Source organism: Macrotis lagotis, chromosome 5 (genome assembly GCF_037893015.1).
Source record: "Macrotis lagotis isolate mMagLag1 chromosome 5, bilby.v1.9.chrom.fasta, whole genome shotgun sequence".
In the NCBI taxonomy this organism is placed as follows: Eukaryota; Metazoa; Chordata; class Mammalia; order Peramelemorphia; family Peramelidae; genus Macrotis; species Macrotis lagotis.
In genome coordinates this window covers 225,616,069-226,192,784 of record NC_133662.1, presented here as the reverse complement: position 1 = coordinate 226,192,784, position 576,716 = coordinate 225,616,069, and the positions used below count along the sequence as shown (strand labels likewise).

The following is a 576,716-nucleotide window of genomic DNA, read 5'->3' as shown; positions in this document are numbered from 1 at the left end:
CATATATATACATAATTCACATATGTACATAGAATAACTATAAAGTGAATAGACTCATAGACATAGAACTGAAATATGTACAAATAAATAGAATGCAGTAAAATACAACATAATTTGGAAGAGAAGGCAGTTGGGAAAATCAGGAAAGGCTTTATTCATTCATTCATTTCTTGAAGAAAGAAAGGGGCTTTCTAAGGTAGAGTCAAGGAAAGAGTTCATTCCAAGAATAAGGGAGAGTCAGTGCAAAGACACAGTAGTGGGAGTTGGAATGTGGTGTATGAAAATAGAAAGAAGTCCAATTTGAATGGAGGTCAATGTAGAGAAGGAGTGATTTGGAGGCATGTTACAGATCAAATTAATGAACCTCCTTAGAAAATACTTGAAAGATCTACCGAATATAAAATCAATACAGAATAAGCTTTAAACCTACAAATATAACCAATTTTAAGAAATTGTTAGGATGAATAAGAATGACATTGGAATAACATACATTTATATATCATTTTTCAGTCTGAGTATACAATCCATAATTGTCTGGAGATTTCATATGAAAGCCCTTGGCAAGTGGTAAACTTGCCTTCTCTCAAAGTTTTCAAGTGAAAAGAAATCTACTCTCCCAAGGCAGCTCATTTCACTTTTGCATAGTTCTGATCACTAGGAAATTTTCATTCTGAGCTGAGTGTGCCTCTCTGCAATTTCTGTAGTCTCATATGGCACGATCTCATGGTTTTTTGCCATGCTGGTCCTGCTCTTTTGGATGCTATCTAGAAGATTATCATGGTCTTTCCTAATATAGAGAACCCAGAATGGCCATAACATTATCTCTGGGAAGAGCCAGGTATGGACAGCCTGGATGCTTATGATGTCAAAAAAAATAAGATATCCACCCATTACATCATTACATTGAGTTGATGAACCCCTGCAGTTGATTTATGAGGGAACCTGGACAAGAGTTACCCAAGATGTCAAAGTATGGATGGGTTACCATCTACATCAATGGCTGGAACCCCCAAAACAATTCGATGACAGATTCATTGGAATATTGGAAATTTAAGCCCCTTTAAATGGGTTAGAAAAAGGTCTACTATTCCAGGAGCAAGGTAAAGAAAGAATAGCTAAGTTTTCATATGGAAAACCACCTGGGTGATATCTTTGCCAAGAAATGGAGTCAAAAAGAGTCAAATATGGCCAAAAGTACAGAACAACAATAATAATGATCTGAAACTAAGAGCTAGGGAATTACTTGCTAAAGATTTAACTAAAAACATATATTTGAACTCAAGTTCTTTGACTCAATCCAGGTTTCTCAATCTTTCCTTTTCCCCCAACTTCAGCAGGACTTTATTAAATATCTACTGTGTTTGGCATTGCATAAAAGACAAAAATTTGCCTGCCCTCAAGGAGCTTGATATTCTTCAAGAGGGAAACAAGTTGCACAGAGATAGCTAAATATAAAATATATATATATATATGTATAGATATATATATATGTATATATATATCTATACATATATATATATATATATATATCTCAAAGTAATTTGCTGGGGGAACACTAACAACTGAGGAGATAAGTAAAAATTTCTCATAATTGGCACAACCTGAATTGAGGACTTGAAGGGAGTCAGTAGATTTTAGAGACAAAACTGAGGAGGAAAAGCAGATTATTCTCAGCATGGGGCAACAGACTGACAAAGGTATGGAGGGGAGAAGTGTGATGTCAGTTAAGGGTGGCAGGATATCATATTAGAGAAACAGTGACCAGATAGGCTAGATTGTAGAACTCTTGAGGGAAATAATCTGTAATCAAGTGAGATAACATAGGCAAAGCACATTATAAAACTTAAAGTTCTATTAAATAAATGTTGCTACTCTCCTTATCATGGACAATAATAATAATAATCAATCTGAAAAGATAGCCTAGAGCCAAACTGCAAAGGATTTTCAATGCCAAACATAAACATTTGTCTTTTATTCTAGGGGGAATGGGCAGTCCTTTGCTTTAGGAATATCACCTTGACAGCTATGTAGGACAATGATATCAAACTCAAGTAGAAATTAACATTATCTTTGCTTCATTGTATTTTTATTTATTTTGTTAAACATTTCTCATTTGGATTTTAATCTGGTTCAGGCAGCACTTGAAAATTTTGTAGAGGGATATATACCCAGAGCCACCAGTTTAATTTTTTTTTTAATTTTTCTTTTTTAGGGGTTGTTTTTTTTTTTTGGCAAGGCAAATGGGGTTAAGTGGCTTGCCCAAGGCCACACAACTAGGTAATTATTAAGTGTCTGAGACCGGATTTGAACCCAGGTACTCCTGACTCCAAGGCCGGTGCTTTATCCACTGTGCCACCTAACTGCCCCTAGTTTAATACTTTTACTGTAGAAAATGGAATGAGGAGACAAGTGAAGATGAGAGGTGAAGAGAATCTAAATTAGGGTGTTAGTTGTAAGAGTAGAGGGAAGGTACAGTTGAGATGTTGTAGTGGAGGACTGACCTGGCAATGAATAAATCTGGAGTAGGAGGAAAAAGACCTGCTTTTATTAGCATCAGTCAAGAGCCCACAATCATACTGGGCAATAATCCTGGGCTCATATTGGACAAATAATAATGACATTTTTCTTAAGGGACTTTGGATATTGGGAAAAGCAATGATTCTGGAGGTCCTGGGTTAAAAATCTCACTTCTGTCTCTTACTACTTGTGTGACCTTGAGCCGATCACATAGTATCCCTGGACCTCAGTTTCTTCATAGTAAAATGGACTAATTGACCTCTGAGATCTCTTCCAACTCCAAATCTATGTCTCTATAATTTTATCTTCACTTCCATCTCTGGCATGTGCCCTATTAAAATCTGAGTTAATGAAATCAAACTTTCTTGTTTTGTTTTGAGGCAGGCTTTGACTTGCTTTCTTTTGCAACAGTGTTATCAAGGAATATGACTGAACGTGTATAATCTATATCAAATTGCCTTTCAAAGACAGAGGAAAGCAGGGAGGGACAGAGGGAAGAGAATATGGAACTCAAAAACTTTTAAAAGCAAATTCTTTTTTTTAGGTTTTTGCAAGGCCACATAGATAGGGAATTATTAAGTGTCTGAGGCGGAATTTGAACTCAGGTACTCCTGACTCCAGGGCCGGTGGTCTAGCCACCTAGCTGTCCCAAAAGCAAATTTTAAAAATTTGTGTTTACATGTAATTAAGAAAAAATAAAAGCTAAATTAAACATAATCTGAGTTCACAAGTAACATTGACTATGTTACCTTCTTTATATTCCTCCCCTTTTTCTTGATAACTATCTATCATTCTTAATTTCAACTGTAAAGATGATTTCACTCTTGAGAAACTCCCATTCCTTTTGGACTGACTATACTCTTTTTTTTTTTATAGTCTCACACCTTAAATCTCTAATCTAAAATTTGATCTCCCCAAACCAGAAATATGTGTTCCCTTCCTTATATATTTGGGAGTTCTAGGATGTTAGATACTGCTTTTCATGTTTCACTTCTCTTCCCGGGACCTGAATAGCAATCTCCCTCAATATTTCTTTCCCCTTCTGAAGAATTAATTTGATCATTGAGAAAGGTAAGTGTTTTTAACTGTTCTGACTTTAACTGATGTTTCAAAATAATAGCACAAGGAACAAATTCATCTTTTCTGTTTAGTTTTTTTTCTTACTATCTTTTGCTTTTCCTGACCATCATATCAAATTAGCATTCTTTATTGGTACTAAGGTAGACTTTTCTACCCTATCAGACTGTTTCAGCCATTTCTGCAAAGGACTCCAATTACCATTCCCACTGACTTCCCTGGCCACCACTTCTCTCCTTCTCTCTGTGTATTGGCTTCCCCTATTAGAACAAATGGAAGCTACTTAAGAATAGAGACTATCTTGGCTTACTTTCCTTTGAATCCCTAGCAGCATGTAGTAATTATTAGGAGATGCTCCTCCCCCCATTCATTCATCATGGTCCATTAAACCCCCAGATTCTTTTCATAGGAGCATCTGTTTAGTCACATTTCACCAATCACGTACCATAAAGTTGATTATTGAAGATTTTAGAGCTTCGTCTTTGTTCTCATATTAGATGCTGCCTAGTATCACAGCCTAGTAAAATAGATCCTGACACTGTTACCCTTCTTAACTGCTTCTCCCACCTTTGTTTTGTCTGCAGATTTGATAAGTGCTGCATCCATACTTTCATAACTGCTAACAAAAACTTTCAATGGCCCAAAGCTAAAGACAGGTCTTAGGACCACTATACTGTAGCTCCTGAGTCAAGCTGAAACCAAGCCATTAATGGCTGACTACTGTGAACTATAAAACTGCAAAAATCTTAAAAATATAGTTAAAAATAAAATGAGTGGAAATATAGGTTAGACATTTCTAGTTTCAGACCGCATAGTTTTAATAGATTTCTTAATTTAGATAGTACTGTTCTTTTTCCCTATAGGGTTAAAAAATTTTCTTTCTGATATCAAACTAGTTCTTGCATATGATGAACTTGCTGCTAGCATGGTGTGGGTTTGCTTCAAAAAGCTTCTGCTGCTAGCATGGTATGGGTTTGCTTCAAAAAGCTTCCTACAGATAGTTATCTCCTAGCTTAAACCCAATTTATTAATTTGATTTCTAAAGGGAAAAAATTACCTTTATAGCTTCTAACTGAAGTCAAGTTACTTATATTATTAAAAATGCTTTTATAAAAGTTGGGGGGGGCAGCTAGTTGGGGCAGTGGATAGAGCACTGGCCCTGGAGTCAGGAGGACCTGAGTTCAAATCCAGCCTCAGACATTTAATAATTACCCAGCTGGTCTTGTAATCCCACTGCCTTGCAACCCCCCCCCCCCAAAAAAAAAGAATTAGGTCCTGAAATCTTAAAAAAAAAAGTTATATCAGAATAGGAGCTTTAGCTTCCATCCTTTATTCTGAACCAAACCTTGATTATTACATGAGAACTCCCCAATACTTACATTCCATGTTATTAGGATTCAATCTGCATCAAACCTGAACACATCCTAAACCATTTCAAATTTGGGTTCCACACTCCCAGAAAGATTTTCTAATATATGCACATATACATTCACACACATATTATTTTTAAAACTTACTCATACCTTCTTCACATATTTAAGATCATCTTTTCCTGTTAAATATACCTTTCTTAGGGTTCAGAAAACTCAACCTATAATACCTTCTACTTTTCTTTTAACTTTTTCTATTCTCTTCCCAAGTCTTTATAAATCCATTTCTTTTTCCTTTTGATTATTTTTAATATACTGTCTGTTTAATCAAATTTCAGGCTACTCTTTCTAATGAACATTCCTTTTTATGTTTTTAATAATATAATTATTAACAGATCTTACTCTTATAGCCAAACAGTAATTAACTATTTAAAGTTATCTATCCCACTAAATTTTTTGTTATAACTTTGATATCCCTTAAAAGAGAAAAACAGCAACAAAATTCTGTTTTTACCCTTTAAATCATTCCCAATCCAGCAACAAAACATTTTCAAGTTACTTTCTGTCTTATATAGTGATGAATAAGACATCTCTTTTAAAATTTAAAATTCAGATTTTAAAAATATATTTGTTTCATATATAATTTGCATTCAAGTTTTAAATGTCTGTAACATACCTTTCAAATCAGCAGAACATTTTACATAAAATAATCCTTAATTTGTAGCCTTTAAAATACCACATAAACTTAAATATCTGTATTGTTTTGTAGCCTATTTTCTTTTTTTTAAGAAAGGTTTTATTTATTTTGAATTTTACAATTTTCCCCCTACTCTTGCTTCCCTCCCCCCACCCCCCACAGAAGGCAGTCTGTTAACTCTTTACATTGTTTCCATGGTATACATTGATCTAAGTTGAATGTGATGAGAGAAAAATCACATTCTTAGGGAAGAAACATAAAGTATAAGAGATAGCAAAATTACATAATCAGATAATGTTGGGGGGTTTTTTATTTAAAGGTAATAGTCTTTGGTCTTTGTCTAAACTCTACAATTCTTTCTCTGGATACAGATGGTATTCTCCATTGCAGATAGCCAAAAATTCCCTGATTGTTACACAGATGGAATGAGCAAATCCATTCAGGTTGACCATTATCCCCATGTTGCTGTTAGAGTGTTCTGGTTCTGTTCATCTTGTTATTTATTTTATTTTATTTTATTTAGTTTTTTGCAAGGCAATGGGATTAAGTGGCTTGCCCAAGGCCACACAGCTAGGTAATTATTAAGTGTCTGAGACTGGATTTGAACTCAGGTACTCCTGACTCCAGGGCGGGCACTCTAACCATTGTGCCACCTAGCCACCCCAGGTTCTGCTCATTTTGCTCAGCATCAGTTCATGCAAATCCTTCCAGTGGTCTATTTTCTTTAAAACAAACTTTGAATTTCAAAATAGCAGCTAGTCTATGCAATTTTTTTTTTATTTTACAAAGGGACAGACTTGAGGGACAGACAGACAGACAGACAGACAGAAAGACAGACAGACAGACAGAGAGAAGACAGTCAGCCAAATTCAAGCTACAGGTATGATAACAACTCAACTGGGATACTCACTTTCCCAACAAAACCCTCATTTGGGAGACTCACTTCTCCCAGCTAGAAAGGGGAAGGGGATCTCAAACCCATGTCTTTTGCCTTTCACTGGCTGCTTGCTGTAGCTGGGAAAGAGGTAAGGGGGATGGAGAGAGAGACAGACCCCTGCTGCTCAATCAGAACTACAGAAATATAAATATAAAAGGTATCTTGAAATAATCAATCAAGACATAGAGACATGAAAAAGAGATAGCGATGAAATTTCTCAGTCACAGGACTATAAGATCAGAATTTAAAGAAAGTTAGGAAGAGAAAAACAACCCTTTTCTTTTTCAAAAAACATGATTTTCAGGAAAATCTGTTTAGTGACTCAATTTGTAAATTTATGAAAAAAGAAAAAAAATCCAATTTCTCCTATTTCCTGGCTATGAAACAGAAAGAAGGGGACAGGGATGCAACCAGATTGGCTAATCAAGACACAGAGATGTGACAACAAACCAACCAGGCAGACAGCAGAGAGCATCATTCTGCCTGTACCACAAAGAACACAATTTTTTTTAACACGGCATTGGGGTTAAGTGACTTGCCCAGGGTCACACAGCTAGGTAATTATTAAGTGTCTGAGGTCATATTTGAACTCGGTCCTCCCGACCCCAGAGCTGGTGCTCTATCCACTGTGCCACCAAGCTGACCCTGGACTACTTTCTTTGCAGAATCTTATTTTGGAAACATATTCCCTCCCTGAGTCCTTTGAATCTGCTTTCCCAAAATCTAAGGCATGAATCAGCTTGTATCTTACAAGAGTTTCCTATTCTTGGCTAATGGAAATACGATCTTTATTCAACCATGGATAGTAGGTAATACAACTGAATGTGTGCAGCTTTGTTTCCTTGTACCAGAAGTGTGGACCTTTTAAAGATTACTCTGAAATAGAAGGCAGTTTACACAGTTTGAAGAGACAAGATGATGCTTTAGATGGTTAACAGCACCACTCCAGATTCTATGTTTCTGGTACCCAGCTTTTCACAACTGGGAGTTTCTAGTCTTGTCACAAAGACTTGGCCACCAGAGACTACTTGGAACACTTTTTTGCCTTTCTCACCTGAGAAAACGTCTACTACTCAATAAATTGCAAGTCAGAATACCTCTCATCTGACCTTGCTAAAAGCTAACTCAGAGAGCATTGTACACATTAACATCAACATTATGAGAAGATCAACTTTTATGGACACTGCTCCTCTCAGCAGGTCAAGTGATCAAGGACAATTCTAAGAGACTTGTGATGGAAAGTGCCATCCATATCCAGAGAAAAAAGCTATGGAGTATATAAATATATAAGTATATAATATATGTAATATGTAATATATAATATATATAAGTATATAATATATATAGTATATATAAGTATATAATATATAAGTATATAATATATATAATATCTAATCCCTCAGTCCACTTAACCTCTTTACTTCAGTTTTCTCATCTGTAAATTGGAGGTAATAATAGCTCATATAATAATAATTCCAGGGTTACTGGGAGAAACAAATGAGATAATAATTGTGAAGACTAACATTACAAAGTACTAAATAAATGTTAGATATAATAATATTAATAATAATTTAAAAATAAAAAACCCTAGTTTCTTAAAAACAAAGCAAATCAACAACTCAGATCCAGGAACTTCTTCCTAAAGACAGCATGTCATATGAAAAGATTTTATTATTTGTACATATGGAAATCCCAATGTGCAAAATTCATATGGGGTGTAAGCTAATAACACAGTTATTTATTCATATATACAATCACATTCCATTATATATACATTATATATTCCATTATATATATATATATACATTCCATTTTATATATATTTATATATATATATATATACTTTGCAGGGTATACGGTCTGACCTGATATAGCAGAACACCTTGCTGAGTTTAAATTCCTCTACATTTTATTAATTTTAGCAAATTTGTGTTTTAGGTGAATTTATATTTTCATATAAAAGATTAAAAGGTTATTCTATATCTGTCATCTATTTGGGGCAGGAAATAGAGAATAGTAGAGGATTTAAATTTGCAAGAGGGATAGGAAACTTTATTTAATTTCTCCAAATTTCAGTCCTTAGAGGATGATTTCATTATTATTGGCATAGTTTTCAAGAATTTCAAATTTCCAAATTATTAGAGAGCTATAGTTAAATGAAAAAAACCAAAAAAAAAATCCCTTGATATATATTCTTTAGAAATGAATTATCCTAGGGCGGCTAGGTGGCCCAGTGGGTAGAGCACCGGCCCTGGCGTCAGGAGTACCTGAGTTCAAATCCGGATTCAGACACTTAATTAATTACCTAGTGGTCTGGCCTTGGGCAAGCCACTTAACCCCATTGCCTTGGAAAAAACTTTTAAAAAATGAATTAACCTTTCAGATTATTTATTCTACTTCTCAGCTCCTTGAGATGACTTAGAGGTACTGATGGCACAATGCATAGAATGCTGAGCTAGGAGTCTTGACAACCTGAGTTTAATCCTGCCTTAGACAAGATACTAGCTAGGTGATCCCCATCACTTAACCTCTCTTTGTTTCAGCTCAGAAAATCATTTGGGGCTATAAGCCTAACAAAGGGCTTCACTGATGCTCTAAAGGTATGGGACATCATTTTTTCCCAAACTCCCACCTGTTAGTGATTTTATTTGTGTCTTCAAAACCTAATTTTTACATTCTACCAATGTAGCTGGGTGGGAAATATAAGGTAGGTGGTACCCCCCACTTCATAGTATGCTCACCAGCCCATTATTGTACATGAGACTCCCTGTCAGTGACTATTCAGCTTGAGTATTCATATTAATCAGTTTTTCTAATTCTTGTGTAATTGTTTCCTGAGAGATCTGCTTATTAGAGAATACCTGGCTGGTGCCTGTAACTTTCTACACAGACCAGGCCATCCTTGAAACTCTCACTCAGAGGCGGGGTCCCGTATACTCCACCTGCCATGTCTATACTGGTTCATTGCGGGTTCAGTGCCTTGGGGAATGTCTCAGTATATAAGGTATTCAGTGTACTTTTTGGTGGACAAACACTAAACAATTTTTTTTAAATGTCCCTTTCTGTGAATAGTTTGCACTATTCTGCTCATTCTCTTCTGTGGCCACTTTTATGACAACCAAGCTGACCATATCAGTTACTGGACCAGTAACTGCCACTCAAACCCTGGTTAAGGCGTCCACATCTGGCATCCTGGCTTGTGTGTCTGGGCAGTGTGCCAGGACATGAAACACTGTTAAATAGACTTTCACATACCTTGTCACATGTCACTGCCCTCAAAGGTTTGCCCAGTGCAAACCATTCACCTTTATGACTTTGATCTATCCACATAATTAATCCTCTCATAAAAACCCAAAAGTTGCATATTACCAAAGGTCATGGTTCATACATCACCACCACCCAAATTGCCCACAATTCTGCCTTTTGGCTTCTCTATTCTTTACCTGTCTCTAGCCGGATGATGTCAGTGGCAGACTGAATCACCACCATTGACCAGATGGAGAGGGGTTGCCCTAAACGAAGCCATCTGTAAATCATGCTTTAGGTAGGGTTTGGCCCCCAAAACCTCTTTCCTTGTTGGAGATTAGTGACTAAATTAATAGATGACATTTCTGGCAGGGGATCAATGTATGTAGCAATACCTAACCTGTAACTCAGAGCTATCTGATAGATGGCCTCTTTGCTGAAGGTAGGCCTATCATTTAGTCTAGTTGTGCTCCAGCCAATTATGATTTCACAAATATACACTCTACTCATTGATAAAATAAATGATAAACAGTGAGTGACTTGTACCCCACTTGTACTCCACCTTTGAGGTGGCAACCACTTGCTGAAGAGCAAGATAAATTTACAATGATTGTTTTTCAGTAGAGGTATGTCTGGTTTCTGCCCTTTTCCATAAATCCTAAAGGTCTTCCTCTTTGTTTGCCACAGGCTCCATCCTATTCCTTCAGAAGAGACTATTCTATCTAGACTGAAAGGGGGCTCATTTTGTATATCTCTTAAAGTTTTCTTTAATTGTACCCATATCTTAGCCTTTTCAAAGACTTGTTATTGGTTCTCTTCTCATTCCTACTTGTCACTTTTCTTGATTAACCTGTACAGGGGTAGCAAGCATTGAACCAAGTGATGTATAATGTTCTCCAGTACCCTAAAAGTCCCATGAATACATGTCCTTCTGTTACTGTGGTGGATAGGTAGTAGGTTTGCATTTTATCTATGATAGCTCCTTGTACTACTCTTGTCTTATCTGACCATATAACCCTGAGGAACTTTACAGATGTTCCAGATCCTTGGATTTTGACCAGATTCACCATCCTTTTTTTTTTCTTGAAGGTATTCTATCAAGACATGCATTAAATACTGCAAGAGAGAAATAATCTCACAAGTGAACATTATGTCATCAGTGTAATGGATCCTTTGGATGTCTTCATGGAATGGAAAAAATTGAGTTCCTGACAACCATGGTAGATGGTTGGACTATGTTAATAACTCTCAAACAGATTCTGGAAGGTCTACTACTGACCCTCCTATGTGAAGGCAAATTGATCCTAGACTTCTGACTCAGAGGTATGCTGAAAAAGATATTAGGGCAGTCAAGAACTGCCTCATATGTACCTAGGTGGTTTACCAGGTACTCCAAGATCTCTGTCATGTTTGGTATGGCTTCATGAATAGGGGGCACAATTTCGATAAACTCCCTATAATCTACAGTCAACCTCATGACCCATCTGGCTTTTGGACTCATTTGTACAGGACAGTTAAAGGCATTATGGGCATGCCACAAATCCATTCCATACAATTACTGTGTTGTCTCTCCTATCTCCTGTTCACCATGGAGATGGTATTAAAGTTGGTAGAGAAATCAGTTCCCATCTGACTTCACCTTTCAAAATAGTTTTTACCATTCTAATCTGGTACCTGAATTCACCTATAGTCTTCTGTAGCTCTATCCAGTAGAACCTTGGTTTATAAATTTAATTTGTTCTGAGATTCTGTTCTTCATGTGATGTGTTCATATTGCAAAGTGAATTTTCCCATAGGAAATAATGCTCAGTTGGGTAAATGGTACCACATCCTCAAAAATATTCATTTAAAAATACTTATTTAAAATTTTAAGTAAGTTTTTTGTCCCTAATGAATCTGAAATACAATAGCAATGTTCCATATACAAGATAAACCAAAAAGAAAATAAATTAACCTGCATTTTACTTTTGAGAAGAGTCATGACTGATGTGAGGAAGACAAGAGGAAGGTTATTGCTTGGAAGGAGACTTTCCTTCTATGAGATCATCAGGGATTTGAATATTGGGAGTGTTTTCTCATGCTACTTTCACTAAAATGAGGCTAACACTTTTGCCTTCCCTTATTTTTCAGTTTTTAGAATCACTTTTTAAACTCACTGACTTTTTTTCTTTACTTTCACTTCTGAGTGAATTGGAGAGGGATGGTACTTGAAACAGGTATACCAATTAGGCTATGCAAGTCTAGGTAAGAGTTGATGAGGGTGTGAGCAAAGAGGATGATTGTGAATAGTGAAAAGGGGGCTGTCCATGGAGATAGTATTGAAGTAGAAATGGACAATGTGTTTTGAATGAGGTGCCTGTGTTTGAAAACAAAACAAACAAAAACCCAAAAAAAACCATTGCCCTAATTGAGCATCATCCCTCCAAGAGCCATCAAGTCTAAACAGGATGTTCATACTGCGAATTTTTGTTCATCCTGCAAGATAAATTTTGCGAAAAAATATTTCCTCATCCTGTGAAGCCTACAGAAACCAGGTTACTTGTAAATTGAGGTTCTATTGTATATGGAAATCCTCAAGATGTATTCTGGAATAGGGGAGGTAAAAAATCAAAATTCAGCTGGAAGTCTCCTTATTTTCACGATCAACCCCACTTGTTTAGAGAGTAGATGGAGCCCTGGAATGGGCTGAGGTTCCCAGGGATGAGACTGCCCTCAACACCAGAATGAACCAGTATTATAACAACTGTTTATTGCAATACCTCAATGAATATAATTAAAACATATGAGGCCTCAGGCTTCCCTCCACTGTCTGAACTTGGGATGACTTTGACTGTACCCCCTATCCCTAGTGGGGTGATGGTGTCCAGTCCATGTGCTCTGCCAAGTCAGTGCTATGCTTCACCACAGGGCAAGGGCAGCAGAATTGTTGGAGAGGTATTTGTCTGTCAATCTAGCCTATAGTTATCAGATCCACCTACAGTTGTTTTCTACTTACTTGATAGGGCCTTTGTATTTGCTAACAGTACATCTCTGCTTTTCTCCACTTTTCAAAACTTATCTCGTCCCTTTTCTACCTCACCAAGGTTAGAAACAACCTGTACCCCCACACATGGTGCCCCTCACCAAGGGGACCTTACATGGAGACTAAAGTATCATACCAGTCTACAGGACCAGTTTGCAAGATTTTTCTCTTTCTTCCTTCAGTGAACACAACATCTTCTAGACCACCAAACTGAGGTACATCCATGTCCTGCCTCATCCTCAGTTTCTGCCGGGTCTGCTCTATCTTCTCTACTTTTGAGCTTCCAGGATATTGAGGGAGTTTCCCCTGAATCAGTAAGACATCCCAGTATCCCATTATAATCCAATCTAGTAGAGAGCCAGAAAGTTTTCTGCATGGACCCATGGTGATGTTACTGATTTTCTCCACCTCATTGCCAGTGAGGGAAAATATAATGTCCTTCAGAATCCCAAAGCCATACTAGTCTACTCTCCCTCCATTTGCTAGAATTTCACTGACTAATCAGTTTGGCCAGAGTATACTCCCACTGTGTGACACCTCCTCAGTTAAGTCTCTCACATTCCCCCCCACCCTTGTTGTCCCCCCTCCAGTACCCCTTTCCAGTAATGATCACTGCACTTTTACTGGGGGACATCTTGACTATATGTACTAGTTTTCTCTTCCTCTTCTATAACTTCATCTTCCTCCCCCTCTCCTTTCCTTATTTTTCTGCCTTCCCAATGGTTTCATACCTTAGCATCCTACCTTTTACTGTTTACAACTGCACTGACCTGAGACCAGGACAATTTTTGCCTCTCACCAGGACTAGTACAACTGTTTTTTGCCTAATCTCTCCCCATTCAATACATCCATCACTCAACTACGGAAGAGACAGGAGATATAGCATCAGGTTTCAGAAACACGCCAGGAGACCAACAAAGTTGGATCAAAGGTGTAAAGAAGACTGGAGAGGGAGGGAGATTCCAAATAGAGAGATTTATATTTAGTCTTGGAAATAAATGGGGGGAGGAGCCACTAGAGTTCTTTGAGAAGATGGTTGTCATTGTCAGATTTATATTTCAGAAAAATTTATGTCAACTGTCTGCCATGTCTGAAATGCCTTGCCCTTTAGTTTCCTTAGACTGCTTCGAGATTCAGTTCAAATTCACCCTCTTGAAAGAGGCCTTTCCTAGTCTCCTATCCTCTGCTCATGCCTTCTCACTGATGTTGCCTTCTGTTTACACTGCATATAACAAAGTCACTATTTAAGGGAGTATCCAGGTTATCCATGCTCATTTCTCTTCATGCTTCTCTAGACTTTCCCCCTTCCATCTTCTGCCATTTAAAATACTTCTATCCTTGGGACCCAACCCCTTGTATTCCTCCCTAGAACCACAATTTAAGGGAACACCCATGCCACCTACTGCTTACTTCTTTTCTCATACTCTCCAAATTTTCCAATCTCTCCTTCTTCATACTGTCCAATTCCCTTCTTTATGCTTTTGTTTTCCCCCATATAAAGTCCTTAAAGATAACAACTATAATTTTTAGACAGTAAACATTTCATAGATGTTTTATATTCAGGATATTCCAAAAATCTTGGGACCCCTCTATGTGTCTATATTATATGCACATAATTATTTGTATGGTTTCTTCCATTAGAGTGAAGGATTCTCTAGATTCTCTAGAGCAGGGGTTGGCTTTTTTGGCCTTCCTTTGCAGTCTGAGTCTCAGCACAGTGCTTAGACACAATAAATATTGTGTCTTGTTGACTGATTGACCAACTAAGTGACCATCTGATTTACTCCCATAGCCTCAGTCTCAATGGAAGTAACATCTGCAGTCCCAAGCTCCTCTGAACTCCAAATATACATCTTCAGTTGCCCACAGGTCATCTCTGGCTAGATGTCCAATTGACATCTAAACACATCCTGTTCCTAACTGAACTAATTCTTTCTTCTACTAAACTTGTTCTTCCTTTCGACTTTACTGTTCGTCTGTGGTGCCATTATTACCTAATCTCTTCTTCAAAACCCTTTTTGATTCTTTCCTTTCTCTTCCCTTGAACATACAATGAATTACCAAATCCTGTTAATTCAACATTGCAACATCTTTCCTGTCCATACAGACTCTCCTTTCACTTCTTAGCATCACATATGTTCTCATTGTTATCTGTGTAAACTATTGCAATTCTTCCTCCTTTTCCCCTTGAATCCATGCATCAACAGAATGTATCCAAATTAATCTTTTTTATGCAGCAATTTTATCCATTCAAAAATCTATCTCCTTTTTCTTATTCCTTAAACTGAGTGATTTGGTGAAAGTGGGCTATTCTTTGTCACCTTTCTAATTCTGTGTCTTTGTAGCTGTGGTCCTCCATACTTGGAATAACCTCTTTGTCCCTTTCCTAGTTAAATTTTTATATCTCATAACACCTACTTTAAATGCAAGCTCCTTCAAGATTTCCAAGCTTTCAGGGTGGCTAGGTGGCACAGTGGATAGAACACCAGCCCTGGAGTCAGGAGTACCTGGGTTCAAATCGGGTCTCAGACACTTAATCATTACCTAGCTGTATGGCCTTGGGCAAGCCACTTAACCCCACTTGCCTTGTAAAAACCTAAAAAAGAAAGATTTCCAAGCTTTCCTCATCAGTCTCACTTTAGTCTCTAAAATATATAGCATTTGAAACTTGGTCCGCTCATTACTAGGACTTAATCTGGATATCAACCAGATTTCTTAGCTCTACTTCCTAGAGTAATTCCCAGATCTATGTCTCTTTTCAATGGGTATAAATTTATTTTTTCAATTAGATCACCCAACTCATTGCCCCAATTCATTCATTAATTCTAGTTATGTGTTTCATTTATTCAGCTTTCCTGAGGGTACTAATTGATAAAGCATTTTATCAGACTAGCTATGTGTGTGAATAAGACCAGGAATCCTCTAGAGCTAAAAAAAGGAAACAAATATGGAATATAATTTATCTTTGGTACAACACCAATAAATTATATAATTGTTTCTAATTGAATCCAGACCCTATCTAGTCAACTTATTTGGGAAACAATATTTAGTACAGCACCAATAAATTATATAATTGCTTCTAATTGGATTCAAATCCTAACCAGTCAACTTATTTGGGAAACAATAAAAAACCCAGTCTTCTTTCCCCACCTCTATAATGAGTTCTGGCCTCTCCTTTTGCCATGCCATTTTCTACATTTTAGAACAAGAGACTTATGATAGTCATCAGATTAAATAGCAAAGAAATGAGAGTAAGCTGGCTTCAGTGGTAGGAAACTGCAGAGGGACAAAACAAATATTTCTCTTTCCTGTACTTCTCCACAAACAACAAGGAAGGGATTAGCAAATTGGGAAAGTGGCTTTCTCATAGTGGGTACTGAAGGGAGGATTTAAAGCAGACTGGGCTGGTGCTTCTCACAGAGGCTCAAGATCCACTGGGTCTGTGTCTCCCAAATCATTACTGCTCAGCTAGCTCAACTTTGGTTCAGCTCTGGTTATCAGCTTCTGTCTTGAACCCCTCCATTCCTTTCTGCATCATGCATCATTGCTATATAGTAATGAGTCCTGTTACAGAGCAGTATCTTTCCCTTGTTCTCTCTCTCTCTCTCTCATCTTGACCACTTGGTCTTCTCCAACACTCTCGGCTCCACTCTATCAATCTGACAAAGTCAAATTCAAGGACATTTAGGAAACTCAGGAAAATGCCTGCCCACCAGTGGTCAAACATTTCTGGGGCTTCAGGTTTCCATGGTAACAATTCTAAGGATTAGGAGAGCTCATGTTACAGTTTAAAGATAAAAGTAGGAACATTTCCATTTAATTCCTAGACTAAACCCTGCACAGCCAACCCCCACCTCAGCCTACATCAAGATCTGGGTCCTGAGATCACAGGAATATACATTTTTTTTCACAACCATCTCTGTTCCCAGGAGAATCGCAGCTGTATGTATTCATCTAACTAAACTCATTTAAACAGTGGTGTCAAACTCGGGTAGAAAGAGGAGACACCAAACTATGCATAAGGATCTCTGGGGGACTCACATATTGATTTAATGTTTGTCCTTCATTTTTTTTTAGGTTTTCGTAAGGCAAACAGGGTTAAGTGGCTTGCCTAAGGCCACACAGCTAGGTAATTATTAAGTGTCTGAGACCGGATTTGAACCCAGGTACTCCTGACTCCAGGGCCGGTGCTTTATCCACTACACCACCTAGCTGCCCTGTCCTTCTCTTTCAAAGAAGATCATAACATCAGGCAGGTGGTACCATGATAAGCAGTGAATTGGATTTGAGTGGAAGGGGTTCTGTGCTAGGTCACCAGCCTCACTTTCTTCTCTAGAATCATCTGGGTCCAGTGACCAGATATGAATCAGGACGAGGACCACATGCTGCCCATAAATTTGGGTACTTCTCTTGCATTTCACATCAACCCCTATATCTCTGTCCCTTTCCCTCTGAAGCAAAGCCTGTGGATTTCTTCAGTGAGATGACCATTGACTGAAATCATCGTTTGATCAATCAGCAAGCATTTACTAAACATCTATTTTGTCCTAGGTACTGTGATAAGCAATCTGGATACAAAGACAAAACTGAAACAGCCCTTATATTCTAACATAAGAGATATATGTAAATATATGTGTATATATATAAGATATGGCATAGCTAGGTTGCGCAGTGGATGCAGCACCAGCTCTGGAGTCAGGAGTACCTGAGTTCAAATGTGGCCTCAGACACTTAATAATTACCCAGCTGTGTGACCTTGGGCAAGTCTTTTAACCCTATCATCTTGCAAAAAAAAGTATATATAAGATGAGGGATTGGAAATAGGGGACTTTGAATAAAGTTTCCATGTAAAAAGTGGCATTTAAATAAAATTTAAAATATTGAAGGAAACAAAGATTCTTCAAGGCAGAGGTGAGGAAGAACTACATTTCAGGTCTAGCAAACAACCAATACAAAGACATGGAGATAGGAGATGAACCATCAATTATGAGGTAAAGGAAGGCTAGTTTGATTGAATTATAGGGTACAGGAAGGGGAATAATGTATATAATGTTTGTTAGAAGTAACAATGTATCTAAGTTGTACAACTTGTATTTACAATTAATATGGATTTGATAAGCCCCAAATCATCCTCAGGGACTGAAAATTTTTGGCTGTGAGAGGAAATATTCTTTTAGCCTCTTGCACAAAGACTATATTGTTAATTTAATAAGAGCCAAAATGGAATGTTATGGAGGGGGTACTTTATAGTTACAATTGCAACTGTCTTTCTAAGGGGTATTTCTCCCTGTGAAGTAAGGGAGAGGAGGAGTACATTAATTTTGATCTGTGAACAGTCAGTGGGGATGACAGAAGGTTCTATTTTTTTTTAAGAATTGTTTCACTTGTTATTTTATAAAGAAATATGAAAAGACTTCTATAAAGATTCAGAGAATAAGCAATTTATTTATTTAGCAACTAGCAAAAAATCTACAAATAAGGAGAGAGAGAAGGGACATATGAAAGCTAGGACTCTGAAAGCAAAATTGCAGAATTTATTAAATTCTTTAAAAGGGAAGCAAGCTGAATAGAATAAAGATCTGCAGTTTCATGGACAGTCAATATTTTTTCTGTTTATTATGATATGGAAAAACCCATTTCACTTGGTGTTTAAATTCATAATAAGCAAATTATTAAAATCAACTGTCTATTGTTAAAGTGAGAATTTCAGATGACTGATCTTTCTCATAGCTAAAATAGTATAATTGTTTTTTCTTACGATTTTCATCTTAAGATATATTCATTAATTTTGATATTTAATCGTAGTAAATTAAAGGATTTTACTATATAGAATGGTGAGTAACTAGAATTGGGAAAGGAGATTTTTTTACTTTATTCAATAGATAATATTTAATGAGTTAGAATAGGGATTCAAACCAACTGATTAATGAGATATTAATCATGAAATTGTTACAAAATTGCAGTAATAGGAAAATATACATACTCCCAGATTATAGTAGAGTTTGGGATAATAAGATTAAATATGAAAACAAGTAAAGTTCTCATGGTATGATCCCTCATGCCAACAAATGCTCTCTCTCTTTCTTCAACTCTATTTACTTACTTTCCTGAAGTAGAACTCCATCTTTTCCAGGAGGACTTTACTTTATTAAGGAGGACTTTCCTAATCCATTTTAATTCTAGAGACTTCACTTCACTTCATTTTTTTATATATCCTGTATGTAGTTTACTTTATACATATTTAGTTGTGTGTTTTCTCCCCAATTAGATGGTAAGCTTCTTGAGGGCAGGGATTGTCTCTTGCCTCTTCTCGTATTCCCAGTGCTTATCAGCATAGTGCTTGATACATAGTAGACTATTTTTTTTGTTTTGTTTTGCTTTTTGTTGTTAGATTTTTCAAGGCAATGGGGTTAAGTGGTTTGCCCAAGGCCACATGGCTAGGTAATTATTAAGTGTCTGAGTTCGGATTTGAACCCAGGCACTCCTGACTCCAAGGCCAGTGTTCTATTCACTTTGCCACCTAGCCACACCCCCATAGTGGACTCTTGATCAAAGTTTATTGATTGGTTGGGTAAGGTTGGCAGACTATACATGTCTAACTCTAGAAAGGAAGGTTGGGAAAAATTATAAGGGGCCTTAAATATCAAAAGTTTATATTTTAACTTAGAGTTGTGTGGGACAAATGCCACTTAAATAAATTTCAGAGATCTCCCAAGGTATGAAGAGAAGGCTTTAATCATTTCTGGATCAATTAGAGAGATTGAGGCAAAAGAAAAGGCCAAAGAATCACATTTATCCTAACTCAATCCCCCCCCCCACCCTGGGAATTCAAACAAAGCAAAGTAATCTAGGGAAAAGAACATAAAATTCAAACTGAAACCAGATTATCCCTTTAGTCCCAGGAATTAAATGATTCTCCAGACATCAACAGATAAGGTGAAGTCAGTTGACTCTTCAACAATATCCCAGAAATTTGCTTTGTCAAGGGAGGAGGGGCACATAGCTAACCAGATTCAATCTATAATATTTTACTGAAGAAATCTCAAAACTTTATCCCACACAATCCCTCCTCTTTTATTTTGATGAGATTTCTTCAAATTTCTGAGTTGGTCCTTAAGTCTAAATAACAACTCCCTGATCACCTCCTTACTTCCCAGGGACACTTTTAGATAAGCCCTATAATCACCATGATAATAGAAACATTTCCAAAGTTGCTGTACCTCCTTCCACTGCAAGTTTTTAATACCAATGTCTTTAGAAAGGTCTTCCCAGCTCCAAAATTGATCAAACTAAATTCCTGATTTTGTGTCATTGGATCAACCCCAAGAATAGCTAATATGCCTAGTGATGTTCCTTATTATTTTTCTTGCAAATGGCCATTTCTGCACTTTCCTTGCAAGTCCATACTAACTCACAATCAGTTTCCCTTAATAAATGCCCCAGTTTGCACATCTTTACAAAGGATCCAGGAACCATCATTAATCTCACATGAGTCTGAGGCCACCTATCTCTAAATTGTACAATCCAGAATATATGCACCCCACTTCTGGACATATTCAGACGTATTCTACTCCCCAGGTAAATATCCTGGCCAGTCAAGTTATAAACAAGTCACCCTGAACTGACTCAGTCATATGCCACTGGTGTTTCTCTCCTCTGGATGAGAATCCTGTGCCACAGTGCACCTCTGATCAGGGACTGAGAATCTAACTCAGACCCAGGGGTACTGCCCACCCACTAATCTCTCTTTCTCTCTCAATGGAGAACATTTTCACCCTGCCTCCCCTCTTCCTTTCCATAAGGAGAAGGACATAAGTAGGGGTGTCACCCTTACAGAGTCAAGGGGAAGTTACAGATAAACAATGTACACATAGGTGAGAGATGGTGGAGATGGAGCTGGTTCAGTGTCTCTCCTCTCCTCCCTTCTTTCTCTTCTCTTCTCTTCTCCCTTGGAGGCGTCCAATGTCCTTCAGCATCCTCTGAATCTGTTCCAAAAAATCCTCTCCAGCTCTGGTGACTACTTGTCTTCTGGTAAAGAAACTGCTTAACATCTTAATTCAGTTCAAAACGCATGTCTTCGGGGTGGCTAGGTGGCATAGTGGATAAAGCACCGGCCTTGGAGTCAGGAGAACCTGGGTTCAAATCCAGTCTCAGACACTTAATAATTACCTAGCTGTGTGGCCTTGGGCAAACAACTTAACCCCATTTGATTTGAAAAAACCTAAAAAAAAAAAGACCCAAAACAAAAAAAAAGGCATGTCTTCCATCACAAAACAATGAGATTCTGGAGCTTATTACAATTTACATTTTGCCTTACTGCCATATTGACACACATACTTCACTTTTAACACTTTTAACTTCCATTAGTATTTTACTACATGAGCAAACTCACAAGCTTGAGCCAATATGACCATTCTCATTGGGAGTTTCGTCCACATACATACATTCAACAGTCTTCTTTGTTCTAAAAGTACCCCAAATCTGGCTTAAAATAAAACAATTTTAGCTTTTGTTCTCATTACAATGACTCAGACATCCTTAACCAAGATGATTTTTTTTTTCAAAATATTCCCATATTTTCCTTTCCTGGTGTACTTATCTAACTCACATTCCTTTCCTTAAACTAGCATTTGAAACTGTAATTATCCTAAGAATTTCCCATTCTTCTCCTTACCTAAATATCCCCTCTAACACAAAAACTAAGGAAACTTAATTTCTACCTTAGCACGTGGCTGATAGCAGGTGTCAGAGCCAAACACCTAACCTATCTCTGGCTATTAGATCCAATTCACCTAAAACCTTTTTAGTAACTGACTATAAAGATCCAGGACATTAAAGGAAAATTCCTTTATAGATATAAGTATTGAATGTCAGTGTCCAGGCAGGTCACGTGGGTCAGTCAAATGTCTTAGGCCAGATTTATTCTTCCAGGTGAGATATTATCCAAATGTCATTTTGGGGAAATTAAGTCAAAGGGGTCCAACCTCAGCCATACTGAGAAGCCGCCCTTTCAGCTGCCCATCCCTGTCACCTGACATCCTTGACCCATTGGCTTCCTTGGCTCCAAGAACATAACATTTACCCAGTAGAATTTCTTTTTGTTAACCATCTTAATATCTGACATAAGAGAAAATTAAAAGTCCTGTGATCTAAAATAGTTGATTTACCTAGTTAGAACTTCCAGTGAATACAATTTACTAAATTCCAATTATAATCTTAATGGAGTCCCAATTAATGAAACCCCTACATAAAGCTCTGAGTATCCTTCCTGGGTTTTTGCATAAAACCAGGTATTCTAACTATGACTGGCCCTGCAGGCCTGTCTCCTACCTCTTACTAGAGACATCCCTTTGTCTGAAATCATATCTACTCTATCTGTATATAAAGATGGTATAGCAGATTCCCCTTGGCTAGAGAAACCTCCTTCTAGCCTGTTGTATGTTACAACAGATAAATGCTTCATTTGTCCAGGAGATTGCATAAAGAAATATCAAATTATCTTGTGTTTATTTTTTCCTATATTATATAGTGCTTTTACTTCAAAGCAAACAGCCACTGCTTTGTAATATAAATATAGATCTAAAATATTCCCAATTCATATATAGTCAGAAACATCTATACATAAACTTGTTTACCTACTAGCTATCTTCAGCATACAAATGATCATTTTTATTTTGGCAAGGCAAATGGGGTTAAATGACTTGCCCAAGGTCACACAGCTAGACAATCACTAAGTATCTGAGGCCTGACCTGAACCCAGGTCTCCTGACTCCAGGGCCAGCGCTCTAACCACTGTGCCACCCAGCTATCCCCTAACATGCAAATTACTTTTTCTTTAAAACCATTAAAACATCTTAGGTAGCTTTAAATTTCCAACATACGTTATTAATTTCATTCTAATAGAACAGCAATAAGAGTACCAGAGTAACACACAAATTACTAGATTTTTTTAAAGCAACCCTTCCATTATTACATTATTCATGAACCCACAGATGTATCCCAGAAAGGGTCATACTTTTTCATGTTTTCCTTATTGCTCTTCAAAGTAATCACATTAATCCCAGGTTTTAACAATGCAGTATTTAAATAACATATTCACAATAGATAGCTAAATATTGCAAATATAATCTCCTTGCGGTTATAAAAGAATCACATAACTGATAAAAATGTCTTATTCATCAATAAGTTATCTTACAATAAGGCCCACCATTGCAATTTGTTCAGAGCCCCCATCAGCTGCCTGCAGTTACCAAAAGAAGTCCACATTCTTGACTTCTTTAAAATTAAACATACATTGTTAATATACATTAAACATTAAGATTCTTATTTAAACATCTTATTTCCTTTAGAACAAGAGCAAAATGAATATCCCATGTTCTTTACACTTTTGTCTCTTTAACCAAACTCTCAGAATCCAATCTCATACATGACACATTTAAAAACCCAATGTAATTACAACTCTAACTTCCCAACAGTTAAGTTTGATAAAAACTTTAGAGTACCTTATACAGAAAATCCAACACTCACATTCCAAAAGCTCTATCCAAAATAAAAATACAATTGTTAGCATTATTCAACATTAAAACCAATTAGAATTTTTTTTCCCAAAAGAAATCAGTAAACATCCCTTATAACCTAGGTATTTCTCTTCTTAGTTAACCCAGTACCACTTTTCTTAACCCAAAGGTGTTACAATAGTTTTAAAATCCCAAACTCCTTGCAAAAATTACAATAGTGTTAAAACAGTTTAATCCCAAACTAATTTAACAATCTAAGGTATTTAATTCCTCCCATTCTGTACAAATTTTGTCAGAATGTCACAACACCAGTATCCCCCTTTTAAAACCCTCAGCATGCTTTCCAAAACTCTAGTTCAGAAACATTAGAAACAATGAGAGTCATCACTCAGGCCACATGGCCAAAAGATATTCATTAAACGTGATTTCCTCTCAATAAAGAAGTCTCTTAACCCCTGGATCTTAGATATTATTTTTTTCCAATCACATATCCCACCTGTGGAGGGATCTCTTTCCCTTTAAGGCTTCTCTCCTGTCTATCCCCTTTCCCTCCATGGGCAGGTGGGCTCTCTCAGGTGGACTCGGTCTAGGGTTCAAGTCTTATTAACAAGATGGTGGATGTGATTGAGACCACCACGTGTCCAACCCACCACCCCTTCCCCCAAACCAGGGAGAAAGCATGGAATCTTTCCCAGACACTCATAAGGATAAAAAAATCTTTCCTCCTAAAACTTCTCAATCTTCCCCTTAAAGGTTCTTTCTTCTCTTAAACTCTTCTAAACTCTCCCCAAACCACAGCTTTTCTCTTTAAGAAACCCCCACCCTTCCCTTAACTCTGTACAGCTACCACTGGCCTAGTGAGGGAGGGGCTGATTTCCATGTGGAGGGGGGGGGCAGCCCAAAGCACAACCACTTTCTTCTCCTCTTACAATGATTTGTAAGCCACTTTACAAAGTTCCTAAAATCCATCTGTAGTATACAAAGTCAAACCAGCTCAAACCTTCTGTCTACATGCTTCAACCCATTTCCATACTTAACTTCCTTTCCATTAGCTCCTCTTGACTTTAATTCGTACCATTCTGAACTAGAATCACATAGCTTGTCCAGCTATAGAAACCACAGATATGATTCCATCCCCAGCTTTTAATAGTTACCATTTCTTGATTATAACTGCTAAAACCCTGGAAAAGGCAAACAGTCATCCAAAAATCCCTTAGCCTAATTGGAATGTTCCCTGTTCCCCCCCCCCTTTCTTCAAATAGAGTAAAGCTGGATAACTTTTATAGAGGGACAATCTTTTCGGGGGGGGGGGGTTGATCTTCTATTCTTAAATCCTTACATGTCCCATAATTTTCTGTAATAATCAACATTACCAGAATCTACTCCTGAAGCTTTGTTAAGGTATCACTCTGGGAAAATATTAACTATTTAGTTTCCTCTATACTGGTATATCTTGGTAACCACATTATATACTGTAGGATTAACCTGACTAACAACCTCTTTTTTTTTCAAATTAAAATAGCATTTCTTTCTATGATAATATTCACTATCTCTTTCCTGTTTCTTTTTATTTCAAAGTAAGGTCCCTTTGAACATTTATTTTACTAATTCTTCCTGAAGTAATGCTCTCCTAGTCCTTTTTCTAAAAGAGTGGGGGAAAACATTCTAGCACCACAGAATCATGGAGAACTGGGAAGAGAAGGGAACATAAATAGGGAAAGGGGGGGACCTTCTCATAACGGTAGAATAACAGGGTGAGTAGTTTGGCCTCCATAATCAATTCCGTTTTAATCAAAATAAATATCCCTCTTTAAGTGCTCAAGAGACAACCTAGGAGTAAGGAGGGAGGTATCATTATCTATTGTAACACAGGCAGAAAGCAGGCTCAAGGGAAGAGCCAGAGAGTTAGATAAATACTGCCTAAAAATCCAAAACAAAATGAGGCTACACAAAGAACTCTTTAGGGGAACTTGCAAACTCCTCCTTTCCCTGTTTAACAAATCACACAAGTAAATAGACATGCTAAACACATAAAGACAGACAAAGCACAAACACAAATCACACAAAATGCAACAGAATTTTCCAAACTGAATTTCAAAACACAGGCCAATGGCAAATTCCTGACATCTCAGGAATGCAGAGAGGGCTCTCCCTCTCAAAGGCAGACCAAATTCATTACAATACTTAATAATTTTCTTCTTACTTTTCCTTTATATTTTAGTCTTATTTACATGATTTGCCATGGGGGAAGGCTCCTTCCCATTTTAAATATTGACAGAGACCTCTCAGGATCAAGTGCCCTTAGATCCAAAGCCTCTTACGACCAAACCAGAAGGGGTCACCCCAAACACTCAGTCACCCAAATGGACCCTCCAGGAATCTAGTGCCCTCAGATTCCAAGGTCTAGGCTTACCGTCTTTTGAGTCTCAATGCATAGAGGTTTAAAGACTGTTCTTTGTCCTCACTGATGTCAGGCTCTTGCTGCAGATTTGCTATTCTCTTCCTACCAAGTCGCTCCACTTCAGGTCATTTGCACAGAGGGGAAACCAAGGCTTCCCAGAAAATGAAAAACTACCAGAATTTGTGGCAGCAGTGTTGTTTTGCCAGGGACTGAGAAGCTGAGGGCCCCAATGGGCATGCTATCCCAAATGAGCCCCCAAAATGTGTGGGACAAATGCCACTTAAATTTCAGAGATCTCTCAAGGTATGAAGAGAAGGCTTCATTCCTTTCTTGAGAAACAGGCCACAATTAATTAGAGAGATTGAGGCAAAAGCAAAAGGCCAAAGAATCACATTTATCCTAACTTGATCCCCCCGCAACTGACCCACCCTCGTTAATGAGGAATGTGGTCTTACAATCTAAACAAGAAAACTACCCTAGGGAAAGGGGCATAGAATTCAAACAAAGCAAACTAATCTAGGGAAAAGAACATAAAATTCAAACTGAAACCAGATTATCCCTTTAGTACCAGGAATTGAATGATTCTCCAGACATCAACAGATAAGGTGAGGTCAGTTGACTCTTCAACAATATCCCAGAAGTTTGCTTTGTCAAGGGAGGAGGGGCACATACTTAACCAAATTCAATCTATAATATTTTACTGAAGAAATCTCAAAACTTTATCCCACTCAGAGTTAATAGGGAGCCACTGGAGTTTGTCAAATAGTGGGTGGTACAATCAAACCTGAACTTTAGGACAATCACATTGATGACCTCTGCAGGTAGGTCAACTGGTAGAACAGGAGTAGGATCTTGGGGCCTGGAATCAGGAAGCCCTGAGTTCAAATGTACTTCCAAATACTCACCATCTGTATGACCCTGGACAAGTCACTTAATCTCTGATTGTTTCAACTGTAAAATGAGGATAATAATAATAATAATAATAATAATAATAATAATAGTACTTTCCTAGAAGGAAAGTTGTGAGGCTCAAATGAGCTATTTGACCCTGGGCAAGTCACTTAAATTTTCTGCCTCAGTTTTCTCATTGTAAAATGGAGAGATGAATATAGCCCCTACCCTGAGGTAGGGATCAAATGAAATATTTGTTTAAAAGTGCTTAGGATAGTGCCAGATACAGGGTGGGTACTCTATTACTGCTTATTCCCTATCCAATTAGGAGATCCTTAAAGTGACCAGAAGAGAGGCAATGAGGATCTGACCTAGGGATGGAACCATGTGAGTGAAAAAAAAGGATAAGTGTGAGGTGTTGCTGACTAATGGTATATGGAGGTGGAAGGCAAGAGAATTAAAGGGTCAAGGAAAATGCCAAGGTTTCAAAGCTATATGATTGGAAAGATGGTCTTACTTTCAACTGAAATAGGTAAGTTTAGAAGAGACATGGGTTTGGGTAGGGAAAAGGAAGAAGTTTAATCATAGTTTAGCAACCATACCGTTTAAAACTGTATTTCTGCTCCAAAATGGAACAATTTTTACCCCACGTGCCTCTTCTTTCCAAATTTCCAGTCAAACTTTCTATGGAAGGTTTAAATTGTTGTTTGTTGTTTGTCCTTTTTTCTTGAAGAGGACCATGACATCAGGAAGGTAATGCCATGACTTGCAAGTGAATTGTAATTAAGTGAGGGAAGGCTATGCAAAGTTGCCAGCTTCACTTTCTCCTCTGTAGACATCTGGGTCCAGTGGTCAGATATGGATTAGGACAGCTGGAGTTGACCCTGGATGCAGTGGAAGACCTTGGCCTTTTTGAGCTAATGCCTTTTCCAAATCTCAGTTTGACTGAATCGAGACCCATTTAGTGATTCAGGCAAAGTATCTGGACTGGAATTCACAGATTATCAAGAGTGTTTGTGAATTTTTGGTTCAGGGAAAGGGGTCTCTTTTTTTAGTGACACTTTCTTTCCACTGATTATACTACCCAAATCTTATCAGAACCTTTTTTTTCCTAGACTCAAGAGCAGCTATCATATCTTCTTTTCTTTAAGCTAAGAATACCCAGTTCCTTTAGCCAATCCTTTTATATTACGATTTGAAGGCTTTTCACCCTCCTGGTTGCCCCTTCTAAAATATAGAAGGCAAATATGAAAAATTGCTCTAAATCATTAATTATTAGATAAGTGAAAATTAAAACTTCTCTGAGGTACCACCTCACACCTCTCAGACTGGTCAATATGACCAGAAAGGATAATGATCATTGTTGGAAGGGTTGTGAGAAATCTGGGACACTATTACGCTGCTGGTGGAGCTGTAAACTCATCCAACCTTTCTGGAGATTAATTTAGAACTACACCCAAAGGGCAACAAAAAAAAAATACCCTTTGATCTAGCAATACCACCACTGGGTCTATACCCTGAAGAGATGATGAAAAAGGGTAAAAACATCACTTGTACAAAAAATATTCATAGCAGCCCTGTTTATGGTGGCAAAGAATTGGAAATCAAGTAAATGTACTTCAACTGGGGAATGGCTTAGCAAACAGTGGTATATGTATATCTTGGAACACTATTGTTCTATTAGAAACCAGGAGGGATGGGATTTCAGGGAAGCCCAGAGGGATTTGCATGAACTGACGCTGAGTGAGATGAGTAGAACCAGAAAAACACTATACACCCTAACAGCAACATGGGGGTGATGAGCAACCCTGATGGACCCACTCATTCCATCAGTGCAACAATCAGGGACAATTTGGGGCTCTCTACAATGGAGAATACCATCAGTATCCAGATATAGAGCCATGGAGTTTGAACAAAGTTCAAAGGACTATTCCTTCTAATTTAGGGGAAAAAAACAGATGTCTTATTGTCTGATCTTGCTGTCTCTTATACTTTTTGTTTCTTCCTTAAGGATATGATTTCTCTCTCATCACACTCAATTTGGATCAACATGTACAACATGGAAACAAAGTAAAGACTGACAGATTGTTTTCCATGGGGGGATGGGGGAGGGAAGTAATATTGAGGGGGAAATTGTAAAACTCAAATAAAATCTTTAATAAAAGAAAATAAAATATAGGAGGCAAAATTGAAACACAATACTTTAGATCTGGTATGACCAGGACAAGGATGAGAAAACTAAGATTCATTTAGTTTGAGACTTTGCCCAAAGTGATACTGGTGCTAAGTAGTAGAGAAAAGTCCCTCAAATGTAGTGTCCTTTCTGAGTGTCACAATAATCAATTGCCAAATATTTTTGAATTAGCTGCTACAAATTCAACAATATGCTATTTTTTAAGAGATGCCCCCCCAAAAGACATCATGACTGGCTTCAAGGTACTTATTATATATTTGGGAAGACAAAATGACATGACAAGTAATCGACAATTAAGGACAAAACGCATTTGACTATATGATAAATGTTCAAAGATAAAAGATCAATATTATTTGGAAATTGGTGGAGAAATCTTGAAAGGAATGGGACTGCTATTGGAAGTTAAAGTGGGGAACAGACAGGCATTTAATATAGGGTTGTCCACATGAGCAAAGGTATGGAATCAGAAATAAAAGCAAGAAATCTGCCTGAATAGAATAAAAATTGGGTATTAAACATTTATTTGAGTTTCATAACTCAGAACTTTGTGACATAAGTTGCATGAGGAATATTATCCCTACTCAGTAGATGGGGAAATTGAAGCCCAGAATATTTCATGGTTAGATCTGTTTCTTTTCAAAGGATGTTTCCCTCTTCATTTCCTTCCATCTTTTTCCCAATAAACATCACCATGACTAGCATAGCAATTGTGGATATAGCTAGGTGGTGCAGCAGACAGAGCACTGGACTTGGAGCCAGAAAGACTCATCTTCATAAGTTCAAACCCAGCCTCAGACACTTACCTGACCCTGGGCAAGTCACTTAACCCTGTTTGTCTCAGTTGATCATCTGTAAAATGAATTGAAGAAGAAAATGGTAAAACACACTAGTATCTTTGCCAAGAAAATCCCAAATGGGTCATAAAGAGTGAAGTGAAAAATGTGAAAAACAAGTGAAAAATGACTTAAAACTGCTGTTACTTGGGGGGGGGTACAAATTTCAGAGAGAAAGGCTTTAGGTTCCCATGAAGGATCTCTAGGACTGAAAGGAGATTCAGAACTACTTCCTTGGAGTTTGTGGTCTAAGGGAGTTTAAGGAACAAAGTTTGGATCCTGATCTAGCTTGGGTCCTCTGGGCCTAGGCAGCATCAGACCCAATTCCTGGTCCCTTTCTTCATTTCTTCCTGATGCCTCCATTCCTTCTACTCTATGTAGCCTCTTTAACAACTTCCCTTTCAACCATCCCCCCCATAACTTCTTGCACCTTCCCATCCTTTATCCTTAGCCTTTCTGCTCATCTCATCAGAGCTTTCAGATTTGGGGAACTGGGTAAAGGGTTACTCTAGGCCTGGCCTTTCTCTCTTCTTTTTCAGTTCACTCAAAGTTGTTCATTAGAGCCTCATAAAGAGATCACTCAGCTGTTTTTTTTTTTCAGTTAATCAGCCCCATTTTCTATGAGATAAGTAAAAGGTCATTAAGAACATTCATTGAGGAAGGAGAGACACAAGCAGAGCCAGAGGGATAAAAGAGGTGAAGAAGGATTGGGTGGAAGGGCAAGTAAAGGATGGAAGACTGGGAGATAAAAATACCTGATCACAACCTGTGTGGGGAAAGCATGGTAGAGCACAATAAGTCTTGGTTTCATCATCACAGGACCGGAGTTCAAATGCCAACTTTGCTATTAGTCATTCTCAGGCTTCATTTTCATCACCTGCAATGGTGAACTACTTTATTTCTCCATGTCCATCATAGCCCTAAATCCTAAAAATGACTGAAATGAAAAAAAATTTAATATTAAGTACTTATTACATTCAAAATACTGTAGTAGATAGAGTTCTGTGGAGCCAGGAAGACTTGAATTCAAATCCAGATTCATATACTTACTAGGTTGTACTAGGAAAATTGGGCAAGTCATTTAACCTCTGTTTGCTTCAGATTCCTCATCTGTAAAATGGGGATAATAATAACATCTAGGGTTGTTGTGAGGATCAAATAAGATAATTTTCATAAAGTGTTTAGACCCAGAGGAAATATATAAGAGCTATCATCATCATCACCATCACCGTCATCATTAAGCACTAAAACAGTCCCTATTCTTAAAGAGTCCCTTTCTTTATACTTGTGAGAATCAATCCATATGAGAATCCTGGAACAAGGTGAATGAAAAAGTCTAAAGAAGTCCCCAAGGAGCAGCAGCTGGAAAGAAGTCCGAAGAACAAGTTTAACTAGAATGTAGAAGGGAAAGAAAGAGTTAATTCTTCTTTAATAGATCTAGACAGATCATTCCAAAAGTCTTAGAGTAACTAAGCTTAGTAATGCTTAAAATTTTGGGGGGACAGACTGCATGGGTAAGGTGTCTCCCCCAATAGAATGTTAGCTTCCTCAGGACAGGGGATCATTTCAGCTTCGCCTTTTTTTTTACCCCAGCCTTAAGTAAAACATAGTTTGATACATAGTAAATGCTTAATAAAATTTATTGATTAATTGACTGATTAAAGGTCATCCAGTTGACCAAAATACAAGTTAAACTGTTTGTCAATGAATGTGAAAGACTTTGTGGGTGAGAATTTTCTTTTTCAGCATTGAGACATTGCCTTGAACTATGTCTCCTTGGAGGTTGCTACACTGGACCCTGGAAGTAAGACTGAATTGGAGTCAGGGTCAGTAGCCTTATGGGCACTGATATGCCCAAGATTCCCCTCCTTAATTATTTGTTTGTTTATTTGTTTGTTTGTTTCCAATTACATGCAAAGATGGTTTTCAATATTCATCCTTTTGCAAGCTTTTGAGTTCCACATTTTTCCACCACCTTCTCTTTCTACCCTCTCCCCATGACAACAAGCAGTTTGATATAGGTTGTACGAGGTATGTTGACATTTAACATACTTTTATATTAGTCAAGCTGTGAAAGAAAAACTAGAACTAAGGTGAGGGAACATGAGAAAGAGAGAAAAAAGATAAAAGAAGTTTTAAAAAGTGAATATCTATCTTAAAACTTTCTTGGTAAGTTTGCTCTATATTCAGAATCCATAGTTTTTTTTTTCCTCTGGACATATATGGCATTTTCCAAAACAAGTTTCTCAGGATTGTTCTTCATGACTGAACTGCTGAGAGGAGTTACCTTGACAAAGTTGATCATCTCACAATGTTGTCATTAGTGTATGTTCTGCTTCCTTCACTCAGTATCAGTTCATACAAGCCTTTCCAAGCTTCTCTAAAGTCCAACTACTCAAAGGGTATGGACACTTTTATTGCCCTTTGGGCATAGGTCCAAACTGGATGAGCAGAATTCTTTACTGGGTCCTAATGGGAAATGGTGGTGCTTTGGTCCTCCTTACTGTTTCTAATTAGTTGATCAGGTTCCTTGGCAAAGCTACCATTCATCAAAGATCACAGAACCCTGAATGAGTCCCAGGCATTCTACATTCCTGTGTTCTGCCTTTTGGCAGAACCTGGCAGGCCTGTTTCATAATACTCCCTTTGATGCCATATTCCCTAAACTTGACCTTCCATCTCCTTCCTCTGGGTCCTGTGCACAAATTGTCCCCCATGCATGCAATTATCTACTATTTACCTACTCTGTTTAGAATCTATAGCTTCCTTTGTCTACTTGTATGGCTCTTTTGGAAAGCCCTTCCTGATGTCCCTAGTGATCAGAACTCCTCAAATAACTATGCAAATATTTGTTTACATGTTGTATCCTGTCACATATAATAGAGAATAAAAGCTGAAAAGACAAGGGTTGTGTTGCTTTTATTATTGGTATCTCTAAAACAATGCCTTTTATATTGTAGGTTCTTCAATTGTTTGGTTAAATCAGATTGATGGAAATTGGCATGATTTGCAGAGCAACCCTTTTATAGGTAACTGAATAAAATAACCTTTGAATGAGTGCTATTTCTCCAGGGAGATAATCAGTTAATGCAGGGTAAAGATTATTTGGAAACAAAGGGCATTCAGGGCTGTGTCCTGGTAAACAATCCAGAACAGTCCCAATAGTGCTCAATTCAGTAGCACATAGACTAAAATCAGAATGGTACCCTCAGTCTGCAGGATATAATAAGCAAAGGAAAGAAAAGAGAAGAAGGAAAAATTGGAGAGATGTAGAAGAAAAGGAAGAGAGAAGAGGACAAAGAAAGTCATATTTCAGATATGCAGCCATGGATACTGATGTCCAATTCAATCTCAGATCAATGATCAGACCCAGAGTATTCAAATGGAAAGGGACCCAGGGAATTATCTAGCCCAGGGATTTCCAAACTCCCTATAGGAGTTGTATTCTTCACTTTACTTCTGCAGCAAAACTTTGGAAAAACAGCTATAGTCAAATCTATTTTTTAAAAAAATAGTTATTTAAAATTCATAGTATTCATCTCACCAAATAACAAGATGAATTTTTCAAATGTCCAAATATCTCCAACAAATTAAATTTATACCTAATCTAACAATAGTTTTACTTGCTGAGAAGAATGGCATTGTTTCTGAGCAGTAAGGATTTGAGTTGTTGAGAACAATAGCAGACAGCATAGCTCACGTGGCGAGGTACATGAGAAGGTTGGGCCTTAAACAATAAGGAGGAACTTGGGTGAGCCAGCATTTTGACAGACTGTTCAAGTCAACACAGTAATTTTTTTTTTAAATCAAGAGTTTTATTTCTAAGTGTTATAATATGAAACTAGTTTTGTTTTTGTTTGCTTGTTTTTTAATTTGGGAATGTAACCAAAATGCAACTCACAACCACTAGAAGAATTGAAGAAAAAACTCAAGTGTGACATTTTGGATATTTGATACTAGAATATCTGGACAAGTCTTTTTCATCTCCCAATTATTATAATTATCCATGATGGGCAGTGGTATAAAAGAAGGTAGACCTCAATTCCTAGCATTATAATAGAGATGACTGACTTCTAAATGCTATTGTGACTTAGCTTATGTTCCTCCAAGATGGGAAAAGCTTCCAGCAGGGTGCTGTGGCTGATTATGTCAGCCCAGAACCATACAAGGTAAGTTCTAGGAGATTATCAACAGTCAGAACAATTGAGACATACTGAATTTTGGGGCACCAGTTCTCATAGGCCATCAATTATATTGTCAAAATGTTGCTTTCTATGTGGGTGAAGGAAATGACTCTCTCAATGAAGTTATAGATCATTAAAGAAAGTTTGAGGTTCTTTTTTAGGGGGAGAGGGAGGGATGAATTATAGTTTGTAGTTTAATTTGTGAGAAACTGCAGTACCTCCAACTTTTAGTATTGGAGGTACTATAAGAACTTGGTCCCAGGCTGGTACTCTATTGATCAATCAGAAAGCACTTATTAAATATTTACTATTGGGGCAACTCAGTGGTACAATGGATAGGGTACCAGGGGATGGGGGGGGGGGAGACAGCAGATGGAGGATTGTGTGGAAGAACGGTAAATAAATCTGTGTGACCACAGAGGGCATGGACAGGAGTTGTCAACAAAGATTAGAAGGGGTTAGGTTATAAAAACCAGAGTTTTTAATTGAACCTATAGACACGTGAGAAGCACATGCCGTTTTGTATAGAGAGCCCCTGATAGTTACTGAGTTGAAGGTGACATGGTCAAATCTGGGCTTTAGGAAAATCACTCTGACACTTACTGGAGTGGTGAGAGACTTGAGGCAGGGAGACCAATTTTAAAACTACTACAATAGTCTCTGGGAGAGGTGATGAAGGTCTGAAGTCAGATTGAAAGACATTGTGAGAGGCAGAAACAAGATTTAATGTCTCTGGATAGCCAGAATTCCAAGCTGCCTCGCCATATAAGAAGTGACACAACCTAGCAGATAGAGTACTAGAATTGGATTAGGAAGTTCTAGTTTTGAATGATAACTCTGACACTCCCCAGATCAGTGTCATTTTGGCAAAGATCTGCTCCTGAACATGCTTGACTACAAATATTCATAATATTTATGTTATGTTATATTGTAAAAATCAATTGAAAACAATGTATTTAAAACATTTTTACAATTCTTCAGAGCTCTCCACATAAAACAAATACACACACATTTATGAATCTTTCTTATAGAAGGACCCAAATTGTTTAATAGCCAGCCTGCTGTTGGCCATCCCATGTAAAGATCAATTGAAGATATTTATCTTGAAGAGGTGACTCACAGAGTACAACCAGGATCAATGGCTAGAAGTCTCAAGGAGGCAAATCTAGATGTGTGTGTGTGTGTGTGTGTGTGTGTGTGTGTGTGTGTGTGTGTGTGTGTGTGTGTGTGTGTGTGTGTGTGTGTGTGTGTGTGTAGGGTATAGCTATAACTACAATTGGTTGCCTGGGGAAAGATACTGAGATTTTCTTCATTAGAGATTTCTTAGCAGGGCAGCTGGGTGGTGCAGTGAATAAAGCACTGGCCCTGGAGTAAGGAAGACCTGAGTTAAAATCTACCCTCAGACACTTAATAATTACCTAGCTGTGTGACCTTGGCCAAGTCACTTAACCCTATTGTCTTGCAAAATAAACAAACAAAAAACAAAAGAAAGAGATTTCTAAGCAAATATTGAATGATCTCTTGTTGAATGTGTTATAAAGGATCTTGAGTATGGTTTGGGCTAGATGACTGATATAAATTATTCCAGCTCTTAAATTCTGTGATTCCATAATTTTGTGTCATAAAGGAACCCCAGATTTCCACAGGAGAATATTAAATAAAATGCTTTAGGCTTGGCTGAAAACCTAGTTTGTATAAGTTTTTGGACAAAGACATTTATTGATTCTAGACCACAAAGCAGTTAACTTTACAATCTTATGTATCATATAATGGAAATCTATCATTTATATTGATCTCTGATCTAGGTATTGATTGGAGGACACATATATTAGGCACAATCAACCCAAACAACAAAGTCGATTTTGGTATTCATTTGCTATCGCTACTTTTATAATTTGAGAAACACTGATTTAATCCAACCCCTTCATTTTTCAGATAAGGAAACAGCTGAAAAGCTTAAGTGATTCCACTAACTGAATACTGCCTAAGTAGTACAATTTCAAAGGCCCCAAGAAGACTCCCTTGCCACTTCCTTGCTTACCCACTAATACCTGAAATCCCCTTAAATAGAGACTAAGCTTTTTTCCCATAATTAGATAAAAAATGGTAAGATGCAAAAACTTTTAGAGCAGCTGTCAAACTTGCCACCATAAGGTATGAACAACAATATTTTTAATTTTTTTTCTTGGGGGAAGATGCCTAAGAAAAGAAGGAGGGGATATAACAAGAGAAAGGAGAAGGCAAGAGGCAGAAAGAGAGCAAAGGATACAGAAAGGGAAGCTAAGGAAGAAGGGTGACCTAGTAAAAGTTGTGCAGTTTCAGAGCAGAGGTTCTGGGTTCAAATTACAATTCTGCTGTTAACTGTTAGCATTGGATGATTCTCTTATCCTTATCTTCCCTGGGTCTTATTTGTAAAATAAAATTAAGATCACCCTAGGAAGAGGACCCTTGGATGTTCACCGACAAATTTAGGGGTTTCTCCTAAGATTTCTCCTAAGATTCAACCTTCTTCCTTTGGCTGTGATACCCATTGCTACCACCCTAGTATCAACTTTCATCATCATGTTCTGAAAGGGGGAGGATACCTAAAGGTAGCTTCCTGGTCTAGACCCACACCCACCCTTCACACCCTTTGCCAGGCTCATTTCCCTGGGGTTGCTAGGTGGTACAATGCTCTGGAGTTCAGGAGGACCTGAGCTCAAATCCATTCTCAGACACTTGATACTTGCTAGTTGTGTGACCTTGGGCAAGTCACTTTAACCCCATTGCCTCACAAAAAAATGACAACAACAAAGACTCAGCAGGCTCATTTCCCTTCCAAGCATATCTGATCAATGCCCTCTGATGCCTACTTACAGAATGAATTCAATGAATTCCATTTTTCATCCCTTCTGCACAAACAATACTTCATTCTTTGCCTTTGTTCATGCTGTTCTCTACTTTTTTTTTTTTTGGATTTTGCAAGGCAATGGGGTTAAGTGGCTTGCCCAAGGCCACACAGCTAGGTAATTATTAAGTGTCTGAGACCAGATTTGAACCCAGGTAATCCTGACTCCAAGGCTGGTACTCTATCCACTGCTCCACCTAGCCCCCTCTGTTCTCTACTTTTGAAAAGCCCTCCCACTCATAACTTTAGCAGGGGAGCACATGGGTAGAGAACCACCCTCAGAGTCAGGAAAGTTTGAGTTAAAGTCATGCCTTTATACATGTATATTAATACTGTGACTGACCATAGGCAGGTCACCAAACTTCTCAGCACTCAGGACACAGTGGATAGAAAGGCTGTTTCCTCACCAAATGTTCTTTATACCAATGCAATTATAAATCCAGGCTAACACAAACCAAAAAATTGTTATTCACTGTCAGGGATTGTTTTTTTCTTCCCTTCTGGCAGCAATCACTTTAGCCCCAGCCTGGACTGGACCAGAGAAGGGGAGGCATCAATAAGGAGGCGGGGCAGAACAACTCCTCCCCAGTTTTTTTTTCCTGGCATTGGCAAAGGAGCTGTGTCTTTCCTTGTCAACACCAGTGAGTGCCAGAGGAGGAGAGCCCAGGCCTGAGACCAGAAGAGGACGGGTCTAGAAAGAAGGTGAACTAGGGCTTTCTGGTTCCAAGTCCCTTCTCATTTGCCAGACAAAGGACCTGCAGACTAGAGAGGGCCTCTTCAACTGCCACCTTCCTTAGTGTCTGAGAGTGGGTAAATAGGGAGAGCCCAGCATCTGGCCATCTGCTGAGAAAGCTGGGAGGGCAATTGTAGAGGAAATTTGTGCATCAGGTGGGAATATTCTAGATAGACTTTCTACCAGCTATAATGTTGTCAATCTGCCTGAGTCCTCCTACAAGTTCAAGATTCTTTGATGGGGTCATTGGTTCCTCCTCTCCCTTCTCTCTGACAGGTGGAATTCCCTCTCTCCAGAGAAAATGGTCAAGAAGAGAATTGCTGTGATTGGGGCAGGGGTGAGCGGACTCAGCTCCATCAAATGTTGTCTGGAAGAAGACCTAGAACCAGTCTGCTTCGAGAGGACGGATGACATTGGAGGCCTCTGGAGGTTTCAGGTAACCACCTGTTGACTTCATCCTTGAAAAGCTCCCTTCATCTGGGTACTGTGACTATGGTAATGCAGTGCTGAGTTCTACCTGCTACAGCTCCCTTAAAGCTAATGGATGATTCCCAGCCACTAACTCACATGAACTGGCCAGGAAGGTTGCTTCTGAAACATTTCAGCTCCCTTTGACAGGTGTAGAAATTCCTCAGGGTCGGTTGAGTTACCCAAGGGCATAGGAGCTGATGATAGTGATTAGGCTACTGGAGAAGATATCCCAGGCCTCTAGGACTCCTACCTCAGTTTTCCCAGTGAAATAATTAATAAGGACATTTGTAACACTTGAGGTTTCAGTTTTCAAGAACACTAGCAAAGTGTTCTGAGGAGACATATTATTATAAAATTGTGGCAAACCCACTGCCGCTGTAAAAATTCCCCCCCCCCCAAAATAGTCAATGGTGATTATTCATTCATTTCCTAATAACCTGCCTGATGGAGAAACAGATCACCTGTTGATTCATCCACATTGAAATCTCTGACTGATTAGCTTTGTTTTTCTTTTCCCTTCTACCCTTATCATTCCTTTCATTTTCTTTGTTCTTCCTTTCCACTTTCATATACTGACTTTACTTAACCTGCCTCCCTTTGCTCTCTTCTTTCTTGACTTCCTATCCACAGGTGGGGACCCCATGTCCCCACCATGTCTAAGTGTAAAATGACATTATGGGTCTGGTTCTAGCTTTAGGTTCACCATTAAAACAGTTAAGTGGTATAATCTGTAATGGATAGAATACCTGTCCTATCTTCTGAGTTCAAATTCAGCCTCCAATCATTTACTAGCTGTATGACCCTGGATAAGTCACTTAATCCGTATTTGTCTCAGTTCCTCATATGTAAAATGGGTATATACTGGAGGAGAAAACTGCAAACCACTCCATTATCTATGCCAAGAAAATCACATGGACAAAGTCCATAGAATCACACTGAGCTGAACATGACTAAACAGCAACAACAAAGATAAGAGATTGCTAAACTCAGTAGCATTAACACTTTTAACCTCTTTTCTTCCTCAGCCCTCTGCCTCCAAGGCATCTCACCTGAAAAATCTTATGTAAAGGTACTTGGCCAGCAGCCAGCATTATTTAACACCATTTCTGAGTAAACAAGATATTTGAAATGATTTGGGCTCTTAGTAGATTCCGGGTGATATTTTTGTGCCAATATGCAAGAGAGTAACTGTCTCCTCCCTTATTGGATCCTGACTAGTCCTCTTGGGACTGATAGAAGGAGGAAGGGACCCTAAGAGAAAGGGGTGTGAAGGACACATGAGTTTCAGGATTTATTTCATCTTTCAAAATGATGAGTTTCTGGAGATCATGAAATCCAGAGAAGCAGACAGTCAGAAATGACAGAAGCTTTTTTACTAATGCCCTTCTAGGTTTTTTCTGGAACATACCAGAATCTTCTGTTTGATAGACACAATTTTTAGCAGCTAGTCCCTCCAGCATCTAGCTCTCCAGCCCTATTGTTTCTCTGTAGCCCCGAGCCATGGTATAAGTATAATCTGTAATGGATCTGTAGCAGAGGCTTCTGAGCTCAACCTGCTCTGATCAACCACAACCCAACATGTCATACCTTAACCCCACATGCTTGTCATTTTGGTCCTCTTTGACAAGGACAAAATCCAACCAACTAAATAGAAGGGGAAAGAGGAAGAGGAGAAAAGAGGAGCAGGCAATCCCATCAAGGGGCTTTTATTTGATTCTGGAGGAAAGCTTTTCAAATCTTATGTTGGTAAATAAACAGCAGTTTAGTAACTGCACCTAGTGTTTATGAAGGTATGGATGCATGTTTCTGTATAAGCTCAGAGCTTACAATTACTTCATACTATCCTTGGAGACACAGTAGAAAGATGTGGGTTAGGGGATAGTATAGTTGGGGAGACTGAGAATTCTCTGAATGACTGGACTCAAAGTGTGATCATTTTAATGGGTTGATTTCCTCATGAAGCAAAGTTTCTAATGTAGAGACCCAGGAAGATGCCTTTGACCCTGTGAAGTTGGAAATTGTTATTAGAGGCAGAAACAACAAAATGCCATGCTTATCAAATTTCAGTCAGTTTAAAGATGAGAAATAAAGTTAACTTTCAAATGGCAAAGTCAGGATACAGAAAGATAGTATAGATTATTGGGGTGAGTCATATAAGATGATGTTTAGAGGAGATAAATGTACAGTCCTACCATGGGGTTTAAAAAAAAATCAACTTGACAAGTAAAAATAGGGAGCCTCAACTCAACAGAAGTTTGTGTAAAAAGATTGGGGAAGTGAGAGTTTAACGAATCTTATAGTCACCAGTGTCAATTTTAGGTTGACATTGAGAGACAGAGTATTCAAAATAAAGCAGGTAATAGTCATCTGTCCTGTTTGGACCATTTTGTGTTCAGTTCTGCAGCGGTTTGATTTTGATTTGTCATCTGTTAGTAGAGGATAAACAGTAAAATAAATAAATGAATAAATAAGAAAATAAATAGGATTAAAAAAAAACAAGAGTGATAAACTTCATTCAAGTCTGGAAACCTGGTTTTGATTCCTTTCTTGGACACATCACAGTCTCTCAGAAATTCCCAATTTCCTCATCTGTAAAAATAGGGATAATAATTTCACTATCTATTTTGCAGAGCTGTGGGAAAAGTAACTTCAAACCTTAGGGAATGATATGAATGTTAGTTACTCCAGTGGCTCTCTGAATTAGAAAATGTAGGCATTCTCTCTAACACAGATTACAATCCATGCATGTCTGCTTAGCTCATACAATTCTCACCCAAGTCTTCTCCTAAATTCACTAAGATACCAGGAGGCCTTCCTCATTATCTCGGCATTGTGTGTTTACCAGTGGAAACAGGCTCTCTATGTTATCCCTTGCTCTCATTACATCAATGACAACCCATTTTTTCAATCACACATTTCTCTGACCTACTTTACACAACTTCATAATTATTTATTTGTAATGTTGTTGCCTAGACAGGAATGCCTGCTAGTAAATATCCATTGCCATTGGACAATCCTCAAACTCAGATCCTTTGTATCTTTAGTCTTCTAGGACTCTTAGACAGACTAAATGTTGGTGTTTAAAGGAAATAACTTGAAGTAATTTTTTTTTAAATATGCAGTTTCTCAAAGGTGATCTATTCTACTTCTCTCTGCCTGTTTATTTCTAAACCCAGTCCATTTTGCATAAGATATGTGTACTGAGTGACCACATCTATGGGATGTCCATTCAACTGAATATCAGTTTGGGCAATATTCACTCTTCATGCACTTGGTTTTTCCCACGTATTGTCAAACATTCAATCATTATTTTTTTTAGTTTTTTTTTTTTGCAAGGCAATGGGGTTAAGTGGCTTGCCCAAGGCCACACAGCTAGGTAATTATTAAGTGTCTCAGACTGGATTTGAACCCAGGTACTCCTGACTCCAGAGACAGTGCTTTATCCACTGCGCCACCTAGCTGCCCCTCATTCAAACATTATTAATAGTAACAACAGCAATGTAGTATTTATATAGCCCTTTAAAATATTCAAAGCACTTTTCAAATCTTAACTTATTTTATTCTCATGACAACTCTAGAATTTAAAGGCTATCATTACCCTCACATTACAAATATGGAAAATGAAGCAGACAGAAGTGAAGTGACTTGCCCTAAGTGTTGGGAGCGCCATTTGAACTCAGATCTTCCTCATTACAATTCCAACCCCATAGCCACTGTGCCACTTGGTTACCTAGGTGAATGATGGTGCACCTTGTCGGGGGTGCTCTGAAGAAATCTAGGACTTAGTTATATCATCTACAAAGGGTAGGATTGGAGGATCTCCCCTTCTTTAGGGAATCAATTCCTTTTCAACTTGTCCTTTCTTTTGGATTTTCTCCTTGTCAATACCAAACATCTTTAGTGACTACATGTTCCTATTTTATGCATTGCTTGATATTAATAATCAGAAGCTCATTGAACAAAGTCAGGGTGGTTTTATTTTCCAAGGAAAGTTATATGATTCTTACATATGTTTGGATGATGCATATACATATATATATATATATATATATATATACACATATATTTTATTCTCATAAAAGTGTTCTAGGAATGTAAAGTAGGAATGTGAGATGGTAGTAACTGATATTCTGTCACCTTTTTTTTAAATAAAAAAGAATGGGATTTTTTTCCTCATCTTTGCCACCATCCCCTTTCACCTATCTTGAGAACCGATCCCTCAGAGCACTCAAAATTACCACTAGCATAGACCCGCTCTGTATATAGTACTATCACCCAGTCACTTCCCCTATCTTTGTTTTACTCCAAATCATTTATATTTCTTCATATCACACAGCCAGGACTTTGATGCTAAAGTCCAAACATCCTATTTTTTTCTGCTTGGCCCAAACAGGCAGAACTGGGAACTTTGTGTGGAAATTTAGACTCAGGGACAGCTAGATGGCACAGTGGATAGAGCATCAGCCCTGGAGTCAGGAGTACCTGAGTCAAATCCAGCCTTAGACACTTAATAATTACCTGGCTGTGTGGCCTTGGGCAAGCCACTTAAGCCCATTGCCTTGCAAAAAAAAAAAAAAACTTAGAAAAAAAGAAAGGAAAAGAAGAAATTTAGACTCAGCTTAAAGAAATGCTTCCTCATGGTTACAACAAAATTAGTATAGTCTACTTTGGGAATTAGTGGGGCCTCCTTTATGAGAAGCCTTCAAGTCAAAGCTGGATGACTATCAACAAGGTGAATATAAATATATATTCACATATGTATCTGTATGTGTATGTGTGTGTGTGTGTGTGTGTGTGTGTGTGTGTGTGTGTGTGTGTGTATGTGTGTGTGTGTTGGAAACAGTTGGGCTCAAATTACTTTCCCAGGGTTACACAGCTGGAAAGAATCTGAGGCTAGATTTGAACTCAGGTCCTCTGATTTCAGGGCTGGTTCTCTATCAACTGTGCCATCTAGCTTCCTCTAATAAGGTTTATTTTTTTTAGAAGAGACCTCTATTTAGGTAAGTAGCCTGGACACTAGAACTTTCAAATTCTGTTATGGGGTATTTGGGGTAAAACTATATTTGCCTCTATTCAATATATATGAAATGAACAGATCAAGGACCATACACCATCAAATCACAAAACTTTCGCGTAAACCAAATAGAAAAGAGAAACTTTATCTCCATAGATAAAGAAAAGTGATAACATTTTCTACCCCCCTGGGAGTGGAAACATTCCATAGGCAACTCAAGGCTGCAGATGTGCCTTTCAACTGAAACACATCTTATGGTTCCATCTTCCAGGAGCCTTCTATGCCTCAGACTCTTTTTTTTTTTTTTTTAGATTTTGGCGAGGCAAATGGGGTTAAGTGACTTGCCCAAGACCACACAGCTAGGTAATTATTAAGTGTCTGAGACCGGATTTGAACCCAAGTACTCCTGACTCCAGGGCCGGTGCTTTATCCACTGTGCCACCTAGCCGCCCCTATGCCTCAGACTCTTGCCCCTATCTGCCTCTACCTGTTAATATGCCGGTTCAGGTATCTGGGCTCTATTCAGGTCTGAATTAAACTAGAAAACTCTGAGTTTGCATCTACTTCTAAATTCTCTTGAGATTCTGTATCACAAACTAGAACTGTCTTGGTGAGTTCTTGGGACCAAACCATTATAGACAGATTGACAATGAGCCTCTTTGAACCTAGGTAGGCCGGTCCTCTGACAGCAGATAGACAATCCACTTCCAGATACAAATTTAGAAAGTTTTTCTAGCTTAGAAAGACCTATCCAAGCTCATTTTTGTCTGGCATAGACTTTAAGAACCGAGAGTTGCCTCCCATGCCACAACAGTGACATAAGAAGATAGAAAGCTATAATATGCAATAATAAATAAATGCATTAGGAAATTGTATAACAAATTGCTATGTGTGATTTTTGTGGGGAAGAGTACTTTTTACTGACAGATCTTCAATACTAAGTTTCATAGTCAAGGTGATGCCTTTAAAAGATGGGAAGGAATTCAACAGTGACAGAGACATTAGACATCTTCACAGTATAGAATAGCTAAATTTTCCTGAAGGATGGAGGAGAATGGAGCAGAATATAAGTTGAGGCTAAAAGGGTTGGGTGATTTTAAATTGTGGGGCACCTATATCCCTCCTTACTATGTATATTGTGAATATACCTGTAGATGAGTATGCTATCTTCCCCTATAGAATGTGAGTTCCTTGAAGGCAGGCATTATTCCATTTTTGTCATTGTATCCCAGTACAAAGGAAAGTATATTATATATAATAGTTTCTCAATGTTGATTAAGAGGAGGAAATCACTGGGGGGGGGGGGCGGTATAAAGAAAGATGATCCTGAAGACCAGAGAGAAACCTTACTTCAGTTTTTCCCAAGGCCACTCATGCAAAGTACTTTTATCTTATCAAACTAAATAAATTCACAACTGGTAATGGCAACATTACCAGCTGACCAAGTCTTCTTCCCTAGTCTTCTTCCTATTACCAACCAGAAAATGTGTATGACATCAATCATCAATCATTTTGATGCTAATGAAGTATCGATTTCTCAAGAAGTTCAATTTATTTTGAAGGCATCATCTCACTTTTATAAAACTCCTTCAATGATGAAATCATTCTTTTCTCCTTACTGGCCTTTCCTCCTCTTGGCCCACTTTTAAATGTAACATCTGATGAGACTGAAGAATAAGCAGGACACTTAGCTATGGTCACATGACCATACACCTCAATGTCTGATCTTTCTGACCACTATTTCTTCCCCAATGTCATTGACTATCTAGGAAAGATGGTGCCCCCACTAACTGTAGAGGAAAAGTTCCCCAGTGAAATAAAATCTGAGAATTTTGTGTGTGTTTCATCCCTACTGCAGGAGAATCCAGAAGAAGGAAGGGCCAGTATTTATAAATCAGTGATCATCAACACCTCCAAAGAAATGATGTGTTTCAGTGACTATCCCATTCCCGATGACTTTCCTAACTTCATGCACAACTCTCAAATCATGGAATACTTTAGGATGTATGCCAAAGAATTTGACCTCTTAAAGTATATTCGTTTCAAGGTAGGAGGTATTGTACCTGTTTGTGATTGGAAGTAATATAATATTTGCAGGTATTTGCATGTGATAAATATGACTACCAATGACATTCTTCTAATCCTCTTACCAGAATGTTCTTGCTATGTTAATCCCACAGGAATTGACATTGGCAGAAAGACTTTAGAGGGAGGGAAAGGGTCTACTCTCCAGCAGTGGGAGAATAGTTTATTATAAGAGAATGCAGTTCCAACACCATTCTGCCAATATCAAAATAATAAGGCCTTATATTTATAAAATGTTATATTTTAAGTATTTTCATCTCCTTTTATTTCATTTGATCCTTACAATAGTGCTATGAAGAAGATAGATTAGAAGTTAATGTATTCATCTATAAAATAGCTCCTGAGACATGGAGAAGTTAAATAACTTGCCCAAGATCACACAGCAAGTCTGGTGTAATTGAAATAAAACCCTAATCTTTTGACCCCTAGTTCTTTCCTCTGTACCATTATTGAACAATTTTAAAATTTAATTTGTATAGTTACAAGTAAAGTTTCAGATTAAGTCATTTATGTTCCCACTGATTCTTCCCTTATGTCTTTGACTGTTCCATTTTGACCTACTGTCTCCATAAGAACATTTATGTGTCATAGCTATAAGTGACCTACCAAAATACCAAAAGTACATCTAGCTAGGTTTTTAGATATTTCCTAGAGTTGGGTGTTCATTCTCCTAATTAAATATCAACCTGACTTGAAGAATTGGAGATCCATATCAGCAATCTTAAAATATGGATGAGATGAAGTAGTCTCTTTTGTCATAGCTGCCTATTTTTTCTTTTTTAAAAAAAGGAAAAAGCCTTTTTTTTTGATAAGGCAAAAGGGTTAAGTGACTTGCCTAAGTCACACAGCTAGATAATTATTACGTGTCTGAGGCCACATTTGAACTCAGGTCCACCTGACTCCAGGGTCAGTACTCTATCCATTGTACCACCTAGCTGCCTGATCTCATAGCTACACATATATCTAAACATGCCTCAGAGACAAGGAAGAATTATATTATTTTCTCAATTTCTCTCTCCATTTTGGAAGGAAACTCCTATATATTAATGATATATCCCAGGATCTATGAATTTAGAGCGTGGGGGAAGATATAAAAAGGACCTCTGCATATGTAAGACAAATATAAAAAAAAATAACAGTGTTATAAAATAAAAGAACACAGACTTATTTTCATTAATTCATGACCAGTAAGTTAGGGACAGAAAGAAAACTAATGAGACCCTCAGGACAATCAGCTATATATTTTCAGTGGCCCATAGGTATTGAAGGGGTGGAACGGGTATGGGAAAAGGAATCAGTATATTTAAGTAAGCTGGAGGGAGGTATCAAAAATTAGTTATCGGGGCAGCTAGGTGGCACAGTGGATAGAGCACCGCCCTGGAGTCAGGAGTACCTAAATTCAAATCTGGCCTCAGATGCTTAATAATTACCTAGTTATGTGACCTTGGGCAAGTCACTTAAGCCCATTTGCCTAGTCAAAAAAAAAACAAAAAAAAAATTAGTTACCATGATCAAGTTGGATTTCTACCAGAATCTAAAGATATTCAACATTGTGAAAACTATTACCATGATTTTAAAAAAATAATGACATAATTATAGCTATTGATGATGAAAAATTTTTGACAGAATATTACTTTGTGTTAAAAAATACTAAGAAATATAAGATTGCAGGAGTTCTTTTGTAATATGATAAATGTATCTAAAGTCATAAGCTAACATTTTTCTATTGGGAATTACTAGAAGTATTCATGATAAATATAAAGCAAAAATGCCCCCCTTTTGCCTTTACTATTTAATGTAGGTCTAGAAATGGTAACAATAGCAATAAGATAATAAAATTAAAAACATCAACATCAACAAAAGAAAGATAAAATTAAATATCTATATAAGATACCATAGAAACTTCAGAGAATTGTAAATAAAGTAATTGAAACAATAAATAACTTCCATAAAGTCATAGAATACAAAGTACATTCACAAAGGTCATCTGAACTTCTCTATTACAGTAACAAAATCCATGAAGAATTGATAAAAAAATAGATATAAAAATCCAAATAAGTATAAAGAAGTATAAAATACTTGAAAGTCCACATATGAAGGTATGCTCAAATTTTATCCAAGTTGATTACACAACACTTTTTTAAAAGATATTTTATTTTTCCAGCTATATGCAATGGTAGTTTTCAACAATCATTTTTTTCCATAAGATTTTGAGTTTTACATTTTTCTCCCTACCTTCCTCTCCTCCCCACTCCCCCTGAGAAAGCAATTTAATATAAGCTATGCATGCATAAAACCATGCTAAACATTGATCCATAATAATCGTGTTGTAAAAGAAGAATCAAATCCAAACAGAAAAAAAATTAGAGAGAAAAAAAGACATAATACATAAGACAACTTTTAAAAATTTAAGATAGTAAGCTTTGGTCTACATTTAGCTCCACAATTTCTTTCTCTAAATATAGATGGCATTTTCAATCACAAGTCCTTTAGAATTGTCTTTGGTTTGCTAAGACAAACAAGTGTGTCATAGTTGATCATCACCCAATGTTGCTGATATCATGAATAATGTTCTTCTTGTTCTGCTCACTTCACTCTGTTCATGCAAGTCATTTCAGGCTATTCTGAAGTCTTGTCCCTCATGATTTCTTACAGTAAAATAGTTCACAACATTCTTTATAGAAAGAAGGAAACAAATAGAGGAATCTTCTTTGTTCATGGTAGGGACTGTCTCAATATAATAAAAATGCTGAAACTACCTCAGTTAATTTATGGATTTAGTGCTATGGCAATGATTTAGAAGAGCAAAAAGCCTAAAATCTCAAAGGAAAAAATGATATAAAAATAGGAATGAATAGGGACTTCCAGAACTCAAACAATATTATAAAGAAATAATCATCCATATTACTTCATTCAAGTTTGAAAATAGAAAGATAAATCAATAAAATAGATTAGGCAGAAATAATACAAAACAAATTAATTAAGTAGTCCAGGGCACAATGAATTCAATAACAAATTATTTGGAGATGAATCTATACTTTAATAGGATCCATTATTTAACTAGAAAACCATAAAGGATTTTGTTAAAAAAAAAAAAAAAAGAATTCAGATCAGCATCCTATACTATACAACAGAAAAAGTTTCAAATGAGTATAGCTTAAGTATAAAAGAATATGTCATTTAAAATAGAAGAGACTAGAAGGACATACCATTTAAATAGAGAATTCTTAGGCAGTTGAGAGAAATGATCCCAAAAGAAAAAATTAATGATTTCTATTACATAAAATTTTAGAAAATTTTTTTATACAAGCAAAATTAATATAGTTAAAACAGAAAAGAAAATTAATTTGGAAGAGAATCTGTAAAAGGAATCAGCTATCTTTTTTAAAATTCATATAAAAATATATAAGGAATTAATGCAAATATATAAGACCAAGAGCTATTTTCCAATAGATAAATGGTCAAATAATATGAAACTTCCAAAAGAAGAATTAATAACTTTTAGCAACTTTTTGAAAATATGCTCCAAAATTCTAATAATAAGATAAATATAAAATACTCTTATCCTACAATTAGCAATTTGACAAAAAAAATTAATTTAGAGGGACTGAAGGAGATACATTATTGTTGAAACTTTGAATTGACTCAACCATTCTGGAAAACAACTTGAAACTATACAGAAAAAGTGAGGCAATTGTTCACACCCTTTCATCCAGAGATTCCATTGCTAAATATCTTCCACAGGAAGGTCGAAGAAAGAAAAGTCCTATATATGCCAAAATTTTCCTGGTAGTGGTTTTATGATAACAACAACAACAAAAAAAAACTAGAAACAAAGAGGATTCCATCAACTGGGAATGGCTAGGAATAATGAATGCTGTCAGACATGATCTCATCATTTTTTTTTTAGCTTTCTCTTTTTAACATGAAAAAATTCCCTGGGTAAATGCAAGTTTGTGTATATCTAGAAACAAAAGTGCTGGAAAAAAACAAGCCATCAATAAATTGTTTAAAAAATAATTTTAATTACCAAAAAAAGTGAGAAAGGGAGGAATAAAGAGCAACATTAGTCTGCTCAGTATAATGGATTAATACAATCAGAATTTACACAATTTCCCTTGTGGAAATTGTCTCACTTTGATCTTAACAAAGAATAATATTCATGAGATTCTAGCTTTAGCTCTAGGCCTATGATACAGTCCTCTCTGGAAGAGAGTTCTCATTGGCAGAGTCCTTCAAAAATCATTCTCTCCTTTCAAGACTCCTCATTGCACTAGGGATGCCCTTGTTCTCCTCATTCAGAAATTTAACTTTGTGATTGGATAGTCATCCTTTGTCAGTGTGGATGTGTAGCCACCATTTATATTAACTATAGTCTTTCTTTCCAGACTACTGTTTGCAGTGTGAAGAAGCGACCTGATTTTCCCACTTCAGGCCAGTGGGACATAGTCACTGAATCTAATGGGAAGCAGGAAGTGAATGTCTTTGATGGAGTTATGGTTTGTACTGGTCATCACACCAATGCTCACCTGCCCTTGGAGTGCTTCCCTGGTAAGTCATTCAAGAAGAAAGGACCTTAAATTTTTTAAATGTTACCTGAGCCTTTCAGGTATGGACCTGGGAAGACTGTGATCAGATTCCACCAAGGTATTTCCTATGCTAGTGAAGTAGAAATAGGACTAAGGCAAGGAAGGTGCAATTTACCCTGATTTTCTATATTTTACTCAGGGAGATGATTATACCCTTGCCATTGTCAAGGATTTAGGTCAACAACAAGGAAGATTGGAAGTCAACCTATATTATCTCACTATTACCTTCACATTCTTCTGGGACCAAAAAGTAGTGAGGAGCTATTATAGAGTTGCCTTTCCAACTACGATAGTGGGGTTTTGAGATATCCTAGGTAGAGATTTAGAACCAAAAGAAATCACAGAGATCATTGGATCCAGTAAGATGACCAAAATCAAATGTAGTAGATGGGAGAGCAAGGGATTTATACCCAGGTCTTCTGAATTGAAATCCAGCTCTCTTTACAACTATAACAAATATTTATGGACATATATGACCACAAATGTATGTTTGTAGAGGAAATTTAAAATTTGTCAGCTTTGAAGGAAAAAAAGATTCTACTCAAGAAGAAAATATTGATTGTTCTCTCTTTGGCCATGGGCAAGATGTTTTCAAAGATTTAGAGGGAAAGAATTTTAAAAAGGTAAAGGGAGATAAGGGATAAAGTGAAAGAGAGGAGGGAACAAAGTTTCCCACAGAAGACAAATTATAGTTTAAACAACTTTTTTTGTGACAAGGAAACTACAGCATTCTGGGCTGAGGTCAATGGAAAGCAGAACTAAAAGGAATGTACAACAGTTCTATAGAGTAACTATTGTAGACAGGGAGGAAAGAAGATAGTGTACTATTGTCCAATGTATCTATACATAATAGAACTGGTCTCAAACAAGCCTTGGATGGTCCTTGTCCTCCTCCATGGAATCACTCTGCCTTTGGTTCTCAGGGATAGAGAAGTTCAAAGGTCAATACTTGCACAGTCGGGACTATAAAAACCCAGAAGGATTTTCTGGAAAGCGGGTCATTGTGATTGGCATTGGGAATTCTGGAGGAGATCTTGCTGTAGAGGTCAGCCACACAGCCAAACAGGTTTGAATCATTCAATTATTTGTTTTGTTTGACCCTAACCCATCATCACACAAAAAAAAGAGTAAACCTATGTCATCTAGCAGCCTAAAGTGGCTTATGATTGGAGCTGCCTATGAATAGAGATGATATCTGAGAACCAAATGACATTAATCAGTGATAATTCCTTATGTTTTGTAAGAAGAAACCCTGAAAAATAATGCAAATCAATGTTTTTTAAATACTAAAATGAGTCAGTGGCTAAAGAATATTTAACTATATTGTCAAAATATTTCAAAAGCAGGAAAAAACATTATTGCAGAAACTATGAGTATTGCCTCTTTAGTCCTCATAATGAGGTCATGCAGCAGTGTGAATATTGTAGGTAAATAATGTCTATGAAAAAATATTCATTCCAGATATTGACTTTCCAACATAAAATCATACTTTTAAATTATACACAAGAAAAGCTTGGCTTCTTTTTTTTTCTTGTCCTATAATGCTTTTGTAAAAAACAAAACAAAGCAAAAAGAACAATTGTTTTTAAATTACTAGTCATATCCTAATTTCTATATTTTGAAAACCCAGATGTTCATGTATTAAAGTATATTAATGAAGGTTTTTATAAATGAAAGACTAAAATGAAAGGTTAAATCAATAATTTATTAAATGACATATAACTTTGCTAAACTGGAGAGGGTAAAGGAATTAAAAAAAAAAAGACAAAAAAACAGCCCTTGCTCTCAAGAAGTTCACATTTCAAGGAGATAAATGACTTCCAAACAACTATGTACAAACAAGACATACATGGAATAAATTGGAGATGATCATCAGTCAGGAGGTGCTTACCATTAAAAGGGGCAGTTCCTATTAATGGAATTTGTATTGAAGGACTTGAAGAAAGCCAGGAAGTGGAGATGTAAGGAGGGAGAAGATTCCAGGCATGGGAAAACAATTAGGGAAAATCAATGGAGTTAGAGGATGGAGAGTTTTATGTGAGGAACAATAAGGAGACCAGTGGACCACAGAGTGTATCAAGGAGAAGCAAATCACTGACAGAGACTACAGAGAGGTCTAATAAGGATGAGGATTAAGAGAATGCCAAAGGATCTGGAATTTTAAGAGATTGGTAATTTTGGAAAGAGTGATTTCAATTGAATAATGAGATCATGCTGAGAATTAAGAAGAGAGTGAGAAGAAAGGAAGGAGGGGTCTTCTATGATAGATGACCTTCTTGAGAAGTTTAGCCACAAAAGGGGGAAGGGGTTTTTTGAAGATGAAAGAGACTTTGGGAATGTTTGAGCAGCAGGGAAGCAGCTAATAGACAAAAAAATTTGAAGAAAAGTGAGAGAGGTGAAAAGATGCTGGAGAACTTGGGATTGTTTCTGTGTACAACATAGAGAGGTTTTTCTTGATAAAGAGAAAGGCCACCTCTTCATCTAAGATAGGAGTGAAAGAGAACATGGTATAGGAAAGTATCTGGATGATGGAAAATGGGGAGGGTGAGAGAAGAGGGAGTTCTTGGCAAATATCAATGTTTTTTAGACAAGGTTCTCAGATAAGGTCTTGGATGAGGGAAGAAAAAGCAATGAGAAGTTTGAGGAGGATCACTGTGTTGAGTAGAATAGTGAGTTGATGAGGGAGTTCTAAAAGGAATACCATTCCATAAAGACCCAGATGAGATGAAGTAGATCTCTAGCGGGCTCTGTCAGCATGGTTTTGTGGTTTTATCCAACTTCTTTCAGTAGCATATGACTAAGAGCAAAGTGGATGGTTGGAGTCATCAGCGGTTGAGTGTTAGAAGAGAAAAATTAGTGATACATTAAATGGGCAAAGAACTGGTAGCTTGTGATGAAAGCAAAGGAGAGAGTCGATATTTTGGGAAATTTGAACAAGGAGAGAAAACATTCAAGGAAGAAACAAGGATCACGAAAAGTTTCATCTGAGCTGAGTTGGAGAGGAAATGAATTTCAACAGGCAGAGAAGAGGAAGGAAGGGAGGGCGGGGCACACAAAAGTAGGTAAAAGAATGTTGTTTGAATGTACAATACAAAAATGGGAGGAGGGTAAAATTAGAGTAGAGTGGAGTTGTGCTATAAAGGACCAGACTGAGGAGGTTGAGGAGGTTTTATTTTATCTGAAAGGCAATAAGGAATCACTGAAAGGTTCTTGTTTGTTTTTTAAACAGGGGAGTCAGTGTTCATAAAGGAGTGTTAGAAAGATTATTTTGACAACTGTAATGAAGGAGGGATTGGAGAGAGGATTCAGGGAGGAAGACCAATGCAAGATTTACAAGGAATGAATTTAGGGTAGTAATAATAAGAATGGAGTGACAGAGACAGATATGAGAGATAAAAGAGGCAGAATAACAGTGGAGACACACTACCTAATTTCCTGAGATTCTACTAGAAATTTGATGCTTCCATCAAACAAAGAAACATCAACAAGTATTTCTTGACATTACTTTGGGCAAAGCATTGTACTATATGGAGTACATAAAGAAATCTAAGACAGGGGCGGCTAGGTGCACAGTGGATAGAGCACCGGCCCTGGAGTCAGGAGTACCTGAGTTCAAATCCAGCCTCAGACACTTAATAATTTTACCTAGCTGTGTGGTCTTGGGCAAGCCACTTTACCCCCATTGCCTTGCAAAAAAAAAACCTAAAAAAAAAGAAGTCTAAGACAGTCTCTGTACTCAAGGATCTTCAGTCTATTTGGGAAAGTAAAATATGAATACATTTGTACAAAAATAATCATATATAATATATAAATATGTAAATAATCAATATAAGAGATGTTACAATGAAATGCATAATTAATTCTCAGATGGGGAATAAAGAAAATAAATTCTTTAGGAGTTGTTTGGAAAGAGAAGTCACTGTAGCTACAGTAGACTGAGAAGATATCATGGAGGCTTTCTTCCATGTTAAGTTGACTCTTACTAGGGTTTGCATAGGCAGAGAGATGTAAGAAGAGGATTCTAAGCAGGGGAGATAAGATGATTAAAATCAAGGAGGTAGAGTTTGTGGTGGAAGAACAGTGAATTGACCATTGTGATTGAGTTGGAAAGTTTGGAAAGATAAGTAACTAAAAATTAAGTTGGATGGATAGGTTGGAGGTAGATTGTTGGAGTGTCTTGAATATCAAATGAAGGAGTCTGGATTTTATCCAGCAGGAACTTGATAAAACTGGTGTTCTCTTCTTCTCAGGTCTTCCTCAGCACTAGGAGAGGAGCATGGATATTAAATCGTGTGGGGGATAATGGATATCCTGCTGATGTTCTCTTCCATTCCCGACTTAAATACTTTCTCTCAAAGTACTTAAGTCTATCTGCAAAGAGTTCATTTATGGAAAAAAAGATGAATGCAAGGTTTGACCATGAAATGTATGGCCTGAAGCCAATGCACAGGTATGCTCCTAGCATATAAGGCAGGAGGTGGGAGCTGAATGGGTGAAATAAAAACTGAGTGGATAGAATAAAAAGGTGTTCCCAGCAATCCAGAAGTAGAATGATCAGAATCTCTGTGCTGCCCAGTTAATAAGTAAACAGTGGTCCAGGAAAGTAATAAGTAAACAGGGACCAGCTTGTCAATGGCTTCTTCCACTGGGTGTGTATGTTGGTAGTTTAATTGACTCACATTACTATAATCCATGAAAACCCCCAGGATTTTTCCATAGTAAAATGCTTTCTAGTCACATCTTCCCAACACTGCATTATTGATCTTTTTTGAGTCTGAGTCAAATAAGAACAGCCTACCCTCTAAGGAGAGCCCATAAATATTCTCCAGTAATAAGCCATATACCCTTATATCATGTATCAAAATTTGCAAATCACACTGATCCTCTTAGAAAGGTAATGCAAATATTATTATCCCCATTTATAGATAAGAAAATTAAGAGATTAAGTGATTTACCCTAATCACACAGTTGGTAAGAGGCTGAGTTGAAATTCAAACCCAGGTTAGTCCTGCACTTAATCATTGTCTCTTAAGCAAGACTGTTTCTTTTCCAGTCCTCTTTCTTTCCCTCTTTTGTCTTCAGATTCTAGACCATCTGGGGGTTCTATCAACTTCATCTTTTCTATCACAAAGCCCTAATTTATGACTTACTGGTATATGTTTACTAGACAGACCAACACATATCAGAATAGAATACTCTGGAGAAACTCTAGAATGTTATTGAAACTCCCTCAACTCAAACACTTTCTCATCTACCTGGTACTAAATAATCTTTCTCTTTCATGGTTTCTTTTTTATCCTTGCTCTTTCTTATGTCTTCTTGTTACCACCACCCAGATTTCTGAGCCAGCACCCAACAGTCAATGATGAACTGCCCAACAAAATTATTTCTGGACGAGTGAAAATCAAGGGGAATATAAAGGAATTCACAGAGACAGCCGCCATCTTTGAAGATGGCACAAGAGAGGATAATATTGATGCTGTTATCTTTGCTACGGGCTATAGTTTTGACTTCCCCTTCCTTGAAGATTCTGTCAGAGTGGTCAAGAATAAGATTTCCCTGTACAGGAGAGTATTCCCTCCTAATTTGGAGAAACCAACACTTGCTATTATTGGTCTGATCCAGCCACTTGGAGCCATCATGCCCATTTCAGAACTTCAGGGCCGGTGGGTCACACAGGTATTTAAGGGTAAGTGATAACAGGCTTGTGGGAAGGGATCTTATTTTACTGATTTCAGGTATATAACTTGGGGAAATAGCAAGAAATTGTTTTGAGTTTAATTCTATTTTAGACTGTGCCTATAAACATCTAGACACTCCCTGATTATTTACTGCTTAGCTCAGTTTTTAACCTTTTTTCTGTGTAATGGACTCCTTGTCTTCTTAGAATAATGTTGTAAATGCATTTAGTAAAACACATGGATTATAAAGGAAAGTAATTATAATTAAATGCTCTTATTAAGATTTTTTTATGTTCATCAATTTCAGGATAATAAAGACCTGACTTAGATAGTTATATCTTACAACATTCTTGCAACATTTCGTATTATTTAACCAATATCTCAGGTATATAAAAGCAAAGTAGAAGCTTACTACAAATACAAGATAACACCTTGTTGAGCCAGGAATAAAACTCCAAAGTATTTAGATCTCCATCTTTAAGTTTTCCTCTTTCTATCACTTCTCTTTTGTTATTATTTTGTTGTTGTTATTCAGCTATTTCAGTTGTGCCAAAATCTTTTTTTTTTAGTTTTTTTTGCAAGGCAATGGGGTTAAGTGGCCTGCCCAAGGACACACAGCTAGGTAATTATTAAGTGTCTGAGGTAGGATTTGAACTCAGGTAATCCTGACTCCAGGGCTGAGTTCTCTGTCTACTACACCACCTAGCCACCCCATGTCCAAATCTTTATGACATCATTTGGGGTTTTCTTGGCAAAGATACCAGAGTGGTTTGCCATTGCCTTCTCAGCTAACTTTACAGATGAGGAAACTGAGGTAAACAAGGTTAAGTGACTTTCCCAGGGTCATAAATCTAGCTAATACTGTCTGAGGCCAGGTTTGAATTAGTAAAATTACATATTTCTGATCAGACCCAGAACTCTAACACTACACACCAAGCTGCACATTTGTTACGGTTAGTATCATTACAATGATAATGATCATTGTATTGGTCACATTTCCTTGAGTTATTTTTTGAGATAATGATTTTATATCCTTAGTTAAAAAATAGGAGAAGTATTATTAGCAGAAGACCATGGCTCATCATGGCATGAAAGTAGATCTACTTTCACAAAGGCTTTGCTAGAGAAAGCCTAAGCTGAAATAAGGTCTATATGCTAGAAATCCTTTTGTAAGAATCTAGAGACAGACTGTCAGGTTTCCAAGGACCAAACCTCATCACCTACAGATTCCCTACCACCATAATGGCCACTAATTGGGATTGAAACAAGTCTTGGCAGGAATATTGAAGAAAAAAAGTCTTCTTCTCCTCCTTCCATCCCCCATGAAGTTGTGCATAGGTAACACACAAAAAAGGAATAGCAGAAATTTGCCAGCAGTAACATCATATAATGGATCATTTCCCCACTAATGGCATGGACCTGGAAGTCCAATTTCCTATTGGATAGTATACTTTTTCAAAACATAAGAGGAGAGCATTGTGTTACAATAGGTTGCCTTTAGCCTGGATGTCACAGACTGCTATTAGATTTCAGGATGGCTCAGGTGAACTTTGATCAGGGAGAAATGTACTGTTTTTTCATTAACCTCTAACTAAAAGTTAACATTTTCTTCAATTATTTAAAAACATTATTCTAAAAAGAGATCTGTCTTCACCAGACTGTGAAATGCAAAAATAGGTTAAAAATATTTGGCTTAAAACAATCCCAACTCAAACAGATTGTTAGCTTGATTGTCCAGAATATTACCTCAGAGAAAAACTGAATTGTTGATAGGAATAGAGAAAGTCTAAACATACATGCAGGGGTCCACACTTGACACAAAGATAGTAGAGAATAGATGAAGAGAATATATCCTCAAAATTCCAGTGAATCAATGTATGAGCAAAGGAAGCTATAAAACTCTACATTCTAAAGGGAAATTTTTATTTGAAAGCTACCCACAGAGTTTTAGCCTTGCAATGGTCAGTCATGCAGAATGAAACCACTTGGGAGGGTGAGGAAGCTGATCATGGTCATACCATATGGCAATTTGGAAAATAAAAATAAAAGGGAAAGAGCAAGACAGAGAGACAATGCCTCTCAACCTGAAAAGCTTCTTGCTTCAGTCCAAAGATCAGCTAGAAAATTCTTCTGCCATGACTGAATTCTGACTGTGTCCTGGCTTGTCACTTGACCTCTAATCAACAAACATTGCCATGATTCCACAAACACTGAGATTCATTGGCTATGTGATCTCGAGTGGGTCATGAATTTTTTGGTCTCAAGTTTCCTCACTTACAGAAAAAGAATAGAATTTTACTGCCTCTTTAACAGGATAATGATAAGGAAAACACTTGGAAAACTGCAAACCATTGTAAATAGGACCTAGGATTTCTGTTTGACTAAGGACCCAGGATCATCCCTCTTTAACAAAAATGTAAATACAAGATTTATAATTGATTACATTGAATCTGTTTACTTAGAAAATTTGATTAAAAATAAATGGAAAAACCTGTCAAATTCACATATATACATATAATATACATATCACATATATATTTGAGTATATATGTATTATGTGTAATATACACATATGTGCATATAGTGTATATGCAGTATATGTAAATGTATGTGTATATGTAGAGATATTTGTATATGCATACATATATATATTTTTTTAAGGGCCAAGCTCAGATTGAGTAAGTTTGAGGTTAGGTTTGGGGAAGGGAGTCTTAGCTTCCATTACTAATAAATAGTCCTCATCTTCAGACCTCTGTTTTGCTTTCATGGGCCAGAAGGAAAGTCCATTGGGAATAGGAATTATTTCCTGCCATACAACAGGCACTTAACAAATGCAGGTTGATTGAATGAGTCATGAAACTAGTCCTGCCACTCACATATTGTGAGAAAAATATATAACCTCACAGAGTAGAGTATTGTGCATTATATGTTCTTTACCTAAGGGGCAAAACTAAATGAAAAATGGACTCAAAGCCATTTCCTTTAGAATCCTCTTGACATTTTCTGACCTTGCCTCCTTGGTCTCGGGAACTTCCATCTACCCTAAGTACATGTTCTGTGAGGGATTCTTTGACCCTTCATCTGAAAGATATTTTAGAAGGTGAGGCTTCTCTGTCTCCTGAGGTTTTAGGCTTAAATTGTGATTTTACATAACTGCTCCATTTCTCACTGATATAAAGCCCCTTTGTTTTGAGTTGGACTACTGTAAGGGAGCTGGTTTTGCTTCTTTGCATTTCTTCTTGAAACTAAATATGACTGTTCACATTTATAAAATATTTTATTTTATTTGGGTGGGGGGAGGGGACAAAGAAGATTAAGTAACTTGCCCAGGGTTGCACAACTAGTTAGTGTTAAGTTTCAGGGGCTAAATTGGAACTCAGGTCCTTTTGATTTTAGGGCTGGTCCTATAGAGCATTTTAGTTGTACCTATAGAGCATTTTAAAGGTGATGGCATTCTCTGCTCATTACAATCCTGTGAGGAAGGTAGTATAAATAGAATGGTGTCTTCTCCAATTCATGTTACCTTTCTGTGAAAAGGAGAATGGCTTGGTGGACCCAGCAGAGTAAGGAGGGAAGAGTTATGGAAAGAATATGAAGATGCGCTTTCTTTAGCAGTATTCTGCTCAAATTAAGAAAAAAATTTAATTTGCCCCAAAGTCAAAACCATTTGGAAGCCATTAGGCAGAGTCCAGATGAGTGCTTATCCCACTATGTTATAGAAAGAATTCCTGTTTAAGCATAGCTTTGGACTAGGTGAAGGGGAAGCAAGAAAGGAATGATAATAATGATAATAATGGTGATGCTGATTCAGAATGATGATGCTGATGAGAATGATGATATTTGTCCTTCATTCTCAAAGAAGACCGTGACATTAGGAAAGTGATGCCATGACATGCAAGTGAATTGATTTGAGTGATGGAGTACTGTGTTAAGTCCCCAGTCTCACTTTCTCCTCTGGCCAGATGGTCAGATATGAATCAGGATGACTGGAGATGCCCCTAGATGTGAGGCAATCAGGGTTAAGTGACTTGCCCAAGGTCACACAGCTAGGAAGTATCAAAGGCTGATTTGAGCTCAGTTCTCTCTGACTCCAGGTCTAGCACTCTATTCACTAAATTAGGTTTTCCTGTGAATCAACCCATTGAGTAGAGTATTATTGTGACACCTGAAAGAAAAACTCTTGAGACCCAGTAACTAGTAATTCCTCTGAGGATAAATTCTACTCAGTTTTCTTATATGACTTCTATCATATAGAAAAGCAACAAAAACCAAAGGAAATGCTTACTGTACTCTGACTTCACTTTCTAGGAATATTAGTAATTAGCATTTAGAGTTTTAAAGCAATTTACAAAAATCATCTCATTTAAACCTCATGACAACTCTTGATATTGTCATCTTCATTTTATAGATGAAGAAACTGAGCCTGGGGTAGAGGGGAGATCACAGACGTAACATATCCAAGGCAACTCTTCTTCACTTCCAACATTTCTTGCACATTGCCACCTACTTTCCTAGGTGCAGGAATACTTAGGAGTTCAGAAAAATAAACTCACAATTTTAAAAAAAATCACTTAAAAATGTGAGATATGATAGAGACAATTAAAAGCAAGATATAAACTATATATATATATATATATATTTATATATATTTAATTAATTAAATACTATTCTGGTTTTAGTTTTCATAGAAATCTTGTGAAAATTAATATGGAGTTACTTAGGTTCAAACTTGAACTCTTACAGGATCAACTCTTTGAAGTTGGGAACCATGATTAATACATTCTTGTATTAGGGGCAGCACAGTATGTTATAGAGTAAATATTTGTTGACCAATTCATTCTGAATGAGAATCTGACCTTTTGAGAACTGAAGATTAATTTGTTTATGTTTTAGGACTAAAGACCTTGCCTTCATACAATGAAATGATGGAAGAAATTACTAAAACTAAAGAAGAAATGGCCCAAAGGTAAGAAATTTACAAATCCCATCTCTGTTCCTTCCCAGGTATCAGACTTTGGGCAAGTCACAACTTTTGGGGGTCTCACTTTTTTCATCTTTAAAATTAGGAAATTAGACAAAATGGTCTCGGAGGTCCCTTCTAAGTGCTAACATTTCATGAGTCCATCAGATATATATTTATTTCCATCCCTGTGTACTTTGCATCTGATAGGAGCAAAATTTAGTTGGCTCCTAATGACCTCATGGTCCAGAATGTTATCCCTAGCAACCTAGCTGTTTTTCATTATATAGACAGCACAAAGAAGGATCTGATATAATTACCCACAAACCAAGGGATAAAGAAAAACAGGTCAAAGAAGTTCCTCAAATCCATACCTGAAATCCATGAACTCAAGCAAGGGTGAGAGGAAAAAGTGAAGCATTTAATTGTAGTTATGTTTTGCTTGGAGCAAAATGGATCTGTTCAGGTAGAAATACTAGAGGCAGTAAGAAGTATGGTACTGGAAGGGGAGAAATCACAGACTAGTAAGGCAAATTCCAAATTTCTTTGTCAGCGTCTCTGGCACTGGTCTTCCACATAGATGAGCTACTTTTGAGGGAAAGCCATACTGAAAGGTCTAAGTTAGCAGGGACCTCCCACCTGTAACTTACTTTTCATCTAGCCCAAAGGGAATTGGTGGCAGGTCCTCCTGTCCACACCTCCAACTGCCTATTAGGTATCTCAGACAGAATGTCTTCTAGATATCTTAAACTCAGTATTTTTCTAACTGAACTCATTATCTTTCTCCCTAAACCTCTCCCATTCAGACTTCTGTACTAGCTCCACCATCCTCCCATTCTCCAGGCTTACAACCCTATCTCTCAACCCCTCCCCCTGTCCAATGTCCTGTCAATTTAACTTTATAACATCACTCTTCTGTGTTGTCTCTTTCTCTTCTCTGACACAGCCACCCCTCTAGAGCAGGTCCCCATCCCCTTATTCCTGACTATGGCAATAGCCTGAGAGTGAGTGCCTCAAGTCTCTCTCCATTTTTAACCATTCCCCATTCAGGAATGACTGTGATTTTACTGAAGCACAAGTTACCTGCCTCTTCAATAAACTCTAGCAGCTCCCTATGACCTATAGGATTAAATATTAAGTTCCTATGGTGTTCAAAGCCCTTTATAATTTGGGGCTCTCCCCTACTCTAGTTTTCTTACATCTTACATATGCCTTTGGTCCAACCACACTTGGCCTTCTGGCTATTACCAGAGCCAAACCCTACATCTCTCAACTTCAGGTATCTTCATCCATCTCCCTCATACCTGAAATTCTCTTCCTCCTCATCTTCATCAACCAGGAGGTTTCTCTTACTTCCTTCAAGTCCCAGCTAAAACTCCCCCCCTTCAACAAGAAGCCTTTCCCATCACCTCTTAATTAATTCTACTACCTTTCCTTTATTAAATATTTCCAATTTTTCCTGAATTTCGTATGTCCATAATTATTTGTATGTTGTTTCACCCATTAGATTGTGAGTTCCTTGAGGGCAGGGAATATCTTTTTGTCTCTGTCTCCCTAGCACTTCATTTGAACTCAGATCTTCCTGATTCCAGGTCCCTATGCCACCTAGTATCCTTACTAACTAGTTGATATGAAGGATCCAACCCCAAATACTAATGTAAGATAAACCATAATAAATGAGCAATAAGTCACAGACAAATGCACTGTTAATTCAGAGCAGAGACATCTCTCCTTTCTAGGACTCATCAGAAAATGTTTCCTAGGACAGACAGAATTTGAGCTGAGCCTTGAAATACCTCTAAGAATTAGGCAGAGAAAAGTAAGAATTCGGGGTAGGTATTCTAGGTTCAAGTTTCAACAAGGAATACTGAGCCATCATTAAAACTTTCCCTCACAAATGAGGCAAGTCCATAGTCATCCTCCCTTTCTCTAAATAACTATGGCACCACTCAGTATTAAATTATAAGCTGTCTGGATACTGTTGTCTGTTTCCTGTGTCTTAGTCTTATCTCCTCAACAAGATGTAAGCTGCCAGAGGGTGGAATTCCTATTATACATCCACAACTTTGAAAGCAGTGCCAAGTCCACTGTGAATACCTGTTGATTGACTGGTTGGACTGATGAAAGATCAGTGCTTCTATCTTTCTTTCCATAGATATGTGGAGAGCCCCCGCCACACCATCCAGACAGACTACATGGAATATATGGAGGATCTGGCTGAGGTGGTGGGGGTGAGACCCAACCTTCTGTCCTTGGCCTTCACTGATCCCAAACTAGCATATCATATGCTCTTTGGACCTTGTACGCCACTCCAGTATCGCGTTCATGGCCCAGGGAAGTGGGCTGGAGCCCGAAACGCTATCCTTACAGTGAATGACCGTATCCAGAAGCCATTGATGACAAGGGTGATGAAAAAAAATGACCACAACTCTTCGAAGGTGATGGTTGGCAAACTGATGCTAGCTGTAGCCTTCATTTCTATTATCTTATCTTATTTTTAGCTCTTGAACTCTTTGCTGCAGTTTTCAGGGGTTGCTAGATTAAAAGATGCCTTCAGAATGTCAAGAGAAACCGGTGGAACTACTCTCTACTCTTCAACTCGGGACTTTTCTTTCCAATCACTTCTACAACCTTCACTTCTATTTTTCCCCTTTCCCCCATTTTCATTAATTCAGTTCCCCTTCCTCTTTTTGTTCACCCATCTCCGAGTCTGACCCAAAACTCTGGGACAAGGCCTTATGTCCAATTCTTTTTTTTAAATAAGGCAACAGGGTTAAGTGATTTGCCTGAGGTCACACAGCTAGGCAATTATTATTGTGTCTGAGGTCAGATTTGAACTAAACAACCTTGACTCCAGGGTTGATGCTCTTCTTATGTCCACTTTGGCTGAGACAATGCTATCAGACTGTTATTGGAGCTCAAGTAAATTGTGAGGTAGCACGGTGGATTGAGCACCAGGCCTGGAATAAGGAAGACTCACCTTCATGAGTTCAGATCCAACCTCAAATACTTAGTAGCTGTGGGACTATGGGCAAATCACTTCATCCTGTTTGTCTCACTTTCTTTATATGCAAAATGAGTTGGAGAAGGAAATGGCAAACCATCCCAGCATCTTTACCAAGAAAACGTCAAACGGGGTCATGAAGAGCCAGTCAGACATGACTGAAAAGACTGAACAACCATAAACTGTCCTAGCTATCTGATGTGACCATAAAACTGACAGGGGCCATAGTAACTTGTTGAAGCCCAGATAAGAAATTCATCTAGAAATGCTGATGCCCCTAAGATTTTGTAATAAGTAGGCTTAGCCCTCAAGAAAAATGACTGAAACAAATTATAGCTTGAGCTAGCTCAGGCTAATAGCATAGTTTCATTTAACCCAACATTTCTGTGATTAGAATGAACCAGTGCAGAAGAAATAAGACCTCTGTTTACTTCTCTCCCATTCCAAGCCAGATGCCTTGTGTGTCTCAATAACAGAGATGCAAAAATAAAAAAAAAAATCCTTAGGCAGAATTCTCATAAGTGATCTGGGCTCTCTCTGCCTCACTTAGGAGGTAAATGATCTTTCAAAAATACATGGGCCCCCCTTACAAAAGAATTTTCTTCCACATCCCATCACAAGCTGTTTTCTGTTTGCAACAACTCTTGTGCAATATTATATAACATCTGGGATCAGTGCCCAGCAATGGACTGGTTAAACAAACCACACTATTTGCAGATACTGAAGAAGTGACTGTTCTGGAGATTATTGGGAGGCAGAATTACAACTTCCTCCAAATAAGAGTTGGCCTTTCCTTTAAAGACTGCTTTAAAAAAAATTTTAAAACAAACAAACAAAAAAAAAAGACTGCTTTTAACTTGGACCTTTCTAATCCTTTTAAAACATTTCTCAGTTACCCTGTGTAATCTTAGAGGATGACCTTTAGTTTATTGACTGATTTATATAATTGTGGAAACAACTTGCACCTTAACTCTATTTACCTTTTCTTCTCCTTTTTCTTTCTGGAGTTATCTTTTAATAAGTAAATTTAACCTGATTAGTATATGATTAAGGGAAAGGATACCATCCCTGTGTGAAATACTACTCAGAGCTCCTCCTCTAAGGATTTTCTCCAAAAGAGCAATTCTCAAAGTGTGAAAGCAATCTGGGGAACACTGAAAGTCCCCACACCCTTTCAGAGGATTGTTGAAATCGAAATTATTTTCAAGATAAAGCTAAGAAATTTAAATTTCTAATATGGTAAATATCCAAATACTTAAATATTTCATTTATATGTGTATAAAAACATATTTATGTGCACATGTATACATTTACATGTATATAGATATATGTGAACGTATTTGGGGTGAGAAGAAAGAGAGTTCTGATCTGACCTTAGACTACACTCACCAATTGTATGATGCTGGGCAACTGACTTAACATTGCTTGCCTCAGTTTCCTCAATTGGAAAGTGAACTGGAGAAGGAAATGGTAAACAAATTCAGTATCATTGCCAAGAAAACCACAGATAAGTTCACAGAGAGTTGGACATAACTGAAACAACAGAATAACAATATATATATATATATATATATATATATATATATATATGTACATGTATGTACATTCTATATAATCCAAAATGTTTTTATATATGTATGTGTGCATATGTTACTATTTGCCATATTTTAAATTTAGCACATTAGAAATCAGAAATATGTAACAAATTTATACATATATACATACATATACATATATATATATATATATATATATATATATACATATATATCCCACATTAAACAAAAGCTTGGGGTGGGGGGAAGGAGGGTGGTGGGTCCATAATTTTTAAGCATGTAAATAGGTGCTAAGACTAAAAACTTTGAAAACCACTCTTCTGGAGGAATAGGCATATGTGCACTTCATTGAAGTTTCTTCTGGGGCCATTAACTCATTCTCTTCTGACAGTAAGGAGAACTGTTCTTACTGTAAGCTAAGTAATGCAAGCTAAATGCAAGCTAAATGTTTGCTAAGCTAATGCAAGCTAAAAATAAAGATTAAGTAATGAGTGCTTATAATGTGACAACAAAGGTCTTTTTAGATAGAACTTTTACATTTTTGTAATGACAGGACTAGTGGGTATTAATATGAACTGTTCATCAGATCAATATGGCTTATTTGAGTCATGGAGAAGCTTTGTTATTTATCCAATTATGTTAAGTTTGATTAAAGTTGAAAAGCAAGTGAATGGCTTTTGTTCTGAAATGGGTTTGGAATCATAACACCAGCACAATTTCCTCTGTGAATGAGTTCCATTAGACATTTGATCTGTCTTTTTTTTCACCCTTTAATCTAAACTGTATGAATAAATCACTGTGCAATTTGTTTGATAATTTTGTTCTCTTTGATGAATAATTTTCAAGCACAAATATCCTCCAGAGGTAGACAGGGAGTGCAGAGTTATATCAAAAAGAACTGTGTTCAATGAAGGGTTGTGGGCATGTGTTCAAATTTGTCCTCACATACTTTTAAGTTATGTGACTCTGAGGAAATCACATAATCTATGTTTGCCTCGCTGCCCTCAACTGTAATAACAGCATCTCCCTCACAAAAGTTATTATGACTATCAAATGAAATAAAAATTGTAAAGCACTGTGTCAGTGTAAATGTTTATTTTCTTCTTTTCCTTCTCACCTAAGAAATCCTATTCAGCAAATGCTTGTGAAAAACTTACCGGTTATAGAACAGGGCACCGAGAGCTGGAAGAAAGTCCGGCTCTTTAAATTAAGATTAAATTAAATTAACCATTACTGCCATTGTGTACTTTGGAGTCTAGTAGAGGATTATGGTATATGTGCAGAAAACAAAGGGCAATACCATGAAAAGTGTGTTAGAGAGTTCAGAAGAGTACTATCATTGAATTTTAGAGTTCAGAGCCTAATCCCTATCTGAATACACAACCCTGCAATATCCCCTTACAAGTGGTCATCCTGTCTCCCACTTCTTGAAGACCTCAGTGATAAACAACCCCTTATTTCCAAGACACCCACTCTACCTTGGACAGTTTACTTGGTTAGGGCATGCTTCTTAGGTTCAGTCAAAACTCTGTTGGGGTTTTTTTAATCAACCTCTATCCACTGCTCCTAGTTCTTCTGATCTCTGGGACCAAAATAGAATAAGTCAAAACCCTTTTCTATGGGGCAATCCTTCACAGATGTGAACACAATTATATCTCCCATGACCCAGTGAATGGAACACTGGGCTTAGAATTAGGAAGACTCATCTTCATGAATTCAAAACTGGTTTCAGACAATCATGTGACCTTGAACAAGTCACTTCACCCTGCTTGCCTCAGTTTCCTCATCTGTAAAAAGAGCTGGAGGAAAGAAATGGCAAACCACTCCAATACATTTGCCAAGAAAATCCAAAGAGAAATCGAAAATGACTGAAAATGACTAAAGAACATTATATTTGATAATTCTGAAAAGAGTGGTTTCAGTTGAATCATAATTAAAGAGAGTTACAAAAAGATTGAGAATAAAGGAGTGGAGGCATCAGCTTCAGACAGCCTTCTCAAGGAGAGATATGGAACAACAGAGGGGATGACCAGATCAAGTGAGGGATTTTTAAGGATAGAGGAGATGAACAATAGGAGGCAATAGGGAAGCAGACATCAGATAAGGAGACATCAAAAATAACTAAGAGTAAGAATGATAGAAGGAGCAACAATTGACTAGACAACACATGGGATGGATGAAATAAGATCATTTGTGTGCCTAATAATGTTTTCCTTAGCAAGAAGGGCCAATTTTTTATGTAAAAAAAGGAGTGAAAGAAGGGATAGTGGTAGATGACATCTGAATCAGGTGAGAAGAAACCTAAAAGAAGAGGAATCAGCAAATGGTTTCATTTTTTCAGTGAATATAAGACAAGATTCTCAGATGAGAGAATGAGAAATGGAGGGAGCCAGAGAGGATGGCACTGTCATTTACAGGGGGTCCAGAGTGGAGGTTCATATAAGAACAGAGGTGTTCTGCAGGAGGACTTCTAGGGAAGATTCCAACAGGTGTCCATGAGAGTCAGTGGAAGCCAGTGGGTTCACTTGCCCTTCAGTAAGAACATCGAAAATGAAGTGAATACATTGGGTTGTGGGTAGGGGACCCTCGCCAGAAGTTATAGCCATTTCTTCTGTTCTGCTGTGAAGAAGCAAAATCATATATGAGGTTTGTTGTATACAAAGAGAGACACACACAGGTCAGAGGTGGTTTGAGTTAGCCCTATTTTTTTGAGGACCTGAATTCAAATCTAAACTCTGCTACTTACTCTCTATGTACCCTTTGAAACTTTCTTCCCTTCTCTATGCCTTGGGTTCCTCATAATTTCTAATGTTTCATGATCCTGGGATACCAACATTAGATGTCAGAGAATAAAAAGACACCTAGTCACCCATCTGGGGCATACTGAAGTCAGGCTTCTAACAAATGTTGATTGTTAAACTATCAGTGAAAGAATTTACACTTCAGAAATCCAAAGTGGCTACAAAGTGGTTTATTGCTTCTTTGGTTGTCTAGACTTAAGGAAGTGGTGGAGTAAATATTTAAAACGTTGATTGAATTTTAAAAATGTATCTAATACAATTCAGTAGGGAAAAGTCCATTGTTAAATATTTACCAGCACCTCTCTGCCCCCATCTGAACATGAAATTTGTGACAGAAGCTGAAGAGATCAAACCTTGACCCTAGGCAAGATGTTGGGAGCCAAAACAGTTCCAATGAGAGGAGAAAGCCCTGGTCTGGTCCTATTTTCTGATAGCCAAAAAGAACTTGAGATTTCCTGAACCCAAAAGCAAGGATAATTTTGTCCTCTGGACTCCTCAGAAAGCATTTTTTGGCCTTCCTAGGACAATAGATAACCACGCCACTGAGCAAGAGTCATTTCTGACTGGGAGTAAAGCTTAATAAATGGAATCTTACTAATTAGAAGGATCCCTAGGTGGACAGAGGAGGGCAGCAGAGAGTCACATAAAAAAAAACCACCTATTGGAAGAAACTTCATATATAGGATAATCAGTGAGGATTTACATAACTAGTTAAAATCAATATTTACCCATTCAGAGGTTTCCTTGTCATCCCTTTTTTATCTATTCAATAAAACATTCACCTGTAATGTTTTGAATATTTTTCCATTGTGTTCAATTCTTCATGACCCCACTTGGGATTTTCTTGGCAAAGATACTGGAGTGGTTTGTCATTTCTTTCTCCAGCTCATTTTACAGATGAAGAAACTGAGGCAAACAGTTTGAAGTGACTTGCCTAGTGCTGTATAGCTAGGAAGTATCTGAGACTGGATTTGAATTCAGTAAGATGAGTATAGCTGCCTCCACACCCAAAACTCTATCCACTGTGTTATGAAGCTGCCCAAGGTTATAAGCTGCAAATGAGAAGCTGGTTAAGTTACATTAGATTTTCCTAGTTTTTCTGAATAAGGATATGAGTCAAGAATATCAACATGGACTAGACAATAATACAATTAAATGGACTGAAAGTTGATTGATTTGCCAGTCCCCAAGATTTGTCAGTAATGCTTTGTTACTTTGGCAGGAGGTCTCCAGTGTATCCTGTTGAATATTTTTAACAATGACTTGGATAAAGGCATAGCTGAAATGAATGTTTCTCAAATCTATAGTTCATACAAAGCTTAGAGGGATACTTAATCTACTCGATAAAAGAGGTAGGATCCACAGAAATTTTGATGGGTTGGATCTAATAAGACAGAAGTACGGCTAGGTGGTTCTGTAAACAGAACACTGGGCCTGGAGTCCAGAAGACCTGAGTTCTTGTCCTTCCCCTGATACTCACTAGCTGTGTGATCCTGGGCGAATCACTTAACCACCTCTTGCCTTAATCCACTGAACAAGGAAATGGCAAACCACTCTGGTATCTTTGGCAAGAAAACCCCATAGATGGCATTGGGGCAATTTGGGCCACCGGATCGCAAAGGATCAGACACAACTGAGCAACAATAACAAGAAGTTAAAATTCAGTAGGGATAAATGTAAATAAAACCTTATGCCTGCACTCAAAAATTAAATTTTATAAGTACTCAGGAGGCAAAGTTGAATAAGAATTTGTTAGAAAATGATCTTGGAGTCTCGATAGCAGGCTCAATATGAATTATCAACTTAATATGGAAGACAAAATTTCATCAAAACTTGGGTCACATTGAGAGGGACAAAATTTCCAAGAACAAGACACTGATAATCTCTCTGCCCTCTGCTCTTGCTGACCACCCCTAGAGTACTGTGTTCCATTGGAGCATCAAAGTTGAAAAAGGATGATGACAAGCTGAACTATGTGGAGGATGGTGAACTGGTGAACAGAGTACTTGAATCCATGTCATATTAGTCTCACTTAAAGGAATTGAAAATATTTAACCTGGGGAAGAGAAGACTCAAAGGAACATGGGAAACGTCTTCAAATATTTGAAAGAATTTTGTGTAGAAGTGAGATGAAGCTTTTGAGCCATAGAAAACAGAATATTATAGGGGGAGGTGGAGGGGGGTGGGAAGGAGGGGAATTGTAAGGAGGAACATTAAGCATAACGTCAAGGATGAGAGGGACACAAGAATGTCTTAGATTAGGAACAGCAAGAAAGCCAGTATCATTGGATCACTGAGTACTTGGAAAAAGAAGAAGGGCATGGGGAGCTGGGAAAGACCATGAAAGGACTGATTCTATCATCCTGGAAAACAGGATTCCTGACCTTTTTATTCAATTTCCTCAAAGGATGTAATTTTAACTAGAGAGGAAAGGGATTTTTATTTTTTTAGGAATTGAGAGCTAAAGACTGATAAAACTACTTTCACAATACTTTTAAAAGAGAGAAGTAAGTATTGTTCTATTGGAAACCAGGAGGGATGGGAATTCAGGGAATCTAGAAAGATTTGCATGAACTGATGATGAGCAAGATAAGCAGAACCAAAAAAACATTCTACACCCTAACAGCAACATGGGGGTGATGATCAACCTTGATGGACTTGCTCATCCCTTCAGTGCAATAACTAGGAACAACTTTGAGTTATCTACAATGAAGAATACCATTGTATCCAGAGAAAGAATTATGGAGTTTGAACAAAGACCAAAGACCATTACCATCAAATTAGGGGAAAAAAAGTTATCTTATTATGTAATTTTACTATCTTATACTTTACTTTTCTTCCTTAAGGATATGATTTCTCTGTCATCACATTCAGCTGAGATCAGTGTATAACATGGAACCAATGTAAAGACTGTCTTCTGTGGGGGATGGGGGGAGGGAAGCAAGAATGGGGGAAAATTGTAAAACTCAAATAAAATCTTTCATTAAAAAAGTGAGGCATGATTTACTGTGCTTTCACATGTAGCACAAGTCCTTGGGCAGATAGTATAATTGTATCCCAAATGGATCCTCTCAGGAAATTGTCATTATATTCAGGAGATATTTTTGTCCTAGAAGGGGTGGAGAAATATGAATTGCCCATAACTGGAAGTCCTAGATATCAAAAGCAGAAAAACTAAAACAACTGCTAGGGGATCCCAGAAGGCCTGAATCAGATGTGTTTCATGCTCAAAATGGAAAGCTGTTCATTCTGTAAAGCATAGGATTACTTAAAGGTCTTGAATTGCCACTTTAGGGACATGTACTGTGCTAAATACCCATGTTGAATTCTAAACTAGAGTCCAAGATGTGAATAAAAAGTCTTCCAGTCATGTAGAAAGACTGGAAAATCAATTTAAACTTGATGAAAAGGTTCATGACTTTAGTATGGATGAACCATGCTAAGACCACTAGAAAAGGACCAGTCACTAAGGCAGTTCTATTTGCCTTGCTTTGCCTGCTGGGTATTCAATGATTCTTTATATTAGACTTCCAGAGAGAAAGTTTTCAGTCCCATGGCAGAGGAAAACAAGAAGACAATCTTGACCCAGTAGAGTCCTACCTTGTTAAGTCAGGGTTTTTTTTTTTTATGTCAGGGACCCCTTTGGCAACTTTCTATGAATGTTTTCATAGAATAATATTTTGTTGCTTATATTCACAATTAAAGGAAATGCAAATTTTCAGTTAAAGGTTGGTGAGAATAAGGATTTAATTATTTTTCTATCCAAATTCATGAATCTCCTGAAATCTCTCCATGGACCTCTAAGGGATCCTTGGATCCCAGGTTAAGAACCTTTGATTTAAGTGAAGGTTTCAAGTAAAAAATTTCTTGAATACTCCTTTTCAACAGTTCATAGAAAAAAAAAGTGGTTGGCAATATGAGCTTCTCAGAAGGACTGGTAGATCTGGATAAAAAGAAGTTGTTAGAGCAGGAAGCAACTTCTGAATGCTTTAGGCAAGGAGGCTACCAGTCTACAGCTATCTATCAGGGCAGCTAGGTAACACAATGGTTAGAAAACTATCCCTGGAGTCAGAAGGACCAGAGTCCAGATCTGGCCTCAAACAGAGGGACAAGTCACTTAACTCAGATTACCTTGCTAACAAACAAAAAACCTAAAGCTATCCATCCTCTGAGAAATTTTAGTTTTGCCCAACATCTTTAAATATATTGCATCTCATTGTATCTCCATGATGGGTAAGTACTGATAGTGGAGACTAGGAAGAGAAGAAGCAGCAATGACCACATTTGGAGATCTATCATGAACTGAAACTATATCTGAATTTTAATGATTACTATCAAAACTTTTTGGAAAACTTACACAGACATTACAAAACTTCTCCATGATCTCACTCCTTGGCTTTCTCACTGGGAAGAATATCACCCAGAAGGGTAGCCGTAGCATTAGCTCAGAATACCTGAGAGGAATCACCTCCCTTGTGAGGATCAGGTTCGTCAGAAATTCTAGCTAAGTGATGGTCCAGTTACATTATCTGAGTATCACTAGAAAACATAAGCTAGAGGAATGATTGGTCAGGCCCCTGAGAAGGTGGGAGTCCATATCCACCCATTGCTTAGTACAGTCTTATACATGAGATGTATTTTTAAAATGTTATAAGGAAGTCTCCCATCCTACAAAATAACAACCAACTAGGTTCCACAAAGACAATGCATTGCACTTGCTTACTGTCCAAAGGAGAACTTTATTATTCAGTTATGTCCCACTCTTTGGGATTCCTTTTGGGGTTTCCTTGACTGGAAGTAGTTTGCCAGTTCCTTCTCTGACAAATTTTATAGATGAGAAAATTGAGGCAAACAGGTTTAGGTGACTTGCCTAGGATCACCCAGCTAATAAGTGTCTAGGGTAGGATTTGAACTTAGGTTGCTCTGATTCCAGCCTGTACCCTCTATCCACTGTGCCATTGACCTGTACCATAGGGGAATTAATTGGACTGATAAAGGAATAAGAGCATAAGGATACAGAAGAGCCAAAAAAAAAAATAAGATCAGAAAAGGTCTCAGTCTTAGGTTGCAGTTAAATAACAGACCTGAAGAAGTTTCAAAATAAAAGGTATCCTACCATCAAAATATAAAATCTGGGCAACCTACAAACCAAAATATAAAATAGTTCCAGGACTCCCTTGATCTGTGGAAAATAAGGCCCCTGCTTTGAAACGTATTATATTTTCCCCTCCAAACTCCCCAGTGCCCTTGCAACACCATCCTCTCTCCAATCACAAAGGTTCCCAATCTTGGATCAACAATTCATAAAACATTTTTTCAGAGCCTAGTTAAAGAGGTAGTCTTGGAGTTTGTATATGTGTCCCTGAGCAAGTGACTTAAACCTTGCCAAGCTCTAGGAAAGTCTCTAAGACTATTGATTGCAGAGAAGTATTGATAGAGTCTCCTCTACTAGTGAAATCACAGCTCCTTACTGAGTATTGGCAATACAAAAACAAAAAGGAAGCTGCCCTGGTCCTTATCTTTGACTTTTCCCTCATCCTTAGCTCCAGTACTCCATTAGATGCTGTCTCTTCATTTCCACCTAACAAATCTTTCTCTCCTCTCTTCTCCCATAACCTCATCATCTTTCACCTGGATTCCAGCAAGAGCCTACAATTAGTCTCCCTGTCTCCCCTTGCTCCCCCAGTCTATTTCGTATCGAATCTATTCTCCACATACCTTCCAAATGGTAAGTCTTCAAACACAGAACTAACAATATCTTGCTCCATCTTATTCTCTCAAGGATAAAATACAGAATACTTCCCTTCCCCCTTTTCCACTGAAGTGCTTGGGAAAATGGAGGGTGAGAAGCAGATGGTGTGTTTGTCTGAGGATGTTAGAAGCACAGACCTCACCTTAGGCAAGATAGGCCTAAGATAGGCAAGATAGACATCAGTGATCAGGATAATTCTACCCAGGCCCTCAAGAGAGATGAGTGAGGAGAAAATGAGCTGCCTTCCTGGCTCCAAAAGAATCAAAAAACATTCCTTTGGGTGGAAAATGCTCTTCCCAAATGTCAGAGGGGGGAGAAGATTCTAAGATTTGTAGTTTTCTTATCAGAACTTAGGACTGATGACTGATGGAAACTTTCTTAAGGCTAGAGAACAAGGTTAGTATGCTTTCTGGTATTATTAGTATATAACCAGAGGCTGACTAGAGCAATGGTGCACTGTACTCTCTGTCAAAACTTTTTTTCCTATTCTCTTGCTAGCTAAGACTATGTCTAGATCTATTCCTTATAGAAGTTATTGGAACTTTTTAAATCTTTTGAGTCAAAGAACAACTAATAAGAAAAAAGGCTACCAAAAAGACTAATAGATAAAAAAAAAAGAACCCCACCACTAAAATTTTGTCAGAACAGTTGGAAGGCAGCAGGGAGTCAGCTCCCAAGTATGACAATATGAGAAGAAACACCTTATCTGCAAGTCTAAGTGACTGAGAATTTATAAAGCTTTTCAAAACTATAGAGAGTGATGTAAATCTTTGGGACTAATTGTTCTGCATTCATAGTTCAGTTTCGTTCATCCCCCCCCCCCTTTTCCCTTTTAATTAATCAAAAAAATTTCCTTCTATAATGTGATTTGTTGATTTTCATTTGAGGAGCTAGAAGAATGAGTCCAGAGGATAACCTTTGACACACTGGTTGGTGATGAGTACATGTCTTTGTTCCCCAAAAGGTCTTATGTTGGCAAATACTTTGCTAGATTAAGCAAGTCCTTAAACTTTCCCTTCTGGGTCTCAGTTTTCTTATCTGAAAGGGAAGGGAAGGGAAGAGATTGGAGTAAATGACTTCTGAGAACTCTTTCAGTCAGTCATCAATTTTCAAGAATTTTAAAAAATACCTACTATGAGCCAGGCACTGACTTTGAGCTACTGATATATGATCTTGCAATGCACCACTTCTTTTTAAAATTTTTATTTTAATCATTCCTAAAGAAAATCTTTGCAGATCATAAATGCTAGGAAGGCAGGAACCAAGGCTTTTTTCCCAGCTCAGGCTCTACATAAAATAGGTATTAAATATTTTTATTAAAGTGCAAACTCATTTCCTGACTTTTGAATATTATTTACACTTTCATTATGATCTTTAGTTACTATATTATTATAATTCAATGATGTCATCCAGGCTTATTCAGATATTTAGGGATTGATTGCCCTTACCTGAATGTATCTAGGACAGTCTCCCCAAATTTTTCTAATAGCACACATTCCTTTTAGCATTTAATCACAATATATGCATATTTATTTTTAAATTCTATAACTGTACTATGTTAACAATATATTACGTACAAACTATAGCACAAAGAACTAAATAGAATATTTACAGTATGAGATAAAGAAGTTAAAAGTGTTATTTTAAAATACTTTTTATTTTATCTATTACCAATACAAATCTTTTAATTTTATCATAAAAGTATCTTTTTTATAGTGAAATCAATATAATTGAATGTGTTTTATTATTTTTGAATAATAGTAACTCAAATATTTGTTTTTAAGTTTAGTTTATTGCCATACTTGCTAGGAAAAAAGGGTCCAAATAAAAAAGACATTCATCCAAGTAGAAGAAATGCATCATTGGATGTGTTTACTAAGGATATGCATTTTTCAGTCCCATTCACCAATGATGGAAAAGTTTTTATTGAAATCCTACCAACAAATTTCTTTCTTCAAATATCAAACAGTTCTTCTTAAAAACTTATCAGGGAGTGTTGCATTGTTTATATTTTGACAACAAACAACACAAAATTTAAAATCCACTGAAATAATTTGGTTGGAATATTTTTAAATGTGTTAGAAATTTCTGTTTTCTAGTTTTGTAAGTGTGCCCATGTGAGAGTTTTAATATATGACACAGTTTTATTTTAAACAAGAAATGCTTAGTTTTTAAATGTCTTGTAAATCATGTGTAAGAAGCAATGTGGTCGTAGTGGGTAAAAATGCTTGCTTCAGAGTCAGGAAAACTTGGTTCAAGATCACCTACTTTCTGTGTGATCCTGGGCAAGTCACTTAGCTTTCCAGTGCTTTATGTAACTCTGCAATACTGAAAGCCAGAGAGGAAGTACCAACTTGTATTGATAGATGAAATTTTCTTATCTGGAAGTTAAGCAGGGGGAATGATGGTAGGTGCAGTATTGGATTAGGAGTGAGGAACCTGGGTTCAGATCCTGCCTCAGGTTATATGACACTGGACAAACCACTTTGACCTCTCTCATCCTCAATCAAATAAGAATAATAATAACATCCACGTTTCCCGATTGTCGTGAGGGTAAAATGAAACTCTACAATAGCATCTACTTACAGGATTGTTGGAGAATCAAATGAGATAATCCATGTAAAATGCTTTGAAACCCTTAAAATACCACATATAGGCTAAGTATTGATTCTTCCTGGCCACAAGATTGACAAGATGTGGAACTAGGCACATTCTCTGAGACTCACAATGTTTTAAGCTTCTTTAAAATAAAGAGACAAAGCAATTTCCACTATCTCCACTAAAGTACCAAGAACCTTCGCCAGATAACCTGTTGAACTAACCAGAGGAGAACACTAATCCTTTCCCTACCAGTCACCACTCTGGCAGGGTTGAAAAAGTCAAGACAAAAATTTAGAACAGAACTCAACCTCTGTACCTCTGTACCTCTCTCTCTCCCTGTTCTGAGGGGAAAAAAACAAACAAACTGAAAAGCAGAATCTTGCTTCGACTGGGACTCCTACATGGAGTCTCTCTGTATTATAACAGTATTTAGCTAAAGAACTGAGAACAGAGAGATTGTAGCATGTGTTATTATACCATACCTGAAGCAAAGGGGACTGGTATCCAGCTGGACCAATTTTGACTTTCCAGGAGTCTCCTGAGAATAAGGCCAAATAAGATGTATTGCCCAAAAGAGGCAGAGAGGACTAGCCTTGTGGAAACTTCCAAAAATAAATGAAGGAGTCAGAAAATGAACAATAGGGGAATATGAGATAATTTTTAAAACAATACTAAAATTAGCAAACAAGAAAATTCAGTTAAAGATCTTGAGCATAAATTCAGCATAGATGATATTAACAGATGGGGAACACTGGCTTCCAGTTCATCTAGATAGATGAGTTCAGACATCTGCGAATAAATATTCTAAGAAACTAATGAGACAGAGAACACTCTGGATTCTCAAGATAATATGGAATCATAGTAGCATGTTTCTGAATGGTTTGATAAATAAGAATTTTCTTTTGTTTTTTTCTTGGAGGAAATTGGGGTTAAATGACTTGTCAAGGGTTTTGCAGTTAGTTTGTGTCTGAGGTCATATTTGAACTCAGATCCACCAGACTCTGGGACTGGTGCTCAATCTACTGTGCTACCTACCTGCCTAGAAATAAGAATTTTTCAAAACAAAATATATGACTTGCACAGTAGAAATAATCATCAAATCAGAAAAATTGGAATCCATGGTGATAAACTTCATCAAAGAATCAAATTAAATCAAAAGACAGAAGAAAAGGTCAAGAATTCAAATGCATAAAAATGGACACTGGAAAGAAGCAGAAGACAATAACAGAATAAATTATGATCTCTGTAGAAATAAAACATTGTACACACTGTGTGATGATCAACTATGTTGGACTTGCTCTCAGCCGTATAATAATCAAAGACAATTCTAAAGGACACGTGATGGAAAATACCATCCACAGGGTAACTAGGTAGCACAGAGGATAGAGTCTTGGCCCTGGAGTTCAAATCCCTCCTCAGACAGTTAATGCTTACTTAGCTGTGTAACCTTGGACTTAACTCCATTCCCTTGCAAAAAAAATTCTTTTTATTTTTTGCAAGGCAATGGGGTTAAGTGGCTTGCCCAAGACCACATAGCTAGGAAATTATTAAGTGAATGAAGCCGGATTTGAACTCAGGTACTTTTGACTCCAGGGCCAGTGCTCTATCCACTGCGCCACCTAGCTGCCCCCCCCAATAAAAATTTTTTTAAAAAAGAAAAGAAAATACCATGCACATATAGAAATGAAATTATGGCATCTAAATGAGACCAAAGTCTATTATTTTCAATTTTTAAAATGTTTTATGTATTATGGTTTTTCCCCTCTCATTGTTTTCTCTTTTTGATTTGATTTTTCTTTTACAATATGAATAATAAGGATACTTGTTTAACATAGTAATAACATATAACCTATATTAGATTTCTATTGGGAAAGAGGAGAGGGAGAGAAATATACAACTCAAAACTTTACCAAAAAATTTATTGTTGAACACTATCTTTACATGTAATTGGAAAAACCAAATAAATAAATAAATATTTAAAAATGAAGAGAAAATAATACCTTTGGTCTCTTAGGAAGAAAATGGATTAGAGAAAAATTGATGAGGCAAAGGAAATAATTGAAACAGACTGAAAGACAGGGAAATATTTCATTTCATTGTTGGAAGGGGGTGACAATGAAGAGACTTCCCAAGGAAGAAGATAAATATCCTATAATAGGAGATAGAGACTTTACAATAGGGATAAATATGTAAGAATTTGGTACATAGAGAAAAGCCGCTATCCTGCTTCAAGAAAAGAAAAATCAGAGATCCTGGGGGGCAACTGGAGCTCATAAAAAGAGGGAAGACCATGAGAGAAGATTTCATGGCAAATAGGGAAAAAATCTTAGAGAGGAAAAAGAGTTAAAAGGAACTACAAAATGGAGGACAAAGGAAACCTACAGTAAAACAATATTTCTACCTTTCTATCACCTACAGGAATTAATGTTTCCAAGAGTGAAGAATAATAATAATAAAAAAAGAGGGGTTACAGAAAAGAACTACAAAGCAAGAGCATAGAAACTGTAGAAGATGTAGCCTCAAAACAAGCACATTAGATGCTTTAATTCCATGAGGAATATGGAGACTAAAGAAAGATAAGTAGACATAAGAACCATTAATCAAAGAATAGAAGTCTAGAATAGATAGAAATAGAAGAGAAACAATGTACAGATTAAAAGAAAGAAATATAACTATTATTATTTGTTGTTGATGATGATGATGATGATGATGATGTTTTATTACCAAGGAAATCACAAGTCCAGTCCCTATTCCTGAACAGGAGGTTTTGGAACCTTCACAGGAGTGACTCCATTCGTGTCTCTCCAAGTGGAGGAAGCTTAGGAAGCTTATTTTCTAGGAGAGCCCAGGATGGTATGAATAGAACTTGTAGAAACTGCAGAGCATGCAAGTATCTTCGGAAGCTGCTTCTAGTCACCATAGGATGAAAAGGAGACTCTTTAATTGGCTGTGGACACAATCAAAAATGCTCATCAACCTTGGTTCATGTTTATGACCTTTGTCTCAGGGTTCTTGGGGAATCTTAATGATTCCTTCACTTGTGGCCAGTGAGAGACAATCTTGTAAGAGGAGAGCTCTTAAATTGTCCTCCCCCAAGGAAATAGCCATGTGACTCTATGGAAGGGCATCAGTCTGTTCTTGGCCATTTTAGTTGAGAGATTGAAGTCTCAAACTTCAGAGATTTTAAAAAGTAAAAAGGGCTCTCTGACATCCCAGTATTCCTGAGTCCCAGTCTGCATCCTATGCCAGGGAGCTAGGATTAACCTTCAGGAAAGATATTCAGTATCCTAATCTCAGTGGTAATTTAAACAAGGACTCATCAAGCAGCTATACTTTGTAGGTCCAAGGCAATGTAAGAACCAAACAAGGTTGTGCCTACTTTCCCTACCGCCCCCATAACTGAGGTGGGATAAGGGAGAATATACACTTGAGGTATTGGGGGAGATGTTTGTATATTTGTTCTTTGTACAACTTTTGAGTAAATAATTCTATATAAAAGCTAACTGATATTAAGAAGTTATATCTCCAGCAGCCATAGTGAGAACAATGTTGGTGAGTGTTCAAGAGAAAAGAATTCCACCTCTCACCCCCTCACCCCCAGCTCAGAATATTCTAAAATTCTGAAGGGAGAATAGAGCCTAACTAACTCAGGGAAAGAGAAACAAAACATAGTTGCTATAATTGTTCATCATGATGACTTTGTATTATTATTGGCTAATCTTTCAAGTCCTAACTGTACTCAGTGCAAAATTAAACATTAATGATAAAGAATATAAATAAATTATTTCAAATAAATGGTAATTTAGAAAGTTTTTGACTAATCTTGTCAGATCTAATTCTATCATTATCATTGGGGTTGGTTCCTGTATAGCTAAAGGGCTCAAACTTGGAGCTCTGCCATTCAGTTTTTGCCTGTGTTCATTTTATTAGCATTATCTTTCATTTAATCTTTTCAAGTCATCTGACTTTGTTGGGAGGATTCATTTTAGTTAAAGCTAGATAATATATTCCAAAAATCCACTTAACCAGACACATAAACTGCTATACATACCAATGCTCTGAAAGCAAATAATGAGTGAAGGTTATAATGTTAATCTCTCTGTATTGTGGAATTCTCTTTCCTCCAGATAACCCATAATCTGTGGCACAGAACTGTGTGAAATGTGGGATTAATGAGGGCATGAGTTTCAATCTCTACATTTCCCATTAGTAGAGCTTCTTTTGATAAAAACATAATAGAAACAGAAGTTCTTTAGCACAATGGTGGATTCTCTTTCCTACCCCGAAGGATGTGCACAGTCCACCTCGGAGATGACTGTCCTAGGCAGCCATGGCTTTCTAGTTCCATGTTTTCTGTAGAGTTGTCTCTTCCTTCAGGTTATCACTTCCTCCTGTTGTAAATGCGTCTCTCTTGCTTCCATTTGGCAACCTAACTTTATGTATGTTGTCTGAGCAAAAGTCTAATGCTAGCTAGCTTCATCTGGAGTTTTATATATGGGTTCCATGACAGGTACTTCCCTCACAGCAACTCAGACTTTTTTTTTTAATAGCTCTGTTCTGGATAATTATATCTTCCTGATGTTTTTCCAGTCCCTTTGTAAAGTGCAGTGAGTGTGGTATCTGACCCTTCCCCTTTTTTATTTCCTTCTGTGTTCTCTCTGGAATGGCTCAATCATCCAATCTGTCATGCTGGCAGATCAGGGATTCCAGAGTGAGTGTGCAAACTTCTCGAATTCACTCTCTGAAGATCCTAGGGTACACCCTAGGTGGCATGAGTTTTAAAATTTGCAAAATACTTTGCAAATATTATTTCATCTTTTCTAACAATCTTAGGTGGGTAGATGCTATTGATATTGCCAGTTTACAGGTGAGAAAGCTAAGGCAAACAGATGTTAGGTAGCTTGCCTAGTGATTTGAAGCTGGGTTTGAATTCAGATTTTTCTGAATCCAGGTCCAGTGCTCTATCTGCTGGTCACCCTATGAGCACAATTGTTGGGGGAGACCCAGAAAGATTTCTGGGAAATTCCAGAGAAATTCTGAGGACCCTGCTTCAGTTTTGTGACAAGTTCACTCATATAGGAATCTCTTTTAGCCAAAAGGTCTTTATTGTTGCAAAAAAAAAAAAAAACAAAACAGAGGGTCAAGAAGCCAGAACTAAAACTAGTTGACTAACCACAGGAAGAAAGGGAATGTTTAAATAAGAAAAGCTTTTGGACCTCAGCCACATGGTCATTATACTATGGAATTTTCCATTTGCAGAGTTCCTAGGATGGGTGGGTAGGGTGGTAAAATCAAGGAAATCTTCACTGGGCAAGGATGGTTCCTGTTATTGGGATGTTGGGTTTTAGCTTCCACCTCCCTGTCCACTTGGCCAGACACAGGATACCCAGATGACTGGCATCAATTTCAAGGAGGCAGTTTCTTCCGGATGGTAGAAAGCTCTTCCTAAGGAAATAACATAATTTTTCTATATTCTACTTTTCAGCATTGTGGGCTACATATATTCCAAGTTGGGCTTCACAGTTAAATCTAGCAATTCAAAGTCCAAATTAAGAATTTATAATGTTGCAGGTAAACCCATCGCAATAAATTCTTATATCCTACATCTTTCAGTCGGTTTTGATAGTTATCAATTGAGTAAATTGTTGGATATTGCTTAGAATGTCTGATTATCCCCGATTAGTATCACCATCAAGGATACCGTCAATTCATGCAAATGACCTTCAAAAATTTAATATGGGAGGAAAGCCAAATAGGTCAGCAGTCACCTATGTACTCTTCCTCAACAGTTCTTTCCGCACATTTGCTATCTTTTCCTCCTTCAGATACTTTGTATTTTAGTCCTTTAATGCTTCTGAATTATATAATCTCCAGAACAGATTTCTCTATTTACTTGGTCAATTGGGCTGCCTTTCCTGTCTTTGTTTTTTTGGGGGGCCATTTCCCCCTCAGGGACTATGATTTTAGGTTGAAATAAGGTGATTCAACTAGTTTTTTTGTAGGTTTTTTTTTTTGGCAAGGCAATGGGGTTAAGTGGCTTGCCCAAGGCCATACAGCTAGATAATTATTAAGTGTCTGAGATTGGATTTGAACCCAGGTAATCCTGCCTCCAGGGCCAGTGCTATCCACTGCTCCACCTAGCCTCCCCAATTCAACTAGTTTTAAAAAGTTTGTTGAAATGATTTTTGTAAATCTTTCCCATTTTTCTTCTATTTGTAGTCTTTCTTTTCATCCTTGAATGACATTAGGATGACTTTACTGAATTATATCTTGACAACCTTTCTTTTAACCTTCTCTTGCTTTTCACTGCCTTAAGAGATATTCTTCATAGTCATCTATAATTCTTCTTTAAAACCTTTTTACAGAGTTCATACTCTAACCTGGTATTGTCTTTGACAGATATTTTTCTCTGTTAGGCAAATAAGACAAATCTTTGTTGATTGGGGGCATTTTGAGGGTTCCTTCAATCTCTGATTGTAATTAATTTATCTCAGTTTAACTTGTGGGTTAAATTATTGGTCATGTTGAAGTCATTTTTATTTTTCAAGAAGAGCTTACAAGACTTTTTGGGAAGTTTTCTTTTTTGAAATGTAGGCAGTTTCATTCTTTTCTATGTTATTTGGTACTTACCTTGTTCTGTACTCACTGCTTCTGAAGAAAGAGTTCATGATGCAGAATCTGGTAACTTCTAAAAATTCTACAAGGTCTTTATTATTTATTTTCCAATTATATGTAAAGATAATTTTCAACATTCATTTTTGCAATTTTCAACATTGATGTTTATAGTTTTCTTCCTCCCACCCTCCCTAGGATAGCAAATAATCTGATAGAGGTTTGTCTATGTACAATCATGTTATATATATTTGTACATATACATATATATGTATATATGTATATATATATATACACAATCATGTTACATAAATTTCCATATTAGTCATACTGTGGAAAAAAACAATCAGATCAAAAGGGGGAAAACCATGGAAGGAAAAAGCAAAAAACAATTTTTTTAAGATGAAAATAGTATGCTTTGATCTGCATTCAGATTCCATAGTTCTTTTTCTGAATTTGGATGGCATTTTCCATTGTAGTTGTGTTCTCCTGGTTCTGCTCACTTTGTAGTTGCTGGCTACTTGGGTTCAATTACTGCCTGTGAGAAATTGCTTTCAGACCCAGGAAAGCAAGTGGAAAGAAAATAAAAATGGATTAAAAGAAGTTACAACACATAAGAAAATGGTAGGTAAAGAGACAGAGACAAAAGAGCAGTCAAGCAGAGTTGACTGGGCCAGAAAGTCAGAGGCAAGTCAGAGGCAATTCAGATGCAAAGCACAGGTCCCACCCAGATTTTTATAATCTTGTCCTTATCCAAGAGGACAAAAGGTAGATTCTCTTCCCTTTACTGGACCTGGAATTAGGTAAAGGGTTGAAGCCCAAGGAACTCAGGATACAAATTTTACATTAAACTGAAACAATAGTAGTTGATTTACATCTCAAGAATAGGGAACTTCCACCCAATTTAACAAGATTTAACAGCCTTTAAGATTACAAATTTTGTTTCTGTTAATTCACAATTCTCTTCATCTTTCCCTGCTTCAATTTCTTTCTTTTAAACCATATTTGATTATATATGTCTCTCCTTTCTTGCCTTTCTAATCTTTGGATTAAATCAATATTCACTCTCATATCTGATTAATGCAAAGATGGGATAAAGTGAAAAAGGAGAATTGTATATAGTTGAGTGTGCAATTCAGAAGAAAGAATTGAGAAAGTCCAAGGACTTGTAGATTTTATGGAAGCCACAGGCTTCTGTATCATAAACTTTTTCTTCAAAATAGGATATGGAGAGCAGCGAATAACATAGTGAAAGAATGAAAGTGTCTACATTTCAAAAGGCAAGAATACTTATTATTGAAGTGGGAGCTCTTCAGTCTGATCCCAATTTACAGTAAACATTAATGAAAGACTACTGCATAAAAGTGAAGTGAGTAAAACCTAAAAAATACTATATAATAAGTAACCAAAAAGGTTGTCATTTTGTACAACCCTCCCTCTTTTCAATCCAATTCAGTTGTATGTTATAGCATCATCTTCTTGTGGTCACAGTCCTCTTGAAGACCAAAGGACTTAGTTATTCTCAGCAATACATTGATTCAAGATAATTCTGAAGGACTTGTGAAAAATACTATCATCCCAGAGTACAAAAGTGATGAGGAGTGATGAACTCTTGAGTGCAGTTTAAAGCAATCTGTTTTTTAACATTCTTTGTTTCTTATTTTTTGCAACATGGCTAATATAGAAATGCTTTGCATTATTTCACATGTATAATTAAGATAGTGTGGCCAGAAAATGTGTCTTGCTAACGATTTTAGGGGTTTGAGCAAAGGAATTATAGGAGCATGAGATTTTATCTGGGGATCACAAGGCATGAGAAGTTAGTTGGAGAATTACTCCCCAAAAATTAATTCCCCAAGAGCAGGTTAACCTTCGAAAGGGAGAGAGATGGTGAGCTTTTAGAGGGGCAGGAAGATGAGATGATTAGGGATATATTAGTGGGGGTAATAACGAGAGAGAGAGGGAGAGGGAGAGAGAGAGAGAGAGAGAGAGAGAGAGAGAGAGAGAGAGAGAGAGAGAGAGAGAGAGAGAGAGAGAGAGGAGGTAATCGGGCATCTAAAAAATTGGAGCAAAGAGGAGGCAATTAAGGAGGAGGGCGGTAGCTGAAAGGCTTCATCCTTTCAGGTTAGGGCAGGGATCTGTTGTTTTGCTGATAGACCCTCAAAGTAGGGCCAAGGTCAGGTTAGGCCATTGACCTCATCTCAGGAGTTTGGGAGGGGGAGGGGCGGTTAATGTCAGTATGGTCAGCAGAAGGAATAGATTAATTAGAGAGCATATTTCTCTGTCCAATAATTCTTCTGCCTTCCCAAGGGGGTGGGAGGAAATTTGGAATTTGATTTTTAAAAAATGTTAAAAAATTTTTTAAAAAAAATGTTGGGAAATAGATAACTAAATAAAAATGTAAGAAAGAAAGATGCCGGGTTTTATTTAAAGCAGGTATGGGAGCTGTGGCAACGTCACCCACCCGGCCTCCGGGGCACCGGCCTTGACCGCCCCGGGCTTCGCTTTCTTTCCCGGCCCCGAGGCCTCGGGTTCCCGGACTCAGAGGACACGCAGGCGCGGAGAGGCCCCGGGCTCCGGCTCTCCGGGACGCCCCATTGAGAAAAAAGCTGGGCCGCGGGGGAGGGGCGGGGGAGGCCGCGGGGGAGGGGCAGCGAGGGGCCCGCGGGGGAGGGGCGGGGGAGGGGCGGGGAGGCCGCGGGGGAGGGGCGGGGGAGGGGCGGGAGGCCGCCCGCCCCGGCGGCTGCGTCCTCGCCATTTTAGGAGGCCGCGGGAGCCTCCGGCCTTCGATAGCCGCCTCTGCGCACGCGCCGCCCCTCCCCTCCCGGCCGGGGGCGGGCGCTGCGCCGCAGAGGCGCCTGGGGCGGCAGCCGCGGGCTGGGCCTGGCGTCCCCGGACGCTCCCGGACCGCGGCCCGAGGCTCCGGCTCGCCGCCTTCCGCGGGGCAGGAGCGGGGCCCCGAGCACGGCCGAGGAGGCCCGGCCACGGCGGCGGCGCAGCGGGGCCAGCGTCCGCCCCGGCCGGGGCCGGCATGGGCAACACCACGAGCGAGCGGGCGCCCGGGGAGCGGCACGGCTCCAAGTCCCACCGCGGCGATGGCGCCGGCGGGCAGCCGCACGGCAAAGAGCACCCGCACAAGATCATGGTGGGCAGCACGGACGACCCCAGCGTCTTCAGTGTGCCCGACTCCAAGGTGCGCCCCCGGCCCCGGCCCGAGGCCGGTCCACGCTGGGCTCGGGCCGCCCCGGCGCAGCCTCCAGCAGGGTCTGGGGAAACGGGGCAGAGTTCCGCCGGGGAGGAGGCCGGGGGCGCGGGCACGGGGAGCGGCGGAGGCCGGCAGCCGCCTGGCCGGGAGCGGGGCGGGGCGGGGCGGGGCCAGCCCAAGCCGGCCTGGCCCTGGAGGAGCACCAGTCCAGTGGGAGCGGGCCGGGGCCGGGCCCGGGGCCGGGCCAGGAAAGGGCTGACCTGGATCTGGAAGGAAAGCGGTGGAAGCCCAGGCGGAGGATGGGAGGCGCCTGTTGGAGGGAGAGCCAGAGGCCAGTGGCACCGGGCCCTAGAAGAGGTGGGCTGAGAAGACTGGCCAGGGCAGGAGGGCCCAGAGGGCTTGGAGAGGCGAACAGGAACGTGCCATAGGCAGTGCGCTCCGGTACTTCCAGGAGGTAGATAGCTGTAGCTGTAACGCTTGTCTGTATAGTTAAGAGATAGAGGTGTAGAGATAGGTCTATATAGATAGAAATAAAGAGATATATCTATATAGATAGAGAGATAAAGACATAGAGACGTAGATATATAGATATATTTATAGAGAGATAAAGAGATAGAGACGCAGATATATAGATATATATTTGGCCTATTTGTTGGATAGTCTTTTCTTAGAAGGAAAAAGACTACTAAGTGGGGAACTTTAGGAAAGTCACTTTTGGCTTAAGATTAGGGGAAAATGGTAGATAGAGCGGACGCTGGCCTGTTAAAATGGTCTAAGCGTGAGTTGCTGAGCCAGGTGTGACTGTTGGAGGGGAGAGGAAGGATGTGGCTAAGGTAGAAAGAACCAGGCTTGGCTGGTTGGATGGATGTGTGGAGGGAGCCCGGGTGAAGGAGGTAAGGGTGACTTACCCTAAGGAACGATTGGCTGGAAAAATGTGTGTGCTTTTCAACCCCTTTGCCAGACAAACCTATGAATTATGAAGGAGTAAAGAAAATGTTGAAATTCAATGACAGGTTTAGTGAGGATAAAGATAAAAATGGTTCCCCCCACTATTTTTTTTTGCAAGTGTACAGATCCTCTGAAATCCAGGGGGTGGGGGGGAAGGGGGAATAGAGTCTCAGATTAAGAAGCCCAGATTTGTGTTACTCTTGGAATCCTTGACTGAGCTTGAGCCAGATAGACTTCCTTAACAAATAAATCACTTGATTTCTCTGTGCCTTGGTTTCCTCATCTGTAAAATCACAGGCTGGACTTGTTAATCTTTAAGATCCCTCCCAGCTCTAAATCTTTGATCTTTGGAAGCTGGAGACCAAGCAGTTTGAGAAATGAAGAAGAGAAAACTTTAGTAGGGAAACCTAAAATCTGTTTTCAGGAATTCCCACAGGCAGTCATGTGGAAAAAAGGATTAGATCTGTGGTGCTGGGCCCCAGGATGACAAGCTGGGAATTGTGGGGTGGTAATTACAGGGAAGGAGACTGTCATTCATTGTATGGAAAAACTATTCAACAAGGAGAGCTGTCCAAAAATGGATCCTTGACTTTGGGGGATAGTGGGTTTTCCTTTACTAGATCCTCAAGCAGATTGTAAATGGTCACTTGTCTGGTCAAGTCAGATCACAAGCATTGATTGCTTTTGCCAGACATTCTGCTAATTGAAGAGGATAGTCAGGAAAGGAATGGAGGGACTGTCTGGGATGTTTGTTGTTTGGGGGGTTCTCTCCCCATCATTGGGCTAGAAGACCATCACACCCCACTCATCAAGTTTGAATGAGTAAAGGTGATGTGTGTGAGTTGTTTTTTGAGATGGAGCTCCTCCTGCCTACTCTGTGGTTCCCCCTGATTTGGGGGTAGAAGCACCCTAAAGAAGGGTCTCTGCTGTTGGTCATTTCTAACTTTTTAGTGCTGAAATGGCTTGGATCGACCAGGTCACTAAGAATCCTTGACTCTCCTTCCTGGATCTCAAACTTAAGTGCTGCTTATCCCTGAGGGAAAAAAAGGGGAATTGAGCTGAACTGAATGACCTTAGAAAGTCTGTGCCTGGGCTGTGTCCTAAGTGAAATGAGGGTCTCATATTCCAAACCCTGAATCTATCATCCTGCCAATTGCTGGCATTGTCTTCCAATGGCTTCTCTGAAAACACCTGGGCTTTTGCCATCCACAGCTTGTTTGGTTTTGCAAATTTGTCTACGTTTTATTCTAGTTCTTCTCCCTGCTGTCATCACTGTTCATTTGTCTAGACTTGGGTACAGAACAGTTTAAAAGAAGGACAGATGGTTGATTTACTCAGTCTTGTTTATGTTGTAGACATAGAATGATTGAAGAGCCAGGTAAGTTCCTCCCAGTCTGGCCACTTTGGGAAAAGGGAGGCAGGCACTAGCTATCTTTTGGGGCTCCTCAGTTTGAAAAGACTGAAACTTATGCAGTAGATTCTTGAACTAAATAGATTTTCCCCCATCTTACCAGTGTCTCAAATGTCTTAGATCTCAGGATTCCCAGGCATCCAGCATGTTTCCAGAATTTCTTAAAAAACCTCCTAGGTACAGTTAGAATGACTTTAGATTTAGAAGAGAACCTGAGCCTGGAAAATAACGAGAAATTGTGTGATTTTTATGTAGGAAACAGGTTGAGCCAATAAGGACCCCTAAAACTTTGAATTTAATTATTTTAGAACCTTCAGCTTTAATCTATTCTGGACTTACTCATGTAGCCCAACTTGGTGAATTAAAAATAAAATGAGAGGTGGTAATTGGGTCTATTTTTTAAGGAGACAGGGGTGTGCCAATACTCTTCCTACCCAACCAAGTTTGTAATTTAAGCCACTGATGACACAGCATTTCTTATTTCTGTAGTTTGTTTACTTTATCAGTACAAGGCTATTAGTTTGGGAAGTGAAGATAAATGATCATATCCTGGTATTTTAGTTTTTTGTCCCCTCTTCCTTATAATGCTTTCTGTTAGGTAAACTGCTTTCTTGATTAAATCATGGAGAATTTTCTCCCTGTGAGTTTCCCAGTGATTCTTTAGGATTCCCATTGTTTAAAATGACCACTAGGGTTAATTCCTTCCACCTATTTACATATTGGGAACAAAAAGTTCTCCAGAGATAGTCCCTGTCATAGAAAGGCACCTCCCCCAGTTGGACATTTAGGTTAGACAAAAACACTCATTTTAAGGTATGGGAAAAATAAGCCTTTCCCCATTTGCCAGAATCACTGTGATGTCCAGTGTTCTGAATTTGAACCTCTTGGACCTTGTCTCTTTCTGCCATTACTTCTTTCTAGTCCTCTTAGGGATAGAGTTTTTCCTTTTCACACTGAGTCAATGTATAAATTGAGAAAATTGACACTTTTCTCACTGATACAGTGAATGTCTGGATGTCAAAGTACCCCCACCCCGCTCCCCCCACCCCCTGCAATGACATCACTTACCTGCTTTGCAGTTTAGATTTTCAGAGCAAGGATTTTCAGCCTAGATTCTGTGAACTTGGTTTTTAAAAAATGCTTGAAAACTATGGGGATAGAGTGCCAGCCCCAGAATAAGACTGAATTCAAATCAAGACTCAAGACACTTAGTAGCTGTGTGAACCCGGCAAGTCACTTTACCCAGTTTACTTCAGGTTTCTCACCTGTAAAATGAACCAGAGAAGGAAATGGCAAATCTTTCTAGAATCTTTACTGAGAATACCCCAAATAGAGTTATAGACCTGACTAGAAAACTTTTCAATATAGTTGGTTTCCTTTGTAATTCTATATATTTCATAGTCTGTGTATAACTGTTTTGAGAAAGGCTTGGTAGGGTTCCCCAGATTACCATAGGGTTTGTCTGTCTATCTGTCACACACACACACACACACACACACACACAAATATATTTTAAAAGAGGTCCCATATTGTAGTTCATAGAATGCTGAATGTGGTACCAGAGACCTAGGTTTCAATCCTACCACAGATACTCGCTAACTGAAGATTCTTTGCCTTATACAACTCCAAGGACTAAAGCTGTATTGTTGGAAGGACATCTAGAAGCACTGGATGGGGTTGATTTCTGTGTGGCTCTGAATGCTCAGTGACCTCCTTTGAGAGGGAACTGCTAGAGTCTGGAGGCTTAGGATTTTTGGTTTTTGTTTTCCCATTGACTCAATGTATAATTTGGGAAAATAATACCCACTCTTTTCCATGGTTTGCTATCCATGTGCTTTATATAATATTTTATTACAAATGTAATTATCATCTTAACAAAAATGAGCAAATAGAATGAGAAATAAAATCCTCCGTAATAGGATAGATGCCGAACTATTTACATTGTAATAATAGGAAACCCTAAACTTGAAACTCTGGTAACACCTTATTTTCTTCCAGTCTCATTTTGTGTGCCTGTGAGACTTTGGTGTTATTTTTTAAATACAGTCATTATCAGAGTGTATCTTATTCTGATTTTGCTTTCTTTGTTCTTTATCTCTGTCTTATGGGGTACCTTTGAGAAATTCAGAGAATCACTTCAAATGTTTGGAAAGAAAACACTAGCTGAAAAGAAATGATAGTTTATTTTTTGGTTATTGATGTTTATCAGATTTTTGTTTTCTTTTTCACTTAACCAAGCTCTGAAGATTCTGTTTACCTTCTCACTCTGGTTAGCTATTGTTGCATAAAGGATAGTTGTGGAAGGAACCAAGTGAGTAACTCTTCTGGTATTCCATAAACATCAGGGGAGTTTGGCACTATCTTGTTTAAAGGGAAATGTTGAGGTATCATCACTCATCACTGCTACTGTTTCCCTAAATCTACAGAGCCTTCCACCCATACCTGTCTAAATTAATTAGCTTAAGCAGATTAAGCATCAACTTTGATGCTTTTTCATAAACATTTCCCTTTCTGATTTCCTTTTTGTTCCTGAAAACTAATTAAATTTTATTTATGAATTGTTGACCTTTTATTACAGTTAAAATCTAAAAGCTGTCTTAAATTACCTATCAAATGTATGACTGACTTAATAATGCTTTTTTTTTTTTTGCAAGGCAATGGAGTTAAGTGGCCCAGAGCCACACAGCTAGGTAATTATGAAGTGTCTGAGGCTGGATTTGAATTCGGGGACTCCAGGGCCAGTGCTCTATCCACTGCACCACCTAGCCACCCCTTAATAATGGTTTTTAAAAAATCCCACCATCCTCTAGTTTCAAAGGATCTCTTTTTTTTAGATTTTTTTTTGCAAGGCAATGGGGTTAAGTGGCTTGCCCAAGGTCACACAGCTAGGTAATTATTAAATGTCTGAGGCCGGATTTGAACTCAGGTACTCCTGACTCCAGGACCGGTGCTCTGTCCATTGTGCCACCTAGCTACCCCTCAAAGGATCTCTTAAGGCAAACTTGTGACTATGGTAAAGATAGCTACAAAGTTTAATCATTTCACCAGAGGAACCTAAAGTGCTTAACATATCCTACAACTTGATTTATGGAAATCAGTTTATAGGGAGAGTTCTGAAAAGGTGGAATGATTCATCTGCAGTCATCAGTAGTATCAGAAGGAAAATCCAATATTCATATTTTATATTCTAAGCTAGTCTCTACTTGACTAAGGAAAATTTATACTAGGGATAGCATATTTTATTAGACTCTGGCTTTGGGTAACTCTTAAAACTAGCTACTCCAACTCCCTTTTTTCTGGTATGATGCATCCAGAATTCAGTAATAGAGGATTATTCAAAGCATATTACAAAAATGATCATCTGTAGGACAGACCCCCCCCCCCCCAGGACCAGCCTGCCTCCTTTTTTGAGAAACTTATATTGTACTTGATTCCAGAGATGACCTGGGTATTTTTTTCTTACAGCTCTCTGGGGAAAAAGAGTTTATGTCCTGGCAACAAGATTTGGAGGATTCGGTTAAGCCCCTGCAGCAGGCTCGTCCCACAGTCATCCGATGGTCTGAGGGAGGCAAGGAAGTCTTCATCTCTGGATCCTTCAACAACTGGAGCGCCAAAATCCCACTAATAAAAAGGTGATGATAGGTATTTGTAGTGGGTCCCTAGGTCTCAAACTGGGGCTACCCCCCCCCCCCCCAAGAGTAATGACAGAATGAGATCTATAACTCCTAAGGGCCATCTTAGCTCCATGGCCATTATTTTCATTTCTTTGTAATACTGTTCCTGAACTATTACTTACAGTTCCAAAGAATCTTGAACACTGAGACCATAAATGGTGTACATCATATACTTTTTTTTTTTTTGCAAGGCAAATGGGGTTAAATGGCTTGCCTATGGCCACACAGCTAGGTAATTATTAAGTGTCTGAGACAGGTTGAACCCAGGTACTCCTGACTCCAAGGCCGGTGCTTTATCTACTACGCCACCTAGCCGCCCCCATCATATACTTTTGATAGCTAAACCCCTTTTAATGGAGTTCAAAAAAGAGATAGTCTGAAGAAGAGACCTTAAGGGGATAGGAGAGGATTGGGCAGGCTATCACTTAGAAGAGAGAGAGATTAGACTTGTTCTGGTTGTCCCCAAAGGCAGAAAACAAGAATAATGAGTAAGAAAAGAATTGATTAAGACTTGATAGGAAATGCCTCTTAACCATGAGAGTTGCCCCAAAGTGCCATGGCCAACTGGGGGAAGAACCACAGGCAGAGATTGGATGTCCTCTTGTCCAGTATGGTGGGGGGGGTGATTCTTTTGGAGGTACTTCTGTGACTGTGGACTCATGTCATTCAGAATAAAATACTCCCCCAAGTATTATATGTCATTATAGTGGTGTTTTGTGGGGAGGGTATATGAATATGTTATAGTGGAAAGAATACTAGATAGAGCATTAGTTTGAGTGCTGGTAGAACTTAGGCTAGGATGTTTGTTCCCTCTAAACTTCAGTTTCCTCATCTATAAAGTGGAGATGATGATCCTACCTCACCTACCCCAGTAGGTATTTATAAATAGAAAATGAGATTTTATTGTGAATTTTTTTTTGTAAACTTTAAGACACTAGTAAATATAAAGAGAGTACATGGGTTGTGAAGAGCACCTTTTCATAGACTTATACAAAGAATGCATATTGGAAAGAGACCTCAGGGCTCATTTAATCCCAGCCCCTTTATTTTACAGCCAAGAAAACAGGCCTAGAGAAAGGTCATACAGAGAGCAAACAGCAGAGTTGGAATTTCAAAGCCAAGAATAAGAAATTCCATTTTTTTGCCACTAATGCATTTTTAGAAATGTCACATTAGAGTAGATTTCATTTTCTCACTGGGCCTCTTACCCAAGGACTGGGCATTGCCCAAATAGGCATTTTATTTTATTTTATTTTATTTTATTTTATTTTTAGGGTTTTTTTTTTTTTTTTTGCAAGGCAGTGGAATTAAGTGACTTACCAAGCTAGGAAATTATTAAGTGTCTGAAACCAGATTTGAACTCAGCTACTCCTGACTCCAGGGCCGGTGCTCTATCCACTGCACCACTAGCCACCCCTCAAATAGGCATTTAAAAAAGTTATTTGGATTCAGTGAGTGACTTTGGGCGAGTAACTCTGCTTTAGTTTTCTAAACCAGTCATTCTCTCAAGTCTTTCTGAGTCTTTGATTTTTAGAGATCATTTCTTCCTCCAAAAGTGGAACTTATTTCATAATGAGCTTGTTAGCCACACAGTCCTTGGAGGTCAGACAGTACTCTAGAAAACGCTGAATAAAATCTTAAAAGGTAACTCTCAGTCACCTTTCCCCAGGGTTTATATTCTTAAAACCACCTAATCTCCTAATCTCTCTCTCTCTCTCTCTCTCCACACACACATACACATATACACTCATTAAATTTGAAATGGAATTCATTAGAAGTAAGTGACAATTATTTATGTAAATATTACCTAGTGATAATAGAGTGGAGGAGAAGGGACCTCTCAGTGCTCTTTCCCGTTCTCCACACTATAAAGAATATTTTTTCTGTTAAAAGTACAACTGTATGTAACTAAGCCTTCTGCCAACCCAGCATACATTCCAACAAGTTACTAAATGACAACTTTAAGATAACTGGGGATGCAAAGGACAACACCCACCACCAGAAGACTTGAGTATTAGAGATAGAAGATATGGGGAGACCCTTGTCACCTGATGAACTGCATAGCCATAGTCTGATGTTCAGTCCCTGCTGGTCTCTTGAAGAACTCCTCTTGAGTAGTAGAGGGTCTTCATTCTGTGCTGATAGAACAAATCACAGATCTTTACACTATTGAAACAATGTAAAGGCAAAAGGACAGAACATTTAAGAACTATTTGAGGCAGTAGAAAAATCAACCCCAGATAGAATAATGTCCAACTAAGCCTTTGGTAGCCCATTGGAAGAGTGACTCAGTCTCTTCTTATTCTCCATTCCTTGTAGCCACAATGATTTTGTTGCCATTTTGGACCTTCCTGAAGGTGAGCACCAATACAAGTTTTTTGTGGATGGCCAGTGGGTCCATGATCCATCAGAGGTAAGTGAGTTGGAATAGCTTATGAGTTGATCTCATTCTTCCCTTCTTGTGGTCACTATTCCAGACCAGGCCCTTTTCACTCTCAGACTGTTGGGATAGTTTGCCAACCTCTACCAATTTCACTACGTATCACCTTCCAATCCAACCTACATGGCATAGCCAGGTTAGATCTGTTGTATATTAGGAAGATTAATCAGAGCTCTCCTCTAATCAATTGTCTTCCATTAAAAAGGGGGGGAAAAAGCATACTTATTAAGTGTTTGGTCTGTACAAAGAATTCTGATCATCTTTGGGAATGCAGAGATTTTTTTAAAAAAAGACAACAAACTCACTATCCTTGGCAGCTCCTCACTGCCCATTGAATAAAGTCCAAATATAGCTTGGTATTCAACACCCTCTTGATCTGTTTTTTCCAACCTGTTGCCACTCTCCTCCTCACATAGTTCATCCATAGATGATAGTTCCACACACGTCCTGTTTTTTCCCATTTTGCTGAAAAGCTGTCCTGTTTTTTCTCCTTTTCCCACATTTCCAGCTTGTCAAACCCCTTGCTTCTTTCAAAGTTTATCAGAGATATTTTTTTCCACAAATCTTTTCCTTTATCCCCTCGTAGGAAGTGCTTTCTCACATCCCTGACCTGTGTATCCAGGACTATGTCCGTCCACTTTATCCTAATCACATTCTCCCTTTGTAGAGCAGTGAGGAGGCTCCAGTGGAACTGAGTCAGAAGACCTGCCATTGGACCCTGGCTCTGTTATGAGCAGGACATTTAATTTCCATAATTTTCAATTTCCCCTTTATATAATAGGCTAATAATTTAGAGTCATAAGAAAAAAACTTTGAAAATAATTTAAGTTTTCTCTCCACACAAACCATGGACCTTGTATGTAGTGAACACAATGCATTGAATCAAGTTGAATTTATTATTATCATAGCTGTTGGTGACTATGCCATCTTCCCTAATAGACTATTAGTTCTAAGAGGGCAAAGAACATAACTTATTTGCCTTTGATTTCCCTTAGTGCCCATTACTTAGACCCATTTGCTCATTGGAGTAGATGCTTAATAAATGTTCAGTTAAATCCAGGACTTTCATATCTGGACTGAAGGACTAAAGGAAAGGAGTTTACGGTATGGTATTCTTGTTGATAGGTCATGCTGTGGTGGATTTTTGATCTGGCCCAACTCTTGTTTCTTGGTGAAAGACAAAGATTAGATGTGAACATTTTCAGCAAAAAGGAGATGATTCTGGAAAGGAACTTATTGCACTTTTCATTTTTCTTTTTCAGCCTGTTGTTACCAGCCAGCTTGGCACCATTAACAACTTGATACATGTCAAAAAATCTGATTTTGAGGTGTTTGATGCTTTGAAGTTAGATTCCATGGAGAGTTCAGAGACTTCAGGTCGAGGTAACATTTTGATCTTTCCTAAAAAACCCACCCTAAAAACATCTGCCTTCTTTGTAAAACAGAAGTTTCTTATTTTGATACTTTTTTTTTTTTTTTTTTAGTTTTTGCAAGGCAACAGGTTAAGTGGCTTGCCCAAGGCCACACAGCTAGGTAATTATTAAGTGTCTGAGGCCAGATTTGAACTCAGCTACTCCTGACTCCAGGGTCGGTGCTCTATCCACTGCCCCACCTAGCCACCCTGCTACTTTCTTGCTAATCTAGCTGTAAACTTTTGGATCATTTCTTGTCTTTGTTTTTTGCTGTTCCTATTCAAGTATAACTCAACTTAGACAAGTAATGTCCTGATACTTTTTTTACTGGTATCCCAAGGGCCCAAGGAAGAAGGTTTAGTTGGACCTACTCCTCAGGGTCCAGATATTTTAGGTTGTCCTGCTCAATTGGAAATTAGTAGATTAAAAAGAAAAGAAATGTTGGAGAGAAGAAAATGTACGTTTTTTATTTCTTTAAAATTTCCAGTTAAATTTGAAAATCAAAAATATCCTTAGAGGAAACAAGTTCATTTTTTTCCTTCTTAATTTATCCAATTGATTGAGGGAGGAAGTGGGAGGGGGTGAGATGGAATACAATAGAAAATTGAATGTAACCAGATGTCCCAAAAGTAGAGAAATGGATAAACAGTGTGATGGAATTATAACTAATAGGCACACTGAAAACAATATTAGTTATCTCCAAAAAATGCAAGTCAACACATCACCTCATGATATTATTAGTCCTCTCTGAAAATGAACAGACAACAACAAAAAATATTTGTCTCATTCTGCACCCCAGTCTGTCATTTTGAATAGCTATGACATTGGCAAACCAGTGGAATGAATAATGTGAAACTGAAAACCAGAACACAAGATCATAGATAAACATTGACTATAATTCCCCGAAGTTTGGATGAACATTAGCAAAAAAGATTCTGTAGGAATTTATTGAGTTTCTCTTATGTGCCAGACCCAGGATACAAGAAAAGGTAGAGGACAGGCCCTGCCCTCAAGTGACTGACAGTCTACTGGGGAAGACACCATTTAGATAACTATGTTCAAATAAAATGCATACAGGATTAATGAGATAATCTGAGAGGGAGAGAAGGCACTAGAATTAAAAGGATGAAGAAAGATTGATTAGACCGGCCCTTTGGGAAGATCACTTTGACAGAAGAGTGGAGAATGTACTGATGGTGTGTGTGTGTGTGTGTGTGTATAGTTGGTTCTACAGGCTCTGATGAGATTATCAGGTGAAAGTATAGAGAGAGATCAGGATAGGGTCAGTATCAGGACAGGGCCTTGTGGGAAGCAAAAGGAAGAGTATTAGGAGAGCTGGGTCAGGAAAACTTTGAAAGAGAAGAGGATGATTAATAGTGTTTAGAGGTCAGAATGGTGATGATTAAGAAGAGACCATTTAATTTGACAATTGAGATGTTTGGTAACTTTGGGAAGGGCAGAGAGTAGAGAAGAGAATGAGAGGAAAGGCAGTAGAGACACCTCTGGAGGTGACCTGTGAAGGGAAGGAGAGATACAACATGGTGGTCATCATTGAAGATGGGCGTATGAAGCCAGGCTTTTGTTAAGGTTGGTGGAGGTAGGAGAGCATTTGTTGGTAGAGAGGCAGCCCTTAGTGAGAAAGTGCTAGGGGGTCAGTCTGATAGAGAATGGGATTGGAACTAAGACAATAAATAGAGAGAGAGGTAGAATGACAGCAGAGTATTCAGACGGACATTTCAGAATTTGTGAACAAGGAAAAGGAGACTAGAGAAATGCAAATAATTTGAGTTCGATTAGGCTCTCTTCTGTAAAGTTACTTGTCATTTTGCTTTTTAAATTATAGACAATGAGAACTGTGACTGCTTAAAAACCAATTTATCTCATATTCTTAAGTAATTCTTATCTTATTTCAGAATCCTGGTATATATTGGAAATTAAATTGTAGTTAAATAAAGACCATTCTGGCAGCCCAGACAACCAGATTATACTGCCTTCCAGTATACCCACTCCTTGTGTACTTCATCTTTGATCTTTACATCTTTTTTTTCCTCTCTTATCCAGTTTCTTCTTCCATTAGCTTCTTTTCCCTAATTTTTTATTAATGAACAGTAACATAGTGGAAAGAACATCCTCTTGGGAATGATAAAATATGCCCTATCCCTGGCTTAGGCATTGACCTGCTGTATGATCTCTGACCTTTTATTTATTTATTTTTTTAAGATGAAGGGAAGTAGTAAAAGTAAGAAAATTTAAATGTGCAACATCACTCAAATATAGAATTATACATTAATATTTCTTTGGATACTTTCCAGAGATAATGCAGACATTGGTGGTGCCTGTGGCTGGATAAAAGGAATTAGTTGATGCCTAAGAGATCTGAAATGACTAAGTCACTCTTTTGGGCACACATGTATGGACTCTGATATGTCACCCTTTAAAGTCTTACTCATTAAGGTCAAGGATTTGTTTTTCTAATTGGTCTTGTTAGATGTAGGTATATTTTATTTTCTGAGCTTGAACTAATTCAGTGATTCCTAACCTGGTTGAATTTCAACAGAAAATGTCTCCAATGTTTTCACAGAATGTTGAGAAGTCTTTGACAGATTTTCAAAGGAAAAATAATTATATTTAATTTTTAAAGTGAATTTGCCAAATAGCATTTTCATTTGATGATGTAAAATCAGGCAAACAGGGTCCCCCTTGATGGAAGTCTTCAAACAAAGATCAAATAGCCACTTGTTGGGTGAACTGAAGGATGATTCTTGGTCAGATATGAGTTGGACCCTTTCCCTTGACATTAGCAATCCCTTCCAAGCAAGAGTAGGTAACTACCACTGTGATAGCATTAACTTTCAACATGGTCATCTTTCACTGGTCCTAAAGTCTGGTTTCTATTCATGTTTTCCATCATTTTCCTCTAATATTTGAGAACACTTCTTTCAGACCTTTCCAGTTCTCCACCAGGACTTTATGGTCAAGAAATGTACGTCTTTCGATCTGAGGAACGCTTCAAATCTCCACCCATCCTCCCTCCTCACCTTCTCCAGGTTATTCTTAACAAGGATACTAATATCTCTGTGAGTATTTTATCACTCTACCCATTTAAGGGTTAAGGCTTCTCAGAACTATTGGAGGTGTGGAACATTTCTCCATAAAAAATCTTTTGTATCTATGTGACAAAAACCTGGTCAGTAGGTCTAGGAGATGAGGATTCAGGAGCAGAGACATACAATATTAGTTATCTACTATTATACAGTATGGCACCAAGTTTCCTTTCCCCAGAATAGAGCCATTGAAGTTTCTTGGAACACCAATACCAATATGGCGTGATCCGTTGGTTTTAATATCATTAGGTCCAGAATATTGCTGAGACCAAATTTTGGGGTCACAATTCAACAAGTATTGATCTTTGTATTTAAGAAGCCTAAGAACGAGTGATCTCAGTGTACTTGATTTTCAGTATGATCTTTAGCCTTCAGATCTCCCAAGTGTACCTGGTGTCTATGATTTTAATTTCATGTCTCTTCAGAAGAATTAAGTGTATTTCATATCTTAAGGTTTTTAATTTTAGTATTCTAGTATGAATTTCTGACCAGTGTAAAAAGCCTTCCTCAGGAAGGTGTGTTGTTTCTTTGCTTTGTATTGAGCCCTGGTGTTTTCTTTCTTCCATTCAGTGTGACCCGGCCCTTCTCCCTGAACCAAACCATGTCATGCTCAACCACCTGTATGCATTGTCCATTAAGGTGAGTGAGGGGCTAGCCACTGGTGAGGATACCTACAGTGCATATAAAGTAAAAGAGGGGAATGTGTAATGACAAAGAGGAGGGTATATTGGACCAACCTTGTTGACCTCTCCTCCCTACATTCAGTAGTGATGACTGGTTGAGAAGAAGACAGTTGCTTAGGGGATAAGCCTTCTGTCATCAGATTCCTCCATTAGTGTTCAATACCTGGACTACTCTGTCTTTGAATGAACCTATCTATTAGCTATTTGTTGCTTCCATTTTAGTCATTAAATGGTATATTTTTAGTAAGTTTGTGGAATCCAAGGCTGGAAGACTTCATTCAAATAGAATGAGGAAGTGGAGTGTGGAAGAGAGTCAGGGGCTACAAGTTCCCATATTAGGAATTGATCAATGGTAGGGCCTCCCATGGAGGTTCGAGGTTCACTCTCCCTACAAGCATTCAAGGAAGGACCGGACAACACTACTTTCAAGTCTGGGTCAGGCTAGAGGACCCTTCTAACTGTGATAGCCTTCAGTTCAGATGCTAGCAAGTGGGGAACCCTCTGTTTTCTTATGGGGTGGTCTGGCTCTCAGGCTATATAGTAAAGCTGGATGGTTTTCCCCCCCTCAGTTTTCAGAAATTAGGGCTAACTGAGAAGGAGCGAGAGATGCTCCATCAGCCCTGCTAGTTTACCTTTTGGAACTTCTTAGGAAAGCATTTATGAAGCACATATGGTGGGTTGGATGCTTTGCCGACCACTGGAGAATCAGAGAAAAACAGAAATGTCTCCTGTAGTCTTGCCCAGGCTATCTTATGTCTGCTACCTTACTCCCAAACATTTTCTTTTCTACTCCTTGGTCTTCTACCTCTACCTTTTGTAAGCTGGCATTAAGTTGGGAATTTTTTTTTTTTGGATTAATGTTGTATGTCTTTTGATCTGAGGAATGCTTCAGATCTCCACCCATCCTCCCTCCTCACCTTCTCCAGGTTCTTCTTAAAAAGGACACTTAATATTTCTGTGAGTGGAAAGTTTCCCCTTTTTGATCCTTTTATCATTTGATTCCATTTCAGAGAAGCCCTTTTGTCATTTTTGGGGTTTTTTTGGCCTTTCATGATAACTGTAGGTCTGTCATGTCATCTCCCCAAAGGTTAAAACAATACTTGGTAGTATGGGAAAAAGATACCAGAAATGGCCCTTGGTTCTGTGTTCTAGTCCAAGGAATCCTGGCCTTGAGTCATCCCCAGGATTGGATTGGAAAACTTTTTGGAGCTGAAGTACTGGGTCATTCTTTTTTTTTTTTTTTGCAAGGCAAATGGGGTTAAGTGGCTTGCCCAAGGCCACACAGCTAGGTAATTATTAAGTGTCTGAGACTGGATTTGAACCCAGGTACTCCTGACTCCAGGGCCGGTGCTTTATCCACTGCACCACCTAGCCGCCCTGGGTCATTCTTTCTAGGGAAGATTTGGGGGTTAAGGTCCATTTTCAAGGGTTTTGGATTTACCATTTCTTCTCAAATAGAGTAGACTCTTCCAGCTGGATAAGAGCGGGAGATGTTTAGGTGGCAGATAGGAATTCACCAATTAAATTCACTTTAATCCTTTCCCTTTAGGCACTCCTGCAGATGCTTTCTACAGAATATCCTCTGATTTTTCCTCCCATTAATCCCAATCCTGAGATGGGTTCAGGTTCAGAGGCAGCAGCTGATGGTGCCCCTTAGGGCCTAAGAATGAGCAATTAGCCACAGCCTTGTCTCTCTTTTCCAGGATAGTGTGATGGTTCTCAGTGCTACTCATCGCTACAAAAAGAAGTATGTCACGACTCTGCTGTACAAGCCCATCTGAACGGACTTCCCCTCTGCTACCCCGGAAGTGGGAGAAATGTCCCCTTTGCATTTCTGGACTGAATCCCAGGCTTCACTTAGAATTGAGAACTGATTGAGCTTGGAGGCCAGTTGATATGTTTTTGAGTCTCCTCTTGTATAGGTTATTCTGCTCCTTCATCAGACTGCAGAAGAATCTGTGGGTTTGTGGATGTGGAGGTGGGGTTGTGTGTGTGTGTGTGTGTGTGTGTAAAAAAAAAAGAGAGTGGACTTGTGCATATGTATTTCATACATAGAGCATCTTAATGTATTGGAAACCCAGCCACTGCCAAATCTCTTTCTGTGGGATGCTGTAGGGTGCTTTCCAGAGGCCTAGGGGAGCAGAAGTGTGAACACCACTTAGAGCAGCTTTCCCTGCCCTGCCTAGAATAATAAATGGACAGGAGCCTTGTTCCAGCTAAGTAGGTCACTCTAGTGGCTTGGCACTCCCATAGGATTCCTTGTATCTTTCTGGAAGCTGTCCTTGATTAAGTGGAAGTATTATATTTTTTCCTCAAGTTCCCCAAAACTATGATTTCCCCCCACCCCCATACAAGACTGTTCATTCTTCCTGATACCTTTCCTGGTTCGTATTTCTTACACTTTTCCTTTCAGTATAAAATTTAGGGACTTAGGTGAGGGTCCCTGTGAAGTGGCATGTGTAGGCAGTGGGTCTGGAGACCTCATTTCCTGCCTTTGAGGTAGGACCGTCCGAAAACACCTTTCCTCTTTAGAACATGTCAACATGCTCTGCTGGCTTGCTTCCATTCCTAATGAAGAAACACATTTAGAAGGTCTTGAAAAAGGCAGGTTTATAAGCATGTGCTGCTTCACATAGGCTTGCTCTCAACTCCCTCTGGTAGATAAGAGATAGCTCTCAAAGGGAGGTGTTCTTGAGGCTAGTTTCCTGAATACCTTCCATTTGGAAGGCCTTCCCTGGGCCTCCCATTATAATATAATGCCATTATATATGTATGAATGTGTGTGTTGTATGTAAATACAGTGTGTATGTCATATAATAACCGGCATTTCTATAGTGCTTTAAAGTTTACAGAAGATTTTACATACCCAAACTCATTTGTCTCTGATAACCCAATGAAGTAGGTATTATTACATATATTATTTTTCTCATTTAACAGATGAGGAAAATTGAGTCTGTGAGCAGTTAAGGGTCTTGTCCCATGGTCACAATCTAATAAATGGCAAAGATGGGATTTGAACCCAGACAATCTTCACCCTTATGTCCAGCCTTTTGACCGCTCTGCCTCTTGCTACTTTAGATACAAACTCACTCTGGCTTCTTTGGATAAGGAAGATAAAATTCTTTTATCTTCAAATCTCCCTGAAACTAAGACAAATGATGGCATTCTTGGTTCCTCAGATCATATAAGCTTTAAGAATAATGCACTGGACTCTTTATAACTTTGACTTAGAAATCATGGAGCCAAATCTGTTAGATTGTTAAAGCTTAAATTTTTGCCAATGGTCTATGGTCCTTCCTTCTTATAGAGAAATGTAGGTCATCTGTCCAGCACTCAAGGAGGCTAAAAATTGTTGTTGGCTGAGGGGTTCCCAGACTGACCAGGATGGACTCTGCCCCTAAGAGCACCAGCAGGTTTCTTTGGCCACCTCTGCCCATCCCAAGCTGAGCTTGGAAAAGACCCACTGTCTTGGAATTATAGCTATATTGGTTCCCAGGTCCTGGCCGGGTCTCAGTCTTAGCTTGGAGGGCAGGGCAGGTATGGCCGGTAATGGGGAGGAGTGAGAGAAACTTATTAGGACTTGCCTAATTATTGAGCTTAATTTTTGCTGCTTTGGTCACTTGAAAACCTTCCCACACCTTTGCACCAGAAATCTTGTATGGAGAACCTACTTGGGACCCAGGTGGCCTTTTCCCGGAGTGTTGTCTGTTATTGTTTAAAATGGAATTACATGGCACTTTGGAATTTTGTTGGAAATATGACATAAATTGAGTGTTTTGCAGGTCAAAAAAACAAAACCCATTTTTTTTCCCCTGCTGCACAGAATGTCTGTCGCTGGGTGACAGGATCGAACAAAGTTGTAGTCGTATCTAATGACCTCTGTATTCATGTATTATTTGTGATTCTATACAGGTCTCTTTGGCAGGGGCCGGAGGCAGGGAAGGGGAGACCAGAGGCCTGAGGTTCAAGAGCTGTGGGCTGGGGTCTTGTGAATGATGTATGGTGTATTTAGTTTCCAGTGAGATAGAAACTGGCTAGCCCAGTGGCATTGGTAAGGAGAGACATGGAGCTTTGCTACTCCTTGTTCTCTTCTTCACTTGGTTAGAGAATACTTTACCTGAATCTGAGAAATCCACAAAAAATTGTTTCAGCTGCCTAGGAGGTAGTGATCCAGAGCATGTCTTATTCTGATTTTTAAAAGCTTTTACAGGTGTTTGTTTAAATGATAGCTTCATCTTCTGCCTTAAGAGATTCTGATAAAGGTTGGAAATAATGGGCAAAGGCAATGGAACATTCTTTCTGTCATTTCCATAGACTGAGGGAAGGCTGGCAAATTAACAAAATGGGTTGTCTTTTAAGGAGGAAGGATTCTGTCAAAGAATCAAAATATGGTCTAGGAACAGCGAAGGAAAGGAGAATTGAAGAACATGGGGCTTCTCAGTAGAGAGGCGCAAAAGGTAAATGGAGCTTCAACCACCCTTAGCAACCTGGCTTTCACCCTGGGTTTGGCAAGCTCAAACCAAGCATAGGATCTGAGGGATCCCCAGGAGGAGGCATTCTCTCCCACTTTATGCACATTGATCTCACTCTTGTTCCCTATAAATATTCATTTCCTAAAGATGTGGTTAAAACAGACTTTTCATCTCAAGCCATAATGGAAGCAATAAAAACAATTATATGACTCCTTGCATCTTGTTGACATGTGAGATGATCTTAATGGCTGTATCCAAGCAAGGACACACCAGACCCTACAAGCCTTGTTTCATTTATGTAGACCTAGACAAGGATTAACTCTCCAGTTCCAGTACAGAAAGAATTTGGATATTTCTAGATGGGTCCTTAGGAAGGAGGCATGTGTTTTAGTGGCTTCTTTAGTGCTCATCATTCCCAGATTTCTCCTTTTGTGGCAGGCTGGTGCCTTATTGTTTCCCTTCATAACCAAAAAAGACCATGACATCCGATGAATGATAGCATGACATGCATATTGATTATTAAGGGGGATATTGCGCAGAGTTCCTTCTTACTGCTTTTTCCAGAACCATCATCATCCCGTGACCTGATTTAATAGGAAACGGGACTTCTGTTTCCCAAATTGGCGAGGCACCATGGCTAGGCAAAGTGCCAGTATATGATTCTCTAACTTGGAGACTTCAAATTAAACCCACTTACCATGAAGTGTTGATATTAACCCATTTCTTCCTTCCTTTTTGGGAGAATCTGCTATTGAGTTGAGATTGACATTTAGAAAGATTTTGGGAATAAAATGAATGCATTGGCTTAAGAAACCTCTTTCAGCCATCATTTACTTGAGGAAATAGATAATGCAACATATAGTATTCTAACACCTTCTCATAGGACTGTCTAGTACAAACCAACAAGGATGTGAGTTTGAGGTCATTGGTCCCTATTTATATCTTGAAAGCTAAATCCCTGCCATTGTTTATCAGCTAACTAGTTATTCGAAGTATCACAGTGATGGGTCAGGACATTTGCTTCAAAACAGGATTACATAATAAGGTATGACTCCTCTAGAAGAAAAAGACCATATGGAGCAGGAGGCCTTGTGCCAACCCGGGTAGCACTGAAAGAGCATTTCTGGGGCTTGAATTTGGGCTTTTTCTCCCCAAGGAAGCCCTTTTAAATCTTTTATAAATTGAACTGAATTGAGTCATTTGTCCTGGTTTGCCACCCTGAGGAGGTGATCTTTTCTGACAAGTTCTGTTTCACTTAGAGAAGGCGTTCTCTCCCTTAATCCAAAGGCCAAGTATGAAATTTCTCCAACATGAAGTGGTATCAATGTACCCAAAGAGCTCTGGCTAACATTGCTAGAAGAGAAATTTGAGACAAGTGCTGAACCCAGTAAATTTTTATCCCAAAAAATTAGCAAAGGGCAGCTAGGTTATTTTTAATTCTGTGATCTCTCTTCCTCTCTACAGACCCTTCCTCTGACCAGGATGTTGTTTCAGGGCACCCAAAAGCAGGAATGCCCATTGATTGAATGGTCTTAAGTGTGTGGACTTGTATGGACCCTTGAAAAAGACTTGATTGAATTTTCAGAGCACCTGTTCCTGTGCCTTTATGTGTTAGAATAACTTGGAGAGTTTTTTCATAGTCTGTACACTTTGGGGGAAAGGATGAATCTCTTATTTGTGAGGTTAAAAATAACAAAAACCCCTCCTCCCACTAACTGGTGCTTTTTGCCCTTAATATTGCCAAGGAATAGAGTTAACTTTTGATAATCCTCAAGAGGTATGTTCAAGAAAAGTGTCAAGCTCTTTTGTTTTCCTACTGCTGATTTAGTTGTGAGAAATCTGTAGTACCCAGAGCCTCTGTGATGTCACGTGTACAGGTTCTTTTCCCCCAGAATGTAACTCTTAAAATAAAAATTGTCATATAACACGTGGGACTCCATTAATGTATGTTGTGAAAGCCCAGCAAACCTGGCAGCCAGAGAGGATTGTTGAGGAATGGTGGACAATGGGTTGTCATAGGATAGTGGTATTGGCACAGAGGCAGTTGCCATGCCTTCAGAGTTAACTGGTCTGCTCATTCATTCCTGCCTAGGAAACAAATGCTTCTATTTGAGTCTTTATAGGAAGTACACATAGAAAGTGGCAGTTTGTACTCAGCATCTTTCCATGGTGGAATGAAAGCTACATTTATATAATGAACAATTTGAACAGGTGAAGAGAGTTGTGACTCTGGGACCCTTCCAAGCCACTTCAACACTTTGTATTGCAGGCCAGAGCAGATGTGGACAGCATCTCCATCAGTAGAGCTGATGCCTCCCCAGGACCTGCCCACCCTGTTTGCACCTTTGGGTCAGCACAGCAGACAAGGCTGGTTTGTGTGTCAGTGCATGCTGTCTAGTGGGCCACCCTGAAAAAAGTAATGACCTTATCGTTCAAAAATGAGCAGCTGCACCTGTCCTGTCACTTCCTATGGCTTTGGGGAAAAGAGGGAAAATGGTGCCTCTCATTTTACTTAATGAGAACATGGAGATCTTAAAGAAATAGAATATTCCTCAAACCTTGTTTGCCATTATAGACCTAGAGTTAAGGTCTGGCCCCATGAATGAGAGGAGGCACAGGATCCATATTTAAGGGGTGTCCAATTCAATGAGAAACAGACTCAAATGAAGAAAAACACTTTTATTTTGTACACATGCTCTGTCCTCCCTTTGACTACAAGACAGCCTCGTAAGAAGACTGGACTATCTCCTACTGCTTCCCTCCTGTCGCAGCTATCTGTCTTGTGGCTCACACCACTGTGGCAGCCTATATACACACGCACACACTTATCCTACAAGCGCAAAGATGCCACAAAAAGTGGTTTCACCACAGTGGGAGTCTTCCTTTTCATTTATGAAAGGGCAATGCTTTGTCTGAGGACCCAAAACAGAGGCTCACTGCTGGTCAGGGTCCAGCCAGCTCTTCCTGATTCCCTAGAGTGAAACTAGGATGAAGAAGGGATACAGCAAATAAAATCATCGCTCAGCTGAACCAAGTCAGTTGAAAATGGTATATCCCAAAATAGAGAAAAGCAGTGATTCGCTATGGAAAGTGGGAATTGGTTCAGGAATCCAGTCATTTATCAGACCACTGCTCCAAGGTGAGGGGGACAGTGGTTTGAAAACACAAGGTCTCATTTCTCTCCACACTTCGGCAAAAGTAGGCAAGTCTCAATGGTGACTTTTCCAGGGGGTGAAACTTCTGGATATGACCTCTGTTATTCCCCCCCCCCCCCACATCTGTCCCCCATGAATGATCCAAATAAGGCTCACTCCTGGAAGAGGAGAGTGGTGAAGAGTGAGCACCAGTGGATAGGTCGGTCCTTCGATGGCCCTTTGCAACTGCTCCTGCCTACCTGGGAAAGATGCTTCTGGAGTTGGTTGGTTTTTGCTTTTCCCTAAGAAATCAGGCCAGTGTGGGTCTATGGGCCATGCTGCTACCCATTCGCAGGAAGGATGGCTATATTTCCCCTGAGTTGACTCATTTAAAGAACAGGTATTTAGGAGAGAAGCTTGTGCTGCAGACATCTGCTCCCTTGGGACCAGATCCAAATGACCCACAGCTAAGTAAGTTAGAAGCAGCATTTTAGGTTCTATACCCATAACTAAGTTTCTACATTTTTGCCCAGAGCCAGGCGGCCCCAATCAGGAGCTGATAATACTGAATTGTTGGATTGCTTCCATTTTCATTCACTTTCAGCTTGATGACACCGTCTCCTTCCAGGTCCTCTGAACTCCACAGTAGGGCTTCCAAAAAGTGGAACCTGGTTGTTACTCGATAGTTAGGCAATGGGAGAAGTTGTGGGCAGGCACCTCCCTCTTTTGGCTTCAGGGACCCCTGATGGGGGTCCCTGATTGCTTTCTGCCTGGCTCCTGGAAGACAGGGTCACATCACCTGGGTGAATGGTAGAACCCTTTTGGAGTCAGCCTGCAGGCAAAATAAAAGACAAAGCAGGATAAATCATTGGATTGGAATTGATCTGAGTGCTTTCATTGGAGTCAGAACAGGTTAGAAGCCAAGGACAGCTGCTGGGAGAGGTTAGGTTCATATTATGAGTCAGCATGGTGGGCCAGTCTCAAGGATGGGAAGCCAATGAACTAGATGGAAAGCTGCTCGGTGTACCAGCCCTTGGTCCCCCCTATGTGGAGTTTCTGGTGGCCTCCTTGCATAATGCTGCTGCAGAGTCAAGAGTCCACAGAATCATGTATCAGAGTCGGAAAGCAATCTGGCTAAGCCCAGGAAGGCCTAGTGATCTGCTTGGGGCCATGCAGCAGGTTAGTGGTAGTGCCAGCTCCAATAAACAATCTGCCAGCTCTCTGCCCCACGGCTCAACTATGCTGACACTACTCCCATTCCTCAGCAGTGAGATCTCTGATTAGCACCCTCATCAAAGTCTAGTATTTCATGTTCAAGAAGATAGACAAACCACCAAATTAAGATGGGGAAAAGAAAAAAGATCAAGCTATGCCCCCCCACTCTGGTGGGAATGACTTCTCTTCCCTTTTTCAAAGAGCCATAGAAAAGAATCATGGGAATCTCAGGCAACATTGAAGAACCCTTTATTTTACAAAGGAAGAATGGGTCTAGAGAAGCTGAATGTTTGTGCCCTAGTTCTACAGCTAGGATAAGACTTGGAATTAGAACTCGGGTTTCCCAACTGCTAGTCATATATTCTTTCCACTGCACTATGAAGGACTTTGATTAGAGCAGAGATAAAAGGAAGCAAGCTGGAAAAGAACCAAGCAGAAGGGAAAGGCTGTTGTTACCTTCACTAGGAGAGGGATGAAGCTTTACATAATTAATCTTGAGGTATTCTTCTCAAGGGGCTCAGGAGAGAAAGAGATTGTCCGAGAAAGAAAGAAGGGATGTTAGCAAGGAAAAGAATAGAGTCATGCTCTATCCCACCCCTCTGAAGGTGGTCTTCACACTAGGTTACCACTTGCAAGTCCTTAGAGTAATATTCTCAGGCTTTGGGTTGGCTATACTTCGGCCAGTTCTTTTCTTTTCAGTTTTTGCAAGGCAGTGGAGTTAAGTGTCCAAGGTCACACAGCTAGGTAATTATGTGTCTGAGATCACATTTGAAGTCAGGTTCTCTAGTGCTCTATCCATTGTGCCACCTAGCTGCCCCGTGGCCATCGTTTTTAAAGTTATTCCCTCTATTTCTTTTAGAGATTTCAAATAGCTCACTGGAGAAGGGTCTTCTCCCAGTTATTCCCACACCTTCATGCCTCTACTACAGCATTATGTATGTGTTGAGATCCTTACGTCATTTGCTACTTTGAGTTTCATGTACCATCCTAGTCTCTTTGGAATAATATTTAAGAGATTCCATTCTAATTTTTTTCATGAAGAAATTTATAGGAAAAACTCTGATCCTCCTTAAAGGAAAAGTTTAAAAATATAGGGGATTCAAATAATATCTTATGCCTGCTGTTTTTCTCTATTGTTGTCATCTCAACCTTTTACTGTCCAGAAATAAAGTAGAAGAAATGGAAAAAACCTGATGTAAAAGCTATTTGCTGATGCTAACAAACCTTTCAGAGTTCCCAGTCCCTTTGCATCTCCCTTTTCTTGAGTTTTATTCACTTATGGCTAGCCAGCCTAATCTCTACCCATCCCATTTCCCAATTCCTACCCAACCAAGCTTGACAAACATCAGCCACTGTTCCCAAAGAAAAGAGTTAAGTGGTGCAGTGGATAGAGTACCAGCTCCGGAGTCAGGAGTATCTGAGTTCAAATCTGACCTCAGATACTTAATAATTGACCAGCCATGTGATCTTGGGCAAGTCACAACACCATTGCCTTATAAATAAATTTTAAAAAAAAGAAAAGTCAAGGAGACAGCTCCAAGGGTTCTGTAATTCCATTCCTTCTTTCTCCTTGTGGTTGCCATAGAGCCATGATTGCTTTCCTGTCCTCTCAGCTGTTATATAATCTGGCCTTTCATTTATACCCTCTATTGAACTTGTAGGTTCCTAGTTATTTAAATGTTGTTTCCTCCATTATAATGTTTACTCTCTGATGTCAGGGGTTGCAGGCTGTCAGGCTATAACAGAGCTCAAAAAAAGACTTTGAAAATCAAATGAGGGAGTTGGAAGAAAAACTGGGAAAAGACAGGAGAGAGATGCAGGAAAAACATGAAAATGAAGTCAGCAGCTTAGTCAAGGAAATCCAAAAACATTATTTATTGTAATAAAGTCAGTTTTGGATATTAGGTGTAAACTTTGATCACACTGTAAAAAGGTCTTAACCATGCTGTGTTTTTTTAAAGGTTTTTTGCAAGGCAATTGGGTTAAATGGCTTGCCCAAAGCCACAAAGCTAGGTAATTATTAAGTCTGAGGTCGGATTTGAACCCAGGTACTCTTGACTCCAGGGCTGGTGCTCTATCCACTGCACCACCTAACTGCTCCTTTATCATTTTTTAAGATTTTTAACACAAGTGGTTGCTTTATTTTTTCCTGAAGGCTTTTTGTGTTATCTATTGACATTATATATTTTGTTTTTAATGTGATTATATTCATTGACTTCCTAATGTTAAACCATCCTTGCATTTCTAGCAGAAACACAATATGTTCATATCAAATAACTTTTTTGAATATTTTGCTGTAGTCTTTTTGCAAGATTTTTATTTAATTTTTTTGTGTCAATATTCACTATTGTATTGGTTCATACTTTTCTCTCTCTCACTGTTTTACTCTACAATAGTTTTGGTAATCGGAACATCTGTATTTCAATAAAAAGATTTCTTGTACTGTTCAGTTCCTTAAATTTTCATCTTGTTTTCTTTGTCGTTTTGTTTCAAGCATAATACTTTATCAGCTAAAGTCTTTTTAAAAAAATCTTACCTATTAATTATTCTTTCTGTCTTGATGAATTCCATTATTAAGGTTTTGTGGGGTTTTTTAATGCTTGGGAGTTCAGTTTATACTCAGCTCTATCTAGCTGCCCAAGGGCAGGCATTTATAAAATTTCATAAAGTTTGTGTCTCCTATGGGACCTAAAACTGTTTTCCTTCATTAAATATTTCCAGTTGCCAGACATCCTTTGAAATCTGGTGTTACATTGTGGTTCTTTTATATACTCTGTATTATATTCATTTGAGTTTGTCTTATCCTTTCTCCCCCATTAGATTATAAATTCCATAAGAAACTGGACAATGGATTTTACTTCTTTTGATATCCCTCAAGTCCACGACATGTGACTCAAGAATCTGAATTTAATTACTTAATTGAATTTCAGATATTTAGATTTCACAGTTTGCTTTTGACCTTAACGGGGCCACCAAACACCATTTGGGAATCATGATCCTTCAGGTTGCATTGTAGCGTGAGAATTCTCAAAGTGGTTCATCTGAACTTCTTCCAGGAGGGATCCTGACTCACTCCCACATCCTGAACCACAGTGATCCCTGTGATATTCATTAGAGAAGGCCCAGGGGCAGGATACTTAAAACATTAAAACACCCACTGTTGAATAGCCATTTTATCTTCACTTTGACTCTACTCTCCAAACAACTCCCTCAATGTCCATGTCTTTTGGTCAGTGGGGCCATAGCTTGGGTTCTTTCTCTTGGTAGTGGGCATCTCTGCTGAGAAGAGTATAAATGTAGAAATTCCTTTTCCTTCTAATTAGGTCCAACCAAGGAATCTCTGAAATCCTAGACTCTTAATTCATGAAGTTGTTGCTAAAACTAAAGAGAACCATCTCAGGATCAGGGTTCAGTCACCTAAGTTAGGGGAAAAAAGCACAAAGCAGAAGTGTCAGTCAGGGTGCTTGGGTGCAGGCCCAGGTTTGCCAAGTTTGAGCAATTATCATAGCCTCCCCACCCCAACCCCAGTCCCCTAAGAAATCCAAGAGACAGGAGGCTTCCCTAGAGTTCCCACATGCTCAGTAAATGGGGGAGTCACTGCTTTTGAAGGTCTACTCTTCTAGGCTCAGTAGCTCACCTCCTTTGATATGCAAAGCCCCACTCCTGATGCCTTCAAGACAACCAGAATATTGCTCTGACATCCTTCAGTACTGGACAATTGTGTCACTGAAAGGCCAGGGACCCCAGCTCAGTTCCCATATGCTTCAGCTCAGGCTAGAGCAGATCGAGGTGGGGTCCTGTCCACCCTTGTTACATCCCTGCCTTCTGCCTTCATAGGTACGTGCTGGCTAAGTTACCTCCAGAGATGTTGGTATGGAAGCCATGAGCTCAGCCTCATTCTTGGAAGGAAAAAGTCTCTCTCCGACTTCTCTAATGCTAAATTTCCAGTATTTCATTTCAGCTTTTCTTAGGTTGTATTCTTCCTTGGCTACTATTTTCTAAACTTCCCCCCTGTCTTTCCTTTCCAGAGCACCTGTTCCCTGATTTCCCTTAATCTTGTACTTTTTGTCTCCTGAAGATATGATCGTTGTGGTCACATTCAGTTTGTCCTCTTATCTACTGTGTACTCATTCATTCCCCCTTTTCTTGTCTGCCAGGAAATAACTAGTTCTCATGCTTATTATACTGCTTATTTCTCCTTCAGGTCACATATCACAGCCTTTGTAGAGACTGGGCTTCACTCTATTTCAGGGCCAGCAAATTGCTCTCTATTCTTTTTGTTATATATCCCTGAAGATCCTCCTTCCATGCTCTCTCTCCAACAGGCCTCCGTCAATCTCCTATTTCTATTTACCAAAGACTCTTCTTTACCCGATTTTTCTTCTTTTATATCTTATTTATCTCTCTATCTCCATCTATCTGTCATCTATATCTATCGTCTGTCTTTTAACTAACTAGCTAGCTACCTGTATTTTAAATCCTTTGCGTGCTGTGAAGTTTTCATGCCAAATTTGGTGAGTAGAATGGGCTTCCATTCCTCAAATCTTGGTTTGGCAGTTTTTCTACGGAATGCTTTTCAAATTTTTTTTCTTTTTAAGAAAAGAATAAGATTCCAGTCTGTTCCAGTAATTTAGGGATTCCTCTAAAAGAGACTTTTCCAAGAGTCTGAGAGGCCCATAATTCCTAATTATTACAGTGAAGCAGTAAGTTTTAAAAAATATACATATACATTTGCATGCGTGAACGTGTGTGTGTGTGTGTATATATATATAGAGAGAGAGACAGAGACAGAGACAGAGAGAGAGAGAGAGAGAGAGAGAGAGAGAGAGAGAGAGAGAGAGAGAGAGAGAGTGTGTGTGTGTGTGTGTGTGTGTGTGTGTGTGTGTGTGTGTGTGTTTATGATGGTCCAAAAATCTTTTCTAGTGTTTAGGGCCACTCCAAGGCACATAAAGATGACTTACTGTAGGATGGATCTCTCTGGATGTTTCTCTGTCTCCATGTCTATTTGTCTCTTGTCTCTCCTGTCTTTGTCTCTCTCTATCTCTGCCTCCCCCCCCTGCCCTAACACAAACACACAAACACACACACACACACACACACACACACACACACACACACACAAAAGGGTCTGTGGAATGTGTGATTACTGAGTTACATTAGTTGAGAAAACAAAGACTAGGTTTGCAAATATCCAGTAAAGTGCTTTGTGGAATGCTGATGGCTATGCTTGTCTTTCTGGTGCAGATTCAATTTCTTCTCCTCCAGTTCGGGATGTTGGTATGAACGTTCCACCTTCAGTCTTTTCCACGGCCACAGCCAGTGCTCTTCACCCAGAGTCTTCCCCGTTCCAGAGAACAAAAGGTAAAAATATGACAACTGAGGAGAATGATGAGAGCTCAGAGGAATAATGCGGATATAGTCGTCTATTATCTGTGTTGGTTGCCTCTCTCAAGCTGTAAGCCCTGCCTTGTCATTATCACCCAATACATTTCTACCATTATGGTTTGTTTCCTTTCTATGTTTCCTCTTCATTATTACCAGAATTCCTTTGCCCTTTGAAAGTTTTCTATTTTTTTTCCTGTCTGGATCACTAAATCCATTGATGTAGAAATTTCCTTCATCAATGCAGGCCTGCAATTTGTCTGTAAATCTTAAAGGGTTATTTGAGGCATCGTGAGGTTACATGACTCATAGATGTGCCAGAAGCAGGATTTCACCAGGTCTTCTAGATTCTAATATTAGCCTTCTAATCACTACTCCACACTGCCCCTCCATCTAGGAAAACATAAAATAATAAAAATTCCTTTATTTTCGCTTTTTCTGCCCCCAAACTGTTTATTCCAACAAAAATAGATTGTCCCAAACCTATTTTTCTTTCATTATTTTTAAAAAAACAAGTATCATTATATCTAATTACCTGATATCACTATTAGGAATTGAAAAAGCTGTCAAGATTAGAATAAATTGCCTCAACCTACAGCCCCCAGTCCTGGACATTTCCCAGAGATTATCCTTCCAGATGCCAGCCTCTTCCACTGTTTGGTCTTTTGGTTTCTTTAATTTAAAGCATTGAGTGATCACAGAGTGTTCAGTAATATGACTAAGTTTTGAATTAAGCTTTATTATGTTTTTCAGATTTGGGTTTAGATGTGTTCCCTGGAAGGAAGACCCCTCCCATACTGGAGGGGAATGCTCCTGATGGTTCATTTGCCAACAAGCATGGTCACCACGTATTGGCCATATTGATGACTATAGTGCCCTGAATCAGCAGATCCTAGAAGGAAAAGTTCTGGTCCATAAAATGATTTCTCTCATGCAAGTTACTCTCAATTCACCTACCCTGGAAGCTCAAGGTGCTGAGGTAATGAGATCACTGACTCTTAGAAAAAATCCTCTTTTCTCATCTCTTTCTTCTCACCTCTGGGTTCTCCTCTTCTCTCATTCCCCAACATTTTTTCTTTTCCTCCAGGATTCCTGACTTCTCTGCATTCCTCTGTCTTCTCTTAGTTTTTCCTTGGTCCAGCTGCCTCACTATCAGACCATTTCCTTTCCACTCCTGCTTGGAGCATATGAGCTGTAATGTTTCAATTGTCAAAATCCTCATATCTTTTTTCACCTTCCTTTCATTGCCCTAAATTCACAAAGAAGTGAACATCCTAGGGAGGCAGGGTTCAGGGCCTCAGGGCTGTGTAAATGGCAGAGTAAAAACATTAAGAGTGTATGTATCTTTTGGCATCCTTACAGGTTAGGGGTAAGTTCACTAACTTCAAATGGAGCATCAGAGAGATTTACATGGAGTGAAGATGGAAAGTTCACAAAGAAGACAAACTGTTAAACAGTCATTTGAGTGCCTAGAGAGCTTTTTGATGGACTGATGGTTAAATGTGTTTTGAGTGACAAGGTTGCTTTGAAAAGGACTTAAGGCAAGGATGAAAGTTAGATGAGTTAAATATTACACTGAGATTCTTAGCTTGGAAAATCTACTATGACAGAAAAATTGGGCTCAGATAAGATCGTAGGGCTATCCAATCCAAGAAATCTTGTACACAGAGCACTAAATGGAGAGAATCATCTGGAAATGAAATGAGTCGGTTTTTAAATCATCTACTTATGTTCAGGCCAAATTCAGTAGTTTTCAGTTGTATCTGATTATTCTTGACCCACCTAGGTTTGGGGGGGGGGTTTCCTTTTTTGTTTTTTTAACCTTTTAAAAATGTATTTAGCATTTTATTTTTCCCTGGTTGCATGCAAGAATAATTAACATTCATTTTTAAAAAATCAAGTTCCAAATTTTCTCCCTTCCTTCCCATCCCCTCTCTTTGAGAAAGTAATTTGATATAGGTTATAAATACATAGTCTTGCAATACATTTCCATTTTTGGCAAAAATACTGGAGTGGTTTGCCATTTCCTTCTCCAGTTCATTTTGTAGATGAGGAAACCAAGGCAAACAGGATTAAGCGACTTACTCAGGGTCACACAACTATTGAGTGTCTGAGAATAAATTTGAACTCAGGAAGATGAGTCTTCTTGACTCCAGCCCTATTCTCTATCCATGGCGCAACCTAGTTGCCCCATATAACTAGTGGATATTGATATTAAAAAAATTAAACAAAATCTAGCAAAAATTTTATAGCAAAATATTCAGATAAGTTAATCAATATAAATAGTGTTTCTACTAGAAATGCAAAGTTCAACACTATGAAACAATAAGCATAATCCCATTATACCCCACAAATAACTGAAAATACACATAATCCATATTTTACTTTGTCTCTGGTTCTTGGTAAAACTTGATAAATGTCTAATAGCAATAATGATGGAATATATCAAAGTATGTGTTGGTTTTTGGATTCTTGTAAAAATGTAGTAATTAATACTAGTTAAACCATTAAAAAACAAATAAAAGCAAGAATGGAATATAAAGCCTCATTTTTGGTTACACAATTCACAAGATGGCAGAGTAGTTTTTACCCTAATTCCCTAGGCCTAACCACCTGGAAATCAAGACCAAAAAACACCATCTGTAGTAATTCAATCTTCATCCAGAGGCTGAGAAGGCAGAAAAATCACATGAGGTTAAAAAATTGGCTGAAATGACATTGGAGAGCTGAGATAATTAAAGTTTCCACTCAGCCTACATGTCTCCAGGCTGCCCTATATGCTGAGCTCAGTTAACACAAGCCACCTCATAGGTAACTTGACCTTGAATTTCAAGCCCTGGCTATGGAGCAACCCTCTCCCCTCATAGCAGTGACCTCAGAGGAACCCTCTCAGGTCCATAACAGTAGAATACTCGATGAAAGGCTTGTGATGGAGGATCACAGCTATGAACAGAGGGTGCAGAAGATAAAGCACTGTGGATCCATTTAGAGGGGAAAGGGTTTCTATGCCTGTGGGAAGGAAGACTAGAAAAATTATCCCTCCCCTCTCTGTGGAATTTACATCAACTTAATTGTCCCTCATAGCCATCAATTCAAGGGGGTTGAAGATGTTTAACCTTGTGGATTTGTGCAGGAGAAAACTGTGGTGGGGAAATCACAGCACTGGAAGAGGGAGGGGGTCAAAACAGCAAGGACGGAACCCTGCCATAATTAACTACTACTAATAGAAAAAAAACAAAAGGCAAAAAGTCTATAGATAGAGCAAAGACCTTGGAGTCAGGAGGACCTGAGTTCAAATCAGCCTCAGACACTTAACTGCCTAGCTGTGTGACCTTGGGCAAGTCACTTAATCCCATTGCCTTAAAAAAATTAACAAAATGAATGCCTGTCCTCAATGAGATTACATTAGAAAATAGAAATCTTTTATTAATATGCAAATGAATACAAAAAATGAAGACTGTTTTGTTATTTAAAAAATGTTTTAAGTATAACCTCTTGGGATTTATAGTTTATAGTCATGTTTTAACTTTTCTCAATGTATGCTTATGAGTCTTTTGTGTTTTAAGCATTTCCTTTTAAAAATTTTTTCTAATCACATGCAAAGTACGTTTTCAACATTCATCTTTTTGCAATTTTTTGTGTTCCACCTTTTTCTACCAACCTCTTCCCCTCCCCTTGGCAGAGAATAATCAAATAAAAGTAGTAAATGTACAATTGTGTTTAATATAGTTCTATATTAGTCATGTTATGAAAGAGAAATTAGAACTAAGAAGGGGAAAAAATCAAGAGAAAGTAAGAAAAAACATTTTAAAACTTTTAAAAAGTGAACCTAGATGCTTTGCTCTGCATTCAGATACCATAGTTTTTCCCTCTGGTTGTGAATGGTATTTTCCATAATAATTCTCTCAGGATAATTTTTGATAACTGAACTATTGAGAGGAGCTGCAACCATTATAGTTGATCAATTCATAATATTACTGTTAATGTGTACAATGGTACACACAACGTACTCTGCTCACTTCATTCAGCATCAGTTCATGCAAGTCTTTCCAGGTTTTTCTAAAACCCTACCACTCATTTCTTATAAAACAATGGTACTTCATAATATTCATATACAATAATTTGTTCAGTCATTCCCCAGGGGAATCCCTTGAATTTCCAATTCTTTGTCCAACAAAAAAGAGCTGCTATAAATAGTGTACATCTGGATCTTTTCTCCTTTTTTATGATCTCTTTGGGTTAAAGATCTAGTAGTGGTTTGGTGGACCAAAGAGTATACATGCTTTTATTACTTTGGCCATAATTACAAAATTGTTCTCCAGAATGGTTGGATCACCAATAATGCATCAGTGTCCCAGTTTCCCTATATCCTCTCTAATGTTGTTTATTATCTCTTTTTTTGTCATTTTAGCCAATCTTCTATGTGTGAAGTAGTACCTCAGAATTGTTTTAACTTGCTTTTTTTCTCTAATTAATAATATTTTGGAGCATTCGTTCATATGACTATAGATAGCTTTAATTTCTTCGTCTGAAAACTGCCTATTCATATCCTTTGATCATTTATCAATTGGGGAAGGACTTTTATTCTTATATATTTGACTCAGTTCTCTATATATTTTAGAAATGAGAAACACTAGCTATGAAAATCGGTTCCTAGCTTTCTACATTCCATCTAATCTTGCTTGAATTGGTTTTGTTGTGCAAAAACTTTTAATTTAATTTTGTGCCAAAAATAATTTTTCAATTTATAATTTTTCTCTCATTTGTTCATAAACTCCCTTCTCCACAGATGACAGACTATTCCTTATTCTTCTAAATGGCTTATGGTATAACCCTTATGTCTAAATCCTGTCCCTATTTTGACCTTATCCTGATACAGGGTATGAAGAAGTTAATCTATGCCTAGTTTTTGCTATACTGTTTAATTCATTTTCTAGCATTCTCTATATCATCTGCAAAGAATGAGAATTTTGTCTATTAAAATTGTCTATCATCTATTATAATTCCTTCAATTTCTTTTTTTTTCTTATTGATAAAGCTAATATTTCTAATACAATATTGAATAGTAGTAAAAGGGCATCCCTGTTTCACCCCTGATTTTACTGGAAATGCTTCTAGTTTAGCTCTATTACAAATAATGCTAGCTCATGGTTCTAGATAAATAGTGCTTATCATTTTAAGGAAAACTCCTTTTATTCCTCTTAATTAGAATGGGTACTGCATTTCGTCATTGGTTTTTTCAGCATTTATTAAAATAATCATTGATTTCTGTTAATTATTATTGATGTGGCTCATTATGATATGGTGTTCCTAATACTGAATCATCCCTGGTATAAATCCTATCTAGTCATAATGTATGATCCTGGTAATAATTTTCTGTAATCTCTGCTAAAATTTTATTTAAAGTTTTTACATCATTTTTCATTAGGGAGATAGCCCTATAATTTTCTTTGTTTTGACTTTTCCTGATTTAGCTATCAGCACCATGTTGGTATCACAAAATGAATCTGGCAGAACTGCTCTTCATCTACTTTTCAAATAGTTTCTATAGTATTAGAATTAATTGTTCTTTAAATGTTTGGTAGAATTCACTTGTAAATCCATCTGGCTCTAGAGGTTTTTTCCTTACAAAGTTTACTGATGGCTTCGTTCAATTTTTTTTTGAAATGAGGTCATTTAAGTATTTTATTTCCTCTTCTGTTAATCTGAGCAGTGTACATTTTTTTAAATATCCATCCATTTCACTTGTATTATCAGATTTGTTGGCATATAGTTGGGCAAAATAGCTCCAAATTATTAGTTTAATTTCCTCCTTATTGGTGGTGAGATCATCCTTTTCATTTTTGATACTGGTAATTTGGTTTTCTTTTTTTTAAGTAGATTACTTATTGGTCTATTTTATTGTGTTTTTTCCCCCCATAAAAAGCAACTCTTAGGGAGCGGCTAGGTGGTACAGTGGATAGAGCACTGGACTTGGAGTCAAGAGTACCTGAGTTTAAATCTGGCCTCAGACACTTAATAATTACCTAGCTGTGTGGCCTTGGGCAAGACACTTAATCCCATTGCCTTGCAAAAACTACAAAAAAAAAAGCAACTCTTAGTTTTATTCATTAGTTCAATAGCTTTCTTAATTTCTCCTCTGATTTTCTGAATTTCTAATTTGGTATTTAATAGGAGATTAAAAATCTATTCTTTTTCTAGCTCCTCTGTTTTATTTATGTAAGCATTCCCCTAACAACTGCTTTGGCTATTTACCACAGCTTTTGGTATATATTTCATCATTATCATTGTCCTGAATAAAATTTCTTTAATTTTTTGTTTGATCCATCCATTTCTTATAATAGGTTATTTAGTTTACAATTAATTTTAGTTAATCTTTCCATGGACCTCTATTGCCTTTAAGTTTTATTGATCACGATCTGAAAAGAAAGCACTTAAATTTCTGTTTTTCTGCATTTGATTGGGAAGTTTTTAATGCCCTAATACATGGTCAGTTTTTGTGTAGGTGCCATCCATGTACCACAGAGAAGAAGGTATATTCCTTTCTATCCCCTATTCCATTCTCTCCAGAGAGGAATCATATGTAACTTTTCTAAAATTGTATTCATCTTTTTCACTTCCTTATTGTTTATTTTGTGGTTAGATTCATCTTATTTTAAGAGAGGGAGGTTGAGGTCACCCACTAATACAGTTTTGCTATGTTGTCTCCTTGTCACTCATTTAGCTTTTTCTCTAAGAATATGGATGGTACATATACATTTACTATTGATATTGCCTATGATATCTTTTAAGATGATGTAGTTTTCTTTATTATTACTTTTAATTAGAGTATTTTTGCTTTTGCTTTGTCTGAAATCAGGATTACTACCCTTGCCTTTTTTTTAACTTCAGCTGAAGTGCAATATAGTGTGCTCCAGCCTTTTCCATTTACCCTGTGTTATCTTTCTGCTTAAGATGTGTTTCTTGTTAACAACACATTGTAGGATTCTGGTTTATCTGCTGTCAATTTCCATTTTGTGGAAGAGTTCATCCCATTCACATTCATAGTTGTGATTACTAATTTTATTTCCCTCCATCCTATTTTCCCCATTTGTACTTTTCTCTCTCCTTTTCCCTTATCCCTCCCTCCTCACCAATGTTTTCTTCTGACTGCTACTTCCCTCAATCTTCCCTCCCTTTTATCTACCCCCTTTCTCCTCCCTTTCCCCTTTTACTTTTTTCTTCACTTTTGCTTTTCCCCTCCCTTTTATTTCTTTCTCCCTCCTGCTCCTACTCCTTGTAGGGTAGGATGAATTTCTAAACCCAATTGGGAAGTATGTCATTCCCTCTTGAAGTCAAATCTGTTAAGAGTTAAGACTTACTCAGTGTTTGCACTCTCCCTTCTTTCCCTACTCTACATTAAGTCCTATGTAAGTCTTCATGTGGTGTTATTTATACTCTAATGTCTCTTCCTTCTTCCAGTATAATTTTTTTTAGGTTTTAATTGTCCTCTGTCAAAGTATACTCCTTTCATCTGTCCTGATAGAATTACAGTTCTCAAGGGTTGATTGATTGATTGATTAATAAGCATCTTCACTTTATAATACTGATTTATAATCATTACTTCATCATCACTTCTTATCCACATCCTCTTATCCCTCCAACTGTCCCAAAAGAAATAAAATACTCATGAACTAAAGTACCATTACATCATATTCAGTTTATACCCACACCCTCTGTCTAAGTATGCTCCTTTCAACTGTCCTAAGAGAAATGCAGTTTTCAAAAATTACAAGTATTGTCTTCCTGTGTAGGGATGTAAACAGTTTAGTCTTAAAAGGACTAACATTTTTTATTTCTTTTTCCATATGACCAATTTTTAAAGGAATTGATTTTTTTCTGCCATTTGGCCAATTTTACTTTTTTAAAGGTATTTTTCTTGTCAGTTTTTTTTTAATTCTCCTGCATGGCTGTCATTTCTTTTCTCAATTTCCTTCTTCCTCCTCTCATCTTTGGTTTTGAAATCTTTTTTTGAGCTCCTCAAAGAAGTCCTTTTGGATTTGAGACCAATTCATAAAATCCCTTTGAGGTTTCACATATAGGCATTTTGTCACTGCTTTCCTTTTCCGATTTGGCATTTTTTAAATTGTCCCTATCAGAATAGTAGCTTTCTACTGTTAGTGCTCTTCTGGGGGTTTTACTCATTTTGAGAGCTGAGCTCTATGCTGGAGCACAGGCTGTTTGTGCTGGGGACTCCCTGACTTTCTACTCTGGTGTCTCAGATGTTCAGTTTATTCCCTACATTAGAGTAGCCCTGCCAGCTACACCAATGTTCCCAGCTCAAACATTGTCTTGAGTTGGGGTTGGGACCCTCACTGCTGGCCTGCAGAGCCAGAACCAGAGCTATGTTGTGACAAAGAGCCTCCCACTGACTTTTCAGTTCTCCTGCCTTCACTGGGCTACACTCCTCTTTTACTCATGTCAGACAGACCTTTTCTGAAGTTCCTCCACAATATCTTGAATGGAGAACTTGTTTCACTTTTTTTTTTTGAGGGGTAGAGGCTTCTTTTTAAGTTGTTTCAGGGAAAATTCTGGGAGCTTCCTGGCTTTATACCACCTTGGCTCTGCCTAAGCATTTCTTTTGTAGAGTGAAAATCAACTATTGTTCTGTACCCTACCTGCTTTGGATCTTGAACACCTTTCTTCTTCCTTTTGGCTAGACCCTCAATATAAATCAAAGCTAATCTTTGGAGTGATTTACCCAAGGATTCTGGGATAGGGAGACACAGAATTTGACTCCTCTCTTTAGAGACCAGACTTCCCTGAGAACTGTTCCTGGAACATGCATTGAATTCAAAGCACAGAGGCTCCTTATACTGATGTCCCACTCTCTTCAAAAAAACAATCAGTCTGTTGTTTTATTAGAAAATGAAGATGCTTATATAAGGAGAAGGCAAGAGATGGAGTGACCACCCATTACTTTGGCCACACAAACCTCACATAAGACTGTACACATTGATGTCTAAAGATCTCTATTTTTCTGGATCCCAGTTTATTTGATGATTCTGGCCAACTACTACAACTCCTCTTGTTTAAAATGACCTCCCTGAAAAGGATCCATATGTGTACAAAACTATAGCAGCTCTTTTTAGGGGAAAAGAATTAGAAATTGAGAAGAGGCCCATCTTAGGAAAAATGGCTAAACAAGTTGTGGTATATGATTGTGATGCAGTACTATTGTACTATAAGAAATGATGAACAGGATGATTTCAGAAAGGCTTGCATTAATCGATGGAAAGTGAAATAAGTAGAACCTCACTGTAACAGCAAAATTCTTCAATATCAATGGTGAATGATTCAGCTATTGTTAACAATACAAAGATCTAAGACAATATACCAAGGAACTCATAATAAAAAATTCTATTCATTTCCAGAGAAAGAACTGATGGAGGAATCTGAATGCAAATTAGAGCATTCATTTTTCATTAATATTCATTTTTATTTTATTATTCATATATAATTGTTATTCATTGGTATTTTTCACTATTTTGTGGGCTTTTAAAAATGTTTTCTTTCACAACATGATCAATATGGAAATGTGTTTTGTATGAAGGCACATGTATAACCTACAAATTATTTATCATTTCAGGGAGGAGGCAAGGAGGGAGGAAGAAAATTGATATTTTTAAATTTTAATTCGTTTCTCCTCAAAAGGCATTTTATTTTAAAATCTATTTAAGCTCTGTACCTCATACCAGAATCAGGTAATACTAATTTGTTGCAAGGGAGAGAATTTAGAATGCAAAATTTTTTTAAAATGAATGTGAAAAAATTGTTTTTATGTATAATCAGAAAAAACCAAAATATCTACTATTCAAGACTCAGCCTAATTTTAAACTCCTTCCACCTGGATAAATTTAATCCACAGCCTGACACTGGTGCAGTGGAAAGAAAACTGAATTTGGAGTCATTGTTATTCAGTCATGTCCAATCCCTTTTATGGTTTTCTTGAAGAGATACTGGAGTGTTTACCATTTCCTTCTCCAACTCAATTAACAGATGAGGAAACTCAAGTAAACAGGGTAAACTGACTTATCTAGGGTCACAAGCAGCTATTTAAGCTTGACTACCATTTACTAGTTGGAGAATGACCTTGGAAAATTCCCAATTGCTCTAATCTTAAATTTCCTTATCAGTAAAATATCTGAAATAATCCTGACCAACTTGCCTTACACCAAAATAAGAACAGGGGCTGTACTAAGCACTTTATAATTATCTCCTTTGAACTTCCCAGCAACCCTGGGAGAGAAGGTCTATTTTTCCCCATTATCCCTATTTTATAGTTGAGGAAACTAGGGATGAAAACAAATGATAGATAATCATGATGTCATCAACCACACTCTATAGCTAACTCTTAATCCCCATTTACTATGTGGGTTAGATTTTTTTCCAACCTTGGAAGAAATTCCACTTGTTTCCAGTGTTCGTGGCCAGGAAACCCTGGGTCCCACAGGAAGAGTTGAAAGTGGCTTTCCCAGTACTGCCATCCAACTGCTGCTCCAGCTGTTGCCGTAGGGCATTGTCCACTTGGATGCTGTATTCCAGTTGACTTCGAAGAGCTCGTACTTCTGATACAAGGGTGCTCAAGTCGCTGCTCAGAGGCCCTTGTGGTGATAGATGTCCCAGCTGTAAGATGAAAAATTGAAGGACAATTTTGATGGCCTTGTTCTGGGAACTTCATGTGGAATCACTCCCTCATGACAGAATTCATCACCTTCACCCTGCTTCCAGGCTGATTCCCTTTTTCCTACTTTACCATCTCTGCCAATGTTAGCACCAGTCTCCCAACTTTTCAAATTTTGATGTCACCTTAACATCCATTGTTGCTTCCCTTCCCGTAGTATTTATGCTTTTTTTGGGATGTCTCACTTCTGAACTACTATTGCTGCTTTTGTCTAGGAGTTCATCATTCCATTCCTACATTGCCTACCTCCTTCAACTTCTCTCCATTGCAAGTAATTCTACCCTTGGATGACAAGAAGACAAAGTCTAAACTCTTTAAAATGACATATTTGTAGAGAAAGACAGATAGAATATGTACCCTTTCTCCCCAGCACCCACCCAGACTAATTTTCATCTCTGCTGCTTGTTGTCCTATCCTATCAGTTCTCTCCTCCAAATCTTATACTGTCCATTAAGATTAAGTTCCTTATGGGGGAACTAGGTGGTGCAGTGGGTAGAGCATTGGCCCTGGAGTCAGGAGGACCTGAGTTCAAATTTGGATTCAGACACTTAATAATTACCTAGCTGTGTGACCTTTGGCAAGTCAGTTTAACCCCATGTGCCTTGCAAAAAACCCCCTCAAAATATCAAGTTCATCTCTATCCTTGCAATAAACTTTTTGTTCTTATTTTCTCATTTGTAAATTAGGGGAGCAAAACTAAATGATCTTTAAAGATATTTCTTCCATAATATCCTTTCTCTAACCCATTTTCACTTTTAAAAAATTCAGACTTGTGATTTCATTATTCATATGGGGAACTTCAGTATGGAAAATACCCCTACCAAACTAGTATGTAACTTAACACTTTGGACATGGTAATATAGCTTGTCATTGTTGAGAGAATTTGAACTCAGATCTTTCTATCATGTCACAAATAGAAAGTTTGATTTGATTTAAGATTCATTTAAGATGAATAAATAAGAAGACACTAGTGACTTGGGGTGGATCTAGAAGGCTTCATGTTCATCAACTAAGCCTTGAAGGAAATTTAGGACTCAAAGAAGGTGGTGGTGGGCCAGGAATGCACAGAGGGAAAAACTATTGCAAAAGCACTAAGATGGGAGATGGAGTATGATGTGGGAGGAAATCACTTACCCTTCAACACTTGCTTGGAGTTCCCGTAGAGGGTTTCATAGACTTGCAGCTCGGACTGGAGGGACTGGAAGAGACGCTGGCTCTCCTCACGCTGCTGTTGGAGGAGGATCATCTTGTGCTGGAACCTACCAGGAGAAAGGGCAAGGGGTTAGGAAACTCTGGGCAACAGACATCGGATAGGATAGCAGTCTACCGGAGACTTGTGAGGATTGGTTTGAGGTCTACCATGAAGGCTTTCTGTATTGGAGCAATAAAGATGCACTGTATGTCACTGAGGAGAGCAATCTAATTGTTATCTATTGTGGCAGCTAGGTGGTGCAGTGGATAACACACCAGACCGATAATTTAAAAGACCTGAGTTCAAATCCTTTCTTAGATGCTTCATAACCATGTGACCCTGGGCAGGTCCATAACTTCTCTTTGCCTCAGTTTCCTCACCTATAAAATGGGTAAGATAATACTCAAATGAGATAATTGTAAAGTTCTTGACACACAGTCTCACATTATAATGATCACTATCATCATCATCTCATTTAATCCTCACAGCCACCCTGGGAGATATGAAACAAAATGAAAGAGACTTAGTGAAGACATGATCTGAACTCATGTTTTTGTGAATCCGAGTCACTAAAAGTCCTCTGATCAACTGTTCTACCCTGCTCCCCAATTTGTTGTTCATCTTTTCAGTTCTATCCAGTTCTTTGTAGCCTCATTTGGGGTTTTATTGGCAAAGACACTTGAAGTAGTTGCTCATTTCCTTCTCCAACTCATTTTACGCATGAGGAAGCTGAGGTTTAAGTGACTTGCTCAGAGTCTCCCTCCTAGTAAATGTCTGGCTAGATTTGAACCATGTAAAGAGAATTTATGTAATAGTTTGTTTTTAAGGATTAAATAAGCTAACCTATATAGCACTTTGCAAACTTTAAAATTTTATATAAATGCTAGTTATTAATATCATTCACAGAATAATGGGGTCTCACTCACTTTTATTTGGAGGCAACTGGAGTTTGCCCAGGGTCACACACCTATAAGTATCTTAAGACCAGACTTGAACTCAGATCCTCCTAATTCCAGGGTATTCTATCTACTGAGCCTCTAGCTGCCTCTCATCAGCCATACACTGAAAGAAAAGGGGGTTTCTTGAGAGGGTCTTTCATGCACTTAGAGCAAGGGGTCTCCTGGCAAATATTTAGCCAACTCTGAAATAAATGTTACCATGACAGACTTTGAAGTCCAATATATATTAACATTTTCTCCATCACTTTCTTAAGTCTAGACAATGACTGGATCACTAAATTAAGCCTCAAATTGTAATATTTACTGATTTCTGAAGTGTATATGCTCACACTGAAAATCAATCAGTTGACTCCCCAAGTTGGTCCTGATGGCTTCCAGCACACCCCTGACTTGGCGATGGCTACAAGGCAAGTCAGGGACAAAGGCAGAAAAGCAGCTTCTCCTAAAGGAATCCCCCAAGGCATCTTGCTTCTCTCACCAGTGATAAGAAATAGAGAGCTACCCTACCCCTAGACCCCAAGCACCAGGCCTGCCTTACCTGTTATTGTTCTCTTGGAGGGAGAGTCTTTTCTCCCTATACTTCAGAATCTCCTGCTGCTTCTCCTTCAGGTCTTCAACTGTTTGCTGCCGCTCTATCTTCTGCCTCTCCAACTCAGCTTCTAGCTCCTGAAGTCGGGTGCGGGAGGCCACCAGAGCCTCCCTTAGATGCTCCAGCTCCCTAGAATGCTCTGATGGGGCAGGAAAGAAGGATTTGAGTTGCCAAGGCACTGAGATGCCCAGATCCCAAGGGAGTCACACCACAACAGACTTGGCAAACTGAAGAGGAAACATTGAAGAGAAGGATCCATATGCCTGCAGATGGTCATTGGGAGTGGGACAGCATTGGACTCCACCAGAAGGCAAATGGGCAGTTATTTAGTAGTCTTGTTGTGATTTAGAACCAAAGGAGCACTTGGGCATTCAGCTTAGCATCCTATCACTGGGAAAATATGTTTCCTTTTCTCTGGGAAAGTTTAGGCAATCTGCTTGAGAAGACACTCTGAAAAGGCTAGTGGCAAATAGAGTGCTTTATTCAGTTGTTTTTTTAGCCATGTCCAACTCTTTGTGACCCATTGCAGTTTTTCTTGGCAAAGATATTGCAGTCGTTTGCCATTGCCTTCTCTAGCTCATTTGACAGATGAGGAAACTGAGGTAAACAGGGATAGGTGACTTGCCCTGGATCACACAATCTAGTAAGTGTCGGAGAACTGAGTTCAAATCTGGCCTCAGACACTTACTAGCTTTATTCATTGAACCACCTAGTTGTGCCTCATGTTCGACTCTAGATAAAACTTTCAACACAGCTCCTATATGAAGTCATATAATAATATTAATAGCCTCTGTTTATATACCCTTTGAGAACCATCATATTTTAAGCATCTGAGGAGCTAATGGATATTCAAATCTCACCTCACTTAACTTCTCAGTTTCATCTATCAAGCAAAAATTTGATATCATTATCAAGAGATTTGGTAACTTCCTATTTATAATGGATATTATATTTCTTGCCTTGTCAAGAATGATCACATTTAAGGCAACAGAAGAGCTAATGAATATTCAAATCTCACCTCACTTAACTTCTCAGTTTCATATCAAACAAAGATTGGTTATAATTAAGACATTTGGCAACTTCCTATTTATAATGATATTATATTTCTTGCTTTGTCAGTGGATGTGAAGAGATAGAGGAAGAAAACTTAGAACTGAAAATGAATTTTTTAAAAATTTAATTAAATGATAAAAAGATAAATAATGGAATTAAAGTGTTTTTGTAAACTTTAAAATGTTATATAAATGTGAGCTATTAGTAAATATTTTTTGCTACAATCCTGAGGCATTGGGTAGCGTAAATATTATTGATTTTAAATTTTGCAGATGAAAATAAAAAAAAATCTAAGGTTAAGAGAGAAAGAAATTTGTCTATGGTCATACAAGTAAGGAAATGACTGACCCGAAGTCTTTTGTTGCTCTCTGGTTATTCTTCCTGCCATGCCATACTGCCTTTATCTAACCCACCTATGACAGTTTGACCACCAGTGTGGCCCCTGAAATATAGAGACTTATATGCTCTCCTAGAACCCATGGGCCTTCTCTTACGCAAACAGTATGGGATTCAAAGTCACTATGGGAATTCTGAGCAGCATGGAGCAATGAGATCAGGTTTAGAATTTCCCCCAAGGATGCAGGAGCCCAGAGCCTGCATCTTGGCCCTCTTACCTTTGGAGAGGTGGCTCAGCTGAACCAGTAGGTTTTGGTTCTCTTCCCAGAGCATTCTGTTCTAATTACACAGCTGGGGCATGGACTCCAGACCAGGCATGTAAATGCTAGAGGAGCCACCTGTTCCAGGAAAGAAGCATCAGACAGCTTGAATGAATTATCCCTCTTGCAGCATCTGAACTGACTTCCAGACATGCTCATTCCTGATCCCAATCCAGAACACAAATCCACAACTCTCTCCCCTTTGACAGGTAATTTGCTGGTAGATCTGGGAAATTCTATAAACAAATTGTCCTCTTTTTTAGGGAGGCTTTGAACAAAGTCTCTCATACCATCCATGCAGATGGAATGTAGAGGGGTGAGGCGAATGAAATACAAATAGATTCCAAAAAGATTGAACAATTGGACCAAAGTGTAGAGATCCATATGAACCTGGAAAGAAATCTCTAATAGAGTGCTTCAGGGAGCTGCCCTTGGCTCTGCGGCATTCATTATTTTTATACATGACCTAGATTGCCATTGAAGTAATAAATGGTATGTTCATCTAATTTCCAAAAGGCTCCAGGTAAAAGTAAAAGGTAAAAAGTAAAAGGTAAAAAGTAACATGCTAGATAACAGGATTCAAGGAAAATGGGAGAGAAATGCTTTTACTGAATACCTATTGTGAGCTTGGAAAGCTAAGAGAGTTACAAATTTTATCTCATTTGTTCTTCACAACCCCAGAAAAAGATGATTTTGAAAGGCTAGAATGATAATTCAAAATCTAATCAAATAAAATTTAACATAGATGAACATAGATAAATAGAAAGTCTTACTTTTGGATTAAAAAATTCAATAGGGTAGAGTAGTTATGAGCAGACAAGTTAATCTAGAAAAGAGTCGGTGATTTGGGAGACCTAAAAATGTAGTATGAATCAATGAAGTGACATGACAGTTAAAAAAGGCAATGGGATTTTTAATTCCTCAGGGAGATTATAAAGCCATTCAAAAAAGTTAGGTCCTTATAAGACCATTCAAAAAAGGTGGGTCTTATAAGATCATTTTAAAAAGGTGGGTCTTTATAGTCATATAGAGAAAAAAATAGATGGAATGGATTTCATGATATTGCTCATATTGAAACAGATGATGTAAACTTCCCCATCCTATGATAGGCCATGGGTGAGACAGTCAAGTGAGTTGATCCTTCTTATCTAAATGTTTTCAACTGGCACTGTAAATGGGCCTGTGATTGAATGTGAAGAAAAACGAAAACTGGTTCACATTTTTTTCTTTTTCCTTTTTTTGGAGGGAGATAATCGGTTTAAGTGACTTAGTCAGGGTGTGATATAGCTAGTAAGTATCTGAGGCTGGATTTGAACCCAGGTCCTCCTGCCTCCACACTGCACCACCTGGGCAGCTGTAGTGTTCTCCTACCTAGTATTTACAAATTATAGGCCTTTGGGTCCATCTCTTGTGAAAGATTTATTTAAAAACTAGGAAAAGTATGGATGGGTAGATTTCCCACTAAAGTGAATGTTTGGAATGAGGAGGGCATAATTAACCACAATTAACCACAACCTCAGGTCTTCTGCGTGATATATGGTAGGAAGGAGACACATCAACTGGGGCATCTCCAGAAAAGCAGAACCAGGGAAATGAAAGAAAAAGGAATAATACAATATTAGAATCTGTAGAAGGAGAATTCAGCCAGGAGAGAGAAGTCTGTTGGAGGGAAACCATCATAACTGTCTTAAAGTATATGAAGGATATTATGGTACAGAGAAGAAAGCCCTGGATTTTCAGCCAGGGGACCCCTGGTTCAGATTCTGCCTCCATCATTTGCTACCTGCATGACCTTTGCTAAGTTACTTAATCCCTCTAAGTTTTGATTTCCTAATGTGTAAGATGAAGAGGTTGTACTAGTGGGCTTCCAAATGCTTTTTTAGCAGCTTTAAATATATGGCAAAGCACGGTGATACCAAGCTCCCTCTTTCTGTACCAAAAAGCTTTGTATCCAGTAAGCCTTTAATTTAAGTTCTTGGTGACCAACAGAATTTGGTGGGGGGGTGGGGCAGCTAAGTGGTGCAATGGATAGAGCACCAGCCCTGGAGTCAGGAGGACCTGAGTTCAAATCCGATCTCAGACAATTAATAATTACCTAGCTGTGTGGCATTGGGAAAGCCACTTAATCCCATTGCCTTGCAAAAACCTAAAAAAAATGTTTTTAACAATTGGCTTTCCAGAAAAAAAGTATTTTACTCACAGCTCACTTTTAAGTTAAATCTGCATTAACATTTTCCCCATCCTTTTCTTAAGTTTAGGCAACAAGCAAAACATAAATCAAGCTTTGATTTGTAATATTTGCTTATTTCCATGGTGTAGAGGCTCACACTGAAAATTTAATAATCAAGCTTATACAAACTGGCTCCAACTGATTCCTAAACAGAAGTGATTGGGACAATACAGGGATGCAATATAAATAAAGATTATAGTAGGTAGGGAAATAGTTGGTAATACATCATTAGATAGATGAGGGACAGGGAATGGGGAGAGGACAGAGAGGTCCTATTAGAACATACCTATACTGCCCACCCAAGAGAACTTTAATAAAGGGGAGAGAATGGAATGAATAAGGAGGATAGTATAACAACAACCATAATATAAAAAATAAAGAAAAAACCCACCCTGGAGGTCCAAAGACCTGAACTCTGGTGCTAACTTTCTCTAAACCTCAGTTTGTATTTGGCCATGAGAATAATCATCTCCATCCTACCTATTTCATGAGGCTGTTGTGAAGACAAGAGCTGATCGATTGTAAGTCAGGACCCTTGGAATTTAGCCTTAGGTCTTTTACTTATTGGGATATGAGCTTAAAAAATTCACCTAACCTTTTTGAGTGCCAAGTTTCTTCACCTATCAAATAAGGGGGTCTGAAAAAGATGATTTCTCTGTTTCCTTCCAGCTCTGGGATTCATTCTGTCATGGGAGTACTGGGAGGCTGTCAAGTATTTTACAGATGTGAACAATTATCTTCATCAGGACCAAGCCCTATCAAGAGAGAGCAAGTCCTCTACCCCATGCACTATAACAAAGGACTTAAATTTGAATGGAACTGAACTGATTTGGATTTTTCATACCATTAGCCCTTGTGGCAGAGGAGAGTCTGTCCTCCAGCTGTTCTCGAAGGCGGTCATTAATGCAGATGGATTCCTCAAGGCGTTGGCGTAAGTTCCGAATCTCACTGAGATGTTCCTCCAACAGATCAGCCCCTGCAATTGTCCCACCAGGGAACAGAAACAGGGAGTGAGAAGAGAACTCGGCAGGAAAAAGAAGGGCAGTCTGAGTACCTGTCAGTCAAGATGCATCAATAGGCCAGAACTGTGCTATCAGACAATTTTCAAAGCCCATCACCCTCCTCCTGCCACAGTTTTATCTTCCCTGCTCTCACTCCTCCAGAGCCTCAGACAAACAAGTTGAATTATCTCTAGGGATTTATATTTATGGAAGAAGCAGACAATTAGACACTGGGCAAAAATGTACCAAACTATCAAAAGAGTTCCCTGGGGGCTTTCAGAAACCTAGAGAAACCCTTTAGAACATTTCCTGGTCAGTAGGCAAATTTCCTGTTTGAAAGCAACAATGGAAATACAGATCCCCTAACATTTTTATAATAAATATTCATGAATATGTTGAATTTTTCCAGTAATTTGAATGAAATCATAGATGGCATAATTTGCAGAGAGGGGACAAATTTCTCAGATGAATTATGGCATTTACTGATTTCCAAGATGCTTGTGGTGGGTGGAAACGCAATAATCGACAGAGCTGACTCTTGTGCTAAAGGGAAGAAGGGGAAGGGTTGACAACTCCAGTTAATAGAATTGCAATCCAAAAGTCTTCAGAGGTTGGACAATTAGGCTAAATCTGATAAAAAGCTACTTAGTAAAGACACATGTCAAATCCTATACTTGTGTTACAAAAAAAAATCACACATAAGGTAGAGGGAATACTAGTGAAAGAGACCCAGGGGGTTTTAGTGGATTGCAAGTGGATTCAATGAGAAATATGACTTAGGCTCTTTGGTGCTGAGAATGAGAAAGATTAGACCACATCCTGAGGTTTGTGTTCAGCAATCACATCCAGAGGAAGGCAACCAGAATGGTAAGAGGACTTAAAACTATGCCCTAAGATCATCAGTTAAAAAGAAACTGAGGACGATTAGTATGGAGAAGAGAAGATGGTGATGGGGAGGAGGACAAAGGGATGGTTACTGTTATCAAATATCAAAAAGTACTGTTATATAGAAAATGGATTAGACTTAATCTGCTTGACCCTGGATGGCAGAATTAAGTAAGAGTTATAGATTTGGGTTTAGTATATAAGATCAGAGTTCTTAACACCTGATCTGAAGTAGAATTGGGGCAGTTAGGTGGCTCAGTGGATAGAGCACGGGCCCCGGACTCAGGAGTACCTGAGTTCACATTTAATTACCTACCTGTGTGGCCTTGGGCAAGCCACTTAACCCCATTGCCTTGCAAAAAAAAAAAAAAAACCAACCTAAAAAAATCTAATCATGAAGTAGAATTGACTGATTTTGGAAGTCATGAGTTCTCCCCTCACTGGAAGCCTTTGATCAGAGGCTAGACAAATTGATCTATATCTGGTCACTGGACCCAGATGGCTCCAGAAGGACAAAGTGAGGCTGATAACTTTGCCCAACCCTCCCTTGCTTTACTCTAATTCCCTTGCTTGGCATGGCGTCACCTCCCTGATATCATGTTCCTCTTTGAGAACTAAGGACAAACAAGACAATCACTTTCTGGAATTTTGTAAAGACAATTTCTTCTTTGAATGGAAGTTTAACTATGAGGTTCTAACGTTCTATGGATGAAACTTATTATTGTTATTGAGTCATTTCAGCCCTACTTGACCCTTTATGATCTCATTTGGGGTTTTCCCACAGAGATATTGGAGTTTGCCACTATCTGCTCCAGCTCATTTTACAGATGAGGGAGGCAGGCAACAGGATGAAGTGACTTGTCCGATGTCTCATGTCTGAGACCGGATTGGAATTCATGAAGATGAGTCTTCTTGATTGTAAGTCCAATGCTCTACGCTAATTGGGGATGGGAGTAGGGGTGTGAATGGAACTTATACCCAACCTATTGAACGAGTTAGGTTTAGCTTCTGTAGGCAAAAAGGGAGTTCCCCTTATTGGTGGACATTCAGGCACTAGGGAAAGCCTTGTAAAAATAAAACAAAAAAATTCTCATCTGACTTATGCTTCTAACAAGGATGAAAGCCCATCATTCAATAATTTAAGAGGTTAAAGTATCAAAGTAAAAAGGTCACTGGAAGAGAAAAAAAGATTGACAATCTCTCCTAATGGCTGATCTTTGGCATTTCATTTTCTATCTGATTTATTTTTGTGTGTCCCATAGCACCAAACAGTGCCTTGGATTCATTAGGGAGGTTCAATAAATATTTACTTTAAATTTTCTGACTCTAGGGAAGTCACCTAGATGTCCAATATAACCTGTTTGCATAAGTTTAATGAAAGTCCCAGTTCTGGGCTTTCTCCTAATGATCTCCTTCAGCCAGAGTAGTTAAAAACCCTTTGCTTAAGGGGAGCATATGGGGTTTCCTTTCCTTCAAATGAAAGTCAGGCAATTCCTGAGAAAGATTAGGGTGGAAAAGACTTAAGCTTGGATCAAATCCCATTTTGGAAATAAGAATAAGAAAAATTGCTCAAATTTGCAGAGTACTTTACATTATCAAAGTACTTTTGGTCCAAAATTTATCATCTTCATTTTACATGTGGGGAAATGAAAATACACGAAGGCTAGGTAATCTGACAAGGATCACATAATCAATGTTAGGGCGAGACAGTGACAGACCCAACTCCATGGACGGTCCTCTTTTTGGACACCACAGCTGCTTCCCAGGATGAAGAAGGAAGTTATGAATATAGGAATGATAAAGGCTGAGAGGAAACACCAAAGTTTTTTTTCCCCACTGACATCTGAAGGTCTCTGGTTGAACATTGGGCTTTCTAAAAGTTTAAACCAATAAAGTAGCTTAATAAAGTAGCTATTTTTAACCCTCTGTACCCTCAGGGTTCCCATGAAAAATGGAAATGAGAATACCCATTTAAAGAAAAGTTTAACAATGAGGCACACATCCATTATCATAACCCAAGAAAGAAGTGGATAAATATAGGTCAGAATCTGTTATTTAAAATTAAAAAACTAACATTACAAAGCATTCTTGGTATAACAATAAGATCTTCAAATATAAACCAATAGATGTCACTCATTTTCTATAAAATTAATATACTATTCCTATTCAGTCATGGGCCATTCCTTGAAGCTTTCCATAAAAATTTAACCCATGTGAAACCTTATTAACCATCTGTTTATTGAAGCCAAGTGGAGGAAGGCAAATTGAAATGAGTAGAGCTGTGTGAAAGTTAGATTTTTGATGTTCTCCTTGCCCCTTCAGGAAGCTGCTGTCCCATACCTGTATGGGCTGAAGCATACCTGCATTTGCCTGGCTGGCCTCCTTGGAGGGTTTCTGAGAAGATGGCATGGTTGTAGGGATACTTCTGGATTCTTTCTTAGCCCCATAAGATACAGTTGCAGAGGATGGGTTAGATGAAGGAGCTGCACTGTTACTTGAATGATGGATAGAGTCTACAAAACCCATGAATGAAAGTGTGTTACACAGAGCAGTGCAAATTTGTTTTTCCAAGAAATACTAGGGTCAGAGAGTCACCCATAATGAATATGAAGATCATCTTATTCATATCTATATTTCTTTGAGAATCTGTATTTGAGAATCTATTGACATCTCATTTTCTGTCTGATTTATTTTTGTATGTTGCATAGTACTAACAGGTTCCTTGAACTCAGTAAGCAGTTCAATAAATATTTGATTTCAATTATCTGACTCTAGGGAAGTCACCTAGAATCTCTCTTTCAATGGAGAGGCCATTTCATATTAGAGAATGGCCTCAGACCCTAGAGCCCTCAGTGATGGATGTTCCAAAAAGCAGTGAAGTAGGTCGAAGGAAGATATCTTAGGGAGCAGATTGTTTGGGAACCATTAATAGTGAGTTTGGCACAGGTGAGATGGAAGTTTACTGAGGAAGGATTGATGCATGGGAGTAGCCTTTGATATGAGGATGAGGCCATGACCTACCAAATAAGTATGCTAAGCTATTCTGTGTTGTGTTACCAGTTGTGATAGTGAATTTACAATGATCCAGTCACTGTCTCCTCATCAATCACTGTACATTTTCTTACAACCATTCTAGTGACCCATAGCATGCATTTGAGAGAAGGTAGCTCTTGGAGGCAAATTTTGTTAAGCATAGAGCATGGCAAGGCTAATTGATCCATTGGGACATGAGACTCAAAACTCAACAGCACCGTACTTTTTCTAAGCAGCTCAGAATGGTCTGGAACACCCCCTCTCTAAAACATAGTGGGGGCTCTTGAGGTTTACCTGGGACATTGGTTGAAGCTTTGTCTCCACAATCTTCTTCATACTGAGTATACTTGCTGGCTGCATCCATGTCCGAGCTGGCTTCCATGTCATTAGAGAGGAAGGAGGTGCTGTTTGGAGAGCTATGGGAGTCAGAGAGCGCATGACTACTGGAGAGAGTCAGGGGTCTAGCATTGAGTTTGGACTGAAGGGCTTCAATCACTTTCTCCTTTCCTTGTAGTTTCTTGTTCAGTCTGGTGGCAAAGGGAGGACAGAAGATGGAAGGATAAATGACTACTGCCAAGGCTAACGCTGCTGGACAACTCCCGAGTGGGACCCCAGGGCAGAAGGGGAGGATTCCTTTAGGAGAGGCAAAAACCTCACTACAATCTCTTGGGATGGTTGTAGGGAGGGGGAATGGGATGAAGAGCAGTGACAAGAGGAGGGAGGGGACTGTGCCTAGCAAGACTCTGGAGAGATGTGTGAGGGTCACCAACCAGACCCAAAGCCTTGCAAATAAGTGGTGGAAAAACAATTTTCCCTGCTCTGCTCAGTCAAAGATAATGGTGGCCCAATTTTAAATCAAATTCTCCTTGTAAGGCAAAGCATTTTTTGAGTCATCCATCTCTCAAATTGATTGCAGTGTTCAAAATCTGTCCCTGAGGAATCTAAACACCTCCTACAGTTGGTCTTCCTGCTCATCTTTCCTCTTTCCAAGCCATCCTACACACTGTTATCAAGGACATTTTCCTAAAGCATAGGTCTGCCACATGAAAAAAAGAAATACTCTAAATCGCTAATAGAGAAATGAAAATTAATGCAACTCTGAGGTTCTACCTCCCACTCATCTCATCAGCAAAGCTGATAAAAAGGGACAATATTGAAAGGACTGGAAGGAAAACAGGCACATTAATATGGAGTGATGAAACTGGGAGCTGGTCCAGCCATTATGGAAAGCAATACAGAACTATTTCTCAAAAATTACTAAACTGTAACTGTGCCTTTGATTCAGGGTATGGAGGGAGATATATTTTTTGGACATGGCCAAGGTGGGAATTTGTTTTTCTTGACTAAAGGGATTTTCAGTTGTTCCACACATCTCTTCCCCATGGAGTGGGAAGGTGGGGAAGAGAGAAAAATAGATTTTTGTTCATATAAAAATTTTATTAGTAAAAAATAAAGCCTAGTTTTGATCAAATAGCTCCCTTGTATGTCCTATAGCAACAGAGTCTCTAAAACAATATTTAAAGCTCTTTACCACTTGGCATCCCCTCCTCTCTTCCCAGACACATACACATGTATGTGCATACACACATATACATGCAATATTGAGTATCACCTTTTCTGTAGAAGGTAGGTAACACTCAAATCTACAGTCCTCTGGAATTATGGTTCACCATTGGGTTGATCAGAGATCTTTAATTTTCCAGAGATGTTTATCTTTACAATGTCATTATTATTAAATTGTTCTCTTAGTTCTGGTCACTTCACTCAACATCAGTTCATACAACCAGATATTTATAGATAGGTTTGTCCTATGTATTTCTTATAGTACAACAGCCTTCAGCCTTCCTTTACATACTTCTGTGTGTGTGTGTGTGTGTGTATATATATATATATATATGTATATATATATGTATATGTGCACACGCATGTGTGTATTTATAGACAGCCAGACAGATGTACATGTTACCATTAAATAACTGCCAACATATTAGAAAATTGCAAAACTAGGGGTATTATTTAGCTACACAATATTGGTCAGATAAATGTAAAATGTGACTGTTGACCAAGATAATCTCAGGGTAGCTAGGTGTCAAAGTGGATACAGCATCACCCCTGGAGGCACTTACTAGCTGTATGACATGGGCAAGTCACAACCCCAATTACCTCAAAAAAAAAAAAACCCAAGGTAATCTGTAGGATCCTTTCCAGCTCTAGATCTAAAATCAAAGTCTTCTTTCCAAGACTACACCATGTGTCTTCATTGTCTAAACCCTCCTGGCACCTGGTTGGTTGATCTTTAAGTCTGATTTATGCTAGGTTACTAAGCTTGGGAAATAGGCAAATAAAAACAGAAATGATGGCAAACTAAAGCAAACCAAAAAAAGCAAGCTTTCTACATAAAGGGAAGTGTATGTAATAAGAACAGCCTGATTTTTAGCCATTTTTAACTGCTATAGGAAACAAATCTTTTTTTAAAACTCCAAAGTTCTTTATGGCTCTCTCTTCTGCTTACTTCAGGAAAAAAAGGTTCTCTACTGACACCCATCTCTCAGTAGTAGTTTAAATTTACCTGAGAGCCAGGAGCTCATGGCTTGATTGATCATCCACCTTCCCTCTATCCTCTGAAAATAAAATTCAAATAGCCTAATTAGAAATGAAAAAATTCAACCTGAGCTACTTGGAAGAAGAGAATTCTCCTCTAGGTTGGATGGGGATTGGAGGTGGTCAGGGTAGGTTCATCTCCCAACACACTTTTTTTTCTTCCATTGTTTTATGTCTTTAGGGAAGAAGACCAGGTATATTTTCATAAGGTCATACCAAAAGGAAGAGGTTATCTTTGCTTCCTTCCCAACTCTAAAGGATTATAGTAATATACAAAAATCTTTGTTCAGGGCTCTGGAGAGATATATATGGTTGTTCTCTTTCAATCTCTCTGTATCTGTATCCATTTATCTATCTATAGGTATCTTTACATCCATCTATTTGTATGAATATATATTGCTATAGATATAGAAATATTTTCTCTCCTCCCTTTTCTGGAATACCTAGAAGACTTCTAATTACTTCCTAGTCAATGTGATGAAACTCAGCCTTTCCCAATAAAACACCAAGCTTTTGAACTAAATTGCTCAGATTATTGGAGTGAGGACTCAGGATTCTCACCTATCTAAAATCAGTAGTGGTGAGAGCTTGGTGTAATGGTAAACCATATCCAAGGGATGGCCTCCCTGTGGATCAGTTTGATGCCTCTCTCTTCCCACATCCTGCCATAACCTGAGGATCATTGTGACTAAGGTTGTGATTACATTCCCTCTGGCATCCCTTCTCCCTGTATCTTTGTATCACTTTGTAGGTATCCATCATGAGGATTTTAGAAGTGCCCTCTCTTACGGAATGGGTAAGGGGTGTGTTGACCTAGTAACCTTCCTTTGTTGCTCTGCTTCCCCACTTGATGTATTTCCAAAGTTAAATCATGTAAGGTTTGGGAATTAAAATGTACCAAATAAAAGCCTGCTGGTTTGCATCACTGCCTGGTTAATTCTTCTGCAAAGCTCCCCTTTAAATGCAGAAGAGTTGGAACAGACTGGAGATAAGGACAAACAAAATTCCACAGCTTAAGTCTTGCCATTGGCCCATTCTCAGACACATGGCTTCCTCTACGGTCTCTGAAGAGTATTTACAATCATATTTGTTGAAACTGGTGTGGCAGATTCACTATTCCAATTTTGTCCCTGTTTTTTAGATAAATTCATAGTCAACTCGATTCCCCCACCCCACCCCCATCCAAATCTTCTAAATTTATTTTCTTATTCTTTCTTTGCTGTTCACTATGGAAATTCACTTTATAGGGGGCAGCTAGGTGGCACAGTGGATAGAGCACCGGCCCTGGAGTCAGGAGTACCTGAGTTCAAATGTAGCCTCAGACACTTAATAATTGCCTAGCTGTGTGGCCTTGGGCAAACCACTTAACCCCATTTGCCTTGCAAAAAAAAAAATTCACTTTATAAAACTTCTTAATAATATCTCTTATTCACATTATACTTTACTATTTGAAAGAATGAGGCAGTATTCGCAACTCCTTTTAGTAAAAGATAAACCCCTGGAGGGCAGGCATTATTAGATCATTTTAAAAATCTTCATTTTGCAAACACTTAGTACACAGTGCCTTCATCATAGGAGGCAATTTATGAGACTTTGAAGAATTAAACCGAGATGGCATTATAATCCCTCTCCCAAATCCCCAGTAGTATTGCATATTTCTCCTTGCTCCTTTGTACCATTACTAAGTATCATTAGTCTTCATACTATACTCTTGACTTTCCACATGCTATAAAAACCAATTTATTCACCCTGGATGCTGCCTTTAGACCTTGGGACTACTTACATTGGAAGTTCCCTCTGCCCTGGAGGGCCTCTCCCTTCTGATTAATTGGTTCTTCCTGAAACTTCCATCTTAAGGAGGAGGATCCAGACCAACCATGTTGGCACTTCGTGTCAGGCTTCATTCCTAATTCTCCACACAGGACTTCTTATACCGCTTCCCCTTCTCTCTACCACCTACTAGATACTAGTGGGCATGTGAACACCCAATCCCTCCTTTTTTAGCTCTCCTTTAAGTATTGTCTTCCCCTATTAGAATGTAAACTTCTCAAGGACTGTCTTTCTGCTTACATTTGTACAATACGATCAAGGTATTAGAAGACTCCCTGTTTTCCAGAGCTAAGGCCCAGAAAAGCAAGCTGTGCCCTAAGCTTGGCAGAACAAGAGTCCTTTGTGCTTATCCTCTTCTGGATGCTCTTACTCTGACAAAATCACTTAAGTATTGCATTGCTTCTTTACTTCATTTTTCTTGCCTGCCTTACAAGGTGTTCCCTGAACTTGGACATGCTCCAGAAAAGCTGGGAACAAGTACCCACATTCTGGTCATGCTAATGAGTAAACTTGTCTCATTGTTGCTGTTACCCCTCATTATCAAGGCTACAACTCACTGTGGAGATAAAGATATAAGTTCTGAGATCTCACAATACCTTGGGTCCCCCCACTAGGGATGGGGCCCCCAACACATGTGTCCTTGCTTGCATTGCCCTCACTTTGAAGTTAAACTTGTTTGATTCCTGACTCTCCACTCTGTTCATCACTGGCCAGTTTGTCTGGTTGAAAATAAACTCTCAGAACAGTGTCTGGTGCAGAGTAATTGCTGAATAAATGATCATTGACTTGCTCTTGTTGACTGACCCCTTTCTCCTAGTTGGCACCCCTGGCCAAAAGTGTGGGAACATTCCTCAAAAAAGTCATGGAAGCACACTCACATGGGGATGGGGTGAGGATGAAATGGCCTATCTCTTGCAGTTGTCCATGGGATGACTTACTGGTGTTGAGTTTGTTGGTGAGTCTTTCTGCTAACTGGCTCTCCTGAATGAGCTGCTCCTGGAAGCTCTGTCCCTGGTAGTAGTCAATGTCTGTACCTCGGAGGAGGTCCTCAAAAGTTTTCACTATGTCCTTGAGGTTCTGGGTGAGGATATAGCACACACCTCTCCCTTCCTGGATCTTCTGGCGCAGATGGGATAGCTCTTGGGCTTGAGCCTGGATCAAGGAGTCATATTTCCTGATGTGCAAAGGATGGGAGAACAAACACAAAGGTGAAAAAGGGAGGCTCTGTGTGTTATTTCTAAGGACTCTGGGAGACAGTTTGCTAACTCCCATAGAAGTCGCCTTCCTGTCTTAGCCTGAATTTTATTACAGGCACTGAGAATCAGCTGTGTCAATTGGTCATGAGATGAAATCAAAGGTTAACAATGACAGGAATGTACTCAATCCAACTGATTCTAGAGCCCTGCCTTTACATCTTCCAAGAGAAGGTGTCTCTCAGAAGCTGCCAAACACCTTGTACCCTCACATTTAGTGGAGAAAAAGGAAACACATTGACATCACCCCACCTTAAACTTTAATACTAACTTACACATGTGTGGCCCTTGGATCCCAATTTGATTACAAGAATATTTTCCCCACAACAATCCTGTGTGTGAAATAATACAAGTTTTATTATTCCCATTTTATAAATGAAGAAAATTGAGACTTTAGGAAGGAAAGTGACTTGCCCTTAGACACATTAAGCTACTAATGTTTTTGGTGTAGAGTTAAAATCCAGATTTCCTGAATCTAAGTTCAATGCTCTATCCAATATACCTTATTAAAACAGTATAACATAATATATTCTTCTGCCTCACAAAAACATTCCTTGTCAGGATTTCAAGAGGCAGTCTGTTGTAAAAGATGAGATGGGGAGATCTGGATTCAAATCCTCCTTTTCTGTATGATATATATATATATACATATATATATATATGTATATATATATATACTCTATAATATCCCAGAGATACAGACTGGGATTTCATAGTGGGTGAATGAAAAACTATATAAAGAATAGAGTTGGGTGGGAAAAGGGGTGATGCCCAGGAATTCAAGGATCTTACGGTCCTGAGGGGTTACCAGTAAGAAGTTGAATGAGGCAAAGAATCAATTTAACAAATGTTTTGAGTTCCCTATATTTACAAGACTCTAGAGTCTAGAACTTACCTTCTACTGAAAGGTAGAATTATCATAGAATGAAATGAACACAAGCCCAGAAGCCAGTATAATATTGTTTTGCATTATACCATTACTTGTATTCTCAATTGGTGAGGGAAGGGTAGGAGGGAATTTTGAATTCAAAATTTTTTAAATGTAATTTTTTACATGCAATTGGGAACTATTTAATGAAATAAAAAAATTTAAGTTAAATCCATGAGCCAAGCAAGGTGACTCCCTCTCTTCATGTCTACTCTACTCCTCAGTCTTCCTTTCCTTTCTCCTTTCCATCTTCCTTCTTTCTTTCCTTACTTCATAGGCCCCAGTTCTCTCAGGCACTCACTGATTAGTCAACAATAGATTCCAGGTCAAGCCCATTTGGTCATTGGACCCAAATTGGCTCAATATATGTAGTAATTGTTTCTGTTTTGACCAGAAATCCCAGATTGATTTCCATTCCCCCTACAAACCCCCTCTACACAAAAGAGGCAATTCTTTACTTCATTTATTTTCTTACCTGCCTTAATCACTGAGAAACCAAGGATCTTTCTCTCCCAATTTGATTTACTTTTTTTTTTGACTAAGAGTGCATTCTCTGCTTTGTTTTCTTACCTTAACTAACTTCAATCACCAAATGGGAAAAGGCCATTGCATCCAGGGCCATTTCCAGTTGTCTTGATCCATATCTGGCCACTGGACCCAGATGACCCCAAAGAAGATGATTTTGCACTCTCCCCTTGCTTTAATTCACTTGCATGTCATGACATCACCTCCTTGATGTCAGTCTTCTTCCAGAATGAAGGAGAAACAATACAAAACCTCTTTGGGCATTAACCCACCCTATTATCTCAAAGACTATTCTAGTAGAAAGAACACAATGTTTGGAATCAAGACACCTGTGATCAAATCCCAGTTCTGTTACTGCTTGTGTAATTTGAGCAGATCACTTCTCCTCTCTAGGCCTTCTATAAAATGAGAGGGGTGGATGAAATGGCCTCTGAGGGCCCTTCCAGCTCCAAATCTGTAGTTACATTCCTAACTCAAAATCAGCTTCCCTTTGGATCTGCCCCCCTCAAAATTGGTTCCCCCCCTTACCCTGGCCAGGTGGCTGATCTTAGCTCTTCCACCAGCTTCCCTTCAAACTGTGATTTTGGTAGTTGGGCTTCCAACAAGGACACTCTTTGGATGAATTTCTCCAGATCTTTTCTGGTCTGCATCTCAGGTGGGCAAAAGACCCCCATGCCATCAGATTGCCAGCCCTCATCATCATCTGTGAGGCTGTGGGATGGGGAGGAGGTGAGATCACCCCCCTTCAGCTTCATTTTTCTGGGTCTCTCCAGGCTAGATGCATATTCATTCGTTAGAGAGAAAGAATGGACATTTGAGACTCTGGATGACCTTGTCTGAGTTCTGCAGCCTTGCCTTCAGAAGATCTCGTATGTACTGCTGGAGAACAGCAATGTCTTTGGATTTTCCATAGTCCAAGAAATCCTTCTGTTTCCCCAGGGGCTTCTTCAGGGGGGAACTGGTTAGAGCTGACTCCAGAAAATTGTACTGAGTGTGTAAGCCTTTAGTTAGTCTGGCATCCCTGAATATGTCCTGTTCTTCACATTCTGTGAAAGACAAAAGATATTCATCTCAATGAGCATCTGATGATGTGATAATTTATACTTAGGTAGCAAAAATAAATAAAAACAAAATTTGCCCACAACAACCTTCTGTGATAACCGAAACTATCCCAGAGAATTCCACTTCTTGGGCAAAGTCAATTGGTTGATTGGGAGGAGACAAGAGACTTTGGGGACAAGTTAAGGCTGATACCTGTGCCTGCCAATGCCATTAGGATCCAAGAGCTTTGAGTTGGACCTTAGTAGAAAGAGTGCTGGCTTCACATGAACTGAGCTCAAACTGTCTGTCTTATATAACTACCTACATCAACTTAATGAAGTCACATGACCTCCCAGGATTTCAGTTTCCTTCTCTATACAAAGAGGGTTAGATTCTCAATCAAATCACTCAACCAATCAGCAAGTACTTAAAATGTGTTGGCACTTTGTTAAAACTCTGGAAGTGCTAAGAAAAAAGTCAAAATAGTCCCTGCCCTCATGGAGTTTCCATCCAGTGGGTGAGAAGTCACATACAAGATAGATTCAGAAAAGACAAAAGAAGGTGTTCCAGAGAAGAAAAGGTATTAACACTTGGTAGCAAGTCACATGATGACCTTAGGTCTCAATATCTTTTTCAGCACAAGAAAGAAACTAGATTATCAGTCAACCAATCAATCAACATGAATTTATTAAGTACTAACAAAGTACTAACTTCTGGAGATACAAAGAAAAATTCAGAAGAATCCTTCCCCTAAAGAACTTACATTTTAGTGGGTGAGAAAATATTTCTATACATCAATACGTGCAAATAATGTATGTATTGCAAGGGAAAATAAAAGGCAGCCTTAGAAGAGATGGTGCTAGAAGCCAGGGGGCACAGGGAAAAGCCTTCTAAGGTGGCAGAGGCAAGAAGGGTAGCACATTCCAGGAGTGGCCATGACTCTATACAAAGGCATAGAGATTAGAGATGGAGCTTCTTGTATGTGAGGAAGGACAAGTTGTTCAGTATGATGGATGTGCTGTAGAATATGTGGGTGTCAGGGGAGAAAAGGCTATGTATGTCAAAAGAATAGAAAGATAGGAAAGGTTAGATTACACAAATAGAGGAGTTCATATTTGATCCTAGAGAGGATAGGGAAGTACTGGGGGTGGGGTTTGGGAAGGGACAAGATCAGATCTGACCATAAGCTTTGGGGAAATCCCTTTGGCACTGATCCTTGATGGATGAAGTGAAGATAGATTTGAGGCAGGGAGTTGAAGGAAAAGGACAGTAATCCCTGCTAGTAGTAATAAGGGCCTGAAGTAGGATGGTGGCTCTGAGTAGAAAGAGGAGGATGAAGGAAACAAACAATTTGTAGGAAAAAAAATAATGAGATCTGGCAAAAGATTATCTGGACATAAGGGGTAGGAGAGAGGAGAGTGTAGAATGATACTAAGTTTGTGAACCTGGTGGTATCCCTGGCAGTACTGATGAAGTTTGGGTTGAACTTAGTGAAGAATTCATAAGACAAAGTCCCCAGAATTATGAGACACATAAAATTAGGTTTATTTTCTGTAAAAAAGAATGGGCTAAATTCCCTATTGGAACTCTTCTCCTAGGGGAGAAAGTGGAAAATGACCTTATATAGGCAGAACTAGCTCATTATGGCCAAGAGCCTTAATTGGGATATAGGGTACAAACAAAGATGATTAATTGGTCAATTATTTGAACATTTTGCCTTCATCAGTATGTTTTGGGGGAAAGAGAATGAATTAATTCCGCGTGGGATAAATTGTGTTTGAGAAGCCTAAGGCGTATCCAGATTGACTTATCTACCAATTAGTGATGGGAGAATAAAACTCAGGAACAAGACTAGGCTTCCATAACTTGATCTTTGAAGATACTCTCACAGTTAGTGGCATGATAAAAATGAAGAGCCAATAAAGGAGACTGACAAGGAACAGGGAGACAGTTAAGAAAAGGGCCCAGAGAGAATCTTGATGAAAATGAAGCTGAGCATCTAGCAAGAAAAGCTGGTCAAGGGTGTCAAATGATACAGAGGCCAAGAAGGATTAAGATGAAGAAAAGGAATTTTCTTGGCTAACATTCTGAAGCAATTTACTATTTCCTAAAAATCCAGGCAAGCAGAATTGAAGTGAATTACCCAGCATCACAGCAAGTGATAGAGTCTGAGGCTGGGACTAAACTCAGAAAGACGAATCTTCCTGACTTCAGGCACCCTTATCCACTGACCACCAGCTTCCCAATGGCAATTAAGAGAATATTATAGGCTTTCAAATAAGCAATTTCAGTCGAAATTTTCAGGGATTTTAGCTTAGAAGGGAGTAGAGTTTTAGAATGATATTTTGTAAATGTGGTAGACTGAGAAAGGAGAATGAGGCCAAAGAAGGAAGGAAGGTTTATGATAGCTTAGAGGGACTGAAGAAGAGTTTTAGTAGGAGAAAGGCATAAGGAGAAATACAACATTAAAAGATGATGATCATAGCAGGAAAATTCAAAGTCCTCAAGGAAGTAGAACATTTATGAATGATGGCATGATCAAGGATATGCACATTCCTGTGTAGGGCTAACATAGAGGCAACACAGCTCTTCTCTCTCCCTTTCTCTCTCAGTCTCTCTCTCTCTCTCTCTCTCTCTCTCTCTCTCTCTCTCTCTCTCTCTCTCTCTTTCTCTCTCTCATTATCTCTCTCTTGCACTCTCTCCCCTCTCACACATTTTGTTGTTTGTTTGTTGGTTTTACCAGGGCTGGTGGTTTCTTCTCACTCAGCCTCATTCTTACTCCAGCCACATGTCTCATATCCCAAGTCCTGGAGATCCACCTGGACCTGCTTGCTGTCCTGTTTCACTCCTGGCTCACCTGGCCAAGAAGAGAGAATCATTGTGTCTGTCACTGCCTTTAAACCCTATTAGTTTTGTGTCATTGTCATCTTCATATCCCCAGTGGGCATTTAACTTCTGGAGAGTGACATGTGCTTTGTTTGGACTCTTACACAAGCTGTCTCCCTTACAGAACAAAAGGAAAGAATACCAGGCTTGAAGTTGGAAGGTATAAGGAAGGGCTGTGTCTGAAAAATGAGTATTTTTTCCTACTTACATAATCTGCCACACGGAGTTATTTTCAAGTTCAAATGAGTTAGCTAAAACATAGAAAAAAATGCTGTAACCATGTAAGATTGACATTAATGAGCCCTGTGTTATTGAAAGTCAATGTTTTCTTCTGCTCAGTACTTCTCAGATTCATATATTATTCAAGCATTTGTTTTAAGATGCAGCTTTGAGAATCTGTGGGAAGTTAAAAAATCTCAAATGATCCGGACAATAATTTGTGGAAGACAACAGAATGGGATGTATGGATAAAGAGGAGCAGGTTAGCCTGCTCTCCAAGAGATAGAGTGGTGGAGGGACTTTATCAGAAATCTCCAAATCTGGGTTTAGCTCCAGTTCTGCTTAGAATGCAAACTGGATCTAGTTGCTTCACAATACTGTGCCTCAGTTTACCAGTATCTCTTCCTCCTTTCCAGAAATATGGAAAAGATAGAATTAATAGAAAAGGGTTTTTAAAAGCCTATAAAGTATTTTGATCTCTTCAGAGAAATCTAACATACCTTACTAACACCTAAGGTAATTCACAATTCATCAGTTATCGATGACTTCTAACCCAGAACTTATGAAATAAGACTCGGTATTGCTCTAACTGGCTGGCCTGGACTTGGACCGTAGCTTCAGACACCAGTAGTTTCTCTTCGAGATCTTGGTAGCGTTGTCTACATTGTTCAAGTTGAGAGTGGAGTTGGTGAGTTGGCCCCTGCAGACTAGATTCTGCTGGTGACCAATTGCAGTTGAACTGACCTTGGCTGTCCACCTGAAAGAGCCCGAAAGGGAGAGTTGATCAGTAAAGAATCTTAGTAAAGGAATGAGTATTTAGCCTTGAAAAGAAAAGAGAATATGCAGGTTCCAAGGATTGGAATGAGATTTAGTGATGTGGAAGAGAGGTAACACTTGGCAGATTTAGACTTAAATAATTTTAAATAATTAGATCTATATAAAAATGGAATAGACTGCCTTTTGTGATACTGAGTTCCCCAAAATTAGTTTTCAAACAGACTGGGTAGTAGCTCATTATTGTAGCTAAGTAGTGCAGTGGATAGACTACTGGGTCTGGAGTCAAGAAGACCTGAGTTCAAATCCAGTTTTGAATTGGGACAGAATCGGGACAAGTCACTTAACTTTGGCTTACCTCAGTTTCCTCATTTGTAAAATGGGGAAAATAAAAGCAATTACCTCCAGAGTTGTTATAAGGGTCAAATGACACAATAATTATCAAGCACTTAGCAAATCTAAACAGCATGATAACCAGCAGGGAGACATTGCCTTGTTCACAAAGATCCATAAAGTCAAAGTTATGATTTTCTCCAAGAGTTGGAGTATAAAGAAAATGAGATCTGAAGAATTGATGACTTTTGAAATTGAGAGCCCCTTGGACAATAAGGAGATCAAATCAATCAAGAATTAAAGAAATTCATTCATGTTCTTCACCAGAAGGTCAAATGGTGAAGCTTAAATACTTTGGTCACATGATGAGAAGCTAGGACACATTGGAAAAGACCCTGATGTTGGGGAAGATTGAAGACAAAAGGAAAAGGGGATGGCAGAGGATGAGATGGATAAGTAGTGCCATGAAAACAAGCATGAACTTGGACAGACTTTAGAAGACTGCCTGGCATATTATGGTCCATGGGGTCATGAAGTGTTGGCCATGATTGAGAGACTGAACAAAACATGTAACTGCATCCCCAGCTTCTATATAAATATTGGTTGTTATTATGATTGTCATCCTAAAATGAGTCTAGGAAGTAGTAATCTTACATTCCTCCTCATTCCTACTGCATAGAGTAGGGAGAAAGAGATTGAAGCCAACATTTTGTCTTTTCAACAAAAGGAGAAAAACATCAGTAAAAGTACTAAAGTACTAAACTCTAAGAGGTCCATAGTTGGGTCAAGGAGCAGAGTCTGAGGCCAGCAATGAAGGCAGTGAGCAAAGTGCTAATGTATAATCAGAGGTATTGCCTAGACTCATGTCAACTGGGTATCATATCTGGTACAGTTGGTCTGCCTAGAGGTGCCACTCACCAACTTAACATGATAAAGAGAAAGTATGTATGCCTTAGAAGGCAACCGTGAGAACTTATTGAGTGTTAGGTTTCCTCAGGATGTGAGAGGATGTTGTCAGAATTTCACAGCTAACTGTCAGGACAGTATATCATAAGGACAGGGATCACTGGGGCTATTGATTAGGCCAAAAGACACAAGTGTACATGCAGGAATGTGAAAAGGAAAAGCGATAAAAGAAATAACCCCGACCAATCACCAAACAGAAAGAATTCTCTAAGCCAGACTCTGCCTAAACCCAGCTCAAACTGGTCAGGGGTCAACCTAGGAGTGTCTGACCTTTCACAGGTATGCATGCTTCATGCATAGTAACTTATACACTGAGATGATTGAGGCTTAACGTGTCCTATGATGAGGGAAGGGGTGATATAGGGGATATGGAGTCTATCCTTGATGACTGGGAGCAATCCCTCATTTGGAAGGGTCAGGAAAAGCTTTCCAAACCATATATAAGAATGGACATTGCTTCTATTCAGGACTCTCCTCACAATTGGGGGAATTCCCATTTTTTGTGGGAAATGTTTATTTGTTTAACATAATAATCTTTCTGTTGCTGCAGGCTAAGTTTCATTATTGGGAGTCAGGTCACCCCACTTTGGAAAAAAGGGGTTTGGCAGTTCATATCTAACAGTAACTGATTTCCCCATCACTAAAATTGTTTAAATAGACATCTCTCAGAGTTGTTAATAAAGAATAGATTTGAAATTAAGGATCTGAGAGTTGGAAGGCATACCACTTTATCCAACCCATACACAAAAAAAGATTCCTCACTATAACACACCCAACAAAGTAAACATCTGACCACTTTTTTTGAAGACCCCTCCACCACCACCATGAAGAACTGCCAACCCACTATCTCTCATGGCAGCCCAGTTCATGGCAGTACAGTTCATTTTTGTACAGCCCTAATTAGATTTTCTTGACACTGAGCCTAAAGTTACCTCTTTGGCACTACTGACTCTGGGTCTTCCTTCTAAATTCAAGCAAAACAAACCTACTCCCAATATAGCTCTCATGTCCTCCTTGAGTCATCCCTTTTTCAGATCAAATTTGTTTTTGTTCTTTAATTATTTCAGTCCTGCTTGCCTCTTTGTGACCCTATTTGGAGTTTTCTTGTCAAAGACTGGAGGGGATTACTGTTTTCTTCTCTATCTCATTTTACAAATGAGGAAATAAAGGCAAAGTGTATGACAAAGGGTCATAGAGCCTAGGAATATCTGAGGTCAGATTTATTCTCAGGAAGATGAGTCCTCCTGATTCCAGAGTTGTTGTTCTACCCACTAACATGTATATATATATATATATATATATATATATATATATATATATATATATATAGTTTTATATAAAACTAAAACATTAAAACTAAATTTGTATCATGAATTAGTTAAGGACTTGGGTTAAATGTCTTTCAAGGTTCTTTCTAACCTTGAGATTTTCTGATTAATATTCCAAGACAACCCTATCTGATTTGAAAGTCAGGTTTGGGGCAAGGCAGTAGGGAAGCATCACTATTGTTTAACCCCAGAACAACTCCTAATAAAGGTGTTTCCAAGAAAAGAATGTAAGAGAATGTTTAAGACTTTGAAGGCTTTTGGTGGACCCTATCTCCCACATCCCACTTGGACTATCTTGGCCACCAATCAAGGACAGATAGAATGGCTCCCTGTTCAGCCTTTTCTCCTAGAAGTCTGTACTTACCTGGTAGCCATCCTTGGGTTGTAAACCAAGGACAGACTCAAGGTCAAGGGTCTGGGGTCTGGAGTATGGCTTTATTGACACCTTGTTGTCTTGAATCTCTTCTCCAACAGCTGAGGGCTTCCCAGGAGCCCAAACAACTGTCTTCTGCTGGTAGTTCTCTTTGGCCAGGTGGACAATAGGTTGTGGATTAAACTTACTGCCCCCTTCTTTGCTGTTCAGTGCTAGTTGCTCTTTGAGGAGGTTAATTACAGTATTGGCATTCCTTAGCTTCCCCTGCAGCTTTCTGACCTCAGCACATTGGCTGTCTTCTTTCAAACCCTGTCTGCCATCCTCCACCAGTCCTTCCTCCTTCTCCTTGTCTTCCTCCATTTCCCACGTTTCAGACATTGCTTCTCCCATCTGTTCCTTTAGTTCAGCATTGTCTAAGCACAGACTCAGCAAGGTCTTCCTACAGGATATACACAGATACACAGCATCAGCTCAGGACCTCAACAGCATATCTGATATTCTTCCAACAAACATAATTGGGTGATAACAGAAGTTTCATTCTGGAAAGGGCCAAAGATGACTTGTCATTTCATGGATGAGAAAACCAACACTCAGAGAGGTCTACTGCCTCTGGTAGAAGTCAGGACTAGTCTATTACGTCTTCTGACTCTCAGTTTCAGCTTTTTCCTACAATGGGCAGTATAGGATCTCAGTTCCTGAGGAGCCAGGAATGTCTGAACCCTTGTGAAGAACTCTGCAATTTCTCTTGAGGGACAAAAAGCAAAACTATTCCTGTTTGGGACAAATTAATTCCCATGAGTTCTAGGGAACTTTTTATTTTTACACTTGCAGTGGTTTTTCAACAGATGATGACAAAGGTCAGGAAAAATAGGCAGCAATAAAATTCATAGAACATTTCAAAGAAACTAATTTGTTATTATTGTTTTTCTAAACATTATGCTTCTTCCCCTTCCACCCAACTCTAAATTTATCAAGACAATGAATAGTAAAATGATTTGAATTTTACCTTCTCTACTGTTTCTACTCCATCTCCTCTCTCTCTGTATCTCTGTATCTCTGTCTTTCTTTCTCTTCCCACCCCCCATCTCTCTACATCAGCACTAGACAGAGGGAGAAAGAGAGAGAGAGAGAGAGAGAGAGAGAGAGAGAGAGAGAGACAGACAGACAGACAGACAGACAGACAGAGACAGAGACACAGAGAGAGACAGAGACAGAGACAGAGGAGAGAGACAGAGAGACAGTAAGAACAGGGATTGAGCCTCTGATTTCACAGATATAGGGAACTTCCCTGTGAGAAAATTTCCTTCACCTGTCACCTCTTCTGAATCTTAGTCTTAGATTGTTACCTAGAGCTCTCAGCTTACCTAGTTACTATCTGTCAGTTTCTGCTTTAAAAAATCCAGGTCTTCTTGGCTTTGAGAACTCTCCATCTTTTCAACCAGCCCTATGATTGCATCAATGTGAAAATAACCTCTCTTATTTCCATTCACCAACTTGTCTGCAACTTTTAATGTTAGACAGTGACCTGGACCACTTAAAGCCAGTGTCACACAACCAGGACATGTAAGACATGTAGCAGTACCTTATTATAAAGTTAAACTTAAGGCTTTATAGACTTGGATCAGGAAGTCTAGGGTTCAAAGCCCTTCTCAAGTGCTTACTATTTTTGTGGCCCTAGGCAAGACACTTAGCTTTACTGTACTTCAGTTTCCTCATTTAAAAAATGATTAGAGTGAACTAGAAGACCTCTGAGGTCCTTTCCAAGTTCAGCATTCCATTCATTATGATATCCCAAACTATTCCAAAACTAGCTTTCTGTCCCAACTGTATATAATAATAATATATTAACTTATATCTGCCTCTGTTTCCTCAACTATAAAATGACCTAAAAACTCCCAATGTTGTTGTGATGATCAAGTGAGATAATATTCATTAAATACTTAACATTAGCACCTGGTCCTTCTCCTAGAACCTAGGTCTCTCATCTGCCAAGGCTAATGTTCTTCCAGCAAGTCTCTCGGGTAACTCAGCTCCTATCCTAGAAGAATTCCTCTCTTACAGGTGCCTTTTTCTGACCTGATATGGGAAACAGAGGAAAATCCTGCTTCCTCCATGTGGGCTTTCAGATCTTTCAGCTCCCCTTCAGCTTTTCTCTTCTGTTCCAGATGCTGATGGATCTCTGCCTTTAGGCAGAGTACTTCCTCCTCAAGGCCACTCGTTTTGTGTCCCTGGGGTGGGGAAGGAGGAGGGTGATTAGAAAGTTGGGTTTCCTCTGTCCCCAGTCTTTTCTCTGAAGCCTCTTTGATGTACTGAAAAGAAACCAAGGTTTAAACTGGTTAGATCACAAAAGGTGAAAGTATCCACAAACCAAAGGGTTGATAATCACCAAGAAGAAAGTAGTGAGATCCATGTCCTTTTCTTTGTCAAGTGCTTCCCTGGCCCGTAAAGATGGCAGCATTTAAGGTCATTGAATGGACCTTGGGGGTTAGGGGATGGATGTAACAGACAAGAAAGGCTGCAAGTGGACAGGTCACTCTAGGATGACCGTTATCCTCTTCTGGGAGCAAGGAGCAGTGGAAATCCAGTTGATAAAGACTTTCCTAAAGGAAAAGAAAAGATGGGGGCTCAAAGAAGGTTGAGGTATAATATCAATACTTTGTTCCCATTACTTCCACACAAGAGAGAAAAAAGAAATAGTACTAGTACACAAAATATCTACTAATCTGTCAAGACAAAAATAACCCTAAGCTCCTTCTTGGTTGGTAACCAGAAAGATGAGGGAGAGCCTAGACAAAGGAATAAAATCACAGAATCAGAATGTTGAACTGAATGTAACCATAGGAAACTCCTTAGGTTCTGACATATGAATGGAGTCAAGTTACAAGCCACTCGGGGCAGATAGTTAGGTATGCTCTTTCCAAAATATCTTCTGGAGACAGACATGACTGTGTTCCAAGTTTGGAATTCACTTTTTGCTTGTTTTCTTCTTCAAGTCTCCAATTTCATAAAATATTCAGCTTAAGGACCATTTATTACTAATTTATTCCTAATTTCCCTGGCTACTCGTTCTTATTCTCAGAAATAACATATTTTGTTTGTTGCTAAACACATATGTATGTGTATATCTGAACATCCCATTTTATGGACACACAATTTATTCCATAGACATACATACACACATACAGACTCAGATACTCTTCAAGGTAAAATGTTAAGTCCTTGGAGAAAGTTATCTTTTTTAGCATCTGTACCTATTAACAGCTCAGTGAGGTGCATAGAGTAGAGTTTTAGTGATTTCAATTCTGTTGTTCAGTTGTTTTCAGTCATATCAGACTTCATGATCCCATTTAGGGTTTTCTTGCCAAGGATACTGAAATGGTTTTCTATTTTCCTCTCCAGCTCAATTTTTTTTTGTTTATTCAGCACAAATGGGGTTAAGTGGCTTGCCCAAAGCCACACAGTTAGGTAATTATTAAGTGTCTGAGACCAGATTTGAACCCAGTTGCTCCTGACTCCAGGGCCAGTGCTCTCTATCTGCTTTGCCACCTAGCGGCCCCTCCAGTTCATTTTTCAAACAAGAACTTAGGCAAACAATGCAAATTGACTTGCTCAGGGTCACACACCTAATGAGTGTCTGAGGCCAGTTTTGAATTCAGAAAGAAGAGTATTTTTGACTCCAAGTTCTGCACTCCATCTACTGTGGCACCATCTAGCACCTTCTTCATTTCCTCGTCCATAAAATCTTGAGGCTCCTTGTAGATCTAGAGCTGTGCATATCTTCCTTAAAACTCTTCATACTCTTTAGATGGTGAATCAAATAACACCTTAGTTTCCAATCTCAAAAATCCAACCCCCTTGTTTTGTCATAGGGCCTTTTTTCTCAATACTTTATTCTAAATGATCGAGACAAACAACTCAAACCCTGGTAGAATTTGCTAATTTTCCAGGTGTAAATGCTCACTCAGAAAATTTAACAGTAAAATTGGATTCAAGTTGACTCTAGGACACCACCCTTCTCATCCCTGAGATGCCACCCAATAATGAAATCAAGAACAGTAGACTAAATCCTGACTGACCAAGTTTACTTGACTGTGGTATTGTTAAATCATTTTTCATTTATGTCTAACTCTTCCTGTCATGGTTTTATTTATTTAAGGCAATGGGGTCAAGTGACTTGCCTAAGGTCTCACAGCTAGGAAATTATTAAATGTTTGAGGTCCAATTTGAACTCAGGTCCTCCTGACTCCAGGGCTGGTGCTTTATCCACTGTGCCCCTTAGCCACCCCATTGGTTAAAGATATTAAAGTATTTGTCATTTCCTTTTCCAGGTCCTTTTACAGATGAAGAAACTGAAGCAAATAGGGTGAAGTAACATACCTGGGGTCATCCTAAGCTAGTGTCTGAGGGCATGGTGTTCTATGCACTATGGAGTCCCTAAGTTGCCCTGTGGCACCCTAAGCAAGTCATTTAGCAGTCTGAGCTTGTTTAGAAAGAGAAAATACTTGAGGGGAAAGGATGTCAGAAATCATCTAGTCCCATTCCCTGTTTGTACAAATAAGGAAACTGAGGTTCAGAGTGTTATGTGACTTATCAAAGATATTAAGCTGCAGATGCAAAATCTGAATCCAGGTCTTCTGTCTTCCTTTTACCTGTAAATTGTATGTGATTGTTGAATTGATTATATTCAAATATAGGTTAGGGAGCGTTTTAGGGTCTACCAAGGCAAAGTGGGCTTGATCCTATCAACCTCTCAAGCTATCATTCTATATGTCTAATCCTGTTCACAGTCAAAATCCTTAGAAAAAGCTTTTGTGCTCTGTGTCCTGCTACTTCACTCCATTTATTTTTAAGCCCTTTGCTTTTTGACTCTTGTGCCTACCATTTAAAAAATGGTCTCTTCAATGTTACCAATTATTATTTTGTTTCATTTTTTTTTGTAAAAAGTATTCATTCTTTAAAAATGCTTATCAGGATCTGCCACAGATGAATAATGAACTCTCCCCCTCATATTTTGCCAGTGTAACCAAATATTGCTCTCTTGTTACTTCTGCCTAATGCCTTTATGTAATCATCACCCACCTTCCATTCATAAGTTTGGATGGGCTTAATTTTCTTTACCCTACACCTTTATTCAGTGATCAGCTCCCTGGAGTTCAATTTTCAGTTCTGTGTATTTGATTCTATATATCCTGTCTCCATCTCTCTCTCCTCGGTTCCACTGTCTCATGTCCAAGTCTGGCTGCCAGAATGTTCCAAAGACATCTGATATTCAGCATGTCCAAAAATGTAACTCATTGTCTTCTCCCCAAACCAACCCATCTTCAAAACATTTTTGGCAAGGGCCTCATCATTGCTATCAAGGAAACTTTCCTCTTTCACCTTCCCCCATCAGGAGCTTCTTGCATTTGTCCTATTCTGACTGAGAGATAACATGACGCCACTCTGAATCCAATTCTCTTCATCTTTGACTGGCCTTGTTGGTCCCCATGCCCTCTCCTGCTCATCTCTGCCTCCCATCTTTCCTAGTTTCCTTTATTTTTCAAGTAAAATTACACCTTCTGTAGAAAGCCTTTCTCAACCCTTCTTCATCCTAGCAGTATCTTCCCTCTTTAAATCATTTCCTACTTCTCCTGTATATAGCTTTTTTTGTTTTGAAAACATGTTGTTTCCACCATTATATTGTGAGCTCTTAGAGGAAAGAAACTTTGTCCTCTTCCTGTAGTCCCAGATTCAGCCCAATTGATGGGTCCTTTCCCTATCACAATTATCCTACATTTGTTTTTAATATGTTGTATCTCTTGGTGAAATTTAAGTTTCTTGAGGAGAGATCATTTTTTTCTGTAGCTACAGTTTTGAATAACAGTGCTTTGCACATTAAAAAGTACTCAATATTTGTTATTGAAATGAATTACAAGTGTCATCTTTTCCTTTCCCCTTTTGAAGACTCATTTACTTTTTTTTTGTTGATCCTTAAGAATTTGTCTGTTCTCTTATTTTTTTCTAGAAAAAAATAGTAAGTAATATTCCTTAAACACTACTCTTTGGTATATTCCATGAGATCTACTTATTTAAGTAAGTCCTTTTTTTAGGTTTTTGCAAGGCAATGGGGTTAAGTGACTTTCCCAAGGCCACACAGCTAGGTCATTATTAAGTGTCTGAGGTCAGATTTGAACTCAGGTACTCCTGACTTCAGGGCCAGTGCTCTATCCACTGCACCACCTAGCTGCCTCAACAGTTATTTTTTATATATACACTTTAATTTTATTCTAGCTTGGTTTTTTTTAACCTTTTCTTGCATCCTGTTATTACATTTTAAACTATTAAAAGAGGAAAAATGAATAGGGATATATGTAATGTCCAACATACATAGATTTTTTTTAACATTAACCATATACTATATGAAATCAGGAGATATGGTTGACTGAAAATTCAGTATGAATCAGCTGGGGTGGCTAGGTGAATAAAGCACCAGCCTTGGAGTCAGGAGTACCTGAGTTCAAATCAGACCTCAGACACTTAATAATGACCTAGCTGTGTGACCTTGGGCAAGTCACTTAGCCTCATTGCCTTGCCAAAAAAAATTTCAATATGAATCAGCTGTGTAATATGGCTACAAGGAAAACCAATGGAACCTTTTGTTTTGTTTACAAAACTACAATGTCCTGAATGGGTGAGGCAATAATCTTTTTGTTATTTGTGCTAGACAAATGAATATATTTGGAATCTTGTGTTCTGTTCTAGGGGTTACATTTGAGAAGGAAAATGGCCAACTTAGAGTCAGTCCAAAGGAGGAAGACTAGGTTAGTTAGGGCACCTGTCTTTGGAACCACATTATAAAGAATAGTTAATGAAGTTGGGTATATTAGTTTGGAAAAGAGAAACGTTGGAGGGAGTGAATAGTGTGAAAGAAAGTAGGGATAATGTCATAGACCCAGCTCTGGACCTTGGCCACCTATGGGCTAGGAGACACCTGGGGGTGTGAACCCGCCCACATGGGTGCTGGGAATGCCCCAGTAACAGGAGTGGCTCTGCCCATGAGGGAGGAACAGGGGAGGAGCTCAGGGGAGGAGCGGAGGACTATAAAAGGGATGGGACTGGGGAAGAGGAGAGCCGTTTTTCGCTGCAATGTAAGCAATAAAGACCTGCTTGTTAGACTGCAACCGGGTCCTCTGTCCAGTTATTGCCCTCCTTCCCCAAAGGAGGGTCCGTGCATCTGAAGACTGGGGAAAAGTATGTATCCAGGCGAAGGCAAGGGATAGGTCCCCGAGCAATTGGCGCCCGAACAGGGACAAAGGGAATTTCCACCTGGCCTCTCTTAATAGGGAGAAGAGTTGGACAGCCTCAGATTAATTTGAGATTAATCTGGGATGAAGTTATGGGGCAGGGGATGGGTTTTCCCCTGATTAGACCCGAAGAAAAGGCAGTTCTAACTTGTCAGTTATATAAATTAGGTAAGCGGCATCAATTTAAGCCACATATTAAACAGTGTGCGAATTTGTAAATAAGGTGTGGGAGGTCTCCCCATGGTTAGAACATTCAGGGATTACAAAAGAGAACTGGGAGACAGTTGGGCAACAGTTGGCTTCTTTTGATGAGGCATGTCCTGGTATTCTAACTGACCAGGACTTCTCCTTTTATAGTCCAGAGCTGGGTCCATTACAGGATAAGAAAATGATAGCTGTCTTCAAATACTTAAAGAGTTGTAATCTGACAGAATGATTAGATCTTCTTGGCCCCATATGGGAGAGCAATAATCAATGGGTAGATGTTATAGAAGTTATATTTGGACCCAACGTAAGGAATAAATTCCTAACAATTAGAGCAAAATGGTAGGGATGGCCTTTGGAGGAACTGATTTTCCTCACACTGGGGGATCCTTCCACAGAGGCTTAATGATCACATTAGGAGAATAGTCTAGAGAGAATTCATATTTCAGGTAAATATTAGCCCAGATATGTCTACCTTTCCTCTAGCTCTCAGATTCTATGATTTTACTAGTCAATCTTTCCATTCAGGATTGTTTTAAAATAACCAAAGTGAATATTTTAAAATTTGTGACTATCATCTTGGGGAGGTTGATTAAAGGAATATCTTGTTTCCCCTCTTTTAAAAATTGTGTTTAGTATTTGGGAAGCTTTTGTGTATCTGTCTTGCTAATTATACATCCTTTCTCATTTTAGCTTTTCCAATCTTGTCCTCGGACTTGGGTGTTTATACTTTTTTTTCCTTCTTGACCTCAATTTTTGTGACTTTCCTAATACTTTGGAACTTTAGTTTCTTGCCACACTGCCTGGTAAAGTATATTCCATTTTCATATAAACCTTCATGCCTCTTTTTTTCTGACCCCTGTTCTTTACCTTGGAGTTTTCCTAATGAATTTAAGTAAAATTTTGCTTTCCTCAATTGTCTTTTCTCTATCATATTAACTTTTGACTACTCTTTGTATCCTTTTTTTAGTTTTTTTTGCAAAGCAAATGGGGCTAAGTGGCTTGCCCAAGGCCACACAGCTAGGTAATTATTGAGTGTCTGAGAACAGATTTGAACCCAGGTACTCCTGACTGCAGGGCTGGTGCTTTATCCACTGCATCACCTAGGCCCCCCCCTCTGTATCTTTTAAAAATGTTTTTATTTAAGGCAATGGGTTACGTGGCTTGCCCAAGGTCACACAGCTAGGCAATTATTAAGTGTCTGACACTGGATTTGAAATCAGGTCCTCCTGAATGCAGAACCGGTGCTTTATCCACTGTGCCACCTAGCTTCCCTCTCTTTGTTTCTTAATATACTAGATCATTTCCTCCCTATCAAGGTAACTGGTCTAGTCAACTATTCTTGCTTAGTCTAAGGCAGTTGTCTTTTATTCTACCCCTCAAATTCTATTTGTGATCTACTGAGGTACTCAAGCAGATATTTGTGTAAAGGTATAAAATTACCTAGTGCAGCTTGAATCCATTGACAAAATGGGAAGAAATGAACCTCAGGAGATATGGCATCATGGAAGCTGTAGCTAGTGGGTGACTCAATTGGGCAGCAAGAAGTCAAGTGTGTTAATGGAATACTATGGGGTATTTAAGGGGTATCGATAGCATATATCAAACTCATCTTTCAGGGTTATATCCAAGCTAAAAAAAAGGATATTGTAGATCTGGCTTCAAATGGTTATTCCCCTAGAGGCAAATGAACACATCTTGGAGCATTGTGACACCGTGAGGATAAGTCAAAACAAGCTTTATTGCATTGTGAGCAGGAGAAATCACATCCTGCAGATCACTTAGTTTCAAAGGGAGTTTATAAAGATCATAAAACCCTGGGTTCCTCATAGATATTGATACTGGTTTTCATGTAAGGTCAACAGCATGATGTGATAACAGCAGTTTAAGAGGGTCTTCATTAATAAGCCCACCTGATCCTTCAAGAATCACTTTCATGGATCAGTTTCCAATCTAATCTATCATTTAACAAATACTTCCTAATCCACCTAGCAGTGTGTGGTAGGTTCTTAGTGGGTGGGTCCAGGGGAGGGAAATATAAGTCCTAAGACTTTAAGAAACCAGAGTTTCCATTAGGGTTAGACTCTCTCAAAAGTGGATCAGAGCATTTTCTGTATTATGAAGAGGAAGACCAAAGAGGAAATGACCTGCATATTGGCTCCTCTAGGATGATGTGAAGGAGGATTCTAAGGTCAGCTGAGCCTTAGGCCAGCTCCCTGAGGGGTGATTTATTTAGATCATCAGTATCTCTCCCCTTCCAACCTTATTTCCTATGAATTCTAAGACTCATCCTAGTCACACTCTCTTCAGAGACTCTGGCTAATCCAATAATAGGCATTTTTGCTTATCTTGTATGGTCTCCTAGTCTAAGATGGAAAAAGTCAAATATAATTAAGAAGAAGAGCCAGTCTCAATTGACATAGTTGAAGACAGAAACATGGGATTTGTCTGTAAAGGTTTCAATAGAAACACTTCATGTGTAAGAAGGAAGGAATTTCATGCAGGAGTTCAAGAGAGGGGTCAAGGTTGACTATGACTAAACAAGAATGGACAGTGGTGTAAGGTGAAGAAGCCAGACTGGGGAAGTAGGGCACACCTACTCTCCATAGTCAGCTCCTGGAAGGCCATCTCCAAAGCCAACAAATATAAGAAATTAGCATCTTAAAGGGTGACACTTAATAAAGCAGAAGGTTACATCCATGAAATGAAGCAGCCCCTGACAGCCACCATCTTCTCCCTATCACAACTGCCTTTTTTCCTGAATTTCCAGGTTAGGAGAAATTTAATCACTGTCTAGGAGAGGGAAGAGATTTCAGCCTCTAAAAACCTGGAGAAATTATTGTGGATATTGCCAAATACTAGTATAGGAGAGCTTAAATGTGTACAAAATGGGGTAAGAAGGAAAGTGCTCTTGGTCTGGTGATAAGAGCTATAGGATTACTGTCTTTGGCCTCTGTTCTTGTTTGACAAGTGGCATTTATTCTCAGACATATCAAGTGTAGACATAAGGCACATGTTTGCAAGTAGGGCCATCCTGTGGACAGAGATGTTTTTGCATTTACCACTGGGTCATAAATAAATAATGCTAAAGGCGTGTTCCTGCCTTACTATTTGCTAGCCAGGAGATGCAGTGATCGGTCTGTCAGATTCCACTGAGTAGGTAGCACACAGCCTCCCAGAGCTACCCCCAGAGAGCACCTCTTCAGGAAGCAGTCCCACATTCTGCTTGATTTCCCCAAAGCCCCTTGAAGACTCCCTCCTGGCTACAAGAAGCCAAAGGGGCTTCTGCCCTGTGAGAAATAAAAGAATTATTGAAACTACTAGTGTAGAGCAGGAAGAGGTAAGTGGAGGAGAATAGGTTTAAAAAAGATCAAAAGGAGAGGGGAAACTCTGGCAGGTTGTTCCAGGTCATATGTCCAATGTTGCTTTTTCAGCTGCCACTGGCCCCAGGAGACTATCCGACCCCCAAAGGGTAGTGCATCTCCCCCCGCCAGCCCCAGGTACCCTGGCACCTGGTGCTGACTTACTTGCTGGTGGGTATTGTTGTGTATGGCTTCCTCTTCAATACTGTCAGTGAATTCAGTGCTAGCATCCTCGGTGTCCTCACCCACAGCTGTGCCTGGAAGAAAGAACCAAACAAAAGGTAACTAACTGCCTATGTAGCTCATGGTTTTCTTGTTGCCATTCTCTGTCTCCTGACTTCCCCAGTCACCATCCACCCTTATCCCCCATCCAGAACAAGCATCCTTGAGGGGAGAAGAAATGAAAAGTGACACAGTAGAACTTTGGGGTTTATTTGCATTGTCTTTGATAGACTTGCAAGATATCAGGTATAGGGCTACCAAGTCAAAAAACAAATAAAAAGAAAAACAGATCTTTTTTGAACCTGGACTTGTCTGGATAGGATTAGACACTCACCATTACAGCAGACAAGTAGACACAGATACTGACCAGGAGCCAGAAAGCATGGGTTTTCTTCCCAACTTAGTCATTGCCTTTCTGTATAATTTCATTGTCTCCATCAATAAAATGGGACCAAAACCTATCTATCTTATTTACAACTTCCAGACTCTAAGAAGACTCATTTCTTAGGGCTGGTTTATGTACCTGCTAATGTAAATGTTCTCCAACATGATCCTATTTACCCAACTCTATCTTTTTCACTTGCTTGGGATTGCAACCATTTGAAGGAATGACATCCAAAATGACTAGTAAAAGCTATTCTTCCAAAACTCCAAGAATCTTTTTCTACTCAAAATCTCAAGTACAGTCCAATCCCAAGAAGGGAACTGAGACAAGATAAGTCACACAAACATTTGCACTTTACTCTGTAAAAAGGAGATAAGCCATCTGACTCAATCTCTTAGATTCTCTCTCCATCAGAACCTCTATGGGATTCAAATTTTCTAGTATTCAAGTCTCACCTGAGAAAATGGTTCAATTTTGGTCATGTCTGACTTTTTGTAATCGCCTTTTTCCTTGGCAGAGATACTGGAGTGGTTTGCCATTTCTTTCCCCAGCTCATTTGACAGATGAGGAAACTGAGGCAAACAGGGTGAAGTGATTTGCCTAGGGTCACATAGTTAGGAAGTGTCTGAGGCCAGTGTCTGAGGACTACTGTGGGACCCAGTTAGATTGACAGCTATTGTGAGCAGGAAGATGAGTCTTCCCAATTCTAAGTCTAATGCTTTATCCACTGAACTACTTACCTGTTCTGGGAAACTGAAAACTTTCCTCTTACAAGTCTCTACTTCTTCATAGTTTTTCTTTCCCCAAGGGAGAGCCAATCCACACCAGAAAATTTTCTCCTCAAAACTAATCTGTTATCTCATCAGCAGGGAAACCCATGCCTGCTCTGGGAGACTGCTTTTCTGATGTCTTTGTGAAGGATGCTTCTCCTGTCACCAACCTGTCACACTGATTTTTTAGTGGGTATCAAGGTTTACAGCCATTTGGACTAGACTGACATGTGGCCAATGATAACAACTAATACATGTTAGCTCTGCAGAGGGTGACAAGCATTCTAGTGAAAAAGGAATATGGGGTTGAAGAACCTTTGACACCTAGTGCAATCCCCTTCATTTTACTAATGGGGGAAACCAAAAACTCACAGAGAAGTTGTCAGGACCATAATCCAGGTCATCTAATGGACAAATTGGCACCTTTATATAGATATGCATTTCCTTGGATTGAGACCTAGCTGTATCTGAAATCATTTCCTCTGGCATCTCATCTCATTAATACTGTTATTGTCTTCTCCACCTGTGAAATGGGAGTATGACCCTTGAACTCAGCCATCCTTGGAAGAAAACTTCAGTATGACTAAAGGAAAATTTTGATTATTACCTAAGGAGGTTCACAAGGACATAGGACATTACTCTAAGTTGCTTATTGCCTGACCATAGCTATTTCCAGAGTCCTGGTCTTTGTGACTTCAAAGTAATGGACAGTAGTAAATTTGCCTTTTACTAGGGATTTCTCTCATGCTGAGTCTTACAGAACAGCATTATATACACCCAGGTAGATTGACAGCTATTATGAGCAGAACCTTAACCAAAGGTTCCCCCATGTTGATGCTTTGCCATTCAAGTTTTACTGCTGTGGCTCTCGATGAACCTCACCGCTTTGACATGGTTGTTTTGCTTTATTATACAGATTTTGTTCACATGGGTTTTCCCTTTCCTTTCCCCCTCAATGTGAGGGATAGAAAAAACATGAGCGTTTATTGAAAAAATTTTCATTAAAAAATAAGATCACATTTGCTTTATTAAGTAGCCAGGCCATTGTTCTTTCTGACAAATTCGACCTAGAGTGATTTTACTGGAATGGTCTCTGGGGGTGAATCAATTCTTCTACTTCAGGGCCTTTGTAAGCCAATAAAAATGTGCTTTGCTAGTGAATGTTTGAGTACTTGTGAAATGCTTACTTTTTGTTCCTTCTTTCTTCATAAGGTTGTTCAAATTAGAACTTTACTTTTGATAATTCCCATAAAGAGAATTGATCTATTCCATATGTTGTGTGATCCTGGGCAAATCACCTAACTGTTTACCTTGGATTCCTCATCTGTAAAACAAGTTGGAGAAGGAAATGACAAACCAGTATTTTTGTCAAGAAAATTCAAAACAGAGTCAGGAAGAGTTGCACCTGACTGAAATGAGTGAACATCTTCATCTTTCATCTTACATATTTCCTTAAGAGTAGGAATCATTTTCCTGAAAATTTCCATTATTAAGCTTTACCCAGGCAGCAAAATTACCCATTTCTTACAAAATTAATTTGCAAGTCATTTGGCTTCTCTTAGCCTCAGTTTCCTCATTTATAAAATGAGACTAGGCCAAAGCACCTACCTTACAGGGGTTTAGTGAGGATCACATGAGATAACATATGTGAAACGTTAACTCTAAGTATTCTGCAGCTACATCAAATGCAGACCATATTGATTATCCAATGTTATTTTAGGGCAGCTTTCTATTCTACCAAAATCTTATTCTCTTCTGTTTTCTTGTCAGGGAATGGAGGTGACCTTGAAGGCTAAGTAAAACATTCCAAGTGCTGGCTAATTGGGCCAACCCCAGATGGAAAGACTTCAGTTATGGACTACATGTCTTGTCAATATTGGAAGACTGGTCTAGTTTGGAGAAGCTCTGTCATCTCAAGAAGGTTGACCACTGTGTGATGAAATTATTTTGCCAAAGGAAATTATAAAGATCATCTACTAAGGTGTGGAAGAGTTGCTATCTCCATCAATAAAAGGAAGATCAGAAATTATGAAATTACTGATCTTTTGAAATATGTTGTTCCATCACCAATTTGAATTTACACACAAAGTAACAAGACATAAATCTTTGGTTATATAAGGATGTGAAAATGTTCTTTAAAAGTCTCAAGCAGAGCAGCCAGGTGGTGCAGTAGAGTCAAGACAACCTGAGTTCAAATTCAGTGTCAGACACTGCACGACCTTGGACAAGTCACTTTAACCCCATTGTCTTTCAAGAACCAACCCCCCCCCCAAAAAAAAGAAAATAAAAAAGTCTCAAGCATGGTACAAAAGGAAAGTATCATATTATTCACAATTGCTTTTGGTGCTGCTTTCTTAATAGACTTCTTAATTAGTGATGGACTTACTGGAAAGTTCCAAGGGTGACTGTTAGATTAGGGTTCAAACTTCCTTCAGAGAAGGAGAAAGCTTCCATACTTGATGATCTTGATTAAATCCTTTCACTTCTCAATGACTTTTTAAAAATTATTTTAAATTTAATTTATGGAATAAAACAAACATTTCTATAACCTAGTATTAAAAAGATGATTGGATGATTAGACATGAAACTGTAAATCTATTAATTACAACCAGCTATTCCTTTTAAATATATAATAAAGTTATCCTGTAAATCTCTTTCCTTTTTTTCCTTCACCCTCCCTACCCCAGTCTAGAAATAGCTACCATTAGATACAAATAGGTATATACAGTATTTTTACCCTTGGATGCCGGACAGGGGCAGCTAGGTGGAGAAGTGGAGTCAGGAAGTCTCATTCTCTGAGTTCAAATCTGACTCAGACACTTAGTAGCTGTGTGACCCTGGGCAGGTAACTTAACCCTGTGAGACTTCCTCATCTGTCAAATGAGCTGGAGAAGGAAATGGTAAAGCATTTCAGTTGTTTTGTCAAGAGAACCCAAATGACAACTTAAAGAAAGGGACTGAGGCTCCCATTGGATATTTTCCTTAAGGCTCTTTTCACTTGGGATCATTTCAAAAATTTTAGGTTAGTGATGAAGAAGTCAACAGCAAGAAATGGATATTTTTCACATGGTGCGTGAGGACTGATGGTGGGATCATAAGTTATGAACTGACATGATATTTGGAAAAGCCTAGGTTCAAACCCACTGCTGATAATGCAAGTCAGTTTCCTTATCTATCAAACGAGGGGATTAGGCTAGAAGACCAAACACCGTTTTTGATGTGTCATTTTTTTCAATCATATCATTTTGGGATTTTCTTGACAAAGATACTGACTGGAATGGTTTTCCATTTCCTTCCCTAGCTCATTCGACAGATGAGGAAAATGAGGCAAACCAAATTAAATGACTTTTCCAGGGTCACACAGATAGTGTCTGAGGTTGAATTTGAACTCAGGAAGCTATCTTCCTGACATCAAGGCTAGCACTCTAACCTATACCTACTAGCTACCCATAAGGTGGTCCTAGTCTCCTAATTAAGTAGTAATATAGTAATCACTTCCCCCCCAAAATTTTCTTGGGATGTCCACTCAGGATAGATCCCAAGAGGTATTATCTCTTTCTGAATTTTTTTTTAATTCTAGGTCAACTCAGAAAAAGGTCCACTTGAATTTCATTCTAAGCAATCCTTTGGTTCCTGCCCAAAAGGTGAGGACCTCACATTTCCTGACTCTCCTCCCCTTTACAAGTGATTGCTCTAAGCCAGAGTGACCCTCATCCCATACAGCTGCATCGTCACCCACTTTCATTCCCTGCCAAAACATCAGGTAGTTCTCTTCTACAATCGACTTTCACATGTTGTTCCTTAACTTCACCACTTAGGGGCTGTTATCTAGTAATCCTGATGCTTGTTGGCAGAGCAACTGAGAAGAGAAAGCATCAGATGCAAACTGCAATGCAAAATAGTCATGTTGACTTCTCTGTTATTTCCTGGGTCTCTTTGTTTTCCCTAATAATCTGAAGGCTCGATAAGCTTATAAATTATTTAAGGATATCTTTGGTGACAGAATTCCTCTTCTCTTCTCTAGCATTTCATTTCATTTATTGCTATTCACCATCTTTGGAAGACTTGAAATCCCACCTTTCCAAAAGGGCAATTAAAATAATTTAACTTTTAATAGTCAGTAGATTCTAGTTTCTCTCAAATTTCTGGTTCCCTTCATTGGCCTCCTTTCTCTAATAAAATTGGACATGAGAATTTCCCATGTTTCCCTTGGAAGGATCAAAGCAGTCTACTAGTTCGTGTTTACATAGCATATTGTTCACAACATAATAAAACAAGGATAATCTATTTTGTAGAGGAAATCAAAGCTCAAAGAAGGGAAATTATTTCACAGCTAGTAAGAACTATGGTTCAACAAAGGACTTTTGATTCTGTCCAACTGACCTTCCCAAAGTATAGGTGTGACTATGCCCCTATCATCTCTCCTCCAGGATCAACTATGAGATCCTGTTGGGCTTTCGAAGCCCTTTATAATCTCTCTCTTTCTTACCTTCCTAGTCTTCTTAAACCTTACTCATCCCCAACATACTCTATGATCCAGTGACATTGACCTTTCTTGCTTCTTACACAAGATACTCCATCTCTCTACAGGTATTCTGACTGTTCATCTATACCTGGAATTCTCTCCCTCCTGATTGGTCTCTTGTGCTTCCTGGGTTCATTCAGGTCTCAGATAAAATCCCACTTTCTTCAAGACTTCTCTAATCGCCCTTAATATTAGTGCCTTCTCTGTTATTTTTAATTTAGCCTGAATTTTTGGTATGACCTTTTGTATGTTGTCTCTCATTAGATGAACTCCTTGAAAGCAGGGCTGTCATTTGCCTTTCTTTGTAACCTAAGTTTTGCTTAGTGCCTGATGCTTAATAAATTACCTGCCTTTGGGTCCAGTACTCTTTGCTCTACACCAAACTATCTCTCAAGAAGATCCTGATTCTCTCATAATTACTATTTTTTTCATTTAGCTCAATGAGCAGAAAGAGGTTCTGAGGAGGCCCATTCCAAAGTGTGTCAAGACAAAACATAATTTCTTCTCTATCACTTTCAAGCTAGAGTCATCCAGGATAAAGCTATCAGTTCTTCTCCACTTCTTTAAATAAAAAAGTATTTGTTACTCTGTTTCTTATTAGAAAAAAAATTTGGTTTGGAATCTGTGATATAGAAAAGACTGATTCTCCTAAAAGAAAAAGAACTGAACTTTCCCTAACCAAATTCATTTCAGAATGAAACCAAATCATTTCTATTGATCCTTATCAAGTTTTATTGAGGCAAAAGAACATTTATCCATCACTTAAGCTACTAAAAAATCTAATGACTAATATAACATGTGTTCTTAAATGGAGGATGTAACAGACAACAAAGCACTATGCCCCCTCCACAGTTAACTTAATGAGAGAGAAGTAAATACACAACTTACTGGGAGGAGGGGCAGGGATGGGGAATTCCTGGAAAGACAAAGGGTCAAGTTTCTTGATTATTTAATAAAAAGTCATTTCTTCTTCCTCAGAAAAAGCAAGGAATTCTTTCATTTTCTCTAAACAGTTCAATGTTCCCAGGAAATGTTTTAAGTTAAAAGCTTAGTGAAACAACAAATTCCTAGCTCAAATGAGGAAACCGGATGGAAAATCAAATTTCATACAAATAGTTTTTGCATATCGATACAAACACACTGCTGAAGCTCACAGTTTAAGAGAAAGGTTGAAAGGTTTTGTTAGACCAAAAAACATCACTGATTAGAAAAGCAGGTGTTGCACACTTAGGCAAACACTAAAGGCAAGAGTGGCAGTTCACATTCATTTGCCGGAACCATTCCCTCCAGTCAAAGGGAAGGTGAAGCGGATTCTACACATGCAGTTAGGTTAGGCAGGTTGGTCAGCTAAAATTCCTGCTCTTGGAATTATCCATTGAAATCAATGTTTGCAGACATTCACTTCATTTTTGATGTTAATCTTTTTTTTTTTTTTGCATTTCAGATACAAGAGAAAGAAAACAGTGGAATGTACCTATTTTCATTTCTGGCATCCTATTTTGCAGGTACAAAAGGAAGAGGGGAACAAAGCCTACTTCTGAGTCAATTCCTTTGGGAATTTTATATAACCATAAGCATTTTCGGTTTTTAGGACCTTCCACTGAAATCTCATCCATCAATTTAAATATGATCTGAGGCTGATACTTTTACTTTCACCCTATCAATTTTTTTCTTCAGTTTTCATTCTTTCCTTAAGAAAAAAATAGAAATAAAGGCCACTTATAGAAAAGTCACTCTGGCAGTTTAATGTTGATGTAATTGTGAGTAAAGGACTTACCTTCGGTTACATTCAGGTCATTTCTTTCTCCTGCCCATTGTAAAATACTCTGAGAAAAATCATTCATATGGGGAACTGGGGAATGGGATGTTGAAAACTTATTTCAGAGATGAGCTAAAGATACTCAAATCATTCACCCCAAGATCATTCCTTGATGAAGTATCTTAGAGACCCTGGGGTGCCATAGCCTCTTTCCCCCAGTTCTATGTAACTGAGGAACTGCATATTCCATATTATCCAAAAATTGGAAGAATGTTCCCTTGAGCCCTCTCTCTAGGTCAGTGGTGTCAAACTCAAAAAGAAACAATATGTAATGTTTGCAAAGTAGCTTAGAAAACGACATACTAACCTCATCTACACTATTATTGTATTTTAATTTATTAAAATCTTCACCAGTTCAGGTCTCACTCAGGAGCATTGTGGGTCACATGTATGACCCTTCTGCTCTACATGACATGAGACAACCATCCATGTATTTTCATTTAACTCAGCCCTGGAACAGGGCCATTCACTGACACTATGAGAATTACTTTAGAGGGGGTTAACTTACAAGCCTGCTGTTTTCATTCATTCTGAAAGAACTTTCATAAAAAAGGGGGGAAGATTGACTTTTTTTTAAGCGCTTGTATTTTTATGACAAATGCAGTATTTTCTATGCAAAAAGTTATGAAGTCTGGGAAAAAAATGTTTATCACTTTGTCACAAGTGGACAAGGTTCTGCCAAGAAACTCAGGAAAATCCCATATCTAACTACATTTCTGACTAACAAGCAGAGCTGACTGTTCAGAGCAAAAAGACCTATTGATGTGATTATTTTGGTGAAACAGAAAACTCCAATCTGGCTTAGAAGTGGAGAAACCGCCCAATAACTGCTGTCAAATTATGTCATAGATCCCTCCATTTTTCATTCTTACAGAGTATACATGTCATGATGCCGGAATTAGGCATATTAGCTTAACATAATAGATAATACTGTACTTACATAAATATAAACATATAAACTGGCAGAAACATTTGTTTTTTTTTAGTTTTTGCAAGGCAATGAGGTTGTGACTTGCCCAAGGCCACACAGCTAGGTAATTGTCTGAGATTGGATTTGAACTCAGGTCCTCCTGACTCCAGTGCCAGTGCTCTATCCACTGTGTCACCTAGCTGCCCCAACATAATATTTAAAAAAAACAACTTTCAGTCACTGGAGACTATGAAGAGGGAAATAAGGTAGATTTGGTCCATGAACACTTTGCATCCTTAATCATTCTTGTAGATTTAAAAAAAATACCTAAAACTAAGTTCAAAAAAGAGATCTTTGTTTTATTTGAAAGTTTCTAACTTTGGGATCTTAAGTCATATGCATCATCCTTTTTGCAGGCATGTAACTACTGAAAGAATGGAATGAAAGATTCACTTCTTTCTGTGAAAATGCAACATATTAATAGGATAGCACATCATAACCAAATGAGATTTGGTTAAGGAAGGAAAGAGAGAAGTGGAATGCAACAATGTGAAGGTTAAGCCTGGAAATTTGATTGATGGGGGGGATGTGATTTTTTTTTGTAGATAGATGGTGAGTTGGCGAGGTTGTATGAAAGGAGGGGCTTCCACTGACAATCACATTGAAACAGCAAAAGAAAAGAATATAGTGGGAATATTTTCAAGATGAATAAAAAAGAAACTTTTTAAAAGGGGTTTTTTAAAAAGTGTCAATATGGAGTTTTCCTTTTTAGTCAGTAAATTTCTTGAAGGGCAGTTTAAGTTCAATGATTCATGAAGCCCATCGAGTTACCTAAATTCTCAAAGCTGTGACATGATACTCAGAACATAGCCAAATGCCCACTCTCCAAATTAAATAAGAACAAATGAGATGAAATATATAGGGGGGAAGAATAGGCACTATACATGGTACATTGTATTGTACTATACATCGTATTTTATGATTTTTTCCTTTTCTAAGCTCTACATTTCCAATACAATTATCTTATAATAGCAGACCTATGGCAAAGAATATTTTTCTTCTCGAGTAAAAAGGTTTTTTCTTAAGCCCACAATTTATACTGAGAGACAGCATTATTAGAAAAACCTAACAAAAAGTGTAAAGATCCAGTCCCAGACCCAGATCTGTGTCTTAGTGGCCTCAGATGACATTGAGAAGAGGGTCACAGGAGGGTTGCCCAATCAAAGCATTCCTCTGTGGGCTAAGGAACCACGTTGAACTTGAATGGACGCCAAACCATTATAAAGTCTCCAGAGCAGCAGGACTTCTTCAAGCTCTGGCTTCAGGTCTCATGTAAGATAAACAAGGTTTAATATGATCATTTGGTTACATCTGGGCTACCAAGTACACATTCTTAACTTGCCCTTTGAAATACCCTTATTCACTGGATCCACCTTGTCCATTTATAGACAATCATGTCCTCAAGTCACCCAATTGTCAAAATGCCTTGAGTGGCAAGGTGGAAAAAAGTCAGTAAGGAATAGTTTAGATTTTTCAAAATCTGTATATCAGTATCATAACCTTTTCTTAAAATCTTAGTCTACTTCAATAGGATATTGGTAGACATTTTATAGTAGCTTAAAATAAGAGAAAAAAATAACATCTCTAATTTTCATGATCAGGACAGAACAAGTAGCCAAAAGTATAACGAGCTTTACTGCATTTGAGTTATGGCTTTGGACCTATCAAAAGTCTCTATCTCCTTGGACTCTAGAGGATTTTTCTATCTCCCCTTCACTCTCCAGATTGGCTGGTGCCACTCTGCCATTTTCATAGCTCTTAAGAGTAATACTCTTCCTGACTACTGGAAGAAGTAATCTTAGACTAAGTCTACTGAGCTTCTTCTGATTAACTCTTCATCTTTCTTACTTCAAGCAGCTTTTTCCCTCTCCAAAACAGGTTCAGTGCTAAGCTTCCATATCCCATGGGTGGAAGATGTTTAATCTGATACAAATGAGACTCTTTATCAGTCTAAACACAAGCAGGAAAATTTCTCCTACTGAAATATTTTCTTCCCTGCCCACTCCAGTTTGAGTGATGCTGTTTATCTGTTACTTGGCCAGCTAAGGTTACAGATAATTGGATGGAATTCAGAATGAAGCTCCAGTCACTTGACACATGACTGTATGGAAAAAAGATTCCTATAAAATGATCAGAAATATCTTTTGGCCCTGGCCAAGCAAGAAATCATCTTAATCAGGCAAAAAACTCTAGGAGTTCCTAAATCTAAACAAACTTATCTCTCAGTATCTTTATTCCCAAGCCTATAATCTTGGAAAGCTACTAACCCAAGAGGATGTACCTACATGCCTTCCAGTATGCTCTAGAACTTTTCCATTCTTGGCACTTAAGACATCGAAAACATAACTATTTGGCATAACATGTTGAGCAGCTTTCCTTACACGTGTCTTGCCACTATGAGGCAGTCATGGTTTCTATGCCTGTCTCATCTAAGGATGGGACAGAGTAGTTCTGTGAATTATAGCTATTCAATGCTCTCCAAGGATTGGGATCTGCTACTGTTGACTGGAGAGATGTGTTGGTACTCATATAGGCAACCGGAAGCCTGTCTCTTCCAAATCCTCTTTCCCTGTTGTCAGACACAAGCATCTACACAAGTGTTCTGACTCTAAATTCTGATATTGCTGCTCCCTTTTAAGATTCTACCTCTTGTCCTCATCACTACTGCTGCCATTTGAAAGTTTTAAAAGGCAAGGAAACTTGGTCCTGAAATGGACTTCATATATAAAACACTCTGGGCTGGAAAGATCTCAGGGTTTCCTTGGACAGATCCTAAGAGAAAAGAGCAGTTTGTACTTGATCCAAGAGGCCTTCAAGGCCCAACGAATAAGAAATCGAAGTTTGATTCTGAGCTGATCTTAATCTCCATTTACATGATGACCCTGAAGGAGGACTAGGAAAACAAAGATGAACTACTACTTTAATTGCCTTTAGCCCACCTCACAGATGGTGTCTTTCTCATTCCCTAAGTCAAGTCCTGCATTGCTACCCTCATTTTAAATTTCTTCCAGGCAAAAGATGCCACTACTGTTTCAAGAAAGTCTTCTTCATAACCGTCAACCTGTTTCTTTTATAATTACATTCTGGTCATAAAGCAGTCCCCATTTCAAAAGCAAGAGTTCTCTGGATGGAAAATAAAATAATACACATGCATGCATTTATGACATGATGATGTAGAACATTTAAAAATAGTTTGGGGAAAGGGGCAGAAAAAAGAAAAACTTTATTTGGCCCACAGAAGAGATGGACGAATAAGGGGAGAGACTAAAAGAAAGGGGATGGGTGAAAATAAACTAAAATAGAATGGATTAAATGTGCAAATACATTTGGTTACCTCCACCACAAGATTAGAGATAGGTACATACAAAAGAGAACAAAGGTGTATTGAACTGAGTTTTGCTTCTGAGTTGATTCTAAATTGCAACAGTTCTAACGTTAGTAAATCACCAGTTATCTCTGTCCAAGTCAGACAAGGCTCTCTCCTCTCTCTGTTAGTGTAAAATTGTTTTCCATCCTGGTCTGTAGCCTGACCAGCCAGCGCTCAGAAGGCATGCTTGTGGTGAGCTCTCACACTCTCCTGTTCCCCACCTCCAAAGGCAGCCAGGGTCTCCAGCCTACTTAGGCGCTCCAGGCTTCTTCCAAGAGCCTCCTCTAACCGGCTGCGTAGCACCTGGGCTCCTTCTAACTCCACCTGCAGGGCTTGATCTCGCTCAGAGCTGGTTGAACACGCCACACAGAAAGGAAGAAGAATTAGGAATTGGTGTGAATGGGAACACGTATCTTTCAATGAAGCTGTAGTCACTAAATTTTCCAAACCAACTGCTATCAACGACATTGGAAAAATCCCTGTCCGACTGCAGGCATCAATGTTTATCAGTGATTCTTTGTTAGGCTTATTTCACAGCACCTACTTTTCTGACTGTAAGTTTTAGCCCAAATTCACAGAAAAAGAGAGTCCTAGAATTTCCAGCTCTCACCTTGAGAGAATTTCAATTTTCTATTTCATTTCACTTTCCTAACAAGCCATTATACTAAAAGACTTCCTTTGTAGATTAAGAAAACAACATGCAATCTGAAAGGAATCCATGGCCAAGAAAGGTCTTTCTCAAAAGACTTTTATCTCTTACAAAATTTTGGAGCAACTATGCCAAGTCCTAAAAAAAGTCAATGGCACAAAGAAACTGAAAAGCCAAACACCTTTTTTCCCCCCTAAACACTGATAACAACGATTAAAAGTACTATTAAGAGAAAGATATTTTCAAATTATTTTTGATTTACATAGTCTTTCTTCTCTTAAATATCCCATCAGAATCTTTCCTTTTACTTAAAGAAAGTAGAAAAGAAAGAACAAACCTTAAAGGAAATTAAGTAGGAGTTTTTGAAAAATGAGAAGATAAATATTGGGAAACTAGTATAATGAACAGAAAAAGAAAACAAAAAGAAAACTCTGGAGTCCCAGGCACAAACCAAGTTAGCAACAAGCTCAGTACCAGTTCAGCAATACCCTGACCAGAAATGACTGGTTCTCTCTGGCACTTTACATAAATAGGATTGAGGATTGCATTGAGGATCCTTCGGGTTCCTTCCTTCTTTGTCTGCCTCTGGTGACCCAGAGATAGAATCTCCCCTCAGTGTGTACCCTCTTACCTGGCCGGATGCATGTGAGACTCTACCAGGCTGCTGTAGAGTCGTCTCTCAGCTTGCAGGGCTTCATTGAGGCGGCCCCGCTCTTCCACCAGCCCCTCCATCACCTGCAGCAGCTGGGAGAGAAGTAAGGGCAGAAATGAAGGCTTTGTCTTCTCTGGAGAGGATCAGAATGGCAGATTTGGAAGACTCCCCCAATACTACCTGATCAAGAATGCCTTTTCCTCAATAGAAAAAGTGGTTATTACAGCCAGGATCTGCCAGGAGACAGCCAATGACACAGAGCTCCTGAATTCTGACAGCAACCCAAAACCAGTTTAAGGCAAATCTCAGTGTCAAGAAAGGTCTTTTATTGTACTAAAATTTACCTCTTTTTCACTTATTTCCACTGCTCCTGGTTCTTCTGAATGTTGACACTCTAAATACTTAAAGAGAGTTAGCATGTCCTTCATGTCTGCTCTTCTCCAGACTTCAAAGTCCTTCCTTCCTTCAAAGTCCTTCCAATCCTACACAATGTTTCCCAGTTTCTTTGCCTCCCCACATCTTAGGCATATATAACTAACATGCTGAGTAAGAATGGTATTATTTTTTCCCCCAAGTACTCCAAACTTTGGAAAGAAAAAGCCCATAAAAAAAGAAGAAAATTTTTAAAAAAAATTCCTAGAAAGTACAAGTTGGCCAATATATCTCCCATTATATCTCCCTCCCTAGTTGATAACACCACTTATTAGTCTAAAGATAAAAATGAGCAAGTCTAGTAATAAAACACATTATCATTCCCATTTGGCCTATAAATTTGGGGCTTTAATTTCAGAATCAGAAACCATAATTTCTTTTAACTAAGGTAGAAAATAGACCAAAGTCTCTTCACTGCTACCAAATGAAGGCACCATAAATTGGCTATTTCACAATTCAGCAAGACCAGATTATTTTCCTAAAGTGACATCCAAAGCGAATCATTACCTGATGCCTGTGGTTTTCTGCCGTTTCCTGACCCTGGGAGTCTGCAGAGGCTACTTTTTCCCGAAGGAGCAAAATTTCTTGGGTTAGGTGCTGGACAGCTGGGATGTCTTCAGGGTCCACAAACTGCATCTGAAGGTCCTGGCAACCAAAAAACAAAATCAACAGAAGGAAAGGAGGAGTATATCACTTTGGAATCAAATCCCATCCCTGTCCACATGGAAATGCAAGATTTCAAAGGAAAGGAATCCTCTTTCAGAAAGAAGACTCAACAGCTATGATTCTTATTAAATAAATTATTAGTAGAGCTGTGGATTAGGGATGGTCAAAAGGAAAGAAATACAGCAATGGGATGGATTGAATGGATTATAGTCTGGCGCTGCTCTAAGGACATTCAGGACTCTGACCACCGGGTCCAACTCAAGAGCCCGCAGAGACCTTGATGAGGTCTTCCTTGATTTGCATCTTCCTGGTCAAGGACTCCATGTCAGCAGCTTGAACCTGCAGCTCTTCTGCCTGTACGGTCACCATGGATTGGAGAGCAGAGAGTTCCATCTGGTAAGAGAGAGCATTCTGGAGTTAGTGAGTGTCATGGACAGAGGCTGTGGTAAGGCCACCCGACAACCCGATGGAAGACCAAGATCAGTGTCTTCCCCCAGGTCACCTCCCTTTCATCTCCTGTCCCAACATCAGTTAAGGAAATGCTCTGGACATGGAAGGACACATCATGGCAGCTGTACTCTATAGCGTCATTCTCGAAATGATCTTGTTGGCTGGTCTTCGACTACACTTGGCAAAAAAAGCAGCCAAAAGGTAAAGCATCTCTAATTACAACATTGTAATGTTGAATGACATCCACATTCTCTAAATACTGCACATCCACATGAGGACAATGGTCACATTATTTGTTGGCAAATATTTTTGTGAAATTCCAAAAAGAGGATAAAAATGAGAGGAACAGGCATAGACTGAAGGCTTAAAAGCTAACTGGGCACTAGTCCAATTTCAACAAAAGCTAAAACATTCCATGCTGTCAGGCTCTTTATTAGGGAAATATTCTCTTAAGAAATTAAAAAAAAATACAAGGAATAAACTACCAAAATTTGCCTCACGCAGCTTCTGTTTCATCCTGTCCTATTTATTTTATGTAGTAATTTATGGCTTGTGGAATTGGTATAGCAAAATGAGCAATGATCTCCAGCAGTTGCCTTTTGGAAGTATGACACCTTGGTATGGTGAGGAACAAAGCAGAGAAATAGCTCCTGAAGCAATGGATCTCGGTTCCATGGCTTCAGCACTCAATGTGAGATGTGAGGAAGGAGAACTTGATGACTTTCTTACCTCTATAAAATCTACAAAAATGGTCTATCCAAATAATAACTATGATCTTTGAGGAAAATGTGAGAAGGAAAAAAGAAAGTTTCTGCAAGTGATTTCTATAGGAAAGCATGTGTTAAATTACCCCACAGATAAGAGGAAAAGCAGACTCTGTTGTTAGTGCATTTGATTTGGTGGGGCAAAAATAATCTAAAAACTCTCCTTAATAATCTGTGTGCAAGTATATATGTAAGTCTCATGTGAAGGTCATATGAGATTCTTAGATCCAGGCATGGGGATGACTTTGTTTGACTATCAGCATCAGCCAATGGAGACATCAGTTCACTGAAGGCATTTCCCTACATCACAAAGAATGTCCTTGCTAAAGTCCAGGCAGAGCAAAGTCACCCACATCAAGCTATATAACTATATAACTCACTATTTTTGCACACACACACAGTTTAGCCTAGCAATTCAGAGAAGAAAAATCAAGTGTATAAAAAATGCATACTGGCCAGATTATGACATGATTTAGATGTGTAGCCAGATGACTTACATTAATAATACGTATAGTTTACATGGATGTAGGAAGAGAATATAACTAAGTTGGGTCCAGGGCAGAAGGAAAAATGTGAGATAAATGGCATTGTAAAATTATGTGCGGTTTGAAATGATACCAAGATCTTTCTTGCCATAGAAGTCCATTGTTGATACATTCTTCTAATGATATTAGATTGTTGCCAATTATAAAAACTATAGCTTCAAAAGAATCAGAATTATCAGTGATCAATCCAATGGGCAACAGAAAATTAAATATGGTGGGTGAAGGAGGATACCACATGTTACTAATGAAAGCATATACATAAAGTGAGTTAGGCCAGGGTAACAAAGTGAAAGAAGAAATGGCAATGATAGACTGCTGCACTGAAATTTAAACAAAGCTATAACATGTCTATATCTATAACATGCTGGATATTCTGTGGAGCAAAAATGGGGAGAAATATGGACAAGAATAAAGGAAGATCAGGCATGGGTAGCTTGTAACCTCTATAAGATCATGCATGACATTCCTCCCTCTTCCAATCCATCCTCAGCTTGGTCTCCAAAGTGATTCTCTTAAAAGCACAAGTCTAACTATGTCAACTCCCTCCTCCTGTGCTTCTTTGTTGCCCCCCTGGATCAAATATAAACTCTTCAGTTTATTGCTCATCACACCCTAGACCCTATCCTCTTGGTCTTTTTCCATGACTCCCCTCCCTGCCTTCTCTGGTCTGTGAAAGCTGGCTTATGTGCAGGCTTTCACATACGAAATCCTCATTTTCCTACTAAACTTCAGTTCGATATTCCCAAGTGCACGTTGGCTATCTGACTGAATGTTCTAAGAGCATCTCAGACAACACAGCCATTATCCTTCCCCCATACCAACCCCTTATATTCAAACCTTTCCTATTCTGTTGAGTTGATATGATGGTCCTCCAACCACTGTGGATGCTCTTTTCTCTTTCATCCAGTGGTCAAGCTACATAGATTCTACTTCCACGTCTTGTGTATTTGTGCCCATTCACAAGGCTGTCACCCCAGTTCAGTGTATCATCACTGCTCCTTGCCTTGTCTATCACAAGTGTCTTCATTGGTTTCCCTCCCTCCAATCTCCAACCTAACCTCTACCCAGTGCCAGAATAAAATCCTTAAAATCAAGTCAATCCTGCTCAAAAATCTTTAGCAGCTTCCTACACCTTGCCCTGTCCAAAGTACCACCTCCTTGGACTGGTGTTTCAGACGTTCCCACAATACAGCCCTGGTTCACCTTTGCATTATCCCCTCTGCTACACTGCATGTGGAAGTCAAACTGGCCCATTCCTTGTTCTCTACAACTCACCATTCTACCTCGAGCTTCTGCTCCTGGGCACAGGTTACTTCCCTTGCCCAGAACAGACTAACTTCTGAGTTGGTTTTTCAAACCAGGAGCTTCTCTCAAGACTCAGCCCTGTGTTGGTAGTTTATCACAGGACACTTTCTGAACCCCTGACTGGTAGTACCCTTCCCTTCTCCTCAAAATATCTGTCATTTCTTTTATGTGTGATGTCTCCCAGTAAGAGAAGCAGCATGAGGGCAGCAAATGGTTTGGAATCTAGCAGAGTGCATTTTCCCTTGTAGAATTTAGTGTTTGATGAGTTGTTGAAATGAAATTATGACGCAATAGGGAAAACAATCTCTGTCCCAAGAAAACAGATTCAAAATAATTTAATTTCTACTGTTCTATAATTTCCCATTTTTAAATTCCATAGTATTAACATAATAATTGATAAACAATGACAGAGTCACTCATTTTTGCCAATCATTTTTTTTATGCTATGATGATTTCTATTTGAAACAAGGAGCAGGAGAAACTTTGTAAAAAGAGATGGCTTGTGGTGATTTAGCTTCCTTCCCCAAAATGTACTGTTCTTCTAGGCCAGAATACCACAACTGAAGGGGCCAAGGTTCCACAACAGGTGAAACTGGCTATGGAAAAAACACCTTGGCAATGAAATCTGTTCCGAGAACTCACCCGACTTTCTCTTTCTTTTCTCGTTATGAGTTCAAGTTCCTCTTTGGCATGAATTAGTTCCTTTTCCAGCTCTGCAGTGGCCTCTGGGATTCCTACAAAGAAACACAGAAACCCACAGAAGTTGAATCATCACTAAAACCTGTCACAGTTCATTCAACCCTTGCCGCTTATTCCTGGGTTTAGTAGCCTATAATAACAATCTTCAATAATCTACTCCCATTTTGCAAATAAGTATAAATAAAGATAGTAGTTTACAGTTTTCCCCTAGGATTTGAGAGGCAGAGTCATAAAAAGTGATTTATGATTGATGATTCATGTAACAATATTACATTATCAGTGAGATGATAAATGTGCCCCAAACAAGATTTTGGCCTCCCTCACAACGTGCTATAATACCAAACCTAAATCCTGACTTATCACTGTAGACACCATAGGACATGGTAATTTTCTGATTATGGACATTACTGGGTTCCTTGAAATGCCCCTTCATATTTTCAACTTTTCTCTCTATAAATAAGTGCCTGGCCTAAGATATTTTGAGGATCATAACACAAATTTCTGCTCCCTCTATGCACAAGATCAAAGCTATCCCTAATGGGCTTTTAGACATAAGCTTGATATCTTGGGTATACAGCATGAGATCAATGACTTGTTTTCCAAAGTTAAAAAGATGATCAAGTGCTGTTGAGAAATAAATCACCCACAGAAAACTTGGAGGTGTGGGAAAAGTGAGACCTTTTTCCCCCTCCAAGCTGTTTCTCTGAATCAGAGCCCAGATCGCATCCAGTAGCCACGTGACTCGAAAGGCAGGAGCCCTCTATGGCTCATCATCCCTAAGGCTGGTTCTGCTCAGGATGCCTCTTCTAAGATGGCTCCCTTCTTATATCCAGCATTATAATAACTGAAGAAGTCACCAAAGCTTTGACCAAAGGTGCTAACAACATAGTTCGAGGAAAGACGTGATCCAAGTCGATACTTGCCTGAGTGAGGCCTGGATGTGCTGGCATCACCTTTAGCAGTCACTGATGTAAGTTCATCTTTGATGTTTCCTTGCACTGAATCCTAAAAATAAGGAAAGAAAGGGAATTTAGTCTCTATGAAATCCTCCACATGAAAGGGTATAGTTGGAAAAATCAGACTTAGACTTGAAGAGTCATAAGGCCTTGTCGTAATCTAAGATTAAAGTGTCATTATCCTTGAGAACATGATTAGGAATAAATGGATACAATGAAAAACTGAAATGTTGTCCTTGTGGCGGCAACATCACGATTCTTACTTGGACAGGTGGCTCTTTGTGATGGTGGCCGATGAGGGTGGTAGCATCAGCTGGTTGCTCCGTGCTGAACCTCTGCAACATAATGACATGATATGGTCTCAGGTCCCGCTAACACTCATCTATATCTCCCTGTTTGATCCCACAACAAATACCCGTGAGGACAGTACATTACCAGGTTCTTCCCTCCGATATGCTGGCGCCAGGTCTGCACCTCAGCACTCCTTTCCATCAGGGCTTGCACCATCTTCCCCAAAGTCAACTGATAAAGGGAAGATACAACTTAGATAGAGAATCCAGACTTGGAAATTAGAGTTGTGTCTCCCCACCATAGAGTAAACCCGCGGCTCCCTCAGCTTGGCCTGGAATGGTGAACTTGTCCATCAGGTGAAGGCCTATCTTATAAAGGGAAGCTAAGCAGGACCTGGGATAGCTGCTGAACCTGGACAAGCTGAGAATAAGTATTGGGGAAGAGTACAGAGATGCCTCTTTTTAAAAACTTTTTGTTTATTTAAGGCAATGGGATTAAGTGACTTGCTCAAGGTCACACAGCTAGGCAATTATTAAATGTCTGAGGCTGGATTAGAAATCAGGTCCTCCTGACTCCAGGCCTGGTGCTCTATCCACTGTACCACCTAGCTGCCCGAAGCCTCCTTCTTATTAACACTATTGAGTTCATATTGCAATTAGGGGGACCCGAATTAAAATTCAGTTTTAGATACTTGATAGGTAATAGCTGTGTGATCTGGGGCAAATCACTTAACCACATTGCCCACAAAGAGAAAAAAAACAAAAAAAATTAGCAAATATTTTTTAAAAATTAACGACAACAACAATAATAATAAATTGCAATCAGAATTACTCACATTGTAAGCTAATAGCAAGTCAATAGGTTATACTTATGGCTTACAGTGGTCAGCTCAGTGGGAATTTTCCTTTTCCTTTTTTACAAAACCAAAGATCTATGAACTTTCAAGGAAGGAGAAAAGATATTTCATATGAATGCTGAATGTTGGAATATTTGGGCCATTTGGGGATCTGGATAACAACCACTTTTGATACAGGCTTATACTTCACATGTCTTAGTATAATCTCTAAAGAAACCTTCAATTCCTTCCTTTGGTTTCATTGTCTCAGCAAGCTTAATCTCAATTCTTTTATTTTATGATCATACAGAAATTATTAACGCCTCTCTAGGGAAGAAAATACTGCTTGCCAGGATAAAAAAAAAAAAACAATGAGTAGACATGTATATAAATGTCTTATAATCACATCAAGCTATTTCTCATTTGGAGATAACAGGACTCTTTGTGATTGAGGGTATGTCCTTACTTGGCTCTCCTTCTCCCTGATGCTCACAGACTGGAGCAGGTCCTGAATCTCCATCTCATGCTCCAAGGCCTGCTTGTTTCGATCATTCAGAAGGTCCTGCAACATCCTCTCTTTCCGCTGCAGGCGCAGACACAATTCTTCAGCAATTTCACTCTGCCCTGGTCCTAGCTTGCAAAGCAATGTTGCACTAAGATCCTGAGGGGATAATCAGAGAAGAAACTTTGGAATGGAGAGGGAATGGTGATGCCCTTCATTTACCCTATGGCTGTTGGCTACAGAGATCTCTCGGTCTCTGGCCTCTGGGAGATTCAGAAATTAGCGACCACTCAAATTAGGAAGATTACACACTAAATTATACTAGAATGTCTGGGCTGGCAACAATTTGAGGTTAGCAGAAATTAAATATTTCCCACTCATGAACCTCCAAAAGGGAGAGGAAAAGCTGCTTTAAATAAAGAAAAAAAATGGGTGTGGTACACTAGATTCAATAGCCTGATGTATGGCACCATGCAAAACAGAGCTCTCATCAGTTCTCTTGTTATTCCTGTAAAATAGCCAGCTATTTCCCTAACCATTCTAGAGAGGAAGAAGGAAGATGGACACAATGACATGTCGGTCATTCAGTGACCAAAACCGACCACTGACTTCCAGACCTCACAGGGTAGGCTAACTCCCACTGGCAGGACCAAGAAGCCAGCTGCCTGTCCCTCCCCAAAAGCTCACTACAAAGTCTTGCCTCCACTTCCTTGTTTCTGTCATGCAGAGACGTCTGCAGCTGCTGGATGATGCCCTCTTGCTCCTTCTGCCAGTGGCTGAATTTCTTTTTCATTTCTTCTTCCAACCATTGAAGGTTTTGGCAGGTAACTGATAAGTGCTCCAGTTCTAAACTTTTAGCCTGCAGAAGACTTTCCATACTCTGTGGCCAAAAAGAGAAAATGAAATCCAGGAGTTAAGGAACCTTCTTTTCAATGACACGAGACAAAAGTAGCAGTTTAGGTTTTTTCTTTATTTATTGTAAGCAAAGTTCAACTTTCCCCTTCTTCAACTTTTCACATTTTTCTCAAGGGGAAAATTCAACATCTAACTCAGCATTGTCATATGACTTGATGTTGTTAGAAATTCCCAGGCCTGATGACTTAAGACTCTGATGGAAACCTCGAGTGTAGGTTATGTGGGGCTAGGATTTTTATAAGGAAAGAACCAATATAAGTCAATCTGGGAGAAATTGTGCAGACTAAGGATTGACGTTTTAGAGCTGAATTGGCAAATACTAACACCTCACATATCACAACCTGCCAGCAGATGAGTTTGATTTGTTCCTTCCAGCAGACAAGTAACTATAACCTTTTCTTCATCTTTATGAGAAAGTGCTGTGATTTTGAGAAATGGCAGCAAGGAGCAGTATGTCATCTAGCAGGAAGGGAACAGATTAGGAGTGACTGGGGTAGGACCCACCTGAATGGTAGCTTCATTGGAAGACAGGACACAGCGGAGTCTCTCTAGGTCATGATCTCGTTCTCTTATGGAAAGATGAAGTTGGTGAAGTTCTTTTTCCTTTTCTTCTAAGGCACAAAACTTCTCATCAATGGCTCGCTGTCACAAAATAGTGGGGAAGAGTGTAAGCATGCAAACATTTGTTCTGTTTTACAAACAGTATCTCATTTGATAAAGATAGAATAGTGGAAGATTTTAAGAAAAAATCCTGGGCCTCCATAAGAACTGATAACCAAATGGCCACATGTTTCAATACAAAGCGAGGAACAGAAAACATTTTTTTTTACCCATGTAAAACATTAGTCATGTTGTGAAAGGAGAAACAGGGGCACAGTAGATAGAGCACTGGCCCTGGAGTCAGGAGGATCTAAGTTCAAATCTAGCCCCAAACACTAAATAATTTGCCTAGCTGTGTGACCTTGGGCAAGTCACTCTTAACCTCACTGCCTTAAATAAATAAAATTTAAAAACAAAAAAAGAAGGAACAAAAGGGGGAAAAAAATCACAAAAAAGTGAAAAGTCTCAATTCTTTCAACAGAGACCATTCTTAACTCTACATCCCCCAAAGTAAAGCCCTCATATTCAACAGATAGGAAGTTTTCCATCACATCTTTTCTTGCAAGTGGAGCAGAGGTCTATGTGAGTTACCTCTAAGGCAACATCTCTATCTTGGATGCGATGTCGAAGTTTCTCAAGTATCATTTCATTTGCCTCAAGGCTTTTCTCCGAGCTGTTCTGATATTGCAGGAGTTCTCGGTATTCCTAGTGAAAACATAAAGAATTTTCCAGTCAACTGTGGCACAATGATTAAGGTTACACAGCAGATCTTCAGCCTTTGCAAAGAGGTGCATTTCAAAGAGGCTTATCTTGCATTCTCCCTCTTAGTAATGAAGTTACAAAATCTCTTTGAGGCCTGGAAGCCCAAGAAAGTCAACCTGCCAATACAAGGATGTGACCACAATGATCAATGCCATTAAGCCATCTTACACCTAGCTTGGGCCCCAAGAAGGTAGTGAAGGTAAAGCTCCAAGAGTGGAACAGAAAGATAATAAATAAGCAGGATGAAAGTGTGAGGATGGCCCCGGGTGGACACTCGGCAGAAACTCTTCTATTGAAGACCAAAAGGAATGCAAATGGATTCTTTTCTCATCATCTTCAATTTTTGCTTAAGCAAGTCCTGGGACCTCTGCTTCCACTTCCTGTTTACCATGCACAGGCTGGAGAATTTTTGTTCTCAAGGGTGATTTTTACTCCACCTATATTTATCTTGGACTTCACAGTCTGGAAATTGAATTTTTTTTTAAATAAAGCCCAGGATATTTGACTGCTTCAACCTTAGAATGATAGATGAGTTATGGAGGAAAAGTTAAGGATACATTCCTAACCTTCTGATGACTAAACTTTGGATATTTATTTATATAGGACACTCCTGCTCTCCTCTACAATGTCATGTGCCCCCAAACAGAATACTAAACTGAATAAATCCAATAAAGCACCTCAGTGTACCATGTGATGAGTGGCCTTGGCAACCCAGTATAGATAATTGTAGTCTCTAACAGAAAATATCAATTTCAAAGAGAAACAGAAATCTTTCCCTAGTCTGAAGACTGGGCACTTTGTTCTCAAGTTCTGATTTTCCCTTAACTGTTCACTTCCTATATTTATTATTTGTATTTCGAAAATACATTGTGGCATAGAGGCTATAGGACTGGTCACTATATCAGGGGGTCCTGGGTTCTAGTCCCAGGTCTGACACATCCCAGTCATGTGATCCTGGGCAAGTTACAGAGACTCCCAATGGCTGAGGCAAGTTTCCAAGGTAACTGGCTGGGCCAAGCTGATTCCTGTCTGTCCTGGGAGAGGGGATTTCCCTCCAAAGAGTTCACCAATGCCAAGGAAATCACAGATCTAGTGATCAACCCTGAGGACACATTGAGTAAGTTTTCTTAAGGATTCTTCAAACACCTGGGAATCTACTTGTTAAGAGGACTTAAAGCTTCTACTTCATAGATCCCCACCCCAGGGGTCATAACGTGAAGTCACAGTGATCAGTTAAAAAGGAAGGCTCCGACCCACTCCCATGTACATGACACTAGCCCACCTGCAGAAGCTGGTCTTTCTGCAGCAAGCTGTGGTTCAGTTGCTGAATGTTCTGCTCTCGGGTCTGGATCTCACGGCACCTCGTGCCTTCTAGCAGGTGAAGCTGCTTATTCCTGTTGCGTAAATCTTCTTGTAGCTGCTGCAGGGCACCTCGCAATTCCTGAAATAAAACGCATAACCTTTACCAGCAAAAACTTTTTTTCACTTCCCTAGAGCAGGATGGCTGATTTTTTCCTTCTTTTAAAAATTATTTATTGCCTCATTTATATACTATTATTACTATTATTATTATGATTATTATTATTATTATTATTTTTAGTTTTTGCAAGGCAATGGGGTTAAGTGATTTACCCAAGATCACACAGCTAGGTAATTATTAAGTGTCTGTGGTCATGTTTGAACTCAGGTCCTCCTAACTCCAGGGTTGGTGCTCTACTCACTGCGCCACCTAGCTGCCCCTTATATATATTCGTTTTACAATTGAAAGCTCCACTAAATGCTACTTCCAACAAAAATCTTCCTTAAACCATCCTATTTTATAATGACTCCCTCTCCTTCTTTTGAGTTTCAAATTTTTCTTCTTCTCTCCTAAGACAGCAAGCAATCTAATAGTAAAAATACTAAGCTTCAATCTACATTCTGATTCTATAGTTCTTTCTCTGACTATGTATGAAATTCTCCATATGGCATAAAAGTATAAGCTTTCCTTTTTTTTTAGGTTTTTTTTTTGCAAGGCAAATGGGGTTAAGTGGCTTGCCCAAGGCCACACAGCTAGGTAATTATTAAGTGTCTGAGACCGGATTTGAACCCAGGTAGTCCTGACTCCAGGGCCAGTGCTTTATCCACTGTGCCACCCAGCCACCCCAAGTATAAGCTTTCAAATGAATAAACACATGTTAAACGTCTTCTATGGGCAGGGCAATATGTCAGGTATCAAAGGAGAGGCAAAGGTCACAGGAGTAATGGTGTTTTTGAGCTCCTGCCATGGGCCAATCCCGCTGCAGAGTACTTACAAATACAATCTCATTTAATCCTTGCAACAAGCCTGGAGGGAGGCGCTATTACTCCTGGAGTTTATAATCAACCAGATGACAAATGATTAGTACAACTGACATTAAATAAAAAACGTTCTGTAATACAAAATGACAGCTATGTCATAAAGATGCAAAATGGTATGGGAGTTGAGAAGGGGAAGCGAGAAAGGGAAAGAAAGAGATTGGTTCCAGTAGGAAGTAGCATTTGAGCTGGTCCCCAAAAGATGGACAAAGACTGGGCAAGTCAGTATTCTGGACACAGGAGAGTCAGAGGAAGACAGGGCAGGGAAGCCCAGGCTACAGTGAAGGAGGAGCAAGCCACTTAACGTGGCTCAAGTGGAGACTGGGGAAAGAAATTTGCTTTTATGGCACAATCCCCATTGGAAGGAAATAGTGAAGCAGCTAACAGCTTTCTTGAGAGGATATTAGCCAGAAATGATGCAATGATGGGGATAAGGATGTTTAAGGTGACAGGTATCTCTTCATTAAGATTCATCATGTGACTAGAAGACTGTTTCCTCAGGCAATGAGAAGGATGGAAGAAGTGACTCATATCAGTGAACTCAAAAATTCAGTTTTAGCAACTACACATCTGTCATCAATCAAAATTTTTGATTCTCTTACTCAAAAGACTATTTTTATTGCCAACTCTCCTAATTCTCCTAGAGAGCTGGTAAAGGTGGTAACCGATTTTCCCAAATAACCTGATCTACTTCTCAAAATTTTAGGTCAGATCACCTAAAACTTTCAACAATATACACTCATATACTGCCCCCTAAACTAACTAAGGAAACCTGATCAAGAAAACAATTTCTTTATGGAACTAATGAAAAGGTAGTAGCTCTCCCCAACTGCTATCTCTGACTTGAACAGATTCCTCAGAATTGACATTTTAAAGTGTCTGATGACCTTCATGGCTCAAATAAAAGATAAAATATTTTCCAGTAAAATCACATGACTCAATTGTGTGTGCCTAATTCTCTTCTGGCAAAACTTGGTCAAGAAAAATCTTCAAAATGTTCCATCTTCAAGATTTAACTTGGATAGAGATCCTCAAGGAAAACAGTTACAGGCTCCAAAGCACATTCTGATTTCAAATTAAAACGAACAGAAGATTCTTAGGAGAGTAGCATGCTAAAGACCCTTTCCTTTTTTTTTTTCAGGTTTTTGCAAGGCAAATGGGGTTAAGTGGCTTGCCCAAGGCCACACAATTAGGTAATTATTAAGTGTCTGAGACCAGATTCGAACCCAAATACTCCTGACTCCAGGGCCAGTGCTTTATCCACTGCACCACCTAGGCGCCCCTAAAGAACCTTTCCTAACAAGAAGTTTGTCACCTAGATGATGCTAGGTACAGAACACCAAAGGAGTGTTTTGCTAAATTACTGAGATAACGCCAATGAATCAAAAGTATGCCTTAAATCATATGGAAAGCAAACCCTAGTGCTAAGAAGTGGCAGGGGAGGGCAAAGTCAATTGCTGCTGCCAAAGATGGATTAATTATCTACCTGATTGTGGGTCCATGCTGCTTCCTTCTGTTGCTCAAGCCCCTGAGTCACAGCCTCCAGGAACTGAAGGTTCCGTTTGGCATCTTCCAGAAGCCGCTCCTTCCGCCGGGATGCCCTCTCAAATTTCTGTACCTCCAGTTGACTGCAGAATAAGGCATTCTGAAGATCCAGCAAGGTCACCTGCTGTTGGGCTGGGGACCTGCCTTCTGGGGACTGAGATGAGGAAAGAAAGCACCCAACAATGAGGGTTGAGGCAATAACCGAGTATCAAACCAATAAATGAAGATAGGGATGCTAAGCCCTGGATACCCCACTGACAGCCCAGGCAATGCTCATTTACCTGAAGCTGACCAAGCTGGCTCTGGTGCAGCATTTCTTGCAGCTTGGTCATTGTGTCGTTCTGACCATCGATCACTTGATACAGCTCTTCAGTCTGAAAAGAGTATAAAAGAGCAAAGTGACCATGAAGCTCACTGCCTCCCTGACCCAACAAAGCTGTCAGGCTACAAATGGATTTAGCCCAGTTTAGTGCTACAAAAAATTTTTGTTTCTCCAATCCTAGAAAGAAAACAGACTTTCTAACTTCCACAGAATCAATGAGCAGCTACTAAATAGCCATGTACAGCAATGCTGAGGGAGAAAAGCTTAGTAAGAAAGAGAAAGCTGAGAGTTGCTGTGGCAGCACCAGACCAAATGATGTCATGGGCCTTATGAAGCTCGTGGGTTGGATGCTCTCTTCCTGCTGCAGAAGAGGGGATTTTAGCTGGGACTGAAAAAGTCAGCGAAGCCAGGAGGTTGACATGAAGAGGAATGTTATTTCAGGCATGGAGGAAATAGCCAACTCCTGGAGATGGAGCTTCTCATGTGAGAAACAGCCAGGAGACCAGTGTCACTGAATCCAAAAAAAAAAAAAATCAATTAGGGAGTAAGATTGGAAAGGTAGGAAGGGGTCAGGTTAAGAGGGCCTTTAAAAGTCAAGAGTATACAAAGATTTCAATAATAAAGAATATCAGATGAGCTCCTCAGAGATGTGGATTGTGAGATTTGGAGAAAGAAGGAGAGGGAGTCATTATAAAATAGGATGGCTCAAGGAAGATTTTTCTTGGAAATAGCATTGAGTGGAGCTTTCAATGATTAGAAGGAATTCCAGAAGTAAAAGGGGTTGGGGAAGAGAACAGTAGGAGTAAAAGTACAATACTTGATGGATAACAGAAGAAAACTCTGACAAGGGAGGCTAGCTCCAGCCTGCAGGATGGCCATTCTTGAATGGCTCCTGAGCCCCTGAAGAAACATGACCAGAGCAATGTCAAAGGAAGCAATGACCACCCCTTAGTGAGTATCTTACCTCACTTTCCCTGTTTTTCAAGGACTGACTGAGGTTCTGAATTGTACAATCCTGCCTCTGTGATACTTCCTGGGCAGATTTTAGTTGACAGCTCATTTCTTTCAGTTTCTCTTGTAGAATCTGTACGTGGCAAAGAAGAAAGATTTGATGATCAGTACCAGTCTTTCCATGCCATCTGCTACAAATCTTGCTTCCCAGATCTCTGGTTGTTAATGAGATTCCAAGAAATACAAACTAGGGGCCTAGCCCCCTGTTACTTCTCTATGGATAGTATTCACTAAAGCCTGAAGTGAATTAACAGAAGCAAATAAAAGAGATAGGGGGCTGGCTGCCATCTTTAAAAGGTAGTTCAGAGTCAAATTAATTTCAGGTTCAAGGTTAGAACTAAGCAACAACCTTAAAAACACTAAAAATTTGTGGACCAATCATTTCTCAAGAGAAATAAAGATGAAAAGAAAATACTTAGGTCATGGGAGTATTCCCCACTCCGGGAGATGTTGAAGGAATGCTTGGCTAAAGCTGACAAGTATGTGGGCTTTGTGGCTTCCATGACTGTGGATCCAAGCTTGCCACAGATGGCACCATACCTTGTTGGCAGCTTCTGTTTGCTCAATTTTGTCTTGAAGTTCTGCCAGGTGAGAATCAGGCACACACTGCTGGGTCACGGTGGCCTCATCTGAATTCATCTCCTGTTGTTGGGGTGGCTCTTCAATAATATTCTAAAGGAAATGAAACAAGGGCAGTCAAATCAAACTATTTTTTACCAAGATTTTATTTGAGTTTTACAATTTTTCCCCCATTCTTGCTTCTCTCCCTGCAACCCCCACAGAAGGCATTCTATTAGTCTTTACATTGTTTCCATGGTATACATTGATCTCAGTAGAATGTGATGAGAGAAATCATATCCTTAAGGAAGAAAAATGAAAGTATAAGAGATAGCAAAATTACATAATCAGATAATTTTTTTTTCTAAATTGAAGGTAATAGTCTTTAGTTTTTGTTCAAACTCCACAATTCTTTCTCTGAATACAGATTCAAATCAAACTCTTAACAAGTGAACTTCACTTTCATTTTTCACACAATATAAAGAGCTTGGAAGCTATCAGCATCCATCCTTTAATATACTAAGCCTGTATTCTGACTTTAAAGGACAAAAACAAACTGGGGAAGAAAATTAGAACTAGAATTCTGAAGTCCTAATAAGAAATCCTTGTTATAAATACAAATCCTTGTTGCAAATCTCTAGGCAGTTCAAAATCTAACTCTAGAAATGAGGTAAGGACCAAGGAATATCACTTTGATTTGCAAAGGGGGAAAAGAAAGACAAAAGAGATAACACATAACCTGATAAACCCATAGCAAACTTGGGAAAATTAAAGCAACCTCCAAATGTTTTACAAAGTTTTAGAGGTGACCTAGATCACCTCTTTTTAGAAAGTTTAGTTTTATCCAAGAATAATTCAATAAAACCTCTGTCTGTGTAGAAAAATGAGAGTAAAACATACTGGCCATCACTTAATCTGTTTTAAACTTTTCTCCTTTGTGGTCAGAAAAAAGAAATTAAGAGCACAGGAGAGAATGTCAATATGAATCTTAATCCCAAACCCAGCCTTTGAGAACTGTGGGCAGTGAAAGAAGGACCTAATGCACTGATTTGATTGTTTCCAGCAATTATAACAAACATGAATAGATTGTAACCATATACATTAAGGAATCACTTGTCTGCTGAATGTAACTATTACAGTTGATTTTGTAAGCTGCTCTGCCATATTCCCTCCAAAAATTAATTACAATTCATATTCCCCTCAGGGACTAATTTTGAAAATCAAGCAATTTTCATAAATATACAAATAAATTTCCATTGAATTATACATGCAAAACCTAGTTCATATGGAGGTGAGAATGGACAGCATGCTGAAATAATTTATAGTTCCTAAAGATCCAGAAACATGATTATTTTGTCTTTATATTTAATGCTGAGAATCAGGGAAATCTGGGTTTGTGTCTTACCTCTGACACATAATAGTTGTCAGACCTACTAAAAGTCACTTTAACTTCTCCTCAGCACCTCTGGCAGTTCCCAAAGACTAAGCTCTTAGAACAGGTGGCATACAGTCTGCATTGGCAGTGAGAAATTTCTTATTGCAATGATTACACAGGTCTGGTTAAAAAAAACTTTATTTTTAAGTTAGCTCTTGCAGCTCTAAATCCCTATGAATCAGGTAAATGTTCTAAACCTCAGGCCTGTGAATGTGTATTTTTATTATGTTGATGACTGTATTTCAATATTCTTATTTATTGAGTGAGATATGAAAATTTTATCAACTCTTCAGTCTACAATCCTTGGGTTCAACATTACTTAACTAGATCTGAGGAGTTGCCAAAATGACATAAATGATAATGCAGTTTCAAAAGGCAATCATTAAACCTAGAGATAGAAACAATATGTTCTCCCTTGCTTTAGGAAACAAAACCACTTCCTGGACTGGTGGCTAACAGAATGCCAACACTTGGATCTAAGGCCAAGGCTGTGACATTATTATTGTTACTCTAATTCTTGTAAATAGTACTTTGCTTGGCACCTTCAGCCCTCAAAACAACAAGGCCCGGACTCATGCTGCTGTCATTTTCAATTCAGGCTGCTAATAAATGGAGGATAGACAACAAAATAGTAAAAGAAGCTTTAAAGCTCTTGTCCTGGACTGGTGGTCCTTTTGACTCTTGTTGGCTTCCAGAAGGTGACCAGTAACTATAATTGCAACGAGCCAAATGTTCCAACAAAGGAGAGATTCATTTCAGTCACTATAATGTTTGCTGCAAAGATGAAAAACATTTTGGGCTGTCTGTATTTATATGAAAGGGGGGAAATGCCAGATGTTCCAGAAACCCTGAAAGAAAGCATATCTCCAGGGCCTTTTTAGTTCAAAAACCAGACAATGAAATAAAGAGGTCACCAAATAAAATAGAGCTTCATGGATAATTCTGAATTCTTAGGCATGGGAAAGGATGGAAACAATTCATATCAAGTAAAGGAATCAATGAGTAGAAATATTAGGAGGATATTTTTCATAGAGAAAATGAGCTATCAGGAGAGACTCCCTGAGAGCAGTATTTATTAACACAGCCTGGCAGTCCCATGGGAAAGGGTGGAATTAGAACAAAGGATTCTTTGCCTAGTCTTTTTTCTCTCAAATTCTAAGGCAGGTATTACCAAAAACCACATTTACAGATCTCTACCCATTGAAAAGGGTTTAAGGAGCTTAACAAGACAACACAGCAATAACTCTTTGTTTTTCTGTTTCTCTCTATATTCCACTTAGCTCTTGCTCTATACAAAGCATTCCTGCTAAAGAGCTCTACTGAAATCAATAATAGAACTGATTTCCAAAACAGATCACTGCCAAGTGATTTTATTTAAGAAGAATACCACAAATACCACTCATCTTTCTAGAACTTGTTTCCCTTTATTGTAGATTTTGGAATAATAAATTTGGCTCTAAAATTCTCTTCCTTTTGATTGTGATGCTCTCTTACAAACAATGGGACAAAAGGAGGCATTGGGATACAGTGATCCAAGCTGAGGTATGAAATTGGAAATCCAAATTCCAGGTTCCCCCTCAGCCACATCATTTAGCTGTGTGTTCTGTGGGAAATTCTTTTATCTTCGCATCTATAAAATGAAGATTTTGATTTAGATCATGTCTAAGGTCCTTTTCCAATTCTTATGTATTCTGATTCAACTAAGGAGACATCAGCTAGCAGAGAGATCCCACACAATGGTCATGCTGTTCAAACACAGCTTTTCAAATCCTGAACCTTTATGAAACATGGGCCAGGAGGTGACAAAATGAAAGCATATATGAAAACATGTCTAGTATTACCACATTTTATTTTACAGAATCCCCCAAGACTTTCTATAACTCTGGTTATAGGGAAGGGACTCAGGACTCCCACTCTTAAGAATTCTAGCCTTTAAGGGAATATTTCAACCAGCATGGCAGAGAAAGAAAAGCAAAATGCTAAGGAACTAGGAGATCTAGTTTTTAGAGGTGACCCTTAGGGAAGTCACAATTTTCCTAGGATATTTAACATTTTCATTTGGATTAGAGGATGTGTTTCTTTGCAAGTCAAAAATCAGAGAAGAGTGATTGAAAATGAAGGCAGTGCTGTTCACCTTGAGCCTGTGCTTTTCCAATCATTGTTCTTCTGCCCTAGCTATGATTGATCTGTAAAATGAAACATTTCTCCCTTCTGCCTGGCCTAGGCAAATATTACTTCTGCAGAATTGATAGGAAAGCACTGAGCATTATTTGTAATGTCTAGGAAAATAAATGACTGCTTAAGACCACAGATTCAGCAAAGGTGCTTCTTAAACCTCTCTGTACTACATACTTCATATAATATGAGGGGAATCATTTTAGAATAATCTATATAAACAGGAACACTATATTATCATTATTATTATTTCTGTCTGCAAGTATATAAAAGGAAAGGCTATCAATCCTCAACAGAATGGACTTCTTAAAAATGCTGAGAAATCAAACAAATTAGTACTCTACCTTGTATTCATTATTCCCCCCCCAAGTTTTTGCAGATACTCCTTACATATTGTGCATAATATTGAAGTGCTATATGTATTTTCCTTACTTGTTTCCTATGAGATGTGGCTTTGGATGCTATTTCATGCCAGGGAACTTTTTAACATAGCATCCTTGAATTGTTTTTAAACTTTCAAATAGTAAAACTCCTGTCCTTGCATTCCTTAGCTCATAATACTCTAACACAATTTGTAAGTAGTCACTGTAGATGAGAACAAGTATGATGTGGGTCGAAGGTACTGAAGAAACTGTAAGCATCTAGTGTTTATGGTTACTATAGAAACCAAGTGGCACCTCTCTAGTCTGAGTTCAGATGAATTAAAAAAACTGCCTGTCTCAAGTCATTAAGTGAAATCAGAACACTAATCGCTGTAGTCTTCTTGCCACAAGGTAAGTGCTGGGTGAGAAGCATTCCCAGAACTGTTGCACCTGGGATCGATGGCTGTGAGTGGCTTTCACCTAAATGCTTTAAGTAATATCCTATTTTAATCCCCAAGACCTTCAAAATAAAGTATAGAAAAAAGACTCAAGGGATGGACCAAGCCACTTTGAATAAGAGCCCCCAAAGATCCCATTCATAACAATCAATGGCGCAGCTGAGCAAAAACATTTTCCTGGTGTGGCACTTGCCTAATGAATGGATTTCCCTGAGACCTTCCCATCTGCGCAGTGGCTCTGAGGGCAGCTGAACCCAAGAAGTTACAGTCTAGGGTAGGAGAAAGGAAAAAGCTAGCCCTCTGGCTGCAGGTGAGACTGGGAAGGCAGAGAAGAGGCCAACAGGAGAGGAGCGGCCGCGGAAGGACCCGCCGCCTTCTTTTTTAAAGGCAAAATTGGCTACGATTTGGTGGAATCCTTTTGCTTTGAATAACTGTCTGCTGCGGGGCGGAGGGATGGGAAGGGCGGGTGGTGGAGAAGCGTGGGGCGGGTGTGCCAGCGCACGGAAAGGAGTCGCCGAGGGGGGCGGCCGGTGCCGTCCGCGCCATCGGAGGAGGGCACCTCGGAGGCGGCGGGGGCGCAGGGGTGGGCAGGGGCCCCCTCGGCCCCCCGGGCCCCGGCCCGTACCTGGAAGCGCAGCGGCAGGTAGTCCTCGCACAGCGCGTCCCAGAGCTCCTGCAGGTCGGCCGCGTCCGGCCCGGGGGGCGCCCTGGGCGGCCTGGCCTTCACGGGCACGGGCAGCCGGCTCCCGGGCGGGCTCCGCAGCGGCCGGTAGTCCAGGGCCCGGATCATGCTGAGCGCCAGCTCCAGCCCGGGCCCGCAGGCCTCGTCGTCCCGGCCCGGCCGCTCGGGCTCCTCGTCCCGGGCCGGCGCGTCCAGCGACTCCAGCGAGGAGCCGGGGGTGCCCTCCTCCATGCTCTCCTCGGCGCCGGGGCCGGCCGAGCCGCGGGCCGAGGAGGCGGCGCCGGGCGCGGCGCGGGCCAGCTTGCGGGGCAGCCTGCAGATGGCCTCGTAGTCGGCGTCGGCCACGCGGAGGCCGGCGCAGCCGCGGCAGCGGCGCGGCCGGGGGCCCTCGGCGGCCGGGCAGGCGTGCGCCTCGGGGGGCTGCTCGTCGCCGTCGGCCCAGCACTCGAGGCCCGAGTAGGCGAAGTCCTCCTGCAGCAGCGCGCCGTAGCGCGCGTCGGGCAGGCCGGCCAGGTCCAGCGCGCCGCCCGGCTCGCCGTTGGTCTTGCGGTACATGGCGGCCAGGCAGCCCTTGAGGCGCTCCTTCTCCAGCAGCAGCTTCTGCAGCCGCTCGATGGACAGCGCCTCGATGCGCGCGATGACCGTGTCGAAGCGGTAGACGCGGTCCAGCATGAAGGCGCACTTGCCGCAGGCGAACTCGCCCTTGCCGTCGCGGGCCACGTCCCGGCCCAGCACGTGCGCCAGCAGCACCTGCAGCTTCAGCTTGCCGGCCGGGTGGAAGATCCAGCGGCGCTGGTTGCCGCACAGCTCCCGCGCGCAGATCCGGCACATCTCCTTCATCTTCCCGGCGGGGCCCCGCGCGCGCCCCTGCGCCTCCCCCTGGGCCCCGCTCCGGGGGCCGCCGGCCGGGAGAGCGCCTCGCCGCCCCCCGCCTCGGCCCCGGCCCGGCTCAGCGGGGTGCAGAAGGGGCCCGGCCCGGCGGGGTGCAGAAGGGGCCCGGCCCGGCCCGGCTCAGCGGGGTGCAGAAGGGGCCCGGCCCGGCGGGGTGCAGAAGGGGCCCGGCCCGGCTCAGCGGGGTGCAGAAGGGGCCCGGCCCGGCCCGGCTCAGCGGGGTGCAGAAGGGGCCCCGGCCCGGCCCGGCTCAGCGGGGTGCAGAAGGGGCCCGGCCCGGCGGGGTGCAGAAGGGGCCCGGCCCGGCCCGGCGGGGTGCAGAAGGGGCCCGGCCCGGCCCGGCGGGATGCAGAAGGGGCCCCGGCCCGGCGGGGTGCAGAAGGGGACCGGCCCGGCCCGGCGGGATGCAGAAGGGGACCGGCGCGGCCCGGCTCAGCGGGGTGCAGAAGGGGCCCGGCCCGGCCCGGCGGGATGCAGAAGGGGACCGGCCCGGCGGGGTGCAGAAGGGGCCCCGGCCCGGCCCGGCGGGGTGCAGAAGGGGCCCGGCCCGGCCCGGCGGGGTGCAGAAGGGGACCGGCCCGGCCCGGCGGGGTGCAGAAGGGGACCGGCCCGGCCCGGCGGGGTGCAGAAGGGGCCCCGGCCCGGCGGGATGCAGAAGGGGCCCCGGCCCGGCGGGGTGCAGAAGGGGCCCCGGCCCGGCGGGGTGCAGAAGGGGACCGGCCCGGCCCGGCGGGATGCAGAAGGGGCCCCGGCCCGGCGGGATGCAGAAGGGGCCCCGGCCCGGCGGGGTGCAGAAGGGGCCCCGGCCCGGCGGGGTGCAGAAGGGGCCCCGGCCCGGCGGGATGCAGAAGGGGCCCCGGCCCGGCGGGGTGCAGAAGCGGCGGGGTGCCGAAGGAGCGCGGCCCGCCGCGGACCCGGCCCGTCCGGCCTCGGCGGTCCAGCCGCGGCCGCGGGGCGCCGGCCTCCCGCCCCCTCTCTCAGCAGTGACTAACGCCGCGGCTCCGGGACTGAGGATCGGATTCCAAGATGGCGCCCGCGGCCGCTGCGCCTGCGGGCCCCGCGAGCGCTGCCGGGACTCGTAGTCCGCGGGGCCGGCGCCCGGGCTCCCGCTCTCGGTGTCCGAGCCGCGGTCCGGAGGCCGCTCCTCCCGCGCTCCTCCCCCAGCCGCGGGGCACAGGTGCCACGTACCCGGGCGCGAGCGGGCGGCGCCGCCTCCCCAGCCCGCGGCATCCTGCCCGACTCCCGGGGAGGACCGAGGCGCGGCAGAGGGGAGGATCCCCGCGCTGTAACCCCCGGAGAGAAGGGGGCGAGGGCGCCGGGATGGGGGCACCCGAGGTGCCTTCTGCCGGAGGGGCGCGGCTGGCACAGCCTCCCCACGACCTTACACGCCGTGTCCATTGATAACCCAATGAGAGGGATTTGGTGGACGAAGCTTAGCAGAAGAGGACTTCTGGGGGGGCAGAGGCTGCCCTTGGGGGCCATAAGGGAACCAGATGCTCCTCATCTAGACGAGGCTGAGCCCAGACTGGGAAACTAGTTAAACATCAGCTTAGGCCCCACTCAGCCTGGGTAGTTTTGAACACATTCCCGATTCTCTTCTCCTGGGAGCTTCTTTCATTTTTCAAAAGTTTTTATTAAAGATTGTATTTGAGTTTTACAATTTCCCCCCCAATCTTACTTCCCTCCTCCCACCCCCCACAGAAAGCAATTTACCAGTCTTTACATTATTTCCATGGTATACATGGATCCAAATTGAATGTGATGAGAGAGAAATCAGATCCTTAAGGAAGAAACATAAAGTATAAGAGATAGCAAGATCAGACAATAAGATAGCAGTTTTTTTCCCCCCTAAATTAAAGGAAATTGTCCTTGGTCTTTGTTCAAACTCCACAGTTGTTTCTCTGGATACGGATGGTATTCTGCATCACAGATAACCCCAAATTGTCCCTTATGGAATGAGCGAGTCCATCAAGGTTGATCATCACCCCCCCTGTTGCTGTTAGGGTGTACAGTGTTTTTCTGGTGCTGCTCATCTCACTCAGCATCAGTTCATGCGAATCCCTCCAGGCTAAATTTTTTTATTCTTTTTTTTCCCTTGCTTAAAAAAAAGCCATGGAAAACTCACTTTATATAATTAGCAACCTGTGGCAGAGAGAGGTAAGAAGGGAAAGTGGAAATTGAATACTAGACAAAGTCTATAGTAGAAGGGGGGAATGGTCATTTGAAGTTAGGTATGGAAAATCATAGATTTCTAAAATGAAGAGAAAGGTTATCCAATCCAGCCTCACTTTATACTGATCATGTTGTCCAAGGCAGTACAAGAAAAGAGCAGGGAAAGGACCAGAAACAAGGTCTTCCGATTTTAAATTCAAACTTCTTTCTGTTATCCGGCATTCCTCTGCTTTTTGGGGTCTAGAAATTCGGAGAGCTAGACCGGCTCATGGACCAAGGGAAATCAAAAGGCAGTCTCTGGAATTGAGGTTTCAGTGATGGCAGAAAGGTTTAAAAAAAAAAGTAAAGAAAGATGGAAGTCGGGGCAGCTGGGTGGCGCAGTGGATAAAGCACCGGCACTGGAGTCAGGAGTACCTGGGTTCAAATCCCTCTCAGACACTTAATAATGACCTAGCTGTGTGGCCTTGGGCAAGCCACTTAACCCCATTTGCCTTGCAAAAACCTAAAAAAATAAAGAAGATGGAAGTCTTGGGGACAAAGAAAATGGTCTTCTGATCAAGTGCCAAGGAAAATAAGCAAGGAAAAAAGTCTTAGGGTTTTGAGAGAGACTCCAGATTCACAAATGGAATGGATAAGACATATCCATGCTGAGGAGAGTGAGTTTTAAGAAGCAGAGAGGGATCCTGGGCGAGAGGCATAGGGCAAAACCTGGAAAACTTGGGTTTCAATCTTGTCCCTGTGTAGTAACCATTTCCCCATAAGGGAAGGGAAAAAAGTTTTTATTAAGCTCCTTCTATGTGTGTGTGTGTCTGTGTGTGGTCATCATTTGATCTGTATTAGCCTCAGTTTCCTCATGTGTAAAAAAACAGCTGCTCTTCCACTTCCAGTTGTTGTCAGTGTATCTCACTCTTTGTGACCCCATTTCAGATTTTCTTGGCAAGGATGATAGAGTGGTTTGCCATTTCATTCTGTAGCTCATTTTACAGGTGAGGAAACTGAGATAAACAGGGTTAATGATTTGCCCAGGGACACAAAACTAGTTAATTGTTGGAGGTAGGATATGAACTCAAGTCTCCCTGATTCTACCTCATCACCTAGTTGCCACTTCTCTGAGATTCAGTCTATAAGATAGATAAGAGGACCCTTAAGTTTCCAGTGGCAAATAATTAAAAGTAGAGAAATTAACTGGTTTTGGAGCTAGAATAGGGGAACCCCTATCTGGGAGTCAGTCCATGAACCACAGATTTCTAAAGATTCTGTGAACATGAATGAAAAAAAATTTAATCTTTCCACTATACTTTGTTTTCTTTGTAATCTTATGGATTTATTTTGTAAATTTAGAAACATCACTGTGAGGAGTGGTTCATAGGCTTTACCAGACTGCAAAGGGTGCATGTGCTATCACACTCACATACCTACACGTACAAAGTTAAGAACCCCTGAGAGAGAGAGAGACTCTAGATTGAATATCATACTTCTGACACTTTATTGGTCTCAGCTTCCTCTGCTGCAAAATATGAGGATTGGTCTCTGGTGCTGATCCTATGCGCAAGATATATATTTTGTTTGATTCCTATATATTGGTTCAATTCTTTAGACAGTTTGTTGTTGGATTTTTTTGAGTACCTCTTATGAACAAGGCCCCATACTTAAGTTTGATTAATGCAGCTCATAACTATTTTAGTAATTGCAGTTTGTTTTATAGGTCATTTTCTTTGCCAATAAGAGAGGGAGTGTACCTATTACCATCCCCATTTTATAGAGGATGATCCCAGGAATTAAGTCTAAATGGTTATTCATCCAGTGAGTAAAGGGCAGAACAAGGACTTCAGGCCTTTCCACTAAAGCAAGAGAAATTCCTTAGGTAAGTAGGTCTCCAGTCACAGGAACCATCTCTTTGGCACAGTGTGAAAGCCTTCCCACTCAATAGAGAACAGTTTTATAACTCTGCTAACCTAAATTTTAGACCCTACAATAGAGTTCTAAGATTCCAAAGTGGGGTTTGAATGCAATTGCAATAAATTGCACAATATGTTTCAATCTAGTCTGCAAATATTCAAACCAGGGTATCATCATATTCAACTAAAGAAGGTAAAGTTAGAGAACTCTGGGGTCTTAAGATCCCCAAAGACACCAACTCTACCCTCTGACTTCTAAATTACCAAACCTCTGCTGCTTTCTTATCCCTCAAATCTGAGTCTCCTCGAATCTGTCCCTCTGGGGACTGGTGAATTCCTCCTCTGGCCTCCATTTTGTAGAAGGCCCTGGGGCAGCTAGGTGGTATGGTAGATAGGGTATCCTGCCTTAGACATTTAACTTTTACTAGCTGTGTGAACTTGGATAAGTCACTTAACCCTGATTGCCTCACATCCAGGGCCATCTCCAATTGTCCTGATTCATGTCAGGACCCAGATGGTTCTAGAGAAGAATGTGAGGCAGGTGACTTAGCCCAGCATCCTCCTCACTCAAATCTAATTCAGGTGCTTGTCATGGCATCACCTCCCTGATGTCATGGTCTTCTTCGAAAATGGAGACCAAAAAACATTACATGTAGAAGGGCCTGTGCTTGTCAGACTTTGTTCCCTTTCTGGTTCAACCTCTGACTTTCCAGTCTTCATTCTCCTGATTCTACCTCTGACTTCCAACAGGGAGAGGTCATCTTCACTTCCCTACTTATTCCCCTCCCCCAGCTTTCCAGATCTCTTGGTATGTGTGTTGTCTTCCCAGATTAGAATGTAAGTTTCTTGAGAGTGGCGCTGTCTTTCTTTTTATTTGATTTTGTATGCTTGGTCTTTTTTTCCAGGTAAACATTAAATGATAAATAAATGTTTTTTCCCCTCCCCTCCTTCCAATTATAATACTATATTTATCTATACATATCCTGACACCAAATCAAAGCAATTGAATCAAAAGCTGCCATGCCAGTATGAGGCATGTTGTAAGGGGATCCTTTTGTTCAACTCTAAAATTCTGTAAAATAATTCAAATAGTAGCACAGTCGCCTGTGATTACCCTTGTCAGCCCCCTGTTGTAGGAGGTTCAGGTCAGGGCTTGTTGAACATGCAGCTGGTGATCTGAGAAGTAGTGGAGTAGGCCCTGATCTACCTTGATTGATAGAAGGATTGGAAGGGTGTAGCCAGACCTCACCTTAGCCCAGGCATATTAGTACAAGAGAATAATCCCAGGCACAAGTAAAGCTTGAGGTCACAGCATGGATTTTGAATATAAATCAGATGTGTCTATTTTTTAAAGAGCATTTCACTGATCACATTTATCTGATGCTTTATCACTCACAGACCTCCTGGTTTTTAAATCAAACTATAGGGTAGATTATACAAATATTGGTTGTTGTTCAATCATTTTATAGTAACATCTGACTCTTTGTGACACCATATGGAGTTTTTTTGGCACAGATCCTGCAGTGGTTTGACATTTCATTCTCTAGCTTGTTTTACAGATGAGGAAACTAAGGCAAATAGAATTAAGTGACTTGCCCAGGATCACACAGCTAGAAGGTATCTGAAGCTAGATTTGAATTCAGGAAGAGGCGTTCTATTCATTGTGCCACCTAACTACTCCTCTAATCTAGTATTTTCCTCTACTGGACTATGTTAGTAGAAGCAAGGTCTTTACGTTATAAAAAAGGCATCTGGCCTTCACAGTTGGTAAATTCTCAAGTTTACCAATTTTTATATCTCTATGGGAGTCACCAAACATAAGGTTGATATAAAGATATGTGATTTCATCAGAGTAGGGAACTCCCTTCACCAAAAAATTTATGACTTAGATAATAGGGAATGACTTGAAGCTCACAGAGATATTTTAGTGATTTCTTCTGGTCAGAGAGCTAGTATCATTGGAATTTGAACTGGATTCTAAAACCAGCTCCCTAACCACTCTACCACTGCCTCCCTAAAGACAGGGAAATGATAAAAGACAAGGCTTCCCAGAAGGGGGGTGGATTTTTGAAAGGGTCAGCCAATAAACATTAAGTCTAACACTGTAATGTTCCGGACATTGCTCTAAGCTCTGGAAATACAAATAAAAAAAAGACTGTTTCCTACTCTCAAGGAGCTTATAATCTAATGGTTGAACCTATATTACCTTAAAACACTACATGTTACCTATTACTATTATTATTATTATTATTGTAAAATTGACAAGGTAAGTTGGATCTAATTTACAATCATTAAATATTTGGAGGAAAACATAAAGCATAGTAAAAAAATCTATTAGTAGCCTACTTAGGAAAATTAAGAGCTTCATGATTTTGTATGATTGGTCTTTTATTTTTATATTTTATATTTATATTAGCTGGACTTTTAAAAAATTAAAGATGAGGTCTAATTTAAAACTAAGGCAATATTTGTTGTGGTAAAAATTTGGAAATTGAGAGAATGTCCATCAACTGGGGAATGGCTGAACAAATTGTGGTATATGTATATTAAGGAATGCTATTGTTTTATTAGAAACCAGAAGGGATGGGAATTCACAGAAGCCTGAAAGGATTTGCATGAACTGATGCTGAGCGAGATGAGCAGAACCAGAAGAACCTTATACACCCTAACAGCAACATGGGGGTGATGATCAACCTTGATGGACTTGCTCATTCCATCAGTGCAACAATCAGGGACAATTTTAGGGTAAGTGCCATGGAGAATACCATCTATATCCAAAGAAAGAATTGTTATGTTTAAACAAAGACCAAATTCTCTTACTTTTAATTTAATTTTTTAAAAAAGGTATCTTATGTAATTTTGCTATCTCTTATATCTATTTTTTCTTTAAGGATATGATCTCTTTCAACACATTTAGTTTTGATCAATGGAAACAATGTAAAGACTATCAGACTGCTTTCTGTGGGAGGTGGGGGAGGGAAGTGAGATTAGGGGAGAAATTGCAAATTCAAAAATTTTAAAAATATATTTTTGCACATTTAGAAAATTAAGGTAGATATGCTGTTAGGGAAATACTTAAGGGTTTATTTATTGTTTCAATAATTCATAAGAAAATGACTGATATAATGATTATCTAGCGTATATAATAAAGGAAACTAGATTGACAGGTGGAGTTGACAAAGTGAGAAGTAAAATAATTAAATGTAATAGTCAACAAGCATTTATATGCCATATTTGTATAGCACTTTACAGTTTACAAAGAGTCTTCTCATACATTATCTCATTAGATCCTGACAACCTCCTAACTTATTATTATTCCAAATAACCTGCAATTCTGAGCCTGGGGCAAATTCTCTTGAAGAAGTAGAGAGACCCTAGAGTATTTAAAGTTCACTTTTAGAAGAAACTGTCCAGGCTGAACTGAGAATATCTTACCTGATCTTTTCTGTATGCTTCCATAAGAATGTAAGGGCAAAGGGCAAACAGAACACTACCTATGGCTGTGCCAACAGTGGCAGGGAAGATATGTATCTTCTAGATATTAGTTAGCCACTGACACCCTGGAACAAAGCCCAAATGGTCCCACTTGGGTTACACCTTTGTTAAGAGATGAGGAACCTATTCAGAAATGTTCAGTGATAGCCAATCAGATTATGGATTTTTTTCTTCATGGAAGAATCACTTAATACATTGCGAAGGACATCTGATACAGTAGTCTTTGTTACTCTTATGTATAGAATGTTTTGTTTTTGGCAGACTGTAGTGCTTTAATTTTAAATAAAATAAACTTGAATGAGAAAGGTTCTGTGATTTGCCAATGTCATATAAATGGAAAATGGTAGAGACAGGTCTTATGATACTAAGTTCAGTGTTCTCTTTAGACCAACAGTTCTCAAAGAGTTGTCTGGGGATCTCTAGGACCCTTTCCAGGGGCCCATAAATTCAGAACGATTTTCATAATAATACTAAGATATTTTAATTTCTCACACTGTAAATTTCAATAGATATGACCTCTATAAAAGTTCTTTGAGCAGCTTCCTCTATAATTTTTAAAAGTATGAAGGGTTTCTGAGATCCTTTTGAGAATAGCTGCTACAGACCATACCCTGAATTCCCAACATGTAGGCCAAAAACCCCAGGAAAAAATTAGTTATTGCAAACAGTCTCAATATCTTTATGAATTTCAAGCTTTACCTAGTCATTAACTCCTTAATCAGTAAATGCTAATGGAAGTTGATCAGGGGAGTAACCCAGTCAACCTGTTTATTGGGTGGTAAGCTTTTGTTTGGGATTCTTCTTTAGAGGCTGTGGGCATGCCTGTTAGCATCTTAAGAGGAAAGAAGATATAGCACTTGACTACGTCTCAGTGACTGGCATTGCTCTGAGATGAATTGGTTTATTTGGAGCTGTGCCCTTTGGGTACGTTACCTTCTATACTTGTAGAGGATATGGGACTACGTATCCATGGTTATGGAAACCTAGGCTCCAGCTATATTTATGATTTTTTGTCAATAGAGTAAATTCTACATGTAGACATAGTGAGCCAGATAGATAGTGATTTTTCCCAGGCTACCTCCAAGATTGGACCTGGTTGATGATAATGATAATAATAACAACACAGCTGGTATTACAAATCACTTAAAGGATTATAAAGGGTTTTACAAACATCTCATTTTATCCTTCCAACAGGCCTGTGTCACAGGAAGCTCTTTTATTATCACTATTTTACAGATGAGGAGACTGAGGCAGACAGACATTAAGTGACCTCTTCAGGGTCACATAACTACTGAGTATTTGAAACCATATTTGAATTCAGGTTTTCTTAATTCCAGTATTCAAGACATTTGTCTGCCCATTAGTGCTAGACCTATAAAATAGCAAACGGAAGAATATCTTTGGACAATCAGAGAGAGCAGCAGTAGCTTCATAAAGGCAATTGACTGGGTGACTAGATGGATAGCAGTAGAAGTGAAGAGAAAGGAACAAGTAGAACAAACATTTCATAACAAGAAATAATAGACTCAGTGACATACTTGTACTCAGGTCAGGAAGGGGAGGGAAGTAAAAGAATTTCAAGGTATTTAAATTGCGTGATTGATAGTAAGTCCTGCCACTAGCAGAAGTGGGAACATGGGAAAGGAATTCAGTCTTATGGGGAGAAAGCATAACTTCGGTTTGGAATGGATTGTGTTTTAAGATATTTGTGGTTTACAAACAGTGGAGTAGGGGGAGGGAAGGGGAACAAAACAAACAAACAAACAAAGCTCTCCCAGTGGGAGAGCTGAGAAAGGCCAATGTCAGAGACTACAGGTCTTTGTCATGGGTAAGCCCTCAGAGGAAAGGCAAAGTCTTAACTAGATGGGCCAGGTATGGGAGCTTGAAACTGAACTGTTTCACTCATCTTTGACCTTAGTCCTGATGATTTAATCGACTCTGTGTCTCCAGATAGATATGAGCAGCAGTAATCCTGGATTCCATTTTCCCATATTATATCAGCATGAGCTTGAGCTGGTAAATATTTAACAACTGGATCTTTGGAGCTTTAAAAGTACATGTGACACTCTTTTAATATTTATTTGTACTAACTTTTTTTCTCCATCAGTTTATGAAGTCTAGATAATCAAGAAAACAATTATCTAAACCCTATTTTATAGCATTGTCACATGGTAAATACATTCACATTGAAAATTTAACAATGGGCTCCAGCTGGTTCAACCTGGAACACCCCTAGTTATGAGAAACACCAACTGATTTTGTGATTGAATCTATCGATAATTCCCACTGATACTCTGGCATTGTTGTGGAAAAGTAGGGTTCTTTAATCTCCCTGTGGGTTTGTTCAACATGCTGAAACAAAGAGCATTCCTCCATTTCGTTTTCATAAATCACAGAGCACTTCATTTGGCCTCAAGAGAATAGGGTTGGACCAGTTATCAAAATTACCAGCAGTTTTATGGTACTGGAGCCTGAGAAAAATACCTTGCAAATCTGAAATCATCACCCCTAGGTGAAATCCCCTGCAGCCTGTACTTGCAACAATCTCCCCCCCCCCCCCTTTATGATTGCTCTATGTCCCTGGTTGCTGCTAACAGGGTGAGGATGTAGTTTTGGGAGAGACTCACATAACATTAATAACTTGAACCTTGGGAATGGAAGGAAATAGCCCAAGGAAGTAAATAGATGACAATGAGGAAAGTTTGCTAAGGAGAGGTCAGAGTAGGAAGAGGACCCAACAGCAGAAATAAGAAAAACAGAAAGGCATGATAGAAACAGGAACAACAGAGGCACTGAAAGTAAGGAAGGAGATCTCTAATAAATGGGTATCATGAGCTTTGGAGAAGTCAAAGAGAATGAGGACTGAGAAAAGGATTTGGCACCATTTAGGCTATTATTAGTCAACTATTAAAAACTGTGTTCTTTTCAAATGAATCTTTAGTTTTTCATTAATGAACCCTAATTAATTTTTAGTTGTACATCATCACTCCAGCCTATTTATCTACAGACTTAAAAAACAGGGAGAATAACCATTCACATTTTGGGGTTCCAGCCCCAACTGCATCATTTACTATTTGCAGAACCATAACTACCACAGGATCAGAAGGACTCTGGAGTCTGGAGGATAGACTATGGTGGGGAGGCAAGCACAGGACAATATCCCAGGACCTTGATCTGGTATCTTTTAAATATTTGATGAAGATGGAAATAAATCTTACACTTTTTAACCAGAGGGAAGGAGTGGTTATGAAGTTTCAGTATTCTTCTGTGTTAACTGATAGGGACTGGCATTGACATGCATCTAATGGCTGTCTAGGACACAGGGCTGCTAGATGGGGATCTGTAAATTGAAACTCTGCCTGCAGATTTAATAGGTGTCCACTCCAGGAGGAGATTGCACAAAGCTATCCTGAGAAATCTCCTTATATGTGGGTGTCCTGGAGCTGCCCGGGGTCATTAATTCCTATGACGTATTGTTAAGACTCTGCAGAGAACATGTGGAATATTTTTGACTTAAGGTTCCATGTCAGATCTCTCCATGGCAACTCAGGAATGTTGACTATTTTGAGAAATAGCATGGCTTTGTTGCATAGACAGCACTGTTTATATCTGAGCCCAGACTAAGCCTAAAGAAAGTGTCATGAGTGATCTCTGTTTTATAAGACAGAAATGATTCTGCTTGATTAATATTCTGCTTCTACTGATCTCACTGTGTATTTTAATTATTTTCATTCTTCATTATAAGCCCCTGTTCACATATTTTGCTTATGAGTGCATCTCTTGCTATAAAAAAATCACAAAACAAAGAGATTGAAAAGAACAAAAAAGTCTACTCAGTCACCTTTCCCTTATCTTGAACCTTCCCTGTCTATATAGTTTCATGAATACATTTCATGGAGATGAGCTATTTCACTGCTTTGGAAAAGGATAATAGCAATCAGTTTAACAATCAGCAAATATATCCCATGATTCTGTAGCTCTACTTTGGAGGAACTGGAAGTCCTACAGTGAGATACTATCGGGTCACTTGGTACTCACACTATAGAGGATTTGTAAGTTGATACAGGACAAAGGCTGTGTCCATATATGTCTTATTAAAGTGGAGATATTAGCTTCTAAATACAAAAGGGACCCTTATGGAATTTGAAAGTGAACCTGCTGCCTGGGTCCATTCTAATCCAGATTGAGGTTTTGACTTGACCAAGTATCTGTCTAGGAAACATTATCAGTCTTGTTGTATTTTTACTTATTTTGTCAAACATTTTCCAATTACATTTAAATCTGGTTCTGACTCACACTGGGAGGGCAGGATTAGGAGATGGCAGCAATGAAATTAGGGGTGATATCATTACATCAGTGTACTTCTCTAATACACTTCTTGTTCTAACAGAATTGTGGGATCTCCTCGTTTCTAGCAAGTCAGCAGCCAACTGATGGTGAAAGTTTTTGGTGGAAGCCAAAGAGTCCAGGTCTGGTTTTAATATGGTTGACAAGCCTGAACTTAAGAATATGTTTTATAAAGATTCCTCCTCTATACAAATAGGGAGATGTGTGTTCCAGAAAGGTAGGAGACTAGTGATGGCCACAATTTCAGTAATTCATTTCCAAAAAGGACATGATCTGGAGTGTCAAAACAAACAGAAATAGATCCCTGCAAAATGCATATTGACTTAGAGAACCACAAATTTATCTTTTAGGTGTTGTGTTATATCCTCACTTATTTTGTCATTTTCCTTTATCTTTTTTAAAATTTTATTTAATTTGAGGCAATGGGGTTAAGTGACTTGCCCAAGGTTGCTAGGCAATGATAAAGTGTCTGAGGCTGGATTTGAACACAGGTACTCCTGACTCCAGGGCTGGTGCTCTATTCATGCACCACCTACCTGCCCCTTGTCATTTTCCAATTACATTTTAAACTGGTTCTGACCCACACCAGGGGGTTTCGTATGTGGCATGGAATTTGGTACTTCTGATCCATTCAGCTGAATCCATTAATTGACATCTTGTATTCAATCTATTATATTCCATTTATCTGTTTATTTCTAGAATGAAATGTACAGTACATATCAGAGAATAGAGAATAGCTTCAGATTCAGACTCCTGCCTCTGACCCACTCTGCCTATGTGATTCTGAGCAAAAAAAAAAAAGACATTTTTCTCCCTCAGAACATGAATTATATTAGAGAAATATAGTGATGGAATGACATCACTTGCCTCCCCCTGCCAATTTCCTGTCTTGCTGCCACTTCCCAAACCCCAACCCCACTTTCCTAGCCAGTTATTTGGTCAAGTCAAAATATCCATCAGGATAAGAATAGATCCAGGCAGCAGATTCACATTTTTTAAAAAATTGTTTTCCTATGTGAAAAGACCTATAGGGAAATGAAACCTATGACTTTGTTCTTTTTAGCAGCCCTGCTCACTCAGGTGACCCAGTGATAGGTGATAGCAATGCTAGCACTTGTCAAGCCTTTTGTTCCATGGTCCTAGTTCTGGTTCCCATTGTAATATCTCTTGCTAATTTTGTGACTATGCTGACCCTTCTTTCTAAATAAGCATCACAAATGAGGGCTAAAAAACCCAGTAACATCCCCAGTTGTTAATGATCAACCTCCTTTCTCTGATCTCATAGACAGCTCACAGTTCACACAATTGAGTTTTCCTGTAAGTTATTTTAAACAGATGATGAATATCTTTTCCCAAGATGTTATAGTAGAGAAATTGTTTATATTCTTCTGTCTTCCTCAGGATGGGTTGTAGTTAGGGAAGGTAAATGAAAATCCCTCACTCTCCTCCCCTTGGCTTTAGTATCCACTGTGTTTATGTTTGATGGCATGGGGCATGGCATGGGATGTAGCTAGTCTTTCATGGGATTCCTGAGGGTTTGCATGAAGGTTTCAATTACCTACTTGAATTATATTTACACTACTTTGGAGAAGCCGCCATATAACTACTCTACTCAAAATGCTTGCTGTTGAGGAATGAGCTCTTCCAGTCACAGAATCAAAGAGGGAGAAGCAGGAAAGGGGATCAAAGGAGTTTTTCATTCTGCATGCTTTAGAAGGGTCTCTCTCTCTCTCTCTCTCTCTCTCTCTCTCTCTCTCTCTCTCTCTCTCTCATGTTAAGTTCTTCTAAAAGAGAAGATAAATGGATGCTGTATCATCAGGTTATAAGGGTACATAGGGTGCTAGCCAGAAGTTCTATCAAAATGAATTGCAAAAGTCTTATGAACTCTTTCCTGGATCTGGGTATGGGGTGAGAAATGGAATAGAATCAGCAGAGTTGTGTCAGGCATTCTTTCAACAGTTATTAAGTGTCTACGGTTATATGCCAAGGGCTTTTTTTGAGTACTGTGTATCTAAAGACAAAAACAGAAACAAACAACAACCAAAAAACCCAATCTCAAAAAAAGTGCACATACCCAAAGAATTTAAATTCTATTAAATTCTATTTAAATTCCACCGGTTCCTTTTCTGCTACTTTATAAATATTGCAGATCTACCCCAGCTTTATTAAAACAACAACAATCCTTCATGTGACATCTTTCTTTCAAGTTACTCCTCTTTTTATAACTAAATCCTCAGAAAAATTGTCCACACAAATTGCTTCCTTTTCTCCTACTTTCATTCCTCAACTCCCTATTATGTGCTTTAATCCCTCATTCTTTCACTGACTCTACTTTCTCCAAGGTTACCAATGATCTATCTCTCAATGGTCAAATCTAGTGGCCTTTTCTCATTTCTTTTCCTCCTTTATCTCTCTGGAGTCCTTCCTTCCTTCTAGCATTCTTTCTTCCCTAGGTTTTGATAACGTGGCTCAGTTGGGGTTCTTGTTACCTTTTTGGCCAATCCTACTCAGCTTCTTTTGCAGGATCTTTGTTCATGTCCTGCACTTAGGTGTGAGCGTATCCCAGGCTTCTAGTCTGGATCCTCTTTTCTTCTTTCCTCATCTCCTCTCTTACTGATTTCATCAATTCCCACTGGTTTCAGTTCATCTCTCTGAACCCTCATTTCAACACATCCAGCCTTAGTATCTCTTCTGAATTTCCGTCTTCATCAACAATTACCTACTGGCTGTTCTATAGGCATTTTAAATATATCCAAAACATAAGAACTGAACTTTCTCTTCCACATCCTCTCCTCTTCCTACTATTTTCTATTCTTGTTAATAGCACTGCCATCCTTCTACTCAATCAGATTTCCAACCTAATCATTATGCATTTCCAAATGGCAGCCACATTTTGTTAAGTCTACTTCCACAAAGCCAGAGAAGCCACAAAGTCACAGAATCTGAGACCTAGAAGGGACCTCCGAGGCCCTTCATCCAATTCAAACTAAACACCCTTTTCCTCCTGAAACTTAACCAACAAATAATCATCCAAGTCTTGCTTGAGGATCTGCAGTAAAGGAAATTCTACTGCATCTGAAGGTGGCCCTTCCCATTGGAACAATTCTATGGGAATGGAAGAGAATAGGCATTTATTAATCACTGGTACTATGTGTTGGGCACTGAGCTTTGCAAATATGATCTCATTAGATCCTTGAAACAATCTTATGAATTTAGAGAGGGCATTATTTTTGTATCCCAGGACTTTAAACACTGTGATATCAAAAGGTCTCCTTCAATATAACACTGGGATATTAATATAAACAAGGATGTTGCCTTTATCTATATCCTTTACTATGACATTTTAATATTAATATAAATATATACAATTTTATTTTACAATTATATAATAAGACATTGGACTATAAATATAAAATATTAGGATTGTTAAGTACATAGTAGGTGCTTAATAAATCTTTGCTGAATGAATGAGGTCTCAGTCTACAATAATCATTGTAAACTCCCTTTCTTATTTTGTTAATGTTCTTACCGAATTTTCCAGTGACTTGACTCACTCAATCTCCCAATGTGCACCGATAAATAGAGCTCCCTCCACAAGAGGTCCCCACTCTATCAAGCAAGATGGATATTAACAGAGCCAATGACCAACGCCCACAATTCTCGACAGGGCACAGGGACTCAGACACTGGACACCAAACTGATGGATTGTGGTTACTGCTGGTGTCACCCAAATTCTGTGCAGCAGACCAACAGCTGGAGTAATCCAATCATATTAAAACCAACTAATAGGGTAGGGCAGGGAATGATTACTCCGAGATAAGAAGCAGCAGGAAGAGAATTCTCTTGATGAAGATTTATGGCAATTTCATCAGGAGTCATTAGGGTATTTTCAGAATGGTGCTCTTTGATATGCCCCACCCTTCCTGCCATCTGTCTCCAGGTCATAATCTGGGCCATCAGTCACTCATACCCACTAGGTGTTGTCCTTGAAGGTTCAGCCCCTGAGCTCTGACAAGGAAGATTCAAGAACCTCTCAAATGCAGTATGATCAGGTAGGGCCATCTATTCCTTTATGCCCAGAGCTTATTTTTTGATATATTCCATGTATTCATTTAATGACCAGAATGTATTATCTTAGACTATAGAGGTTACCTGGCAGAAAGAGCAGAGAGACAGCTTCAATGTCAGGAAGACCTAGATTTATGATCCACCTCGGATGCATTCTGGCACTGTGACCCTGGGTAACCTTACCTAATCCCTCAACATGCCCCCAGGTATCTCTCTGAGATGAATGCTCTGTCCAGGTAGCTAGATGGTGATGGACAGAATACTAGACCAGGAATCAGGAAGATGAGTTCAAATCCAAGCTAGTCAGACACTTGCTAGCTGTTACTTCTACCCTATTGGCTGGTTTCCTAATCTATAAATTGGGGATAATAACAGCATGTAGCCCCCACCCCAAGACCCCTCATGAGGATCAAATTGAAAAGCACTATAGAAATTTTAGCTATTCCTGCTGCTGCTACTATTATTGCTACTATTGCTGCTGTTACTACTGCTATTCTTCTTCTTCCTCCTGCTACTCCTCCTATTGCTGCTTCTACTCTTACTTCTGCTGCTTCCACTACTACTATTCTTATTACGACTATTGCTATTATTGCTACTTCTCTTCCTCCTCCTACTGCTACTGCTACTGCTGCTGCTGCTGCTGCTATTTCTGATACTTTTCTTCCAAATCCTGTTACTGCTACTCTAGCTGCTGCTACCGCTACTTCTCCTGCTACCACATTACTATTCCTATGATTATTCCTACTACTGCTACTGCTGCTGCTATTTCTGCTACTTTTCTTCCTCCTGCTACTGCTACTACTATAGCTGCTGCTACTGCTACTTCTGCTGCTACCATTACTACTATTCCTACTTCTACTACTATTTCTGCTGCTACTGCCACTGCTCCTGCTGCTGCTGCTGCTACTACTCCTCTTCCTCCTGCTTTTGCTACTATTCCTGCTGTACCACTACCACTATTACTACTACTGTTAATGCTACTGCTACTGTAACTACTGCTACCTGCTGCTACTCCTCTGCCTCCTCCTACTGTTACTACTACTACTGCTGCTGCTTCTGCTGCTACTACTACGACTATGACTACTACGACTACTACAACTACTATGACCATTCCTACTCCTATTCCTGCTGCCAGTATAAGCAGATTGATGGTAAAGAGCAGGAAGAGTCATCAAGTAAGACTAAAAATGACTGATCTCTATTAATAGAGTTGTATTATCTATGTGCTAAAGAAGAGATAATGCTGGATCTGGGATTCAAAAAGACCTGAGTTCAAATCCAGCTTAAGAAATTTACTGGCTAGGAAATTTCTCCCTGGACAAGTCACTTAACCTCTGTTTGCCTCAGTTTCTTCATCTGTAAAATGGGAATAATAAAAGCATATATCTCCCAGGGATGTTGTGAGGACCAAAAAAATTATATATAATGTATTGAGCACTTTTGCTTAGTACTATACCTATCACTATACTATCTAATATATCTAATATAGTAAGCTCTAAATAAATATTATTATTAGTAGTAGTAGTATTACTATTACTACTACTACTACTACTACTACTACTACTACTACTACTACTACTACTACTCTCTAGACATCTAGGTGTAGATAATACTGGTCCTAGAGCCAGAAAGAACTGAGTTCAACTTGTTTACTAGCTATGTGACCCTGAACAAGATCACTGACTGTCTCAGTTTCCTTATCTGTAAATGAGGATAATAAAAGCACTTACCTACCAGGATTGTTGTGAAAATAAAAGAGAAATTTTAAAAGTATCATGCAAATCTTAAAGTACTCCAAATGCAGGCTTAATATTAAGGACTGCCTATGAATGACAGAAAAAGATATTATCTGCCCTGGTAATTAAATAACAGTTTCAAGGGAAAAAATTAGATGGTATTATTGTCTCCATTCAAAAGACTGACTGACTTAAAAGACCCTGATTTTCTTACTTGTGTTGGAAATATTAAAGCTAGGTCCTAATTGGTACAAATAATGAATTCCCTTGAAGTGGTCACTAGATTCAAATGCACTCCACACATTTCCATAGCACTGAAACCAATTTCCATATTTAGGCAATTATATCTTTGAATTATACTAATTCTAGTCTGATTCAGTCAATTTATTATTTGCACATTTTAGGACCTATTTTTGTACTTAAATTACATCCTCTTCCAGTCCTATGGAGTTGCCCTAAGTTGCTGAAAGCTAGATCTCCAGAAGGAATCCTCTACTAGGAGCTAAGAATATTTTGAATCTGGGTCCTGAAAATAGATTGTGTTTATTGTCTGATGACCAATCTAATTAACTTTGGGGGTTTCATCCCTAGAAGGTTGGCTGCAGGGGTAGCCAGGTAGCAAAGTGGCTGGAGTACTGGCCCTGGAATCAGGACAAACTAAGTTCAAATCTAGCCTCAGACACTTAATAATTACCCCGCTATGTGAGCTTGGGCAAGTCACTTAATCCCATTGTCTTGCAAAAAAAATAAAATAAAAAGGTTGATTGCTAAGTTATGGATTTTTGGTGCCCCCAAAATTCATGAAGACTACCTATTAAGGAGGGGAGGGGTTGTAACATATTTTGCATACACCTATACATACACACATTTATTTATTTCTTGTTGGCGTATTTTAAAAATACATTATATATATACATATATACATATTTTAAAAATACATTATATATATACATATATACATATATATACATATATACATATATATACAATGTATTTTTAAAATATGCCAACAAGAAATAAATAAATGTGTGTATGTATAGGTGTATACATATAGGGGAAGATGATCAAGAAACAGAAGAGATAGTGTGTATATATATATGGAGGAAGGAGATAGAGACAGAAGACTTGGTTTCTTATCTTCCACTTAAGGATCAGGTAACCTTGTACAAGTCATCTTAACTCTTTGGATCTGAATTTCCTCATTTATAAAATAAAATGAGGGTTGAACAAGGTGCTAGCTAAAGCTCTTTCAATTTGAAGATTTCTTTGGTTCTTGTGAGTTCTTTTCTTAAAGGAGCAGTTTCTCTTTTCTAAAACATTCATGTGTCTTCAGTTGTCATCTAGAGAGTAAATTGCAAAGGATCTCCATCTGAGATCTGGGGTTGGCATACAGACTTTGGGAGAGTAGATCAATGGATCCTACTCAGAAAAAACATGTTCACCAACAGACACGAGACTGAAGTTTCTGGATTCATAGAATTATTGGTTTATGGGCCAGATAAACGGGAATAGCAGCCACAAGGATGATGTATTTAGTCTTGTTTTCTCTCCAACCTTTGTTGGGAAACAAATCCTATTCACTCTCCTCTAAAACAGGTCTCAAATCTGTTTTTTCCATTCTCCCTACTGTTCCCATTGCTTCCACTGGGTCTTATCACCAAGAACTCACACTACTGTAGCAGCCCCAAAACTGGTGCTCCTCCCTCTGTTCTTTGCTCCCTCCAAAGCAGCCTTCATGCTGACAGCCTGATCATTCTAATGCATTGACATAATGAAACCATCATTCTGCTTTACCATCTATGATGGCAGTGTAGTGGTATTTTGCTTGATTGACACAATTTTTTTTCAATAGAATGGATCAGGTATTTTTACCTTACATAAACCCTGATGAAAGTAAATTTGATTTCCCTCATTACTCCTGGGTTTAACTTATGGTGAGAACATTTTTTTTTGTCCACAGATTCCCTAGAATAAAAAAAACTAAATTTTGGAAATGCAGAAAAAATTAAGAAATTTCATGTCAAATAAAAATGACTTACCTCTTGCTTTGGAATTTTCTCCTTAAAAAAAGATAACAAAGAATATGAGTGAATGAAACTATGTATAAAACATACAATAGATATTGTGGTTTTTTGAATGGGAAGAAAATTAATTTCATGAGCAAAAAACAGAAAGACTTCTGCTGTAGTTTTGACAATAGAGGTTGGAATCAGCCTCTACCAGTCAGCTACTACCCTTGTATCTGCAATGAGATGACTTGACTTTTCAGATCCTCTTCTGCTGGCTGTTCTAAATTACTGCTTCATCTCAGGATTGTACTTGTGCAAGATGAGGGACACCAGCCTGAAGAATTACAAGTTATAAACCAGGTTCTTTCCTATTAACCTGGTGTATCCCTTGAGGACAGAGCAGATTTTTGGTCCCTGAGGTTATTTTCTTGAATGTCTGGACCAGCTCCTCTTTAGAGCCTTCAGCAATGAGGCTTTAGTTTTCTCCTGAGGGTCATAGGCTTCTAGAATGTTTCACTACAAAGGGATCCTAATAATTATCTCTTTGAAGCCTTTCTAGACTTACTTTCTTGTTGACATTTCTGAGCTTCCTTTACTACATAGTTCTGGAATTTTAAACTTCAATTTACTAAAAATTTATTAAGTACTGACAAAGATCTCTGCCCTCAAGGAGCTTATAAACCAATCTATAAGGCAGTTAGATTACTAAATGGGTAGAGGCCCAATCCTGAAGTCAGGAGGATCTAAGTCCAAATCTGGCATCAGACACTTGACATTTATTGGCTGTGTGACCTTGGGCAAATTACTTAACCCTGATAGTTATCTCCAGTTGTCCTGGTTCACATCTGGCCACTGGATCCAAATGGCTCCCGAGAAGAAAGTGAAGCTGGTGACTTTACACTCAAATCCAATTTACTTGAATGTTATGGCATCACTTCCCTGAAACCACGATGTTCTTCTGAAATAAAGGATAAACATCATCAATGCAGTCTGTACACAGGCATATAGCATGTGAAACTCACCATCACCTGTGAACTCCCATGACTGCTACCCCAAAGTTGGAGACATATAATGTATGTGGGTAAACATTCATTCAGATTCAAAGATCCTTTATTGATGTGATTTTTCTTGAGCCAATGAAAGGAAATACTAGTTCAAAGTAAGGACATATAACTCAACAGTTCAAGAAATAAATGATCAATGAGTCTGCCCAGGCAAACCAGGGAACACTCTTTCACAGGTAACCAGATTACTAGTGTGAATGAAGGTGCATATTGGTGAGGCACATTCATCGGTAGAGAAGACACAAAGGGAACATTCATGGAAGGAAGATACAGGGAAAAGACAAATGGGGCATCTGTCAGGGCTGGCTGGTCCTGGGCAACGTCCCTGAAGCCCTCTGATAATATCTTTGGGAAGGCCACTTTATTAATTTAGTTGTGAGGACTCTGGAAACCTCTTCAAGTTCTCTACTGCTCTGTTGCTCTAATGACCTATGGGGGGGTGGGGGGGAGTGGAGAGGACCAAGTGATGTCTTCCTGCTTGGAGAAATTTTGAATTCTTGGAGCTCTAGCCCTCAGGCTTGGTGTTGGGATTTTAATTTTGCTGTTTCTGCCTCAGGAAGCCTCACTCTGGATTCCGGCAACTTTTTGAATTGGAATGGGAGAGTTCTTTTTTACTCCTGTTAGCTTTCATGTCGGCTCTTCATTCATATCACAGCAGGGGAAGACAGAAAGGGGCCTGGGTGGACCTGGCTTTCCCTACAATATATCCTCCCCATTACCTCCACGTCCCGTCACACACCCTGAATAACTAAATCACCATACTCTTAACAGAGATGAATATATAGAGAGCAAAAACTGTTGGATATATTGGAGGAAGTGCTGAAGATTGTTGTCTTTCAGTCTTGAAAAGTATCAAAATGCCATCTCTACCTTAGATTCAAGTTGTTTGTTTGTTTGTTTGTCATTCATTCTCCAAGAAGACCAGGATATCAAGTAGGTGATGCCATAATATGCACATGAATTGGATTTGAATGAGGGAGAGCTGTGCAAAGCCATCTCCCTCACTTTCTTCAAGTTACTGTGTATCCAACTGTGACTGATCAGAGTCATAGGAGCCCAGAATGCTCAGCCACAGGTCAGGCACAAATAATCCATGTGAACATTGGGGTGAATTCTCTAAATTTGCACATCCCATGTTTCTTTTATGCTACTTCAATTCTGCCTTGCTCATAAATCGTGCCACGCTAGGCAGTTCTTTTCTAGTATCTCCCATGTCACACAATCAATTCCAAAGTTCTTGAGATATCTTGAGAATGTCCTTGTGTCCCTTTTTTGTTGACCTCCTGTGAATGCTTGCCTTGTGTAGCTCTTAAAATAAGTCTTATAAGGCAAGTGTTGGGGGGCAGAGCCAAGATGGCGACAGGAGAGGACCTTCTTCTCTCAGTTGCTCTGGAGCAAAACTTATAAACTAAGGACTCTAACTACACTTTCAAGAGACAAACCCACAGAGGGATCCGGTGAGGCAATTCTCCAACCCAAGGTAACCTGGGAAAGAGTGGAAAGCCTCGGCTCCACGGGATCGGAGGGATGGCCCACCAAAGGGGTGGCCCGCCAGAGCAAAGGAGCTTCAGCCTCCCAGAGGCAGCCCTAGGGCTCTGGGAGACCCTGCTCACAGCAGCAGGGCAGTTTCCTGATATATACCCCAGGGAGCACCAGGCACAACTTGGGGGAACAGCAGGGGGACCTCTGCCAGAGTGAACATGTGAAGTTCAGCCCTCAGGGCACACAGCAAGCAGCAGGGCCAAGCTAGCCCAGATCTAGGAAACAGAAGCAGGAGGAGCTGATAAGCAGGAGCCCCCAGGGCATGAGCCCATTGAGCAAAGGGAGGGGAGTGAAGAGAGAGACTGCAGAGCTCTGTTCCTGGAACAGGACTCTGACCACATTCAGATCCTGATCACAGTCTAGGCCCCCCCATAGAACAGCAGGGCCTCACCACCTCAGCCCCATGGCAGAGGTGGACACTTATGTTCATTCACAGATCAGTAAGGAGGACAGAGACCCACACACTGAGATCCTTGTGGGGGTGTCCCAAAAACTCAGGAAGCACCCCGAAACCAGGTTCAGGCTGAAAAAATGAGTAAGCAGAGAAAAAAGAGGAACACCATTGAGAAATACTTTGCCTGTGACCCCAAGAAGGATCAAAATACTCAATTTGAAGATGAGGAGGTACAAGCTCCTGCATCTAAAGACTCCAAGAAAAACAGAAATTGGGCTCAGGCCATGATAGAGCTCAAAAAAGACTTTGAAAATCAAGTGAGGGAGATAGAGGAAAAATTTGGAAAAGAAATGAGAGAGATGCAGGAAAAACATGAAAATGAAGTCAGCAGCTTAGTCAAGGACATCCAAAAAGATGCTGAAGAAAATAACATGTTAAAAACCAGCATAGGTCAAATGGTTAAAACAGTTCAAAAAGTTAATGAAGAAAAGAATGCTTTAAGAAGAAGAACTGACCAGATGGAAAAGGAGATAAGAAAGCTCTCTGAGGTAAACAAATCCTTCAGACAAAGAATAGAACTCAGGGAGATTGCTGATTTTACTAAAACTCAGGACTCAATACTTCAAAACCAAAAGAATGAATAATTAGAAGAAAATGTGAAACATCTCATTGAAAAAACAACTGATATGGAAAACAGATTTAGGAAAGATAATTTAAAAATTTTTGGAATACCTGAAAGTCACGACCAGGGAAGAACCTTGACATCATTTTCAAAGAATTATTACAGGAAAATTGCCCTGATATCCTAGAAGCAGAGGGCAAAATAGAAATGGAGAGAATCCACTGATCTCCCTGAGAAAAAGATCCAAAAAAAAAAAAACCCCAACCCCCAGTAATATTACAGCCAAGTTCCAGAACTCCCAAGTCAAAGAGAAAATATGACAAGCAGCCAGAAGGACACAACTGAAATACCATGGAGCTGCAATCAGGATCACACAGGACTTAGCAGCAACTACATCAAAAGCTTGTCGGGCTTGGAATATAATATACTGGAAGGAAAAAGAGCTTAGAATGCAACCGAGAATCAACTACCCAGCAAAACTGAACATCCTTTTCCAGGGGAAAAAGATAGACTTTCAACAAACCAGAGGAATTTCAAATGCTCCTGTTTGAATGGCCAGAGCTGAACAGAAGGTTTGATCTTCAAATACAGGACTCAGGCAAAGCATAGAGAGTGGAGGAGAAGAGGAAAATGAGGGACTTAATGATGATGAACTGCATGTATTCCTGTATAGAAAAATGACACTTATAATACTCATATGAACCTTCTCATTTAATAGAGCAGGTAGAAGGAGCTTTTATAGATAAAGCATAGGAGAAAACTGAATTTGAAGATATATTGTGGTATAAAATGGAGTCAATAGATAAAAGGGAAATGTAATGGGAGAAAGAAAAAGGAGAGGAGGAATAGGCTAAGATATTTCACATAATAGAATTTTTCTTTATTACAATGAGCTATTGCAATGATATGGAAGGGGGGAAGGTGAGGGGGAATGAGGCAATCTTTGCCTTCATCAGAGGTGGCTAGGAGAGGAAACAGCATATATACTTAATGGGGTATAGACATCTGTAGTAAGAAGGAGAAAAGGGGGACAGGGGGAAGGTGGGGTATGTGAGTGATGGAGGAGAGGATGGACCATGGTGGGAGAGTGGTCAGATATAACACATTTTCTTTTTTACTTCTTGCAAGGGGCTGGGATTGGATGGCCTGTCCAGGACCATAGGGCCAGGTTGATGCTGGGTAAGGGAGGGTATTTGGGTTCGGGGCCTCTTGGCCCCAGGGCCAGGGATCTGTCTGCTGTGCCTCTCAACTTCTCCACAGCAGGGACAGAGTGAAAGGAGAGAGAAAATATAGTACATGGCAGTACAGAAGTATGAATGGAGGGAGTTGCAATCAGCAATGGCAACAGTGGGAAAATATGGAAGTAACTTTTGTGATGGACTTATCATAAAGAATGTGATTCCCCATGACAGAGCTGGTGGTGTTGGAACACAGACTGAAGCATATTTATTATTATTATTGTTATTATTTTCTGGGGGATGTTGCAGGGCAAATGGGACGGGGTGGCCTACCTGGGGCTGCACAGCTGGGTGATTGTTGGGTGCCTGGGTCCGGATTTGGACCTGGGTGCTCCTGGCTCAAGGGCCAGTGATCTGTCTGCCACCCAGCCGCCCCTACTATCATTATTATTATTATTACTATTTTATTTTATTTTGGTTCTTTTTTTTTTTGGTTTTTGTAGGACAATGGGGTTGGGGTAGCTTGCATGGGGTCACATGATTGTTGGTGTCTGGGGCTGGATTTGGGCTAGGGTGCTCCTGACCATGTTCCTCAATTTCATCACTTTATAAAGATGTAAATGAAACACTCAAGAGTAGATTGGGTCACATATAACCCCTTTGGAGGGTAGCAATTTGTCATGGAGCCAGATGTACTAGAGACATACTATGGAATTTTGTGATGGGTTCATTGATAGAATTTTCAAAGATTTTCTTGAGTTCTTACCTATAGGGCACCATATGGGATGAAACTAGTTTACACCTCCTCTTGGAAATGATCAAGATATGGAGATACATCTTGAATATGATGAGGACATATCCCTTTTGTTGTGAATGTGTCACCCAGTTTTTCCTTTTTTGCATACAGACTCTGGGAACTTTAATCCCATACTACAAATGATGAAACATTTTAGTATAGTTTCCTCACATATTAAAATCCTCTGTTTGGTTTTTTTAAAATCTTTCAGAGCACACTCCCCTCCTACCTTTCCAATCTTCTTAAACTTTAATTCCCTCTACAAACTCTAGGATTCTGCCATATTGGCCTCCATGCTGCTTCTCACACAAGAAACTCCATCTCCTATCTCCATATCTTTTCCATGACTGCCCATCTGTGTCTTCATTTCCATCTCCTGGGTCCCAAAGCTTTCTTCAAAATTCAACTCAAATCCCACATTCTGCAATGTAGATGAGTGTTAGATTCTTAGGCAGAAAGGGACACTTGGAGATTGAGAAATTTGTCGAGCATCTAGTTATAAAACAGAAGAGCCAACAGGATTTCAGCTCCACTGGTGATAAAGGAAAGTGGGGCATGTCATTTTGGTTCACAGCCTTAGTTGGTTTTGGAGATTTAGAAGATGCCATGGGAAATGTGTGTGTCTGGAGGATAACTTTGATCCATTTCACTGCAATGGGTATGGTAAGCACCCTCTGAAATATTCCTTCCTATTGGGACAAGACACGTATGGATCTTCTGATAGAACCTTTTTAACAAATTTAAAGGTCTGGCCACCTTGATGAATATTCTGTGCCTCCCTGATGGGGAGAAGAGGAATTCTCTCCCTTATTTTATTTTATTTTTTTTAGTTTTTGCAAGGCAATGGGTTTAAGTGGCTTGCCCAAGGCCACACAGCTAGGTAATTATTAAGTGTCTGAGGCTGGATTTGAACTCAGGTACTCCTGACTCCAGGGCCAGTGCTCTAACCACTATGCCACCTAGCTGCCCCCTCTCCCCTATTTCTGACAAGACACAACTTGCAAATGTGGTTGGTGCAATGCAGCTGTCCCTTAGGGAGGTGGACTCACCTGAGCTGGCATTTAGACAATCTATGGAAATTCAGTAGTAGTCCAAGGCGACAGGGAAAGTCAGTCATGTTAGTAAGCCTTGTGGATTAAGAAATAGTTCGTAAATAGCGGCATCATTCCTTCCCGGACTGGGCCCTCCTTTTTCCATCCCTTCCTTTCTTCCTTTCATTATTCTTCCACTTAAAGGTAAGGAAGAGGGTCAGCGAGGTCCACCCTCCATCACAGGCTGCCTTGTCAAACTCCCGGAGGCTCCGCAGGCTTCGGCCGGTCTCCAGAATTATACATGCGGGGTCGCTGCTAATGGGATAGTCCCGATGCTGGTAAAGCTCCTCCTTTCCCACCATATTTTTCTTGGGATGAAACCTCTGCTGACTGGCATTTTGACTGGCATGCCCCACTTCCGCCCGCCCTCTGAGGGCTCCTCCCTCCCACGTGACTCCTCCCCAATCTCACGCAGGCGCACTCGAGCCCAGCAGTCACACCCTGACCTAGGCAGGCTCTTCTGAGCTGCCATGTGGCGGGAGTCCTGGACCCGCGGCCTTCCTGGGGGTCTCCCGGGGGAGATCATTCTCCTGCATCCGGTGTGGAGGGAGTCAGGATCCGAGCAGCACGTCCTGACGTCGGGGCAAAGGTCACGGGTGCACCACGTGGCTCTTCCCCAGCCCCTCCCCCCATGGTCAGTGGTTTGGTTCCGGCTGCTCCATGGTTCTCGGAGCCCTGGGCAGGGGAAGGCCTTGGAGAAGAGGCCAGAGGAGAGGAAAGGGGGAAATGAGAGGAAGGATGCCCCAGATGTTGGGGTGCAGATGGAGTGGTGGGAGGTGCCGCGGACCTCCCCCTCCTCTCTAGGGCTGGAATCAAAATGGAGGCCTGCAGACGGTCACGTGGCGCAGAATGCCCACCCCTTCCTGTGTCACGTGCCCTTGCCCTGCCAATGAGAGCCTGCCCAGAGGAGTTCAAGGAGGTCCAAGAAGTCTGGTCATTGGTCAGAGGTCATGGAGGGCCAAGAAGGCTGGTCATTGGTCAGAGGGCCTGGGGCCGTGGGGAGGAGCAGGAAGGGAAGCAGAAGCTCAGAAAATCATCCTCAGGGGCGCAGGCCCCTAGCAGAGGCAGCTTAAGAGGCACAGAGCTCTGTGGACAGGCCTGCTGGCACCCGGGGCGCCCGGCTGTGGGGCTCCCCCAGGCTGGCACATTGAATTATTCCCATTAGCTCACTTGAGCTTTGCCCTCGTGTTCTCTCCCTCTCCCTCTGCGTGTGTATTTTATATATATTTATATGTATCTATATTATATATTTATATATTCATATATACAAATATAAAATTATATAACCTAAATTTATAATATAAATATAAATTTATATATGTATATTTATATATGTATATAAATAAATGTATTTGTATATTTATATATAATTGACATAGTTTCCCAAAATGTAAATATCACAGGACAGGCATCTAAAAGCCCATAGTTAGTAAAAATCATTCACCCTCAACCTCACTATTTAAAAAAATAATTTATCATTTGTTACCGTATATCATCAATATTTAGCCCCTATCACTTTTTGAAAGTTCAGGCTGGTGACGAAGCTCCTCCACTTTCCCAAACACATCAAGATTAAAATTGCCCCTTCACTAATGACTTTCTATGTACTAGACACTATTCTAGGGGTAGGAGATATCAAAAGGAAGACAAAAGCAAAAGAAATCCCAGTCCTTATTCTTAAAAGGCTTGTAAGTGAAACTCACATACCAGCATTCCCCTTTACTATTACCTATTACCTATTCCAAATCTCCTTTCCTATTTCCACCAAAGAAAATATTTACATAGGAAGAATTATATTGATCTAGACTAGTGGTTCTTAATCTTTTAATGTGTCATGGAACCCTTTGGCAATATAAGGAATGCTATGGATCCTTTTCTTGATCAATAAACATTTTATTGAACTCTTAGAATGTGGCCTCTGCTGGAAATATAAGAAAAGATTTACCAAGGATACAAAAAAAAAAACCAGACCCTGCACTCAAGTACCTTACAGTTTAATGTATGACACAATTTGAAAAAAAAATTTATAAGCAGAAAAAATTGGAAATAATAAGAAACAGTGGACAACACTAGGATGAAGGAAGATTGGGAGAAGCTTCTTACAGAAGGTAGGATTTTAGGTGACCCTGAGGGATCCAGGAAAACCATAAAGTGGAAATGAAGTGGCAAAGTATACTAGACCTGGGTGATCTATGTTAAGTGAAAAAGCCTGGAGTTGGGAGATAGAATGTTGTCTCTCAAGGAACAGGGAAAAGACCATTGTCACTGGTTCACAGTAAATGGTGGAATATAAAAAGCAAGAAGACTAAAAGGTGAGGAGAAACAGGAAGATTTCTGAATAACAGATCATTTTATATGTGATTCTTGAAATGATACATAGCCACTGAAGTAAACTGGGTACAAGTTGAGATGGTCTGTTTAACATTTGAGTGAAGCATGAACAGGAAGAGAGAGAGATCAATCAGTATATTTTATAGTAGTCCAGATATAAGATGGTAAATATCTGATATCAGTATGGTGGCAGTGTCTGAGGAAAGAAGGAAGGTGTGCAATAGAATTGATCATGGGAACATCTTCAGCTTTAGCAACTGATTAGATATGGAGAGAGAAAGTGAGGAGTCAGGGATAATACCTAAATTGTGAACCTGGGTGGCTAGGAGAATGGGGGTGGGGAAAAGGTGAGTTCAGTTTGGGACATGTTGAGTTTAATATGTCTATGGAGCATCCAGTTCCAAAAGTCCAACAGGTACATGGAGATATGCCACTGGAGGTTAGCAGAGAAGTTTACTGATAGACAAATAGATTTGAGCATCAGCATCCTAGAAATGGTAATTGAATTCATGGATGTTGATGAAATCTCCAAACTAAAGAGCATAGAGAGGAAAGGGAAGAGTGTGGGGTCATGCAAAGTTAGTGGGCACAATCGGAATAACAATTTAGCAAAGGAGACTGAGGAGGAATGATCATATAGATAAGAGGAGTACTACTTGGGGATAATGTCAGAAAGAAATAAGTTTTAAGAAGAGGGTGATCGACAGTGGAAAAGGCTGCAAATGAAACCTCTAAAAAAGGCCACTTTGGAGAGCAGTTTCATTTGAATGATGAAGTCAGATGGCAGATTTTAGATAATTTAGAGAAAGTGAAAGAAAAGGAAATGGAGGCACTGAATTTAGATGGCTTTAAGTAGTTAGATACAAATGAAAAGAGATAGTAATATCACGTGTACCCATTGGAATGTAGTGAACTTTTGCAAGTCAAGAGAAAGAAGCAGTTAGTAGAAAAGTAGAGATTAAATGGAAAAAAGGAAAGAATGGAGATAATAGAATTGACAATGGTGGGGAGAATAATGTTTTAAAATGCACAAAATAAACAGGATTACAAAGGAAACCAATTATAGTGAAAGTTCAGTAAAAAAAAATTTTAAATCAACTTGATATACCCAAGGTTAAGAACTGATTTGAACATTGGAATCACATAATTTTTTCAAGGTAACTTTGACATCCTTGTTTCCCAGGCTGTAGATGATAGGATTTAGCATGGGGGTAACAATACAGAATAGAACAGAGACCAGGATGTCAACATCTAGGGAGTAGCCTGAGCTGGGTCGATCATAGTTGAAATTTCCAGTTCTGTAATAGATGACCACCACAGTGAGGTGAGAGGCACAGGTGGAGAAGGATTTTTCCCACCCTTGAGCAGACTGGATTTTCAAGATGGCAGAGATGATGAGCATATAGGACACAGCAGTGAAGAGGCAGGGGCAAAGACCAATGATGGAACTGGACATATAGAGGGCAACCTCATTGACTGAAGTGTCTGAGCAAGAGAGCTTCAGGAGGAGGGGTATATCACAAAGAAAATGGCTGATCTGGTTAGGACCACACAAAGTGAGAGCTGCTATCAACCCTGTATGTGAAAGAGAATTCACTAACCCACATATCCAGGGCCCAGTTGCTAAGTAGGCATAGACTCTGTTGCTCATGAGAATTGGGTAGCGTAATGGATGGCAAATGGCTATAAATCAGTCATAAGCCACAGCAGGCAACAGGACACACTCAGAGCCTGCAAAAGTAACAAGGAAGAAGAGTTGGGACAAGCAGCCTTCATAACTAATAGTCTTCTTCTCTCTGAAAAAGTTTGCCAGCATGTTGGGGACAGTGGTGGAGGTGTAGCAGATGTCCAGGAAGGACAGGTTACTGAGGAAATAGTACATAGGGGTATGAAGAACAGGGTTGATTCTGATTGCTGTTAATATGAGAAGATTACCCAGAAGAGCTAGCAGATATACAACTAAAATTATCAGGAAGAACAACCCCTGCAGTTTCGGGTGGTTGGAAAACCCCAGGAAGATAAATTCAGTGACAACCATTTGGTTTCCCCTTTCTTTAATGTCCTCCATAGCTGAAATGAAAATAGAATATAACATTGTTTGGCACAGAAGAGAGTTAACTCCTTCCTCTACCTCACCCCCTTCACTGCATTATAAGCTCCACATATCAGTGGAAAGTACTTAACCCAGAACAAAGAGAGCAGAGAAAAGACAAAGATGAACATACAACACTCATCAGAATGGTTGGTCTCTTTAGGATCAAAATGACATTGTTGTGTTAGAGTTAAATTACAGTGTGTCTAACTGTTGCTGATGAGACCAATATGATTTTGGAATGTTTCATCATAGGCCAAAAACAAATAGGTACATTGCATAGGGCAACAACACAATCAATTTGTTTAGGGGAAGCAGAAGAAAAGAGAGAAAGAGAGACAGTACCAGGCTCAAAATTATGGTAGAGAGGGAAGAGGAAGGGAACAGTGAAATTTGACTGTGGAACCGAATAGTCATGGAGTCTTGAACCAAAGAGAGAAAAATTTTACAGCGAAAGAAATGGAGAGAAAAGAGAAGAAAGTGAAAGAAAGGAGTAAAAGAAGACTTAGTCATTCTTGAGGAACTGTGCAAGGAACTAGTGATTTTCTGATAAAATGGTTCTTCAGGAGCTAAGGGAAGCTCATTATATAAAGAATAGAACAAGAACCCATGGACCCAAGTCATAGGGTGGCATACTTTTAGTCCAGGAAAGAGACTTCTTGAACAATTAGAGTTTTCCAAAAATGGATTATTAGAGGGTATTTCCTCTTTTGATGGAAATGGTAGAGAGCAAGAAACATGGCAAGAGCTGGAGCTCTTGAATTGGAACCTGAAAACCAGGGTTCATGTCTTGGCCTCACCACTTGGGCAAAGTAGTGATATAACCCTATGTGACTATAATTGAATTGGGAAAGTCATTCAAATTCTTTGAGACTCAGTTTCCTCATGTACAAAGTTAGGATAATAATGTTGATAGCATGGGCTCCATCAGGCTGCTGTGGATATTGAGGCATTTTAGTGCTATATAATTGTCAGCATTTTGGCGACTAGGTGGAGCAGTGGATAGAGCACTGGCCTTGGAGTCAGGAGTATCTGAGTTCAAATGTGGTCTCAGATACTTAAAAATTACCTAACTGTGTGGCCTTGGGCAAGTCACTTAACTCCATTGCCTTGCAAAAAACCTAAAAAATGAAAAATAAACATCGGCTTTTGTTATCACAGAAAAGACCATATGGATGAACAATGTCTATAGTTCAATTATGACATGAATATGAATGGATATTCTATAGAATTTTTTGGTAACTCATATGTCTAGGATAGGCAATGAAAGTGGTCAAGCTGAGAAGAGTGAAGTGAGTTCAACTGCATTCAGTAAATTGTGAAGCACTTCTAATGACATTAAGCTTCCCCTAAGAGAAAAAGTCCCATTTTTTTCAACACCCACATTTTTTCTATGTGTTGCTATATGGCAACATGTCCGCTTCTAAAAAATCTCAAGAAAAGCATTACCTGGAGGGCAGTGGAAAGGTTCATAGTAATCAGGCAATAATATGTTACCAATGAGATACTCTGAAAGAGAATAAGTGTGAATAGCATCATTAAAGAATTATTATTCTGAAAGAAACCGGGATTGAGGTATGTGTGAAGGCTGAGGGATGAGAGGTGGAAAGAGTGCCTCAAAGGTACCTCCACTAAGAGGTTAGGAGAGGAGGAAGGTTTCCAGCATATTGGGTAGATTCAGATTTAATGATGACCTTGACAAGAGCAGCATAGGCTATGCAAGTATGGAAGGGTACAGTCTTTACCCTGAATGACATTTCCCAATCTTTGGCAACACACAATCTTTAGAGTATCCCATTCTCCCCGTTCTTTTTGCTGACTTCTGTAATTTTCAAGGCTCTCTCTCTCAAGTTTCTCATTGACTGTTAGGATCTTCCTCTCCTTGCTCTCTCCTGCTATCAATCTCAGGTACTTACTGAAGACTTCACCAACTAGATCCTCTTTTGAGCTAATTTGGACTCATAAGGTCACATGGAAGACCTCAACAACTTCGAATCTGTGCTAAATATAATATGTGGAATTTTAAAATTCTACTATGACTGCCCTCTTATACCTTTCTATCTCTCTTCTGAAATTATAAGGAATTCATTCTTTGCCCTTATCACAGTCTATATTCTATTCTCCCAATCCAATTCATAGCCTATGGTTTTGTTATTATTATATACACCCTTGATGATATGTTCTGCCATTTGAAGGTCTCACTAGTTACTTTACTCCACTACCTTACATGCTTTACCTTCACCTAACTTGGGATTATTTGTTAATGTATAACCTTCAGCATCTAATTTCACTGCTTCTCCTCTAGGACATCTGAATATCATTGGAGAAAATCATAAAATCCCAATGATTTCATCATTGAGAACTTGGGTTATAATCCCTGATTCTGGATAGTATCTCTCCTCTACCTAATTCGCTCATATATTATTTCCTTTAGCATCAACTCCAACTCCTTTCCTTCTTCTTACCCTCATTCTCACATATGATGATTTTACCATTTGTTGGGTATAAAATAGTGGGGTTTCTCTATGTGTACAGATTTTATAAGATGGCCACAGAGGTCCCTTCTAACTTTCAAACTCTGCAATTCTACCTCTGTTTTTACAAAGAAAATTGAGTACATTAGATATCACCTCACCCTTTAGTCAACTGAATTCTCCCTGCTTAATACTTCTCAGCCTGCCAACTCATTTTCTTCTACTATTCTGTTCTCTCCAAATAACAAACATCCCTTCTCCTAACAGAGTTCAATTTTCCTCCCTATGTTCTTAGGTCCATTAGCTTCCCTCTCCTTCAGGACTTTAGCATAGCAACAATTCTCTTTTTTCATACACCCTCAGTTTTTTCTATGCCTGTCTGTCTAGACTTGCTCAGGTGTTCCTCATTCCACAATTTTAAGACAAACAAACAAAAGTGTACTTAATCTTGCAAAGTTGCTATTTTTGAATCTTTTCCTCTTCTTATTGTTAAGCTTCTTATAAAAGTCATCACCAGATGCCTTTACTTCCTGACAAACCCATCTTCTCCTTTAGCCCTAGTAACAGACTTCCATTTCCATCTCTCTACTGAGACCATCCCTTCAAGGATTATTAGTGACCTCTCCATTTCAAATGATCTGCTATTTTTTTTCAGTCTCAGAACTCTCCACTCCTTTTAATTCCCTCCCTCCTGTTGAATACCTCTGGAGATGTTTCTTTGACTTTATAACCAAGGAAGCCAGGTGTCCCAGTGTGTCAGGTCTGGAGGCAGGAAGTTCAAATCTAGCCTCAGACACTTACTAGCTGTTCCTTACTCTTTCTTTATCTCAGTTTTTTCACTTGTAAATGAGGACAATAACAACTCTTAGCTAGCAGGGTGTGTGTGAGGATGAAATGAGTTAATAAATGTAAAGTGCTTAGCCTAGTGCTTGTCTCATAAAAGGGGTTATATCAATGCTAGCTATGAGGATTATCCTAGCCAACACATTCTCTTCTCCAGCCTTTCTACCCACTCCATCTGTCTCTTTTATAGACCTCTGAAGAACTAAAAGGTCTATTCTTGGCCACCTCTCTTCTTTCTTGACTTTCTTTCCCTTGAAAATATCACTCAGTCTTGGCACAGCAGACTGTGCCAAGTGACTCTGCAACTTTTACATGATGCCTTTGACCTACTATTTAAGCTCCAGACATAATTCTTCAAAAAGCTTCCATTGATGACTCTAGCCCATCTGGCTATCATATCATCTCTCTTTTCTTCATTGGTAAATTTCTTGGAAATGTTGCTTATGGCCATGCCTCTGCTTCAAGAGTTTTTCCAAGATATAACTAACTGGATGTCACACCCACACTTCAAATACTACATATTCCAAACCATACACTCCTATTTTCTAAATGTGGAGACAGAGACTGAGGGCTTTGCCCAAGATCACACTGGTTGATCTCAGATTCAAACCCATGTATTTAGATTCTGGTTCAGAGGAACATGCTGTGCATCAGATGTTTTAGATGAACAGAGGCATGAGATGGAATAGGAGATGCACTTAACCCAAGACAGAAGATTTGGGTTCTTGTCTTCCACTTAAGGATCAAATGATTTGTACAAGTCATCTTTAACTTTTGGGGTCTGAGTTTCCTTATTATAAAAGAAAGGAAGGTTGGATGAGATAATGTCCAAGATTCTTTCCAATTTGAAGATTTCTTTGGTTCTTATGGGTTCCTTTATGGGGAAGTCTCTCTTTTCTGAAACATTCTTGTATCTCCAATTGTCATCTAGAGAGAGTTAAATTGCATGCAAGGTAGGGGTTTCTTGCTTAGGTCTGTGGAGTTGGGGTTGGTATATAGCTTTTGGGAGAGAAGTAGACCAGACTAGTCCTACACAGAAAGAGCATATTCACCAACAAATATGAGACAGAAATTTCTGGATCCATGGATTTATTTGCTTATGGGACAGATAAATGGGAATAGCAGCCAAGGATATGTTTAGTCTAGTTTTCTCTCCCAGCATGTTGGGTAACAAATCCTGTCCATTCTCCTCTTAAACAGATCCAAAATCTTTTTCTTTTTCCCTGCTATTCCACTGCTCCCACTGGTCCTCATCACCAAGTGCTTGCATTACTGTAGCAGCCTCAAACTTCCCTCTATTCTTTGCTCCCCCCAAAGCAGCCTTCATGTTGGCAAAGCCTGATCTTTCTAATTCACTGATCTAATGATACCATCATTCTGCCCAACATCTACAATGTCAATATAATGGTATTTTGCTTAATTGACAGAATTTTTTTTCAACTGAATGGATCAATATTTTTACCTTACATAAACCACAATGAAAATAAATTTGATTGCCCTCATTACTCCTTAGTTTCACTTGTGGTGAGAACATTCGTTTTTACTCACAAATCCCTAGAATAAAGAATTAAACTATTTTGGAAACTCAGAAAAAAATTAAGAAATTTCATGTCAGTTATTTAAATATGACTTACCTCTTGCTTTGGACTTTCCCCTGATTAAAAAGAAACAGAACATAGGTGAATGAAGCTATGTGTAAAGCAAAGAAGAGAAGTTGTGGTTTCTTGAATGGGAAGAAAATTAATTTCATGAGCAAAAAAATCCTACTTTAGTTTTGAGAACAGAGGTTGGTATCAGGTTCTACCAGTTATCTACTGCACTTGTGTTTGCAATGAGATGACTTGGCTTTGCAGGTCCTTCTTGTCTGACTGCTCTAATTTATTGCTTCATCTCAGGACTGCACTTGTGTGAGATGAGGGACATCAGTTTAAGAATTCTAAATTATACATCCTATTAACCTGGTCAATCCCTTGAGGTCAGAGCTGGTTTTAGTGCCTGAGGCTATTTTCTTGAGTGTCTGGAGTAGTTAGCCTTTAATGCCTCCAGCAATGAGGCTTTAGTTTTCCCCTGAGGGTCATAGGCTCCTAGAATGTTTCACTACAAAGGGACCCTAATAATTATCTCTTTGAAGCCTTTCTAGACTTACTTCTTGTCAATGTTTCTGATCTTCCTTTGCTATATAATTCAGGAATTTTAAACTTTAATTCACTAAAAATTTATTAATTGCAAAATTCCCTGCCCTCAAGGAGTTTATAATCCAATCTATAAGGCAGCTAGATTACTCAATGGGTAGAGGACCAACCCCTGAAGTCAGGAGGATCTGAGTTCAAATTTGACATAAGTTACTTGACACTTACTATCTGTGTGAACTTGGGCAAATTATTAACCCTGATAGTTATCTCCAGTCATGCTGGTTCACATCTGGCCAGTGGACCCAAATGGCTCCAGAGAAGAAAGTGAAACTGGTAACTTTGCACTCAAATCCAATTCACTTGAATGTCAAGGCATCATCTCCCTGATGTCATGATGTTCTTCAGAAATGACGGACAAATATCATTCCAGTATGTACATAGACATATGTGGGTCTCTCCATCACCTGTGCACTCCTATCACTACTACCCCAAAGTTGGGAGACATATCATGTATAAATCATTCAGATTCATAGATCTTTTATTGATGTGCTTTGTTTTCTGAGCCAATCAGAGGAAACAATAGTTCAAAGCAAGGGCATATAATTCAACAGCTCAACAAAATATATGACCAAAGAATCTGCCCAGAAAAACCAGAGGATACTCTCTCATAGGTAACCAGATTACCAGTAGGAAAGAGGGCATTTACAAGAGTGTCGGGGGGGGGGGGGGGGATGAGGGGTTGATATAAGTGAAGCACATTCATGGGAAGAGATGACACAAGGGGAACGTTCATGGAGGGAACAAAGATGGCAAGAGCAAATGGGGCATCTGAAAGTGCTATCTGCTCCTGATCAATGCCCCTGATGTCCTCTAATCATGCCTCTGGGAAGGCTACTTAACTCATTCAGCTGGGAGAATCAGGAGACTTCTTCAGGTCCTCTACTGCTCTGTTGCTCTTATGACCTATTGGAGGGGACCAAGCTACCTCTTCTTGCTTGAAGAAATTTGAATTCTTGGACCCCTAGCCCCAAAGACTATTTAGACCATAGTCAACCAAGGAGCCAACAGACATTCTCAGGCTTAGAGTATCATTCTTTTAATGTCCCTGTTTATGCTTCAGGCTGCCTCACCATGGGGTTCAGTCAGTGTTTTGACTTAGACTGACAAAGTTCCTTTCTACTCCTTTCCACTTTCATGATATCTGTTCTGCTCTATTCAGAGGGTGAAGACTGAAAGAACCTAGGTGGACCTGACTATGCCGAATATATATGTTCCCCATCCTCCCACGTCCCCTCTCACTCCTTGAGTAATAAAATCACAATACTCTCTATTCAGACATGAATGTATAAAAAACAAAAATGTTAGGGATTGGAGGAAACAATGATAGTTGTTGTCCCTCATTCTTGGAAAGAACCAAGATGACATCATTTTGTTAGAGTCAAGTTAAAGTGTATCTGACTGTGGCTAATCAGACTAATAGAGGCTCAGAATGCTCAACCACAGGTCAGGCAAAAATAGTCCATGTGAACATTGGGGTGGATTCTCTAAATTTGGTCATCTCATGTTTCCTTTGTGCGAAATCAGTTCTCTTGTTCATAAAGCATTGCAACCTCTCTATGATGGCATGGCAGACTGCACAGTTATTAGCCTGTGTCTCCCATATCACACAATCAATTTCAAAGTTCTTTAAAAAAGATTTTGAGAATGTCTGTGTTCCTTTTTTCCTGATCTCCATAGGAATGCTTGCCTAGTGTGAGTTCTCCATAAAAATAGTGTTTTAGGCAAGTGTACATTTGGCAATCAAACAATATGACCAGTCCATCAAAGTCTCTGCAATAGAATTTGAATGCTTGAGACTTTAGTTTGAGAAAGGACTTCTGTGTCTGGTATCTTCTCCTTCCAGATGCTCTTCAGAATCTTCCTAAGGATTCAAATGGAAGCATTTCAGTTTCCTGACACATTGTATATTGTTCAGGTTTCACACACACACACACACACACACAATCAGCAAATAATGAGGTCAGAACAATAGTTCTGTAGATCTTTAGTTTGGTAGTCAGTTTAATACAGTTCGTCTCCCATACTTTGCTTCAGAGCCTCCCTAACACTGAGCTAACTCTAGCAATATGTGTGCCTTAACTTCATTAACCATGTGTGCATCCCTAGAAAGTACACTGCCAAGGTAAATAATCTTATCACAGTATTCAAAATTCTTCATTTGCTATAACTAATGGTTCCATATATGGATGGTGTGGTTTGGCTGATGGAACACTTATTTTCTTGGTGTTGTTAGGCCAAAATGAGCACAAGCAACAGAGAACTGAACCATACTTTGTTGCATCTCAGCTTCAATGACTGCATTGAGTGCACAATCATCAGCAAACAAAAATTCATGGACCAACACTTCCTTTACTTTAATCTTGGCTTGTAGGCTTACCAAATTGAATAATTTACCATCAGTATAGTAGCAGACCTTGATTCATTTGTGCTCATTGAGGGCTTTTGACAACTTGGTTAAAAACACCATGCCAAAAACCATGGGAACAAGCTCAATGTTGTTTCATTCCACTGGTGACTGGGACAGTGTGACAGATTTGTCCATTATCCAGAACTTGGGCAAGTATAATGTCAAAAAAATGATGTGCAATGCTGATGAACTTCTGTATACAAGCTAATTTTAACACAATTTCCCACAAGCCCTCATTAAAGGCATTATCAAAGACCTTGGATTGACAAATTTGTGTACAGACTTGGTTCTGCTACTGCCATTTTCCCTAAAGTTCATGGGCAGTAAAACCATATTGATTGTACCTAATTTCTTTATGAAGCTATTCTAACTCTCAGGTAGATGACCATCTTCTAAGTGAAGTATCAGCCTATCAAGGAGGATTCTGGCAAGAATTTTGCCAGCAATGACTAAGAGAGAGACCCTTATGATTGTCTCAGGACAATCTATTTCCCATAATATTAATCTATATTAGAGGGGTTCAGTGAAACAAAGTACTATTTGAAATTTAAGGAGAAGGGTTATGAGTTACTTAGGGCGAGAAGGGAAGGCTTCCTTGAGAAAATGGCTTTTGAATTGTTTAGGATTGTATAAAAATTGAAATAAGCAAAGAAAGAGAAAAAGCTTATCCAATCATGGGGCAAATTTTGGGGGTCAAGGAACAACCAGGACATTCAGAATATACCAATCAATAGAAATGATAATAATAGCCAGCATTTATACAGCACTCAAAGTTTGCAAAGAGATTTACAAATATTATCTCATTTTTATCCTCAGAACTAGTCTGAGATGTAGGTGTAATTTCTCATTTTACAGATGAGAAGTTTTGAGGCAAACAAACGTTAAATCACTTGCTTGATCCTATGCCTTGATTGTACTATCTCTTCTCTGCAGGGAGAAAGTTAGGAAGTAACTTGAGTCTGAATTTGAACTCAGGCCTTCCTGACTGTAGATCCACTGCTTTGTTCACTGGTCACTTACCCTCCTTAATGACAATCAATTTGAGGAAGAATTCAGTAGAGAGAAGATCTTTATTCTCTTTTATCAGAGAAGTATCCTGGAACTGGAATGAAAAGTGTAGAAGAGTTGGGAAGCACCAAGAACGTGTTAGGAACAAGTCTATTTTATACATGGAGAGAGCCAGCAGAGTAAATTTCTTTTTATTTTAGAAAGTAGCTTTTTCTTAAGAGATAAAGTTATACATTTACACAATGAAAACAACTGGTTAAATATATTCTATCTATAGTAAAAACTGGCCAGATAAGAGCTTGTTGTCTTAGATTTTTAAGATCATCAGAAGATTCCTAGAAATTTTTGTGATGTGTTATGAGTGTCTTATTTGGTATTATTTGTGAAATCAAGGACAGGGCAGTTTTTATGTCTATCATTCACTCTTAGAGGATTTTCCTTTCTTTTTACCTTTGGGTCCCCATAAAAAGTTGCAATTGCCTTATCTTTGTTGTTCCTGTTTGCTTATTTTTGCCTTAATTTTTAATCTTTTATTCTTTTGACCAATATTCTACTTTAGTTACGTATGATATGACAGAATACAGCTACATATGATAACATACAAACCTACAAAGTAAAGGTGTTTCTAATCTCTTAATGATGGAATTTGCCCAGCTGGTTGATTGGTTCTTGTCCTTTGTTATTGAAGAAGACCAAAATTACATCACCATGTTAGAGACAAATTACACTGTGTCTGTGTCTGATCAAACCAATACAGCTCAGAATGCTCTACCACGGGTCAGGCACAAGTGGTCCATGTGAACCCCTGGGGTGTTTAAAGTTACATATCTCACATTTCCTTTGCACTTCAATTCTACCTTGCTTATAGTACCCCCTGATGAAGGTATGCCATGTTGGGCAGTACTGTGCTAGTGCCGCCCATACTACACAATCAGTTCTTAAAGTTCTTAAGAGAGACTTTAAGGTGTCTGGCCCTATATTGTTTCTTCTGACTCCCCTATGAGTACTTGCCCTGTGTGAGATCCTTATAAAATACTCTTTGGGGAAAACATATGTTTGCACTCTCTGTAGTAACATTTGAATGCTTGACAGTTTAGCTTGAGAAAGGACCTGGTATCTGCTCCTTTCAGGTGATCTTCAGAATTGTCTGAAGACAATTTAAATAAAAGCAATTCAGCTTCCTGGTGTGGTGTTGGTAGATTGTCCAGGTTTCACAGGCATACAACAATGAGCTCAGCAAAACAGCTCTGTAGTTTTGCAGTCAATCTAATACTTCTCTCTCACATTTTGTTGCAGAACCTCCCAAGTAATGCATGTGTCAGCCTTATTATCAATGTGTACCTCCCTGCAAAGTCCACTGCTAATGTAAGTTAATTTAGCCATAGTATTCAAACCTTCTCCATCTGCTGCTTCATTTGATGGTTCCACATATGGATGATGTGGTGCTGGCTGATGGAGCACCTGCGTTTTCTAGGTGTTGTTTGTTAGGTTAAAATGAGCACAAGCAGAAGAGAATCATTCATACTTTATTGCATCTGAACTTCAGAGGTTTCACTGAGTCCACAATCATCTGCAAACAGAGGATCATATACCAACACTCCTTCAGCTATGGTCTTGGCTTGTAGCCTTTTTAAGTTGAATAATTTGCCATCAGTGCAGTAGCTGACCTTGAGGCCATGGTCCTCCTCATTGAAAGCACTTGACACAGTTTTATTTCACTCTACTGGTGACTGAGAAATCTCTAGAGCATCATCCACTATCCAGAATCCAGGCAAGCATACTATCATGGGATTGACATGTGATACTAATGTATTTCTCAGGGCAACCAAATTGTGACATAATTTTCCATAAACTTTTATGCCCAATGGTATCAAATTGGTCATATTTGCAAATATTGTATACAGACCTCTGTTCTGCTCTTTTTTTCTGGAGTTGTCAGGCAGCAGATACCATTTCAACAGTTCCTCAACCATTTGAAGCTGTGCTGACCCTTAGAGAGGTGACCATCTTCCAGGTGAAGAATCAGCCTATTGAGAAGGACTTTGGCATCTTACCAGCAATGACTAAAAGAGAAACATCCCTATGATTGTTACAGAACATTCTACTCCCCTTTACCTTTATAAATATAGATGGAGGCATTCTTGAATTCTTAGGGAAATAGCCTCTTCTTGACCTATAACCTGGAAAATTTCAGTCAGCTACTAAGATTAAGGAACCAGGAGATATCCTCAAAAGAGGGAATACAAGCAATGGGTTGTAATTTAGACTTTTTAAATTCCTTTATGTCTTTCTACATAGAATTAGCATATTTCTCAATTTCTTCACCTTATGAAGATGTGGTTGAAACATTCTAGCACAGTATCTAAGGCCATGGGGTTTTCAAGGGCAATTTGTCATGGAGCCAGGAGTGCTTTAGGAGATATCATGGAATTGTGGGATATATCCATTGAAAGATTTTTAAACTTTTGGGGAGTTGTCTGCACAGTCTTTGTAGCACCAAAATATATCTTTAATTGGAAATGATGAAGGTATGGTCCTTATTTTTAATGATCTGGTAAGAATAGGGTGCCTGATCCCAATCCATCCCTTTGTCTTCACATACTCCCTACTTCAAGATGACTTGAAGGATCCAAGGACCTGAATAGCAACATTTGAGGTATGATAATACTTAGGGTGATGAATTATCCTTTTCGTTGTGGATGTGTCACCCAATTTTTCTTTCTGTACATACCCTGGGAACTGTCCGCACACAGACCCATTATAAGGATATGGTCTCTACTGTTTCTCACACAGGAAACTTCATCTCCTGTCTCCATGTCTTTAGCTTGGCTTCTTTCCCATGCCTTCACTTCCACCTCCTGGCTCCCCAGACTTCCTTCAACATTCACCTTAAATTCTACCTTCTGCAAGAGGTAGTTGGGTATTAGATTCTAAGGTAGAAAAGGATACTTAGAAATTTGGACATTTGTTATAAGCCAGAAGAGTCAATAGGATTTCTGCTCCACAAGTTACAAAGGGAGTGGGGGCAAGGCATTATGCTTCAAAACCTTAGCTGGTTTGGGAGATATAGAAACTTGCCATGGGAAGGTGTATATCCAGAGAATAAGTTTGGCCACTTTCACTACAATGGGGATAGTAAGTAGGCTCTGAAGTGTTTCTTCATATTTGGGACAAAATATTAGTCTTCTGATGGAACTTTTTTTTAACAAAATTTCAGTTTTGGACATCTTGAGGAATACTCTGTGCAGAACCTCCCTGAGGTGGAGAAAAGGTTTCCTTTCCCTTATTTGAGTCAAGGTAGAGCTTGGAAATTTGTTTATGTAATACAATCATCTTTTTTAACTTTATTTTTATTTTTTCAATTATATTTAAAGATAGTTTCCAACATTTATTTTGTAAAGTTTTCTCCCTAGCACAGCAAGCAATCTGATATAGGTCATACATGTACAATCCTGTTACACATATTTCCATATTAGTCATGCTGAGGAAGAAGAATCAGAATAAAGGGGAAAAACCATAAGAAGGAAAGAATAAAAACAAATTTAAAAGGGGGGAAATAATATGCTTTGATCTGCATTCAGATCACATAATTCTTTCTCTGGATATGAATGGCATTTTTCATTTTAGAATTGTCTTTGATTGTTTTTTGCTTAGAGAAGCTAAGTCTTATCATAGTTGATCATTGCACACTGTTGCTGATAAGGTATACAGTGTTCTCCTGGTTCTGCTCATTTCATTCAGCACCAGTTCACACAAGTCTTTCCAGGTTTTTCTGAAATCTGCCTGTTTAATAATTTCTTAAAGAACAATAATATTCCATTATATTCATATACTGCAATTTGTTCAGTCATTTCCCAATGGATAGACATCCCCTCAGTTTCCAATTCTTGCCACTTCAAAAAGAGCTGCTATGAATATTTTTGTACATGTGGGTATTTTCCTCTTTTTTATGTTCTCTTTGGGATATAGAGCTAGAAGTAAAATTGCTGGAAGAAAGGGTATGCAAAGTTTTGTTGCCCTTTAGGCATAGTTCCAAATTGCTCTCCAGAATGATTGAATCAGTTTATAATCGACTAACAGTAATACAGTCATCTCTTAGGGAAGTGGACAGATCTATGATGTCATCTGGGACATCTATGGAAATACAGTAATAGTGGAAGACAATATGTAGGAAACAAACATAGGCAGTAATCAGCTCTCCAAACAGGTCATATTTGTAGGACTTGATTAAAAAATAATAAATTGTAATGTTCTTCCTTCCCTTCTTTTTCTTTGTTTTCCTTCTTTCTTTTTCTTTATTTTCTTTCTTCCTCTCTTTCTCTTTTTCCTTCCTTCCCTCCTTCCATTTAGAAGTAAGGATGAGAGGCAGCATGAAGTAGTTGCACAGAGAGCTATTCTCTCAGTCTGGAAGTCCTTGGCTGAGGTTCCACCTCTACAGAAATTCACATAAGTTTTGAATGCCTCACTGAAGTCTCTAAGACTATAAATTTTGAGTCAGCTAATAGAAATCATTGGAATTTGGAGTTGACAATATGGTTCCTATACTAATAAATCCTTCCTTCCTTCCTTCCTTCCTTCCTTCCTTCCTTCCTTCCTTCCTTCCTTCCTTTCCATTGGGGGAGGGGGTAAGCCAACCTGGCAATGGCCAAGAGAATATCCTGGTCCTTGGAGTCCAAGGATAGCTCCTGGGTCTTTCTTGAGGGGGAGAGGTCTCCCTTACTAACTGATTGAGGGGGACATCATCCGCATTTTTTTTCAGTGTGGGGAGATGAGTCACCTGTACCTGGTGCAGGAGAGGACAATGGACAAATGCTGGGACTTCTGCTCTGTTGCCTCCTTCAGGGCAAAGGGAGGACTGTTCAGGTAGAACACATGGCTTGTCCCAAACCCCCTCTAGGGCTTGGAGATTTGGGTTCATGCAGGCTGATGGTCCAACTGTTGATGTATGTTCAATTTTCTACTGTGAAGAATCACTCTTTGACCTGAGAATACAGGTGTAAAAAGAAAATAGAGATTTATTAAAAGAAGTTACAGCACAAAAGAAAGTAAAAGGAAAGTTAAGAAGAGATTGAGGGAAAACCACATGGATTGCTAATTAATTTTGGCAGGGCAGCTGCCAGGCTCAACTGAAGTCTGGAATGGAAGAGAGACTGAAATCTCCTTAAATTCTCCCTCAGGGTCCATGGGAAGAGGTGGTGACCTGAGAGTGGCCCTAGTCCTGCAATGGAGAGTTTGCCTTTGGGGAGGGGTCTCAGGGTCTCAGATTCCAGTATGGATAGTCTCTGTTGTTGTTTCCAGCTCCTGTGCACCCTAGCTGCCCCTTACCAAAAGACAACATGGCCTAGATTAGCCTAAGGTCAGGATGGAGTACTTTAACAGAGGGATAAAGGAAGAAGGAAGATTTTTTTAACAGTGCACACAAAAGATTACAAAATGTGTTTCCAATTGATTTCAATATTTTCCATGTCCATGGTTCTCTGCATCACAATCCTTAACTCTAACACCTGGGCAAGGGAAATGAAACCAGAAAGGGGGTAGAGGGAATGAGGAGGTGAGAAAAGGAAGAAAGATGACCCAGATGTTAGGGTGGAGATGGAACAATGGCAGGTACCCTTAGACCACCCCTCGTCCTCCTTCCTAGATGAGACCCTAAATCAAAAAGGAGAAGCAAAGGCCTTGTCTTTGAGAACTACACCTTGCCAGGCCTGAAGACAAGTAACATGATTCAGTACCAGGAAAAGGATGTCTGTCCTTTCCAATTCACCTGTGTGCCTGCCAAGTCAAGGCAAGCCTGTTCAGAGGATATCAAGAAGGGCCAAGAAGGTGGGCCATTGGTCAGAGGTCCTCCATAGGTAGCAGGGAGGAACAAGGAGAAGAAGAAAATTTGGAATCAAGAGAGAAGCTTAAGTTCAAAAAACCATTCTAAAGGAGGGCAGGATGGTGGCAGAGGCAGAGGTAACTTAAAGAGAAGCCACAGAACACTGAACAATTAGTATTCTGGGACCATCCAATTGGAGTAGACCCAAGTCCTTTTGACTACAGGGCTTAGCAAGATTTTTCAGTCAACTTGTTAATGAAGATTTAAAAAATAAAAAACCTAAAAATAATAAAAATAATAAACCTTCAGCTGAGCTATAATTTGTTATTCTGTAAATAAAATTTCCCTGTTATTTAAAGTAAAGTTTCTCGTTAACATATGGAGACAGAGAGCAGCAATTAGTTGGTTCTAATCATTTTTTTTGCTTTCCCTTGCAAATTCATTTTTATCTTTAATTTTATTTAATCTTTTAAAAAACCTGTTTACAGATTTATTGATTTTATTGATATTCTCAGAGAATCAACTCTTGGCTTTTCTTTTTTAAAAATCATTTCTGTTTTTTCTTTTTAATCTCTTTTCCCTCTGAATAGTTTTTAACTTAATTTGATGCTCTAAGTTACTGTTTTTTATTTTCTCAAAATTACATTCTCTTTTTAAGGTTTGTTAATGCCTTTATTTTTAGAGACTGTTTATGTCCATCTTAAAACTTATGGTATATTGTATCAATATTATTGTCTCTTTAACATGGTTTTTAATTGTCTATTTCATTGGTCCATTCACTCAGAATATTCTTTATAAGTTTCAATGTTTGGCTTTTGGTTCCTGTATTATCCATATTTTATTGCATTATGGTCTAAAGGAATGGATTCCTATTTCTGTTTTTTTGTATTTATTAATAATTTTCTGTGCATTTCGTAAAGTAATATATAAGACAACTTTTAAAAATTTAAGGTAATAAGTTTTTGTCTTCATTTAAATTCCACAGTTCCTTTTCTGGATATGGATGGTACTTTTCCATCATAAGTCTTTTAAAATTGTCTTTGATTATTGTACTGTTGAAATGAACAAGTCCATCATAGCTGATCATCTCCCCATGTTGTTGATAGTGTGTACGATGTTCCTTTGGTTCTGCTCATCTCACTTGGCATCAATTCATGTAAGTCTTTCCAGGCTTTTCTGAAATCCCATCCCTCCTGATTTCTAATAGAACAATAGTGTTCCATCACATACATATGCAACAATTTGTTCAGCCATTCCTCAAAAGATGGACATCCCCTAGATTTCTAATTCTTTGCCACTACAAAAAGAGCTGCTATGAATATTTTTGTACATGTGGGATTTTTATCCCTTTTCATGATCTCTTCAGGATACAGACCCAATAGTGGTATTGCTGGATCAAAGAGGACACACATTTTTATTGCCCTTTGAACATAATTCCAAATTGCTTTCCAGAAAGGATCAGTTCACAACTCCACCAATGATGCATTAGTGTCCCGGTTTTTCTACATCACCTCCAACAGTCATCAGTATCCTTTCTAGTTATATTGGCCAATCTGAGAGGTATGAGGTGGTATCTCAGAGATACTTTAATTTACATTTCTCTAATCAATAATGATTTAAAGCAATTTTCATATGCCTATAGATAGTTTTAATTTCTTTGTCTAAGAATTGTCTTTCCATATCCTTTAACCATTTATCAGTTGGGTTTATTGGATTTTAAATTCCAGATACCTTGAATTTACATCTTCTGTTTAATTCTTGTCTTGATTTTTATCTCCTTCCATGTTAATATTTTGTCCCTGAGATTAATGATGCTTGTCTATTTCCATAAGTTTTCCCTCTCACTCCTAATTGCAACCTTCGCAAAGTTCTTACAATTAACTTAAATTGTTGGTTTCTCTTTCTTTATCTATATTTCCTCAGATCTTTGACTTTGCTCTTTCATCAGCCAGATAAATGTATTATTCAAAATCTTGCCTTTCCATTCTAGCACCACAGCCTGCCTTTTATCTTAAATAATATTCTTTTGTGGTGCTTCGTTCCAAGTTTTCATTTATTATGTCCTCTTCAATTTCCCTATCTTATTTTGAATTTTATTTTGTCATATATGGTATATTAATATACAAATATAATATCTATGCTCCCTATAATATGCATTTAAACACAGCATATTTAAATGCAGGGTTTACAGTATACACACCCACATAAAAAAAGAGAATACAAGGGTAAGGCTCAAATGAGATAACGGTTATATAATACTTTGCAAACATTGAAGTCCTAATTAAATACTCATTATCATCATCAACGTCATCATTATTGCTATTAACCTCCAGTTACCAGGCCTAAATCTGGTGATGGTTTCCACTGCATTCCTCAAGAGCTCAAGCAATGCTTAAAGGAGTATGTTAGTAAATATGAACGACTGGACTCAGCCATGGGGAAAAATTGTGTGCACACACACTTTAAAGTTTATTCTTCATTATTGATACTTTCTTAAGCTAGACCAGGAATGGACAAATTTTTCTCTTAAGGCCCAAATTGTAAACATTTTAGACTTTATAGACTAAGAGACAAAATTGAGGCTATTGTGGAGATACTAACAGGGCAGCTCATTGGCACAGTGAGTAGTCCTGGAGTCGGGAGGATCTAGGTTCAAATACAGTCCCAGAGAATCTAGTAATATGACCCTGGGCCAGTCACTTCACCTTGTTTGCTTCAGTTTCCTTATCTAAAAAATGAGCTAGAGAAAGAATGGCAAACCACTTATCTTTGCTAAGAAAACCCCAGTTGGGTCATGAAGAGTCAGATATGACTAAAAAACAACTTAAACAAGTTCATTTCATTACCTGGACTTGTCCTGATCATTGTATCTGTTTATCTTTTTTATACTTATTTTGTGGGTATACTTATACTGTGGGTATAAGTAAAATATTCTGTTTATATCTGCTTTTGTTTACTTGTTTTGGCATTAATAACTTTTGTTGTTGTTCAGAGTCTAACTTTTTAAACTGATGATTAGAGCTCTTTTGTAGGATGTGTAATTTTAGGTTTTATCTTGGGTCTTGGTTTTTTGAATATCTTATTCTAATATATTTTCTGATTTATCATAGCTATGAAATACTCTAAGACAATTTGTTTTGATGTTTCTTCATCAAAAAGTATTTTTCACTGTTACAAAATGTGTTATTTGGCACTGAAATGCTCAAATTAAACTTGGGCTTTCAAGTGTAATGTTTCTCTCTGGTGTAATCAATGGATCCAATTAAAAAGCATTTTGTAATGTATATTCAAAAGTTCTGGACAGGGTTTTTTTGCATTATTTCCTTCAGTACTGTAATTATAAGTTTCTAAAATCTTTTGAAATCTATAATATCTCTGGGCATCTTATCTTTAAGGTCAGTCACTTCACCTAATGTAGAATTCATGTATTATTTCAAAATTGCTTCTTTTTTCTTCTCTTCTAGCAGACTATTTTCTACTTCTGTATTTTTAATGAGTTAAAAATCTGTCAATTTCCTTTGCAAAACCCTCTGTTGCCCTCTAAATCTCCATTATGTTTTAAGTTGTCTATGCTTATCTGTATGATTTTTAAAAAGCTCTTATATTTCTGCCCTAGTTACAATCCAAATACCTACTTTAAGACATTTTATTTTTTTTATCATTATTGGATTTTTTACAGTTGTTACAGCATCTCTTTGGAATCATTTTTTCCTTCTCTTCTTTTGGAAGTATTTGGTTCAGTTTTTTATTTTAGTATATTATAGTTCAGACCAGCCCTCTTAGCTCATTATATTTGCTGGCCTTAAATACCAGGTATGCTTCATTTCAATTTAGCCATCTAACTGTCTACTCCAGGTTATCTTATCATCTGCCTGTCAAATGCATATCTACTCATTTCTCACACCAATCCCTTCCTACCTTTCTTTCTCAGGCTACTACTTGCTTAGATATGTTATCTTTCCTTGTAAGAATGTAAGCTCCTTGAGGATAGGATCTCTCTCTCTCTCTCTCTCTCTCTCTCTCTCTCTCTCTCTCTCTCTCTCTCTCTCTCTCTGTCCTTAGTACTAAAGGAAATGAATTACACATAATAAGTTCTTGCTAAATGCTTTTACATTCATCCATTCATTCATTCCTTGGATCATACCTTTTCTGCCTTATTAAGCTAATCCAATCAGGTTGACTTTGGTCCTGTCCCTGGTCCTCTCCTATCTCCCATCATTGATGTTCTACAGCAGTATATAGAGATAATACAGTGCCTGGTAGGAGGGCAATTGTATGACATATTTAAAATGATGTTTTACTTCATATATACCAGGATAAAAGTCATCTGAAAGTGTCATGGTAGAAGTCCAAACTTGCAAACCTATTAATAACTTATGTTGATTTCCCAGATGAAATACAGAAATGATACTCATTGGAAGACTTGATATTATAGAACTATAACAGTCTGAAATAGGTAATGTTTTACACATATATAGTCTCCCCAAAACAAATATAACCAGAAAATGTATTAGATATCTATAAGCCCCCAGTTAGTACAGAGACTTCCCCTTCAACTTTGATGCTTTTAAAAAATTAATGTAACATTCATTATTGAGTACAATAATTATTTAGCCCATTCCAACTTTTAGACAGTTCAGTTTATCAAAATGTTCCCCCACTTTCTCCCAACACATCAAGATGAAAGTTGCCTCGTCATTAATAACTTACTACGCTAAAGGCAGCATATATCAAAAGTAAGACAAAATCAAAATGAATCCTAGTCCTTGTTTTCAAAGATCCTCTAAATTGGAGCTCACAGTCAGGGACCTTCTAGCTTTGTATTCCTCTAAGACTTCTCATTTACCGTCATAAGAATCACTTATATAGGAAATGATATGTTGACCAAGAGTAGGAGTTCTTAAATGCGTGAAAGACATAGGATCACAAAAGAAATCAATTACACTGAAAATACAGTTAACAAATATTTTATAAACTAAGTTTATGGAGGCCAGGTTAAGAACTGATTTGAACACTGGAATCACTGGGTAAAATATATCCTTCACATAGTTTTCTCAAGGCAACTTTGACTTCCTTGTTTCTCAGGCTATAGATAATAGGATTTAACATGGGAGTTACAATACAGAAGAGGACAGAGACCAGAATGTCCACATCCAGGGAGTAACCTGAGCTGGGCTGGTCACAGTTGAAGTTGGCAGTTCCAAAGAAGATGACAACCACAGTGAGGTGAGAGGCACAAGTGGAAAGAGCTTTTTGTCGTCCTTGAGCAGACTGGATTTTTAATGGCAGAGATGATGAGTATATAGGACACAGCAGTGAAGAGGCAGGGGCTCAGACCAATGGTGGCACTGGACACATAGAGTGTGAACTCATTGATGGAAGTGTCAGAGCAAGAGAGCTTCAGGAGGAGGGGGATATCACAGAGAAAATGGCTGATCTGGTTGGGACCACACAAAGTGAGAGCTGCTGTCAGCCTTGTGTGGGTCAGAGAATTCACTAACCCACACAACCAGGACCCAGCTTCTAAGTAGGCACAGACTCTGTTGCTCATGAGAACTTGGTAACGTAATGGATGACAAATGGCTATAAATCTGCCATATGCCATAGCAGCCAACAGAACACCCTCAGAGCCTGCAAAAGTAACAAGGAAGAAAAACTGTTTCAGGCAGCCTTCATAATTAATGGTCTTCTCCCTGAAAAAGTTCACCAACATAATGGGCACAGTGGTGGAGGTGTAGCAGATGTCCAGGAAGGAGAAGTTGCTGAGGAAATAATACATAGGAGTATGAAGAACAGGATTGATTCTGATTGCTGTTAATATGAGAAAGTTACCCAGAAGAGTTAGCAGGTATACAACTAAAAATACCAGGAAGAACAATCCCTGCAGTTCTAGGTGGTTGGAAAATCCCAAGAAGATGAATTCAGTGACAACTGTTTGGTTTCCCCTTTCTTTAATGTCCTTCATAGCTGAAGCTGAAATGGAAATAATAGATATTGTTTGAGGTTTTCTACACTACTGGCTACTGGAACCAATGGGAAGTACGTAACCAAGAACAGAGAGAACCCAGGAAAAACAATGATGGAAAAATACATACTCATATGGATGGATTTTGTCCTTAGGAACAAAATGACCATGCTACATTAGAGTCAAAGTAGTGTGTCTGACCAGCTTGATGAGATCAATGTGAACCGCAAAAGTTATCTCTCAGATTGAGCACAAATAGTCCATGTGATCATTTGGGGTAGAGTCTCTAAATTTGTGTATCTCATGTTTCTTTGGAGCTGTTGCTATTTTGCTTTGCTTATAGAGCACATCACCTTCTTTGATGAGCACAGGCCATGCTGGACAGTGCTTTTGCCAGCACATCCCATGTCACACAATGGATTCCACAATTCTTCAGAGAGACCTTGAGAAGAAGAGATCACAGCCAAGGAAAAAACCTGGCCTTGCTTGCTTTGTCAATCTCTTTGTCAACCTTAAGGTCACACAGCTAGCCAGTGTTTGAACTCAAATTTGATGTAGACTCAGTCTACCTGACTTCAGGTCAGCATTATACCCACTGGTCCATCTATCTGTTTCAGACAGAGTGGGGTTGTACAATCTGGCCACTGAAGTTCTTTCTATCTCTTATTTCTGCAATTCTGTCTCCTTCTTCACTAAGTAGACTGAGTATATCAGACATCAACTCACCCTTGAGTCAACTATACTCACCTTTTCCTTAACATTTCTTAGTATCCTCACTTCTTTTCTTCTACTTGCCTCTTCTTTCAGAATAAGAGACATCCCTTCTCTTAACAAAATTTAATGTTCCTCCCTATGTTCTTGGACCCATTATCTTCCCCCTTCCTTCAGTCTCTTACTACAATCCAATTGTCTTTTCATGCATTTTCAATTTTTCCTTCCCTTCTGTGTGTAGCCATGCTGAGGTTTTCCCAATTCTAACACTTCAAAAGAAACAAACAAAAAGCAAATTTGCTTAAACTTATCAAGCTTCCATTCTGAAAGGTTTCTCTTCTTATTGCTAATCTTTTTTTCTGAGGGGGGGGTGCAAGGCAATGGTGTTAAGTGTCCAATGTCACACAGCTAAGTAATTATTAAGTATCTGAGATAGGATTTGAACTCAGGTCCTCCTGACTCCAGGTTTTGCTAATCTCTTTGTAATAGTCTCCACTAAAGACTTCCACGTCCTCACAAACCCATCTTCACCTCAACCCCTAGAATGGAGCTTCCATCCCCATCTTGCTACTGAGACAATCCTCCCCAGTGATCATCAATGACTCTTGTTTTCAGATGATCTAGCCTCTTTTTCAGTCCTCAGCCTCTGAATTCTCCATTGCTTCTAACTCACTACTTCCTATAGGATACCATCGGATTACATCTTTGACTTCTTAGTCAAGGCAGCCAGGTGTCCCAGGGGATGGGATGCCAGTGGAGTCTGGGTTCAAGACCTGAGTTCAAGTCTATCTTCACATACTTATTATCCATGTGACACTGGACAAGTTACTTAACCTTTATTTTCCTCAGTTTTCTCAAATGTAAAATAGTGTAATAATAGACCTTACCTTGTATTTTTGCTGTGAGGATGAAATAAGATACTTATAAAATACTTAGCCTAGTGTCTGTAATATTAGGAGAAGCAATATATCAATGTTAACTATGATCATTATCCTAGCTATCGCATTATCTTAATTATCTTGCCTTTCTAATCATTCTCTGTCTCCTTTATAGACCTCTGAAGAACTGAAGGGTTGGTTCTTGCCCACTTTTCTCTCTCTTGAAAATATCATTCAATCCTCTGTATTTATCCATGCTGTGGCAAGTAACTGAAACTTCTATCAGCAAGATGATCCTACACAGGAAAAAGCATGTTCACTAACAAATATGTTGTGGAACTTATAGTTTGATGGACTTATTTGCTCAAGGGATAGAGAAATGGGAACAGCAGTCAGTACCAGAGTTTGTTTAATCTTGGTATTTCCACTCATCATTGTTGGCATAAATTCTGTCCATTTCTCTCTTAAATACCTCTAACTTTTTTTCTTTCCATTTCCCCTATGGTTCCCACTGCTCCCACTGGTCCTCACCATGAAGTACCTGCCTGCACTACAATAGCAACCCAGATCTTCCTCTGTAAGCTCCTCCCTCCAAAGTAGCCTTTATGCTGGTGCAACCTGATCTTTCTAAAATTTTAATCTGGTGATAACAGCATTCTTGAGTCAAACAAGGGCCAAGTGACTTGCCCAGGGTCACACAGATAGTGTCTAAAGCTAGACATGAACTCACTGAGTCTTGCTGATTTCAGGTCAGGCACTCCATTTACTAAGCTACTTACCTGTGTATGGATTATTCACAAAGGACCAGGACCTCTGCTGTGAGGGCTTGCTGCACTCTTTTCAGGACCACTCATCTACCTTTGGTGTCCGTCTATCACCTAATTTTCACCTCTAGCTCCAGGAAGTTGTAACATTGGCAGCAATACTACCCATGTAAATTTACATAGCTGACAGATTTAAATAGGTTAAGGGTAATCTAGTATCTTCAAACCCATTGGTGAGTTGAGGGGTGTCTACCCCCAAAACATCAAGACTTCCTCTCATAGAATGAGTGAATGAGAACAAGTTGTTCCAATAGTCATGAAGGCAGCTGGAGCACATACTATGGAGCTCTTAGAGCTTCATCAGATGTGGGAGACACCAAAGACATTCATGCATCCTGGATTATTCTGAGTTTTGTCTTGTCATAGACTAAAGTGTCTCTGGAAGAGAGAATAAAACTGATGACTTAGTAATACTTGGCTTCACTTAAAACCAATTCATGTTTATGTCAAGACATCACCCCATGATGTCATTGGTCTTTTTTAAAAAATGAAAGAAACAACAAACATTATTTTGCTCTACCACCAGCAATGGCTCCCCATTAGCTACAGAGTAAAACTGGAAAAATTGCCTAACATTCAAGGCCCTTAACAGCCTAATAGCTCCCTATCTTTTCATCCTTGTTTCACAGATTATTCCCTTCTACAGACTCCTCATTTCAGCCATATGAACTATTCAGATGCCCAAATCTTGTACTTTATTACATCCATAGTTTTGCTCACATCACTACCTATGCTTAACAGATTCTTTTTGTCTACTGCATTGCTTCCTGTTTTCAAGTGCAATTAAAATGTCACCCCCTCCAGGAAGCTACCCTAATCCCCAATATGCTATTGACATATCCCTTTGAAGCTCATCTGACTATTTCTTTTGTGTTTTGTTGATACACTTATCTATTACTGTATATTGTTACCTACATGTGTCTTATCCCTCTAGTAAATTATAAATTCCAAATAGACAAGGACTAGTGCCTTAACTAAGCTTTGCACCTCCCTGCCTTTCTCACTTCCCTGCCTTTCTCACTTCCCTGCCCTTTCTCACTTATTATAATGCTTTGCATACAATAGGTATTTAATATATCTGTTTAGTTGAATTGAAAATGAGCCACCCTTAGTAGTATACTAAGGCAAGAAAACATTCCTACCATAGAAACAAAGGAAAAATTTTCCTTTCTTTACAGAAGATACTTCTCTTAGGGTTGCCAGTGACTTGAAATTTGGAAAAACTCTACATGTCAAAAGACATGTCTTTTGAACGCAAGATACATAAAGACTGAGAGGGGGTGGGGTGGTGATTCATGTTACCAAAAAATCCAGTAAAGAATGAAGAATCAGTTGTTTGCCTGACATCTTACCAAAGGTTGAGGATGGCTGAGATTGCATATGACTAAAACGACTGATTTTTTTCAGTTAAATTGGCCAGATTTTTTTTTACCTTTATACAAGCCCTGCTGAAAATAAATTTGATTGCCCTCATTACTTTTGTGATGAGAACATTTTTTGCCCACAGATTTCCTACAATGAAGAATTAAATTATTTTAGGAAACTGAGAAAAAAGTTAAGAAATTTCATGCCATTTAAAGAAATATGACTTACCTCTTGCTTTGAAATTGTGTCCTTTAAAAAAAAACAACAAGAAAATAGATGAATGAATGGGATGAAAATTCTTGAATGGGAAGAAAATTGATTTCATGAGCATAACACTAAAAAGCTCCTGCTTTAGTGTTAAGAACAGAGGTGGACTCAACCTCTTGCAATCAATTCCTGTCCCAGAGCCAGGAATGAGCTGAATTGGGCTTTTCAAGTCCTCTGCTGCTGGCTGCTCTAACTTCTTGCTCACCTCAAGGGGTTGCACTTGTGTGAGAGGAGGAACATCAACTTGAATATTTTCCAGGTTGTTTTCCTTTAACCTGGTCAATCCCTTGAGGCCAGAACAAGCTTTAGTCTCTGTGGTTATTCTCTTGAGTCCCTGGACTAACTGTTCTTTAGTGCCTCAAACAATGAGGCTTTACTTTTCCCCCAGGATGAGAGACTTATAGAATGTTTGAGTGCAAAGCAAACCTGAAAATTATCTCTAAAGTTTTTCCAGCATACTTCTTTGTCAACATTTCTGAGTTTCATTGACTATATAGTTTTGGCATTGTGTTTTTTTCTGGAGTATAGGGTGTATTCAAGGAAGACTAGTACCTCAGGTATTAGACTGCCAAGTCCTTTTCAGCATTGCTTATCCACCTTTGGTTTCCACCTGATATATTCAACTCTCATCTGTGACTCCAAGGAGGTGAAGTATGTGTAATAACTGTTTTGATAGACAGTTTAAATCAACTTGATGGTTACTGATATCAAATACTTTGGGGAGTTGGGGGTTCCCACCCCAAGCCTGTGAAAACCTCCCCTGGTGGAATGTCCAAAGGAGATCAACGTGTTCCAACAGTCATGAACACAATTAAAGCAAATGCTGTGAACTACTTGAAGCTTGGTTAGACATAGAAGATGCCAAAGTCATTCACTGCATCCTAAGCCATCACCAGTCATCTTGACTTTGTCTTGCCACTGGATTTTGATTATTCTAGAAGAGAGAGACTTTGCCCAACTTTCCTTCACTCAAATCCAGTTTATGCTTAATCAAAAGACAATCTCATACCATTTTATCACTTTTACCTATCTCATAGTCCTCCAGTGACAGGTAAGTGGCACAGCAACAAATATAGATACAAGGAGAATTGTTGTCACAACCCTTCATGTAGGTGGCCCAGGCCATAGAGTCATCTTTTTCACTGGAAGTAGCAGAGATATTCAACAGAACCCTGACTATTAAAAACTGTATTGCTCAAGAAGCACCCTAAAAATTGTCTCTTCATCAACCTTGAGGCCTGCAGGTGAAGGCTTACCAAAAAAATACCATACTAAACATACCAAAACATATAAAAAATCTACAAAGGTGATTCCACTTACTATTAGTACATGTGATATGTGTATGCTTATGGAGGACATGAAATGCAGTAGACCTGGAAGTCAAACATCTCTTGTTGTGAGAAAACAGCGCTATCATATCCAAATAGAAGTGGATACAAATAGAGTGGAAACAAGGGTAATAAATGAAGGTCAGTTTACTAGATACATATTTTTCTAGAGTGGTCACAGTGAAAAGGAATGACATGAAGCTGGTGTAGGTTTTGCAATCAAAAATAACATAGCCAACAAGCTTGTATACTCCAAAAAAAGTAAAGGACAGGATCTTGACAATGTGTTTGACATTTGTAGGAAAACATCACATCACCATCATCAGTGCCTATACCCCAACCATGAGAACCCTCATTAGGTCATAGATCATCGATGTGCTGAAAAAGGACAAGCTTGTAATTCTGGGTAACTTTAATATAAGAGCAGGCTCAGACTATTACACATAGCAAGAAATCCTTGAAAGGAATAGAGTGGAAAACAGAAAGAGCAATGGTAACTTACCACTGAAGACTTTTGCACCTCATGACCAACAACATTGCCTTCTGAGAGACAATAAAACTTCATGGATGCACCCTCATAGCAAAGACTAACATTTAATAGACTATGTCATTGTAAGGAGAAAAAATAGACAAGATATGAGAATGATGAAGGCTATGTATAACACAGAGTGCTCGACTGATCATAGATTTATGCTCTCTAAGCTAATATTCTCTTTAAACAAAAGTAGCAGCCTTAAGTAAGACAAGATAACTACCAGAAGAACTTAATGCTGTTAGATTGAGGGCTGCTCTGAGCATGAACAGTTCATTTGTGACTTGGAGGGAAAGGTAAGCCAACATATAGTTGGAAATAGTGGAGCAGAAAAGGAATGGGCAGCTTTCAGAGATTTGTTGTACAGCACTGCATTTACTTCTCTGGGTCAGAACACTCTCAAATATGAAAACTGGCTTGACAAAAATGATGAGAAAAGGTGCAGCTAGGCAGCACAGTGTATAGAGCACTGGCCCTGGAGTTAGTTTAAATCCAGCCTCAGACATTTAATAATTACCTAGCTGTGTGGTCTTGGGCAAGACACCTAACTCCATTTGCTTTGCAAAAAAAAACCCCTAAAAATGATGAGAAAATTCAAAAACTGCTAAATAAAGAACAATAACTCCCCAGAGTTTACTAGCAGAATAATTCATACATCCCTAAGAAGACAGTATTTTACTCCATCAAAGGTAAGGTACAAAAGGTAAAATGTTGGAGCAAAAACTTCAGCAGAAGTAAAAAAAAAATCAGGGGTAGTGATCCAGATCTCAGACAAAGTGAAAGGAAAAATAGATCTCATTAAAAGGGATAAGGAAGGAAACTATATCTTCTTAAAAGGCACCATTATTAAACATATATACATCTAGCGGTTTAGCATCCAAATTCTTAGAGGAGAAACTGAATGAATTGCAGGGAAACATAAACAACAAAACTATAATAATGGGGGACTTCAACCCATCCTCTCAGAACTAGACAAACCAATCACAAAATAAACAAGAAGGAAGTTTGGAAGGTAAAGAAAATCCTGGAAAACTTAGATCTGATAGAACTGGAGAAAATTGAATGAGGATAGAAAAGAATAAACCTTTTCTTCTAGTACATGGCATATATACCAAAATGGATCATGTACTAGAGCATGAAACCCTTTCAATCAAATGCATGAAGGTAGAAATAATAAATGCATACTTTTCAGATCATGATGCAATAAAAATTATATGTAATAAAGGGCCATGGAAAGATAAATAAAAATTATTTGGAAACTAAATAACTTAATTTTAAAGAACAAGTGGATCAGACAACACATCATAGAAATAGTCATTTCATCTAAGAAAATAATAACAATGAGATTGCATGCCAAAATTATGCCAAAAGCAGTTTTTAGGGAAAATTTTATATCTCTAAATGCTTATATGAATAAAATAAAAAAAGAAGAGATCAATGAATTGGGCATGCAACTAAAAAAAACTAGAAAAAGAATGAATTAAAGATCCTCACTTAAATACCAAATTAGAAATTTTGAAATTCAAAGGAGAGATTAATAAAATTGAAAGCAAGAAAACCAATTAAATAAAACCAAGAGTTGATTTTATGAAAAAAAAACCCAATAAAATAGCTAAACTTTTGGTTAATCTAATTTGAAAAAAGAAAGAAGAAAAACAAATTACCAGCATCAAAAATGAAAAGGGTGAACTCACCACCAAAGAGGAGGAAACTAAAGAGATAATTCAGAGCTATTTTGTCCAACTATATATGCAAATAAATTTGATAACCGGAGTGAAATGGAAGAATATTTACAAAAATCCAAACTGCCCAAATTAACAGAAGAGGAAAAAAATACTTAAATAACCCCTTCAGAAAAAGAAATTGAAGAACCATAAATAAACTCCCTAAGAAAAAATTTCTAAGTCCAGACGGATTTACAAGTGAATTCTACCAAACATTTAAAGAACAATTAATTCCTATTCTACATAAACTATTTAAAAATATAGGAATTCTTCTAAATTCTTATTATGACATCAATACAGTGTTGATATCTAAACCAGAAAGAATAAAAACAGACAAAGAAAATTTAGACTAATTTCCCTAATGAACATTGATGCAAAAATCTTAAATAAAATTTTACTAAAGAGATTACATCAAGTTATTATTAAGATAATACATCATGATCAGGTAGGATATACCAGGTATGCAGGCATGATTCAAATTAGGAAAACACTCAACATAATAGAACATATCAATAACAAAAGCAACAGAATTCATATGATTATCTTAATATATGCTGAAAAAAAAATTTGACAAAATACAACATCCATTCCTATTAAAACACTAGAGAGTATAGTAAAAGATGGAGTTTTCCTTAAAATGATAAGTAGTATCTACCTAAAGTGATCAACAGATATTATATGTATTGGGGATAAACTAAGAAAATTTCCAATAAGGAGTAAAAAAGAATGCCCATTATTACCATTACTATTAATTATAGTTTTGGAAATGTTAGCTTTAGCAATAAGAGAAGAAAAATAAATTGGAGAAATTAGAATTGGCAATAAGGAAGCAAAATTTTCACCTTTGCAGATAATATGATAAGTATACTTAAATAATCTGAGAAAAATTATCTAAAAAAACTACTTGAAACAATTGTCAAAGTTATCAAAGTAGCAGGATTTAAAATAAACCCATATAAATCATCAGCTTTTCTATATACGAACAACAAAGCACAAGGGTAAACGACAGAGAAATTCCATTTAAAGTAACTGCAGACAACATTAAATACCTGAGAATCTATTTCCCAAGACAAACTCTGAAACTGTGTGAACACAATTAGAAAGCACTTTTCATGCAAATAAAGTGAGATCTAAACAACTGGAAAAATGTCAGTTGCTCAATTGCTAATATAATAAAAATGAAAATTCTACCCAAATTAAATTACTTGTTTAGTGCCATACCAATGAAACTTCCAAATTCCTATTTTATTGCATTAGGAAGAATAGTAACAAAATTCATCCAGAGCAACAAAAGGTCAAGAATATCAAGGGAACTGATGGAGAAAAATGTAAAGGAAAGTAACCTTGCTCTACCAGCTCTAAAACTATACTCTAAAGTGACAGTCATCAAAGCTGCCTGGTACTGGTTAAGAAATAGAGTAATGGACCAGTAGATCAGGATAGGTACAAAAGAAACAGTGGCAAATGACTAGGGCAATCTACTGTTTCACAAACCCATAGACTTTAGTTTCTGGGTTAAGAACTCACTATTTGACAAAAAGTGTTGGGAAAACTGGAAAATTATATTGCAAAAATAGGCATAGAGCCACATCTCACAACCTATACCAAAATAAGGTCAAAATAGGTATAAGATTGCAAAATAAAGGATCATACCAGAGATCAGTTAACAGATCAAGAAATATTCTGTCAGATTCATGGAAAGGGGAAAAATTTATGACCAAACAAGAAATAAAGTATATTATAAATTACAAAATAGATGATGTTGCCTATATTAAATTAAAAAGGTTTTGCACTAATAAACCCAATGCTGCCAAGATTTGAAGGAAAACAGAAAGCTAGGAACAATTTTCACAGCTAGGGCTTCTGATAAAGGTCTCACTTCTAAAAACATACCAAACATACTAAACATACCAAAACATTTACAAAAACATCTACAAAGATGATTCAATTGAGAACTGAATCAAATTTATAAGGTTACAAATCATTCTCCAATTGACAACTGGTCAAAGGATATGAACAGGCAGTTTTCAAATGAAGAAATTAAAGCTATATATAATTATATGAAAAAATGTTCCAAATAATTATTGATTAGAGAAATGCAAATTAAAGCAACTATGAGGTTCCATCTCACACCTATCAGATTGGCTATGAAGACAAAAAAAGGGAAAATGATCAATGTTGGAGAGGTTGTGGGAGGATTAGGACATTAATGCATTTCTGTTGGAGTTGTGAATGAATCCAACCATTTTGGAGCAATATGGAACTATGCCCAAAGAGCAATAAAACTGTTCATAACCTATGACCCAGCAATTCCAATTCTAGGTCTATATCCAGAAGAAATTACAAAAAAAATAAGAAAGGCCCCATATGTTACAAAATATTCATAGCTGTCTTTTTTGTAGAATCAAAGAATTGGAAATTATGGGCATGCCCATCAGTTGGGGAATGACTGAACAAGTTATGGTGTATATAAATGTTATGGAGTACTATTGTTCTAAAAGAAACCATGAATGGTTGGACTCTAGTGAAGCATGGAATGAATTACAGGTACTGATATTGAGCGAAGAGAGCAGAACTAGGAAAACATTGTACACATTGACAGTATTGTGAATTGGTCAACCTTGATGGATGCAGCAACTCTCAGTTCAGAGAGCTAGGACAACCTGGGAGACCTGTTACAGACAACATAAAAAAGCAAAACAAAACCAAAAATCCCTACAGAATCTGAATGAACAGTTAACTTTTTTAAAATTAATTTTTATTAGAGATAGTATTTGTGTTTTACAATTCCCCCCCAATCTTGCTTCCCTCCCCCCCCACAGAGAGCACTCTGTCAGTCTTTACTTTGTTTCCATGTTGTACCTTGATCCAAATCGGGTGTGATGAGAGAGAAATCATATCCTTAAAGAAGAGAAGTCTAAGAAGTAACAAGATCAGACAATAACATAGCGAACAGTTAACTTTTTAAAAATTTCTTTTTTGTTTTTCCTTCCTATCTCAAAGTTTTCTTTCTTTTCCCTTAACCCTAATTCCTCAAAAAGAAAATAACTAATCTGTTAACATGTTAAACACAAATGTATATGTACAATGTTCACGAGACTGTTTGCAGCTGTTTGTTTCTCACATAGGATACTCCATTTTCTGACTCCATGCTCCAGCTCCATGGTTGCTCCCCCATGCCTTCACTTTCACCTCCTGATATCCCTGGCTTTCTTTCAAGACTCATGGGTATTAGATTCTTAGGTAGAAATGACTATTTAGTGCCTGCTTAATCTATTTATCTAGCTATCTAGCTGTCTGTCTGGCTATTCTATCACCACCATTTGTCTTTCTGTCTGTCTATCTAACCCATCCATCTCTCTCTCTCTCTCTCTCTCTCTCTCTCTCTCTCTCTCTCTCTCTCTCTCTCTCTCTCTCTCTCTGTCTCTCTCTCTCTCTCTCTGTCTGTCTAGTTTGCCACTGCTCCATAGTGGTACGGGTTATGCAGCTTTTAAAGGGATATTCAGAGTGACATAATTGGAGTATTTAACTTACAAAGTGGGATCTCTGCTCACTATTTTTTAAGTAAACCCAAAGCATGAGGTAACCCAGGGAGCAGTTCTTGGTCACTGTAATGACATTATTTTTTCTAGCCTGACAATACTTCAGAACACCCACCAAAGAAGTAGATCTTAAGCAATGAATGTTTATATCCCTGAGATTAGGGAAGATCCAAAAAATATTTTTGGAAAAAAAGATCAAGTACCTTTGAGTATATATTAGGATTCCATGAAAATAGATTTCCCAGTGTTATATTGGTGGTAGATGTGGCAAACAAAGTAGATTTTTTTTGTTATATGGGAGAAAAAAGTTTGGGGCAAACCAAAACTTCTTAAAGTTACTGAGCATCCCCCCCATTAGGACATGTTTCTAAGCATCCCTCTTTGGGACATCTCGCAATTGAGTGAGAAAGAACTTACAAGATGGGGAGGAGTGAATAAGGGGTGGGTCATTGGGTCATCAGGGGATTTCCAGATGACATCTCTAAATAAGGAATAGTGTCCAACTTAGACAAAATCTTTTTTTTTCTCACTTTAGCATGCTTCATCCTGGAGTGAAGCTCAGAAGAAGAGAGTTGGCAACAAGGTCAATGAGGAATGCTGCACCAAAAAAAGAATAAAGAGATAGAGGTAATGGCAGCTTTTACTGCAGTATCAGCAGTCCTGACCTCTTCACTACTTACAGTATGGAATTTGAACCAAGTGATTGAAATGGCTGAAGACAAGAGAAGGGTAGCAAATAACTCATTTATCAGAGAAACATGGAAGAGAGATATAAGAAAGCCTTTGTGTGACCAGGAGAAAGTCAACACCTAAGAGACATCATAGGTCATAATACCTGTCAGCACATTGTGACAGATTGACCAGGGTACAAGCTCTGTGAGCATAAAAGATTCCAGAAATAAAAATACAATACGAGTCAGGCAGTATATAGGGAACATAAACATAGGAAATGATTAGATTCCCAAACAGGTCATGGTTGTTGGTTAAAAAATAATAATAAAAGGGTAGTGTTAGCAAGGACAATATCTACAAAATAGGGATATTATATCTATATATGTCTCTGAATTGTTGTGATACTCATGGCATAAGGAAAGTGCTTTGCAAATCACAAGATGCCATATTAATGTCATAATTATTAGTGAATAATTATTCTCTGTTGTACTTCCTTTTAAATGAAATATAGTAAGCATTGCTTAATTGTTTTACTTTGTTAAAAGAAACCTCTTACAAATTAGGAATAGTCTGCAAATGTCTATAATATAAGAAGTAAAAAAATAAAATTTTATTTAAAAGAAGAAAAATCATTTGGATATTTAATGAAATTCAAACCTGAATAGGGGTTCTCTAGCTTATGTTTAACAACCAACTCTTCAAGGGGAACTGTGTATAAACACATTAAAAATTTATTCTGTATTACTAACATTTCTCCATCATTTTATTAAGATTAGATAATCAACAAAACAATGAACCAAACTCTGATTTGTAGCATTTTCCAATTTCTGAGCTGTAAGTCCTTATAGTGAAAATTTAACAATCAGTTCTCACAAAGCTATTGCAAGCTAGCTTGTACAGTCATGGTTCCAGGACAAGTCATTATCCTGCCAATGTTATTATATATTAAAGTTCGGTGGACTATTATACAGGTGGATAAAATAAATGCATTTTGTAGCTAAATAAAAGTATGTGTATTTAAGCTCATCTTCTCTAGGCCCACTAGGAGCATTTTTTCATAGACTTTCAGTAGGAAAAGGATGGTGGGGATGCTATGTACCTCATCCAATTCCCACATGAATTTGATTTGATTCTAAATTTCCCTATTTTGAAAGCCTTTTCTGCCACATACAGTTGAGAGATTATTCATATTTTGTATGGAGACATCAATTTAAAATGTTCTCATATTTTATGGATCAATGGGAAATTGTGGGCAACAGCTTGGTCTGTGATCAAATGGTCCAGTTCTTGTACGGTTATTGATTGAGTTCTCCAAGGTAGTTTGTATTTATATATGAAGATTTGTCATCTGTCAGTCATTGAAGACAGGAAGTTTTTGATGTATAATTTTGCCATTGGGTTTTGTCTTGCTAGATGTTCTGTTATTATTGTCCAGTCATTTTTAGTTATGTCTGACTGTGACCCCATTTGGGGTTTTCTTGGCAGAGATACTGGAGTGGTTTGCCATTTCCTTTTCCAGCTCATTTTCCAAATGAGGAAATAGGGCTAAGAAAGATTAAATGATTACCCAGAATCACATAGCTAGTAAGTATTTTGAGGATGGATTTGAGTTCAAGATGACTCTGCCTACTTTCAAGTCTAGCACTTTATCTGCTGTGCCAACTATCTGCCCTTGGATATTCTATAGATGCTAATTTTTGTAGCCTGCAAAGGTATTTCTATTTCTTTGCATGATATCCATTGATAAAAAAAAAGTCTATGCTCCATAAGGATGACCCTTCTATAATTCTGGGTAGCAATAACCTGATCCTAAAATGACATTGTAAACCCCTCAGTTTCCTAAACAAATCCATGTCAGTTTTTTCCTTCCCCACCTAAATATAATTGACTGTATTCATGTTAATGTTGTCTATGGAGTGCAGTGAAATGTTAAGCTGCAAATTTATAAATGAAATACATTTTGATGATACTAAAATACAATTTAGCAAAGAACTATAAACATTTCACACATTTGTCAGTCCTCTCTTTTAGGCCAAGTTCTCTTTTGATTACAAATAAATTAATGAATGTACAACCAAAGCAAATGACTTCTAAAATGCAAAAACAGGTTGGATTTTTCTTTCTCATAAATATTTTATTGATGTCATGCAAAACACTATTCCCACTATCTTTTTTCCAGAACCATAGAAACGCAGTGGCCTGATATAATAGGAACAGGATGGTGTTGTCCTGGATTCAATGGGAGACCTTGGTGTGGCTCTTCCCCATGTCTCCCAGACCACCTACTGCTACCATATTGTCAGGCTGAGGGGAGTTTGATTTAGCATCATCTAGCTAAACTCCATAACTATTAGTTGTTCTGCCTTGGTTGCTCATTCAAGTAGATGCATCCAATGCATGGAACTGTGATTCCACTCATACTGGGTGACAAATTTTTATCATTAAGTTATATTCAATGTGTGGAATTATGGCTCCACATGCACTAGAGGACAAATCATCATCAGTAGGGTAGCATTTTGAATTATTATTGTCTAGTCATTTTTAGTCATGTCTGACTCTTTGTGACCGCATTTGGAGTTTTCTTGGCAGAGATACTGGAATTGTTTACCATTTCCTTCTCCAGCTCATTTTCCAGATGAGGAAATAGAACTAAACAAAATTAAGTGACTTATTCAGAGTCATACAGCTAGCAAGTGTTTTGAGTTCATGAAGATGAGTCTGCCTACTTCCAGGCCTGGCACTTTATCTGGCAACTTTTCAGAAAATCTGATTTTACAAGAAGATGCTGTTGGTGAGTTTGACAAATATTAGTTGTCTCCAGCATGTCTATACTTTCTATGATCCTACTGGTCTAGCCTCGATACTCCTAGATCTAATCTCTGCTTAGTACTCCATTCTGATCCTAGGTATTCCTCACTTTTTTGTTTTAAGTTTGCATAAATAGTATGACTGCTCCCATTGGACACTTGCCTGCCTACCCCCATTGTTCCTGTTTTATAACTTCTCAGGTTCTTTTTTCCTTAGTTGTCTCCATTAATTAGCTCTTACTGATACTGTTTAGTACTACAATCCTATCACTGGCCAGATTTGGCATAACCAATAACTCAGCTGGAGAGGTAGCAGTATTACACCCACAGAGAAATGCAACCCTATGGGCAGTGGCTTTTATGTATGCTTGGAAGATAGTAGAGAATTGGAAAAATAAATCAACTTTGTTTTGTGACAAGATGGCCAAACTGATGGATAAGGGGAATGCAGTAGATAACATTTATCTACATTAGAGAAAAGTAATCTCATAGAGAAGATGGAAAAATTTAGATTATTTAATACAAGTGAATTTAACCTCAAAAGGCCAGGAAAAGACAGTGAAGGGCCTTGAGTCCGTGACACATGAGGACAGATGGGAGAGACTCAATGTATTTAGCCTGAAGAACAGAAGACTTGGGGAGGATATAACAGGAGGAGGGACCAGATTTAACCACTTTAGGCATCTGTTTTCTTACCTGTAAAATAAAAAGTTTAGACTAAATGACCTGTAGTGTTAAATCTATTGTGGGATTGCTTTTGAGCATGTTCAATTTGAAGTGATGATGGGTGTTAACCATAATTTTCTTAAGATAAAAATGAAATAACCAAAAGTTAGTTTTATCCATGAAGTTTTATTCTCTAAAATCTTACCAAACAATGCTTGGTAATTATCATGAAAAATGATTGGTTGGATGGTATCATTAAAAATACCAACCCAGAGCTTAATGAGAAAACAATTTTTATAGAAACCTCATAAAGGATTATAAAATTTTGGCAGCCAACCAATCGGATTACACAATAGTACTTAAAGGTGCTATTGATTACTTTATGATTCTCTCACTCATCCATAAGGTCTGTTATACTGCAGAACTTTTCTATTAGCAACAGGACTACTGTCTCCTCCTCTGGCTGGATATTTTATGTTGTTATCAGATATGATATAGATATATAAAATACTGGAATTGCTCCCTTTCCAAAATGTTATGAGTATAAGAATTTGGTCACTCTCTCATAGAGATAACTGGACCAGTTTCCTACCTTAGAATGGTCTTTATTCTGATTGTTTATACAACTGTGAAAGCCGAAACTTGCAGATGGGATTAAATGGGGGCTAGGATATTTCATATAGACAGACTGCCTTCAGATTTATAACTGAAGAGACACAGTCCTTGTGGAAGACAAAGGCTAACATTGTCTTCCAAATCTCAAATAGAGACTGATAAAACACTTTTTGATCAGAAATAAAGTATTAAAGAGTATTAGGCTTAGACATGGGCATTCATAAGAATATGAATTTTATGTCAAAGTGTAGAAAAATGCTTTAAGAAATTGGATAAAATAATGGAAAAGTGCATTGACACTATTAAAAAGTCTTAAGAACCTGTATGATTATACAAAATTTCTCCTGTATGCAGTCAGAGATTATGGAGAGCTATGGATGATGGTAATTTTGGGGGACTTGATGATTTAATGCATTTTATAGGCTAGTCTCTGGTTATACTCTCATCAAAAAAATCTTAGAACTTAGTTAGGAGTATGTCCTGTTGGACTTGGATGGTGCTGTGGTCAGATTGAGTCATTAAAGCAAATGCATTAATTGACTTCAGAGGACAAATCCTCCAGAGTTTCCAGTATCATCCACTGGTGCATAGTAGTTGGTTAGCATATGGCATTTGTACCAAAGTTTTGAATTTGATCCTTACAGGCAATCATGTTAGTTTTACCACAGGAAAGGGAGATCAAAGAATGTGAAAAATTATCTGAGTTAACTGGTCTGGATACCAGAAAACTTGAAACTATCCTCAAGGAGAAGGAGTAGAGATGGCAATTGGGTCTTACCAGAGAAAGGAAGTAGATATACATTTATTTGGCTTGGGATCCCCAGCTACTTCGTGGAGGTAAGGGGAGCAGGGGATAGAGACTCTACACTAAATAGGAAGCTTGGAGTTAGAGATAAAAGTCAATTTTCAACATTTTTAAAGCACTTACTACATACTAGTCATGGTGCTAAGTACTGGGGATACAAAGAAGGACAAAAAAAAGAGAAGAAAGCAATATTTCCTGCTCTTAAATTAATTGGATAGATAATATGAGAACAACTATATACAAAAAAATTATAGACAGGAGAAAAATGGATATAATCAACATACAGAAGGCATTAACATTAAGGGGGATTGGAAGAGGCTTCTTTCTTTCAAAAGATGGAATTTTAGCTGGAAATTAAAGGAAGCCAGAGTAGACAGAAGAAGAAGATGAAGAGAATGGGAATTCTAAGAACTGACCAACAGTCAGTGAGGACTCTTCAAGTTGGAAGGTGGAGGGTCTTGTGAGAGGAATGGCAAGAAGACCAGAGTGTCTGTATCATAAAATCCATGGGAAAAGAAGGTGTGAGAAGACTAGAAAGGAAGAAAGGGATCGGGTTATGAAAGGTTTTAAAAGTCTAACAAGATTTTATATTTAATCTTGAAGGTAACCAGGAATTGACTGAATGGGGGAATAGGAAGTGGTGGTGACCTAGCCAGATCTGAACTTTAGGAAGGTCAATTTGATACCTGAACTGGAGTGAGGAGACATTTGAGGGAGGAGATCAATCAGCAGACTATAAAATAGTTCCAGCAGGAAGTGATCAAAAGCTGCAAGAGGAAGATCACAGTCACAAGAGAGAAGGGGGCACAAATAGAATGTTATAAAAGCAGAATTGGCAGGATTGGTGACAGACTGGATATGTGAGTGTCAGTGAGGAGTTGAGGATGAATCTTGGATCTGAAGACTGGGTGACTGGGGAGATGGTGGTGCAAAGTTCAGAAGAAGGGAAAGCTTAAGAGAAAGATGAGTTCTGTTTTGTACATGTTGAATTTAAGATATCTATGGGACATCAAGCTTATAACTATGTAAATCAGACTAAATGTATGACTATCACCAAGGAGGACATATAGGAATACAACTAGAGTCTTACTGTTCAGAGATATGACTGAAGGTTCTGAGAACTCAGAACATGAAATGGACTACCCTGTCTTGTTAGGGAGTGGGGAAATTAGGGTCAGAATGATCTTCAGAAGGCAGCTAATGCGACATGTTCCTGAATCACTATGAGAAGAGTAAATCCTTTAGATAAGAAAGGGACCTTCTCTCCTATTGTTGGTACAAGGTGACGACAAATCGCACCACTGGAACATAAAGAGCTTCCTGATTTTAGGAGAGCTTTAAGCAGGGGTGGGAGGACCACTGTGGAGAGAATTCTTGTTCAAGTTTGGTTTGGGTTAAATCACTAGAATTAAGTGTTTTAAATTATTAAAATGCCTACCATCTAAATATGCTTAATGATATTGTTGACTTGGGTTCAGTTCGAATTCTTTCACACTGACTTGTGAGTAGACATTTGGTTAGCTACAAGAATAAATACATCCAGAGGTTTTTTGGAACCAGCTCCAATCACTGGATAAACCAATTTTCAGCATGAACAACATTTACTACTCAGAAACTGGCAAACTACAATTCAAAGTTTTACGTATTGTGTTGTTGACTAGAGTTAAGAAAGAAGTTAAGACGATGTGAAAAATGCATATTGAATTTAAAAATGTGTCCCAGGTATAATTTTTCCTCCAAAAACTGACTGTTAAATATTTATCCAACATAGCCTCTCAATCTCACTCAAACCCCCAGATCTTAGAGTTTTGTGGAATTAAAAATATTTCAGCTTCAACTGAGGTTCTGTAAGAAAGTTAGCTGAGAAATAAATTTTAAAATAAATAAATAAATGTAAATTTAAACTGGAAAGTCAACAGCCTAAAGGTCTTAAGAGAGACAAGAATAATTTGCATTAAGAAAATGGGAACTGTTTTGTTGACTAACCTTAAGGGTTTTCCTTTCTCGAAGGCAGTAACAAAATGGGAATAAATCAGTGAAATTGCTTTTACTATGCAAACCCTTGGAGCACAGATGGAAGAAAAAATATCTTCCTATCTGATTTTAATAATAAAATTTTTCTAAGTATCAAATTTGGATAAATTTTTAACTGCATTTTCATCATTCTACTTCAATGATTTATATTTTTCCCTACTGTCAAGTGTATGGTGACACTTCTATTACTTAATACATTGATTTTCAAACATTTTGGTCACTGGACCCCTTTATATTTTTTTTGCAATGCAATGGAGTTAAGTGACTTGCCCAAGGCCACACAGCTAGGTAATTATTAATTGTCTGAGGTCAAATTAGAACTCATGTCCTCATGACTCCCGGAGTGGTGCTCTATCCACTGTACCATCTAACTGCCCCCCTTTATATCCTTTTTTTTAGGGTTTTGAAAGGAAAATGGGGTTAAGTGGCTTGCCCAAGGCCACACAGCTAGGTAATCATTAAGTGTCTGAGACCAGATTTGAACCCAGGTGCTCCTGACTCCAAGGCCAGCTGGTGCTTTATCCACTATGCCACCTAGCCTCCCCTCCCCCTTTATGCTCTTAAAAATTATTATAACCCCACTCAAGAGCTTTTGTATATTGTACTGTGATAGGTCTATCAATACTTAATGTATTAAAATTAAAATGTCTTATTATCATGAAAATAATTTTGACCTCAGAGATATCTTGAATGAATCTTAAAGACCTTTCATCCTAGACCATCCTTTGAGAACTATAAATTTAATGGGCCATTTTAGAATTACCTGAGTTTCAAAGAGGCCAAGGGACCTATCCATAGTCAGTCACTGTGCTAGTTACATATGGGAGGAGGGAATTCAAACTCAAAGCTATTTAAGCCCAGATTCAGTATTTTATCCAATATTAGTCTTATTATGGAGTATCATTTTCCCAGAGTGGTTGTAAAACTTGTATTTGTAAATCATTCTGCAAACCTGAAAGCATCACATGAAAGCAAGCCATCATTATTTTTATTTCTATATTTATTAATTACAAGAAAGGGCTTCTATTGGGGAATGGTACTAGCTTTGTCAGTTGAAATAACTAAACAAAATAGACAGTAAAACATTTTTAAATGTACAGAATAAGGTAAAAAGTATGGAGGAAGCAAAAACAGTTTTGTTACTCCTTTGCTGAATTTTACATATAATATATATGTGTGTGTATGCATATATATATATATATATATATGTGTATGTATGTATGTAGGTATGTAATTCCTGAAAACTATATGCAGGAAAGTATCAGTTTTTAAATACTCTCTTATTCTTTTTATATTAAAATATTTGTGTTCATTTAAGATTACTGTTTGAGGGGCAGCTAGGTGGTGCAGTGGATAGAGCACCAGCCCTGGAGTCAGGAGGACCTGAGTTCAAATTTGACCTCAGACACTTAATGATTACCTACCTGTGTGGCCTTGGGCAAGCCACTTAACCCCATTGCCTTGCAAAGACCTAAAAAAAAAGATTACTGTTTGAAACTTAATTTGTAGGGAAAAAATACATTCTATGATTAGTATTTCAGAGGGGCAATCAATAATGCAACTCGTTTTCTCATCCCTGGGAGTACCCCTTCTCTCACTGAGGGATTCATTTCCACATAAACTTAACAGGTCATAGTTCTAATATATTCCTATATTTCATACCACAGAAAGATGAACAGAGGAGACTGAGATGGGGAAGATAATCCAGAACATCATCAACATATTAGACTGCCCTTTTCTAACCAGTTGGAAATTCCTGAACTTCTCTAATCATGCTACTTTCTCCGATTAAAAGCTTTTACTCCATTGCTGTGTTCTAGTTATTTCTAGCTAGCTAGCACATATAGTAACAAAGAGGCACCAAGGGTTCCCTACATATCATCTTCCCTGCAACACTGTAGTCTTCTTTCATCTTTGCATCTCCCTCAGTATGTAACACAGTGCCACATACATAGTAGACACTCATAGATGCTTGTTGAGTTGAATCACAATGGTTAACAGATGCTTGAGTCTGGCTCAGTAATATCCCAGAAGAACTCTTCCTGCCAATTCTGCAGGCCTAATTGGCAACTCACCTACTGAATACACAGTTCTATATCTGCACTGTTCTTTACATCTATAGAAACACAATTTAAGAACTAGCAAAATTATAGGGAATATCAGTTCCCTCCCCAAAATTGTTGATATTATCCATCCCAATAATATTATAGTGGGGTTCTGAACCTTTCTGAAGGAATTTGGTTGTAATATATTAAAGATGTTTTGTGAAACAAAGTTTAAAGTATTTTTCCATTTTATTTTTCAAACCTCAATCCCAGGGAGGCAATTGGAGGGGCAAAGGTGTCAATTTTGGGATATTGAGAGGTTGCCAACTCCTTGAGATTAGTAATTGTACCTAGCAAGTAATAAAATAATAATTGGCATTCATATTGCACATTAAGATTTACAAAACACTTTACATATATGATTCTGATGACAAAAGGTTCAAGAGACATAATTTCTGAATAATTTAATCATTTTATTTATAAGGCTATCATGTGTATTAATAAAAAGAGATCAGTAGCACTCTTGAATGCCAATGACCTCTCAGGGTGGTGAGCTCAGAGTTTTTATGCTGTTGGAAGGGAAGTTCCTGAGAATGGCAATCAACTCCTATTATTGGTTAATAATGAGAAAATGAATATTATGAGATGTTGACTCATTCTAATTAGAATCTTGGGAATACATGACTTGGATCAAGTCTTTGTTAAAAAGATTTGTCAATATACATATCAAAGAAGAAATCCATTTCTGCTCAGACCTGTCTGACCCAACACAATTAACAGGAATTCACCAAGCCTCTAACCTGGTTGGGTATATTTTTGCCCAAGATTTCCCTCACTGGTTGATTTCTGAATGACAGAGTAGAAAAGGGGGAAAACCTTGGTCCTAATTAAATAAGGAGTTATTGATATGAGAGAAAAATAATTATTTCTCTCAACCCTCTAAGGTAAGTGCATATATTACTATTAACATTTGTGAAGTGTTTTAAAGTTTGCAAAGTACCTTACCTTTTTATCCCATTTGATCCTTGCAATATGCCATTCTGAGTGGCTATTATTAACCTTATTTTGCATGTGGAAAAACTGAAACTGCAAGTAAATGATTCCCTCAATCATACAATAACGATCTAAGGCAGAATTCAAACTCAGTTCTTCCTCATTCTAGAGCCATCATTCTATCTGCTATGCCATACATAGAGGTTCCAGGTTCTATTTTGTCGGGTTTTGGATTTGGGACCCTGCTTATGAGGGAGGGCTGGGAGCATTCTTATTATGCCACTAGAGGTGAAATTCTTGAATGAATGCAAGATGGACAAGAGTGAAAGCATTTTCCAGGAACGTTTTCATTAATCAAGAATGAAAGTTGGAGGTTTAAAAATGATCAGATGTCATCATAGTTCCAACCATAAACAATGCCGACTGGTGACAGGTTTGGACATACCATGTGATCGCCAATTTGTTCCTAGAAAACCACATGCTGGCATTTTGCCAAGTGTTGCCAGAGCTCCCTGGTGCTTGCTGTTACAGGAAGGAACCATACCTATAAGGCCAAGAACTACTGCATCATTCAGACATCATCAGAAGATCTATCTCTTATCAAATCAGGTCAAGGGGTGAAACAGTTCTGGAAAAAATAGTGAGAAGGATGACTGCACAACACTCCTCTCACTATAATAAATATAATTTGTAAGTCATGTCATCATACATATGATGACATGATCCTCTGCCTTCCTACTTCCTGTAATTGCCACCATAATAGCTTAATGAACAATAGGTACTTGAAATGTTAATGAAAAGACATTTATTGCATCATAGAAAATCAATTATCATCTTTGTGTGAACCCTTGATTTGACAGGATGATTTTCTAGGAACAAATTGGCGATCACATGGTATGTCCAAACCTGTCACCAGTCGGCACTGTTTATGGTTGGAACTATGACGACATCTGATCATTTTTAAACCTCCAGCTGCATGGTGGTTCAGAGTTCTGGACCCACACCAGTTGGTTTATCTAAGCTTAATGTCTTGCTTAGTCTTTTAATTTGGTCTAAGAACTCAGACTCTCATCTGAATTTATCTTCCAAATTTATAGCATATCATGTAGTACCTTCCAATTCCTCTTTCTGTATCTTTTTTTATATCCATGTTCTCTCCTCCCTTTAAATGTAAGATTCTTGAAGGCAGAGACTGTTTTTGCCTTTCTCTGTATCTCTGAACAGATTTTGGCACCCTCATTGCCCAGGGAGTTTCCAACATCCCCTCCAACCAGGGAACTGGCTTGGCATCCTAGCTAGTAACCACTTAATAAATGCTTGTTGATTGATTCATTGGTCAATGCACGCTGCAGCTTTCCATATTTAATGGATTCACTGTTTGTGACCTGAAAACTGTATTTTCTGCTTTGTCTTTTTTAGCCTCACCTAGGTCTTTCTCTTGGATTCTCTTCCTTTAACCTGTCCACCACTCTTACCACCCTTTGATAACTCAAGATTAATCCATAAGTTATTGAAGAAAAGAGTTATAGTTTCCTATCTGTCAAAGTGGAAAGAAGACAAATATGTGGCAATTCTTAGTGATATTTTATTATGTCTAAGCTGGGATAAAAATCTTCTGAAAAAGTCATGAGAAGTCAAAAGCTTTGAAACCCATTAACAACTTACGTTAATTTAAGAGACTAAAGAAAAGTACAGAAATAGTTCTCATTAGAAGGAACTGTAGGACTAGAGGAGTATGAAATGTGTGATATTTTAGACATATCCACATAAATTATAGCTATTACAGCTGAGGAGAATGGCTTAGACATTTGTGTGCCCTTACTTTGAAATCACTTTGGCTTCTTGGACCCCAGGTAGCACTTTTCTGGTGCCTTTTTCATGAATTAAAATGAATTACTGGAGATTATAGTTATAAGTGCATTTGTCTTATGAGTCACGACTTCCTTCCCCCAACTTGACTGTAAATTCCATAAGAACAACAGGATTTGTGTCATCACATAGTCTCAGAGCTGGAAGAGGAATCCTTCTAAAACATCCCAAACAAAGGACTATCTAACCTTTTTCTGAAACTCTGCCATGACAGGGAATTCATGACAACTGGGGCAACCCATTCTACTTGTAGTCAATTGCTGTTTTTCCCTACATCAAACCTTAAAAGGAATCTCTCTAACCATTACTCCTGACTCTGTCTCCTGGGGCCAAACAGAATAAACCTAATCCTTCTCCCACCCCACAATCTTGAAACACTTGAATATAGCTTTTGGTGCACACTCTTGCCTCCTCTTCTGCAGGCTGTTCCCAAGCCCATACTTTCTGGTGCTCTTACTACACTGGCTGTCTTCCTTTGGACTTGCTCCAGTTTGTCAATGTCCTTCCTAAAATATGGTACAAAAAAATGGAAAAATAATCTTTGGACTGTCATGTGCTCAACAGAACCAAGACCTCTCTAGTTCTGGAAACCAGGCATTTGTTATTGTTTTTTTAGTTTTTGCAAGGCAATGGGATTAAGTGGCTTGCCCAAGGCCACACAGCTAGGTAATTATTAAGTGTCTGAGATCAAATTTGAACTCAGGTCCTCCTGACTCCAGGGCCAGTGCTCTATCCACTGTACCACCTAGCCACCCCGTTTTTTTAAGGTTTTTACAAGGCAAATGGGGTTAAGTGGCTTGCCCAAGGCCACACCGCTAGGTAATTATTAAGTGTCTGAGATCAGATTTGAACTCAGGTACCCCACCTAGCCACCCTTCAGGCATTTGTTACTGCAGTCTCAGATTGCTTTTGGTTTTATGGCTTCCCCCATCACACCGTGGGCTCATGTTGAGCCGGTTGTCAGTTCTTGATTATATCTTCCTGTGCCTATCACTGTGCTCTACATGAAAAAGACTCAATAAATGTCTTACACTGTTGAAATGAACCAATCAGCTGGGTTTTCCTTGAGGTTCTTCTACATAATGTGACAAAGTAGACAATTCTGTTTAGTAAATTCAAACACTAGTCATTTCAGTGAATGAAATAACCTCCATATGTCATTCTTCTACAGGAAGGCTTGCTCAAATTTCTAGATCAGGAATCTGTCCAGATTTGTGAATCTGGGAATGGGTCAGAAGATTCTTTCCTCACTCTTGAACCAGTCACAACAGTGGGAGCGGGATTTCTGAGATTATGGGAAGAGATAGATAAGAGTAGAAAGCCACAAGTAATTTTGGCATCCTCATTGCCCAGGGAGTTTCAAATATCCCCTACAACCAGGAAAATGGCTTGGCATCCTAGCTAATCCCAGAAACTTTATGGCCAAGAGTGCAATGATCAGAGTAAAGAGGTAAACTACCAATCAAGTTGCTGTCCATATATAGAAATTTGTAGGCTAGATGATTATCTATATGTAAAAGAAAAAACCTACTATTGTAGGGATTATGGCAGAGCTGGGAAGACCACTAAAATTGTTACTAAGGAAACTTGTGCATGGCGTTTAACTTGAGTGTAAATTTTTTTTTAAAATGTGTTGACAGAAAATCTAGTGAAGCATACATACATGTCTGTATCAGATGTCTGCTATGTGATAATACAACATATATTGCTGTTGAGTTTCTATTGACCCATTCTATAATTTCTCTTTTATTTGCACCATAGGATGGGACACATTGACTTAAACACTTGAACCACTAGGTAGCATATACCATTCAAACAATTTCTTCAGGGTATCCTTGACTTCCTTGTTTCTCAGGCTGTAGATGATAGGATTTAGCATAGGGGTAACAATACAGAAGAGAACAGAGGCCAGGATGTCCACATCTAGGGAGTAGCCTGAGCTGGGCCTGTCATAGTTGAAGTTTATGGTTCCATAGTAGATGACCACAACAGTGAAGTGAAAAGCACAGGTGGAGAAAGCTTTTTGCCACCCTTGAGCAGACTGGATTTTCAAGATGGCAGAGATGATGAGAATAAAGGACACAGCAGTGAAGGGGCAAGGGCTTAGACCAAAGGTGGTACTGGATACATAGAGGGCAAATTCATTGGCTGAAGAATCTAAGCAGGAGAGCTTCAGGAGCAGAGGGATCACAGAGATTATGGCTGATTTGGTTTGGACCACACAAAGTGAGAGCTGCTGTCAGCCCTGTGTGTATCAGAGAATTCACTATACTATACAACCAGGTCCCAGCTGCTAAATATGCACAGACTCTTTTGCTCATAAGGACTGGGTAGCGTAAGGGATGGCATATGGCTACGAACCTATGATAAGCCATAACAGCCAATAGGACATATTCACAGCCTGCAAATGTAACAAGGAAAAAGACCTGGGACAGGCAACCTTCATAGGAAATGGTCTTCTTCTCTTGGAAGAAGTTCAGCAAAATGATAGGAACAGTAGTGGAGGTGTAGCAGATGTCCAGGAAAGACAAATTACTGAGGAAATAATACATAGGGGTGTGAAGGATAGGATTAACCCTGATTGCAGTTAATATGAAAGTGTTTCCAAGGATTGTTATCAAATAAATAAGTAAAAACAACAGAAAAAACAATCCCTGAAGGTCAGGGTGGTTTGAAAATCCCAGGAAGATGAATTCCATAACAGTTGTTTGGTTTTTCTCTTCTTTGAAGTCCTTAATGGCTGAAAAATAAAGTAGGAAAGATAAAAGTTGGACAATAGAAACTGAGACCAAATACAAGAAGATCTCGCATGATGAAACTTGACCCCACACTAGGTATAGTGACAGCAGTTGGTAGAATTGACCTTGTGTCCCAATACTGCATTCATACTTTCTCCTTTCTAAGGTCCCATTAGAACAAAGAAAACAATGAAGAATCTGAGACTCTTAAGTACTACACTGACATCTAGTACCCTTATCTGACCAATAATACTGAAGACTCAAATCATTCAACTGCAATGATTAAAAAAAAGGGGAGAGCCATCAATAGGTAGCATCATAGATGCAAAGGAAATTATTCAACCTATTCATATTTTAAATGAAGGAATAGACTATTGAAATAAAGACAAGCAAAGGAAAATAAATATACAAAAAGATGTCCATTGAGTAAGGAATATCTAAACAAATTATGGTAGACATGATGAATATAAAGAAGTATCAAAAGACTTATGTGAACTGATGCCAAGAGAAACACAGCCAAAAAACCAATATGAATCATAACTTCAATAGTAGCAATGGAAAGAACAATCATAGTTGGTTGGTTGTTATCCTTTATTCTTAAAGAACACTAAAATGACATCACTATGTTGATAGTCAAGGTACACTATGTCCAATTGGACAATTGGTCCAACACACCAATATGGGTTAAAAGACTCCCACAGGACAAGCACCAAGTAGTTCACTTGACTATTTGTAGAGAAGTTGTCTCTAAATTTGTGCATCTCATTTCCTTTTGAGCTACTGCAATTCTACTTCACTCATAGGACAGTACCTTCTTTGATGCAGCACACTATGCTGGATGACCCTCTGCCAGTCTCTACCATATCACATAATTCCAAAGATCTTAGAGAGATCTTGAGAGTGTTCATTTATTGCTTCTTCTGACCACCATTTGCATGCTTGCTTTGCATAAGTTCTCCATAATGTAGTCTTTTAGGCAAATATACATTTGGAATTCAAACAAATGGCCAGCCCATTGGAGTTGTGCTCTCCTCAGTAGAGTTAGAATCCTTGGCAGTTTAATTCCAAAAGGACATCAGAGTTCGGTACTGTATCTATCCAGGTGATCTTCAGAATCTTCCTAAGATAATTCAAAAGGAAGTTATTCAGTTTTCTGGCATGGTACTGATATACTATCCAGTCTTCATAAGCATACAATAATGAAGTCAGCTCAACAGCTCTATAGACATAAAATAATGAGTTCATCACTCTGAGACCTTCAATTTTATGGGTTGTTTAACATCTCTCCCACATTTTCTTTCAGAGACACCCAAACACTGTGTTATCTCTAGCAATATGTTTGCCAATCTCATCTTTGTGTATATCCCTGAAAAGAATACTGCCAAAATAAGTGAACATGTTCACAGTATTAGAAATTTATCCCTTTCCTATAACTAAGGTTTCCTTGTATGGATGGTGTGCTAGCTGATGGAGAACTTCTGTTTTCTTGGTGTTGCTTGTTAGTCCAAAATTAGCAGATAATTGATCAATATTCTATTATATCTTAGCCTCAAAGGCCTCATTGGATGCATCTGCAAACAAAAATCTCTGCAAATCATCTGCAAACAAAAACTTATGTGCCAACTCTTCCTCTACTTTAGTCTCAGCTTGAAGTCTTTCTTGAGATAATTTATCACAAGTTCAGTAGATGACCTTGATGCCACTTTTGTCTTTATTGAACGCATCTGACAACATTGCTGAAAGCATCATGAAAAAGCATGGGAGCAAGCACACAACCTAGTTTCACTCCACTGGTGACCAGAAAAGTGCAAGTGTCATCCATTATCCAGAACCCAAACAGGTATGGCATCATGAAATTGTTGTCCTGATGAACTTCTCTGAACAACCCAATTTTGACATAATTTTCCATAAGCCCTCCTGACTGACTGTATCGAAGACTTTGATTAGATCAACAAATGTATGTAGAGTTTTTCTGCTCCTGGGATTTGTCCTGGAGTAGTCGAGCAGCAAACACCATATTGAGCCTTCCTTGGCCCTTTCTGAAACCACAGTAATGCTCAGGTAGATAACCATCTTACAGGTGAATAATCAGCCTACTAAGGAAGCCAGAAATATTTTAGAGATTCCCCTGTGATTATCACAGGAAAATCTTTGTCTTTTATGTTTATAGAGATGGATAATGGAGGCATTCTTAATCTATTGAGGGGATAATCTTCTCTTACCATATTTTTCTTTTTTTTAGTTTTTGCAAGGCAATGGGGTTAAGTGGCTTGCCCAAGGCCACACAGCTAGGTAATTATTAAGTGTCTGAGACTGGATTTGAACTCAGGTCCTCCTGACTCCAGGGCCAGTGCTCTATCCACTGCGCCACCTAGCTGCCCCTTCTTGCCATATAATCTTGAAAATTGCAGTCAGCTTTGTATGAGTGAGGAACTCCCTGCCTTGTGAATCTCAGGTGGAGTAGAATCAACATCATGTGCCTTGCTCGATGCGAGAGCTATGGCGTTCAAAACCTCTTCTTTGGTTGCAAATTCAGCTTGATAGTTTGACATCAACCTTAGGTAAATAGTCAATGGTTTCAGATTGATGATGGTGTGTTGTGAATGCTATGAAAGTGTTCAGTCATCTCTTCAGAATCATATCTTTACCACTAATGAATGTGGTTGAGATGCATCATCGGTCCTTGACTCATAAATAGGCTTCAGTCATCATAGAAGTACTTTTGTTGCATGAGAATATTTGGAGAGGATAAGTCTATGATCAGTCCAGCACTCTGTTCCATTCCTTGCCTTCATCAGTCTTATATCTTGGCTGTCTCCTCTCCTTATAATGATGTAGTCTATTAAATGTCAGTGTTTGCTATGAAGTTATACTAGTTTTAGGTAACTAGAAGACAGTGTTGGAGATGAGAAAGTCATGAGATGCACAAGTCTTCAGCAGTAAGTGACCATTGTTGTTACTGTTTCTGATTCCATTCCTCCCAAAGACTCCCTGTCATATCTAATAGATTGTGTAAAAGTGTTAGCTTGTCTTCTTTCGGTATATAGGTAGTCATGAAAATTTTCTTTTATCTCATGAGGGTTCATCATGGTGGGAGCATATGCATTGATGATGGTGGTATGGTACTTTTCCTGCCAATGGCAAACACATTTTCATGATTCTGCTCTTTCTTTTGGGGAGGCATACAAGCTTGTTGACTAGATTAGTTTTCATTGCAAAACCTATCACTTCATGGTGCTATCCTTTACTGTGGCCACTCCAGAAAAAGTATGTGTTCTGTGCCAACTGTAATCAGCTGGCCTTCATTTGACGGTCTTATTTCACTCAGGATAGGATACCAGTTGAGTTCTCATGCAATGATAGCTATTATTATTTCAGGTTTGTTGGCATGCATATGTTCCATGTATCAATGGTGAGTGGAATCATTTTTGTAAAAGTTTTTGTACATTTTTAGGGTACCTTTTCTAACCCCTTCCTCAGTCCAGGAAGTGAGCTGTGTGATGCTTTTAAAAGACTGCTCAGACACCCAAGGAGGTGCCTTAATCCCACTGTTTCTTCTAGTGAAGTTGCCTCTGTGCCCTGGGCTGCTTGTAGGCGGGGTTGTGAGTATAGTTCCCAGTGTATCTACACCTGCTGGTTCATCACTTCATCACCAAAAGACTTTGAGGTGGGTAAAAATGGTAAAATAGTATAGGTGGGGACAGTTAGGTGCTGCAGTGGATAGAGCACAACCCTGAAGTCAGGGTTCAAATCTGGCCTCAGATACTTAATAATTATCTAGATGTGTCACCTTGGACAAGTCACTTGACCCCATTGCCTTCACACACACACACACACACACACACACACACACCCCAAAAAACAAAATAGTATGGGTGATGTCTTTTGATTTGCACACAGATTAGATTTAATTGAGGCAGAGTTGCAGAGTCATTTAAGTCCAGTAGCAACTGATACAGTGGATGACCTTAGTGTCTTCAAAATCTAAGTAAATTCTAAGTACGCCATAGCACCTGCTTCAGCTGCCTTCATGGTCACTGGAATATCAGCCCATTCTACTGGAGGAATTCTTCACATGCTTGTAGTGGGCACCGTCCTCCATTGCCCCCAAATTTATTTAGCTCATCTACTGAAATGGTTTATCTGGGTACAGTCACTATACATTTTACAGATTCTTGCAGCCACAGGTAAGAGTTGGGTGAATCAGGTGGATACCAAAAGTAGATAGGCAACCCTGAAAAGGACTCAGCAACCCCAATACCAAGAGGTGCTAAGCTTCCCTAAATATCCCTATACCCCCCATTAAAACAGTTGAAACTGAATATTATGTAATAATAACCAAATTTGGCCCCAATGAATAGATATGAAAAAACCATTCCTTTGCATAACTGTGAATTCATAGACATGAAATAATGCATTGAATATCAGGCTTTTTCACTATTTATTGATTTGGTTGATTTTTTTCTCTTTCATCTTTAGAATTCTCTATTATAAGGGTGTTGTGTACTATAGGGATTGGTTATCTGGGGGGGTTAAGGAGAAAGCTATATGAGAAGCTAACATGATATCAATAAAAGATTATCAATAAAATCTATTATTTAAATAGCATTAAGAATACAACTCATAATGTGGTCAGGCTGGCCTGGAATATTTGATTCAAAAATATGTTTTTTTGGCTACATTTGGGAAATAAGAGATAACAGAAGAAATTCAATGATCTCAGCAGAATAGAACAACTTTAACTTAGTACAGAAAGAAAAAAGACTGATGCTGAGTTCATTTTTCTTTTCTCTATACCAACAAGATTGATCTTTGAACTAAAAAGGATAGAAAAAAATGGTTAATCACAACTGATTATTGCAAACTCAAACTTAAGACAGATCTATCAGAACTGTTAGAGAGGGCTGACCTGTATCCATTGTTCAGAATAGATCATCCACTACTGGAATCCAAATGCTCTTCATCCCATCTGAATCTGAAATGAGAGTTTAAGGGATCAAGAAAAGATGCTTGAGAGAGCATTGATGTCCTGCCTCATGAGTGAGGCAGGACAGAAACTGAGCTGTGATTTTAAAGGTGGTTCTCAAACTTTTAAAAGATGTACTTTTTTCTATGGGAAGGGAATGTAGAAACATGGGAATCGACACCCCAAGTATATTCCTGATCTATCCTGCCCAAAGCTGTGTTGCCAAAAAATTACTTAATGAAAATTCCTTGGTAGAACATTTTTGTCCACTGGGAATTCATTTTAGAGTTGGATCTGCATTTTTTTCCTCACTTCTGTCCCATAAAATTGTCTTCTTTTAGAACCCAGTTCAAGTACCACCTTCTACATGAAAACTTTATTGATCGTCACCAAATTCTAAATGCCTTGAATTCAACTACTTTGTATGTATATGTATTCTTTATCTTTACATTTCCTCTGTTTATCCATATTATATGAGTTTGTAATCCCTAGTACAGTGTCTGGCTCTTTTTAGATGCTTAATTAGTGTTTATTAATTGCTTAATCATGGCTTAGCTTCATCTGATTATCAGAGAGGTCGCAGTCCTCCTCTACTCTGCCCTAGTGATACAGCTAATGTATTTTGCTTAGTGATGTTTTGTAAAAGGAAGGAATATAAATTTGGACCTAGAAAGGACCTTAGAGATCAGATGGCCTACCCTCTTATGTAGATGAAGGAATTGAAATCTCAAGCAGCCAAATGACTTAATAATGATAGAGAGTATATACATTGAGCTTGATGAATCATTTCCTTCAAAATAGCTCTTTGAAGTAGGTGCTGCCATTTTCCTTCCTATTTTACAGATGATAAAACCAGCTAGCAGAGGTTAAATGATTTGCTCAGTATCACATGGTAAGTATTTAGTCTGGGGTGGGAATGGAACTCAAGTCTTCCTGACTCCATGTCAATCTGCCTATAAATGACTTGATCAAGGTTACACAGTGATGGCAGAGATCATATCTTGATCCTGATCAAACCCAGATCCTGATTCAAGATTCCACTATGCTGTGTTCCTTCTGAAGCTCATTCAAAGGAAGAGGACTAGTCTGGTGAATGTATTTGAAATCATGCCAAACAAGAAAGGTGTGAAGGAACCAGACATCTTTTGCCTAAAGAAGGAAACATGATATCTGTCTTTCAAGAATATATTTGAAGGGCTGTCATGTAAACGAAATGATTCTGAAGAATGAATTTTACCATTAGGTGAAGTTTCCAGGAAGACAGGTTTCTGCTCAATCAGGAAAATAGAATGACTTAAAAATGGAATGGGAAGCACTGGGGGATAGCCAGCTCCTTGGCACTAGATACCTCCCAGCAGAGGCATCTACCATCTCCTATTTAAAAATTTCACTATTTGCTATCTTTCACTATTTCCTACACTCCCTTGACTTTGACATACCAAATCAGTGAACCTTTATGACTATGTAACCCTCTTTCTGTCCCTCCCCCAATTTGATTTCTGGGCTGCTGTTTCAGGGTCTCTGAGAATCTCTGATAAAAAAATAATCATGAAATGCAACCAACTTCACTTCTTGCTGTACAGCCTAAGCCCAATGGAGGGCAGATCTTGGATTCAGGAAGCTCAGGGATTCTAGGAACATATTCCAATTTTTATTTTTGCATGCACAGAATAGAAACTATCATATCTTGTTGGGGGGAGGGTCATGGATCAATGGTAGAATTAAAAAGAAGGTGGGAGTACTTACCCATTGTGAGTTTTTTGGAACTGCCTAACAGTATAAGACATTTCTTTGGGTTCTCATAGAATTCATAGTTCAAATAGATCAGTCATAAAGTTTTCAAGTTGGAGGGTAGAAGATGAATAAAGCAAATGTGACCCCTGTCCCAAAGCCCATTAGTATCAGATTCTTTTCTTATTGCTGGAGACAAAGGTCCTGCTTTGCAGGAAAGATGGGGTAGAATTGGTGAGAGGCAAAAGAGCTTAAATTCTCAGCTTGTCCTCTTTTGGGATTCCTCAAGCTTCCAGTTCAGTCCCTTAGGGCTCTTCTGGCTTCTTGCTTTGAGAGTCAAAATGGAAGAGACAAATCTTATTTTAGGTTGCTGACACAGAAGACACAAGAAGAGCCAGAAATCTCCATCATGCTCCTATTCCCAGTTTCTAACTTCAGAGTTGGGTGAGATCCAAGATCCTTTCTTTTGCTTAAGCTGAGTTATCTCACTTCCAATGAGAGAATTTCTTCACTCTATATTGTCTAGTATATATTCTCCTATGTATAACTTCTTTGATGTCTGCCTTGCTGTGATTTAGATAGACTTCTTTGCAATTTTCTGGGGTTCATTGTGGAGCTGGTATTTCATAGGAAAGGATGAAGCTGTGGATATAGAATTTGGGTATCTCCCCCCTCCCTAATTTACAAAGAGATAAGAGGTTAAATGGAATCCAGTCATACCCCCTAGATGGACAACTTTTAAAAGAACAGATAGATATGTTTCTATCTCTGAGGAGAGCAAAGTGAGCCCCAAACTCCTGCTTCCTTGTTTGGAAGGAATGAATGTCTTCCTTGGAGAAGGGTAAGGAAACAAGTGGCTGTAGAAATTTATTCTGTCCCCCTTAAAATCACTCATGAGCAGTCCCTAAACATAGGGCACCACTTCACTATCCTAACAAGTTCCATTTCTGACTCTTTCTAGGTAAATTTGCATCAGTAAAGGGAATTTTTCATATTGAATCATCATAATAATAATGATGATGATGATGATGATAATAAGGGCTAGCATTTATATAATGTTATAAGGTTTGCAAAGCTTTTATACATTATTTTATTCATTTCTCACAAAGAAGGCAAGGCAAGGGCTATTATTATTCTTGTTTTATAGATGAGGAAACTAGGGACTAGAGAGGTTGCTTGACTTGCCCAGGGTCACACGGCTAGTAAGTGCAACCTAGTTGCCCACCTAGCACAAATCACACATCAAGATCACCCTTCTAAGCCTCTGCACTCAAAAAAATTTTCAGCTGGGCATTCATTCATTCTGTGAACTATCTGCTTGCTCTTCCCCAATGAATCTTCATGCAAAACTCAAGAATGTCAATTCCAGACTTTTTCTTTACTTTTCCCAATAAACCCATAGTCTACTCTCATTGACAACAAATGATCTTGCCTCCTAATTTACTAAGAAGACTGAGCTCCCTCATTTCCCTTTCCCCTTCTCAGGATCATCACCTTCCCAAGGCCAACTCTTTTATCAGTGATGACATTCTTTCTCACCTTTTCTAAAACTTTACTCCAGGCAACACTACTTCATCTTAAGAATCTTCAAGGAGAGGGGCAGCTAGGTGGTGCAGTGAATAGAGTACTGGCCCTGGAGTCAGAAGGACCTGAGTTCAAATTTGACCTCAGATACTTAATAATTACCTAGCTATGTAACCTTGGGCAAGTCACTTAACCTCACTGTCTAGCAAAAACAAACAAAAAAAAACACAATACAAACTAAAAAAAGAATCTTCAAGGAATTCACAAGTCTTTTCCTTTCCATGATTCTTTCCCAACTACTTATACAGACATGTTTATGTCTCCTCAGTTCTAAAAGGAAGCCTTCCCATGATTCTTTTAGTCCATCCATATTTCATTCTTTCCTTTACTGTCTCTCATAAATTGTTTGACCTCTTGTCTTCTGGGGAGGAGGTGCCTGAATTTGAGTAGTGTGAGTTTTGGAGAAATATATTCTACAAGGTAAAGTAACCTTAGGGGTCAAAAAAACAGAGCTATGTAAATAGAGACTCTCAGAATGTATTTTATTCCCCTCCTTATTGGAAACAAGAAGATATGCTTGACTGATGAGGAGACTTCTACCATCTTAGTGATTTGCTGGCAGACAATTCAGGCTATTCTGATAAGACTAACCACCAAGAAATGTAGGAATAAACCTGATCTTTACTAACTCCTATGATCCCAAGGCTTACAAACTTCTCTTATTTCCATTCTGCTGGAAATGCCACTGATTAGCTTTGTGATCTAAGTGGGCCCTAAAAAAAGCTATAAAAGTTCCTTCTGTGCCCTAAGAAACTAATCTTTATGTTAGGGAGCAGTATACCTTAGTTGTTTAATAAATCTGTTTTCTTTTTTTAATTTATTTATTTTTCCAATTATATATAAAGATAGATCCCTTTCACCCTTCCCTCCCCTCACCCTAAGATGTACAGTCATGTTATATATATATATATATATATATATATATATATTTCCATATTAGTCATATTATGAAAGAAGAATCAGAACAAAAGGGAATAATTTTTAAAGTGAAAATAATATACTTTGATCTGCATTCAGAATCCATAGTTCTTTCAATGGATATGAATGGTCTTTTCCATCACAAGTCGTTTAGGATTGTCTTTAATTCTGTATTGCTGAGAAGTGTCAAGTCTATCATAGTTGATCATCACACAATGTTGCTGTTGCTATGTACAATATTTTCCTGGTTCTGTTCACTTCACTTAGGATTAGTTCATGTAAGTCTTTCCAGGTTAATAAATTTATTTTCATTTCATCAAGCCATTCACTTTTGTCACCTAGTCTTACAGACCTTTTGGTAAGTGAGAATCTCCCTGAGCTCTCATAGAACCCAGACTGAGAAACTCCCACAACACTTCCCAATACTACCTACCCTCACAATATACTCCCTCTTCAAACCTTAGCAATCTAGAATCCATTCCCACCTCTCTACTGAAACTGTTCTCAAAAAGGTCACCAATGACCTCTGTATTGTTAAATACAATGGTCTTTTTTCCAGGCCTCAAACTCCTTGACCTCTTTGCTGATTTTGTTAATCAAATATGACATTGTGCTAAGCAGAGAGGATAAAAATAAGGGGAAAAAATGCAACCTCTGACATCAGAGAGTAAACATTATAATGGAGGAAATGACATTTAAATAACTAGGAACCTACAAGTTCAATAGAGGGTATACATGAAAGGTCAGATAGTATAACAGCTGAGAGGACAGTAAAGACTTATTGCATAAGTTTGGATTTCAACTTAGTCTTTTTTTTAATTTATTTTTTATTCTCATTTTGTACAATTTTTTTTACATTAATAATATATTCTTATTTACAAGTAAACAAAACACCCCTCCCCACATGAATATAGATAGACTTGCTTGGGCGAAAAAAGTAAAGGGGAGAGAAAAAAAATTGAAATTAAAAAAATAATAGTAATAATTGTAGGTATGGCCAGGTGGCGCAATGGACAAAGCACCAGCCCTGGAGCCATGAGCACCTGAGTCTATATCCAGCCTCGTAACCCAAAAATAACCCAGCCATGTGACATGCAAAAGCCACCCGATCCCCACTGCCCTGCAAAAACCAAAAAGAAGAAGGAAAAAAAAGACCCAAAATAAAATAAAACAGTAATAATAGTAGGGGTGGCTGGGTGGCAGACAGAGCATTGGCCCTTGAGCCAGGAGCACCTGGGTCCAAATCCGGCCCCAGACACCCAAAGATCACCCTGCTATGTGGCCCCAGGCAGGCCACCCAGCCCCACTTGCCCTGCACCCTCCCCCAAATAATAATAACAAAAAATGTGCTTCAGTCTTTGTTCTAACACAACAACTCTGTCATGGGGGGATCACATTCTTTATGATAAGTCCATCACAAAAGTTACTTCCATATTTTTCCACCGTTGCCATTGCTGATCGCAACTCCTTCCTTTCTTATTTCTCCACTACCATGTACTGTATTTTCTCTCTCCTTTCACTCTGACTCTGCTGTAGGGTCGTTGAGTGGCACAGCGGACAGATCCCTGGTCCTGGGGCCAAGAAGCCCTGAGCCCCCATACCACCCCTGAGGCCCAGAATCCACCTGGCCCTATGGTCCTGGGCAGGCCATCCAATCCCAGCCCCTTGCAAGAAGTAAAAAAAGAAAATGTGTTATATCTGACCACTCTCCCCCCATGGTCCATCCTCTCCTCCTTTATTCATATCTCCACCCCTTCCCCCTGCTCCCCCCTCCTTCTTACTCTAGATGTGTATACCCCATTGAGTATATATATATGCTATTTCCACACCTAGCCATCTCTGATGAGAGCAAAGGTTCCCTCATTCCCCCTTGCCTTCCCCCTTCCATATCATTGCAATAGCTCATTGTAATAAAAAAAATCTTATTATGTGGAATATCTTGGACTATTCCCCCTCTCCTTTTTCTTTCTCCCATTCCATTTCCCTTTTTTTTTCCTATTGACTCCATTTTTACACCATGTTTTATCTTTGAATTCAGCTTTCTCCTGTGCTTCCACTATAAAAGCTCCCTCTACCTGCTCTATTAACTGAAATGGTTCATATGAATATTATCAGTATCATTTTTCTATACATGCAGTTCATCCTCATTAAGTCCCTCATATTTCCCCCCCTCTCCTCCAATCTCTGTGCTTCACCTGAGTCCTGTATCTGAAGATCAAACCTTCTGTTCAGCTCTGGCCATTCCAAAAGGAACATTTGAAATTCCCCTGGTTCATTGAAAGTCCATCTTTTTCCCTGGAAGAGGACATTCAGCCTTGCTGGGTGGTTCATTCTTGGCTGCATTCTAAGCTCTTTTGCCTTCCGGTATATTGTATTCCAAGCCCTATGAGCTTCCATATGTAGTTGCTGCTAAGTCTTGTGTGATCCTGACTGCAGCTCCACAATATTTGAACTGTGTCCTTCTGGCTGCTTGTAATATTTTCTCTTTGACTTGGGAGTTCTGGAACATGGCTATAATATTCCTGGGGGTTGGTTTTTTGGGATCTCTTTCTCGGGGTGATCGGTGGATTCTCTCCATTTCTATTTTGCCCTCTGCTTCTAGAATATCAGGGCAATTTTCCTGTAGTAATTCTTTGAAAATGATGTCAAGGCTCTTTTCCTGATCATGACTTTCAGGCATTCCAATAATTTTTAAATTATCTTTCCTAAGTCTGTTTTCCATATCAGTTGTTTTTTCTATGAGATATTTCACATTTTCTTCTAATTTTTCATTTTTTTGGTTTTGAATTATTGATTCCTGATTTTTGGTAAATTCATCAATATCCCTGAATTTTGTTCTTTGTCTGAAGGATTTGTTCTCAGAGAGTTTTCTTATCTCTTTTTCCATCTGGCCAATTTTGCTTTTTAAAGCATTCTCCTCCTCAATAACTTTTTGAACTGCTTTATCCATTTGACCTAAGCTGGTTTTTAGCATGCTATTTTCTTCAGCATGTTTTTGGATTTCCTTGACTAAGCTGCTGGCTTCATTTTCATGTTTTTCCTGCATCTCTCTCCTTTCTTTTCCTAGTTTTTCTTCCAACTCCCTCATTTGATTTTCGAAGTCTTTTTTGAGCTCTGTCATGGCCTGACAGCCTGCAACCCCTGACATCAGAGAGTAAACATTATAATGGAGGAAACAACATTTATATAACTAGGAACCTACAAGTTCAATAGAGGGTATAAATGAAAGGTCAGATTATATAACAGCTTGAGAGGACAGGAAAGACATTGCATAAGTATGGATTTTAACTTAGTCTTACAGGAAACTAGGGAAAATAGGAGGCAGAGATGAGGAGATAGAGTATTCTAGACATGGGAATCAGTCTGCTCTAAGATGTGTGTGATATCTTCAGGAACTACAAGTATGTAGAAGCGAATAAAGAGTAAGAAGACTGGAAAGATAGGAAAGGGTCAGATTATGAAGAATTTTAAATGCCAAACAGAGAAATTTATGTTTGACTACACAATCACTATGTGATTAGATACTCTCTCCTCCATGCCACCACATTCTTCCTGGTCTTTCTATTTCTCTAACCACTCCCCAAGCTGTTATTGGTCCTCTTTGAGAATGAAAGCTGGAACTTCTGGCCAAGATGCTGGAGAGAAGCCAGTTTTGAGATCTCCTGGCTTTCCCTCAGAACTAACATGAACTAGACTTCTTAACAGATTTGGAATCCACAGAACCCAGAGAAGAAACAAGAACATCCCACAGCAAGTTCTATTATACAGGGTGAGACTGGGGTACTGATCTGAGAACAATGGTGGAAGCATTTGCTATGCTCATAGCAGATGACTGCATGATGACTCAGACATTTATCCAGTCAGCTTGGCTGGTCTGGAGGACCCAGGCCAAGAGCCCCTTGTTTCTAACTGAGTCTCCCCTGTTTCTGTGGAAGAGCTGACTTCTCCAGAACAAACACAATAGCAGCCCCTAGGCTGCACTGATTGAAGATTAAGTCGATTAAGTGTCTAGCCTGAGGGCCCAGCTCACATTGTTTGAGGACAGCCCAGGTCTTGCTTCTCCCCTTACCACCCCCAGGCCTAGGAAGTGGGCCACTAATCAACATCACAGACAATCCAGAGAAAACTTCTGGTATCTCTTACAGGTGGTCCACTGAGTAACCCCCTGGAATGGGCAAGGCCTCCAGAGATTTCAACACAGAAGGTCTGTGAATCAGCCCTCCCCCAATCCAAGACCCTAGGGAAAGGGCACAAAGTAAAGAAAGCCTAGTGCAAAGCAAGGCCCATTGACAGTTACCTTGAAGGCAATGATTCTAACTCAGAGAGAACTGGAGTTTCAGAGGAGAATATGAATTGATCTACTGCCCAGAAATACTTCTTAGAAGAGATCAGAAAGGAATTTTAAAATCAAATAGAAAAATTGGGAAAAGAAACACAAGAAAAAAATGAATGCAAGAAAAAAATTAACATCTTATAACAAGAAAACAAATCCTTTGAAAATACAATTGAACACGTACAAAAAAAGAAAATATTTCTCTCAAAAACACTATTGAGCAAATGAAAAAAGACAACTCCTTCAAAAATAGAACTGACCAGTTGGAAAAGGAAATGCAAAAAATATATGAAGAAAACTCTTCTTTAAAAAAGGGGATTGGAATCTGTGGAAGCTAAGGAATTCGTGAGATACCAAGAATCTATTAATCAAAAGAAAAAAATGAAAAAATATAAGAACAAGTAAAACACCTCATCAACAAAACAACAGATCTGGAAAATAGATCTAGGAGAGACAATTTAAGAATCACAGGACTTGGGGCAGCTAGGTAGCACAGTGGATATAGCATTGGCTCTGGAGTCAGGAGAACCTGATTTCAAATGGGACCTCAGACATTTAGTAATTGCCTAGCTGCATGACTGGACAAGTCACTTAACCCCATTGCCTTAAATAAATAATTTTTAAAAGCTCTAAAAAAAAACAAATCACAGGATTTCCTGAAAACCCTGAAGAGGAAAAAAATCTGGGCAAACTTCAAGATATAGTGAAGGAGAACAGCCCTGACATCCAGGAACCAAAGGGAAAACCAGTCATTGAAAGAATACATAAATCCCCTCCTGAAAAGGATACCAAAAAGAAAACACCAAGAAATATTGTGGCCACACTCCAGCACTATCTGATCAAGGAGAAAATCCTGCAAGTGGCCAGAAAGAAACAATTCAAATACCAAGGAGCCAAAGGCAGTATTACATGGGACCTGGCTGCATCAACATTAAGGGATCAAAGGGTCTGGAATATGATAGTCTGAAGAGTAAGGAAGCTTGGAATACAGCCAAGAATTCACTATTAAACAAAACTGAGCCTTCTCTTCCAGAGAAAAAAAATGGACATTCTACAAAATAGGAATCTTTCAACTTTTCCTGATGAAAAGACTATAGTTAAACAGAAAATTGATCTTCAAAGAGGAGACTCAAAAGATATATGAAAAGGTAAACAGGGGAAAAGAAAAAAAACTGTTATCTAATAATATGAAACTGGCTATATCCCCTCCTGGGAGGGAATATTCTCATAATTCTTGAGAATTGTAGCTCTATTAGAGGGAATATATACTTAGCCAGAAGTAATGGACACTCTGATGGAATGATTAAAAATAATATCTCCTTAAAAGTGGGGAAGAAAAAAGAAATGAGAGGGAAAGGGGAGATTGAATGGGGTAATTACATCACAGGAAGAGGTGCAAGGACCTATTGCAATAGAGGGGAAGAAGGGAGGAGGTGAGAACCACCTGAATCTTACTCTCATCAGATTTTGGCTCAAAGAGGAATTGACACACACTCAGTTGAGTTTAGAATCTTATCTTACCTTTCAAGTATTAAGAGGGGGATGGGGAGGAGGAGGAAAAGAGGAACTGATAGAAGGAAGGGAAGGAAGAAGGGGCAAAGAGAAAGGGGAAAGAAAGGGGAAGGGGGTTGGATAGAAGGAGGCAAAGACAATGAAGGAGGTGGTATTCAGATGCAAAATACTGGGGAATAGGGATAAGGTGAAAAAAAGGGAGGAAATACAAATAGAGGGAAGATAGCATGAAGAGCAATAAATTATAACTTTGAATGTGAATGGGATAAACTCCCCTTTAAAATGTAAGTGGTAGCAGATTGGATTAAAAACCAAAATCCTACAATATGCTGTTGACAAGAAATGCATTTGAAGTAGAGAGATACATATAGAGTAAAGGTAAAAGGCTAGAGCAGACTATATTATGCTTCAGCTGAAGTGAAAAAGGCAGAAGTAGCAATCCTTAGCTCAGAGAAAACAGCTGCAAAAATAGATCTCACTAAAAGAAATAAGGAAGGAAATTATATCCTCTTAAAAGGTACAATAGACAACAAAGCAATTTCAACACTAAATATGTATGCACCAAGCAGTATAGCATCCACATTCTTGGAGGAAAAGCTGAATGAGTTACAGGAAGACATAGACAGTAAAACTCTACTGGTGGGAGATCTCAACTACCCTGTCTCAGAATTAGATAAATCTAATCATAAAACAAACAAGAAGGAATCTAAGGAGATAATTAGAATATTAGAAAACTTAGATATAATAGACCTTTGGAAAAAATTGAACAGGGATAGAAAGGAATATACCTCTTTTTCTTCAATACATGGCACCTACACAAAAATTAACTATGTACTAGGGAATAAAACCTCACAATCAGATGCAGAAAGGCAGACATGTTGAATAAATTCTTTTCAGACCATAATGCAATAAAAATCATGTGTAATAATGGGCCATGGAGAGATAGACCTAAAACTAATTGGAAACTAAATAACCTCATTTTAAAGAATTAGTGAATCAAATAACAAATCATTGAAAGAATTAATGACTTCATCCAAGACAATGACAATAGGGAGACAATATGCCAAAACTCATGGGATAAGGCCAAAGCAATTATTAAGGGATATATTATATTTCTAAATGTTTATATGAATAAAATAGAGAAAGAGGATTCAATGAACTGAGCATGCAACTAAAAAAGTTAGAGAAATAATAAATTAAAAACTCCCAATTAAATACCAAATTAGAAATTTTAAAAATTAAAGAAGAAATTAATAAAATCAAAAGGAAGAAAACTATTTAACTAATAAATAAAACTGATGAATAAAGCAATAAAATAGATAAACCTTTGGTTAATTTGATTTAAAAAAAGAAAGAAGAAAACTAGATTACTAGGATCAAAAATGGAAAAGGTGAGCTCACCAGCAATGACAAGGAAATGAAAGTAATAATTTGGAACTATTTTTACAAATTGTATGCCAATAAATTTGATAATCTAAGTGAAATGGATGAATAGTTATAAAAGTATAATTTGCCCAGATTAAAGTAAGAGGAAATTAAATGCCTAAATTAACCCTATCTCAGAAAAAGAAATTCAACAAGTCATCAATGAATTCCCTAAGAAAAAATTCCCAGGGCCAGATAGATTCACAAGTAAATTCTATTAAGCATTTAAGGTACAATTGGTTCCAATTCAATATAAACTCTCTGGAAAAATAGATGAAGCAGGAACTCTGCCTAATTCCTTCTATGACACCAATATGGTGCTAATACCTAAATCGGGAAGAGTCAAAACAGAAAAAGAAAATTATAAACCAATTTCCCTAATGATTTAGGATGAAAAAATCTTAAATAAAATATTAGTAATTTATTGCTAGTTACAGCAAGTAATCACCTGGATGATACACTATGACCAAGTAGGATTTATACCAGAAATACAGGAAATATTGGGAAAACTGTCAGCATAATTGACTATATCAATAACAAACCTACCAGAAATCATATGATTATCTCAATAGATGCTGAAAAAACCTTTTACAAAATACAGCACAAGGGGAGGAGCCAAGATGGCAGTATGAAGGCAGCACTTCCCCGGGAACTCCTTTCCCCCAAACACCAAAAGAACAAAGAATGACTAGCCAAAATTTAGAGGGGCAGAATGCACAGAAAGACTGAGTGATACATTTTGAAAAGTTATCTTATGCATTATATAATTTTGTTATCTTTAATATTTTCTTTCTTCCTTATAGATATGTTTTTTCTCTCAACACATTCAAATTTGATCTATGCATACCATAGAAACAAATTAAACACTAAATCAGATTGAGTTCTGTTGGGGGGATGGGGGGAGAAAAAGGGGAAGGGGGAATTCAAAATCTTGGAAAAAATGATTGGTAGAAACCACTGCTGTATATAATTGGAAAACAAAATATTTATATAATTTTTTTAAAAAAGAGAATGAAGGAAGAACGAACAACCTTAGCTTTCAAAGACTTCTAAGTTCTTCTCCCAGACTTCTTAATGTGTTCCTAAGGGCTAGTCCTTGACCCTATTCTCTCTATAATCTTTACCTTAATAATAACATTTTTCATGTTTTATTACAGCATCCATATTACTTGAACTTTGTTCTTGAAGAAGACCATGACATCAGAGAGGGATACTATGACATACAAATGAATTGAACAGGAAGGGCTGTGCATTCACCAGCCACACTTACTCCTTCAGAGCCATCTGGGTCCAATGGTCAGATATAGTTAAAGATGACTGGAGATGGCCTTGAGTTCAGTGGGAGATCTTGGCCTTTTAAGGCTAAGGTCTTCTCCTGATCACAGTTTGATTGAGGCAAAGACCATTCAGTGATCAGTAACAGAGAGATGAGGCAAAAAAGGATAAAAAGACCACTTTTACTTAGTCCATTTTTTTAAACTTGGAGGATAAGGCCACAGACAATTCCTAAATCTCTATCTGCAGCCTTGACTTCCTTTCTCAACAACAGACTCATATCACCTACTTCATCTAAGACTGATGCTGCTCTGGTATCTCAAGTTCAGCATACTGAAAAATAAGCCTATTGTTAGCCACAAAGAGATGACATGAGAAAACAGCTCCTATCACTTAGTTCCAGAATTTGGAGACTATTGATATGGAACATTGACCAAGCCAGGTTTTTTTTTGATATAGTGACTAGTTTTGCCAAACTCTTTTCTATTCTTCTTAAAATTTTTAGTTATAAGATATTAATTCTTGGGGTAGTGGAACTGATGGATACATTGAGAAATATAGGTGGTAGAGTAAAAAGAAAAGATACCATTGAAAAAATCAACTATATTGTCTTTCTCCCTAAATCTGTTCTCCCTTTTTCCTTCAATATTTCATCATATAAACATAACCCTGTTATATTCACAAGAGAAAGGCCTCATCAGAGATGGTTTTCAGCTGTCTGTTCCCTTGCCTGGTATCTAAAACCCTCCTTAGCTTGACACCAATCTAACTTTCTAGCCCTTATTAGCCCTACAGTATGGGACCTTCTTCATCCACAATATCCCATCTCCTGTCTCTGTGCCTTGACAAAGGTCTGGAATGTACTTCTTTCTCACATCTGTCTCTCAGAATCCCTAGACTTCCTTCAAAACTCAACTCAATCTCCACCTGGAGGATGGAGGAAGGATATTGAAATTAGGAAAATGAATGGATTTGAAGGGAAAACAAAAAACCAATCATTATTATGCAATAGTAAATTCTGTGGTTTTATTTTCCCTAATTTACAGATGAAAATACATGTCCAGAGTCCTACAGCTAAGTAAGTGTCTAAGGCAGAATTTGAATTTACATATTCCTAGCTCTGAGTCCAGCACTCTATCTATTGAGTTTTGTCATCTATAAAGGAAAAAGGGAATGGCAAACCTCTCCAATATCTTTATCAAGAAAACCCTGAACAATAACTAAACAGATCTTGCTTCCTCTTTTCTTTCCTCCTTTCAATTCAGCATTCATTTATGACTAATATTCCTTATGCATAGATCTGATCATTTAAAATCTTTAATGGCTTTCTATTGTGTACTGAGTAAAATTTAATGCCCTTTGCCTGGTATTACCTGCCTCAACCTAGCTATTGAGGAAGCAAATTCAGATTCTAGCTCCTGTTCTGCTTCTCAGTAACCTCCAGATCTCAAGCAAGTCAGCTCCACACCCTGGACCCATTTCCTCATTTATAAAATGAAGAAGAAATTGACCTTGGCTAAGTTCTTTCTTTCATTCATTTTTTGAGGCAATCTGGGTTAAGTAACTTGCCCAGCGTTGCACAACTAAAAAGTTTCTAAGGTCAGAATTGAATTTAGGCCCTCCTGCCTCCAGGGATGGTACTGTAGCCACTGTGCCTTTTTAGCTGCCCCTAGAACTAGGAGATTTCTAAGGCTCTGACAAGTTCTAATATTTCTCAAGTTCTCTGATGTTCTTTATTCAAGGTCAAGTTCTCTTCTTGGAATGTCATCTCTTTTGGTCCCTCCTTATCTCCTAGGGACAGAAAATTGCTTCCTTTTCTTTCTGAAAGGTCAGAGACAGAGTGTATTCCCATTCTTGAAGATTCATCCATGTGGGTTGAAACTGAGTTTATTTATAGAAGTAGATTAAGATACATGAAAAAAGCATTCTTCATATTTAAACATTTTGCTAGAACTGCTAGTTTCATGGTATTTTTTTTCTAAGAGACAGATTAAAGGGAATTGCAGCCAGGATTAGGATTTGGTTAGTCGTGTCCTGCCCTTCAAACTTTGCTGGGAAATAAAATCCTAGAAATATCTTACATCTATTCCTTTCTTTTTTCCCACTGTCACACCTCTAAAATGAATCTTATACAGTATTATATATTCCTATACAGTATGGACAGTATTCATTGCAGAGGCCTCTAAACAACTCTTGGAGTAGCTGGGTGGGACAATGGACAGCATGCCCACTCTTGGAGTCAGAAGGACCTGTGTTCAAATGTGACTTCAGATAGTATCTGTGTGACCATGGACAACTCTCTTAACCTTGTTTGTCTGTTTCATCATCTGTGAAATGAGACAGAGAAGGAAATGGCAAACCATTCCATATCTTTGCCAAGAAAACCCCAAATAGGGTCATAAAGAATCAGACTTAACTGGACAATAACTAAATAGGTTTTGCTTTCTCTGCTCTCTCTTCCTTTCAATTCAGCCTTCATTTGTGAATAATATTACTTATGTTTAGAGCTGATCATGTTAGCCTTCAACTCAAAATCTTTAGTGACTCTCTATTTTTAAAGTTTTCTTAGGTTTTTGCAAGGCAGTTGGGGTTAAGTGGCTTGCCTAAGGCCACACAGCTAGGTAATTATTAAGTGTCTGAGGCTGGATTTGAAATCAGGTACTCCTGACACCGGGGCGGTGCTCTATCCACTGCACCATTTAGCCACCCCTCTATTGCCTATTGAATAAAATTTAACGTCCATTGTTTCAATCTGGAGGCATGCTATATTTTTCAGACTTCTATTACTCCTTTCTAAGTGCCTTCAACTTCTACCAACTGGTCTACCCACATATGTTCTGCACTTAAATGCATCCTTAGATTTGTTCACAGTATTACCTGTTTCTAAATTTACCTGTTGCTTCTCTGCCTGTATCATTTCTTCCTATGTTTTAAAGACCAATTAAAATGCCACCATCTCCAAGAAGTTTTCCAGTTCCCCCAAGATGGTATGAACCTTCCTGCCTAGGACCCCTCATAGCTATTTGTTTCATATGTCTCTAATGCATTGATTTATTTCTACATATTAAATTATTAAAAATGTGTCTTATCCCTCTTCTAGATTGTAATCACCAGAGTGACATAGAGGCTGATGTCTTCTCTAAGCTTTGTATCTATCTTCTTTTCTCTATTCATCTAACCTGGTACTCTGCCCTTCACAGTAGGTACTTGTGAGGATGATCTGATTGTGTGTAACTCTGTGTTTACAACAAGCAAGAAACATATTTTTAAAGTAAAGAAATTTGATGACAATTCAGAAACTAAGACTATTACTCACATTGCCATAAATCCCAGTGAAAAATGGAAAATTCATCAGTTACTTTTGACCAAATGATTAACAACTGATTTTTTGAAAAATCAAATTGACCCATGGGGCAGCTCGGTAGATAGTATATTGACCCTGGAGTCAGGAGGACCTGAGTTCAAATTTGACCTCAAACACTTAATAATTACATACCTGTGTGATTGTAGACAAGTCACTTAACCCCATTGCCTTGCAAAAACCATAAAAAAATTAAATTGACTGGATATTTTGACCTTACATGGAATTTGCTACAGAGAAATGATTACCCTGATCATTCCTAAATTTTACCTGGGATCAGGACATTTTTTGGTTACATATAATCTTTTGGATAAAAAAAATAAATCACTTTAGAAAACTCAGAAAATATTAAGAATTAAACAAATTTCACTTACCACCTTCTTTGAAATTTTCTTCAAAAAAATGAAAATATGGGAGAGTGAATGAAAAGGATATCAAACACAGTGGAAGAGTTGTGATTTCTTTGGTGAAAAGGAAATTTCACGAGCAAATTAATTTCATGAGCAAAAAGCTCCTGCCTTAGTGTGAGACCAGGCAGGGAATCTCTAACAGAGCCTGGCCCTGTGCCTAGAATAGGGTGACTTTGCCTTTTCCCCTGCCTCCTTTAACTTTTCACCTCATCTGAGGGGTTACACCTGTGTGAGATGAGGCACTCCAGCCTAGAGACTTCCACATTGTAAGTCAGGTTATTTTCTGTTAATTTTGTTAAGCCCAGGAGGCCCAAGCAGACTTTATTCCCTATAGGGGAAACCTAGAGAGAAAAGAGTATGGCGGGGGGGGAGTGATCTACAGTATCTAAGACTGCAGAGAGGTCAAGGAGAATGAGGATTGAGGAAAGGTCATTGGATTTGGTGACTAAGAAATCATTGTAAACTTTGGAGAGAGTAATTTCAGTGGAATGACTAGGTTGGAAGTCAGATTGTAAGGGGTTAAGAATAGAATAAAAAGAAAAAGTAGAAGTACTTATTATAGATGACCTTCTCAAGGAGTTTAGCTACAAATGTCAGAACAGATATAGGACAATAGTGGGGAATGGAAGAATTGAGTGGGAGTTTTTTCAGGAAAGGGGAGACGGGCATGTTTGAAGGTTGTAAGGAATGAACCAATTGAGGAGATATTGAAAATAAGTCAAGTGAGTATGACAGAGGGGTCAATCTCTTGGAGGAAATGGGATGGAATAGCAGCTCTTAGAGAGGTTAACCTTAGTAAGGAATTAGGCCACTTCATTGTATGAGACATGGGTGAAGGAGAAAAAAGGGGCAAGACACCTTAGTGGTGGGAGGTGGAGAAGAGGGAAGAAGAGAGAGCTTATGGAGAATGGCCTCAGTGAGTCAAGGTTCTCAACCGAGAGAATGAGGTCTCATAAATGGTTTGAGGATGGATAAAAAGGTTAGGAAGAAATATTATGGAGAGTGGGATAGTGAGTTGAAAAGGGAATTATAGTAGGATTACTGAACAGCAGTGAAGGTGCATTTGAGATTGTGCAATATAAATTTGTAGTAGTTCTAGGCAGAATGCTTGAGTGTTTTTTCTCTGTGTTCCTCATCAGCACATGTGTGTGCTCAACAAATGGTAGGAATGACCCAGGACAACCATATAGAGGTGGTACATTTGTGGATGATGAAAAAAACAAGAGCATGATCATCTTTGTATGAAGTCACAGTTGGGTTGAGTAGTTCACAAAAAGTAACAATCTCATGTCTACATTTTTATTCCTAGCACTAGCACGCCTCCTGCCATACAGGAGTATTAATAAATTATAATTAAACTAACACTTTAAGGTTTGCAAAGCACTTAAACTTCATTAATTCATTTGAGCCTCATGACAACCCTGTTACATGAGAACTATTATCTTTATTTTTACAGATTAGGAAACTGAGAGTGGGGAAGATTAATAACTTATCCAAAGTTTCATAACCTATAATTATTTGATGTGGGTTTTTTTGGTTTGGGTTTTTTTTTTTAGTTTTTTCAAGGCAATGGGGTTAAGTGGCTTGCCGAAAGCCACATAGCTAGGTAATTATTAAGTGTCTGAGGTCAGATTTGAACTCAGGTACTGCTGACTCCAGGGCCAGTGCTCTATCCACTGCACCACCTAGTTGCCCCTGATGTGGGGTTTTAACTCAGATCTTTCTGATTTCAAGTCCAGTGCTCTATCCATTATACCACTAACTGCCTGGATGCTTACTAACTGATTGATTCCCAGAGAGGAAAAAAAGGAATCTCTTAACCCACATTCCATTGTGTGAAATATATTCTAGGGCAAGAGTTCCATATCAGTCAACCACATGAGATTATGGCATAGCTAGATTAACTTGAGGATAGTGAAAGAAATACACACAGATGAACATTTTATCATCCACTTGGACTTTGCTGCTCACCCAGACTCAATTTAAAATCAGAATGACACTTTTAAAAATATTGGTGACCTTTCACCAAAGCTGAACCAAGCTTTCATCAAATTGAACCAAGAATATGGAAGAAGGATTGAAGGAATTTTGCTGTCACCTACTTACTGTTGAGTTCTTCAGAGCCAACTTGAAAATTTTTGTGGCTGACTAACCTAATGGCACTGTGAAGGAGGTCATCTAAGGTAGACTGATTGCTTCTTTTACTCTCCATGGCCACAGTTTCACTCTATTCCGTAAGCATCTGACCACATCTGGTGTATTGTGTCCCATTTTGAATATACTGTAAGAGACAAGCTGGTGAACCAGAAAAACAAATAAAGAATAGAATCCAAAGTGTTGTAACTTCTAAATCTCTAATTTAAAGATAATAAAAAATGGAAGTCCGGAGATGCTGTCTATGACCAGATGAAAAGGAGAGTGATCAGAGTAGTGAAGAATCTAAAAATTAGGTCATATTAGAAAGGGCTGACTGGATTGGACATGTGTATTCTGGAGAAAAGAACACAGCAAAAAGATAAGAGATGTTCTGAAATGTATAGTCTTTTCTATCATTTCATTCAATTAACATATGTGTACACACACACATACACACACACACACACACACATATATATATATATGTACACACACACAGATGGAGGGAGACAGAAACAGAGAAACACAAAGAGAAAGAGACAGGAACAGAGCAGAAGAAAGAAGGAGAAGAGGGAGAAGAAAAGAGAAAGGGAGAGAAAGAGGGACAAAAGAGGGAGGAAGAGGGAGTAGGAGAAACAGACAGAAAGATAGGAAAGAGAGTGGTGGATACAAATGATATTCTTGCTCTCAAAAAGATTATAATCTAATAAGAGAAAAAATAGTAATTATTATTTATAATAACATATGCAAGTAACACTAGTACTATAGAAATTAAATGAAAGATCAGCACAACAAAACTGGGTGGCATTTGAGTTGGACTTTGAAGGTATTCTAAACCCCACCACATCTAAAACAGGACTAAATAATTTTCCATTATCTAAATCCATGCTTCTTTGAAAATTCACTGTTTCTATTAAGGGCACAGTCACAGTATCCCAAAATCATAGAATTTTAGAGCTGGAAGAAACCTTGGCAGCCATCTACTCCACTTCCTTTCCGAAAAGGGATCCCTACTGTAACATACCAGGCAAATAAATGTTCATCTGCTTGAAGACTTTTAAAGAGGAGTGTATACTATTTCATGTGGTAGAATAGATTTTACTTTTAGAGCTATTAGGAAGTTAGATCTGATATCATGCTAAGTTTGTTTCTTTACCACTTCCTCCCCTTGCTTTAGATTTTGCCCTCTAGGTAAAACAACTCTAATCCTCTTCCAAAATAATTAACATGTTCCTCTCTGAACCTTCTCTTCTCCAGACTAAATATTCCAAATGATCTTGAGGCTCTTCATTATCTGGGTCAAACACCCTGGATGTTTTCTAGTTTAATCATTTCCTTCATCATCTGTCACATTCAGAAGTGATTGTGTTTATCCAAATAAAGAGGATATAATTGGTTGATCACCTCATTATTCCTAAGCAACCAGGTGGTACAGTGAATAGAGTTAGAGGCCTTGAGTCAGGAAGATGCTTTTTCCTGAGTTCTTTTTTTTTTAATTAAAGATATTATTTGAGTTTTACAATTTTCCCCAATCTTGCTTCCCTCCCCCACCCCCACCCCACAGATAGCACTCCGTCAGTCTTTACTTTGTTTCCATGTTTTACCTTGATCCAATTTGGGTGTGATGAGAGCGAAATCATATCCTTAAAGAGAACAGAATTCTCAGAGGTAACAAGATCAGACAATAAGATATCTGGTTTTTTTTTCCCCAAATTAAAGGGAATAGTCCTTGTACTTTGTTCAAACTCCACAGCTCCTTATCTGGATACAGACGGCATTCTCCTTTGCAGACAGCCCAAAATTGTTCCCGATTGTTGCACTGATGGAATGAGCAAGTCCTTCAAGGTTGAACATCACTCCCATGTTGCTGTTAGGGTGTACAGTGTTTTTCTGGTTCTGCTTATCTCACTCATCATCACTTCATGCAAATCCCTCCAGGTTTCCCTGAAATCCCATCCCTCCTGGTTTCTAATAGAACAATAGTGTTCCATGACATACGTATACCACAGTTTGCTAAGCCATCCCCCAATTGAAGGACATTTACTGGATTTCTAATTCTTTGCCACCACAAACAGGGCTGCTATAAACATTTTTGTACAAGTAATGTTTTTACCCTTTTTCCTCATCTCTTCAGGGTATAGACCCCTGCTGGGTCAAAGGGTATGCACATTTTTGTTGCCCTTTGGGCATAGTTCCAAATAGCTCTCCAGAAGGGTTGGATGAGTTCACAGCTCCACCAACAATGTATTAGTGTCCCAGATTTCCCACATCCCTTCCAACAATGATCATTATCCTTCCTGGTCATACTGGCCAAACTGAGAGGTGTGAGGTGGTGCCTCAGAGAAGCTTTAATTTGCATTTCTCTAATAATTAATGATTTAGAGCATTTTTTCATGTGGCTATGGATTACTTTGATCTCCTCATCTGTAAATTGCCTTTGCATATCCTTTGACCATTTGTCAATTGGGGAATGGCTTTTTGTTTTAAAAATATGACTCAGTTCTCTATATATTTTAGAAATGAGTCCTTTGTCAGAATCATTAGTTGTAAAGATTGTTTCCCAATTTACTACTTTTCTTTTGATCTTGATTACATTGGTCTTATCTGTGCAAAAGCATTTATAATTTAATGTAATCGAAATCATCTAATTGGTTTTTAGTGATGTTCTCCAACTTTTCCCTAGTCATAAACTGCTCCCCTTTCCATAGATCTGACAGGTAGACTAGTCCTTGATCTTCTAATTTGCTTATAGTATTGTTTTTTATGTCTATGTCCTGTAACCATTTGGATCTTATCTTGGTAAAGGGTGTGAGGTGTTGGTCTAATCTAAGTTTCTTCCTTACTAACTTCCAATTATCCCAGCAGTTTTTATCAAAGAGGGAGTTTTTATCCAGGTGGCCTGACTCTTTGGGTTTATCAAACAGCAGATTACTATAATCCTCTCCTGATTTTACACCTAGTCTATTCCACTGGTCCACCACTCTGTTTCTTAGCCAATACCAAACAGTTTTGATGACTGATGCTTTATAATATAATTTTAGATTGGGTAGTGCTAAGCCACCTTCGTTTTCACTTTTTTTCATTAAGCTCCTGGCAATTCTTGACTTTTTATTTCTCCATATGAATTTACTTACAATTTTTTCTAACTCGTTAAAGTAATTTTTTGGAATTTTGATTGGCAGGGCACTAAACAGATAGTTTCGTTTTGGTAGAATTGTCATTTTTATTATATTAGCTCTCCCTATCCATGAGCAGTTGATATTTGCCCAGTTATTTAAATCTAATTTAATCTGTGTGAGAAGTGTTTTATAATTGTTTTCAAAAAGATTCTGAGTCTGTCTTGGCTAATTGGTTTATCTGAAAAAGAGCTGAGAGGTTTGGTGGACTTCAAACTTATAATGAATTAACGATGTGATATAGGAGTCAAAACTAATGCTAAAGCTAAAACTTAATTTGCATTAATAATAATAATAATAGCTAGTATTTATGTAGTGCTTTGAGGTTTGCAAAACACTATACAAATAATACTTCATTTAATCCTTACAGTAATCATAGTAGTTAAGTATTATAATTATCTTCAAGCAAAGATTTAATGACTTGTCCAGAGTCACACATCTAAGTGTCTGGTTGCAGATTTGAACTAGTTCTTCCTGAATCCTGGCCCAACTGATCTGCTGCACAACCTAGTTACAGTGTTAAGACCAGAGAGATAATACGGTATACAGTCCTGCTCTGGTCACTTCTGTGACTGTGTTGAATTCTGGGAGCCACATCTTACAAAAGGTATTGATAAACTGGAAAGTTTACCAAAGGATTACTGAATGTATGTATGTTAGGCCATCCATAAATACTTGATAGTGCATTAATGGGCATCATCAGTTTTATATTTTATGCCTTACTTCAACCCTTTATCTATTTAAAAATACAATTGTTATCCCCATTTTACAGATGAGGAAACTAGGACAGACAAAGCTTCAGTGAGTTGCCTTGGATTAAGCAGCTGGTAAGTGTTTGAGTTCAGACTTGAACTTGTCTTCCTGATTCTATGTCCAATGGTCTATCAACTGTACTACCCAGCTGCATTCATTAATTGAGAGAGATGTTGAAATCTTATTAATTAATGAAGAAACATATAAACATACCCTGCACCCTCAAGGTTGGAATAGGATAAATGTTAATGAATCAAGTCATAGACTTCGAGATGACTTTTGACTCTGGACTCCGTGTAATATTTAGGAGTTAACTAAGTAGAAGTAATAGTTGAAACCAAGGGAAAAGACAGCGAAGAGAAGAGAAGGAGATGAGAGAGGAAGGAAGGGAAGAGGAAGGAAAGGAAAGAGGGGGAAAGGGAGAGGAGGAGAAAAAAGGAGAAGAGGAGAGGAGAGGAGAGATGAGAAAAAAAGAAAAGGAAGGACAAGGAGAGAGGGACAGAGAAGCAGATAGAGACAAATGAGATATAGTGAGAGACAAGAAAAAAAACCCAAAGAGACAGACATATAGACAAAGAATAAGATAAAGAAACACAGAAGATGAGTTACAGAGACAGATTAAGAGAGACAGAGACACAGGTCCAAAGAGAGATAAAAAGTCCAAAGTCAGAACCCAGAAATATAAAGAGAAGTCTGGGTTAGGAATTAGAAATGAAATGGTCAAAGAAGTAGAAATCCATCTACCTTATTAGCACAAGGGATATAAAGGCCTCGAAGACTGAGTCAGATTCCTCAGAGAGGTAAAAAAAAAAAGATTAGGAGATCCTAGAGTAAATTTTTAGCAGAGGTGTAAGGACAGAGGGCAGATTATAGGAAAAGAATGAGTGAACAGACAGAAACATTTTTGAGTAAACCATACGACCATAGAGTTTAGTCACAAAAGAGTTTGGACAGTTAAGTTTTTGGAGCAAGAGAATCAGATGAAAGGTTTATTTTGTTTTTGTTTTCTAAAGGTTAGGGAGATTGAAGCAGCAGCCACAGCAACTCACGTTTCAATGGTTTTCAAAATACCGAGTATAATATTTTAGACATAATAGATGTTTGAGAAATACTTATGAAATGAATGAATAAATAAGCTCCATTTCTACTTTATATTCTAGCTGGTTCAAGAAGCAAGCCCTGATGATCTGCATTCTAATTGGCTATTTAAGCCTAACTGCTCCCCAACATCAACCTGTTGCAGCTGACTGCTGGCGCTGGAGAGGATTAGCTCAGCCTGCCAGAAGGTACCAAATGAGGCGCCCCAGGACAAAGATGGGCAGAGTTTATCTTGATTTGCTTTCTTGGGTGGGAAGTCTGACAGCTGAAATTGCTGCTAAGACTATTCTCACTTTAAGAAATGCTTTGAGCATGAAAGCTCCTGCTGCTACCAGGGGAAAGCCTGCCTACAGAGTGTGTATGTGTGTGTGTGTGTGTGTGTGTGTGTGTGTGTGTGTGTGTGTGTGTGTGCGTGTTTGTGTGTTTGTGTGTGTGTGTGTGTGTGTGACAGACAGAGAGACAAAGAGAGAGAGATAATGGAGAAGGGAACAACAAAAGAAAAAAGAAAGGGAAGGAAAAAGGGAGGGAGAGAATGGGAAAGAAAAGAAGAGAAAGGGAGGAGAGGGAGGGAGAGAAAAAGAGAGGGAGAGGGAGGGAGGAAGGAAGAAAGAGCAAAGCAGACAGAGAAAGAGACAGAGAGACAAAAAGAGACCGAGTCAGGAAGAGATAAAGACAAAGAAAGGTAGAGGAAAAGAAAAACTGACAAATAAAACAATAATAAAATTCAATCCAATAAGCATCTATTAAATGTATATTATGTGCAAGGCAAACTAAACCAAGAAGAGTTATCCAATAAATGAGCTATAAGGATCCAAGAACAGATAGTTTCCAGTTTCTTTTATTATTCTTTTTTAGGTTTTTTTTTTTTGCAAGGCAATAGGGTTAAGTGGCTTGCCCAGGGCCACATAGCTAGGTAATCATTACATGTCTGAGGTCAGATTTGAACTCAGGTACTCCTGACTCCAGGGCAAATGCTCTATCCACTGTGCCACCTAGACACCCCTTGTTTCCAATTTCTTTTGACAAGGTCTATTTTGTTGGGAAACACTCCCTTAAACTTCTGAGGGATGTGAGGGGATTTCTCTCCCTTCCCCAATACTTGTACCCTGACAGTGATGACAACCACATGCACATAGAGGTAAGAACCTGTGCCTAAACATATCTGACCTTGAGTCCCTGGTTGACATTTTTGTTCTGTCTTCCGTAGTAAAGGCCATCAGATAATAACCCTAAGAAATGGATGTTCCCAGTTTTGTCCAAAATATGAATCTGAAGGGTCTAGAACTAGATATTTAATGAGAACTAAGATTTCCAAAATAGCATTTGGTGATTGTTGGTGATGTTTTGTGGAACAACTTTAATGGCTTCTAAGAGAAAATGTGCACCACTAAATATGTCGCTGCTTTAAAAAATTAAGATAGCCCAAGCCATGACTTGACTTACTAGCAGATCCATATTTATGACTTGAACAGTCAATACAGGTCCAAAATGAATGTGAAATATATATTGAGCATTCTTACAATAAAATGCCTTTCCTCTTTGGAGAGTGTAAATGAGATGATAGAGTTCTACTTTTATTTTAGACATTTTTTTGGTACTGGAAGAACTAAATAATTGTCCTTTATCTGACATTTGTACAGTGAGTAGTACACCGTATTAGAAAGGATTCTGTTAATCCAGGATAGGTGCTAACTATGAGCCATGCACAACCTTTGATTAAGAGATTTCTCCCGGAATCCTCTTCTGGATCGAGGATTAATGAATCAGAGAGAATGGAAAAAAACAAAACAAAAACAAAACAAAATCTGTTTCTCCCAGGAGTGAACTTAGTCTTTGTGAATTCTCAGATGTCGAGATTACATACCCAAGATCACATAGTGAGTGATCCCCCAAACTACTAGCACTCCCTCTTCCATAAAAATTGTCATACAACACACGGGATTCCATTAATGTATGTTGCGAAGGCCCAGCAAGCCTGGCAGCCAGAGAGGATTGTTGAGGAATGGTGGACAATGGGTTGTCATAGGATAGCGGTATCAGCACAGAGGCAGTTGTCATACCTTCAGAGTTAACTGGTCTGCTCATTCATTCCTGCCTAGGAAACAAATGCTTCTATTTGAGTCTTTATAGGAAGTACACATAGAAAGTGGCAGTTTGTACTCAGCATCTTTCCATGGTAGAATGAAAGCTACATTTATATAATGAACAATTTGAACAGAGGTGAAGAGAGTTGTGACTCTGGGACACTTCCAAGTCACTTCAACACTTTGTATTGCAGGCCAGAGCAGATGTGGACAGCATCTCCATCAGTAGAGCTGATGCCTCCCCAGGAGCTGCCCACCCTGTTTGCACCTTTGGGTCAGTACAGAAGACAAGGCTGGTTTGTGTGTCAGTGCATGCTGTCTAGTGGGGCCACCTTGAAAAAAGTAATGACCTTATTGTTCAAAAATGAACTGCTGCACCTGTCCTGTCACTTCCTATGGCTCTGGGGAAAAGAGGGAAAATGGTGCCTCTCATTTTGCAAGAGACGAGATATGTACTAAGGTTTACTTAATGAGAACATGGACATCCTTAAAGAAATAGAGTATTCCTCAAACCTTGTTTGCCATTATAGACCTAGAGTTAAGGTCTGGCCCCATGAATGAGAGGAGGCACAGGATCCATATTTAAGGGGTGTCCAATTCAATGAGAAACAAAGACCCAAGTGAAGAAAAACACTTTTATTTTGTACACACGCTAGGTCCTCCCTTTGACTACAAGACAGCCTCCTAAGAAGACTGGACTATCTCCTACTGCTTCCCTCCTGTTGCAGCTATCTGTCTTGTGGCTCACACCACTGTGGCAGCCTATATACACACGCACACACTTATCCTACAAGCGCAAAGATGCCACAAAAGGTGGTTTCACCACAGCGGGAGTCTTCCTTTTCATTTATGAAAGGGCAATGCTTTGTCTGAGGACCCAAAACAGAGGCTCACTGCTGGTCAGGGTCCAGCCAGCTCTTCCTGATTCCCTAGAGTGAAACTAGGATGAAGAAGGGATACAGCAAATAAAATCATTGCTCAGCTGAACCAAGTCAGTTGAAAACGGTATATCCCAAAATAGAGAAAAGCAGTGATTCGCTATGGAAAGTGGGAATTGGTTCAGGAATCCAGTCATTTATCAGACCACTGCTCCAAGGTGAGGGGGACAGTGGTTTGAAAACACAAGGTCTCATTTCTCTCCACACTTTGGCAAAAGTAGACAAGTCTCGGTGGTGACTTTTCCAGGGGGTGAAACTTCAATTCTGGATGTGACCTCTGTTATTTCCCCCCACATCTGTCCCCCATGAATGATCCAAACAAGGCTCACTCCTGGAAGAGGAGAGTGGTGAAGAGTGAGCACCAGTGGATAGGTCGGTCCTTCGATGGCACTTTGCAACTGCTCCTGCCTACCTGGGAAAGATGCTTCTGGAGTTGCTTGATTTTTGCCTTTCCCTAAGAAATCAGGCCAGTGTGGGTCTATGGGCCATGCTGCTACCCATTCACAGGAAGGATGGCTATATTTCCCCTGAGTTGACTCATTTAAAGAACAGGTATTTAGGAGAGAAGTTTGTGCTGCAGACATCTGCTCCCTTGGGACCAGATCCAAATGACCCACAGCTAAGTAAGTTAGAAGCAGCATTTTAGGTTCTATACCCATAACTAAGTTTCTACATTTTTGCCCAGAGCCAGGCAGGCCCAATAAGGAGGTGATAATACTGAATTGTTGGATTGCTTCCATTTTCATTCACTTTCAGCTTGATGACACTGTCTCCTGCTTCCAGGTCCTCTGAACCCCACGGTAGGGCTTCTAAAAAGTGGAACATGGTTGTTCCTCAATGGTTAGGCAGTGGGAGAAGTTGTGGGCAGGCACGTCCCTCTTTTGGCTTCAGGGACCCCTGATGGCTTCGCTTTCTGCCTGGCTCCTGGAAGACAGGGTCACATCACCTGGGTGAATGGTAGAACCCTTTTGGAGTCAGCCTGCAGGCAAAATACAAGACAAAGCAGGATAAGTCATTGGACCGGAATTGATCTGAGGGCTCTCATTGGAGTCAGAACAGGTTAGAAGCCAAGGACAGCTGCTGGGAGAGGTTAGGTTCATATTATGAGTCAGCATGGTGGGCCAGTCTCAAGGATGGGAAGCCAATGAACTAGATGGAAAGCTGCTCGGTGTACCAGCCCTTGGTCCCCCCCATGTGGAGTTTCTGGTGGCCTCCTTGCATAATGCTGCTGCAGAGTCAAGAGTCCACAGAATCATGTATCAGAGCTGGAAAGCAATCTGGCTAAGCCCAGGAAGGCCTAGTGATCTGCTTGGAGCCATGCAGCAGGTTAGTGGCAGTGCCAGCTCCAATAAACAATCTGCCAGCTCTCCGCCCCACGGCTCAACTATGCTGACACTACTCCCATTCCTCAGCAGTGAGATCTCTGATTAGCACCCTCGTCAAAGTCTAGTATTTCATGTTCAAGAAGATAGACAAACCACCAAATTAAGATGGGGAAAAGAAAAAAGATCAAGCTATGCCCCCCCACTCTGGTGGGAATAACTTCTCTTCCCTTTTTCAAAGAGCCATAGAAAAGAATCATGGGAATCTCAGGCAACATTGAAGAACCCTTTATTTTACAAAGGAAGAATGGGTCTAGAGAAGCTGAATGTTTGTGCCCTAGTTCTACAGCTAGGATAAGACTTGGAATTAGAACTCGGGTTTCCCAACTGCTAGTCATATATTCTTTCCACTGCACTATGAAGGACTTTGATTAGAGCAGAGATAAAAGGAAGCAAGCTGGAAAAGAACCAAGCAGAAGGGAAAGGCTGTTGTTACCTTCACTAGGAGAGGGATGAAGCTTTACATAATTAATCTTGAGGTATTCTTCTCAAGGGGCTCAGGAGAGAAAGAGATTGTCCGAGAAAGAAAGAAGGGATGTTAGCAAGGAAAAGAATAGAGTCATGCTCTATCCCACCCCTCTGAAGGTGGTCCTCACACTAGGTTACCACTTGCAAGTCCTTAGAGTAATATTCTCAGGCTTTGGGTTGGCTATACTTTGGCCAGTTTTTTTTTCTTTTTCAGTTTTTGCAAGGCAGTGGAGTTAAGTGATATGCTCAAGGTCACACAGCTAGGTAATTATTATATGTCTGAGATCACATCTGAAGTCAGGTTCTCTAGTGCTCTATGCATTGTGCCACCTACCTGCCTCATGGCCATCGTTTTTAAAGTTATTCCCTCTATTTCTTTTAGAGATTTCAAATAGCTCACTGGAGAAGGGTCTTCTCCCAGTTATTCCCACACCTTCATGCCTCTACTACAGCATTATGTATGTGTTGAGATCCTTACGCCATTTGCTACTTTGAGTTTCATGTACCATCCTAGTCTCTTTGGAATAATATTTAAGATTCCATCCTAATTTTTTCATGAAGAAATTTATAGGAAAAGCTCTAATCCTCCTTAAATGAAAAAGTTTAAAAATATAGGGGATTCAAATAATATTATCTTATGCCCGCTGTTTTTCTCTATTGTTGTCATCTCAACCTTTTACTATCCAGAAATAAAGTAGAAGAAATGGAAAAAACCTGGCGTAAAAGCTATTTGCTGATGCTAACAAACCTTTCAGAGTTCCCAGTCCCTTTGCATCTCCCTTTTCTTGAGTTTTATTCACTTATGGCTAGCCAGCCTAATCTCTACCCATCCCATTTCCCAATTCCTACCCAACCAAGCTTGACAAACATCAGCCACTGTTCCCAAAGAAAAGAGTTAAGTGGTGCAGTGGATTGAGTACCAGCTCTGGAGTCAGGTGTATCTGAGTTCAAATCTGACCTCAGACACTTAATAATTGACTAGCTATGTGAACTTGGGCAAGTCACAACCCCATTGCCATATAAATAAATTTAAAAAAAGAAGAGTCAAGGAGACAGCTCCAATGGTTCTGTAATTCCATTCCTTCTTTTTCCCTGTGGTTGCCATAGAGCCACGATTGCTTACATTCTCTTTTACTCCAGGTTGGAACTGAATTGCATCTCTTCAGATATCAAGCTTAAAGTAAAAAAAGGGGGAGGATGGAAATGAATAAAAAAGAGCATAAATGAGGATAGCAATGTAAGAGAGAGCACAGAGGTGACAAAGCAATGGGAAGCAGAAAAGGAGCCTCACTAAGATGATTGAAAATGGTGGAAAGAGCATGGTTTCCTCAAAACTAAACTGTAGCTTTGGTGGTCACCTAGATTACAGGTGCAAAGGTTAGGATAGTGGGTTCCATGATTAATTAGCTGGTAGAGCTGGCCACTACCAATTCTCTTACCTCAAGATTTGTTCTTGCCTTCTTCAAAACATCATGTGTCCTAGTTACTGGAACAAAAAGAAGACAAAAATTAGAAGAGTCCACGAATAATTCACCTTGGCTTAGGATGGATAGTCAACAGAGGATGGTCTTGCTTCTTTGGTTTACCTTGCTTGATCAATTTGGTCTCTCTCATTCGTGATTTCTGTCCCTCAGAATCCCTTGCCCCCTTATCCTATCACTATTCCTGCCACATTGGCCACTTCAAACAATTCTGCTGCTCAAAGATGCTTCAGAAAGTCATGAAAAGATGCTAACTCTCGGCCCTTGCTGCTGCAAAGCAATTTTTAAAAATTCTACCCTGGTCAGCTCTCCATTCCAAATACTCTCCATAGAGTTTCCTCAAAACCTCTTTCTCAGCCTCCCACAGAACCATTTCCCCCTTGCTTTCAGAATCTTGTGCCAACTTTACTAAGAGACTGTTCACCTCTACTTTTAGATATCAGCCCTGATCTATTTTCCTCATCATTTCTTTATTCAAGTCTTTGATGAAACATGCCCCTCCTCTATTGCTTACAAACTCAATCAAATCTCTCCCATCTTTAAATAAAAACAACACAAAACCCCTCACTTGACCCTACTTTATAAAAACTTTCACCTAACACCCCCTTCCTTTCAATCTATCCCCATGTCTCCTTTTCACAGTCAACTTCTAGGGGAAACCCCCACTACCATCTATACACTTTGCCTCCACATCTTTCTCTTCTCTCATTCATCCTTTGCAACCTGGATTCTGCATTTACCCATTGAGAATGCACTCTCCAAAGCTAATATTGATCTTTTAACTGCTAATGATCTTTTCTCAATCCTCATCTATTCTTCTTGACTTCCTTTGTAGCATTTGATATCTGTCTTTTTCTATGTCCTTTTTTATGACACTGCTCTCTCATTTCTCCTATCTGACTTTTTCTTAGTCTCCTTTGTGGGATCTTCATCTATGTTCCATTCCCTGACTGTGGATAAACTTAAAAGATCAATCCTGGGTCCTTTCCTCTTTGCTCTCTTTACTCTTCCAAGTGAACTCAATAGTTCCCCTGGGTTCACTTTCCATCTTTCTCTGGATAGCTTCTGAGCTCCGTCAGCACCTCCCTACTAGTTATTTTAAACTGAATGTTCTGTAGGTATGTCTAAAACATCATGTTTTCATAACAACCCTTTTTCTATTGAGGGTACTGAACTAATCATTCAGGTTCACAATCTCAGTACCATCCTTGAATTCAACCCTCATTCCCCATAACCCATCAGATGACCCATCTTCTCAAGTCCACCACTTCTCTCCAACTTTATTTCCTCCCTCCTGCTCATGAAATTGAGGAATCTGATATACAACCCCCTGATCTTGAGCAGTGTTGTCTGGGAACACTTACATTGATTGATAATGAACTGTTCCATGTTCTCCTTCAGTTGCTTGGTTGTCTTTAGACATTCATTTGTACTCTGAAGGAGATTCTCTTTTTCAGACAATTTGGTTTTCAGCTCTAAAATTTCTCCTTTCATGGACTCCTCCTAAATAAAAGACGAGAGTTTCAAAGCAGAATTCCACACACCCTTGTCTGCTGTAATTCTGGGATGACTGCCTCCATTATAGCCATCAACACCCCTTACTTTCCACTCAAAGCCTGGCTCTGAAGATAGGATTTCACAGGGATGGGAATTTAACATATTTAAAATAGGTGTACAGATAAACAGGGAGCCTGAATGAAATAGGACATGTCAGAATTTTAATTAAAAAACACATAATTTTCTTTTTTGCAGTTATCAGGGCTCTTTAACATCATTTGCATGGTTTCATTATATGAAGGATGACCATTCATTAAATATTTGTACATTTATCCAGCAACTGGGAGAATGAACAGACTGGGGAAAATGTGCATGTTCAGGTTGATCAAAATTTGCCAAATCTCTTCAAAACAAATACTCCTAAAGCTAATATAAGTATCTACAGAAGAATCTGGGCCATTAATCCAATATCTAACCCCTTCAAGGAAGAGAAAGGGGCACTGGACTCAATCTAGAGATTTTGTAGCTCAGGGGCCCTTTACCTTTTGGAGGGCATGGATCCTTCTGATAGTCTGGTGAAGCTGATGAACCCCTTTCACAGAACATATGTCAACTACATTCATAATTAAAGGGCATACTAAATCTTGAAATTAAAGATGTATTTTTTTTTCCCTCCAGGTTCATGGACCCCTTGAAATATGCCAACTTTGTTCTAGTCTGAAAACTAGGCTTATTCTCAGAGAAGAGTCCTTGGAATGACTAATTTCTGAGACCTATCCCTCACCTTGTCCTCCAGAATTCTAAGGTTCTAATGACATCCAAGTCTGTGCCTGGGACTTGGTAGTGCCAGTCTTTGATTGTGGAAGACTACTGGTATAGTATTGATGACTGTAGTGGAAGAGGTTAATGGAAGCTAGGTGGTGTAGAGAAGATGCTAGATCTGTAGCCAGGAAGACTTGAGTTCAGATACTTTCTAGCTGTGCTTGACCAAATCACTTAACCTCTCTGTGCCTCAGTTTCCCCACCTGCACTTACCTCCCAGAAATATTGTGAGGATCAAATGAGGTGCTCTCTAAACATGTTATGGATAAATGCTAGCTATTGCTATGATTCATAGAGAATGATGAATGCTAAATATTTGACTTTTTTTGCTCTAGAAAACTCCAGTTGAAAAAAATAGCATGTTTTAAGATCTCCAGGGGTGTGTCATTTCAATTATTTCTCAAACCCTTCCTGCTCCTCTGGTTGAGTAGCTCATCCCAGGGGACAAGAAAATCCATATGGAATCACAGATGGGAAACACAAAACTAGGAAGCCCAATCTAGATTCATCCTCCCCATTCACACTCCCTCTCTCTTAAGTCTAGCTCTTGGAGGTTTCCTTTCTCTGATGTTCACTCATAATTTCTCTTGGGGGAAACGTTTCAGTCTATCCTGAAACATGAACCACCTCCCTCCCACCTCTTACCAATTTCCCCAGCTGCGTAGGGCTGTGGGCACTGGGTAGGGCGGCTCTCCAGAACATGGTGAGGAGAGAGGCAGACTCCTCAAAGATTTGGTGCAGAGTGTTGGTGCTGCCCCGGAGCTGGTGGATGCTTCCAGAGGTGAGGACCTAGTAAAGGAGAGAAGGCAGACAGGTTTGAAGGGTTGAACATGTGATCCATGGCAAGAGTTCTGGCTGGCAGAATAGATTATCTTGACCCCTAAAAATCCTGTTTTTAACTGGATAACCCCAAAAATGAAATCTTGAATAATAGTTTCCCTGCTTTTAGCCTCTGGTCTCTGATGTAGATTTCCCTCCTTTTAGAGGCAGCTAGTGGAACAGTGGGTAGAAGGCAAAGTCGATTTGAGTTCAAATTCAGCCTCAGACACTGGCTATTTAATCCCAAATTAATCACTTAACCTCTATTTGCCTTAATTTCCTCATCTGTAAAATGAGAATAATCTAGCACCTACCTCATAGTCTTGTTGTAAAGATCAGAGATATTTGTAAAAACAAATTTAAATGCTTGATAGCATACCTGAGACATATTAGGCACTATATGATAGATGCTTATTCCCCCCCCTTCATTCTTCTCCATCTGTGCCCAAATCTCCTCTCCCCTCCTACTTCAACACCCTCTCTCTGGCTATTGGGGCTCAGCTGTCTCAGGGTATCATTGCCCCCCCTTTTTAGCGGTCAGTGAAGAGATGAGTTCTGTGTGTCTCAAAGTTTACCCAGTGACCATAAATTCAGGAACTCCTAGTTTTATTCTTGACCTGTCACCTACTTGATTGGCAGTTTGGATTTTGCACTAAGTTGAATCTATTTACCACCATAGGTCGATAAGAGAGATTGGGCAAAGATTCCCCTCCTCAGGCATCATACTACAGTTAATGAGTGCTATATAACATTTATAATGACCAAGATGTTCCTTCCCTTCCCTTCCCTCCCCTCCTCCCTTTCCTTCCTTCCCTTCCTTCCTTCCTCCCTCCCTTCCTTCCATCCTTCCTTTCTCTTTTCCCTGCTTTCCTCCCTCCCTCTTCTTCCTTCCTTTCTCCTTTCCCTTCTCTTCCCTTCTTTCCTTCCTCCTTCCACATTCCTTCCTCCCTTCTTTCATGCCTTCATTGATATTTTGTTGAGTTATGTTGTCTCCATCTGGCTTCTATAGTTGATTCCCTTTGAGGCAGTGCACATTAACAAAATACTCAAACCCTAGACTTCACTTGTCACTGTATTATTTCCAGCCCTGGATTATTATTCCCTGTCTCCTTTCCTCATCAGCTACTTCTAATCAGTGTCAACTATTTCACAAGAGGACTTCTATTGATCGCCGTCCCTCTGTCTCTATGTCTCTCAGTTTCTCTGTCTTTCCCCGTATATCTCTATTTTCATTAATGACCTCTGTCTTTTACAACATGATGATTGCTGGATGCCCACATATTCACCACCACCCTTGTAAATACAGCCTTCTGTGCGACAAAGGAAAACAAACACAAACATCTATACTACACAACTGTGCCTGAAAGCTTAGGCAACATTTCAGAATCTCAATCCCCCTCCTCAATTTTTCTCTGAATTTTCCACTAATTTTCCCAGAAATAATTTTCATTTTCATTTTTAAGTTTATATGACTATAGTCTTTGCGTTGCTTTCATGGTTCTGTTTAATTCTTTGTGCATTAGTTCATATAGGTCTTCCCATGATTCTCTGAATATCTTATGGCTAAAAAATTATATGTCACAGTAAACAATTGCCAATTAATGGTTACCCATTCCAGGTCTTGTTAAGATAAAAAGAATAGGGTTATCTGGGGGATTTAATCTCTCCTTGAAGTTATATGTCCTGAAGTGGGAATTTTGGGATAAAAAGGGCTAAGAGGTTTAGTCATTTTTTTCACATAATTCCAAACTGATTTCTGAACAGTTGGACCATTTCATATCATTATGAACAACATATCAGTATCTATCTTCCTACAGTCCTTCCAACATTGTTTCCACTTTTTTCATCATTTATAATTTGTTAGGTATAAAGTGAAAGCCAGACTTGTTTTAATTTGTATTTCTTTTTATTAGTCATTTGATAGTTTTAAGTCCTTTTGAAAACTGATCATATTTTTTCACCATTTATTTACTGAGCAATAGCTCTTAGTCATAAATGGCTATTATTATATGTCTTGGATGTTAGACTTTTATCAGAAGATATTTGATGAAGAAATTCTTCCCCCCCCCACAATAAACAGGTTTTTTTGCTTATCTAACTGTATTGACTTTATTTTTGCAAAAGTTTTCTAATTTTACTTAATCAAAATAATGTTTTCTTTTTTATGATCACCTTTCCATTGTTTGATTAAAAATTCTCCCCCAGTCATAGTTATGAATGCTATTTCCATTTTCCTCCAATTTTTTAATAATAGGATCTTTTATATTTGGGTTATGTATATCAATTTGTAACTTACAAAGATATTCATCTAAACATTATTTTTTGATAGTTTAAAAAAAGTTTTCCCCCACTTTCATATCATGAAAATTTTTGCATTCATTTTTATAAGACTTTGAGTTTCAAATTTTTCATCCTTACTCCCTTCTCCTCCCCTCTTCTGAAAATAGTAGTTTAATTATAGTTTATACATGTAACTATCATATAAAACATGTTTCTATATTAGTCTCAGTTGTGGAAGAAGAAACAGATCAAAAAGAATAACCATGAGAAAGGATAAAGTAATTGGCAAAAATATGCTTCTATCAGCATTCAGAGTCCATCAGCTCTTTATCGGGATGTGGATAGCATTTTTCTTCATGAATCCTTTGTACTTGTCATTGTGTTGTTGAGAAGAACTGAATCATTCATAGTTGATAATCACACAATGTTGCTGATTGTCTAAACCTAATTTTTATTTCCAGTTTTCAAGGCAGTTTTTGGTAAATATGGAGTTGTTGCTTCAAAAATTTGTATTCCTGGGGTTATTGAACACTGAATTATTAGGTTTGTTTCACACTCTTGCTTATCTGCTCAGTTGTGTTGGTTATTTTTAAATTTTTTTTAAACCAGTACTAAATAGCTTTGATGAATATTCCAGAAAGTCTGGATATATTCTCCTCTTCTATATCTAATTTTCCAACTATTCCTCTTGAGATTCTAAACCTTTTGTTTTTGAATGTGAATTTTAATATTTTCTCTAGTTCTGCAAAATAATACCTTAGTAGATTGTTTGGCATGGCACTAAGCCTGTATTTTAATTTAAACAAATTAAAATTTTAATTTAAACAAAATTTAAACATACTTTGTTGATGGAGCTCAATTATGGAAAAATGAATATTCAATAATTTAAATTTTTCTTTATTTTTATAAAGAGTGCTTTGTTAATTATGTGTGTAGATATAGATTTCTAGATTATACATATGGAAATGTGCATGTGGTCATAGTAGATTGACTCCAAAGTATTTTATTCAATTGGTGATTATTTTGAGTAGGATTTCTCTATCAGTTTCTCTATCAACATAGAAATGCTGGAGAGAAATCGATTTATGTTGTATTCTACCTTTACATTAGCTACTAATTGACTCAGCTAATTTGCTGATTTACTCAAGTCTTTAATCTACAAACAAGAATATTTTCATCTCTTCTTTGCTAATATGTGTGCCTTTATGTATGTCTTATTGCCAATCACTAGAAGTTATAAAACTATCAAATAATAAAGTCTGTGCTTTATCCCTGCATTTATTAGAGAAGCTAATGTTTCTCTATTGTAATAAAGTCAGTTTTGGATATTAGGTGTAAACTTTGATCACATTGTAAAAAGATCTTAACCATGCTGTGTTTTTTTAAAGGTTTTTTGCAAGGCAATTGGGTTAAATGGCTTGCCCAAAGCCACAAAGCTAGGTAATGATTAAGTCTGAGGTCGAATTTGAACCCAGGTACTCTTGACTCCAGGGCTGGTGCTCTATCCACTGCGCCACCTAGCTGCTCCTTTATGATTTTTTAAGATTTTTAACACAAGAGGTTGCTTTATTTTTTCCCAAAGGCTTTTTGTGTTATCTATTGACATTATATATTTTGTTTTTAATGTGATTATATTCATTGACTTCCTATTGTTATACCTTCCTTGCATTTCTTTGTTTTGTTTTGTTTTGGTTTTGTTTTTTGCAAGGCAAATGGGGCTAAGTGGCTTGCCCAAGGCCACACAGCTAGGTAATTATTGTCTGAGATCTATTTGAACCTAGGTACTCCTGACTCCAAGGCCAGTGCTTTATCCACTAAGGCACCTGGCTGCCCCATCATCCTTGCATTTCTAGTAGAAACACAACATGTTCATATCAAATAACTTTTTGGAATAAAAGTCTTTTTGCAAGATTTTTTATTTAATTTTTTTGTGTCAATATTCACTATTGTATTGGTTCATACTTTTCTCTCTCTCACTGTTTTACTCTACCATAGTTTTGGTAATCGGAACATCTGTATTTCAGTAAAAAGATTTCTTGTACTGTTCAGTTCCTTAAATTTTCATCTTGTTTTCTTTGTCATTTTGTTTCAAGCATAATACTTTATCAGCTAAAGACTTTTTTAAAAAAAAAATCTTACCTATTAATTATTCCTTCTGGGTTGATGAATTCCATTATTAAGATTTTGTGGGGTTTTTTTTAATGCTTGGGAGTTCAGTTTATACTCAGTCTTTACTGAGTAGACTTTTTGCCTTTTGTTTTTTTTTTATTAGTAGTAGTTAATTATAGCAGGGTTCTTTCCTTGCTGTTTTGACCCCCTCCCTCTTCCAGTGCTGTGACTCCCCACCCCCATTTTCTCCAAAAGGTTAAACATCTTCAACCCCCTTGAATTGATGGCTATGAGGGACAATTAAGTTGATGTAAATTCCACAGAGAGGGGAGGGATAATTTTTCTAGTCTTCCTTCCCACAGGCATAGAAACCCTTTCCCCTCTAAATGGATCCACCCTCTGTTCATAGCTGTGATCCTCCATCAAGTATTCTACTGTTATAGACCTGAGAGGGTTCCTCTGAGGTTACTGCTATGAAGGGAGAGGGTTGCTCCATAGCCAGGGCTTGAAATTCAAGGTCAAGTTACCAATGAGGTAGCTTGTGTTGACTGAGCTCAGTATATAGGGCAGCCTGGAGACATGTAGGCTGAGTGGAAACTTTAAATATTTCAGCTCTCCAATGTCATTTCAGCCAATTTTTTAACCTCATGTGATTTTTCTGCCTTCTCAGCCTCTGGATGAAGATTGAATTACTACAGATGGTGTTTTTTTGGTCTTGATTTTCAAATGGTTAGGCCTAGGGAATTAGGATAAAAACTACTCTGCCATCTTGTGAATTGTGTAACCAAAAATGAGGCTTTATATTCCATTCTTGCTTTTATTTGTTTTTTAATGGTTTAACTAGTATTAATTACTACATTTTTACAAGAATCCAAAAACTAACACATACTTTGATATATTCCATCATTATTGCTATTAGACATTTATCAAGTTTTACCAAGAACCAGAGACAAAGTAAAACATGGATTATGTGTATTTGTGGGGTATAATGGGATTATGCTTATTGTTTCATAGTGTTGAATCACTTTGCATTTCTAGTAGAAACACTATTTGAATATTTTGCTAAAAAATTTTTGCTAGATTTTGTTTAATTTTTTTAATATCAATATCCACTAGTTATATGGGGCAGCTAGGTTGCACCGTGGATAGAGAATAGGGCCGGAGTCAAGAAGACTCATCTTCTTGAGTTCTAATTTATTCTCAGACACTCAATAGTTGTGTGACCCTGATTAAATCGCTTAATCCTGTTTGCCTTGGTTTCCTCATCTACAAAATGAACTGGAGAAGGAAATGGCAAACCACTCCAGTATTTTTCCCAAAAATGGAAATGCATTGCAAGACTACGTATTTATAACCTATATCAAATTACTTTCTCAAAGAGAGGGGATGGGAAGGAAGGGAGAAAATTTGGAACTTGACTTTTTAAAAATAAATGTTAATTATTTTTGCATGCAACCAGGGAAAAATAAAATGCTAAATACATTTTTAAAAGGTTAAAAAAACAAAAAAGGAACCCCCCCCCAAAACCTAGGTGGGTCAAGAATAATCAGATACAACTGAAAACTACTGAATTTTGCCTGAATATAAGTAGATGATTTAAAAACCTACTCATTTCATTTCCAGATGATTCTCTCCATTTAATGCTCTGTGTACAAGATTTCTTGTATTGGATAGCCCTACTATCTTATCTGAGCCCAATTTTTCTGTCATAGTAGATTTTCCAAGCTAAGAATCTCAGTGTAATCTTTAACTCATCTAACTTTCATGCTTGCCTTAAGTCCTTTTCAAAGCAACCCTGTCACTCAAAACACATTTAACCATCAGTCCATCAAAAAGCTCTCTTGTCACTCAAATGACTGTTTAACAGTTTGTCTTCTTTGTGAACTTTCCATCTTCACTCCATGTAAATGTGAATCCTTCATGATTAATCTCTCTGATGCTCCACTTGAAGTTAGTGAACTTACCCCTAACCTGTAAGGATGCCAAAAGATCCATACGTCTTAATGTTTTTATTCTGCCATTTACACAGCCCTGAGGCCCTGAACCCTGCCTCCCTAGGATGGTCACTTCTTTGTGAATTTAGGGCAATGAAAGGAAGGTGAAAAAAGATATGAGGATTTTGACAATTGAAACAATACAGCTCGTATGCTCCAAGCAGGAGTGGAAAGGAAATGGTCTGATAGTGAGGCAGCTGGACCAAGGTAAAACTAAGAGAAGACAGAGGAACGCAGAGAAATCAGGAAGCCTGGAGGAAAAGAAAAAATGTTGGGGAATGAGAGAAGAGGAGAACACAGAGGTGAGAAGAAAGAGATGAGAAAAGAGGACTTTTTTTCTAAGAGTCAGTGATCTCATTACCTCAGCACCTTGAGCTTCCAGGGTAGGTGAATTGAGAGTAACTTGCATGAGAGAAATCATCTTATGAACCAGAACTTTTCCTTCTAGGATCTGCTGCTTCAGGGCACTATAGTCATCAATATGGCCAATCACATGGCGACCACACTTGTTGGCAAATGAACCATCAGGAGCATTCCCCTCCAGTATGGGAGGGGTCTTCCTTCCAGGGAACACATCTAAACCGAAATCTGAAAAACACAATAAAGCTTAATTCAAAACTTAGTCATATTACTGAACACTCTGTGATCACTCAATGCTTTAAAGAAACCAAAAGAGTGGAAGAGGCTGGCATCTGGAAGGATAATCTCTGGGAAATGTCCAGGACTGGGGGTTGTAGGTTGAGGCAATTTATTCTAATCTTGACAGCTTTTTCAATTCCTAATAGTGATATCAGGTAATTAGATATAATGATACTTGTTTTTTTAAAAATAATGAAAGAAAAATAGGTTTGGGGACAATCTATTTTTGTTGGAATAAACAGTTTGGGGGCAGAAAAAGCAAAAATAAAGGAATTTTTATTATTTTATGTTTTCTTAGATGGAGGGGCAGTGTGGAGTAGTGATTAGAAGGTTAATATTAGAATCTAGAAGACCTGGTGAAATCCTGCTTCTGGCACATCTATGAGTCATGTAACCTCACGATGCCTCAAATAACCCTTTAAGATTTACAGACAAATTGCAGGCCTGCATTGATGAAGGAAATTTCTACATCAATGGATTTAGTGATCCAGACAGGAAAAAAAAATAGAAAACTTTCAAAGGGCAAAGGAATTCTGGTAATAATGAAGAGGAAACATAGAAAGGAAACAAACCATAATGGTAGAAATGTATTGGGTGATAATGACAAGGCAGGGCTTACAGCTTGAGAGAGGCAACCAACACAGATAATAGACGACTATATCCGCATTATTCCTCTGAGCTCTCATCATTCTCCTCAGTTGTCATATTTTTACCTTTTGTTCTCTGGAACGGGGAAGACTCTGGGTGAAGAGCACTGGCTGTGGCCGTGGAAAAGACTGAAGGTGGAACGTTCATACCAACATCCCGAACTGGAGGAGAAGAAATTGAATCTGCACCAGAAAGACAAGCATAGCCATCAGCATTCCACAAAGCACTTTCCTGGATATTTGCAAACCTAGTCTTTGTTTTCTCAACTAATGTAACTCAGTAATCACACATTCCACAGACCCTTTTATGCGTTTGTGTGTTTGTGTTTGTGTGTGTGTGTGTGTGTGTGTGTGTGTGTGTGTGTGTGTGTGTGTTGGGGCAGGGGGAAGGCATAGATAGAGAGAGACAAAGACTGGAGAGACAAGAGACAAATAGACATGGAGACAGAGAAACATCCAGAGAGATCCACCGTACAGTAAATCATTTTTATGTGTCTTGGAGTGGCCCTAAACACGAGAAAAGATTTTTGGACCATCATAAACACACACACACACACACTCTCTCTCTCTCTCTCTCTCTCTCTCTCCATATATATATAGATATATATATATATATACACACACACACACATGTTCACGTGTGTAAGTGTGTATGTATATTTTTTAAAACCTACTGCTTCACTGTAATAATTAGGAATGGGCCTCTCAGACTCTTGGAAAAGTCTCTTTTAGAGGAATCCCTAAATTACTGGAATAGACTGGAATCTTATTCTTTTCTTAAAAAGAAAAAAAATTTGAAAAGCATTCCACAGAAAAACTGCCAAACCAAGATATGAGGAATGGAAGCCCATTCTACTCACCAAATTTGGCATGAAAACTTCACAGCATGCGAAGGATTTAAAAAACAGATAGCTAGCTAGTTAGTTAAAAGACAGACAATAGATATAGAATAGACGACAGATAGATGGAAATAGAGAGATAAATAAGATATAAAAAAGAAAAATTGGGGAAAGAAGAGTCTTTGGTAAATAGAAATAGGAGATTGATGGAGGCCTGTTGGAGAGAGAGCATGGAAGGAGGATCTTCAGGGATATATAACAAAAAGAATAGAGAGCAATTTGCTGGCCCTGAAATAGAGTGAAGCCCAGTCTCTACAAAGGCTGTGATATGTGACCTGAAGGAGAAATAAGCAGTATAATAAGCATGAGAACTAGTTATTTCCTGGCAGACAAGAAAAGGGGGAATGAATGAGTACACAGTAGATAAGAGGACAAACTGAATGTGACCACAACGATCATATCTTCAGGAGACAAAAAGTACAAGATCAAGGAAAATCAGGGAACAGGTACTCTGGAAAGGAAAGACAGGGGGGAAGTTTAGAAAATAGTAGCCAAGGAAGAATACAACCTAAGAAAAGCTGAAATGAAATACTGGAAATTTAGCATTAGAGAAGTCGGAGAGAGACTTTTTCCTTCCAAGAATGAGGCTGAGCTCATGGCTTCCATACCAACATCTCTGGAGGTAACTTAGCCAGCATGTACCTATGAAGGCAGAAGGCAGGGATGTAACAAGGGTGGACAGGACCCCACCTCGATCTGCTCTAGCCTGAGCTGAAGCATATGGGAATTGAGCTGGGGTCCCTGGCCTTTCAGTGACACAATTGTCCAGTACTGAAGGATGTCAGAGCAATATTCTGGTTGTCTTGAAGGCATCAGGAGGGGCCTTTGCATATCAAAGGAGGTGAGCTACTGAGCCTAGAAGAGTAGACCTTCAAAAGCAGTGACTCCCCCATTTACTGAGCATGTGGGAACTCTAGGGAAGCCTCCTGTCTCTTGGATTTCTTAGGGGACTGGGGTTGGGGTGGGGAGGCTATGATAATTGCTCAAACTTGGCAAACCTGGGCCTGCACCCAAGCACCCTGACTGACACTTCTGCTTTGTGCTTTTTTCCCCTAACTTAGGTGACTGAACCCTGATCCTGAGATGGTTCTCTTTAGTTTTAGCAACAACTTCATGAATTAAGAGTCTAGGATTTCAGAGATTCCTTGGTTGGACCTAATTAGAAGGAAAGGAATTTCTACATTTATACTCTTCTCAGCAGAGATGCCCACTACCAAGAGAAAGAACCCAAGCTATGGCCCCACTGACCAAAAGACATGGACATTGAGGGAGTTGTTTGGAGAGTAGAGTCAAAGTGAAGATAAAATGGCTATTCAACAGTGGGTGCTTTAATGTTTTAAGTATCCTGCCCCTAGGCCTTCTCTAATGAATATCACAAGGATCACTGTGGTTCAGGATGTGGGAATGAGTCAGGATCCCTCTTGGAAGAAGTTCAGATGAACCACTTTGAGAATTCTCATTCTACAATGCAACCTGAAGGATCATGATTCCCAAATGGTATTTGGTGGCCCCATTAAGGTCAAAAGCAAACTGTGATATCTAAATAATTGAAATTCAATTAAGTAATTAAATTCAGATAGCTTTTCTTGAGCATGAATCATGTGTCACATGTCATGGACTTGAGGAATAACAAAAGAAGTAAAATCCATTGTCCAGTTTCTTATGGAATTTATAATCTAATAGGGGGAGCAAGGATAAGACAAACTCAAATGAATATAATACAGAGTATATAAAAGAACCACAATGTAACACCAGATTTCAAAGGATGTCTGGCAACTAGAAATATTTCATGAAGGAGAACAGTTTTAGATCCCATAGGAGACATAAACTCTATGAAATTTTATAAATGCCTGCCCTTGGGCAGCTAGATGGAGCAGTAGATAGAGCAAAGACCTCGGAGTCAGGAGGACCTGAGTTCAAATCAGCATCAGACACTTAACTGCCTAGCTGTGTGACCTTGGGCAAATCACTTAATCCCATTGCCTTAAAAAAATAAAAAAATTAACAAAATGAATGCCTGTCCTCAATGAGATTACATTAGAAAATAGAAATCTCTTATTAATATGCAAATGAATACAAAAAGTGAAGACTGTTTTGTTATTTAAAAAATGTTTTAAGTATAACCTCTTGGGATTTATAGTTTATAGTCATGTTTTAACTTTTCTCAATGTATGCTTATGAGTCTTTTGTGTTTTAAGCATTTCCTTTTAAAAATTTTTTCTAATCACATGCAAAGTAAGTTTTCAACATTCATCCTTTTGCAATCTTTTGAGTTCCACCTTTTTCCACCAACCTCTTCCCCTCCCCTTGGCAGAGAATAATCAAATAAAAGTAGTAAATGTACAATTGTGTTTAATATAGTTCTATATTAGTCATGTTATGAAAGAGAAATTAGAACTAAGAAGGGGAAAAAATCAAGAGAAAGTAAGAAAAAAACATTTTAAAACTTTTAAAAAGTGAACCTAGATGCTTTGCTCTGCATTCAGATACCACAGTTTTTCCCTCTGGTTGTGAATGGTATTTTACATAATAATTCTCTCAGGATAATTTTTGATCACTGAACTATTGAGAGGAGCTGCAACAACCATGCTGTTAATATGTACAATGGTACGCACAATGTACTCTGCTCGCTTCATTCAGCATCAGTTCATGCAAGTCTTTCCAGGTTTTTCTAAAACCCTACCACTCATTTCTCATAAAACAATAGTACTTCATAATATTCATATACAATAATTTGTTCAGTCATTCCCCAGGGGAATCCCTTGAATTTCCAATTCTTTGTCCAACAAGAAGAGCTGCTATAAATAGTTTTGTACATCTGGATCTTTTCTCCTTTTTTATGATCTCTTTGGGTTAAAGATCTAGCAGTGGTTTGATGGACCAAAGAGTATACATGCTTTTATTACTTTGGCCATAATTACAAAATTGTTCTCCAGAATGGTTGGATCACCAATAATGCATCAGTCTCCCAGTTTCCCTATATCCTCTCTGATGTTGTTCATTATCTCTTTTTTTGTCATTTTAGCCAATCTTCTATGTGTGAAGTAGTACCTCAGAATTGTTTTAACTTGCTTTTTTTCTCTAATTAATAATATTTTGGAGCATTCGTTCATATGACTATAGATAGCTTTAATTTCTTCGTCTTAAAACTGCCTATTCATATCCTTTGATCATTTATCAATTGGGGAAGGACTTTTATTCTTATATATTTGACTCAGTTCTCTATATATTTTAGAAATGAGAAACACCAGCTATGAAAATTGGTTCCTAGCTTTCTACATTCCATCTAATCTTGCTTGAATTGGTTTTGTTGTGCAAAAACTCTTAATTTAATTTTGTACAAAAAATAATTTTTCAATTTATAATGTTTCTCTCGTTTGTTCATAAACTCCCTTCTCTGGACTTCTGGCCAAGATGGCGGAGAGAAGACAGGCACAGTTCTAAAGTCTCCTGATCTCTTCCCCATCTATCACATGAAACAAACCTCTTAAAAGAAAGTCAAACCAGAAAACCCAGAAAGAAAAGCCAGGAGAGGAAGATCTACCTCAGGATTTGTCTCCCACAGCAGCCTTGGCTGAGTACCAGCAGGTGAGTCTGGGCTCCGAGGGAGACGCAGCCTGGGATCAGACAGATTAAGAGCTGAATTGGAACAGGTAGTCTGAGGGCCTGAGAGCCGGACCTACTGGATCAGTGGTGGGGCTGGACGAAAGGGGCTTGGGTCCGCGGGGAAGCAGAGGCACTGGTGTTGGTGCTGTCCCCCTGGAGCTCAGGGACCAGGCTGGGGGAAGAGTTCTGGTGCAGGAGAACTGCAGACACCATCCCTAGGGCTTCTCTGGTCTGAGAAACTCTGAGGGCACGCCTCCATTGCACAGAGGCTTTTCCTCAAACAAAGGCAAATTACTTCTGCCTCAGGCCCAGGTGTGTGAGCAGAAGAACCAGCCCAGCTGAGGAATGACCTCAGGCCACGGTAAAGCCCACCATTGATTGAAGGCAAAAGAATTCAATAGTTCCAACTCCTGCCTTCCTGCAAAGGGAGAAGGCCTCCCAACCAAGGTCACAGACAGCCCAGAGAGGGCAACCAGCACCTCCTACTGGCCATCCAGAGAAACTGCACTCAGTAAAGCCTTCAGCGATCTTAAGCCCAGGTGAACCAGCCCCCCACCCCAACTCAAGGTCTTAGCATAATGAAGAAGGGTCAGTGGAAAGGTGGATCCATAGAAAAATTCCTGGAAGGGAAAGACCCCAACTCAGAGAGACCTGGAACCTCTGAGGAGAATACAATCTGGTCTCCAGCACAGAAAGACTTCCTTGAAGAAATAAGGAAGGAGCTTAAAAATTTGGGAGACAATTAATACCTTAGAAAGTACAACTGGACGAACACAAAAGGAGAATAAATCTCTCAGATCATCAATTGGACAATTACAAAATGAGAATAATTCTCTGAGATCCTCAAACGAGCAAATGCAAAAAGAAATTAATTCTCTCAAAACCTCAACTGGTCAAATGGAAAGCTCTTTCAAAAGTAGAATTCGCCAATTGGAAAAGGAGTTGCAAAAGGTTAATGAAGAAAACTCCTCCCCCCAAAAAATAATGGAGTCTACAGAAACTAATGACTCCATGAGACAGCAAGAGTCAGTTAAACAAAATAAAAAAATAGAAAAAATAGAAGCAAATGTAAAATACCTCATAAACAAAATCACTGACCTCTAGAATAGATGAGGAGGGGCAACCTGAAAATTATAGGACTTCCTGAAAACATTGAAGAGAAAAAAAGCCTGGACTTAATATTAAAGGATCTAGTGATGGAAAACTGCCCTGATATCATGGAATCGGAGGGCAAAGTAGTTATTGAAGGAGTACATCGATCTCCACCAGAAAAAGACCCTAAAATGAAAACACCAAGGGATGTTGTGGCCAAACTCCAGAACTATCAGATAAAAGAGAAAATCCTGCAAGCAGCCAGAAAAAAACAATTTAAATACCAAGGAGCCACAGTAAGGATCACGCAGGACCAGGCTGCATCAACTTTAAGGGATCAAAGGGCCTGGAATGAGATATTTTGAAGAGCATAGGAGCTTGGAATGCAGCCAAGAATCTACTTTCCTGCCAAGCTGAGCATTCTCTTCCAGGGAAAAAGATGGACATTTAACGAAATGGAAGAATTCCAATAATTTCTGATGAAAAGACCAGAGCTAAACAGAAAATTTGGACATCACACTGGAGGTTCAAGACACACATGAAAAGGTAAAAAAAAGGGGGGGGGGGCGGGCGGTAAAAGGAAAAAAATGCAATCCAGTAAGTTGAAACTGGCTATATCCCAGCATGGGGGGGGGGGGGAGGGAAGAGACTCTCATAAATCCTGAGAAATGTAACTCTAACAGAGAGAATAAACCTAGCCAGAAATGATGGACATCCATGACCTATCCATGAGACTGCTATCTAATGGGATGTAACTGGCTTTAACCCCACTTGGGAGAAAGACTCTAATAACTCTCAGGAATTTTGACTCTATTCAATAGAATATACTGAACTAGAAGGGACAGACACTCAGAATTTTCTATGACCCAGATAGAATGATCTAAAAAAATTCACTACCTCCCTAAAAAGGGGGACAGGAAAGAGACTGGAGGAGGGAGGGGATTGAATGGGACAAATCTCATTACACTAAGAGGTACAAAAAACCTATGGTAATAGAGGGGAAGAAGGGAGCAGATGAGAAACACCTGAATCTTCTTCTCATCAGACTTGGCTAAAAGTCAACCTACACATACTCAGTTAACTTATAAAGCATCTAACCTTTCAAGTATTAAAAGGGGAAAAGGGGAGGGGGGACGGAGAAAGGGAAGGGGAGTGGGGGAAATAAGGAGAAATAACAAAAGGAAGGGAAGGAAAAGGGAAAGGGGAAAGAAAGGGGAGGGTGTGATATAGGAGGGCAAACACACTGAATGGGGTGGTATTCAAAAACAAAATACTGGGGAATATGGATAAAAGGGGGGAAGGGGGGAAAATACAAACAGAGGGAAGATAGCACAGAGGGCAATAAAGAATTAGTAATCATAACCTTAAATATGAATGGGATGAACTCTCCCTTAAAACGTAAGCAAATAGCAGAGTGGATTAAAAACCAGAATCCTACAATATGCTGCTTACAAGAAACTCATTTGAAGCAGAGAGATACATATAGAGTAAAGGTAAGAGGTTGGAGCAAAATATATTTTGCCTCAGCTGAAGTCAAAAAAGCAGGGGTAGCAATCCTTATCTCAGACAAAGCAGCAGCAAAAATAGATAGCGTTAAAAGAGATAAGGAAGGAAACTTTATCCTCCTAAAAGGTACCATAGACAATAAAGCCATTTCAATATTGAATATATATGCACCCAGTGGGAGACCTCAACCTCCCGCTATCAGATCTAGGTAAATCAAATCATAAAACAAGAAAGAAATTAGGGAGGTAAATAGATTGTTAGAAAAATTAGATATGGTAGACTTATGGAGGAAATTGAATGGGGATAGAAAGGAATATACCTTTTTCTCAGCAGTACATGGAACTTATACAAAAATTGACCATGTACTAGGACATAAAAACCTAATGATCAACTGCAGAAAGGCAGAAATAGTGAATACATCTTTCTCAGATCACAATGCAATATAAGTCATATGCAATACTGGGCCAAGGAGATATAGACCCAGAGCAAATTGGAAACTGAATAACCTCATTTTAAAAAATTAGTGGACCAAAAATCAAATTATAGAAAGAATTAACCATTTTATCCTAGATAATGATAATGATGAAACAACATACCAAAACCTATGGGATTCATTCAAAGCAGTTCTCAGGGGATATATTATAGCTCTAAATGCTTGTATGAATAAATTGGAGAAAGAGGACATAAATGAACTAAACATGGAACTAAAAAAATTAGAGAAAGAACAAATCAAAAAATCCACAATCAAATACCAAATTAGAAATTCTAAAAATTAAAGGTGAAATTAATAAAATTGAAAGCAAAAAAACTATTGAATTAAAAAATAAAACCAAAAGTTGGTATTATGAAAAAACCAATAAAATTGATAAACCTCTGGTCAATTTGATTTAAAAAAAGAAAGAAGATAACCAAATTGCTACTATTATAAATGAAAAAGGTGAAGTCACCACCAATGAGGAGGAAATTAAAGTAATAATTCGAAATTATTTTGCCCAACTCTATGCCAATAAATTTGATAATGTAAGTGAAATGGATGAATAATTACAAAAATATAAGTTGCCCAGTTTAAAGGAAGAAGAGATTAAATACCTAAACAACCCTATCTCAGAAAAAGAAATTCAACAAGACATTATTGAACTCCCTAAAAAAATCTCCAGGGCCTTATGGATTCACAAGTGAATTCTACCAAACATTTAAGGAGCAATTGGTTCCAACCCTATATAAACTCTTTGGAAAAATAGGGAAAGATGGAACTCTGCCTAACTCTTTCTATGAGACCAACATGGTACTGTTATCTTAACCAGGAAGAGTTAAAACAGAGAAAGAAAATTATAGACCTATTTCCCTGATGAATATAGATGCAAAAATCCTAAATAAAATCTTAGCAAAACGACTACAACAAGTCATCACAAGGATAATACATTATGATCAAGTAGGATTTATTCCAGGAATGCAGGGATGGTTCAATATTAGGAAAACTGTTAGTTTACTCAATTATATCAACAGCAAACCTATCAGAAATCATATGATCATATCAATAGATACTGAAAAAGCTTTTGACAAAATACAGCATCTATTCCTATTAAAAACACTAGAGAGTGTAGGAATAAATGGACTGTTCCTTAAAATAATTAGCAGTATCTATCTGAAACCATAAACAAGCATTACATTCAATGGGGAGAGGCTAGAAGCATTCCCAATAAGATCAGGGGTCAAACAAGGATGCCCATTATCACCACTACTATTTAATATTGCATTAGAAATGTTAGCAGCAGCAATTAGAGAAGATAAAGAAATTAAAGGAATTAGAATTGGGAAGGAAGAGACAAAACTCTCACTCTTCGCAGATGGCATGATGGTCTACCTAGAGAATCCCATGAAATCATCTAAAAAACTACTGGAAACAATTAGCAAGCTTAGCAAAGTTGCAGGTTATAAAATAAACCCTCATAAATCCTCAACTTTTCTATATATGTCTAGCAAGAAACAGCAGGAAGAGCTAGAAAGAGAAATGCCATTCAAAGTAACCTCAGACAGCGTAAAATATTTGGGAGTCTATTTGCCAAGTCAGACCCAGAATCTTTTTGAAAACAATTATAAAACACTTCTCACAGAAATTAAATCAGATTTAAATAACTGGGCAAGTATCAACTGCTCATGGATAGGGAGAGCTAATATAATAAAAATGACAATTCTACCAAAACTAGATAAATAGTGCTTATCATTTTAAGGAAAACTCCTTTTATTCCTATGTTCCTAGTGTTCTTAATTAGAATGGGTACTGCATTTTGTCAAAGGTTTTTTCAGCATTTATTAAGATAATCATAGATTTCTGTTAATTATTATTGATGTGGCTCATTATGATATGGTGTTCCTAATACTGAATCATCCCTGGTATAAATCCTATCTAATCATAATGTATGATCTTGGTAATAATTTTCTGTAATCTCTGCTAAAATTTTATTTAAAGTTTTTGCATCATTTTTCATTGGAGAGATAGGCCTATAATTTTCCTTGTTTTGACTTTTCCTGATTTAGCTATCAGCACCATGTTGGTATCAGAAAATGAATCTTGCAGAACTCCTCTTCATCTATTTTTCAGATAGTTTCTAAAGTATTAGAATTAATTGTTCTTTAAATGTTTGGTAGAATTTACTTGTAAATCCATCTGGCTCTAGAGGTTTTTTCCTTACAAAGTTTACTGATGGCTTCGTTCAATTTTTTTGAAATGAGGTCATTTAAGTATTTCATTTCCTCTTCTGTTAATCGGAGCAGTGTATATTTTTGTAAATATCCATCCATTTCACTTGTATTATCAGATTTGTTGGCATATAGTTGGGCAAAATAGCTTCAAATTATTAGTTTAATTTCCTCCTTATTGGTTGTGAGATCATCCTTTTCATTTTTGATACTGGTAATTTGGTTTTCTTTTTTTTTTAAGTAGATTACTTACTGGTCTATTTTATTGTGTTTTTTCCCCATAAAAAGCAACTCTTAGGGGGCGGCTAGGTGGTGCAGTGGATAGAGCACTGGACTTGGAGTAGGAGTACCTGAGTTCAAATCTGGCCTCAGACACTTAATAATTACCTAGCCATGTGGCCTTGGGCAAGCCACTTAACCCCACTACCTTGCAAAAACTACAAAAAAAAAGCAACTCTTAGTTTTATTCATTAGTTCAATAGCTTTCTTAATTTCAATCTTAATTTCTCCTCTAATTTTCTGAATTTCTAATTTGGTATTTAATAGGGGATTAAAAATCTGTTCTTTTACTAGCTCCTCTGTTTTATTTATGTAAGCATTCCCCTAACAACTGTTTTGGCTATTTACCACAGCTTTTGGTATATATTTCATCATTATCATTGTATTGAATAAAATTTCTTTAATCTTTTGTTTGAGCTATCCATTTCTTACAATAGGTTATTTAGTTTCCAAATTAATTTTAGTTAATCTTTCTATGGACCTCTATTGCCTTTAAGTTTTATTGCATCACAATCTGAAAAGAAAGCACTTAAATTTCTGTTTTTCTGCATTTGATTGGGAGGTTTTTAATGCCTTAATACATGGTCAGTTTTTGTGTAGGTGCCATCCATGTACCACAGAGAAGAAGGTATATTCCTTTTTATCCCCTATTCCATTTTCTCCAGAGAGCTATCATATGTAACTTTTCTAAAATTCTATTCATCTTTTTCACTTCCTTATTGTTTATTTTGTGGTTAGATTCATCTTATTTTAAGAGAGGGAGGTTGAGGTCACCCACTAATACAGTTTTGCTGTGTTGTCTCCTTGTCACTCATTTACCTTTTTCTCTAAGAATATGGATGGTACATATACATTTACTATTGATATTGCCTATGATATCTTTTAAGATGATGTAGTTTTCTTCATTATTACTTTTAATTAGATTATTTTTGCTTTTGCTTTGTTTGAAATCAGGATTACTACCCTTGCCTTTTTTTTAACTTCAGCTGAAGTGCAATATAGTGTGCTCCAGCCTTTTCCATTTACCCTGTGTTATCTTTCTGCTTAAGATGTGTTTCTTGTTAACAACACATTGTAGGATTCTGGTTTATCTGCTGTCAATTTCCATTTTGTGGAAGAGTTCATCCCATTCACATTCATAGTTGTGATTACTAATTTTATTTCCCTCCATCCTATTTTCCCCATTTGTACTTTTCTCTCTCCTTTTCCCTTACCCCTCCCTCCTCACCAATGTTTTCTTCTGACTGCTACTTCCCTCAATCTTCCCTCCCTTTTATCTACCCTCTTTCTCCTCCCTTTCCCCTTTTACTTTTTTCTTCACTTTTACTTTTCCCCTCCCTTTTATTTCTTTCTCCCTCCTGCTCCTACTCCTTGTAGGGTAGGATGAATTTCTAAACCCAATTGGGAAGTATGTCATTCCCTCTTGAAGTCAAATCTGTTAAGAGTTAAGACTTACTCAGTGTTTGCACTCTCCCTTCTTTCACCACTCTATATTAAGTCCTATGTAACTCTTCATGTGGTGTTATTCATACTCTAATGTCTCTTCCTTCTTCCATTATAATTTTTTTGTTTTAATTGCCCTCTGTCAAAGTATACTCCTTTCATCTGTCCTGATAGAATTACAGTTCTCAAGGGTTGATTGATTGATTAATTAATAAGCATCATCACTTTATAATGCTGATTTATAATCATCACTTCATCATCACTTCTTATCCACATCCTCTTATCCTTCCAACTGTCCCAAAAGAAATTAAATACTCATGAACTAAAGTACCATTACATCATATTCAATTTATACCCACACCCTCTAAGTATGCTCCTTTCAACTGTCCTAAGAGAAATGCAGTTTTCAAAAATTACAAGTATTGTCTTCCTGTATAGGGATGTAAACATTTTAGTCCTAAAAGGACTAACATTTTTTATTTCTTTTTCCATATGACCAATTTTTAAAGGAATTGATTTTTTTTCTGCCATTTGGCCAATTTTACTTTTTTAACGGTAATTTTTTTGTCAATTTTTTTTAATTCTCCTGCATGACTGTCATTTCTTTTCTCAATTTTCTTCTTCCTCCTCTCATCTTTGGTTTTGAAATCCTTTTTTGAGCTCTTCAAAGAAGTCCTTTTGGATTTGAGACCAATTAATAAAATCCCTTTGAAGATTCACATATAGGCATTTTGTCACTGCTTTCCTTTTCCAATTTGGCATTTTTTAAATTGTCCCTATCAGAATAGTAGCTTTCTATTGTTAGTGCTGTCTTGGGGGTTTTGCTCATTTTGAGAGCTGAGCTCTATGCTGGAGCACAGGCTGTTTGTGCTGGGGACTCCCTGACTTTCTACTCTGGTGTCTCAGATGTTCAGTTTATTCCCTGCATTAGAGTAGCCCTGCCAGCTACACCAATGTTCCCAGCTCAAACATTATCTTGAGTTGGGGTTAGGACCCTCACTGCTAGCCTGCAGAGCAAGAACCTGAGCTATGTTATGACAAAGAGCCTCCCACTGACTTTTCAGTTCTCCTGCCTTCACTGGGCTACACTCCTCTTTTACTCATGTCAGACAGACCTTTTCTGAAGTTCCTCCACAATATCTTGAATGGAGAACTTGTTTCACTGTTTTATGAGGGGTAGAGTCTTCTTTTTAAATTGTTTCAGGGAAAATTCTGGGAGCTTCCTGGCTTTATACCACCTTGGCTCTGCCTAAGCATTTCTTTTGTAGAGTGAAAATAAACTATTGTTCTGTACCCTTACCTGCTTTGGATCTTAAACACCTTTCTTCTTCCTTTTGGCTAGACCCTCAATATAAATCAAAACTAATCTTTGGAGTGATTTACCCAAGGATTCTGGGATAGGGAGACACAGAATTTGACCCCTCTCTTTAGAGACCAGACTTCCCTGAGAACTGTTCCTGGAACATGCATGAATTCTAAGCAGAGAGGTTCCTTATACTGGGTCTAGATGTCCCACTCTCTTCAGAAAAACAACTAGTCTGTTTTATTAGAAAATGAAGATGCTTCTATAAGGAGAAGGCTAGAGATGGAATGACCACCCATTACTTTCGCCACACAAACCTCACGTAAGACTGTACACATTGATGTCTAAAGATCTCTATTTTTCTGGATCCCAGTTTATTTGATGATTCTGGCCAACTACTACAACTCCTTCTCTTGTTTAAAATGACCTCCCTGAAAAGGATCCATATGTGTACAAAACTATAGCAGCTCTTTTTAGGGGCAAAGAATTAGAAATTGAGAAGAGGCCCATCTTAGGAAAACTGGCTAAACAAGTTGTGGTATATGATTGTGATGCAGTACTATTGTACTATAAGAAATGATGAACAGGATGATTTCAGAAAGGCTTGCATTAATCGATGGAAAGTGAAATAAGTAGAACCTCACTGTAACAGCAAAATTCTTCAATATCAATGGTGAATGATTCAGCTATTGTTAACAATACAAAGATCTAAGACAATATACCAAGGAACTCATAATAAAAAATTCTATTCATTTCCAGAGAAAGAACCAATGGAGGAATCTGAATGCAAAGTAGAGCATTCATTTTTCATTAATATTCATTTTTATTTTATTATTCATAAATATAATTGTTATTCATTGTTATTTTTCACTATTTTGTGGGCTGTTAAAAATGTTTTCTTTCACAACATGGTCAATATGGAAATGTGTTTTGTATGAAGGCACATGTATAACCTACAAATTATTTATCATTTCAGGGAGGAGGCAAGGAGGGAGGAAGAAAATTCATTTTTTAAAATTTTAATTCTTTTCTCCTCAAAAGGCATTTTATTTTAAAATCTATTTAAGCATTGTACATCACACCAGAATCAGGTAATACTTATTTGTTGCAAGGGAGAGAATTTAGAATGCAAAAATTTTTTAAAATGAATGTGAAAAAATTGTTTTTATATATAATCAGAAAAAACCAAAATATCTACTATTCAAGACTCAACCTAATTTTAAACTCCTTCTACCTGGATAAATTTAAACCACAGCCTGATACTGGTGCAGTGGGAAGAAAACTGAATTTGGAGTCATTGTTATTCAGTCATGTCCAATCCCTTTTATGGTTTTCTTGAAGAGATACTAGAGTGTTTACCATTTCCTTCTCCAACTCAATTAACAGATGAGGAAACTCAAGCAAACAGGGTGAACTGACTTATCTAGGGTCACAAGCAGCTATTTAGGCTTGACTACCATTTACTAGTTGGAGAATGACCTTGGAAAATTCCCAATTGTTCTAATCTTAAATTTCCTTATCAGTAAAATATCTGAAATAATCCTGACCAACCTGCCTTACACCAAAATAAGAACAGGGACTGTACTAAGCACTTTATAATGATCTCCTTTGAACTTCCCAGCAACCCTGGGAGAGAAGGGCTATTTTTCCCCATTATCCTTATTTTATAGTTGAGGAAACTAGGGATGAAAACAAATGATAGATAATCATGATGTCATCAACCACACTCTATAGCTAACTCTTAATCCCCATTTACTATGTGGGTTAGATTTTTTTTCCAACCTTGGAAGAAATTCCACTTGTTTCCAGTGTTCGTGGCCGGGAAACCCTGGGTCCCACAGGAAGAGTTGAAAGTGGCTTTCCCAGTACTGCCATCCAACTGCTGCTCTAGCTGTTGCCGTAGGGCATTGTTCACTTGGATGCTGTATTCCAGTTGACTTCGAAGAGCTCGTACTTCTGATACAAGGGTGCTCAAGTCGCTGCTCAGAGGCCCTTGGCGATAGATGTCCCAGCTGTAAGCTGAAAAATTGAGGGACAATTTTGATGGCCTTGTTCTGGGAACTTCATGTAGAATCACTCCCTCATGGCAGAACTCATCACCTTCACCCTGCTTCCAGGCTGATTCCCTTTTTCCTACTTTACCATCTCTGCCAATGTTAGCACCAGTCTCCCAACTTTTGAAATTTTGGTGTCACCTTAACATCCATTGTTGCTCCCCTTACCGTCCTATTCATTCTTTCTTTGAGATGTCTCACTTCTGAACTACTATTGCTGCTTTTGTCTAGGAGTTCATCATTCCATTCCTACATTGCCTACCTCTTTCAACTTCTCTCCACTGCAAGTAATTCTACCCGTGGATGACAAGAAGACAAAGTCTAAACTCTTTCAAAGGATAGATTTGTAGAGAAAGACAGATAGAATATGTACCCTTTCTCCCCAGCACCCACCCAGACTAGTTTTCATCTCTGCTGCTTGTTTTCCTATCCCATCAGTTCTCTCCTCCAAATCTTATACTGTCCATTAAGATCAAGTTCATTATGGGGGAACTAGGTGGTGCAGTGGGTAGACCACTGGCCCTGGAGTCAGGAGAACCTGAGTTCAAATTTGGATTCAGACACTTAATAATTACCTAGCTGTGTGACCTTTGGCAAGTCACTTAACCCCATGTGTCTTGCCCAAAAAACCCCCAAAAGATCAAGTTCATCTCTATCCTTGCAATAAACTTTTTGTTCTTATTTTTTCATTTGTAAATTAGGGGAGCAAAACTAAATGATCTTTAAAGATATTTCTTCCATAATATCCTTTCTCTAACCCATTTTCACTTTTAAAAAATTCAGACTTGTGATTTCATTATTCATATGGGGAACTTCAGTATGGAAAATACCCCTACCAAACTAGTATGTAACTTAACACTTTGGACTTGGTAATATAGCTTGTCAATGTTGAGAGAATTTGAACTCAGATCTTTCTATCACGTCACAAATAGACAGTTTGATTTGATTTAAGATTCATTTAAGATGAATAAATAAGAAGACACTAGTGACTTGGGGTGGATCTAGAAGGCTTCATGTTCATCAACTAAGCCTTGAAGGAAATTTAGGACTCAAAGAAGGTGGTGGTGGGCCAGGAATGCACAGAGGGAAAAACTATTGCAAAAGCACTAAGATGGGAGATGGAGTATGATGTGGGAGGAAATCACTTACCCTTCAACACTTGCTTGGAGTTCCCGTAGAGGGTTTCATAGACTTGCAGCTCGGACTGGAGGGACTGGAAGAGACGCTGGCTCTCCTCACACTGCTGTTGGAGGAGGATCATCTTGTGCTGGAACCTACCAGGAGAAAGGGCAAGGGGTTAGGAAACTCTGGGCAACAGACATCGGATAGGATAGCAGTCTACTGGAGACTTGTGAGGATTGGTTTGAGGTCTACCATGAAGGCTTTCTGTATTGGAGCAATAAAGATGCACTGTATATCACTGAGGAGAGCAATCTAATTGTTATCTATTGTGGCAGCTAGGTGGTGCAGTGGATAACACACCAGACCGATAATTTAAAAGACCTGAGTTCAAATCCTTTCTTAGATGCTTCATAACCATGTGACCCTGGGCAGGTCCATAACTTCTCTTTGCCTCAGTTTCCTCACCTATAAAATGGGTAAGATAATACTCAAATGAGATAATTGTAAAGTTCTTGGCACACAGTCTCACATTATAATGATCATTATCATTATCTCATTTAATCCTCATAACCACCCTGGGAGATATGAAACAAAATGAAAGAGACTTAGTGAAGACATGATTTGAACTCACATTTTTGTGAATCCAAGTAACTAAAAGTCCTCTGATCAACTGTTCCACCCTGCTCCCCAATTTGTTGTTCAATCTTTTCAGTTGTATCCAGGTCTTTGTGGCCTCATTTGGGGTTTCATTGGCAAAGACACTTGAAGTAGTTGGTAATTTCCTTCTTTAATTCATTTTACAGATGAGGAAACTGAGGTGTAAGTGACTTGCTCAGAGTCTCTCTCCTAGTAAGTGTCTGGCTAGATTTTAACCATGTAAAGAGAATTTATGTAATAGTTGTTTTTAAGGATTAAATAAGCTAACCTATATAGCACTTTGCAAACTTTAAAATTTTATATAAATGCTAGTTATTAATATCATTCACAGAATAATGGGGTCTCACTCACTTTTATTTGGAGGCAACTGGAGTTTGCCCAGCGTCACACACATAATAAGTATCTTAAGATCAGACTTGAACTCAGATCCTCCTAATTCCAGGGTACTTTATCTACTGAGCATCTAGCTGCCTCTCATGAGCCACAGATTGAAAGTAAAGGGGGTTTCTTGAGAGGGTCTTTCATGCACTTAGAGCAAGGGGTCTACTGGCAAATATTTAACCAACTCTGAAACAAATGTTTCCATGACAGACTTTGAAGTCCAATATGTATTAACATTTTCTCCATCACTTTCTTAAGTCTAGACAATGACTGGATCACTAAATTAAGCCTCAAATTGTGATATTTACTGATTTCTGAAGTGTATATGCTCACACTGAAAATCAATCAGTTGACTCCCCAAGTTGGTCCTGATCGCTTCCAGCACACCCCTGACTTGGGGATGGCTACATGGTGAGTCAGGGACAAAAGCAGAAAAGCAGCTTCTCCTAAAGGAATCCCCCAAGGCATCTTGCTTCTCTCACCAGTGATAAGTAATAGAGAGCTACCCTACCCCTAGACCCCGAGCACCAGGCCCGCCTTACCTGGTATTGTTCTCTTGGAGGGAGAGTCTTTCTTCCCGATACTTCAGAATCTCCTGCTGCTTCTCCTTCAGGTCTTCAACTGTTTGCCGCTGCTCTATCTTCTGCCTCTCCAACTCAGCCTCTAGCTCCTGAAGTCGGGTGCGGGAGGCCACCAGAGCCTCCCTTAGATGCTCCAGCTCCCTAGAATGCTCTGATGGGGCAGGAAAGAAGGATTTGAGTTGCCAAGGCACTGAGATGCCCAGATCCCAAGGGAGTCACACCACAACAGACTTGGCAAACTGAAGAGGAAACATTGAAGAGAAGGATCCATATGCCTGCAGATGGTCATTGGGAGTGGGACAGCATTGGACTCCACCAGAAGGCAAATGGGCAGTTATTTAGTAGTCTTGGTGTGATATAGAAACAAAGGAGCACTTGGGCATTCAGCTTAGCATCCTATCACTGGGAAAATATGTTTCCTTTTCTCTGGGAAAGTTTAGGCAATCTGCTTGAGAAGACACTCTGAAAAGGCTAGTGGCAAATAGAGTGCTTTATTCAGTTGGTTTTTTAGCCATGTGCAACTCTTTGTGACCCATTGCAGTTTTTCTTGGCAAAGATATTGCAGTGGTTTGCCATTGCCTTCTCTAGCTCATTTGACAGATGAGGAAACTGAGGTAAACAGGGATAGGTGACTTGCCCTGGATCACACAAGCTAGTAAGTGTCGGAGAACTGAGTTCAAATCTGGCCTCAGACACTTACTAGCTTTATTCATTGAACCACCTAGTTGTGCCTCATGTTCGACTCTAGATAAAACTTTCAACACAGCTCCTATATGAAGTCATATAATAATATTACTAGCTTCTGTTTATATACCCTTTGAGAACCATCACATTTAAAGCATCTGAGGAGCTAATGGATATTCAAATCTCACCTCACTTAACTTCTCAGTTTCATCTATCAAGCAAAAATTTGATATGATTATCAAGAAATTTGGTAACTTCCTATTTATAATGGATATTATATTTCTTGCCTTGTCAAGAACGATCACATTTAAGGCAACAGAAGAGCTAATGAATATTCAAATCTTACCTCACTTAACTTCTCAGTTTCATATCAAACAAAGATTTGTTATAATTAAGACATTTGGCAACTTCCTATTTATAATGATATTATATTTCTTGCTTTGTCAGTGGGTGTGAAGAGATAGAAGAAGAAAACTTAGAACTGAAGATGAATTTTTTAAAAAATTTAATTAAATGATAAAAAAGATAAATAATGGAATTAAAGTGTTTTTGTAAACTTTAAAATGTTAAATAAATGTGAGCTATTAGTAAATATGTTTGCTACAATCCTGAGGCACTGGATAGTGTAAATATTATTGATTTTAAATTTTGCAGATGAAAATTTAAAAAAATATCTATGGTTCAGAGAGAAAGAAATTTGTCTATGGTCATACAAGTAGGGAAATGACTGACCCGAAGTCTTCTGTTGTTCTCTGGTTATTCTTCCTACCATGCCATACTGTCTTTATCTAATCCACCTATGACAGTTTGACCACCAGCTTGGCCCCTGAAATAGAGACTCATACGCTCTCCTAGAACCCATGGACCTTCTCTTATGGAAACAGTATGGGATTCAAAGTCACTATTGGAATTCTGAGCAGCATAGAGCAGTGGGATCAGCTTTGGAATTTCCCCCAAGAATGGAGTAGCCCAGAGCCTGAGTCTTGGCCCTCTTACCTTTGGAGAGGTGGCTCAGCTGAGCCAGCAGGTTTTGGTTCTCTTCCCGGAGCATTCTGTTCTCATTATACAGCTGGGGCATGGACTCCAGACCAGGCATGTAAATGCTAGAGGAGCCACCTGTTCCAGGAAAGAAGCATCAGACAGCTTGAATGAATTATCCCTCTTGCAGCATCTGAACTGACTTCCAGACATGCTCATTCCTGATCCCTACCAGAACATAAATCCACAACTCTCTGCCCTTTGACAGGTAATTTGCTGGTAGATCTGGGAAATTCTATAAACAAATCGTCCAATTTTTTAGGGAGGCTTTGAACAAAGTCTCTCATACCATCCATGCAGATGGAATGTAGAGGGGTGAAGTGGATGAAATATAGATGAATAGATTCCAAAAAGATTGAACAATTGGACCAAAGTGTAGAGATCCATATGAACCTGGAAAGAAATCTCTAATAGAGTGCTTCAGGGAGCTGCCCTTGGCTCTGGGGCATTCATTATTTTTATGCATGACCCAGATTGCCATTGAAGCAATAAATGGTGTGTTCATCTAATTTCCAAAAGGCTCCAAGGTAAAAAGTAACATGCTAGATAACAGGAGTCAAGGAAATGGAGAGAAATGCTTTTACTGAATACCCATTGTGAGCTTGGAAAGCTAAGAGAGTTACAAATTTTATCTCATTTGTTCTTCACAACCCTAGAAAAGAATGATTTTGAAAGGCTAGAATGATAATTCAAAATCTAATCAAATAAAATTTAACATAGATGAACATAGATGAATAGAAAGTCTTACTTTTGGATTAAAAAATTCAATAGGGTAGAGTAGTTATGAGCAGACAAGTTAATCTAGAAAAGAGTCGGTGATTTGGGAGACCTAAAAATGTAGTATGAATCAATGAAGTGACATGACAGTTAAAAAAGGCAATGGGATTTTTAATTCCTCAGGGAGATTATAAAGCCATTCAAAAAAGTTAGGTCCTTATAAGACCATTCAAAAAAGGTGGGTCTTATAAGATCATTTTAAAAAGGTGGGTCTTTATAGTCTTATATAGAGAAAAAAATAGATGGAATGGATTTCATGATATTGATCATATTGAAACAGATGATGTAAACTTCCCCATCCTATGATAGGCCATGGGTGAGACAGTCAAGTGAGTTGATCCTTCTTATCTAAATGTTTTCAACTGGCACTGTAAATGGGCCTGTGATTGAATGTGAAGAAAAACGAAAACTGGTTCACATTTTTTTCTTTTTCCTTTTTTTGGAGGGAGATAATCGGTTTAAGTGACTTAGTCAGGGTGTGATACAGCTAGTAAGTATCTGAGGCTGGATTTGAACCCAGGTCCTCCTGCCTCCACACTGCACCACCTGGGCAGCTGTAGTGTTCTCCTACCTAGTATTTACAAATTATAGGCCTTTGGGTCCATCTTTTGTGAAAGATTTATTTAAGAACTAGGAAAAGTATGGATGGGTATATTTCCCACTAAAGTGAATGTTTGGAATGAGGAGGGCAGAATTAAGCACAATTAACCACAACCTCAGGTTTCTGCGTGATATATGGTAGGAAGGAGACAGATCAACTGGGGCATGTCCAGAAAAGCAGAACCAGGGAAATGAAAGAAAAAGGAATAATACAATATTAGAATCTGTAGAAGGAGAATTCAGCTAGGAGAGAGAAGTCTGTTGGAGGGAAACCATCATAACTGTCTTAAAGTATATGAAGGATATTATGGTACAGAGAAGAAAGCCCTGGATTTTCAGCCAGGGGACCCCTGGTTCAGATTCTGCCTCCATCATTTGCTACCTGCATGACCTTTGCTAAATTACTTAATCCCTCTAAGTTTTGATTTCCTAATGTGTAAGATGAAGAGATTGGACTAGTGGGCTTCCAAATACCTTTTTAGCAGCTTTAAATATATGGCAAAGCACGGTGATACCAAGCTCCCTCTTTCTATACCAAAAAGCTTTGTATCCACTAAGCCTTTAATTTAAGTTCTTGGTGACCAACAGAATTTGGTGGTGGGGGGGGGGCAGCTAAGTGGTGCAATGGATAGAGCACCAGCCCTGGAGTCAGGAGGACCTGAGTTCAAATCCGATCTCAGACAATTAATAATTACCTAGCTGTGTGGCATTGGGAAAGCCACTTAATCCCATTGCCTTGCAAAAACCTAAAAAAAAATGTTTTTAACAATTGGCTTTCCAGAAAAAAAGTATTTTACTCACAGCTCACTTTTAAGTTAAATCTGCATTAACATTTTCCCCATCCTTTTCTTAAGTTTAGGCAACAAGTAAAATATAAATCAAGCTTTGATTTGTAATATTTGCTTATTTTCATGGTGTTAGAGGCTCACACTGAAAATTTAATAATCAAGCTTATACAAACTGGCTCCAACTGATTCCTAAACAGAAGTGATTGGGACAATACAGGGATGCAATATAAAGATTATGGTAGGTAGGGAAATAGTTGGTAATACATCATTAGATAGATGAGGGACAGGGAATGGGGGGAGGACAGAGAGGTCCTATTAGAACATACCTATACTGCCCACCCAAGAGAACTTTAATAAAGGGGAGAGAATGGAATGGATAAGGAGGATAGTATAACAACAACAATAATATAAAAAATAAAGAAAAAACCCACCCTGGAGGTCCAAAGACCTGAACTCTGGTGCTCACTTTCTCTAAACCTCAGTTTGTATTTGGCCATGAGAATAATCATCTCCATCCTACCTATTTCATGAGGCTGTTGTGAAGACAAGAGCTGATCGATTGTAAGTCAGGACCCTTGGAATTTAGCCTCAGGTCTTTTACTTATTGGGATATGAGCTTAAAAAATTCACCTAACCTTTTTGAGTGCCAAGTTTCTTCACCTATCAAATAAGGGGGTCTGAAAAAGATGATTTCTCTGTTTCCTTCCAGCTCTGGGATTCATTCTGTCATGGGAGTACTGGGAGGCTGTCAAGTATTTTACAGATGTGAACAATTATCTTCATCAGGACCAAGCCCTATCAAGAGAGAGCAAGTCCTCTACCCCATGCACTATAACAAAGGACTTAAATTTGAATGGAACTGAACTGATTTGGATTTTTCATACCATTAGCCCTTGTGGCAGAGGAGAGTCTGTCCTCCAGCTGTTCTCGAAGGCGGTCATTAATGCAGATGGATTCCTCAAGGCGTTGGCGTAAGTTCCGAATCTCACTGAGATGTTCCTCCAACAGATCAGCCCCTGCAATTGTCCCACCAGGGAACAGAAACAGGGAGTGAGAAGAGAACTCGGCAGGAAAAAGAAGGGCAGTCTGAGTACCTGTCAGTCAAGATGCATCAATAGGCCAGAACTGTGCTATCAGACAATTTTCAAAGCCCATCACCCTCCTCCTGCCACAGTTTTATCTTCCCTGCTCTCACTCCTCCAGAGCCTCAGACAAACAAGTTGAATTATCTCTAGGGATTTATATTTATGGAAGAAGCAGACAATTAGACACTGGGCAAAAATGTACCAAACTATCAAAAGAGTTCCCTGGGGGCTTTCAGAAACCTAGAGAAACCCTTTAGAACATTTCCTGGTCAGTAGGCAAATTTCCTGTTTGAAAACAATGGAAATACAGACCCCCTAACATTTTTATAATAAATACTCATGAATATGTTGAATTTTTCCAGTAATTTGAATGAAATCATAGATGGCATAATTTGCAGAGAGGGGACAAATTTCTCAGATGAATTATGGCATTTACTGATTTCCAAGATGCTTGTGGTGGGTGGAAATGCAATAATCGACAGAGCTGACTCTTGTGCTAAAGGGAAGAAGGGAAGGGTTGACAACTCCAGTTAATAGAATTGCAATCCAAAAGCTTCAGAGGTTGGACAATTAGGCTAAATCTGATAAAAAGCAACTTAGTAAAAACATGTCAAATCCAAAAAAAATCACACATAAGGTAGAGGGAATACTAGTGAAAGAGACCCAGTGGGTTTTAGTGGATTGCAAGTGGATTCAATGAGAAATATTATGACTTAGGCTCTTTATCTGCCCCTTCTCTAAAGAAGAATGTTATTACCATGCTAGGAATTATAATAACAGTTGCCCTTGACTTCTCAAAGACAAACATTTCTAAATATGCCAAAGTGGTTTAGACTTTTGAGATCTGGTCTACCATCCCTTTAGGGGCTTTCTTAATGTCTGTGTCACACATTGGTGCTGAGAATGAGAAAGATGGGGGTTTGATTATGACCATCCTGATCAGACCACATCCTGAGGTTTGTGTTCAGCAATCACATCCAGAGGAAGGCAACCAGAATGGTAAGAGGACTTAAAACTATGCCCTAAGATCATCAGTTAAAGAAACTGAGGATGATTAGTATGGAGAAGAGAAGATGGTGATGAGGAGCAGGACAAAGGGATGGTTACTGTTATCAAATATCAAAAAGTACTGTTATATGGAAAATGGATTAGACTTAAGCTGCTTGACCCTGGATGGCAGAATTAAGTAAGAGTTATAGATTTGGGTAGATCTGAAGTAGAATTGGGGTGGTTAGGTGGCTGAGTGGATAGAGCACCGGCCCCAGAGTCAGGAGTACCTGAGTTCAGATCTGGTCTCAGACATTTAATTACCTACCTGTGTGGCCTTGGGCAAGCCACTTAACCCCATTGGCTTGCAAAAAACAACAACCTAAAAACAAAGCTAATCATGAAGCAGAATTGACTGATTTTGGAAGTCATGAGTTCTCCCCTCACTGGAAGCCTTTGATCAGAGGCTAGACAAATTGATCTATATCTGGTCACTGGACCCAGATGGCTCCAGAAGGACAAAGTGAGGCTGATAACTTTGCCCAATCCTCCCTTGCTTTACTCTAATTCCCTTGCTTGGCATGGCGTCACCTCCCTGATATCATGTTCCTCTTTGAGAACTAAGGACAAACAAGACAATCACTTTCTGGAGTTTTGTAAAGACAATTTCTTCTTTGAATGGAAGTTTAACTATGAGGTTCTAACGTTCTATGGATGAAACTTATTATTGTTATTGAGTCATTTCAGCCCTATTTGACCCTTTATGATCTCATTTGGGGTTTTCTCACAGAGATATTGGAGTTTGCCACTATCTTCTCCAGCTCATTTTACAGATGAGGGAGGCAGGCAACAGGATGAAGTGACTTGTCCGATGTCTCATATGTCTGAGACCGGATTGGAATTCATGAAGATGAGTCTTCTTGATTGTAAGTCCAATGCTCTACGCTAATTGGGGATGGGAGTAGGGGTGTGAATGGAACTTATACCCAACCTATTGAACGAGTTAGGTTTAGCTTCTGTAGGCAAAAAGGGGGTTACCCTACTTGGTGGAAATTCAGGCACTAGGGAAAGCCTTGTAAAAACAAAACAAAAAAATTCTCATCTGATTCATGCTTCTAACAAGGATGAAAGCCCATCATTCAATAATTTAAGAGAAGGTTAAAATACCAAGGTAAAAAGGTCACTGGAAGAGAAAAAAAGATTGACAATCTCTCCTAACGGCTGATCCTTCTGCAGTGCACACTGGAGAAGAGGACATGAGGAGCTCAGTCCCTTCACTGTTCATCTCATTGTATCCTTCATTGAAATATAAGTGATCACTCTCAATCTCCACCCAACTCCCAGAAAATGCTATGCAAATGATAGATCAAACAACAAAAGAGAGGAGAACTGATCATATCCTCTGGTCCTCTTACCCAATCCCATTTTCCAACTCTGACCTTTTAAACTCATGATGTTTACCTGTGAGTTTAGCTTGAGGTCTAGCTGAGTTCAATGACAGGTCCCCCAAGGTGCTTCCCTTCTGAGGGCTCATCGATTCCCAAAGTCCATTGCTGCTGCTGAGGAGTCCTGAGTCTGCTGACCTGCAGAGTTCTGCAGATATCCCCAGAGGATGGGCCTGGGAGGTACGGTGAGGGGTGTGCAGGCAGTGGGGAGAGCCAGCTTCAGCAAGTTTGCTAGCCAATGGGGCTGGCATGGCAGGAGTGGTAGGATTGACACCTGGACAGAAAAAAAAATCTTTGTAAGTAAAATAAGACGAAGAAAAGTGGAAGGTTTGGGACAGGAAAGGGGAATCAACAAGATAGTTTGATATTATAGGAAATAAATGGATACTGAATTGGGATATATACAGGATTATGAGTCCTCTACATGAAGTAACAATCAAATGAAATATCCTTTCCCTTGGCAAAGAATTAGAAAATGACCTTGGCTAAGGGCAAAGGCAATTATTACATTCACCTCAGGGACAAAATTTTGCAAAGTAAGAGATGGGGAGAAGGTGGGGAGAGGGCTCTACAAGAGTCCTAGAACTTCAGAATTCATTAATGAACCATGGAATGAGAGGGCAGAGCCTGGCACTGCCACTATCTGGCTAATCTTTCAAAGTTCCACTTTGAAACAGTGGGAGAAGGCAAAGGACATCAAGTGTCCCCTGGGCAATGATGACATCGCTGAGCTGTGCTTTACCTACTGTATGTGTGATGAGGAACTCAGCCTCAAATATGGGCTCCTTTCCCCCACATAGGCCAGGGAACCCCACACTTAGAAGTGCTTTCTTGGGGAACATAGTGGGCTGCTATTTAAAGCAGACATTATCCAGCTCCTAGGCAAAGAATAAGCCCTGGGGATTTCTTGGATTAGAGGATTTCTAAGCTCCCTCTGATAACACTTCTGTGTAAGGTGGGCCCTTCCACTGTCCTCTCTGGCATCTCTGAGGATGCTTGTGTCCCTCAGAAGAAAAGCCCATCTGGAGATACTGATATGCTTCCTTCTGCTTCCTTTCTGCTTCCTTCCAGGTGGTCAAAGCTACAACAGAAGGCAACAAGCATCTTATTAAGCACCATGTCCTAGACACATAACCAGGTCAAAGGGTTTGTGACTTCCTAGAAATTTGAGGGATGTCTTTTGCTTCTTTTTTGTTTGGGAAGCAATCAGGGTTAAGTGACTTGCCCAAGATCACACAGCTGTTAAGTATCAAGTGCCTCAGGTCAAATTTGAACTCCGGTCCTCCTGACTCCAGAATTGGTGTTGTTCTACCTAGCTATCTAGATGTCTTTGTTTCTGCCTTTATACCCAACTGGGTATCCAGTTGGGTACTTAGAGAGATCAATACAATACCATCCCACTTATATAGTTCCCTTCTTTTCTTTGATTTGAAGAATACCCAATCAGTATTCCTTAGGGTCTCTGGAAGGAGGGGTTGAGAAAGGAGAAGGTAAAGGTACAAACTATCAGTGAACGTATTTTCCAACCACAGTCATGGAAACATCTGAATATGTTAGTATGAGAATTTGGGATGCCCCTGTATCCCACAAAACACATCCACATCCACATGTGCTGTAAGGACTCTGATGCCCACCCAGATAAGCCTCTGTGCACATTGTATATCAACTTTTCAATGACCAGAGAAGCCACCATGCAAATCACAGCGTATATTAAGCAGATGATTTCTGGAGCAGAAAAAGAACCACACTGAGCAACAGTCATTCTAACAAGAGGTTGAATCCAAAGGCAAAATGGAGCACATGGGTTTATCTCCAATGCTCCAAGGCTATCTGATAGTAATGCACTAGCTTCAAGAAGCTAGTGTGGTCAAGGTTGTCAAGGAGCGATACTCTTCCCATGTAGCCCAGGGTAGGAATGCCAACATTCTTGGCAGACTTCCTTCCTCCATCATCTTTTCTTATTTCCTGTCTCTTCTTTGGATCAGTTCAAGCTGACCAGAAACAAAAAGGAATTGGGGAAGGAAGAAAGGACTGGATGATGGCTACCCTTCCATCTCTATGCTACAGAAAATGGAAAGCCTATACCATTTGGGTAAAGGAAGAAATAATTTTCTAGTAGCCTTTGCCTCTAGATCCTCTGCTGATATTTGGCACCTTTTTCTAGTCTTTGGGCTCTTCAGAAATTTCTTCATTTAGTCTTCCTCCTCTGGGTAGAATTATACTTGAATTTAAGCCAGACAGGGCAGACAAATGCTTCTATTCTCCATTATTTTCCTGGAAATAGGTATTTGCTCAGCTAGATTTCAAACTACTAGCCTGTGCTGGCTAACTTGAGCTACTTTTACTGAACTGTCCTCCATCTATCAAAAGTCCCCAAATGACTCCCAGAGTTAGGTAGCTCATTCTGAGATCAAATTTGAGAAACATCAGGGGAATGAATCCAAGTGTGGCTGACTCTATACACTTCCAGTTTAGCACATTAACCCTTTCAGAGTCAATAATTTGAAGCCTGGGTTGGGGATTCTTGATAAAAGGCTTTTTTGAGCCAAGTAGACTTGTTAAAGGTGGTATTTTCAAGTTTATTTACTTTCTTCCTAGAGAAAATACTCCCAAGAGTCAAAAACATTTATGGATCTGCCAGGTTGAATCCATGGAGTAAAAAGTTTTGGGTTTTTTTAAAAAAAATACATATTTGGGCTCTAGCTGGTTCCATGAAATTGACCTTTGAAAGAGCAGCAGCAGAGTTGACACAGGCACCAAGGACTTCTCCTGAAAGATAAATAGCCAGAGATCTGGGGAGGATGTATATGGGACACTGTAAAATAAAAGAACCATCCTTGGAGATGCAGCCCATTATATTTATTCTGTTGTTCTGTTCTCTGGAGATCTGTCACTCACCTGGTCCCTGGCAGACCAGACCAGACTAGCTCAGCAATCTCAGCTTCTGCATTGTGGGGGAAGAACAATAGTTTGCTCTCTACCTTGGTTTGTCTGTGTCTCTGCTGTTTTTCAAGGTTGTTCTCAGGATGAGACTACACTGCTAATGAGCATTTTTGTAGTTAGGAAGGACAGGATAGACTTGAAGGAGCCAAAGGATAGAGAACAACCACTTCTCTCCTGTCTTCTCCAGGTCTCATCTAAAGATTCCACATTCACAAGTCATATGAGGGGAAAGTGAAGTCCTCTCTCACAGGAAAGAGTATGGCTTTAGATATTCTTATTGGGATCCAGTTAACATATACTTTTGGTAAACAGACTATTTAATCCTCTTGAATAAATTCTTTACACACTATATACACCCACACAATATACACTCACACCCACACCCCATACACACTACATACCCACACCCACACCCCATACTTTCTCTTTCTCTCTCTCTCTCTCTCTCTCTCTCTCTCTCTCACACACACACACACACACACACACACACACACACACACACACACATACACACTCCAGCCAATTGCAATTGAATGAATGTCTCTATGTACCCCCAAGCAAGCCAGGCTACCCCCAATCTGCCATTGCTTCAAAGGTTGCAAATATATCTTGGTTTTGAAATTTGCAGCCACACGGTTCACTGAAAGCCATGCAGAGCCACACGCCACAGAAAGGGAACACATCCACTGGGAGTCTCTCACTTTCTCCCAACTGCTTCTGTAGCATCTGCAGCTCCTGTTGAGCCTCTGCCAAGGAGAGAGCCGATGTCCCACAGCAGCCAAGGAGAGGTGGAGCAGTAGAGGGAAGGGGGCCAAAAGGTGGAAAGATGGAGGGGAGCGAGGAAAGTGGAGGCTGGCGAGTGCCAACCAGCTTGGGTATGGAGTTAAAATAAAAGCCTAGAAACAAAAACAAAAACAAAAAACAAAACAAGAAAGATGGGGAGAAAGGAGTAAAAAATGATTAAAGGGAAAGTGTGAGAATGAATAGAGATGGGGGAGAAACAAAGGGGGGAGGAAAGAGAGAGACTAATTCCAGACAGCTGTAGAGTGAGACTTGGTATTTACTGAAAAGGTAAAAATTGGCTTCTTACCTCCCGGGAAGCCCATCACCTTCCTGGTTTCCCTCTCTTTATTCCTCACAGAATTGCCTTTTGAAATGTAGTCAGAGTTACTATGAAATCAAGAATCTGACTTGATAAAAGCAAGATGTCACTTCCCTGCTATCTATCTGAACTGATGGGGCAGTGCTCCAGAGTCTGCTCATAGGTGGGTATTAGCTGCCTTCCAAGTTGTAGAAGCATGGAGTCAAAGGGGATGTCTATTCATTCCAGAGCTAATTATTGCCAATGTCATCCCAAGCAAGTTGCTTGGATCTGTTTCTGTTTCCTCAACTATAAAATGAGACCATTTGAACAAGTTAGATGATCTGAGGCATTTTCTATCTTTAAAGACTACAATCCCAAATATTTTGTATATTCCTAAAACTGCAGCTGCTAACTTACTAACTCTGGGATTTATCATTTTCATGTCATCCAAAATGCCAATGTTATTCTGACCAAGGGGACATTCAAAGGCTAAAATGGAGGTCTTTGGCATTTCATTTTCTATCTGATTTATTTTTGTGTGTCCCATAGCACCAAACAGTGCCTTGGATTAATTAGGGAGGTTCAATAAATATTTACTTTAAATTATCTGACTCTAGGGAAGTCACCTAGATATCCAGTATAACCTGTTTGCTTAAGTTTAATGGAAGTCCCAGTGCTGGGCTTTCTCCTAATGATCTCCTTCAGCCAGAGTAGCTAAAAACCCTTTGCTTAAGGGGAGCACATGGGGTTTCCTTTCCTTCAAATGAAAGTCAGGCAATTCCTGAGAAAGTTTAGGGTGGAAAAGAAGTAAGTTTGGATCAAATCCCATTGTCGAAATAAGAAGACAAATTGCTCAAATTTGCTGAGTACCTTAATATTATCAAAGTACTTTTGGTCCAAAATTTATCATCTTCATTTTACATGTGGGGAAATGAAAATACATGAAGGCTAGGTAATCTGACAAGGATCACATAATCAATGTTAGGGCGAGACAGTGACAGACCCAACTCCATGGACGGTCCTCTTTTCGGACACCACAGCTGCTTCCCAGGATGAAGAAGGAAGCTATGAATATAGGAATGATAAAGGCTGAGAGGAAACACCAAAGTTTTTTTTCCCCACTGACATCTGAAGGTCTCTGGTTGAACATTGGGCTTTCTAAAAGTTTAAACCAATAAAGTAGCTTAATAAAGTAGCTATTTTTAACCTTCTGTGCCCTCAGGATTCCCATGAAAAATGGAAATGAGAATACCCATTTAAAGAAAAGTTTAACAATGAGGCACACATCCATTATCATAACCCAAGAAAGAAGTGGATAAATATAGGTCAGAATCTGTTATTTAAAATTAAGAAACTAACATTAGAAAGCATTCTTGGTATAACAATAAGATCTTCAAATATAAACCAATGGATGTCACTCATTTTCTATAAAATTAATATACTATTCCTGTTCAGTCATGGGCCATTCCTTGAAGTTTCCATAAAAATTTAACCCATGTGAACCCTTATTAACCATCTGTTTATTGAAGCCAAGTGGAGGAAGGCAAATTGAAACCAGTAGAGCTGTGTGAAAGTTAGATTTTTGATGTTCTCCTTGCCCCTTCAGGAAGCTGCTGTCCCATACCTGTATGGGCTGAAGCATACCTGCATTTGCCTGGCTGGCCTCCTTGGAGGGTTTCTGAGAAGATGGCATGGTTGCAGGGATACTTCTGGATTCTTTCTTAGCCCCATGAGATACAGTTGCAGAAGATGGGTTAGATGAAGGAGCTGCACTGTTACTTGAATGATGGATAGAGTCTACAAAACCCATGAATGAAAGTGTGTTACACAGAGCAGTGCAAATTTGTTTTTCCAGGAAATACTAGGGTCAGAGAGTCACCCATAGTGAATATGACAAATTCACCCTATAGATCATCTTATTCATATCTATATTTCTTTGAGCATCTGTATTTGAGAATCTATTGACATCTCATTTTCTGTCTGATTTATTTTTGTATGTTGCATAGTACTAACAGGTTCCTTGAACTCAGTAGGTAGTTCAATAAATATTTGATTTCAATTATCTGACTCTAGGGAAGTCACCTAGAATCTCTCTCTCAATGGAGAGGCCATTTCATATTAGAGAATGGCCTCAGACCCTAGAGCCCTCAGTGATGGATGTTCCAAAAAGCAGTGAAGTAGGCCGAAGGAAGATATCTTAGGGAGCAGATTGTTTGGGAACCATTAATAGTGAGTTTGGCACAGGTGAGATGGAAGTTTCCTGAGTAAGGATTAATGCATGGGAGTAGCCTTTGATATGAGGATGAGGCCATGACCTACCAAATAAGTATGTTAAGCTATTCTGTGTTGTGTTACCAGTTGTGATAGTGAATTTACAATGATCCAGTCACTGTCTCCTCATCAATCACTGTACATTCCCTTACAACCATTCTAGTGACCCATAGCATACATTTGAGAGAAGGTAGCTCTTGGAGGCAAATTTTGTTAAGCATAGAGCATGGCAAGGCTAATTGATCCATTGGGACATGAGACTCAAAACTCAACAGCACCGTCCTTTTTCTAAGCAGCTCAGAATGGTCTGGAACCCCCCTCTCTAAAACATAGTGGGGGCTCTTGAGGTTTACCTGGGACGTTGGCTGAAGCTTTGTCTCCACAATCTTCTTCATACTGAGTATACTCGCTGGCAGCATCCATGTCCGAGCTGGCTTCCATGTCATCAGATAGGAAGGAGGTGCTGCTTGGAGAGCGATGGGAGTCAGAGAGTGCATGACTACTGGAGGGAGTCAGGGGTCTAGCATTGAGTTTAGACTGAAGGGCTTCAATCACTTTCTCCTTTTCTTGTAGTTCCTTGTTCAGTCTGGTGGCAAAGGGAGGACAGAAGATGGAAGGATAAATGATTATTGCCAAGGCTAACGCTGCTGGACAGCTCCCGAGTGGGACCCCAGGACAGAAGGGGAGGATTCCTTTAGGAGAGGCAAAAACCTCACTACAATCTCCTGGGATGGTTCTGGGGAGAGGGAATGGGATGAAGAGCAGTGACAAGAGGAGGGAGGGGACTGTGCTTAGCAAGACTCTGGAGAGATGTGTGAGTGTCACCAACCAGACCCAGAGCCTTGCAAATAACTGATGGAAAAACAATTTTCCCCCCTCTGCTCAGTCAAAGATAATGGTGGCCCAATTTTAAATCAAATTCTCCTTGTAAAGCAAAGCATTTTTTGAGTCATCCATCTCTCAAATTGATTGCAGTGTTCAAAATCTGTCCCTGAGGAATCTAAACACCTCCTACAGTTGGTCTTCCTGCTCATCTCTCCTCTTTCCAAGCCATCCTACACACTGTTATCAAGGACACTTTCCTAAAGCATAGGTCTGCCATATGAAAAAAACAAATACTTTAAATCACTAATAGAGAAATGAAAATTAATGCAACTCTGAGGTTCTACCTCCCACTCATCTCATCAGCAAAGTTGATAAAAAGGGACAATGTTGAAAGGACTGGAAGGAAAACAGGCACATTAATATGGAGTGATGAAACTGGGAGCTGGTCCAGCCATTATGGAAAGCAATACAGAACTATTTCTCAAAAATTACTAAACTGTAACTGTGCCTTTGATTCAGGGTATGGAGGGAGATATATTTTTTGGACATGGCCAAGGTGGGAATTTGTTTTTCTTGACTAAAGGGATTTTCAGTTGTTCCACACATCTCTTCCCCATGGAGTGGGAAGGTGGGGAAGAGAGAAAAATAGATTTTTGTTCATATAAAAATTTTATTAGTAAAAAATAAAGCCTAGTTTTGATCAAATAGCTCCCTTGTATGTCCTATAGCAACAGAGTCTCTAAAACAATATTTAAAGCTCTTTACCACTTGGCTCCCCCTCCTCTCTTCCCAGACACATACACATGTATGTGCATACACACATATACATGCAATATTGAGTATCACCTTTTCTGTAGAAGGTAGGTAACACTCAAATCTACAGTCCTCTGGAATTATGGTTCACCATTGGGTTGATCAGAGATCTTTAATTTTCCAGAGATGTTTATCTTTACAATGTCATTATTATTAAATTGTTCTCTTAGTTCTGGTCACTTCACTCAACATCAGTTCATACAACCAGATATTTATAGATAGGTTTGTCCTATGTATTTCTTATAGTACAACAGCCTTCAGCCTTCCTTTACATACTTCTGTGTGTGTGTGTGTATATATATATATATACATATATATATGTATATATATATGTATATGTGCACACGCACATGTGTATTTATAGACAGCCAGACAGATGTACATGTTACCATTAAATAACTGCCAACATATTAGAAAATTGCAAAACTAGGGGTATTATTTAGCTACGCAATATTGGGCAGATAAATGTAAAATGTGACTGTTGACCAAGATAATCTCAGGGTAGCTAGGTGTCAAAGTGGATACAGCATCACCCCTGGAGGCACTTACTAGCTGTATGACCTGGGCAAGTCACAACCCCAATTACCTCAAAAAAAAAAAAAACCCAAGGTAATCTGTAGGATCCTTTCCAGCTCTAGATCTAAAATCAAAGTCTTCTTTCCAAGACTACACCATGTGTCTTCATTGTCTAAACCCTCCTGGGACCTGGTTTGGGACCTGGTTAGTTGATCTTTAAGTCTGATTTATGCTAGGTTACTAAGCTTGGAAAATAGGCAAATAAAAACAGAAATGATGGCAAACTAAAGCAAACCAAAAAAAGCAAGCTTTCTACATAAAGGAAAGTGTATGTAATAAGAACAGCCTGATTTTTAGCCATTTTTAACTGCTATAGGAAACAAATCCTTTTTTAAAACTCTCCAAAGTTCTTTATGGCTCTCTCTTCTGCTTACTTCAGGAAAAAAGGTTCTCCACTGACACCCATCCCTCAGTAGTAGTTTAAATTTACCTGAGAGCCAGGAGCTCATGGCTTGATTGATCATCCACCTTCCCTCGATCCTCTGAAAATAAAATTCAAATAGCCTAATTAGAAATGAAAAAATTCAACCTGAGCATACAGGTAAAACAACAGTAGCTACTTGGAAGAAGAGAATTCTCCTCTAGGTTGGATGGGGATTGGAGGTGGTCAGGGTAGGTTCATCTCCCAACACACTTTTTTTCTTCCATTGTTTTATGTCTTTAGGGAAGAAGACCAGGTATATTTTCATAAGGTCACAACAAAAGGAAGAGGTTATATTTGCTTCCTTCCCAACTCTAAAGGATTATAGTAATATACAAAAATCTTTGTTCAGGGCTCTGGAGAGATATATATGGTTGTTCTCTTTCAATCTCTCTGTATCTGTATCCATTTATCTATCTATAGGTATCTTTACATCCATCTATTTGTATGAATATATATTGCTATAGATATAGAAATATTTTCTCCCCTCCCTTTTCTGGAATACCTAGAAAACTTCTAATTACTTCCTAGTCAATGTGATGAAACTCAGCCTTTCCCAATAAAACACCAAGCTTTTGAACTAAATTGCTCAGATTATTGGAGTGAGGACTCAGGATTCTCACCTATCTAAAATCAGTAGTGGTGAGAGCTTGGTGTAATGGTAAACCATATCCAAGGGATGGCCTCCCTGAGGATCAGTTTGATGCCTCTCTCTTCCCACATCCTGCCATAACCTGAGGATCATTGTGACTAAGGTTGTGATTACATTCCCTCTGGCATCCCTTCTCCCTGTATCTTTGTATCACTTTGTAGGTATCCATCGTGAGGATTTTAGAAGTGCCCTCTCTTAGGGAATGGGTAAGGGGTGTGTTGACCTAGTAACCTTCCTTTGTTGCTCTGCTTCCTCACTTGAATTGATGTATCTCCAAAGTTAAACCATGTAAGCTTTGGGAATTAAAATGTACCAAATAAAAGCCTGCTGGTTTGCATCACTGCCTGGTTAATTCTTCTGCAAAGCTCCCCTTTAAATGCAGAACAGTTGGAACAGACTGGAGATAAGGACAAACAAAATTCCACAGCTTAAGTCTTGCCATTGGCCCATTCTCAGACACATGGCTTCCTCTATGGTCTCTGAAGAGTATTTACAATCATATTTGTTGAAACTGGTGTGGCAGATTCACCATTCCAATTTTGTCCTTGTTTTTTAGATAAATTCATAGTCAACTCGATTCCCCCACCCCACCCCCATCCAAATCTTCCAAACTTATTTTCTTATTCTTTGTTTGCTGTTCACTATGGAAATTCACTTTATAGGGGGCAGCTAGGTGGTGCAGTGGATAGAGCACTGGCCCTGGAGTCAGGAGTACCTGAGTTCAAATGTAGCCTCAGACACTTAATAATTGCCTAGCTGTGTGGCCTTGGGCAAGCCACTTAACCCCATTTGCCTTGCAAAAACTAAAAAAAAAATCACTTTATAAAACATCTTAATAATATCTCTTATTCACATTATACTTTGCTTTTTGAAAGAATGAGGCAGTATTCCCAACTCCTTTTAGTAAAAGATAAACCCCTGGAGGGCAGGCATTATTAGATCATTTTAAAAATCTTCATTTTGCAAACACTCAGTACACAGCGCCTTCATCATAGGAGGCAATTTATGAGACTTTGAAGAATTAAACCGAGATGGCATTATAATCCCTCTCCCAAATCCCCAGTAGTATTGCATATTTCTCCTTGCTCCTTTGTACCATTACTAAGTATCATTAGTCTTCATACTATACTCTTGACTTTCCACATGCTATAAAAACCAATTTATTCACCCTGGATGCTGCCTTTAGACCTTGGGACTACTTACATTGGAAGTTCCCTCTGCCCTGGAGGGCCTCTCCCTTCTGATTAATTGGTTCTTCCTGAAACTTCCATCTTAAGGAGGAGGATCCAGACCAACCATGTTGGCACTTCGTGTCAGGCTTCATTCCTAATTCTCCACACAGGACTTCTTATACCGCTTCCCCTTCTCTCTACCACCTACTAGATACTAGTGGGCATGTGAACACCCAATCCCTCCTTTTTTAGCTCTCCTTTAAGTATTGTCTTCCCCTATTAGAATGTAAACTTCTCAAGGACTGTCTTTCTGCTTACATTTGTACAATACTATCAAGGTATTAGAAGACGCCCTGTTTTCCAGAGCTAAGGCCCAGAAAAGCAAGCTGTGCCCTAAGCTTGGCAGAACAAGAGTCCTTTGTGCTTATCCTCTTCTGGATGCTCTTACTCTGACAAAATCACTTAAGTATTGCATTGCTTCTTTACTTCATTTTTCTTGCCTGCCTTACAAGGTGTTCCCTGAACTTGGACATGCTCCAGAAAAGCTGGGACAAGTACCACATTCTGGTCATGCTAATGAGTAAACTTGTCTCATTGTTGCTGTTACCCCTCATTATCAAGGCTACAACTCACTGTGGAGATAAAGATATAAGTTCTGAGATTTCACAATACCTTGGGTCCCCCCACTAGGGATGGGGCCCCCAACACATGTGTCCTTGCTTGCATTGCCCTCACTTTGAAGTTAAACTTGTTTGATTCCTGACTCTCCACTCTGTTCATCACTGGCCAGTTTGTCTGGTTGAAAATAAACTCTCAGAACAGTGTCTGGTGCAGAGTAATTGCTGAATAAATGATCATTGACTTGCTCTTGTTGACTGACCCCTTTCTCCTAGTTGGCACCCCTGGCCAAAAGTGTGGGAACATTCCTCAAAAAAGTCATGGAAGCACACTCACATGGGGATGGGGTGAGGATGAAATGGCCTATCTCTTGCAGTTGTCCATGGAATGACTTACTGGTGTTGAGTTTGTTGGTGAGTCTTTCTGCTAACTGGCTCTCCTGAATGAGCTGCTCCCGGAAGCTCTGTCCCTGGTAGTAGTCAATATCTGTACCTCGGAGGAGGTCCTCAAAAGTTTTCACTGTGTCCTTGAGGTTCTGGGTGAGGATATAGCACACACCTCTCCCTTCCCGGATCTTCTGGCGCAGATGGGATAGCTCTCGGGCTTGAGCCTGGATCAAGGAGTCATATTTCCTGATGTGCAAAGGATGGGAGAACAAAGACAAAGGTGAAAAGGGGAGGCTCTGTGTGTTATTTCTAAGGACTCTGGGAGACAGTTTGCTAACTCCCATAGAAGTCGCCTTCCTGTCTTAGCCTGAATTTTATTACAGGCACTGAGAATCAGCTGTGTCAGTCGTTTATGAGATGAAATCAAAGGATAACAATGACAGGAATGTACTCAACCCAACTGATTCTAGAGCCCTGCCTTTACATTTTCCAAGAGAAGGTGTCTCTCAGAAGCTGCCAAACACCTTGTACCCTCACATTTAGTGGAGAAAACGGAAACACATCAACATCACCCCGCTTTAAACTTTAATACTAACTTACATATGTGTGGCCCTTGGATCCCAATTTGATTTACTTACAAGAACATTTTCCCCACAACAATCCCGTGTGTGAAATAATACAAGTTTTACTATCCCCATTTTATAAATAAAGAAAATTGAGACTTTAGGAAGGAAAGTGACTTGCCCTTAGACACATTAAGCTACTAATGTGTTTGGGGTAGAGTTAAAATCCAGATTTCCTGAATCTAAGTTCAATGCTCTATCCAATATACCTTATTAAAACAGTATAACATAATATATTCTTCTGCCTCACAAAAAAAATTCCTTGTCATGATTTCAAGAGGCAGTCTGTTGTAAAAGATGAGATGGGAAGATCTGGATTCAAATCCTCCTTTTCTGTATGATTCAGCCTTTGTACCTCAGTCTCCTTATTTGTAATATGAAGAGATAAGATTAAGGTTCCTTGCAGTTTTCAATCTATGATCCTATATGTAAAAATCCTCCTCATTTACCACTACTTTGTTCCCAAAAGGAGAACCTAGTAACCTAGTTTCCTTCTGTATTATTGTCTTATAAAAATAACTCAAATGAATTTATATATATATGCTCTATAATATCCCATAGATACACACTGGGATTTCATAGTGGTTGAATGCAAAACTATATAAAGAATAGAGTTGTGTGGGAAAAGGGATGATGCCCAGGAATTCAAGGATCTCATGGTCCTGAGGGGTTACCAGTAAGAAGGTGAATGAGGCAAAGAATCAATTTAGCAAATGTTTTGAGTTCCCTATATTTACAAGACTCTAGAGTCTAGAATTTACCTGCTACTGAAAGGTAGATTTATCATAGAATGAAATGAACACAACCCCATAAGCCAGTATAAAATTGTTTTGCATTATACCATTACTTGTATTCTCAATTGGTGAGGGAAGGGTAGGAGGGAATTTTGAATTCAAAATTTTTTAAATGTAATTGGAAAATATTTAATGAAATGAAAAAAATTTAAGTTAAATCCATGAGCCAAGCAAGGTGACTCCCTCTCTTCATGTCTGCTCTACTCCTCAGTCTACCTTTCCTTTCTCCTTTCAATCTTCCTTCTTTCTTTCCTTACTTCATAGGCCCCAGTTCTCTCAGGCACTCACAGATTAGTCAACAATAGATTCCAGTTCAAGCCCATTTGGTCATTGGGCCCAAATTGGCTCAATATATGTACTAATTGTTTCTTTTTTGACCAGAAATCCCAGATTGATTTCCATTCCCCCTAGAACCCCCCCCTCTACACAAAAGAGGCAATTCTTTACTTCATTTCTTTTCTTACCTGCCTTAATCACTGAGAAACCAAGGATCTTTCTCTACCAATTTGATTTACTTTTTTTTGACTAAGAGTGCATTCTCTGCTTCATTTTCTTACCTTAACTAACGTTAATCCCCAAATGGGTATTTTGCCTCAATGAGACTGAGATCTGTTTAAAAACCTTAGTTCAAAAAAAAAGGCCATTGCATCCAGGGCCATCTCCAGTTGTCCTGATCCATATCTGGCCACTGGACCCAGATGACCCCAAAGAAGATGATTTTGCACTCTCCCCTTGCTTTAATTCACATGTATGTCATGACATCACCGCCCTGATGTCATGGTCTTCTTCCAGAATGAAGGACAAACAATACAAAACCTCTTTGGGCATTAACCCACCCTATTATCTCAAAGACTATTCCAGTAGAAAGAACACAATGTTTGGAATCAAGACACCTGGGATCAAATCCCAGTTCTGTCACTACTGGTGTAATCTGAGCAGATCACTTCTCCTCTCTAGGCCTTCTATAAAATGAGAGGGGTGGATGAAATGGCCTCTGAGGGTCCTTCCAGCTCCAAATCTGTAGTTACATTCCTAACTGAAAATCAGCTTCCCTTTGGATCTGCCCCCCTCAAAATTGGTTCCCCCCCTTACCCTGGCCAGGTGGCTGATCTTAGCTCTTCCACCAGCTTCCCTTCAACCTGTGATTTTGGTAGTTGGGCTTCCAACAAGGACACTCTTTGGATGAGTTTCTCCAGATCTTTTCTGGCCTGCATCTCAGGTGGGCAAAAGACCCCCATGCCATCAGATTGCCAGCCCTCATCATCATCTGTGAGGCTGTGGGATGGGGAGGAGGTGAGATCACCCCCCTTTAGCTTCATTTTTCTGGGTCTCTCCAGGCTAGATGCATAGTCACTAGTCACAGAGAAAGACCGGACTCGGCATTTGAGACTCTGGATGACCTTGTCTGAGTTCTGCAGCCTTGCCTTCAGATCTCGTATGTGCTGCTGCAGAACAGCAATGTCTTCGGATTTCCCATAGTCCAAGAAATCCTTCTGTTTCCCCAGGGGCTTCTTCAGGGGGGAACTGGTTAGAGCTGACTCCAGAAAATTGTACTGAGTGTGTAAGCCTTTAGTTAGTCTGGCATCACTGAATACGTCCTGTTCTTCACATTCTGTGAAAGACAAAAGATATTCATCTCAATGAGCATCTGATGATGTGATAATTTATACTTAGGTAGCACAAGTAAATAAAAACAAAATTTACCCACAACAACCTTCTGTGATAACCAAAATTATCCCAGAGAATTCCACTTCTTGGGCAAAGTCAATTGGTTGATTGGGAGGAGACAAGAGACTTTGGGGACAAGTTAAGGCTGATACCTGCACCTGCCAATGCCATTAGGATCCAAGAGCTTTGAGTTGGACCTTAGTAGAAAGAGTGCTGGCTTCACATGAACTGAGCTCAAACTGTCTGTCTTATAAAACTACCTACATCAACTTAATGAAGTCACATGACCTCCCAGGATTTCAGTTTCCTTCTCTATACCAAGAGGGTTAGATTATCAATCAAATCAATCAATCAATCAGCAAGTACTTAAAATGTGTTGGCACTGTGTTAAAACTCTGGAAGTGCTAAGAAAAAAGTCAAAATAGTCCCTGCCCTCAAGGAGATTCCATCCCAGTGTGAGGAAGACACATACAAGATAGATTCAGAAAAGACAAAAGAAGGTGTTCCAGAGAAGAAAAGGTATTAACACCTGGTAGCAAGTCACATGATGACCTTAGGTCTCAATATCTTTTTCAGCACAAGAAAGAAACTAGATTATCAATCAACCAATCAATCAACACGAATTTATTAAGTACTAACAAAGTACTAACTTCTGGAGATAAAAATTAAAATTCAGAACAATTCTTCCCCTAAAGAACTTACATTTTAGTAGGTGAGAAAATATTTCTATAAATCAATACCTGCCGTATTGTACTGTATGTATTGCAAGAGAAAATAAAAGGCAGCCTTAGAAGAGATGGTGCTAGAAGCCAGGGGGCACAGGGAAAAGCCTTCTAAGGTGGCAGAGGCAAGAAGGGTAGCACATTCCAGGAGTGGCCATGACTCTATACAAAGGCATAGAGATTAGACATGGAGCTTCTTGTATGTGAGGAAGGACAAGTTGTTCAGTATGATGGATGTGCTGTAGAATATGTGGGTGTCAGGGGAGAAAAGGCTATGTATGTCAAAAGAATACAAAGATAGGAAAGGTTAGATTACACAAATAGAGGAGTTCATATTTCATCCTAGAGAGGATAGGGAAGTACTGGATTTTGATTTGGGGGTATGGGTTGGGAAGGGACAAGATCAGATCTGACCATAGGCTTTGGGGAAATCCCTTTGGCATTGATCCTTGATGGATGAAGTGAAGAGAGATTTGAGGCAGGGAGTTGAAGGAAAAGGACAGTAATCCGTGCAAGTAGTAATAAGGGCCTGAAGTAGGATGGTGGCTCTGAGTAGAAAGAGGAGGATGAAGGAAACAAACAATTTGTAGGAAAAAAAATAATGAGATCTGGCAAAAGATTATCTAGACATAAGGGGTAGGAGAGAGGAGAGTGTAGAATGATACTAAGTTTGTGAACCTGGTGGTATCCCTGGCAGTACTGATGAAGTTTGGGTTGAACTTAGTGAAGAATTCATAAGACAAAGTCCCCAGAATTATGAGACACATAAAATTAGGTTTATTTTCTGTAAAAAAGAATGGGCTAAATTCCCTATTGGAACTCTTCTCCTAGGGGAGAAAGTGGAAAATGACCTTATATAGGCAGGACTAGCTCATTATGGCCAAGAGCCTTAATTGGGAAATAGGGTACAAAGATGATTAATTGGTCAATTATTTGAACATTTTGCCTTCATCAGTATGTTTTGAGGGAAAGAGAATGAATTAATTCCATGTGGGATAAATTGTGTTTGAGAAGCCTAAGGGGTATCCAGATTGACTTATCTACCAATTAGTGATGGGAGAATAAAACTCAGGAACAAGACTAGGCTTCCATAACTAGATCTTTGAAGATACTCTCACAGTTAGTGGCATGATAAAAATGAAGAGCCAATAAAGGAGACTGACAAGGAACAGGGAGACAGTTAAGAAAAGAGCCAAGAGAGGATCTTGATGAAAATGAAGCTGAGCATCTAGCAAGAAAGGCTGGTCAAGGGTGTCAAATGATACAGAGGCCAAGAAGGATTAAGATGAATAAAAGGAATTTTCTTGGCTAAGATTCTGAAGCAATTTACCATTTCCTAAAAATCCAGGCAAGCAGAATTGAATTGAATTACCCAGCATCACAGCAAGTGATAGAGTCTGAGGCTGGGACTAAACTCAGAAAGACGAATTTTCCTGACTTCAGGCACCCTTATCCACTGACCACCAGCTTCCCAATGGCAATTAAGAGAATATTATAGGCTTTCAAATAAGCAATTTCAGTCAAAATTTTCAGGGATTTTAGTTTAGAAGGGAGTAGAGTTTTAGAATGATATTCTGTAAATGTGGTAGACTGAGAAAGGAGAATGAGGGCAAAGAAGGAAGGAAGGTTTATGATAGCTTAGAGTGACTGAAGAAGAGTTTTAATAGGAGAAAGTCATAAGGAGAAATACAACGTGAAAAGATGATGATCATATCAGGAAAATTCAAAGTCCTCAAGGAAGTAGAACATTTATGAACGATGACATGATCAAGGATATTCACATTCCTGTGTAGGGCTAATAGAGAGGCAACACAGCTCTTCTCTCTCCCTTTCTCTCTCAGTCTCTCTCTCTCTCTCTCATTATCTCTCTCTCTTGCACTCTCTCCCCTCTCACACATTTTGTTTGTTTGTTGGTTTTACCAGGGCTGGTGGTTTCTTCTCGCTCAGCCTCATTCTCACTCCGGCCACATGTCTCATATCCCAAGTCCTGGAGATCCACCTGGACCTGCTTGCTGTCCTGTTTCACTCCTGACTCACCTGGCCAAGAAGAGAGAATCATTGTGTCTGTCACCACCTTTCAACCCTATTAGTTTTGTGTCATTGTCATCTTCATATGCCCAGTGGGCATTTAACTTCTGGAGCGTGACATGTGCTTTGTTTGGACTCTTACACAAGCTCTCCCTCACAGAACAAAAGGAAAGAATACCAGGCTTGAAGTTGGAAGGTATAAGGAAGGGCTGTGTTTGAAAAATGAGTATTTTTTCCTACTTACATAATCTACCACACAGAGTTATTGTCAAGTTCAAATGAGTTAGCTAAAACATAGTAAAAATGCTGTAACCATGTAAGATTGACATTAATGAGCCCTGTGTTATTGAAAGTCAATGTTTTCTTCTGCTCAGTACTTCTGTTCAGATTCATATATTATTCAAGCATTTGTTTTTAAGCTGCAGTTTTGAGAATGTGTGGGAAGTTAAAAAATCTCAAATGATCTGGACAATAATTTGTGGAAGACAACAGAATGGAATGTATGGATAAAGAGGAGCAGGTTAGCCTGCTCTCCAAGAGATAGAGTGGTGGAGGGACTTTATCAGAAGTCCCCAAATCTGGGTTTAGCTCCAGTTCTGCTTAGAATTCAAACTGGATCGAGTTGCTTCACAATACTGTGCCTTAGTTTACCAGTATCTCTTCCTCCTTTCCAGAAATATGGAAAGGATAGAATTAATAGAAAAGGGTTTTTAAAAGCCTATAAAGTATTTTGATCTCTTCAGAGAAATCTAACATGCCTTACTAACACCTAAGGTAATTCACAATTCATCAGTTATCGATGACTTCTAACCCAGAACTTACGAAATAAGACTCGGTATTGCTCTAACTGGCTGGCCTGGACTTGGACCGTAGCTTCAGACACCAGTAGTTTCTCTTGGAGATCTTGGTAGCGTTGTCTACATTGTTCAAGTTGAGAGCGGAGTTGGTGAGTTGGCCCCTGCAGACTAGATTCTGCTGGTGGCCAGTTGCAGTTGAACTGACCTTGGCTGTCCACCTGAAAGAGCCCGAAAAGGAGAGTTGATCAGTAAAGAATCTTAGTAAAGGAATGAGTATTTAGCCTTGAAAAGAAAAGAGAATGTGCAGGTTCCAAGGACTAGAATGGGATTTAGTGATGTGGAAGAGAGGTAACACTTGGCAGATTTAGACTTAAATAATTTTAAATAATTAGATCTATATAAAAATGGAATAGACTGCCTTTTGTGATACTGAGTTCCCCAAAATTAGTTTTCAAACAGACTGGGTAGTAGCTCATTATTGTAGCTAAGTAGTGCAGTGGATAGACTACTGGGTCTGGAGTTAAGAAGACCTGAGTTCAAATCCAGTTTTGAATCGGGACAGAATCGGGACAAGTCACTTAACTTTGGTTTACCTCAGTTTCCTCATTTGTAAAATGGGGAAAATAAAAACAATTACCTCCAGAGTTGTTATAAGAGTCAAATGACACAATAATTATCAAGCACTTAGCAAATCTAAACAGCATGATAACCAGCAGGGAGACATTGCCTTGTTCACAAAGATCCATAAAGTCAAAGTTATGATTTTCTCCAAGAGTTGGAGTATAAAGAAAATGAGATCTGAAGAATTGATGACTTTTGAAATTGAGAGCCCCTTGGACAATAAGGAGATCAAATCAATCAAGAATTAAAGAAATTCATTCATGTTCTTCACCAGAAGGTCAAATGGTGAAGCTTAAATACTTTGGTCACATGATGAGAAGCTAGGACACATTGGAAAAGACCCTGATGTTGGGGAAGATTGAAGACAAAAGGAAAAGGGGATGGCAGAGGATGAGATGGATAAGTAGTGCCATGAAAACAATAAGCATGAACTTGGACAGACTTTGGAAGACTGCCTGGCATATTATGGTCCATGGAGTCATGAAGAGTTGGCCATGATTGAGAGACTGAACAAAACATGGAACTGTATCCCCAGCTTCTATATAAATATTGGTTATTATTATGATTGTCATCCTAAAATGAGTCTAGGAAGTAGTAATCTTACATTCCTCCTCATTCCTACTGCATAGAGTAGGGAGAAAGAGATTGAAGGCAACATTTTGTTTTTTCAACAAAAGGAGAAAAAAATCAGTAAAAGTACTAAAGTACTAAACTCTAAGAGGTCCATAGTTGGGTCAAGGAGCAGAGTCTGAGGCCAGCAATGAAGGCAGTGAGCAAAGTGCTAATATATAATCAGAGGTATTGCCTAGACTCATGTCAACTGGGTATCATATCTGGTACAGTTGGTCTGCCTAGAGGTGCCACTCACCAACTTAATATGATAAAGAGAAAGTATGTATGCCTTAGAAGGCAATCGTGAGAACTTATTGAGTGTTAGGTTTCCTCAGGATGTGAGAGGATGTTGTCAGAATTTCACAGCTTTCAGGACAGTGTATCATAAGGACAGGGATCTCTGGGGCTATGGATTAGGCCAAAAGACACAGGTGTACATTCAGGAATGTGAAAAGGAAAAGTGATAAAAGAAATAACCCCAACCAATCACCAAACAGACAGAATTCTCTAAGCCAGACTCTGCCTAAACCCAACTCAAACTGGTCAGGGGTCAACCTAGGAGTGCCTGACCTTTCACAGGTATGCATGCTTCATGCATAGTAACTTATACACTGAGATGATTGAGGCTTAACGTGTCATATGATGAGAGAAGGGGTGATATGGGGGATATGGAGTCTATCCTGGATGACTGGGAGCAATACCTCATTTGGAAGGGTCAGGAAAAGCTTTCCAAACCATATATAAGAATGGACATTGCTTCTATTCAGGACTCTCCTCACAATTGGGGGAATGCCCATTTTTTGTGGGAAATGTTTATTTGTTTAACATAATAATCTTTCTGTTGCTGCAGGCTAAGTTTCATTATTGGGAGTCAGGTCACCCCACTTTGGAAAAAAGGGGTTTGGCGGTTCATATCTAACAGTAACTGAGTTCCCCATCACTAAAATTGTTTAAATAGACATCTCTCAGATTTGTTAATAAAGAATAGATTTGAGATTTAGGATCTGAGAGTTGGAAGGTATATCACTTTGTCCAACCCATACACAAAAAAGATTTCTCACTATAACACACCCAACAAAATAAACATCTGACCACTTTTTTTGAAGACCCCTCCACCACCACCATGAAGAACTGCCAACCCACTATCTCTCATGGCAGCCCAGTTCATGGCAGTACAGTTCATTTTTGTACAGCCCTAATTAGGTTTTCTTGACACTGAGCCTAAATTTACCTCTTTGGCACTACTGACTCTGGGTCTTCCTTCTAAATTCAAGCAAAACAAACCTACTCCCAATATAGCTCTCATGTCCTCCTTGAGTCATCCCTTTTTCAGATCAAATTTGTTTTTGTTCTTTAATTATTTCAGTCCTGCTTGCCTCTTTGTGACCCTATTTGGAGTTTTCTTGTCAAAGACTGGAGGGGGTTACTGTTTTCTTCTCTATCTCATTTTACAAATGAGGAAATAAAGGCAAAGTGTATGACAAAGGGTCATAGAGCCTAGGAATATCTGAGGTCTGATTTATTCTCAGGAAGATGAGTCCTCCTGATTCCAGGGTTGTTGTTCTACCCACTAACATGTGTGTGTATATATATATATATATATATATATATAGTTTTATATAAAACTAAAACATTAAAACTAAATTTGTATCATGAATTAGTTAAGGACTTGGGTTAAATGTCTTTGAAGGTTCTTTCTAACCTTGAGATTTTCTGATTAATATTCCAAGACAACCCTATCTGATTTGAAAGTCAGGTTTGGGGCAAGGCAGTAGGGAAGCATCACTATTGTTTAACCCCAGCACAACTCCTAATAAAGGTGGTTCCAAGAAAAGAATGTAAGAGAATGTTTAAGACTTTGAAGGCTTTTGGGGGACCCTCTTATCTCCCCCATCCCACTTGGACTATCTTGGCCACAAATCAAGGACAGATAGAATGGCTCCCTGTTCAGCTTTTTCTCCTAGGAGTCTATACTTACCTGGTAGCCATCCTTGGGTTGTAAACCAAGGACAGACCCAAGGTCAAGGGTCTGGGGTCTGGAGTATGGCTTCATTGACACCTTGTTGTCGTGAAGCTGTTCTCCAACAGCTGAGGGCTTCCCAGGAGCCCAAACAACTGTCTTCTGCTGGTAGTTCTCTTTGGCCAGGTGGACAATAGGTTGTGGATTAAACTTACTGCCCCCTTCTTTGCTGTTCAGTGCTAGTTGCTCTTTGAGGAGGTTAATTACAGTATTGGCATTCCTTAGCTTCCCCTGCAGCTTTCTGACCTCAGCACATTGGCTGTCTTCTTTCGAACCCTGTCTGCCATCCTCCACCAGTCCTTCCTCCTTCTTGTCTTCCTCCATTTCCCATGTTTTAGACATTGCTTCTCCCATCTGCTCCTTTAGTTCAGCATTCTCTAAGCACAGACTCAGCAAGGTGTTCCTACAGGATATACACAGATACACAGCATCAGCTCAGGACCTCAACAGCATATCTGATGTTCTTCCAACAAACATAATTGGGTGATAACAGAAGTTTCATTCTGGAAAGGGCCAAAGATGACTTGTCATTTCATGGATGAGAAAACCAACACTCAGAGAGGTCTACTGCTTCTGATAGAAGCCAGGACTAGTCTATTAAGTCTTCTGACTCTCAGTTTCAGCTTTTTCCTACAATGGGCAGTATAGGATCTCAGTTCCTGAGGGGCCAGGAATGTCTGAACCCGTGTGAAGAACTCTGCAATTTCTCTTGAGGGACAAAAAGCAAAACTATTCTTGTTTGGGACAAATTAATTCCCATGAGTTCTAGGGAAGTTTTTATTTTTACACTTGCAGTGGTTTTCAACAGATGATGACAAAGGTCAGGAAAAATAGGCAGCAATAAAATTCATAGAACATTTCAAAGAAACTAATTTGTTATTATTGTTTTTCTAAACATTATGCTTCTTCCCCTTCCACCCAACTCTAAATTTATCAAGACAATGAATAGTAAAATGATTTGAATTTTACCTTCTCTACTGTTTCTACTCCATCTCCTCCTCTCTTTCTGTATCTCTGTATCTCTGTCTTTCTTTCTCTTCCCACCCCCCCATCTCTCTAGATCAGCACTAGACAGGGAGAGAGAGAGAGAGAGAGAGTCAGATAAGATAAAGACACACACAGAGATGGAGACAGAGATAAAGAGGAGAGTTAGCTAGAGAGGGAGAAACAGAGAGAGAGAGAGAGGAGAGAGACAGAAAGAACAGTGATTGAGCCTCTGATTTCACAGATATAGGGAACTTCCCTGTGAGAAAATTTCCTTCACTAACATAGGTTGTCACCTCTTCTGAATCTTAGTCTTCGATTGTTACCTAGAGCTCTGAGGTTACCTAGTCACTATCTGTTAGGGTTTCTGCGTAAAAAAACTTAGGTCTTCTTGGCTTTGGGAGCTCTCCATCTTTTTCATCAATTGCATCAATATGAAAATAACCTCTCTTATTTCCATTCACCAACTTGTCTGCAACTTTTAATGTTAGACAGTGACGTGGACCACTTAAAGCCAGCATCACACAACCAGGACATGTAAGACATGTAGCAGTACCTTATTATAAAGTTAAACTTAAGGCTTTATAGACTTGGATCAGGAAGTCTAGGGTTCAAAGCCCTTCTCAAGTGCTTTCTATTTTTGTGGCCCTAGGCAAGACACTTAGCTTTACTGTACCTCAGTTTCCTCATTTAAAAAATGATTAGAGTGAACTGGAAGACCTCTGAGGTCCTTTCCAAGTTCAGCATTCCATTCATTATGATATCCCAAACTATTCCAAAACTAGATTTCTGTCCCAACTGTATATAATAATAATATATTAACTTATATCTGCCTCTGTTTCCTCAACTATAAAATGACCTAAAAACTCCCAATGTTGTTGTGATGATCAAGTGAGATAATATTCATTAAATACTTAACATTAGCACCTGGTCCTTCTCCTAGAACCTAGGTCTCTCATCTGCCAAGGCTAATGTTCTTCCAGCAAGTCTCTCGGGAAACTCAGCTCCTATCCTAGAAGAATTCCTCTCTTACAGGTGCCTTTTTCTGACCTGATATGGGAAACAGAGGAAAATCCTGCTTCCTCCATCTGGGCTTTCAGATCTTTCAGCTCCCCTTCAGCTTTTCTCTTCTGTTCCAGATGCTGATGGATCTCTGCCTTTAGGCAGAGTACTTCCTCCTCAAGGCCACTGGTTTTGTGTCCTCGGGGTGGGGAAGGAGGAGGGTGATTAGAAATTTGGGTTTCCTCTGTCCCCAGTCTTTTCTCTGAAGCCTCTTTAATGTACTGAAAAGAAACCAAGGTTTAAACTGGTTAGATCACAAAAGGTGAAAGTATCCACAAACCAAAGGGTTGATAATCACCAAGAAAAAAGTAGTGAGATCCATGTCCTTTTCTTTGCCAAGTGCTTCCCTGGCACATAAAGATGGCAGCATTTAAGGGCATTGAATGGACCTTGGGGGATAGGGGAGGGATGTAACAGACAAGAAAGGCTGCAATTGGACAGATCACTCTAGGATGACCATTATCCTCTTCTGGGAGCAAGGAGCAGTGGAAATCCAGTTGATAAAGACTTTCCTAACGGAAAAGAAAAGATGGGGGCTCAAAGAAGGTTGAGGTATAATATCAATACCTTGTTCCCACTACTTCCACACAAGAGAGAAAAAAGAAATACTACTAGTACACAAAATACCTACTAATCTGTCAAGACAAAAATAAGCCTAAGCTCCTTCTTGGCCAGTAACCAAAAAGATGAGGGAGAGCCTAGACAAAGGAATGAAGGCACAGAATGAGAATGTTTAACTGAATGTAACCATAGGAAATACCTTAGGTTCTGACATATGAATGGAGTCAAGTCACAAGCCACTCGGGGCAGATAGGTATGCTCTTCCCAAAAATATCTTCTGTAGACAGACATGACTGTGTTCCAAGTTTGGAATTCACTCTTTCCTTGTTTTCTTCTTCAAGTCTTCAATTTCATAAAATATTCAGCTCAAGGACCATTTATTACTAATTTATTACTAATTTCCTTGGCTACTAGTTCCTTATTCCCAGAAAAAACTTATATTTTCTTTGTTTGCAAACATATATGTGTGTATCTGAACATCCCAATTTATGGAGAAACACACAATTTATTCCATAGACACACATACACACATACAGACTCAGATACTCTTTAAGGTAAAATGTTAAGTCCTTGGAAAAAGTTATCTTTTTAGCATCTGTGCCTATTAACTACTCAAGTGCATAGAGTAGAGCTTTAGTGATTTCAATTCTGTTGTTCAGTTGTTTTCAGTCATATCAGACTTCATGATCCCATTTAGGGTTTTCTTGCCAAGGATACTGAAATGGTTTTCTATTTTCCTCTCCAGCACAAATTTTTTTTTGCAAGGCAAATGGGGTTAAGTGGCTTGCCCAAGGCCACACAGCTAGGTAGTTATTAAGGGTCTGAAATCGGATTTGAACCCAGGTGCTCCTGATTCCAGGGCCAGTGCTCTATCCACTTCACCATCTAGCAGCCCCTCCTGCTCATTTTTCAAATGAGAACTTAGGCAAACAATGCAAATTGACTTGCTTAGGGTCACACACCTAGTGAATGTCTGAAGCCAGTTTTGAATTCAGAAGAGTATTTTTGACTCCAAGTTCTGCACTCCATCCACTGTGGCACCATCTAGCACCTTCTTCATTTCCTCCTCCATAAAATGCTGAGGCCCCTTGCAGATCTAGAGCTGTGCATATCTTCCTTAAAATTCTTCATACTCTTTAGATGGTGAATCAAATAACACCTTAGTTTCCAATCTGAAAAATCCAACCCCCTTGTTTTGCCATAGGGCCTTTTTTCTCAATACTTTAGTCTTAATGATCGAGACAAACAACAAATCAAACCCTGGTAGAATTTGCTAATTTTACAGGTGTAAATGCTCACTCAAAAAATTTAACAGTAAAATTGGATTCAAGTTGACTCTAGGACACCACCCTTCTCATCCCAGAGATGCCACCCAATAATGTCAGAGAAAGTGTTGGGAATGAAATCAAGAACAGTAGACTAAATCCTGACTGACCAAGTTTACTTGACTATGGTATTGTAAAATCATTTTTCATTTATGTCTAACTCTTCCTGTCATGGTTTTATTTATTTAAGGCAATGGGGTTAAGCGACTTGCCCAAGGTCTCACAGCTAAGAAATTATTAAATGTTTGAGGTCCAATTTGAACTCAGGTCCTCCTGACTCCAGGGCTGGTGCTTTATCCACTGTGCCACTTAGCCAATCCATTGGTTAAAGATATTAGAGTATTTGCCATTTCCTTCTCCAGGTCCTTTTACAGTGAAGAAACTGAGGCAAATAGGGTGAAGTAACATACCTGGGGTCATCCTAAGCTAATGATTGAGGGCATTGTGCTCTATGTACTATGGAGTTCCTAAGTTGCCCTGTGGCACACTAAGCAAGTCATTTAGCAGTCTGAGCTTGTTTAGAAAGAGAAAATACTTGAGGGGAAAGGATGTCATAAATTTAGTCCCATTCTCTGTTTCTACAAATTAGGAAACTGAGGTTCAGAGTGTTTATGTGACTTATCAAAGATATTAAGCTGCAGATGCAAAATTTGAATCCAGGTCTTCTGTCTTCCTTTTACCTGTAAATTGTATGTGATTGTTGAATTGATTATATTCAAATATAGGTTAGGGAGTGTTTTAGAGTCTACCAAGGCAAAGTGGGCTTGATCCTATCAACCTCTCAAGCTATCATTCTATATGTCTAATCCTGTTCACAGTCAAAATCCTTAGAAAAGGATTCCGTGCTCTGTGTCCTGCTACTTCACTCCATTTATTTTAAGCCCTTTGCTTTTTGACTCTTGTACCTACCATTTAAAAAAATGGTCTCTTCAATGTTACCAATTATGGTTATTTTGTTTCATTTTTTTTTGTAAAAAGTATTCATTCTTTAAAAATGCTTATCAGGATCTGCCACAGATGAATAGTGTACTCTCCCCCTCATATTTTGCCAGTGTAACCAAATATTGCTCTCTTCTTATTTCTGTCTGATGATTCCTCCTCCGTTCTTTTATGTAATCATCACCTATCTTCCATTCATAAGTTTGGATGGGCTTAATTTTCTTTACCCTACACCTTTATTCAGTAATCAGCTCCCTGGATTTCGATTTTCAGTTCTGTGTATTTGATTCTATATATCCTGTCTCCATCTCTCTCTCCTCGGTTCCACTGTCTCATGTCCAAGTCTGGCTGCCTGAATGTTCCAAAGACATCTGATATTCAGCATGTCCAAAAATGTAACTCATTGTCTTCTCCCTAAACCAACCCATCTTCAAAACATTTTTGGCAAGGGCCTCATCATTGCTATCAAGGAGACTTTCCTCTTTCACCTTCCCCCATCAGGAGCTTCTTGCATTTGTCCTATTCTGACAAATGGATAACATGACACGACTCTGAATCCAATTCTCTTCATCTTTGACTGGCCTTGTTGGTCCCCATGCCCTCTCCTGCTCATCTCTGCCTCCCATCTTTCCAAGCTTCCTTTAATTTTTCAAGTAAAATTACACCTTCTGTAGAAAGCCTTTCTCAACCCTTCTTCATCTTAGTAGTATCTTCCCTCTTTAAATCATTTCCTACTTCTCCCATATATAGCTTTTTTTTGTTTTGAAAACCTGTTGTTTCCACCATTATATTGTGAGCTCTTAGAGGAAAGAAACTTTTTCCTCTTCCTGTAGTCTCAGATTCAGCCCAATTGATGGGTCCTTTCCCTATCACAATTATCCTACATTTGTCTTTAATATGTTGTATCTCTTGGTGATATTTAAGTTTCTTGAGGAGAGATCATTTTTTTTCTGTAGCTACAGGATTGAATAACAGTGCTTTGCACATTAAAAAGTACTCAATATTTGTTATTGAAATGAATTACAAGTGTCATCTTTTCCTTTCCCCTTTTGAAGACTCATTTACTTTTTTTTGTTAATCCTTAAGAATTTGTCTGTTCTCTTATGATTTTCTAGGAAAAAATAGAAGTAATATTCCTTAAACACTACTCTTTGGTATATTCCATGAGATCTACTTATTTAAGTAAGTCCTTTTTTTTTAGTTTTTTGCAAGGCAATGGGGTTAAGTGACTTCCCCAAGGCCACACAGCTAGATAATTATTTAGTGTCTGAGGTCGGATTTGAACCCAGGTACTCCTGACTCCAGGGCCAGTGTTCTATCCACTGCACCACCTACCTGCCTCAACAGTTATTTTTTATATACACTTTAATTTTATTCTAGCTTGGTTTTTTTAACCTTTTGTTGCATTCTGTTATTACATTTTAAACTATTAAAAGAGGAAAAATGAATAGGGATATATGTAATGTCCAATATACATAGATTTTTTTTTAACATTAACCATATACTATATGAAATCAGGAGATATGGTTGACTGAAAATTCAATATGAATCAGCTGGGGTGCCTAAGTGGCACAGTGAATAAAGCACCAGCCTTGGAGTCAGGAGTACCTGGGTTCAAATCCGACATCAGACACTTAATAATGACCTAGCTGTGTGACCTTGGGCAAGTCACCTAGCCCCATTGCCTTGCCAAAAAAAATTTCAATATGAATCAGCTGTGTAATATGGCTACAAAGAAAACCAATGGAACCTTTTGTTTTGTTTACAAAACTACAATGTCCTGAATGGGTGAGGCAATAATCTTTTTGTTATTTGTGCTAGACAAATGAATATATTTGGAATCTTGTGTTCTGTTCTAGGGGTTACATTTGAGAAGGAAAATGGCCAACTTAGAGTCAGTCCAAAGGAAGAAGACTAGGTTAGTTAGGGCACCTGTCTTTGGAACCACATTATAAAGAATAGTTAATGGAGTTGGGTATATTAGTTTGGAAAAGAGAAAAGTTGGAGGGAGTGAATGGAGTGAAAGAAAGGAGGGATAATGTCATGGACCCAGCTCTGGACCTTGGCCACCTATGGGCTAGGAGATGCCTGGGGGTGTGAACCCGCCCACATGGGTGCTGGGAATGCCCCAGTAACAGGAGTGGCTCTGCCCATGAGGGAGGAACAGGGGAGGAGCTCGGGGGAGGAGCGGAGGACTATAAAAGGGATGGGACTGGGGAAGAGGAGAGCCATTTTTCACAGCAATGTAAGCAATAAAGACCTGCTTGTTAGACTGCAACCGGGTCCTCTGTCCAGTTATTGCCCTCCTTCCCCAAAGGAGGATCCGTGTATCCAAAGACTGGGGAAAGTATGTATCCAGGCGAAGGCAAGGGATAGGTCCCCGAGCAATTGGCGCCCGAACAGGGACAAAGGGAATTTCCACCTGGCCTCTCTTAATAGGGAGAAGAGTTGGACAGCCTCAGATTAATTTGAGATTAATCTGGGATGAAGTTATGGGGCAGGGGATGGGTTTTCCCCTGATTAGACCCGAAGAAAAGGCAGTTCTAGCTTGTCAGTTATATAAATTAGGTAAGCGGCATCAATTTAAGCCACATATTAAACAGTGCACGAATTTGTGGGAGGTGTCCCCATGGTTAGAACATTCAGGGATTACAAAAGAGAACTGGGAGACAGTTGGGCAACAGTTGGCTTCTTTTGATGAGGCATGTCCTGGTATCCTGACCAGGACTTCTCCTTTTATAGTCCTCCTCTCCTCCCCCGAGCTCCTCCCCTGTTCCTCCCTCATGAGCGAAGCCACTCCTGTTAATGGGGTGTTCCCAGCACCCATGTGGGGGGGTTCACACCCCCAGGCATCTCCTAGCCCATAAGTGGCCAAGGTCCAGAGCTAGGTCCAGAGCTGGGTCCATTACAGGATAAGAAAATGATAGCTGTCTTCAAATACTTAAAGAGCTGTAATCTGACAGAATGATTAGATCTTCTTGGCCCCATATGGGAGAGCAATAATCAATGGGTAGATGTTATAGCAAGTTATATTTGGACCCAACATAAGGAATAAATTCCTAACAATTAGAGCAAAATGGTAGGGATGGCCTTTGGAGGAACTGATTTTCCTCACACTGGGGGATCCTTCCATGGAGGCTTAATGATCACATTAGGAGAATAGTCTAGAGAGAATTCATATTTCAGGTAAATATTAGCCCAGATATGTCTACCTTTCCTCTAGCTCTCAGATTCTATGATTTTACTAGTCAATCTTTCCATTCAGGATTGTTTTAAAATAACCAAAGTGAATATTTTAAAATTTGTGACTATCATCTTGGGGAGGTTGATTAAAGGAATATCTTGTTTCCCCTCTTTTAAAAATTGTGTTTAGTATTTGGGAAGCTTTTGTGTGTCTGTCTTGCTAATTATACATCCTTTCTCATTTTAGCTTTTCCAATCTTGTCCTCCGACTTGGGTATTTATACTTTTTTTCCTTCTTGACCTCAATTTTTGTGACTTTCCTAATACTTTGGAACTTTAGTTTCTTGCCACACTGCCTGGTAAAGTATATTCCATTTTCATATAAACCTTCATGCCTCTTTTTTTCTGACCCCTGTTCTTTACCTTGGAGTTTTCCTAATGAAGTTAAGTAAAATTTTGCTTTCCTCAATTGTCTTTTCTCTATCATATTAACTTTTGACTACTCTTTGTATTCTTTTTTTAGTTTTTTTTGCAAAGCAAATGGGGTTAAGTGGCTTGCCCAAGGCCACACAGCTAGGTAATTATTAAGTGTCTGAGAACAGATTTGAACCCAGGTACTCCTGACTGCAGGGCTGGTGCTTTATCCACTGCATCACCTAGGCCCCCCCCCTGTATCTTTTAAAAATGTTTTTATTTAAGGAAATGGGGTTAAGTGGCTTGCCCAAGGTCACACAGCTAGGCAATTATTAAGTGTCTGACACTGGATTTGAAATCAGGTCCTCCTGATTCCAGAACCAGTACTTTATCCACTGTGCCACCTACCTGCCCCCTCTTTGTTTCTTAATATCCTAGATCATTTCCTCCCCATCAAGGTAACTGGTCTAGTCAACTATTCTGGCTTAGTCTAAGGAATTTGTCTTTTATTCTACCCCTCAAATTCTATTTGTGATCTACTGAGGTACTCAAGCAGATATTTGTTCAAAGCTATAACATTACCTAGTGCATCTTGAATCCATTGACAAAATGGGAAGAAATGAACCTCAGGAGATATGGAATCATGCAGCAAGAAGTCAAGTGTGTTAATGGAATACTATGAGGTATTTAAGGGGTATCGATAGCATATATCAAACTCATCTTTCAGGGTTATATCCAAGCTAAAAAAAACGATATTGTAGATCTGGCTTCAAGTGGTTATTCCCCTAGAGGCAAATGAACAGATCTTGGAGCATTGTGACACCATGAGGTTAAGTCAAAACAAGCTTTATTGCATTGTGAGCAGGAGAAATCACATCCTGCAGATCACTTAGTTTCAAAGGGAGTTTATAAAGATCATAATCCCTGGGTTCCTCATAGATATTGATACTGGTTTTCATGTAAGGTCAACAGCATGATGTGATAACAGCAGTTTAAGAGGGTCTTCATTAATAAGCCCACCTGATCCTTCAAGAATCACTTTCATGGATCAGTTTCCAATCTAATCAATCATTTAACAAATACTTCCTAATCCACCTAGCAGTGTGTGGTAGGTTCTTAGTGGGTGGGTCCAGGGGAGGGAAATATAAGTCCTAAGACTTTAAGAAACCAGAGTTTCCATTAGGGTTAGACTCTCTCAAAAGTGGATCAGAGCATTTTCTGTATTATGAAGAGGAAGACCAAAGAGGAAATGACCTGCATATTGGCTCCTCTAGGATGATGTGAAGGAGGATTCTAAGGTCAGCTGAGCCTTAGGCCAGCTCCCTGAGGGGTGATTTATTTAGATCATCAGTATCTCTCCCCTTCCAACCTTATTTCCTATGAATTCTAAGACTCATCCTAGTCACACTCTCTTCAGAGACTCTGGCTAATCCAATAATAGGCATTTTTGCTTATCTTGTAGGGTCTCCTAGTCTAAGATGGAAAAAGTCAAATATAATTAAGAAGAAGAGCCAGTCTCAATTGACATAGTTGAAGACAGAAACATGGGATTTGTCTCTAAAGGATTCAATAGAAACACTTCATGTGTAAGAAGGAATTTCATGCAGGAGTTCAAGAGAGGGGTCAAGGTTGACTATGACTAAACAAAAGAATAGACAGTGGTGTAAGGTGAAGAAGCCAGACTGGGGAAGTAGGGCACACCTACTCTCCATAGTCAGCTCCTGGAAGGTTATCTCCAAAGCCAACAAATATAAGAAATTAGCATCTTAAAGGGTGACACTTAGTAAAGCAGAAGGTTACATCCATGAAATGAAGCAGCCCCTGACAGCCACCATCTTCTCCCTATCACAACTGCCTTTTTTCCTGAATTTCCAAGTTAGGAGAAATTTAATCACTGTCTAGGAGAGGGAAGAGATTTCTGCCTCTAAAAACCTGGAGAAATTATTGTGGATAATGCCAAATACTAGTATAGGAGAGCTTAAATGTGTACAAAATGGGGAAAGAAGGAAAGTGCTCTTGGTCTGGTTATAAGAGCTATAGGATAACTATCTTTGGCCTCTGTTCTTGTTTGACAAGTGGCATTTATTCTCAGACACATCAAGTGTAGACATAAGGCACATGTTTGCAAGTAGGGCCATCCTGTGGACAGAGATGTTTTTGCTTTTACCACTGGGTCATAAATAAATAATGCTAAAGGCATGTTCCTGCCTTACTATTTGCTAGCCAGGAGATGCAGTGATCGGTCTGTCAGATTCCACTGAATAGGTAGCACACAGCCTCCCAGAGCTACCCCCAGAGAGCACCTCTTCAGGAAGCAGTCCCACATTCTGCTTGATTTCCCCAAAGCCCCTTGAAGACTCCCTCCTGGCTACAAGAAGCCAAAGGGGCTTCTGCCCTGTGAGAAATAAAAGAATTATTGAAACCACTAGTGTAGAGCAGGAAGAGGTAAGTGGAGGAGAATAGGTTTAGAAAAGATCAAAAGGAGAGGGGAAACTCTGGCAGGTTGTTCCAGGTCATATGTCCAATATTGCTTTTTCAGCTGCCACTGGCCCCAGGAGACTATCCGACCCCCAAAGGGTAGTGCATCTCCCCCCGCCAGCCCCGGGTACCCTGCCACCTGGTGCTGACTTACTTGCTGGTGGGTATTGTTGTGTGTGGCTTCCTCTTCAATACTGTCAGTGAATTCAGTGCTAGCATCCTCGGTGTCCTCACCCACAGCTGTGCCTGGAAGAAAGAACCAAACAAAAGGTAACGAACTGCCTATGTAGCTCATGGTTTTCTTGTTGCCATTCTCTGTCTCCTGACTTCCCCAGTCACCATCCACCCTTATCCCCCATCCAGAACAAGCATCCTTGAGGGGAGAAGAAATGAAAAGTCACACAGTAGAACTTTGGGGTTTATTTGCATTGTCTTTGATAGACTTTCAAGATATCAGGTATAGGGCTAATAAGTCACAAAAACAAACAAATTTAAAAAAAAACAGATCTTTTTTGAACCTGGACTTGTCTGGATAGGATTAGACACTCACCATTACAGCAGACAAGTAGACACAGATACTGACCAGGAGCCAGAAAGCATGGGTTTTCTTCCCAACTTAGTCATTGCCTTTCTGTATAATTTCATTGTCTCCATCAATAAAACAGGACCAAAACCTATCTATCTTACTTACAACTTCCAGACTCTAAGAAGACTCATTTCTTAGGGCTGGTTTATGTACCTGCTAATGTAAATGTTCTCCAACATGATCCTATTTACCCAACTCTATCTTTTTCACTTGCTTGGGATTGCAACCATTTGAAGGAATGACATCCAAAATGACTAGTAAAAGCTATTCTTCCAAAACTCCAAGAATCTTTTTCTACTCAAAATCTCAAGTACAGTCCAATCCCAAGAAGGGAACTGAGACAAAATAAGTCACACAAACATTTGCACTTTACTCTGTAAAAAGGAGATATGCCATCTGACTCAATCTCTTAGATCCTCTCTCCATCAGAACCTCTATGGGATTCAAATTTTCTAGTATTCAAGTCGCACCTGAGAAAATGGTTCAATTTTGGTCATGTCTGACTTTTTGTAATCGCCTTTTTTCTTGGCAGAGATACTGGAGTGGTTTGCCATTTCTTTCCCCAGCTCATTTGACAGATGAGGAAACTGAGGCAAACAGGGTGAAGTGATTTGCCTAAGGTCACATAGTTAGGAAGAGTCTGAGGCCAGTGTCTGAGGACTACTGTGGGACCCAGTTAGATTGACAGCTATTGTGAGCAGGAAGATGAGTCTTCCCAATTCTAAGTCTAATGCTTTATCCACTGAACTACTTACCTGCTCTGGGAAACTGAAAACTTTCCTCTTACAAGTCTCTACTTCTTCATAGTTTTTCTTTCCCCAAGGGAGAGCCAATCCACACCAGAAAATTTTCTCCTCAAAACTAATCTGTTATCTCATCAGCAGGGAAACCCATGCCTGCTCTGGGAGACTGCTTTTCTGATGTCTTTGTGAAGGATGCTTCTCCTGTCACCAACCTGTCACACTGATTTTTTAGTGGGTATCAAGGTTTACAGCCATTTGGACTAGACTGACATGTGACCAATGATCACAACTAATACATGTTAGCTCTGCAGAAGGTGACAAGCATTCTAGTGAAAAAGGAATATGGGGTTGAAGGACCTTTGACACCTAGTGCAATCCCCTTCATTTTACTAATGGGGGAAACCAAAAACTCACAGAGAAGTTGTCAGGACCATAATCCAGGTTATCTAATGGACAAATTGGCACCTTTATATAGATATGCATTTCCCTGGATTGAGACCTAGCTGTATCTGAAATCATTTCCTCTGGCATCTCATCTCATTAATACTGTTATTGTCTTCACCTGTGAAATAGGAGTATGACCCTTGAACTCAGCCATCCTTGGAAGAAAACTTCAGTATGACTAAAGGAAAATTTTGATTATTACCTAAGGAGGTTCACAAAGACATAGGACATTACTCTAAGTTGCTTATTGCCTGGCCATAGCTATTTCCAGAGTCCTGGTCTTTGTGACTTCAAAGAAATGGACAGTAGTAAATTTGCCTTTACTAGGGATTTCTCTCATGCTGAGTCTTACAGAACAGCATTATCTACACCCAGGGAGATTGACAGCTATTATGAGCAGAACCTTAGCAAAGGTTCCTCCATGTTGATGCTTTGCCATTCAAGTTTTACTGTTGTGGCTCTCAATGAACCTCACTGCTTTGACATGGTTAATAAAGAAGATTGTTTTGCTTTATTATACACATTTTGTTCACATGGGTTTTCTCTTTCCTTTCCCCCTCAATATGAGGGATAGAAAAAACATGAGCGTTTATTGAAAAAAATTTCATTTAAAAATAAGATCACATTTGCATTATTAAGTAGCCAGGCCATTGTTCTTTCTGACAAATTCGACCTAGAGTGATTTTACTGGAATGGTCTCTGGGGGTGAATCAATTCTTCTACTTCAGGGCCTTGCCAATAAAAATGTGCTTTGCTAGTGAATGTCTGAGTACTTGTGAAATGCTTACTTTTTGTTCCATCTTTCTTCATAAGGTAGTTCAAATCAGAACTTTACTTTTGATAATTCCCATGAAGAGAATTGATCTATTCCATATGTTGGGTGACCCTGGGCAAATCACCTAACTGTTTACCTTGGATTCCTCATCTGTAAAACAAGTTGGAGAAGGAAATGACAAACCAGTATTTTTGTCAAGAAAATTCAAAACAGAGTCAGGAAGAGTTGCACCTGACTGAAATGAGTGAACATCTTCATTCATCTTTCATCTTACATATATCCTTAAGAGTATGAATCATTTTCCTGAATATTTCCATTATTAAGCTTTTCCCAAGCAGCAAAATTACCCATTTCTTACAAAATTAATTTGCACCGACTTAAGACTAAATTGGTTATACCTAATGAGTCTAAATACACCAGTTAGAAAAAGGTCTGGTGAAAGTTGCCTGGCAATAAAATGAGCTATTAATAACTACCTAGTTTTTTCCTCTAAAATAGACTAAACCTGAAGAAGCAGCCTGTGACCAGATTTTACTCATTATGCTTTGGTAATTTTATTTTCCTAAGAAAGTAAGATTCTGGTCTAGGTCCTTGGTTCTCAAAATATGATCTAAGAATTATTGCTGATCTTTGTTTCAGATCAGTGGTAAGGTTTGGATTTGGATTCAGGAAGACCTAAATTCAAATACTGTCCCAGATATCAATTGCAATTTTAGGCAAGTCATTTGGCTTCTCTTAGCCTCAGTTTCCTCATTTATAAAAGGAGACTAGGAAAAAGCACCTACCTTACAGGGGTTTAGTGAGGATCACATGAGATAACATATGTGAAACGTTAACTTTAGGTATTCTGCAGCTACATCAAATGCAGACCATATTGATTATCCAATGTTATTTTAGGGCAGCTTTCTATTCTACCAAAATCTTATTCTCTTCTGTTTTCTTGTCAGGGAATGGAGGTGACCTTGAAGGCTAAGTAAAAAATTCAAGTGCTGGATAATTGGGCCAACCCCAGATGGAAAGACTTCAGTTATGGACTACATGTCTTGTCAATATTGGAAGACTGGTCTAGTTTGGAGAAGCTCTGTCATCTCAAGAAGGTTGACCACTGGGTGATGAAATTATTTTGCCAAAGGAAATTATAAAGATCATCTACTAAGGTGTGGAAGAGTTGCTATCCCCATCAACAAAAGGAAGATCAGAAATTATGAAATTACGGATCTTTTGAAATATGTTGTTCCATCACCATTTGAATTTACACACAAAGTAAAAAGACATAAATCTTTGGTTATATAAGGATGTGAAAATGTTTTTTAAAAGTCTCAAGCAGAGCAGCCAGGTGGTGCAGTAGAGTCAAGACAACATGAGTTCAAATTCAGTCTCAGACACTGCACCACCTTGGATAAGTCACTTTAACCCCATTGTCTTTCAAACCCCCCCCCCCACAAAAGAAAATAAAAAAAGTCTCAAGCATGGTACAAAAGGAAAGTATATTATTCACAATTGCTTTTGGTGCTGCTTTCTTAATAGACTTCTTAATTAGTGATGGACTTACTGGAAAGTTCCAAGGGTGACTGTTAGATTAGGGTTCAAACTTGCTTCAGAGAAGGAGAAAGCTTCCATACTTGATGATCTTGATTAAATCCTTTCACTTCTCAATGACTTTTTAAAAATTATTTTTAAATTTATTTAATTTATGGAATAAAACAAACATTTACATAACCTAGTATTAAAAAGATGATTGGATGATTGGACATGAAACTATAAATCTATTAATTACAACCAGCTATTCCTTTTAAATATTTAATAAAGTTATGTAAATCTCTTTCCTTTTTTTCCTTTGCCCTCCCTACTCCACTATAGAAATGGCTACCATTAGACACAAATAGGTATATGCAGTATTTTTACCCTTGGATGCTGGACAGGGGCAGCTAGGTGGAGAAGTGGAGTCAGGAAGTCTCATTCTCTGAGTTCAAATCTGACTCACACACTTAGTAGCTGTGTGACCCTGGGCAGGTAACTTAACCCTGTGAGACTTCCTCATCTGTCAAATGAGCTGGAGAAGGAAATGGTAAAGCTTTCCAGTTGTTTTGTCAAGAGAACCCCAAATGGCAACTTAAAGAAAGGGACTGAGATTCCCATTGGATCTTTTCCTTAAGGCTCTTTTCACTTGGGATCACTTCAAAAACTTTAGGTTAGTGATGAAGAAGTCAACAGCAAGAAATGGATATTTTTCACATGGTGCGTGAGGACTGATGGTGGGATCATAAGTTATGAACTGACATGATATTTGGAAAAGCCTAGGTTCAAACCCACTGCTGATAATGCAAGTCAGTTTCCTTATCTATCAAACGAGGGGATTAGGCTAGAAGACCAAACACCGTTTTTGATGTGTCATTTTTTTCAATCATATCATTTTGGGATTTTCTTGGCAAAGATACTGACTGGAATGGTTTTCCATTTCCATCCCTAGCTCATTTGACAGATGAGGAAAATGAGGCAAACCAGATTAAATGACTTTTACAGGGTCACACAGATAGTGTCTGAGATTGAATTTGAATTCAGGAAGCTGTCTTCCTGATATCAAGGCTAGCACTCTAACCTATACCTACTAGCTATTCATAAGGTGGTCCTAGCCTCCTAATTAAGTAGTAATATAGTAATCACTTCCCCCCAAAGTTTTCTTGGGATGTCCACTCAGGATAGATGCCAAGAGTTATTATCTCTTTCTGAATTTTTTTTTAATTCTAGGTCAACTCGGAAAAAGGTCCACTTGAATTTTATTCTAAGCAACTCTTTGGTTCCTGCCCAAAAGGTGAGGACCTCACATTTCCTGACCTTCCTCCCCTTTACAAGTGATTGTTCTAAGCCAGAGTGACCCTCATCCCATACAGCTGCATCGTCACCCACTTTCATTCCCTGCCAAAACATCAGGTAGTTCTCTTCTACAATCGACTTCCGTATGTTGTTCCTTAACTTCACCACTTAGGGGCTGTTATCTAGTAATCCTGATGCTTGTTGGCAGAGCAACTGAGAAGAGAAAGCATCAGATGCAAACTGCAATGCAAAATAGTCATGTTGACTTCTCTGTTATTTCCTGGGTCTCTTTGTTTCCCCTAATAATCTGAAGGCTCGATAAGCTTATAAATTATTTAAGGATATCTTTGGTGACAGAATTCCTCTTCTCTTCTCTAGCATTTTATTTCATTTATTGCTATTCACCATCTTTGGAAGACTTGAAATCCCACCTTTCCAAAAGGGTAATTAAAATAATTTAATTTTAATAGTCGGTAGATTCTAGTTTCTCTCAAATTTCTGGTTCTGTTCATTGGCCTCCTTTCTCTAATAAAATTGGACATGAGAATTTCCCATGTTTCCTTTGGAAGGATCAGAGCAGTCTACTACTTCGTGTTTACATAGCATATTGTTCACAACATAATAAAACAAGAATAATCTATTTTGTAGAGGAAATCAAAGCTCAAAGAAGGGAAATTATTTCACAGCTAGTAAGAACTATAGTTCAACAAAGGGCTTTTGATTCTGTCCAACTGACCTTCCCAAAGTATAGGTGTGACTATGTCCCTATCATCTCTCCTCCAGGATCAACTATGAGATCCTGTTGGGTTTTCGAAGCCCTTTATAATCTCTCTCTTTCTTACCTTCCTAGTCTTTTTACACCTTACTCATCCCCAACATACTCTATGATCCAGTGACATTAACCTTTCTTGCTTCTTACACAAGATACTCCATCTCTCTAGAGGTGTTCTGACTGTTCCTCTATACTTGGAATTCTCTCCCTCCTGATTGGTCTCTTGTGCTTCCTGGGTTCATTCAGGTCTCAGATAAAAATCCCACTTTCTTCAAGACTTCTCTAATTGCCCTTAATGTTAGTGCCTTCTCTGTTATTTTTAATTTAACCTGAATTTTTGGTATGACCTTTTGTATCTTGTCTCCCATTAGATGAACTCCTTGAAAGCAGGGCTGTCATTTGCCTTTCTTTGTAAACCTCAGTTTTGCTTGGTGCCTGATGCTTAATAAATTACCTGCCTTTGGGTCCAGTACTCTTTGCTCTACACCAAGCTATCTCTCAAGAAGATCCTGATTCTCTCACAATTACTATTTTTTCATTTAGCTCAATGAGGAGAAAGAGGTTCTGAGGAGGCCCATTCCAAAGTGTGTGAAGAAGACAAAACATAATTTCTTCTCCATCACCATTTTCAAGCTAGAGTCATCCAGGATAAGGCTATCAGTTCTTCTCCACTTCTTTAAATAAAAAAGTATTTGTTACTCTGTTTCTTACTTGAAAAAAATTTTGGTTTGGAATCTGTGATATAGAAAAGACTGATTCTCCTAAAAGAAAAAGAACTGAACTTTCCCTAACCAAATTCATTTCAGAATGAAACCAAATCATTTCTATTGATCCTTATCAACTTTTATTGAGGAAAAAGAACATATATCCATCATTTAAGCTACTAAAAAATCTAATGATTAAGATAACATGTGTTCTTAAATGGAGGATGTAACAGACAACAAAGCACTATGGCCCCCCCAAAAGTTATCTTAATGAGAGAGAAGTAAATATACAACTTACTGGGAGGAGGGGCAGGGATGGGGAATTCCTGGAAAGACAAAGGGTCAAGTTTCTTGATTATTTAATAAAAAGTCATTTCTTCTTCCTCAGAAAAAGCAAGGAATTCTTTCATTTTCTCTAAACAGTTCAATGTTCCCAGGAAAGCATTTTAAGTTAAAAGCTTAGTGAAACAACAAATTCCTAGCTCAAATGAGGAAACCGGATGGAAAATCAAATTTCATACAAATAGTTTTTGCATATTGATACAAACACACTGCTGAAGCTCACAGGTTAAGAGAAAGGTTGAAAGGTTTTGTTAGACCAAAAAACATCACTGATTAGAAAAGCAGGTGTTGCACACTTAGGCAAACACTAAAGGCAAGAGTGGCGGTTCACATTCATTTGCCGGAACCATTCCCTCCAGTCAAAGGGAACGTGAAGCGGATTCTATGCATGCAGTTAGGTTAGGCAGGTTGGTCAGCTAAAATTCCTGCTCTTGGAAGTATCCATTGAAATCAATGTTTGCAGGCATTCACTTCATTTTTGTTGTTAATCTTTTTTTTTGCATTTCAGATACAAGAGAAAGAAAACAGTGGAATGTACCTATTTTCATTTCTGGCATCCTATTTTGCAGGTACAAAAGGAAGAGGGGAACAAAGCATACTTCTGAGTCAATTCCTTTGGGAATTTTATATAACCATAAGCATTTTTGGTTTTTAGGACCTTCCACTGAAATCTCATCCATCAATTTAAATATGATCTGAGGCTGATACGTTTACTTTCACCCTATCATTTTTTTTTCTTCAGTTTTCATTCTTTCCTTAAGAAAAAATAGAAATAAAGGCCACTTATAGAAAAGTCACTCTGGCAGTTTAATGTTGATGTAATTTTGAGTAAAGGACTTACCTTCGGTTACATTCAGGTCATTTCTTTCTCCTGCCCATGGTAAAATACTCTGAGAAAAATCATTCTTATGGGGAACTGGGGAATGGGATGTTGAAAACATATTTCAGAGATGAGCTAAAGATACTCAAATCATTCACCCCAAGATCATCCCTCGATGAAGTATCTTTGAGACCCAGGGGTGCCTGAACTGGCTCCATAGCCTTTTCCCCCCCAGTTCTATGTAAATGAGGAACTGCATATTCCATATTATCCAAAAATTGGAAAAATGCTCCTTTGAGCCCTCTCTCTAGGTCAGTGGTGTCAAACTCAAAAAGAAACAGTATGTAATGTTTACAAAGTAGCTTAGAAAACTACATACTAACATTATCTACACTATTATTGTATTTTAATTTATTAAAATCCTCACCAGTTCAGGTCTCACTCAGGAGCATTGTGGGTCACATGTATGACACTTCTGCTCTACATGACATGAGACAACCATCCATGTACTTTCATTTAACTCAGCCCTGGAACAGGGCCATTCACTGACACTATGAGAATTACTTAAGAGGGGGTTAATTTACAAGCCTGCTGTTTTCATTCATTCTGAAAGAACTTTCATAAAAAAGGGGGGAAGATTGACTTTTTTTAAGCGCTTGTATTTTTATGACAAATGCAGTATTTTCTATGCAAAAAGTTATGAAGTCTGGGAAAAAATGTTTATCACTTTGCCACAAGTGGACAAGGTTCTGCCAAGAAACTCAGGAAAATCCCATATCTAAATCTCTAACTACATTTCTGACTAACAAGCAGAGCTGACTATTCAGAGCAAAAAGACCTATTGATGTGATTATTTTGGTGAAACAGAAAGCTCCAATCTGGCTTAGAAGTGGAGAAACTCTCCAATAATTGTTGTCAAATTATGTCACAGATCCCTCTATTTTTAATTCTTACAGAGTGTACATGTCATGATGCCAGAATTGGGCATATTAGCATAACATAATAGATAATACTGTATTTATATAAATATAAACATATAAAAAGGCAGAAACATTTTTAGTTTTTGCAAGGCAATGGGGTTGTGACGTGCCCAAGGCCACACAGCTAGGTAATTGTCTGAGGCTGGATTTGAACTCAGGTCCTCCTGACTCCAGGGCCAGTGCTCTATCCACTGTGTCACCTAGCTGCCCCAACATAATATTTAAAAAAAACAACTTTTAGTCACTGGAGACTATGAAGAGGGAAATAAGGTAGATTTGGTCCATGAACACTTTGCATCCTTAATCATTCTTGTAGATTTAAAAAAAATACCTAAAACTAAGTTCAAAAAAGAGATCTTTGTTCTATTTGAAAGAATCTACCTTTGGGATCTTAAGTCATATGAGTCATCCTTTTTGCAGGCATGTAACTACTGAAAGAATGGAATGAAAGATTCACTTCTTTCTGTGAAAATGCAACATATTAATAGGCTAGCACATCATAACCAAATGAGATTTGGTTAAGGAAGGAAAGAGAGAAGTGGAATGCAACAATGTGAAGGTTAAGCCTGGAAATTTGATTGATGGGGGGATGTGATTTTTTTTCCTGTAGATAGATGGTGGGTTGGAGAGGTTGTATGAAAGGAGGGGCTTCCACTAACAATCACATTTAAACAGCAAAAGAAAAGAATATAGTGGGAATATTTTCAAGATGAATACAAAAGAAAGATTTTAAAAGGGTTTTTTTAAAAAGCATCAATATGGAGCTTTCCTTTTTAGTCAGTAAACTTCTTGAAGGCCAGTTTAAGTTCAATGATTCATGAAGCCCACTGAGGTACCTAAATTCTGAAAGCTGTGACATGACACTCAGAACATAGCCAAATGCCCACTCTCCAAATTAAATAAGAACAAATGAGATGAAATATGTAGGGGGGAAGAATAGGCACTATACATTGTACATTGTATTGTACTATACATCGCATTTTATGTTTTTTTCCTCTTCTAAGCTCTACATTTCCAATACAATTATCTTATAATAGCAGACCTATGGCAAAGAATATTTTTCTTCTTGAGTAAAAAGGTTTTTTCTTAAGCCCACAATTTATACTGAGAGACAACATTATTAGAAAAACCTAACAAAAAGTGGAAAGATCCAGTCCCAGACCCAGATCTGTGTCTTAGCGGCCTCATATGACATTGAGAAGAGGGTCACAGGAGGGTTGCCCAATCAAAGCATTCCTCTGTGGGCTAAGGAACCACGTTGAACCTGAATGGACGCCAAACCATTATAAAGTCTCCAGAGCAGCAGAACTTCTTCAAGCTCTGGCTTCAGGTTTCATGTGAGATAAACAAGGTTTAATATGATCATTTGGTTACATCTGGGCTACCAAGTACACATTCTTAACTTGCCCTTTGAAATACCCTTACTCACTGGATCCACCTTGTCCATTTATAAACAATTATGTCCTCAAGTCACCCAAATGTCAAAATGCCTTGAGTGGCAAGGTGGAAAAAGTAAGGAATAGTTTAGATTTTTCAAAATCTGTATATCAGTATCATAACCTTTTCTTAAAATCTTAGTCTACTTCAATAGGATATTGGTAGACATTTTATAGTAGCTTAAAATAAGAGAAAAAAAATAACACCTCTAATTTTCATGATCAGGACAGAACAAATAGCCAAAAGTATAACGAGCTTTACTGCATTTGAGTTATGGCTTTGGACCTATCACAAGTCTATATCTCCTTGGATTCCAGAGGATTTTTCCTCCTCCCCTTCACTCTCCAGATTGGCTGGTGCCACTCTGCCATTTTCATAGCTCTTAAGAGTAATACTCTGCCTGACTATTGGAAGAAGTAATCTTAGACTTAGACTGAGTAAGAAGTAATCTTAGACTGAGCTTCTTCTGATTAACTCTTCATCTTTCTTATTTCAAACAGCATTTTCCCTCTCTAAAACAGGTTCAGTGCTAAGCTTCCATATCCCATGGGTGGAAGATGTTTAATCTTATACAAATCGACTCTTTATCAGTCTAAACACAAGCAGGAAAATTTCTCCTATTGAAATATTTTCTTCCCTGCCCACTCCAGTTTGAGTGATGCTGTTTATCTGTTACTTGGCCAGCTAAGGTTACAGATAATTGGATGGAATTCAGAATGAAGCTCCAGTCACTTGACACATGACTGTATGGAAAAAAGATTCCTATAAAATGATCAGAAATATCTTTTGGCCCTGGCCAAGCAAGAAATCATCTTAACCAGGCAAAAAACTCTAGGAGTTCCTAAATCTAAACAAACTTATCTCTCAGTATCTTTATTCCCAAGCCTATAATCTTGGAAAGCTACTAACCCAAGAGGATGTACCTACATGCCTTCCAGTATGCTCTAGAACTTTTCCATTCTTGGCACTTAAGACATCGAAAACATAACTATTTGGCATAACATGTTGAGCAGCTTTCCTTACACGTGTCTTGCCACTATGAGGCAGTCATGGTTTCTATGCCTGTGGGAGAATAACTCTCATCTAAGGATGGGACAGAGTAGTTCTGTGAATTATAGCTATTCAATGCTCTCCAAGGATTGGGATCTGCTACTGTTGACTGGAGAGATGTGTTGGTACTCATATAGGCAACCGGAAGCCTGTCTCTTCCAAATCCTCTTTCCCTGTTGTCAGACACAAGCATCTACACAAGTGTTCTGACTCTAAATTCTGATATTGCTGCTCCCTTTTAAGATTCTACCTCTTGTCCTCATCACTACTGCTGCCATTTGAAAGTTTTAAAAGGCAAGGAAACTTGGTCCTGAAATGAACTTCATATATAAAACACTCTGGGCTGGAAAGATCTCAGGGTTTCCTTGGACAGATCCTAAGAGAAAAGAGCAGTTTGTACTTGATCCAAGAGGCCTTCAAGGCCCAACGAATAAGAAATCGAAGTTTGATTCTGAGCTGATCTTAATCTCCATTTACATGATGACCCTGAAGGAGGACTAGGAAAACAAAGATGAACTACTACTTTAATTGCCTTTAGCCCACCTCACAGATGGTGTCTTTCTCATTCCCTAAGTCAAGTCCTGCATTGCTACCCTCATTTTAAATTTCTTCCACGCAAAAGATGCCACTACTGTTTCAAGAAAGTCTTCTTCATAACCCTCAACCTGTTTCTTTTGTAATTACATTCTGGTCATAAAGCAGTCCCCATTTCAAAAGCAAGAGTTCTCTGGATGGAAAATAAAATAATACACACGCATGCATTTGTGACATGATGATGTAGAACATTTAAAAATAGTTTGGGGAAAGGGGCAGAAAAAAAAACTTTATTTGGCCCACAGAAGAGATGGAGGAATAAGGGGAGAGACTAAAAGAAAGGGGATGGGTGAAAATAAACTAAAATAGAATGGATTAAATGTGCAAATACATTTGGTTACCTCCACCACAAGATTAGAGATAGGTACATACAAAAGAGAACAAAGGTGTATTGAACTGAATTTTGCTTCTGAGTTGATTCTAAATTGCAACAGTTCTAACGTTAGTAAATCACCAGTTATCTCTGTCCAAGTCAGACAAGGCTCTCTCCTCTCTCTGTTAGTGTAAAATTGTTTTCCATCCTGGTCTGTAGCCTGACCAGCCAGCGCTCAGAAGGCATGCTTGTGGTGAGCTCTCACACTCTCCTGTTCCCCACCTCCAAAGGCAGCCAGGGTCTCCAGCCTACTTAGGCGCTCCAGGCTTCTTCCGAGAGCCTCCTCTAACCGGCTGCGTAGCACCTGGGCTCCTTCCAACTCCACCTGCAGGGCTTGATCTCGCTCAGAGCTGGTTGAACACGCCACACAGAAAGGAAGAAGAATTAGGAATTGGTGTGAATGGGAACACGTATCTTTCAATGAAGCTGTAGTCACTAAATTTTCCAAACCAACTGCTATCAATGATATTGGAAAAATCCCTGTCCGACTGCAGGCATCAGTGTTTATCAGTGATTCTTTGTTAGGCTTATTTCAGCACCTACTTTTCTGACTGTACGTTTTAGCCCAAATTCACAGAAAAAGAGAGTCCTAGAATTTCCAGCTCTCACCTTGAGAGAATTTCAATTTTCTATTTCATTTCACTTTCCTAACAAGCCATTATACTAAAAGACTTCCTTTGTAGATTATGAAAACAACATGCAATCTGAAAGGAATCCATGACCAAGAAGGGTCTTTCTCAAAAGACTTTTTATCTCTTATAAAATTTTGGAGCAACTATGCCAAGTCCTAAAAAAAGTCAATGGCAGAAAGAAACTGAAAAGCCAAACACCTTTCTCCCCCCTAAACACTGATAACAATGATTAAAAGTACTATTAAGAGAAAGCTATTTTCAAATTATTTTTGATTTACATAGTCTTTCTTCTCTTAAATATCCCATCAGAATCTTTTCTTCTACCTAAAGAAAGTAGAAAAGAAAGAACAAACCTTAAAGGAAATTAAGTAGGAGTTTTTGAAAAATGAGAAGATCAATATTGGGAAACTAGTATAACGAACAGAAAAAGAAAACAAAAAGAAAACTGTGGAGTCCCAGGCACAAACCAAGTTAGCAACAAGCTCAGTACCAGTTCAGCAATACCCTGAACAGAAATGACTGGCTCTCTCTGGCACTTTACATAAATAGGATTGAAGATTGCATTGAGGATCCTTTGGGTTCCTTCCTTCTTTGTCTGCCTCTGGTGACCCAGAGATAGAGCCTCCCCTCAGTGTGTACCCTCTTACCTGGCCGGATGCATGTGAGACTCTACCAGGCTGCTGTAGAGTCGTCTCTCTGCTTGCAGGGCTTCATTGAGGCGGCCCCGCTCTTCCACCAGCCCCTCCATCACCTGCAGCAGCTGGGAGAAGAAGTAAGGGCAGAAATGAAGGCTTTGTCTTCTCTGGTGAGGATCAGAATGGCAGATTTGGAAGACTCCCCCAATACTACCTGATCAAGAATTCCTTTACCTCAATAGGAAAAGTGGTTATACAGCCAGGATCTGCCAGGAGACAGCCAATGACACAGAGCTCCTGAATTCTGACAGCAACCCAAAACCAGTTTAAGGCAAAACTCCGTGTCAAGAAAGGTCTTTTATTGTACTAAAATTTACCTCTTTTTCACTTATTTCCACTGCTCCTGGTTCTTCTGAATGTTAATACTCTAAATACTTAAAAGATAGTTAGCCATGTCCTTCATATCTGCTCTTCTCCAGACTTCAAAGTCCTTCCTTCCTTCAAAGTCCTTCCAATCCTACACAATGTTTCCCAGTTTCTTTGCCTCCCCACATCTTAGGCAAATATAACTTATATGCTGAGTAAGAAAGGTATTATTTTTCCCCCAAGTACTCCAAACTTTGGAAAGAAAAATCCCATAAAAAAAGAAGAAAATTTTTTAAAAATTATTCCTAGAAAGCACACATTGGCCAATATATCTCCCATTATATCTCCCTCCCTAGTTGATAGCACCACTTATTAGTCTAAAGATAAAAATGAGCAAGTCTAGTAATAAAACACATTATCATTCCCATTTGGCCTATAAATTTGGGGCTTTAATTTCAGAATCAAAAACCATAATTTTTTTAACTAAGGTAGAAAATAGACCAAAGTCTCTTCACTGCTACCAAATGAAAGCACCATAAATTGGCTATTTCACAATTCAGCAAGACCAGATTATTTTCCTAAAGTGACATCCAAAGCAAATCATTACCTGATGCCTGCGGTTTTCTGCCGTTTCCTGACCCTGGGAGTCTGCAGAGGCTACTTTTTCCCGAAGGAGCAAAATTTCTTGGGTTAGGTGCTGGACAGCTGGGATGTCTTCAGGGTCCACAAGCTGCATCTGAAGGTCCTGGCAACCAAAAAACAGCATCAACAGAAGGAAAGGAGGAGTATATCACCTTGGAATCAAATCCCATCCCTGTCCACATGGAAATGCAAGATTTCAAAGGAAAGGAATCCTCTTTCAGAAAGAAGACTCAACAGCTATGATTCTTATTAAATAAATTATTAGTAGAGCTGTGGATTAGGGATGGTCAAAAGGAAAGAAATGCAGCAATGGGATGGACTGAATGGATTATAGTCTGGCCCTGCTCTAAGGACATTCAGGACTCTGACCACCGGGTCCAACTCAAGAGCCCGCAGAGACCTTGATGAGGTCTTCCTTGATTTGCATCTTCCTAGTCAAGGACTCCATGTCAGCAGCTTGAACCTGCAGCTCTTCTGCCTGTACGGTCACCATGGATTGGAGAGCAGAGAGTTCCATCTGGTAAGAGAGAGCATTCTGGAGTTAGTGAGTGTCATGGACAGAGGCTGTGGTAAGGCCACCCGACAACCCGATGGAAGACCAAGATCAGTGTCTTCCCCCAGGTCACCTCCCTTTCATCTCCTGTCCCAACATCAGTTAAGGAAATGCTCTGGACATGGAAGGACACATCATGGCAGCTGTACTCTATAGTGTCATTCTCGAAATGATCTTGTTGGCTGGTCTTCGACTACACTTGGCAAAAAAAGCAGCCAAAAGGTAAAGCATCTCTAATTACAACACTGTAATGTTGAATGACATCCACATTCTCTAAATACTGCACATCCACATGAGGACAATGGTCACATTATTTGTTGGCAAATATTTTTGTGAAATTCCAAAAAGAGGATAAAAATGAGAGGAACAGGCATAGACTGAAGGCTTAAAAGCTAACTGGGCACTAGTCCAATTTCAACAAAAGCTAAAATATTCCATGCTGTCAGGCTCTTTATTAGGGAAATATTCTCTTAAGAAATTAAAAAAAATACAAGGAATAAACTACCAAAATTTGCCTCACGTAGCTTCTGTTTCATCCTGTCCTATTTATTTTATGTAGTAATTTATGGCTTGTGGAATTGGTATAGCAAAATGAGCAATGATCTCCAGCAGTTGCCTTTTGGAAGTATGACACCTTGGTATGGTGAGGAACAAAGCAGAGAAATAGCTCCTGAAGAAATGGATCTCGGTTCCATGGCTTCAGCACTCAATGTGAGATGTGAGGAAGGAGAACTTGATGACTTTCTTACCTCTATAAAATCTACAAAAATGGTCTATCCAAATAATAACTATGATCTTTGAGGAAAATGTGAGAAGGAAAAAAGAAAGTTTGTGCAAGTGATTTCTATAGGAAAGCATGTGTTAAATTACCCCACAGATAAGAGGAAAAGCAGACTCTGTTGTTAGTGCATTTGATTTGGTGGGGCAAAAATAATCTAAAAACTCTCCTTAATAATCTGTGTGCAAGTATATATGTAAGTCTCATGTGAAGGTCATATGAGATTCTTAGATCCAGGCATGGGGATGACTTTGTTTGACTATCAGCATCAGCCAATGGAGACATCAGTTCACTGAAGGCATTTCCCTACATCACAAAGAATGTCCTTGCCAAAGTCCAGGCAGAGCAAAGTCACCTACATCAAGCTATATAACTATATAACTCACTATTTTTGTATACGTGCACACACACACACACACACACACACACACACACACACAGTTTAGCCTAGCAATTGAGAGAAGAAAAATCAAGTATATAAAAATGCATACTGGCCAGATTATGACATGATTTAGATGTGTAGCCAGATGACTTACATTAATAATACGTATAGTTTACATGGTTGTAGGAAGACAATATAACTAAGTTGGGTCCAGGGAAGAAGTAAAAATGTGAGATAAATGGCATTTTAAAATTATGTGCGGTTTGAAATGATACCAAGATCTTTCTTGCCATAGAAGTCCATTGTTGATACATTCTTCTAATGATATTAGATTGTTGCCAATTATAAAAACTATAGCTTCAAAAGAATCAGAATTATCGGTGATCAATGCAATGGGCAACAGAAAATTAAATATGCTGTGTGAAGAAGGACACCACATATTACTAATGAAAGCATATACATAAAATGAATTAAGCCAGGGTAACAAAGTGAAAGAAGAAATGGCAATGATAGACTGCTGCACTGAAATTTAAACAAAGCTATAACATGTCTATATCTATAACATGCTGGATATTCTGTGGAGCAAAAATGGGGAGAAATATGGACAAGAATAAAGGAAGATCAGGCAAGGGTAGCTTGTAACCTCTATAAGATCATGACATTCCTCCCTCCTCCAATCCATCCTCAGCTCGGTCTCCAAAGTGATTCTCCTAAAAGCACAAGTCTAACTATGTCAACTCCCTCCTCCTGTGCTTCTTTGTTGCCCCCCTGGATCAAATATAAACTCTTCAGTTTATTGCTCATCACACCCTAGACCCTATCCTTTTGGTCTTTTTCCATGACTCCCCTCCCTGCCTTCTCTGGTCTGTGAAAGCTGGCTTATGTGCAAGCTTTCACATACGAAATCCTCATTTTTCTACTAAACTTCAGTTCGATATTCCCAAGTGCACGTTGGCTATCTCTGACTGAATGTTCTAAGAGTGCCTCAGACAACACAACCATTATCCTTCCCCCATACCAACCCCTTATATTCAAACTTTTCCTATTCTGTTGAGTTGATATGATGGTCCTCCAACCACTGTGGATGCTCTCTTCTCTTTCATCCAGTGGTCAAGCTACATAGATTCTACTTCCACATCTTGTGTATTTGTGCCCATTCACAAAGCTGTCACCCCAGTTCAGTGTATCATCACTGCTCCTTGCCTTGTCTATCACAAGTGTCTTCATTGGTTTCCCTCCCTCCAATCTCCAACCTAACCTCTACCCAGTGCCAGAATAATATCCTTAAAATCAAGTCAATCCTGCTCAAAAATCTTTAGCGGCTTCCTACACCTTGCCCTGTCCAAAATACCACCTCCTTGGACTGGTGTTTCAGACGTTCCCACAATACAGCCCTGGTTCACCTTTGCATTATCCCCTCTGCTACACTTCATGTGGAAGTCAAACTGGCCCATTCCTTGTTCTCTACAACTCACCATTCTACCTCGAGCTTCTGCTCCTGGGCACAGGTTACTTCCCTTGCCCAGAACAGACCAACTTCTCAGTCGGTTTTTCAGACCCTGAGCTTCCCTCAACACTCAGCCCTGTGTTGGTAGTTTATCACAGGATACTTTCTTAATCCCTGACTGGTAGTACCCTTCCCTTCTCCTCAAAATATCTGCCATTTCTTTTATGTGTGATGTCTCCCAGTAAGAGAAGCAGCATGAGGGCAGCAAATGGTTTGGAATCTAGCAGAGTGCATTTTCCCTTGTAGAATTTAGTGTTTGATGAGTTGTTGAAATGAAATTATGAGGCAACAGGGAAAACAATCTTTGTTCCAAGAAAAGAGATTCAAAATAATTTAATTTCTACTGTTCTATAATTTCCCATTTTTAAATTCCATAGTATTAACATAATAATTATAAAAAACATAATAATTGATAAACAATGACAGAGTCACTCATTTTTGCCAATCATTTTTTTTATGCTATGATGATTTCTATTTGAAACAAGGAGCAGGAGAAAATTGTAAAAAGAGATGGCTTGTGGTGATTTAGCTTCCTTCCCCAAAATGTACTGTTCTTCTAGGCCAGAATACCACAACTGAAGGGGCCAAGGTTCCACAACAGGTGAAACTGGCTATAGAAAAAACACCTTGGCAATGAAGTCTGTTCCGAGAACTCACCCGACTTTCTCTTTCTTTTCTCGTTATGAGTTCAAGTTCCTCTTTGGCATGAATTAGTTCCTTTTCCAGCTCTTCAGTGGCCTCTGGGATTCCTACAAAGAAACACAGAAACCCACAGAAGTTGAATCATCACTAAAACCTGTCACAGTTCATTCAACCCTTGCCGCTTATTCCTGGGTTTAGTAGCCTATAATAACAATCTTCAATAATCTACTCCCATTTTGCAAATAAGTATAAATAAAGATAGTAGTTTACAGTTTTCCCCTAGGATTTGAGAGGCAGAGTCATAAAAAGTGATTTATGACTGATGATTCATGTAACAATATTACATTATCAGTGAAATGATAAATGTGACCCAAACAAGATTTTGGCCTCCCTCACAACGTGCTATAATACCAAACCTAAATCCTGACTTATCACTGTACCATGCCACAGGACATGGTAATTTTCTGATTATGGACATTACTGGGTTCCTTGAAATGCCCCTTCATATTTGCAACTTTTCTCTCTATAAATAAGTGCCTGGCCTAAGATATTTTGAGGATCATAACACAAATTTCTGCTCCCTCTATGCACAAGATCAAAGCTATCCCTAATGGGCTTTTAGACATAAGCTTGATATCTTGGGTATACAGCATGAGATCAATGACTTGTTTTCCAAAGTTAAAAAGATGATCAAGTGCTGTTGAGAAATAAATCACCCACAGAAAACTCGGAGGTGTGGGAAAAGTGAGACCTTTTTTCCCCCTCCAAGCTGTTTCTCTGAATCAGAGCCCAGATCGCATCCAGTAGCCACGTGACTCGAAAGGCAGGAGCCCTCTATGGCTCATCATCCCTAAGGCTGGTTCTGCTCAGGATGCCTCTTCTAAGATGGCTCCCTTCTCATATCCAGCATTATAATAACTGAAGAAGTCACCAAAGCTTTGACCAAAGGTGCTAACAACATAGTTCGAGGAAAGACATGATCCAAGTCGATACTTGCCTGAGTGAGGCCTGGATGTGCTGGCATCACCTTTAGCAGTCACTGATGTAAGTTCATCTTTGATGTTTCCTTGCACTGAATCCTAAAAATAAGGAAAGAAAGGGAATTTAGTCTCTATGAAATCCTCCACATGAAAGGGTATAGTTGGAAAAATCAGACTTAGACTTGAAGAGTCATAAGGCCTTGTCATAATCTAAGATTAAAGTGTCATTATCCTTGAGAGCATGATTGGGAATAAATGGATACAATGAAAAACTGAAATGTTGTCCTTGTGGCGGCAACATCACGATTCTTACTTGGACAGGTGGCTCTTTGTGATGGTGGCCGATGAGGGTGGTAGCATCAGCTGGTTGCTCCGTGCTGAACCTCTGCAACATAATGACATGATATGGTCTCAGGTCCCGCTAACACTCATCTATATCTCCCTGTTTGATCCCACAACAAATATCCGTGAGGACAGTACATTACCAGGTTCTTCCCTCCAATATGCTGGCGCCAGGTCTGTACCTCAGCACTCCTTTCCATCAGGGCTTTCACCATCTTCCCCAAAGTCAACTGATAAAGGGAAGATACAACTTAGATAGAGAATCCAGACTTGGAAATTAGAGTTGTGTCTCCCCACCATAGAGTAAACCCACGGCTCCCTCAGCTTGGCCTGGAATGGTGAACTTGTCCATCAGGTGAAGGCCTATCTTATAAAGGGAAGCTAAGCAGGACCCGGGATAGCTGCTGAACCTGGACAAGCTGAGAATAAGTATCAGGGAAGAGTACAGAGATGCCTCTTTTTAAAAAAATTTTGTTTATTTAAGGCAATGGGATTAAGTGACTTGCTCAAGGTCACAGAGCTCGGCAATTATTAAATGTCTGAGGCCGCATTAGAACTCAGGTCCTCCTGACTCCAGGGCCAGTGCTCTATCCACTGTACCACCCAGCTGCCCGAAGCCTCCTTTTTATTAACACTATTGAGTTCATATTGGAATCAGGGGGACCCGAATTCAAATTTAGCTTTAGATACTTGATATGTACTAGCTGTGTGATCTGGGGCAAATCACTTAACCACATTGCCCACAAAGAAAAAAAAAAAAGAAAAAAAAATCAGCAAAATATTTTTTAAAAATTAACGACAACAACAATAATAATAAATTACAATCAGAATTACTCACATTGTAAGCTAATAGCAAGTCAATAGGTTATACTTATGGCTTACAGTGGTCAGCTCAGTGGGAATTTTCCTTTTCCTTTTTTACAAAAACCAAAGATCTATGAACTTTCACGGAAGGAGAAAAGATATTTCATATGAATGCTGAATGTTGGAATATTTGGGCCATTTGGGGATCTGGATAACAACCACTTTTGATACAGGCTTATACTTCACATGTCTTAGTATAATCTCTAAAGAAACCTTCAATTCCTTCCTTTGGTTTCATTGTCTCAGCAAGAAGAATCTCAATTCTTTTATTTTATGATCATACAGAAATTATTAACGCCTCTCTAGGGAAGAAAATACTGCTTGCCAGGATAAAAAAAAAAAACAATGAGTAGACATGTATATAAATGTCTTATAATCACATCAAGCTATTTCTCATTTGGAGATAACAGGATTCTTTGTGATTGAGGGTATGTCCTTACTTGGCTCTCCTTCTCCCTGATGCTCACAGACTGGAGCAGGTCCTGAATCTCCATCTCATGCTCCAAGGCCTGCTTGTTTCGATCATTCAGAAGGTCCTGCAACATCCTCTCTTTCCGCTGCAGGCGCAGACACAATTCTTCAGCAATTTCACTCTGTCCTGGTCCTAGCTTGCAAAGCAACGTTGCACTAAGATCCTGAGGGGATAATCAGAGAAGAAAGTTTGGAAGGGAGAGGGAATGGTGATGCCCTTCATTTACCCTACGGCTGTTGGCTACAAAGATCTGTTGGTCTCTGGCCTCTGGGAGATTCAGAAATTAGTGACCACTCAAATTAGGAAGATTACACACTAAATTATACTAGAATGTCTGGGCTGGCAACAATTTGAGGTTAGTAGAAATTAACTATTTCCCGCTCATGAACCTCCAAAAGGGAGAGGAAAAGCTGCTTTAAATAAAGAAAAAATGGGTGTGGTACACTAGATTCAATAGCCTGATGTATGGCACCATGCAAAACAGAGCTCTCATCAGTTCTCTTGTTATTCCTGTAAAATAGACAGCTATTTCCCTAACCATTCTAGAGAGGAAGAAGGAAGATGGACACAATGACATGTCGGTCATTCAGTGACCAAAACCGACCACTGACTTCCAGACCTCACAGGGTAGGCTAACTCCCACTGGCAGGACCAAGAAGCCAGCTGCCTGTCCCTCCCCAAAAGCTCACTACAAAGTCTTGCCTCCACTTCCTTGTTTCTGTCATGCAGAGACGTCTGCAGCTGCTGGATGATGCCCTCTTGCTCCTTCTGCCAGTGGCTGAATTTCTTTTTCATTTCTTCTTCCAACCATTGAAGGTTTTGGCAGGTAACTGATAAGTGCTCCAGTTCTAAACTTTTAGCCTGCAGAAGACTTTCCATACTCTGTGGCCAAAAAAGAGAAAATGAAATCCAGGAGTTAAGGAACCTTCTTTTCAATGACACGAGACAAAAGTAGCAGTTTAGGTTTTTTCTTTATTTATTGTAAGCAAAGTTCAACTTTCCCCTTCTTCAATTTTTCACATTTTTCTCAAGGGGAAAATTCAACATCTAACTCAGCATTGTCATATGACTTGATGTTGTTAGAAATTCCCAGGCCTGATGACTTAAGACTCTGATGGAAACCTCGAGTGTAGGTTATGTGGGGCTAGGATTTTTATAAGGAAAGAACCAATTTAAGTCAATCTGGGAGAAATTGTGCAGACTAAGGATTGACGTTTTAGAGCTGAATTGGCAAATACTAACACCTCACATATCACAACCTGCCAGCAGATGAGTTTGATTTGTTCCTTCCAGAAGACAAGTAACTATAACCTTATTCTTCATCTTTATGAGAAAGTGCTGTGATTTTGAGAAATGGCAGCAAGGAGCAGTATGTCATCTAGCAGGAAGGGAACAGATTAGGAGTGACTGCGGTAGAACCCACCTGAATGGTAGCTTCATTGGAAGACAGGACACAGCGGAGTCTCTCTAGGTCATGATCTCGTTCTCTTATGGAAAGATGAAGTTGGTGAAGTTCTTTTTCCTTTTCTTCTAAGGCACAAAACTTCTCATCAATGGCCCGCTGTCACAAAATAGTGGGGAAGAGTGTAAGCATGTAACCATTTGTTCTGTTTTACAAACAGTATCTCATTTGATAATGATAGAATAGTGGAAGATTTTAAGAAAAAATCCTGGGCCTCCATAAGAACTGATAACCAAATGGCCACATGTTTCAATACAAAGTGAGGAACAGAAAACATTTTTTTTACCCATGTAAAACATTAGTCATGTTGTGAAAGGAGAAACAGGGGCACAGTAGATAGAGCACTGGCCCTGGAGTCAGGAGGATCTGAGTTCAAATCTAGCCCCAAATAATTTGCCTAGATGTGTGACCTTGGGCAAGTCACTCTTAACCCCATTGCCTTAAATAAATAAAATTTAAAAACAACAAAAGAAGGAATAAAAGGGGGAAAAAATCACAAAAAAGTGAAAAGTCTCAATTCTTTCAACAGAGACCATTCTTAACTCTACATCCCCCAAAGTAAAGCCCTCATATCCAATAGATAGGACATTTTCCATCACATCTTTTCTTGCAAGTGGAGCAGAAGTCTATGTGAGTTACCTCTAAGGCAACATCTCTATCTTGGATGCGATGTCGAAGTTTCTCAAGCATCATTTCATTTGCCTCAAGGCTTTTCTCCGAGCTGTTCTGATATTGCAGGAGTTCTCGGTATTCCTAGTGAAACCATAAAGAATTTTCCAGTCAAAGGTGGCACAATGATTAAGGTTACACCTCAGATCTTCAGTCTTTGCAAAGAGGTGCATTTCAAAGAGGCTTATCTTGCATTCTCCCTCTTTCTTAGTAATGAATTTACAAAATCTCTTTGAGGCCTGGAAGCCCAAGAAAGTCAACCTGCCAATACAAAGATGTGACCACAATGATCAATGCCATTAAGCCATCTTACACCTAGCTTGGGCCCCAAGAAGGTAGTGAAGGTAAAGCTCCAAGAGTGGAACAGAAAGATAATAAATAAGCAGGATGAAAGTGTGAGGATGGCCCCGGGTGGACAATCGGCAGAAACTCTTCTATTGAAGACCAAAAGGAATTCAAATGGATTCTTTTCTCATCATCTTCAATTTTTGCTTATGCAAGTCCTGGGACCTCTGCTTCCACTTCCTGTTTACCATGCACAGGCTGGAGAATTTTGTTCTCAAGGGTGATTTCTACTCTACCTATATTTATCTTGGACTTCACAGTCTGGAAATTGAATTTTTTTTTAAATAAAGCCCAGGATATTTGACTGCTTCAACCTTAGAATGACAGATGTGTTATGGAGAAAAAGTTAAGGATACATTCCTAACCTTCTGATGACTAAGCTTTGGATGTTTATTTATATAGGACACTCCTGCTCTCCTCTACAATGTCATGTGCCCCCAAACAAAATACTAAACTGAATAAATCCAATAAAGCACCTCAGTGTACCATGTGATGAGTGGCCTTGGCAACCCAGTATAGATAATTGTAGTCTCTAATAGGAAATATCAATTTCAAAGAGAAACAGAAATCTTTCCCTAGTCTGAAGACTGGGCACTTTGTTCTCAAGTTCTGATTTTCCCTTAACTGTTCACTTCCTATATTTATTATTTGTATTTGGAAAATACATTGTGGCATAGAGGCTATAGGACTGGTCACTATATCAGGGGGTCCTGGGTTCTAGTCCCAGCTCTGACACATCCCAGTCATGTGATCCTGGGCAAGTTACAGAGACTCCCAATGGCTGAGGCAAGTTTCCAAGGTAACTGGCTGGGCCAAGCTGATTCCTGTCTGTCCTGGGAGAGGGGATTTCCCTCCAAAGAGTTCACCAATGCCAAGGAAATCACAGATCTAGTGATCAACCCTGAGGACACATTGAGTAAGTTTTCTTAAGGATTCTTCAAACACCTGGGAATCTACTTGTTAAGAGGACTTAAAGCTTCTACTTCATAGATCCCCACCCCAGGGGTCATAACGTGAAGTCACAGTGATCAGTTAAAAAAAGGAAGGCTCCGACCCACTCCCATGTACATGACACTAGCCCACCTGCAGAAGCTGGTCTTTCTGCAGCAAGCTGTGGTTCAGTTGCTGAATGTTCTGCTCTCGGGCCTGGATCTCACGGCACCTCGTGCCTTCCAGCAGGTGAAGTTGCTTATTCCTGCTGCGTAAATCTTCTTGTAGCTGCTGCAGGGCACCTCGCAATTCCTGAAATAAAACGCATAACCTTTACCAGCAAAAACTTCTTTTTTCACTTCCCTAGAGAAATATGGCTGATTTTTCCTTCTTTTTAAAATTATTTATTGCCTCATTTATATGTTATTATTATTATTATTATTATTATTATTAGTTTTTGCAAGGCAATGGGGTTAAGTGATTTACCCAAGATCACACAGCTAGGTAATTATTAAATGTCTGTGGTCATATTTGAACTCAGGTCCTCCTGACTCCAGGGTTGGTACTCTACTCACTGTGCAACCTAGCTGCGCCTTATATATTCATTTTATAATTGAAAGCTCCACTAAATGCTACTTCCAACAAAAATCTTCTTTGAGCCATCCTATTTCATAATGACTCCCTCTCCTTCTTTTGAGTATCAAAGTTTTCCCCTTCCCTCCCTAAGACAGGAAGCAATCTGATAATAAAAATAGTAAGCTTCAATCTACATTCTGACTCTATAGTTCTTTCTCTGGCTATGTATGAAATTCTCCATATGGCGTAAAAGTATAAGCTTTCTTTTTTTTTTCTTTCTTTTTTTTTTCTTTCTTTTCTTTATGTTTTTTCTGCAAGGCAAATGGGGTTAAGTGGCTTACCCAAGGCCACACATCTAGGTAATTATTAAGTGTCTGAGACCGGATTTGAACCCAGGTACTCCTGACTCCAGGGCCGGTGCTTTATCCACTGTGCCACCTAGCCGCCCCAAGTATAAGCTTTCAAATGAATAAACACGTATTAAACGTCTTCTATGGGCAGGGCAACATGTGAGGTATCAAAGGAGAGGCAAAGGTCACAGGAGTAATGGTATTTTTGAGCTACTGCCATGGGCCAAGCCCGCTGCAGAGTACTTACAAATACAATCTCATTTAATCCTTGCAACAAGCCTGGAGGGAGATGCTATTACTCTTGGAGTTTATAATCAACTAGAAGATAAATGATGAGTACAACTCACATTAAATAAAAAACGTTCTGTAATACAAAATGACAGCTATGTCATAAAGATGCAAAATGATATGGGAGTTGAGAAGGGGAAGCAAGAAAGGGAAAGAAAGAGATTGGTTCCAGTAGGAAGTAGCATTTGAGCTGGTCCCCAAAGGATGGACAAAGACTGGGTAAGTCAGTATTCTGGACACAGGAGAGAGTCAGAGGAAGACAGGGCAGGGAAGCCCAGGCCACAGTAAAGGAGGAGCAAGCCACTTAACGTGGCTCAAGTGGAGACTGGGGAAAGAAATTTGCTTTTATGGTACAAGCCCCATTGTATGGAAATAGTGACGCAGCAAACAGCTTTCTTGAGATGATATTAGCCAGAAATGATGCAATGATGGGGATAAGGATGTTTAAGGTGACAGGTATCTCTTCATTAAGATTCATCTGTGACTAGAAGACTGTTTCCTCAGGCAATGAGAAGGATGGAAGAAGTGACTCATATCAGTGAACTCAAAAATTCAGTTTTAGCAACCACACATCTGTCATCAGTCAAAATTTTTGATTCTCTTACCCAAAAGACTATTTTTATTGCCAACTCTCCTAATTCTCCTAGAGAGCTGGTAAAGGTGGTAACCGATTTTCCCAAATAACCTGATCTACTTCTCAAAATTTTAGGTCAGATCACCTAAAACTTTCAACAATATACACTCATATACTGCCCCCTAAACTAACTAAGGAAACCTGATCAAGAAAACAATTTCTTTATGGAACTAATGAAAAGGTAGTAGCTCTCCCCAACTGCTATCTCTGACTTGAACAGATTCTTCAGAGTTGACATTTTAAAGTATCTGATGACCTCCTTCATGGCTCAAATAAAAGACAAAATATTTTCCAGTAAAATCACATGACCCAACTGTGTGTGCCTAATTCTCTCTTGGCAAAACTTGGTCAAGAAAAATCTTCAAAATGTTCCATCTTCAAGACTTAACTTGGATAGAGATCCTCAAGGAAACAGTTACAAGCTCCAAAGCACATTCTGATTTCAAATTAAAATGAGCAGCAAATTCTTAGGAGAGTAGCATGCTAAAGACCCTTTCCTTTTTTTTTTCAGGTTTTTGCAAGGCAAATGGGGTTAAGTGGCTTGCCCAAGGCCACACAACTAGGTAATTATTAAGTGTCTGAGACCAGATTTGAACCCAGGTCCTCCTGACTCCAGGGCTAGTGCTTTAACCACTACGCCACCTAGCCACCCCTAAAGACCCTTTCCTAACAAGAAGTTTGTCACCTAGATGATGCTAGGTACAGAACACCAAAGGAGTGTTTTGCTAAATTACTGAGATAAGGCCAATGAGTCAAAAGTACGTTTAAATCATATGGAAAGCAAACCCTAGTGCTAAGAAGTGGCCGGGGAGGGCAAAGTAAATTCCTGCTGCCAAAGATGGATTAATTATCTACCTGATTGTGGGTCCATGCTGCTTCCTTCTGTTGCTCAAGCCCCTGAGTCGCAGCCTCCAGGAACTGAAGGTTCCGTTTGGCATCTTCCAGAAGCCGCTCCTTCCGCCGGGATGCCCTTTCAAATTTCTGTACCTCCAGTTGACTGCAGAATAAGGCATTCTGAAGATCCAGAAGGGCCACCTGCTGTTGGGCTTGGGACCTGCCTTCTGGGGGCTGAGATGAGGAAAGAAAGCACCCAACAATGACGGTTGAGCCAATAACTGAGTATCAAACTAATAAATGAAGATGGGGATGCTAAGCCCTGGATACCCCACTTACAGCCCAGGCAATGCTCATTTACCTGAAGCTGACCAAGCTGGCTCTGGTGCAGCATTTCTCGCAGCTTGGTCATCGTGTCATTCTGACCATCAATCACTTGATATAGCTCTTCAGTCTGAAAAGAGTATAAAAGAGCAAAGTGACCATGAAGCTCACTGCCTCCCTGACCCAACAAAGCTGTCAGGATACAAATGGATTTAGCCCAGTTTAGTGCTACAAAAAATTTTTTGTTTCTCCAACCCTAAAAAGAAAACAGACTTTCTAACATCCACAGAATCATTGAGCAGCTACTAAATAGCCATGTACAGCAATGCTGAGGGAGAAAAGCTTAGTAAGAAAGAGAAAGCTGAGAGTTGCTGTGGCAGCACCAGACCAAATGATGTCATGGGCCTTATGAAGCTCGTGGGTTGGATGCTCTCTTCCTGCTGCAGAAGAGGGGATTTTAGCTGGGACTGAAAAAGTCAGCGAAGCCAGGAGGTTGACATGAAAAGGAATGTTATTGCAGGCATGGAGGAAATAGCCAACTCCTGGAGATGGAGCTTCTCATGTGAGAAACAGCCAGGAGACAAGTGTCACTAAATCCAAAAAAAAAAAAATCAATTAGGGAGTAAGATTGGAAAGGTAGGAAGTGGTCAGGTTAAGAGGGCGTTTAAAAGTCAAGAGTATACACAGATTTCAATAATAAAGAATATCAGATGAGCTCCTCAGAGATGTGGGTTGTGAGATTTGGATAAAAAAGGAGAGGGAGTCATTATAAAATAGGATGGCTCAAGGAAGATTTTTCTAGGAAATAGCATTTAGTGGAGCTTTCAATGTTTAGAAGGAATTCCAGAAGTAAAAGGGGTTGGGGAAGAGAACAGTAGGAGTAAAAGTACAATACTCGATGGATAAGAGAAGAAAACTCTGACAAGGGAGGCTAGCCCCAGCCTGCAGGATGGCCATTCTTGAACAGCTCCTGAGCCCCTGAAGAAACATGACCAGATCAATGTCAAAGGAAGCAATGACCACCCCTTAGTGAGTATCTTACCTCACTTTCCCTGTTTTTCAAGGACTGACTGAGGTTCTGAATTGTACAATCCTGCCTCTGTGATACTTCCTGGGCAGATTTTAGTTGACAACTCATTTCATTCAGTTTCTCTTGTAGAATCTGTACGTGGCAAAGAAGAAAGATTTGATGATCAGTACCAGTCTTTCCATGCCATCTGCTACAAATCTTGCTTCCCAGATCTCTGGTTGTTAATGAGATTCCAAGAAATACAAACTAGGGGCCTAGCCCCCTGTTACTTCTCTATGGATAGTATTCACTAAAGCCTGAAGTGAATTAACAGAAGCAAATAAAAGGGATAGGGGGTTGGCTGCCATATTTAAAAGGTAGTTCAGAGTCAAATCAATTTCAGGTTCAAGGTTAGAACTAAGCAACAACCTTAAAAACATTAAAATTTGTGGACCAATCATTTCTCAAGAGAAATAAAGATGAAAAGAAAATACTTAGGTCATGGGAGTATTCCCCGCTCCGGGAGATGTTGAAGGAATGCTTGGCTAAAGCTGACAAGTATGTGGGCTTTGTGGCTTCCATGACTGTGGATCCAAGCTTGCCACAGATGGCACCATACCTTGTTGGCAGCTTCTGTTTGCTCAATTTTGTCTTGAAGTTCTGCCAGGTGAGAATCAGGCACACACTGTTGGGGCACGGTGGCCTCATCTGAATTCATCTCTTGTTGTTGAGGTGGCTCTTCAATAATATTCTAAAAGAAATGAAACAAGAGCAGTCAAATCAAACTATTTTTTAGCAAGATTTTATTTGAGTTTTACAATTTTCCCCCCATTCTTGCTTCTCTCCCTGCAACCCCCACAGAAGGCATTCTATTAGTCTTTATATTGTTTCCATGGTACACATTGATCTCAGTAGAATGTGATGAGAGAGAAATCATATCCTTAAGGAAGAAAAATGAAAGTATAAGAGATAGCAAAATTACATAATCAGATAATTTTTTTTTCTAAATTGAAGGTAATAGTCTTTGGTCTTTGTTCAAACTCCACAATTCTTTCTCTGAATACAGATTCAAATCAAACTCTTAACAAGTGAGCTTCACTTTCATTTTTCATACAATATAAAGAGCTTGGAAGCTATCAGCATTCATCCTTTAATATACTAAGCCTGTATTCTGACTTTAAAGGACAAAAACAAACCGGGGAAGAAAATTAGAACTAGAATTCTGAAGTCCTAATAAGAAATCCTTGTTATAAATACAAATCCTTGTTGCAAATCTCTAGGCAGCTCAAAATCTAACTCTAGGATAAAGACCAAGGAATATCACTTTGATTTGCAAAGGAGAAAAAGAAAGGCAAAAGAGATAACACATAACCTGATAAACCCATAGCAAACTTGGGAAAATTAAAGCAACCTCCAAATGTTTTACAAAGTTTTAGAGGTGACCTAGATCACCTCTTTTTAGAAAGTTTAGTTTTATCCAAGAATAATTCAATAAAACCTCTGTCTGTGTAGAAAAATGAGAGTAAAACATACTGGCCATCACTTAATCTGTTTTAAACTTTTCTCCTTTGTGGTCAGAAAAAAGAAATTAAGAGCACAGGAGAGAATGTCAATATGAATCTTAATCCCAAACCCAGCCTTTGAGAACTTTTGGCAGTGAAAGAAGGACCTAATGCACTGATTTGATTATTTCCAGCAATTATAACAAACATGAATAGATTGTAACCATATACATTAAGGAATCACTTGTCTGCTGAATGTAACTATTACAGTTGATTTTGTAAGCTGCTCTGCCATATTCCCTCCAAAAATTAATTACAATTCATATTCCCCTCAGGGACTAATTTTGAAAATCAAGCAATTTCCATAAATATACAAATAAATTTCCATTGAATTATACATGCAAAACCTAGTTCATATGGAGGTGAGAATGGACAGCATGCTGAAATAATTTATAGTTCCTAAAGATCCAGAAACATGATTATTTTGTCTTTATATTTAATGCTGAGAATCAGGGAAATCTGGGTTTGTGTCTTACCTCTGACACATAATAGTTGTCAGACCTACTAAAAGTCACTTTAACTTCTCCTCAGCACCTCTGGCAGTTCCCAAAGACTAAGCTCTTAGAACAGGTGGCATACAGTCTGCATTGGCAGTGAGAAATTTCTTATTGCAATGATTACACAGGTCTGGTTAAAAAAAACTTTATTTTTAAGTTAGCTCTTGCAGCTCTAAATCCCTATGAATCAGGTAAATGTTCTAAACCTCAGGCCTGTGAATGTGTATTTTTATTATGTTGATGACTGTATTTCAATATTCTTATTTCTTAAGAGAGTGAGATATGAAAATTTTATCAACTCTTCAGTCTACAATCCTTGGGTTCAACATTACTTAACTAGATCTGAGGAGTTGCCAAAATGACATAAATGATAATGCAGTTTCAAAAGGCAATCATTAAACCTAGAGATAGAAACAATGTGTTCTCCCTTGCTTTAGAAAACAAAACCACTTCCTGGACTGGTGGCTAACAGAATGCCAACACTTGGATCTAAGGCCAAGGCTGTGACATTATCATTGTTACTCTAATTCTTGTAAATAGTACTTTGCTTGGCACCTTCAGCCCTCAAAACAACAAGGCCCGGACTCATGCTGCTGTCATTTTCAATTCAGGCTGCTAATAAATGGAGGATAGACAACAAAATAGTAAAAGAAGCTTTAAAGCTCTTGTCCTGGACTGGTGGTCTTTTTGACTCTTGTTGGCTTCCAGAAGGTGACCAGTAACTATAATTGCAACGAGCCAAATGTTCCAACAAAGGAGAGATTCATTTCAGTCACTATAATGTTTGCTGCAAAGATCAAAAACATTTTGGGCTGTCTGTATTTATATGAAAGGGGGGAAATGCCAGATGTTCCAGAAACCCTGAAAGAAAGCATATCTCCAGGGCCTTTTTAGTTCAAAAACCAGACAATGAAATAAAGAGGTCACCAAATAAAATAGAGCTTCATGGATACCTAAAAAAAAAAGTTAATAATTCTGAATTCTTAGGCATGGGAAAGGATGGAAACAATTCATATCAAGTAAAGGAATCAATGAGTAGAAATATTAGGAGGATATTTTTCATAGAGAAAATGAGCTATCAGGAGAGACTCCCTGAGAGCAGTATTTATTAACACAGCCTGGCAGTCCCATGGGAAAGGGTGGAATTAGAACAAAGGATTGTTTGCCTAGTCTTTTTTCTCTCAAATTCTAAGGCAGGTATTACCAAAAACCACATTTACAGATCTCTACCCGTTGAAAAGGGTTTAAGGAGCTTAACAAGACAACACAGCAATAACTCTTTGTTCTTCTGTTTCTCTCTATATTCCACTCAGCTCTGGCTCTGTACAAAGCATTCCTGCTAAAGAGCTCTACTGAAATCAATAATAGGACTGATTTCCAAAACAGATCACTGCCAAGTGATTTTATTTAAGAAGACTACCACAAATACCACTCATCTTTCTAGAACTTGTTTCCCTTTATTGTAGATTTTGGAATAATAAACTAGGCTCTAAAATTCTTCTCTTTCTTTTGATTGTGATGCTCTCTTACAAACAATGGGATAAAAGGAGACATTGGGATACAGTGATCCAAGCTGAGGTGTGAAATTGGAAATCCAAATTCCAGGTTCCCCCTCAGCCACATCATTTAGCTGTGTGTCTTGTGGAAAATTCTTTTATGTTCTCATCTATAAAATGAAGATTTTGATTTAGATCATGTCTAAGGTCCTTTTCCAATTCTTATGTATTCTGATTCAACTAAGGAGACATCAGCTAGCAGAGAGATCTCACACAATGGTCATGCTGTTCAAACACAGCTTTTCAAATCCTGAACCTTTATGAAACATGGGCCAGGAGGTGACAAAATGGAAGCATATATGAAAACATGTCTAGTATTACCACATTTTATTTTACAGAATCCCCCAAGACTTTCTATAACTCTGGTTATAGGGAAGGGACTCAGGACTCCCACTCTTAAGAATTCTAGCCTTTAAGGGAATATTTCAACCAGCATGGCAGAGAAAGAAAAGCAAAATGCTAAGGAACTAGGAGATCTAGTTTTTAGAGGTGACCCTTAGGGAAGTCACAATGTTCCTAGGAGATTTAACATTTTCATTTGGATTAGAGGATGTGTTTCTTTGCAAGTCAAAAATCAGAGAAGAGTGATTGAAAATGAAGGCAGTGCTGTTCACCTTGAGCCTGTGCTTTTCCAATCATTGTTCTTCTGCCCTAGCTATGATTGATCTGTAAAATGAAACATTTCTCCCTTCTGCCTGGCCTAGGCAAATATTACTTCTGCAGAATTGATAGGAAAGCACTGAGCATTATTTGTAATGTCTAGGAAAATAAATGACTGCTTAAGACCACAGATTCAGCAAAGGTGCTTCTTAAACCTCTCTGTACTACATACTTCATGTAATATGAGGGGAATCATTTTAGAATAATCTATATAAACAGGAACACTATATTATCATTATTATTATTTCTGTCTGCAAGTATATAAAAGGAAAGGCTATCAATCCTCAACAGAACGGACTTCTTAAAAATGCTGAGAAATCAAACAAATTAGTACTCTACCTTGTATTCATTATTCCCCCCCCCAAGTTTTTGCAGATACTCCTTACATATTGTGCATAATATTGAAGTGCTATATGTATTTTCCTTACTTTTTTCCTATGAGATGTGGCTTTGGACGCTATTTGATGCTAGGGAACTTTTTAACATAGCATCCTTGAATTGTTTTTAAACTTTCAAATAGTAAAACTCCTGTCCTTGCATTCCTTAGCTCATAATACTCTAACACAATTTGTAAGTAGTCACTGTAGATGAGAACAAGTATGATGTGGGTCGAAGGTACTGAAGAAACTGTAAGCATCTAGTGTTTATGGTTACTATAGAAACCAAGTGGCACCTCTCTAGTCTGAGTTCAGATGAATTAAAAAAACTGCCTGTCTCAAGTCATTAAGTGAAATCAGAACACTAATCGCTGTAGTCTTCTTGCCACAAGGTAAGTGCTGGGTGAGAAGCATTCCCAGAACTGTTGCACCTGGGATCGATGGCTGTGAGTGGCTTTCACCTAAATGCTTTAAGTAATATCCTATTTTAATCCCCAAGACCTTCAAAATAAAATACAGAAAAAAGACTCAAGGGATGGACCAAGCCACTTTGAATAAAAGCCCCCAAAGATCCCATTCATTACAATCAATGGCGCAGCTGAGCAAAAACATTTTCCTGGTGTGGCACTTGCCTAATGAATGGATTTCCCTGAGACCTTCCCATCTGCGCAGTGGCTCTGAGGGCAGCTGAACCCAAGAAGTTACAGTCTAGGGTAGGAGAAAGGAAAAAGCTAGCCCTCTGGCTGCAGGTGAGACTGGGAAGGCAGAGAAGAGGCCAACAGGAGAGGAGCGGCCGCGGAAGGACCCGCCGCCTTCTTTTTTAAAGGCAAAATTGGCTACGATTTGGTGGAATCCTTTTGCTTTGAATAACTGTCTGCTGCGGGGCGGAGGGATGGGAAGGGCGGGTGGTGGAGAAGCGTGGGGCGGGTGTGCGAGCGCATGGAAAGCAGTCGCCGAGGGGGGCGGCCGGTGCCGTCCGCGCCATCGGAGGAGGGCACCTCGGAGGCGGCGGGGGCGCAGGGGTGGGCAGGGGCCCCCTCGGCCCCCCGGGCCCCGGCCCGTACCTGGAAGCGCAGCGGCAGGTAGTCCTCGCACAGCGCGTCCCAGAGCTCCTGCAGGTCGGCCGCGTCCGGCCCGGGGGGCGCCCTGGGCGGCCTGGCCTTCACGGGCACGGGCAGCCGGCTCCCGGGCGGGCTCCGCAGCGGCCGGTAGTCCAGGGCCCGGATCATGCTGAGCGCCAGCTCCAGCCCGGGCCCGCAGGCCTCGTCGTCCCGGCCCGGCCGCTCGGGCTCCTCGTCCCGGGCCGGCGCGTCCAGCGACTCCAGCGAGGAGCCGGGGGTGCCCTCCTCCATGCTCTCCTCGGCGCCGGGGCCGGCCGAGCCGCGGGCCGAGGAGGCGGCGCCGGGCGCGGCGCGGGCCAGCTTGCGGGGCAGCCTGCAGATGGCCTCGTAGTCGGCGTCGGCCACGCGGAGGCCGGCGCAGCCGCGGCAGCGGCGCGGCCGGGGGCCCTCGGCGGCCGGGCAGGCGTGCGCCTCGGGGGGCTGCTCGTCGCCGTCGGCCCAGCACTCGAGGCCCGAGTAGGCGAAGTCCTCCTGCAGCAGCGCGCCGTAGCGCGCGTCGGGCAGGCCGGCCAGGTCCAGCGCGCCGCCCGGCTCGCCGTTGGTCTTGCGGTACATGGCGGCCAGGCAGCCCTTGAGGCGCTCCTTCTCCAGCAGCAGCTTCTGCAGCCGCTCGATGGACAGCGCCTCGATGCGCGCGATGACCGTGTCGAAGCGGTAGACGCGGTCCAGCATGAAGGCGCACTTGCCGCAGGCGAACTCGCCCTTGCCGTCGCGGGCCACGTCCCGGCCCAGCACGTGCGCCAGCAGCACCTGCAGCTTCAGCTTGCCGGCCGGGTGGAAGATCCAGCGGCGCTGGTTGCCGCACAGCTCCCGCGCGCAGATCCGGCACATCTCCTTCATCTTCCCGGCGGGGCCCCGCGCGCGCCCCTGCGCCTCCCCCTGGGCCCCGCTCCGGGGGCCGCCGGCCGGGAGAGCGCCTCGCCGCCCCCCGCCTCGGCCCCGGCCCGGCTCAGCGGGGTGCAGAAGGGGCCCGGCCCGGCGGGGTGCAGAAGGGGCCCGGCCCGGCCCGGCTCAGCGGGGTGCAGAAGGGGCCCCGGCCCGGCCCGGCTCAGCGGGGTGCAGAAGGGGCCCCGGCCCGGCCCGGCGGGGTGCAGAAGGGGCCCGGCCCGGCGGGGTGCAGAAGGGGACCGGCCCGGCCCGGCTCAGCGGGGTGCAGAAGGGGCCCGGCCCGGCGCGGTGCAGAAGGGGCCCCGGCCCGGCCCGGCTCAGCGGGGTGCAGAAGGGGCCCGGCCCGGCGCGGTGCAGAAGGGGCCCGGCCCGGCTCAGCGGGGTGCAGAAGTGGACCGGCCCGGTCCGGCGGGGTGCAGAAGGGGACCGGCCCGGTCCGGCGGGGTGCAGAAGGGGCCCGGCCCGGCCCGGCTCAGCGGGGTGCAGAAGGGGCCCCGGCCCGGCTCAGCGGGGTGCAGAAGGGGCCCGGACCGGCCCGGCGAGATGCAGAAGGGGACCTGCCCGGCCCGGCGGGGTGCAGAAGGGGACCGGCCCGGCCCGGCCCGGCGGGATGCAGAAGGGGACCGGCCCGGCCCGGCGGGGTGCAGAAGGGGACCGGCCCGGCCCGGCGGGGTGCAGAAGGGGACCGGCCCGGTCCGGCGGGGTGCAGAAGGGGCCCGGCCCGGCCCGGCTCAGCGGGGTGCAGAAGGGGCCTGGCCCGGCCCGGCTCAGCGGGGTGCAGAAGGGGCCCGGCCCGGCCCGGCGGGATGCAGAAGGGGCCCCGGCCCGGCGGGGTGCAGAAGCGGCGGGGTGCCGAAGGAGCGCGGCCCGCCGCGGACCCGGCCCGTCCGGCCTCGGCGGTCCAGCCGCGGCCGCGGGGCGCCGGCCTCCCGCCCCCTCTCTCAGCAGTGACTAACGCCGCGGCTCCGGGACTGAGGATCGGATTCCAAGATGGCGCCCGCGGCCGCTGCGCCTGCGGGCCCCGCGAGCGCTGCCGGGACTCGTAGTCCGCGGGGCCGGCGCCCGGGCTCCCGCTCTCCGTGTCCGAGCCGCGGTCCGGAGGCCGCTCCTCCCGCGCTCCTCCCCCAGCCGCGGGGCACAAGTGCCACGTACCCGGGCGCGAGCGGGCGGCGCCGCCTCCCCAGCCCGCGGCATCCTGCCCGACTCCCGGGGAGGACCGAGGCGCGGCAGAGGGGAGGATCCCCGCGCTGTAACCCCCGGAGAGAAGGGGGCGAGGGCGCCGGGATGGGGGCATCCGAGGTGCCTTCTGCCGGAGGGGCGCGGCTGGCACAGCCTCCCCACGGCCTTACACGCCGTGTCCATTGATAACCCAATGAGAGGGATTTGGTGGACGAAGCTTAGCAGAAGAGGACTTCTGGGGGGGCAGAGGCTGCCCTTGGGGGCCATAAGGGAACCAGATGCTCCTCATCTAGACGAGGCTGAGCCCAGACTGGGAAACTAGTTAAACATCAGCTTAGGCCCCACTCAGCCTGGGTAGTTTTAAACACATTCCCGATTCTCTTCTCCTGGGAGCTTCTTTCATTTTTCAAAAGTTTTTATTAAAGATTGTATTTGAGTTTTACAATTGCCCCCCCAATCTTACTTCCCTCCTCCCACCCCCCACAGAAAGCAATTTACCAGTCTTTACATTGTTTCCATGGTATACATGGATCCAAATTGAATGTGATGAGAGAGAAATCAGATCCTTAAGGAAGAAACATAAAGTATAAGAGATAGCAAGATCAGACAATAAGATAGCAGTTTTTTTCCCCCCTAAATTAAAGGAAATTGTCCTTGGTCTTTGTTCAAACTCCACAGTTGTTTCTCTGGATACGGATGGTATTCTGCATCACAGATACCCCCAAATTGTCCCTGATTGTTGCACTGATGGAATGAGCGAGTCCATCAAGGTTGATCATCACCCCCCTGTTGCTGTTAGGGTGTACAGTGTTTTTCTGGTGCTGCTCATCTCACTCAGCATCAGTTCATGCGAATCCCTCCAGGCTAAATTTTTTTATTCTTTTTTTTCCCTTGCTTAAAAAAAAAAGCCATGGAAAACTCACTTTATATAATTAGCAACCTGTGGCAGAGAGAGGTAAGAAGGGAAAGTGGAAATTGAATACTAGACAAAGTCTATAGTAGAAGGGGGGAATGGTCATTTGAAGTTAGGTATGGAAAATCATAGATTTCTAAAATGAAGAGAAAGGTTATCCAATCCAGCCTCACTTTATACTGATCATGTTGTCCAAGGCAGTACAAGAAAAGAGCAGGGACAGGACCAGAAACAAGGTCTTCTGACTTTAAATTCAAACTTCTTTCTGTTATCCGGCATTCCTCTGCTTTTTTGGGGTCTAGAAATTCGGAGAGCTAGACCGGCTCATGGACCAAGGGAAATCAAAAGGCAGTCTCTGGAATTGAGGTTTCAGTGATGGCAGAAAGGTTTAAAAAAAAAAAGTAAAGAAAGATGGAAGTCGGGGCAGCTGGGTGGCGCAGTGGATAAAGCACCGGCACTGGAGTCAGGAGTACCTGGGTTCAAATCCCTCTCAGACACTTAATAATGACCTAGCTGTGTGGCCTTGGGCAAGCCACTTAACCCCATTTGCCTTGCAAAAACCTAAAAAAATAAAGAAGATGGAAGTCTTGGGGACAAAGAAAATGGTCTTCTGATCAAGTGCCAAGGAAAATAAGCAAGGAAAAAAGTCTTAGGGTTTTGAGAGAGACTCCAGATTCACAAATGGAATGGTTAAGAGGTATCCATGCTGAGGAGAGTGAGTTTTAAGAAGCAGAGAGGGATCCTGGGCCAGAGGCATAGGGCAAAACCTGGAAAACTTGGGTTTCAATCTTGTCCCTGTGTAGTAACCATTTCCCCATAAGAGAAGGGAAAAAAGTTTTTATTAAGCTCTTCTATGTGTGTGTGTCTGTGTGTGGTCATCATTTGATCTGTATTAGCCTCAGTTTCCTCAAGTGTAAAAAAACAGCTGCTCTTCCACTTCCAGTTGTTGTCAGTGTATCTGACTCTTTTTGACCCCATTTCAGATTTTCTTGGCAAGGATGATAGAGTGGTTTGCCATTTCATTCTGTAGCTCATTTTACAGGTGAGGAAACTGAGATAAACAGGGTTAATGATTTGCCCAGGGACACAAAACTAGTTAATTGTTGGAGGTAGGATATGAACTCAAGTCTCCCTGATTCTACCTCATCACCTAGTTGCCACTTCTCTGAGATTCAGTCTATAAGATAGATAAGAGGACCCTTAAGTTTCCAGTGGCAAATTATTAAAAGTAGAGAAATTAACTGGTTTTGGAGATAGAATAGGGGAACCCCTATCTGGCAGTCAGTCCATGAACCACAGATTTCTAAAGATTCTGTGAACATGAATGAAAAAAAATTTAATCTTTCCACTATACTTTGTTTTCTTTGTAATCTTAGGGATTTATTTTGTAAATTTAGAAACATCACTGTGAGGAGTGGTTCATAGGCTTTACCAGACTGCAAAGGGTGCATGTGCTATCACACCCACATACCTACATGTACAAAGTTAAGAACCCCTGAGATAAAGAGACTCTAGATTGAATATCATACTTCTGATACTTTATTGGTCTCAGCTTCCTCTGCTGCAAAATATGAGGATTGGTCTCTGGTGCTGATCCTATGCGCAAGATATATATTTTGTTTGATTCCTATATATTGGTTCAATTCTTTAGACAGTTTGTTGTTGGATTTTTTTGAGTACCTCTTATGAACAAGGCCCCATACTTAAGTTTGATTAATGCAGCTCATAACTATTTTAGTAATTGCAGTTTGTTTTATAGGTCATTTTCTTTGCCAATAAGAGAGGGAGTGTACCTATTACCATCCCCATTTTATAGAGGATGATCCCAGGAATTAAGTCTAAATGGTTATTCATCCAGTGAGTAAAGGGCAGAACAAGGACTTCAGGCCTTTCCACTAAAGCAAGAGAAATTCCTTAGGTAAGTAGGTCTCCAGTCACAGGAACCATCTCTTTGGCACAGTGTGAAAGCCTTCCCACTCAATAGAGAACAGTTTTATAACTCTGCTAACCTAAATTTTAGACCCTACAATAGAGTTCTAAGATTCCAAAGTGGGGTTTGAATGCAATTGCAATAAATTGCACAATATGTTTCAATCTAGTCTGCAAATATTCCAACCAGGGTATCATCATATTCAACTAAAGAAGGTAAAGTTAGAGAGCTCTGGGGTCTTAAGATCCCCAAAGACACCAACTCTACCCTCTGACTTCTAAATTACCAAACCTCTGCTGCTCTCTCATCCCTCAAATCTGAGTCTCCTCGAATCTGTCCCTCTGGGGACTGGTGAATTCCTCCTCTGGCCTCCATTTTGTAGAAGGCCCTGGGGCAGCTAGGTGGTATGGTAGATAGGGTATCCTGCCTTAGACATTTAACTTTTACTAGCTGTGTGAACTTGGATAAGTCACTTAACCCTGATTGCCTCACATCCAGGGCTATCTCCAGTTGTCCTGATTCATGTCAGGACCCAGATGGTTCTAGAGAAGAATGTGAGGCAGGTGACTTAGCCCAGCATCCTCCTCACTCAAATCTAATTCAGGTGCTTGTCATGGCATCACCTCCCTGATGTCATGGTCTTCTTCGAAAATGGAGACCAAAAAAACATTACATGTAGAAGGGCCTGTGCTTGTCAGACTTTGTTCCCTTTCTGGTTCAACCTCTGACTTTCCAGTCTTCATTCTCCTGATTCTACCTCTAACTTCCAACAGGGAGAGGTCATCTTCACTTCCCTACTTATTCCCCTCCCCCAGCTTTCCAGATCTCTTGGTATGTGTGTTGTCTTCCCAGATTAGAATGTAAGTTTCTTGAGAGTGGCGCTGTCTTTCTTTTTATTTGATTTTGTATGCTTGGTCTTTTTTCCAGGTAAACATTAAATGATAAATAAATGTTTTTTCCCCTCCCCTCCTTCCAATTATAATACTATATTTATCTATACATATCCTGACACCAAATCAAAGCAATTGAATCAAAAGCTGCCATGCCAGTATGAGGCATGTTGTAAGGGGATCCTTTTGTTCAACTCTAAAATTCTGTAAAATAATTCAAATAGTAGCACAGTCGCCTGTGATTACCCTTGTCAGCCCCCTGTTGTAGGAGGTTCAGGTCAGGGCTTGTTGAACATGCAGCTGGTGATCTGAGAAGTAGTGGAGTAGGCCCTGATCTACCTTGATTGACAGAAGGATTGGAAGGGTGTAGCCAGACCTCACCTTAGCCCAGGCATATTAGCACAAGAGAATAATCCCAGGCACAAGTAAAGCTTGAGGTCACAGCATGGATTTTCAATATAAATCAGATGTGTCTATTTTTTAAAGAGCATTTCACTGATCACATTTATCTGATGCTTTATCACTCACAGACCTCCTGTTTTTTTTTTAAATCAAACTATAGGGTAGATTATACAAATATTGGTTGTTCAATCATTTTACAGTAGCATCTGTCTCTTTGTGACACCATATGGAGTTTTCTTGGCAGAGATCCTGGAGTGGTTTGACATTTCATTCTCTAGCTTGTTTTACAGATGAGGAAACTAAGGCCAATAGAATTAAGTGACTTGCCCAGGATCACACAGCTAGAAAGTATCTGAAGCTAGATTTGAATTCAGGAAGAGGCGTTCTATTCATTGTGCCACCTAACTACTCCTCTAATCTAGTATTTTCCTCTACTGGACTATGTTAGTAGAAGCAAGGTCTTTATGTTATAAAAAGGCATCTGGCCTTCACAGTTGGTAAATTCTCAAGTTTACCAATTTTTATATCTGTATGGGAGTTACCAAACATAAGGTCGATATAAAGATATGTGATTTCATCAGAGTAGGGAACTCCCTTCACCAAGAGATTTATGACTTAGATAACAGGGAATGACTTGAAGCTTACAGAGGTTTTTAAGTGATTTCTTCTGGTCAGAGAGCTAGTGTCATTGGAATTTGAACTGGATTCTAAGACCAGCTCCCTAACCACTCTACCACTGCCTCCCTAAAGACAGGGAAATGACAAAAGACAAGGCTTCCCAGAAGGGAGGGGGGATTTTTGAAAGGGTCAGCCAATAAACATTAAGTCTAACACTGTAATGTTCCGGACATTGCTCTAAGCTCTGGAAATACAAATAAAAAAAAGACAGTTCCTTACTCTCAAGGAGCTTATAATCTAATGGTTGAAGCTATATATTACCTTAAAACACTACATGTTACCTATGTATTATTATTATTATTATTGAAAAATTGACAAGGTAAGTTGGATCTAATTTACAATCATTAAATATTTGGAGGAAAACATAAAGCATAGTAAAAAAAATCTATTAGTAGCCTACTTAGCAAATTAAGAGCTTCATGATTTTGTATGATTGGTCTTTTATTTTTATATTTTATTTTTATATAAGCTGGACTTTTAAAAAATTAAAGATGATGTCTAATTTAAAACTAAGGCAATGTTTGTAGTGGTAAAAATTTGGAAATTGAGTGAATGTCCATCAACTGGGGAATGGCTGAACAAACTGTGGTATATGTATGTCATGGAACACTATTGTTCTATTAGAAACCAGGAGGGATGGGAATTCAGAGAAGCCTGGAAGGATTTGCATGAACTGATGCTGAGCGAGATGAGCAGAACCAGAAGAACCTTATACACCCTAACAGCAACATGGGGGTGATGATCAACCTTGATGGACTTGCTCATTCCATCAGTGCAACAATCAGGGACAATTTTAGGGTAAGTGCCATGGAGAATACCATCTATATCCAAAGAAAGAATTGTGATGTTTAAACAAAGACCAAAGACTCTTACTTTTAATTTAATTTTTTTAAAAGAAGGTATCTTATGTACTTTTGCTATCTCTTATATCTATTTTTTTCTTTAAGGATATGATCTTTCTCAACACATTCAATTTTGATCAATATGTAGCATGGAAACAATGTAAAAACTATCAGACTGCTTTCTGTGGGAGGTGGGGGAGGGAAGGGTTATTAGGGGAGAAATTGTAAATTCAAAAATTTTAAATATATATTTTTGCACATTTAAAAAATTAAGGTAGATACGCTGTTAGGGAAATACTAAGGGTTTATTTATTGTTTCAATAATTCATAAGAAAATGACTGATATAATGATTATCTAGTGTATATAATGAAGGAAACTAGATTGACAGGTGGAGTTGACATAAAGTGAGAAGTAAAATAATTAAATGTAATAGTCAACAAGCATTTATATGCCATATTTGTATAGCACTTTACAGTTTACAAAGAGCCTTCTCATACATTATCTCATTAGATCCTGACAACCTCGTAAGTTATTATTATTCCAAATAACCTGCAATTCTGAGCCTGGGGCAAATTCTCTTGAAGTAGAGAGACCCTATAGTATTTAAAGTTCACTTTTAGAAGAAACTGTCCAGGCTGAACTGAGAATATCTTACCTGATCTTTTCTGTATGCTTCCATAAGAATGTATGGGCAAAGGGCAAACAGAACACTACCTATGGCTGTGCCAACAGTGGCAGGGAAGATATGTATCTTCTAGATATTAGTTAGCCACTGACACCCTGGAACAAAGCCCAAATGGTCCCACTTGGGTTACACCTTTGTTAAGAGATGAGGAAGCTATTCAGAAATGTTCAGTGATAGCCAATCAGATTATGGATTTTTTTCTTCATGGAAGAATCACTTAATACATTGTGAAGGACATCTGATACAGTAGTCTTTGTTACTCTTATGTATAGAATGTTTTGTTTTTGGCAGACTGTAGTGCTTTAATTTTAAATAAAATAAACTTGAATGAGAAAGGTTCTGTGATTGGCCAATGTCATATAAATGGAAAATGGTAGAGACAGGTCTTATGATAGTAAGTTCAATGTTCTCTTTAGACCAACAGTTCTCAAAGAGTTGTCTGGGGATCTCTAAGACCCTTTCCAGGGGCCCATAAATTCAGAACTATTTTCATAATAATACTAAGATATTTTAATTTCTAACACTGTAAATTTCAATAGATATAACCTGTATAAAAGTTCTTTGAGCAGCTTCCTCTATAATTTTTAAAAGTATGAAGGTGTTCTGAGATCCTTTTGAGAATAGCTGCTACAGACTATACCCTGAATTCCCAACATGTAGGCCAAAAACCCCAGAAAAAAATTAGTCATTGCAAACAGTCTCAATATATTTATGAATTTCAAACCTTACCTGGTCATTAACTATTTCCTTAATCAGGGGAGTAACCCAGTCAACCTGTTTATTGGGTGGTAAGCTGTTGTTTGGGATTCTTCTTTAGAAGCTGTGGGCATGCCTGTTAGCATCTTAAGAGGAAAGAAGATAGCACTTGACTAAGTCTCAGTGACTGGCATTGCTCTGAGATGAATTGGTTTATTTGGAGCTGTGTCCTTTGGGTACGTTACCTTCTATACTTGTAGAGGATATGGGACTACGTATCCATGGTTATGGAAACCTAGGCTCCAGCTATATTTATGATTTTTTGTCAATAGAGTAAACTCTACATGTAGACATAGTGAGCCAGATAGATAGTGATTTTTCCCAGGCTACCTCCAAGATTGGACCTGGTTGATGATAATGATAATAATAACAACACAGCTGGTATTACAAATCACTTAAAGGATTATAAAGGGTTTTACAAACATCTCATTTTATCCTTCCAACAGGCCTGTGTCACAGGAAGCTCTTTTATTATCACTATTTTACAGATGAGGAGACTGAGGCAGACAGACATTAAGTGACCTCTTCAGGGTCACATAACTACTGAGTATTTGAAACCATATTTGAATTCAGGTTTTCTTAATTCCAGTATTCAAGCCATTTGTCTGCCCATTAGTGCTAGACCTATAAAATAGCAAATGGAAGAATATCTTTGGACAATCAGAGAGAGCAGCAGTAGCTTCATAAAGGCAATTGACTGGGTGACTAGATGGATAGCAGTAGAAGTGAAGAGAAAGGAACAAGTAGAACAAACATTTCATGACAAGAAATAATAGACTCAGTGACATACTTGTACTCAGGTCAGGAAGGGGAGGGAAGTAAAAGAATTTCAAGGTATTTAAATTGGGTGATTGATAGTAAGTCCTGCCACTAGCAGAAGTGGGAACATGGGAAAGGAATTCAGTCTTATGGGGAGAAAGCATAACTTCGGTTTGGAATGGATTGTGTTTTAAGATATTTGTGGTTTAAAAACAGTGGAGTAGGGGGAGGGAAGGGGAACAAAACAAACAAACAAACAAAGCTCTCCCAGTGGGAGAGCTGAGAAAGGCCAGTGTCAGAGACTACAGGTCTTTGTCATGGGTAAGCCCTCAGAGGAAAGGAAAAGTCTTAACTGGATAGGCCAGGTATGGGAGCTTGAAACTGAGCTGTTTAACTCATCTTTGACCTTAGTCCTGATGATTTAATCGACTCTATGGCTCCAGATAGATATGACCAGTAGTAATCCTGGACTCCATTTTCCCATATTATATCAGCATGAGCTTGAGCTGGTAAATATTTAACAACTAGATCTTTGGAGGGTTAAAAGTACATGTGACACTCTTTTAATATTTATTTGTATTAACTTTTTTCTCCATCAGTTTATGAAGTCTAGAATATAAAACAATTATCTAAACCCTATTTTATAGCATTGTCACATGGTAACTACATTCACATTAAAAATTTAACAATGGGCTCCAGCTGGTTCAACCTGGAACACCCCTAGTTATGAGAAACACCAACTGATTTTGTGATTGATTCTATCGATAATTCCCACTGATACTCTGGCATTGTGGTGGAAAACCAGGGTTCTCTGATCTCCCTGTGGGTTTGTTCAACATGCTGAAACAAAGAGCATTCCTCCATTTCGTTTTAATAGATCACAGAGCACTTCATTTGGCCTCAAGAGAATGGGGTTGGACCAGTTATCAAAATTACCAGCAGTTTTATGGTACTGGAGCCTGAGCCAAATACCTTGCAAATCTGAAATCATCACCCCTAGGTGAAATCCCCTGCAGCCTGTACTTGCAACAATCCCCCCTCCCCCTTTATGATTGCTCTATGTCCCTGTTTGCTGCTAACAGGGTGAGGATGTAGTTTTGGGAGAGACTCACATAACATTAATAACTTGAACCTTGGGAATGGAAGGAAATAGCCCAAGGAAGTAAATAGATGACAATGAGGAAAGTTTGCTAAGGAGAGGTCAGAGTAGGAAGAGGACCCAACAGCAGAAATAAGAAAAACAGAAAGGCATGATAGAAACAGGAACAACAGAGGCACTAAAAGTAAGGAAGGAGATCTCTAATAAATGGGTATCATGAGCTTTGGAGAAGTCAAAGAGAATGAGGACTGAGAAAAGGATCTGGCACCATTTAGGCTATTATTAGTCAACTATTAAAAACTGTGTTCTTTTCAAATGAATCTTTAGTTTTTCATTAATGAACCCTAATTAATTTTTAGTTGTACATCATCACTCCAACCTTTTTATCTACAGTCTTAAAAAATAGGGAGAATAACCATTCACATTTTGGGGTTCCAGCCCCAACTGCATCATTTACTATTTGCAGAACCATAACTACCACAGGATCAGAAGGACTCTGGAGTCTGGAGGATAGACTATGGCGGGGAGGCAAGCACAGGACAATATCCCAGGACCTTGAACTGGTATCTTTTAAATATTTGATGAAGATGGAAATAAATATCTTACACTTTTTAACCGGAGGGAAGGAGTGGTTATGAAGTTTCAGTATTCTTCTGTGTTAACTGATAGGGACTGGCATTGACATGCATCTAATGGGTGTCTAGGACACAGGGCTTCTGGATGGGGATCTGTAAATTGAAACTCTGCCTGCAGATTTAATAGGTGTCCACTCCAGGAGGAGATTGCACAAAGCTGTCCTGAGAAATCTCCTTATATGTGGGTGTCCTGGAGCTGCCTGGGGTCATTAATTCCTATGACGTATTGTTAAGACTCTGCAGAGAACATGTGCAATATTTTTGACTTAAGGTTCCATGTCAGATCCCTCCATGGCAACTCAGGAATGTTGACTATTTTGAGAAATAGCATGCTTTGTTGCATAGACAGCACTGTTTATATCTGAGCCCAGACTAAGCCTAAACAAAGTGTCATGAGTGATCTCTGTTTTATAAGACAGAAATGATTCTGCTTGATTAATATTCTGCTTCTACTGATCTCAATGTGTATTTTAATTATTTTCATTCTTCAGTATAAGCCCCTGTTAACATAGTTTGCTTATCAGTGCATCTCTTGCTATAAAAAAATCACAAAACAAAGAGATTGAAAAGAACAAAAAAGTCTACTCAGTCACCTTTCCCTTATCTTGCACCTTTCCTGTCTATATGGTTTCATGAATACATTTCATGGAGATGAGCTATTTCACTGCTTTGGAAAAGGATAATAGCAATCAGTTTAACAATCAGCAAATATATCCCATGATTCTGTAGCTCTACTTTGGAGGAACTGGAAGTCCTACAGTGAGATACTATTGGGTCACTTGGTACTCACACTATAGAGGCTTTGTAAGTTGATACAGGACAAAGGCTGTGTCCATATATGTCTTATTAAAGTGGAGATATTAGCTTCTAAATACAAAAGGGACCCTTATGGAATTTGAAAGTGAACCTGCTGCCTGGGTCCATTCTAATCCAGATTGAGGTTTTGACTTGACCAAGTATCTGTCTAGGAAACATCATCAGTGTCTTGTATTTTTACTTATTTTGTCAAACATTTTCCAATTACATTTAAATCTTGTTCTGACTCACACTGGGAGGGCAGGGTTAGGAGATGGCAGCAATGAAATTAGGGGTGATATCATTACATCAGTGTACTTCTCTAATACACTTCTTGTTCTAACAGAATTGTGGGATCTCCTCGTTTCTAGCAAGTCAGCAGCCAACTGATGGTGAAAGATCTTGGTGGAAGCCAAAGAGTCCAGGTCTGGTTTTAATATGGTTGACAAGCCTGAACTTAAGAATATGTTTTATAAAGATTCCTCCTCTATACAAATAGGGAGATGTGTGTTCCAGAAAGGTAGGAGACTAGTGATGGGCACACTTTCAGTGAGTAATTCATTTCCAAAAAGGACATGATCTGGAGTGTCAAAACAAATAGAAATAGATCCCTGCAAAATGCATATTGACTTAGAGAACCACAAATTTATCTTTTAGGTGTTGTGTTATATCCTCACTTATTTTGTCATTTTCCTTTATCTTTTTTAAAATTTTATTTATTTAAGGCAATGGGGTTAAGTGACTTGCCCAAGGTTGCTAGGCAATGATAAAGTAGTGTCTCTGGCTGGATTTGAACACAGGTACTCCTGACTCCAGGGCTGGTGCTCTATTCCTGCACTACCTACCTGCCCCTTGTCATTTTCCAATTACATTTTAAACTGGTTCTGACCCACACCAGGGAGTTTTGCCTGTGGCATGGAATTTAGTACTTCTGATCCATTCAGCTGAATCCATTAATTGACATCTTGTATTCAATCTATTATATTCCATTTATCTGTTTATTTCTAGAAAAAAATGTATCAGAGAATAGAGAATAGTTTCAGATTCAAACTCCTGCCTCTGACCCACTCTGCTTATGTGATTCTGAGCAAAAACAAAAAAAGACATTTTTCTCCCTCAGAACACGAATTATATTAGAGAAATATAGTGATGGAATGACATCACTTGCCTCCCCCTGCCAATTTCCTGTCTTGCTGCCACTTCCCAAACCCCAACCCCACTTTCCTAGCCAGTTATTTGGTCAAGTTAAAATATCCATCAGGATAAGAATGGATCCAGGCAGCAGATTAACATTTTTTTTTAAAAAATTGTTTTCCTATATGAAAAGACCTATAGGCAAATCAAACCTATGACTTTGTTCTTTTTAGCAGCCCTACTCACTCAGGTGACCCAGTGATAGGTGATAGCAGTGTTAGCACTTCTCAAGTCTTTTGTTCCATGGTCCTAGTTCTGGTTCCCATTGTAATATCTCTTGCTAATTTTGTGACTATGCTGACCCTTCTTTCTAAATAATCATCACAAATGAGGGCTAAAAACCCCAGTAACTTCTCCAGTTGTTAATGATCAACCTCCTTTCTCTGATCTCATAGACAGCTCACAGTTCACACAATTGAGTTTTCCTGTAAGTTATTTTAAACAGATGATGAATATCTTTTCCCAAGACGTTATAGTAGAGAAATTGTTTATATTCTTCTGTCTTCCTCAGGATGGGTTGTAGTTAGGGAAGGTAAATGAAAATCCCTCACTCTCCTCCCCTTGGCTCTAGTATCCACTGTGTTTATGTGTGATGACATGGGGCATGGCATGGGATGTAGCTAGTCTTTCATGGGATTCCTGAGGGTTTGCATGAAGGTTTCAATTACCTACTTGAATTATATTTACACCACTTTGGAGAACCCGCCATATAACTACTCTACTCAAAATGCTTGCTGTTGAAGAATGAGCTCTTCCAGTCACAGAATCAAAGAGGGAGAAGCAGGAGTTTTTCATTCTGCATGCTTTAGAAGGGTCTCGGTCTCTCTCTCTCTCTCTCTCTCTCTCTCTCTCTCTCTCTCTCTCTCTCTCTCTCTCTCTCTCTCTCTCATGTCAAGTTCTTCTAAAAGAGAAGATAAATGGATGCTGTATCATCAGGTTATGAGGGTACATAGGGTGCTAGCCAGAAGTTCTATCAAAATGAATTGCAAAAGTCTTATGAACTCTTTCCTGGATCTGGGTATGGGGTGAGAAATAGAATAGAATCAGCAGAGTTGTGTCAGGCATTCTTTCAACAGTTATTAAGTGTCTACTGTTATATGCCAAGCACTTTTTGTTGAGTACTGTGTATCTAAAGACAAAAACAGAAACAAACAACAACCAAAAAACCCAATCTCAAAAAAAGTGCACATACCCAAAGAATTTAAATTCTATTAAATTCTATTTAAATTCCACCGGTTCCTTTTCTGCTACTTTATAAATATTCCAGATCTACCCCAGCTTTATTAAAACAACAACAATCCTTCATGTGACATCATTCTTTCAAGTTACTCCTCTTTTTATAACTGAATCCTAAGAAAAATTGTCCACACAAATTGCTTCCTTTTCTCCTACTTTCATTCCTCAACTCCCTATTATGTGCTTTAATCCCTCATTCTTTCACTGACTCTACTTTCTCCAAGGTTACCAATGATCTCTCAATGGTCAAATCTAGTGGCCTTTTCTCATTTCTTTTCCTCCTTTATCTCTCTGGAGTCCTTCCTTCCTTCTAGCATTCTTTCTTCCCTAGGTTTTGATAACATGGCTCGGTTGGGGTTCTTGTTATCTTTTTGGCCAATCCTACTCAGCTTCTTTTGCAGGATCTTTGTTCATGTCCTGCACTTAGGTGTGAGTGTATCCCAGGCTTCTAGTCTGGATCCTCTTTTCTTCTTTCCTCATCATCTCTCTTACTGATTTCATCAATTCCCACTGGTTTCAGTTCATCTCTCTAAACCCTCATTTCAACACATTCAGCCTTAGTATCTCTTCTAAGTTTCCGTCTTCATCAACAATTACCTACTGGCTGTTCTATAGGCATTTTAAATATATCCAAAACAGAAGAACTGAACTTTCTCTTCCACATCCTCTCCTCTTCCTAATATTTTCTTTTTTTTAATTTATTTTTTATTCTCATTTTGTATAAATGTTTTTTACATTAATAAAATATTCTTGCTTACAAATAAACAAAATACCCCTCCCCCCATGAATATAGATAGATTTGCTTGGGCGAAAAAAGTACAGGGAAGAGAAAAAAATTAAAATTAAAAAAATAGTAATAATTGTAGGTATGGCCAGGTGGCGCAATGGATGAAGCACCAGCCCTGGAGCCACGAGCACCAGAGTCCATATCCAGCCTCGTAAACCCAATAATCACCCAGCCATGTGACATGCAAGCCACCCGATCCCCACTGCCCTGCAAAAACCAAAAAGAAGAAAAAAAAAGACCTAAAATAAAATAAAATAGTAATAATAGTAGGGGTGGCTGGGTGGCAGACAGAGCATTGGCCCTTGAGCCAGGAGCACCTGAGTCCGAATCTGGCCCCAGACACCCAAAGATCATCCTGCTATGTGGCCCCAGGCAGGCCACCCAGCCCCACTTGCCCTGCACCCTCCCCCAAATAATAATAACAAAAAATGTGCTTCAGTCTTTGTTCTAACACCAACAACTCTGTCATGGGGGGATCACATTCTTTATGATAAATCCATCACAAAAGTTACTTCCTTATTTTTCCACCGTTGCCATTGCTGATCGCAACTCCTTCCTTTCTTATTTCTCCACTACCATGTACTGTATTTTCTCTCTCCTTTCACTCTGACTCTGCTGTAGGGTCGCTGAGTGGCACAGTGGACAGATCCCTGGTCCTGGGGCCAAGAAGCCCTGAGCCCCCATACCACCCCTGAGGCCCAGAATCCACCTGGCCCTATGGTCCTGGGCAGGCCATCCAATCCCAGCCCCTTGCAAGAAGTAAAAAAAGAAAATGTGTTATATCTGACCACTCTCCCCCCATGGTCCATCCTCTCCTCCTTTATTCATATCTCCACCCCTTCCCCCTGCTCTCCCCTCCTTCTTACTCTAGATGTGTATACCCCATTGAGTATATATATGCTATTTCCACACCTAGCCATCTCTGATGGGAGCAAAGGTTCCCTCATTCCCCCTTGCCTTCCCCCTTCCATATCATTGCAATAGCTCATTGTAATAAAAAAAATCTTATTATGTGGAATATCTTGGACTATTCCCCCTCTCCTTTTTCTTTCTCCCATTCCATTTCCCTTTTTTTTCCTATTGATTCCATTTTTACACCATATTTTATCTTTGAATTCAGCTTTCTCCTGTGCTTCCACTATAAAAGCTTCCTCTACCTGCTCTATTAACTGAAATGGTTCATATGAATATTATCAGTATCATTTTTCTATACATGCAGTTCATCCTCATTAAGTCCCTCATATTTCCCCCCCTCTCCTCCAATCTCTGTGCTTCACCTGAGTCCTGTATCTGAAGATCAAACCTTCTGTTCAGCTCTGGCCATTCCAAAAGGAACATTTGAAATTCCCCTGGTTCATTGAAAGTCCATCTTTTTCCCTGGAAGAGGACATTCAGCCTTGCTGGGTGGTTCATTCTTGGCTGCATTCTAAGCTCTTTTGCCTTCCGGTATATTGTATTCCAAGCCCTATGAGCTTCCAATGTAGCTGCTGCTAAGTCCTGTGTGATCCTGACTGCAGCTCCACGATATTTGAACTGGCTGCTTGTGATATTTTCTCTTTGACTTGGGAGTTCTGGAACTTGGCTATAATATTCCTGGGGGTTGGTTTTTTGGGATCTCTTTCTCAGGGGGATCGGTGGATTCTCTCCATTTCTATTTTGCCCTCTACTTCTAGAATATCAGGGCAATTTTCCTGTAGTAATTCTTTGAAAATGATGTCAAGGCTCTTTTCCTGATCATGACTTTCAGGTATTCCAATAATTTTTAAATTATCTTTCCTAAGTCTGTTTTCCATATCAGTTATTTTTTCAATGAAATATTTCACATTTTCTTCTAATTTTTCATTTTTTTGGTTTTGAAGTATTGATTCCTGATTTCTGTTAAATTCATCAATCTCCCTGAATTCTATTCTTTGTCTGAAGGATTTGTTCTCCTCAGAGAGTTTTCTTATCTCTTTTTTCCATCTGGCCAATTTTGCTTTTTAAAGCATTCTTCTCCTCAATAACTTTTTGAACTGTTTTATCCATCTGACCTAAGCTGGTTTTTAGCATGCTATTTTCTTCAGCATTTTTTTTGGATTTCCTTGACTAATCTGCTGACTTCATTTTCATGTTTTTCCTGCATCTCTCTCCTTTCTTTTCCCAGTTTTTCTTCCAACTCTCTCATTTGATTTTTCAAAGTCTTTTTTGAGCTCTGTCATAGCCTCAGCCCAATTTCTGTTTTTCTTGGAGTCTTTAGATGCAGGAGCTTGTGCTTCCTCATCTTCAGACTGAGTATTTTGATCCTTCTTGGGCTCATTTGCAAAATATTTCTCAATGGTCTTCCTCTTGTTTCTTTGCTTGTTCATTTTCCCAGCCTAAGCCTGTTTTGGGGGTGCTTCCTGAGCTTTTGGGGCACTCCCACAAGGGTCTCAGTGTGTGAGGCTCTGTCCTCCCTCCTGGTCTGTGAATAACCATATGCGCCCCCCTCTGCCATGGGGCTGAGGTGGGGGGGCCCCTGCTGTTCTATGGGGGGGCCTAGACTGGGATCAGGATCTGAATGTGGTCAGAGCCCCAGAGACTTGTTCCAGGGGCAAAGGACAGAGCTCTGCCCTTCCTAATATTTTCTACTCTTGTTAATAGCACTGCCATCCTTCTACTTGATCAGATTTCCAACCTAATCATTATTTATTTCCAAATGGCAGCCACATTTTGTTAAGTCTACTTCCACAAAGCCAGAGAAGCCACAAAGTCACAGAATCTGAGACCTAGAAGGGACCTCCGAGGCCCTTCATCCAATTCAAACTAAATACCCTTTCCTCCTGACACTTAACCAACAAATAATCATCCAAGTCTTTCTTGAAGATCTACAGTAAAGGAAAATCTACTGCATCTGAAGGTGGCCCTTCCCATTGGAACAATTCTATGGGAAGGGAAGAGAATAGGCATTTATTAATCACGGGTACTATGTGTCAGGCACTGAGCTTTGCAAATATGATCTCATTAGATCCTTGAAACAATCTTATGAATTTAGAAAGGGCTTTATTTTTGTATCCCAGGACTTTAAACACTGTGATATCAAAAGGTCTCCTTTAATATAACACTGGGATATTAATATAAACAAAGATGTTGCCTTTATCAATATCCTTTACTATGACATTGGAATATTAATATAAATATATACAATTTTATTATACAATTATATAATAAGATATTGGACTATAAATATAAAATATTAGGAATGTTAAGTACATAGTAGGTGCTTAATAAATGTTTGCTGAATGAATGAGGTCTCAGTCTACAATAATCATTGTAAACTCCCTTTCTTATTTTGTTAATATTCTTACGGAATTTCCGAGTGACTTGACTCACTGAATCTCCCAATGTGCACCAATAAATAGAGCTCCCTCCACAAGAGGTCCCCACTCTATCAAGCAAGATGAATATTAACAGAGCCAATGACCAACACCCACAATTCTCGACAGGGCACAGGGATTCAGACACTGGACACCAAACTGATGGATTGTGGTTACTGCTGGTGTCACCCAAATTCTGTGCAGCAGACCAACAGCTGGAGTAGTCCAACCATATTAAAACCAACTAATAGGGTAGGGCAGGGAATGATTACTCCGAGATGAGGAGCAGCAGGAAGACAATCCTCTTGATGAAGATTTATGGCAATGCCAGCAGGAGTCATTAGGGTATTTTCAGAATGGTGCTCTTTGATATGCCCCACCCTTCCTGCCATCTGTCTCCAGGTCATAATCGGGGCCATCAGTCACTCATACCCACTAGGTGTTGTCCTTGAAGGTTCAGCCCCTGAGCTCTGACAAGGAAGATTCAAGAACCTCTCAAATGCAGTATGATCAGGTAGGGCCATCTATTCCTTTATGCCCAGAGCTTATTTTTTGATATATTCCATGTATTCATTTAATGACCAGAATGTATTATTTTAGACTATAGAGCAGAGAGACAGCTTCAATGTCAGGAAGACCTAGATTTATGATCCACCTCGGATGCATTCTGGCACTGTGACCCTGGGTAACCTTACCTAATCCCTCAACATGCCCCCAGGTATCTCTCTGAGATGAATGCTCTGTCCAGGTAGCTAGATGGTGATGGACAGAATACTAGACCAGGAATCAGGAAGATGAGTTCAAATCCAAGCTAGTCAGACACTTGCTAGCTGTTACTTCTACCCTATTGGATGGTTTCCTAATCTATAAATTGAGGATAATAACAGCATGTAGCCCCCACCCCAAGACCCCTCATGAGGATCAAATTGAAAAGCACTATAGAAATTTTAGCTATTCCTGCTGCTGCTACTACTACTATTACTTCTGCTGCTACTACTATTGCTACTATTGCTGCTTTTACTGCTGCTAATTCTTCTTCCTCCTCCTGCTGCTACTCCTCCTATTGCTGCTTCTACTCTTACTTCTGCTGCTTCCACTACTACTATTCTTATTACTACTATTGCTATTATTGCTACTTCTCTTCCTCCTCCTACTGCTACTGCTACTCTAGCTGCTGCTACCGCTACTTCTGCTGCTACCACATTACAATGATTATTCCTACTACTGTTACTGCTGCTATTTCTGCAACTTTTCTTCCTCCTGCTACTGCTACTACTATAGCTGCTGCTACTGCTACTTCTGCTGCTACCATTACTACTATTCCTACTTCTATTACTATTTCTGCTGCTACTGCCTCTGCTCCTGCTGCTGCTGCTGCTACTCTTCTTCCTCCTGCTATTGCTACTATTCCTGCTGTACCACTACCACTATTACTACTACTACTGTTAATGCTACTGCTACTGTAACTACTGCTACCTGCTGCTACTCCTCTGCCTCCTCCTACTGTTACTACTACTACTACTGCTGCTGCTGCTGCTGCTGCTGCTGCTACTTCTGCAGCTACTACTACTACTATGACTACTACGACCATTCCTACTCCTATTCCTGCTAACACTATAAGGAGATTGATGGTAAAGAGCAGGAAGAGTCATCAAGTAAGACTAAAAATGACTGATCTCTATTAATAGAGTTGTACTATCTATGTGCCAAAGAAGATATAATGCTGGATCTGGTATTCAAAAAGACCTGAGTTCAAATCCAGCCTAAGAAATTTACTGACTAGGAAATTTCTCCCTGGACAAGTCATTTAACCTCTGTTTGCTTCAGTTTCTTCATCTGTAAAATGGGAAAAATAAAAGCACATATTTCCCAGGGATGTTGTGAGGATCAAAAAAAAAAAAGATAATGTATTGAGCACTTTTGCTTAGTACTATACCTACCACCATACTATCTAATATATCTAATATAGTAAGCTCTAAATAAATAGTAGTAGTAGTAGTAGTAGTAGTAGTAGTAGTAGTAGTAGTAGTAGTACTCTCTAGACATCTAGGTGTAGATAATACTGGTCCTAGAGTCAGAAAGAACTGAGTTCAACTCCAGTTTACTGGCTATGTGACCCTGAACAAGATCATTGACTGTCTCAGTTTCCTTATCTGTAAATGAGGATAATAAAAGCACTTACCTACCAGGATTGTTGTGAAAATAAAAGAGAAATTTTAAAAGTATCATGGAAATCTTAAAGAACCCCAAATGCAGGGTTAATATTAAGGGCTGACTATGAATGGCAGTAAAGATACTATCTGCTCTAGTAGAGGGAGCTCATTAAAACAATTAAATCACAGGTTCAAGGGGGAAAAAATTAGATGGTAAAGGAGAATCACTTTTCAACCCTTTGTTTTTCATTCAAAAGAATGACTGATTTAAAAGACCCTGATTTTCTTACTTTTGTTGGAAATATTAAAGCTGGGTCCTAATTAGTACAAATAATGAATTCCCTTGAAGTGGTCACTAGATTCAAATGCACTCCACACATTTCCATAGCACTGAAACCAATTTCCATATTTAGGCAATTATATCTTTGAATTATACTAATTCTAGTCTGATTCGGTCAATTTATTATTTGCACATTTTAGGACCTATTTTTGTACTTCAGTTAAATCCTCTTCCAATGCTATGGAGTTGCCCTAAGTTTCTGAAAGCTAGATCTTCAGACTACTAGGAGCTAAGAATGTTTTGAATCTGGGTCCTGAAAATAGATTGTGTTTATTGTCTGATGACCAATCTAATTAACTTTGGGGGGTTCATCCCTAGAAGGTTGGCTGCAGGGGTAGCTAGGTAGCAAAGTGGCTAGAGTACTGGCCCTGGAATCAGGACGACCTAAGTTCAAATCTAGCCTCAGACACTTAATAATTACCCCGCTATATGAGCTTGGGCAAGTCACTTAATCCCATTGTCTTGCAAAAATAAAAAATAAAAAGGTTGATTGCTAAGTTATGGATTTTTGGTGCCCCCAAAATTCATGAAGACTATCTATTAAGTAGGGGAGGGGTTGTAACACATTTTGCATACACCTATACATACACACATACATTTATTTCTTGTTGGCGTATTTTAAAAATACATATACATATATATGCTATCTCTTCTGTTTCTTGATCATCTTCCCCCTCCTGGCTTCCTTGAAGTTCCAGTTAAAATCCTACCTTCTACAGGAAACCTTTCCCAACCCCACTTCATTCTTGTACCTGCCCTCTGTTGATAATTTCCAGTTTATTCTGTATCTTTTTTGGTACAGAGTTATTTGCTTGTTGTCCCCCCCCATGTTGTCCCCATGATCTTTCTTTGTATCCCCAAATCTTGGCACAGTTAATAAATACTTATTAACTGACTACCATACATTCTTGTGTATGAATAGTCTTGCAAATGCTCATACATGATGTCTTCCCTGATAGAATGTGAGTTCCATGAGGGCAGGGACTACTTCACTTTTGTATTTGTATCTCCAATGCCTAATCTAGTGCCTCAAATAAAGTAGGTATACTTGCTGGTTGATTGTGTTCATAGATGGGGGAAATGCCAATCTATTGAAGTTAGGGATTTTTCAAAGGCTGGACCTTTGAAAAAGCATTTTAAATACTGAAACATGCATTTTAGCATTTACCAAAACCAAGGAATGAATATGCATCAAATCTGTAAGAATGTGTATATATATATATATAATTATTAGAATGATTTTTAATCAAGTGCCAAAATTTATCAACCTAAATGAGTGTTCCCTTCCACTTATTCCAGTGAAGCTACCATTGCTCAGAACAATGAGAGAACTTTCCTTAAGAATTCCCTTCACAGCTAGATGGCACAATGAATAGAGCACCTGCTCTGGAGTTAGAGGGACCTAAGTTCAAATCAGACCTCAGACACTTAATAATTACCTAGCTGTGTGACCTTGGGCTTAACCCCATTGCCTTGCACCAAAAAAAATAACCAACCTGCCTTCATGCCAGCAATTCTTTGTATGGCATTAGATAGACATATCTTCAATACCTCCAATGTCTTGAGGTCAGTAAAACTTTTATTCTTTTCTTTTTTGCTCTGCCTTTGCCTACTTTCATACAAGTCTCATATATCTATAAACATATCTATTTCCTACCTGTATGACTTCAGGAAAATCACTTGCCCTCTCTTGCTTAAAGTTTCCTCATCTGTAAAATGAAGGGTTTGTACTAAATAACTTTATAACTCCCTTCTGACAGAGCATCTCACAACTGTCAGTGGTATGATGTCAAAGACATGACTGTCAATGTCAATTGAGCAGAGATATAATCTAGAATTCAGTGAAAAAAATTACTCCTCAGTTTATTCAAATTAAGTATCTCATTTGTGGGGAGTACAAACCTTCCTCTGCTACTTTTCCTCCATGCTTCCTATAAATAATAATTGACCCAATTCAACTTCAACAAAGTATAAAGGAAGGTTTCCCAGATAGTATAACTAGACTGTTGACTGCCCAGACAACAAATGGTCCCGTTGACCAGGAACTGGGGTTGAGGAAATGATGAAGATGATCTCCCCGGCAGGCAACCTGAGTCTTACCTGGATGTCCATGCCCTTGTGTTCTTCCAAATGCTGCAATAGTTCTTGCTTCTCTCTGGACAGCTGTTCAACAAGCTTCTCCTGGGCAGCAAGGCGTTCGCTCAACTCATCAATCCTTCTGGAATAAGGAAAAAAATCAGTCATGATAAAACTTTGATTTAAAGCAAACTCAAAAGACAGAACAAACTAAACTGGCTAGTAAAAAGAGCACTGGACTGGGGAGGGTATTGGGAAGGACTAGTTTTATCCTGTTTCTGCTGCTATCTAGCTCTGTGGCTTGAGGCAAGTCATAAAACATTTTTAAATGATTTTCCTCAGTTGGAATCATAGGCTATTAGAGCTGAAAGAATCTGATTAATCAGTCAAAAAATAAACATTTATTAATTTATTGATTGATATTAAGCATCTACTATGCACAAGAAACTGCTAAGTTATGGGGGGGAAGAAAAAAAGACAGTACCTACACTCAAGGAACTTGCATGGAGACAATAAGCAAAACAATCTGTACAAACAATTATAGACAGGATAAATAGGAAGTAAATAAGAGGCCATCTGGTCCTAATAATAATAGCTAACCTTGCTACTGAGTTGATGTTTAATGAATGCTAGTTGACTTTATGGCTTGCAAAATCTTTACATAATGTTATCTCTCTTGACTTTCTATCAGAATGAGAAATTTCTGAAGAGCAAGGACTGTCTCTGCTTTTCTATTTGTATCTCCAAATCTGCATAAATCCAGTGCTTTGTGCATAGTAAGCACCTATATTAATAGGTGAGGTTGGAACCACCCTACTTTAGCTCTGATGCCTTTGTCACTGTTGGTTGCATTAATTCAAACAACCTGAATGAGACCCATGGAAAGTCCTTGAATCAATCAAAGCCATTGTATGAAACTGGATGTGTTCTTTCCCTATTCCCTCCTTCTCCTCAATCAAATTGTATAAAAGAAAGAAATAATCGTAGAACTAATAGGTTGAAGCAAACCTGGCATTTCCAGTGCTCTCTTGAGGAGAAAATAGATGGTTGAACTATGAGAGAGAAGAATCTATGAAGGGCAGACATTGTCTCAAAAGGCAACTCAGATTTAGAGGACCCAGGCTGAGAGAAGTTCCAAGAAAATGTTAGCTCTTTCCTCAGCTTCCCTTGCTCATCCACAGACATTAGAATGTGGGCTGCTGTTTCATTACCAAAACACTCAACATGCTGGCTCTTGTCCCAACCACAGAGGATAGGAATTAACTAGAAGCAGATATAAAGGTAAGCTAACCTCTGCCCTAATTGTTAGAAAATTTTGTACCTGGAGGCTCCTAAAATTGAAGAAGAGAGATCCAAGTAGATCTTAAGGGCTATTATGCTGTTCCTTAAGCTTAAAACAAGATAATTGCTGTCATGGTGTGTTAGACATTCATTATTCTTCACAACACTGTTGTCTCCATTTTACAGATGGGGAAACCAATATCACCCAGTGTGAGATGATGTGTCCAGGGTAAAATGGCTACTAATCACTGTGGCAGGATTCCATTTCAGATCTTTCTGTCCGGTGATCTAATATGCCACACTTTACCCATACCTTTCATTTTATAGAGGCCCAAAGAGGGAATGACTTCTCCAGGGTAGTCAATAGCAAGATCTGGGATCAGAATTCAGATCTCTAACACCAAGTCCGGTTCCCTCTTTTGATTCTACTTGCTGCTGTCTATAAAATGGGGATTGAGATACTTTCCTTTTTTACTTTATGTTTGTTTTGATGATGAAATAAGATCATGAAAATAAAACCATTTAAAAAAACTGAAAAAAGAGAGAGTGAGATGTAAAATATAATGCTCATACTTACTCCTCATCATCCTGGGTCTAGATAAGCTAGTTTTTAGACTTCCCTCTCCTCTGATCAAGTCCATACTAGCCATTGGAAGTGATCAAAGCTTTAATCTTGTGATTTTCTGACATTTAAAAAATCTTAGCTATGAAAAATAGCAAATCCTAGAATATTTAAGTTGATGACACTATGAAAGAATTGGGAGACTGGTATTGATATGTCACTACAAGCTCCAAATTACTTGAGGTTCATCTTCTGGACCTCCTGGTGCTCTGTTTTATTTTTTATTTTTTTAGGTTTTTGCTAGGCAATGGGGTTAAGTGGCTTGCCCAAGACCACACAGCTAGGTAATTATTAAGTGTCTGAGACCAGACCTGAACCCAAGCACTCCTGACTCCAGGGTCAGTGCTTTATCCACTGTGCCACCTAGCCGCCCCCTAGTGCCCTGTTTTAGAACCATTTTGACCTCCTAAAGTCTCCTTTGTGTCAGAGATAGTGCAATGATGTTCTGGCATCAATAAGAAATTGAAAAGCGAGAGAGTAAGTCAAAGAATAGCCCACGTAACCTACCTGTCTCTCTGGGCCAGGGCAATGCAGTTCTTATTATCCTGACCCTTAATTCCTGATATGTCCTCCCCATCCTTGGTGACCTCCTTCAGTTTCTCAGTTAATTCCAGATTGCATTCTTTCTCAGCCTCCACCAGTGCTGCCATTCTCTCAGCCTCGATCTTTGCAAGCTTGGTCTCCTGGATAGAGAAGAAACACTTGAGATCTCACAGGTTTATAATATCACATTTCATGATAATATTATATGAAAATATCAAATATGGATCAATATTTTATATAATAATCATAATAGTTCAATTTAATAATAATAAATATAACGAATTTTATATAATATTTTTATGTACAAAGCAATATGCTATATGATTTTTAAATATTATCTCATTATTATCATTCCCTTTTTCCATAAGAGGAAACTGAGGCAAACTGAGGTTAATTGACTTGGCCAGGGTCATACAACTAATAAGTGTCTGAATTTGGATTTTCAATTCAGGTCTCCCTGACTCCAGGTCTGGTGCTTTATCCACTATACCAATTTCCTGCCTCACTGTATGTAAAAATATATCACATGTTCTCATGTTTATTGAACTATGTGGTTTAGAAATAGAAATTATCTATACTCGCTTCACCAGAACTCTGCAGGGATGAGTATTGAACGCAAGATTATTCCCGTTCTACAGTTAGGAATCAGAAGGTTTAAGGAAGAAATTTGGATGTTTACCTCTTGTAAAAGTTGGATCTTGTTCTCCAGCAGCTCATACACATGCTCAGTTTCTTGCTGCCTCTCTTCATAATGGCGCCGGAGCTCCGTTTCATTATGGCTATTCAGATTCTCTGTTGCTGCCCTGCAAGGACAAAACATCAACTAAGCAACTCTCCTCATTTTTCACTCGACTGTATTTTAGCAGTTATCTAACTTTCCTACCATACCTGCAATGTCAAGTATTTTCCCAGTCTTCCCATTCCCCTTTATCCATTTCCTTCTGTATGTTGTCTCCTTTCCTCCTTCCCCCATTAGATTATAAGCTCCTTGAGAGTAGAGCTGTAGGGCTTTTTTTAGTTGTTTTTAATTTATATCCCCAGTGCTTAGCATACTGCCTTGCACCTAGGGCTTAATATATGTTGGTTGTTGTTATTGTGTCCCCTTTATTCTCCAAGAGAACCGTGTCGTCAGGGAGGTGATGCTATGACATACAAGTGAATTAGATTTAAATGAGAGAGGGCAAAATCATCAGCCTCACTTCATCCTCCAGAGTCATTCAGGTGCAGTGACCAGATAGGGATCAAAATGACTGAAGATGGTCCCAGATACGATGGGCTGATACACTGACATACATTAGTGTTATGGGGGGGAATAGTAGGTGAAGACATCAAGGGCCCTTGTAACTTCAAGTCATTTGGAGCAGGAGGAGATAGACTTCTCATGGATCTTTAATAGGGAAAGCATGTCAAAGAGTGAACTTCTTTCCAATCCCCTCTCTGATATTATTTAAGAAACTCAGTATACTTGGTGTTTTTTTAATTAAATCCTGTGGATTATTAGTCTCCCCCAAAATTTCACTGTTACTACAGATTCAAGAAATTGGAAAGGGAGCCTTTCAGAAAATATGGAGGAAAGCCTACCCAATTCACAACTTTCTACCCCTTGAATCTTCCTTTTTGTTGCCTTCTAACCCAAACCTCTCTTGTATGAATTCTCATTGCCTCCCACAGCAGAAGTCAAAAGCAGGCCATCTATAGAAATCTGTGTAGCCCCCTCCCAGAGCTTTGAACAGTTTTCTTTTGGTGGAATGCCAACCATTTTATACAGGAGAGCTCAAGACTTTGGCACAGTCACCCTTCTCTGCTATCCACAGGAATGCCCAGAGGCTCCAGAGTAAGTCAATCAGGTGCCATTGACTTATTTATAGATGGCAGGCAGCTGTCCTTAAACTTAGGGGGATCGGGGAAAGAGAGAAGGAAAGGAAGATGATGGGCATTTTCAGAGCCAAGTGCTGAGTGATTCTTAATGCAGTTTGGCTTTTTCTTTCAAGTTCTTAATCATTCCTGGACTACAATCCATTTCCAGCCATGTCTTCATTTCCAAAGCTATGAAATATTGATTAGAGATGCTGACTCTAGAGAAACTATGTTTCACTTCTGAGGGCTGAATCCAAGGTGACCAGAGGAGACCCTACAGAGATGACCATGCTCAATGCTACTCCAGTCTCATTGAGAAGCTCCTTGGGAGCCTGCTGCCCTCCTTTCCTAGCAACTACCCTCTACTGCAGAGTGGTGGAGGTTTATCCTACTCTCAGGGACCTACTTCACAGTCTCTTTTAGGTTCCCTTGGAAGAGAAGCCCTATTGGGAAGGGAAAAGAAGAAACAAACATTTATTAATCACCTACTGTATTATAGGAACTGTATTAAGTGCTTTACAAATAATATCTCATGAGGGCTGCTAGTTAGAGCAGTGGTCCTGGAGTCTGGAAGACCTGAGTTCAAATCCAACCTCAGACACTTAATAATTACCCAGCTGTGTGACTTTAGGCAAGTCACTTAACTTCATTGCCTTGCAAAAACAAAATAAAATAAATATTATATCATTTAATTCTTACAAGAACCCTGGAGGTAGATGCAACTATTATCTTCATTTTACAAAAAAAAAAAGGGGGGGGGTTAAGGCCCAGGACTGAAGTCAAGAAGACTCAATTCCCTGAGTTCAAATCTGGCCTTTGCTAACTATGTGACCCTGGACAAGTCACTTTATATTGTTTGCCTCAATTTCCTCATCTGTCCAATGAACTGGAAAAGGAAATGGCAAGCCATTCCAACATCGTTGCCAAGAAAACCTCAAATGGGCTCATAAAAAGTTTGACACAAATGAAAAAAGACTGAACAAGAATATTTTTACAAATGAGAAAATTAAGACAATAGTCAAACAACTGGTTAATGTCTGAGGCTGAATCTGAAATCAGATTTACTTGACTGCTTTCTGAGTGTGCTAATCTCTTTTGGGGATAGAAGTCTAGAGTTGAGGTCCAAAGGAATACCTGAGACCCCTCAAGAGACAAAACTGAGAGGGGGCTCACCATGTTTTATCAAGGTCTTGCTGCTTTTCCTGGATTTCCCTCTTCAGGCTCTCTACTTCCACCTTCAGTTCGATGTTCTGAAAAGAGCACAGATGTTAGTCATTGCTCAGTGCTTAGAAATCCCCATTATCTCTATTAACAGTCACTGCAGCCTCATGTCCAATTTCTAGTCCTAGAATCAAGCTCCCTACAAACCCTGCTTTTATATAGGGCCTCTTGGCTTCTCCACAACCTGATTCTCATTGGACAAAACTTCTGCAAAAAGAGTTATATATTTTTAGTGAACTAGGAGATATTGATACCTTAAAGTTATCAAGAGTAGAGTATATCCTGCAGAAGAGACAGTACCTGGTCAACCAATCTTCTCTGGCTGAAATTCTTCACACTTAGCTAGGCTGGTCCTTAGAAGCAATGTGGAAAGAGGATTGGATTCAGAGAACCAAAATGGAAATCCTGCTTCTACCACTACCTGTGACCACTACCCTGTGTGACCATGGGTAAGTCAATAAACTATCTGGGACTCAGTTGTGTCAACTGATGCCCAGTCCCTTTATATGCCTTTAGTCCAAATCTCAGTTCAGGAGTAGCTGCCATAGGTCATGTTTCTGTTTCATAAACTCTAAAAAATTCAGGGTTCCTTTCTTGAGCAGTGAAATATCATAATAGTGGTTAATAGAAGACTTGGATCTCTACTTGGGTCAGTTGTCAATATTTTTAAGCAGGCTACTGTCCTTACTAGGTAGGATTCTGTTTAATTTTTAGTATCAGACAAGATTGGGAATACTGAAAATGCCCTTGCCATATGCTTCCTTGATGAGAAGGGGGATAGCAATAATAACAATAATAAAAATGATTACTGTTATTCATATAGAGCTTTGGGGATTGAAAGTGTTTTTTCAAATATATTTTATCTCATTTTGTCCTTACAACAACCCTGTGAGTTATATGCTACGCTGATCTCCGATTTACAAGGGAGAAACTGAGGTACTCAGAGGTTAAGTAACTTGTTCGATATCCTGTAGACAACATGTGTTTGAATTCAGGTTTCCTGACTCTAGAATCTAAGTGATCCACTAGGACACCCAGATGCTATTGTGAGGCTCACATGATATAAAGTATATGAAAGTGCCTTGTAAAAAGACAAACATATATAATACCAGAACAACAAAATCCAGAACAACTTTACTTCACAATTACTTTGATCCTATAGTAAAAATTTTCATAGCAGCATTAAATGGAATTGCAAAAATCTATAAATAGTCTTAGCAACCAACAATAGGGAATTTGATCTGTTAACTTTTTTTTAAATCAGATTTGATTTTATTGGGATAGATACTTTTGATGACCAAAGTCTCTCTATATATGCAGATATATACTTGCTCTGCAATTTTGAGTCTTGCTTATTAGGCACTAAATTGTTAAAAACCTTTCCCAGAGTAGTATAGTCATTATATATTATTTTTCAAGCCAAAATATCCCACCCCAGTCATCATCCTCTTTATATGCTATCTTCCCCTTTATAATTTAAGCTCTTTGAGGACCAATAACATATTTTTGTATTTTTGTTCATGGGGGCATGGCAAATACTTAAAAATGCTTCATTCATTCATTCACTTATTAATTCAGGCCAAACCTCTCTTCTATGTTCACAAAACCCTGCAGGAATAACACTAGATTCTTGATACTTATAATATTGTTACATTAAAATAACTTCCCTTTGTTTTTTTATTATAGCTTAAATCACCTTTTTTATGGACTCAATTAATGACATTTGACAGGATATTAGTATTTTGCAGAATGTCTATAAATAGCATTATATTTTCAGTGAAATGAGAGATCTTGCCACTTAAAGTAATCCTAGAGCAGATCTGTCTGGAGAACAAATAATCACCCCCTAATTTGCCATCTGTATAAATCTGAATTTCCATTTGGGTTCCCTTGGCACAAATATAATAAGTGCCATTTCCTCAAAATCTGGATTGTATTAACTTGACCATGGCCCATAATCAGCACGTTTTTTGAGCATAGACTTACTTTCTTTTAAGAAAGCTCATTTTCAAAATGTGACCTACATTCAAAAATGGCCTATATTCCAGACCAATAATACAGGCATGATTTGCTTAGTCAGATGAGACATTTGTAAGTGTTTAAGACATTGTCTGACTCTTAGTAGGTGCTAGGTAAATACTAGCTACTATTAATAATATTATTGCTATTATTACTACTAATAATAAAATGCACCTGTGGTCAAATCTAGGCTAGCTTTGAGCAATCACAAAGAAGAAGGGAAAAAAGTGCTCTATGTTAGATTAACAGCAAACTTTTAAATGAAATCAGGAGACAATTGTTTCTTTTTTGATCTATTTATTTCCACTATTTCTCTGATAAGTGGGACAGTTCCAGAAAAAACAGATGTCCATTGAACAAATAAATATGATGGACTAAAAATCCACCTATTTCAGCCACATTTTCCCCAAAACCACCAAAGATAAATTATCGTCTCCTTTTCCCAAGGTATCGTGCTTTGTCAATATCATATTACCCTTTCCACAAATAGATGCAGACAGCTGAACACATCCATCAAATATTGCACATAACCATCTAGCAAGACAGTATTTAATATCATGTTTTATTCAGAAAGGAATTAGGGCATTCAAGGTAACCTTTGCTATATTGTTAGGCAATGGTTGTATGTGTTCATGTGAGTCTTAAACACCTCCATTCAGATAGTAGAGAGACCAATGAGCACTAAGGCAAAACTGACTGCGCAATTGCCTTGGTTTAAGAAACTGTCAAAAGAAGATTTAAGTGTGTGTTAGTGAATATGACTACACCCATGTGTGCAAGGACGTGTCTGGGTGTCCACATACAAGTCACAGACGTTCAAGATGGAGGAATTAAACTGGGAACTCATCATCAAGTAGTGAGCTGAGAGATTCTTTTCAGAAAGATTGGAAAATTCTTCTTCCCCCAAATCATGAGATGTAAAAGGAATGTGAGTCAGCAGACATGGGAGAACACAGCCCAAGAGCCACAAAGACCACAGGTTAAGAACAATGCACACAAGCTGGGAAAAAACCTTACAAATCATGTCACTTAGCAACATCCACCTACAGAAACTTGGGAAGATGAAAAATTATTTTTAAAAGGTGTTTTAGATTTTGAAGGAGGAAGCAGAGCACAGTAGAAAGAATCAGAGTTTCTCCAGTCAGAGGATCTGGATTCAAATGCTACTTCTAGTGCTGACTACCAGTGGACCTTGGGAAAGTCACCATTCCTGGAACAAATTTCCTTATCTATAAAATGAAGGGATTAGAGAAGATACCCTCTGAGATCCTTTTTAGTCCTAAATCTATGCCTATGTCTTGTGATATGAAGGCCTAGATTTCTGAGCCTTTGACTTGTCAAATAAAGGTAAATTGCATCCAGAGTCTAGATCTATGAGCCTATGACTTAAGGGATGTAGGTGAATTTCTTCTAGGGTCTCCATTTTGAGGAAAGGTCCAGGCCAGCTATGCTTTGCCACTATGTACCCTCAAAGGTAGTTTATTCTTCCCTACCTCCCCCCAACCTCACTCCACTTGGATTCCCTGTTATGTGTGATTGCCCCTTTAAATACGTCTTTTGTGTTTTGTCTTTCTTGATTAGAATGCTCCTTGAGAACAGAAGCTATGATTCTCCTTGTACTTGAATATCCAATAGTACTTAATAACTATTTGTTACTGCTTGCACTATTTTCAAATGAATAGTGCCACCAAATCTGGGGATCTGGACATTCAATATTGTTAGGGAGGGGTGAGGAGGGAAATACTGATGGATGGTCCACATGTTCTACTTTTATCCATGAAAATTAAGAAAACTACAAGAAGAGTACCCGCAAGAGATTTACAAGAGAATTGAACAAGAGTGGCGTTAAGATATGGGGGTCTGGCTTGCAATCTGCAGCTCTGGAGGAAACACATCATGAGAGCAGAGGTCTATCAGAGTCCTTAACTTATCTGTGCAAAGTCTCCTAGATTCATGGACTATTTAAGTTGGAAGTCACATTAGATGTCATCTACTCCAATCCCTTCCTAAAGCATCAACACTTCCTATAGCATCTTTGACAATGGTCATTGAATAATGGTAAACTCAAAGTAGTCCATTCTATTTGGGAGCAGTTCTAATTAGTCAGGAAGAATCTATGTTGAGTCCAAATTTGAATAATTTCTATTCATTCTGTCCTTGAGAACCATTCTGACTAAATCTAATTTTTCTGCCTTACAACAAGCCTGAAAACAGTTGAAGATGGTACTTTAAAGAAGACTGAGATTTATAGAAAAAAAAAAAAAAGAAAGCACTAGATCTCCCTGAACCAAACTATACCAAAAGTCTAATCCTTGGGCCCATCACGTGATAGAAACTTCACTTTAAAAAGGAAAATTTAAAAAGGCAGGGAATCTTACATTTTACTCACTCTTACCTGATATAAACACTTGATAATGCAATGGAGAAATAAAAATAATTGAGTGACTTGGCCAAGGAATCATAAAGTTTTAGGGAAGATCAGACCTCTCTGACTATGGTTCTCAAAAGTGGGTATTGGCTTCTATTTCAACATTTCCATCCCATCAATAACTGCCTGTCTTTACATGGTTAAATATGCCCAGGATGATGAATTCGAGAAAATGTGCTGAGCTAGTACAAGAACTCAGCCACAATCTGATTTGGGATGACTGATATTCCCAGTCACAATTATGCATTAAAAAATATTTACATGTCATAATGTGGAAAGAATTCCTGCCTTTAAATGGCTATAGGAGGGTTTGAAGTAGAGGTGGTTTGGATGACCTTCCCCCTCCTTCTCCTCTCTATACCACCCATCCCACCCTTTCCACCAGTCACACCATCCAATCCAACAACCTCTCTCAGAGCTTGGGGAACACTTAGAAGAAATAAAGGCATCAAGGGGGAGCAGGAAGAGAGGGGAAGGAAAGGCAGCATTCATTCTTTATAGTCCTTAAATTGTTTTCAGAAATCAGAGAGATCACAGAGCCAAGACTAAGAATTTCTGTAGGTTTAAATACTGCCTTTCCTCTAAATATATTTACAATTGCTGAATTCTGTGTGTTTTCATCAAAACATTTGAATGTTTACTGAAATGTATTAAAATATATTCAGCACAGCATTGGGTACATTGACAGCACCAAATGAGTACTTTCTAACCAAAAGGAACAGAATTTTCAGATGTTAAAATTATGTACATTTATGTATAAAAGATAATATTAATATAGTAAGTGGTGCATCACTATAGGGGCCATGCCAGCAAGGATACAGAGAACTCCACCCATACTTTATAGGCATCACCAAGGCTACCTTAAAAAATATCTCTTCTTTTAGGCAATCACAAGTTACACTCTAGGTGTCTGCCTATCTTGTCTACTTCTAATCCCAGCTCTGGCCACAAGGTTAATGAATCCTACATAAGATTATCAGAGAAGCCCTACCTCCACAAAACAAGACACAGAATTTGATAATCTACTAACTACAAGGGTCAAAGCAATTCCAGCCTCATCACATTGACATGCAAGTGTATTCAATTCCATATTCAGTTAAATTCTCTCTGTAGCCTCCTCCTGCATAAAATCCTTCTATCATTGTTCATAAACACATTAAGGCTCCATCTGCAAGCATTCACATGTAGATTATCTCCATTTTAAGTACCAGCTTAAGCAGATCCCAAATTGGCTCATCACAGAGACTTGTCAGTTCTTTGTCTTCAGTATGTTTAAGCAAGGTGGGGGGAAGAACATTCTTTCTCATAGAGGGGAAAAGTAGCAATTTTCATGTAATCATATAAATATATTTAGTGACTGAGCTGAAACTGAGTGATAAGAAATCTGGGAAAATGATGTTCAAACTTTTTATTCTGGAAGCACTGGGGATGTAATCAATAGCACTATTATAGTCTAGGTGATCACTGAATTGTCTCAAACTGAGACCTGATAAAGACCTTATCTTTTTTTAATTAATGAATTTATTTTTAATATTTTATTTATTTGTTTTTCCAACTATATGCAATGGAAAGGACCTTATCTTAAAAAGGCCAAGATCCCCCACTGTATCCAGGGTCATTTTCAGTCATATTGATCCCTATCTGGTTATTGATATTGATACCTATCTGGTATCCCTATCATCCCCTAGAAGGTTCTGGTTGAGAAAGTGAGGCTGATGATTTTGCACAGTACTTCCTCACTCAAATCCACTTGTTTTGCATATCATAGCACCATCTCCTTTATCCTTTTCCAGAATGAAGGACAAACAACATAAACAACATAGTCTAGGGCAGAGGTGTCTAATAAGAGACTTTCTATTGTCCACAATACTTCCAAGGCCCTGCCTGAACCAGATTAAAATGTCATTGGGAAATAATTAACAATTACATGAAAATGAAATAGAACATAGATACAGTTAATATGTGGTTTTTCTAAGTCTATGTAGACCTAGGGAATCCTTATGTGTGTTGATTAGGCCCTTTTCTGTGTTTGACACTACTGTTCTAAAAGTATCTAACCAGGCTCCCCAGTTGATCACGAACATGTACTGAACAACTCTCAATCTAGTTATATTTTCATTCCATTTCATCTCTGTCTCTCTCCAACACCTATAGTGAGGTCATGGATCATCTTAGATCAAAATCTGGAAGATACTTAGAGTCACTTAGTATCATTCCTCTGTTTTACAGCTGAAAAACACTGAGGCCCACAGCATTTAAAGGACATGGCCATGATCCAACAGATAGTAGCAGAACCACTATTCAGATTGAAGTTTGGTAACTTCAAAGCCAATGCTATATCCACTGTACCACATTAGCTCTTAGACATTATCACCATCATCATCATTCTCATAGCATTTATGTTGTGCTTGAAGATTTGTGGAACCCTTTTTACATATTATCTCATCTAAATCTTGTAATGGGCAGTGAGATGGTACTATGGCTAGAACTCTGAGCCGGTAGTCAGGAAGACCTGAATTCAAATCCAGTCTCAGACACTTACTAGTTTGTGACTCTAGTCAAGTCATTTAATCCTGTTTGCCTCATTTTCTTTATCTGTCAAATGAACTGGAGAAAGAAATGACAAACCACTTCAGCAACTTTGCCAAGAAAACCCCAAATAGGGTCCTGAAGAATCAGATATGACTAATACAACTGAACAAAATTCTTACCATAACCCTTTAAGGCAGGTCCATTATTATTCTTATTTTACAAAGGGGAAATTGAGGCTAAGAGGTTAACCAATTTGCCAGGAGTCACCTAAGTACTAAATGCCCGAGGGAGAATGTGAACTGAGATTTTCTTGACTTCAGATTTGGCATACTAGCCATTGTACAGTGCACCTACTTGCCCCCTGAAATAATAATAGCAACAACAATAGTAATAACTAATGTAAATAGCACTTAGTAAGTACTAGACACTTTCTGAGAGCTTTGCAATGATTATCTCATTTGACCCTCATAACAGCCCTGGATTATCCTTGGTCTTCTTTTTTTCTCTCTCTGCCTCCTGGTGATCTCATCCACTCTCTGTATTTCATTTGTCTCCTTCATATAGAGGACTCCCTAATCTCTCTCTTAATCAATCAACAAGTTTTATTAACCACCTACTATGTCCTTCAATTCTAAGCTTCAATCCTCCATTTCCAACTGTTAGTAGACATTTATATCTCAAATGTCCTATTAGAACTTCAAATTATATATATTTAAAATTGGATTTGTTGTACTCTTGTCATCCCTCTTAACCCCATTTGTCTCATCTGACCTCAGACACTTATTAGCTGTGTAATCCTGGGTAAGTCACTTAACCCTGATTACCTCAATTTCCTTCTCTGTCAAATGAGCTGGAGAAAAAATAGCAAACCATTCTAGTATTTTTGCCAAGAAACATCCCAAATGGGGTCCTGAAAAGTTGGGCCTAACTTATATGACTGAACAAAATCTTTACAATAACCCTATATGGTTACCTTTGGTTTGCGAGTTTCTATTAATGATGCCACCACTCTCCCAGTCATGCAGATTTAAAAGACCAAATGCAGCTTTGATTCTTCTCTTATCAACTGTACTCAGCCCTTCAAATGTCTCTTGATTTCATCCCTTCTTTTATTTCCACTGTTACTACTGTGGAATTCTTCAATTCACTTTACTGGGATTAGAGCAATAGCTCGAACTGGTCTTTCCACCTCCTGTCCTTCAGGTTTCTCATTCATCCTGAAAATTGCTTCCAGAATAATCTTCCTAACAGATGGCTTTGATTATGTTACTTCCCTCTCTCCAGTCATCCTGATCCATATCTGGCCTCTGGACCCAGGCTCCAGAGGAGAAAGTAAGGCTGGTGACTTTGCCCACCCCTCTCTTGTTTAAATTCAAGTCACCTGCATGTCATGGCATCACCTCCCTGATGTCATGGTCTTTTTTTGAGAATGAAGGACAAACAGTAACAATAACAAAGTCCTCAAAGTTTTTCTTTCTTAGGGACCCTAGGCAGGATTCAATGAGGATTGTTATAAGCTCAAAGATTTCCCTAGGGCAGCAGAGGGAAGCAGTGACCTGACTCTAAGCTTCTGGGAAAGGAGCCCACTGCTCACAGCTGTGTAAGCCAGCTACACAGCAAGGGTGGTACAATCTCTAGTCCAGACACAAGCCACATACCAGAGAGGGAAACTGATAAGGGAAGCAAAGGACCTGAAGAAATGGGTGGTTAATAATAACTCACATTTCTCTAATGCTTTTAGATTTACAAAACCCTACCCTTCCAGTCACACTGAGATGTAGACAGAAAAAGAATTATTGACCAAATTTTGTAGATGATGAAATTGAGACCCAGAGGAATTAAATGATTTACTCATAGGCACTGAGGACAATTCAGATCACAAAGTCATAGATTTTATTTTGTTTTAAGAATCTAAACTTAAACACCAAAAGATCATTTCCATATATATATGTGGGGTATATATATATATATATATATATATATATATATATATATATATATATATGGGGATTTGAGTGGTTTGCCATTTCACAGGAAACTGAGGCAAACAGGGTCAAATGACTTGTCTAGAGTCACAATACAGCAGAAGAAAGAGAGATTGCATCTAAAACTGTGATTCTATTTATGCTTAAAATATAAGCTTTACATGTTAACTCATGTAAATCCTATATCAAATTGCTTACCATTATAAGAAGAGAGGAATGAGTCAGGAAGGAAGGAGAAAAATTTGAAACTCAAAATATTGTAAAAATAAATGCTAACTACATACCCTATGTCAGATTGTTTGCTGTTTTGGGGAACAAGGAGAGAAGGAAGGGAAAGAAAGATTTGGAACTCAAAATTTTGTAAAAATTAATGTTGAAAAGTACCTTTATGTGTAATTGGAAATAAAAACTTATGATAAAAATAAATGCAAAAAATTGTCTTGACATGTAATTGAGAGAAAAATAAATTACTATTTTAAAAATGTATGTAATAAATTCCATGTTACTTTCAAAACTCTCCTGCTTGTCTGTAGTTCCTTTGGAATCTTATTTTTTTTCTCTTCTGTGCTTTTAAGAAATATTTCAGGAATGTTCTTTTTTTAAAAAACAAATCTCTGTTGCTAACTTTTCCTCTTACCCCCACTTCCTATTAAAAAACTCAAAGAAAAAAAATCCCTTTAACAAATATATTCAAGGAAAATGAGTCCACATATAAGGGCTAAAAATGTATATCTTTCTGCACTTTGAGCCCATCACCTCTCAGTCTGGAAGTGTGAAACATTAGCATGTTTCACCAAAACTTTTCTTAGAGGTAGAGTTGATCATTTGTTCTTAAGATCAGAATTCTTTTTTTTTTTTTTTTTTTTTTAGTTTTTGCTAGGCAATGGGGTTAAGTGGCTTGCCCAAGGCCACACAGCTAAGTAATTATTAAGTGTCTGAGGCCGAATTTGAACTCAGGTACTCCTGACTCCAGGGCTGGTGCTCTATCCACTGTGCCACCTAGCCACCCCAAGATCAGAATTCTTAAATCTTTCAAAGTTGTTTTGTCTTTTTACAATGTGGCTGTCTTTTAATTGTTCTCTTGGTTTTATTAACTCTATATTATTCAAGATTTTCTAAAATTGTCTTCCTCTTATGGTTAGGTGATAGATACTATTAAAATGCTTTCTCACACAATTTGTTCAGCCATTTGAGAATTGATGAATACCATTCTCACCCCTCACCTACCACCCTTCCAGTTCCAGGTCTTTAATTTTTTTTTCCTTTTAATCAGGATCATAGATTTATAGTTAAAAGGGCCCTTAGAAGTCAAGGAGTTCTAACCCCTCATTTTAAAAATGAGGAAACTGAGGCAGACAGAATTCGGGTGATTTTTCTCAAGAGTACCCTCACTGACCAGTGTTTAAAAGAATATTAGGCCAGGGAAGAAGAAGGGATGAGCTTATTTCCATCCTTTCCTCTGAGCTCCCATGATACTTCGTATCTCATTAATTGAACTAATCATTTGTACTTTGTTACCAGTAACCTCTTTGAGGTTATTATCTGTCTTATTCATCTTTGGGCTTCCTTGGCCTGGAATGCTCTGTCTAGATCTGATGATAACCACTGTACAATCATGCAGAACCTTTTATCTAAAACTCTTAAAAGATTTTACCAGCATTAAAGTTTAAGATCCCTCTCTAAGAGATATATTATTATCCTACTAAAGATGAAAGGTCATTAAACTGAGGCACAAAGAAGGGGAACCACTTGCCATGGGCTAATGGATGAGTCATTAGCAGACCTCTAATGGAACCCAAGACTCTGCCTCCCCACTCTTCCCCTCTCGTCTCACTTTTCTAAAAGCTGCTGGGACTTGACTTGTGGTGGTGTCCTCAATCTATTCTACTCCAGCCAGACTACATTAAACCTTTGAATTATTCGTTGAGATTTGCCGGCTGTTAAAAGGGCATTTTAATAACTACAAAGCAAATAAACGCCTCTTTCTTTCCCTGTTCCATCAGGGAGGGTGCCAACCACAAATGAGAACATAGGTGGGAGGGGAGGCTCTGTTCCCTTTAGCAGTTTCTTTCTAATCCACCCCCACCTGACTTCTAGAAAGCTTCCATCATTGCTGGTAATTGGATATTCCGGGTGGGGTGGGGAAGGGTGGGGGAAGGGAGTGAATCTTCTCCAAGGTGAAGCAGTGCAGAGAATAATTTGTTCTCACCTTCCCCTTCAACAAGTTGAAGAACTAAGAATTCTGGTCTGAAAAAATGGAGCAGAGGCCTGGGATTTCACTGCCATAATTCCCAGATGAGGATGATGAAGTAGAAATAGTGATCAGAAAGCAATACCTAATGGTATTTTTCCATGCAGACTTTCCCCATACAAAGCCCTTCTTATATAAGGTTATGTTTTTCTACCATCCCTGAAAAAAACTGCTATTTTAAGCCTTTCTGTGCAACCATATCACAAACTGAATCTGGTCAGAAATCTTCCCTGTACTCCTAGTTCAGTAAACATCCCTATGCCTTATATCAAAGTCGTCATGGCCAAGATATGGACCAAAATATCTGACCCACTGAGGCACACAAACAATGTTGAGATAACAACGTTACCCAAATAATGAACAAGCTATTCTTGACTATTTCTGATTCCCCAAACCACACTTGCATAGAAAGATCCTGCTCTGAACCCTCCCCAATATCTCCCAGTTCACCCTCCCTTTCTTGCCTTTCCCTTTAAAATTTATTCCCTGTTTTCAAAACCTTGTTTGTTCTTGGAACTCTTGGAGAAATGTAATAAACTTTTATAAGTCCCCCATAACTCTGGGTCATTGTCTCTGTAAACTATCACTCTGCTTCAACCCAAACCCTTTACTTCATCAAGGAGGCCCCTCCAAGCAACAGTTCAATGCCTTCTCTCCAATTTAGGCAATTTTTGAGAGTTGCCTGTTCGGTGAGAGGTCACCCAGGATCTATGTACTTCAATACATAATAACTTTACTATACTTGAAAATGCCTTCAGAGTCAGAAAGACTTGAGTTCAAGTCTCACTTATGGCTGTGGAATCCTTGGACAACTCCATTCAGCTCTCAGTCAAAGGTGTCAAGCACTCACAAGTCTTCCTCAGTGGATTGGGAACCAGATTAAAATGTCATTGGGAAATATTTCACAAAATAAAAAAATACAAACACAGATAATACTATGTTTTAAAACTCTCAATATGTTTCTATTAGAGTTTGACATCAGTGTTCTAGGCACATCTTTAAGATTCTAAGTTGCAGAGAATTGCCGAGTTACCGGTATAAAAGAAGTAAATGAAATATTACCAACTAAGTGTTCGCTATATATAAAACACTCTGCTAAATGCTGGAGATACAAATTAAAAATCTGGAGGCAATCTCTATTCTCAAATGGCTGAGATAATACATGTAAGTAAAGCCCCTCAGTTCTTAGGATACATCAACAAGGCAGATGATAATGCTTCTTCTTCATTGTTTGGTTGTACCTGATCCTTTGTGACTCCATTTGAGGTTTTTCTAGGCAAAGATACTGGAGAGATTCTCCAGCCCATTTTATAAATGAAGAAACTGAGGCAAATAGGATTAAAGTGACCAATCCAGGGTTACACAGCTAGGGACTGTCTGAGGTGAAATTTGAGTTCATGAAGATGAGCCCTCTAGATTCCAGGCCCAGTACTCTATCCACCATACCACACCTATAGGACTTTAGTATGGAGGATTTTTTTTTCTGGGTAGCTGTGGTTTCTGAAGAGGTAGAGGCTACAATATCTACAGAAGCAGTTACCAAGTCAAATATTCTCACATAGTTTGCTTCCTAGGAAGCTTCCGGAGTTAGATTTAAAGAGTTCTTGAGCTTACTTGCCTGTGGCAATGGTTGGTGGTGGTGGTGGTGGTAGGAAAGGTAGGCAGGCCCCCTTCTTAATAAATTCTCCCCTCAGTGATGACTTTGGGAACCAGGTTGGAGCAAGGCTAGTCATTTGAGAAACATTATTATGACCAAGATTTTTATGTTAAGGAAACTATTTCCTTTGGAGTCTGAAAGGAGGGGGTAGTCAAGGGAATGGTGGTGACCTGACACATGCTGCCTCATGTCTTGCCCTCAGGCTACTTCAGCTAGGCTAGCTTGCCTGCCCCATGGGTAATACTGGTAGAGCCCCATAGTTCCTTCCCCATAATTATGATGGTTATTTAGTAATATAGTAAATGATTACTATGGGAATTTGATAGAAAGTTTTTCCCTCATCTGGGAAATCATCCTTATACTAATGAAATTACAGATCCCTGAGAATTCTAATGGTAAGGGTGGGATAAGACTGAAGCAAATCTCAGGGAAATATTTTAAGGAGTTGACTTGGCTAGGTCATGTTTTTGTGATTTATTTACATTTGTGGTCATTTCTATATGAAGCAAACTATCTGAATGAGCTATCAAAATTATGGTTTTCTTACCTTCAATTTAGAGAGAGGGAAAGAACCTTCAAAGACATCTATTCTGTCTTTGTAATTTTATAGATGAGGAAAATGAATCTAGGAACTGCTTATTCTGAGTCTTAATGTCTCACATCATCCCATTCATTTCCCCATTTCCTATCATCCTGCTTGTGTCCTTCCTACCATATGCTCCCCCTTTTAAACCCTGTTCATTTACTGGCTTAAAACACAGTTGATGGCAACCAGACTCTGCTCTGTTATACTCCAGCAGATGGAAGCAGAAGGCAACTCAACTGACCTTGACAAGAGTTGACCCCAAAATAGCAGGGAAAGCAGACTGCTTAATGACACCAGATGACATCAGCAGCTTTCCATTGTTTTAACCACATGTATTCTCTAAATATATATCTTTTTTTACATTTGTCCACTACGTGTATTCTCTATATGTGTTCCCTATTCATGTGGTCTGTGATAACATATTTCCTGGTCACATATGTTACCAAATAATGTCTCTCTTTCTTCAGAGTTGCTATCTTAAAGTGTAGGAAAATGTATTTTGTATATCTGGAGAGAAATCTTTCTTGTCATTTACCATGCTAGAAGCTATTTAATTAAATATCTTTTGCTGTGAAATGGTGTGTTCTTTACTTGCCTGGCAAAAGAAAAACATTGATGGGGGCTTGTGAATGTAAATTTTGAGTGAGTGATAACTCACACCAACAACATACTTTGAATTTGGAATAGCATTCAAAAAGGAACATGAAATGGGGTATGGAGGGTAGAGTTTGTGTGTATGTGAATGAGTGTATGTATGCATGTGTGTGTGTGTGTGTGTGTGTGTGTGTGATCCTAACTTGAAAGGATCTTGAAAGTAATCTGGTCCAACCACCTCATTTCATAGAAAAAGAATCAGGGCCAGGGCAGTAGCCCAAGATGACTGTAAGAAAATGTCAAAAGCAAGATCATTTGAATAGCCTTCTCAATAGTACTACAAGTTTGAGAATGGAAATTATAATTTGTATCCTATACCACCCCCACCCACGAAGCCTAAAACAGTGCCGAAAACCATATAATTTGGTAAATATTGATGGATTGAGCAGTAGGGCAGGGAGGGTGGGTCAGCAATCAGAATTTGAATGCCAAGGAAGAGAAAAAGATGAAGAAAAGAATCTTGGGGGGCAAAGGGAGGACATGAAAACTACCTTCAAGTATTTGAAAGCATGTAATGTAGGGGTGGAATCAGACTAGTACTGTCTGACCACAGAAGGCAGAACCAGGAAGATTGGGTGGGAAATTTCAAGACTAGGCTGTCAGGAAAAATTTCCTAATAGAGAAATGTTCAAAAGGGGATTGAGCTACATTGAGATGCCCTCAAGCAGAGACTAGATGATCTGCTGCTGCTGTTCAGTCATTTTTTTAGTTTTGTCCAACTCTTCATGACACATTTGGGGGTTTTCTTAGAAAAGTGGTTTGCCATTTACTTCTCCAGCTCATTTTAAAGATGAGGAAACTGAGGCAAAAGATTAAAGGTCATAGAGTTAGTAAGTGCCTGAGGCCAGATTTGAACTCAGGAAGAAGAATCTTTCTGACTCCAGACTGGGCACTCTATTCATTGTGCCACCTAATTTCCCCAAACAAATGAGAATAAGATTCAAATCCATGAGGATGGGTGGCACTGGAACCCACAGGTGCAGAGCACAATGGAGTTTCAGACCACCATGTTAACCACTCAGCCACTTCATGAATATGAATGGATAGGTGACCAAGGGAGCCCTTTCTAACTTACAAATTCTATGATTCTGTGAACTCATGTTTTAAGGTAAAGGAGCAACTTTTGAATAAATTTATGAACAATTTTTTTTTATTTTTTTAGGGTTTTTTTGCAAGGCAAATGGGGTTAAGTGGCTTGCCCAAGGCCACACAGCTAAGTAATTATTAAGTGTCTGAGACCGGATTTGAATCCAGGTACTCCTGACTCCAGGGCTGGTGCTTTATCCACTGTGCCACCTAGCTGCCCTGATGAACAAATTTTTATGAAGCATCTACTATATACTAGGTACTATGTTAGAAGGTTAACAATTATTATCTCATGTGATCCTCATAACAATTTTGTGATATAGCCATATTATTCCCATTTTATAATTAAGGAAACTGAGGCAGACAGAGATTAAGTGATTAGTTCAGGGTCACACAGATATTAAAAAAGATCAAATTTGAACTCAGATCTTCCTGATTTCAGGTCCAATGCTATGTTAAATGTATCAGTTAACCAGTTGAACCCTGGTCTTCCTGATGCCAAAGCCAGCTCTCTATATACTCTGCACCAGACAACTTCTCCATGAACATGGCAATGTCCAACATTTTCATTTTTTTGTGCCATCCTTGGGGATGAATAACTTGGGGAGAATGAGGTAGACCCTGGGCATGTCCTGAAAGACCTCAGAATCTAACTTCAGCACGACTATTTCAGAATTTGTGAACAAATCTAAAATTACCTTTAGAGAAATTGGGCCTTACATTTCTTCTCTAACACTGACTAAATGTTTTTGATAAACTACATAACATACTTGTTGCATAACCACTTTACAATGTACTGCCCCCATGGTGGAGAAAATTCAGAAGGGTTGATAGTAAGAACTGTAAACATTTTGTCTAGAGAAAAGAAGGTTTGGGGAAGTGTGTGCTGGGTCAGAAAGGGAAAGATGAGACAATGGTTGCTTGAACCTGTAAGACATACTACTAATTGGTAGTTACAGAAATGCAAATTTTATCTTGATTCAAGGACATTCTTCCTAACAATTATAGCTTTTCAAAGGAATAGGATGTCTCATGAGGTAGGGAGTTACTTATCCCTGGAGGGTCATCCAGTAGGAATTTAGGATTCTAAATTTAGACCTGAAAAAGACCTTAGAAATCATCAAGTCTAACCCCTCTTATTTTACAGATAGAGTAATTGAGGTCAGAAAATGATGACCAGGGTCACACAGCTGCCACCCAAATGGCCAAAATAATTTTTTTTATAAAAACAAGCAATTTTTTAAAAATTAAATAAAAAATTTTTAGGTCTAGATTCTCTTTCTCCCACATCCCAGCCCTCCAAAAAAAGAAAAAAGAAAACTCCTATTACAAACATGTATAATCAAGGAAAACATTCTCAAATTTGCTATGTAAAAAAATGTCTGAATCTGCTCTCCGAATCTACAACTTCTCTTTCAGGAAGTGGGTAGCATGTTTCATCAATTTCATATCTAAAATTTTGGTTCATCATTGAATTAACCCGAGATTCTAAGACTTTCAAAATTTTTTTTTTGTCTTTGCAATAGTACTGCTATGCAAAAAAAAAAAAAGTTTTTTCATGAGTTTATCTCATTTCACTTTGTATCAGTTCTGAGAAAATTGATTTTAACGAGTGAGGATCCTTAGTCTATTCAAATCAGTATTAATCCATTGAATATGATTCCATAGGGATAGTGATTTTTTTGTGTTGTATATTAAATCTCAGAGCTATGAATTGCAGATTGTAAGATCACTTGTAGATTCATAGGAGGTTAGCTAGAGGCCCTCCTCCCTTGTTTCCCCTTAGTAACAAAATCCAGAGGTGACTCAATTACACGGAAAGTTTCCCCCACCTCCTCGATATGTTCTTGGAATGCATGTAATAGTTTGTACCATCTCCTACTGTTTAAACTAAGAAGGAACCCATCCATCTTATGACCACCTAGTCAGCAGAAATATTTCTTGCTTCACCCAACTCGTGACCCTACTGACATATCATTTTTGCCTATTTTAGTTTTTGTATCATATGCCAACTGATGAAATTATTCTGTATTTTGTATAGGAGTGTCTAAATATCAACTCCTTAAAAAATATGGCCCTGAAAGGAGAAGGCATCTCAGGTCACGAGGAAGATCTTGAAGTATATTTCATTAGAGGAAACCATGGATCCTTTAATAAAGCAGCATTGGTTAAGAGGTCTACCTCAGTATCTTTCATTGTAGGTGGGACAGTTTTATTCCCAATTGTTCTTTCCAAATCTGAAACCATCCCCTTTACTATTTCTTAAAACCCAGTAGTATCCCAACCCATTTATATACTATAACTTGTATATAACTTCCCTAACTTATATATAATTCCCTAAAACTCAGTTTCCAATTCTTTGCTATCACAAAAAGGAGATACTACATACATGGGTCATTTTTCTCTTTTTTGGATCCCTTTGGGGTACAGAACTAGCACTGATATCACTGGAACAAAGGGCATATGCAGTTTAAGAGTTTTGGGGGAATACTTTCAAATTGCTTTCCAGAATGACTAGGCCAATTCACAGTTCCATCACTGGTGCATCAATGTGGCTGTTTCACTTAGTCACCTCAGCATTTGTCATTTTCCTTTTTTGTTGGCTTTGTCAATCTGATAGGTGTCAAGTAGAAACAGAGCTATTTTAATGTTCATTTCTCAGTGATTTAAAGTATTTTTTTCTCTCTTATGGATATTGATAGCTTGGATTTCTCCCTCTGAAAATTGCCTCTCTATAACTTTTGGTCATTTGTCAACTGTGGAATGATTCTAGCATTTAGTAAAAAAAACCAATTACCTTCGAAACTGAGCCAAATTTTGGGCAAAGGCATTACCACATTTCTCGTCCCTTCTCAGCTCATATAATCCTCTCCCACCTGAGGCTTTAGTGATTTTCCCCTTTCACCAAGAACAATGGGAATTGTAGGGAGGATGTAGGGAGGCTTTATGAAAAGCCACTCATCAAATTACTTCCTTATCCAACAAGTGTAAGGAAGGTTCACAATTAGATGGCAAAGTTTATTTTGTGTGCTGATGAACTATATGAAAATAGCTTGGAGTTTGCTGTTTTCAAATCTGTTCTAATACCATGAAGGTAAGGTCATTGCCTCTGTGTATGGGAATAAAGCATTCAGCCTTTTATAAGGGACCTTCCCCCTAAGACAGAATGATGACACCATGAGACTTGACCCTGGGAATTTCCAATGAATTCGTGTTAGTGGTTTTAGAGTGGCTTCCTCAGGGGATGAAGTCCTTCAGCATCTTCTGATCCTGGAGGAGAGGCAGAGCCCAAGTGATTCAGAAAACAAAGTTTATTGCCTGGATCTGTCAACTAAGATAGGTGGGTCAGCCCTATCTTCTAGAATTTTAGGAAGTCCCTTAACCTCTCCATAACCACATAAATTGCAAATAAGGCCTGGGCCACATACATTGTTGTGAGGATTCAGTGTCTAGGGAAGTCATAAAATCATCATGGCTGAGTACATGGGGTACTGGTCATGGAATCAGGAAGACCTGGGTTCAGAAACCATCTCAGACACTTAATGGCTATGTGATCTTGGCCAAGTTATGCAACCAACCTTGGGAGCTTTGGTTCCCTCCTTTGTAAAATGAGGGAGATGGTTTGTTTCTTAAGTCATTCCAGTTCAAAATCTATACTCCTATAACATTCCCTCTTCCTCATTCAGTCTTACAATAGACTAAAAAGTCAAAAGGCAGTTCATGTCTATAATGAAGGGAGAGAGTTGCATTTTCTCATTTTTTCAGTTCAAGTTTGGTCAGTATCTAGATTTGGTTTTCAAGACAGGACAGGGGGAGGTGGGGGGGAGCAGCTAGGTGGAGCAGTGGATAGAGCACTGGCCCTGGAGTCAGGAGGACCTGAGTTTAAATCCGGCCTCAGACACTTAATATAATTACCTAGTTGTGCAACCTTGGGCTAGTCACTTAACCCCCATTGCCTTGCCAAAAAAAAAAAAAAAGAGGAGATGGGGCACATAGCCCCTTCCCCAACCTAAATCTGAAGACATGAAATCTATCCCTTTCAGCTCTCCGCTTTTAAAGGGCATGAGTAGACGAGACAAATTACTGACCTGTAATAGAGGAGGGAGCTTCCATACCAGTAATTCCCCCCATGCATGAAATCACAGGTCTTGCCTGAGAATATAAAACTGGAACTAAATCAAAGAAGTGCTTGCTCTGGTAGCTAGAGGTGTGGGAGTTACTGAAGTGGAAGGGCAGGCAGGGGAGGTCCTAAAAAAGAGGTTTAGAATAGTTTTATGTTCACGACTTTGGAAGTCAAAGGGAAAAAATGATCCATCTGATTGATTCCCCCTCTTTCCAGGCTCTCCCATCTATACTCCATCTTTTACACAACTATCAATATAATCTATACAAAGGTCTGACTATGCCACTCTCTTGCTCAAGAAATTTAAGTGGTTCCCTATCACCTTCAGGATAACATGCAAACTCCACAGCCTGACTTTGAAATCCCTTTATTATCCAACTCTGGAGTACTTTCTAGAGTGTTTCTCATTAGGAGAAGTCAGGCATTGTGCCTTATAAAGGTTTTACAATTATTAATCTCACCTGATTCTCACAACAACCCTGGGAGAGTGTTGCTATTATTATCTCCATTTTTTATTGTTATTCATTTGGATCAGACTCTTTGGGACCCTTAAAGCTTGGCAAAGATACCCAGAGTGATCTGCCAATTCTTTCTCTACCTCATTTCACAGAGGAGGAAACTGAGGCAGAATTGAGTGATTTGTCCAGCATCACGTAATTAGTAAGTAGCTGAGGTCAGATTGGAACTCAGGAAAATGAGTCTCTCTGACTCCAGGTGTGGACTATCTTCTGCCACCTAGCTGCCCTTAATTTTTACCCCATTTTACAGATGAGGAAACTGAGGCAGACAAAGGTTAAGTGAACTTGCCCAAAGTTACATAGCAAGGCTGAATTTGAACTCAGATCTTCCTTACTCCAGGCCCAGTGCACCATCCATTGTACCACAGCGGCCTCTGACCTTCAAGCGGAAGCATCCTCCTTTGCCATTTCCAGCCCTCAGCATTCCATTTCCTACCTCTGACTTTGAAGGGGGGTGGGGTTCCAGTGAATACCTTTCCATATTTGCCTTTTAGAATCCTTAGCTTTCTCCAAGGCTCAGCTTTATGGGAAACTTTTCTCATTCTCTTGGTGGTTAATTCTCTCTCCCCAGATTAATTCACACTCACCCACCTTATGTAAATGTCAACCAGCACAGTGCAAGGTCTTCAAGGGCAAGTCTATTGAGTTGTCATTCCATCTCTAACTCATAATAAGTGTTTAATAGATCCTTGTTGAATAAAGTAATGAATTTTTTCTTTTTTTCTATTCATTTTTCTTGTCTTATTGAGAATTTCCCAACATTCATAAGACTGTAACCCTTCTGTTTTATAGATTTGCCTCTTTCATTGTTCACAGTAATAATCAGAAATTGAAATTTTTCCCAGAATGTGATAGCTATTCATTCCCTAAGTCAACCAAGGCACAGTCTGGATGGCAGTCTCATTATTCTCTCCCTAGAGGGTAATAAAGTAGGGAGGGAAGTGAGAAAACACACACACACACACACACACACACACACACACACACACACAGACACAGACAAAATACAGATGACCTCAGTGGTTGACTCTCTCTCTCCCTCTTTCCCTCCCCCAGAACATTCCCCATTACCAATAGTCTCCCTCATTCTGCAGGGCACTCTCCTTTGACAAGTCTGACCCAGCTGAATCTGCCATTGTTCATTTGAGGCCTCTTCACCACATAAGCTGAGCCATTGAAAGAGACTGGGACTTTTTGTTTGACCACAAACTTTCCCATTCCACTTCAGAGCTCCAGAAATACCCATTTTCCTTCCCTATTGAAGAACCAGAGTTAGAAGGGTCCCTTCCTGGTGTGTCCTTAATGATCTACCCAAACACTTTGTTGGACTGGTTACTCCTTGGGACTGAGTCCTAAATCTGGGTCATTCAGAATAATGTGGAGTGCAGCAAGGTGGTGCAGTAGATAGAACACTGACTGTGAAATCAGGAGGACCTGAGTTCAAATGTCACCTCAGACTTGAAACTTACTAGCTATATGACCTTGGGCAGTTATTTAACCCCATCCCCCCCAAAAAAGAATAAGAAGTTAGGTGGCTCACAAACTGATGTCTTAAGTTCTTCCTTATATGTATCAGGAAGCAAGAAATTACAGCCTACTGTAACTCTACATGACTCAGAATGTCTAAAATCATCTTAGTTTTGTTCAGAAAGCCAGCAACAGCCACGTCTTAATTTGGAGTCTTTCCTGAGGCCTATCCAGAAGTAGGGCTCTATGCCACACACAGCAGCCTCTATGAGTGGTAGGTGATGTAGAAGATACAGTGTTGGGTCTGGAGTCTGGAAAATGAGTTCAAATCTTGCCTGGGCAAGTCACTTAACCCTGTTTACCTCAGTTTCTTCATCTGTCAGATGAACTGGAGAAGGGAATGGCAATCCCCTCTGGTAGCTTTGTCAAGAAAATCACAAGTGGGGCTGGGGTAGGGGTGGAGGGAAGAACACAAAGAGTCAGATACATAGAAACAATTGAATGACAACAAAGGGGCCAATAATAGCCCCGAAAGGGAAAATCATTGAATATCATTAAGATCATGAAAAGGCAATCTGGTTTCAGAGTATAAAGGATTGGCCTTGGCAATCAGGAAGATCAGGGTTCAGGTCCTATCTGATATAATACTGGATCTGAAATCAGGAAGACCTTAGTTCTAATCTGATTTCTCTCCTTAGCTGTGTAACCTCTCAGTTTTTATCTGCCTCAGTTTCCTCAATTATAAAATCAGAATAACTATAACATCTACATTACAGAGTTGTTATGGGAATCACATGAGCATATTTTTAAAGTACCCAACATGTAATGGTCATTTAATGAATGCTTGTTCCTTTGCTTCACTCCCCCAGTCCCCAAGTGACTTGTCAAGACAAGTGTTAATAAGTTGTACCTAAAGAGAGAGAGAGAGAGGGCCATGGACCTGCAGTATAACTAATCCAGCCTAATCAAACTAGAAGTATCTCAGGTCACATTTGAATTTAGGTCTTCCTTACCCCAGGTGCAGTATATTCTATCCACTTCACTATTAGCTATCTAGTTATAATAATAATAATAATGAAGATGATAATGCTAATAATACCATAGCTCACATTTATATAGCTCCTTAAGACTGACAATTCTTTGTTCTCAGGAATTCTATAAGATAGGTAAATTTAATCCTTATTTTAGAGATAAGGGAACTAAAGCTAGATAGACCCTGGCTTGCCCAGGGTCACATAATTAGCACCTGTAAATAGAAAAACCTATTAGCCATATTGGGCAATAGGATTAATACAAATAGCCATGTAATGCTTTTTACACTATTAAGTTGGTTCACAACATGGTTCCATGGAAAAGAAAATGAAGTTGTAACTTGGAGGAGTTGCATTCAACTCCCATTTTGTATCTTGTTTTGTTCTCAGAACATAGGTAATTACCATCCTCCTATAAGGAAACTGAGGCACAGGGAGGTTAACCTGCTCAATATCATTTTGTTGTTGTTCAGGCATATGTCTCTTGTGACCCCATTTGGAGTTTTCTTGGTAAAGATACTAGATTGGTTTGGCATTTCCTTCTCTAGCTCATTTGAGAGATCAGGAAACTGAGGTAAAGAGGGTTAAGTAAATTGCCCAGGGTCACACAGCTAGGCAGTATCTGAGACCAGATTTGAACTCAGGCAGTCCTCATTCCAGATCTGGAATTCTATGCACTATGTTACTATTTAGCTGTCCAAGGTCATATGCAAGTAATAGAATCATCATCTATGAACCTGAAAACTTCCTGATGTCCTCCCTCAGTCTTCTCTTCCCTAGACCGAATAACCTCAGTTGCCCTCATTTTTTCTCATAGGTCACCTTTTCCATCTGGCTATATTTTTGAGTTTTGTGTGAATGAGCCCTAAGTTCCTCTGTGGAACTAATCGGGGTTGAGTATTGACTTTAGTACTAAGAGAGTTTTCTTCTTCTATTCATGGAAATATCCATGTAAAAAGAGGACAAAACTTATTTTCTATAAGGATATTATAGGGTTAATTAAGTTTCTCTCTTCCTTCTGGTATTTCAGCAAAAGGTGCAATGGAAGTAGAAGTTGTTATTACAGGAGAGGCTTTTCAAGTATATTCAGTCAGTAAAAGTCATTTAAGAAAGCCCTATCACACCTATCATCTACATTTGAAAGAATAACCAATTTTAAATTCTGGAGAATAATAATAGGTGGCATTCACTGTTTTGAAGCTTATAAAACATTTTACATACATTGACATTTGCTGCTATAACTAACTGGTGAGCGAGTAAGATAGAAATTATTATTCCCAATTTTTAGGTGAGGAAACTGAGGCTGGGGGAAATTACAACTTGCCAAGATACAGGCCTCTCTCTTTTTAAAAAAAAAAATTATTTGTATTTTATTTTTTCCAGTTATATATAGAGAGAATTAATCATTTTAATTCCATAAAAAATTTTAGTTCCAAATTTTCTTCCTCCTTCCCTTACCTACCCCCTCCCTAAGAGAGCAAGCAATTTGATATAGTTTCTATATGTGCAATCGTGCAAAACATATTTCCATATTTGTGAAAAAAGAAGCAAACTAAAAGAAAAAATACACAAAAATAAAGAATGTGAAAACAGTATGCTTCAAACTGCATTCAGAATCTATCATTTCTTTCCTTGGATGTGGATAGCATTTTCTCTCTTGAGTCCAGATCTCTCTTAATGTATATTAAACATTCTTTCTGCATCAGGGGTTCTGAACCCTTTCTTTGTCAAAAACCTCTATGGAAGACCAGTAAAAGCTATGAACCTTTCTCAGAATAGTAGCTTCTTGTCCACATTCATTTGCATTAGAGATGAGTGAATACAAAGATAGAATTGTTTTTCCCCATCCATGTTCATGAACCCTAGGTTAAGAACCATAATAACACATGTGTCTTCTGTCTCTAACCTAACCCTCCTCCCTTAATCTGCTAAAAGTTGTCATAAGGAAACCAAGGTGCTGAGTTGAAGTAAATGGCTATAATTCAGTCCCACATTTCCCTGAGACATGGAGCACACCCAGCTCAGAGAAGAAGATCCCTAAATTTATCTTCTACTGCTCTTTGAGGAATTGTGAGAATCCACATTTATGAAACATTGTGTATAATGTCAGATTTTTCCAATGGAGTGATTAAGGTGAATATTCCTCCTCTTTTTTTCTTAAAAAAAATTCTGGGGCAGCTAGATGACAGAGCACTGATCTAGAAATCAGGAGAAATCAAGTTCAAGTCTAGCCTCAGGTACTTACTACCTGGGTGACCTTGGGCAAGTCACTTAACCCTGATTGCCTTGCATCCAGGGCCATCTCTGGTCATCCTGATTCTTCTCTGGTCACCAGTTTCAGATAGATCTGGAGCAGAAAATGAGACTAATGACTTAGCCCAGAAGTTCCTCACTCAAACCAATTCACTTGCATGTCATGACATCAGCTCTCTGATGTCATGATCTGTGTGATCCTGGGCAAGTCACTTTACCCTGATTGCCAAGTCAAAAAAAAACTATAAAAAGAGATGGCTCTCTGGAAGAGGGACAGGAAGAAAGGTCCAGAAAATGTTGAACAGTAATAGATAGAAAAAATTGTTTTTAAAGATCTCTAAATTTTTTTCTCATCAACTAGTCACTGGTTGTTTTTACCTTAAAGAAGAAAAAGAATTATGTAAATTTTGTATAATCATGTATCTGGGGGGAGGAGGAGAGGGAAATGAATATCTTTCCCCTCTTTCTAGATAAGACAACCATTTGCCATCTTCTCTATTATGGTTAAAAAAACAAAACTATACCTACAGTTTCTTTACAGATTTCATATAAGAAAAGAAATAGGTGGGCCACATAATAATGTTTGACATCCCATTCCACAACTCTGTGGATCCAAGTTAAACATCAGTCATCCTCATACTCTTTCCCCACCTTGAATCGGATATGATTCTAATATAGTGGCTTGAAAACCTAGCCTAGACAGTGAAATAGCTTACCCCGAGGAAGTACAGAATAAATCAAAGGTACAACAGGGAGGAGGAAATAAGTTTCTTCTTTGTTCTGGTCCTGAACAGGTTCCAGAGGATCCTTTCTGACTAAAAGTATTTATTCATCCGATACTGTCATCAAGTCATCTACGTGCACAAGTGCATATGTGATTGGAAGGGGCAAACAGGAGAAGAGGGAGAAAGCTATCAGAGACTTTTTATAAGCTAGGGACCAATTTTGCAATATCCAGAAGACTTCTCAAGAGATGTACAGCTTTGTTCATCTCTATTGAAATTTCCCTCCACTGAAATACTTGAGATGCTTGGGGTCTTATAAACTTGTTTTTTTAAAATATTATTTCAATATAGTTGGTCTCATTTCTAATTATTAAATAGATAAATTATATATAAAGATAGAAATATATAGATCTATATCTATCAAATATGTTTTGAACTTAAGCATTCTTCTGAGGAGTCTGTGGGTTTCGCCTGATTGCCAAAAGGATTCAGGACACAAAAAGTTATATTTTCCTCTTCCTTAGGGCCCCCTGAGAATGAGTGATAGGTATTGTGGTAGAGGGCTGATCCAAAGACTGAGGGAGGAGAAGGTTGGTTGAAAGAAGAGATTAGAGGTCTGGCAGCTGAGGTGCCAAGATTAGAATGCCCCCCCCACAAGACCAGAGAGGCTCTGAGGGGCAGTTCTAAGGTTGATCTGTGCCAAAGTCCAGATCAAAGTCACAGGCACTCTGGAAAATGCCTTTCAACCTATCCCTTTCTACAGAGCTGCCAAGTTTGCCAGCTGCCAAACCACCACTTCTGAGTCCTCTTCTGATCCTGACCATATCTAGAGAATTCAGTGATGCTTTGCTTCATGAAACCCATGGAACTATGAGCTGAGACTCCTTGCTGGGGAGGTAGCATGGCAGTGAGTAGACGTACTTATGAGGTCTCATTTTCAGATATTACTTCAGACATTCACTAGGTGTGTGACCCTAGTCTTAGAATAGATTTGAAATGAGGCAGAGCAGCAGATGCAGAGTAAAGCAAAAGGAGACAGCTTGGTGGTGAAGTGGATAGAGTACCAGGGCCTGGAGTCAGGAAGACTTATCCTTGTGAGTTGAAATCCAGCCTCAGATACTTACTAGCTATGTGATCCGGATCAAGTCACTTAATCTTCATTGCCTCAGTTTCCTCATCTGTCAAATGAGCAAAAGAAGGAGATGGCAAACCACTCCACCATCTTTGCCAAGAAAATGCCAAATAGGATCTTAGAGAATTGGACACGACTGAAAATGACTGAACAAAAGACCCTAGGCAAGTCTCTGCAAAATTTCCTGCAAAATGGAAATAATAACTTGGCAAACCTTAAAAAAGTGTTCTCTTGAGTTATTATAATTCCCTCAACTCAACCTGCATAGTAAATAGAAAACTGGCCTTAAAATCGTAAGGGATTGCATCTATGATTTCGTTAGTATAGGAAACTCTATTGGTATAGGTTAAGGAAATCCCTTCTTCCAAGAAAGAATAGCATCTGCTCCAAGTCAGAGGCATAATCCGGGTTTTCTTGGCTTCCAGGCCAGCTCTCCATCCATACACAAATTGACTCTTACAAGTGATGATGATCATCCCCAAATCCAGCTAAGATCTCTCTAACTTTGGTAACCTTAACTGGAACTGGCATTATCATAGCTGCTGGCCCAACATGGACCCTCTAATAATAGATAAAACTTTAAAATATACTTATTCTAATTATAGTGTATCACAAGAGATCTGTATTTTTCTTTTTCATCACTACCTCTCCAGGTCTGGAATGGGTCATTTTGGGGTCCACTGGCTCACTTGTATGTGATCCCAAATTTATCAGACTCCCCTTCCAGAATTGTACTTTTCTGTCTTAATTCCAATTCAATAAACATTTGTTAGCACCTAAACATCAGAGACACAAGGAATAGAAAGACAGCTCCTGCCCTCAAGGAATTTACACCCTAATTGAAAGGATACAGTAGGCAAAGGGGAAAGGGAGAAAGGGAATGTCTTGATCTATGGACTTGAAATGAGACAGAGCTGCAGGTGCAGAGTGAGAAAAGTTCTGTTTGGTTCTCTCCCACCCTCCAATCAGAGGAGAAGAGGCTGAGGAAGGTGGTCAGTCAAGGCTTGAGCTACCAAATGGTAATGAGTTTAGAGGTGATAGGCTTAACTTGAGAGGGACATTTTGTTCTGTGGGTTTGAAACCAGGCAGAGCAGCATAGGCAAAGTAGGATTTGTCCCTATAATCCAAGGTTTGTAGTTACTCAGAAAGGCCTTCCTAAATGAAATCCTCTCTTCCCCTGTCTTGCTTCCCCCAGATAGGGTTCCTTTCTTTAAGTCTCCTGCTGCCCCCTCCTCCTGGACCAAGGCCTTCTGATCCATGACAGATGAGTTACCCTTGGGCTCTAAGTGACAGACTGTGCCTTTCATTCATTACCCCACCCCTTCAAGCATAGCTCCAAATGACTGGAATGGTAACTGCTCAGTCCGGTCCAAGGTCCCTCCTAAAGTGGCCTGGCAAAGAGCCACCTCATCATGACTTAGCTCCTGAAAGGACAACATGTACTCTGTCTGAAGGTTGCCTTCTTAGAGGGTGGATCAGCTGTACTTTAATGTTTGAAGGGACTGGGCCAAATCCAGTTTGGACCAGGCCCCTTTTTAATCATCAATCACTCGACAAGCCTTTTATTAAGTTCTTCCTCTGGGTATTGTGGTAAGGAATTGCTATTTATTTGCCCCTCTGTGGGAGTTCCTTACCAGCTATTAGCCCTGTTGTACTAATTGATCATCAGCTATTTGCCAAGTAGTTGTATGAAACCTGGAGATAGCAAGAGAAAAAGAAAATAGCCCTGTCCTCCAAGAGCTTACATTCTAATTTTGAATTTCTATTTATTATTTTTTTTAAATTTTATTGCCATATTTTATTTCCATAATCCTAGAACCTGACCTTGAAGGTACCTCAGGGACCATTTCATTCAAGATGGACAAGAATCCCCCTGAAAAAGAAGAGCTATGAGAAGCATCCTCCCCACCCCCACATTTTGTTTAATCACAAAAAAATTGTCAACATCTCTTCTCCTCTCCCCTCTCAGAGAGTTACCTAATACAACATTTTTATTATTTGGGTCATGGAAAGAGGGGAGTGAAGGGAGGGTAGTAGCCAAATGTGGAACTCACAAACTGCAAATGGATGAATGTTGAAAACTACCTTTGAAGGGGCAGCTAAGTGGTACAGTGGATAGGGGTGGATAGGTGGTGCAGTGGATAGAGCACTGGCCTTGGAGTCAGGAGTACCTGGGTTCAAATCAGGTCTCAGACACTTAATAATTACCTAGCCGTGTGGCCTTGAGCAAGCCACTTAACCCCACTGCCTTGCAAAAACTAAAAAAATAAAAAACTACCTTTGCATATAATTGGAAAAATATTTTTAAAAGAGAAGACAAATCAGCAAAACTGATTAGTAATCAACAGTCTGAAAATAAGGGCAATAGGCCTTCTATTGTGCAATATATCCTTTTTTTCATTGCAGCAATGATTATGTGTGAAGATGGGGGTGGGGAGGCTGCTTCTAATAGTACTTCTTTTTCAGGGGGATTCTTGTCCAGGAAGGGAATGAACAGAATGGCCCCTGAAGCATCTTCCAGGTCAGACTCTGGGATTATGAAAAGGACATATTAAACAGAAGGCACCTAAGGGTTAAATCACTCCTGTAGCTAGAACCCAAAGGCAGTCATTTATCCTTGAGTTTCTAGAGCTCCTGCTCTATGCCTAATCATGCAAAGAACATATAATAAGGGTTTGGTGCCTCTAGATCCTGAATAGATTCCCTAATGATGCTTAATAAATAACTTACTGATCAATCTTGGCCCAGAGAAAAAAATTGAGAAAATGTATCTCCCACTTTCCATGACAGAGATGGGGGACTCTGGGTGTGGAATATTGTCTACACCATTAAAAGGGGCTGATGTACTGATTGGCTTTTATGAACTACTCTTGGTTCATTTTTTAAATCTTTGTTGTGAGAGAAGGCTTGCTGAGTAGGGGATGGGTTACTTGGAAATGAATGTGGCTCCAACACCAGAGGCATCAATCAAATTGAAATAAATGTTCACTGCATTGAATTGTGCAACACCTGAAACTCGATCTGTACATTCAGGGGCAAGGGAGTGTGCTGCATTGGAAAGGAGATTGACCTGGAAGCTTGGGGAGCCTTGTGCTCTGCCATTAACTGTTGGAGCAATTAATTCCCTTTTTCATTAGAGTTTTAGATTTTTCATCATTAAAATGAGGAGTTGAAGTAGGAAACTCCTAATATCCTTCCTAGCTCTTAAAATTCCATGATCTCATCCTTCCTTTGCAGGTGAATCTCCTATCATCAGAGAATGTAACAAGGATGACCAAGCTTCCTTGCTGCTTCCTCACACATCTCCCACACAGCAATGAGAGAGTCACCTTAGAATGAAGCTCTCAAATTGAACTGCCATCTTTGATTTTGAAATATCTTCTTCCTAACAATGATGACCAAAACAACATCTTCAGCTCAAATTTGAGCTGGCAAGTTAATGACAGGGCACAAAGTTCCCAAATTCCCAGTTCAATCTCCTTGTAAGTTATTACAAAACAGATAAAATAAAGAATTTATTAATTATCTTCTGTATTCAGAGCACTGTGCCAGGGTCTAGGGAAGGGAGAACTGGCGATGGCCAGCTTGGAGAAGAGAAGATTCAGAGGAACATGGTAATTGCCCTCAAATACCTAAAGACGTTCCTTAGGGAAGGAGGATAAGACTTTTTCATTGAGTTGAGACTGTAGAGGTAAATTTAGATGAGATAGAACGAAACACAATGAAAGCTAGCTCTAAGTAGGAGGAGCTGCTCCTGCCATTTCTTAGAGTCTTCCTCACTGGCGGGCTTCAAGCAGAGGCTGAATGATATTTTGCTGCTTATAGTTTAGAGGAAATTCTTTTTATTATTTGTCTTTTATTCTCCAAGAGGACCAATGACAATAGGAAGGGGATACCGAGACTTGCAAATGAATTGGATTTAAGTGAGAGAGGGTTGTACAAAGTCACTAACCTCACTTTCTCTTCAGGAGATTAGATTGAACTAGACAGCCCCAAGGTTCCTTGCAGACCTAAGATTGTGTGAAACACAAAATTCTTGCCTTCGAGGATCTTATCATCTAATTGTTTGATCCTTAGAGCCACCCTAGATAACACAAATATTATTTATCTCCATTATTCAGGTAAAGAAATTGAGGATCGCAAAATGTGATTTATTGATTATTTGTTATTGTTGTTGAGTTGTTTCAGTTTGTTTTGCCTGACTCTCCAAGACCTCATTTGGGTTTTCTTGGCAGAGATACTGGAGTGCTTGATCATTTCCTTTTCTAGCTCATTTGATAGATGAGGAAACTGAGGCAGACAGAATTAAGTGGCTTGTCTAGCATCACACAGCTAGTGGTTTGCCATTTCCTTTTCCAGCTCATTTTACAGATGGGGAAACTGTGAAATGACTTGCCCGGGACCAGATAGCTAGTACATAAAGGAGGCTGAATTTGAACTCAAATTCTAACCACTATACCTAGCTGTCCTGTTGAAGGTTATACAGTTTAATAAATAATTGGAATCAAGGTTAAGATTCAAGTCTCTCAATTCCAAGACCACTAAATCACTCTTTTTATGCTATACCAAACTATCTTCAAAATGATTTTTCTAAAAATATATTAGATAAGGGGCGGCTAGGTGGCGCAGTGGATAGAGCACCGGCCCTGGAGTCGGGAGTACCTGGGTTCAAACCCGGCCTCAGACACTTAATAATTACCTAGCTGTGTGGCCTTGGGCAAGCCACTTAACCCCATTGCTTTGCAAAAAAAAAAAAAAAAAAAAAAAAAAACCTAAAAAAATATATTAGATTGTGTGCTTCTTGAGGGCAGGGACTGTCTTTGTATTTTCCCTGTGCTTAGCACAAGCCTAATAACGCTTAATACATGTCTAATGACTGCCTATAAAATCCACTTCTAGCCACAGACCTTAACTAACCCTTAGGATAAAATAGATACACTCCATGACCCCCATTCATTCCTATGATTGTGTTCAGGGAGCTGGAGAGATGCAGAATTCAGAGGAAGCATGGAAGGGACTAATAAGTAGGCAGAAGAGTAAGGCTAGGGGACAACAAGAGGTTCCCAGAAAAGATGAGCTTCTTTGGAGGGGAAAAAAACTGCTTCTGGCAGAAACTCACAGATCTTCCCCTTAGTAACTATTCTAAATATAGTTCCAGCTACCTGGGAACGAGAGTTTTCCCTGTCATTGGCCAGGCTCTTTCACCCTCATTGGCATTTCCCACCCTTCAGGAGATATCAGAGGCACTGGTAAAGCAGTTGTCTCCATTTCTGTTTAGCGCAGAGTTGTATAGCTACATAAGGATCCACCTACACAAAGAAATAGAATTGTGCATGGGATTGGCAGCTGAATGATCACAACTAACCAGAAGAATGAACCGTGGTACATATGCATAGAAATAAATTAGACATAGTTAACCCAGTGAAAATAGATTTTGAATTGAAATTAGTTTTGTCCACTCTCAACACTCTATCTCATGACCTATCTGATATCATGGTCCTATCCTCATTACCTCCCTAATATCATGGTCTTCTTCAAGAATGAAGGACAAACATCATTATCAACTAGTTTCTTCTGGTTTTATTGTTAAGATAGCCTAAAAGGTTCACAAAACCTAAAAGGTTTTATTGTTAAGATAGCCTAAAAGGTTCACAAATCAGCTTTTATCTGATGTGATCCCCGATGAATACTTTTTGTGACATGTTATGAACTCCTTTTCACCATTATAGAAATCAAGTCCTAAAGAATCTAAGATCAAATATTAAAAAAACCTTGAACTTTCTGGTTTCTTGTCCAAGATGCTATTGTTCCCTGAAAAGTGACCTCTATAATCCCCCCTTAGGTATCTTTAATTAAGAACAGTTATTCAGCTTCAAATATTTCATGAGCAAAATCTATTTTTTTCCAAAGCTAAAGGAAATATGGAGATGTCATGCTCTGAAGGACTTAGGAAAGTTTGTAGGCCTTAGCTATTGCTTAACATCACATCGACTATATTGACATTAGGGATCTGGAATGTTTTATTTATAAATACATCCCCCCAAAGTGTCTTCTTTCAATCTTCTTCTTAACCTTTCCTCTCCCCACCTGCCCCAATTTAAAAAAATCAGTACAAAGTATCAAGTTGATCCTGAAGACCCCAAACCTGCTTCCAAGGAGCCTACAGTCAAACAGGGGAAATACAGATAATGTGGTAGGGAAAGCAAGTATGTGCTGCTAACAGAACCCCTGAACTTGTCCAATTGCAACTAAATGTCTCAAAGATTTGTGATTTTTTTTTTTTGGTTAACAGTACAGGGGAGACATTCAAGTAATGAGTTAAGAAATTGTAGGAAAGAAATTTTTAGCTGGGGTTTAGGAGAAGGTTACATGGAAGCAGCAACTGCATTGAGCCATGAAGGAAGAGATTGAAGACTGTAGGAAGGAAAAGTATGGAAATGAATGTGGGTAAGAAGAGAATGAGAGGGGAAAGAGAAAGAAATATAGTACCTATGTGCCAGTACTATAGTAAATACTTTTGAAATATTATCTCATTTGGTTCTCATAAGAATCCTTTCAGGGGGTGGCTAGGTGGTGCAGTGGACAGAGCACCAGTCCTGGAGTCAGGAGTACCTGAGTTCAAATCCAGCCTCAGACACTTAATAATTACCTAGCTGTGTGGCCTTGGGCAAACCACTTAACCCCATTGCCTAGCAAAAACTAAAAAAAAAAAAAAAAGAAAGAATCCTTTCAGAGCAGGTACTATTATTATCACCCCCTCCCAATTTTATAGTTGAGGAAACTGAGGCAAGTGGAAATTAGTGTCTTGCTCAAGGTCACATAGCTAGTAAGTGTCTGAGATCAGACATAAGGTCTGAGACTAGATTTGAACTCAGGTCCAGTACTCTTTCCACTGGGATCTTCTAAATGAAGAGAGTAAATAGACTTTGCCAGAACACAGATTACACAGAGAGCTAACCATGGAGCAAGTTCAGAAGACCAGTTAAGGTCCCCCCTCTGACATCTCATCATATGACCCTGAATCAATCCCTTCATTTCTAAACCTTAATTTCTGTAAAATGAAAGATGAAGTAAGTGAATGTGCTCTAAGATCTTTTCTGGCTCTGATAATCCCATCATACTATGAGAAGAAACAGCATGAGGTGATTGTTTCCTTACTGTTCCTTGCACATTAGACTCCATTTCCCAACTCTGTGTTTTCACTAGAAGTCTCTCTCCCTCCTTATCAACACCTCTGGGTTTCCCTGGTTTTCTTCAAGCTTCAGATAAAGTCCCACTTTCTTCAAAAAACCTTTCTCAGTCTTCCTTATTCTTATAAATAATAATAATAATAATAATAATAATAATAATATAAAATAAGAAGGGCAATTAGGTGGTACAATGAATAGAGAGCTGGACCTGAAATCAGGAAGACATCTTCCTGAGTTCAAATCTGGCCTCAGACACTTACTAGCTGTGAAAACCTGGTGACTTCACCCTGTTTGTCTCAGTTTTCCATCTGTCAAATGAGCTGGAGAAGAAAATGTCAAGCTACTCCAATATCTTTGACAAGAAAATCCCAAAAAGGTCACAAAGAAGCAAACACAATTGAAAAAAGACTGAACAATATATAAGCATACAATATAATTAAACCATCTCATCATAAACAATAAGTAGTTCATCCTTTCTCAGGTAATCTCCCATTTTTCTGGCCTATATTTTGTTCGCACAGAGCTGTTTGCATGTTGTCTCCCCATAAAGCTATAGGGTCCTTGAGATCTGTTGCTATTTCTTTTTTGTTTTTGTTTTTTTAGGTTTTTGCAAGGCAATAGGGTTCAGTGGCTTGCCCAAGGCCACACAGCTAGGTCATTAGTAAGTATCTGAGGCCAGATTTGAACTCAGGCACTCCTGACTCCAGGGCTGGGGCTCTATCCACTGTACCACCTAGTCACCCCTATTTTTTACCTTTCTTTGAATCCCCAGGACTTGACATCCATATAGACAGGTAGTAAGTGCTTGTTGATTGACTGATCAAAAGCCCACCAAAGTCAGTGGACGACTTGAAGTTTAGGACCAGGATTTTCTTTCTTATTCTATGGGCAAAGTGGAATTATTGAAGTTTTTTAAAAGAGGAGGGACATGATTAAAGTAATAAATGAGAAATATTATTTATTATCATTTCTCTAGCTACTAATGCCTACCACTCTGCTATGTTCACTGTATGGATGATATATGACATCTGTTTCTATTAGGAACCTATGAGCAAGACCCATGATCAGTGTTTCTTAAAATATGATCACCATAAAAATCTGCTTCAGGTTAAGAATCACTAATATAGTCTTTCAGGGTCCATGGACAAATTTTTAGGGAAAGACAAAGACCCCATGATGTGTTATTTATTTTAAAAATCAGGTGATTTCTAATATGAAATTATTTTACATTATTGAACATCTAAGCCAAATCAGATTACTTACCATTTCTGGGATAGAGGAGGAGGAGAAGGAGGAGGAGGGGAGAGAGAGAGAGAGAGAGAGAGAGAGAGAGAGAGAGAGAGAGAGAGAATTGAGAATGTAAAACTTTTTGGTTTTGGTTTTTGCAGGGCAATAAGGGTCTGAGGTTGGATTTGAACTCAGGTCCTCCTGACCCCAGGGCTGGTACTCTATCCACTGTATCACCTAGCTGCCTCTAGAATGTAAAACTTTTTTTAAAAATGTTTTTAAAAAATTTTGTACATGGAATTGGAAAAACAAAACAAAACAAAAATCAGGTCATTCTAAGTAACTAATACCAATAGGCAGTACCCTGGTGTCTTTCTGGACAGCTTATATGGGGATTTAGTCTCACTGAACAATCCTCCTGACTTCTGACACAGGCTTAGCATACAAATTGACAGGCTTCCCTATCCAGGAGCTGAGAGAAATCAGGCCAGAGCTAAAGGAACTCAGGCTGTGGCCAAAAAAGAAATCCAGTAAACTAAACTCTCAATTTCTTTTAATAGAGAATAGGCATTTCTATCAAGATGAGGCAGAAATAGTAGAAATTGGTAGATTTCCTGCCATTTGAATCCTCTTCCATTATTTATATGGGCAAAGCAAAATGAAGAGTTTGGATAATTAGCAAGACGATTATGGTCCCAAACCCAATTTAAAAAAAAAAGAATTTGGCCTGAATGATCACCATTAAGTGATTCTTCTGATTAGATTAATGCAGATAAATTTTCTGTCCTTTATTCTACTTTGTTTATAAGGACACAGATAGAACATGGTGACTTGGGAAACAAAAGAAAGAAGGGATGGCAACTACAGGAAAGAAAAGGCATTCATGAATGGGAGGAGGCAATTAAAAAAAATTCAAAGGGAAATAAAACCAAATGTTAGCAACCCTATAAATATTGTTTAAACTCACAATGCTCCTTTGAGAAAAGTATTGACTCAGATAGAGCACCAGCCCGGGAGTCAGGAGTACCTGAGTTTAAATCTGGCCTCAGATACTTAATAATTACCTAACTGTGTGGCCTTGGGCAAGTCACTCAACCCCATTTGCCTTGCAAAAAACAAAAACCTAAAAAAAGGAGAGATTCAAGGAAACTATGAAAAAGTGACTTAAAAAAATCACCAGCATCCTCACTCTTGTTCAAAAAGTTTTAATCATAAGACTTCTTTGTCACCTTGCAATATTATTTCCCAGTTAAACATTCATCACCTCAATTTTATCTGGGCCTTTACTGATGCCATGAAGTTCCATTCATTGGTGGAAAATAGTCTAAATTCAATTTTCAACACAAAATAACAGTCTGTCATCCAAAAGGCCCTCAGAATAGCTGGCCAATCAATGCAGAGGTAAATAGGAAAACAGGATGCTGTGTTTACTGTTTAGAGACTGAACATTTAACCCAGACAGCAGATTCCCCAAATTCCAGGGCCAGGCATGTTTTTGATTAGGGTGGGAGGGGGGGGGCGGGGAAGGGGAGAGATGACAGTGAGTAAGCATGTGAAAACAGTGGATTAGATAATCAACAACAAGGAAGTTAGTCAAGTCAGCACCCAGAAATTATTCCCAAGAACAGCCGCAATCTAAAAATATTAACAAGTCAATCTTTCTAGGGTGTTTTACACTCAGCTGGAGGACATTTGCAGTTAGTTCTGTTCATTGTCTCACTCCAGAAACAGGAGCTTAAGAGTACTACTTTGATGTGGGCTTTCATCAGAAGTTTAGGGAATTTAGAATTTAGAGGTCCTAGAGTTCAATCTCCTCCACTTAGAGATGAGGAAACTGAGTCCCAGGGAGGATAACACAGGTGTTTGGCTCAATCCTTTCAGTTGTATCCTACTCTTGGTGACCCTGTTTAGTTTTCTCGGCAAAGATACTGGAGTGTTTGCCATTTCCTTCTTGTGCTTATTGGACAGATGAGGAACCCAAGGCAAATTGGATTTAGTAACTTACCCAAGGTCACACAACTAGTAAGTGCCTGAGATCAGACATAAGGTCTGAGGTCATGAAAGATGAGTCTTCCTGACTCCAGATCCATAGCTCTATGTACCATGCTCTATACATCTAATCATCCATATAACTACTAAGTCACAAAACCTGTAGTTGAACAATGCAGATTCACCTCTTTCTACTGTACCTTTTAAAAAATCAGGATTATATGATTAATGTTCACAAAAAACAGGGAGCAGTAGAGTTCTGGGAGTAGACATATGGTCTGAACTTATGTCCTAATTTCCTAAGAACAGGGAAGGTCAACAGTGATCTGAGGACAGTGAGAAGCTATATTAAAAGCTCACTCCTAAATCCAGGAATTTGGATATTTCTCCCTACCTTTTCAGTTGGTGAATCCATAAGCATTTATTAGGTGCCTACTATATTCAAAGCACTGGCTTATGTGCTGGGGATATTTTTTAAAGATAATGAATCATAACCCACAATTATATACTTTAACATATGATATCTCATTTTATCTCAATGAACCTATAAGGAATAACTATAGGTATTTTTATAATCATTTTACAGATGAGGAAATTGAGGTCAAAGGTGGTTAAATGATTTACCTATGACCACACAACTACAAATGTCAGAGTCAGGATTTCAATTCTACAAACATTTATCCATGCGTACTGGGTACAAGGAGCACACCAGGGATACAAATAGTCAAACAAAGCCATACCTGCCCTCAAATGACTTTCATTTGATTAAGAATTCAGATCTATAACAGAATGCCTTCTGTGGGGGGTGGGGGATGGAAGCAAGAATGGGGGGGGGGAAATTGTAAAACAAAATAAATAAAATCTTAAAAAAAAAGAATCCAGGTCTATTCACTGTACAACACGATCTTTCTTCTTCCATCAAAATCTGAATTAAACTATTATTACAATCAATCAGTAAATATGTATTAAATGTTAACATTGGTTAAATAGACTTTTGTTAAATTAGTGGTTAACATCTAATTTGTTAAATTAGCAAAGTGCTAGACACTGGGATGCCAGAGAAGGTAAAAGACAGGCCCTGCCTTCCAAGAATTTACAATCTAATGGGATAGAAAACATGCAAATAAATATATAAAAACAAGCAACAGACAGGTTCAAAACAAAATACTTAATAAAGGGAAGACATTAGAATTAGGAGAAGCTGGAGGCTTCTTATTATTAACAACTACTCCAATAAGAAAAATGATCACTTAAACCAGTCATACAATTATATAGTATAATACTATTTTTTTTTTTAGTTTTTGCAAGGCAATGGGATTAAGTGATTTGCTGAAGGTCACACAGTCAGGCAATTATTAAGCTCAGGTCCTCCTGACTCCAGGGCTGGAGCTCTATCACTGTGCTACCTAGTTGCCCCATAATGCTATTTTGAAAAATTTTAATCTGGAAATAACCCATATAGGTAGGTAGCATGAGCATCATTACCTTACTACCAACAAATTAATCTAAGGTAATTCACCTTGTAGGAGCAAATTTAGGAAAGCCACATGGATACAGAGCATCCCACAGAATGGCAATCCCAAGGAGAATGCCCTCACAAGGGAAGTGTCTGCAGGGGGAGTTATATTTATAGCTTTGGTATCAGAAGCCAATGCCCAGCCTGTTGAGGTAGAAATTAGATTAAGGAGCTAAATTTAGACTGTACTAGAGTTAACCAGATCACTGCCTTCTTTGTGAAGCTGTGTGCTCCTATGAAGTTATTTTCAAACCGAGAGAGAGAGAGAGAGAGAGAGAGAGAGAGAGAGAGAGAGAGAGAGAGGCAGGCCAAAAGCTAATATGACAATACCAAGCAAACCTCATTAAAAACAAAAGATCTGGTGTGTCAGTCCTTTCTGAATTAATCACAAATAAAAATTATAGAATTTAAAAAATCATAGTAATGTACTTTCAAGTCATGTGCACCTTATATAAACTAGGACAAGAAGTGAATTGCAAATAAAATGAGGGTAAGTTCATTTATATTGTATAATGTTCTGTAAACAATTAAATACTGATTTATATATTACCTGTTTTGAACCTTTTGCTCAAAAAAGAATGCTTCGAATTATTTCAAATTCTAATTTGGTGGGTGAATTAAAGAGGTTTAATTCTATTAAATGAAATTTGTCTCTTCTTCCCTTCCTTCTCTTCCCCAAACAGTTAGTCAAAGTTTTACTTATCCAGCTTCCCATGTCTACCATAGACTAGGTTGACTTCTCAGAATTATTAATTATTATTAATTAAAGGGAACCCAAAACTCTAGAAATAACATGGAAAATATAAAGATGTAAGTTGCTGTGCATTATGAAAAGAAGGGAGTATATATGATTTAGGGAATATTAAAAGTCTTAGACACAAACTGCTTTTTATTTTTGACTTCCTTGGAGTATATACCTAGAATCGGGTTTTCTAGATCAAAGGGTACTAACATTTTAACTTCTTAAAAAAAAAGAATTCCAACTTTGTTTAGAGAATAGTCAGATTAATTCCACCAACTGTATCTCTTGATTTCTACTTAAGTTAGCAGTTGTTCAGGTTTTCTTGATCTTTCTTTTTCAATCAAAAAAGTCTGAGAATACTTTCACACCTTTGATACCTTGCGTTCCTTTAGAAATTTTTAAAATTGATCGCTCAAGGTCAAGGTCTCCCACTGCATCCAGGGCCATCTCAAGTCATCCTGATCCATATCTGGTCACTTGGACCTAGGAGGCTCTGGAGGAGAAAGTGAGGATGGTGACTTTGAACAGTTTTCCCTCACTTAGATATAATTTATTTGCAGGTCAAGCCATCACCTCCTGATGTCCTGGTCATCTTTGAGAATGAAGGACAAACAACAACAAAGCAGTCCCTTAGTACCCTCACAATTTTATCATTTTTAGCACAAATGTTTTCCCTCCTTCCTTGTATATATGTGTCTGTTTCTGTGTGAATGTGTGTATGTCTCAGGTACACCTTCTGTCATCCTCCCTGGGATGGTCTTCTTCAGTTCTTCAGAGGCAATTATTCTAAGTCTCAATGCTTTATTATTATATCACCTGGCAATGCTAATGAAATGCTCATATTCAAAAGATGGAAAACTAGGGGTCGGTACAAATATTTTGAAATTTTCCAAAATCCATTTTTTATCTGTATATGTCTTCCCCAGGCACACAAGCATATATGAACATACAAGACTGTCTCAAAAGTCTCAGTGTAGGTTTGTTTTAATAACATCAGAAATAAATATGCTACAAACATAAAACACAACATTTGAAAGGCTAAATATTATTTAGTCTTTTTAGCTGTGTCTGACTTAGTGAGTCCTTTTGAGATTTCTTGGCAAAGATACTAGAGAGATTTGCCATTTGCTTTTCCAATATTTTACAGATGAGGAAACTGAGGCAAACAAGATTAAGTGACATTGTCCAGGGTCACACAACTAGTAAGTATCTGTGTTCAAATTTGAACTCGTGTCTTCATGACTCCAGGTCCAACATACTATCTACTGAAACACCTAACTGTACCATATTACACCCACATATGCATAGATATATGTATATATAACCCCAAATGCATATATGTGGAGTATAATATCAATATAACCAACAAGGATTTTTGAAGAACACAAGTAAAGGATATATTCACAGAATTGTATAAAAGGGAGAGAAAATGAACTGGTCATATGTGAGTGATAACAGATAGACAGATGGCCCAGGGTGCTCCACTAGGGTCACCCAGGATGAACAGGCACAAATGAATTGCAATATACATTGTTGTGGGAAGGGATATCTCCCATGGCAATTAAGATCAGAGTCATTTGAGTAAGTCTTTCTGCAGTCCCTCTACTCGGGACTATTTTCATTCTGTCTATCTTTGGCAATTTCCTGCTGCCTCTTGATTAGTAGATGAAGAAACTGAGGCTCAGAAAGGCTGTGTAACTTGTCCAAAGTCATAACAAAAAAAGTCAAGGCTAGGCTCAGAATCAAGGTCTCCTGGCTCCCACAGAGTTGTTTTGCATTTTAAACTATTTATACTACCTTTCCCTAAAGTACCTTTATTTCATTCTCAATAGACATGCCATTTATAAAACTCAAGAGGTCTAATGACTCAGATGACAAAAATTGAACACTTATAGAGTGGTCTCACTATTAGAGTTAAGTGACAATGGAAAGTGAATATTATATGTGGGGGTGTTTGACTAGCATAAGGACTGGCCTTAGAGAATTGTGCTAAGTTTGTTGTCAGCATATCTCCATCTGCCAGATATCCATGTTTCCCCTGTTTGCCCAAGTGTCTCCACAGTGCAGGAAAACAACATAAACACATTAAAATATATAATGCATACAATAAAAGCAAATTAACTAGGGAAGAAACACTAGAATCTGGAGAATCAGGAAAGAGATCATCAAGAGTCAATCATGGGGCAGCTAGGTGGTGCGGTGGATAGAGCACCAGCTCTGGAGTCAAGAGGATCTGAGTTCAAATCTGCCCTCAGACACTTAATAATTACCTAGCTGTGTGACCTTGGGCAAGTCACTTAACCCCGTTTGCCTTGCAAAAACCTAAAAATCCCCCCCAAAAAAACAAAAATAAAAAAGAATCAGTCACAACTGAACAGCAAAACAAAAGTTACCCTATAAATGCTTGCTGAAATCCACTAGGATTTAAACTCATTTGCCTTCAAAAAGTCATTTAATAAGGTAAAAAGATAAATGAATTGAGTTTTGGTGTCTGCCATTTACCAGGTATGGAACACTGAATAAAGTCATCGAAATTACTGGACCTCAGGATCTTCTATAAAATAAGGGGATTGAACTAGAATGTTTGTCCATCATTAATATATACATAATACACACAGAGACATGTAATCACTAAACTATAACCTGAGTTAAGAACAATTTAATGTGTTACCCTTACCATATAATTGCAGTATTATACCCAAACAAATTATATATATAACAATATATAATATACATGCATATTTGTATGTATATATACAGGTTCATACACATCTTATACATATATATTTTCATATATATATATATATATTTTTTTTTTTCATATATATGTCTCACTAGTATTAACCAGCAAGGCATTATCCAAAAGGAAATGCAGGGAATTCAAAGCTGAAGAAGAAAGAGGGGGAACAAGCATTTATTTATTATTATTATTATTATTATTATTATTATTATTATTATTATTATTATCTCATTTGATCCTCCCAACAACCCTCAGAGTGCTATTATAATAGGTGCTATTATGACTGCTATTTTACAGAAGAGGAAACTGAGGCAAACAGAGATTTAGTGACTTGCCTAAGATCACACAGTTAGAATGTATCTAAGGTTGAATTTGTCCTCCAGTCTTCCTGTCTCCAGGCCCAGCACTCTCATTATCTAGCTAGTGTTAGGCTAAGGGAGCAAAAAACAATTTGGGGGGGGGAGAGTGTGGGGAAGATGAAGGTAGTTTTCAAATGTTATCATGTTGACGTCTACCTATTCCATTTATCTATAATACAAACTTTAAGCACATTACACTTTAGCTATATTCTGACAATGTGAAGGGATGCTGCTTAGCATTCTATTTGGGGCACTTCATTTCATTAAGAGCATTCACATTACGACACCCACTGCATGTCAATTCATTGGGGAGACATCTCTAGAAGATGGGAAAATATACTGCTTTCCAACAAAAGTGGAATGTCGCTGTCCAAAGAAAGGGAGTTAATTACCCAGATAATTCAAAAGCTAAATCCTAGCTTACTTCCAAATTATTTAAGTAATTCCCACAACACCACCCTTGGCTCTTGGAAAAGATGGTTCCCCGCAAAAATTAACAAATCTATTTGAGATCCAATCCAACAAACATTTATTTATCAAGTTCTGTAAGACCACAAGTTACATATGAATCGCTATCTGCATCTGAGGTAGTTTCCAGGGAGTTCCCTTCATTGGTGAAAAATAACAGCAGCTGGCATTTTTATGGCCCTTTAAGGTTTGCTTTAAATGTATCACTTCATTTGACCCTCACCACAATCCTGTCAAGTAAATTCTCTAGGTATTAATTGCCCCCCTTTACAGCATCAGGAAGCTGAGGCTCAGAAAGGTTAAATGATTTGTCCAAGAACACATCGCTAAGTGTGTCTGAAGTGGAATAAGAACTCAAGTCTTTGCCTGAAGGGGAAGAAACTTCAAGTTTTAACTGTGTGATCTTGGGCAAGTCACTTAATCCTTGTTTGCCTCTGTTTTCTCATCAGTAAAATGGATTTTAAGACCAGAACTTTATCCACTAGGTAACACTGCCTCTCTGGATCTCAACATCCTCTCCCTCACCCCACATAGTCCATAGACTGCCAAGTCTTGTCAAATCTACCTCTTTCATCCTACTACCCCCCTACTGACAGGGTCACCCCTCTAGTTCAAGCCCTCAACGCCTCTTCTTTGGATTATTTCAGCAGTCTCCTATTGATTAGGCCTCATTGTCTCAAGTTTCTCCCCCTTCAAATGAATGCTCTGCTGTAGCTTGCAAAATGACATTCTTAAATCATAAACTTGGCCTTATTATTTATTCCCTGACATAAATTCCAGTGGTTCCCTATTACCTCGAAAATCAAACTTCTAAAAAAGAAAATTCTCCTCAACTTAACTCCAACCAACCTTTTTTTTCTTTATTATTCACTATTCCTCTACGTGTATTCTGCAATCCAGTCACATTGGCATTTCTGCTACCCCTCCCACCCTGTGCCTTAACATGAACTATCCTGCACTTCTTACTTAGAATATATTCTTCATTTACCACTGTCCTAGAATCTCCAAATTCCTTTAAAATTCATTTCAAGCACCACCACATGAAGTCTCTTCTGTGCCACTGCCATGCTAATTCATACTACCTTTTATCATCCTGTATCTCATTGGAGAATTGTATATAGAATTGTTGATTGTATAAGACAAACAGGATTAACTATATCTTTTGTACATACTTATATAAGTAAATGCTAATTCCCTCCATAAAATATAAGCATCTTAACTCTAGGGATTATTTCTTTGTTGTCCTTCCCCCCCAAATAATAGTATGATGTCTCTTATCCAGTAACCACTTAAGAAATGGTTGTTGCTTGACTTAACTAGCTTCCCCTTCCCAAATATACAAACCACCATTGAAAATACAAAAACAAAAATAAACCAACCCTGAAGAATAAGAAGTTTACATTCTACTGAAGGAAAAGCTGGAACATTTAAACAGGTGGGGAGATGAATATAATATGATTTTACAAACGTTAGTTATTCTTTAAAACTCCTATAGCATTCAGGATCAGTCATAAAAACCTGTCAACTCAAATACTTGTTTTCTACTAGCATGGGCTCCTATTCTGTATCTGACTGTCCCCTCCCATTTATTTCAAAATCCTTCAGACAAGACACTGGCCATACAACATACAAAATAACTGGGGACAGTTTGCAAAACTATCCAATAAATCCAGTACATGCTTGCTGAATCCAGAGTCTAAGGGTGGGGGCAACAAGAGGGGAGGGTTAAGTTATCCAGTTAGTTATTCACATTGGTAGAATTCACTGAATAATTGCTTGGGTTTCCATTTGCCACCAGATGCCAGTTTTTAATCTGCCCTAAGTACCCTAGCTAGAAGGCTCCAGTCCATGAAGCCTCCAGTCTGATTTCTCCCTCACAGAGCCTTATCGCCAACCAAATTTCAAGTGCGTTGGAGTCAAGAATTTTTTTCCCTGACCTTCCCTTCTACCTTCTCAGAGGCCTATTAACCAAAGGGCACCTTATGAAAGACAGTCCCCTTCCCAGCTTGGACTGAGGACAGCTTCAGCCAAGATGGTAACAGGTCATGTCCTTGGAGAGTAGAATAAAGATCAGTGGGCAGAAGCTGCAAAAGGGCAGATTTGGGCTAGATGACAGTCCCAATTGCAAATGGGTGATCTCAAGAAGTGGTGCATTTTTCCTCCCTGGAGCTTCTTAAGTAAAAGTTAGGTTGGCAGGTATTTTATACTGGAAATTCCTTCCATATAGGGGTTGTACTAGAGATGACTGTAAGGTGCCTTTCAATTTTTCATTTTCTTGATTCTGATTCTCTATTTCAGGCAGAAGCGACCCATTCAGCCTCCACAAAATACCAATGCCACTAACTTCAAAATATGAGGTGCTTAGTTATATAATCATTTTCATATTTTATCATCACTGAATTTCATAATGAATCAAATTCTCTCTCTCCCTCCTTTTCCATCTCTCTCTCTCTCTGTCTCACTCTTTCTCTCTCGCTCTCTCTCTCACATACCCACATATACACGTCTCTCTCTTTTTCTCTTTCTCTCTTATTCTCTCTCTCTCACACATATACACACATACACACATCTTTCTCTTCCTCTCTCACACATACACATACATGCACACAAACACACATGCACACATACTTCTCCTTCAGGACTTCCAGACTCTACCAGAACAAACTGAGATGGACAGAGCCAGAGCATTCCAGGTGAGACTAAGCAAGCCCACCTCAAATGGTGCTTCGCCAGGACCCTACCCTCAAGGGGAAAGACCCAGGTCCGCCTCACTCACCCTTTTGTAGACATCTTCCTGACTGGCCTCATACTTCTGTTGCATGCGCTCCTCCAGGAAGTAGATGCGCAGCTTGAGACTGAAGTTCTCCTTCTTCAGGTCATTGAGGTGCTGGGACAGAGTACGATATCCATTAGACATGGTGGGCAACCCATGTGGCGGAGCATCACCAATCCCCCCGCTCACCCGAGGAACATGTCAGAGCAACAGAGGGGGCATAAATCAAGCCAGATGGGAAGTTAGGGAAGGAGACAGGCTGGCCGGCAAGGGGGGTGGTCTGTGCCGGCAAGGGGGGTGAGGGCTCTATGGACACATGCTCCCAAGCAGCTTGCTTTCTCCAGAGCCTTGCTTGGGATTTAGCAGCTCGTACTGGGTGCCAGAGTTCAGCCTGCTTTCCTTTTTTACCACGGGGAGATATTTGTGGAATCCCTGACAGGGGAACATGCTTCATGAACTCAGACACAAGTGGTGTTATCTGATCCCAGGCATGGAATCGACTGTCACCCTCCCAGAGCCTCACTGGTCCAACTGTGGGCAATTAACAGTTTCTCCAGAGAGAATAGGGACTGAACCCCAGAAGCTTCCAGGAAATCAGAACAGTTGGGGTGGGGATAGAAAGAAAAGAAACAAAGAGGAGGAACAAGAGAGATGTGGAGACAGTGGTTGGAATAGAAAAAACCAAAGTAGCATGATCAGAGGGAAAAACAGAAGGCAGCAGGGCAGGAGAGCCCGTTAATCATAGGCCAGATGCCAAATGCCCACTTCTGGGAGGTAAGGATCTCAAAGGACCACTCCTTCATTTCATTAACCAGAAGGGACTCCAGTTTCCTTCTGTGACCACACTGCCTTTCCTCAGTTCAATCGATACATGCAACACACACACACACACACACACACACACACACACACACACACATACACAGAGGCAGTTCTCCAGAGAACTTTCACCATCTATCACAGGACCATAGTATGTAGAGACAGAATGGATTATAGGAAGTTTCCATCTAATAAAACCATCTCATTTTACAAATGGTGAAACTATCCACAGTGGCAAAGTACCTTAATTTGCTCCAAGGTCACACAATAGTAAATTACAGAGTTGATATTTGAACTCTTGTCTGATTCAGAGAGAGATAGATATGTAGAAAGATAAATGAATTTGGGGTTAGAAAGCTGGCATTCAATCCTTAGCTCTGCCACTTAGTACAGAATTGGTTTTTATGTGTATGTGTTACTGTGCCAATGAAATTGTTCAAGTTTAAGGGAAAGAACCCTATTATTTATTCATTTTTATGTCTCCTGAGAAACCTTGCATAGTTCTGTTCTTTCCATAGCAGAATTGGTATCCTGTGAAACTCAGTGAAGATACACTATCTCCCTAGTCCTTCACATTCTTTCTCAAAATTTCATGCATAAGGGGCAGCTAGGTGGTGCCACTCTGCCACTGAGTGGTTGCATGACCCAAAGACAAGTCATTTCACCCCTTGTGGCCTCAGTTTCCTAATCTGTAAAATAAGGGAAGCCAGCTGGCACCTTAGAATCAGACACTTCCTGAATTCAAATCTGGCCTCAGGCACTTAGCTGTGTGACCCTGGGCAAGTCACTTAACCCTGTTAGCCTCATCTGTAAAATGAACTGGAGAAGGAAATGGCAAACCATTTTAATATCTTTGCCAAGAAAATCCTAAATGGGATCAAAAAGAGTCAGACACGACTAAAATGACTGAACAACAATAAAATGAGTGGGGATTCATTGTATTTGTAAGCCCAACACCTACCTCACTGCTTAGAACACAGTACAACAAAAATTAATTCTAATTTTAGGTTGATGATCCTATTATCTGTAAAAAGGGGGGGCTGAGGTCTCAATGTTTTCCTCCAATCTTAAGTTTTTGATTCTCCAAAGCCAATGTTTTCTTTCCACATTCTAAAGAGAAGAGCTGTTTTTCCTATTTTGGTTACATATTAAAGACTTAAATAAAATCTATGCTTTATACAAACTTACAAAGGGAAGTCTGCCAAGGGACCATCTCTGGGGAAAGGAAAGAAAACAAAACAAAATAATGGCACGTGGAGCAATTAGCCAGGAGAGCAGAGCTTGCAGCCCGCTTTGTCCCTGAGCAGCCCCACCCACTCTGGCACCAAGCTTTAACTCCCTCACCTGTCAAAAGAAGCCATGATCTCAGTTCCAGATAGGACAGCTTAAGAGCTTTGAATGACAGCTGCGACAGAAGCAGGAAGTATTATTTACTGCATGTCAAGAGGGACAATGAAGGTGACTGAAAGACAAGGCCATTGACATGATGCCAAACCCAGGGGCTTGATGTGGAAAAAAAGGATTCAAGAGGAGGAAGAAATCTGTCATCGATCGTCAAAACCTTTATTACATTTTTTCTCTCACTAAGCTCCTTGAGGGCAGGAACTAGTGTTTTAGGAGCTTTGTTGCATCTCCATTTATCAGAGTGTCCACCACAAAGCTAAACACTTAATTTTTATTGATTGATCAGTAACTATGAAATTGGCTTTTATGTGTATGTGTTGTTGTGTCAATGAGATTGTTCAGATTTAAGAGTAAGAACCATGTGATTTACACATTTTTATGTCTCCTGAGAAACATTATATAGTTCTGTTCTTTACAATGCAGAACTGCTGTCCTGTGAAATTCAATGAAGATACACTATCTCCCCAATCCTTCACATTCTTTCTCAAAATTTCATGCATAGGGGGCAGCTAGGTGGTGCAGTAGATAGAGCATTAGCCATGTAATTAGGAGGACCTTAGTTCAAATCTGACCTCAGATACTTTTTCCTTTACTTACTAGTTGAGTGACGTTGAGCAAGTCACCTAACCCCATTGTTCCAAAAATTAAAAACTATAAAACTTCATTCAGGTATTTTTGGAGTATCTGCCATGGAAAGAACAACATCATGCAAGGCATTTTAGAAGTTCGAACTCTTAGATCCTAACAATGGCATTGGCACACCAAATCATGCACATTGAAACCAATGCCATCATTAGTAAGCATTCAGTAAGCATTCATTAAGAATTCAGCAGGTACCAGGCACTGTGTTAAGCTGGAGATTCCAAAGAATAAAAACAACAACAAAAAAACCCAAAATACTAGTTCCTGCTCTCAAGGAACTTACATTCTAATAGAGGAGAGCACAAATCCAGAAATGAGTACAGAAAAGACAAACATTGAATAGATAGAAAATGGCCTTAAGAGGGCAGGCAGGAGCAACAAGAGAGACTAGAAAAGGACCCTGGTAGGAGATGACAGCATTTGAGTTCATATTAAAGGAAACCACGGATTATTAAGAATTAGAGATTAGGAAGGAGGGCACTCTAGCCAGCAGGAACAGCCAGGACAAAGACATAGAGAAAAGAGACAGAAAATTATGTGGGAAGAATAGAAAGTTGGCCTCTTTTGGTTAGTCCAAACAGTAAATGAAAGGGAGTAATGTTTAAAAAACTAGAATGACAGAAAAGGGCTAAACTGTGCAATGCTTTACATTATATATAAATTTAAGTCATAATGGATAATGCAACCTTGGTTCTGTGATTTACTATTGGTATGAGGACCTCCTGGGTCCTCAGTTTCTCTTTCTGTACAATGAGAGGTAGACAACCTCTGAGGTCCTCTGGTCTTAATGAGGAACCAAAATGAATGGTATGACTTCCAAGTCCAGAATATTAATGAAAGAGATTGGCAATGCTCTAAATGTCTTAAGGGAGAGTTCGATAATGGGTGGTGTCATCAGGGAAGTTTTCCTGGAGGAGAGGGTTCTTGAGTTGGACTTTGCATGTATGATGTAGATCTGGCACATTCTAAATCCACCTGAGCTTGTTTCTCTCCATGTGGCAGACTGGAAGGAAGCTACATCTAGAAAAATTATGAGGACTAGAGTATGTTTGCATGGACATTCTTTGTTGTCCTGCCATGTGGATGGAATAAACCTTTTTCCATTGGTTGCATAACCAGAACTATTGGTGTCTTTCAAATGATCAGACTCAACACCAGCTGTGGCTTTTGCTGCATTTTCAACTGGGGGAACAAGAAGACTCCTTCACTAATAGCCATTGAAACTATGTAGTAGGATGAACTGATGCATAGTGAAGTGAGCAGAACCAGAAGAACATTGTATACAGTAACAGCAATATTGTTCAGTGAAGAATGGTGAATGGCTTACTTTCTCTCAACAATACAATGACCCAAGAAAACCTCAAAGGATCAATGATGAAGCATACTATCTGACTGCAGAGAAAGAACTAAAATCGAATGAGTACAGACTAAAGCATGCTGCTACTTTTCACTTTCTTTCATTTTTTTCTCTGATTTGAGTCAACTTTTACAAAATGACAAATAAAGGAATGTTGAAAACAATTACACATGTATAACTTAAATCTGATTATTTATAGATTCAGGGATGGAGGAAGAGAGGAATCTAATTTGGAACTCAACTTTAAATACAAAGTTTTTTGTAATTGGAAAAAACAACAAACAGGAACTATGCAGTAAGAAGGAATGCCCCATCCCAAGGTTGTATGGCCCCAGAGAAATATGCCCGAGTCCTTTGCTGCTTTGTTCAGCTTGGAACCTTAATTAATAAATTAATCCTATTCATTCACTTGAGGGGAGAATCAGTGTGAGTCAGATTATGGAGAGGCTTAGATGGCAGTACAGAGGCAAAAGGGAATCCATGAAGTTTTCTGAGTAGAAGAGTAGGCATGTTTTAGAAGGAGTGAGAAGATTAACATGGTCTAACTGGAGGCCCAGGTAAGGAGAAGTGAAAATAGACAGGTAAAATGAATTCTTTCTCTAGAGAGCTTTGAATGTCAGGAAGAATTTGGATTTGCTCCTCTAAGCAATGAATACTCATTGTAAGTTTTTTGAACAAGGGAAATACAATTTATTCTTCTCCACAAAATATTAAGTCTAAAATATATGCCCAATTTTTTTCATTTTTGCAACAACTTGTGGCTCTCTCTTGCTCCTTTCCTCAATTCATCTTCTCCTCTCCCTTAAATTATAGAGCTCCAGACTGAAAATAGCTCCTAATAATGATCACTGGTGATAACAGCTGGATTGTTTCCCAGTTGGTGTGTCACAACCCCTTGATATATGCCAGTTCTTAAAAATAACAACTACATTTGATGACTTCTACTTAACTCAGCCACCATGGTGGCCTCTCTCACTTTTGTAATAGAAAAATAATTGACATTTATGGAGAATTTAATCAAAGATGTGCAAAATGCTCTGTGTATACTATCTCATTTGAGCTTTGTGACATTGTGATGTAGGTGTTCGAGATATTTTTTTTAGGTTTTTTCAAGGCAATGGAGTTAAGTGGCTTGCCAAAGGCCACACAGCTAGGGAATTATTAAATGTCTGAGGCCAGATTTGAGCTCAGGTACTCTTGACTCCAGGGCTGATGCTCTATTCACTGTGTCACCTAGTTGCCCCTATTAGAGATATTTCTGACCTTTTCTAAGTTCTCATATCTCTTTTCTCTCTATAGTGTCAATACCACTGAGCACCCAGCCTTCTGAATATTCTCCCAGGGTTTTCAGAAAACTCTTAGTTCTCTTCCAACATATTTGGACATCCTTCTCTTTTTTCTTTGACTATCATGTCATGCTCCATCATTATAGATGTGCCCAAAGTTTTTCCTGGTCCCCTCCCTTTCTCTATACTCTGTCATGGCCTCATAAAGTTAGACTGGAAGAAGCATTAAAGATCATTTATTCCAATCTCCTCATTTCACAATTGAGGAAAATTGAGACTCAACAAGTAGGCAATGAATGAATGGAGTGCCAAGTCTGGAGTCAGGAAGACAAGGGATCAAATATGGTCTTAGATATTTACTAGCTTGTATGTCTCTGGGCAAGTCACTTAACCCTGTTTGCCTCAGTTTCCTCATTTATAAAATGAGCTGGGGAAGAAAATGGCAGAGCACTCCAGTATCACTGCCATGAAAATCCCAAATGGAGTCACAAATTCATACATAACTGAAAAACAAGTGAACAAGGTTAAGTGATTTGCCCAAGGTCATGGAATTAGTGTCAATGAGCATCACCTCTGCTTGGTGATCTCATTAGCTCCCACAGATTCAAGTATCATCTCTATTCAGATTACCTCCAGATCTACATCTCCAGCTCTAGTGTGTTCCTTAGTTTAGAGTTAATATTTCTGGAACCCTCTTCATACCTTACTTTGATAGCAACCTGAATGACACCTAAAACAGAGGTGTTAAATATAGGTCACCTGAGAAAATGGAGCAGTACTCTGAGTGCAGGTCAAACTAGATTAAAAGGTAATTGAAAATATTTAATAAAATAAATTTAAATTAAATAGAACATAGATAATGCTAATGTGTGGTTTTCCAAGTCAATAGTCAGTCCCCAGGGATCAACATGCCTCAGCTTCCTCATCTGTAAAATTAGAATGATAAAAATAGCACCACCCTCTCAGCATTGTTATGAGGATAAAATGAGACAATATTTGTAAAGTTATTTGCACTTAATAATTAATTATTTTCATCATCATCATCATCATTCATAGTAACATGGTTATGACTCTAGTCTTGATCTTAGGGTGACAGTTCAAATAATTCTTTACTAGTAACAATTGAAGCTAGATGATGCAATGGATAGAGAACTGACCCTGGAGTAAGGAAGACTCAAATCCAGCCTCTGACACTTGACACTTACTGCATGACTTTAAACCTGGTTGCCTCACATCCTGGGCCATCACCAGTCATCCTGATACATATCTGGCCATTGGATCCAGGTGACTTTGAAGGAGAAAGAAAGGCTGGTGACCTAGTACATCCCCCTCCCCCAAATTCAATTCACCTGCTTATCATGGCATCACCTCCCTGATGTCATGGTCTTCTTCAACAATGAAGGCCAAACATCATCATTAGTAGCAACTGCAAAAGAGGTCTCAGGTAGCTTACTTGTTGTAGAGACCCAAAGGCGTACTGGGAGAGGGGAAGATGTCTCATCAGATGGAGACTTTATCATCGGCAGGACCACCATAGCCAGCTACTGGTGCTTAGGTAAAATTATCTACCCAGGGTCATACAATAAATTAGGGGCAGAGCAAGACTATGGCCTAACTCAATCATATGCCCCTTTCATTAAACCTTTGAAAATATTCTTCTAATCCCTGAAACTATAGCCATATGAAAATATTTGAGAAATACTACAAGTATCCACTTTCCTATCCAAATCCCAGAATCTGTTCCTCTAAGGATTTTATCTTCTCTAAAGCCCTTTCTTGAAATAACAGGACTAATGATAGGATAGACAACAAAGGAATCATTACATCAGTCCGAAGAATAAATCCTGCATTAGGCAGATTCATCACATGACTAAGCCTGGCAAGGACTCAGATGATCCCCACCCATTCCTTTTCTTCAGACACAGACACCAATCCCAGAATAAGAAGGTATCATATTAGATGCCGATGATCTATATAAAACAAAAACACCTCCCAAAAAATAAACAACCACTTCCCTGTCACCAAAAATAGATGGTGGTGCTGAAAGTAATACTGGGGGTGGCAGTCGTGTGGGTTGCACAGAGAGAAAAGACTCTAGGCTGAACTTTTATTGGTTCTTGCCAGATGTAGCAACTTTGGGACATGTCAAGTTTTTATTTAGGATATTTTAGACATATTTAGGATCATGGAAACATAGATATAGAATGGGAAGGGGCTTTGGAGTTCATTTAGGTCAAGCCCCTCTTTGTACAAATGAGGAAACTGAGGTCCAAAGAGATTAAGTAACTTGCCCATGGTCACATGAATATTAAATAGTTCTCATTCTGTTGACAAGATTTTTCCCCTAGTTAGTCAACTTTTGTAAGAGGTAGGGAGGCAGTTGCCATGGTGGTAGTGGTGGTGGTGATGGTGGTGGTGGTGGTGGTAGTGGTGGTGGTACAAGTAATAGTAATACCAGTATTATTAATACCTATACTAGTATACTAATACTCATAGTATTTATGATATAAGGAGGAAGAGGAGGAGGAATGGCAGTAGTGATGGTGGTGGTACTAGTAACAGTACTAGTATTAGTAGTAATCATAGTATAACTAGTACTCATAATAGTATTAGTAGTAGCAGTATACATATTATTAGTAGCAGTACTACTAGTAATGATAGTAGTAATATTAGAAGAACTGATATACCAGTACTCTTAATATTCCTTGTAATTGTAAGTAGTTATAGTTGGGAGGTGGTGGTGGTGGTGGTAGGAATAGCAGGAGTACTAGTATTGAACAAGAAAAAATAGCCTCAGTGAGAGGAGGTCTCTTGTTTGGCATTTCCCCAGTAGTGATGAAATGTAGAGAAAAATGGTAGCCTTGACTGATATCAATGCCTGCTGATATCCACTGGGAGCCATTGAGATCTAAAGAAGGAACCACTTCTGAAGAGCAATGTCTAACACCTCCTGGTGGGAGCTACTTGGAACTGCAAGAGAAGCCTCTAGAAAGCTCAAGATGTCCCCAAAGGCAGTAAAGAACTAGAGGAGTAACTGTGCCTGTTGACATTGGTTGGGAAGACCAAGGGAAGCACCTACTTAACCATTATTGTAGTTAAAAGAGATTTAAGGTTCAAATCCGGCCTCAGACAATAATTACCTAGCTGTGTGACCTTGGGCAAGCCACTTTAACTCCATTTACCTTGCAAAAAAACCTTAAAGAGTGGGGGGGGGGGGGGGGGAGAGAGAGAGAGAGAGAGAGAGAGAGATTTAACATATAATCTTTGGGGAAAGGTTGCTTTTTGGAGAAGTCTTTATTTTTTAAAAATTCTGCTTTGTTATCTTTTAAATTTTCATTGAAATTTGACTTCAGTTACTTTATATTTTCATTTTTTCAAAGAGAATTGATATACCATATGGTGCCAAAGTAGGTTTTCCCTAAATTTTCTGGGTCAAGTGAAGGGATGACCTCTTCATGATGCAAGAGCATCTAAAATAAAGGCTATATTTACAAATCTAAATATCATAGCAACTAACTTCATAAAGGAAAAAATCTACAGTACTAAAGAAGAAACAGGTAAAAAGTTGATAGGCATCTTTTTCTCTACAAGCTCACTGTCCAACTGGGACAAGTACTCCAGTGATCCATGAGCTGCCTACCGTGTTCAAGAGCTTCCAGGTGCTAGAGATACAAAACTAAAAATCAAGGTTAGGCTATTTACACTCTACTAGGAGAGAGCATACAGAACGACGGCATCCCTGGGCCAGACAGGACCTCATGGACCATACATATAAGAAGAATCCTGTCAAGACCATTTCCAAGAAGCGGTCATCCAGTCTTTGCTTACAGACCTCCAATGATGCCTGGTTAACACTAATTTTTGGATTAAATTTTGGATAGCTCAAATGTTTAGGAGATTTTTCCTCCTAATAAGACTAAACTTTCCTTTGCAATTTCTATCTGAGACTCCAAGGGGGTTCAGAGGAGAAATGGTTAACCCAGACAAGGCTGAGACTCTTTTTATTCATAACTTTAGAGATTTGAACATGGGCCCTATTCTGATCATGGAAACTACTCTGGGTTTTTGAATAGGGAGATGGGAAAAGATTAAAAAAATAGGATTGAGTCAGAGTTTACCCCCCCCCCAAGAATGAATTCTGCCTATTGTGTTCTCTAGGTAGGGGTATTATACCTTGAGACAGTATAAACAACCCAAACATCTGGAAAATCCAAGAGACTCAACAAAAATAAAGATAATGAATGATTTTCTAAAAGTCTCCTGTCCCACTTCTGCCCTATAGTCCTGGATGGTGGGGGGGGGGGGGAGGAGAGAAAGAGTAAAATTTGTGTTTTACTGTACAGTTAATTAAATAAAAACAAATGTGATAAACATTTATTAACTGCTGTGTGACCACCACTGATTAAACAAATCTCTCAATTTGTGGCTCATACAATCCCAGAGTAATATCTGGGCCCAACTGGGGAACTTCAGAAACAACTGGATCAGACCTACACAGAACTGAAGGAAGCAAGCTTGAAGTCCAGGTGTTGTCAGGACAGACTTCCTAGGATTTGGGACTCAATATGAACTCTGTATGGAACACAGTATCAAAGACACAGGAAGTCATGGCCCTGCTCTATTCTGTCAGACCATATATGACATACTCTCTCTCTCTCTCTAGATAGATAGATAGGATAGATAGATGATAGATAGATAGAGTCCCTGCTGAGGATGTTCCAAACTTTCTCTTCTCTCCTCAAGTCTCCCATGTAATTTCTTCTCCACTACTCCCCCACACTCCCAGATAGCACTGTACCTAGTATAATAAGTAGTCCCTTAATATTTACTAATCAATTGACTTCTGGAGAAAACAAAGTATTCATTTTGAGTTCTTTCTTCTCTTCTTCTCTAACATCTTACAAGTTCTTAGCATCAACCCCCAATCTCTCCTCTTTTATCTAGTTCCTGATGAAGAGGGGATTCTCCCCCGCCCCCCCGCCAATATCTATATCACCTTCCTTTGATCTCACCCCATTTCATATTCTCTAGAAAACTGGCACCACTGTCATCCTTTCTCTTTCTTATCTTCAATATCTCCCTATCTACTAGCTCCTCCCTTGCTTTCTTTTTTTTTTAGGTTTTTTTTTTTTGCAAGGCAAATGGGGTTAAGTGGCTTGCCCAAGGCCACACAGCTAGGTAATTATTAAGTGTCTGAGACCGGATTTGAACCCAGGTACTCCTGACTCCAGGGCCAGTGTTTTATCCACTACACCATCTAGCTGCCCCCCTTCCTTGCTTTCTACAAACACACTGGAATCTCCTCTATCTTAAAAATAAAATCCAAACCTTTTCTAGACCTTGTCATTCTTTCAAGCTATAGTTCTATTGCTCTCTTGCCTTTTTCAGTCAAACTCTGACTTTACTGTCTACATGTAATGTCTTCACTTCTTTTTCTCTCATTCACTCCTTAACCCTTCAAAAATTGGCTTCCAGTTTCATCACTCAAAGGGGCACCAATAAATTCTTTAATTCTAATTTCTCAGTCCTGATTTTTCTTGACTTCTCTATATCTAACATTGTTGAACATCTCCTTCAGAATATTCCCTCTTCTTTGGATATCTGTGGTCTGGTTCTCTTCCTACCTGTTGCCTCATTATATCCATATCATGCCCCCTAACTGAGGGGGCATCTCAGTCCTATATCTTCTCTCTATAAACTGTTCAGGAGACTTCATCAGCTTCTACGGATTTTTTTTTAGGTTTTTGCAAGGCAAATGGGGTTAAATGACTGGCCCAAGGCCACACAGCTAGGTAATTATTAAGTGTCTGAGACCGGATTTGAACCCAGGTACTCCTAGCCACCCCAGCTTCTATGGATTTAATTATTATCTTAGCTGGGTGGCACAATAGAGCAATGGGTCTGTTGAAATACTACCTCAAACACTAGCTGTGAGACTCTGAGCAAGTCACTAAATATCTGTTTCTCAGTTTCCTTTTCTAAAAGATGATAATGTTAGACTGTAGATCTCTTTCTGTCCTAAATCTGTGTTCACATGTTCTCTATGCATTCTGGACATCTTCCTTCCATCCCACATAAACTTCTGGGGTTCATGAATTCCTAACTGGTGAAAATTTACCGTATCTAACTGGTCTCAGACTCATTGGACTACAAACATCTTCATACTCAAGAAGTCTTACCCATTATTGCCTTTTGTTCAAGGAATAGTAATCGAATCAACACAACCGTATCTGGAAAGAGAATGCCAGTCAGTTGCCTAATGTCTCCACTCACTCCTTCTGTTTAAAACATCCTCTTGGAGCACCATGTTTCTGCATCTATTGTTTTCCCCTATGAAAATCTGAGATTTTTTAAGAGCTACATTCCCAACATATAGCACTGTGTTTGGTATATAATTATAACTGAATAAATGATTTTTCATTCATTCATTTGTTCTGTCCCAGTGATTTCCAGATCTATATATCCAGCCACAGCATCACTCTCAAGATCACTAATTCCTATTGGACATTTCCAATTAAATGCCTAATAGGCCTTTCAAACTAAAGAGAATTCTTTCCCCTCAAATCCACCTCTTTTCTGAAACTTCTTTATTTTTGTTGAGGCAATACAATCCTTCCAGTCACCTAGATTTCAAAGCACTCTCATTCTCACTTGCTCATATATCTGGTCTATTGCCAAATCATGTTTCCACCTCCGCAGAATCTCTCACGTCTACCTCCTCCTCTCCACCTACATAGCTAGGACTATAATCTAGGCCTTTATCACCTGTTGCCTGGCCTCTTAAAATAGACTCCTAATTGGTCTCCCTGCCTCATCTCTCCCCATGCTAATTCCATCTTTACAGGAGCCAGAGTGATCTTCCTAAGCATATTATGCCCCACTCAATAATCTCCAGCAGATTCCTATTAAAACTAAAATCAAATATACACTCCTGTTTGGCATTTAATGAAAGCCCTATACAATTTGGTTCCATTTTCCTTTCCCAACCTCATTATTCATCTCTTACTCCCATTCTCATGTATAGGTACAGTCAAACCCATTTGCTGTTTCTCACACAGTCTCTGGACCTTTCTGTAGGCTATCTTCCATAGCTGGAATGAATTCTATCCTACCTATCTCACTCAGACTCTCTTGTTTTCTTCAAGACTTTGTTCAAGTGCTCCCCCTTTTACTTCCTGATCCACCTGGCTTCAGTCACTTCATTCACATGGCTCAAACTCATCTCCACACATCTTCTCCACCTCCTTAACAGTAGCCTTCCCATTCTGAAGCTTGCTCTTTTGATTGTTGAGAGCCTAGGCCACATGAAGGGCCCAAACACACTCACTTCACTCATACATCAACACCCTTCTAACTTTCTCTTCATTTCTCATTTCCTACTTTACCTTGTCACCTTGCTAACTTCCCTTAAAATGTTTTCTTTCTTCTTGTGAATGTAAGCTCCTAGAGGCCAGCAATTTATCTTCTTGCTTTATTTAAATCCCACCCATACTTAACACAGTGATTGGTACTTAATATTCCACCCCCCCCCTTTTCCCCTTTTCTTTCTTCTCTCCCTCATCTATTTACTTATCTATCTATCATCTATCTGTCTGGCTGTCCATTCATCCATTTATCTATCTGCCTGACTGTCTATCTATCTGTCTACCCATTCATCCATTCACTCATTTATCTTTGTCAGTCTGAGTAGGCTATCATCTATCCATCCATTCATCCAACCATTTATCCATTCATCCATCCACCCACTTATCTTTCTATGTATCTGAGTATTCTATCATCTATCTATCTATGTATCTATCTTTGTATCTATCTTTGTATCTATCTATCTGTCTATCTTTCTATCTGCCAGTGTGTCCATCATATCTAATCTATCATATTTAGGTATACTTATCCCTACACACACACACACACACACACACACACACACACATATATATATATATATTTCAATATGGGAACATATAAGCCTATATTTGATTAAACATAATGGATGCATATATATATATACATATGTATGTATGTATATATATATATATATATATATATATATATATATACACATATACATATATCCATACACACACACACCTGTATCTGCCCTTGTTGACTTTTCTTGCTCTAAGCTCCCCAAGCCCACTTTGCCTTTACATCTTCAGCACACGGTAGGGCAAATGATAACATATAGTAGACCCCTGAAAAATGCTTATTAATTGATTCACCACCACAGTTGAAGGAGGGACATTGCCAAGTTGAAAAGCATGTTCAGAATTGAAAACAGGATGGAGAGCATCCCTGATGCAATATGATAGGAGGCACAATTGAAGGAATGGAGATGTTTAGTTGGAAAAACCTGAATGGCAATTATTATTATGATTTTTATTAATGTTGGAACTATATGGTCATTAGTGTGTGAGAGCAAATAATTAATTAAAAAGTGAGTTTGAGGGGTGGCTAAGTGGTGTAGTGGATAAAGCACTGGCCTTGGAGTCAGGAGTACCTGGGTTCAAATCCGGTCTCAGACACTTAATAATTACCTAGCTGTGTGGCCTTGGGCAAGCCACTTAACCCCATTTGCCTTGCAAAAAACCTAAAAAAAAAGTGAGTTTGAGGGATTGACTGTGAGTGTATATAAAAGTGGATTCTTTGGCATTTTCAGGAGATTTTGTCTCTGCCCTTCCTTTCCTACCTCCCCTCCCCACAGTGTTCAGGTTATCTGCTTGGACAAACTTCCATTTAGGGAGAATGAGGAAAAGAGGATTAAGTCAGACATTGAGATGGGGTCTTACCCTGCAATCACCCAAGCAAGAGATCAATTAAGCTGTAAAAGTTAAAGAAATGCCCAATTAAAACATCCTTGAAGTATCACATCAAATCCATCAAACAGGAAGAAACATGACAAAAGGGCAAGGCTTAATGTTGGTGAGAATATTAATGGATATTTCTAATTCCCTAGGAAATGATAGTTTATTAACATTATTGCTAGAACTAAAAATTGATGCAGGCTTTTTGGAGACTAAGTTGATGACATGCTGTATTATATTACATAATTAATCATACCTTCTGGCCTAGTGATTCCACTGCTGGTCCTTTATTTAAATTAGAGGTGGGAAATATCTGGCCCACAGGCCACATAAGGCCTGAGAAATCATTTGGTCTGGCACTGCCACAGCAACTGCAGGTGGGATTCAAAATTCATTACATCTAGGAGTTTTTAGGGGTGATTTAATTGTTTGGCCAAATATAGCAGACTACTTATTAAGTTGATAATTTTGAATGGCCCAAATGTTATAATGTTATAAATATCCAAGTAACCCTTGGAAGAAAAGTTTCCCCACCCTGACTTAGATGAATATATGTTCATAGCTGCTTTAATACTTTATTTGTTTATTTTTGCAAGGCAATGGGGTTAAGTGGCTTGCCCAAGGCTACACAGCTAGGTAATTATTAAGTGTCTGAGGTCAAATTTGAACTCAGGTACTCCTGACTTCAGGGCCAGTGCTCTATCCACTGTGCCACCTAACTGCCTCATGCTGCTTTAATACTTTAAAAAGATCGTTTTTATGTCCAGTGATTGGAAATGGTGAAAAAGTTTGTGGGATAAAACTACACTGGGGGCAGCTAGGTGGTGCAGTAGATAGATCACTGGCCCTGGAGCCAGAAGAACCTGAGTTCAAATTCCATCTCAGATTAATTAATTATTAATTAATAATTAACTAGCTGTGTGACTTTGGGTGAGTCACTTAACACCATTGCCTTGTAAGAATCAAAAAAAAAAAGAGACTACATTTAAAGATTACTAAGAAGTAACCTGACAGAGTAAAAAGTTCTAAATTTGGGGTCAGGCTAGACCTAGGTTTGAATTCTGCCTCTAAAGCATTTAAGTGAGTGATCCTGAGCAAGATGCTCAACCTCACTGAGTCATAGTCTCCTCAATATAAAATGAAAGTACTCATGCTTGCAGTACCTCACCAATAAGGGTGTTATAAATAATAAACAAAGGAATGCTTTGTAAGTCTTATAGCTTTACATGGAACAGCTGTTATTATTACTGCCTTATTAAGGAATGAAAAATAGGCTAACTAGAAAGAATAGAAAGCCTTATATGAAGGGATGCAAAAGTGATACAAGAGCAGAATTAAAATATCCACAATAATTAGGAAAGAATAGAAGAAAAGTAATAATGTATAAGTACCTAGGGGAAAGAGAAGCTAAGTGGTACAGTGGATAGACTGCTAGGCATGTAATCAAGAAAATTCCTCTTCCTGAGTTCAAATGTGACCTCAGATTTATTCTTGTGACTTAATGTTGAATTTGGTCACCAGGTGTTCTCCCTCTGTTCTTTCAAGTCAGAAGCCCTCTGTGACACAATTGATGGTGTTGGAAGGTACTAGTTGTGTGACACTGGGCAATCATTTAACCCTCTTTACTCAGTCTCCTCATTTGTCAAATGAGTTGGAGAAGGAAATGATAAATTACTCCAGTATCTTTGCCAAGAAAACTCTAAAAGAGGTCACAAAGAGTTACACAATCAAAATGACTGAATGACAGTAAAATGACAGGGGAAAAACACATTAAGGGCATTGGGCACAACTTAGTATTGGTTATTATTTTGTAAATGTTTCTTGTAAAAATGTAGGTGAGATGATACATATATATATATATATGTATATATACACTCATTATTATCTGGTGTATCTATTTGTCTTTCTTGATTTTTTAATTTTTAAAAGTATTTTTTGCATAGCATTCAAATTGAGAGACCACCCCATGAATTCATACCTAGCCATACTTAGTCAATGTGTCCTTTCTGATCTCAGTTATCTTAAAGGATTTACAGCATATAGTATTCATTTGTTACAGTATGCAACATCTCTTTTGCTGTTTTTTGTCTCCATATTGAATTTTTTTTTTTTTTGGTTAATCACTGTTTCAAGTATATCTTTCCTATGCTCAATCATGTAAGTTCCTTAGGACCTAAGTCTTTGTATTGTTCATTTGGGTACCCCTCGAAGGCCATGTACTACATGGAACATGAATGTCTGTTAATTTAATTTAATGGAAATTTCTCCTCTATCAACAGATGTTATTTAAAAAATCTATCAATAATTTGCTTAATTTTTCCAATGTAGAGGCCTCAAGATCAAGAGTTTCAGTTATATAGCAACATTGTGTGATGATCACCTCTGATAGACTTAGCTCTTCTCAGAAATACAGCAATCAAAGACAGTTCTAAAATAGCTGTGATGAAAAAATGTCATATACATCTTGGTAAAGAACTATGGAGCTTTTTTAATTTTTTAATTTTTTTTTTTTTGCTTTTTCCTTCTCATGGTTTCCTCCTTTTTATTCTGATTTGTCTTTCACAGTATGACTAATATGGAAATATGTGTAATATGATTATATATTTATAACATATCAGATTACTTGCTATCCTGGGTGGGAGGAGGGAAAGGTGGGAGAGAAAACTTACAAAAATGAATGCTGAAAATCATCTCCTACATATAATTCAAAAAATAAATTATTTTAAAAGAATTGCAGTTATAAACGGGAGTCTCAAGAAGTTCTGTTAATGATCTGAACAATGTATAAGAAGCTCTGTTTCCTATATTTGGAAAGGGGAAAAACCACTACTTGGGTAACCCATATTTAGGGTTCCCTTCCTTCCACTGGTTGTTGCCTTCTCTAAAACCTTCTAGTGATGCCTTATCATTTTATGGTAGTGACCCTGGGTCAAGACAATGGAGGGTAAGTTCTATCAAGTCCCACCACATTGGGAAGGCTTAAGGATATGGGTCTGCCAAACTGTATGTGTCTACTGTATAAGGACCAGCCTAGTTAAATCCAAATTGGCCAAAGGAACCCTCCAACACCATCAATTGTGTCACAGAGGGCTTCTGACTTGAATGAACAGAGGGAGAACACCTAGTGAACAAACAATGGTTCCTTGGACCATTGGTTACTGACTGACTTTCAGGCCTTTGTGATCTGGACATGTAAACTGTTTTCTTATGAAGTCATGCCTGGAAATTTTTCTTATGATTGATTCAAGAGACACTCTGGAAAAACATAGAGACTCCAATCTAATGGAGAGCAGAAAAATAGTGCCTGAAATATCCAAAATTTCCAGAGGAGAGGGTGAGGTGGGGAAACCACTCTTAATGGTAACATTTCTAAAGGAATACAATTAAGCCATAGACCAAGTGGAAAAGTTTGCCAGGATGGGTTAGGCCCCCCAATGGGCTGACTCACTGTGACTGGACTCAGACTGCCAGAATAAGCCAGCTTCTGGCTATAAATAGTATATGTTTGCAGCTGTCTTTGCTGGAGGTTTCTGGATAAAGGAGACATTGTGGGGGAGGTAGAGGCATGGAGGTAGGCAGGGAAAGGTCTGTGCCTTCCAGGTCCAAGGAATACTTCTGTGTGAACAAAATCTCAAAGGTAGGAAAACAAATGAGACATTCAAGGAATAGTGAGAGGAAACAAAGTGAGGTTGCCAAAGCCCCCGTCTGTCTCTCTGTCTCTCTCTCTCTCTCTCTCTCACACACACACACACACACACACAAGCACACACATCCTCTCAAGGGACCTTTCAGTCTGACCCCAAAAGCTCCATACTCCTCTTCTCCTGTAGCATGAGGCACTGTTGATGATCTTTCTCTTCTTTAATTCTTCATCCTTGGCTTCTGAGACAAGAGAAGACTCTTTCTCTCCTACCAGTATGACTACTTCTTTGGTTCCTCTCTCTTCTCATTCTCAAAATATGAGCATAATCCCATGGCTAGTCCTCTCCTGGCTATGCCTCAGATTTTATGGACTTTGCCACTATGCCTCAACTCCCTCAACACCTAGAGTCTTTTCACCTCAGAACATCCCTATATCATACTGCCCCCAATTTCTCATTGATGAGTTCTGCCGGCCCATGGCCTCCCAATTCAAGAGGATCAAAAGGGGCCATTCTTCATTCCCAGAAGGAAGTAAGGAAAGAGAGAAGGAGGGAAGGAGGGAGGGAAGGAAGTAAGAAAGGAAGGAAGGAAGGAAGGAAGGAAGGAAGGAAGGAAGGAAGGAAGGAAGGAAGGAAACTGGAAAATAGACTGGAGCCCAGATGTGTGAAGGCTTTTAAATACCACACAGAGGTGATCATATGTGATCCCTAGAGAAAGAGGAAGTTACTTCTATAGTTTCTAATATCACATTTATGTAAATTATTTTCAAATCAGAAGTCCTAATGTTTTTCTGTAATGCTAGACCCGTATTTCCAACCACCCAAAGAGCTAGCTTTCCTTCCTGATGTCTTTATTTCTATTAATTATATCATTACCCTCCCAGTCACACAAGTTTGAAACCTATGAGTCACCTTTGATTCCTATTTTTCTCTCACCAATCCCCAATCTAGTCACCAAGCCCTGATGATTCCTCAAGATCTTGTCTCCATTTATTCCTTCTCTCCCATTCCCAGGGACACTGTCCTAATCCAGAGTTTTATTGTTTTATGCCCCATCCTTGTCTGGTTTCTTGATTTTAATTCAATAAATATTTATTCCCTCTAAAAATTTTTTCTGAATATCTCTGCTGGTTAAGTATCATTAACTAATGATTTATTTATGCACAAAAGCCTCCAGTGATTTTCTATTGCCTACATGAGAAAGTTGTAGCTCCTTAACCTGTCATTCAAGGTCTTTCACAGTGTGATACCACTTTACTTTTCTCCAGCTTTCTCTTTCACTACGTATTTATGTTTTGGAACCCTTTGCTGAGGAAATAGAATCAGAATTTCTGAGCTGGAAGGGAGCTTGGAGGTTATCTGGGTTGGGTTCAAATCTTCTCGTTATCTGTTCTAGAACTTTGGACAGGTAATTTAACCCATTTTCACCTAGGGACTCTCAGTTATAAAATGAGGGAATTAGACTGATGACCTCAAAGGAAGTTTCAAATTCCTTCTGGGTTTAAGCCCTGTGAGGGTCTATAACGATTAGGGTGACTGTGAAGCAATGGACTAAGTGTTGGGTAAGAGGAAAGCCTAGTTTCAAATTCTGCCTCTCAAACTTTGGTTTGTCACAACTATTTTTGTTTCATTTCCTTCGCTTGTAAAATGTGCATACTGATAACTGATAATTGTAATACAATTCAAGCATAATATAGGGCTCACAGGAGATTATAGATGAAAATTACATTGAATAAGATTTTATATAAACATTATTATGATCCTATGGTCATACCTGAAGTGTGTATCTTCTTGAACCCCACTCCACCATTCCACATCCCCAATTTGAAAACATTACTGTACTCACAGATCCCACAACATATCTTTTGCTTTTCTACATCTATGATTTGCCTCATTCTCTTAGCCTGAAACACTCATCTTTCTCTCTTTCTATCAAAATTTAAGCTATTTTCAAGAACCAGTTTGTATCTCCCCTTCTCCATGAAACTTTTCAAGATGGTGCCAACTCTTAGTATACTCTCCCGGCCTCTCAACTGTTAAATCCTCATTTCATTCAGTTAATAATGGATTACAAACTAACTACTTTCCTTGACACATACTTTCTCTTGCTGTATTAAACTGTTATTTATTTGGAATCACAGAATGCTGAACTGAAAGGGATCTTAAAAATCCTCTCTTGCTACTTTTTATATTTCTAAAGAAACTGTAGTTCAGCAGGGGAAGATTATTTGCCTCAAGTAACAAAGAAGAAAAGTGTCTTCTAAGATCAGGACTCCAGTGTAGACCATCCTCTAATTGTAATGCCAGATCCCTTTCCACTGAACCATACTACCTTTCTCCTGCATCACAAACTTTTGCTTATTTGTTTTTCTTCAAATAATGATAACAATAATAATAAAAGCTAGCATTGTACCAAGCACTGTGTTAAATACATTATAAAGCATCTCATTGTTTTTATCTTCTCAACAACCCTGCCCTGGATTATCCCCATTTTACATATGAGGAAACTAAGGCCAACAGAGATTAAATGACTTTCCCAGGATTAAACAGCCATTAGATGTCTGAGGCCACTCAGGCCTCCCTGCCACCAGGTCCATCACTCTATCCTCTATTACATTCAGCTATCTACAGTATCATAATGGGGAAGAAAGATTGTCATTAGATCCATTGGGTTATATATAATTGGGTTACAGTCCCAATTCTGTCATTTACTAGTTGTGTGACTATGGGCAAGTCACAATCGAGTTTCAGTGTTGTTGTCATCCAATTGTTTTGTCACATATGACTCTTCATGACCCCATTTGAGGTTTTCTTGGTAAAAATACTTGAGTTATTTGCTATTTCCTTTTCCAGATCATTTTCTAGATAAGGAAACTGAGGCAAAAGGATTCAGTGACTTGCTCAGGGTCACACAGCTAGTTAACATCTGAGACCAGATTTGAACTTTCACTCCCAGTGCTCTATCTATTATGCCAGTTAGCTGAGTCTCAGTATTTTCATCTTCTATAAAATATTGCTATCATTCCCCTTTAGTACTTTGTTAGGAAAGAAGGCATTTTATAAACCTTAAAATACTTTAATAAAGGCCTTAATAATAATAGACCTTATTAATAGAAATGAGTTATTCCTCACAATAATGATAATAAGGTTCAGTTAGCTAGGAAAAGAATCATTCCAATATGCTTTCCAAGTAATCACAGTCCACTAGCAATTCTCTAATCCATAAAATACATAAACAATTGCCTTCAGAGGGCTGAGTTAGAAATGGCTTTTATCGTTAGAATTAGGCATTTATCATCTCAACTCTCTGTCTGACTTTTAAAGCCCTTCCTTCCCTGACCCCTTCCTACCTTTGTAGTCCTCCTAGACCTTTCTCCTTTCCACATACTCACCAGTCCAGAACCACTGACTTCCTTGATGCTTCTCCCACAAGTCTTTCTCCCAACTCCACACATTCCCCTAAACTGCTCTCCTTGGCTGACAAGAGCTCTCTCCTTGTCTTCACCAGCTTCCTTTAAGTTTCACCTAAAATCTCAGAAGAGATTACATCAAATTTTTCCTATATATCTAGTTTGCACATAGTTAATTACATATGGTATCCTTTATTAGAATGTGAGCTCTTTAAGGACAGGAACTATTTTTACCTTTCTTTGCACCCCCAGAACTTAGCCTGGCATATAGTATAGGTCCTTAATAAATATTTGGTGACCTGAACTGGTCTGAACACAATACTGAATTCATTCTACACCAGATGACCCAAGAGGCTAGAAGGCAGAGCTTCTCAAGGGATTAGGTTGGTGTCCCCATATGATGAATCTCAAAGACCACTGCAATGAGCCTCTGGCAAGCTAGACTTTAAAACTCTGATTTCCTTCTCTTTCTCTTTTTTTGAAGATATTAAGCTTTGTTCTTCATTTAAACTCCACAGTTCCTTCTCTGGATATGGATAGTATTTTCTGTCACAAATCTTTTAAAATTGTCTTTGATTATTGAACTGCTGAAATGAACAAGTCCATCATGGTTGCTCATGTGCCCATATTGTTTTCAGTGTGCATAATGTTCTTTTGGTTCTGCTCATTTCACTCAGCATCAATTCCTGCGAGTCTTTCCAGGCTTTCTGAAAGTCTGTCCCTCATGATTTCTTATAAAACAATAGTGTTCTATGACATACATATACCACAATTTAGCCATTCTCAATTGATGGGCATCCCCCCAATTTCCAATTCTTTGCTACTTCAAAAAAGGGCTGCTATGAATATTTTTGGTACATGTGGGATTTTTACCCTTTTTATGATCTCTTCAGGGTATAGATCTAGTAGTGGTATTGCTGGATAAAAGGGCATAAACATTTTTATTGCCCTTTGGCCATAATTCTAAATTGCACCTCCAGAAAGGTTGGATCAGTCCACAACTCCACCAACAATGCATTAGTGTTTCAGTTTTTCCTTTCCACCCATTTCCCCCTCTAACATTGATCATTTTCCTTTCTGATCATATTGGTCAATCTACTCCTCTCTTTCTCTTGCTCCAAGGGCTATTCCTAGCCTTGGTCCATATTGAAGCCTGTTCTCCCATTCAACTGAGTCACCAGAAATCATCTATGGAGTACCTTTGAGTTATTTTTCAAATGTGAAGTCTACAACTCTTGGCCTCACAGCAACTTCACCACTATAGTTCAGGGAACCCTTCTCATCCCCCTTTCCATTCATACTATTATCAAATTTTCATGATAAACCTTAATTCTTTCATCCTCCCCCCACCCAACCTCTTTTCAATACTTTTTTTTGGTCAAAGATGATAATAATATTTTCCTTTCCTTTCTTCCCTTGAGGGATTCTTTCCCGATAAAGTTGAAGTTACCAACTCACCTTCAGGAGACTGTGCACATGAGGCCAATTCATCCACATTCTCCTTACAGACTTGTGCACATGCAACCAAAAACACAATCACAACACACAAGCAGGGTTCAAGACCATAATTTGTGACTTTGGAATATCAAATAGCATCAAATATAAATGCTGCTCTCACCCCATGTCAACACCCAACCCTGCCTTCAACAGCCCAATGCTTTGAACAGTTATATTACAGAGATACATTAATCCTATGAGAATGGTATTTAAAACAACAAACAAGCAACTTTTATTTGTCCCTGATCAGCTAGACATATGTATGGTCTGAAGGTAATAGAATATTATACTACCATAGGAAACACTGAATATGAAGAATGCAGAAAATCAGAGGAAGACATATGTACTGATACAAAATGAAGTAAGCAGAACCAGGAAAATAGTAAGAACTATGACAGAAAAAGAAATGCTATAATAATAATAATGATTGACCTCAAAGAAGGAAGGAGAAAATGCACATTGCTTACTCCCTCTTTGCAAAGGTGGGAGATCATGGAAGTGGAATATTTTGTATACTGTAAATCTTGAATGATGGGTTGGTAAGCTTTGTAAAATTTATTTTTTCTTTTGTTCCTTTCTTTTCTGATGTTTGTTATAACAATTTTCAAGGGAGTGAAAAGGGGAAAGAACTATTACAAATGAAGGTGATATAAGAACAAAAACATCAGTAAAAATTTGAAAAGAAAATGAACATGAACAAGTCTAATCAAAATTGTAAAGTCCTCAAAATTTATCTTCTGTCCTTGGCAAAAATGTGATTAGCATGAGTTAATCAAGACTTTGTCCCAAGATGCTGATGTAGAGAAAATCTTCATAACTTTTAGATACACCACGCATGACCATCTTCTACTTAAGTTGTCCTCCTTCATGGGCTTCACCCTCAGCAGGGTAAGCCTCAGAGCCAACATATTCCCATCCCCTCCCACTGCATTTATTTTGGACTATTTTTTAGGCCACAGCTAATCCACCCTCATCCACACCCAGGATCTGACCATCCTCTCCCATAACCTCTCCTTTCAATTGAATTTTTCTCAGGGTCAATTACAATTCTCATCCTCAAACCCAACCCTTGTCCCCCACCCCTTTCCCCCCATCAGTGCTTCCCTTTTTATCAGATAACCAATATTTTTCCATTTTCTTCAGCATCTCTCAGAAACTGGAAGACTCACACATGAATCAATAATTTACACTTAGATTTGCTGATTGACTTATTTATAATTCATTATGAAACACTCAGTCTGATGGATTATTCAGCACTTACATTTTAATGCTTTTATCTTTAATTACAGAATCAGAGTCTTTGCCTCTGGAATTTCCAGGTCAATCAGTTCAGAGAATTTGGAAAGGAGGGGAAAAGGATAATCTGAACTCACACTATTCTCTTCAGAAACTACTGGTATTTTCTGGACCTGAGAATGCATCCCCTAGCACTGGTCCCCTCTCTTCCCACAAGTCCAGTCATCTCCTACCTTGCTTTCTATTTCCTTCCCCTCTAAGTTGCATTTTGGATTTCCACTCCCATGTCCCAGAAATCTATCCAGCCTTGAAGTGCATTCAAAACTGTGAGATTCACTCGTTGGGTGAATTCACACCTTTGAGGCCCCAGCCTTCTCCTGGAATCTCCATTTAAGGAAGATGCACTCTAATCTTCTTCTACCATGCCTCCAGGGAGACTAATGACTTCACATCTCTGTCTCATTTAAATCCAAGTCACTGGCAAGTCAAAATATCACCCTTCTGATGTCATTGGTCTTCTTCAAGAATGAAAGCCAAATGATAACAACTCTGTTGCCTCAATTTCCTCAGAGTATCTTTGAATGTTTCCCTACTTCCATATCAGAATGAGGTGAGATCAGAGACTTAGCAGAGTACATGGAAAGTACATAATAGTGCTATTTAAATGACATTATTATCATTGTTATTACTGAATTTGAATTCCCAGTACTTAGCAAAGGACCTAGCATATAGTAATACTTGCTGACTGACTTGTTCTTAAATTAAGCCAATCTTTTTCATTCTAATGTAAAATGGATCAAAAACACAATTGGGGGGCAGCTAGAGGGCGCAGTGGATAGAACACTGGCCCTGGAGTCAGGAGCACCTGAGTTCAAATCTGGCCTCAGACACTTAATAATTACCTAGCTGTGTGACCTTGGGCAAGCCACTTAACCCCATTTGCCTTGCAAAAACCTAAAAACAGAGCCATAATTGGGAAAGTCACGATGTGGAAGGGATAACTGTAAATGAAAATGAAGTTTCTGATAAAGTAAATCTCTAAAATACCTTTTAATCAGATCAGACATTTTACTAGTGTAGGAAATGCCTTCAGAGAAAGCTTCTGGTACAGCATAGATATAATACAGAGCTGACTGTGGCACTAAAAGCTTATATTACTTATCCAAGGTCACATAGCCAGTATGTCAAATTCAGATTTTCCTGCCTCTAAGACTGACCCTCTATTCACTGTCATGATGCCTATCACTTCTGAAGTAGCACTGTTCATGAAGATTGTTTGAGCCAGAAAGGGGAATATGTCCTCTGATCATCTTGGCCACTTCTTTGCTTCTCAGCCTTGGCTCCCTGACATCGGTTCCCCAGACCAAGAGGACAATGAGCACCAAAGAGTACAAAACAGATGCTGTGTTCCAGAAGGAGAGGAGCCAACAACTTGGCAGTCCACTTCTAAAAGGTAGCTGATTCTTGATCTAAACTATACAAGATAGAATGAGATATTAGAGTATGGACCAAGTCTATGCTTGACCAGAGAGTATACTGACCCTTTCCTTAAAGGATGATTTTTTCCTTCTCTACTCATTTTATTTTGTCATTAATCCAGGATGAGTTTCAAAACTTTTTATTCTATGATTTTCTTATGCTTCAGGAAGAGATATTTTTTCACTAGACAAAATAAAGTATCAATATTCCAAGGCTATACTGCTAACAGACAGGCGTAATAAAGACAAAAATGAGGGCGAGGTGAAAAAAAGAACAACTTTGACATATTAACTTGTATTTTGAGTCATATTATTTGCAAGCTAAACCATAGAAGACTTGGGGAATATCTAGCTCTAAAACGGATATTTGTAACATGGCTTTGTTCTCTGTTCACCAGAGACTACATATCCAGCAATTACCAGAGCACACCTCAGCTGAGACCATGTGCCCACTAATCATGATAAGATGAGAGAAGCAATACACCCAGAAGAGAGATGGCACATTCATTGGGGAATATATTCAATGAAAGTGGAATGATGATTTCACCAAAATGTATCAACAGTTTCCCACATACACACAAATAGAGTGTCAAAGGGGTGAAAAGTTCTTCCCCACTTGTGTTAACTATACATGTTCTCCCTCATGTTTGAATACAATATATGCTTACTATCCACATAGATGGCCTGTGTATTTGTGGGACAGAGTACATTAGCTTTATCGAGGAGGTAGATGTTTTATTGCTATTTTATTAAATGTCTTCGTTTTGTGTTGACTATGTCTTTTTGATGACTAGAGGGAAATTAACCATACAGATAGGGAGTTGAGTTATGGTTTTGAGTGAGTGTGGACCTATAAAGTCCATTGAGTCTTTTCTAGGTAGCTTTCCTGGGGTACCATGTGTGAGGGAAGGTGTGTTCTAGGTGCCATCTTACCAAAAGAAAAACAAAAAAAAGCTAGCTGTGTGTGTTTTTGAGACGTTGCTGTTAAAAACTCTAGATAGCCCTGGTATCCTTCTTCACACTGTATCAGATCTCAAAGGCTGGAAGAGAGAGAGAGAAAGGAAGAACAGGGAAAGGGTCCACCATGTTGGCAAAGTTCCTAGTTTGCCACCCACCAACATCACCCAGCTGTTCAGATCTCTAAGCTCTAAGAGTTAAATCCTACAGTTTACCCTCCACCACTGAAACACAAAGCTCATGACTCACCAACATCATCGAACAGATCTACAGAACCCAGCATTTCTAGTCTTTAAAACCCACTCAAAAGCTCCCAGAGGGCTCCTGCAGTAACCATAGCAACCCTTAGTAAAAAGGACAGAAAAAAGGTGTTTGTTATGAAGATACACTTTTGGCCCCCAAAGAATGTCAGAGAGGGGAGGGTGTGAACCAAGTCCTACAGAGAAATAAATGTAATGCACAAGATTTTGTGAGTCTGCCAGAATTTGTCATCACTTTCAAATAGAAGCTATTTAGAGAGTTTGCCTACATAGAATTGAAGGATTGCCAAATCTCTCAGGTTATATGTTACATGGAATGATACTTACCTCATCACAGAACCTACCTCCCAGGGTTGTTGTAAGCATCAGTCGAGATGCACTTTACTAACCCTAAAGTACTGTATTAGTGAATATTATTACAATTATTATTTTATCATTATTATTAATCCAGAGCTATATAGAGTCTCTATGGTTTTGGTTTTTGTGGGAATATTTGTTCCCATTTTAGGATGATTTCAAACCCAAGGGACAGTCCATTTCAGAACTGATGGAAGTTTCAATCTACTTTTGGAGATTCCTGGGGAGAAACTTGGGGGGTTAAGGCATGGAATAACTTCCCTTCCTTAAACCTGGACCAATATCACTCGGAACTAGGTGTAATTATCATCACTGGCCTGATAGCCAATGGATCTCCCTGGGAATGACCCCTGGAGTCAGTCTGAGCTCAGCAGAAGAAACCTTTGGCCTAAGAACTCAATTCCTGTATAGCCCAGTATAAATGCCAGATTAAGGAGTAACCCCCCCCCAATCATGACATTATTAATCTTGATGTGATTTTTATCCTGGGGGTTATTCCATAGATAATACTTTCCCATCATATCACTTCTTCTAGGAATAGTAATAGTGACCCATAACCACTTACCTTTTCAAAGTCTCTGAGTGCTTGTGTTTGTACCAAAGGAGCTTTCTCAAATGCTCTCAAGGAGTGTGTCTGCCCAAAAGGAACCTTCTCAAAACTTCTCCAGGAGTGTGATTGCACAGGGGGACCCCGTTCTTTAGTTTCACTGAGAAAAGCTGTGGAGAAAACAGGGCAAAAGAAGCATGGTTAATGGCATTTTATGATTAGTGTCCTTGTTAATCCCCCCCTTTTTTCCCCTCTTGGGCATCTGCAGAATTTTAGCTCTTTGAAGCTTTGGTACATGAGATGGCTTAAAGCATCATGGAGATAGCTCTCCCTCCAGTCTACCAAAGTTCTGCAATACGACCAACTGAAAATATCATCATGATCACTCAGAGGATCATAGACATAGAGCAAGCATCAAGTTCAGTCCCCTTTTTTAAAAATGATGAAACTGGGGTCCAAGGGGTTTAAGAAATTTTACCTGAGGTCACAAAGAGCCAAGTGTCAGAAAGTTTAAATACTGATTGTCTGACTCCAAAACTAGTTTTCTTTGTTTTTTTTATTAAGTTTTGTTATTTTATTTAATTATTTATTCTAATTAAACATTTATATTCTCTCCCTCCCCCAGGGAAAAGAAAAGAAGTCAAGTAAAATGAATTTTCATATGGCCATGTCTTAAGAATGTGTGACTTATTTTGCAAATTTAGACTGTCAATAAGTGGGTAGATTCTTTATTGTCAATTCTGCGGAATCATAGTTGACCAGAGTTCTTAAGAATTTCAAAATAATTTATTTTTACAATGTCATTATTTACATACCAAAACTTGTACAGATTCCCCTAATTGATGGATCTTTCTTTAGTGACCCTTAGTTTTTTGCTACCATAAAAAAACAAGGAGCCAAAAATGTTTTTGTAAAATATGGGTCCTTTTCCCTCCTTCTTTGATCTTTTTTGGGGTATAGGCCTAGTAGGGGTTTTGCTGGGTCAAAAGACAGCTGGTGATTTTTGAACTATACAACAAAAGGACACTGACCTCTTGAACCAGTATCCTCAGATCATTTTGTCTTAGTCAAAGGATGGTGGCTAATTTGGGGTCAGATTTCTACCGGGAAGGGAGGTCAAGATACAAACTTGTACACTAGCAATAGGGCTCAATTCCACAAAAAAAAAAAATTGAATTAAAAGGAGGCTTATTAAGCATCTACCAGATTTCACAAATAATTAAGCAAAGTACTATGCTAGATGCTGGGGATAGTAAGTTGCTGTGAGAACAGCAATTTATAATCTAATGAGGAGAAACTCTACATGCTCAAAGGCCCAACTAGCAGCAATAGATAAAAATTTCAGAAATGGAAATTTAGGTTTGAGGCAAGAAAAAATTCTTTTAAAAAAAAATCAGAGTCATCCCAAACTGGAATGAACTGCTTCCCAAAATAGTGAGAGCTTCTTCACTTTTTGAACAAAGCCTAGATGAACACTTATAAGATATGCTATAAAGGAAATTCAATTTAATTGGGGATTGACCTAGAGGTTTCTTCTAACTCTGACATTCTGGGGTTCCACAATTTTGTGAAAAGTCATGGTGCAAGGAACAATGGGATACATAGAAAGAGAAGGCTGATATATAAGTGCTATGATAATATAACAGTAACAACAATAGCGAGTATTTAGGTAGAAGTTTAAGGTTTGAAAAGTTTTTTACATGTTAACTCATTGGACCCTGACATCAGCCCTGTGAGGTAGGTGCCCATTAATGTTCTCATTTTAGAGATGAAGAACCCTGAGGTTGAGAGTAGTTGAGGGACTTGTCTTGGCAGGATGACACAGCTAGTGAGTAAACATATAAGGCCCAATTTGAATCTAGAGCATTCTGACTCAGTATTCTGCCCCTTGCACCACCTTGCTGCCTCCTTAGGAAAAATTTAAGGAGAGATCACTTTCACATGAGTGAAAAAAGGATTTCTTGGCAATAGACAGGGGAATTGGCACACAAGGTGGGACATGAAGGGATGAGACTTCATCAAACAGCAATTATTGAAGATGGGAGACAATAGGACAGGAATTGGATAAATAGTTCGGTTTGATTTGTCCCTAGAGTATTCCAAGAAGAGTAGTATGAGAGAAGACTATGACCATGAATTGGAGTTAGATTGGGGAGAAAATGGATGCTAGGATTTGGAGTTTCTACTTTATTCAGAAGGCATTGGGTGGAGGAGGTAGAGGTGGAGGGAAGAACATGGACACAAACACACAGAGACACACACACATACATACACAGACACACAAACACACAAACATGTTTTTAAGTTGAGGGTTATTCCACTTTTTTCATTCCAACTGAATCACAGCATCTGAGAGGTAGAAGCAATTTTTGTCTTAAAGATAATTTTGTCTAACTCCATTACTTTACAGATGAGGAAGGACCTGGGAAATGTAGGTGACTTATCTGAAATTACTCAGCCAGTGTCACCCCCCTTAAAAAAGTTCTTGGGCACAGGGCAGCTATTTAAAGAAGTACCCAGAAGGGGGTGCAGAAGTACCTCAGGACTGTTCATCATCAATGCAGCACCTGCTGCTGGATTGACATTGGCAGGGGGGGAAGTTGGCAAAGACGTTGGCTTAGAAAATAAAGAAGGGTGGTAGAACTAAGGAATGGGGGAGAGGAGAGTGGGTAGATAGGCAGGAAGGATTCTATTTTTAGAACTTGATCCAGGAGTTTTAAAAGTCCATTTATACTATGATGCTCTATATAGAGAATAAGGGATGGGGCATAAGGGAAGTATAGGACTCATTGGTATATACTGAGTCACCCCCTAGCACTATAGTGGTAGAGTACCACTTTCCAGAGCCACATAATGGGCATATCCACTGACCAGAGAGGTGAGCACACACCCATAGAACACCTCCTGGTATTGTATTGCTCAGAGGATACCAAAACAGAGAAATCAGCCCTCCAGAGCCATGCAGAAGGCCAGAAGCTAAAGGAATTGTGACCACAAGAGAAGAGGTTTACTCTGCTACCTGAGGTTCAACAGAAACAGGGCATTCACTGAGTGAAAAAGAGAAAAGGGGAAGGTATTAAGGGGTTGAGAACCAAATGTAATAGCCACTGGCTTTAAGAAATGAGAAAAATAAATAGAATTATTAAAACTGAATAATTCAATAATTTTAAAAGCAGAATCACTAATACCCCCATGTTTGTTGTTGTTCAGTTATATATGACTGACTGTCTGTGACCCCATTTGGGATTTTCTTGTCAAAGATCCTGGAATTTTGCCATTTCCTTCTCCAGTTCATTTGACAGATGAGGAAACTACGACAGGATTAAGTGACTTGCTCAAGGTCACGTAGCTAGAAAGTAGCTGAGGCCAGATTTGAACTCAGGAAGATGAATCTTCTTGGCACTCTATTTACTGTGTCACCTAGCTGTCCTAGACATAGTAGGCTCTAATTATTTGTTGAATTAAATCTCTTTCTCTTTTGTAGTATAAAGCAAAAACCTCTGCCATGAATACAATTTCTTAAAGAAGTAAATACAGTCCAAAAATCAACTGTTAATAAACTACAAGTCTGCCTTCACCATAATTCAACCAAAATCAGATGAATGCTGAAGACACCCAGGAAAGACTAATGGGACAAATATTTGCATTCTCATCAACTCACTATTCTTCCTCACAAATGAGGAGGAGATAACCATTCATTCCACAAAAGGGGAAAAGCCTAGTAAAGTAGAAAATACAATGAATATGAAGTAAAAATGATTTAGGTCTCAAGCCCAGAAATCCAATTTTTCACTGCAGGACTCTGGATAAGTTATTTATTGTTCTGTGCCTCAGTTACTTCATATGTAAAATGAGAACAATATTTGTACTAACTGGACAATTATCAGGATCAAATGAGATAACATAGGTAAGAATATTTTAAAACTATAAGTGGACTTTTTCCAAAAACTAGCATAGTATTGTGAAAATAGTCATATATTGGGGCTCAGAAAACCCAGATTTGCATCATATATGAGTCACTTAACAATTATTTTCTTTGTTTTTGCAGTGTTATGGAGATAAGTGACTTGGCCAAGGTCACACAGTTAGGGAATTATTAAGTATCTGAATCTGGATTTGAATTCAGGACCTCCTGACTCCAGGGCCTGTGCTCTATCCACCTAGCTGCCCCGTGAATCACTTAACGTAATAGAATATCTTTCCTTTCAAAAATATGAGAATAATACTTACCCAACCTAACTCCCAGGATGGTTGCGAGAAAAGTACACTGTAAACTTTAAGTATTATAGAAATGAGATCTATTAATATTTAACAAGCTTTTCCTAAGCACCTGTATGAAGCCTGGTGCCAGGAGAAGACTATCAGTTAATTGTTTTAAGTGCATAGAGCACTTGAACTGGATGGAGTCAGAAAGACCTGAGTGCAAATACAGCCACAGATGCTTAATAGCTATATGACCCTGGGCAAATTACTTAACCTCTGTTTGCCTCAGTTTCCTTATCTATCAATTGAACTAGAGAAGGAAATGGCAACCACTCTACTAGCTTTGCCAAGAAAATTGCAAAAGGGGTCATGAAGAATCAGATGAAGCTGAAATAACCCACAACAAAAATGAGGAAAATAATAGGTATGGATGATAGGAGATAATATTTGTAAGCCTGTCATAAACTTTAAGGTGCTGATATAAATACTGTTACTGCTAATGTCAAAAGTATGGACAAAAGGATCCTATAAGGAACTGAGGGGTGGCTAGGTGGCGTAGTGGATAAAGCACCGGCCTTGGAGTCAGGAGTACCTGGGTTCAAATCCGGTCTCAGACACTTAATAATCATCTAGCTGTGTGGCCTTGGGCGAGCCACTTAACCCCATCTGCCTTGCAAAAAGAAAAGAAAAGAAAAGAAGAGAAAAGAAGAGAAAAGGAACTGAGAAGCAAATGCTTGGGTTTATCTTACCTGCTACATGACTTGTTCTGGGCATCATTTCTCCATCATCCTCCAAAAAATAATCCCTATAGAGAGAAATAAATGGTTAAATATTTCTCTAAAACCCATAAGGCATGATACCATCTTTCTTTTATCAAAGACTTTATTGATGCTTTTTAACATTGTTGACACTAATATCCTCCCCATTACAATCCTGCCTTATAACTTATAATTTAAAATTCTGCATTCTGATTAAAGAAAACAAATGATACATTTACTAGGTCAAGGAATATATGCTTCATTCTCCATCTGTAATCCACCACTTCTCTTGCTAAGAAGATGGAGTACATGGCATTAATTTTCCATAGTCAAAATTCATCATTGCATTGATCTGAATTTGGATATCTTTGAGCATTGTTTTCCCCTGACTTCTTGAGGTCCTGGTGAATATCATTTTCTTGGTTTTATATCACTTCATACTTGTTTCTCTGAATTTTCTTTTTCCGTTTTCTTACATCATTAAAATATTCCATCTCTACAAGTTGTTCAGTCACTCCTCAAACAGTGAGTATCTGCTTTGTTTCTGAACTTTTTCTATGGAAAAAAAATTGTTTCTAAAAACATTTTGATTTATTATGAGACCTCTCTCTCTCTCTGGTCTTTTGGGGTATATATGTCCATTTTTGGTAAAGATGAGTGAAACAATTTAGACCTCTTGTAGGGCACTTCCAAAGTATTTTCCAAAATAGCTGGCCAACTCTCAACTTTAGTGTATCCTCCCCACTACCCCTCCAATATTATTCCTGTCTATTATCTTTGCTGATCTCTATTGAACATCAACATTTCAGAATAGTGCTAGTTCTGGTGTTCCTGTTCTAATAGTTTATTAATATTAGTTTATATTAGTATTAAACTTTTCTGGTACAGTAAACACATACACACAGATATACATATATTAAAAACACAAATGTACCATTAGCCAATCAGATATCTATAATCAGTCTTGGTATCACACTGAAGCTCAGAAGTCAGCTTAGATTCTATTCTGTAGAAACATGTCATTTATCTCTTACAAAGATATTTAGTCCAGGGACCAAATAAGAATGATGGACTTTGAAGCATGCCATAGCATATCTAGTTTGGGGTTCATCTAGACCCTCTGCTTTCCTTTCTTCTCTCTTAATGATCTATTAGCCATTTTTCTTTTAAAAAAATCCAGAGGGTGTACAACATAAAGCCTGAATTGTTGCTACATATTGATTAGGTTGTTCCTTTATTTTTTGCAAGGCAATGGAGTTAAGTGCCTTACCCAAGGTCATACAGCTAGGTAATTGTTAAGTATCTAAGGTTGGATTTGAACTCAGGTCTTCTTTACTCCAAAACTGGGGCTCTATTCACTAAACCACCTAGCTGCCCTTACTTATTGATTAATTTGACAAAAGAAATTAATGGGGAGGGGAGATCATTTCGGGGCTGGTGAAACAGGATTGTCTCCCTCTCCTCGAAAAAAGAAAAAAAGGAAGAAAAAAGGGACATTCAAGTATTTTTTAATGTACAAAACAGAAGAGAAGGAAGCACAGACAAGAAGGATAGCTTTGAAAGTTATATGTTGAATTTATTTTATACTTAAAAGGAAAAAACAAGTGATATATAATAGTGGGTCATAGTTTCATGTATAATCCTGTTTTTTCTGATCCACCCTATACAGGTTAATGCTCATTTTATTTTATGTTTGTAAAAAAAATTAATGCAAAATAAAATCACCAAAATAGACTTGATAGCAGAAAGATTAGAGAATCATTTTGTATAAATTGTGGGTAACATCTTTTCCCCATTTTTAGGTTTTACTTCTTGCTCTTTTACCCCACTCCCCCAAAGCCCTCTACCTCCATTCATTCTTTGAATGGTGTCACAGTATTTAAAATATCTGGTTGTGTCCCTCTATCCTTCTTTACTGTTTATCCCCTAATGGTGTGGTCTCCCATTGGGAGGCTAGCCCACTCTTAGGGAGTGTGATTTCCCCAGTGAGATCTCATGGCCCTATTTCCTTCCTTACTACATATTCCCTGAAGGCAGTGGCTGCAGCTATTGCTGCTAGTCTCTTTCTTCATTTCTGCTAACCACAGGAATATATAAACATTTCTCTGTTCCCCCCCCACCAAAAAAAAGTCAGGTTATTACCTCACTACAATTAGCTTTTAAGACAGTTTCCAGAGAAGTATTAACTTTAAAAGAAGGGACCACATAAATGTCTACTCCCAGGAGAGCTGGGAGCATCATAATCTGAGAATAAGAAAGAGTGCCATGGATTAATTTTGGGACCTTGGGTAGGTTACTACAATTATCTAGCCTTCAGTTTCTTTTTATGTAAAATGAAAGTATAGAGATGGTTTATGGACACTTCTAATTCTAAAACTTGACAACACCATATACTAATGGACATTTAACCAAACCAGCCATTAGACCTTTCTCCAAGGAGCGCAGTAGCTTTCATTCTTTTCAGACATGACCTCACTCACTGCATCTCAGATTATACATTATAGATTGGGTGAATCTGTGCAAAGTATGACTGAGAGTGGAACATATGGTCAATGTGTATAGAAAGCAGACCTATTGGATGCCAGTCTCCTTCTATCCCTCCCTAGCCTAACTTGCTGCCTACCCAGTTACAATCAATAAATAGTGGGGCAAAAAGGTCAATTCAGATGGATGTAATGTTAACAGAGGTATTAGTGGCTCCTCAGGGGAAGGGGGGAATCACTTTACTTCTATTAGTGGTTTAGGTTTTCTCCTCCCCTGTACCCAGAAAGTAGGGCTAATTCAACTGCTCAGCAAAATTGATAAGAAATTTAATGCTCCCTAAGGGAAGTAGATTTAGAGTGGGAAAAATAAGGGGTATGTGACTAAGGAAACAGGATTTGCAAAATTTTCTGCTTATCTAAAATATGAAAGAAAACTAGAGGAAGGACAGAAACAGGTCCTAGGCACTTAATTTGGCATCCATTTTTAAATTAAATCAATTAATTATTTTAATTTAATTAATTTCTTTTAAATTAAAGAAACAAAAAAATTCTGAACAACACAATGGCCAACCACAATTTTAGAGGACTCAAGATGAAAAACTAAGGAGAACTGATGGACTCAAGGTGGATATTGAAATTTTTTTTAAAAAATCCCGAATGAACAATGGGGATGTTTTGTAGCGTTTCTGTGTGTGTGTGTGTGTGTGTGTGTGTGTGTGTGTGTGTGTGTGTGTGTGTGTGTATCCTCTGTCTCTCTGTCTCTCCTCTCCTCTGTGAAAGGGGGAGGGAAGAGAGACAGAGAGTGAGAGAAAGACAGAGACAGAGGTCAGAGGAGTCAGAGGGAGAGAAAGGATAGACAGAAAGAGAAAGGAGAGAGGAAAAAGCAGAGAAAGAGAGAGGGAGGCAGGGAGGGGGAGAGAGAGAGAGAGAGAGAGAGAGAGAGAGAGAGAGAGAGAGAGAGAGAGAGAGAACCAGAATATAACATTTAAAAATTTCCTAATATGTTCTAGGCACTGAACAGTGGAAAAAAAGACACAAATAAAACAATCTCAACCCACACCTTTCTACTAGCTTTCATAATGGAATAGAAGCTTCCTGAATGCATGTATTACATCCTGGAGGGAGTTAGTCCCTGATGAGATGATTTTCGCTAACCTAGGATGTAACAAGGTATTGAACTAAGTGTAAAAAAGAATGTTGAAACACAAAGTAAAAAAAGTAGGTAAAAAATAGATGAGGGGGAACATATAGGTGGCTCAGTGGATAGCACTAACCCTGGAGTCAAGAGGACCTGAGTTCAAATCTGCCTCAGACACTTAATAATTACCTAGCTGGGGCAAGTCACTTAACCCCCTTTGCCTTGCAAAAATAAAAAAAAATAGATGAGGAAGTGTTAATGTGTTAACAGTCTGCTATCCTTTTATGAAATTTGAAGTTCTACCTGATAGAATAGGAAGTATAACTTGTCAGTTAATGGTAGAAAATTAATCATACCTCTTGCTGTACAATTCAGTCAGTAGAGTTAGGAACCGGCTGTCAAGGATGAACCTAGCCTCTAAATCAGTCTACAACTCATAGGGAAAGGAGAGGATTACTTTCTCCCCTGGTTCCCCTTTGGTCATGGCTATTTACAGTTATACAATTATATCTGCTGGCTAATTATTTAAGGTAAGTTCTCCAGTGGAACTCAGGAGCTATAATTTTACTAGTTCAGATAAATAAGGTACTCTGGAACCCAAAGGTGGTAGCCCAGAGAAGGGTGATATAGATGGAACATGTCTTAGTCTTCTTTGCATTGCCACATCATCCAGTAAAATGCCTTGTCTATACCAGCCGGGTGACTGAATCTAATACAACTTCCCATTCTCTCCAATTATTTCTTCTACCATGCAGAGGCTCTTAACCTTTATTTTTTATATTGTGGAAGCCTGGCAAAGTTTAAAAGTCCTATGGGGTTTTTGGTCTACATTAATAACTAAAGGAAATGCTAAATTTCAGTTAGAGATTAATGAAAATAAAATATAATTTTGGGGTTCATGTTCATAAACTCCTTAAAATCTATCCAAAGCAGTTGGTAAACCCCAGTCTTGCTCTACACCATCCCCTATGCATGCATCAGCATTTGCACAAGCATAATCACTCACAGAGAACTCCCATCTGAAAATGCAGCTCATTCTGGTTTTGGAAAGCTCTGATAGTTATTTATAGTTATGTCAATTTGTAAATTCTAAATTCTTCCTTATATATACTAAATAGAAATCCTTCTCCCTTTAACTTGTACAAACTGGTTCAACTTTTGCCCTCTGGAGTTTGGAGAATAAGTCTAATCCCTTTTCCATATGACAGCCTTCAGATATTTAAAGACTGGAATTATGGCATTATTCCTCGTTGGCACAATTCTTTGCAAGATCATTCCTTAGCAATGTGCTTTTTAAAAACTTTTACCAGAGTCAAGAAAATCTGAAAGAAATTGTGTCCAACAGAACTTGAGAGAGGACTGTGAGAACTAGGGATCTTGATTACAGTTTTTCTAAAGATTTTTTTAGAACCGTGATGCCAATCTCAAAGAAAAATGGGACCACTAATTCTTACATAATGATCCCACATATTGACTTAGAAAAATACATATTAACATTATCTCTGTTCTATTGTATTTTTATTTATTAAGTTTTTTCTAATTAAATTTTATTTTGGAGTGTTGTATCCCTTAAGGCTGTATGTTTGACTCCTTTGTTTTAGAGCACTATGTATTACACAACTAAGTCATATCATTCTGTGCTATATTTTGACATTAATTATTTTCTCTTGTTTGGTAAGACTTTGCTAGTCCTTAAGTATTATTTTCTTCCATCAATATATCCTCATATAACATGACTGAATCTCTTCAACATAATCGTCCTCTTTCAGATTCACTCTAAAAGTCAGAGAAGGAAGGAATTAAGGATGGAAGGAAACTTAGCAAATAGTCCAACCTACACCTGAAAAGAAGTCTTTCTCTATTCTACCTAACAAGCAATCATCTTATCTTTGCTTACAGACCTCCATTGGGTTAACTCATCCCCTACTGGGGCAGGCCAACCTATTCTTGGAAAGTTCTAAATCAGAGGAGTTTGGCTTTTTTTTTAATCCTAATTATCAGTTTGCTTTTGCAATAGTCTCCCATTGTTGCTCCTTGTCCTGCTCTCTGGGCCTTTATTCAACAAGTTTAAGCCCCCCCCCTTTTTTTTTTACAAGACAGACATTCAAATACATCATTATAATTACTTTGTCTCCATCATTTTTTTATCCAATGTTCCTCACTAGCTATCATCTTATATTTCTCTTCCCTTTCATGAGAAACCTTGAAAAAGCCGCTGTAATCAATCTTTGCACTTTCTGTCTTCTTACTCCAAATCCTCTACAATCTAACGTCTGTCTTCTTTGCTACATCAGATCTACATCCAATCTACAGCAGATCATGCTCACTAATCATGGGTGATCCCAAGGCTCTGTCCTGGGCTCCCTTCTTTTCTCCTTCTATCCTACTTGCCTAGTGATCTTATCAGCTTCCATAGCTTCAATGATCATTTCTATATAAATAATTCCCAGATCTATAGAGCTACCTTCTCTCCTCACCCTAGGCTCATATCACCAGCTTTCTATTAGACATCTTGAATTGGATGACCCATAGGCATCTCAAACCCAACATATCCCAAACTGAACTCATTGTCTTTTTTCCCTAAACCCTCCTTTCTTCCAAACTTCCCTAGAGATGTCAAGGGAACCACTTCCCAGTTAACATGACTCAATCCCTAAGTATCAGTCTCAAATCCTTACTCATACTCACCCCACATATCCAATCTATTGCCAAATCTTGGCATTGCTATGTTTACAATATCTCCCAAAACCCTTTCCATCTTCTCACCTAGACTATTGTAATAGCATATAGCATTCTGGTTTGTCTGCTAGTCACTTGAATCTATCCTAAATGCAATGGCTCAAAGTGATTTCCTAAAAACTCAGGTTTGACCATATCACCATCTGCCTCCTCCCACCCAAACTCCAATGGCTTTCTATTTCCTTGAGGATCTAATATAAAATTCTATCTTTTACTCTTTCACAACTCGGTCCCTTCTGATCTTTTCAGTCTTCTTACACTGGACCTCCTCATATACTTTACAATCTGAAAACAATGGCTTTCTTGACCTTTTTTGCATACAACACTCCATATCCCAAATGTGTCCATTCACTGGCTGTGAATATGCTTCCTCCTCACCTCTGTCTTCCTTCAGGACTCAGTTTAGAATCCTACCTTTCAGTAAGCCTCCCCCCCCCCCTCATCTCTCCAACCCAACTCCTAGTACCTTCCCCTCTGAGATTACTTTTAATTTATACTTTATATATTTCACATGTACAGTTTTTTGCAGTGCTATTTCTGCCATAATAGCATGAGCACCTTGAGGTCAGGGGCTATATTTCTTTTTCTTATATTTGTCTTCTTGGGGCTTAGCACATAATAAGCAACTTAATAAATATTTGTTGATTTTTGTGTCTGCTATATTACATTATTGATTTACATTGAGCTTTAAATTCACCAAAACCCTATTTTCCCCCAAAAACTGTTGTTTAATAATGTCCCCCCAAGTCTTTACAATGAGCCTCTAATAAAGCAGCTGAAGATAATTCTTCATATGTCTCTGATCAGTGAAGAGAAAAAGACTCATCTGCCTTGATATTTCTACTGTTGTCCTGAAGCTTCTACTATAAAAAGTCAAACAAAGGCTCCCGGGAGTTATAATTCTCAACCTACTAAAGGTCTTTGATGCAGTCACTTACAAGAGATCACTCTAAAAACTCTGGGGTACATGACATCATTGTAGGTCTCCAAGGAAAAACAACTAAAGTGGGTTCCCTTTTGCTTTCAGAGAACCCATGCTCTCATAATACTGAGTGTGAGTGGAAAGAGAGTAATTTAGCTGTTCATTTGAGGATTTTGTCCTATTCCTCCCCCTTCTGAGTGAGTGCACATTGCTCCTGAGTTCCCCTCCCACGTTTCCTTTCAAGCTTTACCTCTTCTTTCATTTTCTACTCTTCTCTCTTCCTCTCAACTCAAAGCTTCAAATGGGTATGGGCTGAGGGCCGAAATGGGCTTGGGGAAAGAGATTAATATAATTTATCACTACCTTAGCAAACCTATTTGGAATAATTAGCAACAACAATAATAATAATAATAATAATAATAATGTTGGGTGCAATGTGTTCCCTGAAGAAAGGCTGCTTGGGGCTGGGCCAAGCATCTTCCATCTGCCCCTAAGCAATCACTTCAATCTGTACCAGCACAAGGCATCATCCACCTCCTGCTGCTAGCCCAGACTCCCAACTGGGATATGGGGAACCTCCAGCACAAAGAAGAGTAGCCCTCCCTGAAACTTCAGGCCTCTCATCTCCATCTGCATCTGTCCTTTGAGGGTAGAGGAATAGTACTCTCCTTTCAAAGATGAACGTTGTCACATCTGATCGTGCCCTTCAAATCTCAGTGACTTTGACCTCCATTCATCATCATCCAAATCCCATTTTAAACCCACCCTCTACTACCCAATTCCTTGTTCTCATCTCCTTCAATGCTCCTTCCTCCTCAAAGTTTCATCCTAACTCCATCCAATTCTTCCAATGTACCCTCTAAAATTTCTCTTTCATAGACAACAAATTTCATCTTAAGTCTAGTCCTCTGTTACTGCTTTCATCTAGAAGCTGTTACTGAAATCTGGTTTTCCCCTGATGACAGTCTCCTTGACCACCCTTGAGATACTGGATATACCTTCACTCATTCCCCTTGGTTCACTGGTCAAAATGGGAAGGATTGGAATACTGTTTGTTCCCCATTGCTACTAGGTTCTCCCCCTTCCTCCATCACCCAGGAACTTTTCTTCCTTTGAACTTCATGCTAATGCCATTGATCTCCCAATCAAAATCTGTTGCCTACAGATTCCCCTCAGATCATTCTCCTTTCTCAATGAGCTTGATACCTAGCTTACAATTTTCTCTCCTACCCAATTCCTTCCCTCAAACTAGGGAACCTCAATATTTATATTATTCTTTCTCAAATAACCTAATCACTCAGTGATTCAACCTATTCACCTTCTATAAGTTACTTCTTCATTTTACCTCAGTCACATGCAAAGATGGTGATACTCTTGATCTTCTTGTCACCTTCAAATATACTACATCTATGTTCAATAATTGTGAAACCTAGAAAAATCTAAGATGACTTCAATAAAATCATGCAAAGTGAAGCAAGCATAACATAGCACATAGTAACAGCAACATTAAGAATAATCAACCATGAAAGACTTAGCTACCTTGAACCAGACAATGATGCAAGATAATTTCAAAGAACCTGATGAAAAATGTTATCCACTTCCAAAGAGAGAACTAATGAACTCTAAATACCAATCGAAACACACTTCTTCTTCACTTTATTTTCTTTTTTGTCTATTTTTTTCTTACAGAATGACTAATATGGAAATATTTGTACATGACTTCATAAGTATAATCTATATCAAGTTACTTGCCTTCTCAAGGAAGGGGAAGGGAAAAGAGGAAGGGAGAGAATCTGGAACTTAAATTTTTAAAAATGAATGTTAATTTTTTACATTTAATAAAGTAAATTTTTTCAGAAAAAATTCCAAAACCCAGTTGTTGCACAAACAAGACACTCCACCTCTCCTCTCCCAGTATTTTCTCTGACTGTTTCTTTCCCATGCCAGGAATACTCTTCCTCCTCCATTCTACTGACCTCCCTCATTTCCTTTTAAGACCCAGCTAAAAATCCTAGATTCTACAGGAAGCCTTTCCCATTTCCTCTTAATCCCAGAACCTTCCTTCTTTTAATTATTTCCTTTTTTATCCTGTATCTAATTTGATTTGTTTGCAGATTGTTTCTCCCATTAGATTGTAAACTCCTTCAGGGCAAGGACTGTCTTGTGTTTCCTTTTGTATCCCCAGCACTTAACAGAGCACCTGATACATAGTAGGCTCTTAATAAATATTTACTTAAGGGGTGGCTAGGTAGCACAGTGGATAAAGCACCGGCTCTGGAGTCAGGAGTACTGGGGTTCAAATCCGGCCTCAGACACTTAATAATTATCTAGCTGTGTGGCCTTGGGCAAGCCACTTAACCCCATTTGCCTTGCAAAAAAATTAAATGTTTACTTATTGTTTGATAATAACAGTAGTTAATATTTATATTGTGCATACTATGTGGTAGGCACTGGCTAAGCACTTAAAAATATTATCTCAATACTCAAAACAACTCTGGGAGACAAATGCCTTTATTATCCCCATTTAAAATGAGGAAACTGAGGCAGACAGAAGTTAAAGTGACTTGCCCAAAGTCACATAGCTAATACCATTCTCAGCTCTCTATCTACTTCACCCCCCCATACTTCAATAAAATATTTTGGAATATAAAATATTAGATTAAATCTTGAAAAGTGGGTCAATGGAACAAATATGGAGATGTTATATTTCCTAAAGCCCCAAATAAAAGGGGGAAAAGGATGCTCCTAAGTAGTCATTGTTTGACTTTTAAGAATTCTAAAAATCTTTCCACCTTAGGAATGAGTAGGAAGCTAAGTATTTAAGAAGACAGTAAGACTCCTTTAGCTTAAATGCTCATATGTGAATTTGTGCCTGTGGCCATTCAATAAATAATAAATCTAAAGGAGTCTGATTACCTTCTTAAATGTTGCCCTATTTTTATGTAAAATTCCAAAAATTTTAAGCAAGTTTTAATAGCTTAAAACTGCACTAAGACTTTTGGAACACCCTAGATATATATGTATGCATATATGTTTATACACATAAATTCTAATCATCATCTCCTAGGAGTTTATTAGTCAAGAGTCTGTGTATCAGTAGAAATGAAATGGATCATTTTTCTATAATGAATGAATCTCATTCCCCTTTTCTCTGCTCACTGCCAAACTCATGTAAATGTACAAGGGTTGGAAATAGTGTGAGAGATGTGGCCTACTTTCTTCTTATGTGATAGTTTGGCCTGGAGACCTCCTGCATTCTAGGCTTTCACAAATGGTGCCTGTTCAGAAACAAAGACATTTTTGAGCAAAGGTGCCCTCAGGGACCAATTTCTGGGCTTCCATTTCTATTCATAACTTTCCAGTTCAATCTTCTCGCTTGCTGTGGATTTTTCCTAAATTGAGACATGCTGAAGGATTTCTGTGCCATCCTAGACTCTGAGGTATGGTGGTTTCAAGAACTCAAGGAGAGTTCTATGCCTCTGAGGTGAGTTTTAATCTTACATCCTAGACTCAAGTAATCAACCAAAGGTGGGGGTTATCTTTGATTTTCTGTTTATCTCCTTAGTGGCACAGGGTCAGATAAACAGAAAGCACTTAATAGATGTGTTTTCATTCATTCATTTGTTTTTTTAAAATGAGCTATTAATTGGCAGGCACTGTGCCAGGCAGTGGAGATAAAAATTAAAGAAACCCTGCCTTCAAGTAGAAACTCAGTTACCATTCATATCATTCAAAATTTCTTAACCAGGTGATTTTATGGGACTCTTTCCAGAACATTTGATGTCACGTGACCACATTGTTCATAGGTAAAAAGAGTGGCAGACACTAATCCTTTCCTGAGATGAACCATTCAAGTCACTTCCTCAACCCCTACCAGCCTCCAGAAAGATTCTCTTGTTCCCTTCTGCCTTTTCATGATTATCAATTATGTCTCTTCCAAAAGGTAAGAAAGTGGATAGGATAGTAGAAAGCATCCTAGATGAAATCAGAGGACCTGGATTCAAATCCCAGAACACTTTCCCTATGGGCCTCCGTTTCCTGATCTGTAAAATGTGTGTGGGGGGTCAGACTAAATTATCTCTAAAGTCTCATTCAGGCCTATAAAATGGAAGAGTTGGACCAAAGTAACTCTAAAGTCTCATTCAGTTCTAAATCTATGCTCATATCTATGCTCATAGGAAATACAGAAACAAAGGCAAACCTCATTAAAAGGGAAAAGATCAATAGGGAGGCTTCTGAGATTTTCCCTTCTTCAGGGCTCTGTTTGCTCTCTTCTTACATAGTTTGCCAAGAGATAGCAAATGTTGACTTCAATTTGTGTTTGGCACAAAGATAACAATATCCTATATCCAAACATTTTGAGGCAGAAACAAAAGATGCAGGGAGCAAGGATTGTACATAAATGTTAGTATATATTTATAGAAATTTGTATAAATTAAATCAAAATTTATATAAATTTGTAAAAATTGAAATCAATCAAATATAAATTTATATAAAAATGAACCTTCATTTTCTTCAGATGTAAGACATTTCATCTCCTGGGAATTCTGGGCTTAATTGGTCAAGGCATGCCAAGAAAGGACAGATTTATTTGTGAGCTTTGATGAGTAAGTGTGCTCCCAGCTTGTCATCAGTACATTAACAATACACTCTCCTCCAGCACAGACAGCAATTACACCCTTCACTCAGCTCACACTATTCATTGGGGTGCCCAGGGCCAAATGAAGCACTCCAGGGAGCCAGGTTTCTGGGATGGCAATTTCTTAACAGCTGGAATGGGAGGGCTGCTTCATTAGCATTGGGTACCTGCAACATTCATTTTGGAGAAGGGGGGAAAGAGGAGGGAGAAGTCACACTTTAAGACCTTCCTACCTCTTATATCAGATCTTTTTAAGATGAAGGAAAAGCAACTGTTTCCTATTACTGTCCTTAAGGACTAATCTGAAATTGCTACTACATTGGATTCAAGGAATGAGGGAAGTTCTAGGAGCTCTGTCTAAAGGACTAAAACAAATGGGAGGGAGGAGTCACCCTCAGACCGGTGGCAAATGCAAGCAAGCTATTTTCTATAATGGTGGTGGTGATGATGATGATGATGATATTTTTATAGCTCAAGTTTGCAAAGCATTTTACAGTTATTATATCATTTGATTGCATCCGCACAATCATATTTTACAAATAAGAAAACTGAGGTCCAGCTAGTCTAATCTGCCCAGAATGGCAAGGAAAGGAGTATTTGAACCCAGGTATTCATGACTCCAAGATACCTCCAATGAATGTCTAAAAACAGATGTTCCCCACCCTCCCTCCAGGAACAAACCTATATTCTGAAATAGCCTCTCTAGTATCTGCTCTCTTCACATCATTCCTGTGAGGAATGAGATAATTGCATAAACTGTTTTGTTAACCTTAAAGCCCTATGCAAATTTTAGTTATTATGAACTATTTCCATTCAATAATAACAATAACATCTCTCATTTCTATAATATTTGAAGGTTTACAAGTCCCTTCTTTATCTTACAGAAGAGATATAGGGAGAGTATATGACTCATCCAGGCTCAAATATCTATCTGTTTGTCTATCTGACTGTCTGTCTATTGTCTATATCTTATGCTCTTTAATTCTACATTTCTGATCAAAAGTATTTTATCATCCTCTGAGGATTATAAATCTAAATGTTAGCCTCCACCCTCCACAAAGTCTGTGTCTCTCCAGATATAAATCAGCCTAATCCCCCTCTAATTGCATCTACAAGTTTGGGCTTTCACAATTGTATAAAAATCCAGAGTAAAGACCACAGTAAGAAAGCAGGAAAGTGGTCTGGTTATCTCTATAAGCAACTGAATAAATTCTTATACTTATGACATTTTGGAAAGGAAGAAATCCCAATGTTTTATGTGTCTATATTACATTTGATAACAACATAAACTATCAAGTTAATCCTGTTGCTTATTGGATCTCTCTCAGTTCTGAAATAGAACAGACCTTATGGATGGGTTAGAGAATCATAAGTAATCAGTGACGCCTTTAAGTACTATTGTATAATCTGACTGGTTGGCTGCCAAATTTTTATTATCCTTTGCAAAATTTCTATAAATATTGTTTCTTTATTAAGCTCTTAGTTGGTATCTTTAATGATACCATCCACTCATGGGTTCAGTAAGATCCTAGAGAATAAAACTTCATGGATAAAACTAACTTTTTGTTATTTCATTTTTAGCCTAAAACAATTATGGTTAACACTATCTATCCGCCTATCTATCTATCTGAGTCTGTCTATCTGTATCTCTCTATCTGTCTGTCTACCTATCATTCTATCTATTTATCTAGGGGATAAGTATTTCTTAAGTATCTAATGTATGAAGAAGCACTTACAAATATTATCTCATTTGATCCTCTCAATAACCCTGTGAGGTAGGGACTATTAGTATCTTCATTTTACAGTTGAGAAAACCAAAGTAAATAAAGGTTAATTGACTTGCTAAAGGTCACATAGTTTGTACCTATAACTAGATTTGAACTTAGGTCTTCTGATTCCAAGAATTGAACTTTTTACCCTACATCATTTTGTCTCTCATTTCACTTCACTCTCTGAATTGTAGGTCCTTCTAAGTTAGTCTCTAATTCTACTCTCATTGTTTCTAATTGTGAAGACAATTTGCTCCCTCTATGTGAGAGTACTGGGTTTGGGCTTGAGAGATAATAACTGATATTTTATTTAGTGTTTTTGAAGTTTGCAAAGCAAACCGACCTTATCTTACCTACATTAGCTTATTTCAGCCACAGGTTAACTGTAGGAAGTACTAGAGAAAACCTATCTATCTTATAGATGAAGGTATGGCAACTCAGAGATTAGGTGATTTACCCATGATCGCACACTAGTAGGGTTTTAATACAGGTTTAACAGGCTAGTACTAAATCCAGTTTATGCTACTACCTCTCTGGGATGTGGTTTCTAAATCTATCCTTATTTCTGGCTTTTTGACTGACCTGGGGAATTCAATTATCCTTTCGATACCTCAATTTCACTTCCTGAAGAACTGAAATAATAATCTCCAACTCTTAAACAAATGTATGATCTGACATTTCATTGGCAATATCTTCTTAAAGCCTTTATCTCTTGAAGAGAGATTAGAAATATGAAATGCCATGTGAGTGAATGGATGAATGAATGAAAGAAAACGCACTAACTTTGTGTCAAGCAGGCAGTTCTGTGGCACAGTGGATACAGTAGTAGGCCTAAAGTCAGGAAGATTTACCTTCCTAAGTTCAAATGTGGCCTCTGCTACTTACTAGTTGTGTGAACCTAGACTAGCAAGCCACTTTACCCTTTGTCTCAGTTTGTCTCAGTTTTCTCATGTGTAAAATGAACTGGAGAAGAAAATGGCAAACCACTCTAGTAACTTTGTCAAAAAAACCCCCAAATGAGAGGTCATGGAGAGTTGGATACAACTGAAATGACCCTATACTAACCCCTGTCTTGACTGCTCCTAAACAATCCATTATCTTCCATTCTATTATTAATTTTTTTTATCTTACCCCCCTGGGAATTTTCTCTTTCTTGCCCCATAGACCTTTTTTCCTGAGTCCCTAATGTTCTGTACATATCTCAGATTGTAGAATTTCCAGTTCAGATCTGACTTTGGGCATGCCAAATTTGCCACTTCACAGTCCCCAGTAAACTACCAGTTCCCCAGCAGGGACTCTAGTTCATATCAATTTAATCCCCAAGTACCTAGCCAGTATCTTGTACAGAGAGATGAATAAATGTTTGTTTAATTTAATTGGATTGTATTCTCCTACTTTCTTACCTTTTTAATCACATAGCTCCCTATGTCTGGAATCTCCTTCTATTGCGCTTTGCTTGATTAAGCTTTATTTATCATATAAAGTCCAATACAAATGGTACCTTCTTTAAATCCCTGGTGATCTTCCTGATTGATCATTCAATCCTTATATAGTACTGTGTTTTGCAATACTCTAAAACATTTATTATGCAATAGCAACTATTATAATGTTTGCAACCTTTCCTCTTAACAGACTATAAGCTCCATGAAGGCAAAGGGGAAATGTCAATTGTTGATCTAGAATTGGTTAAATAACCAGATGATGCAAAAAGTTATTAATGGATGTTAACCTGGAGAGATCTCTTGCAACATGCCTCAGTGACCTGTCTTTGTCCCCATGTTGACATCTTCTTCAATGACTCTGATGAAGCCACTGAAGGCAATCCTAGCAAACTGTAGACAACAACAGAAAGCTGGGAGAGATATCCAAGTCATCAGAGATTAGTAGAGAGTCCAAAATTCCCAATAGATTAGAATGATAAGACAAATTTTTAAAAAGATAAAACTAATGAGATTAAATATATAAGATTCTATATTTGAAGTCAAAACTCAACTGTACAAGGGAGAAGGAGGAAGGGAAGAAGCATTTATTAAGTACCAGACACTGAGCTTAGTAAGCACTTTATTTATATTATCTCATCTGATCCTCACAACAAACTTGTGTAATTGTGTAAGATGGAGCAGGTTTGGTTCTATCTTTATAGTTCATGCAAAGTCAATCTAGAGGTTTTAGTGGTCTGCAAGATCATTATGAAAGAAGAAAAAGGCACAACAGCCAAAAACAAAAACAGAAATCACCAGCCCTATTGCAATCTGGCCAAAATGAATAGAGGCATATTATTCAAAACATGACCTAGTCAAATCACATTTGGAACATTACGTTCAATTCTTAGTATTCCATTTTAGAAATAACTGGTCAACTGGAATGCATTCAGAAGGAGACCATAAAAGAAAGAGAACTAGGAGCTATGTCTTATAAGGACTGCCTGAAGGAAATGAGGATTTTTAACTTGGATAAGAGAAGATATGGAAATAAAGTTGGCCAACTTCAAGTAATTGAAGAGCTATGATATAAGAAAAGGAATAGAGTTATTTTGTTTGGTCCCAAAGGATGGAACTAAGAGCAATGGGTGATATCTCAGAGTCAGCTGTTTTCTGGAAGTAAAGAAAAACTTCTTTTACAATTAGGACTAAATCAAAAATGGAGATCTACCAAGGGGATTAAGAATTCTATTTCATAAGAGGCAGTTGGATGGCCACCTTTGGAGAATCATATAAAAGGGGCTCTTTTTCAGATATTGGATGAATAGCCTTTATGGCTCCGTCTACTCCAAGACACTACAATTTTGTGATAGCTCAGTATTTGGGAGGCTCCAAAAGGAAGTATGGGAGAGAAGAGGTATTAGACTGACTACCAGACTGAAAGTCTACAGAGCCATTGTGTTGACCTCATTGTTAAATGCCTGTAAAACCCACACAGTCTACCGGTGCCATGTAAGAAAATTGAATTGCTTCCATTTAAATTGTCTTAGGAAGATTGTGAAGATCACCTGACAGGAGAAGATACCAGACACTGAGGTCCTTTCTCAAGCTAAACAAACTGCCTAGCATTCCAACTTTATTACAGACAGAGTGCAACTACATTGGACTGGATATGTTGTTAGAGGTATATTTGCCCCAAAAACTCTTTTATGGGCAAGAGCTCACAAAGGGGTCAGAAGAAGTAATACCAAGATACCTTGAAAGTCTCACTGAAGAACTTTAGAATTCATTGTGCAGCATGGGAGACACTGGCACAGGACCATCCAGCATGGTGTATCCTCATCAGTGAGGGTGCTGCACTCTATGAGAAGGGATAAGTTTAGAGTACCCACCCCAGGTATTCACATGGACTATTTGTGCCCAACCTGTGGTAGAGCATTCCAAGCTCGTATTGGTCTGATCAGCCATAGTTGGACGTAGTGTCATTTGTCTCAAACATAGTGAAGTCATTTTGGCTTTCTTCGATAATGAAGGACAAGAACCAATCAACCAACAATTTTGTGAAATGGATGGGTATTTCAGTTGTTTTACAGTCATGTCTGACTCTTCATGACCTCATTTAGGGATTTCTTTGCAAAGATAATTGAGTGATTTGTCATTTCTTTCTCTGGTTTATTTTCATATGAGGAAAATGAGGCAAGCAGGGTTAAGTGATTTGCTCAAGGTCACATAGCCATGTGTCTGAAACCATATTTGAACTCAGGAAGAAGAGTCTTGCTAAGTCCAAGCCCAGTTCTCTATTGTCTGTGCCACCTAGCTGCATGGGAGTTGAGGGGAAATAAATTTCAATTCCATATAAGTTACTTCTAACACTTAGAGTTATTGGAAAGTGGAATGAGAGACCTTGGAAGGTAGTAGGTTCCCCATTACCACAGGTTTTCAAATACAGGCTCAACAAAATAATTACTTGTGAAGGTATTCCTGACCTGCATGCATGTGGCATTGCCTATAATCCTCTAGGAGACAGAGGCTGGAGAGTTTTAAGCTGCAAGAGGATTAAAGTCTATTGTGAGTCTTCACTAACTCTGACTCTGAGATGGTGAACCATTGGAGCAGATTACCACTGAGAAGCCTAAAGAGGGGCAGATCAACCCAGGTCTGAAATAAAGTAGTCAAAGTGGCTGATATCCATTGGGGTCACTGAACTTCTAGCCTGGGAGATATAGGGAGAACCTAGTCTTAAAAAAAATTCTACTTAGCTTTTGGATATCTGTGGAATGCAACTAGACAACCACTAAAGCCCCTGTGAGATCTCAGATTCTATGACATCTTTGAATTAAACATTATATTTCCAACTGGCACAGTAGGACTACAATGTTTAATTCATACAAGTCACAGAATCTGAGATTTGGATGTGCTATTCAAAGCGAGTTGTTTATTATAATAATTATTACTATTATTCATCCCAAGGGAGCTTCATACAATTCTATTTTTAAGATCTATAAATATAGTTAGGGTTGTGACTCAGAGCAACATTCATCCAACAAATGAGGATTAAATAGTACTTTATAATTACAAAATATTTTCTTCAAACAACCCTATTAAGCTTATAAATTCAGAGCAGCGAGGGGAATACAGTGAAGTTAAAGCACTATTCCTGGAATCAGGAGGGCCAGAGTTCAAATGCGACCACAGACACTTGCTAGTTATATGACCCTGAGCAACTTAAATCTTGATTGCCTTCCACCCCCCCCCCAAAAAAATATTTTAAAAATCTCATATATTTAGATCTGGAAGAGGTCTTAGAAGTTATCTGCTCCAGTCCTTTCATTTGACAGATGAGGAAACAGAGATACAGTGAAAATAGATGACTTATTGAAGGGCATCCAGTGGCATAACTTGAATTTGAACCTAGGATCTCTCACACCAAATGTAGCATTCAACACTCCACCCCACCCCATCCCAAGGTCAGTCATCTCTTTTAGCAACCTAGAATGCTGAAGTAGATGGTCTCCAAGGGTTCTTCCAGCTCTAACCACCATCTTTAGGAAACAGGTCAAGAGAATTGAAGTGACTTGCCCAATGTCACACAGCTAACCAGCGAGAGGCAGGACAAAATCTTGAACTCACTCAGATTCAGTGACTTGGATTTTCTCTGACTTCACTTATACTGAGTTTTTAACCAGAAATCATCTTATTGTTTAAAGAATCCAGATTAGAATTTTATCTTTATTTTGAAAATATTGATAAATTCCATTTAGGGGCTGTATGTATATGGGGGGGGGGGGGGCAGGCGGGCGAGTGGTATAAACAATGTACCAAAGAAAGCACAGGAGCATTATCCAGGGGAAAGAGCTCTTCCACTGGAGTAAGAGGACTTAGGTTCAAATATTCCCACTAATACTACATGATCTTGGACAAATTATTTAACCTCTTTAGATCCCAGTTCCCTCAGCTGGAAAATAAATGGTTATAAATTAGATGCCTTCCAAGGTCCCCTTGAGCTCTGAATTTATGATCTTATGACATCTGGGGACCCCATAGGATTAAGGATAGGGATGGGGAGTAATAGTTAAAGAAATCTCAAGAGTATTTTGACTATTATAAATACCCAAATTAACTACAAAGGGACGCTAAAGGAAGATGCTATCTAAATGTATCAGATTCTGGAATCTGATAAAAAGAAGCATTTATAGAAGCATTTTACAAATGTATATATTTGTGTCTAATGATAACCTTCTCTTGAGTGGGAAGGAAGAAAAAAGGAAAGTTACATAATAATTTATGTATATTTATATATAATATATATTTAAAAGAAATAGTAAATTGTACAAAACAGTACAGTTTCATGTGCAATCATCTTTTCCATTCTATTATGCAAATGCCTGTTTTATTTCCTAATTAATTTCTTAATTAATTTCAGAATGAAATAAATTAATTTTGAAAAAAAGAGTCAGCTGAGGAAAGAGAGCAGAGAGACCCTGGACTGGGAGCAGAAGGAGAGAGTAGTGTGCCCGTATGTATGTATGTATCCAAGGACCTGAGTTTGAATGTCAAGAATATCTATTTTTGACAACTGGCATGATCTTGGGCTAATTAATCACTTACTTTAATTCCAGAGGTTCCTGAAAAGAAAGTTTCCTTCTTTTGCAATTTTATCTGTGGCTTGTTCCATCTAGAAACTCACTCACTCATTTAATACAAGGAAACCACCCAGTAGCAAGGTGGTTACTCCTACCAGTGATCAAAACAGCTCTTCCCTCCTTCCCTCCACTCCCACTCTGGCCCCAACCTTAGTTGAATGAAGGAGAAACAGAAGTTCATTGTTTTTGTTGTTCAGTTGTGTCTGACTCTTCATGACCCCATTTGGGGATTTTCTTGGCATAGATACTGGAGTGCTTTGCCATTTCCTTCTCCAACTCATTTGACAGATGAAGAAACTGAGGCAAACAGGGTTAATTGATTTGCCCAGGCTCACACAGTTAGTATATGTCATCTGAGGACAGATTCAAACTTTGGAAGATGAGTCTTTCTGCCTCCAGGCCCAGCATTCTACCCCCTGTACCACTAAGTTGCTCCATAACTGAAATCTAGACTATTCTGATACAGGACAGTCAGTGAAATAGAGAATAACACAGGAAACCCTCAGGGTCTTGGAGTTTCAGAGAACATGGAAAAAGGTGGCTTATTTTATGTGCACAAATAGAAGACTAAATCAATGTAAAATAAAGAGAAAAAAGCAGTGGGGGGATATTCTTTTCTGGGTGCAAAGGGGAAAACTAGTTCAAAGATAGCTGTCCCCCAATCCTGAAATGTTCTCCCTCTTCCACTCCAGCTATGGACCTCCTTGATTTCTTTTAAGCCACAGCTAAAATCTCCCCTCCTACAAGAAGCCTTTCCCAGTCCCTCTTAATTTCAGTGCCTCCCTTCCAGTAATGATTTCCTATTTATCTTTTACATAATTTGTTCTGTATATATTTGTTTGCATGTTGTCTCCCCCATTAGAGTGAAATGTGGCAAGCATTGTCTTTTGTCTCTTTTTGTATTCCTTCACACAGTAGGCTCTTAATAAATGTTTATTGAATTAAATTGAATGCTAAAAACACCATTATAGTAATTCATACATACTTGACTAATGTGGTTTTGGAGAAAGGTTAAAGAATCATTTACACAATAATAGATTGTAATTAGAGATCCAGGTTAGCAAATCTGCTCCTAAGAGTACTGGTATATTCATCCATCCACTGAGTCTTATGCAGCTACTTTTTAAAGAAACAGAAAAATGAAAATATGAGCACCCAGATATATTACACATTAAAGAAAAGCATCAGCAACCAAAGTGTGACCAACTCCAGGATTCCATGGTTTGTTTTTTTGTTTGCTTATTTTTTTTTTTGTCCTTTATTTTTGAAGAAGCCCATGATATCAGGGAGGTGATGCCATAAGCACATGAACTTATTTTGAGTGAAGGGGGCTATGTTAAGTCACCAGCCTCACTTTCTCTTCAGGATGACTGGAAATGGTCCTGGATGTGAGACAATCAAGATTAAGTGACTTATCCAAGGTCACAGTTAGAAAGAATCAAATGACTGAGGCTGGATTCAAATTCCCATCCGCCTGAATCCAAAGCCAGTGATCTGTATTCACTGTACCCCCTTAGCTGCAGGAGAAAGAATGATGGCTTGGAATCAGGGTACTTGGGTTCACATCTCAATTCTGATATTTACTGTGTGACCCTGAGGAAGTCATCAACCTCCCTGGGCTTCTTCCTTCATTTGTAAAATGACAGGGCTAGACTGGATGGCTCTGAAGTACCTTCCAGTTCTATGATAAATCTGGACAAATTGTTTCCTTCATTTACTGTCCCTATTTACAGACACCTTCCACCATCCCGTATTAATAAGTGAGTTCTTACCCCATCACCATAACCTAAGAGCAGCCAATGAAAAAATGCAAGATTCTCTTAGGTTAGTGGTTTGTTTTAGGAGAGGTTAAATTTAGGAGAGATTAAAAACAAATATACTCCTAATGGATATCTGTGGAATGCAACCTAAGTATAGTAAGTGTACTTTTAGTCTCACTGAAGGCTGGGCTATAGTGAGGAGAAAAACAAATAGAGAAATGCTAGTTTTTGACCCAGGGTTGGGTTTAAAATCCACCTTAACTCTGTATAATTAGACTTGAATATTAGGTCATAATTTTATAACTGGAAAAAAAACCCTCAGAAACTTTTCTAGTCTGACTCTCCTCCCCTTTTAATAGATGAGAAAACAGTCCAAGAGAGGCAAACCAAAGCCATATAAGTGCTTAAGTGTCAGCAAATCTCTGATACTCTGAGGAGCCTCAGTTTCTTTATCTGTAAAATTAGACTAGATTAGGAATTCTTAATCTGGAGCTATGAATTTAAAAATATTTTGATAACAGTGTGTTATTATAAATGGTTTTCATTCTGATTTTATATTTTTTTGCATTTAAAAACATTATTTTGAGAAGAAGTCTACTGGCATCTCTAGACAGCCAACAGAGTCCATGAAACAAAATAGATTAAAAAGCTCTGCCTCCTGTCCCAGAAATAAGATGTCTAGGGATGCTCTACTCTAGAATGGAACTGTCTCACATCCAGAGATCATTTCAGACACTAAATCCATAATCCCTCAGAGGATATTCTCACCCTTCCTCCTCTTCCCTCCCACCATTATTAAAGCAGAAATACAGAAACTTGACTGATTTTTATGTACTATTAAGTGACAGGTTGAAATAATGGAACAAATTTTTAAATTTTGTTCACTGCATCTCAATTGTCGTCATTTCTTCATAGTGTTTCAGAGTCATTTGACTGGGACAAAATTTTTACATAAACTAAGAATTTATCAAAGACTGGATTTCTTTTCAGCTTTTCTACTGATTCGGAACACAAAGTTTCTACCCAAAAGGGGAAGGGAATTATGAATAACCTGAAGTAACTGTTCCATTTCTTTCTGGCTATTAACAGCCATCTGACATCACTCAGTAGTTTAGGGAGAGGTTCTGGATCCAGAGGGAGGATATTAGAAATTCAGAGAAGTATTAGGAATATACCAGCTTAACAGGTAAAGTTACAACTTGGTTGTGAGGTTGTTCAAATGAATATCAGGTCTTTGGGGGGGTTCTGCCTTAACCTCATTTTTGAAAAAGCCCTCTTCCCACATGTCATCCTTATCCTAGGATATTAATCTAATAGCATTTCAATCAGAGTGGCTTGCTGTTAGTAGTTTTTTATTTTTTTTTATTTTTTTATTTTTTTTAGGTTTTTGCAAGGCAAATGGGGTTAAGTGGCTTGCCCAAGGCCACACAGCTAGGTAATTATTAAGTGTCTGAGACTGGATTTGAACCCAGGTACTCCTGACTCCAAGGCCAGTGCTTTATCCACTACGCCACCTAGCTGCCCCAGTAGTTTTTTTACTAGCTTAAGTAAGGGCCTAACAATACCAGAATTAACCCTGAGAGTTTAGCACAATTCAATCTGTCCACCTCAAAGGCTAGCTGTGGCCTATGGTAGGACAGAGATGAAGCGGACTTCAAGAACACAGGCAAATAATTGGCACCCTATCCCCAGAGCTGATGTGAGTCCAGAACAGGGGAACAACCTAACTTTAGTCAGTCTGCCTCCTGTCCCAGAAATAAGATGTCTAGGGATACTCCACTCTAGAATGGACCTGAGTAACTAAGGATCCTGCTAGAAATGCCTTAGAAAAGACCTCCAGAAAATCTCAGAACCAATTCATTGAATCACTTTTGTTCTCTCACTTCCCTTGCTCACCCCAACAGTCTAAGGTATCAGTTATCTAGGGTACTGTTGTCCAACTGAGAGGTCATTAATTCATACATAATAATCCCACTTAGCTTTAAAATATCATGTCACCAATGTTTTTATTGGATTATTTATTTGTTTCATTTGTTAAACATCTCCCAATTATATTTTAATCTGGTTTGGGCTACACTATGGAGTATTGCTGGCTCCAGATAAAGGACATGTGTGTGGCACAGATGATGGGGGAATCAATCAACAAACATTTATCAAGCAGGAGAATTATATTGGACACTAAAGATACAAAGAAAAATGTGAAACTCTGCTCTCAAGAAACTTATATTCTATCATAAGGGAGACAACATGTTCATATAGAAGTTCATGTAAAATCTATACAAAATTTCTCAAGGTGATTTGATGGAGCTCTAGTAGTTGGGTTAGGGGTAATTAGAGAGTAATTAGAGTTGAATCTTGAAGGAAATAAGATTCTAAGAGTTCGAGATAAAGATAAAGGGCATTCCAGGCAGGAGAAACAGTCATCAGAAAGAGATTGACTCAGAAATTAGACTATCCTATGTGAGAAACAGCATGGAGGTCAGTGTAGACCACAGAGTATGGCTAGTAAAGTAATGTAAATAAGATTGGAGAGGAAGGCTGGGGTCAGGTTGTGGAAGATTTAAAAAACTAAACAAAAGTGATTATATTTGATCCTATGGGTAATAGAGACAGGGGAACCCCACAAAAAGGAAGGCAGCTCCTTCTTTCATTCTTCTGCCTGAACCAATAAAATGTAAGATTTTTAATGACAAGAATGGATTCTCCATTCCTTGTATCCCAGTATCCCAATACTGAGCCAGAAACCTAGCAAGTGCTTTTTAAAGAGTTGTTGAACTGAACACTTAATGTCTTTCTTGTCTTCTCTTTAAATTCCCTGAGAACAGCTCTGACAGAATAACAGGCAAGAAATAGGAAGTAGAAAAGCATCCTATCCCTGAATTTTAGGTATGGGTAGAAAAGTCAAGCATGAATTTCCAGGGTTTTTGGAGGAGTGTATGGAATGAATGAAAGGACAGGAAATTATTTCCTGGGACATCTTCAGAATGAAATTTCTCTCACAACATCTGAGCAAGGGATGAATGGGACTAGACTAGGGAAGAAATTGGATTACTCTATCGGCCCCCATAACCCTGATGGGCTGCTACTGGTCTCTCCTATTCCAGTCTCCCTCCTTGCCATAGATGAACTGGAACTAGACTGGCCTGGAAATGAAAGAGCAGATTGCCATTCAGGAAGCCTTCTAGGATGATGTCTGCTCATGGCAGGGGGTGAGGAGAGCAAGAAGAAAAGAGGGAAGGGGGGAAGAGAATTGTGAGCAAAACCTATTTCTATATAGAAACTCATAACTATTACATATCTTCCTTCAGAGAAAATTTCTTCATAAGCGTAATCTGGCTGGAAAACACAGCTTTATGTAAACTTCAAAGATGGATAGTTGTTTTTAACTTTGAACCTGGGAATGCTAGAGCATCAATAGGAGAGGAAATATACAATAAAGAGGAGATAGGAGATTATTATGTACATGCCGCCCCCCCCCCCCAGCAAGATGAAGAAAAGGAAAAGGGAAAGAGATAAGCAATAGTAAAGAGAGCTTTAGGTGAGGAGGTTTGGCGAGAGAAGGCCTTTTGAAGGAGAGGTAACATGGGGAAAAGGAAAATGATAAGCAATAGTGATACGGGTTTTAAGAGAAAAGACCTTTTGTACGGACAGGCAAGAAGAGGAAAAGGAAAAAGGAAAGTGATAGGCAATGGCAAGGAGAGCTTTAGGTGAGGAGACTTGGAGAGAGGAGACCTTTTGTAGGAGAAGGGACAGGGGCAGCTCACTTACCTCGTCCACATCTGCTCCATCTTTCGACCCCTTTCTTCTCGTCCTGAGGGAGCCGCTTCTCATTGGAGAGAGGAGGCAGTCGGGGAAGAAGAGGAGAAGAAGGAGGGATTTCGGGAGCTAAAGGCAGGAGCCTCGACTAGCCCAGCTCCTTCTGCCCCGCCAAAGAAAAATCTCGACTCTCTGCTGGTTCAAAAACCCAATCCGACGTGGCCAGTCTCGCAGGGCATGGCAGACACAAGGGAGGGACTGTTCTGGGCAGGAAGCTTTACTTTGGAAGGGGAGCAGGGCGAGAGGAGCCGAGCCGGGAGCTGTTTGGGGAGCTGGGGCCGAACGCTGCGTCCTTGCGCACACTCACACACACAGAGACACACTCCCAGGCTGAGACATGACTGGCTGGCACGAGATGCTCCGTACCAGCTGAGCTGTCAGCCACGAGGGGAGGCGGGGCTCCCGGCAGGCAATTTGCTCGGGCCAGAATCTGCCCAGGTTGCATCCCCAACGAGCCCCCCCCCACTTCTCCTCCTCCTCCTCCTCCTCCTCCCCTCCTCCTCCTCCCCTCCTCCTCCTCCTCCTCTTCCTCCTCCTCCTCCTCCCCTTCCCCCTCCCTCCCTCCAGCTGGAAGTGATGATGTTGGCAGAAGGGCAGAGCACTTATGAGTAACACCCCACAAAACAACCCTCCTCCTTCACCATCTCCGCGGGAACGGCTGGGGAAGAAAGAAATCTTGTGAGGGACCCTAATAAAGAAGTGTGATGCCCTTGTTCCCCTGGCAGCTTGACTGATAACATGGATCTAGGCCGTAGCTCTAGGTTCAACACTCATCCAGGGGAGATGGAGCTGATCATCCCTGGAGACGTTGTTACTTTCGTCCTGAGACTGCCATATTTTGAGAGAGGATTGATTCAGAATTGAAGAAGATGAGTCTAAATTCTGTCCTGTGATACTTTGTGGTGGCAGTCTGAGACGCCTTTCCTTATCCAGAAGGACTTTGGGTTCTCTTCCAGCTCTTGATCTATGATCCTGGGTCCAGAACCATACATGCATCTGGGGTGGGTGATCATTCTTGCTCTTGAGAAAACCTGACTCAAGGCCCTTCCACTTAAGGAATCATTCTTCATCTCTACAACTTCTTTTTTTTTTTTGGTAAGGCAATGGGGTTAAGTGACTTGCCCAAGGTCATAGAGCTAATAAGTATCTGAGGTCAAATTTGAACTCAGGTCCTCCTAATTTCAGGGCAGGTGCTCTATCCACTGCAGCCACCTAGCTGCCCTTTCAACTTTTTTTCACTTCTGAAATGTCCTACCCCATTATCTGCTATTGCAATTGGACTGGAAACAAGTCTCTGTCTTTTCCCCTCCTTACAGAGCTTCCTATGGTCTTGCTCCCTATGCTTCCAGGAGAACAAAAGAATTCTTAAATCCCCTATAGTGTCATTGGAGTTAGAATTTAAGATCCAAGGGGAATGAGGATTCCCAATACTTCTCTATGAGCAGGAAAGAAAGACATTGTCTTCAAAGCGTGAGAAATATGAACCATGGAGTGGGTGGCAGGCTACCCAATTCTGGAAATAAGAACAGATATGAATGTGGCAGGCAAGCTGAAATAAGATCATTTGAACTATGAAAGTCTATTCTTAACTTAGAATGTTATTATTAAGTGGTGATATCATCTTCATCAAGTCATATTATCTCCAGCTTTTGTGTCTTTATTTATCACAAATTATAAGATAGTAAGGTAACTTCTTCCCAAGGTTCCCATGACCTCCATCCCAGTAAAAAGTACTTCCTTGTTGGTCAGAACTAGATCCAAAATAAAACTTCTCCCAGTTGATCCCTCCACATTTTGAAGGATGAAATTATTATTAAGGTGAGTCAAGAAAAAATTAGCTGATCTTCTTTGAGGTAGGAGGCAGAGATTAAAAAGGGGGGGAGAGAGAAAAGGAGAGAAATTGAATGGGGGGGAGAGCCAACAGATGTCCATATAATTAAAGTCTGTTGTCTATAGATCATGTCTTTCTGCCAGGTTGATTAACTCTTTGCAGAATTCCTCACACATTTGCAATTTCTGACAAAGTGATCTGTAGGATACACACTGATGACAATTATCTCTTGTTTCTGCCTTTGGTGATTTTCTCCCAAACACTCTCCACCCAGATTTCCTCTTCTGGTTCTTAGATCTCCTCCCATGAATATGACTTATTTTTTTTTTGAGTGGGGGTTTGTGGGGCAATGGGGCTAAGGGACCCAAGGTCACACAGCTAGTAAGTATCAAGTATCTGAGGTCCGATTTGAACTCAGGTACTTCTTACTCCAGGGCTGGTGCTCTATTTACTGCACCACCTAGCTGCCTCTTGAATATGACTTCTTAATGTAAAATGTTCTACTTTTGTTTTGCCTATCCTGTTTCTTTTGAAACAGAAATGGCTAGGAGGAAAAAAAATAATTAGAGCACTCCATCTGGAGTCAGGAAGACTTCATTCAAATCCAACCTTTGACATTTGCTATCTGTGTGGCCCTTAGATCAGTCATTTAACCTCTGTCTGCCTCAGTTTCTTCATCTGTAAAACAAGGAACATAATACCACCCATCTCTCAGGGTTATCGTGAAGACAAAATGAGTTGTTGGTAAAGGGCTTTGCACACCTTAAAATGCTTTGTAAAAGACAACTTTTTAAAAATTATTTTGCATAAGGGATATCTTTCCAGAGTCTTATTGTAGGACTCATGTCACTGATATTTATGAGGTCAAATTTGTTTTCTTGTCTTAGAAGATCTCAGTTCACATTGTTTGTTAACCATATTCTCAGAACCCAGTCACCATGATTCACCTGCCCTTATCACCATGGAACTTTCCCTCTGGCATTCTTTCCCCCTTCTCCCTTCCCTTTGGAGATGACCCCAAGCCCAGGCTTCATTTTCCCTCCTAGTTCATCATCCAGACCCCTTCCTCCTTTTCTCACTACTTTTCATCTTTTCTTCTATGTGTTATCTTCCTTCCATTAGAATGTAGGTTCTTTGAAGGCTGAAATTGTCTTTCTTTTTAGCTTGTATGGGCAGCTAGGTGGTGCAGAAGCTAGAGTACTGGCCTTGGAGTCAGGAGAACTGGAGTTCAAATCCAGCCTCAGACATTTGAGTCTTACTAGCTGTGTGACCTTGGGCAAGTCACTTATCCCTGATTGCCTCCCATCCAGGAATATCTTCAGTCATCTGGATTCATATCTGGTCACTAGACCCACATGTCTCTGGAGGAGAAAATGAGGCTGGTGACTTAGCCCAGCACCCCCCTCATTCAAATTCAATTCATGTGCTCGTCATGGGATGATGTCATGGTCTTCTTTGAAAAAATGAAGAATGAACATTTTATCTCTAGTATTAAGCTTAGAAAAAGTTCTTAGTAAACATGTGTTGCTTACTTGCTTACCATTCTTGGAGCATTTGCTAAAAGACATCTGAGGCCTTATTACTAGCTTCTCTCCTGAATTTTACTTCCTGTGATCTTCAATTCAATTAAACAAATATTTATTATCCACTTACTAGAAGCAAGCAGCAGCTAGTTGATACCTGGAGTCAGGAAGACCAAAGTTCAAATCTAACCTCAGACACTTATTGACTGAGTGACCCTGGACAAGTCACTTAAGCTTTTTGCCTCAATTCCCTCATCTGTAAAATGAACTTGAGAAGGAAATAGCAAACATCTCCAGAATCTTTGTCAAGAAAAACCCTAGGTTGGGGTGATAGAAGACAAAAACAAAAACGAATGTCTGCCCTCTAGGAGCTTCTAAGATTCTAGGCTTATCCATGTGCCTACTGCTATTCTATCTCCTTATTAAGTAGCTTAAATACCTTAGGTACCCAGTTTTCTACTTCCCTCTACCTTTTCACTTTAGCTAACTGATTAAATTTGCAAGTCTCTAGGCAAATAAATTCTCATCAGCCCAACTTAGTTGGGAATATTCTAACCCTGACCTGATTGCTATCATTCCTCTATTTAAAGCTGTGGCTCAGACACAAGAATATAATGATACCAATATATCACATTTTTAAAGAACTCTATGGTTTACAAAGCAGTATTTCTAAAACTACCCTGGGAACTAGGTAATCTCTCCATTACCCCAAACCCAAACACCAGTCATAGTGTTAAATAGATGCTTAATATTTATTAAATGAATGAGTTCTGAATCACCATCACTATTTTTAACATGATCATTGATCATTTTATCATTATTCCTTTTTAAATTAGCAAAATACTTTTGATAAATAAAACTTCAATACAGCTAGGTGGTACCATAAGTGCATAGAGTAACCGGAAGACTATTTTCCTGAGTTCAAATCTGATCTTTGACACTTATTAAATGTGAACCTGTTTATCTGTAAAATGAGCTGAGAAACAAAATGGTAACCATCTCCCATTATCTTTGCAAGAAAACCCCAAATGAGTCATAGTCATACCTAAATGAAATGACTGAACACATCTATGAGATGAAGCAAAGTCAACCCAAGTGGCTGAAAGGAAACCCAAAACCTTTTTTTTTTAAATTTGTCCTTGTGCTTAATGGGGAGATACAACACACAAAAGGAACTACTAGAGTAGAAGGAAGGTACACAATAGAGAGTTCCAGAAGCAGTGTAGGTGGTAGGAAAGAGGAGAACTGTGCTAGGTTCTTCCTTTAAATGAAACTGAAGTTCATGGTCTTTCCCCACCTTGTCAAAGAGTCCAATCAGAGGGGACAAAGGATACTGATGAGATGAGAGTACCAGGCAGATTCAGTCTTGCAATATAATAAGATTTCCCCAATGATGAGTTTCCTGGGGAAGTAAGGCATGGTGGCGAGTTCCAAAGAAATCCAAAATTATAATAATTATAATTTATAATTATAGCTTAACAATTTGGTTTTTGGAGGGAGAAACTGCTTATATACTGCTACAATCTACACCAAAGAAAATAAGAAAAATAGCAGCATCCTCACCTATAATCCCACTATAATTTATATTTAAAAAAAAAACTTTTGCACTTATTGTGACAACAGTACAGGAGAGGGGGTCGATCACATTACCAGAACTGAATAATTTTCAACACTGGTCAAGATAACTCCCAGTTCTATCTACTTCCAATGAAGCAACAACAAATGAGAAACATAATTCCAGCTGGGGTCTCAGTCATACTAATTTCTGATTGCTGGCACCCCTACCCCTGAATTCTTGATTCTGAGGACTGTTCATGCTGTGTCTCTATTGACTGTGGCTAATTAGTGGGCATAGCCCAATTTACATGCTTGAGAGGTTGATTAAATAGTCCTAGGTCTAACGGTCTGTTATTTCAAGGTAGTATTCTCTTTATAGTGGAAAGTTGTGTTATTGGCAAATGACATTTTAGGTGAAGCTTCATTCTCCCACTAAAATCACTTTTATACAAGATTTTCAACTATAGCTATAAAACTGGACCATTTAGAGACTGAGAACCATGATATGTGATCATCATTCAAGGGGACTCACAATGTTTAGCCTAGAGAATAGATTTAGGAGTGGCAAGACATCTTTTACAAGAGATGTTAGACTTGTTCTGTCTGTACTCAGAAAATAGAATGAAGATGAATGGATGGAAGTTACAAAGAAGCTTAATAGAGGGTTAAATTTCCAAACAATTAGAGCCATTCAAAAATGGAGTGTATTGTCTTGCTAAATGTTGGATCCCTTATGCACTAAAGTAGCAACTCTTAACCTTTTTTGTTTCATGGACTCCTCAGAAGAATGTTGTCGAATGCTTAAAATAAAATGCATAGGATTTACTAAGTAAACCTATTTTATAGATATCAAGTCTGAAATTAATAAAAAAAATTGACCAAATTCAAAATTGCCATTGAAATGTAGTTATAAAAATTTTGAAAAAAATTATGGACCCCAGATTAAGAACCCTTCTAATGTTGGTGATGTTGTTCCTCTAGTCTGACTCCTCCTGACCCTATTTGGGGGTTTCTGGGCAAAAATCTTGGAGTGTTTTAACATTTCATTCACCAGTTTATTTTACATATGAAGAAACTGAGACAAACAGGGTTAAATAAGTTGTCCAAGGTCAAACAGCTAGCAAGTATCAGATTTAAGCTCTAGTCTTACTGAGCCTAGACCTATGTATTGCATCTCCTAGACACATTAAAAAAAAACAAACAAGAACACACATACACACACACACACACACACACACACACACACACACACACACACACAAACACATACTCCCCCAAATTTATGGGTCCCAGGTAAAGAAAGCAGAGACTTGATGGGGATATTGGAGACAGGATTCATGATATGCTTAGGTATTGAACTAGAGGGCATCTTTTCTAACTCTGAGTTTGAGCATCTATAATGATTCTGTTTTTATCTAGAATCTTCAAGTGATTCCATGCCAAAGGGAGGCTTCCACTATTTCAGACCTTTATTCCCCCTAGAGCAACAAGACGATATCTTAGTGGTAGAGTACAGGGCCTGAATTTGGGAAGACTCATCTTCCTGAGTTCAAATTCAGTCTCAGACACTTACAAGCTGTGTGATCCTGGGCAAGTCACCTACCCCTGTTTCCTCATCTGTAAAATGGGCTAGAGAAGGAAATGGCAAACTATTCCACTAACTTTTCTAAGAAAAACTCCAAGAATTAGACATGATTAAAATGACTGAAGGACCTATCACTCCAAATCCAATATTTTTTTCCCTCTCAACTACAATGCCTGCCAATCTAGACATTCTGGATAAAATCATCTAATCACCTCCAATCCAGCAAAATTATCTGATGAGATTAACTACAGGGAAACACCTTTCCTTGGAACAAATCTGATTGTGGGCTTACCCCTAAATAAAGACATTCTCCCTACACCTCAAATCCCTTGATATCCTTTCCCAATTACTCAATATTCTAAATAAGGAAAGTAGTGAGTAGCCTCACTTTTTACCACCTTACCCTAAAGCTGTGTCAAATGTGTATATGTGTGTGTGTGTGTGTGTGTGTGTGTGTTTCTATGTGTGTATTTCCCTTTGTTCTGCAGTGTTGCTAGCCACCTAGCCTAGTCATTAGCTCCTGATCTACAGCATTGTGATGGATGTGAGATAAAATTAAATAGAATAAATGTAAAATCATATAAAAAATCAACTTTACAAATACAGGATGATGAGTCATAGCTAGATTACTCTTAAGCTGAAAAGTTTCAGTAGACTTCAAGTTCAGTATGAGTCAACAGAGTGATATGTCAACCAAAAAAGCTAAGTTGATTTCGTCCTATACTAAGAGAGGATTGGTATCCAAAATGTGCCTGTTGACAGGCACACTGTGTTCTTAAATTCTTGTGAAACCATATGTAGAATGCTAGTTCTAGGCATCATATTTTAGGAAGAACATTGATAAGTTCCAGAAATCTGAGTGAAGAATGACCAGAATCATGGTTCAGGGGTTCAGTTGTATCCAACTCTTCCTGCTCCTATGAAACAAAGGATGTGAGGCCCTTCTATTCTCTACTATCTCCCCAAAATCTATCCAAGATCATATTTGTTGTTTCCATGACACTAACTATCCATTCTCTGCCACTCTCTTTTCTTTTTGCCTTCAATCTTTCCCAACATCAATGTCTTTTCCAATGAGTCCCATCGTCTCATTATGTGGTCACTTCATGTTCCATCTTTAGTATTTTATTTTCTGGTGAATTAAATTATTTAAATAATGACTAATTTGACCTTGCTGTCCAACAGACTCTCAAAAATCTTTTGCAAGAGTACAGTCTGAAAGTTTTGATTCTGAGATTCTCAGTTTTCCTTATAGTCACAGTCACTCATTGCTACTGGAAAAACTATATAGACATTTGTCCACAAGACATTGTCTTTGCTTTTTGGTATACATATTTGTCATAGTTTTCCTTCCAGGGAGCAAACATCTTTTAATTTCATGGCTATAGTCGCTGTCTATAGTGATCTTTAAGCCCAAGAATATAAAATCTGACACTACTTTTATTTCTTCTCCCTCTGTTTGCCAGGAAATAATGAATCCATTTACCAAGATCTAAGTTTTTTTGATGTTAAGCTTCAAGCCAGATTTCACATTCTCCTCTTTCAGTCTCAGCAAGAGAATTAATCCCTCTTCACTTTCTACCATCAGAATGATATCTGTGAAGTTTATTCCTTCCCCCTTTCACCACTCATTTCCACATCTTAGCTAGAAATTTCCTAATTTTCAATATTTTTAGGTGCTTTAAGAATTTAAGAATGTCTAACTAAATGCCTCCAAACCTGAGGTTTACTGAAAATGGAGGTACTATTTCCTTTCCCCTGCAACACACACACACACACACACACACACACACACACACACACACACACACACAAAGAGAATTGTGGTCATATTACTTCCAACACAGCACATCAGAGGTTCTTCCAAGGAAGAAGTTGAAACTAAAAGTGGTTTTCTGTTTAGATGGGAGATATATTTGACACTAGCTTTTAAAAAAATTGATGGCAACAATTAAGGTGGGTTGAGATATGAAAAGTGTACCTTCTCCATCACCTATGGCAGGACTTTAGATGAAGCATTAGCAATCATCTACATGATATAGAGTGCATCCCTGGTTTAGAAATAAGAGCCATCTTTCTATTCCAGGCCAAATACGGTGCTATTTTTGTTTTAGCTTCTGGTCAAATTATGGGTTATTGGGTTGTGGACAGGCTGGAGCCAGGCAGACCATAATTTGAGAAATGAAAATGGTATTGTGCTGCCTGAAAGCAGAAGTCTGAAAATTTGCTCTGGAGACTAAGAACCTTGTCCCTTTTCCATAAAATTTCTCCATCACTTTATCAATGCTTATATTTATAAAATCTAACATCTTTAATAGAATTTTCTCCTATTATCCTCATTTTGTGGATAGTGAAATCTAGGCAAAAAAAGAAGGAAACTATGGAATGATTTTGCTATGTGTCACACAACTTGAAATTTTCCCTTTGGATTATTTTCCACTTTTCCCCTGATTTTGAGGATTAGCACTCAGGGAGCCTGAACTTGACTATGTTTGCTGAGCCATGTGGTTAATGGTGCCTTTTCTTCAGTGCCCTCCCAGCATCATGGAATCTCAAGAATTGGGAAGGGACTTCAGTCAGTTCTAATCCAATCCATAACTAAAACAGGATCCCTAATATAACACACCCAACAAAGAATCAACCAGCCTTTGCTAAGGCAGGAGAACCTACCACCTCACAAACCACTCCTGACGCTCTGAATGGTTCTTATTGTGAAGCAGTGTTTACTTCTATCAAGCCTAAATTTGACATCTACCCTCTGCTCATAGCTCTGTCTTCTGGTGTCTAGGCAAACAAATTTTTTTTAAAAATCACATGATCACTTTTAAAAATCCTTGAAAGCAGTTATCATATCCCTCTTGAATCTTTTCCTATCTAAAAATCATTTCTTTTTTCAAATTATTCTTACACACATAGACTTAAGGGTCTTCTCACTTCTGACTGTTCTCCTCTGGACACTCTCCAGTTTATCCCTTATTCCTTCCTGAAACATCATACCTAAAACTAAGTACACTGTTCCTAATATATTCTGAGGATGTATAGACTATAACAGAATAATCACCTCTTTATTCCCAGAATTCCTAGAAGGTATATCTCTCAATACAGCCTAAGCCTGTATTAGCTTTTCTCTCTAGTTGCCAAGGCACAATGTTGACTCACTAAAAACCAGACCTTTTTTTCAAACAAACTGCTGTCTAACTCATCTCATACTGGTGAAATCATTCTTTTTAATCTAGTATGAACTTTGCACAATAGAGATAGTATTGAATTTACTCTTATTCAATTATGCCCAATGATCTAACCTGGCAAGGTCCTCTTAGATCTTGGTTCTATGCTCCAGTAGGCAAAGTATATTAAATGATAAACTTGTTTTATCTGAGAAGGAGGTCATCTATGCTTTTAGAGAAGTCATTAATAAAAATAAAGTAGCAAAACCAAATACAGATTCCCTAGGGCATTCCACTGAAGATCTTCTTCCAAGCTGATGTCAAACTATCACTGATTGCTCTTTGAGTCCAACCCATCAACCAGTTCTGAATTCATCTAACTATACTACTGTCTAATCCACATCTAGCCATCTTGTTCAGAAGAAAATAATTAGATACTTTTGTAAAATGTTTTGTTAAAATCTTGGTAAAAGATAACTACAAAGCATTCCTTTGATCTTTCAATCTAGTTACCCCATCAAAAAAGGAAATAAAAATTGGTCTTATTTCCTTTTCAGACTTTCATTATTTAGTGTGATAGGAACTGTTCTTGAGAAAACCACGTTGATTCTTTGTGATAACTAGTTCATATTTCTGATATTCAATAATCACCATTTAAATAGTAGAACCCTGAGAGGAATCAAACACAAACTCAATGAGCTATAATTGGCAGAGTTCATTTTCATTCCTTTTTTTGAAAACTAGGACATTTACTGTGTTTCAAGTTCTCAAACTTCCATTTTCCATTATATTTAAAATATCATATTATGTATAGTTGCTTAGCAACCTCATGTGTCATTCTTTGAGTACATAAGGATGTATGATTCATCTAGTTCATGTAGCTTGACCTGACCATTGTCTTACTTGTGTTGGTATCAATACGAATCTCTATTTGCTATTATACTAGTGATGATGTTCATCCTTTGTTCTTGAATAAGATGATACTATGACAAGCAAGAGAATTGGATTTGAGTGGCTTGATTTGTGGATTTGATATGTGCTGAGTTACCAGCCTCACTTTCTCCTCCAGAGCCATGTGGGTCCAGTGGCCAGATATTAATCAGGATGACTGGAGATGGCCCTGGATGTGAGACAATCAGGGCGAAGTGACTTGCCCAAGGTCACACAACTACTGTCACGTGTCTGAGGAAGGATTTGAATTCAGGTCCTTCTAAATCCAGGACCAATGCTCCATTTATTACACCACCTAGTTACTGATAGTATCTAGTATCTTTTAGCTATTTTTGTTCTGTTCTTTCCAGTCCAAAAGAGAATCCCCTTGGCAAATAAAACAAGAATAAGAATTAAGCAGTTTTTTCTTTCTAACATAAGTTAACATTTTTCCATCCACAGCTAATGATGGTCCAACCCTTCTTTTATCCTTCCTCTCAATATAACTAAAATAAAACCCCATTCTTTTAGCTGTTTTTAGCTTTCCTCATTCAGAGCAACTCTTAGTGGTATTCTTCCAGGTCCACATCAAAAGTTTATATTTTGTTATTCAAACAAGAAAATAATTGGAAAGTACTCAGTAGAGTTACTGAGATATAGTAACAACTATATAAATGGTAACTATTATAATATTATTATTGTCATTTGCCCTTACTTCCATCATATATATCTACATATATATCATTTTTAAAAATCCATTTTAATGGATGAGTTTCCCATATTAATCTCTTCAGATATGTCTGTTTATTTCCTTATCAGAATTGGTGTCTTTTTTGTGTCTACAGAATTTCATTCTTGACATTTTCCCCATCTTTTCTAGGCTGAATTTTTCTCTAAAATTTAACCGGGTCCTACATACTAATTTTCTGAAACCTTTGAAATTTGGTCTCCTAAATTCTAGAGTACATATCAAGCTATTACCTGACTTTTCTTTCCTTATCACAAACAATAGGAGGAAGTAGTCACTTCCCTCTGGGTTTATATAATTTCCAACCCACCAGCTGATTCTTCCAGGATTGTGAGACTCAGGTCAGAGAGTCATTTACCACTGACTGTGACTCACTGCTCTTCCCTGAATTACGGACAATAAATTCCTAGGAGGATTAGAAGGTGTGAGTAGAAGATGCAAACAGCTGAAAGGCACTTTTTATTTATTACCCAATTTTTTCCTTCCTCCTTTTTCTCTGGAATTCTGGTGTTGGGATGGCTCCTTTATAAATTGGCCAGTCACTTTTACATATATATATATATATATTTTTTACACATGCATGTACCCTTTATTCTCATAAAAGATATGTGCAAGTATACATGTGTATAAATATATGTGTGTATCTTTTATCCTTATAAAAGATATATATATATATGCATGTATGAGTATAATAGACATGTACACATACATACATACACAGACTTTATATCTATTAGAATAGCAAAAATAGTAGCCACAAAAGGAAAAGAAAGGTGAAATCATGTGCAAGTTTTATTCCAAAGTCATTTAATTGCCATCTCCACTCTTACTCAAGAAGTCTCTTTCCCTTCTCTGAACTTCCATTGCACTTCTTTTAGGAAACTTAGGAGTTTTTCTTCTTCAATAGTTAATTGTAGGGGCAGCTAGGTGGTACGTGGATAGAGCACCGGCCCTGGAGTCAAGAGTACCTGAGTTCAAATCTGACCTCAGACATTTAAGAATTACCTAGCTGTGTGGCCTTGGGCAAGCCACTTAACCCCATTTGCCCTGCAAAAACCTAAAAAATAAAATAAAATAAATAATTAATTGTATCCACAGCTTTTGCTTGTCTTCACCCTTAGAGTTTAACCTCCCTACATAGGAACAAAGACTATATGTTTTTGCGCTTATGTCCTGACACCAACACATAGTAAGAGCTTACTAGTCTATAAACTCCTTGAGAATATAAACTCTTAAGTTTTTAAATGCCTAATAGATAATGAATGCCACAGAAAAGTTTCTCCAATGAATGAATAGGAAAATGAGTGTATTACAAGCAAGGTCAACAGGTTTTGAGTAGTTCTGAGGGGATTTGCCCCAAGTTTAGGTCAAGGGGAAAAAACCCTAGAGTAACTGAGCCAAAAAAAAAAAAAGATCAGACAAGGAACAGGGACTTCTTGGCAAGAAAACCATGGAGGATGGCAAGGATAGCAGCTGTCAGGCAAATCCTGAGGGAGCTGCCACAATCTGGATGTACAATGAAGAATGCCATCAAACAACCCAGCCAAGATCTGAGAGACACCAGAGGAAGGTAGCCTAAGTGGATGCCAAGGAGACTCCTGATGAGACTCTAGAGGAAGGCAGATGATAGGAGGGATGTAGATGCCTCTAAAACAGTGTTCAGTTGGCTTCCTGTTCCTGAGACTTCACCAACTGAAGGTTGTGATTTGTTCCTTTTTTGGTGTGGGAATTTTGACAGAGAGTAGAGTAGAAGTAGCAACTATCATCAGAAACTGGATTAGAATCATTCTATTGTTAAGAGTACAAAGATACTACCAGTATCTTTATGAAGTAGTTAAGTGGTGAAGTAGATAGGGGATTGGGTTTGGAGTCAGGAAGATGGGTTCAAATCCAGCTTCAGATACCCTAGAGAAGTCACTTCACCCTGTCTGCCTCAGTTTTCTCAATGGAAAATGACAATAACAATAGAACCCTAGGTCTCTTCATAAAAGCAGGTAAATGGCAGGTAGGTGGATAGAGCAGTCAACCTGGAGTCAGAAAGCCCTGAGTTCAAATCCAGCCTTATAGCTATGTGACCCTAGGCAAATCAGCCCTGTTTGCCCCAGTTTCTTCATTTGTCAAATGAGTAAATTACTCCAATATCTTTGCCAAGAAAGGCCCAAATGGGGTCATAAAGAATCAAATGTCTTTTGTTTTTCTGAAGAGAGGTGATGCCATGACAAGAATGTGGACTGGATTTGAGTGAGGGGAGCTGTGCTAAATCACTAGCTTCACTTTCTCCTCCACAGCCATCTGGGTCCAGTGACCAGATATGGATCAGAACAACTGGAGATGGGTCTGGATGTGAGACAGATAGAATTAAATGACTTGCCCAAGGTCACATGGCTAGTGAGACTGGATTTGAACTCAGGTCTTCTGCACCTTCTAACTGCCCCTAGCTTAATACATACAGGCACTTAATAAATGCATCCTTCCTTCCCTATTCTTCACATGCTTGATATACATCAATGTTTTAGTAGCCTCAGTTGCTTGTAGGGTATGAGGTCTTGAGAGACATGAACTAGATTCTAATATTTCCAGGGAGACTAAGGTAGGGGAGGAGGGAAAGCAGCAAAATGAGCTGGAAAGTCATTGAGAAACCTTCTCAATATGGGAACTCATCACTTCGGTAATAGGCCATGGGCTATTACACTGACTTCAAGGTAATAAAACCAGTGTTTCATATAGTGAAAACATGCCTAACTTTCCATTCAGTGTTCCCCCGGCACTCTTGAGAGGGAAGTGGTGACTATTGTATCATTAGTAGAATAAAGTTATTTCCTAATAACAACACCACATTCTATACTAGCTTTGCTAAACTACAAACTTTTATTATAAGTTTAAATGTTCCCTGGTTGAACAAGATGAGCTTCTCTCCCCAGGGTGAATCTCTAGAGAGAGATTATAGTCCATTCTTGCAGTCCAATTACTAACTTAGGCTTTCTCTTCATAAAAGGAGAACAAAGGCCAGGGGTTTGCAAAAATAACATTTGGATCTCAGTTCTGCTGTAAACTAGGTTCTCTTTTTGCAAGACCATTGGTTTAACTTTTCAATTTCTCAACTTCTCAGGAGCCAACTGAGAAGGAAGTTGGGGGAGTTCAATTGAATGCAACAAGAATTTTTGAAGTACCTACTATTTAAGAGGTAATGTGGGGTGGCTCATGTCCTATCCCTGACACAAGCTGGCTATGGGACTTTGGGTAACTTATTTCCCCTGCATACCAGAGGCAACTTTTTTAAGAGGGGCAATTATAGGGAAGGTTAGGAGCCTGGGGGCTCCCTATTCTTGTGAAATCATACAACAACAAAATGTTTTTGAGTGGATAGGGAGGGGAGAGGGAGAAGCAAAGACAAGTCACTTTAAGGGGCTTATATCCTAATTTTCTCACTTCCAAATACTGCAAAGGATTGAGAAATGGTTATTAACCAATAATTTGGGGACATCCAGAATCCCCCTCTTTTTCTAAAGTCCTGATTTTTAAAGTTTAGTCTCTTGAAGAACATTGCTGTTAATGGTATTTCTTGTTCAGATATCATCAGATAGCTTAGCTATTGTAATCTGCTCAGGTTTGGGTGGGACACAAATTCTTTGAATAGATTGCCTAAGGCTGGGGAGAATTTAAGAATAAATGAATTAGGGGCAGCTAGGTGGCACAGTGGATAAAGCACCGGCCCTGGAGTCAGGAGTACCTGGGTTCAAATCTGGTCTCAGACACTTAATAATTACCTAGCTATGTGGCCTTGGGCAAGCCACTTAACCCCATTTGCCTTACAAAAACCTAAAAAAAGAAAGAATAAATTAATTAATCAAAGTTTAGGTGTCTAGTCCCTCATTGCAGTATACATTCTCATTAATTATCACCCTGGGGAACACCTACTCTTAGAAGGATGTATAAACTGTGAGCCCACCACCATGATTGTCTTTGATCTAAGAGAGAGATGGCCAATGGTCAACCTTTTATTAAAAGGCTGGCAATATTAATAAAATGATTAAATTACTCAGAAATTATACTTTTAATCACCACAGTTTTCTGGAGAAGCAAAGTGTCTTGGGCATAATAAAAACTTAATAGGTACACACATGCAAACATAGACACATACACAAAAAAGTCACCCCTCTCCCCCCCCCCAAACATCTCCTTATTGCTACATTTTCAAGATTGTATAGTTTTTCTCCCAATTTTTTAATGTGATTTCATTTTTCTCTGGATTTTGCCTTTCCTCAAGTGTTTTGCTCTGGATTTCAATGGCATCAAATTATGCTCCTATCTACCCTAGGAAAGGTCAAACTTATTAGCCACATAATTCCCTCTTTTCTACCTAACCACACATTTATTAATAAAAGGAAAAGGGGGAGGAGAGTGAATAGATAGCCAATATATAATTTCAGAGAAGGGAAGGAAGTCAAGGGGTTACAGGACTTAGTTAATTGCTTAATTCTCTTCCTGGATTTGACCTCCAAGTATAAAATGTGACTTGGGTTGAGAGAAGGATAATGAGTTCAAAGAGCAAATCAAATCAACAAGCCTACTATGTTCCAGTCAACCAGTCAGTGAATAGATATTTATTAAGCTCCTACTTGGGGCAACTAAATGGCACAGTGGCTAGAGAATGAGGTCTATGACTGGTCAGGAAGACTTGAGTACAAATCTGATCTCAGACACTTATTAGCTGTGCATTAGCAAGACTTTTTACTGTGTTTGCCTCAATTTCCTCAAAACCAGGAGAAAAGGAAAGGACAAATCATTTCAGTATCTTTGCCAAGGAACCCCAAATGGAGTCATGACAAGTTTGACAGGACTGTAAAGTATTGATTCCTATGGACCTTCTTCAGTGTTTTTTTCTGAATGAGAGATGATTTTGAATAATTTGCATAGGAAGGTGAGGGTATTCACTTAAAACTTCTTAAAAGAATATAGTTAATTTTCTTTTATCTGACATCAATACCATGGGCAGCAAGATGAATATAATGGGGACAGATCAGAGTACAACTCATGGATGTGTAAGCAGTGGGAAATAAAAAAAATCCAGTGGTGAAGAGTAGGTTGTATTTTAAAGTTGCTACTTCAATATTATGGTGCTAACCAATAATATCCAGATTTATAATTATTTGGTCTTTGTATAGTAGATAGAATACTGGATATAAACATAGACACACTTGAGTTCACCTTGGATAAAATGACCCTAGAGGCTGGAGGGTCAGGAAAGGCTTCCTCCAGAAGGTAAGGCTTGAACTGAGTCTTGAAGGAAATAGAGGTGGAAGTGAGAAGAGAAGGCATTTGAGGTGGGTGGGATCAGCTGGTGCAAAGGTACAGAGATGAGAGACGGAGTATCATGTCAGCCAGTCAGTAGTCCATGTACTAAGTGTTGTGCTAGGTGCTGAAGAAACAAAAAAAAGAGGCAAAAGATAGACCCTGCCTTTTTTATTGCTTACATTCTAATGGGAGAGAAAACAAGCAAACATATATATGACATAAAAAGAAAATAGCTAGGAGAGAAAGAACTAGAATAAAGGGGAAATCAGGGAAAACTCCCTGTAGAAGGTAGGATTTTAGCTAGGACTTGATAGATGAGAAGGAGGAGAAAAATCAAAAGGGAGAATATGAGAGGAATAAAAAGTAGGTGTTCATAAAGTAACATGTAAGAAAAAAGCCAGAAAGGAAGAGATTCATTAAACTGGGATACTAATGCATTGTTGGTGGAGTTGTGAACTGATTCAACCATTTGGGAGAACAATTTGGAACTACACCCAAAGTTCAATTAAACTGCATATCCGTTAGTTCAGCTATACCATTGCTAGGTCTGTATCCCATAGACATCACAAAAAAGGGAAAAAGACTTACATATACAAAAATGTTTACAGCAGCTCTTTTTGTAGTGGCAAAGAATTAGAAATTGAGGAGATGCACACCAACTAGGGAATGGTTGAACAAATGTGGTATATGAATATGATGAAGTACTATTTTTCTGAAAGAAATCATGACTAGGTAGAATTCAAAAAAGCCTGAAAAAGACTTAAATGAACTGATGTTGAATGAAGAGAGAAAACCAGGAGAACATTGTACACATTAACAACATTATCTGTTGGACTTGTTTGATCAGATATATTGGACTTAGCTCTTCTCAACAGCACAATAACCAAAGACAATTCCAAAGGAATTGTGATGTACCTTAACATCCATATCCAGAGAAAGATCTATGGCATCTGAATGCAGACTAAAGCATACTATTTTCCATTTTAAAAATTTGTTTTATGTTTTATGATTTTTTTGAACCCTCTTCTGGTTTTTGTTCCCTTTTGTTCTGAATTTTTTTCATAATATGATTAATATAGACATATACTTAAAATAGTTATACATGTATAACCTATATCAGATTATTCACTGTCAAAGTAAGGTAAGGTAAAGTAAGGTAAGGAAGTAGGGGGAAAAATTGAATGCTGAAAACTCTTTTTGCATGTAGTTGAATAATAAATAAATTTATTTTTTTTTAAAAAAGAAACACAATAAAAAAAAGGGAAGTGATTTATAGCCTCAACTAAAATGGTGGCTATGAAATGCAAGATGACAGCAAAGGGGAGATAGTCAAGAGATATTTTGGAAGATATAAATGGTCAGATTTTGGAAATGTTTGGAAATATGAAATGAGTGAGAGCAAGGAGCAGGTGATGACACCTGGGCTGTAAAACTGGGTAACTGGAAGGATGGTGATGACATAGCAAGTAAGTTTGGGGATAGAGTTGGGTTCGACAGAAGAATAGGGCTGCTGTACAAGGTTCTAGTGTACCTATTTCCATTGTGTTATATCTCAATGAACTGTAGATTCCAATGGAGCTGAGGGCAACAGATGAACTGTATGGATTACAATGAACTGTGCTATCATTGCAGTGGGTAGAGAAAGTGTTTTGATGGTGTATTTAAGAAGGAAGGTGATTACTATTGCTGTTTAATCACAACTCCTTTGCCTTTGGGGCAGTGTTGCTTTAATTCTGGTAGGAGGAACTGACAAAAATAAACCTTCAATGACCACCAGAAGGCACAGCTGGGCAAACAGGCTAAGGAGTCTCTCCCAAGATAGTATTTCTATGTGTCCTGCCCTTCAGAAAGGTCACTCACCAAGGAGCAATTGTGATGTATCAGTGTTTTCTCTTTATTGTTGGTCATTCATTTTTCTGTCATTTCCAACTCTTTGTGACCCTATGTTGGGATTTTCTTGGAAATGATACTTGAGTGGTTTACCATTTCCTTATCCAACTCATTTGATAGATGAGGAAACTGAGGCAAACTAGACTAAGTGACTTGTCCAGGATCACATGGCTAATAAGTGTCTGAGGCCAGATTTGCATTCATGAAGGTGAATTTATCTGGCACTCCATCCACTATGCAACCTAACTGCCCTATCTCCCCTCTTTCTCTTCGATTCAAAGCATCTTGTTTACTGTGGTTGTGTTTAGAACCTTCACTGAGCATATGGTTAATTCACAGGAAGGACATTAGGATAACCCATTAATTCAGAAAGGGCCCAGACTATATAAATTGATTCTAGTTCAGAGAGTGAGAACCTCAGATTTTACACTCTGGCAGGGTCGAAGCTGACTAAGTCTTTTAGGAAACAGCTAGAATACCCCAAGGATTACACCCATCTTTATGATGTCTCTACAGATATGTTCAATAGACCTGGCAAAGTGGACTCTTTCTCATGGACAGAGGATGGAGTAGGGGTTAGGCAATTCCACTGATGGAAGAGGGGAGCCCCCTGCTGGGGAGCTATCAGCAGCTGTTTCATAAGGCTTTGCTATTTACGGGGTACACCCATCACAAGTGGAATGGAATATGGCTGTTGCCCCAATAGGCAGGGCAGTGTTTGAAAAGAAACAAATGAATTTCACTGAAAACAGTGGTGTGTTGGAGTTAGCTTTTATATACTTCTGAAAGAAGATTATTAAGTGAAAACTTAAAAACCCTACAAATCTTCATGGTGTTGTTGATTATCTAGATTAGAGATAGGACACAGAGAGCAAAACTGCACCCTATCCCAATCTTACATGTTGCCTGTTTTTGTATGGTATTTTGGGGGGGGGGAGGTTGTATTTCAAAAATAAAACTCCTTAGTTTACAAGTCATACAAAACGGGCCACAGGCAAGTCACATTTTGCCCCCTCCTAATCTAGACTTAAGAAAGTAATGGAGAAAAATATTAAAAATACAGTTAAAACTGAAGTATATTATATGTATATTTCTCACCCATCTCCTTTCCTAGAGAGCTGGCTGTTAAACATTTAACCAGCAAACCCTTGAATGAAAGTCATCTTTGGTTGGGAGGAAAAAGAACATAGTTAGAAAGGGTTTGAACAGGTATTAAATGGATGTTCAGTAAGGTATTATCTACCTGGGTATCACATGTTCTGGTGTAGATATGAATGTAAAATTTAAACATTATATAAAAGACAAGAATAAAATGTGGATCTGAGATGGCACAAAACCATATGGACCCTCTGCACTTGGGGTCAGTCAAAAATTGCAATCCTATTGAGGGTGTAAGGGTCTGGCTCTCCATGATCTGGGCACCTCTGACCACATATCGCAGGATTGCCTAGGGTCCAAGAATCAAGAAGGTGGGGGGGGAGTCTTCAGGAAAGCAAGAAAGACTTGAGACTAGAGAAGATGATAAAGTGTTGGGCTCACAATTCTCATGTCTACTATGTTGACCCTGGTCTGATAATCAGCTCTATCAATTGGGCAATAAATAAGCATTTAGTCAATGCTTACTATTTTTCAAATAGTGTGCTAAGTACTGAAACCAATGCATCTTCCCCAGATTGAACTCAGAAAGATGGTTCTGCAGTTGTTTTCATTATAAGGTCACCTGGGGAAGGGAAACACAAGGTTTCAAAAATCTGCATGGAGGGGAGAGAAAACTGATCATCATTACTTTTTATTGGAATAGGCTGGGTTAGAAACCTTAGGAGAGAAGGAAAAAAGACAAGACCTTTATCTATAGGTCTCCACCAGGTGGTAAGGGAGGAAAGTGGAGAAACCAAAAGATCATTCTTTTAAGAGAAAATTTAAAGGTGAAGAGGAGGGATAAGGAGAATAATTGAAGAGGCCATTAGTACAAACCAGTCCTTTGAAAGGGGCTGAAAGTAAGATCTGGAAAAGAGTGCAAAAAAAAATGAGAAGGGTACAAACTTAATTACTCCATGCAACTAGCATTGGGGCTGGTGATTGGCCAAATGTTGTGACCTAATGAGCTTCCAAAGATTGGAAGAAGAATCAAGAGTCCTCTTCAATAATTGAAGCTGGTAGTAATAGTAGCCAAGACCAGTGACAAGAAAGTCCTAAAGATCTATGTGCTTAATGCAATCCAGATGGAAACCTGCAGCCAAGACACTCTGTCCTGTAAGCCAGGGAACGACTTGCCCTATGACTATGCCATACTCAGAAGTGAACTTGGTAGAAGAAATGATTTGTGGCATGTAAACTATGCAGATGTAGAATATGAATCTTCTTTTTCCAGGGACCAAGGTCATAGACAGTCATTCAGTCAGTTTCCATTTATTAAATATCTATTATATGCCAGATGCTAGGAATACAAAAAGAAACAATAGATACTAGTAAAACTCAAGGATCTCACAAGCTAATAATTGGATAGAAGGATGTGATTCAAGGACATTATGTACTTTAATCCTTGCTATTCTCTTTCAATATATATTTCTATGCAATGTAATTGTTATTAATTGGTGAGTTAACATTGGAGAGATGTCAGCTGGTTGTTGACACTGGGGAGAACCAGACCAGATACCAGATGGAGATTCATGAACAATAGTTAAAAGATACTCCCAGCTCCACAGGGTAACCCTCAAGACCCCAAAAAGATAGGACTTTGCTAGAGGGACCCAAGTTTGGGTTGAGTGACTGAGCCTAGATGATATTTCACCCATGATAAAGCCTTTCCCCTGCCCTTTTCCCCTCATCTTCTTTGTTCCTCATCTCCTCACAAGTAGATAAAACAAAGGGAAAGCTCACCCTATTTAGCCAACTTAAATCCTCAACCATACTTTCCCAGACATCTTCCTATAATCTTCCTTCCTTGGTCATCATATTGTCATAATTTCCTCTTGCTCTGGAAATAGTTATCAAATCAATACTACCATTATTTCTGCAAAAAGAATGTCATACTGTCTTATATTTCCTCATATTTTCCCTGTGATTTCCCAATCTAGAACATATTTATCAGACTGCTACTCCTATATATATATATAGATATATAGATAGATAGATAGATATTCCCCTCTATTAAAAGTAGGGACAGTTGCTTTTTTGTATTTTGTTCTTGTTGTTTAACACAGAGTCTGGCACTAATAAATGTCTTTTCATTAATCTTTCATTCATCAACTTTTTTCCCATTCTGAAGCTGCCTTAGAGAGTATATTAAAGTGGGGTGTCCCAAAACCCCACTAGAATGAAAGGTCCTTGAATTCAGAGACTGTCCAGGAACTAGCTTGCCTTTTTTTTTTGAGGTTGCATAAATTTTTATTTTTTTTTCAATGAGCAAGCTTTTGTTTTTTCTTCCTCCTATCTCTTCACCCCCACATAAAAAAATACAAATCCTTTGTATCATAAAAGCAAAGTTAACCACAAAAAAATTCCCACATTGTTCATGTTCAAAGCTATGTTTCTTATTCTGCATATTACTCTATACTCTCTCTAACATGTAAAAGGTAATATCCTCCATCATTAGTTTTCTGGACTTATGGATGATCAGAATTCTTAAAAAACTCTTCACTTTTACAATATTAATGGTTCTCCTGGTTTTGCTCACTTCATTCTGCATCAATTCAAATAATTTTTCCTGGATATCTCTGAAATCCTGCTCTTCATCCAATGATATTCCATTATATTAATATGCCATAATTTTGGGAGCAGGTAGGTAGTGCAGAGGATAGAGCACTAGCCTTGGAATCAGGAGAACATGAGCCCAAATCTGGCCTCAGACACTTAATAAGTACATAAGCTGTGTGACATTGAGCAAATCACTTAATCCCATTACCTTGCAAAAAAACAAAAAAAAATACCATAATTTGTTCAGCCATTTCCCAATTGATAAGAACCACCTAGTTTTGAATTACCACTACAAAAAAGCAGCTAAAATATTTTTGTACTAACAGAACCTTTGTTTCTTTGTTTGATCCCTTTGGTATATAAGCCTATAGTGATATGTATAGGTCCAAAGGCATACCATTTAGTAATTTGGGGGTATATCACTAATTTGCTTTTCAAAAAGGCTCAACCAATTCATATCTCCATCAAATATGAGTCAATGTTCCTATTTTCTGATGGACCCGTCAGTTGCTTTAATTTTCAATTCTCTATTCACTCTGATTTGAGTATTTTTGTTCAGGTACCTATAAATAGCTTGGCTTTCTGACCTTGAAAATGCTAGTTAATATCCTTCAACCATTAATCAATTATGAAATAACTCTTATTCTTATAAATTTATGTTACTTTTGGTCTTTGGTTACTTTGGTCTTATAATTTCAGCATTTCTCATATAGTGTCTTTCATATTATAGACTATTAATCAATGTTTGTGGAGTTGAGGACATCTAAATTGTGTCCCTAAATTGCTCCTTATGCTGAAACTACAGAGTGGATGATCTTGCTGATGGATTAGAGCCAGGTGAGATCTCTTTTAGACAGAGCATCATGGTTCAGACAGAGTTGTGGGAACAGCAAAAGAGAAGAGAATGGTGGAGGAGGTCTGGTATTTCCTGAGTGACTTTTCCTGTCTGTCTATTTATGTTCCTCTGTGTTCTTCATGTCCCTGGGGAATTCATGTATTAGGTGGTATTGCAGACTACCTGAGAAGTCAGGAGCAGAGCACACCAAAGAGTGATTAAGATCCTTTACAAGGTCAACAACAGCTGCATCCTTGACAACATCTCCCGAGTACTTTCATATTCTGGCCAGATTGCCTGGTCGAAGGCTGCATGGGTGATGGACCTTGACAGGTTTTCTTTATCCCAGAATCACAAAGTTAGAAGGGCCTACCCACAGTTGAACATAAATCTTGTCCAATAAAAAATGGTTTTTCCTAGTCTTCCCAAGATCACTACCAGTTACAAGAACTCATTGCCCTCCAAAGCATGTCATTCCACTTTTTGAACAGCTCTACTGAGGGGAAGGTTTCCCTTACATCGAGTTAATCTGGGTCCTAAAAAACAGAACTGGGAACAATGGGTAGAAACTGTAGAGAGGCAGAGGAGAAAAAGGAGAATCTCTTACTGCTAATACCTGCTCTTCTTCCATTCGAAGGGAGTTGGTTGGTCTTTCTTCTCCAGATTTTTTTTTGGCAAGGTTAAGTGACTTGCTCAAGGCCACACAACTAGGTAATTATTAAGTGTCTGGGGTCAAATTTGAATTCAGGTCCTCCTGACTCCAGGGCCAGTGCTCTATCTACTTCGCCACCCAGCTACCCCAGGAAGACCAAATTTAAATATGCCCTTAGATGACCATATTGGGTAACATTAAATAAACCATTTAATCTGTTTGCCTCCATTTCCTCATTTGAAAAATGGGGATAATAATAATAATAACACTATATCCAGGGTTGTTGTGAGGATCTGAGATAATAATTGTAAAGGTCTTAGCATAGTGCTTGGCTCGTAATAATTATTATATGAATGCTTGCTGCTATCTCATCATCATCAATCATCACCATCACCACCATCATCATCACTATCTCTGGTTCTCTCAGTATCCGGATCCTCTCCTCTTAGTTTCTAAATTATCAGTGTTTTTCCTTAAACATGGTGCCTGACCTAATATATATATCTATCTGAGTCAGAAGATAGTTTGACTATCTCTTTCCTCCTTTCAGGCACTATAGTTATGTTAGATGAGCCTTAGATAGTTCTTGAACACAAAAGGGGAACTAGTCAGGATTATTTTTTTTTAGGTTTTTTTGCAAGGCAATGGGGTTAAGTGGCTTGCCCAAGGCCACACAGCTAGGTAATTATTAAGTGTCTGAGACTGGATTTGAACCCAGGTACTCCTGACTCCAGGGCCGGTGCTCTACCCACTGCGCCACCTAGCTGCCCTTAGGATTATTTTTAGTACAGTTATTCCCTAAATGAAGCAAATCAAGACCTGAAATCTATGATAAATACACTAATGAGTAAGAGAGCAAGTAAAAGCATTACAAAATGATCACAAGAGGATTCCTTAAGATAGTAAGTTACAGGGGCAGCTAGGTGGCGCAGTGGGTAGAGCACCGGCCCTGGAGTCAGGAGTACCTGGGTTCAAATCCAGTCTCAGACACTTAATAATTACCTAGCTGTGTGGCCTTGGGCAAGCCACTTAACCCCATTGCCTTGCAAAAACCTAAAAAAAAAAAAAGATAGTAAGTTACAATGTAAAGACTAACAGACTGCCTTCTGAGGGGGGTGGGGGGAGGGAAGCAAGATTAGGGGGAAAATTGTAAAATCAAAATAAATAAAATCTTTCTAAAAAAAGATGGTTAGTTATATTGGTACATTTTAAAATCCCATGTTTCTTTCCTTTAGGTTATACATGTACAATTATGAAAAAATTTCCATTTTAGTAATTTTGTACTAGATTCAAATAAAAGAAAAAACATGAGAAAATGAAAATAACTTGCTTCAGTCTGCATTAAATAAATAGCAGTTCTTTATCAGAAGTGAATAGTATGCTTCATCAATAATTCTTTGGAATTGTCTTCATCCTCATATTTTCAATTAACATTTCTATTGTACAAAATAGATATGGATGAGGTGGCATGACTACAAAAATATTCCTTCTATTTCTGGCCTTAAGAGATCAACATAAAAGAAGTAATAACAAGTCAGACAGATTGATGAACTCTTGCTTCCATGACCCTAGAGTGAAAATGTAAATAGAAGTGTATCTTCTAATCTGTCTCCATCTCATCTGTCCATGTCCATCATGGAGGAGCGATATATATAAATAAGCCCCCTTGATCATTTTCATCTAAAAAGAACAACTATTTGAGGACCTATGAGAGGAATCTGCTTTAGGGTTTGAATATATATGTTTGAATATAATTCAACAGCAGATCTGAATTGATAAGGGAATAGGTGAAGGGAAAAGGCATGGGTAAAATTAACTGTAAAGGACTTACAAAGGAAAACACTGTCTACATCTGGAGAAAGAATTGATAACACAAGATGTATAGAATGAATTTATATATATATATATGTATATATGCCTAATCATATTTATATATGTCTAATGTAGCAATCTTTAGATCTGGGAATAGAGAGAGAAGGGGGAAAAAAGGAAAATAAGGTCCATGATAATTTATTATATATTTAAAAGAAATAGCAAGTTATACACAATAGAATTAGTACTAATTGATATCAACTCTACTCCTGAAGCCTTTGGTCCCTTAAGCCTACTACTGATCTAACCCTCCAAGTCCAACCCTGGATTCCTCCTAACATCTGCTTCTTTTGCTCCACATGCTGCTATAGGAAACTGGAAAAGAATTATAAAATTGTTGACTGAGTCCACTACAAATTCACATTACATAATCTCAACTTGGTCCTCATTGCCTCCATCCCTTTTCTCTCCCATTCAACAAACTCCTGTGGCTCCCTATTACCTCTGTCTGACTTTTCCAATGCTTCATGCATAACTCACCTGCCTTTCCAGTCTTCTTACACTTCCTCTCTACCCCACCCCACCCCTCCATACATAGTACCCTCCAGTCCAGTGGCACTGACATCCTTGCTATTCTCCAAGGATACTCTCCACTTCCCAACTCTGTCCCCATTCCTGAAATAGCTTCCCTCTACGTCTCCACAGGACAGCGACATTTATAATAGAATAGTATTTCCTTTTCCAATCTAAATTTCAGTTCATAGAAGCATAAGTTTAAATCTAGAAGTACCCTTAGAGATCATCTGACTCAAACAATCTCATTTTAAAGGTGAAGGAATGTGGATCCCAAAACATTAAGTGATTTGTTTCTTTAACTGTAAATCATATGTCATGGTTTCAAATCCCCTCTTTGCTCTGATCATCCTTCTCTGAATCTCCTTGGTCTCACTTTAGTTTGACTCCTAATTACATTAAAATGTTTCAGGGGAAACAGCTAGGTGGCATAGTGGATAGAGCACTGACCCGGAAGTCAGGAGGACTTGAGTTCAAATTTGACTTCAGACATTTAATTGCTTTGGACAAGTCACTTAACCCACTACTTTAAATAAATAAAATTTTTTAAAAATCATTTCAGGTCCCTCTCAAAATTTGCTTGCCAGAACTACATGCAATATTCTATATATGGTCACACCAGGAAAGAACAAAGAGCAACAATCAACTTTTAATAGCACTCTGAGGTTAATGATGTGCTTTACGAAAAGGATGTCTCAGAGGTCTTAGTGCAGTTTTAAGTCGTGAAAGCTGAAACTCATAAGCTTTATAGAGATTATGTTAAAAAGCCACAGAAACTTGAAACTCAGACTTTTGGAACACTTTATACCTTATTCCAGTTGATCCATACAACAATCTTATGATGTAGATAATACAGGCCAAATGTGAACACTGCAAATAGTATAATTCAGGCTTGATTTATTGTTTTATTAATTGCCTGGACTTAAGAAAGAGTTAATAATTCAGATTAACTTAAAAGTGTGTCTGGGCAGATAGGTGACTCAGGGGATAGTGTTCTGGGTCCCCAGTCAGGAAGACTCCTCACCCTGAGTTCAAATCTGACACTTACTAGCTATGTAACCCTGGGTAAGTCACTTAACCCCATTTGATTCAGTTTTCTCATTGGCAAAATGAATTGGAAAAAGAAATGGCAAATCATTCTAGTATCTCTGCCAAGAAAACTCCAAATGGGGTGAGGAAGAATCAGACACAACTGTAAAACAACTGTACAGCTACCTCCTTGCTTACAGAGTCAGTTATGTGATGGGTAGATAGAGTCAAGGTCTTTGAATCAGGAAGAATTTAGGGCAAATCTTGCTTCAGACACTCCCTAACTGGTTGACCCTTGGCTAGGCACTTAATGTCTCTTCTTACCTCAGTTTCCCTGTCTGTCAAGTGAGGATGAGTATAGAGCTTACCTCACAGGGTTCTTATGAGGATTAAATGAATTAACTTATGTAAACCCTGACATTCTCTATAAATGGCAATTACTATTATTATTATGATGATGATTTATTAATATTACTTCAAAGTTCAATGCCATGCTGCCTCTTAAGTAATCATCTTTTAAAAGCAAAGTTCCCTTGAAGAGTAAAAACTATCTAATAAAGCTGTTCCTGTGGATGTATTCTTGGCTGCATGTGACTTTAACCTTTAAATTCCAAGGTTTTTTCCTGCTTGCTTAAGTTTATGCCCATTAAATGGCTTTAATAAATGTTAACACTGGCCTAAACAAGCAGATCTTTCTTTTGAGTCTGAATTTCTGCCCAGATCTCAACAATCAAAGGCTGCAAAGAAAATGAGTGCAACTGAAAGTTATGGGAATGTCCTGAATTGTTGTACTGAATAGAACTCTTTAAAAAGATTTGCTAAACTGCTTGTCTGAGCTAGGTCAGGAGGACCCTGGGCCATGATGGGGTCATGATGACTTGACACAACAGAACAACTTCTAATGGTATCTATCTATCTATGACCACAATATCAGGCCTACCTGGGGAATTCAGACACTCACTAAAGGGACTTCCCACTATACAGAAGCACTCTTTGCTTCTACTCCTTTACACATGGTGGGGGGGAAGGGATAATGCCCCCAGAATATTGGAAAAAATCTATGTATTTTGTATTGTCTTCCAAGAATTATTCCTCTGTTAAAGCAATATGAAAATATTTGACATTTACATTTATATCCCTCTCCCCGGAAGAATGTAAATTCTTCAAGGCAGATACTTATTTTATTTCTGTCTTTTTTATCCCTAGTGTCTGGTCCTTAATTGAACCAAATGAACACTGAATATATGCTTGGTAAATTAAATTGAATTGAATTTATAATGAAATTAAAGGAATAAAAAGCAGCACTGTCATTAAATCATTCTGTCCATCATGCTAGGCATATTCTTCAAAGAAAGTCCATTTAATCACTAGCATGGTCACTAACTTTTTTGTTTCCTTCTAAAAATAAATTCTTCAGGAAAGATCCTCCTTATTAGTATTAAGGTTACAAATTCAGAGCAGAACACTTTGAGGCTTTGGAGTTAAGGTTTACCTAGCAATATGGACTTCAGCAGATGGAATATGCAACAATATTTTTATTAATTAGGATGTTGCTAAAATATGTTATCACTTCTGTCTGAATCCTATGTGCAACAGAATTTATTGTAATCATTTTTGTTTGTCTTTTTCATTAGTTCTGCTTCCCTGATCTGGAATTGGAAGAAGGTATTCTATGATTATGTGTGTAAGTGTTGTTTTATATATATACCTTGTTGCTCTTCTGTATGTGTGTATGTGTATGTATGCATAATGGTTTGCTGTTAAATCTTTGTCTCTTGTCTGAACATTGTCTCAAATTCTATTTTGAAGCAACAACTTCATTCTTTCACTAACTTGAAAATGTAACAACCTTCTACCTTTTAATTTACTCCCAGAATGACTGATGACTTGAACTTCCATGATGAATGTGCAAAAAAGAGTACCCAGGGTTTTATTTTCATGATCACAAGGGAACAGGCTTGTTGGACACTTTCATAACCTGTCTCTTTATATCACATGAATTTACCTGCATTGACCTTCAAACCCCTTGAGTTTATTTTGATGTTTTAGGTTTTTGCAAGGCAAAGGGGGTTAACTGGCTTGCCCAAGGCCACACAGCTAGGTAATTATTAAGTGTCTGAGGACAGATTTGAACTCAGGTACTCCTGACTCCAGGGCTGGTGCTCTATCCACTACACCACCTAGTCACCCCAAACCCCTTGAGTTTAAAGACAAATGCAAAGAAATTTAGTTTTAGGTTATAGAATTCAATATTCAAGAGCTGATGACCTTTTGAGATGGATGAAGCTAATTAAAAATATGACATTTTCCTTAAACTTAAAAAAAGATGAAAAGAAATCCAGTTTAAATTTTTTAAAGATTACATTGATACCTTTTGTTTTGTATAACACCTTCATTTCTGAAAATAGTCTTCCATATTACCTTAGCCAGTGAGTAACAAAGAAACCCAAAAAAGGCAGTTCAGCAAAATGAACACGAGTTTGGTAGTCAAAGCAATTCTATGAACAACAATAGAGCTCTAGCTTTGTAAAGAAGGGAGGGAGATACATTTTCTCATTGAAGAAAATGAGAAAAAAAAGAGGGGGAGGACTGTTCTCAAAGATGGAAAACTGGTGAAGATGAATCATTATGAAATATAGTAGTATTCTGGGGTACCCACCTGTCCAAATCAATGAGCTCCAATGGGTAAGAGATTTAAAAGGAAAGTGAAGTCCTAATCCTCACCCTAATAATAACTTATTAACTGAGTAAGGCTATTATGGTTAATTCACTTCTCTCGACCTCAGTACCTTCTTTGTAAGAAGAGAAGGTTGGGTTAGCGAGCTAGGGAGTCCAACTCTTGAATTCTATGATTCTCCTTATGATTCTGATTACAGGCCAGAAATGGACTTTCAGTTCCCATCTGGTCCAGTTCAAATCATCAGTACAATTGGGCTTATTATAAGCAGCTTCTCTCAGGAACATGACTTTTCAAGTCATGGTTTAGAGAAGATCCAGGAGCATTTCAAAGGTTGGAAAATCTTTGGCATCTCCCCTTTTCCCCCTCCCCCTATGTGAATTTGTGGATTATTCAGGTCAAATTTCAACTCCTGCACTGTCACCCAGGAGATTGTTGAGCTTTCAGCATTACATGTTTAGGAAACAGAATGAAATTTTAATGCTAGTCTAATAAATAGGTAAATCTGCTCCTCAGAAACATCATATTTTCCATCTAAAATATTCATATAAATTATTTTTGAATAATTTGTTGGTATGGATATTCTCTTTTTACTAGCAGAAGTTAACCTTCTATTTTTTTTTTTTGCAAGGCAAATGGGGTTAAGTGGCTTGCCCAAGGCCACACAGCTAGGTAATTATTAAGTGTCTGAGACTAGATTTGAACCCAGGTACTCCTGACTCCAGGGCTGGTGCCACCTAGCTGCCCCTTTTTTTTTAAAGAAGTTAACCTTTTAAAAGACTATACTTAGACATTCAAAAAGGAAGAAAGAAAAGAAACATTTTTCTAAATGCCTACTATGAACCAGACTCTGACCTAAGGCTTATATAAATATTAATTCATTTGATCCTCAAAAACAATCCTGAAGTAGCAGCTATTATCCCCATTTTACAATATTAATGCTTTTTTGGGGGGGTGACATCACAAGAAATTCACAAATAAGTTTTGTAAAACTCATTAAGAACTATTACTCCACCCTACAATGAAATATGCACAGGATTTTAAAAATACATATGTGATCAAAATACTAAAAAAAAAAAAAAAGCAATAAAAGCAGTTTGCTTCCAAAAGAACTAGGAGTCTTTATAACTAGTACAAAAGAATCATATATTTAGTACTTTACTACTAAAACTGTTAGGTGGAACCATAGTGCATAGTATGCTGGGCCAGGTCAAGCAGACCTGAATTTGACTTTGGCCTCAAACACTTAGTAGCCATGTAACTCTGGGCAAGTCACTCTGTCTGCCTCAGTTTCCTCAATTGTAAAGTGACCAACTGGATTTGAAGTCAGGAGCCAGGCACACAGTAAGTGCTTAATAAGTACTCACGGGGCGGCTAGGTGGCGCAGTGAATAGAGCACAGGCCTTGGAGTCAGGAGTACTTGGGTTCAAATCTGACCTCAGACACTTAATAATTACCTAGCCTTGTGGCCTTGGGCAAGCCACTGAACCTCATTGCCTTGAAAAATCTAAAAAAATAAAATAAATTTAAATTTAAAAAATAAATTTAAATTCTAGTCCTAACTCTACCATTTATTACTAGTGTGACCTTGAAAAAGTCAACTCTTCTCTATTTAACTTAGTTTCTGCAACTGTAAAATGATCATCTATAGAAAATCATGTCAACTAACTTCTGTGTGCATGTGTGTCTGTATGTGTATTTCAAAAATATAGAGGTATCTAGGTAGCACAATGGATAGAGCACCAAACCTAGAAT

The 576,716-nt window shown here is 39.0% G+C and overlaps 5 protein-coding genes, 3 long non-coding RNA genes and 3 pseudogenes across 27 annotated transcripts; 5 read left to right on the top strand and 6 right to left on the bottom strand.

The window, feature by feature from the left end:
- Nucleotides 1-37,381: 37,381 nt before the first annotated feature.
- On the top strand, nt 37,382-65,967 carry FMO5 (flavin containing dimethylaniline monoxygenase 5). Of its 4 annotated transcripts, none has more exons than XM_074188604.1 (9): nt 37,382-37,475; nt 37,783-37,942; nt 44,850-45,038; nt 49,465-49,627; nt 50,589-50,731; nt 53,916-54,115; nt 55,002-55,354; nt 60,240-60,312; nt 62,462-65,967. In XM_074188604.1, exons 2-9 carry the CDS (start codon nt 37,808-37,810, stop codon nt 62,805-62,807), a joined length of 1,602 nt encoding a protein of 533 aa, XP_074044705.1. In that variant the 5' UTR covers nt 37,382-37,475; nt 37,783-37,807; the 3' UTR covers nt 62,808-65,967. The 4 variants fall into 4 exon arrangements, with proteins under 4 accessions (XP_074044705.1, XP_074044704.1, XP_074044706.1 ...); XM_074188603.1 differs by lacking the exon at nt 37,382-37,475 and adding an exon at nt 37,490-37,661; XM_074188605.1 differs by lacking the exon at nt 37,382-37,475 and adding an exon at nt 37,495-37,583.
- A 19,557-nt stretch (nt 65,968-85,524) lies between these two features.
- Nucleotides 85,525-102,628, top strand: PRKAB2 (protein kinase AMP-activated non-catalytic subunit beta 2). Of its 2 annotated transcripts, none has more exons than XM_074188602.1 (7): nt 85,525-85,777; nt 91,662-91,828; nt 94,190-94,283; nt 95,573-95,693; nt 98,666-98,799; nt 99,397-99,465; nt 101,213-102,628. In XM_074188602.1, the coding sequence occupies exons 1-7, from the start codon at nt 85,664-85,666 to the stop codon at nt 101,288-101,290; spliced, it is 777 nt and encodes a 258-aa protein (XP_074044703.1). In that variant the 5' UTR covers nt 85,525-85,663; the 3' UTR covers nt 101,291-102,628. The 2 variants fall into 2 exon arrangements, with proteins under 2 accessions (XP_074044703.1, XP_074044702.1); XM_074188601.1 differs by having other exon boundaries at nt 85,527-85,825.
- Nucleotides 102,629-107,244: 4,616 nt separating this feature from the next.
- LOC141488493 (myomegalin-like) lies at nt 107,245-147,806 on the bottom strand. The gene is given in 13 exon segments (XM_074188600.1): nt 107,245-107,947; nt 108,787-124,377; nt 125,570-125,694; nt 127,125-127,314; nt 128,843-128,962; nt 131,959-132,090; nt 135,361-135,513; nt 136,328-136,560; nt 138,603-138,654; nt 141,403-141,638; nt 143,699-143,983; nt 143,985-144,216; nt 146,952-147,806. Coding segments are annotated over 12 exon segments (2,169 nt in total). The 5' UTR covers nt 147,091-147,806; the 3' UTR covers nt 107,245-107,947; nt 108,787-124,105.
- On the bottom strand, nt 147,019-196,786 carry LOC141488492 (myomegalin-like). Of its 3 annotated transcripts, XM_074188596.1 has the most exons (23): nt 195,849-196,786; nt 190,776-190,907; nt 190,189-190,308; nt 189,184-189,276; nt 188,844-189,056; nt 186,303-186,461; nt 184,850-184,963; nt 184,163-184,300; nt 183,444-183,623; nt 182,708-182,902; nt 181,551-181,637; nt 181,379-181,450; nt 181,083-181,164; nt 180,103-180,194; nt 176,673-176,789; nt 176,238-176,375; nt 175,278-175,390; nt 174,219-174,346; nt 162,105-162,196; nt 153,167-153,399; nt 151,082-151,529; nt 147,817-148,073; nt 147,019-147,068 (listed from the first exon to the last, which is right to left on the bottom strand). In XM_074188596.1, the coding sequence occupies exons 1-22, from the start codon at nt 196,743-196,745 to the stop codon at nt 147,852-147,854; spliced, it is 4,065 nt and encodes a 1,354-aa protein (XP_074044697.1). In that variant the 5' UTR covers nt 196,746-196,786; the 3' UTR covers nt 147,019-147,068; nt 147,817-147,851. The 3 variants fall into 3 exon arrangements, with proteins under 3 accessions (XP_074044697.1, XP_074044699.1, XP_074044700.1); XM_074188598.1 differs by lacking the exon at nt 147,019-147,068 and having other exon boundaries at nt 153,167-153,318; XM_074188599.1 differs by lacking the exons at nt 147,019-147,068; nt 147,817-148,073; nt 151,082-151,529; nt 153,167-153,399; nt 162,105-162,196 and having other exon boundaries at nt 165,979-174,346; nt 195,849-196,784.
- On the top strand, nt 158,504-169,565 carry LOC141488495 (uncharacterized). 2 transcript variants are annotated; one of them, XR_012468706.1, is made up of 4 exons: nt 158,504-159,026; nt 162,012-162,220; nt 166,897-166,960; nt 169,286-169,565. It is a non-coding gene; the product is annotated as an uncharacterized LOC141488495 (long non-coding RNA). The 2 variants fall into 2 exon arrangements; XR_012468705.1 differs by lacking the exon at nt 158,504-159,026 and adding an exon at nt 161,427-161,917.
- Nucleotides 196,787-226,653: 29,867 nt separating the features above from the next.
- LOC141489485 (olfactory receptor 5V1-like) lies at nt 226,654-227,607 on the bottom strand (annotated as a pseudogene).
- A 19,761-nt stretch (nt 227,608-247,368) lies between these two features.
- Nucleotides 247,369-248,338, bottom strand: LOC141490079 (olfactory receptor 5V1-like; annotated as a pseudogene).
- Nucleotides 248,339-273,792: 25,454 nt separating this feature from the next.
- LOC141489484 (olfactory receptor 5V1-like) lies at nt 273,793-275,616 on the bottom strand (annotated as a pseudogene).
- A 30,520-nt stretch (nt 275,617-306,136) lies between these two features.
- On the bottom strand, nt 306,137-545,466 carry PDE4DIP (phosphodiesterase 4D interacting protein). Of its 11 annotated transcripts, XM_074188588.1 has the most exons (49): nt 545,114-545,466; nt 519,823-519,878; nt 514,889-515,040; nt 487,182-487,292; nt 441,680-441,756; nt 439,329-439,452; nt 438,614-438,789; nt 436,228-436,345; nt 407,480-407,611; nt 406,894-407,013; nt 405,889-405,981; nt 405,549-405,761; nt 402,999-403,157; nt 401,541-401,654; nt 400,863-401,000; nt 400,142-400,321; nt 399,408-399,602; nt 398,247-398,333; nt 398,075-398,146; nt 397,779-397,860; nt 396,797-396,888; nt 393,320-393,436; nt 392,885-393,022; nt 391,924-392,036; nt 390,867-390,994; nt 378,365-378,456; nt 369,299-369,531; nt 367,223-367,667; nt 364,037-364,229; nt 363,107-363,223; nt 359,889-360,408; nt 357,390-357,625; nt 354,561-354,612; nt 352,270-352,502; nt 351,290-351,442; nt 349,263-349,457; nt 345,635-345,892; nt 342,986-343,117; nt 339,895-340,014; nt 338,176-338,365; nt 336,623-336,747; nt 335,202-335,438; nt 320,658-320,774; nt 319,667-319,893; nt 312,749-312,892; nt 311,149-311,287; nt 309,743-309,789; nt 308,272-308,331; nt 307,345-307,432 (listed from the first exon to the last, which is right to left on the bottom strand). In XM_074188588.1, exons 1-48 carry the CDS (start codon nt 545,131-545,133, stop codon nt 308,296-308,298), a joined length of 7,248 nt encoding a protein of 2,415 aa, XP_074044689.1. In that variant the 5' UTR covers nt 545,134-545,466; the 3' UTR covers nt 307,345-307,432; nt 308,272-308,295. The 11 variants fall into 11 exon arrangements, with proteins under 11 accessions (XP_074044686.1, XP_074044687.1, XP_074044693.1 ...); XM_074188585.1 differs by lacking the exon at nt 308,272-308,331 and having other exon boundaries at nt 306,137-307,377; XM_074188586.1 differs by lacking the exon at nt 308,272-308,331 and having other exon boundaries at nt 306,137-307,377; nt 436,228-436,342.
- LOC141488496 (uncharacterized) lies at nt 344,816-382,468 on the top strand. Of its 2 annotated transcripts, none has more exons than XR_012468707.1 (3): nt 344,816-345,099; nt 378,272-378,480; nt 381,706-382,468. It is a non-coding gene; the product is annotated as an uncharacterized LOC141488496 (long non-coding RNA). The 2 variants fall into 2 exon arrangements; XR_012468708.1 differs by lacking the exon at nt 344,816-345,099 and adding an exon at nt 374,906-375,321.
- Nucleotides 504,711-539,600, top strand: LOC141488497 (uncharacterized). Of its 2 annotated transcripts, none has more exons than XR_012468709.1 (3): nt 504,711-504,847; nt 512,606-512,724; nt 539,366-539,600. It is a non-coding gene; the product is annotated as an uncharacterized LOC141488497 (long non-coding RNA). The 2 variants fall into 2 exon arrangements; XR_012468710.1 differs by having other exon boundaries at nt 504,711-505,124.
- Nucleotides 545,467-576,716: the final 31,250 nt, after the last annotated feature.

Bases quoted from the DNA above. Each gene is read 5' to 3' on its own strand.
- FMO5 (XM_074188604.1), top strand. From the start codon at position 37,808: ATGGTCAAGAAGAGAATTGCTGTGATTGGGGCAGGGGTGAGCGGACTC. The intron at 54,116-55,001 runs GTATGCTCCTAG...ACCACCACCCAG, and splicing joins GGCCTGAAGCCAATGCACAG to ATTTCTGAGCCAGCACCCAA. The intron at 60,313-62,461 runs GTAAGAAATTTA...TTCTTTCCATAG, and splicing joins AAAGAAGAAATGGCCCAAAG to ATATGTGGAGAGCCCCCGCC.
- PRKAB2 (XM_074188601.1), top strand. From the start codon at position 85,664: ATGGGCAACACCACGAGCGAGCGGGCGCCCGGGGAGCGGCACGGCTCC. The intron at 85,826-91,661 runs GTGCGCCCCCGG...TTTTTCTTACAG, and splicing joins TCAGTGTGCCCGACTCCAAG to CTCTCTGGGGAAAAAGAGTT. The intron at 98,800-99,396 runs GTGAGTATTTTA...TCTTCCATTCAG, and splicing joins ACAAGGATACTAATATCTCT to TGTGACCCGGCCCTTCTCCC.
- LOC141488492 (XM_074188596.1), bottom strand. From the start codon at position 196,745: ATGAAGGAGATGTGCCGGATCTGCGCGCGGGAGCTGTGCGGCAACCAG. The intron at 189,057-189,183 runs GTAAATGAGCAT...TCCTCATCTCAG, and splicing joins GCCAGCTTGGTCAGCTTCAG to TCCCCAGAAGGCAGGTCCCC. The intron at 181,451-181,550 runs GTAATGTACTGT...ATTATGTTGCAG, and splicing joins ATATCGGAGGGAAGAACCTG to AGGTTCAGCACGGAGCAACC.
- PDE4DIP (XM_074188585.1), bottom strand. From the start codon at position 545,133: ATGGAGCAGATGTGGACGAG. The intron at 407,014-407,479 runs GTATGGTGCCAT...TGCCACGTACAG, and splicing joins AAACAGAAGCTGCCAACAAG to ATTCTACAAGAGAAACTGAA. The intron at 311,288-312,748 runs GTAAGAGGTGGG...TCTTTTATTTAG, and splicing joins CTACGCAGCTGGGGAAATTG to GAGGAGTCCATGAAAGGAGA.